At 39.5% G+C, this 576,716-nt stretch overlaps 2 protein-coding genes and 1 pseudogene across 2 annotated transcripts; 2 read left to right on the forward strand and 1 right to left on the reverse strand.

The window, feature by feature from the left end:
* Positions 1–198,031: 198,031 nt before the first annotated feature.
* ADAMTS19 (ADAM metallopeptidase with thrombospondin type 1 motif 19) lies at positions 198,032–480,036 on the forward strand. Its single transcript, XM_075543100.1, has 23 exons — positions 198,032–198,107; positions 198,757–199,385; positions 265,451–265,616; positions 275,099–275,268; positions 276,975–277,058; positions 277,941–278,098; positions 303,397–303,440; positions 331,527–331,632; positions 355,949–356,089; positions 358,020–358,170; positions 379,236–379,337; positions 385,124–385,254; positions 387,552–387,724; positions 391,567–391,694; positions 398,318–398,438; positions 405,456–405,536; positions 413,304–413,461; positions 417,239–417,392; positions 430,604–430,739; positions 444,716–444,920; positions 446,787–446,939; positions 472,322–472,499; positions 478,514–480,036. The coding sequence occupies exons 1-23, from the start codon at positions 198,041–198,043 to the stop codon at positions 478,663–478,665; spliced, it is 3,588 nt and encodes a 1,195-aa protein (XP_075399215.1). The 5' UTR covers positions 198,032–198,040; the 3' UTR covers positions 478,666–480,036.
* LOC142438809 (vacuolar protein-sorting-associated protein 36 pseudogene) lies at positions 299,316–300,402 on the reverse strand (annotated as a pseudogene).
* A 13,644-nt stretch (positions 480,037–493,680) lies between the features above and the next one.
* MINAR2 (membrane integral NOTCH2 associated receptor 2) lies at positions 493,681–516,242 on the forward strand. The gene is made up of 3 exons (XM_075543101.1): positions 493,681–493,830; positions 512,601–512,825; positions 516,063–516,242. The coding sequence occupies exons 1-3, from the start codon at positions 493,681–493,683 to the stop codon at positions 516,240–516,242; spliced, it is 555 nt and encodes a 184-aa protein (XP_075399216.1).
* The last annotated feature ends 60,474 nt before the right edge of the window (positions 516,243–576,716 follow it).

Raw genomic sequence — 576,716 nt, forward strand, 5'->3', positions numbered from 1 at the left:
TTCCAATACAAGCCTTTAAGACCCTCGGACACTATTCTAATTGATAACCATCCATTTTCTTCACCAAACTTTAGTGTAGCACCCTTATTGTGTAAGGCCAGTTGACCAGAGAAACAAATCCAGAGACACTCATATGTGTGTAAGAGAGAGCTTCATATCAAAGAGCAATTGTATATTGAGAAAATATCCTAGCTGAGTCCAGATCAAGTCCATAAGTCTGATATTAGCCCATATGTCCAATACTGGTCCATACTTTCTCTTCAGATTCACAAAGCACATGCAATGATGCTGAATGCAGGAAAATCACAGGCCTGTAGGTGGAAAGTCTTGTGGATCCAATGCCAGTTGAAGCACCTCAGCACTGGCTCCTCCAGCTTCTGAGTATGTCTCCCCAGCAAGAAGGTGAAGTAGAGAGAGAGTATGTCCCACATCCCAGGAAAGGGAGGACGTTCTCAGAATTCTCATGAAAAGCCAATGCCCACAAGGAGCCATCATCAGACTGCGACCTGATTGACAGGCTAGACTCAACCCTTTAATTCTTAATAACCTCAAGTTGACGTGAGATTATGTAAATACCACAGATTACCCTTGTCAACTTGACATTTTTACACAACTCTTTAGCCATACATAATTTTTAAACAAAACAGCATTAAAATCATATTTGTACTAACAGAATAAAACTAAAATGCATATAAATCAAAATGTGTCAGCCTCATTTAAACATAGTATTCTATGATTGAACAAAACAAAAATATTCTGTTAGTCTAGCTTGACTAGAGAAACAAATCCAGAGAGACACTCATATGTGTTTAAGAAAGAGGTATATAAAAGAACAATTGAATATTGAGAAAGCATCCCAGTCTACTGCAGATCAAGTCCATAAGTCCAATATTAGCCCATATGTCTGATACCAATCTATAAAGTCCTCTTCAGACTCACAAAACACATGCAATGATGCCGAGTACAGAAAGATCACAGACAAGTGGGCAGAAAGTCTTGTGGATCCAGGGGTGGTGTTAGCATCTCAGTGGTGGCAGGGGGTTCCATGTGGCTTCTCCAGCTCTGAGGCTCTGGCTGCCATCTGCCTGTCTCCATGTGTCTTGTCAGCTGCAATGTCTCCCGGGGAGTGAGCGTGTATCCTGCCTCCAGCAAGCTATTTATCTCCATAGTACCTCCAACTGAGGTCATCAAGCTATGACCTGATTGACAGGCCAAACTCCACCCCTCCACTCTTAATCCTCTCAAATTGACAACAGATTGTGTAATGACCACATATTCTATACTTAACAATTGCTTCATAATTCTATAATCCTATGAACATATTCCTCCACCTATGAAAGTTTATAAGCCAGCCACTTCAGGCCTTTATTCCCCCAATTTTTTGGTATCCAATTTCTATATTGTTGCCCACATACATCAGGCCAGTGCTCTGAGGAGACAAGCATCTTTTTTTGCTGTGAAGAATCTTCATTCCTGTTGGAACCTGGTTAGTCTTCATCCATAAGCAAAGTCAAATCAGGACAGGTCATCTGAGGCAGACTAGCAAAAGAAACTCCATTTTTGTCAGCTGCTAAGTAACTTGCCTGTTCCTCCCTCCCATCACAGAAAGTTGACTGCCCATTCTCCTTCCCTTCATGGGCAAGTCTCTGCTGGTGATTAATTTTAACATGCACTCCCATGTTCCCAGGTTCTGGACACTACAATTAGTTTAGATTATTCTTTGATATATCATTTGTTCTGATTCAACATTGTTCCCTTGGATGGGTTTAGTCTGGCCACTGACTCCCACGGATCTGGTTCAAAGGGGTGAGAGGAGAGAAGAGAATAGGTTGGCTGGTCTGAAGTTTAAAGAGTTGTGTGGAACCTGAGCATATAGCATGACCTAGCCCAAGGGAGCTAGGGTTGTTAAGACCTTGTGAAGGGGCTCATGGTCGAAAGGCAAGGTGGCCAACGGGAACCCTGGTGAGGCTAAGTGAAGGAAGTGGCCCACATTGAGTTGACCAGAACCTGACCAGAGGAAGATAAGATATTTGAGTCTGTGAATTGGTGCATGTTACTGCTGAATTTATGGATATATTGTGGATTCGAATAAATGATAGCCACTATAATGTCTTTATAACGTAGAAGACTCTTTATTTGGTTATAGCCAGACTGCTGGAATCTAAAAGCGATTCTTTGATTACAGTCCCGAGTCCACATCTCAGTCCATTGTTAAGGCTAAAAAACTCATTTATCACCTGTCCAGGTGTAAGCAAGCATGAACAGAAGCAGAAAGCAAATTACTGGATTAATTGTAACGTCAAGAAGAGTAAGCATGCGTTACAAGGCACATTTCTTATCATAAGAAAAACCTACACCAAAATTGATGGTAACATCCTGCTTGTCATAACAAAATGAACTACACTCTTCAGATTACAACAGGATTGGAGGAAGGCACTAGTGATACTTTCTGGTAAAATTAGGATGTATGGATTTGTTTAAGAGCTGTAAGATACCCCCCAAAAAGATGCATTAAAATTTTTAAAAAGAGAGAAAATATTGGTCCCTGCTGACTCAAAGATTGTTCCATACCTTTAGTTTTCTAATTTAGTTTTTAATGGTTGCTTTCTATATACTTATTCCATTTTTATTCAAAGGTGTATACAGTTTAGTCATACTCTCTATCGTCATTTATCCGAACACACAATGACAGTTTCAAACTTCTGTTCAGTCCTGCACCTGCTCAGATGACTTCTAAATATTAAAGTTTTACTGAAATATGGACAGTAACTGATTTGGGGCGGTGTTCCTGACACATGTGATTTTATAATAAATCCTCTATTCTTAGCTTATTCATCCATACCATATCTATGAATGGGAAACTCATCCAATGGGATGAATGTTGTGGCAGTAACATAATTTTGTGCCAACTTGAAGTTGTAAGGAGTCTAGCCTGTCAATCAGGTCACAGCCTGATGATGCCTCTTTGTGTGTGTGGTCTTCTAATGCAGATTCTAGGAACTTCCTCTCTCTCTGCCTTGGACTTCCTGTTGACAAGCCACGCACAGACTTGCAGAGGCCCATGAGGAGCCCCTCTCTCTGCTTCACCTGCCTGTTCTTGAGTCACGCTGAGAGGGGGGGAGCCAGGCTTGATGGCAGCCAGAGTCCTGGAAATTCATCCACCTCCACTGGATCTACAAGACTTTGCACCCATTGGCCTGTGATCTTCCTGTATGTGCTGCATGATTCTGAAGGATTGATGGGTAGTATTGAACTTATGGGTTAATATCAGACTTATGGACTTGATCTAGACTGGGCTGGGATGCTTTGTTCATATCCAATTACTCCCTGATATAAAGCTCTTTCTTACACATATGTGAGCATCCCTGTTTTTTTTTCTCCAGTCAACCCAGTCTAACACAAATATCTTTAAGAAAATATGGCTAGATATTAATTTCAGGACTGAGAATTTTAAATCTGAGAAAAGTTGATCTAAGAAAACTGTAAAATCCACATTCTCAATGTCGGTAAAGATAACTCCTTGTAGATCATTTAGTCGTATACTTGCCAAAATGCTGATTTAATCAGTATTTTCCAACTGTTTTTGAGAAAATAAGTCAGAGGTCAAAATGAGATAAGTGCATTAAAATAAGCTTATATAGTCAAAGAAAATATTGTCATGATAAACATATTATATCTTCACAATAAAGTTAAGCACCATGCAGAGAATGATCAAATCACTGTACATATAGCTTTTCATGTTAAAATTTATATTTATAATTCTATAATTTTAATAGTTAATAATAATTGATACATGTTTAGTTTAAATATAATATAGTTATTATAATATTAAGGTTACATAAATTATACAATCAATGCTATTATTAAAATCATTCTTTGGTTTACCAAAAGTCATGGCAGAGGTATTTCTTAACATGAAGGACACTTTATATGCTTCAGTTCATTTAAGGTTCCAAATCTCAGTAACAAATCTGTGAAAAGCCATAAAACTCCATAGTCTGCTGGAGCCAGAGCTGAAGTTTTATAATGATTCTTAATATATTTTTTCCCAAATCCTTAAACTTTTGTAACCATAGAAAATTTGGAGCAAATAAACATAAATTCGAATATTTTTAGTTCGTGCCATCCCTCCACTAGTGGAAATAGTTTAGTTCTACCACTAGTGAAAATATCATCTGAAGGTCATTTACTACCCAAACATCAGCAAGTTTCTCTACTTTATAATTGACAGGTGGTGTAGACATGTGCTAGTCCTATACTTTGTGGCAGAGGATCAGCTTGTCACAAAAACTGAGGATAGAAAGGAGAAGAAAAATTGTTTATATCAACACTATAAATCTTTCTCGGTGTGTTCACTATCGGATCCAAAATAAACACATCAGCTTTCATTCTTCATCTTTAGACTTCTCTGGCACAACCCTGATCGGGTTTTCTGTAACATCAGTTAAAGAGAGATTTAGTTGAGGAATGTGCTGTTCTAACAGAGTTAGTAGGATTAGTGAACGGAGTGAAACATATCCACACTGTATGCTTTCCATCTGTGGAAGGTCTGGGGCCAAGTGAGCGCAAGCTGCTTTAGCCACATGTGAGTGGGGAATTCCCTAAATCAGAGAGAGAATAGGATTCTGTTAGAATGTCGTTGTCATTTTGTTAAAAAAAAAAAAAAAAGATTTTAGTCACGTTAAAACCCTGCCAACTTTGTAAGAACATACTTCCTACTGCTGCTTTTGCAAGGCTGTCACCCATTTTGAGTTTGCGCTATGAGATGCATACAGATTAAAGATTTAGAACTGATATCTTTCTAAGAACATCTATACTTTTTAGGCCATGCACTAATCATCTTTATTGATAGTAATTCTTTTTCCTTGATATCTGGTCTGAGTGATATTATTATGATAACTATCTATTGGTGCCAATTTGCATGATAAAGCTTATTCCATAATTTTCCCTTTAAGCCTTTCTGTACCATTGCACGTTACTTATATCTTTTTATAGCACAACCCAACAACAATAAATTTTTTTCTTGATGTCTTGGTTTTTAGAACTCAAAAAATTGCACTGATAGACCACATCAGCTCCAGGTTTTTAGATATGGTTTTAGATATTTTCAGCTATTAAATTAAATTATGCTTATTTATTAATTTATCATCCTACTTTTTGATATGAGAAGAATTCAGTTCCATGAATTACAGGCTAAGATAAAAAGTGTAAGAAATATTTGAAAAAGAATTAGTTATTAAGGGACTTTTAAGGGAAGCTGAATATGGACCCATGGTGGCTAGTTGGTTGCACATTGAGCTGTCAATCAAAAGGTCAGTGGTTCAAACTCAGTCACTCTGCAGCCTTTAAGAATTTTAAAGGTTGCCCCAAAGGGGTAGTTCTTCTCTATCATATAGGGCCACTGTGAGTAAGAATTGATTAGATGGGAGGGGTTTTTTCTTTTATTATGGGAGGTTGTACAATATATACAGATTCTGGAAAGCTAGACTTCCGTTTTCCTGCCTGAGTCAGTAGAAGCAGGAAGACATGCTACGGATTCTGGATATTTTGGGCTTCTAGTTCTGGACCCTGCATTTGGCATGCTTTTGCTTGACCCTTGGATTTTTGGATTGAGTAGCATCCGCCACCATGTGAGATATTTCTTCAAATGCCATATATTTCTGTGAGATATTACACCAGATTGCAGAACCCAGGGTTGTGAGGAAGAAGGGCAGAAGGCGGCATGAAGCCAAGTAGTCTGTCCAGTTGTAGAACTGGACATTTGGGACATCTCCAATTTCCAGTTCCTTGGAACTAGTCAGGTATTAATTATTGTAAAAGAAATTATTGCCACACCCACTTTCCTACACCAGTGGCACAGCGGATATTCTTTTGGAAATTGAGGAGCAAAGATCATCCATCAGTAACTACTTCTTGCTGGAGAGGGAGGTAGAACTGACTAGGACACACCATTCCAGTCCTTCTTGGGGGCGGGATTGAGGGGCAAGCATCTGCATGGAATAGGGAGCATCCTGGTCTAGGGGGTTGAGAGGTAGGTTAGAGCATATTGGCCAATAATTTGTCATCGCACAACTGATAGCCTGGAAAACACAAAATGGAAAAGTATATTTTAAAAGCATGAGATATAGAAAGAAGGAGAATAAAAGAGGCCGAGGGGTCCAGAATGGTAATAACCAGGAGCCCCATAACCAGACACATATCCATGTGCAACTGTTGTCTGTAGTTATCTTGCTTGTCCCAGGAACTGGTGACTATGTTTTTAAACTTAGCCTGTTTGGTTTACCTAGAAATAGCATCCTTCCTTGAGCAAAGCACCATGTCTACCTTCTCCTGCGGTCAGCATGTCTACTCCACTCATTCTGGACAACCACTGCTGCACCCAATCAGTAAACTAGCAAAATTGATGGTGAGGTGGGCTCTTTTGGAAGAAAAAATTAACACTTTCTTGACTTACTTGGAATGATGAAATATTTCTCTTAAATTCATTTTCCCACTCAAATCGTTGGGGTATTAGTCCAAATAAAAGTGCCAAGCTGTGAAATTTTTTTTACAGAACTTAAACAAAATCTAGGGTCTTTAATTAGTGTTTTGTTAAAATTCTAATTTCTTACCCATTTTAACATGTCTAGAATTGGATTCCCATTGTGAAGAATAGGAATTTCAGTATACTTAACTGTGCTTATGGAGAACATATGCATAGACCAAGAGGCTGTCTCTTAAACAGAACAAGGGGTCATGATGTGATTTAAAATAAGGAACTGTGTGTATCAGGGTTATATCATTTCTGTACACTTATACACTGAGCAGATAACCCGAGAAGGTGGTTAGCATGAAGAGGAATGTGACATCACAATTGTATGAAAACTAACCACCTGTGACATGCAGATGACACACCTTGTTTTGCTAAATGTGAAAAGGCTTTGAAGCACTTACTAAAGAGCTTACTGAAGATAAAATATTACAGCATTCAGTATGGATTACAACCCGATGGAAAGAAAACTAAAATCCTCACAATCAGACCAATGAACAACATTAAGATAAATGAAATGATTGAAGTTGTCAGATATTTCATTTGACTGAGATTCACAATCAATACCCATCAAGGAATCAAATGTTGTATTGCAGAAACTATGCTCCAAAAGACCACTTTAAAATATTAAAGAACAAAGATGTAGTTTCAATTACTTAGGAATCCTGACTCAAGCCATAGTATTTTCAGATGTCTTGTATGTATATATTATAAGCAATATATACACATATATATATACAAGCAACTTTATAAAAATAAAATTAAAAACTCATTGGAATTGGCATATATATTAGACATATTTTATAAATATGTGCTCAAGTAAAAAGAAATAAATTCTGACATGAAGCTTGCAGATATATGTGCCAGGGAGATAGGAAAGAGAACTAATACAATGGTACACATGAAAAGCATTTTTTTGCATATAGAAAGACATAACCAAACCAGAAATAGCATTTACTCATCTCTGGTAGTCAGGGTAATGTCAAACATCTGGACAGCAGCTACCTGGCTGTATTCCAGGTGTAGTTTACCGGATGAAGGACACATAGCCAAGGTCTTACCAGGGCTAATACAAGCTCAGACCTTTCCTTTGCCACCAAGTAGCCATACAAACTGTTGAGGAGTCAAGAGTTGCAGTAGGAGGAACATTGCTAATTACCTCATGCGACTAGAAACCTAACCCTCTGGGTGGAGCCTCACTTTGCTTTATGTGCTGTTAAGTTTGAGCTTTTCCCTTTAACTAACTCGCAGGACCTACACGGCTCTGTGAATTCAGTTATTGATTTGTTATCCTATTGGACAAATAAGCCTAACATTGTAAAAAGACATAGCACCAAATAAGGAAGACCAGAAGAGAATCGATGCATTTGAAATATGTTGTTGGCAAAGAACATTGAAATTTACCTGGATTGGCCGAATATACAACAAGTCTGTCTTGAAAGAAATGCAGCCAAAGTGCTTCTTAGAATAAAGACGGCACGATGTTGTCGCATGCACTTTGGACATGTTATCAGGAGAGATAGTCCCCCGAGAGGAACTTCATTTGTGGTGAGAGGGGCAGCAAAGAAGCGAACCCCTCCAGATGAAAGGACCCACCGGCTGGAACAATGGGTTCCAACTTAGGAACAATTGTGAGCAAGGCTCAGGATGGGGCGCTGCTTCATTCTGTTGTGCGGACTGTCGCTATGGGTTGGGACCAACTTGATGAATCTTAACACAAACAGGGTCCTTATGAGTGAACAAACTTCACGATAAATGAAAACAGAATCATGATGTCAGGAGGCTTCCTAAAAGGGCATATCTGTTGGAAACTTATGGGGTGAAATGGTGGCGAAACTTACGGTGAGAAATTAGACTACTTTTGCAACGATCCTGCAGGAGGAGTACGAGCAGGACAGGTGTCGGAATAACTGAATGACAGTGACAGGTCGCCTTAATGGCAAATCAGTCGAGGAACACATGCTCAATGACTTTTAGTTGTTGGAGGGACATAGCCCCACCTCCATATTTCATTTTCAGTACCAGGGCTCTGATGACGCTAGTGTAAGAAAAACCATCGACGTGGAAAAGTTGGTGCTGGGCAGTCATTTCTAATATCGCACTATGGAACTAAAGAAAATTACTTCACACAAAAAGAAAATTACTTTATTTTCTTTCTATATATCTGAGAAAAATGAAACGTGTTTAAGTGTAAAAAATAATAATTTCAAATTAAAATTCTGGGTGTTAAGAAAGCAAGATATATTTAATTGGTAGGGATTTTTTATTTCTTGCTGGTGCAAAGACTAATTGATGATGGCATCATTTCATGAGGTATGGAAGGTCATGCACTTCTATAAATCAGTGAAATAAAGATAAATAATCCAATGAAAAGCAGGCCGAAAACAATACAAAAATCCACTCCCATCGAGTTGCTTCCAACTCATAGCGACTCTACAAGATAGAGTAGAACTGCTCCTTAGGATTTTTGAAATGGTTACAGGAACAGCTCAGATTTCTCCCCAGAGTGGCTAGCGGCTTTGAACCACAGACCAGGGGACCAGCGGCCCAACACTTAACATACAACACCATCAACTCTCTTTGATGAAAAATGTAAAAATTCTCATTAAAAATATACAGATGGTTCTTAAATATATAAATTGAGATGAATATTATTCAGATTTTTCAAAATAAAAATTAAAACACAAACCAAAGTTTATCTCACTTATCAGATTGACTAAATATCAAATATAACATGGGCGAGGCTATTAGTAACAGACATTCTTATGATGGTAGATTAAATTTTGAACCTTTAAAATTTGATAGTATCTATCAACATTAAGAACACATTTATTTTGATAAGTAATTTAATATCTATAAATTTACCCGGTAGATATATCATGCACATGTATAAATACATAATAATTATATAGTGTTAATTAATGGGTAGCTGAATCAACAGTGAAGTACGTAAGCAATGTAATATTATTTAGTCCCTTAAGAGTGAATCTGTCTTACTGGGGAGCACAAAGGGTTAAGTCCTTTACTACTCCCCAAAAGATTGGCATTTAGCACGCCCCCAGTGGTGCCTAGGAAGTCAGGCCTAATGATGTGTTTCTGAGAGGTCACAGCTTTATGAGCCCGCTGGAGAAGTTCTACACCTCACACATGTGCTAATGATGCGTTGGATTTAGCTTGAGAGCATGAACAACCACTAAGTGAGGTAAATGTTTATGGGCTAACATAAATATCGTCCAAATATATTTTGAGCAAAATGAGACCAGATTCAGAAATGTACCTAAGGGCCCCTGGTGATTTAGTGTAACATACAAGGTCAGTGGTTTAAACCCACCATTTGCTCTCAGCAGAAAGATGAAGATGTCTGCTCCTGTGAACATTTTATTTTCTTTTTTCATCATTTTACTGGGGGCTCATACAGCTATCACAATCCATCCAGCCATCCATTGTGTCAAGCACATTTGTACATTTGTTGCCATCATCATTTTCAAAATATTTTCTTTCTACTTGAGCCCTTAGCATTGGCTCTTCATTTTCCCTCCCTCCCTGCCTCCATCCCTCATGAAACCTTGATAGTTTATAATTTATATATTAGTATTATTTCTTCATGACTTACACTGACCGATGTCTCCCTTCATCCACTTTTCTGCTGTCCGTCCCACTGGGAGGGGATTATATGTAGATCACTGTGATCGGTTCCCCCTTTCTCCTCCCACCTTCCCCTTCCCCTCCTGGGATTGCTACTCTCATTATTAGTCTTAAAGGGTTTAACTGTCTGGAGTCCCTGTATTTCCAGCTCTTATCTGTACCCCTGTACATGCTCTGGTTTTGCTGGATTTGTAAGGTAGAATTTGGGTCATGATAGTGGGGGAGAGGAAGCATTAAAGAACTAGAGGAATTGTGTATGTTTCGTCGGTGCTATACTGCACCCTGATTGGCTCATCTCTTCCATGTAACCCCTCTGTAAGGTGATGTCCAATTGTCTGCAGATAGCTTTGGGTCTCCACTCCGCACCCGCCCTCTCATTCACATCAATATGATTTTTTGTTCTGGGTGTTTGATGCCTGATATCTGATCCCGTCGACACCTCATTATTGCACAGGCTGGTGTGCTTCTTCCATATAGCTTTTGTTGCTGCTCAGCTAGCTGGCCACTTATTTATCTTCAAGCCTTTAAGACTCAAGATGCTATGTCTTTTGATAGCTGGCCATCATTGGTTTCCTTCACCACATTTGCTTATGCACTCATTTATCTTCAGCAATCAGAATGCCAGGTTATTAGAACAAAGTATTTTTTCATTGAGGGAGTACTTGAGTAGAGACCCAATGCCTTTCTGCTACCTTAATACTTAACATATAAATATGTTTACATAGATCTATTTCCCTATCGTTAAATGTAAATATATTTACATGTGTACATGCCTGTATTTAGACATCTATAAATGCCTATTTGTCTCTTAGTTCTTTCCTCTATCTTTCCTTTTACTTTCCTCTTGTCCCACTATCATGTTCAGCCTTCATTTAAGTTTCAGTAATTCCTTTCAATTAAATTGCCCTAGATCAAGCCCTACCAGGCATCCTATGCCCTCCTTGCCATTGATTTTAGATTATTTGTTGTCCCCTTGTCCCTAGGTTTGTTAACACCCACTTCTTTTCCCCCGGCTCCCCCCTTACATGTCCCCCTGGAACCATTGGTCCAGTTGTTTTCTCCTCTGGATTGTTTATCCCTGTCTATCTTATCTAGATAGACATGCAGAGACATTAATAAGCATAAGACAAGACTGCAAAACCAAACAACAAAAGAAAACAAAACAACAACTAAAAGAAAACTCTATAAATAGCTCCAGGTCTGTTTGTTGACCTTTAGGAGTGTTTTCTGGTGGAGTTTGATGGGGTCCCAGGCCTCAGCCCCAAAGTCTATTTCTGGTATTTCCCGGGGACTTTATTGCTTTGCTCCCCTTGCTGCTCTGTTGTATGCCCTTAGCGTTTTACACCTGTGGGGTGGGATCAGATAGGACAGTATTCCTGTATGGTGCCTCCAGCATTGTCCCTTGTAGCGTGATGAGTCAGTGAGGGACATTGTGTCTCATGGTGGGGCTGGCCCTATGGTCCTCTCTGTGCATTGGCTGCTCTGAGCAGGAATATCATCCTCAGGACCAGGATTTGTTCCACTCTCTCTTCTTCCCTGTTCAATTGCTCCTGTGTGCTCTGATTAGATGTGCTCTACTCCCTGAGCTGTAGCTTCAGTATTGTCCTCGGAAGTGAATTCTTCTGGGGGACGGGGGTGGGGTGTCCACAAAGTTGGCATTGGGGCCGGCCCCTCACACCTCTCTATTCATTTCCTGCTTCATGCTGGTATTCATGTCTTGGCACACCAAGTTGATATCTCTCCCTCTCCTGTGGAGATATCAACAACATCCTCCTGTAACGATGTATGTCTCAGAAACCCAAGGGAACAGGTCTCCTCTCTCCTCTAGGGTCAATATGAGTCAGAATTCGCTCAATGACAGTGAACTTATATTTTTGTCTTTTGAATATATATAATATAATTGAATTTGTGGAGATAAATAAACAAAACCCAGGTTTATGTATATACAAGGAGCCCTGATGGGATGGTGGTTACACATTAGGTCAGCTATTTGAAATCACCAGCCAGACCATTGGAGAAAGACAGGGCTTTCTACTCCCATGCAGTTACAGGTTAGGAAACTCATAGGAGCAGTACAACCATGCCCTACAGGGTCTCTGTGAGTCAGCATCAACTCGATGGCAGTGAGATATGTGTTTGTATGTGTGTATGTATACAAAAACATACAGTTTTAGTGGTATCTGCCAGTAATAGTGTTATATTTTAGTTAAAGTAATAATTTGAAAAACACACAAACAAAAACCAAATGAAAAGGCATGGGATACTTCAACTTTTAAGTAACTAGCCTGAGGCTGCTTTTGATCTGTTTACACAGTTCGTGGCATCTACACGTTTTACCTGCCACAGAACTATTTGCCTTGAACCTGTTTAATCTGTGGACATCAAGGTGGATGTGCATCAAAGAAGAATCAGGCTTGTCCCACACCTGTCATGCGTGCCCTGTAATCCTTTTGTCTGGTTCTGCAAAAGTTGACTGTTTGCTCAATGCAACTACAGTACTATAAGTAGCAAGGGACCTCTCTGTTGAAAGATGCACTTCTTTACTTTGTATGGGTTGTTCTCTTTTATTTTTCTTTGGAAATATATTATGAGACTCAGCCCATTAAGATGGATGCTTCTTTTCTTTGGACTACCTGGATTCCAAAATATGTTGTTGTTGGAGATTATCAGGGGGTGGGAAGAGTGGGGGGGGGGGATATGGTCACTACGGCTGGAATGTGTCCTTTCTTTCTGGTAATTGTTTGGACATGTGGTATTATTCTTTCTCTCGCTTAAGTTCAATGATTTATGAGTAAACGATTTAATTTTTGGAGCACTTGACATTTTTGACCTCTCATCCATCAACCCTTTGTAATTAGTGTGCTTAGTAAATTGAAAGACTGCTTCATTCCTTTGCAGATATTTTCAATTTTACCTTGTCATGGGGAACACTGGTCTGAGCTTAGCCCCAAGAGTAGATCAAGAGGTCAGTAGGTGATTTCCAGAGACAGATGCACAAGGGACACAGCCAAGAAGGCCTGTGAAAAGCAATGTCTTCGTTTAACTGTGTTGCTAGCATCAAATTCTCAGGAAAGGACTTTCATCTCTCTTACACATTTCACTTTTGACATGATGGCATTTTTACCCCCAATCTTAGAATTATCTGCAATCTTAGAAGAAAATAAAATTCTGATTAAAAAACAAAGCAGATAAAAGCAGGTCTGCTATTATTAGGAATTAATGTAGGTGCCTTTGAAGGGCAGTAATACATGCCAATTCACTTTTATTTCAGCTATTAAGCTAAAAACGTTTTAGAAATTCCATTTAGTATGGAGGGAAATTGTGTTTTATGGCTCCAGAATAGATTATAGAACCTTGGCATTGGTAAAGTACTTAAACCTCATCAAATCTTGTGTTCTTCAAAGACTGAAATTGGTAAATGGATCAGATATTATCAGCACTAAGAATAATAATAAGCCTTGCTTATCCAGTATATAATTAACAAGACAAGGCCTGTCATGTCTACATTTGTTCTTTTATCTAAACTGAAGGGCTGATTAAACTGTGATTTGACATCTGGACACATATTTATTACTTTCCTTCATGATATAGCCAGGATTGTATCTTCAGCCATGAAACTTAGTGTAGAGAGAGGAAATCACATACTGTAAGGGTTGATTGTTCTGTTTAGATGCTGGCATGAAAGCAGCTGTCCGCCTATACTGTTGGGGCCAGCAGTCAGGCTCTGCGGTGGCTTAGAGTGAGATGGGCATGCTGGTGTCCAGTAGAGGTGCTGAATTAATCATCTTGTCCTGGTCTGAGGTTGAAAGAACAAAATTCAGAGCTTATTATGCCCAAGAGCATTCCAAATTAAGAAAATGGAACTGATACGAGACCATGAAGAAATGATGATTTTTTTCTTTTATTTAATCTGTGGCTGTCCCTCTTGTAGACAAATCAAGGCTTTAACATGTGTTCTTTTTGCCTCCTTCTGTACACTTTAATACTGATCTTTTATATTTGAATAGTTAAGATACAACACATTTCTCAGGGTTGATTCTTGGTAGACCCCTTGATGTTATTTTTAATTCCAATCCTACTCTTTAGCCAATCTTGCTCACAGATAAGGTCAATAAATGCATTGAACAATGTTGGATAGTTGGCCTTTGACTCTCTCCAGGACTTAAACGATTAAAATACCCAATAAAAGTAGCCTACTTTTAAATATTTGAAATATCATCTTGAAACAAAAGGAAGTGCTTAATCTATTTCTTAAAAAACTCTTTTGCTAGGCTTCTGACAAGTATCTCTTTTACTAAACAGATCAATAAAGACACATTTGAAATCCTCCAGGAAAATGGAGAACCTACTTTTATGTCCTCAGTATCTATCTATGTTATCCCTACCATGTGCCATACACTCCTCTGTATATTTGTGGATACAACAATAAATGAGATAAAGAGTGTGTAGTGTGCATTGAACTGACACACTCCAACAGTAAATTATAGTCATTCATGTGCTGAGGAATTAAGGTGATTTTTCTGGTTGCGGTTCTCCTGAGTTGAGGCTCTATGTATAAATTCTGAATAAGCACAATGAAATGTTCTGAAATTCCCACTCTGCTCAAGCATATCCATAGCTTTCTTATCATCCACACAGTCATATGCTTTGGCTGAGTAAAACAAATCAAAACAACAACAAAAAAACACACACAAGTAAACATCTTTCAGGTACTCTCTGCTTTGAGCCAATTTCATCTGATATCAGAAATGATATCCTTTGCCACATCCTCTACTGAATTTAGCCTAAGCCTCTGATAGCTCCCTGTCAATGTACTACTGCAACTTGTTGGATCATCTTCAACAAAAGTTTACTCATATGTATTATCAATACTAATGTTCTGTACTCGGGGCATTCTGTTGGATCACCTTTCTTTGGAATGGGCACAAATATTTACCAGTCAGTTGGCCAAGTAGCTGCCTTCTAAATTTCCTCCCATAAATAAGTAAGTGCTCCTCGTGCTTCAGCAGCTTGTTGAAACATTTCAAATGGTATTCCATCAATTCCTGGAGCCTCATTTTTGGTTAATGCTTCAAGTGTGGCTCAAATATTTTCCTTCAGTCCCTTCGGTTTCTGCTCAGATGCTCCCTCCTGAGGTTGGGGATTGGCGTCTAGTTCTGTCTGGTACGGTGACTGTGCATTAGCTCCATCTCCTCATGATGCTTCTGCATCATTCAATATTTCGTCCATACAAACTAGTAACTTTTTTACAGTAAATTAGCTTCTTCCTGAGCAAATGATAAGTTAATAATATAATTCACTGCATAATGTTATTATTAGGACTAAATGGTATTATAAAAAATATATAATACTAAGAATTTCTGGTGCATTTGTTTTCACTGTATGCTAGATTTTTTTACTATGATGTGCAAAAAGTATAGAGGATAAGAAGTGAAAAAGGTGTTATTCAAGACTCTAGAGATGATACAATATGACAGCGAGATGAAATGTGTTTATTGATCAGTATTTCGACATAAACAGGCTCATGAAGGCTGGTGAAACAGGAAAAAATTCAGTGGAAACCTGGAACTGGACCGCATCAGTACTCAGCATCATCAGGTTTTGACACAAAATATCAAAAAAAATCCAACAAAACATCAGAACCCGACACGATGCACATGATTTTTGTAAACAAAAGCAGTTCGTGTTTTAATACTTTGCAGCTGCCTTCCAAGTGTTTTGCTATCATTTTCTTAGTTTTTGTGGCTTTTTGTACTGTTTTTTAGATTAAAAAGATGCATCTTAAGAAAGAGGTTTATGAAAGATGCATCATAAGTATCTGGTTAATCATGTGTCGATTTTGTTGATGATAATTTAGTAAACTCTTTTAGAAAACTGCTAAGGAAATGCCAACAGCAGACCACATGAGACAGATTTTTTTTTTTTTTAAGAGAAAGCCAGCCAGGTCCTAGTGAAAAAAGGCAAAGAAGGGGAAAAAAATCTCCTGAAAAGCAGCTACCCCTTGATTTTTATGAAAGGACATTCCCCTTCCAAACAATGACTTTCTCTCCATCTCTCCTCTGCACAACCATGTCCACAGATCCAGATCCTCATCAATCTCAAGGCATGCGCCATACTGTAGATGTTAAAAACTTTTTTAATGTTGTGTTTCTTATTTAAATTATATTATCTCACGCTGAACTTATTTTCTTTGAAATTTCTGTGTAATGTTTTGTATAAAAAGGCAAGGTTAGGGTAAAAACGTGGTGGTCGAGAATGGATTAATTTTGATTTGGAACTCGACTGCATCACATCTTGACGCTCCTTCTAGAATGGGTTAGCGTCAAGGTCCGGGGTTCTACTGTGAAGAGCTTCTCAAGTCAGAAGAGGAAGTGACTAGTTTCACTTTGGAAAGTTCACAGCTGACCTTTATGAAGAAGTCAGTATTTGTCAGTCACTCAGAGTCCAGTGCTTGACAGATATTCACATATGAGATCTTCACAACCACCCTGTGATAGGTTAGTACTTTAACTTCCATTTCAGTAGAGAGTGAAATTGCAGTACAGAAAGATTAAGTAATGTGTCTATACCTAGGAAGGAGTTGCACCAAGTGTGAACTTCAGTCAAGCTCCAAAATCCACTTCTTAACTCCTGTTCTTTTCTGCTCTAAGACAGACATCGTTTTGGAGATACACTTTGAGACTGAAACTAACAACCAAGAAGACACACAAAGGTGGACCAGAAGACCAGTGGCACCAGAAGGAGTGCCAAGTACTGAAAAGGCACCGACAAAGGCACAAACCTCGGGGCATGTGGAACCAATAGAGATTGAGGCGTGGCACCATCAGGTAAGCATTGCACTGCTAGCTGCAATGTCAGTGATTCAAACCCACCGGCCTCTCTATGGAAGAAGCATGAGGCTACTAGCTCCCATCAAGACTGCAGCCCAGAAACCCCGGGGAGGTCTGCTGTGAGTTGGAATCAGCTCCACCGCAGTTGGGATGTTTTCAGACGACGACATTCTCTGCAGAGGACAGACTCACTGAGAAAGAGATCAGAAGCCCAGCAGCTGACAGATCTTTGGGAGAAATGTATTCCCGATGCATATGGAAAGTGTGCGTTTTTCTAGGTCAGATTTGGTTGAACTGTGTGTGTGAGTGTGTGTTTTCATGTGGTTTTCAAGGGTGGTTTTTTCATCCACAAACACTCCCATCATTTAATAAAAATAGATAATATTTGCCACACTTTGGAGGATATTTTCTTTGCGTTACCACTGGGGTTATTTTGTTCCTTCATTCAGCAGGTGGAGGCACGTAGGATAGGCTTTGTCAGTCTGTCCGGTTATCTTTGTTATTATCTTAGATATCCAAAGACTATATGAGGCATAACTGGTGATGATTGGTTCTCTCTCTCTCTCTCTCTCTCTCTCTCTCTCTCTCTCTCTCTCTCTCTCTCTCTCTCTCTCTCTCTCTCTCTCTCTCTCTCTCTCCTCTAGACCCCTCTCTCTCAAAGCCACACAGACTTGGATCTGTTTCCAGCTCCAGAATTCAGGATCTGAACACTATTAGAAGAGCAGTTTAGACTTCTGGGTCCATTGCAAAGCAGGGATCCTACCTCCTACCATTCTGAGATAACTGAGGATAACACGTGAGACACAAATACACAGAAGAACTAAACCAGGAGCTGTGAGTTAATCCTGACTTATGGCAACCCCGTGTGTCTTCCTGGAGAATTGTGCGATATAGGGTTTCCAGTGGTTGCGTGTTTGCAAGTTTGAGGCAGGCTTTTCTTCTGAACTAGATCTGGGCGATTTACAGCTCCAACCTGCCAGTTAGCAGAGCTTAGAACATCACCCTTTTGCATGACTAAAGAAGTGCAACCTACAAAAAGACTCCATTTCTCAGGATAACACTTTGTGTATGTGGTTTTAGTCAGTATTTTATTTTCAATATCATGGGCATTTATTTGTTCCTTCATAGATGGTTGTTTCTAGGGGAACCAGCAGATAAATATCCCGGACTAGCCTGGTTTTACATAGGAGAGCTAAGCTCACAAAATTTGCTAACATTGAAACATTCATCTTAGAAAACTTGAATCTGGAGATCAATTTCTCAAATGACCTGCTTTGGAATTGTATGCCTGGATATATGTGGCTTTCTCTTTGGCTGTGGCAGATGTATTGGTCTGGGTAGACTAGAGAAGCTAAATTTATAGACACTCATATGTGTATATGAAAGAGCTTTATATATTCAAGAGCAATTGAATATTTTTAACTGTTTTATTAGGGGCTCATACAACTCTTATCACAATCCATACACACATCGATTGTGTAAAGCACATTTGTACATTCATTGCCCTCATCATTCTCAAAACATTTACTCTCCAGCCAAACCCCTAGCATCAGGTCCTCATTTTTCCCCTCCCTCCACTGTTCCCCCTCCCTCATGAACCCTTGATAATTTATAAATTATTATTTTGTCATATCTTGCCCTGTCCGACGTCTCCCTTCATCCACTTTTCTGTTGTCCATCCCCCAGGGAGGAGGTTACATGTACATCCTTGTAATCGGTTCCCCCTTTCCAACCCACTCTCCCTCTATGCTCTCAGTATCACCACTCACACCCCTGGTCCTGAAGGGACCATCCGCCCTGAATTCCCTGTGTTTCCAGTTCCTATCTGTACCAGGGTACATTCTCTGGTCTAGCCGTATTTGCAAGGTAGAATTCGGATAGTGGGGAGTGGGGGGAGTGGGGAGGAGGCATTTAGGAACTAGAGGAAATTTGTATTTTTCATCTCTGCTACATTGCACCCTAACTGGCTCGTCTCCTCCCTGAGACCCCTCTGCAAAGAGATCTCCAGTGCCCTACAAATGGACTTTGGGTTTCCACTACGCACTCTCCCCTCCCTCCCACCCCCCTTCACTATGGTAAGATTTTTTGTTCTGGTGATGCCTGATACCTGATCCCTCGTGATTGCACAGGCTGGTGCAATCCATGTGGGCTTTGTTGCTTCTGAGCTAGATGGCTGCTTGTTTACCTTCAAGCCTTTAAGACCCCAGATGATATACCTTTTAATAGTCGGGCACCATCAGCTTTCTTCACCACATTTGCTTATGCACCCATTTGTCTTTAGTGATCGTATCATGGAGGTGAGCACGCAATGATATGATTTTTTTGCTCTTTGATGCCTGATAACTGATCCCTTCAGCACCTCATGATCACACAGGTTGGTGCATTTCTTCCATGTGGGCTTTGTTACTTCTGAGCTAGATGGCTACTTGCTTACCTTCAAGTTTTTAAGACCCCAGATGCTATATCTTTTGATAGCCAGGCACCATCAGCTTTCTTCACCACATTTGCTTATTCACCTGCTTTGTCTTCAGCGGTTGTGTCAGGAAGGTGAGTATCATAGAATGCCAATTTAATAGAAGAAAGTATTCTTGCATTGAGGGAGTGTTTTGGTTTTTTGTCTGTTGTTGTCATTTTGTTGTATATTGTTGTTTGGTTTTGCTCTGTCTTGTTTTTGTGCATGTTATTATCTCTGCAGGTCTGTTTAAATAAGATAGGCTGGATGAACAATCTGGAAGAGAAAACAATGGGACCAACAGTTCCGGGGGGGGGGGGCACATAGAGAGGGGAAGGTGGGGGGAAAGGCAGTGGTGTTAACAAACAAGGGAATAACAAGTGATCAAAATTGGTGGTGAGGTAGGTTTAGGAAGTCTGGTAGGGCATGATCAAGGGTAATGTAACAAAGAGGAATTGCTGAAACCCTAGTGGGGACAGAGCATTATAGTGGGACAGGGGGAAAGTTAAGGGAAATAGAGGAAAATGCTGGGAGGCAGAGGGCATTTATGGAGGTCTAGATAAAGACATGTACATATGCAAACATATTTATTCATAAGGATGGGGAAATAGATCTATGTGCATATATTTATAGGTTTAGTATTAAGGAGCAATTGATTATTGAGAAAACATCCCAACCCAATCCAGATCAAGACCATAAATCTGATATAAGTCCATACCAATGTAAAAAGTTCTTTTCAGACTCATGCAGCACGTCCAATGACACCAAAGGCAGGAAGATCAAAGGCCAGTGTGTGGGAAGTCTTGTGGAACCAGTGATGTTGTAAGTATCTTAGCACTGAGTCTCCAAGTGGCTCCTCCAGTTCAAGGCACTAGGTAGTTCCATGTGACTTATCAGCTGCAATGTCTCCCAGGGAGTCAGCATGTGTCCCACCTCCAACTAGCTATTTATCTGTTTAGTGCTTCTAAATGAGATCATCAAGCTGTGATCTGATTGACAGGTAAACACCAACCCTTCACTCTTAAATCTCTTAAATTGACAACAGATTATATAACTACCACAGCAGATGAGAGGTATATCATAGAACTCAACCAAGCAGAGCACTCAGTTGAAAGAGTTGTGTCCTCCTCACCCTGCACAAGCATTTTTGGGCCATTTTCTATTTTTTAGAAGAAAATGCAGGGTGCAGATTCTGTGTAGAATTTTGTTTGCTTTCTTCTGGTATTTTTTAGGAGTCCCTTTTTTCATATTTATGTTCTAAATTCATTCTGCTTTTCATCAGAATAATATTCTCCTAGAGTTATAGGTATTTTCAAGTTAATTTAATTGCTGTTGTAAAGCATGAAGGTAACAGGTTGTATAGTTCCTCATTCTGATATTTGGTTAAATCTTGCTTCATAAATGAGAACCCTTACATCTTAAAATAATCTTACTGAAGTTTCTCATAAATTGTTGTACAATCCTAACTATAAGCTCTGATCTAAGAAAAATTAGTTCTTATGATGTGGCCCTGCTCTATACTTGTCCTCATGAAAGGATCGCTGAAGATATGAGTGCTACAGCAAAGTGTTGTGAGGAAATTGGGTGTGCTTCACTATCAGAAAGCATCTGGGATCTTAAAGGCGTGTCTTAGAACAAGCAACCATTTAAGTGAGATGTCAGCTAAATCTACATGCAAGGAGTACACCAGCCCATGTGATCCAAAGATTGTAGAATGAAATGCAAAATCAGAGGACATAACTGTATTAAAGCTTAAAATATGAGCACCTGGTTTGTAGAAAGCAGTGGATGACAGTGAAATCCCAAAATTCATCCGTAGAATCCCATGGGGATTAAATCTTATTCTTTGACCAGGGATTGCGAACAGTCTTGTCATCAGAGTGCTTTGGAAAACAGATTGCTGCAGATATAGTTAGGTTAAAATTCAACATTTTACCTTTTGTTTTCCTTTCTGATTTAGTTATAGCTTGTTCTAGTTTTTATTGTTTTCTGCTTTCTTTTGGATTGAGTTTTTTGCGTGTATTTTATTTTGTTGTGTTTTTTGAAAATATGATTTTCGTTACATGGAATCCAGAATAGGTAAATCTACGGAGTTAGTAACTAGCTTAGAGCTCCTTAGAGTCATGACAGGGGAGATTGGGAGGAAATGGGGACCTAATAATGGATACAAAAATGAATAAAATGACCTAAAATTGATTGTGGTGGCTAGTGAACAAAAATACAGCGACGCTCATATATGTATAAGAACATTTTGCCAAGAAGTAATTTTATGGACCATAGGAAGATCAAATGATAAGGTTGTTAAATTGTAACCAAATTATGTCTGCAACAATCCACTTTCCAATGGATTCTGTGTGTGTGCACGGCTATTCACGTTCGTGTTCCATTGTCAGAGAGAGGGTCCACGGTCAGATTCACCAGAAGTGTGATCCATGTGTTTCTCCCTGACTTTCTTTAAAAACTAAAGCAGCTTTAAAAGGGGCCAAGAGAGAGCAAGGGATAAAATATTACATGTAGACCTGTGACTGCCATAATCAACTTTCCAATGCTTGCTGTCTAATATTTCTGCTGTCTTTCTTTTTTCCAGCAATTTTATTGGCACACAATTTGCATATCATGGAACTGAAGGGCCGATTGCTCAAGCACAACAAGGGGAGCTGTACAATCACCACATCCATCCGAGAGCATTCCCTCCCCCCCGGTGGAATCATCTCCCAAATGAGCTGTGCAGTCACGGTCAGCCCCAGTGTCCCTCTCCCACCTTCATAATTTACTCCTAAACTCCCCTTTCCCTCCATCTCTTCCAACCTCCACCCCTGCATTCCCTGCAACTCCTTGTGTCAATTATTATCATTGTACACCCACTCTGCCTGCGCTTCACAGCTGGGGAACCCCACAGAAAGCAAAGAAAGACAAATTGCACCGAGGTGGTAATGAAAAGCTCACATTAATATAAAGACAAAAATACAAATAATTCGTGAGGGGGCGTAGACAATCCCCCTGCCCCCCATCCCATCAAATCAACATTCAAGAAGCCAAGGAAGAAGTGTTTGTCATGGAATATCTAAAAGATATTCGCCCCAGAATAAATTCAGGGCACGTCTATGGGGAGGTCAACTGGCCAAGTACTGAGTTCTAGCCAGTGTAATCAAGCCTACAATGGTCTGTACCTGGGAGTAGGGCTGTTTGGGATTCTTGCCTTGGCTAGAGCAGATTGGTCAGGGACTGTGTCTGACGATATAGTTTGCAGATGGGTTTTGGGCTCCCACTGTCCTCCAAGGCCTTCTACAACTTGGGTGTGCATAATTTAGCTCTGATACTTTTCTCTTCCCCATAGTTGAATTCTGTAATTATTGTCTTTGGATCCCACCAGCTGGTATGCTTCTTCTCTGTGGACTTAGCTGATTCCTCACTTAGATGGCTGCTTGTTTGAACACAAGCCTTTAAGATCCTAGTTGCTAATTTGATTGATAACCCAGCACCATCTACTTTCTTCAACATACTTTGCGGTAGCACCCTTATCTTCAGTGATCATTTCATGAAGGTGAGTATCAAGCAGGGCCATGGTATAAGAACTAATTTTCTTAAGTTTCATCTAGGATTTAGTATCAGCCCAGAACTCCTTCCTGGATCTGTGCTTTTAAAAAAATGTTAATTAATTTGCTGTAGCTTGGGCTTAATACATATGTCATATCATTTCATAGTTCAGTCATATCAAACACAATTGTACCATTGCTTCCATAATCAGTCTCCAAACATATGTTTCCTTCCCGTGCTTCTTGATGTAATTTCCTTCTTATCTCCCCCACTCACCTATATATCGCCCCTCCCCTTGACCCCTTGTTATATTTTTCCTCTATAAATTCCATGGCCTGGATTTCATTTATTGAAAAAAAGAGAAACAAATAACACAGCTTCAAAAGGGTGCCCCACCCATGGTAGCGCACTTCTGTGATCCATTCTAATATACATAAGCATAAGCAAAAGATAGCAGAATGCCCTTCGCAGGGTTGCTGGAATAGTGCGTATCTCAGTATGGCATACAGGGTGCTGAGGTAGCACGAGCTTGTCCATCAACCGACAATACACCACTCCTGGAACTGGTGCCTTCTGTTTTGGGCTTAAGTCCACAGGTCACCCTCTGTTTGGGGCTTAAGTCCACAGGCCACCCTGTGTCTGAGAGTACAGTTCACCCAGTGCGATTCCCAGATGGGGGTCTCTGGATGCAGCTTCCGGAGCATGCCTTGCATCCCTAAGATGCAGGAGTCAGTGTCCCAGAGGTCACGGCACCAGGCCTGGGTTCCCAGGATCCCTCTAAATGCCCTAGGTCTACTCTGCCCACCCGCTGCATGCCACTAGAAACCCTCCTACCCACTATTCCCAAGAACATCCTCTGTCTCTCATTCCTTTCCCCTCAACAGACCTGCACTGATGTTCTCCCCAAACTTGACTGTTCCCTCTCCTCATTCCTGCATGGCCCCTCCCATCAGTAAGCCTCATCCCTCTGACAGGGCCACCTCCCTTTCCGGGGGCCTCACCTCCGTTCCACATGGCTACCACTCAGCAGAGGTTTTAGTGCGTTTCCCTTTTTTATTTTTGTTAGTTGTTTATTTGTTTTGTAATACCTTTCTGTATATGAGATCCAGGACAGCTAAGTGTACAGAGACAAGACGTGGATTGATGGTTCTCGGGGATGTGGCAGGGCAGGTTGGGGGGAAATGGAATGCTAGTAATGATGAGTACAAGAATGAAGAAAATGTTCTAAAACTGATTGTGATGATGATTACACAGCTCTTCTTGATGTGAGTGAACCATTGAATTGTATGATGTGTGAAGTATATGCCAATAAAATGGGAGGGTGGTATAATTTTATAACAAGAAGGCATCACAGCAGAGTCCAACTCAAGTGCCTGTGACGTGGAATCCTCTTCAGACCCACATTGCTGCAAGTTGAGGATGCAGGGGTGAAGCAGAAGCAGAGGGATCACAGGCTGGTGGGTGCGGAGTTATTTGGATCCAAAGTCGCTGAAAACATGGCAGGGCACCACTACCAACTCTCCAGATCCATGACCCACATGGGGCCACTCCTGTAATCAGACTCAGAATCCCAGCAACGAGCAAGGTGAAGGCCAAGAAGAGAGGAGAATAGTTCCCACTGCTACTCTTCTGAAAGGCATTACCCTCAAGGAGGCTACAACTGATTGACAGATAGGACTCCACCCCTACACTGTCACTCAAGTTCAAGTTGACATAAAAACCAAACTGCCAAGTTGACATTACATATTTCAATGTTGTTATTTTTTATAGAACTCCATATTTTTAAAGTAAAAGTTATGATTGGTTATTCTGTATAGCTTATATTCAATGAGATTTCAATGTTAGTAGTCACAATCAAGATGATTATATTTCCAATCATGAGACAAACAAACTTTACCTGTGCTTCCTAGAAATAAATTCTAATGAAAGATGATCTAGTTATAGTTAACAAAACTTACTGTGCTCTGAAAAATCCAAGACATTCTTGTGGCTTGCAATAAATGTAAATATAATCATCCAGTTTCTAGTGTTTACCATTTCCAGCTGGTTATAGTCCTTCTTAAGTTTGCTGCCTAGGTTTTTCTTTTTTTTTTCAACTCTAAAACATATCTTTGATATCTTCATTTGCACTCCCAACTTCTGATTCTTTCAAACTTTGGAGAAACCAATCCACAGACTAGAAACCAGCCTTTCCTATCCGTCTGATGTTGGGGTGAGATAAGGAACTCAACAGAAAATGCTGTGAGCGTGGGGCTGCGGCGTGCTCCAGGCTGCAGGAAGTAGACGGAGGAGGTCAAAGAGGCCAGCAGGCAAAGTGCTTTGCTTAGAAGTATGATTAGTAAGATGTAAGCAATGACAACCAGCTCTGTTAATGTAAACCATGAAACTTTGCTGTCACTAACATTTTTAAGTTTAACAAAAATAGTCAACCTAGAGGGGGCTGAAAAAACTGAAGTGGAGTCAGAATGGATAGACATTAATATACACTATATGATTAAGAACCTGAATTAACAATGGAAGATGAATATGCCGGCTCATGCCATGACAACTGTAAACGTTTTTCTTAAATAACAAGTAAATCAGAAGAGACAGCACCCACACCAGAAAAAGGTGTTTTTATGTAATTTATGAATGATACTTCAGAAGAAAATAAGGTTAAAACTGCTAAAAAGTTAACTTTGTTCAAACATTTTTACTCATGTTTTTTAGCTGTGGTGTTTCTTCCATGCACACCAACTGAGTTGAGCGAACAGCACAATACAGTCCACATAAAGCTTCTATATGTTTGTTACTTGTATTTACTCAGAATATTATTCTTTAATGATTTTTTTTCCTTTTAGGAAGAATTGTTGCTCACGTGTCTCCACTTCCTAAGATGAACAATGGCTCCAGTGTGGCCAGCACTTAGGAAATTACTAGTACCCAGGAGTTTCCACCTTAAAACTATGGCAATCCGGGGCTGCCCACTCTGAATGAATTCCTGGGATGGAGGCTTTCCAGTGCTAAAACCAGGAAGGTCCCATGCAAACTGGAGCCCGATGGTTGCCTTATCGTGTTCCCTACCTTTGGATTTGTGTTAGGCTAGGTTCTCTACAAAAAGAAAACCAATGACTCTTTTATGTGTATATAAAGAAAAAAATTAAATCCACAAAGTGGCTCACATGGTTGTAGAAGTGGGTAAGTCCAGTGTGATTCAAGTCTGTGGATTAGATGCAAAGCTGGGTTTTTTTTCATGATCATGCAGCTACCTGGACTGAAGGACCAGGAAGCACGGATACAGATTAGTAGGTCATCCAAGATTAGTAGGTCAGGCTTGCAGCAGCAGAGTTGAATGAATCCAAGCTTGGCAGGCAATATGGTGGGCTACTGGCTCAAGTCTAAAACCTGAAGGCCAATGGGACAGCAGCAGAACCCAGGCCAGAGAGAATGACCAAGTCTTCTCTCTCTCTCTCTCTCTCTCTCTCTCTCTGTCTCTCTCTCTCTCTCTCACACACACACACACACACACACACTCATTGTTAAAGTCATTGTCATGGAGTCGATGCCGGCTAATAGAATTTCCCCTGTGATTTTCTGACAGTATAACTCTTTACAGTAGTAGAAAGCCTCATCTTTCACCCACGAAGTTCAGCCTTCCCACAGAATTCTTAACGAGGAGTAGACCGCCACCAGGGAAACTTACTTTTAATGGCACTTTACCCGAATCCAAGGAGACCTGCTGGTGTAGGTGTAGCAGGTTCTGAGTTTGGCTTCTAATCACAAGGTCAGCAGTTCCAAACCAGTAGCCACTCTGTGGGAGAATAATGAGGCTTCCTATTACCATACACAGTTTCAATCTCTGATCCCCACGTGGGCAGTTCCACTCTGCCCTATAGAGTGGCTGTGAATTGAAATTGATTGCAGAACAGTGAGTGTGTAATATATGGAACATAACCACACTGATCTTCCCTAAATGGCTTGACTGCTAACAGCAAATATTCATCATGGAGTTGATTACATTTATGTTAGATCACATTATGTGGGATCAACTGCTAAACTACTAAGAATCCTGAAAAAAATCAAGTTGTCAGAACTATCTATTCTAATTATAACAGATGTATTACAGGATTTTTACTGAGACTTTTGGGAAAGACCTGTTCTCATCACCTGCATGGGGCCGGGTGGAGGGAGGGGCAAATTCCAAACATATCTCCTAGATTTTCAAGTTTTGTGAATATATATAATTATTTACACACATGCCATTTATGTACTGCATTCTCTTAATGTGAAATTATTTTTGCTGAGGCTGGTATCTATCAGTTAAATCTCCTTGAATAAGCCAATACCACGTTTTCCCCCATCACTTGTCTGTCAGTTTGTCATAGTGTGGTAGCTTGGGTGTTGCTGTGATTCTGGAAGCTATGTCATTGGCATTTCAAATGCCAGCAGGGGCACCCTAAGTCAATAGGTTTCAGTAGAATTTCCAGACTAAGACCAGACAATGAAGAAGGAATTGGCTACCCACTTCGGAGGAAGTAGTAATCCAAAACCTAATGTGCAGCTTCAAACATTGTCAGCTATAAAGTCCTACTAAATGGAAACAGAGCATTGTGGAGACAGTGTCACAGGCTGGGCCTCTCTGGGAATAAGGCACTCAGAATCTGACTGATAAGGAGTAGCTTTCACAAAGCAGAGTTAACCAGGGCGACATGAACGGAGTCAGTCCTGTGGGAGTAGACACTTCAGGGTCTTCATTTGTTGATAGGGCACAACTACAGGTACAAATAAATCACTGCAAAAATCTACTAATAATCTACTACTACTAATAATAATCTTAGAATGTGTGAAACAAGAATCTAGGAAAGCTGACAGTCATAAAGATTAAGTGGAACACATAAAGATCAAGACACTAGGTGTTAGTGAGCTGAAATGACTTGTCTTTGCAATTTTGAATCAGAAAATGATATGGCTTATTACTCCAGGAATTATACAATTGAGAGGAATACATTGCTTTCATTGTCATAAAGGGCATTTCAAGAGCTGTCTTGAAGCACAATGCTGTCTCTGACAGAATTATATCTATCCGCTTTCAAGGAAATCCAATCAATACAAGTATTATTCAAACTTATAAACCAACTAATGAAACTAGTGATGAAGAAATTTAAGAATTCAATCAACCTCTTCAGTTGGAAATTGACCAAATATACAATCAAGATGCATGATAATTATTGGTGATTAATGCAACAGCTGGAAACAAAGAGGAAAGAAGATCAGTTGGAAAATATGGAGTTGGTGATAGAAATGAAGCTGGAGATCACATGACTGAATTTTGCAAGACCAGTGACTTGTTCATAGCATACCTTTTCAACAACACAGAAGGTGACTGTCCACATGGACTTCTCTAGATGGAATACACAGACATCAAATTGAATGCATCTGTGGGAAGAGGTCATGGAGAAGCTCAATATAGATCGGCTAAAATTAATTCCAGAGGCTAACCATGGAACAGACCATCAGCTGGTCATGTGTAAGTTGAGGATGAAGCTGAAGAGAATTAAAATAAGTCCATAAGAGCGAGAATATAACTGTGATAGTTGGATGATAGCAGTGGAGTCAGACCTGCCAATCAAGCTATTGCACAAGTTGTGTCTCTGTCTCCCTGGGTTTGGGCTCTCTCTCTAGAAGGCTGGAGTTATCTATCTGGGAGCCAGGCAGATTCCTTGGAGCATAATCTCATCCTGTCCTGAGCCTGGGTCATGCTTTTATGTTCCCTGATTGGCCTGCTTTGGGTAGGTGGTGGGGAGCGTGCAGCAACAACAGAGGAGCTTTTGCTGGGATGTGGAGGGGGACACCTCAGCGTGGTTCTACTGCATTCCCCGTGGGTAAGAGGCTGAGTCTGGATCCTGCTTCTAAAGTCCCTGGGTTGGTCTATTTAGGTCGGGGGGCAGAACTCCCACCACAACCAAAGAGGGAATTTCTCTGGGGCAGGGTAGGGGAGCCCTCAGTGGGAATCTCTTTTGTTCTGTGTAGATGAGACTCTGGGTAGAAAATATAAATCAGTTCTAAATTCCCTGAGTTGGTCTACTTTGGTAGGGGATGGAGCTCTTGCCAGAGATGGAGAGGGAATTTCTATGGCACAGCGGGGAAGGGGACCTCAGTGCGGTCCCACTCCATGCCTCGTGGGCAAGAATGGGTAAGAAGTCTAAATTGATCCTACAGTGTCCTGAGTCTGAGCCCAGCTTCTAAATTCCCTGAGTTGGCCTGCTTTGTAGTAGGGAGTGGGGGGCTGTGGGGGTGGAGGGATGTGGATCTCTGCCCAAGCTGGAGAGGAAATTTCAATGGTGTTGGGGAAGGGAGACTTCAGCATGGATCCCATGGGTGAGAATCTGAGTGGGAAATATATATTTATTGCTCCTGTGGTGCGCTGCATTTCAGTCCCAATTCTAAATTCCCTGAGTTGGCCTGCTTTGGTAGGGAGCCAAAACTCTTGCAAGATCTGGAAAAGGAATTTCAATGGTGCGGGGAAAGAGACTCCAGGGCAGTTCCGCTGTGTTCTCCATGAGTGGGAGTTGAAATGGAGAATCTGAAACTAATGCCACAGGTGCTGAGAATCTAGGCCTTGTGTCTAGTTTCCCTACTTGGCCTCCTTAGCAGTTTTTCTATGAGACACATGAAGAGAGGTCTGAATAGGGTAGTCTACTTTTGTACCATCTTCCCAGAAGTCTCTGTGGCAGTTATATAATCTTGTGTCAACTTGCAAAGGGGTGGAGTCTAGCTTGTCAATCAGGTCGCAGCTTGATGACCTCATTTGGAGGAGCAGTGGAGATAAATAGCTCCCTGGAGGTCAGATACATATAGACTCTCTCTGCTTCTTCCTGCTGACAAGACATGTGGAACGACAATGATGAAGATGGCCCTGAAGATGGAAGAGTCATGTGGAGACCCCTGCTAGGGCTAAGATGCTCCACTGCCACTGGATCCACAAGACTTTTTACTCACTGGTCCATGATCTTCCTGCATTCGGCATCATTGTGTGTGTTGTATGAGTCTGAAAAAGATTTTATAGACTGGTATCAGACATATAGACTGATATTGGACTTACGGACTTGATCTGGACTGGAATGGGATGTTTTCTCAATATACAACTGCATTTTGATATAATGTTCTCTCTAACATACATATGAGTGTCACTTGATTTGTTTCTCTAGTCAACTCCAGGTAGAGTAATTTTTTAATGAATTGGAGAACAGGGTTAAGGAAGATGTGATTTTACTTGTGAAGTCAAAGGAAGTTTGTGTTGCTGACATCGAGGGAACAGGTCCCAGAGGTTGCCATGGTTGGGGTAAAAGAGGGTATAATGAATCCACCATACTCTCTTGTCGATCCTCCATATTATGCAGGGACGGTGTTTGGTGGTGTGATGTTTTACTGCCTTTTGATCTTGTAGGGTGTCAGAGAGGGGGTGAAATTCAGGCTAGGGGTATTATTTGGCATTTGGTATGGCTGCTAGAGCTGAATTCTTGTGATCTGAGTTAATTATTTTGAGAGAATATACCTCTGGTGAATCAGTTAGAGGGGATGAGGTTTGGTCTTTCAAGATGATGAAGGGGGCCCAGTGGGGATTGGAGAATGGGGTCTATTCTACTGCTTACCTAAGTAGCTTAGGGGGGACAGAGTATAGCAAGTCTTAGTCAGCAGGCTGTTGTCTTATGTGAAAGGCTTGTGTGCTATTTAAGCAGTCTCTCAAAGAATTCTGTAGAATTCTTTGTCAAGCCCAACCTGGTAATCTGTTTTTAGCCAAGGCTGCTGTCTTTAAAATCCTAGTGGTTTTTCCTGCTTTATTATGTTAAAACTTTGTTAATGAACTGGGTTCATTAATAATCCAAAGATAAGGGGAAAAAAACAGCCTCAGAATGACTGTGTTTTTTCAAGTGTTTCTTTATTAAAGGGGCTTCCAGGATGTCCTGGTATGGGGGCTGTGTCCACTGAAACCCAGGGAGGGGGCTTAGATTGGCCAAGAGGGTTAGGTGCTCACTGGACCTTCGTTCTCTACCTCGCCTGCTCTTGGCTGCCCTATGTACTCTGAAGGCTATGTTCCAGGGTTCTCTGGTCTGCTGCAGGTAAATAGTAGGAACTTTTAATAGGCAGATGCTGCTGCTCTCTCATTGTAGTAAGTTCAGTCTAATTACCTTTCATTACACCATCATGGCAGGCCAAATGCGGAGCTGGGGAAAAAGTGGTGGCCAATGCAGTCCCTCAGGTCCTGGCTGGGGAGGGCAAGGAGGTGCTAAGTTCATGAATGCATGAACAGAGAGGGGAGTGTTGGAGTGAGCTCTTTCCATCCCCCCCCCCCTTGGACATGTTTACTTTTGTTTAAATAATAACATATTAATCAAATTAATACATAAATATAATTTTTTGGCATTTTCTGGAGAATGTCTGATGTACTCTGGAAAACTGTGTATATTCACTGGAGTTTTCTGTATATGTCTAAGAGATCAAGGCCATTAATTATTTCATTTATTGATTTCTGTCTTACTTAGTTTCTTTCCAGCTGATCTTTCCTTCCTCAAGAGTGATGTATTAGAGACTCCAAGTATTATCTATTTTTCTTTTCAACTCTATAAGCTTTGATTGTTGTATTGTGAGGGTCTTTCACTGGATGCATAGATATTTATTATTTAGTGTATTCTTTAATAATCCCTTTAATCATTACATAATGCCCTTCTTTTGCTCTCATGAAGGATGTGTCTTGAAGTTTATTTTATCATAAATTAATATTGTAACACCTGCTTTTTCATTGCTATTAACATGATATATTTATTTCTGTCCTTTGTTGTTTCATCTATTTTTGTTTGTCCAAAGTGTATTTCTTTTAAGCAGCATATTGATAGAGTCTGTTTTCTTATCCATCCTGTTACTCTGTGTCTCTTGATTGGTTCATTTAATCCTATTAACATTCATTGTCATTATTGTTAGGTTTCAATTTATTGCTATCATTTTGCTTTATAGTTTGTGGGGTTATTGTGTTCTCTGTTCCTCATAATTTTTTATGCTAAGTTCACCTTTTGATTTTGGTTTTTATTTTCTTGCTGATTGCATTAGGCAGAAACAAATCCAGAGACACTCATATGTGTTTTAGAGAGAGCTTTATATCAAAGAATAATTATATATTGAGAAAACATCCCATCACAGACCAGATCAAGTCCATAAGTCTGATATTACCTCATATGTCATAAATTCTTCTTCAGACTCACACAGCACATGCAATGATAGGTCACAGGCTGGTGGAAGCACCTCAGTGCTAGTGCCTGCAGGTCTCAATGGGCCTCTTCCAGTTCTCTGAGTGGGTCTCCTCAACAGGAAGGTGAAGCAGAAAGAGAGTGTGGCCCGCCTCTCAGGAGAAAGAGAGCAAGTTCCCAGAATCTTCATGACAAGGGCACACCCACAAGGAAGCATCAACAGAATGTGACCTGGTCGACAGGTTAGACTCCACCCCTATACTTATTTATCAAGTTGACATGAAATCATGTAACTACCACACTGGTATTTTATCAACTGCTAGATCTTTGTTCTTATCCTTTTAAAATTATGATTCGTTTTTGCCATTTTCTTTGAACTTACTTTGTTGGTAATTTCTTCCCATGTGTAAGACACTTTCTCTTATCTCATAAACTACTTGACTTTCCTTCCATTAGTATGTTTAGTATCTACGTTCTTCCCAGAACCAACAGGTGCTTTCTCTTTTCCAGTTACCAGGGCATGTTAAATCAATGGCCTTTCCCAGATACCCACCATTTAACTTCAGCCTCAAGGGTCCAAGGTGAGAATTGGTGACCTCTCTGGTCAACAGGGTTGTAGGGAATTTCAGATGACAACATACCTGTTGTCCTGTATCTTTCTTCTTGTGGTTATGCAATCAACAAAGCAATAGAGGGAAGACAAATATAAAATACCAAACCAGAGTAGACCACTGCCTTTTCTCATGGCTCCCTTTCTCAAGCTGATTTCCATGGTGTTTCAGACTGGGTTGTCTAGAGAAACAAATCCAGAGATACTCGTCTATGTGTAAGACAGAGCTTTATATCAAGAAGTAATTATATATCAAGAAAACATCTCAACCCAGTCCAACTCAAATCCATAAATCTGGTACCAATCCATAAGTCCCTCTTGAGATTCACACAGCCACATGTAAGGATGCAGAATGCAGGCAGATCATAAGCCAGGGGGTGCAAAGTCATGTGGATCCAATGGTGGTGGAAGCATCATGGGGTTCTGGTAACAACCAGGGTCAGCAGCAGAAAGGTGAAGGCAGAGAGCAAGAAAGCGGTTCTCAGAGTCCTCATTATGAGAAGACCATGCACACAGGAGGCACCATCAGACTGTGACCTGATTAACTGGTGGGATACCACCCCTACACTTTTATATATCTTCAAGTTGACACAAAATTATGTAACTACAACACAGGGTCAGCAAGAATTGCCTTGCATCTGTAGAGATTCATAGCCCTAGGTTACTGCAACCCTTTGGAGTCTTTTTCAGAATTGTTTTGGAGCTGAAGCCAATAGGCAGATGGCAAGCTCTACCTCTACAGACCTTGAGGGCAGATATATGGGCTTATATCCCTTCCCAGGCCCATAAACTATATGACACCTGATATAATTTGCCCTCTCTTGTGTGTTTGCCTCTTGTGTTGTACAATGGACCTACCAGGTCTGCCCTTCTCTCAGAATGCACACACCAAGGGTGGTGGAGGGAGGAGTACAACTTTCCTTTTGGTTGACTAGCTTGAATGCCTGTCTGGGTGTGGGGGACAAGGTGTTGGTCCATCTCTCTCATGGATGGATGACCTAGGAACTTTTCTGTCCTGTGGGAGGGGCTGTCTGGCTTGATGTTGGCCCTCTAAGAGTTCATTGTTCCTCTTGATCTCTTCATGTGAGTTCTACCCTCAAATTTTCTCTATCAGTGTTCAGCTCATTGTTTATTTTTCAAAGACTTGAGTGTCTAGGTTTTTTTCTTCTTATCTGTTTTCTTTATGTCTTTATTGAAGAGAAGTTGTATAGCATGTGTGTTTTTCTTGCCATTTTTTAACAGACATATGCTATCTTTTTAAATTTTATTTTTGGTTTTACTTTTTAAATATCTTCTAATAATTCTTATTGTTGCTTAAATCTTGGTTCTTTCAAAAATGCTCTCCTTTTCCTATTCCTGTATAACTGTACGTACCTTCTGTAGGTATTCTGTGTTTTGTCTTGGCCTGGTGTTATGGGAGGGATCCCCAAATGTAGAACTCTGACATCTCTCTTGTAATTCTGATCCATATTTTAATTTCTTCTAAGAATTTTTCATGTTAATATACAGTACATTTCTCAAACACTACACACCCAGCACTAAATTCATTTTCATCTTTGCTTCAAAAAGCTCTACTTTTGTTTGCTTATCTTAGTAAATATTATCACTTTTCTGAAGAATGCTGTTTAATGGACTGGCAGTGATTTAAAAACATTCTTTTTCATTTCTTATCCACAAGTTGAAGGAAATTTTAGTCTTCTAGTGAAGAAGAGAGAGAAAGAAAGAAGAATGTAAAATTAAAGGCCCATTTATTGGGAAATTTTCAAATATAGCCATTTTAGAATTTTACTCCTAACTGGCAAGCACTAGCCCTCTAGTCTCCTTAAACCACATTAGTCTCCCACTTTCTGGTGCTAGCACGGCAGTAGGTTAAGCATTTAACTGCTAACTGGACAGTCAACAGTTCTAACCCACCAGTCAGTCTTTGGGATGAAGATGAGGCTATCTGCTCCTATGATGATGTATAGTCTCAAAAACCACGAGGAGCAGTCGTACAGGGTTATTATGAGTTGCCACTGATTTGATCGCAAGGAGTTAGTTTTGATCCCTGAGAAATAACCAAGAGGTGAAACTAACTTGTCTGTGATCAGAGCTAAGGCTTTAAAAACATCTCTCACCAGATTATAGTCATCAGACACATGGTCATTTCTCACTTCTCTCTTTCAAACAACTGCATCAGGCTTTGAAAGTGGGTCAGGTTTTATCTCTCATGAGTTCATTTTCTTGGAAGATCTAGTTAATGAAGTGAGGAGCTAGTTCGCATCTGCTGTATTTTATTCAGAAAGGTTTTTATTTTATTATTGTTGTTGGAACATACTCCTGTCTGGGTCATGCTGACCAGAAAATATTACTTTTGATTTATATACATTTTGTGATAGAACAGTTGTACTATCTACACTTAAAATATTATGACCTTGGCTTCCATTTTCAAAAAGAGAAAAATTAAAATTCCCTAATTCTCCCCTTTGTTTTGTCCTAATTCCAAGGAGACAAGTTTCATCAGGACCACATCTAATCCCCTTTGGCTACACAAAAGAGGAGACTCCAACACCACACATGCCAAAGCCAGATCTCACCAGGCAAAAGTTAGATAGACCTCCAGTCTGACTCCCTGCATTAGGCAAATCTATTGCACAAGATTTTACAGTATTGGAAATCAAGGATGTTACTTTGAGGACTGAGGTGTGCTTGACTCAGACCACGGTATTTTCAATTGCCTCATATGCACGTGAAAACTAACCACTTAATAAGGAAGACTGAAGAAGAATTGATGCATTTGAATTATGGAGAAGAATATTGAAAGTAATATGGACTACGAAAAGGACAAACTGTTCTGTCTTGGAGTAAGTATGGCCAGAGTGCTCCTTATAGCTGAGCATGACAAGACTTCATCTTACATACTTTGGACATATCAGGAGAGCCCAGTCCCTGGAGAAGGACATCCTGCTTGGTAAAGTGGATGGGGCAGTGATAAAGGTAGGTTTTAAAGGAGATTAAATTGACACAGTGGCTGAAGCTATGGGCGCAGACACAGGAACAATAGTGAGAATGGATTTGGACAGGGCAGGGTTTCATTCAATTATGCACAGGGTGGCTGTGGGTTGGAACCACCTCAATTGCACCTAGAGGAACAACAAGAACACTGACTCCAACCATCCCTCCCAAGGTATTCAACTTCTCTGCTGGGTGCAGCAATCCTCTCAGGGGGCCACACAGGTCACACAGACAACACTCATAATTTATAAGGGTTTGTTAGGGAAGCGAACAGATTACCACAGGCCAGAATCAGGGATTCTTCAGCAAGCAGTCCAGTCTCTCTCACTCACCCTCAGACTCTCAGTCACATAATCCATTGGTGTTTGCCTCTGTGTGCCAGGAAGGCTGCCTGGCACTTTGCTTTACTTGGGCTCAGTGGCACAGTTCCTCTGTTCAATGCTTCTGATTTCAGAGTGTCATGACCTCTTCTGCTCCCACCACGTCAGGCAGGCAGGATCCCAAATGTGATCCATTGGTAGCCCTTCTTGCTTTTTGTTGCTGGGAATTCTCAGAGTTTCTGCTTCTGAGGTGACTATTACTGTAGGGATGGCAAAACTGACCAATCCCTGAGTTGGGGTCGACCATATCTCATTTGCATGGTCCTACCTAATGACTGGGTGGAAGTTATGGATAAATGAGCCATAAATCATTAATTTCAATTCATTTTCTAAGCTTTAATACTTAACAACCAAATGATGAAAATTTTTTTTAACTATCATATAGATTAACCTTCATTCTTAAACTGGAATCTTTGTAGTCATTCTCAAATATTTGTTTTGCTTCCTTTCAATATGCAATTTTTAATAAAACCTTTTGATTCTACAATCAATGCCCTCTTGAATCAGCCTGGCAGAATAACACAAAAATGGCCTAGGGGCCATATCTGACCTCCTCTGGCTTCCCTATTACCACATAGAAATCAGACATGCCTTTACCCTCCATCTTTCTTTCTCTATCTGATTCCATTTGTTCCTCTTACGGCACTCTGCTTCTTTGCTGGACCTGATCATTCATTACCATGGCCACACAGAACTAACAGAAAAACTCCCCCCGGGAGAAGGTTAGCTGTCAATCATAGTGATTGGTTCCCCCTTTCTCCTCTCCCCCTTCCCTTACCCTCCCAGTATCACTACTCTCATTATTTGTCCTTAGGGGTTTATCTGTCCTGAATTCTGTGTTGCAACTCTTATCTGTACCAGTGTACATGTTCTGTTCTAGCCAGATTTATAAGGTAGAAACGGGGTTATTATAGTGGGGCGGGGGTGGAGGGAGGCATTAAAGAACTAGAGGAAAGTTGTGTGTGTTTCATCAGTGTTATACAGCACCCTGACTGGCTTGTCTCTTCCTTGTGAATCTTCTGTAAGGGGATGTTCAATTGACTACAGGTGGGCTTTGCATCTCCACTCTGCCCTCCTCATTCACATCAATATGATTATTTTGGTTTTGGGGGGGGTCTTTGATGTCTGATACATGATCCCATCAACACCTCATGATCATTCAAGCAGGTGTACTTCTTCCTTTTGGGATTTGTTGCCTCGTGGTTGATCGCTGCTTATTTATCTTTAAGACCACAGACACTATATCTTTTGATAGCCGACACCATCAGCTTTTTTCTCACCACATTTGGTATGCACCCATTTTGTCTTCAGCAATCTTGTCAAGGAAGATGAGTATCACAGTGTGCCGAGATCTATTTCCCAATCATTCTATATGAATATATTTACATATATACATGTCTGTATTTAGACCTTTGTCTCCCAATTCTTTCCTCTATTTCCTTTTACTTGCTCTTGTCCCATTATCATGCTTGGCCTTCATTTGGATTTTGGTAATTCCTCTCAGCTATATAGCCCTTGATCAAGCCCTCTCCCAGCCCACCCACCCCCAGCCCCCCAGGGCATCCTATGCCTTCCTTTACATTGATTTTTAGATCATTTGTTGTTCCCTTGTCCCTGTGTTTGTAAGCACCCCACTTCCTTTACCCCACCTCCCCCTCTCCCATGTCCCTCAGGAAACTTCGGTCCCATTGTTTTCTCCTCTGGACTGTTAATCTCACCTATCATATCTAGATAGACAAGCAGAGACAATAATAAGCACACAAACAAAGCAAAGTGAAACATAACAACAAAAGAAAGCAAAAAACCCAAAAATACAGCAACAGCAAAAGCAAAAAAAGAGAAAAGCCTATAAATAGTTCCAGGTCAGACTGTTGACCTTTATGAGTGTTTTCCCAGTTGAGTCCTCTAGGGTGCTATGCCCTGCCCCCAATGTCTATTTTTGGAATTCCTCGGGGACTTCATTGCTTTGTTCCCCTGCTGCTCTGCTGAACGCCCTTAGTGTTTCACCCCGGTGTGGTGGGGTCAGATCAGGCACTATTCCTGTACTGTGCCTCCAGTGTTATCCCTTGAAGCGCTATGGTTGTGAGGGAAGTCATGTCTTATGGGGAGGCTGGCCCTATGGACCTCTCTGTGCATTGGCTGCTCTGAGCCAAAATATTTTCCTTGGGGCTTGTTGGGCCAGGATGTGTTCCACTCTCTCTCCTTCCTTCTTCATTTGCTTCTGATCAGAAGTGTCCCTCTGCCTGAGCTGTAGCTTCAGCGCTGTCCTCTGACGTACATTCTTGGGGGAGTGGGGAGGGGGTTCACATAGTTGGGATTGGGGCTGGTCCCTCAGACCTCTCTGTTGGTTCCCTGCTTCATGTTGGTATGTTGCATTCACATCTTGGCTCACTGGTTTGAAGTCTGGTCCTTCTCTCCCTCTCCTGTGGAGATATCAACATATCCTCCCCTTGCGTGGGTTAGTGTCCTGCTGCCCCATTACCCATGTCTCCCTCGCTCTCTTTTTTTCCCTTCCTTTTCCCCCTCCTTTTTAGTTGGTTGCCCTATGTATCCCTGGATTTGGTCTGGCCCCTGACATAGTACCTGGTCCTCACCCCAGGAATGTTTGTATACAGTAGCTTGTCCCCTGTGTTCCTTTTGCATTTTTAAGCTTACCTCAGTGCACTCATACTGCATATGTTCGTTGGTGCTTGACTTATTTCAATTAAAAAGTTCCTCCAGTTCTTCCCATGCATCAATGTGCTTCATGCAATCATCACTGCTTTTAAGGGATGTGTAGTACTCCATTGTATGTACGTACCACAGTTTTTAAATCCATTCACCCGCTGATAGAAATTTGGGTTGTTTCCAACTCCTTGAGATTGTGAACTGCACTGCAATGAACACTGGAGCACAGATGTCTGGCCGTGGTTTCATCCTTGCCTCTTCTGGGTATATGCCCAAGAGGGGGATTGCTCTTTGCATGGTAGTTTGATTTCCATCTGTTTTAGATATTGCTAGATCAATTTCCATAATGTCAATACACACCTACAAGTCCACCAGCATTGGACTAGAGTTCCTACCCCATCACAGCCCCTCCAACACTTGTTACTTTCTGATGTTTTTTAATTGGGCTATCTTTGAAGGTGTTAGGTGGTATCTCATTGTTGTTTAAATTTGCATTTCTTTTATGGCTAATGATCAGTAGCATTTTCTCATAAGTTTATTGGCTATTTGGATTTTTGTCCTTATTAAACTGCGTTCAGGTCCTTTGCCCACCTCCTCAGTGGGCAATTTGTTTTTTTTCTTATTGTAAGTTATCAGAGTATTATAGATTTTTGTAATAAGACCTTTGTCTGATGTGTCATTGCCAAAGATGTTTTCCCAGTCTGCAGACTCTCTTATTACTCTGGTGGTGAAGTCTTTCGATGTACACAGATGTTTTATCTTCAGTATATCCCACTTGTAAATTTGTGCATCCTCTGTGTTCATGTCCTTTCCTATTTCTAATAGCTTATATATTCCCTATGCCAAAGTTCTTAGGTTTGTCCCAGTTCCCTCATTGATGACTGTAATTGTTTGGGGTTGTACCTCAAGGTCTGTAATCCACCTTGAGTTTCTTCTTATGCATGGAGTGAGATAAAGATCTTGCTTTATTTTTCTGCAAGTAGTGATCCATTATTGTCCCCAGCACTACTTGAGGAAGAGGGTGTCTGCTACCCTTTTGATATTTTGGGAGCCCTTATCAAAGATCAGTTGTCTGTATGCTTATGATTTTATTTCTGTGTTTTCAGTTCTTTTCCATTGTTCTAAGTATCTGTCATTAAACCAATACCACACTGTTTGACCACTGTGGCTGCCTAATAGGTCAGGTAAAGCAAACCATCTAACTTTGTTCTTCTTCTTGAGAAGTTCTCTGCTAATTCTGGGTTTCTTCCCTCTTCATATGAAGTTGGTAATCAGTTTTTCCTATTCTTTGAAGAAAGATGATGGTATTTGTATCGGTATAGCATTGAATTTATATGTTGCCTTAAGCAGAACTAAAATCTTTACTCTATTATCTTCTGATATATGAGCATGGGATATTTTTCCATTTGTTGATCTCACTCTTGGTTTCTTTTAATAGTGTTCTATAGTTTTCCTTGTCCAAAATTTTTTTAAGTCAGGTATATCCCCAGATATTTCTATTTGTGCATGGCTATTGTGAATGGTACTACCTTTTTGATTCCATCTTCTGTCGTCTTATATGATGTATATTGCCGTCCAATAGACTTCTGTCTATTGATCTTGTATCCTGCCATTCTGCATATTCCTCTATCATTTCCAGCACACCCCTTGTGGAGCTTTTGGGATTTTTCATATATTAAATCATATTATCTGCAAATTATGATAATTTCACCTCTTCCTTTCACAGATGAATACCTTTGATGTATTTTCTTTGCCTTCTGCCATTAGCTAGGACCTCCAGTATGATCTTAAACAGGAGTAAGGACAAGGGGCATCCTTGTTTGGTCCCCTTTTTCAGTTGGATTGTCTTTGTGTCTTTTCTCCATTGACTACTACTTTGGCTGTTGGTTTTGCATATATAGCTTGTATTATATTGAGGAATTTTCCTTCCACTCCTATCTTCCCAAGTGTCTTAAACAAGAATTAGTCTCGGATGTTGTTGCATGCTTTTTCCACATCTATCAATATTATCATGTGGTTCTTATATCTTTCCCTATCAATTTAGTGAATAGTACTAATGGTCTTTCAGATGTTAAACAATAGCTGCATCCCTGGTATGAATCCCACATTGTCATGATGAATTATTTGTTTTATATACTTTTGTATTCTATTTGCCAGTATTTTGTTAGGGATTTTTGCATTGATATTCATTAGGGATATTGGTCTATAGTTATCAGTTCCTGTGAGAGCTTAGCCCACTTTAGGTATCAGAGTTGTATTAGCTTCATAGAAGGAATTTTCGAGTTTGCCAACTTTTTCTATGTTCTGGAAGAGTTTGTGTAGGATTAGTGTCAGATCTTCCCTGAATGCTGGAATTCTCCTGTGAAGGGTAATCTTTTTTGATGGTAATCTCTTGATAACCTTTTGTATTTCTTCTATTGTTATGGATATGTTGAGATTCTCCTCGACATCCATCTGGGATAGTCTAAGCAGGGATTTTTTTCCCAAGTATTTGTTCATGTCTTCCAAGTTGTTGAATTCATTGGAGTACAGCCCTTCATAGTGCTGTGTAACTATCCTTTTTATTTTATTAGAGCCCATTGCAATGTCCTCTGTTTCATCCCTCATCCTTGCTATTGAATTTTGTTCCTTCCTTTCTTTAGTTCGGTTTGACAGTGGTGTATCAATTCTGTTCATCCTTTCAAAGAACCAACTTTTAGCAGCATTAATTTTTCCTAGTTTTCTTATTTTTTCTCTCATGAATCTCATTCCTGATTTTTATTATTTCTTTTCTTTTGCTATTAGAAGGATTTTCCTGTTGATTCTGCAATAATTGCTGTAAATTTCATGCCAGTGTATCAATAATAAATTTTTCTTCCTTTTTCATGTGTGCATGTATTGCTATCAGACTTACTCTGATAACTGTCTTTGCTGTGTCCAAAAGGTTTGGGTACATCATATTCTCATTCTTGTTGGTTTCTAGAAATTTCCTAATTTAATCTCTGATCTGGGACAGCACACATTTCTTTTGCAATAAAGATTCATCCTTCAATTGTTTGCCCTTGTTCACTTCATTGTACTTTTTTTGATTTCTAGTCTTATGACACAGTGATTGGAGAGAGAAGTCTGTATAATGTTAATGTGCTTAAATTTATACACATTCAACTTGTGTGCCAGCATGAGGTCTATCTTCGAGAATGGGCCATGTAGACTTGAACAGAATGTGATTTTATTTTGCATTTGGGTGCAGAGCTCTGTAAATATATATCAGGTCAAGCCTTTTGATTGTAATGTTTAGATCTGTAGCCTCTCTGTTGAGTTTCTTTCCCTGTGATGATTTTCTCAAAGAGTGTTATATTAAAGTCATCTAATATAATTAATCTGCTCTAATTGTTGAGCAGGTGATTTCTTTTCTCACTTGATTGATGGATTTTTCAGGTTTTTCGTTGTGTGTGTGTGTGTATTTATTATGCTCACTGGTTTTTGGTTGACTGTTACCTTGAGGAATATGTAGTGCTGTTCCTTATCTCTTGTTATGGCTTTCACATTGAGATAAATTTTATCTGAGATTAGGATTGAAACCCCTGATTTTTTGGAATTCCCATTTGCTTGGTATGTTTTTCTCAAGTCTTTGATTCTCAGCCTTTTTGTCTCTTATCTTGAGATTTGTCTCCGGTAGGCAACAGATCGAGGGATTTTGTTTTCTAAGCCAGTTTGTTAGCTTCTGCCTTTTATTGTTTGAGTTCAGTCCATTGATATTCAGGATTATTACATCCATCTGTGGACTCTGTGATGTCATCTTGTACCTTTTGTGTTGGTTGTTTTCTGACTACTTTTTCTTATCTGTGGATTGTGCGTGTATGTGTGGTTCATTCTTGCCTTCTTTCCACCATTAAGCCAATGCTGTCTTAGGGGCTATTTCTCTTTGTTAACCTCTGGGTGGAGTTGTTCTATGTTACAGTCTCTTATTTGTGCTCAGTGAGTGCTGTTCTTCTGTCCATACTGAGTTGGCAAGGATCTTTTGTAGACCTGTGTTTTTTTTTAACGTATTCTTTGAGTTTTCTTTTGTCTGGGAAGACTTAACTCTCCATCAATCTTGATAAATAATGTGGTTGGTTAGAGTATTTTGGGGTTTGCATTATTTTCCTTCAATTTACAGAATATGTTTCTCCACTTTCTTTTTTCCCTTATAGTGACTGTGGATAGGTCTAAGCATGTTCTTATATGATTCCCTTTTTAGGTCACTGTATTTTTTTCCCTAGCTGCTCTTATGGTTTCCTTCTTTTCCTCAAAGTTGGATAGTTTAACTCTTGTATGCTTTGGTGACTTCTTCTTGGGATTCTGTCTAGCTGTTGTTCTTTGGGCTTTCTGAATAGTTGCCTGGTTTTCATTCATTAAGCTGGGGAAGCTTTCCTCTAAGAATTTCCTTGCTATTTTTGCTGTTGCTTTCGTTATTGTATCTTGTTCTGGTAATCCATTTATTCAGATGTTGTTCCTCTTCATAGCATCACAGATAGATCTCAGGTTTTCTTCAGCTTCTCTGGTTATCTTATTTGACATTCTTTCACATTTGTTGAGGTCTGCCTGGTTTTCCTCTAGGTCACTGGTGATTCTCTCCCTCCTCCAGTCAGTTGGCGACATCTGTGAATTTGCTACTGTTTGGGTTATCTTGTCCCTTAGCTCTAGTATTTCCCTTTGGTGCATGGCCTTTATCTCCTCTATCACTTCATCCTTTTTTTTAATTGCTTCCCTCATATTCTGTATGGCTCTAAGCATCATTCTCAATATTTATTTCTTTTGTTTTTCTGAATATTTCTTTCTGTGGGAGGTCAGCTTCTGCCTCTTCAATGACTGCCATTAGGTCTAGGTCATTCTATGACGTTGGTTTTGTTTCTCTTGTTTGTTGTTGAAGCTGTTGAGGCACCTTGATGTTTCATTGTTGATTTATAGGAACTAGGTCCCATTTTCCCAGGAGTCAAAGAGCTCTGGGCCTTCTCCTTGGGAAGTTGGTATTGACACTTCTATAATTTGTCTATAGCCACCTACCTGAGGGGTTGGGCTTCACTTTTGTGTCACTAGGGTTTCCTCTCACCCTAGCCTATCAGGATCCTTTTTTTATGGAGGGCAGGTTGTGTGGTCCTCTCAGTAGCCAGGTTCTGTGGTCAGTCTGTGTCACCTTCCAGCAACCTTAAGACCTCCATAGGGACTGTTTTCAGTTGTGCACACCACAGTCTGAAGGAAAGTGCTGGCCCGGGTTTGGGAACATGCAGCTCAGGGAGTGGAGATGTGGCAAGGGTGGGGGTCTCTTGCTCCTGACTAGAAGCAGATAGCCTAGTCTGTTAGAAAGGTTGGAAAAGGAAGGAAAGAAAGTGCTGGTCTGGAGGAAGATTGTCATATCTTATTGCTGTGTAGAACAGCAAGTGAGTATGAATTGCCAAACTTCCAGTCAGCAGTTAAACTCTTAGCCACTCCACCACTATGGCAACTTTATTGATGGCAGAAGAAAAAATCCTAAAACAGGAAGCAGTTGATTACACTTTCATTTTCTCTTAGCCACTTTATTTTATATGCACCATTTCTTATACAGTGTGTTGGAGGGAGTGAACTTTATAACTTTCAGAATATTAATATGAAGATCCACTGAACCTATCTGAGTAGTACAAGAACATATATTTCAGTGATTCTGGAGTTGAATCTCGAATCAGTAAAATCATATCTTTATTAATGATTTTTAGATATGTGCTTGAGTGATTTGTGTATGTGCGTGTATGCATGTGTTGTGTGTGTGTAAGGCACACTTGAGTCAGGTAAGATAAGGTGTTTTTTATTCTTGCTTATTATTCTTGCAAATAAGTAGACATATTTATTTTGGACAAGGTACAGGGACTCTTGTGGACATTTAAAAAATTTCTGAAGTGGTAGTAATCATATAAAACTTCTATCTTATATTTTAGAAATTCCTCATCTCAAGTATTATTGTTGTGTTTAGGTGCTGTAAAATCCGTCTTCTCTCATAGCATCCCTATGTACATCAAAAGCAAATATTGCACATTCCTGAGACATCCTCACCATTGTTCACTTTGAGCCCATGGGGGCAGCCACTGTGACAATCTGTCTTGTCAAGGGTCTTCCTCTGTTCCTTAAAAAGCATAAATAACCTTTCCTAGGAACAATCTCCTTTGAAATAAGTGCCCAAAGTATTGTCACAACAGTGTATTGACAAAGAGCTGCCAGTTATTCAGGTGGGATTCAGAAGAGGATGTAGAACAAGGGCCAATAGTGCTGATGTCACCAAACAAGCTCTATCTGAATGAGATGTCAACTAAGTCCACGTGGAAGAAGGGTATAAATATCAGTGACCCAAGGATTGTAAATCATATATCAGAATCCGAAGGAGGGAATAGTATCAAAGCCTAAAATGTGATCTTCTGTTTTGCAGAAGATTATGGGTGACAGTGGAAGCCCAAGATATATTTTCCAGATCTATACAGGAAATAAGCCTCCAGTGATTTCCCTCTATCCATAATGGAGGGATGGAAAGAAACTGGTTACAAACAGGGTGCATGGAAGACCTGATTATAGGAGATCAAAATGATAAACCTGACTTGAATGTTTAAAACCTTGTCAGTTGATTTGTGCTCCAATGTGCTTGGGTCTGATCTAGTTTTCAACATTTTCTGTGTTTTGTTTATTTGGTTGTTTACATCTGGGGATTATCTCAGATGTATTTTGTCACTGGGGATGACCCTCTTGAATTTTGATTACATGTTTTTTGGTACATGAAATCAAGATTGATGAACTGATAGAGACAGCAAGTAGAATAAGGGGTTATTGGGGGTACAGTTGAGGAGGGGTTAAAAGAGAGTAGATCTCAAGGAGTTTAAGAAGGAAGAGAATGTATTGAAACAGTGTGGTAACAATTGTACAACACTGCTTGGTGTGATTAAAATATGGGATGATATGATATTTGTGCTAGTGCCCAATAAAATGGATTTGAAAAAAAAGTTGGAAAAAAATAATGCTGATGTCAGATGAATCTTGGCTTAAAGTAGAGAAATCAGAAAGATGTTTACTTGTGTGTTATTGACTAAGCAAAGGCATTTGTCTGTGGACCTTGAAACTATGGATACTATGGAAACTAGGGATAGCTTTGATAAATAGGGGAATTCCAGAAGATTTCATTGTATTCATGTGAAACCTGTATATGGATCAAAAAGCAACTGTGCAAACAGAAAAAGGGAATATTGCATGGGTTAAAATCAGGAAAGGTATATGTGAGGATTGAAACCTTTTACCATACTTATTCAATCTAATGCTGATCAGATCACCAAAAAAGCCACCTTCTATGAACAGGAACGCTATATCAGGATTGGAGGAAGCGTTACTGTGTTGTCTGGGTAGACTAGTGAAACAAATTCAGGGAGACTCATGCATATAAGGAAGAGCTTGACATACAAGAGCAAGAGAATATTGAGAAAACATCCCAGCCCAGTCCAGATCAAGTCCGTAAGTCTGATTTAGCCCATATGTCTGATACCAATCTATAAAGTCCTCTTATTCTCACGTGAAACACATGCAATGATGCTGAATGCAGGAAGATCACAGGCCAGTGGATGTAAAGTCTTGCAGTTCTAGTGGCAGTAGAGGCATCTCAGCATTGACTGGTGTTTCAACATGATTTCTTCAGCTTTCAGGACATGGGCTTTATCAGCGAAGCGCAAGTTGTCTTGTCTGTAAAGCGTCTCCAAGGAAGTGAGCAGAGAGAGTCTCTCCCACCTCCAAGGAGGAAATTCAGGAATTCCCAGAATTCTCAGGAGAAGGCCCTGCCCACACAAAGGTCACATTGTCTGTGGTCTGATTGACAGAATAGGCTCCACCCCATTCACTCTCAATCCTCTCAAGTACCAAATTGCCACCAGAATATCTAACTACCACAGTTACCAACAATGTGTGATATGCAGATGACACAACCTTGCTTGATGAAAATGAGAACTTGAAGATGAAGAGTAAGGATTGCAACTCAATGTAAAGAAAATCTAAATCCTCACCACTGGACTAATGGGTAACATCATAACAGAGATGAGTGAAATTGTTGATGATTTTATCTTGCTTGGAATCACAATCACTGCCCATTTAAGCAGCATTAAAGGAATTTACACTTTGCATTGGATAAATCGACTGCACAAGACCCCTTTGAAATGTTGAGAATCAAGGACACTAATTTGAGGAGTAAGGTGCACCTGACACTATGGTATTTTCAATCACTGTGTATGCATAAGAAAGTTATGCATTGAATAAGGAATATCAAAGAAGAATGAATCTCTTTGAATGGGCAATTGATGTATTTAAATTATGGGGCTGGTGAAGAAGATTGAAGGTATCATGGACTGCCAAAAACAAACAAATACACAAATCTGTCTTTGAACTTTAGCCAGAATGCTCTCTAGTAGCACTTTAAATATTAGAGGGTTAAATACTGGGCTTTGTACTCTCACAAGCAGTTAACATTCTTGGAAACCCACAGGAGGTTGCTATGAATCAGCAATGACTCAATGGCAGTGAGCTTGCTTTTTTGGTAAGTATTAGAACCTAATAAACTCTTTGGAATTTAAAATGCCAAATACTTACCTTGATATTTTCCTTTCCATTGATGTTGTATGACTAAGTTTCACCAATCACTAAAAATCAGAGCCTTTTGACCAATAGTTAATGAAGTGAAGAAGTAGACAGCCAGGTGATTTTAATTATGACCAACCTTGCTGTGTCGGATCAAGCCCTAAAGAGGGAGAAACTCCATATTTGCAGAGGCCAAGAGACCAAAAGTTTGACCTGCAGCCAATCTGAGAGACATTATTTTATTATATTCAGGGGCTTTCAAACCTGGGAAGAAAAGCTTTGCTTCTCCCAGGTAGACAGTGGACTATATAAGAAAGCTTCTGCTGAGATGGGTATTTCTGGGGCTCTTTGCAAAGTCCAGTGGGCCACTGACTCTGCTGAAGCCATCGACACCATGATGCTAACGTATAGAAACTCAGATCAGAGGGAGGGTCACAAGAAGCATCCACAGTGACTCTGGTTCTGCTGTGGCCATCTGCGAGGGAAGGGTGTAATTCAGGTGGGCCGAAGCACACACTGGGAATGCCTGCTTAGCTGCAGATGTCATTGTGTGTGTGAACTCGTGTCCCTATACTTGTGGTAGCTGTGGTAGCTGTATTCCTTTCCTAACAATAGCAGTGGAACATTGTTTCCTTTCCACTCAAGGCTTTTCATCTTCCCTGGAGACAGTTACCCCAAATCCTTTTAATGCATTAATTTTCTGCTTAATGTACCTGGAATGAATTACTATTGCTTTACAGTTAAGTATCTAGCTCTTCCCCCACAGCTTGTATTTCTTCCTTTCCTTTGTCCCACATAGGTAGTCAGTCAATCTTATTGCTTATATCACAGTAGAGAAATAATAGTTTTGTACATAGGGCTACTTTGACATAGAACCGACAACAATACTACCCACTGAGTCTTCTCCAGACATTTTATCAATCCCATTTCAGTGCTTAAGTTTTCAGAAAAATGGCTAGAAAAGAGGGGCCAACACATGGGTATCAAGTAACAGGTTTTATTGGGAAACACAGTCTGTCAGGGCTACTCCAAGGATGGGAAGAGTAGCCCCAAAACAAAGAGGGCATGGACAAATGTCCCTATCAGAGTGGAGGCTTGTGGCTGGGGCTGGGAGAGCAGAGTGCATCCTCATGATTGGCAAGCTTCAATGAAGGGGTGACATGGCCTTTGACACACACACAGGAGGCTTTTGGAGCATGGCAAGGTGTGGGTGTGGCGGAGGGTGGTGGAGAAAGTCTGTGAGCAAGAAGTATGGGAGGGAGACTTCTTTTGTGTCTGCGAATAGAGAGGGACATGAAATGACAGCAATTTGACGATGTAGAAGAGGTGAAGAAAACATCAATGCTGCCAGCCATCCAAACAGATGAGTTTGAAAAATGTTTCCAAGGATGGAATCGCAGATTTGATAAATATATTAAGTGTAATGGAAAATAATTTGAAGGTGATAAGGTTGTTTCATGAAAAATTTAAATATAAAACTTTGAAAAAAATAATTCCTTTTTTGGGGGGGTGGGATACTGCCTTATATATATGTAAATACTACAAGGAAATAGATTGGCTTTTGACCTCTACTTAAATTTTACCTCACTATAAGATTGGTTTATTCCAATAATGTGGCACTGTATGATATCCACCTTTCTGATTGGATCGCTGAAGACATGATGGTTACATAAGAAAATGTAGTGCAAAATATGGGTGGCACCTGACTATTAAAAGATATAGCAACTGGGATCTTAAATGCTTAAAATTAAACAAGCAGCTTTATAGCAGGGAAGCAACACAACCACATGGAAGAAGCACACTAGCCTGTGTGATCACATGCTGTTAATGAGAATAGGTATCAGAAATTCAAAAACAAGCAACAGAATTGATCTGAAAGAGCATGGACAAAATGGGGGATCCAAAACCCACCTGTAAGATAATTGGACAGTGCCTCGCAGGAGCGCCACATGGAAGGGATGATATATATAAGATGAGCTACAGCACTGAAAAATACATATTTCTCCTCTAGTTCTTTAATATTTCCTCCCTTAACAGATGGTCTTTGTTTTTATTTCATTAATCTTGTAGGTTCATTTGTATAATAAGATCATTTAGGATGAATGCCAAGATAGATTACCTTTCAGAAACAGTAACAGGAGTAATGATTCCATGAGGGTATGGGAAGAGGGGGAGCAATTGAAAGGAAAATAGAACTGATAGCAACAATGACTGCATAACCCCACATGAGAGGAACGAATAACAGAATTGTAGGTGAACGGATACATTGGATAACATAAGACATATATAAAGGGTTAGGGTGGGGGAGGGAGAGCATAAAGGGGAGCTGATATCAAAGAGCTCAAGAAGAAAGAAAATGTTTTGAAACCGATGGTGGCAGCAATTATACAATCATGCTTGATCTAATTGAATTATGGATTATTATAATATCTGTAAGAGCTCCCAATAAAATGATTAATGAAAAAATTAAATTAAAAAATACGTCAATATCTTTCTAGTATCTCCACTTTCAGCAAAGATCCATTTGACATCAGTTACCAATGATATCCCTGCTTCCAGGTCCTCCTTTGAATCCAGCTTGAACTTCTGGAAGCTCCCACTCAATGGTTTTTGAATTATCGTCAGCAAAAATGTACTTGCATGTGGTAGTAATAATATTGTTCAATAATTTTCACATTCTGTTGGGTCACCTTTCTTTGGAATTGGCATAAATATGGATATGTTTCAGTCGGATAGCCAAGTTAAACCAAGTTAGAAGCACTGGGAAAGGCCAGGAAATCTATTTCCATAACTTTAACATCCAAGAAAAACCTACAAAAGAGTTCTACCCTCTAAGCTTTGAGATGATCATGGATCTGAATGACTGGCAATGAGTTTAAGCCAGTCATCTTGTAAACACGAACGCTAAAGGATTGTCCTAATGAAGGGTAAACCTTGCATGAATAAGGGAATCAAAGACATGGGCTGTTTCCCCAAGCTTGGCACTTAGAACACTTGAGAAGCTCAAGGAGACAAACAGGAAATATAAAGAAAGACTGAGATTAGGTTTCCCATGAAACAAATGGGATCAGAATTCATACTGAGAGTTTAGTTGAGAAAAATTAAAATTTCAATACTTCTGAATTTGTGGATTGAAATTCATGCCAAATTTGATGTTCAAAAATAATTGAATTCAAAGTTATAGAGTTTTGAAAATAATGAGTTGGATTGAGGAAGCCATTTTAAACAAAAAGCAACAGCAAACTCCCAAATTCAGAAAAGACTAACTTTAAATTTCTTCAAAATAAATGACATGTGTCCTAGAAAGGATACCTTTAAAAAAGTGTATAGACTATTTTTATAAAGCATTAGAAAAAGACCACTTACGCAATATAAAAATGAGCTAAGACATAAAGCAGCAGTTTGCAATGAAAGAAATTCTTAATTTTTTGCATGTATGAGCATATATTCCATGGAGTGGAAATGAAAATACTGAAAGAACAGTTTTTCCTTATTTTAGATGTATAGATAATACTAGTAATGAAAATTATATAAAAATACCGATAATATAATAACAACAGCAAATGTGTACTGAGAATTCATGATATGTTAGACATGTTTCTAAGTGCTTTACACGAATCATTTATTTAATACCCTATCCCTTAGAATTTAACATCCATAGAAACAGGACTATTTTTCTGTTTTGTTTACTATTGGATCCTCAGTACTTAGAAGATTGCTTGGCTCATATTATTCACTCAATGCATATTTATTAAATGTGTTAATTTTTGTTTTACAAGTGAGGAAACTGAGTCAAGGAGGGTCGAAGCACCTTGTCCAAACACACATCGCTAATCTAAGTAGCTGAACTCATTTTTTACCCCAAGTGATCGGTAATCAAGGTTCAAATTCTAAGTCACTAAACCAAATGACTGCACAGCAAAACATGGTTTAGTAATACAGAACATTGGGAAAGAGATCAGTGGAAAGGCATTCTCATAAACGGCTACAACTCCTTTGCAGGGCAAATTGGCAGTAGATATCAACATGACAAATACATACTCTTTTACTCATGAATTCCACTTTTAGAAACTTCTCCTTCAGACATATTCACTCACATACAGGAAGATGCACTTGGATTTCTGCAGTTGATACAGTTCTGTGGTGGCCAAATGCTTGAAATAAATTAAGTTTTCACTTGGAATTTGGAGGGAGAGGTGGTTCAGTAAATTATGATACAACTTGGTAAGGCAGTAGTTACAAACAAAGTCATTCTATGTGTCTTGATTTGAAAAGATTATCATTAGGGAAAATTTTGAATTCAGAAAATAATTAATACAATCTTCCATTTGGCTAAAGCAACCCAGTATAACTATATTGGTCTCTCTTAGTATGTCTGTATGTCTATATCTGTGTCTACATTCCTATTTATAAACACATAACACATATACCTATATACAAGGGGACTTCAAGAAATTTGTGAAAAAAATTTTTAAAAAATGGAAAAGTTCTGCAAACTTTTTGAAGCCCCCACATAGTTTACATATGTTCTAAATACACATACACACGTGTGTGTGCATATGTATGTTTAATTTTTTTCTTGGAGAGAGAGTAAAAGTCTACTTTTGGGGGAACAAAGACTTACCTTTGCTTGTATATACTTAGTAATCATAGAATTTGTCCACACCAAGCATTCTTTTTGGTAAGCTTTTCTTTAAATTTTCTTTATTTTGCTGTTGTTGAGAATATACAGAGCAAAGCATACAGCAATGATTCCTTGTCTACATGCACAATTTAGTGACATTGATTATGTTCTTCAAGTGGTACTACCATTTTCTCCTTATTTTCCTGAGATGTACCTCCCTCTTTCACATAAACTCACAGCCCTCTCATGGCCCTATCTAATATTTCAAAGTGGTGTTGTCAATTTGATCCTGTGTAGATAGCTTTTAAAATTATAATTCCCAAGGAACAACACCATTTTGGCAGGGAGCAGTTAAGTTCAACTATAGTTTTAAGAAAACTTCAGGAAATACTTTTGGTTTAAATACTATTTCATAGTAGTGTTTTCATCTAGCCTCCACGACTCCAGAAAATCCTAGAGACCATCAGTGTTTGAAACACTGTTTTGCATTTCCTTCTATGGTGTCTATCAATTCTTCTATGGGATCTTTGATCAAAATGTTCAGTCATGACAGCTGGGCACCATCTATTTCTTCTGGTCTCATGGCAAAGGAGGCAGTTCCTAGCTAAGGCTTTTAAGTTTTTGAAAGAGCCACTATGCTGATAATTAAGCCTGCAATGTTGTATATATATTTTTAGTTACTATCTTCTTTTGGAAATACAGAAGCCTTGATGGTACAGGGGTTAAACTTTAGGCTGCCAACTGAGAGGTCAGAGGTTTGAGTTGGTCCCCAGGAAAAGGATGAGGCACTCTCCATCCATAAGCATTTTCAGCCCGATGCGGCGTTCTAACTCTCCCATAGCAATGCTGTGAGCCAGAACAGACTCGATAGCAGTGGGCTTGGTTTGGGACTTGAAACATTCTACAATATTCAACAATGGATCTTATATAGAATAAGGCACCAAGGTGTGTGTTGTATCATTGCCTAAGTGTATACATTCTACACAAACTTTAATCTAATTTTCTTATTGTTAAGTGCTTTTATATGGCCTTTTCTATCTCAAACTTTCCCATTAATTGTCAATAGAGACCTATTTTATAACACAGCCCTCTAATAAATTTTGCTCAGTGGAGGACAACCACTCCTGACTTCCCCAGAGCCTGTACCCTCCTAGGCAATACATTCTTTTCTTCTTTTTTAATTTTTGTACCGCTTATAAAATCTCTTTATTTAAAAAATCATTTTATTGGGGCTCATAAAACACTTATCACAATCCATCCATCCATCCATCGTGTCAAGCACATTTGCACATTTGTTCCCATCATGATTCTCAAAACATTTGCTTTCCACTTTAGCTCCTGACAGCAGGTCCTCATTTTCCCCCTCCTTCCCCCTTACCCCCTCCCTCATAAGCACATGATAATTTGCAAGTCATTATTATTTTGTCATATCTTACACTGGCCAACATCTCCCTTCACCCACTTTTCTGTTGGATGCTTAAATTAACCTCCTTCTGAGAGGAGGTTATATGTAGATCCTTGTCATTGGTTCCCCCTTTCTACCTCACATTTGCTCCACCCTCCAGGTATTACCACTCTCACCACAGGTCCTGAGGGGCTCATCTTTCCTGTATTCCCTATGTTTCCAGTTCCCATCTGTATCAGTGTAAATCCTCTTGTCCAGCTGGATTTTATATAAATTGACTTATTCTAGAATATGACAGTGATGAAACTTTCGGTTCCTTTACATGTGATGCCAAAGCAATGTACAAACCTTCAGCTCATTAGGAATCCCTCTGAGATTTGCTGCCAGTGCATGGTATCAACGTATCTCTCTCCCCTGGTGGTACTATAACAGAAATACCACAAAGAGGAGGCTTTAAAGAACAAGTATTTATTTTATTACAGTATAGGAGTTTAGAAGTACAAATTTTTGTCTTCGATCTAGGGGAAGGCGATTTCTCTGTAGACCTTGGGGGATGGTCTTTGTCTCAGTGTCTCCAACCTTGATGGTACTTGGTTCCTGCATACTCTTCACATGTGTTTCTCTCTTTACTAGTTTGTCCTCTCTGGTCCTTGTGTAGAATCTGCCCTTATTATTTCTCAAAAATAAAATGAGATTCGTGACACACTCTACATTGATATGATTTTGTAAACATAACTTTTACAATCCTTATTCTCAAGTACAATTGCATACACAGTATATCAAAATATACTGAAACAGACACAATTGATCCCATATCACCTTGTCATTGAAAATTATCCCCAATCAACAAGCTCTTCATCATCCAACCTTAAAATGTACCCCCTAGATTAGCACCCGCAAGTCCCATTCCCATTCTTTCAATTCCTGGTAGAACATATTTGCCTAGGTCTATGTCCTTCTGTGAATAATCTTTATCTCTTGGCCTACATGAGCAGTAATTTAACTTTTTGGTATATTATTTAGGAGGAGAGGTGGTGTGGATTTTGAAAAGGGTAAATAGTCTCTTGCAAGACATATACCCCAATTGAGGCTTCTACGTGGACTTATGGACTCCAGGTTGTATGTGTACATGGGTTTTTGTATGTGGATCTTCTTTCCTTTCCTATTTTTATAATGACCATTTGCTTTCTTCATGAAAAAAGACATGTTCTTGATGTCTCCCCACAGCTCATCATATTGACTTTTTGGGGTTTGTTTTAATTTTTTTCAACTTCAACCTGAACTTACATATGAGCAATTGATGGTTTGCCCCAAAGTCAGTCCCTAGCCTCATTTTAGCAGCTTATATTGAATTTCTCCATGATCTCTTCCTCAAAAGCAGTCAATTTGATTTCTATGTATTTCCTCTGGAGAAGTCCAAGTATATAGTAAGTAGCCTTTTGAGTTGTTGGGAAAAGGTATTTGCTATAAAGAAGTCTTTGGTCTTGAAAATACTGTCTTTTTATCTAGCTTAATTTCTATCATGAGACTATATAGTTCTAACTACTGTTCTTTCCATTATTTTAGAAAATTTTTCATTTTAATCATCAATAATTACCCATGCATCTTCATGGCATGTCTGATAAATTTCAGAACTGACGATGTTGGTAGAATTCTTCAATTTATCTCTAGCTTTTGTGGTTGGTGTATAAATTTGAACAACAGTTGTATTCAATGTATTTCTTTGAAGGTGGATAGATATAAAGTCCTTTCACAGACAACACTGTACTTTACACTGACCTTGAAATGTCCTTTTCTGAAGATGAATGCAACACCGTTCCTCTTAAATCTGTCATTTCTGGAAGAGCAAACCATATTATTTCCGACTCAAAACAGCCACTACCAATCTTTTAAAGGTGTGATGCATTCTATTTCATTTTTAATGACTTCTAAGTTCTCTCCTCATTTTACGGAGAAACATTTCCATTAGCAAATGAATGTCCTGAAAGCTTTACGCCACAGACTTTATCCATCAACTCCACTTTGTGAAGCAGTTCCTCCATCCTATATTTAATGCCTTTTGACCCGAGCGGCTCCTTATCTGGCACTATCTCTAACAATGTTCTGCTTCTGCTCAATGTTTCCAGGCTGCTCATAAGTTTTCAGTGGCTAACCCACAAGTGGGCAGCTGGTTCCTTCTTTGTAATCTGCTCTTAGCCTGGAGCCTGTTTACTGTGGGTGACCTTGCTGGTGTTTGAAATACCAGTGACATAGTTTTCAGTATTACAGCAACACGCAAATCACCACAGTACATTGAATGGAAAGACAATCGGCGAAGGTAAAGCATAAGGCATGAGCATCTATATTTGGTATTTGTGTTCTTTTCCAATATTTAGGCAATTGGAATGGGCAAATGCCTAGAATCAGAAAATGAAAAAGAAAGAACATGCTCCAGTGGAGAGGTCTGAGGGGCCGGCCCCAATCCCAACTACGTGAACACCTGCCCCTCCCCCCAGAAGAATTTATTTCAGAGGATAGCACTGAATCTGCAGCTCAGGGAGAGGGACATGTCTGATCAGAGCACACAGGAGCAAATGAAGGGGGGTGAAGAGAGAGTGGAGCACAACCTGGTCCACCAGGCCTTGAGGACGATGTTTCCGCTCAGAGCAGCCAATCCACAGAAAGGACCATATGGTCGGCCACACGATAAGACATGACATCCCTCACTGACCCATAGCCCAATAGGGGACAACACTGGAGACACAGGATGGGAATTGCACCCAGTCTGATCCTACCACACTGAGGCAAAACACTACGGGTGTGCAACAGAACAGCAAGGGGAACAGAACAACGAAATCTCCAAGGAAAACCAAAAATAAACTTTGGGGCCGGGGTTTGGCACCCCATCAGACTTGACTAGAAAACACTTAGAAAGGCCAACAAACAGGCTTTGAACTAACTACAGGATTTTCTTTGTTTGTTTTTTTTTTGTTGTTTTTTGTCATTGGCTTTCTGTTGGTGCTGTTGTGTTATTTTCTTTTGTTTTGCTCTTGTTTTATGCATGTTATTATCTCCATAGGTCTGTCTAAATGAGATAGACTGAATGAACAATCTGGAGGAGACAGCAGCGGGACAGATGGTTCCACAGGGACATGGGAGAGGGGGAGCTGGGAGGAAAGGAGGTGGTGCTGACAGAACTAGGGACAAGGGAACAACAAATGATCAAAAATCAGTGGTGATGAGGGTGTAGGAGGCCTGATAGGGCATGATCAAGGGTAATGTAACTGAGAGGAATTACTGGAATCCAAATGAAGGCTGAGCATGATAGTAGGACAAGAAGAAATTCAAAGGAAATAGAGGAAAGAGCTAGGAGGCAAAGGGAATTTATAGAGGTCTAAATAAAGGCATGGGCATATATAAGTATATTTTTATGTGAGCATGGGGAAATAGATCGATCTGCATATATTTATAAGTTCAGTATTAAGGTAGCAGATGAACATTGGGCCTCCACTCAAGTACTCCCTCAATGCAAGAATGCTTTATTCTATTAAACTGGCATTCTATGATGCTCACCTTCCCGACATAATCGCTGAAGACAAAGCGGGTGTATAAATAAATGTGGTGACTAAAGCTGATGGAGCCCAGCTATCAAAAGATGTAGTATCTGGAGTCTTAAAGACTTGCAGTTAAACAAGCGGTCATCTAGCTCAACAAAGCCCATATGGATGAAGCACACCACCCTGTGTGATCACAAGGTGCCGAAGGGATCAGGTATCAGGCATCAAAGAACTAAAAATCATATCATTGTGTGCTCACCTGCCTGATACGATTGCTGAAGACAAATGGGTGCATAAGCAAATGTGGTGAAGAAAGCTTATGGAAACAGGCTATCAAAAGATATATCATCTGGGGTCTTAAAGGCTTAAAGGTAAACAAACGGCCATCTAGCTCAAAAGCAGCAAAGCCCACATGGAAGAAGCAAACTAGCCTGTGTGATCACAAGGTGTTGAAGGGATCAATTATCAGGCATCAAAGACTACAAAATCATATCATTGTGAATGAGGGGGAGTGTGGAATGGGGCCCCAAAGCCCATCTGTAGGCAACTGGACACTCCCTTATGCAAGAGTCACAGGGAGGAGATGAGCCAGTCAGGGTGCAGTGTAGCAACGATGAAACATATAACTTTTCACTAGTTCCTAAATGCTTCCTCCTCCCCCACTGTCATGATCTCAATTCCATCTTGAAAATCTGGCTAGACCAGAGGATGTACACTGGTACAGATAGGAACTGGAAACACAGGGAATCCAGGATAGATGATTCCTTCAGGACCAGTGCTGAGAGTGGTGATACCAGAAGGGTGGAAGGAGGGTGGAGTGGCAAGGGGGAACCAATTACAAGGATTGACATATAACCTCCTTCCTGGGGTTGGACAACAGAAAAATGAGTGAAAGGAGATGTCGAGCAGTGTAAGATATGACAAAATAATAATCTATAAATTATCAAGGGCTCTTGAGGGAGGGGGCAGCGGGGTGAGGGGGGAGGGGGAAATGAGGAACTGATGCCAAGGGCTTAAGTGGAGAGCAAATGTTTTGAGAATGATGAGGGCAATGAAGGTACAAATTTACTTTACACAATTGATGTATATATGGATTGTGATAAGAGTTGTATGAACCCACAATAAAATGATAAAAGAGAAAGAACATATTCAGCATATCTTAAACTGAAAGAATTCAAGAAAAAAAAAAAAGAAGCCCTGAGTAGCAATATTGAAAGATCCTATGGACAAGATATTGAACAATGCAAGTGGAGTCCAAAAAAAGATAGAAAGAATATCCAATCACAGAACCAAGGAACTAGTAGACATTCAACCATTTTACCAGGCAGCAAGGAGCAAGAATTCATGGAAGGAGTCCAAGCTGCACTGAACGCATTAGCCAAAAGCCAGACTCCAGGAATTGAGGGAACGCCAGTTGCAATGTTTCAGTCAGCTGATGAAAAGAATCGGAAGCACTCCCTTGTCTATGCCAGAAAATTTACAGGACAGCTTTTTGGCCAACTGGTTGCAGGAGATCCATACTTGTACCCATTCCAAAGACAAATGACCCTACAGAACACACTTATTATAGAACAACATCATCAATATCACACCCATATAAAATTTTGCCGAAGATCATTGAACAATTTGCTGAAGATCATCCAGTAGTACATTGAGAGGGACCTTCCAGAGGTTCAGAATGGATTCAGAAGAGGACATATCATAAGGGATATAATTGTTGATGTAAGATGTTATGTAAACAAACAAACAAAAAAGAAATGCTATGATATCTGTTAGAACGCCCAATAAAATTATTAAAAATTTAAAAATGAATGAGTTAACTAAAAAGATAGTTGTAATTTAAAAATTTTCCACTCCTGTCTCTTCTTTCTTGATGACAGTAAGATATTTTCCTCTTGCCATCTTATACCTTTCAGTTGGCAAATCGACCAATCTCCGAGTCAGCGTTCCATATGCTTTATTCCAATTGCAATTAACCTTGATAGCAGTCACATACAGATGAACGTTATGATTTTATCATCCTTTTCTTAACCAGCATCAACAGGAAAAGAGAATATATATAATTTCCATGGGATCCCTGTCATTTGGTGAGGGTTATAGAGACTATGGCTAGAAGAGCCACATCAAGTCAACGGTTGCAAGTGAGGAACTAGCACTTCCAGAAAAGGGGGAGGGGATTACACTGGAAGATTAAACATGGGGCTCCCTCCGACAGCATGGTGAAAAGCCAGATAGGACAGCCAAAGGTAGAAGAAGAGAGTTTCCATGAAAAGTTGTTCTTCATAAAGATTAGTTTTTTTTATTTACTGGATTTCAAGAGTCATATTTAACACACAGTTTTCAGGCCTCCTCTTCTCAACACAGAAACCCCTCGTTACTATGCCTCCCTGATAGTTCCAGTCTTTTAGTGGAGTGACAGTCAGTGCGTGCAGAATGAAGCGAGTGAAATCTCACCCTCTTTCCCCTCTGATGAGGTCAGCCTAGCAATGACAGCTTTGCATGGAGGGCAGCCAGGTTGCAGGTCCATGTGAAAGACCAACCACAGAGCTAAGAGCAGTGGGGGGCCACAGGCTTGTCAAGAGGATCACTGAAGAGTGTGAGTGAGACAAGCCCTCTTTGCAAATATCCCAAAGGAGGATGGTCCTTGCCAACAATGAAGGGAAGTACAAAGCACTAAGCTGCCTTTGCTGTCATTTTCTTTAAAAAGTGACTTCCTTAGATCTAGCTGAAAAGTTACAAGTCACTGTCATCTTTTCGCTTCCATTTCCTCCAGGTCTATGATCCCCAAGTTTCAACCTAACAGTGTGAAAATGCACCATGCTGACTTTTGAAGGGATTTCTTTTACTTCTAATTTTAACTTGCCCTTTCATCTGATGAAATACTTAATTTTTCAAATTCAGATTTGTATATTAAATAACAAATGCAGTTGCTGTGATGATAAGAGATGTAGCAATATTACTGATCAAACTGGTCTATGAGTTCATCCCTCATTTGCAAGTTCTTTGCCTTTACTCTTTTGTGGGAACTGCTCTCCAGCTGTGATGAAAGTGATAGAAATCAAATGCTTAGGCTGACAAAGGATGCGCCTGTAGGTATTTGTGTGGACTCTGTTTAATCAAAAGAGAGCTCTGACCGGTGAGAAATAACATCTATCAAACGAGTGCAACCATGAAGGTGCTCATTCTCCCAAATTACAAATCCAGCTGGCGACTGGAGCAGGTACTCTGGCCACACCTGCCTGACACATTCGGCTCTATTATTCACCTGTAAGGCAGTTGTTTAAAACTAAACTATTCTCTAAGTATAACTAGAATATAAGTCATTTATTTTGATATTTCAAGAACCACACAAGTGAACACCTTTCCTTGATAGGGTCCCCATTTTAAAATTTAAAATATTGTTCCAGATTACCATTAAAACTCCTTTAAAATGTTTACTGTCTCATTATGTTGATGCCATCTTTTGCTTGTACTATGCTGTGGCATATGAATAAGGGGACATTTTGTTTCTCTTTTGTTAGGAGTTAATCGTGAATCAATGGATCTATAATACTACAAAAGTCTTTATTCAGTCAAAAACACTCAACTCTCCAAACCTTTTTGGATTGAAGGTTGTTATCAATAAAAAAATGCTTAAAGATACATAGGCAGTAGTACCTCAGAACATAATGAAACCACTATTATATGAGAGTATCACATTTATAACTCATTATTAAAATTCAGTGTTTAGTGATAATATTCAGTGCTTAGCCTATTCTTACCATACCATGTACAAAACTTTTGTTGGGAGATTTTAATTAAATGACCAAGAAGCCATGTTAATATCTGATACAATTTCTCACCAAAAGGGAAAATATCATTATTAATAAAGTGATAGGTATGCCAAAAGAAAAGAGAAAAATATGTTACTACTCATGGAATCCTGTGAAGCAGGTTAGATCATTTTTCCTCTTGTGAAGAGTATATGACCACAGTTTATTTAAAGTCCCTGGCCTGCTCTGGGAGAGAACAATGGAAAGAGGAAAGGCAAAGAGAACCGTAGTGGAGCAGCTGGGACCCCAGTGAGGGCTGCAGGTTGAGGAGCACTTGTGGCGCTGTGAGGTGAGCTGTTGACCCCGATCTTGGCAGGTGCAGCTCACCAGCTATTCCTCAGGACAGAGATGAGTCCATCTGCCCTTTGAAAGAGCTGCAGCCTCAGAAATCCTACATCAAGTCCCTCAGTGGCAGTGAATGCTTTATTTTAAAGATAATTGTAAAAATAGAGATATTTTAAAAATAATTAAAATTATTATTTTTTTTTTACTTTTTATTGTGAATTGGGTGAAGGTTTATAGAGCAGACAATCAGTTGTTCATTAAATAATTTATACATATTTTGCCCCTTCTCTTTCATTAACAATCCCCTTAATGAAGCATCACTAATTCCATTTTCTCCCAATCTGGGTGAATGTCCATACAACGTGGGACAAATCCTGGATTCATTTTACGTTGTTTAGATTCACAAAGAGATGGGATTCATCTATGAACGATGTTTTCCCTGTTCTTCTGCCCTATTACATTATGTGACGTGGGTAGTTAGTCTTCCTCCCTTTTCTCTTTCAACAGCAGTGTTTGCACATTTTCCAGGTGCTCAGTCTGCCTAAAGGAGCCCTGGTCGCAGAGCTGTGAAGTGCACAGCCACGAACCAACGGGCAGAGAAGGAAGTGACCATCGCCTTCTGGGAAGATCCGTAAACTTGGAACTCTATGGGGCAGTGTTATTAGGTCCTTCAGGGTCTCTATGAATCAGAATCAACTCGATGGTGTGTCAGATTTTCATGTAAGCACTCTGACAGGTCGGGGATAAAAAAGCCAATCAAGGACTCTAGCTCTCCTAACATGATGGCTCAACTGCATTAATGGTGCCAGTGTTTTACTTTCCCTGTGAAACTTCTAGTTCCTCGGGCCACTGGTGGGTAGGTGCTAGACAGAGTCAAACCTACCAGCCCCCAAATAGGGGGAAAATGAGGCGGTGGTTCCATAAAGATTTACAGCTCAGAAACCCTGTGAGAGGTCACTATGAGTGGGAATTGATTCAATGGCAGGGACTTGTTTCACTACATAAGAAGATGCTGTGGTGGCACAGTCAGTTAAGCATTGAACTCTTAACTGAAAGGTGCTTCAAATCGATCAGTGGTTCTGCAAGAGATAAAGAGGCAGCCTCCGCCGACAAAGGAACAGTGTAAAAATGTAGTGGATTTCGGGTTGGCCACCAGTTGAGGAGAAAAATGAGGCTTTCTACCCTGGTAAAAAAGAGGTGGAAATGACAACATACCTGTTCCAAATTTAGGATAAAAATGAAATTGTATGAGCTGAAGAATATATTGCCTCCTGAGAAACAGAGCCACAGATGTACATATGTGCTTGACACGATGGATGTATGTATGGATTGTGATAAGAATTATACGAGCCCCCAATAAAGTGATTTAAAACAAAACAAAAAAAAGTGAATTCCTACCACTTCAGACCTGTCCAGGAGTGGTAGAGAAGCCCTTAGGGGCGTCTATAGGTGTGTCCTTGATGAAGTTGGGGCTCCGATGTCTAATGGTGGGGAATCACACCCTGACTGCCCTGGTCTGAGGGTCTTTTTTAAAAAAACATTTATTAGGGGCTCATACAACTCTTATCACAATCCATACATACATCAATTGTGTAAAGCCTATCAGTACATTCATTGCCCTCATCATTTTCAAAGCATTGGCTCTCCACTTAAACCCTTGACATCAGGTCCTCTTTTTTCCCCCTCCCTCCCCACTCTCCCCTCCCTCATGAACCCTTGATAATTTATAGATTATTATTTTGTCATATCTTGCCCTGTCCGACGTCTCCCTGCACCCCCTTTTCTGTTGTCCATCCCCCAGGGAGGAGGTCACAGGTCTGAGGGTCTTGAAACCATCTCGTGAGCTCTGCTGTCTCATATAATGCACTTGTTCCAATCACTGACCCGAGTCCGACTTCTGTAGTCCCAGCTGCACCTGTAATGCACTGCTCTTGCACCAAGCCTGCGTTTGTGACAGTTTCCCTTGGAAGCGTGCCTGGTGTAAGCAACTGGTTCGTTGCAAAACCTTTGTGCCACTGTGGCCTCATGCCAATATTCTTCCTCCTCTGGATGGTTTTTCTTTGTCCTGTTAGGACTTAATGAGTGTGTATCTACACATTGTATTTGTGGCCCTTGGTAGTGCAGTGGTTATGCATTGTGCTGCTACCTTCAAGGTCAGAGTTGGAAACCACTAGATGCTGTGTAGGTGAAAGATGAGGCGTCGAATCCCATACAGAGTTGCAGTCTCCAAAACTCACAGGGACCGCTCTACCCTGTGCTCTAGGGTCGCAATGAGGTGGCAGTGAGTTTTCCTTTTTATTCATTATATTTGAATTTGGTATCTCTTTTTGTTTTCTCCCCCAAACCACAATCCCTGCCATCAAGTTGATTCCAACTCATAGCTACACATTAGGACAGAGTAAAATTGCCCCTGTGCGTTTCTGAGACTGTCAGTCTTTATGGGAGTAGAAAGTCTTACTTGGTTGGTTGTTTTGAACTGTTGACTTTGTAGTTAGCAGCCCAACATATAACCCAATACAACTTTGTAAAGGATCTACCCAAAATCAAACGTACTGCTCTAAGGTCTAGGCCAGCTCATAGGGACCATTGATGGCAGGGTAGACTTGCCTCTCAGAGTTTCTGAGACTGTTTCCCTGTGGAAGTAGAAAGCCTGTCTTTCTCCCATGGAGCAGCTGGTGATTTCCAACTAGTGACTTTGCAGTTAACAGCCCAACTCTTAGCCACCAGGTCTAGATAATAAATATTTTAGATTTTGTAGTTAATAAACTTTGCGTTCCATAGTTCAGACTCTGCTACAAAGCCAACTCTGATGTTATAGCATGAATGCAATGATAGGTAAAATCTAGAGCAGTGGGTCTCCACCTTTCTAATGCCATGCCCTTGAATACAGTTCCTCATGTTGTGGTGACCCCCGACCATAAAATTGTTTTTGTTGCTACTGTCATCACTGTCATTTTGCTACTGTTAGGAATCGGGCGACCCCTGTGAATGGGTCCTTCCATCCCCAAAGGGGGTTGCAACCCACTGGTTGAGAACCGCTGATCTAGTTAAACAGGTGTGACTGTGTTCCGACAAGACTTTCCTTACCAAAAAAAAAAAAAAAGGGAAACAAGAATCCGTGCATATTTCCCTGACATTTTTTCACTCTGAATGTATATGCCTTGTTTATTTACCTAAGGAATTCAATATATGGAGCAAAACCAGGTCAGCTCATTCGCCCCTAAAGCGGCCAACCTAGATCAGCATATATGTATATATGCTTATATATAAAACCCAAGCCCACTCCAATGGTTTCTAAGGCTGTAGGTACTTATGAGAGCAGACAGCTTCTACTCTTGCAACCACCGATCGGCGGCGAGCAGTCCAGTGCTTACCCGAAATGCCACCGTGGCTTCCAGAAAAGGTCTAGATCGCATATACTCAAGTGTCTTTCTGCCTTGCTTTCTGATGCTTCTTAATCACGCTACACAATGCTATCTCGCATAAACATTTTACCCTTTTATATTTTGTAGTTACCAAGGATTTCATTTTCCTTTAAGGATTCAACGAAGTATGGAAACAAAATGGAATTTGTGTTCAGCAAATTGAGGAACTCACAAGAAAATTCGGATTGACTTTTACAAAATCATGCTTTTACAAAATCATGACTTTTACAAAATCAGGCACAAGTCAATGGGAGGGCCCCATAAATATGATTTTTCTAAAGAGTGAGACATTCAGCAACTTATTCTATGGATCTTTCGAGGGCCAGCCTGAGCGGCGACTTCTACCTGGGAGCACTCTGTGAGAAGGAGGAGGAGGATTGCAGGCATCCACGGTGTGCTATGCAGCCTACTTTTAAAAGTCAGCTCAGAATAGCCCGTAAACAGAAAGAGCCTTCTGTTAAAAATGACCGGTATCTTTGACAAAAATCCCTCCTTATGCCAAGCACCTACTTCTCTTAAGCTTCCTTAAACCCAGTGCTAGATGAATTGACACCCAAAACTCAAAGACCAAAATGCCTGTGGAAGCGACGCAGCAAACCATGCCTTAAGGCCACCTAAATGGTGCGCAACTAACCTTCTCTTTCTCTTTTGGAGTGGCTGGTGAGTTTTAGCTGCTCCTAGCCTGGAGGTTGGTAGCCCAATGCCTAACACAAAGCACCTCCTTTGGTGCAGGACAGGGTAGTATTTTGTGCTGCTGAACTTTCCCTTCGTGTAGCATCACCTCACAGAGTTGCTATGAATTGGAGTTGTCAGGAAGATACCACACAAAAATAACAGCATGCAACTGGGTCAATTGTTATTAGCATCCAATACATACTTTCAATGGCACGCTCGTCTTTTAAGTGCATAACTATTTATTAAATCAATCTTATAAAGACCTTTATAATTTAGCCTTGCTAATTTTTGGCCTATTTGAATTGTAAATCTTTTAGATATTCACATAATAATTTTCTCAATATAATGATGCAACTGTTTACAGGTGTAGAAATTGAGAAAAAATACTCAATTTTTCCAAAAGTTCCATGAGTTTTATCTCTATATATTTCAATTCTATGATGTTCAGTGGATAAAGTTATACTGGTTATTAAGTTTCTTGATAGATTAAATAAGAAACTATACTTGATTGTCATTTTAGTGATAGTTCCTTCATAGTACGTTTTTTATTATTCTTTCCCCACATATCATACAATTTAATTATTTAATTATGTAATCACTTTAAAAAGAGGTGTGCGATCATCACCGCAATCAAATTCTGAGCACTTTCTTCTTGTGCTAATTGTTGTTAGCTCTCAGGTTCACCCAGACCTCCCTCCCTAGATCACTATTAACCCAGTTCCCTCCTCTATAGATTCACCAGCCTTGGTGGCATAGTGGTTACTTCTTGGGCTTCATGGTCGGCAGTTCGAAACCACGAGCAGCTCTGCAGTAGAAAAACTGGACTTTCCACTCCTATAAACAAATACAATCTAGGAATCCCACAGAGGGTCACCATGAGTCAGTGTTGACTTGATGTCAGTGAGTTTGGAGTTTGGTTTGGTTTGGACTTCATGTGCAGAAGCACACAGACAAAAAACAAGAAGCAAACAAATGAACAATAATGACTAGATGATATGGGAAAAGCTCAATAGTAAACAAAGCAGAAATTATTAAAACAAGAGACTTTAAAATGAGTCAAAAATATATTTTCACCTACATCTGCCATCACTGACTTTACAAGACTCTGTCTAATAGTAACGCTATTCACATCCCTGCACTACGGGGTTCACCTGGGACTTAATCCAAGTGGGGACCCTGCAAATGGATTTTGGGCTCTTTCAACGCCATCTGCAAAACTCTGCAGTTTGTTTGTAAAGATTTTGGGGGTCAAATAACCCTTTTACAGGGTCACCCGATTCATAACAATAGCAATATTACAGTTATGAAGTAACAAAGAAAATAATGTTATGGTTGGGGCATCACCACAACATGAGGAACTGTATGAAAGGGTTACAGCATTTGGAAGGTTGAGAACCACTGATTTGCCATAGTGGCTATACTTTACATTCTAACTGGCTTGACATATATTCCCCAACATCGTTATTTTTTTCCTGTTTTATCTTATCTTTAACAATAGCTGTCCTGGGTGGTGGTGGTGGGGCCTGGTGGTCCCATGATTTGAGTGCTCAGCTGCTGGCCCAAAGATCTGTGGTTTTTGCCCACCAGCCATTCCATAGGAGAATGAGGTGAAGATGCGGTAATCTGGCTCTAGTACTAATGCATGGCCATGGAAACCCTACTCTATAGAGTGGCTATACGTTCCAGTCAGCTGGAGGGTATTGGTTTGGTTTGGGCTGATTTTTCTAGTTTGGCAATAATATCTCATTGGGGCTTTGTTCTGCATTTCCCTAATGTTGTTGCCATTTCCACATCTTTATCTTCTTTAGGAAATTTTCCATTTTTTCTGTTTGATATTTACAAAGCCCTCATAATATATAAGCTTTGTAAATACTTTCTACTATCTTAGGGGGTTATTTTCACTATCTTGGTGCTATTTTGACATAACAAAATTTATAATTTTGATAAGGTCCAATTTATTTTTTCTGTTTTCTTGTTTCCTTGTGTTTTGGGCATCAAAAATAGGAAATCATTGCCAAATCCAGGTCAAAGGGATTTGTCTTCATATTTTCTTACAAGAACAATATGTTTTAAAATCATATTTAGAATTTTAATTTATTTTGAATTATTTTTCAGTACAAAGATAATTGAGGTCAGTGTCAATGGTGCAATGAATTACTTAATATGGCTCTTCCAGTCAGCATATTTGAAAATTCCACTAAACAACTGGGTGGGACCATGCTAATAGGGTATATGTAACTGTAATGACAGGATCTTTCTGTGTTCTCACCCCACTGAGTACACAATGAGAAGAAATTAGACTACCCCTACTCTCAAGAGAGATCAGCCAGAAACAGAGCATATCCTTTAGACCCCAAGACCCCTGAGAACTGAACCTCTTCTCTCAAGGAGAGGAAGTGGTGACACCAGAGGAGCAATGATTGTGGCAGCAGATCCAAGAACAAGAGCACAGTGAAGGGCTTTCTGGCCCATTGAGTGAGTAAAGGTGAGTGCCTCTGGGTAGGAGACACTGGCTGAGTGGGGTCCTTGCAAGCACTTATTGGGGAGTTAGGTTTGCTGACATATAGAGTTGGCGCTGAGAAGCCACAGAGGAGCGGAGTGACTTTTGGACATTTTTTGGCAGTGTTAACATTGATTTAGAATATTCCAATTGGGAGGTAGAGGCAAGGGGTGGAGGAACCAGAAAATAGTGTGTCTGTTGGCATAGCTGAGAAGAGACTGTCCTCGTTGAAGTATTTTATCCTGAGCATTTATGATCCTGAGTTGTAATCAATAGCTTCCCTTAATAAACCCCCAAATCGGGAGGATTGTCTTGGAGTTCTGTGTCCATGGCAATGTGTTATTAAGCTTATTAGGGAAATAAGGAGTGCCATGGGAAGAATGATTGGTGTCAGAATTTGTTAACAAAGGTTGGAGGGTACAGACATATCTGACCTCGGTCTCCTAAGAGTTGACTTTGGGCTGATGTTGCATTTGAATCTCCTTCACCCTTGTTAAGTCAGGGGAGGTCAGGCACCACTCCACACAATGGTGGGATTAAAACAATTTCATAACCAATTCGCTGCCTTTGTGACTATTTTAAGTATGAAAAGGATCCACCATAAGATAGCTTAGTATTTAATACAGTTCATACTTCGATGAGAACAATAAGAGAGGTACACAAAAATAGATGAAAAGAGTTCTAAAATATCAAGGAAAAATATTGAATGATAACTGACAAAAATAAAACTGCTTCTTGACTGGTGTCCTCACTTGCAATATCCTTTGATTTTAGGATCACCAGCTATGTGATTTGCTCTTAACCCTTTCATTGTAGAAGTAGGGTCCCATTCCTTTAGCGGTAGACCAATTACACATTAGCCATTGTGTTTGATATATTGGAAACAGTCAACTTCTCTTCTCTGAACATATTATGTTCATCTTGGGAAAATCTTCTTTCTGCTGAACTGAAAGACATTTTTGTGACAACACTTTTAGCTCTTTGAACACTTTCAGAAATTAGATAACTCACTCTTAATATCTCTCAACAATTTGGGATGTGACACAAGGCTGAACGAATGACAGTGTGTCACCCTCTGATCGCTTGGCTTTCTGTTTACGTTGTATATTTATTTACTGAAGTAGCAATGCAAGGGAATTAAAGTTCAGTGTTTCATCAAAAGTATCATGAAATAAATAAATAAATATCACAAACATCATTCCATCGAATTTCTTATACCTACGGATGGAATGAACATTACTATGGACACTTAGAATACCCTGTTGTTCTGATAAACATGAAAAAAGATGAAAGAATATAAATTTGTGATTTCTCCATTGGGCAGGTTGTCATTCACCCACCTTAGAGAGAACACTGATCTCAAGTGCCATTTTATCAGCCAGTTAGCTGAAGTCCACAAAAACTAGGTATTAGTTATGCCTAACTGGTATGAACCAGCTGAATCCCATCACTGACCCCACACCACCTTTAACCAAAATCTGAACTAAACAATCCCCTGCCATTAAATTGGCTCTGACTCATACCGAACCCAAATAGGGTTTCTGACACTTTAAATCCATACAAAAGCAGAAAACCTTATCTTTTCCCCTCAGAGAAGCCGATAGATTTGAACCACTGACTTTGAATTATCAGCACACCTAACCCACAACTCCACCAAAGCTTAATAGGGTTCACATTCATTTGAGTGTTTTTCAGATATAGATGTTCAATTGCCCAAAGGACTTTGTTGGAGACATTCTTCTTTTTATAAGAAAAGAATGGTTTCAAAGCCTTGTGAAAAATCAGTTGACTCCAAATATAGTATTAGAGTTCGTGACTTTTTCTTCCATCCCATTAGTCTATATACTTTCAAGAAAACTCATAGAGAGTTTTATCATGGATAATTTTCTTTCCAAGACACCCTCTTTGTTAACCTGCGTTCCCAGGGAAGCAAAAATGTGTATAGAAAGAATTTGCTACCATGACACATCTCACACCTTGGTAGAAGTTGGTAAGTCCTTTCTGGTTGAAGTCCTTAGGTCAGATGTAAGTTGAAGGCTTCTCCAGATCCATGTTGCTGTAGGGGCTGAGGAATGGGAAGAAGGGAGCTAACGTGAGAAGGCCACAGGGTGGTGGATGTCAAATTGAGCGAAAGTGACATGGCCTAATGGATCCAAATCAGCAGTCCCCTGATGGATCCTGGTGGCTTGGCAGACTAAGTAACAGAGATCAATGAACCAGATGCATTCCCAATCCAGCAACAGAAATCTGACAGTTTTTCACACAGTCAATTTGTGCTGAACAGGCCACTCCCTGCATAAAAACACCTTCAATCATATCAAGGATGTGACCAGCGGAAGATTTCTATTCTCCCCACAGCAGCTTGACTACTTCCCATCATGGAGTTGACCATACACACTATGTTAAATAATATTATGGGACAGTCCTGGCCCACCCAAGTTGACATGAAACCAAATTATCATATCACCTGACATGCATGATGTTATATTTCAGCTCCAGCAAGTATTAAATGTGTAGGCAACAGTTTTAAAAAGCATTTCTGGGTACAAAGATACCTAAATGCTTTTATGTTTGAAATCCCAGACCAATGGATTATAAGAATATAAAATCACCATCCATTTTATAATGATCATCATCTAGAAAATTCTACACAAATCAGTTATATTTTGAATAAATAATATACCATGATGAAATATGACTTATTCTAGCAATGTGATGATATTACTTGAGCTATTAAAGAAAATATACTTTGAGATCAGTGAAAACATTTTTAATGCAGAACATATTTAAAACTGTCCGATGCTTATCATCATGCGGTATCCTAGATGTCTTACTTCTCTGTTGCTTACTTTCTGTTCTCCACAGCGAGAATGCACGCCCTTTGAGGACAAAGACTGCTGTGACTGCAGGTCACTGATTTATTCTCAGGGCCCACAATGAGGGAAGCTCAAACAACAGGCTAGGCTGTTAACGGAGGTCCTCAGTGAATGCATATTTGTTGAACAAATGATTGAGCAAAACTGCCTCAGTTCTTGCTGCTGTGCCTGAAATCGTGTGCATCCATTTGAGGATGTTTATCTGAGGTACCCCAGTCTCTAGTTGTAGATAATTGCGTCTTGTGGTTTAAACTTTCTCTTACAGCTTAAAGGTTTTGGTTCGATAGCAGCACTTCTAAAGATGTTTGAGATGTTAAGTGCTCTCGGATAGATGTTTCTTCCAAGTTTATTATGGGCTGAGCTTGGTTTTATGATGTGGCTCTTCGGCTGAGGAAATTTGATCTAAGTTTTTCTTGTGTAACTTGCTGTAATGTCCCTTTCCCTCCAAGACCACCCAAGTCTTACTGTTGTATCTCTATGCTTTCATGTTATGGCCGCTACAAGCACTTTACGCGTTTACTGCGCGGGTATCTCAATAGACAAGTGGAGACTCTTTGAGAAGATGTGCTCCAAACACTGGGGCATTAACACTCTTGCCTTCCATTTATCTTCCTCTGCAGGACCCCCTGCTCTCCCTCGGTTTAATGTGGAAACAAAGGAGGAGGACAAAATAGAATGTATCATCAATCAGTATTTGAACAAGGCTGTTTTGGAATTGGGCATAGTTCTTCCACTAACGTTTAACTTTAAAGGTACAACTAGAATGATTAGAGAGAAAATTCATGTTACCTTCTTCCCCCTCCTCCCCCAAAAGGCCTGCTGTAGCTTAAGGTAATAACTTTGCCTCTTTGGAAATCTGAGGTTGTCTATAAATTGTCTTAAGACTACAGTGTATTAAGAATCTATTAAATTGTCCTGAAACCCATCCAGTGATCATTACATAATAGTGAAATCCTTTGTAGCTCTATATTACCAAATTCCTTACCTTATGTCCACTCAGGATAACACACCTATGTTGCTATATATTTACTTTCAAAATAGCCATCAAAAATGTAATGAAAATAGGAATATTGATACTTTTCCAAACTTAAGGTCTAGTATCAATGAAATTCATTTCCAATTGTTCAAATTCTAGGCTGTAGTGAAATAAACATTTTACTTTGGGGATATATATTTGGTGCAAGACTTAATTTAGAAAGGTAAATGAGGTTCTATATGTATAAAATCAGAAACTTTTGGCTTAAATTACTGGGACAACCTAACATGGAAGCTTTTATTTGGGAGTATGTGCATTTGAATTTTATGAAGTAATTTTACAGTTTTGATGCTTCAAGAAAATAAAGATGTTTCCTTAAATGACATGGCAAAAAGGATTCTGTGATCTGCTATTCATCAGTACAACACTGCGGGCTTCTTATTTGTTTTTAGCATTATAAAAAAGTATGCTACTCTTCTATTTAATGCAAAGATCCATTTGTTTTGAGTAAATTGGCTTTGGGGTGAAAATTTTAAAATATATGAGGCTTTAATGTATACAAAGTGAAAATCCATATTAAAAAGTAATTTTTCATAATTATAATAAATGTAGATCATGTTTGGTTGGTTTCTATAATTCTTATCTGTTTGATGAGCCGGGTTAATTAGGAACTGAAACCAAATACCAAATTCACTGCCATCAACTCTATTCGAGATCAAAGTGACCCTGTAAGCTAGGGTATAATGTTCACTGTGTATTTCCTCAGTAGTGGAACTACTTATGGTTGTAGAAAGCTTCATCCTTCTCAGAGCACCTAATGGTTTTGAACTGCTAGCCTTGTAGTTCGCAGCCTGATGCAAAGCCCAGTGTGCCAACTGGGCTCTTCTAATTAGGGATGGGGAAGATAAAGACCTAGTTTGACAAGGGGAATACATTAATCTTTCTTAGAGACATTAGATCATCTTTTTCCAAATGTGACCATACTCCAGAGAGTAATAAAAATATACTTGTTGAATGATAAACAAATAAATTATTTGAGGCTTTCACTTTTGAATTCCAAAATTTTTTTATCTTGTACTTTTTCTCCCCTACTAAATAGGCACGATTTGTTCTGCATTTTCTCAACAGCAAATGCTTCATTAATGATATGTCTCTCAATTTTGCAATACACTTTTCATCTTTCTGAATCACATCATCGAAAAAAGCAGTAATAGTCAATCTTATAGCGCGAATTTCTAAATTGTAGAAGAAAATGATGGCTGCTATTTTTTCTATAAAGATTTCTAGTAGGTTCTTTTGTTGGAGATTTTGTTGTAGAATAACAACCGTAGCTCATGTGCTAAAGTGCTCCATGACCCAAAGTGAGGCCTGTCGTTTCAGTTGTAACTTATGAGAGGAGCAAATACTCAGTTATTGCCAACTGGAGAAGGGAAGGTTGGAACACCATTTCCTCCTGAAGTGAGAAACATTTGAATTTCAGGTATTGCGCTAGAAGTGCTGTGACTCTTTGTGCCGTGTGCTGTTCTAGTCATAGGGATAACAGTTTTGCAATGCAATAATATGTTTTATTCTCTGCTGTTTCTTGAATGCAATATTTCTGTCACTCAGAGGTGTTCCTTGCTTTAAGGACATTTTTTCTTGTAGTCAAACAGAGGATTCATGTTCAAGTTTTTACTTCCTAAATGATCTTTGAATCATAACCAAAAAAAGATTCTAGAGAGCCAATCTCTGTTGAGGGCAGAAAACATGGGGGTATTCTAAACCTTAATATATACTACATTTATATATATATTTTTAAATAACCTTTGAGGAATATAAACATTAGGCTGAACAATGAATCACAGTGTAGCATCAATAGGGGGTATTTCATGAAAATTTCACCATATAGAGAAAAAAAGTGAAAGAAGGATGCTAGGAAAAATAAGTGGGAAAGGTCACTAATGTGAGAGTAATCCTAAAGAAAGTGATGAAAAATATCAAACGCCAATTGCATGTCCACAATGGTATAAGAGGAAGGCAGATGATAATGTCTAGATTTGGTTTAGAGCACAGAACTCCACAGCCCTCAATGGTGTCCTAGACCCAAGACTGTTTCTGTGGGGAGTCCTGAGCTCATTGTGGGTTACATATATTGGTCTACTAACTATAAGGTTAGCAGTTTGAAACCACCAGTCACTCTACAGGAGGAAGATGAAGCTTTCCACTCTTGTAAATAGTTAAAGTCCTGGAAACACAGAGGCAGTTCTACCCTGTCCTATAGGGTCACTCTGAGTCAGAACTGGCACTATGGCAGTACCTTTGGCTTGGATTTGAGGGTGGACATATGGCTATTGCTTTTGTTAGGTGCCATAGAGACAGTTCAACTCAGCACCGTGTATCCAATAGAATAAAACCTGCTCAGTACTATGCCGCTTCGCAATTTTTATATTTGAGCCCATTGCTGCAGCTGTGTTGATCCATTTCATGGATGGTTTCCCTATTTGTGTCAGTGTTTCGTACTTGAACCAAAAACCAATCTATTACCATCAAGTGAATGTTGATGCACAGTAGAAAGGGCAGTTTTTCCCCACAGAGCTGCTGGTAGCTTTGAACTGCTGACCATGAGGATTACAGCCCAACACATTACTACTACACCACCAGGTCCTTTATTTCATACTTACCTCTGACAGGCATGCCGCTTATTCCTCCCCTTCCAAACTAGGTTGATTCGCAGAATCTCTGGGATTGTGTGAATGAGAAGGACAAGCAATAGTCACAGCTGATTAATGCTTAGTAATGGGTGTGGTAGTTACATAATCTGGTGTCTACTTGAGACTATTAAGAGTGAAGTGGTGGAGTTTAGCCTGTCAATCTGATCACAGCTTGATGGCCTTATTTGGAGGTGCGATGGAGATAAATAGCTCACTGGAGTCCAGGCACAGTCACTCTCTGCTTTGTCTTCCTGCTGACAAAACACATGGAGTTACACTGATGGAGCTACAGCCCTGGAGCTGGAGGAGCCACCTGGAGACCCCTGTCAGCACTGAGATGCTTCTACTGCCAGTGCATCCACAAGACTGCGACCCACTGTGATCTCCCTGCATTTGGAGTCATTGCATGTGTTGCATGAGTCTGAAGAGGAATTTATAGACAGGTATTGGCCATATGGGCTAATATCGGACTATGGACTTGAACTGGACTGGGTGGGGATGTTTTCTTAATACACAATGACCCTTTATATAAAGCTCTTTCTTGTATGTATCTATGAGTGTCCTGGATTTGTTTCTCTAAGCAACCCAGACCAACACAATTGGAAAAGTTAACTGAGGAAGAAGAGTAGGGACTAATACCTAAGTTTATGAATCAATCTATTGTCACAAGTTTAGAATATGAAACACCTTGTCTGAGCAAGGAATTTAGACATACCGTAAATGGTGCTCTCCTATTAGAAACGGGCTTGTGTGTGCTGACCTTCTATAAGGTGGAGGGAAACCTTTGAGCTTCCAGGAAATGCATTGTTTCAAGTGTCTTGCCATTCAATCTGTCATTCTGTATTTTTGAGCCTTTGCTTCTTTGGTCAGTAAATGATGAGGACTTGCCCCACTTGCTTAAATATGTTAAAAGTACTTTGTGAAATTATAATATTTTATCAGTTTTTTTAAACAAATTATGCTACATAGAATTGTTCACTGGATAGTGCTGTTGTTGGGTGTCACTGAGTCCATTCTTGCTTCACGAGACAGAGTATCATTGTTCCATGGGGTTTCTCAGTTGCGCCATTTAAAGGAGCAGATGGGTACGTCATCCACTCTGGAGAAACTAAGTGGGTTCGGACCGTCAATGGTTTGGTCACTAAGCACTTAACAATTGTGTCACTAGAATCCACACATCAATAGCAAACCAAACACAATACCATGTAGTCGATTCAGATTCATAGCAAACCTAGAAGACAGGGTAGGCCCGCCTTTGTGAGTTCCTGAGACTGTAACTGTTCATGGGAGTAGAAAGCCTCATCTTTCTCCTGAGGAGCAGTTGGTGGTCTCAAACTGAGGAGCGTGCAGTTCGCAGCCCAGTGCATAAACCCCACACCACGAGGGCTCCTTGCACCAATGACAGGACAATGTATTTTGGTTTTTTTAAAGAGCCCTTGTGGCTCAGTGGTTTTGTTGTGAGGCTAACTGTAAGGTTGGTAAGTTCAAACTTGCCAGCCTCTCCATGAGAGAACTATGAGGCTGTCTGCTCCTGTGATGCTTTAGGGTTTGGGAAACCTTAAGCAGCAAGTCTACTGTGTATCCTAGGGTCAATATGAGACAAAATCGCTTGAAGGACATGAGGTTTGAATTTGTTTTTATGTTGCATTTTTATTCAGCACCCAACATAAAACTTGGCACCAAATTGGGTTTTAAACTATTTATTAAATGAGTGGAGATCCTGAAGAAAAAGGTAACAAATAAATTATTTTGTTTTTATAAAAATACCATGAACTCAAATCTGATCAATGCTAACTAAATGATTTTTGTTGTTGTTCTGTTTTTATTATAAGGCTCAAAGTTCATAATATAAAATTGAATGTTTATATAATGTATACATGGGTATGTGAACAGAGTGCAATAACTTCATGCAAAATATGATTGAAATGTAATAAATTTCTGGCAAGGAGAGCGTGGACTGCCTGGTGGGGTTGATCAAGTGCAATGCAGCTGAAAGGAATTACTGAGAACTGAATGCAGGCCAAACATGGTAGTGGGGCAGGAGGAAAGTAAAAGGAAACAGAGGAAAAAACTAGGAGGCAAAGGCCATTTACAGAGGTATAAATACAGGCACATACATTTGTAAATATAAGTATTTATATATAACAATAGGGATATGGGTGTATGTACATATATTTGTAGGTTAGTGTTAAGGTAGCAGATGGACAATGGGTCTCTACTGATGTCCTCCATTAATGCAAGAACATTTTGTTCTAATAACCAGGCATTCTGTGATGCTCACCTTCCTGACATGATCACCGAAGATAAAATGGGTGCATAAGATAATGTGGTGAAGAAAGCTGATGGTACCTGGCTATTAGGAGATGTAGTCTATAGGATCTTAAATGCTTAAAGTTAAACAAGTGGCCATCTAGCAGGGAAGCAACAAGGCCCACATGGAAGAAGCACACCATCCTGTGTGATCATGAGGTGTTGATGGGATCAGGTAACAGGCATCAGAAGACCCAAAACAAACAACTATATCCATGGGAATGAGGAGGGTCAGAGTTGAGACCCCAAACCCATGTGTAGACAATGGAACATCCCCTCACAGAAAGATCACAAGGCAGGGACGAGCCAGCCAGGATCAGTATAGCACCGACAAAGCAACCAACCTTCCTCTAGTTCCTTAATGCTTCCTCTGCCCCACTATCATGACCCCAATTCTACCTTACAAACCCAGCTAGACTCGAGCATGTACACGGGTACAGAAAAGCGCTCTCGACACACGGAATCCAGGACAAATGAAGCCCTCAGGAACAATAATAGGAGTAGTGATACCATGGGATTAGGGGGAAAGTGGAGGGAGAAAGGGGGAACCGATCACAATGATTGATATTACCACCACCCCACCCCACCCCCAGGGTGAGGAACAACAGAAACATGGGTGAAGGGAGACAGGGGATGATGCTTACATGAAATAATAATTTATAAAATATGAAAATAATAATTTATAATTTAGCAAGGGTTCATGAGGTGGGTGGGTGGAGGGGGGGGAAATGAAGAGCTGATATCAAGGACTCAAGTAGAAAGAAAATATTTTGCAAAGTATGATGGCAACATATGTACAAATGCACTCGACACACTCCATGTATGGCTTATTATAAGAGCTGTAAGAGCCCCCCAATAAAATTATTTATTAAATTTTTAAAAGAAAAAGAGGTCAAGGTGTTTACAAAAAATAAAAACAAAAATAATAAAATTCTTTTATAAACATTTTGAAGCCAACACTCAAACATATAAACACTAAAATCAAAACGTACATAAGATGAACACCTGGCAGAGATAGGAAATAATATTTCCTACTAAGATGAATGATGAAAAAAGACCACACATAAATGCATTAAACTTATAAGACCGGGAAAACAAGCCACTTAGTTCCAGCGCCCATGTAGTTCACTGTCGTACACATATGCACACACACCACACACATACATATTCACACATTCACTTCTTAGAGTACAGAAGTTCAGATAAGCAAACAGATAAGAAATAGAACCACAATTAATTGAACTAAGTTTTTATCAGCTTTATTTTCATTAAAACCTTTGAATCTGTCCCTCCGCGACCCTGGCCTTGTTTCCCTCGTTACCATTTTCTCTAAGGTGCCAGTCTAAGTTCTGGTCAAACACGGGGCATTTTTACCCCAGGTGCCTCTCTGTGATTGTAGGCGGCGAAGAAATGATGTTTGCTGTGTTATGTTTCTTTTTCTGCTGGCCTGATTGCACTGTATCCCCAGCGGTCTGTTTAACTTATAATTCAAACATCAGAGTTCACCGATGCTGTTCTCATGACCAGCGATGAAGCAGCACTCGGATACAACTGAAACCAGAGAACTTCAAAGCAGGCTGTATAAACAGGCTGCCGTCCAGTGCGTGTGTCAGAGACGGGAATGGACCCGCAGTCAAGCTGGAAGGTGGAAGGCGTCCCACAAATCACCATTCCTTATCGCTTCTCAAGAGTCTGTGGGTTTTGGCTCCTGTGTATCTGTTAAGTGGTAATTCTAATCTTTGGAAGTCTATTCTCTCCCTTCTCCAACCCACAGGGAAGTTTCTTGTGATCTGAAGCCAAGGAGGGATGGGAGGAATTCAGACCTGTTACCACATTTATCATATAGCCCAGAACGGCAGGGCAGACTATTGACTGCTGAACGACTTATGCTGACGGAAAGGCATTCTAAGGGGTGCGGTTGAAGGGGTATAGAGAAATGAAAGGGAGAGAGAGAATTCAATGAGGTAATTGTCTGCTTAGGACACACACAAAACTACACTAAACCATTTTCACCTCACATAAAGTAAGTATAAAATACCCATGCTCAAATAAATTAAGTAACACCCAGTCAATCATTTATTAATTATATCTCTATTATGCAGTTTAGCTATCCATTCCTAAAGGAATTCTAATCTAGGGCTTAGAAAATGGTTTCACTAAATTAGCCCGTGGGTAGATTTAAAGGAAGCATTCGAAGAGGAGCTAGCTGAGTAGAAGTGGAACAGAGGAACTGAACACTAAGCAGCACCCATTTAAATATATTAGATATATATTTAATCAGAACTTTGTAATGGCAAGTCTTTTATCTATTCTGAATCACCAACTAGATCATAAGATCAAGTAAAGTAGAGGTGAAACATTTGCTAAAATAAAATACTGATCCCCATAATTTTCATTAAAGTTCAAGTAACAACTCATTTATTGTGTTAATATTGGTTTTAAAAATGCAAAACCAAGACCGAAAAGGAAATGGGAACAAGCTGCAGTTCTGATGAGGGCATACCATAGGAAAATATTTATTTTCTGATCCTAAGTATTTACAAAGTTTTGCATTATAGATTAAAAAAAACTGGTTGCCTTACACGATTTGTTTAGTTGTGAATACTTGAATTTTGAAGAGTTTTCAAATGAAGGTCAGGTCAAAATTACTCCGAGTTCTAAAACAGCTTGGCTTTCCCACTAACAGTTGAACTCGGAGTGGCTTCTGCAAGCTCCCCTAGCAAAGAGGTTGTTTGAAGCCACACATTGTCAACAGTGTTTCGAGTTTCAAATAACAGAAGCAGTTTAGCATGCAGATACCAGGAAGAACTTTTTAAAAATTATCAGAGGAGGAAAAGTAATACTGAAGTGGACTTGGAGCCTTTAATAGCGTACAAGTTCATTTCAAATATGAAAAAGAATTGTCATCTTTCGTAAATAAAGTTTCCAGAGACAGAGCTGGTTTCTGATGAAGCCAATCATATGGCACCGTCCTGTCATCAAAGATCTGGTTTTCTTCTTTCTCTGCTCCAGCGTCTCCATGTAGCTTTGTTTTATAGCCAGCCAAGGAAAGGGGTTCAAGATAGCTTTCAGTAGTTCCCAGTACTATTTTATGCTATTTAGCAAAAAGAAAGTATATATTCATTAAAAGAGACGGAATGGTTTTCTTAGCACTCACAGGAAATTTCTTTCATTTGGTTTAAAACATAGGTTCAGCTGTAATCAAATCACTGGATTTTTTATTATTAGCTTAGATTAGGGTATGAGCTCCATGGCTGAGGCTGAGGCTGAGGTGGGGGTCAGCCTCTTCAGAATCATGTGCATTTCCAGAAAGAAACTGGGGGTTATTGAGAAGGAAGGAAAGGTGAAAGAGAAAAGAAATCCTAATAATGTAATTAAAAAGTACCTCCAAGAAGACTCTTCCTTCTGGCAATAAAATAGATACGGAGATATTTTATTTTAAACAATGTCTTGATTATAGTTTGAAGCAGGCATTAGCTTTTTCACTTAAGAAAGAGAAGTAAGTTGATAGGGTCTTCTGCAGGCTCTATAGCATTTTAATGAGAAATTAAACAAAATAGATATTAATCAATGTAGTGTTTTTTATCTTCAACATCTCAACAAGAAAAAGACAAATATTTAGCTATTTAGAAAGAGATGTATATCTACTCTGGGCCCAGGGCATCAGTTAGACTTGGAACTACTTATATAGGGTCTTTCTCTTTTGTGTGTATGTCAATCTGTATAAGAGAGAACAAGCAACCCCATGGAGACAGCGATGAGACTGATGATTTGGGGGTGGGGGGGCAGGCGCATAGCAGGGGAGGAGGTAGGGGGAACTGAATGGTGAGCCAATAATGAGAGGGACAGAGGAATAAAAAGGGTTATAAAATTTACAGTGAGGAGGGTGTAGTGTTCCTGGGCAGATTAGATCAATCGAAAGGTGTCTGAGAGGAATTACTGAGAAGTGAATGAGGGGTATGCATAATAGTGGGGCAGGAGGGAAAAAAAGAAAAAGAGGAAACAAGAGAGCAAAAAGTTATATGTGCAGGTATGAAGATATATAAATATGTAAATATATAACTATATAAATATAGGTGTATTTGTCTATAGGTGTATTTGTCTGTACATGTACATTCAACAAGGAAGCAGATGGACTTTGGGCTTCTACTAAAATCTCACCTAAGTGCAAGAACAGTTTGTTCTAATCAAGTGGCTTTGTCTGATGCTCACCTTCCCAACATGATTGCTGAAGACAAAATGAGTACATAAGCAAATGTGGTGAAGAAAGCTGATGATATCTGGCTATTAAAAAAATATAGTGTCTCAGGCCTTAAAGGCTTGTAGTCCAACAAGCGTCCATTGAGCAGGGAAGCACTGAAGTCCATATGGAAGAAGCACACCAGCCAGCGTAATCTTGACTGTCAATGAGGATAGGTATCAGAAGTTCAAAACCAAGCAATTGAGTGGATGTGAAGGAGCATGGACAAAGTGGAGCCCCCAAACCCACCTGAAAGACAATTGGACAGGCCCTCACAGAGGGGCCAAATTGAGTGGGGGATGAGGAATCCAGGCTATGGTATTACACTGATTAAACTGATAAGTATCTTCTAGTTCTTTAATATTTCCTCCCCTTACTATTAAGACTTATGTTTCACCCCATTAATACTGTTAGACATATATAGGTTTAGGCATATAAATTAAGATTGTTTGATGCAGGAATGCCAGGATGGATGACCCTACAGAAACATCAATGGGAGCAATGATTCCCTGAGGATTTGAGAAGACAGGGGAGGGGGAGGAGGAGCTGATTGTATAACACCACTAGAAGGGAGCAAATAACAGAATATTAAGTGAAAAAATAGAATATTAATAATAATATATGCCAATAAAAACAAGGGTTCCTGGGGGGAAAGCTGGAGGAGGTAGGGGAAAGGGGCGCCGACATCAAAGAGTTCAAGAAGAATGGTCAAACATGACAGTGGGACAAGAGGAAAGTAAAAGGAAATAGAGGAAAGAACTAGGAGGCAAAGAACATTTATAGAGGTCTAAATATGGCATGTACATATATAAATATATCTTTATATAACAATAGGGAAATAGATTTATGTATATAAATTTATATGTTAAGTATTAAGGTAACAGACAGAAGTTGGGCTTCTACTTAAGTACTCCCTCAACGTAAGAACACTTTGCTCTAATAACCTGGCATTCTGTGATGCTCACCTTCCTGACAGGATTGCTGAAGACAAAATAAGTGCATAAGTAAATGTGAAGAAAGTTGATGGTGCCCGGCTATCGAAAGATATAACATCTGGTCTCTTAAAGGCTTGAAGATAAATAACTGGCCATCTAACTGAGAAGCAACAAAGCATACACGGAAGAAGCATGCAGACCTGCGTGATCAGGAGGTGTCAATGGGATCAAGTATCAGGCATCAAAGACTCAGAACAAAAAATAATTTTGATGTGAATAAGGGGGGGAGGGGCAGAGTGGAAACCCAAAACCCATCTGTAGACAATTGGACATCCCCTTATAGAGGGGTCACAAGGAAGCGATGAGCCAGTCAGGGTACAGTATAGCACTGATGAAACATACAACTTCCCCCTAGTTCTTTAATGCTTCCACTCCCCACCCCCAACTATCATGGCCCCAATTCTACATTAAAAATCTGGCTAGACCATAATATGTACACTGGTCTAGATAAGAGCTTGTAACACAGGGAATCCAGGACAGACAAACCTCTTAGGACTAATAATGAGAGTAGCAAAACCAGTAGGGGAAGGGGAAGGTGGGGGGGGAAAGGGAGAACTGATCACAATGATTGACATATAACCCCTTTCTATGGGGATGGACAGCAGAAAGTAGATGAAGGGAGACAGTGGTCAGTGTAAGACATAAAAAGCTATAATAATTTATAAATTATCAAGGATTCATGGCGAAGGGAGAGTGGGGGAGGTGGGACATGAGCTGACAGCAAGAGCTCAAGTAGAAAGAAACTTATGGAAACATATGTACAAATGTGCTTGACAAGGTGGATGTATGGATTGTGATAAGAGCTGTAAGAATCCCAAATAAAATGATAAAAAAGATGTATGCACAACCATGTTGATCAAAACATTATTCATGATAGGAAAAAAGATTTAAAAATAAATGGTCATCTGTGGAAGAATGGATGAATAAACTTTTGTATATACACACTGGAATACAACACAGTGTCAAATAATAATTCTGTAAAATACCTCGTAACATAGAGGAACTTGAGGGAATTATGCTGAATGAAATGAATCAATCACAGAGGATCACTATTCTAAAAAGTAACAAGAAGGGTTTTTTATGTCAAAAGAAACCTCATTTGATGGCTACCAGGGAGGAAATGAGAGGGAACAAGTAGTCACATGCTATCAGGGAGACTGCTGTTACCTTGGGTGAAGGGTACGACAATATGCAACCAAGTGAAGGTTGGTAAAAAACTGTGGAGGCACAGCAATATATTGGGGGTTGGTAGGACTTAACAGTCACAGAGCCCAATACTTTTATATACATAATGCTACAGTGCTGTTTATCTATGAGTAGACACTTAGGCAGACTGATTGTGTATGGGGGGGCAGGAGAAGCATATCCATGGGGTGTGTGTATATATATGAGATAGAGGTTATGTGTGTGTGTGTATATATATGATAGAGGTTATGTGTATATGTGTATTTGCTTTGGCTGAAACTATACCTAATAATATGATGGAGCTTACAGGATGCCAGGCTATGAATACTTCTTGAACATAAGCAAACTCCTTAAAAGAATGTGTCTGTGGGCCCGAGAAACCAGGATCGTCGCCTAAGGGACACGAGTTCTATTCCCATAACAAACTCTGTTCTATATATTACTTTGGTGAGTAGCAGCAAGGGTCTGAAAAGCTCTTGAGCAGTCATCTAAGGTACAACCATTAGGCTTTCTGTCCAGAGGAAAGAAGAGTAATGAAAAAACAAACAAACAAAAGATATGGGATCAATTAATCCAATGGACTAAAAGACAATGTAAACATCAGTCTCCAGCACCCTGAGCCCAGAACAGGATGGCCCAGCCACCACCACCAACTGTTCTGAAAAGGATCACATTCCAAGGTCCTTGACAGAGTGGGAGAAAAATGTGGAACAAAGCTCAAAGCTTTCAGGGGCCTGGAAAATCATAGGCATCTAGACTCCATTACAACTTGTTTGAAAAATAGATATGAATTCAAAAACATTATTATGTTTCAGAGACACAGAATCTCAGTGTACAAAGAAGCAAGGTGGAACAGCAAAAGCAAGTGACAAGTAAACTCACAGCAACCCTATAGGACAGGGTTGAACTGTCCTCTGAGTTTCTGAGACCGAGATTCATTTTGGGAGGAGAAGACCCATCTTTCTCCTGAAGTAACTATGTTAGGCCAAGTTGACTAGAGAAACAAATCCAGTGAGAATCATCTGTATCAACAGGTAATTATATATCAATAGGTAATTATATATCAAGAAAGTATCCTAGCCCAATCCAACTTAAGTTCATAAGTTCAAATACTAGTCCATTAGTCCTTCTCCAGGCTCAGGCAGTCGCATGCAATAATGCAGAATGCAGGAAGATCACAAGCGAGTGTGTGCAAAATTGTGTGGATCCAAGATTGGTGGAAACATGACAAGGCTCCACCAACTATCAGAGTCAATACCAGAGAGAGGAGGAGGTTGCCAGCGCCTTCCTTATAGAAGGTCACACGCCCAAGGACATAGCATTAGCCTGTTACATGATTGGCAAGTTGGATTCCATGCATATCTTCTTACAGGTGTCATGTTGGCACAAAAATATCTAACTATCAGTTACTAATACAGAGCCAAATTTTTTTCCTGATGAATAAAAGTCACTGGAACTATCAGAAAAGGAATTCAAAAGAAATTTTCTCAGGTTCTTCAAAAAATGGAGAAAAAGATCAAGAGAGCTATGGAAAAGAGAAAAACATTAGAAGAACTCAGGACAACTCTATAGGGCAAATTGACTAAATAAACGAACAATTAGAAACCATAGAAAAACAACCAATAGAAATCCAGAAGACTAAAGCTAAGGTATTCGAAATAGGTAATAATTTGAAAGAAGATAGCAGTAGAATTGACTCAATGGAAGACCAAATGAGTGAGTCTGAAGACAAATCTATTGTTACCAGTCAATGAGAAGAAAAATTCATAAAAATAACCCCCCAAAGTGGCAGAAAGTCTCCCAGCTATGTGGAACACCACGGGCACGGCAATAGAGACAGTAAGCTTTCCAGACAGGAGACTGAAACTAAAACCCACAGAGAAAATGTTCAAGAGCGGCTGGAAGAAAATTCCATAACAGCTTGAAAGAGAAGAAAATAACCATTTAAGGTGAAAGAACTTCAAACATTACACACCCCTGAAGAAAATCAGCATAACCTATCATAATCAAACTTTCCAATATCAGGGACAAGGAAAGGATTCTGAGACAATCTCGGGGGAAAATAAGAAAAGCTACCTACAAAGGACAACTATTGAAAAGAAATTATTATTCTTCAGTAGAAACCAATAATAAAAACAAGACCCACCTTTCCAAAAATACAAAGGGGAGTTTCTTTGGCCAGAGAGTCAACAGCAGCAGACATCAAATTGAAATCAACATGATAGATACCACTCACACGTCACTGCTCTTGAATCAGTATAACAGCCTGTAAGGTCTGGAAGTAGGAAGCCAAAGACATCATTTTACAATGAAGACAATCACATGGTAAAGAGAGGGAATAGTAGACACAGAACATTCAAATAGAGCAGAAGTCAAGGAATTTTTAAGTGAGCACAGACTGCTGTAAACATGAGATGAAAAGAATAAGTAACAAGGTAATCTCAAAGAAAATTTAAAAAATCATAATTTGACCTCTCAGGAGAGATCAGTCTCTGGAAAGGGATGTATTTGGTCAAATAGAAGGCAATCCAAGAGAGGACGACTCTAAAAACAGTGGACACAACAAGGAACTCAAACAGAACAATAATTGTGAGACGGGTGCAAGGCCGGGCCGAGTTTTGTTCTGTTGTCCATAGGATTGCTTTGAGTGACAACAGGCTTGATGCCCACTAACAATAAGCTGACAGGGTCCTCTGTAAAGATGTGGCTTAGGGATTATATCAGCTAGATTTCCAAGTTTTCCAGATTCATTGCTTGGTAATTCTATTTTCCAGCAAACATTCTAGCATAATTTATACCAGCTGCCTGCCAGAATCATTCTTCTACTGTCTGCTCAGATGTTCAATATTGTAATGCCTCACTGGATCATACCTTATGTCTAAATGTCTAGCAAAAATCAGTTGACAGTGTCGCGTGTAATCTCCACGGTGATAGAAACTTTCTGTATAGGTCTTTTCAGTTTCTTATAAGTTCTCACCGGACCAGGATGCCATAACTGTACAAACAGGATCTTCAAGGTAATCGAGGACTTTCCTGTGACTGTTGTCAGGTGTCATGGAGTCAGGGCCAACTCAGAGCTAATTTGTGTAAAACAACATGAAACACTGCTCAATCTTGGACAGTTCTCAAAATTGTTTGGACCTATTGTTGCAGCCCACCTTAAAACTCTCAGAGCTTTCCAAACGTAGCCCGATTCTGAGACCACGCTCACGTGTTAGAGGTGTACCACTAGTAACGTGGTACCAATGATGTCTTAGTTACCTAGTGTGGCTAGAGCAGGAATAAGTAGTTGGCTTTAATGAGTAACATTTATTTGCTCTCATTTAAGACTACAGAAGTCCAAAACAAGGACATCACCCATAGAAGACTCTCTGTGGGGTCTGGGGAAAAGTCCCTGTTGAATTTTTATCCCTTGGCTCATTCATGATCATTACATGGCACGACATCAATCTTCCCCCATCTCTGCTTGCTCACCTGCGCCGAATCTGCTTTTTTTTTTTTAACCAAAGGGAGATTGGCTTAAAACACACCTGACACTAACTGCCTCATTAATATAGCAAAGAAAACTTATTTCGAAATTATAGCTCTGGTATAAACTCAAAAACAAAACGCACTGCCATTGAGCTAACTCCAACTCAAAATTGACCCCACAGAACAGGGCAGAAGTGCTCCTGGGGATTTCTGAGACGAACTCTAGGAGCAGATGGAGGTTACAAGCTGCTGACCTCAAGGTCAGCAACTCAATACTTACCCATTAGATCACCAGGGTTCCACCACAGATTTAGGAGCTGTCTAGTAGGAGGGCAAAATTCATCCCAAAATTCATAACAAAGACCTTTGCAGCTATAATTAATGTTTTCATATTGCCTAAAAAGATGCTTATCCCTTATAAATTGTGAGTCTGAAAAATAAACTGCATGAAGTTATAATTTATGAGAAGAAAATTCAAAACATAAACATATAACTTCTTTTCCTTTTGTTCAACAGTTTTATAGGTAAGTAATTTACATATCATACCATTCCATAGTCCAATCATTCCGTCAGATCAAGGAGAATTGAACAATCACCCCAGGTCAATTTTAGAGTATCTCCCATCCCCCCACCCCCCTCCCCTGCATTGGGTAACTCACCTTTAAGACCAGTTGTGCAATCGCAATCCATTCTTGTGCTTCTGCCCCCTCCCGTGTTCACTATTTACTGCCCAAATCCCTGTCCCTCCCTGTCATCCTCCCACACCCCTGAGTTCCCTACATCACCTTGTGTCAGTTATTCTCATTATGCTTCACAGCTGGGAGACCCAACAGAAAACAATAAAACACAAAATCAGATTAGGTGGTCAGATTAAAAACATAATAGTATACAGACAAAATTGCAACAATGTGTAACAAGGAAAAGATTCCCAACAGTACCCAAAAGACCTGGAAAGAAATTTCTGTCATGGAACCAGTTAGAGATACCTGCACTCAGAACAAATACAGGTTGTATCTATAGGCTCGTCAATTGGCCAAGTGTCAATTTCAATCCAGCATCATCAGGATTATAATGGGCTCTGCCTGATAGTGAGGCTGTTCAGACTCTTGCCTGGGGCTAGAGTGGATTTGCCAGTGGCTCCATTTGACCAGATTCTCTACAGATGGGTTTTGGGATCCCATCAAACATATTGGATGTTCATCATTTTTGCTCCGATGCGTTTCTCATCATATTTGAATTTTGTAATTGTTATCTTTGGATCACACGAGCTAGTATGCTTCTTCCATTCGGACTCAGTTGACTCCTCACTTAGATGGCTGCTTATTTAAATACAAACATTTAAAAGCCCAGACACTGTTCTGATTGATAGCCAGGTACAATCTGCTTTCTTCACCACACTTTGCTTTAGCACCCTACCTTCGGCGATCATTTCATGAATGTGAGTATTGAACAGGGTCATGATGTCAGAACTAACTGTGCTTAAGTTGGTGGTAGGATTCAGTGTGAGCTCCAAACCCAATCCTGGATCTAAGCTCTGAAAAAAAATTGCTGTAACTTGGGAGCCAATAAATATGTCATATCATTCCACAGTTAAATCATGTCAAACATGCTGTATAATTTCTTCCATAAGCATACATGTTTTCCAAAATATACTTCCTGGACTTCTTGACATCATCTCCTTCTTGTCTCCCCCCAATCTCTATTTTCCCCCTTCCCCAAAACCCTTGTTTTATTTTCTTTCCCTGTAGGCTCAATATCCCTGGGTTTCATGTATAAAAAATAATAAAACAAATAACACAGCTTCAAGAGGGTGAGTCCACATGGAGACACATCTCTGACATGCACTCTAATGTAAACGAGCATAAGCAGAACATAGCAGCGTAGCCATCACAGGGGTGCTGGGATAATACACGACTTAGTACAGCATACCAGGCATAGATGTATCAAGACATTGCTAACCAACCAACAGTACACACTGCTCTTGGTACAGCTGTCTTCTATCTCAGACACTGTGCTTTCTGGCTTAAGTCCTCAGGTTGCATATATGTCTGGGGTAGAGTGCAGTTCACTGAGTGGAGTTCCCATTGGGGGTCTCACTAAAAAATATAACTTTTGATAAATTAATAAATTAAGGTATCCCATTTATTCATGTACAATATTTGCAAATTTGCTTAATTTTTATTATTAAAAATTAAAATCATTTTATTGGGAGCTCTTACAGATATCATAACATTCCATAGTTTTATCACAGCAAGCAGTACTGTACAATTGCTACCACAATCAGTTTAAAACATTGTCTTTCTTCTTGAACTCCTCAATATCAGCTTCCCTTTATCCCCTAAGCAAATGTGGTCTATTAAAGGATGTAACATCAGGGGTCTTAAAGGCTTCTTGTTAAACAAGCAGCCATTGAGCAGGGAAGCAATAAAACCCACATGGAAGAAACACACCAGACTGTGTGATCATGAGGTGCTGACAGGAAGAGGTATCAGAAGTTCAAAAACAAGCAACCAAATCGATGTAAAGGGATGTGGATGTAGAGGAGAACCAAACTCCACCTGTAAGAAAATTGGACAGTCCCTCTTAGAAGGACCAAATGGAAGGGATTATAAATTCAGACAGGAGTATAGCACTGACGAACCACATAACTATCCTCTAGTTCTTTAATATTTCCTCCTCATACTATTATGGTTTTTATTTGTTTTGCCTCATTAATCATGTTAGATTTGTGTACATTCATTTGCATATTTAAGATGGTTCAATACATGAAAGTCAAGATAGAGAACCCTTCAGAAGCAGTAACAGGAGTAATGGTTCCTTGAGGGTTCTGAGACAGGGGGAGTATTAGGGAGTTGATAGTATTGATGACTGTGTAACTCCACTCAGTAGGATGGAACAAGAGAATTGTATGTGAATAGGTATATTGGATTGTGTGAGATATGGCAACAACACCAACAAAAACCCATTATAGGGGAAAAATAAATAAATAAGGTTTCAAAGGTATCATGTTTATACTGAAGCTTTGTACTAATGTTACCTCGTTGTAGATTAATGTTATTATTTTTCAAGGTAAAATAAATCCTTCTTTCAATGTAATGCCTTATAGCTATAAAGTATAATTACTTTTCTTTCAAAACACTTCTAGGTCTTAAATTTATTTCTCTTACACTTAATTCTTTCATATACATATTATTCATGGAATTAGTCATGGCTTTTCCCCCCAATATTAAAAAATATATACTAAGATTAATTTGAAAATTAATGAATTGAAGCACATTTGAAAATTTAAGCAAACTGCAGCATTAGAATGCAGTACTATTAATTTCCTAAACACATTATGGGTGACATATTTTTTATAATTTTTTTGTGAGACATCTTATTTACTAGTATAGGTAAAGCTAATAGTCTGAGTTAGCCTATGACTTTCCTAAAAGTGAATAAATGTTATGTGTTCTAAAATGAATGTTAAAATCTCTCTTCTATATCAAATCCTGCTTTATTCCATATTGGTTCTAATATTACTTGTATATCTTTTTTGGAAGATGTTAAATATAGCAAATATTATGTAACTACAGAAAGGTCAAATAAAATATACAGACCAAACTTGTCAGCTGTATTGACTAGAAATTACAATAACAAGAAGAATATGATACAGCAAATGAAATAATTCCAAGTATTCCATGTGATAAGAGAAAATAGTTTAGTAAGAAGAAATAAAAAAAGAAGAGGAAAAACAGGATAGGATGAAATTCAATGTAAAAAACTTCAGAAATTTAGAGAAAGAACCTCCCACAAGCCAGAGAAATAAATTTTTTTAAGGGGATTAAGACTAATGGCATATTTACAAAATAAAAAATAAAATCTTGATGATTTACATTCCTAGAATGACTTCATGTTAAACTTTTTAAAACATTGTATTACTTTTGTTCCTTGGTTCCTGCAGACCTATGTCAAAGTCACCATGACCTATGAAAGTCACATTGTTTTGAGTGTGTCTCAGATATATTTTGACAGTAATTATCTTTATATGTTAGTGCCTCTTCCTCCTCACCAGCTATGGCCATTTTTCTCCTTGTCATTTTGTTATTTAAATTCATGAGATGCATTAGTTTTCACTCAGCATTAAGTTTATTCAGGTCGCAGAAACAATACAGAAAAAGCAAAAATTATAGAGCAACAAGAGAGAAAGTTTCAAGAATGAGTTGTAGGCTCTTAGTGTGGTACATTATCCTCTGTCAGAGTCAGATTTATATTGGATTACATATGTTACATAAAATCTACCTTTACTTAATTTAAGATAAATTATATATATGATATACGAGGTGTGCATAGGCAGGATATGTTAATTCTGTGAGCTGGTGATATAAGAAGATTCATCCGAAGATGAAATATTCAGGATCATTGAAGCCCCAGGGAAGGCCACAGAATCACTTAGTAACCCTACATTCAGTTTTCTCCCAACCTTCGCCTGTATTTTTATATTATTTTTCTCTATATTTTCATATAATTTCTAATAAAGACATTTTTATAATATTTGAACACAAGAATCGACATTGTAAACATCAAGAACCACCAGGACATGTAACTTTCAATGAGCTATTGGAAAAATAGTTCACCTTAGCTGTGACTACAACTTCATAAATTTCTGCTATTTCCACATCAATTGGGTGATAGTTTTTCTTGATTTAACCACAATAATTGACAGGGTGCTTTTTTTTAACAGTTTGACTGAAGAATCCACCTGCATGTATAATTTTTATAAAGCAGGTTTCTGCTTTCCTTAAGTCAGTCCCCATGACTTAATATAGCCATACCCCACGCCTCAATTTAACTTAATCAATTTGTATCACTCTAATATTACCTCTGTGTACTTAAAGCATAGGTACAATAGGAATGTATCGCCTATACATCAAATTATTAAATGCTCTCAGGGGATTGTCATATTCAACTACCATTTGAAGGGCAGGTTGAAAATGGAATAAGCCTTTTCACAAGTTTTTGGACAATCACCATAGATATGCATTTCATGTTTATTTGCACCCAGTGAACTTAAAAAAATGTGTAGGGCAGGTAATAATAAAATGCACCAGTTAACCTCCTTAAGAGGCAATCATCCTTGTTTACAGAAAACCATGTATCAGATTTTAAGCACAATATATCCAACTCCTGAATATATATTTTTATATAGTAAAAATAGAAACAAATAGACAAAAATTAGCTTGATTCAAATGGATCAAGGTAGGTGATGGAAATAATGTAATTCTGATCATCTGAAGCTACTACACATGTGCATAGATTCTGAGGAATTGAATTAGTGAAGACTTTCTCTGTATTGCTATTGTTAGGTGCCATTGAGTGTGTTCACAGTGGGTACCTAATCCTATGTACAACAGAATGAAACGCTACACAGTCTGGTACCATCCTCATGACTGCTCCTATGCCTGATCCCACCCATGCAGCCACAGTGTCAATCCAGCTCACGGAGGACCTCCCCCCACCCCTTGGTTGCCCCTCCACTTTACCAAGCACAAGGTCCTTCTCCAGGGACTGGTCTCCCTGACAATATGTCTGAAGTTTGTAAGACAAAGTCTTGCCATCCTTGCCTCTAAGGGGCACTGACTGTACTTCTTCCCACACAGATCAGTTTGTTCTTTGAGCAGTCCATGGGACGGGATTTTCAATATTCCTCTCCAACACAATAATTCAAATGTATCGATTCTTCTTTTACTTTCTCTGTAGGGACATGAAGAAATATTCTCAGACATATTACAAATGCATCTAACAAGATAGAAAAAAAAAAAGAATTTGCAAGGTGTGAAAGGTTTTTTGACTGTACATCACCCATCATTCCTACCCCCTAGATGCCGTGGTGAAGGTCCTCCTCTCACTCTTACTCCTTCAGATGCAAAGTGCCGTTGCTGTTAGCTGTGGAAAGCCTGACCGAGGCTCCTGGGGCCCCTGCACAACTGAACATAAATCCGCAGAATCCTGCCTCATCATGAGTAATTGTAGGCTGCGTTCTGATGATCCACATGCAGCAAATTAATCCAGTGCTACAAACAGTTAAGCGCTCAGCTGATAACTGAAATATTGAAAGTTTGTTTGAGTCCACTTACAGGTACCTCAGAATAAAGGCTTGGCAGCCTACTTCCAAAATACCAGCCACTGAAAACTTTTTGGATGACCTGGATTTTGAGTTGAGTCAAGGGCAATGGGATCTTTTTTCCAGTTTTTTATTTTCTTTCTTTCTTTCTTTCTTTCTTTCTTTCTTTCTTTCTTTCTTTCTTTCTTTCTCCCTTCCTTTCTTTATTTCTTTCTCTTAAAAGGAGAGTTGTGATAGGTAGGTTTATTGTGCCAACCTGGCCAATTAACACATGTGGGATTTATAAGGTCACAGTTTAATTGAAGGGCAAAAACATAAATGGCACAGCGAGCCTTGCCTTTCTGTGTCTTGCTCTTTGATGATCAGACCAGTGTTCAGCTGCCTTGGCTACTTCTCTGCCTCAACTTGTGAGCTACACTACCTGTGGGATGCCCAACCCATGGACCATGGCACTATAGTTTGAAGTTCCTTCGAGAGCTGCTTTATCACATGGCTGGTTTATACATCACTTGAGATGGGGATTGTTGGACCCTTTCATCTGTCTGACTGTTGGTGACCCGCCCTGCTGTTTGCTGCCTGTGGCCCAACTGCTTGTATTGCTCTACAGAAGACTCAGCTGTCTGCTCCCTTGACTTGCACCCAGCAGCCCTCGTAAGTTGAAGGACTGCCAGTATATAAACTGTGTCATAGAAGTGAGTTGAACTGAGCCCTCTGTACTGCTCTGTGGACTAGTCTGCTATTTATTTCTTCATTTTGTATATAGCTATCCATATATATGTATATATGTGTGTATATGTATATATGTCTTGGTTTTGTTTCTCTAGAGAATCCTGTCTAACAGAGAAGTCAACACTTAACACATTTTTTTCTTTTAAGGATTATTTAAAGATTCTCTTTTAAAGATGACTACTATAATATGATGGTGTAATGGGCTAAGCATTGGGCTACTAAAGCCGAGCTCTGCAGTTTGAAACCACCAGCCACTCTGTGGGAGAAAGAGGAAACTCTGTATGCCTGTACAGTTTTACAGTCTCAGAAATCCACGAGGGCAGGGCTGTTATGAGTCGGAATCAACTCTATGGCAGTGAATATGTGTAGTTCTAGATTCAGCAATACAGACTGATGATGTTGTTGCTGATAGCTGCAGCAGGTTGGGAAAGAAACTATTTGGAAATGTTTGTGTTCTGACTATCAGTTTGGAAGAACAGCATACTTTCTTCTAAAAACTCTAAAATTGCCAAAATGGGAAGAAAAGAGAATATGTCATCTGGGAAAAATCAGAGTTGGCCTAACCCAGGAGAATGAGTAAGAACTTGACTAATAACCAGAGGGGCAACCTGCATTATTTCTCCTCTTTCAGAGAAAAAGGAATGGGAGATTACAATGTGGAAAAGTGCCTAATAAAAAAGCACTTAATAAAAGAAACTTGATAACTTAATAAAAGCTATCTGATCTTTAACATGTGGGAAAATACAAACACCCGCTAACACTGTTGCCATTCTTTCTCTAGTGTGACCTAAGTGCCTAGTGTCTTTTTGAAGGAGATGGAAACAATATACAGCTGGTTACCCAGTTGCAGTCCACAATCCCTAAAACATTGTATAGTTTAAGGATTTCCTTAAACGGAATATATTCTATCCTTAATGCAGTGAGACACTGATTTGAATGATCTTAAATTCCAGAATCTAATATGGGTTGCAGATTGGGTTGCTAAGCACAAAGTGAGCCTTTAAAATCTCCAGCCACTCTGTGGAAGAAAGCGAGGCTTCTTGTCGCTGTAGTGCGGCACTCTCAGAAACCCCCAGGGCGGTCCTGCTCCAGCCCAGAGGGCCGGCGTGAGTCAGAATGGCCTCCATGGCAGTGACTGAGTGAATGTGTGTGCACAATGATTTTAATAATTACTTCTTTCAAATCCTTTAGCACACTGTTTTTAAAAAGATATTTTAGCTTTAATTGTACTTCCCTTTTGGAAAGAGTATATAATCTATGCAAGAACAGTTGTATAAAAGAAAAAAAATATTTTTATGATAATAATAATCTTTCAACTCAAAGCGAACTTAGGGAAACAGTTTCACAACAAATCCTCCAAAGAGAGACCCCTTAATCCAAACTCACTGTCATCAAGTCAATTCCAGCTCACAAACAACTTATTGACAGTTTCCAGGATGGCAAATCTTCATGAGAGCAGACAGCCTCATCTTGCTCCTGAAGGTAATAAGTGGATTTGAACCAATAATCTTGTTGTTAGCAGCCCGATAACCTAATCCGTACAGTATTAAATCAGTACTAAGGTGATATCCAAAGTAATTTAGGTTAAAAATATTAACTTGCTCACCAGTTCTCCTCCGACAAGAAAGAAACATAGAACCAGATAGTTCCTAATTCTGAGAGAGCTATTCATAGTTAAGAAGAAAATAATTCCCTTAATCAGAGCGCAATTTACTGAAACAATATCAGTATCCCCCATTGTCTTCCCATTTTCCTTCTTTAATATTCAGGCTCAGTCACTGTCGACAGTTAAATTGGTCAATTTTCTTCAACATATTCACAGCTATTAGAGTTATAATTGAAGGCTCTGCTATATGTAACCTGGAAGGAGAATAAAAAGATTTAAATTTTATTTCACCAGCAATAATACATGCTTTATTGTATGATTCATATTCCCCTTAATTTAATAATCATACTTAGATAAATGTAATGATACACACAAAATTGAATGCTTAAATTGACTACTTCTACTATACTGCCCACAATAAATAAAATAATTATAAATCATTAATGTTTTTAAAGACCCCAGTGGTGTAGTGATTAAACTGCTATGTCTGTGGTCCATGAACGGGTCTAATTTCCACTCCTTCAACTGTTGCCTATCATGTCATGATAATTGACTTGGACCCTGGAGGTGGGTAGCCACATTGATGTCCAAACAAACCAAAGTTCTATTGACAAGAAAGAAGAGAAAATGCCCATTGACAATACAAAGTGTTCACCTATTAGCAAATGAAATTTAATTTCAGATCAACAAAATTATTTTAAAATCCCTGTGTTCCAGAGATTGGGGTATTCCAATGGGATGACACAGTTCCAGTTCTTGAGGAGCTCCGTGTTCTGTTGCATCTAAAAATTAAAGTTTACTGTGCTCACATCTATTAAGATGCAAGAAAGGGGTGAAACTTGAAAATGTGTAGAAGAGACCTCACACTCTTAAGGAGAAGAGAAACAGTTACTTGCTGAGATTCAGCTCTATCATTTCATAAATATACTGGATAGATTTATTAAATAAGAAAACAATTCTAACACAAAACTTGATCGGGCCGTCTGAAATAATGTATAGACATAGGATAAGAGCTCATGACTCTACATTCACTCCTAGTATATGTCTTGATTTAACAATTCACACATTTAAAATGTCTCACTAAAATTTTAATCCGTGCCTCTCTAAAACTTACAGACATTCTATTTTATATAGGACTCTTTAATTGAATCAATCTTCCGGCTTAGACCCATTTGCAAGTCATCTCTTTGGATTGGGTTTGCATCCTGTAAATCCACTCACAAGTGTCACCCAAAAGCTTTGAATTTCTGGGATAAGCGGGGGAGGCTGTGCTTTTTCAAAGATGGAGTTTCAATAGTGTTGTGGAGAAAAGAAACATTCTCCTAAAACCAAATAATTTTTCTGCATTTTATTTAGAAAACGTTATCATGCTGAAGACTTGTTTTAGAGAATAAAGGAAATGCTATGCTAATTGGAGGAGCTGTTTTCTCAGAACGATTACCTCAGTGCAGTGTATTTTCAGTCAGTAATAGTCACTAGACCTCTTAAAGCCCACAGAAAAATCCAAAGCAGGAGAAAAGGACCAATACTAATTAGAAGCGGTTGATCAGAGGAATTTATTTAGAAAGGATTAACTATATGTACAGAAACAAAGGGCCAAATTCTCATTTCTTATTCACTGAAAAGAAACCCCAAGAAAATAAGGCAACTGGACCCAGGAGCAGAGAAATGGACTGTGTTCCCTTCTTCATCTTCCTGCAGGCGCTGAAAGCACACCTGACCGCCTCAGCCAGGTTTTTAGAATGGCCAGGTGGTAAATTGAAGTGGTAACACTGGCTATTACACCTTCAGCTTACTGAAAAAATTTAAATCAAAACATTTCTTTTGAGAACAAGCTGCAAAATAGACAACATTTTCAATGTTTTTTTGGCCAAGTTATAGATGATATAAATGCTGTTTTGTACTGGAATCCACTGAATATGTTGGCTAATACTGTGTATCATTGTGTGTTAGCTTCTTTTAGTAGAATGTTTTAAGCTGAACGATAATGTTTACTAAGCAGAAATGATAATATAGTACTTATAAATTTCTATCTTTAAACTTAGATATTTTAAACTATTCAATAATGCACTGATTTTATGGGAAACGATTTTATTTTAAATATAGCTTTATTTGTAGAATTAAAATGATTTTATAAAAGGAAAACCATAACCGAACAAGAATGATAGTTTTTTGAGGGATTGACTTTGAGTGTAAGTGAAAATACAAATATATCGTTTTCTCAAACAAAACAACATCCATAGTTAAATTATAGATACCTGACAAGTTTATAAAACTTTTGTGATTGTCTTTCTATCGCAGAAGGAAAAATCTATGATTTTCTGAACAAATTGAAAATCAATTAAACTTAAGACCTAAGACAGATGATCTCTTGAGGTCTTGGCTATGTTTGTTTTTTTTCAAAGATCTCACATTCCCTTAAAGAGAAAATATAACACATAAACTTTAGACTTCTGGCAGCTTAATACAGGGATTACATATATGATGAAGATTTAAAAAGGCAGGGAAAAACTGGGATTGAAAGATAATGGAATTTTCCTATGAATTGTTTGAAGCCCTCTGGTATTTCAGATGTTGAGGATAAGTAAAAAAGTACTGCTAAAATCATAGAAGCCTTTCTTAAACAAAGTATCAAAATATGAAGTTATTGTTTCTTAACATCTTCTCTATCTAGTCCCAATATACTTCTGAAGGTGGTGCCTCCATTTCTTTAGTTATTTCCCAATATTTTTGCACTCTTATTTATATTACATATGAATAGGCAGCTTTTTAGCATCCTTAAGGAATTTAAATTGTGTTATTTTTCCGTATTCTTTGAGCTTAAGGGGTCAAAGAGAAATCCGAAGGGGCAAGACTAGGGACACAGGGTACGTAGGGTAAGGCTTATAAATGAAATTCTAATGGGATGAACCTTGTTGCCCTGGAACAATGAGCAGTTGCTCTGTGGGACAAAAAGAAATCTTTGACATATTTTTCCTGGCCTTTCTCTCACCAATAAAGTTTCCAATTTTTCTTAAAATATCTTCCTATTTAGCCTCTGTGATCATCTTGTGTCCTCTAGGAAAATCTGTCAAGATTGTCCCTCTGGAATTTCAAAATATGAAAGAAAAGAAGGGGACCTCAGATTCCACAACCTTCTGAGAGGAACTCTCCGCCTTGTATTGAACTGGCTCAACAGACCCCCGTGGAAGTCATGGTCTTGATGAGCTCTTTGGGGGGCATTTGTTTAAGACTAAGGCGACTTATTGCTGAGAGAAATTACCTGAAGCCACCCTCTGATTGCAGATATAGATATACAAGAATGGAAGATATTGGAAAATGACAGCAGCCCCATCCTCCTTAGAGGCAAGAATGGCTAGATCCCCATCTCACTCACTCTGTCAGGAAAGACCAATCCTGGGAAAGGCAGCATGCGTGGTAAAGTGGGGGGCGGGGCGGGGCAGAAAACAAGAGGGAAACCCTCAGGGAAATGGATTGATGCAGTGCTTTCACGACGGGGCTCAAACATAAGAACAATTTTGTCCATAGACCAGGATCGGGTGAAGCTTTGCTCTGTTGTACAAAGGGTTGCTATGAGTCAAAACCCACTGCAGGGCCCCTGACCAATAAATATCGATGTAGATACACATGGGTGATTTGCGATAGGTCATGCATATAGGAAATAGAGCTCTGGAAGCAAATACATTCTGACTTACCTTCATATTGTAGCTTTTTACTTGGGAATAATTGTTCCCCTGGAAGAAATTCTCATGTTTAATGTCAAATGTAAATGCTATTGTAGATTTCTGAACTATGTTCAGGCTACTTTGTAAATTCAGGGGAGCATAATTATTTTCAAAATAATATTGGCATGATATTAATTCCTGTTAAATCAATTTCCTTTTGAACAGAAAAGAAGAAACATCATTATATATATATATATATATATATGCCCTTCTCAAAAACTAGGATAATATTTTCCCATCTAATGTGACAGGTAATTTTCATTCTTTTAAAAAGAATACATGGAAGAAATAAATGCTTGTTTTGAAAAATATCCTAATAATACAGGTATTATGTAAGTTATAATAAATCAGCTAAACTTTTCTCAGATCATCCCATACTACCACTCCTCAGAGGCATGCTATTTTTTATATCCTTCCAGAACTGATCATGGAATTGTACATTACATTTAGGAACTTCCTATTGTGACTTAACATATGACATAAACTATATAAAATTTCCATAGATAAAGTATTGATTTAAATAGCTATATGATAATCATGAGGTGCAGATAATATAACTTATTCAGGTGAGTCTTATATTATCTTATTTAAAACATGAGGGCTCTATGAGTATGTGTTTGATACATTCTTAGGCAGGTGGGATTCAGCCAGTCCACACCAATTTGGCAGAAATGATACCTAATTTTTAAAATCGTTTTATTAGGGGCTCATACAACTCTTACCAGAATCCATACACACATCAATTCTGTAAAGCACATTGATACCTATTTTTTTATTATTTTTTTAAACGTTTTATTAGGGGCTCATACAACTCTTATCACAGTCCATTCATATACATACATCAATTGTATAAAGCACATCTGTACATTCTTTGCCCTAATCCTTTTCTTTCTTTTTTTTTCCTTTTCTTTTTTTACATTTTATTAGGGACTCATACAACTCTTATCACAAACCATACATATACATACATCAATTGTATAAAGCACATCCGTACATTCCCTGCCCCAATCATTCTCAAAGCACTTGCTCTCCACTTAAGAGGACCTGATACCTAATTTTTAATTGAGATTTTCCAACCGGTTATTGAAATGGCACTGGTTACCAGGATTTTCCCTAAGGTGGACTACTGGGAAGCCCCTCAATTTCTTACTCTTTTTTAATGTTCATCCACAGGGTACTCTAACACCCAGAGTAATGGTCATCTCATCTATGTAGTTGCTGTCAGGTGCTATTTAATCAGCTCCGACCACAGTGAGCTTGCGCACAACAGAACGAAACCGTGCCCAGCCCTGCACCATCCTCGCACTCACTGCTATGCCTGAGCTCACTGACGCGGCCACTGAGTCAATTCATCTCATCAACAGCCTACCCCTTTTCGCTGACCTTTCACTTTACGAAACACAGTGTCCTTCTCCAGAGACTGCTTTCTCCTGACCGCAGGTCCAAAGTATGTTAGATGAAGTCTTGCCATCTTTGCTTCTAAGGGACGCTCTGGCCTTACTTCTTCCAGAGGAGATCAGTTTATCTTTTTTACTTTCAATATTCTTCTCCAGCAAAACAAATCAAATGCTTCTATTTTTTCTATGATATTTCTTACTGTAAGTCAAACTTTCACATGCATACGATATAATGGAAAATACCATGGCTTGGGTCAGGCACACTTTGGTCCTCAAAGTTATCTCTTTGCTTTGAAATACTGTAAAGAGGTCTAGTACAACATATTTGCCTAATGCAATACATCTTTTGATCTCCTGAAAGCTGTTTCCATGAACATTGATTGTGGATCCAAGTAAGACAAAATCCTTGACAACTTTAACCTTTTCTCCAAATTGGAGTTATAATGCATAACATAAATAGAGAATACCCCAAAACACATGGACAACAGGGAACCCAATAGTTGACTGGGACCTTCTCTAGATTGGATACTTATGCGCATCACAGTATTTCACAAAAAGAGCTAAGAAAGAAACTACACTGAGCAAACATTTTTAGTATTTTTTGATTAATCTATAAAATGTATCGAAAACTCAAAATGCTCAATGATTAAAAAAACAAAATCCAATTAAGAAAATGGACAGGATCATAAACAAACACTTACCAAAGAAGAAATCCAGATGGTCAACAAACATATGAAGAAGCACTTATAAGCATTAGTCATTGAAAGTTAATGACTTTGTTCAGACCAAGGTCAGAAAGCGCAGATACTCACGAGGTGCAGAGAAACTAGAGACCTCATACACTGGTGGTGCGATTGGAAAATGGTTTGATCACCGAAGAAACGATCAGGGTGCTTTTTGAAACCACCTTGAAATAGAAATGTTTTACAATTCAGCAATATCACTACTAAGTAGATATACTAGAGAAATAAGTACTGCAACAGGTATTGATCTACCCACCTTTATGTTCATGACAGCACTATTCACCATAAAGAGAACAAATAATAGCAAGGAGATCAATACAATCTAAATGGCCATCAATGGATTAGTGGATAAACATGCGACACATAGACACAGTGGAATCCTATACAAGGTGAAAGAGCACTACATGTACAAACCACCTCAGAACACAGAGGACATCATGGATAGTGCAATCCACCAGTCACAAAAGGACAAAACTTGTATTAGATCACTATTATCAAAAGTCACCCAAAAGTCTTCACACAGAGAGGAAAGTGGTTACAGATGAGTACAGAGGACCAAGGGACAGATGAATACAGAGGACCAAGGGATAAACCTGACTCGAGCGGTTAAAACATCATCAATCAATCCCCCCTCTGATGCATGCTGGACCTGATCTGGTTTTCAATATTTTTTGCATTTTTTGTTTGTTCATATTAGGGTTTATCTCAGATGTGTTGTGTCATTGGAGGTTGCCCTGTTGGATTTGAATTACATGATTTGGGGTATACAAAACCCAGGATTGATGGACCTATAGAGACAGCAAGTAGAATACAGGTAACTTTGGCGAGGGGAGTTAAAGTGGTGGTAGGTGTGGGTAAAAGGCAAATGATGTCAAGCAAGGAGTCCAAGAAAGAAAAGAATGTTTGGAAATTGATTGTGTTAGCAATTTTACCATACTTCATGATGTGAATGAAATATGAAATGATTGATGTTAAACTCCCAACCTAAAAAGAATGGCAACGTTCTTTGATGGTAAACATGATTGAGAGGGCAAATGACGGCAAACAAAAAACTAGTGGGTACAAACATATCAACTTTGGTTAAAGGGGAGGGAACATACATTAAAGGGGATGTCAGTAAAAACTGATTGAGGAAAATAAAGACAAAGGCAGAAAGAAGTACAAGAGCTAAAGGCAATAGAAGAAAATAATGTCGTGGCCGCAACCTGAAGCAACAGTAAAAATAATCTATAAGTGGATACTTAAACAGGCACGCAAGATGAACAGGTGTGGGAAGGAGACTAGGAAGACACTCATAAATACATACAGGTTTGACTCAGGGCACGTCTACATACACATTTGCATATGAGGCAACTAGATCCCCACCACTTGTCTGTCAATTTACCACACTGTACTTGTTTGTATGTTGCTGTGATGCTGGAAGCGTTGTCACTGGTATTTTCAAATATTCTCAGGACCACCTTCAGTGAGCAGGTTTCCGCAGAGATTTCAGACTAAGAACTCACTTTGAAGAAGGATAGGGTGTCCACATCTGAGAAATTAGACAAACAAGGGGATGGGAGGAAAGCGGTCACTACACAGAGTGCTTGGGAGAAGTGTGTGTAGATCAAAGGCATCAATCTGACTTGAACAGTTAAAACCTTGTCAATAGGTGCCCTCCTCCAGCCCCCTTTGATGCAGGCTGGACCTGCATCAACAAATGATTTATGGTTTCCAAAATTTCCAGCATTTTTGGTTTATATTGCTTTGTCTGGTTTTTATTTGTTCATATTAGGGTGTATTTCAGAGGTGTAAAGTCATTGGAGGTCACCCTCTTGAAGTTGTGTTGTATGTTTTCCCATTAGGGGAGTATATGACACCCAGGATTGATAAACTTATGGGGACAGCAAGTAGAACAAGAGTTTCTCAAGGAGGGGAGACCAGCAGTGGTGGTGGGCTCAAAGGGAGACAATGGCAAGGAGTCCATGGACAAAAGGAATGTCCAGAAACTGATCATGTACAATTCTACTTGACATGATTGAACTATGGAATTATATGATATTTGTCTTAATTCCCAACTAAAAAAAAACAGAAACAAAATCCTCATGGACAGAGTAGAACCATTGTCAGATGCTGCCAACCTCATGAACAGCAGCAGAGTGTTGTCAGGGAGAGTGCCAGAAAGTGAGTCCCTCGGGTCGGAAAACTCTCACAGTACAGCGGAGGAAGCTCTGTCTTTGCAAAGCAGGATTGACGAGGATGAAGTCACGCCTGTGGGAGTCAGGCCTTGGGCACCTTTATTCGCTGCTGGGGCATAACTCAAAAGGCGAAGTAAAAAGTGACAGGCATCTGTGGATAATTGGAACTTGGAATGTATAAAATATGAATCTAGAAAAATAGAAGTCATAAATGACATGGCGTGCATAAAAATTGATATGCTAGACATTCACTCACTCACATAGAAATTGATATGCTAGACATTCACTCACTCAGGTAAAAATTGATATGCTAGGCATCCACTCACTCACATAAAAATTGATATGCTAGACATTCACTCACTCAGGTAAAAATTGATATGCTAGGCCATCCAGTCAATTCTGACGCACAGCAAGCCTGTAGGGCAGCGGCTCTCAACCTGTGGCTCGCAACCCCTTTGGGGGCCGATCGACCCTTTTACAAGGGTTACCTGATTCATAACAGTAGCAAAATGATGAACATAATGTTACAGTTGGGGGGTCACCACGAACTGTATGAAAGGGTTGAGGTATAAGGAAAGAGGAGAACCACTGCTATAGGGCAAGGTAGACCTGTTCCTGTGAGTTTCTGAGACTGACTTTTTTTGATTTTTTGTTTGTTGTTCATTTCCTTTTTCCCCCTAACATTTTTATTGGCACACAATTTACATATCATACAATTGAATATGTAAATCATTCAATCACATCAAGGGGAATTGTGCAATCACCACATCTATTTTAGAGTATTTCTCCCCCCCATTGGTTAAATCACCATATATATATATATATATATAGATATATACACACACATATATTGTGTATATATATAAAATTTGTATATATATACACACATTTTAATTAAGGAAACCGATTTTCCCAACAATTTTATTATCAAGTAATTTACATATCATATGATTCAATAGTTCTATAATTCAATCACATCATGGAGAATTGTAAAATCATTCCACATCAATTTTAGAGCATCCCCCCTCCCCCATGGTTAAATCCCTTTTATGGTGATTTATGCAATCACAGTCCATTCTAGTGCTCCCTGCCCCCTTTCATCTTCATTAGTTACTCCAGAAATCCCCTTTCCCTCCCTAACTCCCCCACCCCTAAACCCTGTATTCCCTATATCTCCTTGTATCCATTATTATTATTATTCATCCATTCCTGTGCTTCACAGCTGAGAGACCCAACAGAAAACTTCACAGGAGTAGGAAACCCTATCTTTCTCAACCAGAGAGCAGCTGGTGGTTTTGAACTGCTGTCCTTGAGGTTAGCAGTCCAATGTAAAACCATTACACCAATTGGGCTCTGAGGCATTAGTGAGCTGACATCGACTGCTATTGACCATTTTAAATCAAGCAGGTTTACTAGCCTAGAATGAGAGATTCAATAAGAATGACATTGCATTCATTTTCAAAAAGGACATTCCAAGATCTATCGAAGTGCAATGCTTTCTGTGATAGGATAATATCTATCTAAGTACAAGGAAATCCAATCAGTACAACTATTATTCAAATTTATACACCAGCCACTAACCCTGCAATGGCTGCAACAAATGGGATCGAACACAAGCACAGTTGTGAGGCTGGCACAGGACCTGGGGGGCGCCCATTCTCTGATACCCAGTGTTGCTGAGAGTCAGAACCGACTCAGAGGCACCTAACAATTCCAACAAAATTAGAGCATCCAGGGATCAAAATGACAAAATCCTCTTAGACATAATCTAACTCCTTCAGGAAACGTGTCTCTGGGTCTTCATCTGGAGGGTCTCAAGGTCAAGTGTCACAACGTTGTCCGCACAGGAAGTGTTTCACACTTTGCATTGTTGAAAAGCGACTAGGGTCTTAAAAGTTTGTGAGCAACCATCTAAGATGCAGCTCTTCATCTCTCCCTATCCAGAGCAGAGAAGAATTAAGAAAATAAAAGATGAAAGTAAGCAATCCATCTGAAGGAAAAATAGACCACTTGAAGCCCAGCCTTCATGACCCTGGAATCAGAAGAACTAGATGGTGTCCAGCAACCACTCTGGAAAAAGGCCACGAAAGGAGGTCGTGAGTAAGGTCAGAGAAAAATGTGGAACAAAACTCTAAATTATATTTTAAAAATCAGGCTTACTGATCTAACAAAGTGGTGGAGCTCCTTGTGACTGTGAGCCTTATTCACCCTTCAAGCCTGGAACTAATCTCAGCCCCTTGGCTCAACTTTCAGCCAAGAAATAGACACTTATGAAGGGAACAATAACACAAAAGAGATATGCACTGATTAGAATAATCAACCATGGAGATTAAAAGCATTTTCCCGAGGACAAAGTTCAGAAGATAGGAGGGGCAAGGAACGAAGGAGGGATGGGAACTGGAGACACAAAGACGTGGAGGAACGATGATCTATTGTGGGGCTTGCAATCAGTGACATGAGTCAAGATGTGTAGGAAAGGTGTAATAGCAAACCAGTTTTCTCTGCAAACCACCCAATTCATAGGAGATATCATTAACAAAAAAATCAACTTTCGCATACAATTTCTATTCTTAGAATTAGATTCTCAATTTTATTTTTGTTGTTTTAAAAGAATTTTGTATGAGACAAAACTTGCATAATAAATTGCATAATTAATGAGGATATTCATGTTTACAGTAAATATAGACAATCAATGTCCAGGTAAGCTATCATAAGTAAATACTACAGTCAAAAGAATTCTCCCTTACACTAAAATTAGGACCTTGATCTTTTAAGTCCCAGAATTTGCTGTTGTTGTCTTTTTAATGATTCAATTTTACTTTTAAAAATTCATTCTGGTAAGAATGAGAAGATTACATTCTTAATTCCTTAATTCACATTTTTTCTTTTTACTTTTGAGAGGAAATGTCTTGCAATCAAGATAAAGCTCAGCTCCTCTACATGCAATTATTTTTAGAAAGGGAATCTTATCCTGTATCCTCAAATGGGAGTTTTAGGCATAAGGAATTTAGTCTTTTCTCCAAAATGTGTTTGCTTCATTAAGTTTCGGAAGAAACTGCCCTAGTGAACTAAGAGGGGAAAAAAAGATTTGAAAACCTCTAGAATTCTTCAGAAAGGCTTCTCTTCCTAGCATCGTTCATCAATTTCAGCAGTAAGAGAAAGTAATGAATGCATGATTTGAACATCGAATAGTAGCTTAAGACTCTATTGAAATTCTTCATTAGGTATGGGATACAGCTTGCTCCTTGTATTATAAATATTTAAATAGTGTGGATATTTTTGCCAACACATAAGCTTTCCCCCCAGACCTCAGAGAGATAATGTGAGTAGGTGTGAAAATACTTAACCTTTGCTGGGCAGAAGATCTGTATTTATAATAGCTTTTAAGGAGACCTAGTGTTTTCAAAAGTATGCAAATTTTTTGCTCCGGAAGTTATTCAATTTCCATTTGAATGTTTCCGCCTATAAAAATGTAAGTTTGGGGCAGAATAAAGGCGGATTCTGGAGTTAGAATTCTGGCGCAGAGAGTAGATTCTTTCTTTAGGTACTCCCAATTATGTGCTTTCCACCGTCAGTGAGTACGTTTTAGTTTCTGATGTTTGTAATTTCGTACATATAGCACTAGTACTCGTTTACACATTGATATCTATAACTGTTTCCAATAACGGACACAGAAATCCTTTGACGAATTTGGATAAGAGAGAAAAGACATGGCTTAAAATTAAGTTTAGCAATCAAGTTCTTAAAAAGCAATATATAAGGAATCAATCCATGAATCTAAGAAAAAGAAGTTAGTAAATTCCTATAAAGTTCCTAAGGAATTTCCTCTATAAATATTTGCGAGTTATTTCATCTTTTAACTTTTTAAAAGTGATTGGTACATTGATGGTCAGAAACTATTGAATTAGCCCAAGAAATATTCTATGGGACTTTGCAAGATAAACATATGATTAATTGCTTTACCCTCACTTCAGCCTCTCCTGAGCTTTTTTTTTTCCAGAGCCCCAAAGTTGTTGCTCTTCTCTGTACCCCCACAAAGTCAGCGAGTTCCAGATGATACAGGCGTAATAAAGGAGAGGGTTAGTTTCACAAAGTTTATAGGGGCCTATTGTGCCCACCCACTCGGGCACTTGTCGGATGTTGCAGTCCGGACCTAGTGATTAGTACATTCAAGCAAGTGGTCATTATCTTTATGGTCAGGGATCATGTCAGTGCAATGTGAATATTCAGGTAGCCAAACCAGAATTAAGTTGGAATCCTGTGGGTTCCCATGGCCCAGATGACATTTGGAGAATGTACTAAGTAGGCTGACTCAGGCTTCCATTAAGATAGCAGAAGAAGGACCATGTCAGTAATGGTCAGGACAGAAGCCTGCCATTTGGAAGTAGATGCCTAGGACCTCTGTGTCCATTGCTCTGCTCATGACCCAGGAAGCAAGGAAGAGTCAGTGATCCCTTCCTGGGGACAACACATTAATGACCAAATTGTCTTACAGAGGTATGTGTTCCAGTAGGAAGTGAAGAAGGGTCATCAATCTTTTGAATTAACAACTGTAGAGGCAGCTCTCAGATGCTGTGGCTCTTAGGGAGATGGAAAACTCGTAGAAGGACTTCATTGTCAGTCTCCTGTTCAGTGGCTTTTGCAGTAAAACCTGCACCATTTTTTGAAATTATTATAAATCATTTTATTGGGGGCTCATACAACCCTTATCACAATCCATCCAGTGTGTCAAGCATATTTGTACATATGTTCCCATCATCATTTTAAAGCATTTTCCTTCTACTTGAGCCCTTGGTATCAACTCCTCAATTTCCCCCTCCCTCCCTGCCTTCCCTCCCTTATAAAACCTTGATAATTTATAGATTATTATTATTTTTTCCTATCTTTCACTGTCTGTTGTCTCCCTTTACCCCCTTGTCTGTTGTCCATCCCCCTGGGAGGGAATTATAGATAGATCATTGTGATTGGTTCCCCCTTTCTCCCTCCACCTTTCCTTTCCCCTCCTGGTATGGCTACTCTCAATATTGGTCCTGAGGAGTTCATCTGTCTTGTATTCCCTTTGTTTCTAGCTCTTCTCTGTACCCATGTACATGCTCTTGTCTAGCCAGATTTATGAGGTAGAATTAGGGTCATTATAGTGTGGGTGGGGGCGAGGAAATATTAAAGAAACCGAGGAAAGTTGTATGTTTAATCGGTGCTATACTGCACCCTGACTGGCCCGTCTTCTCCCCATGACCTTTCTGTAAGGGGATGTCCAATTGCCTACACATTGGCTTTGCGCTTCCACTCTGCACTTCCCCCATCATTCATGTTATGACTTTTTTGCTCTGGGTTTTTGATGCCTGATACCTGATCCTATCGACACCTCATGATCACACAGGCTGGTGTGCTTCTTCCATGTGGGATTTGTTGCTTCTCAGCTAAATGGTTACTTGTTTATCTTCAAGCCTTTAAAGCCCCAGACATTATATCTTTTGATAGCTGGGGACTATCAGCTTTCTTCACCACATTTGTTTGTGCACCCGCTTTGTCTTCAGCAATCCTATCTGGAAGGTGAGCATCTCAGAATGCCAGACTATTAAAACAAAGTGTTCTTGTGTTGAGGGAATATTTGAGTAGAGGTCCAATGTCCATCTGCTTCCTTAATACTAAGCCTATAGATATATGTACATAGATCTATTTACCCATCATCATATATAAATATATTTACATATGTATATGCCTGTATTTAGATCTCTAAGATGCCCTTTGCTTTCTAGTTCTTTCCTCTATTTCCTTTTACTTTCCTCTGGTCCCACTATCATGTTCAATCTTTGTTTGAGTTTCTGTAATTCCCCTCGGTTACATTGCCCTTGATCAAGCCCTACCAAACTTCCTACACCCTCCTTGCCATCAGTTTTTGGTCATTTGTTGTTCCCTTGTCCCTGAGTTTGTTAACACCCACTTCCTTTCCACCTACTACCCCCTCTCATCCCCAACCCTCCAAACTATTGTCCTGTTTTCTCCTCCAGCTTGTTTATCCCACCTGTCTTATCTAGATAGACATGCAGAGATAATAATATGCAAAACAAAGAAACAATAGAAAATAAAACAATAGCTACAACAACAGCAACAGAAACCCCAGGACAAAAATAGTCTATAAATAGTTCAAGGTCTATTTGTTGTCCTTTAGGAGTGTTTTCCAAATTGATCTCTTCCGCACCTGGTGCTGCTGTGATTCTCTAACTGTTGTCTGCTAATTCATATCTGCATCCCTCACTAAAGTAGACCATTTTACTTGTTGGTCTTTTATGCAAGATATAAGCCTTTTATGACATAACTTGAACTAAAAAATACTAATGATGAGATTATAAGTACATCAGATATCCAGATTTCTATACAACCCTATAAGACAGAGAGACTACACAGTTACCGTATCAAGAAATTGGATGGATATTCTGTAATTTCAGGAAGTAGCACATAACCAAGAACTGCTGGTACTGAGGAAAGAAGTCCGAGCTTTGCTGAAGGATTAGTGGGAAATAAGGCTCCAAGAATTAACAGAATGCTCATTGAGATTTTTCAACAAATGGATACAATACAAGTAGTGTTCACACTTCTAGGTCCTAAAATTTGGAAGAGAGCTACTTTTTCAATTTACAGGAAAAGATACATATTTTTCCCATTTCAAAGAAAGTTAATCCAATATCACATACAAGTAAAGTTTTTTCAGAAGAGAATTAAGCAATAGTTGTAGCAGGACAGGAACAGGAAAACACCAGAGGGCAAGCTGAGTTGGAAGGGGGTGGGAAATGAGGGAAATTGGTGCTCACGTCAACGGGATGTTTGCTGAGAGCAGAGACCATCAGAAAGATATTTTCCTGCATTTTATTGACTGTGCAAATGCATGCAACTATGTAGATCATAGAAGATTATGAATAACATTGCAGAGAATGGGAATTCCAGAACACTTAATTGTACATAGCCCCCAAACAATCATTCAATTAAAAAAGGAGATATGTGGTTGGGATCAGGAACTGTGAGCATCATGAGTATATCCTTTCACCATACTTATTAAATCTTTGTGCTGAATGCAGATTCTGATAAAACAGAATATATGAAAAAGGACATAGAATCAGAATTTGAGGAATATTCATTAATGAGCTCTGATATGCAGATGACACAACATTGGTTGCTGAAAGTGAAGAGATCTTGAAGGAATTAGTGATGAAGATCAAAGGCCATGTAACTTTCAGTATAGATTACATGGCAACATCTCCAAACTCACTGCCATTGAGTCAGTGCTGACTCATAGAGACCCCTTCTGGTTTTCAGAGACTGTAACTGTTTATGGGAGTAGAAAGTCCAGGCTTTCTCCCAAGGAGTTGTTGGGTTTCGAACTGTCAACCATGCGAATTGCAGTCCATTGATTAACCACTACACCAATAGACTTGTGTTACACGGTAACATAGAGAAAACAAAAATCATCAAAACTAGACCAATAAGCATCATCATGATTAACAGAGGAAAAATTGAATTTGTTGATGGCTTCATTTCACTTGGATCCATAATCAACACTCATGGACAGCAGTCAAGATTAAAAAATGTTTTCGTCTTTGTTGTTGTCATTAGGTGTCACCAAGTCAGGTCCAATCGATCGTGGCCCTATGCACAACAGAACGAAATACTGCTTGGCCAGGTCCTCGTCCATCCTCAAAATGTTTCTATGTTTGACTCCATTGTTACAGCCCATGTGTCAATCAGTCTCCTTGAGGAACTTCCTCCTGTTTTGCTACCCCTCTACTTTGCCCAGCACGATGTCCTTCTCATGGGACTGGTCTGTCCTTACAATATGTATAAAGTATGTCAAACAAAGGCTTGCCATCCTTCCCACTGAGGAGTATTCTGGCTTCACTTCTTCCAAGACAGATTTGTTTATCCTTTTAGCATATCATGGTGCTTGGAATATTCTTCTCCAGCACCACAGTTCAAATGCATTGATTCTTCTTATTCAAGGTCCAACATTCACAAGCATATGAGGCAACTGAAAATACCATGGCTCAAATCAGGCGCACCTCAGTACTTGAAGTAACATCCTTGTTTTTCCATACTTGAATAAGGTCTTGCACAGCATATCTATCCAATACAATATGTCTTTTGGTCTTTTGACTGCTGCTTCTATGAGGCTTGAATGTGGGGCTCAGCAAGACAAAATCCTTGACACATTTGGTCTTTTCTCCACTTATGCTGATATTAACCACTGGTCCAATTGTGAGGATTTCAGTCTTTACACTGAATTGTAATCCATACTGAAAGTTGAAATCATTGATTTTCATGTGTAAGTTCTTCAAGTCCAGCTCACTTTCAGCAAGCAAGGTTGTGTCATCTGCATCCACCGAGCAAATCTGCTGTCAAAGACCTCTCAAAAGTCTTAAACGGCAAAGATGTCACCTTCAAGACTAATGTACATTTGACCCATGTCATGCAATTTTCAATTGTTTCATATGCGTGTAAGAACTGGCCAACAAACAAAGAAGGCGAAAGAAGAAATGATGTCTCCGCATTATGGTGTTGGTAATCAATATTGAATACCATGGACAGACAATAGAGCAAGCACACTGGTCTTGGAGAAAGTCCAACTAGAATGCTCCTTAGAAGTGAGGATGGAGAGACTGTATTTATACTTGGACATATTATTAGGAGAAAACCATGCCTGGAGAAGGGTATCATGTTTGGTGAATTAGAGGGTCAGTGGAAAAGAGAAAAATCTTTAAAGAGACTAATTTAAACAGCAGCTCCAACATAGCAATGCTTGTGAGGGTGGCACAGGACCAAGCATAAGATTTTGATATGTTGTCAAAAGGTTTTGATATGTTGTCCATAAGATTTTTGGAGTAAACATCTACTTGATGGTAGTTAACAACAACAATAATCATAGGAACCCTGGCGATAGTGGTTTTGCATTGGGCTGCTAACCCCAAGGTCAGCAGATTGAAATCACCAGTCATTCTGCGGGAGAAATGCAAGGCTTTCTACTCCAGGAAAGAGTGCAGTCTTGGGAACCCACAGAGGAAGTTCTACTCTGGTCTATAAGGTTACTATGACTTGGAGTCAATTTGATGACAATGAGTTTTGTTTTGTTTGTTTGTTTTAAAAATCAAATCATAGTAAGTTTGCTATACTATTTCTATATGAGATCAATCGCGATGGAAAGTGCTCCTGTCTTTGAGGCTCTACTTGGAGCATGAAAGCGATCGTATCCATGTTGAATGTACTGTGAATTGTGATGCTGCTGCACATTTGACAAAACAAGGTGCACATTATGATCTTACCTGTCTTCTCAAAAGTCCCAACAGAGATAACACCCTTTTCAATAAATAAGACAAGGTGATTTATCCACGAGCATGCAGTCTTGAAGGAGCAAAACTAATAGTTTGGAATTAAAAAAACAAAACAAACTTTATTGGCATATTAGTCATTCACCATATATTTTACCCACTTAATCCGTGCAATTCAATGACTTTTAATATATTAGTAGAGTTGTGTAAATATAACCACATTCAATTTTAGCACATTTTCATGACCTACATTTTGGTGCCTCTCGATAAGATGGTGACTATCCAGAGTGACCATTAAAATCTTGCTCCCAGAAGGAAAATCTGATTAAGGCTTTTTGTTTTGTTTGTGTCGAACCTTGCTGTGTAACTTGTAAATGTTCACAACAAGCTTGGGAGTTTTTTGATACTTAGTTTCAAGATTGGGCCAAGTAATATAATGCCACCCAGTCTCAAATTCTCATTAGAAACTTTGGATAGTGGAGATTACCCTACGCACCACTAGATGCGGAAAGCTGATTGGGCCTAGCCTGTCATTTCCTCCCCAATTACCTGGATGATGTCTTGGTATAGTGGGTAATGCTTCTGAAGGGTTCTTTCATCTGAGAGTAAAGATGAAAACAAATCAGGAAATTCAGCTTGCATTGTTCACTCCGTCTTTGTTTCATCTTGCAAAGGTTTGATGTTTGATAATGAATAAATTAGGATACACTGTAAATGCACCCTCTGTTCCGACCCAGCAGGGAACCCTGGCTGTTGAGCCAGATTCCAATCAGCAAATGAAAGGGGTTCCTTTTGCCATCAAGACCAGCTTGTAAAGTCTGCTTATTCAGAAGAAAACTCAAGGTGAAAAAAGAAGTATGTGTGCATGATGTAGACGTGTGAAAAAATAAATAGGCTTTAAGAAAGTCTCAATTTTATGGAAACCACAAATTTTCCATAAAAATAATTTAAATATTTACCAAGTAGTTTATTATTTTTCTCCTCAATGATTAAATTGGCATGACTGCTGTATTACCCATGGGCTGTTTTCCCATCTGGGGACTGACCATCATTTGAAATTCATGCAGAAATCAAAAATAACTGTTTCCCTGGTGTAAGCTGTAGTTTACTCTCGTAGAGACTTTAGTTATTTAGAAAAATGAAAACTAAATAGAAACGGATTTTATACAGAATCACATGAACAGTGCTATGAAGTTTGTGTTAGCATTTCCTTTTTCTTATCTAATTTACATTAGGTTTGTTCTCTTTCGGTCTTCTACATTAGTTTTCTAATAAGTTGCTACATACTGTTATTCACAAAGCAGTACCTTCCCTATTAATTTAGTCAGAATCTGGGGCTAATCGCCTAGATCGAGTGTGTGATTTCATGTCATTGCCATTCTTCTCACCTCTGTTCTTTCCCAGAAGATCTGTCACACGATGTTAGTAATTTCCAACTCTACCCTGCCCTGCCATGCAGTGTGTACATGAATCAGCGGCTATGGGATCAATCCCAGCTCACAACGTCTGAATGTGTGTCAGAGCACCACTGCGTTCCATTTTCAAGGGCTGATATTTTAGAAGCATATCACACACCCTTTCTTCCAAGGTGCCTGGAGGTCGACTCGAACCTCCAAACTGTTGGTTAGCAACCACCATCACAGTTAACCTTTTTTACCACACAGTCTTCCTAAAGCGCGGGCTTTTACCTATCGGCCTCTTTTTAGGTAGGGCATGCCTAAAAGCAAACTGCTGCAGCCTTCAGGATCTCAGTGACACAAATAGGATACAGTCCACTCAAGGAAAAACTGTGGAATAGGTTCAATGCTGCGCAGCTTTCCCAGCTCCGCTGTGTAGTTAAAGCTGCAGGACTTGATAGCAAATGCGCCTCAGAAAAGGTTGTGATGGGGCACTCGTGTTACTTTCCTCCAGACCCCAAAGCAATCTCTTGGCCCATGAGCCCATGACCGCTCAGAGCGACACCAGAGGCAAGGTAGAATTGCCCCTGTGAGGCTCCAAGACTGTAACTCTTCATAGGAGTAGAAAGCTTGTGACAGGTAGCTAGATTAGGGGTAATGCTGCGCTCGTGGAAATCGGCAGGCAGGGCCACAATAAAGGGCTTGCAGGGAAGTCAGGCACCCATCAGTCACCTACGGGAAAACACCTAGGCACTAGCGATGTGACATCGCACTGGTGCACCTAGGTTGGCAAGTATCCTCAACCAGGCCCCCTTCAGTAATACAGGAAGGCGATTAAGAGGTGTGTGTCACTCTCTTTGCCTCTTGAGATTTCGGCTCTCGATTTCCCACGCCTGGTTACAGCATTTTTTCACGTGTAATTTTTGGCCATCTTCAGTCGCAAACTCTTGCACGGAACCCCGTGGGCAGCATGTTTTCAAAGATAAAGCGCACCTTAGAGACTGTACTACCTGATATTACCTTTTCCCGCAACGAAAGTTACTTGGATTGACGCAAGTGTTTCTGCCACATGGATGCTTTCAGTGATGAGAAGCAACAACCGAGATAAGCCACCCCAGCGACCCCACCCTTTGACTCTCTGTGGAGCAGCGGCTGGCTGATGGTTTCCAACTGTGAGCATTGCAGGGTAACTACTGTACCACCAGACCTTCTGCCACTTAACGAGGCTAATTTTGATGTTAAATTTAAATTTCACAGCCAAATACTTAATTTCTAAGTGAAACAACTTGGAAAATCGGACTGGCATGTCAAAGATGTATTTTGGGTGGCAAAATAGCCCCTCCAAGGTCAGATCTCATACTGTCTTTATGGTGACTTGCATTCCCGGAACTGCCAGCCCTGTACTTGCAGATGACAATTGCTTCCTAGGGATTTCAAGGCTGGGACCATGCAGGAACAAAGCACCAGGCCTTTCTCTGAAGACTCCCCTGCTGATAGAAATGTACTTATTTATTTTTAAGTTGAAATAATTCTCTTGGGGGCTCTTACAAATATCATAACAATCTATAAATCAATTACATCAAGACAACTGTACATATGCTGCCATCATTTTCAAAACATTATGTTTCTACTTGAGTCCTTATTATCAGCTCCTTGTCCCCCCTCCCTTCTCCCACCCTCATGAACCCTTGATAAATTATATATATATGTATATATATATATATATATAGAGAGAGAGAGAGAGAGTTTTTCCCCCCATATCTTACACCATCCACTATGTACCTCCACTCATGTTTCTGTTGTTCATCCCCCTGGGGTTGGGGGGTGGTCATACATCCATCATTGCTATCAGTATCCCCTTTGTCCTGGTTACCCCCACCCTGCCCCTCTCCTCATGGTGGGTCTTCTATGTGTCCTGAATTCCATGTGTCAAAAGCTCTTATCTGTACCAATGCACATACATGTCTAGAAAGATTTGTGAGGTAGAACTAGGGTCATGATAGTGAGCGGGGAGGAAGCATCAAAGATCCAGAGGAATGTTGTGTGTTTTGTTGGTGCTAAACTACATGCTGGCTGAATTGTCCCTTCCATGTGACCCTTCTGTGATAGGATGTCCAATTGTCTACAGACAGGCTTTGGGTTTTACTCCAACCCCTGTTCTAAGACATGATCCCGCTGATACCTTGTGATCATACAATACAGGCTGGTGTGTTTCTTTCTTCTGGACTTTGTTACTTCCCTGCTAGATGGCTACTTGTTTAACTTCGAGCCTTTAAAACCCCAGGTCCTATATATTTAATAGCCTCGCACCATCAGCTTTCTTCACCACATTTGCTTATGCACCCACTTTGTCTTCAGAGAGTGTGTCAGGAAGGTGGCTATCACACAGTGCCAGTTTATTAGAACAAATTGTCCTTGTGTTGAGGGAAGACTTAAGTAGAGGCCCAAAGTCCATGTGCTATTTTAATACTTTAACATACAAATATATGTACATAGATCAATAACCCATCCTATATTTATACAATTATGTATAGCTTTTGCCTCCTATTTCTTTCCTCTATTTCCTTTTATTTTCCTCCTGTCCCACTATCATTTTCACCTTCATTTGGCTCTCAATAATTCCTCTCGGTATCCTCCTTGTCATTGATTTCAGATCCCTTGCTGTTCCCTTGTCCCTGAGTTTGTTGACCTCTGTCTCCCTTTCTCCTGTCTCCTCCTCTTCTATGCACCCCTCTCACTCTGCTGCCCCATCCTGAACCGTTTGTCTCCTTGGGATTTTTTAATCCAGTCTATTTTATATAAACATATAAAAATAAATTAAAACATTGTTTAAAAGTGAAAATTAAAATAATAATAGTAATAAGGGATTTAAAAAACAAAAACAAACCTATAATAGTTCCAAGTCTGTCTGTTGACTTTTGTGAATATCTTTCAACCAGGTCTGATGAGATGCCAAGTACTGCCCCATGAGTCGCAAGTCTATTGTGGTGATTCCTCAGGGACTTCTTGACTTTGTTCCCCTTGCTGTTCTGTTGTGCTCTCTTCTTGGTTCACTCTACTGTGGGGGGGGTCAGGCCAGACACACTTCCCCATTGTTTCTCCACTGGCATTGTGGGCTGGCAAGGGGATGTTGTGTCTCCTGTTGAGGCGGGACTTATGGTCCTCTCTGTGCATTGACTTCTCTGAGCAAGGCTGTCGTCCTTGAGGCTAGGTGGACGAGGATGAGGTTCTCTCTCTCTCTCTCTCTCTCTCTCTCTCTCTCTCTCTCTCTCTCTCTCTCTCTCTCTCTCTCTTAATTTACTCCAGTGTGGTCAGGTCAGACCAACCACTCTCCCTAGCCTATATCTTCTATACTCTCCTCTGTAGTACATTCTTCTAGGGAGTGGGTCCACATCCCACAGTCCTCTCTGTTAGTTCACTGCTTCATGCCAGGATGTTGTCCTCAAGGCTTGGCACACCAGAATGAGGTCTGGTCTCTCTCTCCCTTTCCTGTGGAGACATAAAATACTCTCCTGTGGGTGCATTTGTTCCCCCAGGACTACTCTACTGTTGTCTTTTTTTCCTCCTTTTTAGTTGGATGCCATATGTATCCCTGGGTTGGGCCTGACCTTTGCCAGAGTGCCTGGACCTTAACCTGGAAATCATGCATTAAGTCACTTATCTTCCATGCCCATTGTGCTTTTTGAGCTTACCCCAGTAGACTCACATTCTACTTGTCCTTTTGTGCTTGGCTAACTTTGCTTAGCATAATTCCTCCAACTCTTCCCATGAGCCGATAAGCTACATGAGTTCATCACTGCTTTTTAGCATGTGTAGTACTCCATTGTGGCAAGGCACTTATTTTTGCCCCTCTGTGACTCCTTACACTAGTGTTTGATATACCACAAAGGAAAGCGCCTCAATGCCTTATATCCTATTTCTAAGGTAGTCTTGTTCCAGACATTTGAGCACTTGCTTTAATTTGAATCCATTATTTTTCAAGATAAGTGACTTAGCATAGTATCAACTTATTCTTAGGCAGAGTCAACATAGAATATATGAACAAAATACACATACAGCAGGTTCATTAACTTGTGTAGAGCTTTCAAATACACTTTTTTCTTTCAGTTTATATTCAGATAGTGTTCTTTTTATAGCAAAAATTTGGAAGATCTAGATAAGTCAACTAACTTCTGAAAGAGCAAGGTTGGCTGTTATTAAGGAATGAAATTGAAATTTCCTATTCTTATAGGAAATTTTATAGTTGAATATTTAAGAATAGTTAAGACATTTCTTAAAGGATTAGAAGAGTAAACATGAAATCCAGAACTGTGTCTTAGATATACTAAAAGGAATTTCCTTCTGCTTTCTATCTAACTGTAATTGACATTCAAAATTTGAACTTAAACTTTACTCTTGACCCTTTTTTTTGCTTCTTGCTTCCTTTTTCTTGTGCTGATGATCAAATCTGAGATTTGATTATCAGCTAATTAGTAGCACAGCTAATTAGTAGCACAGCTTCTGATGTTAAAGTTGCCCGAGGCGGGAATGTATAAATTGTTATATACTACATTCCTACCATAACAATTAACTGACTTCAAACATGTTTAACAACACCAACCAAAACAAGCAAAAGGGAAGAAAGGATGGACAAAAAGAGTAGAAAATTGTGAATGAAAACGGTCTATCCCAGAAAAGGTTTTGTATTCATTATATGATATTAAAACCAACCAACTGCACTGACATTGAGTTGATACCTACTCATAGTGACCCATCAAGGGTTGTGTTTAGAAGCCAAGCCCCCCATGGCTTAGTGGTTTAAGTGTTGGCCTACTAATTACAGGGTCAGCAATTCAAATCCACCAGTCACTCTGTGGGGGGAAATGGACTCCCGTAAAGGGTAACAGTCTCTGAATCGCATAGGAGCAGTTCCACTTTGTTCGATAGGGTCATGGTGAGTTGGAATGACATGCAACGGCAGTGAGTTTATCAGTGGTTTGAGGCTGAGGCTGCACAATATTTATAGGAGTGTCTCCTCCTTAAGGAGTGGCTGATGGAATGGAACCATGGTGAGCAGTTCAACACGTACCAGACATTGCCACCAGGGCTCCTTATTAAACTAATATAATTAATTTTATAATACTATAACTGATAAATTGCAGTTCTCCATGATATCACTAGGTGGCATGTGACTGAATTAAACCACAATAAAGGGAAGCCAGATAATATATAATGTTTAACAACTATGTCTTGGTGTTATCTATGTTTATTTTCTTAAATTTTGGAAGACCTCAGTCCTACTATCCCAGATTTGTTGCAAGAATCAATTTGCCCTCAAATTTGTGAGAATAAATAAAATATATATATTGCAAGTAGGGTTCTGGTTCATATATGTATGGTTTTACTCCAAACTGTATGTGATTAATCATGTATTTGTGTTCATCGGAAGGTTGCAGGCAAGTGGTCTCGGTAATATGCTTGTTTTAGTTTGATTAGGGAGCCTTCAAAAAAAGTTCAATCAAAACAGAGGCTTCTGGGGGGATTCACTAGGACAGTTTAATTCCAGGAAGCTAAGGGTCTTGGTGGCACAGTGGGTTATGCATTGGGCTGCTAACCAAAAGGCCAGCAGTTCGAAACCACCAGCTACTTTGGTGGAGAAAGATGAGTCTTTCCACTCCCATAGAGTCTTAGAAACTCATAGGGAAGTTCTAGCCTGTCCTCTTGGTTTGCTATGACTTGGAATTGACTCAATAGCTGTGAGTTTGTACTGTGTCAGCTCAGAAGGTTATGGTTTCTTTTGCGAGTGGGGATCCCAAAGAAATAATCAGTAGATTTTCTCAAAGGACAGAACAATCACGGGGTATTCTAATGAGGGAATTTTAAGGAAAATGAACACTGCATTGGCGAGCAAAAGGCCAGGAAAGTTGTCCCACATAACTTATTCCACCGCAACATAGCACCTACTCATTCTTTGAGAGCAGCAGGAACTGTCCCGCAAGTATTTCTGTGTGAACATCCTACCCCATCCATGGCATAGTGATTACACATTGGGCTGGTAACTGTGAAGTCAGCAGTTTGAAACCCGTAGCTGCTGAGAGAGAGAGAGAGAGAGGGAGAGAGAGAGAGAGAGAGAGAGACACCAGGCTTTCTACTCCCATAAAGTTAGTCTCAGAAACCCACCGGGTCAATTCTGTCCTGTTCTATAGGGTTGCTATGAGTCAGAATCAACTTGATAACAGTGCTTAAAAATCAATGTATGTGCATATCCTATGAGTGAGCGATTCCAGTGCTTTATCCGTTTGTGGAAACATCTCCATTAGAATTCCATCAGTTCCTAGAGCCTTGTTTGGGGCTGATGCCTTTGGTGCAGCTTGGACTTGGCCCCTCAGTATCACTGCTTTTTGATTACACGCGTGGTGGAATGTTGACTAGATCTTTTTGCTAGAGTGATTCTGTTTTCTTTCTGTCTTCTTTCTATGCTTTCTGTATTCACCAATATTTTGCCCATAGAATCTTTTAGTCTTGCAAGGCTAGGTTTGAATATTTATGTCTTTCAATTTAAGATATGCTGAGCATGTTCTTTTTCTTCTACCTCTGGGTCTTTTCACATTTCATTACAATAGTTTACTCTGTTTTCTTGAGCTGCTCTTTAAAACTTTCTGTTTGGCAATTTGACTTCATACATTCTTCCATTTGCCTTAACTACCCTATGATAAAGAACAAGTTTTAAAGTCTCTTCTGACATCCACTTCGATATTTTCTTTCTTTCCTTTCTTTTTAATGTCCTTTCGCATTCTTCATGCTGTTATCCCATAGCTCATCAGTCTTCTGTCATTATTGTTCAATGGGTCAGAACGCTTCTTTAATGTTCGAGCTGGTCTTTAACTCCCTTAAAAGACTTTTCCTGAATGGGTCTGGGAAAGAAAAAGGAGGGAAAAAATGAGGGTGTTTACCTATTATTGTGAATATGCCATCCTGCTATGTATAAAACGAGCCCTCTTCTCAGAGGACACAGGATTTCATTACTAGAAAGAGCCAGAAGTGGATCATGTCCTCTGGTCCCAACACTCCTGTGCAGTAAACCTCCTGGATATAGAAGACAGCAGATCAGGGGTGGGGTGGGGAGGTGGGTGGAGCAGAATCAAGAGCCAGAGCATGAAACAGAATGATGGAATTCTTAATCCATGAAGCTGGTAAAGCTCTGTGTTTTTGGTGCATGAAGCAGGTTTGTTGAACAGGATGCATGTGAGCATTAATTGGGGAAGTTGGACTTGCTGACCCATGAAAGTGGAGCTGAGTGTCTTTGGCTGAGGCTTATGGATGAGGTGCCTCTAGGCACTTAATTTAGGGATCTGGATTTGCTGATCCATGGACCGTGAGCTGAATGAATTCAGGTTGAGACTTCCAGTGGAGTTGGATGCCCCTTTCTGCATTTATTAATAGACCTGAAAGAACTTTGATATGTCTTCATAAGCAATTCAAACCTGAGTATTTCTCGCTCGCCATTACAATTTGTTAGCTTCATTAATAAACCTTTTAATCATGAATTCTGTCTGTGAGTTCTATGTACCCATTACAATGGGTATTGGAACCCAGAGCTCCAGAACAGAATATTAATTAAGATACACACAATGTTCTCAAAATTCTGGGAGGATCCATTCCAGGTTGTGTTTGGCTCTTGTGGACTTGTTTTAATTTTCTTGAGCTTCAACTTGAATTTATATATGAGAAATGGGCAATCTGTTCCATAGTCAGCCCTGACCAGGTGTTAGCTGCTGATATTGAGTTTTTCCATGGTCGCTTCTAACAGGTGTAATCAATTTGATTTCTGCGCATTCCATCTGGAGAAATTCACATGTGTGGTAATCATTCATGCTGTTGCAAAAAGCCTTTGTAGTGAATGAGTCTTGGTATTGCAGCAGTCTATGTGATCTCCAGGTGCATCTTGATCACAAAGGCACTATTTCTAACTACTGTTCCATCCCCCTTTCCCCAACTTTCAGATTCCAATCGCCAATAATTATCAATGCATCTTGAGTGTATGATTAATAAATTTCAGACTGAAGATATTGGCAGAATTCTTCAATGTCTGCATCACTAGACTTAGTGGTTATTGCACAGACTTGAATAATAGTTGTATTGACTGTATCTCCTTGAATAGGGATAGAGATTTTCCCATCAAAGACAAGATGGTGCTTCAAAATACATCTCAGACTGTTCTTTTGTCTGTTGAATGCCACAACATTTTAATAATGAATACCAGTTCATTTCAGCTCGCTAACAACTAGAATATCATTCTCTATGCATTCCATTTTATTTTTGACAACTTCCAAGTTTCCTAGATTCATACGTCATACATTGCATGTTACAACTACTAATTGATACTTGCAGCTGTTTCTTCTCATTTTGTCATGCCCCATTCACAAGTGAATGTCCCACAGGGTTTATTTACTTCACCCAAGTCATTCTGGTCCACTCTCCTTGGAGAAAGAAGCTCTTCCTCGCTCATCATCTGAGTGTCTTCCAACCTGAGCACCTCAACTTCTGGCACTTTCTGTGACAAAGTTTGACTTCTCTTCATGAGATTCTCTGTATCTGCCAGTGGTTTCGTGCTAGCCACAGGTCTTCAGTGGCTCATTCCTCAGTAGTCTGGGGACTTAGGCTTATTATTTCTTCACAGTCTGTTCCTCGTTTGGACACTCTGCTGCAATCTTTCACTTTAGATGACTATGCTGGTGTTCGAAACACCAGCGACATAGCTTCCAGTATCAAAGCAGCACACAGGCCCCACAGGGTGACAAACTGACAGATAAGTGGTGGCTATTTACCCATATAATTTATTAATATTGAAAATGAGGCTTAAATGCACACATAAATGTAGGAATATTATATTACTTTTAAAATGATATTTCTTTATAGTATTAAAATGTCTGAACACTTAGAATTTTCCCCCTAAGACTTTAATGTACTTGAAGCTAGAGTAGCTTTTGTAAGGAAAAGGCTTCGAATTTTATGATAAGCTAAGAGATTTTACTGCTTTAGAATGGAGGGAAGTAAATATAGAATAGATGATCTTTCCATTATATTTACCTAAAATTAAAAAGCATCAAATATCTTTTAAGCTCGCTATAAAATTATCTTCAATTCTGTCAAGAGATAAACATTCATGCTCATTTAGTTTTCTTATGTTGGGCTGCTGACCCCAAGATCAGCTGTTTGAAACCCCCAGGTGCTCCTCAGGAGAAAGATGAGGCTTTCTACCCCTGTACAGATTTACAGTCTCAGAAATCTACAGGGTTAATTCTACCCTTTTCCAAAGAGGCTCCATGGGTCAAAATTGAATTCATGAGAGTTAGTTCAGTTTGATTTTCTCTCTCCTTTTAAGCTTTAGAAATGTTCAAATTGCCGTTCACTATTACTATCAAAAATGACAAAGTCAATTTAGAACCCTTGTTATTCCTGTCTCTGTCGTAAATGGCTCACTGCTCACGCCCCGCCCCCCACTCCCCCAGCTGTCAGTCTCACCTATATTTCCTTGGAATTGCTTATCCTGCAATTATAAATCGAGTGATTTATAATGGGGTGGGGGATGTAAAGAACTAGACCCCCCATCCCTCACTGCAGGAAGAGCAGTGGGGACGTGGAGGCTGTGGGCCTTTGGGTCACGAATGCTGAGGACTAAAAGGGTGTAAGTGTTAGGTAAGCGGGACCGCAATATGGAACCCTGAAAGAGAAGGGGATTGGACTGAAGACTAAGAGCAGTACTGCTCACTATTGACAGAGAGATATTCATCTACTTTGGCTCAGGATATGGGTTAGACTGGGAGTATTTGTATGGTTGCTGAGGAGGGTATAGTGTTCCTGTTGTGTTTGATCAACTGAAATGTATCTGAGAGGTGAATGATGGGTAAACATGATAGTGGGGCAAGAGGAAAGAAAAAAGAGGAAAGAAGAAGAAAGTAAAAATTTTATATATAAAGATAGATAAGTATATATGTAAATATATAAAGATAGGTGTGTCTATGTATGCATATATGTAAACAAAATAAGGAAGCAGATGGATTTGGGGTCTCTAAGTCTTACCTCAGTACAGGAATGGTTAGTTCTAATAATGTGGCTTTGCATGATACTCACCTTCGGTATGACTGCTGAAGACAAAATGGGTGCATAAGTAAATGTGGTGAAGAAAGCTGATGGTGCCTGGCAATCAAAACATACAGTGTCTGGGATCTTAAAGGCTTGTAGTTAAACAAGTGGCCATCTAGCAGGGAAGCAACAAAGCCCACATGGAAGAAGCACACTAGCCTGTTTAATCATGAGATGTCGACAGGATTAGGTATCAGAAGTTCACCACAAGCAATCAAATTGATGTGAAGGGGCATAGGCAAAGTGGAGACCCCACACCCACCTGTAAGATAATTGGACAGTCCTTCACAGAAGGGCCACATGGAAGATATGATAGCCAGGATGCAGTTTAGTACTGACGAAAGACATAACTATCCTCTAGTCCTTTAATATTTCCTCCCCCTACTATTATGTGTTTGTTTTACATCAATAATCTTGTTAGAACTGTGTATGCTTATTTGTATAATTATATTGTTCTATGCAGATGCATGAAAGCCAAGCTAGATAACCCTTCAGGAACAGTAATGAGAGTAGTAATTCCCTTATTATATGGGCAGAGGGGGGGAAGATGGGGGAAGGGGAAGGTGATAGCAATGATGACTGTATAACCCCACTTGAAGGGACCTAACAACAGAATTGTTAGTGAACGGACATATTGGATGGCAGAAGATACAGCTATATATTGCCAAGGGGAGGGAGGGGAGCTGATATCAAAGAGTTCAAGAAGAAAGTAAATGTTTTGAAACTGATGGTGCTAGCAATTGTACATTACTGCTTGATCTAATTGAATTATGGATTGCTATAATATCTGTAAGAGCTTCACTAAAATTATTAGTAATAATAATAAAATAACCATGTCTGCAAACATTCTTTTCATATTGTCACATAAAAAGATCCTTCAGTCTTTTCATTTATAAGCTGGTACTTGTCCTTTCAATGCAGGCTTCCACGGAAGCATAGGACACACAGGACAGTTTCAGCCAAGCTGCACACTGATGAGGTGATAACGTCAAAGGCAATACCATCATTTCATCACAGCAGGTTGTCAGCTTCAGGACAAGGAACTCAAGTATGTCCTCAATGATTTATAGCCTCTGCGACCACAAAACGGACTTAGCCAGTGATTTATAAACTATGTCATCCGTCTTCTGGTACCATTACTAATGTGAGAGTTAATACGTGTTGCATAAGGAATGATGTCAGCTTATCAAAGTACACAATTTGTACTTATAACCCTGATAATCTTTTGTTAATTTTGGGATTTTAAAAGTTCCATCGTTGTCGTTTAAGCATCTGTTTATCAAGCTACTGGCAATGCAGTCTGAATGATGACTATATGACACCTATCTTTGACAATATTAATTTGATATTCTTTAGTGTGGGATACAGAAGGATTTCTCCCAAGCTGTCTCCCCCAAATATATGCCAGACAGCTGCTTGGGAATGACTATACTTGGAAGTCATCAGAAGTCAGTCAGGGGTTATCCCCCCTGAGAGCTATCAGCCATGGAGAGCAAGTAGTCATCACTGTTTATCCCACAACAAATAGGGCCCACTCCCTTCTGATAAGGATAGTAGTTGTCTGTTTCCTTGTCAGAGACCCCAGAGAGGTCAAACCTGCCCAAGGATGACTAAGGCTAGGCTGCCATCTTGAATCTAGGTTCCACCCATCTTGTCACATTTATACCCCCAATCCCTCTTCCTATTGCGTGTATTTCCTTAGACCACCCCTTCCCATTACTGCATTGCCTATAGTGCAGCCCCTTCCTGTGACGTATGTCCTCACCTGTAATTAGGGGGCTTGCATGTCCCCAGAGAAGATAAAAGCCTGGGCTAGCATTAAACTCTCTCTCTCTCCCTCCACGTGGACCATCAAGTGGGGCAGAGGTGAGCACGTTACCATGAAACGTGTCTGACTCCATTTATTTCAATACTTCACTTCTATCTCTCATGCTCTCTATAACTTTACTACGATCTCTACTTACTATCACTGTACAATTGTGCCTACCGGACCCATAATGATGTGTTAGGGGCTGGCTTCCCCTGACACTTTAGCTGGAGGAAATGAGAAGACTAGATTTTGCAAGACAATTCCCTCTCACCCTCCTTCAACCCCTGCACACTCTCTTGGTTAATGCCCAGAGTGTTACTGTCCATCCAAGCCACCAGGTAAGCCTGTGGCGCAAGTGATGCTACTCTGAAATACTTGTTGCAATTAGTCATAGGTATATTTCAGTGACTTATAATTAAAAGAACCCTCACTGGGGATACATGTAGATAAATTATTTCGTAGTGATGAAAGTGCATTATTTGGAACAAGATATTCTGGTACAAAGGCCATAATTGCCATCACTTCTTGTTAAAAGGTCAGGAGATAAGCCAAAAAACAGATATTTCATGTACATTCTAAAACTGTTTAGCATTTGTTTACAAAATGGAAATGCATACTTAATATAAGAAAATGTAGTAGAAAGATTGAGTATGTATTAAATTAAATTATAAATCTTTAGTGACTGCAAAAGATACTTTACAGTACATATTTTACAATGCTTTTAAGTTAACATGGGAGAAGGAAGAGGCGTTCTACTCCTGTAAAGGCTCCCAGTCTGAGTAACCTACTGGGGCGTTCTACTCTGTACTATTAGGTTGCAATGAATTGGCATTTATGCTATGGCAGTGAGGTTTTTTTTTGTTAGTTTGTTTTTGTTTTTTGGTACATTAGCATTAAGGCAATACTTTCATGTTCATTAAGACAAATTTAGTTAATAAATTGTTCAAAGTGATATTAATAGTTGGTAGAGATTAGTGATGCTTATTTCAATTGCATTCCTATAGGTCATCGTAGATAGGCTAAAGAGCTATAGACTCAAGTCTATAATTAGAAAAGTAGTATCTCATGCAAAATATAATACACTTCAAAATTGTATTCACATTGAAGCCTATAACAAACTTCATTTTGTTAATTCACTCTTTCTCCAAGTACAGAGTCCATGGTATATTTTCTTAATATTTGGTATCCTTCAGAATTAGATAAAAAATTTATAGAGGTATAGCTATAAGGATGTTATATGTAAATGTACTAATTTATAATGAAAAGGATAGAGACCAATGTACATATAATTAAATGTTAAATATGAAGATAGAAGATGGACTTAGGGCCTCTCTTTAAGGCCTCCGTTAACACAAGGTTGTTTGTTCTAATAACCTGGCACTCTTTGATACTCACCTTCCCGACACTATCACTGAAGACAAAATGGGTGCATAAGCAAATATGGTGAAGCGAGAGGATGGTACCTTGAAATTAAAATACATAGTGTCTGGGGTCTTAAAGGTTTGAAGTTAAACAAGCAGCCATCCAACAGGAAAGCAAATAAGCCTACATGGAAGAAGCACACCAGCCTGTGTGATCATGAGGTGTCCTGTCCATGGGATCAGGTATCACGTATCAAAAGATCCAAAGCAAACAACTATATTGATGTGAACAAGGGGGTTTGGAGTGGAGACCCAAAGCTCCTCTGTAGACAATTGAATATCCCCCCACAGAAGGGTTATAAGGAAGAGATGATTTAACCAAGCTGCAATATACCGCCAATGAAATACACCTCATTCTTTTAGTTTCTGAATGCCCCTCCCCCCCCGGCCCAAATTCCATGACTCAGTTCTACCTTGCAATCTGGCTAGACCAGAGAACACACATTGGCACAGATAAGAGCTCTCAACACATGGAATTCAGGACAGATAAACCCTCAGGAACAGGAGTGAGAGTAGTGATATCATGAGGGAAAGGGGATGATCTGGGAGGGGGGAAAAGAAGGAGAAAAGGGGACCCCATTACAAGGTTGGATATATAGCCCACCCTGAAGGCGATGCATAACAGAAATGTGGGTGAAGGAAGACAATGGACTGTGTAAGACATGAAATAATAATAACAATATATATATAACTGATCAAGGTTCACGTGGTGAAGGAGGGAGGGGGGAAAAGAAGAGCTTATACCAAGGACTCATGTAGAACATGTTTTGGGTGGCAACATAGGTACAAACATGCTTGATATAATTGATGTGTGAATGTTATAAGAGCTGTAAGAGCCCCAATAAAATGACTTTAAAAAAATAGAATCAGATAAACTAAAATCAAATAAAATATTTAACGGTGGCATTCATCTGTTAATTCTTCCCCAAATCAAGTGTCATGTTTCTTGATTTCCTTGGCTCCCTTTTTGGGTAAAAGGTTGGATCCCAGCACCAAATTATTGTCTACAATATCCAGAGCATTGGTTTACATATTTTCACACATGCAATTGCATTTAATTTTCAAATAGTAAAAACAAACACACCAAAAATATTTCCGGGGCAATAGTGAGGAGGAATTTGTTGGAATTTTTTTAAACCACTAAAGTCTTGTTTTGGGTTAAAGAAAACACGAGTAAATGCATTTTCATAGATGTGCGCTCAAAGATTTTCAGCCTGATTGTTGGACTAGGCCTAGTCGCCATGCTTCCTGAAACGAAGTGAATTTGTTTCACATCTGTTCTGTGTCCACAGTACCTGACATTATCTTGACATAGTGGACGTTTGTTTTTGCTTTCACTCAGCTTGTAGCCCCGAAGTCTGCTCAGTATGGCTTTTGGTTTATCCTAGATGCTCCCGAGACGGCTCCAGGACCAGTGAAAATGGTATGCACCTTGTTCACAGCACTACTTCTGCCCTGATCTTTATCGCCACTTTTCTGCTGAGCCTCAAACACTTTCTCACATTCTCGCCACTGAAATTTGTAGACACTGCTTCACCTGCGTTCATGACCTAACTCTCTCTCTTATATCAAAGATTTTAGGGAGATGTCAAGGAAGAACTAACACGTTTCTGCCGTGGCAAAACCGGCCATCGTCAAGGTCAAATAACACGGCTCAACCAGTGCTGTTTGATCTCTTGAACGCGAGTTTATCTGCAGCACCTCTGCTTAGCAACCAGGCATTTTTTCATTGTTTCCCACCTCTTGGGCCTGCCACATTACTCGCTCACGCTCTCTCTCTCTCTCTCTCTTTCTGAATCACTCACAGCTGTAGAAAATTTCACTCTGAAAATGCACATCTGAGGAGAAGAGAAAGCTCCTAGAGCCATCTTACAGTGCCCTTACGTTCCATTTTGCCCACCCTCATTTACACCTGAGCTTTATGGAAAATGTATTCATATATCTGCCTCCATGTACTCATTACCTATGCAAGCATAGAATCATTTCAATTTGGCATGTGCTTCCAGCATCCAAACACATCTGTTCTTGCCAGTGACCGACACATTTCTTAATCCCATTATTTTTTAACTCCTGTATTTCAGTCTCAGAAGCACTTGACATAACTCTATCTTTACACTATTATCTTTCTCAAAATACTCTTTTCCCTTAGTTTCCACGAGTCCTCTACCCTCTGTCTGTTTCTTCTGTGCTTCCTGGGTCTCTATGAGTTTGAATTAATTCCACAGCAGTGAGGACAACTTGCTAACAGCAAGTCAATGATTCTAACGCAATAGTTGCTCATACATAATTTAATCCATAACAGTATTTTTCAGAGGATTGCATTAGGTCTAGGATAGATGGGAGAAAATTCTAAGCAGACCAAAAGCTCACACAAGAGGAGACTAGGCTTACTGATGGCATGAAGACTGGGGAGCCCCAACACTGTGGTCCTTACTCTTCAGCTCCGGACCGGAACTCACTCCCACGTTAGAATAATGGACCACGTAAGATCCAAAGAACACCACTTACCCAACGACAAAGCTCACAGGGTTGCAAAAGGATGAATGGACAGAGGGACTAAAGAGAAGAAATGGGATAAGTAATGGTACATTGAAGGCATTGCCTTGGATAAGTGGAAACAAAATGTGGATGAATTTTTGAATGTAGAGGTGATGATCGCTCTGTTAACTTTCACCTAATTCACAATGAAAAGCGTTAAAAATAATTTTTTCCAAATATTATTCAGAGTAAAGCATAAGTATTTACCACTAGTAATCAAATATAATAATTTTGATACATTGCTATGATACACTTCAAAAATATTGAAATATAATAATGTCTTATGAACATAATTAAGCAAAATAACATTACCCATATTTGTAAAATTAAAGCTGGAAATTCAAGCTTTGAATAAGAAAATATTGATGTCAGTAATGTCTAGATAAGGAGTTCTCAGCTGCTAAGAAAATTGTTAGCAGATTGAGCCTACTTTGAGAAAAAACAAACAAAAAGTGACCTGATCCCATACATACTGCAGCCTAGAAAACTTTATGGGCAGACCAGTCCATTCACATGGTGTTTCTATGTATTAGAAGCGACACCAGTAACAAAAATCTCTTCTAGTGGATTTTTGGCAATATTTGATTATGTTCATTACATTATACCAAACATCTATAAGAACAAATGTTTTGACACTCCTCCCTAATATTAATAATAAAAACATTAAATACAGAAATAAAATGTTTTTCTAGTTTCAGTTTGACAAAAAAACCCCAAACCAAAAAACTTCTCCAAGAAGAATGTGCTAGTGGTAAATACTCTCATCTGGACACTGCGGTGAGTAGTCACTTCTTCAACACTAGCCCTTTTCCAGCATGCAAACTATGTTTTAAAATCTCTTAGTGTAACATGTGTCTCGAATATTTAGAATCATTGAACTTAAAAATTCCTAGAAAGTAGGAAGCATGATAGCTTTGCTTTATCTCATGCCGACAGGCACGAAGTGATCGGTAATGGTTTGTATTATAACGATAAGAGCACAAATGAAAGACTGCATTGTTACCACCTACGACGTCTCAGTTACACAAATATATACATTGCTAGCATTAACGAAATGTCAGTTTTATACGACTTCAAGAATGATGATGGGATGTATGAGCCCCTAATAAAATATTTTAAAAAAAGAATGATGATGGTGGCGATAGTAGTTAATAAATGTCCTGAACTCAATTCCAACTCAAAGCATCCTATGTTCAGCAGACGGAAACACTGCCTGGTCCTATGCCAACAACATAATTGTTGCCATGGTTGAGCCCATTGTCACAAGCACTGTGTCAGCCCACCTTACTGAAGAACTTTCTCTTTCTTGACCCTTATAACTGTGATGTCCAACGCCATAAACTGGACCCTACTGATGGCATGTGCAAGGGAGGCTCTACCTCTTTCAAGACAGGGTCATTTGTTCTTCTGGCAATCAATGGCATATTCGAGATTCTTGGCCAACATCAGCATCTAAAGATATCAATTCTTCTTCTTCATTGTTGTTAGGCATCTCTGACACAAAGTGTCAGCTCTGACACGAAGTGACCCTCTGCGTCAGGACAAACCGCTGCTTTGTACTGCAACCCTCTCAGCTGCTCCTGTGTTTGGGCTCTGGTCGCTGCCACGGTGTCTGTCCATCTCGTTGAGAGACTTTCTCGTGCTTGCTGGCCCTCTGTGTTACCAATCATGCTGCCTTTCTCCAGGGACTGGTCTCTCCATGTGCAAAGTCTGGAAGTCTCGCCATCCTTGCTTCTATGGGGCTCCCTGGCCACGCTTCTTCCAGAACAGATCTGTTTGTCACTTCAGCAAACCCTGGTGCTTCCGATGTGTTTTTGTCAGCACCACAATCAAACATATCAGCTCTTCTTCAGCCTTCCTTACTCAGTGTCCAACTTTCACATGGATATGTGGGAATTGAAAAGACGTGGCTTGGGTCAGACCCATCTTCGTCCTCAAAGTTCCTCCCTTGCTTTTAAATACACTACAGTAGTATGCTGCAGCATGTTTCCCTAATGCACTACTTCTGATCCGACTGCGGCTTCCCTGAGCACTGATTGTGGATCCAAGCATGACGAAATATTTGACAACTTCAATCTTATCCCCATTTATCCTTATGTTACCTATTGTTCTAGTTGTGAAGATTTTTGTCTTCTTTATGTTTAGTTGCAATCCATACAGAAGGCTACAATCCTTTATCTTCATTCATCAGCAAGTGCTTCAAGTCCTCTTTGCTTTTAGCAAGCGGTGCTGTGCCATCTGCATAATGCAGGTTGTTAATAATCCTAATGCCATGTTCTTCTTCATATGAACCAGCTCCTCTGATTATTTGCTCAGCATACAGCTTGAACAAGTATGAAGAACAAATAGAGCCCTGACTCACACTTTACCCGATTTTACAGTATGCAGTATGGTTCTGCTTCTTGATCCACGTGCAGGTGAAGCATGAACACAATGAAGTGTCCTGGAATTCCCATTCTCCTCACACCTGTTCATGGTGTGTAATGATCCACGCCCTTGAATGCCTTCGTATTCTCACTAAAGTACAGGTACACATCGTTCTGATGCCCTCTGATTTCAGCCAATAGCCATCTGAATCAGGAGTGCTAGCCCTGGCCCCACACCCTCTTCTAAATCATCTGAACTTCCGGCAGCTCTTTGCGAAAGAACTGCTGCAACTGTTGTTGCATGGTGTTCAGCAAGATTTTAGTTTCATGTGATCTTAGTGATATCATTCTAGAATTATATTCTGCTGAGCCGTCTTTGCATTGGGTACAGATATGCATCTCTTCCAGTCACTTGGCTAAGTAGCACTTTTCCAGATTTTCTGGAATCGATGAGGAAGGTCTTCCAGTGCTTCAGCAGATTGTTGAAACATTTCAATTGTGATTCCGCCAGTTCTTGTAGCTTTGTTTTTGGCTAATGCTTTGCGTGCAGCCGGAACTTCTTCCTTCAGTACAGTTGGTTCTTATTCACATGCTACCTCCCGAAATGGTGGAGTGCTAGGTAGTTCTTTTGGGTACAGTGACTCTGTATTTTTTTAATCTTATTTTGATGTTTCCTACATCACTCACATTTTGCCGATAAAATCTTTCAATATTACAACTCAAGGCTAAGATTTTTTTTCAAGAAATTTTTCAGTTAAGATATGCTGAACGTGTTCTTCCCTTTTGGTTTTCTAATTCTAAGCATTTTAAAACAATTTTAAGTTATAATTAACAATTTTAAATTTATAATTTTAATTTACAGATATTTATTTGAGGGGGGCTCCAAAAAGTTTGGGAGGAAAGTTCATTATCCATTTTTAATTCTATATTTCCTTGAAGGCTTTTAAGGTGCCTGATATTTATTGATTGATTTATTTAGGCCTCATATTTATTAAAATTGTCCATTCTGACTATGATAGAGAATTTTTACTTCCTCCATGAAAAATGACTTTACCACATCATCTGCTATTAAAGGGTTAGTGATTAGTCTTCCCTTTCAAAATGTGAGAAGATTCAGTGGAACATGGGAAAGACTTACTCGGTGATTCGATTCTAATCTTTTAATGCTGACATTTTAATCCTCAGAGACTCGTAAAGTAATTAAGCTGCATATATTGTGGAAAGTCTCAGTTTTTCTGAGGAGCTGCATTGTTTGGTTTTAGAAATTTCATTATCACAACCAAAGAAAGATAGAATATTAGAATTGATATGGGTTATTCCTTTGGTCTAATAATGGAACATTGTAAAAATAAGCTGCCAAGCAGTTAACTCACTCTAGATTTCCTACACAGAGGAATTAGCTCAGACCAGAACCAGTTTAATATTCTCACCAAAATTCAAGGTTAGGAATTTAAATAGTGTTTACTTCTTTAAATAATTTGTTAATTTTAGGACCAATTTTCAATCTCTCACAGCCAGCTAGACTGGATTAGGCCACTATCATTAGAATGTGCTATAATTACACTGCCACAATTGAGTCATTTCAATTATTTTTTATTATTTTTTGTCATTTCAGTTATGAATCAAGAATTTAAATATGAATCTTAATTTACTTGTATTCATACATTATGTAGAAATAAATTGTTAAAGGTTTGCTTGCTTTTCTTATTATTTAATTTAATTATTCCTAGGAAATACTTATAAAATCATCAATCTGACTTCAAAAGTATATTTCAAAGCAAAAGTAAATTGAAAAACAGTGCACTTAGTTATTAAACTGAAATCAGAGCTTATTTTATAAACACATAGCAAGTAATACCAAATACCAGACTATTGATGTGTACATGGTCAGCATGAAGTATCATCTTTTTTAATCGAGGCTCTGTTACCTGCCATAAAGATAAATAATAAAGCTAACATAGGGCTTGAAAAATTGTCTTTCAAAAAAGTGCCCTGTTTACAATATTTCTCTGCACAGTAAGGTATTTCTTGTGCCCATTCAAAGTAGACAAAGAACCTGTTGTTAACACAAAAGGGTTACCCCCTCCACACTTCATGTTATTTGATACCTCATGGCTACACATGATCTGGGTCCTGAAGCAAAAAAAAAAAAAAAATGCAAAGAGGATGTTAAGAATTTGGGCTTCAGACTCTTGGGTGGGAAAGTTACTAAGTTCTGCTTGCTTTTATTTTTGCAGTTTTATAGAGATAAAGGTCTGTGGTACACTCCTTGGTTTTCTCTCCCACCTCCAGATCTTGTTGTTAGGACATACGTAGGTATGCACTTGCCGGACTCCTGAGACATGCACTTGGGTGGCATCTCATTGATGGTTGGGATACTGCATCTTTGTTGTATAGAAATGGGAGTTGTGATCATATTGTTAATTTTGGAGTTACTTGAACTAAGGTAAGAAAAGGAGTAACCTAAAAGGTACAACACAAATGAAAAAACATGAGTAAATATTTACAGGTGACTGCAATATTGCTCATCCATGTGCACACGTATTGCTCCTTCAGTTGAGCAGTGAGGTACATTTACACATTTCTTGAGCCCAGACCTTAAGAAGACTTGTGGGTTTCCCTTTTGCTCACTGTCTTAGTTATATAATCTGGTGTCAATTTGGGATTTGAGAGGATTAAGAGTGAAGGGATGGAGTCTAGTCTGTCAATTGAATCATAGCCAACGAGGCCTCTGTGTGGGCGTGGCCTTCTTCTGGGAATTCTGGGAAATCCTGTGTTTCCTCCTTGCAGGCGGGAGACACTTCTCTCTCTCTGCTCATGCCCTGAGAGACAGTCCTACTGGCAAGACACATGGTGCTATGCCATGGGAGCTGAAGAAGCCACATGGACCTACCCTGATGCAACCAGACCTCTGGAGCCAGAGAAGCCATGTAGAGACCCCTGCCAGTGCTAAGATGCTTACAACACCATTGGATCCACAAGACTTCCAACCCACTGACCTGTGATCTTCCTGCATTCGGCATCATTACATGTATTTCATGAGTCTGAAGAAGACTTTATAGATTGGTATCAGACATGTGGGCTAATCTTGGACTTATGAACTTGATATGGACTGGGCTGGGATATTTTCTCAATATTCAATTGCTCTTGTATGCAAACCTCTTTATTATACTCATATGTGTGTTTGTAGATTATTTTTCTCTAGTCTACCGAGACTGACACACTCAGAAGTCAGTTGCCAATTTAATAAACCTTAATAGCCATGGAAATTATAGACTCAAAAGGAAGACAAAGAGGCCCAAGTGGTTCCCGGTCATTCCAATCACCTTAGTTGAAAAACACCTGCGAAAGAGGCCATTTTGGGTTTTTCAAGCCCCAACTGAGCTCTCAGCTGAAAGCAGCCATGTAAGGGACGTTAGTAACTTTTCCCCAGAACTGAAGAACTGCTTCATGGAAAGCTACCAATCCCTAGAACCGTGGCATTGTTGTTAAAGCTGCTCCATCTGGGGGTAGTTTGTTATGCAGCCATAAATAACAGACAGACAACAGTGCTATAGTTATCTCTGTGGACAGTTGAATGGCACGGTCTCTACTTCCCCGAGTCTGCTTTTGTATAAGCGACATTGGACATTACTTGGTATCTCTGATGATTGTCTCCATTTTTGCTTGCTGCAACACAATTCACTGCCGATTCTCTCCTGATCTTCATTCATTTTCAGCTGCATAATGGCGAGGCCATCCTCATTTCACCATTGAGCATGAATGGTGCCCAAAGTTGGCCCTTGTTGTTTTTCCTCATGCACTCTCCTTCAAACACATTCACTCATGCTTGTCTTCGAAATCATCTTCAAGGAGACTTCAAGAAGTTCACGAAAGAATGTAATGAAAAGATAAGGGAAATTCTCAAAGAGCTATTTGAAGCCTCCAAAGTTCCAACTCAAACAACAGTGTTACACTCAGCTCTCATCCTCCCTCTACTTCACGCTGCAAATCTTTCTTTAAATGTTTAAAATTCTAAACGTGGTTCTAAATTGAGAGGTTGATAAATAGATAGATGTACAATTAAAGGCCTGGATGTTCCTATAGTTAATTAGTCACTATATCCTTTCACCTCTCCCTGGAATATGTCTCTCAAATCCGTCCTTTCCTCTAGTTCCAAGTTAACTTAAGAATCCCAGTATTTGTTATCTTAACTGAATCTGTTATCCCCTAAGTTGTTTTGTTGTCTTTATTTGATGTACCTAGTGCCTTGCCTAAGAGTTTTTATTTTTCCCCCTTTATACTGCAAGTATAATCATATAACTTCCTGTTTTAAAATAGTAAAAGTTTCCCATTATTTATAGCAGGCCTCCAAGCTAGTTAGATGGACAAAGTACAGGTATGCACAGTGGTAAGTCTAAAAATATTTAGCAATCTCTTCTCTATGGAGAGAAAAGCCCATATATATATGTGTTGAAATAAAATTACTATATATTGTTAATAAAATTACTCACATCATATAGCTTATAAATACCAATATAAGATACAGTATACTTTCTTATCAATTCCATGTAACCTGTAGATTCTAATGGACTGATTTTGTTGATTATTGCTGGTCTATTGCATCTATAGTTGCGATATTCTTCTAATCGCTGGTTCTAACATGTATATTGAATAGATTTTTAGTTACTTTGAGTAAGATGAAGTTGAAACAGTGATTATATTTCAGAACTTGATTCATGAATCAATGATATAGGCAACAAGCACATCAATTTTCAATATCCAACCAATATTTCTTCACATTATCTTTTTATTCCCAATGAAATAGCTGTAGACACGACACATTTTAATATTTTAACCTGAATTATTTACACTTTTACATCAATTACTTAAGCCTAGATAATCAACAAACCATAAATGAAAGTCTTATTTGTAGTGTTTTTTCGCTTCCCTGGTATAAATACTCCCATCCTGTCCAACTTAAAGTTACTAACATAGATTCACTGAATAAGGAGTTTGGAGGAGATAGAGTAGCAGACCATTATGCAACATTTCCTTAATTTTAAACAATGGCTTTGAAAGCATAAGTAATGATAAAATTCAGTAGATAAATTAGGAAGTTATATTTTGAATATATGTCACCTTTATTTTTAATGTAATTGGTCAATGCATTTAATTTTTATTGTGATTAATAGATATATAACAAAACATTTGCCACTTTGACACCTTTATATGTACAATTCATTGACATTCATTATGTGACATAGCTGTCACATCTGTCCATTTCTGAATTTTTCCTTCAGTCTTATCAGAAAACTAGGGTTCCCCAAGCAAGTACTCCCCTCATTTCCTGTGTCCCACTACTTACAATCATTAGTCAACTGTGGGTTCCATACATTTGCACATTTTAGATATTTATCAGTTCGTTACTAGACAACATTTTAGACGCCCATAGCAAGGAAGAGCAAGGAATCCTAGTAACACAGTGGTTAACCCCTTGATTGCCAACCGAAGGACAGATGGTTCCAACTGTCAGTCCCTCCACGGAAGAAAGATGTAACCGTCTGCTGGTGCACAGATACAATCTTGGAAACCCTACCTATCAGTTTTACCTTCTCTTGTAAAGTCACTGTGAGTCAGAAACAACTCAACAGCAGCAGATCCTTTGTTTTGATCAAGAAACTGTAATCAATAATAGAGGTTCAGTTTGTTTGATAAGAACTCGTATATGAAAGGTGAGTGAAGAAGGTAACATTGAAAACCGCCAGCAGAGCCCCGTGTTTTCGGGTGGCACTGTGGGTAGGGGATGGGCTGCTAGCGACAAGGGCTGCAATCAGGACCCCCAGCCCCGCTGTGGGAGACAGATAAGGCTGTCTGCTCTTCTACAAAATGACTGTCTTGGAGACGCTGTGCAGGGTCATTAGGAGCTGGAGGGGACTCAGTGCCTGGGGGGGAGGGGGGGCGGGCAAACTGTTTTCACTGACAGACAGCAGGAAAAACCCAAGTGCCTCTCACTTTCATCAGTTAGTGAGATTAGCGCTGCGGAACAACAGAAAGAAGCCTGTCAGCACTCTGCTCAATAAAGGAGCCGCAAGCTCTTTAGAAGACGAAAAGTATTTCAAAGATTCTCCTTTAAAGTATCTGCCAAGATACCACATTGTAAACTTGGCTGAAAATTTTAAGGTAGCAAACACAGTCATAGATAATAAAAAATGTATAACTCCTTACCCTATCTCAGCACTTTAGGACTCCCAGGAAGCAAGAAGGGCTTAGATGCTTGGAATTAATACTAACCATAACATTTACCTACGGTAGGGATTAACTAGCAATATTATCACCACTTCCGAATAAGAAGGTAACATAGCTATGGAGAACCAACTGCCGAGCTTTTGGGATACCCCAAAGAAGACTCCTAATACTAAAAGCAAAAGTAGCAACCCCTGCCTCCTGTCTATGTTGTCCTCTTTCAAATGACTTTGCATCAGATGCTTGAACTGGATCTGTGCTGGGGAACTCACTACCTCCCTCATTTCTTTTTATTTCTTTCTTTTTGCATATGCATTTTAACAGTTTTATTAGCATTTCATCCACATGTTACACAATTCAGTAATTCAGTCGCATCAAGAAGAGCTGTACAATTGTCACCATATTCAATTCTAGAACATTTCATTCTTTCTTATAGTCATTGTTATCCATGTAATTTATTTTACCAGTCTATTATTTCTAATTGTGGCAAGAATATACTCAATAGAACACTCTCCAATTCCATAACTTCTATTTGTATAATTCAGTGTCATTTATTATACTCTTCATGTGGTACAACCATTATTAATATCCTCTTCCAAATTATTCTATCACCATTGACATAAGCTCAATGCTCCTACACAACAACTCTTTCCCCTTCACCTGTGATAATCACTGGTAAAATTGGGTTTCTTTTTTTTTCTCATGATTTTCTTCATGTAATATTCACATAGCATAAAATTCCATGGTTAAATTGCTTTTAAAATGGATTGTATATGCAAAATCACAATCAGTTCTAATGATTTCTACCCCATCCTGCATTTCACTGCTTGCTCCCCCAAGCCCCTCATCCACCCTATCCTCAAACCATTGAATCAGTTATTATCTCAATGCATCTACTCCTTCTGGGTTTTGTAAACTGAGAAACCTAACAGAAACAATGAAAAACAAAACCAAAATAAAGTGGTAAGGATGGAATAATAATATAAAGATACACATACAAATTGTCAGTAAGAAAGAAAAGGACACTATCAATATTTTAAAAGGAGGAAATTTTTGTCATGGAACAAGCAAGAAATACTTGAGCCTAAAACAAATTTAAGTTGGGTCAAGAGGAGGTCACTGACCAAGTATCAAGTTCATTCAAGTATAACCAGGTTTACAATGCTCTCTGTCTACAGTGAAGCTGTTCAAGTCCCTTGCCTGTGGCTAGAAGCTTAAACTGACCAGGTACAGATAGATTTTGGGTGCTCACTGTCTTTAGTCTTCTATAAATTGGATTCACAATTTAAGCTCTGATACTTTCACGTTCATCATATTTGCTTTTGTTTTTGTCATCTTTAGATCACAAAAACTGGTGTGCTTGTTTTGTGTGGACTTAGATGATACCTCATTTATATTGCTGCTTGTTTGAATACAAGCCTTTCAGATCCCAGGCACTATATCAATTGATAGCCGGGCACTATCTCCTTTCATCCCCACACTTGCTTTAGCACCCTTCTCTCCAGTGGTTATTTCCTGAAGGTGAGTATCTAGCATGGCCATGCTATCAGAAGTAACTATTCTTGGATTAGGGCTACAGTTAAGTGGGAACCCAGAATCTATCTCCTTGTCCATGGGTTACGTTGGTTTATTGAATTGTATGACATGTGTCTGGTGGTAGTGTTAGGACAAAACCAAACCCCATAATACCAACTACAACAGCCACAGACAAAAAGGTAGAAACAAACAAACAAACCTAAGACACATAAAGGAAAAACATTGTCAATCATCCCCTCGGGGTATAAGGTGATTACATTGATAACATCAACGATTTTTCCAATGACTCAGCACTTCAGACACTGTTGACACGAGGACTCTATGTGAGTACGGTTCCACCATGAGCTGCAACCAACGAGTTGTTGCTCTGTACTGTCCGATTCTCCCCATCAATTGAGCTCTGTTTACCCTAATCGTTGGAACTGGTGCCAGGGAAAACATCCTGGATCAATTCCTAAAATGCAGATACCTGCCCAACAGATCAAAGCCTGTCATATCAATGCAATGGGGGCATCGAGGAACTAAATGTATGGTGATTCTGGGTCCCTTTCCATTAGACATCCACATGCCAGGGGTTCTCCCCAAGGTCCAATGACCACCACTTGCACAGCCCAAGGATGACCACTCTCTTCTTTCTCCCCCATCCGAATACCTGTCTTCAAGGCAGGGCTCAGTTAATTCAGCCAGGCCTCTTGGTTGAGTCCTTCTGGTGTAGCCCCTATACCTCCCTCATTTCTCATGATGTATTTGGCAAAGCATGAAAACAAGTAAGAAGGATAAAAAGGAAGTCCTGAAACTAAGCCAGTCTCTTATCATCATGACTGCCCTGCTTTCAAACTCACAGCGCTAAGTTGGATAAGGGTTGGCAAAAGATGACAGCACCTCACCAAAGTCCACAGCGTGTTCTTGCCAGGAGAGCAACAGAATATCTGTAAAGACTAATTTTAAAACTAACATGCAGTCCACACTAAGGCCACATGAATCATAGGATGGTCAGTTTGGCATCATCAATTTTTGTTCACATGGTATGGATCTTTGCGGTTGACATGAATAACTCACTGCCATCCAGTTGACGCCGACTTACGGTGACCCAACAGGAAGGCATAGAACTTCCCTTGTGAGTGTCTGAGATTATAACTCGTTAAGGGAGTAGAAAGTCCCATCTTTCTTCTGCAGAGCATCGGTGATTTCAAACTGCTGACCTTGCAGATTGGAGCCCAACGGTACCCACGCCACCACCAGGGCTCCTTGCCATAGATTAGTCATAATGGAAATGAACATATTTATTGAACACCTACTACCTTCAATGTTGATTATCCTGAATTATAGACTAATATTAAAATGATTATGTATAGTAAATTAAATTTAACAAAGGCAGAACATTTCCCTATTGCAGTTATAATTGGAGAAAATAATCTTTTGAACTCATATCCTATATCATAGATGAACTCCAAAGACTCAATGAAGAGAATTTACTTGCTCAAGATTACATACCTAAGAAGCGACAGCAATGTGAATGCAGACCTTTCTATTTCTGAAATGTATATGCTTTATTCTAGATGTTTAAATAAAGGTACATTTTATGCACCAACCAAGAAAATGTTACTATTTCTTTCTTCTAATGTTAGGATAAATCAACAGTCATCATGTTTAATTCCATATAGTAGTAACAGAAACAAAACACCTCACTATGTGCTGAGATACTTGGATGTCAATATAAATGGCCACAAATACATGGGGATAGATGCGGCTGGAATGCACAAAGAGGAGAGGGTCCTGCCTTGTTACTCTGCAGACTCTCACTGGTTTAATGTGGGCCATTTCTCTCATGCAGCAAATTCTTATTGACTGAGAACCAGGAATGTGGCTAAGCACAGGTGGTGTGGAAGACATAAGACACACATGGGTTCTGTCACCCAAAGAACTGACAGAGAAGACAGGTGGTCAGCACATAAATGAAAAAAGCTAAGACATAAATAACAGATAATTACAGACTATGAAACTTACTATGAAGGAATACACCTAGTGATGTAGCAGGCAATAATTAGAAGGTGACTACTAAAAACCATATAATTCCTTATTTTCTACAGAAAGTAGATTAGTGGTTACATGAGGCTGCAGGGGTAGGGCTGACAGGGAGGGACTTTGGGGAGGGAGATTTATTTTTCTTTCTTACTCCTCAGGTTTCTTTTTGAAGTGAGAACAAAATGTTCTAAAATTAGATTGTGGTAGTGGCTATCACAATTCTGGGAATATACTGAAATCATCAAATTTTATATTTAAGTGGATGAACTGTATACTGTGAGAATGCTAAATCAATAAACTTGTCAATAGTGAAAACTTTCTCCCGGGTAGTCAGAAGCTGGGCTTACCTTTCCCATGCTCTGACTTAATTCTGAGAAAACATGGAAAGCTAACATGAGTGTCGAAGACGTGTGTCAGTCGGTATTTCATAGAGCTTGAAAGAAACTTGAGGCTCCTCATATGCTATCCAGGAGGCCATGTTATGAAGGAAAATGCTTAGGCTTTACTCCTGAGGTTGCTGTCTAAACATGGGAACTTGACAATTCATTTAGAGTCTCAAATCCAGAATTATAAGAGAGTACCTGGCTCGTGCTGCTGCTTTCAAATAGATTCTGTTTCACAGATACCCGATAGAGGGTTGCCAAAGCCATATATTTTTGTGGGAGCAGACAACCCCTCTCACTGCCGGATGGTTTTGAACCACAGACCTTGGGAGCAGCAACCCAAAGCTCACCTAGTTCATACTTGCATGAATTCCAATTTCATTAATGTTAACCATTCTCATGTGATGCCAATAGTTTAATACATGTTAGGTGATGTAATTGGAACCCCTTATTTTAAAAATATAAGACTTGGATTTTATCTTTCCCCTTACTCACTAAAACTTACTGCCATCGAGTCAGTATCAACTCATGGTAATCCTGTGGGACAGAGTAGGACTGCCCCTATTGGTTTCCCAGATTATAAATTTACGGGAGTAGAAAGTTTCATCTTTCTTCCACATGCCCCCCCCCTTTCCCCAAAGAACAACATAGTTTTATCTTGGGCTAAAACATGTCTGACTTTGAAGCCAATACACAGAGAGGACCGTGTGGCTGGCCCCATTATGAAAGAAGACATTCCTCACTGACCCATAGCCCTACAGGGTACAACACTGGAGACACAGTATGGGAATTGCACCTGATCTAACCCCACCACACCGAGGCAAAACACTAAGGGTGTGCAACAGAACAGCAAGGGGAGCAGAGCAAGGAAGTCAGGAGGAAATACCAAAATAGACTTTAGGGGCAGAGCTTCGCACCCCATTAGACTCTACCAGAAAACACTCCTAAATGTCAACAGACCTTGAACTATTTATAGGCTTTCCTTTTTTTGAATCACTGGCTTTTTGTTGTTGTTTTGTTTTCTTTTGTTGCTTCGTTTTGCTCTGTCTTGTTTTTGTGCATATTATTATCTCTGCAGGTTTATCTAGATAAGATAGGCTGGATAAACCATCTGGAGGAGAAAAGAATGGGACAGACAGTTCCTGGGGACATGAGAGGGGGAGGTGGGGGAAAGGAAGTAGTATTAACAAACCCAGGGACAAGGAAACAAAAAGTGATCCAAAATCAGTGGTGCGGAGGGTTTAAGAGGCCTGGTAGGGCTTGATCAAGGTCAATGTAACTGAGAAGAATTACTGAAATTAAAATGAAGGCCAAGCATGATAGTGTGCCAAGAGGAGAGTAAAAAGAAACAGAGGCAAGAACTAGGAGACAAAGGGCATTTATAGAGGTCTAAATACAGGCATGTGCATATGTAAATATATTTATATATGATGATGGGGCAATAGATCTATGTGCATATATTTCTAGGTTTAGTATTAAGGTAGCAGATGGACATTGGGCCTCCACTCAAATACTCCCTCAATGCAAGAACACTGAAGAACACTGTTTTTATTAAACTGGCATTCCATGATGCTCACCTTCCCGACATGATCGCTGAACACAAAGTGGGTGCATAAGCAAATGTGGTGAAGAAAGCTGATGGTGCTTGGCTATCAAAAGCTATAGCATCTGGCATCTTAAAGGCTTGAAGGTAAACAAGCAGCCATCTAGCTCAGAAACAACAAAATTCACATGGAAGAAGCACACCAGCCTGTGTGATCACGAGATATCAAAGGAATCAGTTATCAGGCATCAAAGAGCAAAATATCATATCATTGTGAATAAGGGGGAGTGCAAATTGGGGCCCCCAAGCCCATCTGTAGGTAACTGGACGTCCCCTTACAGAAGGGTCATGGAGAAGAAATGAGCCAATCAGGGTTCAGTGTAGCAACAGTGAAATATACAACTTTCCTCTAGTTCTTAAATACTGCTCCCTCCCCCCACTATCATGATCTCAATTCTACCACACAAATCCGGCTAGACCAGAGGATGTACCATGGTACAGATAGGAATTGGAAACACAGGGACTCTAATAAAGGGTAGGTGGAGGGGGGAGGGAGGGTGGGGTAGAAAGGGGGAACCAATTATGAGGATCTACATATAACCTCCTCCCTGGGGAATGAGCAATAGAAAAGTGGGTGAAGGGAGATGTTGAACAGTGTAAGATATGACAAAATAATAATAATTTATAAATTATCAAGGATTCATGAGGGAGGAGGGAGCAGGGAGGGAGGGGGAAAATGAGGAGCAGATACCAAGGGCTCAAATAGAAAGCAAATGCTTTGAGAATGATGAGGGCAACAAATGTACAAATGTGTTTCACACAGTGGATGTACATCTGGAATGTGATAAGAATTGTATGAGCCCTCAATAAATTGATTTTTTTAAAAGAAAACAAAAAAGTAATTTAAATAACTTGGTCCTTGTAGGTTTATTTGCTTCTTACAAAAAAGGTAAACCAGCTGCATGGAAGATAAGCATCCCTATTGTGTTTATATGAAGATTGTTTGAACTCATGGAAACAAAAAATAAAATTTGTATTTAATTCAGTTTATAGTTTAAAAGTTATGTTACAGAAATGTTCATGGACTTTGAAAGTGCATCTAGGCGACCCTATGTTTTCTGGAACTGTGTTAAAATAGCTAACCACTGCATGTAATTTTAGGCATATTTAAGACCGTACCTTACATCTAAATGCAAGATATCCCAACATGACTTAGAAATACAACACACTGATATAAAACTCTTTAGTAAAGTGAAATTCTTTCGGCTGGCTACTTTGGTATCTTGCGTTTGATTCCTCATTAAAGTTTAGATTGATTTAGGAAAGTAGTCAAATACTCGGCATGCTCAGATGGGTGATATGGTAAAAAAATGGAAAACAAGGAGGTGGAACAGAGCAATAAAATGACAAGAGATAGTAATGACTTTTGTATTAGCATTTTCTAAAAGGATACAAGTTATTTGATCTTAATATCAACGTCTCCTTCTATTATAAAGCAGATATACAATAGAGGCCCCTGTTCTGGAATGCAAGCTTTTATAGCTCTGAGGCAATTTATCTCACCAGTCTTTACAATACTAAAGCCATTTAGAAATGTAAACGGAGAAGCTTTTTAAACAGCATCATTCCGAGTGAGAATGAAAGGGAGGGAGCAAAACACAAACTTCGACCTGCGATTGCATTTATAATTCTGACACATTTCATAAACATTTTGATAATTTTGAGATCAAGCTTAAACAAATGGCAAAGATCTGTCCAAAACTTCATTTTCACAATTAGACTTTATCTCTTGGGCTGACACCTTACATCGCTAACTTTGACATCCTGCTCCAGAAAGAGAATGCTTGATCAACCCCAACATCAATCATCCCTCTGAGAAAGTGACATCATTTTCAGCTTAGCTATGTGGCAGCCAGAACAGTGAAGATTCCCCGGTATCACACCATTTAAGCTCTCCGTTGCTAGTTGCTAACAAAAGTGTTGGTGATTCAAATCTACCGGAGGTGTAAAAGAGAGGTCGGGCAATCAGTTTCTATAGAGACGCAGCCCAAGAAGACCCTGTCAGTAGTTCCACTCCATCACACTGGGAGCCTGGTGGCACTGTCATCTAAGCAGGAGACTGCCCCCAACAGCCCAGCTAGGATCGAACGAGTGCCAGGGAAGATTTATAGGGACACGAAAAATGTTACAACATGAAGTTCAACAACATAGGACATAGTGTGAGAATGAAAACTAAGTGGCACAAGGGTTCTTCATTCTTGCATTAGTCTGTGTTTCTCTCTTTTTGGATATCATAATTCAGCAAGCTGGGAAGAGGTCATGCAGCATTTTGCCACGCCATCCTTGGTATGTGGGATCCACCAGAAAGAGATTGCCCGGGTGTTGTGAGTCAGAAGTCATGGGTGGTTTGCCAGTGTGTCCGGCTAAACTGGCACCCTTACATTCTGTTGCTCTGTCCCTCCTTGACATTTTCAAAGATCTTCAAGTACTAAGGTTTGTCTCTGAAAAATAGCTTGAAGACACTGCTCTGCAGGGTGCAATATAGCAAATGTTCTCACCACCCATGTGGCCTTAATGAAACTGTTTGGCAAGCTTCCACAACTCCATTTTATAAATAAATGGATTTGAAATGCACAAATCATTTCTATAGTATTTATGTTTTCGTCTGCCAGCAATAAGGGAATCTTTCTCCGCTGTAGGGGAGAAACAGAGGAAAGAAGTGTTCACCACATAAACTGAATGAAGGAAAACTAGCAGGCTAGTTAATTTCTTTTCACTAAGCCATTTGGACTTTGCTGCCAGAATATTCTACTTGGAACCGGATTTACACAAACCACTGGACCAATGATTTGATTATAACAGAATCTTAACATAAGATACGTGTTTACTTTGTGAATGGTTGACTCAATATCGTTAGAGGATGGAGTAAACTTATAATTTATCACTTGTGCTGTCAAAATTATGTGAGGGTAAAGAATTTGCAGAGATACACATAGAATTTTTAAAGAACAAATTCCACCAATCTCCCGAACATATTTTCAAAGCATATTTTCAGTCAAATCCACCTACAAATTCTATCAATTTAAAATATTAAGCAGTATATGGATCATGTCAATTTTGAGACGAATACATGCATTTGTCTTAAGCCCCAGTACCACTAACTGGTAAGCATTGAACACCTAACTACATCCACAGAAAACCTACACAGAGTGTCACTGTGAGTCAGAATTGGTTCAAGAGCAGTGATTGCTCTCAGATCAATCAGTGCATACTCCTCGAAGTTCTATAGAGAAACATTTAGAATTGTTTGCTTTGTGGTGGTTTCTTATTTTTGCTGTGCCAGAGGTTCCACAGGCCATTTAGTACACAGGAAATACTGCTTTTTTCGGATTGTGGGGAAAACTGTAACTCAGGCTATTATAAAATAATGGGGAGAACTTCAAGAAGTTATTGCAAGCGCACTTCATGGTTTTACACACAAGCAGCAAGGCTGTGGAACAACCGTGATTGTCTTAGTTTAGATGAGACTCGGTTTCTTTCTGCTTTAATGAATATTCATATAAAAGCTTTCATGAAGCTTCCTATGGTTGACTAGCAAAATGTAGTCGATCATTCCCATCCAATAGAATACAGGTTTACATGATGTTTATTTTAAATCCTGGGCATGTTAAAGCACGCTTACGGAACACAGCATCAGCAGTTGTTCACCAAAGCCTATCCCATTCTCTCTCTCCACCAGGTTCATAAATCCCATTCCAGGAGTTGTGATGGAAATCCCACATGCCGGGGGCTTTCATGGTTTTTGTTCTCAAAGTTTTAAGTCTAGAAAAGAAATTGTTCTCCCTAGACCTTCTATCATTTTATTCCATAATATTTCAAACAATGTTTCCCTAGAAGAAAGAATCTTAAAAAAGGATTATCGTTATCATGCCAAAAAATTAATGATGACTTAATATTATTAAATATTCCATCACTGTGAATCCTATATCATAGTCACAATTTTTCAAACATTTTATTGTGAACTGGGCGAAGGCTTACAGAGCAAATCGGTTTTCCATTCAACAATTCATACCACTTTTTCCTTATCATTAGTTGTAATTTCCGCAATGAAACACCATTCTTCCGCTTTCTTCCTGTGCTTCTCATACCTAGTCCTCATTTCCTAATCCTTCTGAAATTTGTCCTTGGGTAAATACTACCCCTTTGACCGCAAATGGTTCATTATTCCAAGGAGAGCATATCTCCCTAGTATTATTGCTGCGCTTATAGACCTGTTTAATATTTGAGTGACAATTGAGCCTTTGAGCTCAGTTCAGTCCCACACCAAAAAGGCTACCCAAGGCCATAACCCTGGAGTTCCAAAAGTCTCAGTAGGACAAGTAAGCTTGTGTGTTTGATGATTTTGAGTTTCATTCTCCATTTTCCTCTGGCTCTACTCAAGACCTTCTCATACGGTCCCTTTCAGGGCAGTTGTTAGTGGTAGCAAGGCACCATCTTGCTTTTCTCATCTTTGGGTCCAGGCTCGTGTGGTCGATGAGTCCATTGGACTCATTTCTTCGATGCTTCTTCAAATTTCTTCATTCTTCTTCCTTAGAAGAGAGAGATCAATAGTTGCACCTTACATGACTGCTCATGAATCTTTAAGACTCCCCAGTGCTAGTCACCAAATTAGGATATAGAACTTTTTCTTTGTGAACTACATTATGCCACTTGACCTCGGTGTCCCTGGAGATCATAGTCCTGAGCCCCCACAGACAATGGCTCATTCCATCCACGTATTTCATTATGTCCAGGAAGTTTTCATAACTTTTCCTTTCATCTACTCCACTACATTCATGCATAATTGAAGGATTGGCAAATACACATATAGCAATATCCTCTTTCACACTTACATATAGTAGCAAGTATCCTCCCACTCTTCTTCCCAACCCCACACACCTTTATTTCTGATCATTCACAGATCACTATTTGTAATAGGTTTTTTTGTGTGTGTCAAATTGGGTCCTGTAGTAACATGTGGGTGGGGTTTAGCCTGTTGATCAGGTCACAGCTGGATTGGAGGGTGACTGAGATATATAAATGGCTTCCTGGAGGTGGGCCACTTTCGCTCTCTGTTTCCATATTCCTGCTGACAAGTCATGTGGAGGCACCCGGAGACCTGTCAGAGCCTGGAGAGGCTTCCACCACCACTGGATGCACAAGATTTTGGACCCACCAGCCTGTGATTTTTCTGCATTTTGCATCATTGTATGTGCTGCATGATTCTGAAGAAGGATTTATGGACTAGTATTGGACTTATGAACTATTTGACTTATGCACTTGAACTGGAGTTGGCTGGGGCATTTTCTTAATATACCATTACTCTTTGATATAAAGGTCTTCCTTATACATATATGTGGAGGTACCTAAAATAAACGGGATTCTTTTTTCAAAGCTATGTATTTAATTTTTTTCACAGAACAACCTTATCTCTTTCAAAGTACACTACACTACACTTAATACATTTGTCAAATCTGTGATTCCATTCTTGGAAACATTTTAAAAACTTCTGTTTGGTTGGCTAACAGCACCGTCTTCGTTTTTTTTTTTCTTCACCTTTTCTAACCCATCAAATCACTGTCCTTTCATATCTCTCTTCACTCAAGGAAACAAAAAGAAGTCACACAGTGAGGTTAGGTGTCTCAGGTGTGTGGGGCCAGAAAGGCATGTTGTTTTCTGCCCAAAACTGGCACACTGAGATGACTGTGTGAGCAGGTGCATTGTTGTGGTGGCAAAACCAGTGCCTCCCTCTCCCTCTTTCCCCCTCCCCCCATCTGCCACAACTGAGGTATTTTTGTTGCAAACTGTTATGCAATCTCTTTTCAGAACCTCCAACCAGAAAGCTTGATTAACAGTCTGACCTGGTGGAAGGAACTCAAATTGTACTATCTCCCTTACATTAAAAAAACAAAACAAAACAGCAAATGAACATTTTTCTTTGGGGCTGTGGGAACCCCTTGTATGCGTGTCTCTGGATTTGCTTTTCTAGTTCACTATTTAATTCAGGATTGTATGTGTAACAGTATTTATCTCTGGTGCTTTAAACTCTGAACTCCGCTGAGGGTCTCTCAATATTGTCACCATTTTTACCGACCTCACTCTTATTGAATATTGTATTCCCCTTCAGCCAAGTTCATATTTGTCTACTTTTTCTAGTTAGTACTTCATCCTCCCTTCCCACAGTGGGAGAAAGATGAGGCTTTCAACTTGCAGCAAATGTGACTTTCTCAGAACCCAAAGGGTCAGTCCTGCCCTGTCCTAGAAGGTAGCTTTGAGTTGGAACCAACTCAATGGCAGTCAGGTTGGTTTGGGGGTTTGGTCCCCTTTCACTATTGTTAGCCATTATATTTTTTTTCTGTGAAAATTATATCTTCATTTTTGTAATAGTTGTGTCATACAATATCTGTCCTTTTGTAATTGGATTATTTCACTCTATATAATGTCCTTCTGGTTCACCCATATTATGAAATGTTTCACAGATGCATTATTCTTGAATGTTACATGTGCACATACTATGTTTTGTTTGTTCATTCTTCCATTCATGGGCATTTAGGTTGTTTCCATTGCTTTAGTATTTTGGTAATCATGGTTGTACATACAGGGGGTTTGAAAATGTCCATGGAAAACTACATTAAATTTATTTTTTTTCAGAAACTTTTTAAAGCCCACCTAGCTTTATTTGTTTTGAGTCTCAAAAGCTTTACTTTTCTAGGACATATATGAAATAGTAGATTGCTTGATCATCCCATTCGGATACATCAAATGTGACTTACAATGACCGACTTGTAATGAACTGCCCTTGTGGGTTTCAGAGGCTATAATGGTTATGGAAAAAATAAACCTCATCTTTCTCCAGAGGTCTGGTGGATTTGAACTGCTGACCTTGCAGTTAGCAGCGCAACCTGTAACAAACTACATCATGAGAGCTTCTTGCTGTATCATAGGTATTTTTATTTTTAACTTAAAGGAAGCAATATAGCCATTTCCACACTTGTTGCATGGTTTATAGCCCCACTATCAGTGCTTGAGTCTTCTAGAGTCCCCCTACCCTCACCAGCATGTTTTGTTTTCTGTTTGGGGTTTTATAAAAATATTCCTATTAATGTTGGGGTAAGGTGATCTCTTATTGTTTTGATTTTCATCTCTCTAATGGCTAATGATCTCAAGCATTTCTTCATATGTTTATTCGCTACCTACTCATTTCTTAATTGGATTATTTTTCTTTTCCTTGTTGACATATTGAAATTTTCTGTAAATTTGATAAATTAGCCCCTTTTGGCAATATTTCATTGCCAACTATGTATTTGGTTTAATTAATTACACCCAATATGTAACCAGAGCTCCTTGCTGGATCATAGGTATTTTGATTTTCAGATTTCTAAGAATACAACATTCACACTTCCACAGTTGGATGATTTTATAGCCCCTTGGAGTATATGAGAGTTCCAATCTTTCTACATCCTCCCCATCATTTGTTGTTCTGATTTTAGTTTTTAAAAAAATCTTTCCTGGAGTATTTAAATATTCTTTGTAAGTACCTTAATTCAAATGCGTCTATTTTTCTGTCTTTCTTATTCAATGTCCAACTTTCACATGCTTATGATGCAGTTGACAATACCATGACGTGAGTCAGGTGAATTCTAATTCTTAAAGTGACAGACTTGTTTTTCAGTACTTCAAGGAGGTTTTGAGCAACAGATTTGTTAAGTGCAAGATGTTGTTTGAGCTCTTGACTGCTGTATCCATGAGCATTATTGTGGTGCAAGCAAGACAAAATTATTGACAACTTCCACCTATCTGTTTAACATGATATTAATGATTGGTACAAGGGTAAGGAATGTCTTACCTTGAGTTGTAATCCATACAGAAGGATGCAATTCTTGATCTCCATCAGCAAGTGCTTCAAGTCCACCTTACTTTCAACAGGCAAGATTGCATCATCTGCCTATAAAATATTTTAATAAGCCTTCTGCCAATCCTGAAGTTTCATTCTTCTATATATAACCTAGTTTTTTTAATTATCTGCTCAGCCTACAGATCAAAGAACTCTAGTAAGAGGATAGAACCGTGGCACACACCTTTCCACGTTTTAAACCATGGAGTATTCCCTTGTTCTGTTCCCACAATTGTATTTTGATTCATGTACAGATTCCACAGGAAAACATGACGTGTTCTGGAATTCCCATTCTTCTCCAGTCTACCCATAGTTATTAGGGTCTCTACAGTCTAGTGTCTCGGCATAGTCAATAAAACACAATTAAATATCTTTCTGGCATTCTCTACTTTCAGCTAAGATCTATCTGACATCTGTAATGACCCCTTCTTCCAAAGCCATCTTCTGAATCAGCCTGAATTTCTGGTTGCTCCCTGTCAACGCACTGCTACAACCTTTATTGGATAATCTTAAACAAAAATGTATTTGCATATTATAATATTCATATTGTTGTATAATTTGAGCATTCTCTTGGGTCACCTTTCTTTTGAATGGCCACAAATATACATCAATCTCTTCCATTTGGTTGGCAAGTAGTTCTCTTCCAAATTTCCTGGCATAGCCAGTAAGGGCTTCCAGTGCTTTACCAACTTATTGAAAAATTTCAGTTGATATTGCCTCAGTTCCTGAAGCCTTAGATCTGGCAAAACTTTCATTGCAGCTTGAATTTCTTCTTAAAGTACCATTGATTCTTGCTCATCTGCGACTTCTTGAAACGGTTGAATGTTGACTAGTTCTTTTTGGTACAGTGATGGTGTTTATTCTTTCCGCCTTCCTTTAATGCGTCCTACTATATTTACTTTTGTTACCCCATAGAATCTTTTGATTGAAACTGAAGGCTTGAATTAATTTTAGTCTTTTTTCTGTTTAAGATATGCTGAGTGTGCTTTTTCCTTTTTGGTTTCTAATTCTAGGTTTTTGCACATTTCCTGATAATATTTTACTTTCAATTCTCGAGCTTCCTTTTGCAATTTTCTATTCAGCTCTTTGACGTCATCACTTTTTGGCACGTGTCTTAGCTATTTTACAGTGAAGAGCCAGTTCTAGAGTCTTTTCTCATATTCACTTTGGTCTGTCCTGTGTCTTTCTAATGGTATTCTGCTGCTCTCATACATGAGGTTCTAGGTGTCCTCCAGCAGCTAGCAGCTTATCTAACAGCTTCCATCATTAGTGCTTATTGCATGCAATCTGTTCCTGGAAAGTCTCAAAATTCGAGTAGAATATACTCTAGTTCATATTTTGGTTCACATGGACTTGTTTCCATTCTCTTCAACTTCAACTTGAGATTACATATGAGCGATTTATTTTTTGTATTTTTTTTTACCAATGGCTTCAGCTGGAAATTGATCAAACATTCAATCAAAATGCATTGTTAATTATTGGCAATTGGATGAAAAAGTTGGAAAACATGACCTTCGTGATAGAAATGAAGCTGGAGGTCACATAGGGGAAGGTCTAGGGCTTCTTAAGCACATATACCGTTTTCAACAACATGAAGAGCAGTAGTAAACGTGGACTTATCCAGATGGGATAGACAAAAATAAAATTGATTACTTGTCCTAGCAGTGTAATGGTTATGCATTGGGCTGTGATCCCCATGGTCGGCATTTCAAAACCACCAACAGCTCCATGAGAGAAAGACTGGGTTCTCTTCTGTAAACAGTTACAGTCTCAGAAACCCACAGGAGGTCACTATGAGTCAGCATGAAGTCATGACTCAGTAAGAAAGTCTGTGGGAAGAGACAATGGAGAAGCTCAATACAACACCCCAAATGAAGCCAGGGGCTGACAATGGAACAAACCATGCATGGATTATATGGAAGATCAAATTTAATTTGAAGAAAACTCAAGATAGTCCATGAAAGCCAATATATGACCTTGAGTCTATCCCTCCTGAATTTCCACAGCATCTCAAGAACAGATTTGATGCTTTGAACATGAATGACAGAACACCGGGTGAACTTGGGCTGGCATCAATAACATCATACATGATGAAATCAAAAGGTCATTAAAAAGAAAGAATGAAAGAAAAGATCAAGGTCAAGAGACTCTTAGACTTTCTCTTGATTATGGAGCAGTAGTTAGAGCAAATGTAAGAAACAATGAAGTAAAAAAGCTGAACCAAAAATTTCAGCGAGCAGCTCAAGAAGACACAGTAAGGCATAGTAATGAAATGAGGAAAAGGGAGCATATTCTCAGTATATATTAAGGGAATGAGCTGAAGAAAAAAAAATCAAGTGCCAAGTTGTAGAATTAAAAGATTCTATCGGCAGCATATTCAATGCTACCGGAAGTATCAGAAGAAGGTGAAAGGACTACATGAAGTCATTGTACCAATAAGAACTAACATGATCAAGAATCAGTGTGATGAAGGAAGAAGTTCAACCTGACCGAAAGAATTAGTAAAAATCAAAGCTCTAGGAATTGACATAATACTAATGTTTCAATATGCTGATGAAACACTTGCTAGTTTATATCATGAAATTTGGAACACAGCGACCTGGGCAACTGACTGGCATAGATCTATGTGTGCCCATTCCAAAGAAAGGTGATCCCACAGAATGGGAAATAATTGAACAATATAATTAATATCACATGCAAATAAATTTTACTAAAGATCATTAAGAAATGGTGGTAACAGCACATTAGCAACAGGGAACTTCCAGAAATTCAAGCCAGATTAAGAAGAGGATGTGAAATGAAGGATGTCATCGCTGACCATCAGATGACGGATCTTTGGGCTGAAAGCAGCCAATATTCCAGATATGTATATATATATATATATATATATATATATATATATATATATATATATCTGTATATATATATATATATATATATATATATATATATATATATATATATAAATGAGAAGAACTGAAATTCCAGAAGATTTCATTCATGAGGAACTTGGGCCAATCACTCAAGTAGAACAAAGGAATTCTGCTTTGTTTTAAACTCAAGGAAGGTATTTATCTGCGTTGTATTCTCTCACCATATTTACTCAATTGATATGCTGAAAAATGATTCTAGAAACTAGACTATATGAGAAAGGCTTATTGACACTGTTTGATATGCAGATGATACAACCTTGCTTATTATAAGTAAGAAAAACTTGAAGTACTTGCTGATGAAGATCAAGCATTGCAGTCTTCAATATGGATTACAATTTCATGTAAGGAAAACTGAAATTCTCACAGATGACACCAATGGATAAAATCATGGTAAACGGAGAAAAGTTTGAAGTTGTCAAGGATTTTGTCTTGCTCACGGATGCAGCAATCAAGAAAGCAAGTGCTATTGCTTTTCATTGGGTAAATCAGATCCACAAGATTAAAATATTGATGTCCCTTGAGGACTAAGGCACACCTGATCTAAGCCATGATATTTTCAATAGCTTCATATGCATTTGAAAATCATAAATTGAGTAAGGAAGACTGAAGGCGAATCATTGCATTTGAACTATGGTGTTGGCAAGAAATATTGGAAGTGCCATGGACTGCCAAAGAACAAACAAATCTCTAATGGAAGTTCAGCCAGAATACACCTTAGAAGTGAGGATGGTAAGAGTGTGTCTAGCATATTGTGTGAGTCTGGGTAGACTAGAGAAACAAATTCATAGACACACATATATGTATAAGATAGAGCTTTATACAAAAGAACACCTGGAAATTGAGAAAACATGCCAGCCAGTCCAGATCAAGTCCATAAGTTCAATATTAGCTCATATGCCTGATACCATTCTATAAATCCCTCTTAGACGCACACAACATGCAATGACGCCGAATGCAGGAATACCACAGACCAGTGGGTGCAAAGTCTTGTGGATCCAGTGATGGTGGGTGCATTTCAATGGTGGCGTGGGTCTCGATGTGGCACCTCTAGCTCCAGGACTCTGGCTCCACCAGCAAAACTCCATGTGGCTTGTCAACAGGAATGTCTCAAAGGGAGAGTGTGTGTCCCACCTCCAGAGATGAAGATCGGAGTCCCTAGAATCCTCAGGAGAAGGCCATGTCCATACATAGTCATGATTGGCTATGACCTGGTCTATGATAGGCTAGACTCCACCCCTTCGCAAGTTGACAGGAGATTATGTAACTGCCACACATATTTTGGGCATGGTATCAGAAGAGACCTTTACCTGGAAACTGAATATCATGCTTGGTAAAGTAGAAGTGAAGCAATAAGAGGAAAACTCTCAAGGAGATGAATTGACCCAGTGACTATGACAATTGGCTCAAACATTAACGACAATTGTAAGGGTGGCACAGAGTAGGACAGTATTTTTATTTTCGGTTGTACACTGGATTGTTATGATTCAGAACTGACCTAATGGGATCTAACAACTGTCAGATTTGCTTGATAAACCAATTTATGTTCACAATTCTCAGATAATACAAAACCAATATGATTTCAATCCACCCTGTATTATTGAATTCCCACTAGAAATATTAGGAAGAACTATGTATCCTTGTTCTATCGATGGCTACACCCATTCCCTGCCATAGAGTCACTTCTGACTCATCATGATCCTCCAGGACATTGTGGAACTGTCTGAGTTCCTGAGATTGTAACTCTACAGGAGCAGAAAGCCCCATCTTTTTCCTGTGGAGCAACTGGTGGTATCAAACTGCCGACTTTAACAATTAGCAGCTCAACTCATAACCACTGCCCCACCAAAGTTCCCATCAATGGCAAGAGACTGTATCTTATAAAACATCTGCTGAATCTGAGAGAGATTTAATGACCGCCCAACCCAATATGTCTCTCAAACTGTTTTCCTGAAGGTCTCGTAGCTAGTTAAAAGGGGACCTTGATTCAGAAGGTATACTTTTACTCATGCTCTTCCTTTCCCTATGCTTCCCACAAGTTGTCCAAGGGGCTGGGGTTTATGTTTGCATGGCTACCTATGGCATCTGTATACGCTGTAAAAATTTTCTATAGCTACTATAACAAATTACCATCAATGTAGTGGCAAATAATAACATAGCTTTAAGAATTCTGTTTGGTTAGAAGTTCTTTAGGTTAGAAGTTCAATATGGGTTCACTGGGCCAAAATCAAGGTGTCAGCAAGGCTGCATTCCTTTCTGATGCTTGAAGGCAGAACCCATTTTCTTGCCTATGAGCTTCAAAGGGGCCACCTCCCTTTATCTTCAAAGCCAACTATGTTGCATCTCTTTGTGTCTTTTTCCAGCCTCCTGTCTTTGTCTGACCACCCACAGCCAGGAACTTTTCTCCACTTATCCGGGCTGACAGAGTAGACTGAGCCCAGGCAGTCAATGCAAGCTAATCCTCCGCTCCCTTAACCTTAAGCACATCTGCAAAGACTCTTTCACCACTAGGCTAACTTATTCAGGGATTTTAGTGAGGACATCGGTTTTGGAGGAGTGCCATTATTTCTATACTCAAACATTCTGACACTGTCTCCATGAAATTTTATATCTGTATTTCAGGCATTGTGTGTGTGTGTGTGTGTGTGTTCTTCTTGTTCTGAGAAGTTAACTTGATGGTACCTCAAAAGAGGTCAAGATATGTATATGTAATTGTATTGACATTTTGGACAGCAAAATTTCCACAAAACTTTTTGGTAAAAATATAATTAAATATTAATTCAAGTGTAGGAGACCTTATGTATGTGAAATAAAGGAAAATGTGAATATCTGAAATGATTTTTCTCCCCATTCATTAGGAACCCTGTCACCAGCAGGCATGATCATCAGTTAGGGTCAACTAGATACATCACTTGTCTTCCCATAAAGTGCCGGCAAGGGAAGCTGCCCGGGATGTAAGCAATTTAAGTGGTAGACTTCTAGTTCTCAATTCTGGGAAGTCATGTTAAAGTTTGTTAAATACATAATTACCTCGAGATAATAAATCTCCCTGACATAGCAAAAGTGAAACAATCAGTGGCAACTTTACTTTAGCTGTTCTTATATGGTATTAATTTGTGGAGCAATATATTTTTCACCATTTCTGGACACAATATTGTGAAAAAATCTGTTTTATGTTAAATTCAATAAGCATTTGCTGAGTTCATTCTTTCTTGATTTCCATATAAACCATTCCTAATATATATTAAGTCATTCCTGCTTAATTAAATATTTCTTTCAGGAATGAATTGGAAAAAAAATCTGCTACTGTAGCCAAGCTTTGCTCTATCAATAGTAATAAGAGGATACAATGGATATGGCATTGGAGAAGAAATGAGAACTAAGAAATTCCAATCCAAACATATATCTAGCTTTTTTATTTGTTAACTTGAGAAAACTTATTTGAATTAGGAAACATTACCATTGCATTTACAATAAAGTGATCAAATGATCTACCCTCTTCCTTTATAGTAGCTTTGTACTGATTGAGATTCTAATACTTTTTGATCCCTAGGAAAAATGTAAAATGTGTTGTATTCTCCTCACTTTGCAACTAAGTTTTCTCTTTTAAGGATTTTTTTTAGAGTTTTGTTATTTATCTTTACTGCTGATTTGAATTTTGTTAATGCAATATATTTTTACTCAAATGAAACATACCGCATACTATATTAATATGTTCTCTAAATTATTAAAGAGTAAAAATGGATAATCTTTTAGTCTTTTTTCTCAGTGCACTTCATTAGTTTTATTCAAGGTTTGCAACAATCTTATGAGGTAGTTAAAATTTTATGTCCAAAAACCATCTCAGGTTATATGTGAAGGTGTATGTGGCTTGACAAATTCCAGAATTTCAGAACTATAAAATTATAATTAATACAATATGTTGTTGTTATTAGGTGCCATGCAGTTGGTTCTGACCCATAGTGACCTGTGCACAAGACAGAACACTGCACCACCTGTGCCGTCCTCACCATTGCTCCGATCCTACGCCCCTGGAGGCGGCTTTTGTGTCGACCCATCTCATTGTGAGTCGGCCTTCCCTTTGCTGTTCCTCCCATTCACCAAGCATGATGTCCTTCTCTAGGGACTGATCTCTCCTGGCAATATGTCCAAACTATATAAAACGAAGTCTTGCCATCTTTGCCTCTAAGGAGCATTCTGGCCTTATTTCTTCCAACAGAGATCAGTTTCTCCTAGCAGTCCATGGTACTTTCAGTATCCTTTCCCAGACCTGCAATTCAAATTCTTCTTCGGTCTTCCTTATTCAATGTCCAACTTTCACGTGCACATGAACCAATGGAGAATTCCAGGGTTTGGTATTAATACATTACTATTTCTATTGCTACCCTTACCACCCTCTCCCAAACAGCTTCCTTTATAGTAGGCACATGTTAAGTTACTTGGAGATCCACGATAATGCCTATGTTTTTATTATCACCCCAAAACAAACAAACTCTCACTGTCATCAAGTCATTTCTGATATATAGTGACCCCCTGTGGGTTTCTGAGACTGTAACTGGTTTTGGGAGTAGAAAGCTGAGTCTTTCTTCTGTGGAGCTGCTGGTAGTTTCAAACTACTAATCCTGAGGATCACAGCCCAATGCATAATCACAATGCTATGAGGGCTCCTTATTATCACCAGTTACATATAAGTAAGCTTTTTAGAGTGATGAAAATTATATAAACATCCTATTTTTGCCCCTCCCCCACACTTCCTTCAATCTACTTCACATTATTCAATCGGAGACTGTTCTCTGAAACTATAAATCAGCATTTTTATGAATACAGATATCACATGACAACAATTTTTAAAAACGGAAGAAAAGGAAATTATATTTTGGTTTCACAATTAGAAATCTTTGGAAAGAAATGGCTGATTGAAACAGGTAAAAGAAAAAAAAGATGAAAGTTACTTAAGCATTGTAATTTTTCATGATTATGTGATTACCTCTGCTTTGAAGAAACACATGTAGGAAAGAAAATCGAAGCTGGAACTATTTAGAATATTCGACTTTAATTCCAAAGTGAAGTTTCATAATGAATATATTGGGCTGCTATAATTAAACTCAATAGTTTCCTGAAGGGCATGCCAAAATAGAGAACGGAGTCTGGAAGAATTCTTACAAAACACCTAATTGTTAAGGAGTCCAGCCACTAAGAGCTCAAGTATTTTAACCCTTTATTCTCACAACAACCGTATGCAATAGGTACTAACGACATCCTTATTTTAGACGGGAGACAACTGAGGCTGAGAGAAAGGTGAAATCAGTTGTCAGAGGACCCAACTGAAAACAAGCAGAACTGTGATATATCAACCTGTATTGTGTAGATCTCGTTTACACATGATTTACCCCTCTGCCCACATTCTGTCAGAGAATTGCCCATTTCAAATATGTTTTACTGTTAACTGTACTAGAAAAACTGCACAGAGTTGCAATGGAAATGCTTTTTTTTGTGAGTATAGAAGACATTAGAAATCAAATTTTAATGACTTATGATGTCAGAATCTTTTACATCAAATTATGTATTTTCTACAAATAAGAACAATAATTATCTTCATGTCACCTAATTTATTAAGAGCTTTTAAGAAAATTACTTCCATATATATTAACTCATGGCTAGCATATGACTCTAGTTATAGCCTTGAAAGCTAAATAAACACAGAGTTGTTAAGTAATATTAAAAACCAGGTAAATATTTAATTGTTTCAGGACATAGTTCTTTACCCATAATGCATTATTGTTAGGTAACTTCTTCTGGCCTTCATGTCTTTCTAGTTTCCAAAAGACAATACATTCATGAAATAGTCATATAAATTAAAAGGCACATATCCTCCAAAAATTGAGAACACAACAAATTAAAAATACCAAGTAAGTTTATTTACTTACAAATTTTTCAGAGCCTTTACTTGTGATTGTGAATTACAAATAACAAGAAACATAAAGGTGTTTTGAAAAGTTCTTAGTTGCGCCCATAACATATTTTGGCCTCGACAACCCTAGGGATGATTTCACTCGGTCTGATGGGGTCGCTATGAATATGAACTCACTAGTTGATACCAAGCCACATCCCCACTGTTGCATAGTAATGAAATCCACACTTGCTAGTTTATCCACAGAAAGTTTTACTCAAGGAAATTATACAGCCTATAGAATCTCTGGAGAAACAAAAGAACCAGCCTTAAAAAGGCAGCTCAGTCATGAATGATGACTAAACCCACTCTGTAGACTTCACTCTATTTCTGTCACATTTTGAGCTGGACATTAGAGCTTGCACCACTCAGAAAGCTTATTAAGGAGCAGTTAGAACCTCTGCCCGAAAAAGTCCAGTGCACTCCAAAACAGGAACTAACTAGCACCTGCTAGTGGTATCATGAATTTCAGTTGTCAGACACTGCCGATTGGTGAATTCCAGGTACAAAGAAGCCAGGCAAATGGCTTCTTCATTTCCGTCTTGGGACACATAGACTCAAATGGAAGGGTAATTATTAGACACAAGGAGTTCAACTCTGCTGGTAAACCCAAATCACGACACACGTCAACTATAAGGTAATCCACTAAAATAAAATTCCTGTTTCCTATATTAAATGAAAAGAGAGTGATTCGTTTAAGCATGAGTAATAAATGCATATTAAAATTTGAAAAAAGGCTTATAATGCGAGACTCCAAAGTCAATAAAGATAAAAATATGCAATTAAAATAAAACACTTAATTGGTACAATATAAGGGAGAAAAGAAGGGATGAAGAGAAGATTTAAAAATAGGTAAATTGACATGAGAGGGGAAAATAGGAAATATAAACTCAAATTATCATGAATCACTTTTAAAAGATACTCAACTTGGAAAAATGCTAATAATTATATAGGGTTTTAATTATCATAACCATATTCCTAAATCCTCACTTCAAAATATAAATTTAACAAAATCCGTAAATATGATGTGGCCCGCATGAATCTTGCTGTTGCGTCAGATGGCCCAAGTTTTCATTGAGTTTGACACCCCTGTTCTATAGGATTACCATGAGTAGACATCTACTGGATAGTAATGAGTTGTTTTGGGGGATTTTCTAAGTTGTGTCTGACCCAGGTTGTGATATTTTTAATTGCCTCACAAACATGTGAAAGTTGAACATTGAATAAAGAAGACCGAACAAATATACATTTAAATGATGAAAGGAATATTGAGAATTCCAAGGATTGCCAAAGGGTTAAACAGTGCTGTCTTGGAAGACGTACAACCAGAATGCTCTTAAAATATGAGGATGGCAAGACGTGGTCTCAAGTACATTTGGACATGTCTTCAGGAGACACCAGTCCTGGAAAAGGACATCATGCTTGGTAGAGAAGCACTGAGCAAAAGGAAGACCCCCCAACAAGATAAATTGACAGAGCCTGAAATAATAATTGTTCACATAAGAACAATTGTGAGGATGGTGCAGGGCCAGGCAATGCCATACTGTTGTACACAGGGTCACTATTAGTTGGAACCAATTTGAATGCCCCTAATAACAACATATTCTACTTGCAAAATATATTTCTAAAATGCAATAGAAAGTGAGGTTAACTATATTAATATCAGCAAAGTTAATAAGTTGTTCAAAAGTCTTAAAGGATAAAGAAAAGATGTGATTTTTTTGTTCTTTGATGCCTACCTCATCCCTTCGACACCTCGTGATCACACAGGCTGGTGTGCTTCTTCCATGTAGGCTTTATTGCTTCTGAGCTACATGGCCGCGTGTTTACCTTCAAGCCTTTAAGACCCAGACACTATATCTTTTGATAGTCGGCCACCATCAGCTTTCTTTGCCACATTTGCTTATGCACCCATTTGTCTTCAGTGATCATATCGGGGAGGCGAGAAAACAATATGATTTTTTTGTTCTTTGATGCCTTATAACTGTTCCTTTCAGCACCTCATAATCACACAGGTTATTGGGCTTCATCTATGTGGGCTTTATTTCTTCTGAGCTAGATGGCCACTGGTTTACCTTCAAGTTTTTAAGACCCTAGATGCTGTATCTTTTGATAGCTGGGCTCCATTAGCTTTCTTCACCACATTTGCTTATGCACCCGCTTTGTCTTCAGTGATTGTGTCAGGAAGGTGAGTATCATGGAATGGCAGTTTAATAGAAAAAGTATTCTTGCATTGAGGGAGTACTTGAGTGGAGGCCCAATGCCCATCTGCTACCTTAATACTAAACCTATAAATATATGCACATAGATCTAGTTCCCCATCCTCATATATAAATATAAATATATTAGACCTCTATAAATGCCCTTTGCCTCCTAGCTCTTTTCTCTATTTCTGTTGACTTTCCTCTGAATGAGGGGAAGTGCAGAGTGGTGACCCAAAGCTCATCTGTAGGCTTCTCCCCTTACGGAAGAGTGGCGGGGAGGAGACAAGCCAGTTAGGGTGCAGTGTAGCAACGATGAAACATACAACTTTCCTCTATCTCCTAAATGCTTTCTCCCCCCACCCCATCATGGTCCTAATTCTACCTCACAAATCTGGCTAGACCAGAGGATGTACACTGGTACAGATAGGAACCGGAAACACAGGGAATTCAGGATGTACGATCCTTTCAGGACCTGTGGTGAGAGCGGGGTGGGGAGGGAGGGTGGGGTGGAAAGGGGGAACCAAATACAAGGATCTACATATATCCTCCTCCCTGAGGGATGGACAACAGAAAAGTGGGTGAAGGGAAACATCAGACAGTGTAAGATATGACAAAATAATAACTTATAAATTATGAAGAGTTCATGAGGGAGGGGGAGAGAGGAGGAAGGGGAAAAATGAGGAGCTGATGCCAGGGACTTAAGTGGAGAGCAAATGTTTTGAGAACGATGAGGGCAACGAATGTATAAATGTGCTTTATACATTTGATGTATGTATGGATTGTGATAAGAGTTGTAGGAGCCTCCCAAAAATTATTAAAAAAGAATAAGGAAATGTGTTATTTATATAAAGTTTTGTACAAATATACCACTAAAAGCAGGTGTAATAACATTTTGATTAATATTTTGAAGTCAAAATCAATGAATCGAATTTAAAAGTAACCTAACTACATCTGGAATAATCCATTTTCCAATGCACTCTGTCTGATAGTAAGACTATTCACAACCCTGGTCTATGGTCAGAGATTTACCAGAGACTTAATCTGCACCCTGCAAATGGATCTTGGGCTCCCGAAAGGTCATCCAGAGACTTTTGCAAACTGGATATTCAGAATTTAAGATCTAATAAATCAACTCACTGCTTAGATATTTTTTCTGCCCTTAGATTTTATTGTTTAAAATTCTTGGATCAAATAGCCTGTGGATCTAGCCAGTGCCTCATGAATATGACTGCTTGTTTTGAGACAAGTCTTCACAACCCCAGACACTGTTCTTCCTGATAGCCAGGCATCATCTGGTTTCCTCACCACGCTTTATTATAGCACCCATCTCTTCCACGACCTCTCCACGAGGGCAAGCATGCAGTAGGGCCACATCATAAGAACTAGCTTTTCTTAGAGTAGGCTTACAATGCAATACAAGCTCAAAAATCCATTCATGTAACTATGATTATATGTGGTCTTGGTTCACTTTAGAGACATCAATACCCTTTTATTGGGGAAAATCATAAATTATCCCCACAAAGCATGTGGTAATCCTGTCCCTAGTACTATGAATTTATCTATTGGGATAGAATTAAAACACTGTGAGAAAAGGAAAGTATATATGTATAAGACAAGTTTTTTAAACCAAAATACATGGATTGTTGACTTGTGAATATTAAAAACAAGTGTTTGGACATTATTTACACAGACAGTGATCATTTGAGATAGGGTTAAATTTTCAATAACATTCGTTCATGAAGGTAGGCCTATGCTTGCTAAGCTGAGACATCATAAAAAAGCAAAGAGAGTCTGAATATAGCAAATGTATGATATTCTTGGGTTGCCACTTATTGTGCCCCTCAAAGTAAGAGATTTGAAACAAGGTCCAAAGAGTTCAAATCCATAGCGTTTCAGCTTCAGTTCTAAGGAGTATTTCAGTTCTTTAATCTGATACAGGCGTATAGATTGTAAAGTTCAGTTCATTGAGTGGGGTTTCCGGATCAGACCCTCTTGTGTGGCCTACGAAGGATGTTTTGCCTCTCAAAAGGACAGAGTCTAAAGTCTGAATTGTCTATAGCACATTGTCTTGGTCACCAAGGACTGGACCATGTGAAAAGTGTCCAATTAGGCAAACAATACTGGCAATATTCTCTCCTTGACGATCTATATAAGTAATGTTAAGCATTTTTTTCTGAATAATAGGTTTATCTACCAACATAAGTGAAATTCCCTTCTCTGAGACAAGTCTTGACTTGGATTTCCATTAAAGTTCAGTAAACACCCCTGCAAGAGTATTCATTTGTGGGTGTCACTGTAGAGCAATGTCACAGGACAGCAACTGATTGGTCTTCTCTTTCTCCTCCCAACATGAGAAGCTGAGCCCACCTGAAAAGAGACCTCCTTTGAAGTGATTTTTAAATGTACAAATAAAAGGGTGAGCAACGGTTCATGAGCACTAACCAGGCCCACTACCGCATGGCGTCGGAGAGCAGATTAGAAGATAAAGGACTGCAGAACAGAAGCCCGCCTTTGTTCTGGTGGTTATCGTTATAACAGTGGTCACACACAAGCTTTTTCCTTCTGTGATTGACCGAGTTAAACTCAGCATAATGGTTTCCAGGCTGGAAATGTTCTCTTGGGTGATGTGACATCATTGCTTCTCAGTCTGTAATTTCTGGCACAGTAAATCATCTGATTGTCTGACTCAAAACTATCCGTTCCCTTTAACTTAGTAGTGCCTACAATATCAATCTTTCTATATTCCATTTCAATTTGACCGCTTTCAATTTTCTTCCTCTCAAACTTTGTACATTCCACATTCTGGTTATTATGACTGTTCGCAGTGATTTCTTCTCATTCTGAGCCATGCCAGATCCACAGATAGAGGTTCTGAAAGCTTTACTCTGTCCATGTATTTAAGGTTAACTTTACTTTGAGTAGGTAACTCTCCCTCACGCATCTTTTGATTATCTTTTAACCTGAAAGATTCATCTTCCAGGACTATATCTAACAATGTTTGGCTTCTATTTTTACATTTTTCAGTGGAACCCAATCCACTGTGCACACAAGGTGAATTTAGACACCGAACTTCAACAAACATTACCTTAAAGTGGATCACAGACCTAAAAGTAAAATGCACAACTATACAACTTCTAGAAGATGATGTAGTGAGATATCTAGGCAGCCTGGAATCTGGGGTGGAACTTTCAGAGGCAGCACCAGAAAGAATTATGAAATATTATGAAAGAAAGAATCATAAGTTCTGTTCTGCAAGTGACCCTGTTAGCGAATGAAAGATAATTTGGGAGGAAAGATTTGTATAATATCTGTATTGATAAAATATTTTATAAATACTTGGACAATAAAAACAGTATGTAAGAATATTCGTAAAATAGATATCAGATAAATAACTTGTAACCAAAATACATAAAGTATTTGCAAAAATGAAACATTATAAGGCCAATAATACTACATAAATAAAAAATAAACAATCTGACTTCAAATCTGAACAAAAGAACTGACAGATAGATGCTTCCTGAAAGACGATATGCACATGTTAAGTCAAAATGTGAAAAGATGTTCAGGTCATCGTTCATCAAGGAAACACAAGCGGGTCCTGCAACAAACGTCTTGTTGTCCGGTGCCATCCGCTGTGTTCTCACTCATGTTGGTCACTGCAGCTCCAAACTCACCGTCATCCAGTCAATTCTGACACCCAGTGACTCCGCAGGACAGGGGGAGAACCGCCTCGGTGCCACTCCAAGACTGGAGAAAGCCCCAGTTTTCTCTTGCCGAGTGCCTAGTGGTTTCGAGCTGCTGCCTGTGATGAGTAGCCCAACTGGTCTCCACTGCTCCACCAGGGTCCTTAGAGTGATCCCATGCACGCCCACCCACTGCTTGGGCTACACCATCCTTGAAATCGTTTTTGTTTGAGCTCTTTATTGCAGCCAATCTGTCGGTCCACTTTATTGAGTGTCTGCCTCTTTTTGGTGACTCTAACAAGCGCAATGTCCCTCTGCAGGCCTTAGAACGCCTGATAACGTGTGGTCATTTATTCAACAAATGTGTATCCGGCCCAAAGTGTCGGCAATTCCAAAGGCCAGACAACAGCTGTAACTCACTGCCGCGGCATTTGCTGGTAGGCGTTGTCGAGGCATCAGTTGGGAGTCATACGCAGGACGGAGCATCAGCGGTTTGCACTGTCCTCAACACTGGTTCCCTGCTTGAACCCATCGGTGCGGCCTGTGCCGACCTGTCTTCCTCTCCCCCTACCTCTGTGGAAGATGATTTGGCATTTTTGTTACTGCAGTGAAGTGGTGTGTCTTTTCTTGCCAGAGTGTTTATAACCCCCACGAATCGGGGTAAACAAGGTTTAGAAGACCCCGGCTGAGCGATGGGTCCTTTTTGCTCTTCCGCTGTGCATAAAGTAAGCCATTTCAGACGCAGGAGTTGAGACGTCCACGACCACCACGAAAAAGAGCAAGGGGTGAAGTGTATTTGAGAACCCTGCAGAAAGACGTGCCAACGGAGCATTTCCAAGGCTGTGAGGCTGAGTGTCGGGCTTTCTGTCCTGCGATGGTTAAAGATTATGGCCACTAGATACTCCTGGGTAGGGTAGGGGTGGGGCACAGTCTATGCATTGGGTCACAGCCAGATGACACCTCTTTGGTGTCATAAGCCTTTCTGTGTAAGCCTGAGAGACAATGGGATCACTCTCTCTCTCTCTTTCTCTCCCACAGAGTTAGCCTTCTTCCTCGCTGGGACTTCACTGGGACTCTGTGTCTGCCTACCGTAGGGGGCCATGTAGGCCACCTGAACCTGACAGCTGGCAGTGCCCTGCCATGCTTCCACTGACTCTGGATTCCTGGGAGTCTGCAATCCCTGCTCTGTGATCTCCCTCCTTCTTGCTTTATTTCAGGGCATCATTGATCTGTAGCTTTGCGAGTCTGATGAGGACCCTGGCTAGCATTGGACCTATGGGATTGAGTTGGACTGAGCTGGGGGACCTTCCATATATAAAAATTCCTTCTTCATATAAAGTTCTTTCTTGCACATAAATAGGCTGGGTGACCAATCAGTGACACTGAACATAGGCCCATGCAGAGAGTTACGATGATTGTCCTTGGTTATGAGGCTGGCTTGCAGAATGTGATGCACTTTGAGTTATTTTTGGTAAGAAAGAAGCTTTGAAAAACTTTCTTAAGAGCACAGAGCAGACTGTAGGGTCAACAGCAGCTTAATACATAATGTCCCCTATTGGGAGCACACCGTGGCAGAGGACAATACTGGGGACACAAGGCGGGGAGTTAGTCTGGTCTGAGCACCCCACAGTGGGTTGAACCCAGAAGGGAACATAATAGATCAGCAACGGGAGCAAAGCCAAGCCACAAAACCCCTGAGGAGCCTCCAAAATAGACTTCAGACTAGGAGGGGCAGTTCCTGGAATTTCCCCAGAACCAGTGGGGAGATAGTCATAAAGATCAGCAGACAGACCTGTAATTATGCATGTTTCTATTTTGCTACTTATTATTATCTTTTACCCTTCTTTTTATTGAATCTTTTGTTTTCTTTTTGTTTGATCTCTATTACTGGTGGTTGCTAACTTATATAAGATAAGCATGGGAAGCAAGCTCAAGGAGAAAGCAACAGGATAGATGATTCCAGAAGGACTTGTGGGGAGGAGGGGTTGGGAGAAAGGAGTGGTGAACAAACAACACCATAGACAGGGGAACAACTAGGAAATTGAAATAAACAATGAGTAGGACCTAGAGATCCTTGGGGTGTTGGAGCAACAACAATCTAGCTGAGAGGAATCACTAAGAGGCGGAAGAAGGGTGAGTGTGATGGTGGGGCAGGAGGAAGGTAAAAGGAATCAGAGGAAAGCTCTAGGAAGCAAAGCTATGGATAGAGGCACACGCATAGGTGTATACATATGTAAATAAATTAATTCATAAAAATAGAGATATTGGTCTATGTACATATCTTTATATGTCAACACATTGAGGTAGTGGACAGATTTTGGGCCTCAGCTCAAGCCCTCCCTCAATGCAAGAACACTTTGTTCTAACAACCTAGAATTCTGTAATGCTCATTCTCTCAGCACAATCGCTGAAGACAAAATGGGTACATAAGCAAATATGGTGAAGAAAGCTGATGGTGCCCATCTACTTAAAGATATATCATCGGATGTCTTAAAGGCTTAAATTTAGACAAGTGGCCATCTAGCAGAGAAGTAACAAGCCTACATGGAAGAAGCAGAGGTTTCAACAGAATCGGGTATCAGGCATCAGAAGACCCAAAACAAACAAACAAACAAACAAACAAACAAACAAACAAACAAACAAAACACATTATTGAGAATGAGGAGTTTCAGAGCAGAGACACAAAACCCAACTGTAGACAACGGGGCATCTCTTCACAGAAGGTACACAAGAAAGACACGAGTCAACTAGGGTGCAGTATATCACCAATGAAACACACAATATCCCTCTGGTTCCTTGAGGCTTCCTCACCCTAGTCCTGCCTTTCCCTGCAGTGAGACGAGAGCATATGCACAGGTACAGATAAGAGACATGATCTCACAACACATGGAGTCCAGGAACAGGAATGTGAGTAGTGATACCAGGAAGTTAAGGGGGAGTAGGGGAGGATGGAGGAGCTGATGGAAATGATGGACACATAACCACAACCTCCCACCCATCTCTAGGAAGATGAATAGCAGAAATGATTGGGAACGGGAGACCACAGTTGGTGTAAGATATGAAACTAATAATAATTTATAATTTATCAAGAGGTCACAGGGCGAGGGAGGGGGAGGAAGGCAAAAAGAGCTGATATCAAGGGCTTAATAGAAAGTAAAATGTTTAGAACATAATGATGGCAAATTATGTAGAACTATGCTTGATACAATTGATGTATGGATTGTTATAACCCAATAAAATTATTTTTTAATATTTTTTTTAAAAAAAGGAATATCAGAGGCCAAGGTACCTAGTGGCCAAGAGTCCTGGGACATGCCTGCTAACATGGTTGAGAAAAAAAATCCTACAGACAGACTAATTATATCTTCAACATTTTGTAACCTGATACCTTCCCTAATAAGCCCAATAATTGCAGTATCAGTAATTCATATGTGTTCATTGGAATGGATTCTAGAACCCAGAAAGAGAGAAAAGTACTGAGGAAGGGATGGTTGATGTAGAATAAGGTAAAAGTAGTTGGAGGGTGGAGACTTGTCTGGTCTCTGCCTTGTGGGAATTGGCCTAGGGAAGAATTGGCCAGGCTTAGTTGTGGAGAAAATATTGACATCAAAATTTTGCCTTTCTTTTTCTTGATACCAAGGGCTAAAATAGAAAGAAATTATTTTGGAAATGTTGACGGCAACATCTGTCCGAGTGTGCTTAATACTATTGAATGATGGATTGTATTAAGATTTGTAGGTGTCCCCCAATAAAATGATTAATTAAAAAAATGTTGTCTTGCTTGATCCTACACGCAAGGCTCGTGGATGCAACAGTAAAGGGATGAAAAGACACACAGCATTGGGTAAGCCTGCAACACAAGACCTCATCAGAGTGTTGGAAAGCAAGAATGTTACTTTGAGGGCTAAGGTACCCCTGACTCAGCCATGGCATTCCAATCAGCTCAATGCATGTGAAAGCTGGGCATTGAATAAGGAAGATTGAAGGAGCCTGGAGACATTTGAATTATGTCTCTGGAGAAGAATCTTGAAAGCGCCGCGGGGTGTTAAAAGAACAAGTAAATGATTCTGTCAGGGAAGGTGTGGAGCCTGGAGCGTCCTTCAATGGTTGGACTTTGTCTCACACACTTTGGATGTGTCATCAGGAGGTTCCAGTTCCTGGAGGGTGATATCACGCTTGGTAATCAAAGCAGTGAAAACATGGAAGGTATTCTGCAGGAAGGATTGCAATCCTCACAATTGTTCTTATGTTTGAGCCCATTGTTATAGCCACTGTGTCAACCCATCATGTAGAGGGCCTTCCCCCTTTCTGATGCTATTTCACCTTACCAAGCAGTATGTCCTTCTCCATGCACCCTGCTCTTCTGATAGCACGTCCAAAGTACATGAGACAAAGCTTCAACATCTTTGCTTTACTTAGGACCTTTCTAGCTATACTTTGTCCAAGCGAGACCTGTTCATTCTGGCAGTCCCTGCTCCTTTCAGTATTCTGCACCATAGTCCAACTGCATCAAGTTTTTTCAAGTCTTTCTTATTCAATTACCAACTTTCATGTGCATATAAGATGATTGAAAATACCACAGCTTGTGTCAGGTGCAACTTAGTCTTCAACGTAACCTTGTTTTACAACATTCTATATGAGCCTTGTGTAGCTCATTTAACCAGGTTAATGAGTCTTAATCTCTTAAATTCTATTTCCATGGGTATTGATTGTGGATCTAAGCAGGATCAAATTCTTGACAACTTCAGTCTTTTATCTGTTTATCATGAGGTCGTCTATCGGTCCAGGTGTGAGGATTTCAATTTTCTTTGCATTGAGTTGTAATCCAGACTGAGGAGTGCAAGCTTTGATCTTCATCGGAAGGTACTTCAAGTTCTCCTTACTTTCAGCAAGCAATGTTGCATCATCCGCATATCGCACGTTGTTAACAGGGCTTCCTCCAAGCCTGATGCCACGTTCTTCTCCATATAATTCCATTTCTCTGTTTCTTTGCTCATCATAGAGATTGGATATGCATGATGAGAGGATACAACCTTGACTCACACCTTTCCCGATTTTAAACCAGGAAGTGCTTCTTGTTCTGTTCATATAACTGCCTCCGGATCCATGTATAAGCTTATGCACAATGAAATGTTCTGCACTTCTCAAAGCTATCTGTAGTTTGCTATAATCGACACAATCCAAAGTCTTTGCATCTTCAATGAAACAAAAGCAAACAGCTTTTTGGTATTCTGTTTTTTTCGCCATGATCCATCTGATGTTAACAATGATATCCATTGTTCCATGTCCTCTTTTGAATCTCTATTCTACATGTTTGTTAGCTTCCTGTCAATGTACTGCTACACACTGGAAGATCTACAGCATCCGCCCCCCCCCACACACACACACCAAAAACAAAGCCTATATTTTGGATGTTCTTTAGCAAAATTTTACTTGCATGTGATATTGTTTTATAATTTGAGCATTTTGTTAGGTCACCTTTCTTTGGAATTGGCATATATATGGATCATTTACAGTTGGTTGGCCAAATAGCCATCTTCCAAATTTCTTGGCATAAACTACTGATTGTCTCCAGTCCATCAACAGCTTGCTGAAACATTTCAATTGGTATTCCACCAAATTCTGGAACCTAGTTTTTAGCTAATGCCATTGGTGCAACTTTGACTCCCAACCTCAGTACTAATGGTTCTTGATTACATGCTATCTCTTGAATGGGTAGCATGTCAACTAATTCTTTTTGGTTCTGTGAATCTATGTATTTTTTCCATATTCTTTTGACGATCCCACATCATTCACTAATCGCTCATAGAATCTTTCAGTATTTCAACTCAAGGCTTGAATACTTTTTCAATCCTTTCAACTTGAGCTATGCTGAGGTGCTGTTCCTTTGGGTTTTCTCACTCTTTTTTGGCGCACACCTCATAGCAGGATTGTGCTTTGTCTTCTCTAGCGTCCCCTTTCGCCCTTTGACGTCATCATTTATCCAATTGCTCTAGTTAGTCAGATAACGAGCAAGTTTCAGAGTCTTTTCTTGCAGCCACTTTTATATTTCTTTCCTGCCTTTTCATGGTTTTTTGCTTTCTTCCTGTATGTTTTTGATGGCATCTCCCACCTCTTTAGATCTCTGTCACTAGTCTTGAATGCATCAAATCTGTTCTTGAGAAAGCTTAGAAATTCGGGTGGGATCTATACTCCAAGGCATATTTTAGCTCTGGGGGATTTGTCATTTTCTTCTTCAACCTGAATTTACATCTGAGCAACTGATAATCTGTTCCATAGCCAGACTCTGTCCTAGTTTGAGCTACAGATACTGAGCTTCTCTATCATCTCTCCCCACAAACGTGGTTCATCTGACCTCTGTGATTCCATCTAGAGGAGTCCATAGTCACATTTGGTGTTCTTGGAAAAAAGCATTTGAGAAGAACAGGTCATTGTTCTTGGAAAATTCCATCATGAGATCTCCAGCGTAATTTCTATCACCAAGACTATATTTTCCAATTACCTTCTTTCCTCTTTGTTTTCAACTTTTGAATCCCAATCACCTTTAATTATCAATGCCTCTTGATTGTATGTTTGAGCAATTTCCAGCCGAAGACATTGGCAAAGTTCTTTAATTACTAACGGTAGTGGTTGAGTGAGAGTTGCATTGGTTTGATTTCCTTATATGTGGCTAGAGAGCATCATGCTATTGCAGATAGTATTGTACTTCAAGATAGTTCTTGGAATGTTCCTTTCCACTAACAACACAACCCCATGCCTCTTGATTGTGTCATTCCAGGCATAGAAAACCACAGGGTTGTCTGATTCAAAATGGCCGACAGCAATCCAGTTCAGCTCACTAACACGTAGAATATTCATATTTATGCATTACTTTTTGAAGGACTTCCAATTTTCCTAGATACATACTTAGTATATTCCAAGTTCCATTTTATGTCTATAGGCTTTTTTTTTTTTAGTCATGCCCATCTTCAAATGAAGGCAGAAGTCTTCACTTGCACATGGTCTACTCCATCCATGTCATTGTGGTGGCTATGGGAACACTGGTCTATAACTTATCAAGGGTTTGTGGGGGCGGGCGGGTGGGGCAGGGAGGGTGAAGAAAGGGGGAGCTGATATCCGGGGCTGGAGTGGGAAGAGCTTTGGAAATGATGATGGTGGCATATGTGTAAATGTGCTTGACACATTGGAGGAATGTATGGATTGTGATAAGAGATGTAAGAGCACCCAATGAAAGTATCAAGCAGAAGAAAAGGCAAAGGCTGCTCTTCTTCACCATATGCTGAGTGCCTTCCAACCTGAGAAGGTCATCTTCTCCCATCATCTCTGACAATGCTCTGTTTTTATTCATAAGGTTTTCATAACTGACAATGTTTTGATCATATCCCTAGGATTTTCCGTGTTGAATTCTGAAGTGGACAGCTGATCCCTTCTTCATGGTCTGTTCTTAGTCTGGAACCTCGGCTGTCATCTATGCACTTAGGGGACCCGACTGGCATTTGAAGCACCTGTGACATAGCTTCTAGCATCACAGCAGCACACAAGTCACAGCATGACAAACTGATAGACAAGTGGTTGGGATTAGTTAAGTACTGTATATAGATTACTTTACAATCATGTGCTATATTTCAATTTAGCAACATAAAATAAAAAAATATGGGGTGGAAAAGTTAATATATTGTGAGGCTAATAAAAACATTTAAGCAACTATACTAGATTAAGCCTTCTGGTGCTGACCACACAAGATTAGGGGTGCTAGAGTTATCTACTACCATAAAAAATAATAAAATATACAAAATATTTGATGCCATAGTTTTATGGCATTTTGTAACAAGCACACCAGACTGTGACATTTGAGAAAATAAAAACACACGAGGTAAATGCTGCGTTTGTCTTGGCTTTCTACCCAGGAGCATTTTCTAGATCACAGCACAGGCAGAAGGCTCTACCAGTGAGTGTGATCGCACAAAGAACCCTGTGGATTCAGGGTTCAGTTCTCAGAACCCAGTGAGCACATACTATGGGAAGGCTTTTGTCATAAGATCCAGGCAACGTTGTGGGATTGGAGGTCTCCAGATGAGAAGTGATGTTATGCGGTGTGTGTGGCAAGCTCCAGTGTGAGAATCACAATGAAGACTGGTACGTTTCTGAAGCATGGCCATCCCAATTGCAATCAGACTTTTAGATCTTTTGCGAAATAGTTATTGTCATAATAGTAAGTGCTGGAAAAGATAAGTAAGTTTTCAGGAATACCTATCATGAATTAAATCCTCTAATATCAATTAATTCATTAGTGGGGCAGACCCACAAAATTTATCATAATATGAAAATGATATATCTGGAATCGAGAAGTACCACAGACTAAAGGAAATGTCACTGCTCCCTGGCTCCCTGCACCCTCCCACACACACTTCATGCCCCGCCGATCATGCCTAAGTTGTCTAAGTAATCTATATACCATAGAGATGAGTCAATTTAGCAGGCAGATGTAAAATGTATGCTAGCTGAATTACGGCCTAATTCAGCAGTAGCATAAGATAGTGGAGATACTACCAGTAAATTCTCCCTATCAGTAGAATTAAAATTTATGTATCTGCTCATCCAAATTGTATAAAAAGTAAAGAAATTAAAATATTTAAAGATTCATTGATGGTGACAAATGCTTTTATTATGAGAAGTGTTTGGAAAAAGAGCAATTTAAGAAGATATAAGATGCAGGTATACAGATGGACAGACGGGAGAGTACATAAAGTGTCAATATCATTCTATTACATATTAGCACGCACAAGAGTTTTTCCTTGTAGAAGATGTAAGAGCCCAAAATAACACAATCAGTTGGGGTCAGATAGTCTTTCTCATTGCCTCACACCACTTTTGCACAGTGTTAACATGTGGGGCATGATTGAAGTAGCCTTGACAGATAGCCGCTATTTACGTGCCTAAAAGATATATCTTTTATTATATAGCAATGGCACCTATAAAACTCACTGCTATTGAGTCAAGTATGATTCATAGCAACTTTATAGAACAAAGTAGAACTGGAAAATACCTGAATTGAAATGAATTGAAACAAAGGAAGGAAAAGTCTTAACTTTTTTTTTTTAAGAACAAGACATCCAATATTGTGGAAAATGCCAAGTTGTGTAACATACTTGCAACTGAAATCTTAGAAACAAAAGAAAGAAGGAGCATAAGAAATATTTGAATAATTAATGAATAAGTATTTTGCAAAATTAATTATGGACACCAAATAAACGGTACAGATGATCTGATGTTGTTCATCAACAGATACCATTTTCTATGCACACTATTTTTCAATACTTTGGAAATTCAATTTATTTGTTGTTTACCACCTTACCTTATGCTGCTGTCAAGCGCACTGAACTTCCCTTAGTTCATTTTAGAATTCTCGAGTGATGAACAAAATGAGCAAACCAGTACAAATTGTTGGGGGTTTTTTTTAGTCAAATGTGTGTGTATATAAAAAAGTAAAGGTATTTTTAACTGAGTTTTTCAAATTTCGTACTGGAATTGATTTGTGCTTATGGCCAATAATTTTCAGGGGATGAGATAGGGATAGGTAAAGATGACAGCAAGCCTCATATTTGAAATGAAGATGGCCGCTTCTAGAAATTTCTGCATGGTAGAGGACCATGCAGTCTTTCTTTCTGACGGTAACAACCTTCTATTTCAGTTTAGCTTCACTTCCCAGGAAATCCTGTTAAACTCAACTATTCTGTGAGACTCTAACACTCTGTGATATAAAACAGCCCAGCAATTCCTTAAATCACTTTTTCATGAAGCTGTACTTTAAAAAAGTATATAGGTTCAGTGTAAGCATTTCTCAGCAAAATATACACAAGATCAAGAAAAACTCCAAGTGACAATCACATGAGTGTTCTGTTCAATCGTGTCATTAAAAATAATAATCACACAGATTCTACTTGCAGATACTGCTGCTAATAATAGTATTTATTATTTGTTGAGTGCTGACAGTGAGCAGACACAGGCAGTCCCTGACCTGGGGGCTAACAATCTATCCTAGACAGCTAAGACATAAAATACACGAGCTAGTGTGAGCCTTTAAAATGTGTGAAATTTTATTCTCTCTAATCCCATTCTTATTTTTGTTAAAAGCTTTACACAAAACAAACACATTATTGTAATTTGAAAAAAGATATCCATGATTAATTTATATTAAGAAATTCACATTCTATTGTATCCTTTAATATAATTTAAGTTGTATCCTTTAATATAATTTAAGTAGGTATCATTGAAAGTCCATGACAGTTTTACAGACAGAAAAGTCCACTATACAGTCATAAATATTTATCACATAATCAGACTATTTTAATTACCGACATTATCAATTTCAGAAAGAGGTGGCTATTTAGTTGGATAACAAAGAAGCAGAAAGAAACAAGAAGGGACCTGTCAAGTACACAGCATTTATGCCCCGCCTGGAGCCTTTGATCTCACCCTCCCATCTTTGTTTTCCCTAACAGGTTCTTTGAGTTGTATTTGAGCTTTAAGAAATGGAATTAGTTCGGATGCCGATTTTCCATAAGGGAAAAATGATTTTTAAGTAATTTCAAATATGGACGTCTACTTTTTAAAGTAAATCTTTTATTTAAGCTTGTAAATATAGTGTAGAATTGCACTTTGGACCATTTGGAAATCATGAGTTTAATATGATATAAATTAACTGTTAACATCAACAGAAACGCATTGTTGCCTTTGGAGAACAGAGCAACACCATACTTCACGAAGCATTCAAAAACAAAAATCAAGAGCTTGCACATTATGTAAATTTCTGAGCAGGAAAAGCAGTTTATAATCTCTCTTGAATTTTCATAAGAGTTTATTTATCCTGAGATAACATTGGAAAGGTTTTTCAGAAACAGGAAAGCATACGTTCTGTTTCTAATTTAAATAGTCATATGATATGTGACCTAAATGTAGTAAGAGGTATTCCGGCCAGGATCTTTTCTTCTATGGATCAAGTGTATTTTATTAAATTGTAAAAATTTAAAACAAATGTCTCCCAAGCCAGGGGGAAAAAAATTGAAACCTCAAGGGCATCATCAGTCACAGGTTTAAAACACATGCCCAAATAATTAACAGCTAAATCATAGTAGAAGAAAAAAAGAAGAAATCTCCCCGAACAATTTGTGGTATTATTTAAAGTCTTCCTTTTGAAGGGGGTGTTCTAGAAGGACTGATTTCCTTTGGGCACTTTCACTCAAAATACTTTAATGAGTCAATTATGCAAAAGAAGCAAACCAAAAAAGAAGCAAACCAAAGACTCATTACACATTTTTAATTGTAATTGTTCCCTTGAGTTTTTTTCTAGTGTACTTTTGTAAAGCTACAGAGAATTGAATGACACAATAGATAATATGATTAGGGAAAAGTTTCTCATTTTTTCTATCCATCCCAATCATATAAAACACACATTCACAATATTTTGATGTAATTGATCAGTTTGGAGTATATTCTGCAATTCCTTTCCACATACCCATGTAAATATGTACACACATACAGTAGAAAAAAAATTTTTTAAGTTGTATATCGGGGTTGTATTCTTTCACCACATTTATTTCATCTGAGCTGTTAAATGAAAAGAAAGCAGCATCGGTTAGAGGCAGACTGGTGAGCAACCTGTGGCGATTCAGCTGCGTGCTCAAAACCAAGGGAACTTGAAGTACTTATTGACGAAAAACAGACTACAGCGCCTGTTGGATTATAGTATACCTCCACATAAAGAAAGCAAAAGTGCTGACAACCCAACCAAAAAGCCTCATCATAATGAACATAGAAATTATAAAAGTTATCAACAATCCACTTTTAATTGGATCCACAAGTCCAACATTAACCCATAGGAGTTAGTCTGGGTACTTTAGAGAAACAAATCCTCAGAAACTCAGGTATAAGAGAGAGTTTTATAAAAGGTTAAGCGCGCATCAAGAAAACATCTACTCTCTGTCTTATGATTCGGTTTGCATACTTTAGACATGCTGTCAGGAGTGAGTAGCCCCTGGAGAAGGACCTCATGCTTGGTAAAGTGACAGGCTGTGACGGAGAGGAAGGTCTCAGTGAGATGGATGGACACCGGGGCTGCAGCCATGGCCTTGGATATGGGAACAATTTTAAGGATGGCACAGGACCCGCCATGTTCTGTTCCGCTTTGCATAGGGTCACTATGGGCCATAGCCAACTCCATGGCACCTAACAACAAAGAACATTTTCCTCCCGACATGTTATTCTATATTTATCATACTGTAATGACATTTTTGCTGATGGAATATTAGATAATCAGTCTGAGTAGAATGCTCCTGTTGCAGGGTTAGTGTTTAGAAGTTACTGAGCGCATGCGTAATTTTCACACCTCTAGTCAATGCTCTTTGATCATCAGCCCATTAATCAAGACCAGCAGAAAGAAGTTGGTGAGCATCATCAGGGAGGCCTAGCCTACAAACCTCTTAAGTTGACTCCTCTTTCACAGCGGCAGGCTTTTGAGAACATTCTCCCGGGACATAGATATCGTTTACTCAGCATCCATCTCAAGAAGGTACTGCAAGTAATTTATAGAGGTTTCTTTCTCACCACTCCCTTTATGAATCTTTCTAATTTATTAAAAATATTAATTACAATTACTATTAATTTATGGAAAATCAGTAGCCACTGCTCACTAATCAAGATGCAAATTATGTGGGCCATCTCTCTTTCCAGCTGAGTAGACAAAAAAAAATCACTGTCAGTACATCAGCTCACTGTACTTCAGTCCCAACCCCACGGGGTAGGGACTAAAATGATACAGCGGCCCCCTTCTTTTGAGTGCACAATTTGCTTAGAGAAATTTATGAGTCAGGACAGAACTTTTTACTCTTAAATCAACTCGTCTTATAGAACTTCCTTTGAAAAAACAGATAGTATTTGAGGGAAGGGCTCCAGTCAGATATGAATGAGCCTGTTAGCATTTTAAGGAAATGACTTATGAAAAATTGCTCTTTCAGAACCTGCTGAGGTTTAGTTCGGGATATAAAAAAATAGACATTTTGTTTGAGAGAATGTTTCTTTCCATTTTCTAGACTCCTCTCTTTCCTTCTCCTTTCTTTTTTCTCCTCCTTCTGTCCTTTCCTGCGTCGGCACACATGTGTCTACCGAGCAACTGCTACGTAGCAGGCGCTGTTCTGGGCTCCACAGTAACGCACGAGACAGATGACTTCCTTTCTTCATGGAGTTTATGTTCTAGTGGAACAGAACGGCCCTAAATCATGATGGGTAGCTTATTTTGGTCCTCTGTGGTAACACAGCCAAGTATTCCACCGCTATAATGTCCAGTGGAAATCTTTTCCTTAAGAATAGAATTGAGTGTGTATGTGTGTGCACTTGCAGACAAAGATATATATTGTCAAGGTTCAGAAGTTTTAGGAGTTCAATCCTGACTTCTCAGATCATGCCTTTTCGCTGTTCCATATAGGACAGAAAGCTCACGGAAGCTGGCGCTTTCTTTGTGCTCTGAGTTTGTAGAGTAAGAGGCAGAGCTATATGCCTCCCAACAATATTAATGGGAGAAACTTTGCTTGCTTTAGTAGTATCTACTCAAAGTACGGTATCCCTGAATTCAATAATTTTTCAAGCTAACTAAAATGAGGGATACGTTTTATTCCCAAATCAAAAGATCCCAATAGGGGTGGGACACAGGGTACCACAAAATATTTCTTCACTTTGAAAGTGAGCTCCTACCCTCCTAAATCATTGGACTCCCCAAACCTTTACTGAGGTGGGGACACCCTTAATTTTCTTCTCTTTGGTGTGTGTGCATCACAGCAAGACTGGCTACATGCATCATGCTACATTATTATTGGCTAGTTTCACTATTAATCTAATGGATAAGCATTCTGTGTCTTGAGCTAATGAAAATTTTAATGTCCTTCTGTACTAAATTACGGAGAGTACTAGAGAGTCGACACAATCCAGGGGGGAGTTGGTACCTCTGACTCTTTCAAGTAAACTAAATTGCTTCCATTGATGAACATTTATAGACATAGGGGGGAATAATCAAATATGATATGGCTGCTTATTCATTTTCTAAGGCTGTATTTACTTGCCCTGGTTTAAACACACACACACACACACACACACACACACACACAATATCGCAGCTAAGATGGATTAAGTTTGCAACAATCCTTTATTATTCTCCAGGGCCCATCTGTCATCTGAACCGGTGAGCTAAATAGGAATGTGACCAGGAAAAGTCACCGCCCTGGAATCAGTCAAGTCTTAGTAGAGGCACGGATCCCCGTGGTTTCCCCAGGAAAGCGGAGTGCTTTGATTTATTATCCTGGTCTCGAGGGGGCGTTTCAGTGGTTTCCCCTTGGTGTCATAGCACAATACCTCTTATCCTTGTGTCATGAAACCCATATGGAGATTTGCCAATCTTGCATTTCTGTTCCTAGAACTCGCGCACCAAGGGGCATGGGGGGAAAGAACACAGATGAAGGCAGAGATTATTAGATTCTCACCAAATCCACCTGCTCCTTTCCCTTGATAACATGTTAGACTGTATTTTTTTTTCTTCCTTGTCTATACAAATGCTCTTGTAACCAGATTTTGAAAAGGGAATACGACCCAGATTTTGTAACCAGATGTAACCAGATTTTGAAAAGGGAATAATGTATAAATCATTTCTTTCTGGAAACAGGCCTGCCTCCCTCATGCTTTCTCCCATTCCATAGTCTTGATACCAACAACAATGTGACCAGAGGGCATAAAGGAACCTGACGTCAGAAGTTGTCTTGGCCCTACAATGTAAGGAACATCTAGACTGTTACATAAATATGAAATGAATTTCTCCTGAACTTGAGCCTTTCTATATTGTTATCATCATATATTTGCTATACACCAACCTCTCACCTATCAACATGGCTAGGTTACAAAAGAATAAATTTGCATGTGAAAATCAGCATGATATGAATATGGAGAAAGACTATGTCAGATCACAAAAATGGAGCATGACAACATCACTATATAACTTTCAAATGACATTATTATCTGACTTCCAAACCACTGAGAATCAGAGCCCAGCCTGGCTGACCCATAACTTTGTCTCAGACCTTGGACTTTATTAATTAACTCAATCATGAATGTGTAAAGTAGTAGTATAATAGTTTTTTTCACTACTGTCTTAATGTGAAATATCAGATAATGGGATAGTTGAAAAGTGAGGAGGATGTGTATTACTGTGTATAATAATCACAATAATATTATATATTGCTGTATAACATTAGGTATTATTACCAAGCTTAATGAACATGGGCATTATACTTGGATTGCATTTCATTAATTATGTATTGGTTGTATGCTTCTGACCATAATCCATAATTACAGCTCCGGGGAGGGCATTTCAACTGCATACTGCATCAGGGGCCACTATTTTAGAGACGATAATATTCCTCTCACGACTATATGTCTCCAACCTTGGGTGAAAAGAGTAGCTTCTAGGCCTTTGAGCCAGATAGTCACATGATCAATTCCAGTCAGCCTTTGAATTTTCCTGGCTTGTAGAGTTTCTCTTCAACAAAGCAACCAGGAACTGCCGGAATAAAGAAACATTAGAGACTGTTAGGTCCACTCTTAGGAGTCCCCTAGATTGCAGTCCGTGCCCTGAGGTAATCTAGGCCCCCATTCTGCCTGAGGGCCTTGTGCAGGAGCATTAAGGATCTCTTCGGGCACCTGTTGGACCACCGACCCAAAGCCCATCCATTTGAATCGTCCACCAGCCCTTCTTCAGGAGAAAGGTAAGGCAGTCTCCTTGGCAAAGACGGCAGGCATGGGCAGTTCATAGAGCAGCTCTCTCTGCCCTAGGGGCTCCCTAGCAGTTAGAATCCATTCATTGGCAATGGGCTGGAGTAGGAGAAGCAGGTACTCCACACATTTAAAAAATCTCAGACAGCGATTATTTGGTCACAAAAAGTTCTCTCTCGATGCGGACCTCGCTCTTGAAGAGCAGAGACAATGATTGGGAGAGACATTTGTCTGCATGGCCTGTGGAATAACATTCCCTCTACGGAATGCCAACAGAATGTTCATTCCTGCTCACCCCAACTATGGAAGCCTGCCTACATTTTTCTGGGGTACTGTTGAGTGAACTTCATTTCCTGCCGTGGTTTGTTAAAAAGACATGATTCTTGATTGTAGCAGCAGAACTCGATTCTGACTAGCTTTGGCAGCAGATAATTTAATGAAATTATGTCATTGTGTAGTTTAAAGAATTGCTGGAAAAACTAAGCTGTGAAAATTGGTAGAAGCCACAGGATGGAAGCCCAGCTGTCATCTGAGAAAGGTGCTGCCATTGGGGTGGCTGGTTTGCTTGCTGGCCTGGCTAACGATTAAGACACGAAACAAGCTACTAGCACAATGGCTACCACAGGTGCTCAGCACTGCTGTTGGAAAGAATTTCAAAATGCCTCATTTTCTTTGTGTTACTTGTTCAAGATCTGCAAGCTCCGAACATCCGATTTGCTAAGCTTAGCTCTTTACACCCTCCTGGGTAAGAAGCACGAGAAACTGAATGTTTGTGCTTCTTTAGTGGGAATCGATGTCATACATCCCAGCGTGCCCTTCAAGGGGGATTTTCATAATACCTGAAGGGAGGTCACGTGCTGGGCAGCCAACTCTTCAACAAAGTGAATGACCACAGCACCCCATTCACGGGAAGTTCTACTTTCATCTCAGGGAAGTGCTCATGTCTCTATTCTTCACCAACAAATGAAGGAAAGGAGTATTTTTCTAATGGGAAACCAAGGAAGCGTTTTTGTCAATGTAATCTTTTCTGTCTCAGAATATTTCTGAAGACCTCTTATGCCTGATATTGTATCTTTCACATCCATATTCTTACACTCACACCTACACATGCAAACATTTTGAACTGTGAATGCGTACACTGATCTTAGAACTGTAAATGGAGAATTCATGTATTTGTTCCATCAGAGCCATCATCGCACGTCGGCGGGATCATTTATGGACGAACTGTCTTTGATTTATTTTTCAATCATCATTTAATGAAATTGGAGACAGATCAGCCATATAATAGTAAACACTGGATTTGTACCGGCTCTGTGAAGGATCAGGTATCACGAAGACAGAGAATAGTGGCACTCTGAAGGTGTGGAAGTTACACACTGGGCTGCGATTGGTGTAGCCAGTGGTGCAAAAGCACCAGAAGCTCTGCTGGACACAGACTGGTCTTTCTACTCCTGCAAACAGTAATACCCTCGGAAACCCACGGGGAGTTTTGTTTATTTTGTGTGTTTTTTTTTAAGCTGGCATTCAGGATACTTGGAGGGAAGAAGTAGAGGTATGCGTGAAGAATACAGAAATTATCTAAGGATGTGTGTAGGTTGAGAGAATTGACGTATTTCAGGTAGAAGGAACAACATGTGGCAGAATGGCAGGAGAAACCATGATGCATCTCAAGAATGTAGAAATATTCAAAAAGAGAACATAGAAGGTGATGGGCCTGCAGGTTTAAGATCATTTAGAACCTTTAATTGCAAATTAAAGAGTATGAATTTTGTAAATATACACATACCTCCAGACCCACCACAACTGTGTTGATTTAAACTCATAGCAACTCATAGGACTGTATAGAACTGCTTTTTATGGCTTCTGAGATTAAGTTTTTACAGGAGCAGACAGCCTCAGGTTTCTCCTCCAGAACAACAGCTGGGTTTTCGGCACCAACCTTGTGGTTGGCAATGCAAAGCCTATGCCACAGGCCACGAGAGCTCCTTGCCCACAAAGCTGATGAGACATCAAATGGAGGCATTGACAGTGTGATATAGTTAGCAAAAACCAACATCAACAAAACATTGATAAAAATAAACAACTAGCAGAGGCAGGCAAACAATAGGAGAAAACCTACTTTGAGAAGGAGGATAGGACAATCAAAAGAGAGGAAGAGACTAAGAGAAGAATTACAAGAAGTAAAATTAGGATAAAAGAAAGGGAAAGAGCAAAGAAAAACAACTAAGAGAAATGGGGTAGGGGGAGAAAGAATAAAGAAATTGGGGGCGAAGAACAGAAAAATAAAACAAAAACCTAATACCAAGGGTGAAAAAGGATAAAACCCAAGAAAATGGAAAGAAAAGACAAGCAGGGGTCGGAGTAGGGAAGTGGAGGGGCGTGCGGGAAAGGAAAGGGGAAACTTGGGGCAGAGAGCTGATCCAGAGAGCAAGAAACACAGAGGGCTGGACACCCATGTTCAATTGACATGCATTGTGACCAAGTGGCTCACAGGGTGATGATGGTCGGGGAGAGTGAAACGGGCAGAGGCCCTGTGGTAGAGGTCCTGTCAGCCTAACTCTGCCTGCAGTCCAGGATCTGGTCACCAATTCATTCAAGCAGATTCAGGGAGTGGTTCTGGAAGGCATTCTTGCCCGCCCAATGTGGCTTGTGACCCTTAGCATATTGGGCAGTGTGCTTTCTGCTGCTCTATGAGCTGAAGTTCATGGAGATTGAGAAGGTGCGGGTGGTGCACCAGGAGGCTGCTCCAGAGGGTGCAACTCCATCATGAAACAGAGCAATGCCCACTCAAGCAGAGGGGAAGTATCACCAGCTACCTAGGTGTTTGATTGGAGGCTGGCCACACTACTGTTCCCTAAGACTGTGGGGAATAAATAAGTATCCCACCTGCCTTTGCACCAGCTACTGGTGTGTCTGGCTGCTCTCTCAATGGAGTACTGTCTGCAAAGTTCAAGATGTCCATGCTGCATCAGGCCAGCCAATGACTGTTTGTTTGCTCTCTTGTCACATTTGTTTAACTGCTTCTTCAAGTAGGTTTTCCGTTTCTTTCTCTGTCATTTCCTCTGAAGTTTAGGTTTCCAGAACGATGATCCTTATCCGTTTCACTTGCTCTCTAGGTCCATGGTAAAGGGTCCATGTCACATGTGTTGTCATGCTACCAGAAGTCCCCCTACTTTATTATTTTACTTTTCAATGGTGCCATTATTGGCTTTTGTACCAGGGTTATGCTTACTTCCTCCGATGAGCTCAGGAGTATTTCATCCTTTTGATAGGCTGGAATATGTGAAGTTATATTGGTGTCAACTCCTTGGAGGCATAGTGGGGTACACATTGGGTAGGAAACCACAAGGTCAATCAATGGAAGCCATTAGCCACTTCTTAGGATAAAGATGAATTGTCCATTCCCACAAAGAGGAACAGTCTCAGAAGTACACAGAGGCAGTTCCATCTTGTGTCCCTGGTGTCACTAGGAGTTGGAATCAACTTGATGGTCATGTTGGCAAGAGAAACAAATCCAGTGACACTCATAAATGTATAAGAACTTTATATCAAGAAGTAATTGCCTACCAAGAAAACATCTCAGCCCAGTCCAACACAAGTCCATAAATCTGATACTAGTCCATAAGTCCTTCTTCAGCCTCACACAGCCACATGCAATGATGCAGAATTCAGGAAGATCACAGGCTAGTGGGTGCAGAGTTGTGTGGAACCAATGCCAGTAGCTCTGTCAGCAATCAAGGTCAGCCAGTAGGAAGGTGAAGGCAGAGAGAGAATGGGAGGATCCCAGGAACCTCCATATGAGAAGGGACACCCACAAGGAGTCACCATATGTCTGTGACCGGATTGACAGGTTAAATTCCACTTCTACACTTTTATATATCTTCAAGTTGACATGAAATTATGTAACTACACAATGAATTGTTGATTTCTTATTTTTTGCATCTGTTCAAAATTTCTACCTCAGTCTGTATTAGCTTAGGCGGGTTGTAGATTTCTAGATATATGTTGATTTCTTCAAGGATTTATTGTGATGGTGCTTATTTTATTTCTTAATTGTGTTATTGAAATCCTCTCCATCTGAAGTGACTGCCATGGAAATGGACATATCTGACAGCCTCTGACTTCCTGATATCTATGGAGCAGGACAAGAGCTGCCTCCCCTCTCCATCCTTCTTTAGCTTGTTCTTACACCAACCTTTCCCCTCATGCGCCTCTGTTTCTATGCTGGGCTTGATAGTTTACTGTCATGCCCACATAGAACTCACAGACAAGACTCACAATTGGGGTTTATTAGGAGAGTTAAAAAGTTACCACAAGTCAGGATCATTAAACAGTAAGGATAATGTCATTGGTCCATAGCAATATTTCTTCTCAGCTAGAAGCCACGTCTCTTGCCAGTCCCCATTCTTTCAGACATGTGATATCTTGGTCTTTGTCCCCATAGCCAGGTAGCTAATCTGTCTCTCTACTTCACAGTCTCAGACCAGAAGAGTTAAAGGTAGTTTATGTCCCTGAGCTTCTCCCCTTGCTCCATTCCATCGCCTCCATGCTACCATCCCTGCTGCTCCTGGTCTCAGCCGCCGTCACTTCAGACAGAGATCTGAAGCATGCTCTTCCAAAGGTTCTGGGTTTCTCTCTCTTCTACTGCTTCAAAGATGACCCATCTTTACAAAAGGAGTGGGAGGGTTGTAACAAAAGTGACCAATAAGCTTTATTAGTCTCACATGTGCCTTATTTGCATAGCCCTACCCTGTCATTTGGTGGGAGTTACTAAAACGGGTAGAAGTACCATGTTAAAAAATTCCACTCCACCGTACCTTTTTATTATTTTATACAAATTTCCAGTGGCTTGTCAAATTTTTAAATCACTTCAAAGAACCAATGATCAATGTTGTTAATCAATTCTATTATTTTTTGTTTTCGTTTATTTCAGAATTTAGGTGGTCTTCTTTTCTATCATGTTTTCCCCCATCAGTTACTCATATGTAGATTTAGGATAAATGTGAGGGAAATTAAATAAAGTTTAAAGAACCCAAATATGATGTTGAGTCTGTCCCACCCAAATTTTAAGTACATCTCAAGTGCAGATTTGACGCGACAAACATAACGACAGGAGACCTGATGGGCGGTGGGAGGACACCAAGGTTATCATTTATTAAGAAAGGAAAGGGGTATCAAAAAGACAGGAAAGAAAGAAAAGCTCAGAGTGGATGTGGGAAGAGACGCTGCAACTGGCTCTTAATGGCAGAGTAGGTAAACCAAGTGGAAGGAAAGATGAAGTCAAAAGTCTTCACAGAACATTTCAAAGGGCAGCTCAAAGGCAAAGCCAAATATTATCATGAAATGTGCAAAGACCCGGGGTTGGGAAACCGAAAGGGAAAACATATTCAGCAGATCTTTTCGTCTTTTCTTTTGTAACTGGCGTTTTATTGACTGTTTTGAGATCGATACAGAGGCATTATGAAAAATTTGTACACAATTTTTAATGAGCATACCCAAATTGTAAAATGGCATGTAGATACAATGTGTTTCTAAAGCCAGTGGCTTTCCAGCTTTAAATTTAGAGTCAATGCTTAACATTATCTTCAAATGTTGATCAGCTGTTTCATCTTAAGTCCCACTAAGTCACAACTTAATGTCACACACTCTGCACATTCAAATGTTCAGCCCTTCACGGCACATAACAAAGTGATTGGGAAAACTGGACTCCCACGACCAAAGGTATTACAGAGTACACACCCTTCTGACATGAGAGCCGTGATGACAGAATGGTTGTCAGACACAATTCTATTAAACAGAAAGCAAACAAACATGGAAAACAAAAATTTTAAATATTCAAGTCATACAGATGCATGACAGTGACTCCAAGTTGCCATTAAATATGGTTATGTATTAGGAACAGACACCCCCCTCTCCCCCGCTATCCCATGGAATGGAATGTTGATACCCAAGACAGTCTTCCCACAATTCAACATCCCACATTTTCTGGTGTACCAAAAATAAACAACCGCCAAATGATTTCATGTCTTTTTTTAAAAACCATTTACACTTTAAAAAAATTGGGATGAAGTGGGAATTCCTCTTTCTTAAAAGTATTCCTAGAGCTACTAAAAAAACTTGCATTTACCAAATAGTTGATAAAAAACATTCCTCTGGATTGTACAAGAAGGGAGATAACAGGGCCCACTGATAAGACGTGGCAGAAAAGCAGTCATCAGACTTGGCTTCCTTTTCTCTCGCCTCATCAGAGGCTAGACTCTCCTTGTTTTTTGTTTCTCCATTTTCGGCACGTGCATCTTTAGCTTTCTGGTTAGCCCGTTCAGTCGGTTTTCCTTTTGCTCCCGTTAGCTTGCATTTCTTTGCCTGAAGATTTATCCTTTCCTGCTGGACATTCCTTTGTCTCCGGTTTTTCAGGTGCGGGCTTTGCTGTCAACCTTGCCCATCTCCTCTTGGGCTCCTCCTTCACTGCCTCCCCTGAGGAGCTTACCTTCCTTTGGGCATCTTGGTAACGGGGAGGGTACTTTGGGGATGCCTCTGGACTGCAAGTCACCAAGAGCTTTCTCAAAGTTGGTCTGCCTGGCTACTGCCTCTCTGCCCCACTCAGCATACCTTCAATTGAAAAACTCAAGAAAAAATGCAAGCCTTGAATTGCAATATTGAAAGATTATAGAGGCAAATTATCGAGTGATGCAGGAACCATCAAGAGAAGGTGGAAGGAATACACAGGGTCACTTTACCAAAAAGAACTAGTCAATATTTCAGAAGGGAGCATATGAGCAAGAACCAATGAAGGGGAAGGAAGAAATTCAAGGGGCACTAAAGGCCTTGTCCAAAGACAAGGCTCCAGGAATTGATGGAATATCAACTGATATGTTTCAGCAAGCTGATGAAGCACTGGAATCACTCACTAATCCATACTAGGAAATTTGAAACACAGTCACTTGGTCTACTGACTGAAAGAGATCCATATTTGTGCCTATTTCAAAGAGAGGTGAACCAACAGAACGTGCACACTACAGATTTATAGTGCACACAAATAAAATTTTGCAGAACATCATCCAACAAGGATTGCAGCAGTCCATTGACTGAGATCTGCCAGCAGTTCAGGCCAGATTCAGGAAAGGATGTGAAACAAGGGATGTTTTTTGAGGTTCCTCACCTATTTAATATTTTCTTTTCAAATTGATTTCATCTTCAGTTGTAAGTTCTGTCACTACACTATTAATTCCCTCATATTTCTTTGTAGGTTGTCTCACTTACTAATGGATATCTCTGGTTCCTGATTTTCAGGCTTCTGGGTTATTTTACTTTGCATATATATATGGTGGTTTCTGTGCAATATTGTGTCATTCTCAAGATGTTGTTTACTGTTGTTGATTTTCTGTCTGCAGAGCTTCTTTTAGCAAGGTTGGTCTGTTGTTGCTGTTTTTAAAAAAGAAATTCCCTTGATTTCTGTTTTTTGGGACCAGTCCCAAATTTGCTATCATATTTGAGGGACAATTTTGCTGAGTATATAATTATTGACACTTTCTGACGTTTGCTTTCTATATAACTCTGACTTCTTGCCCTCCTGGTTCCTACTGAGAAGCCAGAACTTCGTTTTATTGGTTTTCCTGTTTAGGTCACTTTTCAGTGTCCCCCAGCTGCTGCCAGACTTCTTTGTCTTTGATATCAGAGCATGTGATTAGTATGAGTCTTTGTGATTTTCCTTTTGGAGTCGATGTTTTTCATTATTCGTTTAGCTTCTTGAATGCACACCTTCTCTGTTTTCATGATATTAAGGAAGCTGACTTGCAATAAATCACTAGCAATTATCTCTGATTGTGTGTACACCTTCCCGTTCTAAAATTCTGATTACTTATGTTATTCCACTTTATAGTGCTCCATATAATTTGTTTTTTACCCCTGATTATTTGTCTAACAGATTATTGAGAGATAGCACCTCAGCTTTGTCAATTTTGTCTTTATTCATTTAATTCTATTTCTTTTGATGTGTTTCATAATTCTAAAATCTTAGTATTAATCTTCTGGTCTTTATTTGCTATTTTTGTGTGGCTCCTACTTTTTCATTTATTTTTGTCAATTTGGCAGTGTTTTCCTCAATTCTGCTATATTTGTGTGTGTGTTTCCCTCGATTTTGTTTGTAGTTTCCTTGATCTTTCTCTCAGTCCCTCCAGGGTATTCTGAACATCATTCTCTTGAATTTCTTATCTGGCACTTCCAATGTTATTTCTTCTTCAGGAATACTTTCTGGCTCTATATTTTGGTTTGAACCACTTAGAGCTTATTGTCTCTGAGACATTGGGGGTGTTTCATTGTATTTATATGGCGTGATTCTTTCAAACTTTTTCTTTAGTGTGTGTGTGTGTTTATTCTAGCAAGTGTGGCCGGTATGCTACTCTTTCCTAAGTTGGCAGGTTCATGGTGTTCACTACTGTCCTTCTGGTAGGTTTGATAGAAGATTGGAATCGTGCAAATTTCTCTTTTCCTGTTCATTTAAGGGTTGAGGGTGAGCATAACTGGCGTTAGCCATTGTCTTTGATCAGATAGTGCATGAGCACATGATCACTCTTGCCATGTGGGAGGGAATGGTCAGCTGATGCAGTTTCTGTGTTCTGCCAAATGTGACTAAGAAAAAAAAAATCTTTATACTCAAATCCTCACTGCCATCAAGTCACTGCTGACTCATAGGGACCCCCTGTGGGGGCAGGAAGCCCAATAGCTCTCCTGCAGAGCTGTTGGTGGTTTGAACAGGACCTTCTACACTACCAGGGCTCCCTTTTAGGAGCAGAAACTCTCATATTTCTCTCATGAAGTTGAGGGTGGATTTGAACTGCTGGCATTGTGGTTTGTAGCAGGCAACACAAAATAAGGGATTAAAAAAGAAAAGGGGAAGATGTGACACAGGGAAAAAAGAAATGAAAAAGTAGGCAAAAAGTAAGAAAAGTAACATAGAAGAGTATAAGTGAAGGAAACGGGAAACGAAGAAATGAAGGGGAAAAACAAAGAAGGAACCAAGAACATAATGAAGTAATGAAAAGAAAAGAAGGAGAAAATGGGAGAACCAGAGGTTGCCTTGGCAGGGAGTTCAGTGGTGCCAATTCATTGATAGATTTCCTGCCAGCCTAAAAGCTGGCTGTGGTTAGAGTGCCTGGTCCTAGAAGCAGCTCCTGCCTCTCCAGAAGGCTGCTGAGGGCAGTGCTGGTCCTGGAAGGAATTCTTATTGGTCTAAAAGTTGGCTGGAAGCAAGATACCTGGTTCTAGAAGGAGTTCCTGCCTGGCTAGATGGTGGATGGGACAGTGTGTCTGATTCGGCACTAGGCACTCTGCTTGTTCAAGAGGCATACAATGTGTGCTTCCATACACTTGATCCTTGAGCAGGCCCCTCCAGACTCAGTCAGGGTAGGGGCTGTACAATGACAGGGAGCTATCAATGGCTATGGAGTGAGTAGCGGTAGGTGCTGACCATGCTTCTGGTCAGTGGAGGGTGCGGGAAGCAATGGCATGATCACATACTCCCGGGAGGTAGCTATCGGTGTGGGTATTGATGTAGTTCTGTGCAAACGGAGATGACAGTCAGTTTGCTGCCATGATCACAATGCTGCTTCCAACAACTCAAAATGACTCTACTATGTTAGGCCAACTGATAATTCGCCTTTTTGTTAGGCTCTTCATTCAGTGTTTCATTTAATTTCTTCTTATTAATATTTGATTCACTTTCTTATCCCATTCCTTGAATACCAGATTCATGGAACATAATCTCTATCTGCTTCATCTAGGGATACAATGGGGAGAAGTGAAGACTCATTGGATGTATATAATGGACACAGTTAGTTGACTGACTCAACACGTCACAACACTTCTCCCTTCCAGGAATAGAAATGAAAAAGCCTAAAAATAGGCAGAAGCCAGGATATAAAAGGGATCAGTTCTGTGTCTTTACCAATTTGTAGGTAAAGAATACATACAGCTCTTATCTAGCCTAATTTTAGTGCAAGAAATGGCTAGAAGGTATTTCAATTATTTAAAACTCACGTGCAGCAAGTGAAGGTGATATGTTGTAAGGATTAGTTCTATCACTTCAAAATTAATACAACCTTACATAAAATTAAAAGGTGAGTAGGCGTTTTAAAGCAGCGACTTGCAGCCACTGTTGTAGCTGGTTGTAGGCATAAATCATGATTTTGAAAAGAAAGGAAAAGAAATATGAAGTGTGGATTTGCTTTAATGGTAGAAATTCCATGAAGTCTTAGAGAAGAAACAAAAAATTTTAAAAACAATTACATATTTGGAAACATTTCTGGCAGCAAGAATTAGATATTATATAAAAGATTTCAAGGTCTTTGCTGTTGTTGTTAGGTGATATCCAATTGGTTCTGACTCGTAGCGACTCATGTGCAGTCGAACAAAATGGTACCTGGTCCTGTGCCATTCATTCAATTGGGTTTTTGTTTTGTGTTTGAGCCCATGGTTGCAGTCTCTGTGTCAATCCACCTCCAAGAGGGTCTTCCTCTTTCAATCGTCCTCTGCTTTAATCAGGCATTATGTCCCTCACAGGAAACGGTCTCTTATGATACTGTGTCCAAAGCATGTGAGACACGGTCTGGTCATTTTCATGGCTAAGGAGCATCCTAACTGTGCTTCTTCAACACCAGTTGTATCCTTTCTCCTGGCAGTCCATGGACGTTTCAATGTTCTTTTCCAGCACCACGATGGCAAGGCATCAATTCTTCTTCAATCTTCTTTATTCATTGTCTGGAGACCCCCTACATTCTCCTGTCAGAAATTAAATTTGGAAAGCTATTCAGCTTCAAGCACATTATTGTCTTTCATAAATTTAGAAGGATTACTCAGTGTGAACCAGATTCCCAGAGAGCAGAGTCATGTAAGACATGTACAATTATTTTCAGAACTTGGGACATAATCAAAGAACTTAAAATATTTTCCCAGTTGGATTTCAGAATTGTTATGAGTCGAACCTTTGGGTAGCCCCCTTCTTTATGAGCAGATATATTTAGAGTGGTCACCCCATGATGGTCCTACCACACTCTGTTGGGTGTTTGGGAGGCAAATACATTTTTCCTTTACTTTCACAATTTTATATAGGGAGCAGTAGTGAACTCAAGGCATTCTATTTCTAAACCAGATTGAGGACATTCATTCACGCCGAGATGAAATTTGAATAGGAAGGTTTTGGACTTTGAGATGATGTTATAATAGGTTAAGTCTTTTGAGGCCCTTCAGAGAGAATAGGCATTTTTGAAGGGGGTTGGGGATGAGGTAGAAATATTTTATCCAGAGGGATGATAGTAATCATTAAATATATACGTCACAATTTTTAAAATAAGTTCTCCCTTTGAGTGTGGGCTGGATGACTGACTGACTGACTATAAATAATGGTGAGTCTGGGATTACTAATGAAAACCTGGCTGCCCTTGTAGCTGTGCTCACCCCGTCTTGATCTGGGCTCTCTCATGTATTGAGCAGCTCTGTGGAAAGGTCCCGGTCATTTCCTGCCAACGGCCAAGTTTTAATGTCTTTTAAGAAATCAAAACAAACTCATTGCCATCGAGTGCATCCCAACTAATAGAGGCCCTATAGGACAGAGTGGAACTATGCCTTTGGGTTTCAGGGCTGTACATTTTAACGTGAGCAGATGGGTTTATCTTCCTCCAATGGAGTGCCTGGTGGGTTTGAACTGCTGACCTTTCAGTTAGCAGTGCAACATAACCTACAACGTCACCAGAGCATCTCTGAATGTCTTTAGGGACTATATGGTCCTAACCAAGAGTTGTGACTAGAACCTCAAGGAAGATCGTGAGCTTCCCAGTTAGGTACTGCTAGATTCCTTACTGTCAGACACTGTCAGATCATAAATGTTGATTGCTTTAAGTTGCTAGATTGTTATGCAGAAATGCATTAACTGATGCATTTTTCTATACAGCCCTTTCCTCCCTGATTCTCTGCTTTGTAAATCCTAGCCACCTTACTCTTTCTCCTCTGCCTAGTCAATCGTATGGGCTTTGTTTAGCGTTCCTGTGCTTGTCTCAAGACTGCTGCTATAAAGTACCAAAAACTCGCTGCCAGAGAGTTGATTTCCACTGGTGATGCTATGCCACCGAATAGAACGGTCTCTCCGGGTTTCTGAGACTTACAACCTTTGCAGGAACAGGGCCTATCTTTCTCCTGCAGAGGGCCTGGTGGGTTTGAACCACTGACCTCTGGTTAGCAGTTCAATGACTTAGCGCGTCTTGGGAACAGGGCTGGAGAAATGGTAGGAATGACCTCATTTTCCTCCATTCTCTAGGCCACAGTTCCAGGCTGTCTGTTGTCAATGTAGGAAAATAATTGTGTTATCAGTTTGTTTGCTTTTCTAATTCTTAAAGTTAAAATTAAACCTGGTCCTTTTTCCCTGCTTCTCTAGGAGGACCAGAAATTAGTTTAAATTTCTATCTTGATTTGGATGTGTTCACGGGAGTTGATACTTTGTTGAGACAAAGATCCTCATGCGACTCTTGGAAGAGGTCTTTGTATTTTCTAGAGATTTTAAGGTTTGGGGAAAGAAAAAGATTTAAGAATAGTTTTAGAATATGACAGAATGTATGCCGGTGAATGAAGGATTGAAGGCATCAAAGACAATGTTTCGTATCGAGCAGCCTGGGCTATAAAACACAACATGTGAGAGCACCTGGTGCTTAGAAACAGTTGTTTCCACTTATTCTGATGCTTTGTCACTTACCTCCCCCACCTTCGCTGCTGTCCTTGCTCTGAGAACACGAAAGCTGGCCTTGGTTGATGCTTGCTGGCATATGGTGACATAAGTAGTGACCTGTCTAAACCAACATATTTCCCCCAGCTGCTGTCTCCGTTCGTCTCCTGCTAGTAATGCACACATATGCAGTACCCCTGCCTTTCCCTCTATTTCATCATATATGATTCACTCAATATCAGACCAGGCTAGTCTTTCTCTCATATATGAAGGGAGTTCAACACATTTGTGGAAAATATCTATTACTTTTCAATTCCATTTTTCCATGGACTTCAAAGAACCCACTCATCCATGCAAAGAGACTCTTTAACTGAAGTTCCTTTTTGTATATCGAAGGCTTTTCTAGTAAGGTTACAAGACTTCTTACCTACGTCATTTCACTTTTGTGCTTCATCTGTCTTTAAGTTAGACATATCTTTCTTATGGTGCCTGATATTCAATCTAGTGAGCACTATAATTCTGCATTTATGCTTGAAGCTGCCATAAAATGGCCAAAGAAATCAAGCTCCATCACTTTGAATGGCATTGTGGAGAATTGCTTGAGAATTTCCACATCTATTTATGCAATTTAATATGCACCCTTTCCTATAGTTTTTTTATTTTTCCTGTTATTAAGCATGTATGAGAAAGATGTTTAAATCATTGATGTTAAAAAAAAAGATATAGAGAGACCATTGTCACCTTTCTAAAACCATTGACAGTTTTGACGGAGAAATAAAAAAGTATCCACATCATAACTTAAATATTTTATAATAGTCTTTGAAAATAAATAAATTTAAAAACACACAAACAAAAACAGGATTTCAAGAATAATAGCGGTAGTTTGTGATTAGTCAAGAGGTTCTGTAATCAGTAATTTATCTTCACCACAGGGATTGGTAGAGATTAGAATAGTTATAGTATGAAAAAAATTAAAAAGCTGAGGTGGAAATTTACCTAGGCAATCTGAGCTTCTAAGTATTTTTAACTTAGTGATATATTACATCTACTTTTTGGGCAACACAAATGTATTCTAAGACATATTTTAACTTAATATATACCTATTCCTGTAGTTTTGCTATTTTTTCCTGTTATTAGACATGTATGAGATATATGTTAAGATTTATATTCTAGAGGAGATGTTCCATTGAGACTAGCCTTCAATATTAATCATTTGCATTAAAAAATAATAAATAAATAAAATAATAACTGCTTTAGTTGTTTTCATGTGTGCATGTGCCTGATTTTACTCGGAGACATTTGCGTTCTATGTAAAGAAGGGGATAGGTTCCTAAGTATTCCAGATAGTTCTTAAGCCTCTGCAAACCAAATCCCTACTTACCTTAGTTTTAGAGATTTCATGAGACAAAGTTAGGAGACAGAACACTCTTTACAAACACACCTAGTGTGTCTTTGTATTTCTTTTTAAATGCTGGACTACTCAAGAGAAGTAGTCTAGGACCTGGCTTAGTTAAACCATGGCTTTCCTTTGAAATAAGATCGCCTTCCTCCCTTAAAGGCATAGTGGTCACCTTTGACATGAGCTAAGGAAGGTAAAACAACAAAGGATGGGAGGAATCGACCTCAGAGCTGGAAAGTTTTTTATAAGCTGATTTCCATGAGCTCCCGCTTTTAGGTGTCTGGCCTAGTTCAGAGGAGGCGAATGGCAGGCATGAGTAATCAACCTTTTAGTTCTATAGCCAGGGTTTGATATGGAAGTTGAAGAGACTAGAAAGGGAATAGGTAATGTGAAGGGGGGCTGGCGTGGGGGGCGGGGCGGGGCGGGGCGGGAAGCAAGGAGAACATTTCAGGGTTAAATTACCTCATAAAGACAGAAATAGTAGGGAAAAAAGGGAAAGTAGAAAAATCCAAAAACAATCTCACCCGTTCTGAAATGTTTACAACGAAATATTTAATGTCCTCTTTCACCTCACACTAGGTGTGTGTGTGTGTGTGTGTGTGTGTGTGTGGAGAGAGAGAGAGAGAGAGAGAGAGAGAGAGAGAGAGAGAGAGCTAGTACAGATGAATGGGGAGCCAGAAAGATAAGGTGGGATAAGGGGCTCAGAAATGTCAGGGTGTCTACTGTCCTTTGAAGAGCAGTCCGTGACGAATCACATTATCTCCGGGTTAGAAACTACCAGGAGAGAAAGATGGGGAGGCAAATCAAAGACTCTGCACCCTGAAGCACAGCTTTGTGCTCCTGTCTGCCTTGGCTTTTGCCTCCATGGAGGGCAAAGCTGCACAAAAGCAGTAAGAAATCTGACTGAGGGTAGAGTGGGGAGGGGGAGGCACTTCTACCTGCACACACCTCCGCGGAGGGGTAGGGATGCAAATCAAGTCTCCCGGAGTGACCAATCAGGAGTCAGGTGAGGGAATTTGGGTCCCCACCTCCCCAACTCAGGGGGTGAGCACGTGTGCGGGTTCTGGGACCTTTGTCCCTCAAAGTCACGCCTGGCGGCCCCTGCTTAGTTCTTTTTTCTCCGATCGACCTGATCCCCCCCGCCCTCCTTCACACCCACCTCAAGTGTCGCTACTCCCTCTTCATCCCCAGCACACCCCCAATTCCCTCCCGCGTTGTTCCAGCTCAGAGCCGTCGGCACTGCAGGGAAACCGAGTGGGGCGCGCCGGGCACCCAGTTGCTGACACAGCAGCCCCAGCCTCGGCCGCCCCGCTCGGCTGGCTCGGCCCCCGCGCTGCTGCCCGCCGGACAGTCCTCCTCCGGCCGCGGGGCGACCTAGCCCGCCCTGCGCGCCCCGGCTCTCGGCCCACTGTAGGTCTCTACCTAGGGGCTAAGGCTTGCGCCCGCTCGGCTCCGAAATGCCCGCAACGTCCCGAACGCAGAAAAGAGATTGAGCACCTAATTCTCCAGGGGCCGGGGAGCACAGCGGGGCTCCGGCGCTGCCTCCTCCCGCTCCTTCCCCCGACACCCCCCCGCCCCCCACCCCGACCGGCCTCCGGTCGCCACCGCGCAGGAGTATCCCCCCGCCCCCCCCCGCCCCCCTGCTGCAGACAAAGGGCCCGGGCAAACTCGCCGCCCGGCCTCCCAGCGCTCCGGGAAGCGGCGGCGCCCACGGGCCAGCGCGCAGGGAGCGCGCGCGCGCGGGGCGAGGAGCCGCGGCCGCTGCTGCGCGGCCCCGGGCAGAGCGGCGAGATGCGCCTGACCCGCGCCTGCTGCCTCGTCTACCAGCTGGGCTTCCTGTGGAGTGGAGCCCTGTCAGGTAAGCGCTTGGAGCCTTGCGGGCGCGCTCCCCAACTTCTCCGGACGAGGGGGAGCACGCCGGGGCAGGCAGGGCTGGTGCAGCCGGTGCGCGGGGGAGCGGGGCTCGGTGGGTAGCAATAAAAGTGAGTTTGATGGTGTGATGGGGGCGGGGGGCACTCCAGAGGGAAGCGCACACCCCCGGCCTCATTTTAAGCGTCTGTGAAATGCTTGGAGCCCCTAATGCGGACAGGGGTTACGTTTGCAATGGTCGGTTTGCATCACCTGGAAGGATACTGGGTGGGGGGCACGGAGGGGGTCGGACACTAAGTGATAGGGAGTATTTGCTTTAACACATGTTTAAGAAAAACGCTCAATTGTGCTGGAGTCTTTGGACTGGTTTTCCTTTCAGTGAGTAAGTGCTGTCAGCAGACTGTACCCCCTCCCCCCAGACACACACACACACACACACACACACACACACACAATTGGACTTTTATTACGAATCTGATCGTAAGTCCTGGGCTTCCTGGAGTTTCCGGGGCTAGCCGGGTGGTCCCAGCGCAGCGTGGCGTTTGCTTCTCTTCGGTGGGAAAGGCAGCTTGGGGAAGCTCGTGCCGCCAGAACCGCACCATTTCCAACCCGCACTTTTCCGTCTGCCTCGCCCGCAGGGCTGCAGGTCGCCCCCGACGGCGCGGAGTGGGAAGTCGTGTTTCCTGCACTCTGGCGCCGGGAGCCGGCGGACACGGGCGGCGGCAGCGGGGGCAGCGCGGACTCAGGCTGGGCGCGAGGCGCTGGGGGCGGCGGCGGCCGGGGGCAGGCTGCCGGCAGCTCCCGGGAAGTGCGCTCAGTGGCCCCTGCGCAGCCAGAGGAGCCCGAGTCTCGGCCCCAGCCACTGCCCCCGCCAGAGGGTGGGGACGATGAGGAGCTCGAGTCTCAGGAGCTGCCGCGTGGATCCAGCGGGGCTGCAGCTCCGGCCCCGGGCCCGGCCCAGTGGCAGCAGCCGCCGCCGCCGTCCGCGTACCCGCCCTCCGCCCAGGATGCTGAGCTTGAGGGCGAAGAGGTCTTGCTGCGGATCCCGGCCTTCTCCCGGGATTTGTACCTGCTTCTCCGGAGAGATGGCCGCTTCTTGGCGCCGCGCTTTGCTGTCGAACAGTGGCCGAGTCCGGGTCCCGGGCCAACGGGGGCAGAGGCCGCCCCCCGCCCCCCGTCGCCGCTGGACTCCTCTTGCTTCTATACAGGAGCGGTGCTTCAGCACCCAGGCTCCCTGGCCTCTTTCAGCACCTGTGGAGGCGGCTTGGTAAGCATCTCCCTTCCCCAACTCTCAACCCTTCCTGCCACTCATATGCTTCCTGCTGGGTGACCTAGCTGATTCGCATGCACCTCCTCCTGTTTCCACGTGCTGTTGTGGGACTTTTTCTGACCCGCACCACCCAGAAGTCTAGAGCATTCGCCCAATGTAGAACAGGTTTGGGGGAAGCTAATAGTGTATATACACACCTTTCCTTCTACATGGTTATATGACTCTTTTGAATAATTAAAGACGTTGCCTCTGTCATTTCTTCTTACTGGTCCTACGTCTTTCAGTTCTACAGGGTTTTCAAAAATAAGCACACCACATGATGTCTTTTCCAAATTGGAAAATAAGACTGTCCTTCAATTGCAGAATCTCCTCCACATTTGCCTGTCACCTACAATTCCTATTCCAGTTGTCTCAGGTCTGACCTCAAAGTTGTCAGAGCAATTCTCCAGGGAAGTAGGTTCTGGCAGCCAGCTGGAATTTAAACACACCTACAATCTTCCTGGGCACCCTGTAGCCCGGAGGAAGTGAGAGACTAGAGTAACTGGAATTTGGAATTGCTAAGGATGGCGGTACAATCCAATCAGTATTTTAGGAGGTAGGATTTGAGGATTTGACATATCTTTTTTTCCCAGGTTTAAGTTTTATTTGGCTGTAGTTTCCTTTCCTTTCCTCCATGGGTGGGGAAATCAGCAAGGATGAGAGCCTTGCAAAGAAGCCCAATGGGACTGAAAAGGGAAAGCCAGTACCCTGTGTCTAAATCGTGGAGATTATCATTCAAATTTTCAGTTTCAGAGGTTGGAAGAATTGTTACCTCCCATTTGATGCCTTCTTCAGGCAGTTCCCAGGTTACCAGTGGTTTACAGACAAGAGGGCATTTTCCCTTTAATGTTCTGTGAAATTGTGGCCAACATACTCTCCGGTGTCATCAGTGGTTCAGGCCTCAGCAGTTGATCTGCAGGGGTGAGGAGGTGGAATATGACACTCTGCTTCCATGACTGTGCATTGCCTTAGAAACCCTATGGGGCAGTTCTACTTTGGCCTGTAGGATCAGTATGAGTCAGAATGGACTTGAGGACAGTGGTTTAAACGGCTTCATTTGATTCTGACTCATATTGACCCTAGGCGAAACAAGGCAAAACGGTGCACCGTCCTATGTCATTCTCACAATTGTTCCTGTGCCTGAGCCCCCTGATGAAGGTAGTGTGTAAATCCATCATGTGGAGTCTTCTCTTCCTATGCTGTCCCTCTGCTTTACCAAGCATGATGTCCTTCTCTCCTGACAACATGTCCAAAGTACATAAGACAAAGTGTTGCCAACCTTGCCTCTAAGAAGCACCCTGTCCTTACTTCTAAGACAAATCAGTTTGTCCTTGTAGCAGGTCCATGGTATTTACAGTATTCCACAGTCAAACACATAAATTCTTCTTTGGTTTTCCTTATTCAGTGTTCCAGAATCAGTTAAAAATGTCTATGAGGCCACTGAAAATGCCATGGCTTCAGTGGTGTACACCTAACTCCTAAAAGTAACAATCTTACTTTTCAATATTCTGAAAAAGTCTTGTGCACCAAATTTACTGTATAGACTCAAGTATAAGCTGAGGCACCTAATTTTACCACAAAAACTGCATAAAAAATGTGCTGAAAAACTCGGCTTATACATGAGTATATGTGGTACCTAAGGCAACTCCTCTTCTGATCTCTTCCCCACCCCCCCTTTATTGGAGGCTCTTACGTCTCTATCACAATCCATACATTCATCCAGTGTGTCAAGCACATTAGCACATATGCTGCCATCATCATTTTCAAAGCATTCTCTTCCCACTCGAGCCCCTGATATCAGCTCCCCCTTTCTTCCCCACTCCCTGATCTCCCTCTCTCATAAGCCCTTGATAAGTCATAGATTATTATTTTCATATCTTACATAGTCCTCCGTTGCTCCTCACCCACTTTTCTGTTATTCGTTCCCCTGGGAGGGGTTCTAATTTGATCCTTTTGTTCAATTCCCCCTTTCTCCTCTCACCCTCCCCTAATCCTCCTGGTATCTAGACTCTCATTGGTTTATCTATCCTGGATTCCCTGTGTTGCAGGCTCTTATCTCTAGTAGTGTGCATATTCTGGACTAATCTGATTTGTAAGGTAGAATTGAGCATTATAGTGGGGGGAAGGAAGCACTGAAGAATTAGATGAAAGTTGTGTGATTCATTGGTGCTATACTGCACCCTGACTGGCTCATCTCTTCCCTGTGACACCTCTGTAAAGGGGTGTCCAATTTTCTACAGATGGGCATTGGGCCTGCACCCCATGCCCCTCATCCCTCTATTCACATTGATATGATTTTATTCTGGGTCTTAGATACCTGATATCTGATCCAATCAACATTTCATGATCACACAGGCTCATATGCTTCTTCCATGTGGGCTTTGTTGCATCTCAGCTAGATGGCCGCTTGTTTAGATTCAAGCTTTTAAGACCCCAGATGCTAAATCTTTTGATAGCTGGGCACCATCAGCTTTCTTCACCACATTTACTTATGCACCCATTTTGTTTTCAGTGATTATGTTGGGAAGGTGAGCATCACAGAATGTTGGATTGTTAGAACAAAGTGTTCTTGTGTTGAGGGAATACTTGAGTCAAGGCCCAATGTCCATCTGCAACCTTAATTCTTAATATATAGATATGAGGACATAGTTCTATTCCCCTCTCATTATATATATATTTACATAGGCACATACCTTTATTTAGATCTCTATAAATGTCCTTTACCTCCTGGTTCTTTCCTCTATTTCCTTTTACTTCCTTCTTGTTCCATCATCACATTAGCCTTCATTCTAGCTGCTACATTGCCCTTGATTAAGCCCCACTAGGCACCCTATTCCCTTTTTTCCATTGATTTTAGTTCACTTTTTATTCCCTTGTCCCTGGGTTGGTTCCCCACCCCCCTTCGTTTCCCCCACCTCCCCTTCTCCCGTATCACCCCAGAACCATGGGTCCCATTTTTTATCTCTGAATTATGTATCCCACCTTTCTTATCTGTATAGACATGCAGATGCAGTAATAAGTGAAAAAACCTGGAAAAACCAAATAAAACAACAAAGGAAGTCAAACCAAAGAAACAATAACAACAACAAAAAACAAAATAACAATAAAAAAAAGAAAGCCACTGACAAAAATGGAAAAGCCTATAAATAGTTTAAGGTCTGTTTGTTGGCTTTTATGAGTGTTTTCTAGTTGAGTCTGATGGGATGCCACACTCTATGTCCAAAGTCTATTTTTGGTATTCCCTAGGGATTTCATCACTTTGCTTCCCTTGCTGCTCTGTTGCATGCCCTGAGTGTTTCGCTCCAGCATGGTGGGCTCCGACTGTGCCCTATTCCCACACTGTGATCTCTTGACTGATGCTTCCATGAGCATTGATTGTGGATCTAAGCAAGACCAAATCCTTGACAACTTCAGTATTCTCCCCATTTATCATGATGCTACCTATTGTTCCAGTTGTGAGGATTTTAATCTTCTCTACTTTGATATCAACCTTTAGGGGAGCTGAAAGTCTCATCTGTCTCTCACAGAGTTGCTGGTGGATTTAAACTGTTGACCTGGTGCTGGGTAGTTCACCTAGTAACTATTTATGGCACTATTGTGCTCCTTGTAGCACTGAAGTAAGGCTGAGTAAGGACTGGATGCCCCTGTTCTAATTTACCTGACAATCTTACAGATTTAAGGCCATATCTTTTAAAAAATCATTTTATTGGGGATGCTTACAACTCTTGTTACAATCCATACATCAATTGTATCTAACATATTCATACATATATTTCATTGTTATTTTCTAGATATTTACTTTCCAGTGAGCCCCTGGGATCAGCTCCTCTTTCCACCCCCCTCCTTCTCTACCCCCAATCCTCGAGGTCCCTTGATAGACTGTAGATTGTTAATTATTTTCAAATCTCACACTGACTGCTGTCTCCCTTCCCCTCTGGTTTCTCTTGTTCTTCCCCCTGGCTGGGGGTCTGTGTTTATGTGTCATTCATTGTGATCAGTGCCTCCCTCCCTCCCCACCTATCTCCCGCTTCCCCCTCCTCTTTTGGTATCTCTATTCTTATTCCTGTTTTGGGGTTTCATGTGTTCTGAGTTTTATCTATTGCCTATACCTATATATATGCTCCCATCTAGTCTAGATTGGGAAGTGGTACTGTGTCATGATCGCGGGGGGGCGGTGGGGGGTGAGGAGGCCTTAAGGGATCAGAGGTATATTGCGTGACTCATTAGTGCTCTACTGCACCCTGGTTGATTCACCCCCTCCCTGTGACTCCTCTGTGGGCTGATGTTCCATTGTCCATAGATAGGCTTTGGGGTCTCCTTTCCAACTTTCCTCCATTCTCACCAATGCAGTTTTGTTTGTTTGTTTACTGTTTGTTGTGAGTCTTCTGATGATGTTGCCTGACCTTGATGACACCTCATGATCGCACTGGCTGGTGTGCTTCCTCTATGTGGGCTTGTTGCTTCACTGTTGGATGGCCACTTGTTTAATTTCAAGCCTTTAAGACCCCAGACACTATATCTTTAATAGCTGGACACCATCCTGTCTTCACCACATCCACTTATGCACCCATTTTGTCATCAGTGATCGTGTGTGTGTGTGTGTGTGTAACATAATGACAATTTGTTAGAACAAAGTGTTCTTGTATTGAGGGGAGGTATGAGCTGAGGCTCAAGGCCCATCTTCAGCTTCAGTGTACTGCCTTATAAATATATGTACATAGGCCAATACCACTATTGTTATGGATTAGTGTATTTACATAAGTGAACGCCTCTGTTAATCTTCCCATCTATGCCTTTGCTTTCTAGAGCTTGCCTCTGTTTCCTTTTGCCTCCTGCCCTGCCGTCACTTTCCCCCTTCTTCTGCCTCTTAGTGTTTCCTCTCCATTAGCTTGGTGTTGCTCTAATACTCACAGGATTTCTACCCTCTCCTAGATGCTAGTTCCACTTCCCTAGTTGTTCCCCTGTCCATGACACCATCTGCTCACCACACCCTTCTCTCCACCTCCCTCTTCCCCCTCTACTTTCCAGGGTCATTGACCCATTGCCTTCTCCCCAGCGTTCCCTCCCATAGTACAACCCATATAATTAAGCAGATCATCCATGTCCTAGTCTGAACCATAAGAAAACATATGGCTGAATAAAGAAAAGGAAAGAGAAAAAGAAGAGTCAAATAAACAGCAACAACAACAACAACAAATCCTACGTAAGTTCAGGTCTGTTTGCTGGTCCCCGAGACCCTCCCCTCTGGTCCTGAGGGAGATCCAAGGGCTGCCCCTCCTCCACTAAAGTCCATTCTTGGGGCTCCTCAGGGGCTGTGTGGCTCAGCTTTACTCCAATTGCTGATCTGTTATGCTTAAGGACATATTCTTAAACACATACTTAGGAACAGATCTTGCTTGTAACCTGAGGGCTTCGTGTACTTTAGTTTAAGGCAAGACTCACGAATCTATATCTATCTATCTATCGATCTATCTATCTATCTATCTATCTATCTATCTATCTATCTATCTAGTGATTAGTGGCTTCATCTTACAGTTTATAGCAAGTCACTGTTGAAGTTCAACACACTTTGCTTTAAAACCCAATAGCAATACATTGAGGAAAACATCAGCACAATAAAACCATGCAAAGCTATGGAAAGGAAAAGGGTGGTTAAAAATTCCAATAAAGATGAAATTAGAAATATTTACCTATACTCTTCTTGTTACCATAATCAAATGGTGTAAATCGCTGACCAGGGATTTATTTTACCAGACACTATCAACATTGAATATTTAACTATGCATAAATTCAATCCTGAGTAAAAAATGGCATGGAATTACATGAACCACATTTGAAATTACTTTCTATATAACTGATGCTTGCATACCTCATGGGGGAGACATTCTGTGGGGATTTCATTGTCTGCTAGCTTTTGGCTGTGAATTAAATAATTGCATGTAGAATATTCCTGGTGTGGTAGAGCAATAAAGGATAAAGCATTTCACTGTGTTCAAATGTGGCTCTGGTCAGATTTTCCAAAATGAGCTATGCCCCTCTCCTTATTTAAAGCAGCAAGGGCAGGATTATGAGTAGGTTTTTCATAGTGTGAATAGGAGTTTGACACACCTCCCTGTTGATCATGTTGGACTTTTACTCACTTTTCCGATTAGCCACATATGTATATGTTCTAAACTGGGCAGTCTTTGTTATTGAGGCAAACTGACGTTGCCAGCAATACAGTGGAGCAGTCAGACTTGGAGTAAAAAGTTGGGCAGATAGCCAAGAAGCATGAGTAGTTACTTCACTCCCACCCATGCCAGTCCTTCCCTTCTCAGCTGGTGAATTAGGAAAGAGAGCACATAGTACGTTATCTGAGCTGTGGCCATGGCTCCATTCCTGGTGATGAACAAGTTCTCACCTTTCTGAGCTCTGGTTTTCATAAATCAAATGAGAGCACTCAAGTATTTCATGAAAAATGGATGCCATCATTAAGATTCTCCTGGACGCATTCAGAGCACCGGGTGTGCTAAGGAATGGGGATGAGTCCAGTGCTTCAGAGGGGCAAATATTAGGAGACAAACATTGTATACACGAGGAGATGACTGGGCGATATAAACTATCGGTGCTGTCCAATCACCTAAAAGTTGGTGGCTCGAACATATCCAGCAACATCATGGGAGAAAGGAGAGAATACCTGTTTCTGTAGAGATTGACAGCCAAGGGAACTTTACGGAGCAGGTTGACTCTGTAACAGATGGTGCCCCATTAGGTAGACACAACCTGACAGCAACAGGTGTGGTTTTGTTCTAGGATGACACATAGAGCCATAAAGCAATAGCATATCAGCGCAGTGAGTCAAATGTTAAGCAGGTGCTCTTGAGTCGATGCCAACTCACGGTGACTCCATGTGTCTCAGAATAGGACTGTGTTCACAGGGTTTTGGTGGCTGATTTGCGGGAGGTAGCTCAGGAAGCTGTTCTTCAGAGATACCTCTGGGAGGATCTAAACCTTCAACCTTTCAGTTAGCAGTTAAGCAAGTTAACCATAGGCGCTGCCCAGCCTTGACTAATCAAACTTTATGCCTGTCACAACATTCTTCTAGGGGAATTGGGCAAGGCTTCCCAAAGCAGTGGGATTACAATTGGCATTTGCAGGATAGGGAGAATTGATTTTCACCAGGCAGAAGACTGCAGAGAAAAGTTAAGTAGACGCACAAAGTACACAGACTGTGAAAGGAATATGATAATATTTGAAAATCTCAAAAAAACGTAGAACACCAAAAACTTGAAACAGAAACCATTCTTCTGTGGCCAGGGCAGAAAATGCCATGAGAGAAACGGAGCCTAAGAAGTCTGTTGAGTTCAGACCTTGAAAAGGCTCACCTGCTAGAGTAGACACTTTTTATGTCTGGCTGAAGATGCTGACTCTCCCATACTTCCAGAATTCTGCAACACTATGATTCTAATGCAGAGAATTATGATGTCTTTATTTGGCTGTTACTTCTTTACAAATACAACTGACGGAACTACTTTTAGTTTGTAATCTTTTTCTTCCTCTCTCTCTTTTTTTCTTCTCATCCCCATTCACAAGCAAGATGTTACTTTGAGGAAGAAAGTGCAGCTGACCCAAGCCATGGTATTTTCTGCTGACTCATTTGCATGTGAAAGTTGGATATTAAATAAGGGAGATCTTTGAGGAGTTGGCTTGTTAATTCATAGACAAATGCATAGACATTCTATATATAGTTCATTCTGTATATAGTTCATATTCTTTGGCTTTGTTTTGTACTGCCTGAACAACTCAAAACCACGTGAACTATTTGAAGGGAAGCCCTATGGGAGCTGTGGGGTGAGCTTCAGGCAGCGGCTCCACCAGTTATTCCTTGGGAGAGAGATGAGGCTCTCTGCTCTTGCAAAGATCGACAGAACCTTGGAAATCATGCAGAGAGTTGCTACGAGGTGTAATAAATGCCATGGCGGTGCATTACATAAACTCTTGATCAAGGCAGTAGATGATGGCTGTTGTTGGCCGATGGAAATCGACAAGATCAGCCAGTTGGCCAGTGTGTTCTCCAGAAATCAGTGTCAATTTTGTCGTGAAAGGAAAAGTGCTGGAATGGAAATCTTGGAGACAGGTTCAAGTACTGCCTCCTCAAAGTACTTCATCTTTCTGGATCTAAGTTTCCTGCTCTTTAAAATGTGCACACTGTATTTTCATCTCTAATTATCGTATTTATGGAGCATTCTTATTTCTTTTTCCTCCATGCTGTTGTTTATTTTGTTTTGGGTGCCAACCAGTTGGCTCCGACTCATTGTGAGCCAAGGTAGAACAGGATGAAACACTGCCTGGTCCTGCACCATCCTCACTTTGTTTTGTTTAAGCTCATTGATGAAGCCATCACGATTGTCCATCGTTTTGATGGTCTTCCTCTTTGTTTGCTGTCCCTTTACTATATCAAGCATGGCGTCCTTCTCCAAGGGCTGGTCTCTCCAACAATATGTATAAAGTCCTCCCTGTTAGTCTCTAAAATGAACCAATAAACTTACTTTAGCCATATAGTACATAGAGTAGGCCTCATTTGGCTCCTAATTGTTTTAATACTACAAAATTAAACATATACCGAGCAACTCCTGTGAGGGAGAGGCATTGGGCATTGACAGAGAATGGAATAAGACATGAAATAAGAATGAAATGTGGCTTGCTATGTGTCAAAGAACTCCCAGCCCAGTTCGCCATTCACACCAATGAGCAAAACCATGAAAACAACTCATTGCCATCAAGTCAATTCTAATTCTACGGGACAGAGGAGAATTGCTTTTTTGGATTCCGGAGACTGTCAGTCTTTACGGAAGCAGCCTCATCTTTCTCCCATTGAATGGCTGGTGTAATCGAACTGTGGTCCAACACATAACCCTGTATGCCACCAGGTTATAAGAAGGTAAACACAGTAAGTGCTATCATGGTATTGTCTTGTTCACCTCTCCCTTTCTAATACCATATACAACATCTAGTACGGTGCTCTAGGAGGATTTTCAATGGATGATTGTTTATGAAACAGATTACCAGATCTTTCTTCTTAGATGCCTCTCTATGGACTGGATTTCCAAACACTTGATCAGCAGCTGAACCTATTCACACCACGCAAGAACTCCAAGAGTTTAATACAGTGGTCACTTTGGTTAGCTTTTGATGTAGTATCTAGAGTCCTGTGTATTCCTTGGTTGCAATTTAGCCTCTTATTTGAATCAATTCCTTAATATTTTGTGCTTGAAGACCCAGGTTGGATTCTAGACCAGTGTACCTTGTATGAAGCCAACTCAAGTCTGTCAGTAAAGACTTGTTTGGAAAGCAAGATGTTACTTTGAGGAAGAAAGTGCAGCTGACATAAGCTAGGGTATTATCAGTCAACTCACATGCATGTGAATGCTGGATATTGAATAAGGGAGGTCTATGGAGAATTGATTCATTTGCATTGCGGTGCTGGCAAATATTGAAAGGACCCTTGAGTCCAAATGAACAAGCACATCTGACTTGGATGAAGTACAGCCAGGATGCTCCTTAGAAAGAATGCTGGCGAGGCTTTGTCTTACATATTATGAACATGCTAGCAGGAAAATTCAGTTCTTGGAAAAGGACATCATGATTGATAAAATGGAGGGACATTAGAAAAGAGGAAGGCCCTCCAGGAGCTGGATTTACACAGTGATTGCAACAATTTGCTTAAGACAATTATGAAGATGGCACAAGACCAGGCAATTTTATTCTGTTGTGCATGGGGTGCCAACAACATTTTAGCAACTTAATTGTCTCCAGTTTTTCCTTAGCTTTCAGAGAACCAGAAGTGTCTTTTGCACGCATAATTTACTACTGTTAGTAATTAGTGTTCATTTTAAATATGTAACTTAAACTATTGTACCTACATGTATTCTCGCAACTCTAACTGTGGTAAACCTGCAGGCCGAGTGGCATAAATAATTTCGTGCAACAAAGACTAGGGAGGATCTTATTAGCTGTGGTATTTGATGTTTTGCGGGCTTTAGTGATCATATTTTTCTGGTGGTGCGCAGCATGTTTTAAATTCAGTGTTTCAAGTTGAAATGGTCCATCTATCCAGCGCTGTGATAGCTGAGATGAAGAGTGTTCCTTTGTTCATGTTTTGGACCCGATTCTTCCCAGTTCATTCATGGCCAACAAAGCAAAACTGACGTGGATCTGGGTTTTTAATATGGGTAAACCAGAATGGAAACCAGATGGAAAAAAGTATGTGTTGACACCCTGTTAGAAACCTAATTTCCCTTTTAGAAATGAATGGTAGCATACCTGTTGCTAAGCAACGAGATATCTTGAACCATAGAGTCAGCAACAGCGGCTTCCAGCTCAAAGATGGCATCCATCAATGCCATTTTGAATGTGTCTTGGAAACAATACTCACTCACTTCTGTCTCCTGGAAGAGCTTCTATGCTTCTTCTTCTGAGTCTCCCAGTCCAGGGTTTCGTCCTATAATTGTTCCGTTTCTGACCATTGTTCTACTTTACCCAGACATTCAAATTCTAGTCCATTCTAATTTCACATCATTGGCCATGACAAAATTAGTTTGCAATGTTTTGAAGCCCTGTTTTTTGTTTGTTTTTGTTTTGTACGAGAGTAAAATTTATCTATAACCCACCCACTGTAAGTCAAGCCTGCCTTTACAGTGACCATCTAGGAAATAATAAATCTGCTGCGTAGGGTTTCTGAGAACATAAGCCTTCACAGGAACGAGCATCCTCATCTTTCTCCTGAGGAGCATCTGCGGAGTTTGAACTATTAACATTGTGATTAGCGGCCCGGCTTTTAACCCACCGTAACATCACAGCTTCTTATCATACATAGAAGAAGATACAAAGTTTTAGATTCAAAGAGGTTACCTCCCAAACTAAAAGGTCGATTTATTTCAATCCCATTGGAGTGTTTCTGTTAAGGTGAGACCTAATTTAGAGAAGTTTTGGCAGGATATTAGAAAATCAAGGATAAAGAGAAAACTCCAAAAAGTATAATGTGAAAGAGATGATTTATTGTGGAATGAGTTTCAGATTGACAGTAAAGATTGAAGCAGTAATACTGGAAGCCAGAGGCTCATGGGTTGAAAACTTCAGTTCTGGGGGAAAGGGATTTTGAATCCATAATTATATAATCAGCAATACTACTTATTATAGTTGAGGAAAAAATAAAATTAAGCATTTTCAAAATTAGAATATTCCATATTTCCTAACAGGACCTCTAAGAAGGATGCAGTACAATCTTGCTCTAGTCCCGATCCTTCAGTTAGTACTCAAGTCTCCTTCCTGAAAGAGCGCAGGGTTTCAATTACTATTGGATGGTCACATACTTGCTCAAAAATAAACACAATATTTACATGTAAATTTAAAGTTTTTTTAATAAAACTCATGCACAGATAGGAGTATGCATGCACATGAGTTTGTCACATACAAAGGAATAAAGTTATTCTCCTTTCTTTTTTTGGTGGCCCTACTGTATCTGAATGCAGGTATGTGTAATACATAGTTCATGGATGTTTGAGAACTCCAGTTCATATATAAAGAGCTGAAGAGTTAATTTCAATGTTTACACGATGAAGAAAGACATACACTCAATAAATATTGGTGTTTAGTTATGGAGGGTTGATACAACAGAAGCATTGTCAGTGGATGGCTTTAACACGGTTTATTTTCCTGCTGAGGAGGCTGGAAGGGGGAAGTAAGGCCTCCTCTCTCTCAGGTGGCTCACAGTTCAGGAAGAACGTAAAGACCTGATGATGGCTTGTGTGCGGCGGCTGTGTTTTACTGCGTGCACCAGTTGCTTTTGACCCACAGTCGCCCTATGGGCCAGGGTCACACTCCCTCACAGGATTTCCCAGGCTATCATCTTTTGGTAGCAGATTGTCACATTTTTCTCCTGGAGAGTGACGGGCAGGCTCAAATCTGGCTAGCAGCCCATGTTTTCATCAATGCACCACCAGGGCTCCTTAGTCGAGGTCACAGCCTAGGAAACCCTCGGGGACAGCTCTACCCATCAGTGGGTGGACTCGCTACATCTTTACTGTGCTAAATGCTGAAAGAAAGAAAAAAGATGAAGATAAGCATTTAGGAACTAGTGGAAAGCTGAATTCTTCATCGGTGCTACATCGCACTCTGGCTGACTCATCTCCTCCCCTAGACCCCTCTGCAAGGGGCTCTCCAGTGGCCGACAAATGGGCTTTGGGTCTCCACTCTGAACTTTTCCCCTCATGCACTATGGTAAGATTTTTTTTGTTCTGATGATGCCTTATACCTGATCCCTTCAACACCTCGTGATCACACAGACTAGTGTGCTTCTTCCATGTGGGCTTTGTTGCTTCTGAGCTAGATAGCCGCTTGTTTACCTTCAAGCTTTTAAGACCCCAGATGCTATATCTTTTGATAGCTGGACACCATAAGCTTTCTTCACCACATTTGCTTGTTTACCCACTTTGGCTTTAGCGGTTGTGTTGGGAAAGTGAGCATCATAGAATGCCAATTTAACAGAAGAAAGTATTCTTGCGTTGAGGGAGTACTTGAGTAGAGGCCCAATGTCCTTCCGCCACATTAATACTAAACCTATAAATATAGGCATATAGATCTATTTCCACACCCTCATATATATTTGCATATGTACATGTCTTTGTCTAGACCTCTATAAATGCCCTTTGCCACCCGGCTCCTTCCTCTATTTCCCTTGACTTTCCTCCTGTCCCACTATCATGCTCTCTCCCCACCTGGGTTTCAGCAATACCTCTTGTTTACATTACCCTTGATCATGCCCTACCAGACCTGCCATACCCACTCCACCACCAATTTGGATCACTTGTTGTTCCCTTGTCCCTGGGTTTGTTGTTGTGGGGTGGTGGTGGTGGTGGTAAGGAAGTGGTACTTACAGTCTTGAAGGGATTTCTTTGTCTCAATTTTTTGTCCACTCTCAATTCATTTTTTCTTTGTTTTAGTAACTACTGAATGTATCACTGGATAAATAACTGAATGTATCATTGGATAAATAACTGGTTCTCTAAGCACACCTTTTTTTTTAAGGCATCCTGTGGTTTTCCAGTTTAAAGTTTAGAACTGCATGGGCAACTATGGCGGTGGTGAGAATGACACATGGGATATGTTTATGAATTTAGAGTGTGGCAAGGAGCCTTGGTGAAAGAGCAGTTATGAGCTGGGCGGCTAGCTGCAAGGTCAGCAGTTCAAAACCACCAGCTCCTCTGTGTGAGGAAAATGAGGTTTACTACTCCCATAAAGATTTACCATCTCCAAAATCCACAGGGGGAAATTATACCATGTCCTCTAGGATTGATATGAGTTGGAATCAACTAAGTGGTCATCAGTTTTAGTTTTTGTGCATGTAGAGATAGGTCATTCTTTTTATTTTTGGAAGTTGTATTGGCACATAATACTTGCACTATACCATTCAATGGTTTAAATATATCAAAATAAAGTGGTGCAATCATACCTACAATCAAAGTTAGAACATATTCTCCATTCTTGTACTCATTGCTATCAGCTCTCTACTTTCCCCCAACCTCTTCTGCCAAACCCTAAGGAACTAGGTCTCTACAAACCCTGGATTTCATATAAGGAAAATCATAATTTCCCACCTAAACAACCAACCCAGCCCAACCCAACCCAACCCAGCCCAACCCAACCCAACATTGGTAACAAAATAAAACACACAGAAAAATCTTAATCCAAAAGAAATCAGAAGAAACAACCCAAACTCCCAATGATTGATGAATCCATAAATGAGTTCTGGTACATTCATGCTATTAAGTATTATGCATCAATAAAAAAAACTCTCTTAAATATCACAAGGCAGGCATAAAACTGGAGACCTTTATACTCAGTCATTCTTACAAAGATAATTATTAAATAACACCATTCTGAGAAGGAAGAACCAAGAAGAAGAAATGTGGGTTTTTTTTGTTTTTGTTTTTTTTCTTTCGAAGGGAGGGGTGGGAAGGGAGAGGGACAGGGAGAGAGACAGGGAGGGGGAGAGAGACAGGGAGGAGGAGGGAGAGGGGGAGGGAGAGGAAGAGGGGGAGGGAGAGAGGGGAGGAAGGGAGGGAGAGGGAGAGAGAGAGGGGGAGAGGGAGAGAGAGGGGGGGAGAGGGAGGGAAAGGGAGGGAGAGGGAGAGGAGGAGAGGGGGAGAGGGGGAGCAGAAATGTGGTTTATATGTGGTTTCTATGCCAATAGACAAGACTTTGATGACTGCGGAGGCAGAGGGTGGAGTGGGGACTGAGTGAGGGAGGGATGGGTTGTCGAGTAGAGAGCCCATGTCTGCAGGACAAAGATGTGTCACTGAAAGGAGGGAGGCATTGCTGGGAGGGGTTGAGGGTAGGGAGAAAAATAATCACATATATGGAGGGTTTAATAGTATACTGTTGATTTCATTTCTTGAGATGGACTGTGTAAATATATATACAGAATGTTTCTTTGAAAATGAAAACAAAATAAAACTCTCTAGATTCCTTATTCCTCCAACCTAAATAGTGTCTAAAAAAAAGAGGAAGAAAAGTAAAATGGACTTGGAGTCTTTAGTGACAAACAAGTTCATAACAAACAAATAAACAAACAAACAAATGAAAGCAGAAGATAAAGAGAAACTAGAGCAAGTTAAATATGAGTCAAAAGGAAAACAGATGATAGTAGTGTGTTAAATTTTAACCTAATTATAACTGTGCTAATTCACTTTTCAGGTAACTCCGAGGGCAAGATTATTTACAGTGATAGCCAGTGTTCAGAGGGAGATCAATTAATATTTAATCTGCAAATGGATTTTGGTATTTCACTGTTATTCACACCCTTATGCAAAATGAGTGTTAAAATTTAAGTGTTAATACAATTTCCTTGAATTTTATTATTTACAATCCTTTGATCAATGGGTTGGTGTGCTCCTTCCATGTGGTTTTAATTGACACTTTACTTAGATGACTATTTATTTTAAGAAAAGCCTTTAAGACCTTAGATGTTATTCTTTCTGATGGCCAGGTACCATCTGGTTTCTTTACCACACTTTGCTATAGCACCCATATTTTCAGTGATCACTTCTTTGAAGTAAGTATTAGGCAGGACCACATAATAAGAACTAATCAGTCTTATATTAGGGTTTACAATTAAGAGTGAGTTCAAAATCCATTTGTATATCTAAAATATCTATCTATCTATATATCCCTAGTATCTATGTATATATATATATATATATATATATATATATATTCTCTCTGGTAGACTTTAAAGGCATAATGAGCTTCTTGAGAAATAGTATAAGTAAACTCCATGCGATGTTTAGTAATTTTGATAAAAGTATCTTTAATCTAGCCGATGGTATAGATTTTAAAGTACTTTTGAGAAGAGTAGAATATATGTGAAAACTGGTTTGTTTCAGCCTTAAGTCCAGTGGAGTACTTTCATTTCTTTAACCTGTTTCAGATATGTTTAAGGTAAAATCTGGTTCCCTTAGTGAGGTTTCCAAAACACCTATTTCTGATTTGGTCTGTGAAGAATGTTGTACGCCTTGAAAAGACAAAATCTAACATGTAGGTAGTTTAAATAGGCAGCCAGGTTCACCAAGGGCTGAAAAGAAACTCAGTAAAAGTGCATGATTAACAGGGCAATATTGGGCAGATATATCCACTGGGATTCTATATGATAATATTAAGTGTTTTTCCCAATGGGACCCTCCTTGGTTTACCTACCAATAGAATAAAATAACTTTTCAGAGACAAGATATTATCCCTGTCCTTCTCTGGCTTATGAATTCCCATAGAAATCCATTTATTACCATTATAGGGGTACCTATTAATTGGGGGCAACCATGGGACATGCTATATAGTAGGAACTATTTGATCACTTTTTCTGTCTACCCTGAATAATAAACTAATTCCTGTTGAAGTAAGACCTACTTCTCTGCAATGTTTTTTAATGCATACAAGTAAGAGAGTGATAAGTGGCTTTTAAGCATTAGACAGATCCACCACCACAATGTTTTGGATAGGTCATTCTTATTTAAGGATATAATATAATGAATCCTAACAGAAGCATCATGCTTCTGGGATAAGTCATGCTGTACATTAAAATTTTAATTCACTTTTTAATTGCAGTTTATTGTCTGAGAGATTTGAGATGAACCATTTGGGGGAAGACTTTATTTAATGATAACCTATCTGTGGATTTAAAATTCATTAACTGAATCATGAATTTAGCAAACCTGTTCAAGCAGAAAAAAATCTTTTAACTTTTTAATGTGACTTTTAATGTGACTCTTTAGCAACATATTTGTGAAGGCTTGTGCAATTCAGTGTTTCCATTTAATTGTGTTTGCATTTGTACACCAGATATCAGTTTGTCTTTGTATTTTCAGGCCAGAGAAGTTCTTCTAGGTTTCTGGTACAGGATAATGCAAAAAAATTAAGGGAGTAATCTTGCCATGATTTGAAACAAGGGGAAAGGCCGTAGTTCCTCTTGGATTATGATTTGGGGGTTTCCTAAAAGGAAGCTTTAAGATTTCTCCAGCCAAGTGAGGACCATCATTTGAAGGCAGAGTGCATTTTGGGTGCAGCTTTAGCGATGACATCATCTTGTCTCCATCTCATGTTTATTCTAATGCCAAGCTTTAGACTGAGCAAAGTGAGAAAATGGGAGCGCAGCCACTTTATTGCTCCCCAGAGATTATTACAGAATTATTGCATAGTGGGGTTGAGAAGGACCATGGGGATTCGATAGCTTTAGTCTTTGCTGTTTCAAGCACGGCAAACTTGATTGCATATTATAATTAATATGCACACATTTGTAATAAGTTATAAAGTATTAAGGCCTTAACTCAGATGGCAGGGAATGGAGCTCCGGAGTCCATGCCACTTTTGACATTAGTAAATAGTTTTTATTTTCCTATTGCTTTCCATTTAAAATGAAATCTAATGCATTTTCCTCTTTATGCTGGCACAAGCATATTAAAAATAAACATAAATAGAATTTATTATATTATTTTTCTTCATTTCCCTTATTACTACCTAATTCCAAGTCAAATAAACATGACCAGTTACAACAGTGAACATATATCATCATTCTTCTGGAACCCTGCATCTTGGTACCCTGTTTCTTAATGTGGGAGGAGTAGCCATCGGTACCCAAATCAGGGTGTAGGGGAATGGGGGTGAATAAGTACTGCTCTCTTAAAAGTTATATTCCCACACTGAAGCTCAAACTTAATGAATCTAAGGTAGTTTATTGCATATTTTAAAAAAGAATCTAAGGGAATGGCTACATGAAATATGAGAGCAGTTATCGTAGTGGCTCAGAAGATGCCAGAGCTCAGGTTCCTTGATGACTGGATTCGCGTCCAACAGACTTCATGACCCAGCGCTCTTGCTTGCCTTTTAGGCCCCACGCCCTCATCTTCAGCGTCAGTCCCAGTAGACCTCACTACCTGCTGCTATTACCAACTATTACCAGATTATTAATTAAGAGGCTTCAAGTGCGAACAAATTGGGAGATCCTAGAATTCTAATATGGGGACTCAATGCCAGTATGACTGCTTTGTTTCCTTCTGGATATTCCCCATTCTGGAATTCTGAAGTAAATAAGGATAAATTATTTTAAAGCAGCATCAACAGTTTTATGGATAAAATAGCTGTTGACAATAGTTAAAATAAGATTAAATTTATCAAAAATTTTGGAAAAATTATATCTTTAGATTTACAGGAACTCGTCATACCTCCACTGTGTTAGACTGGGTAGACTAGAGAAACAAATCCAGAGAGACTCATATATGTATAAGGTAAAGCTTTATATTAAAGAGTAATTGTATATTATGAAAACGCCCCAGCCCAGGCCAGATCAAGTCCCTAAATCTGATATTAGCCTACAAGTCCAATACTAGTCCCCAAATCCTTCTTCAGACTCATGCAATCCCATGCAGTGATGTAAAATTCAGGAAGATCACAGGCCAGTGGGTGTAAAGTCTTGTGGAAGCATCTCAGTGCTGTCGCAGATCTCCACATGGCTCCTCCAGCTCCCTGAGTGTCTCAACAGCAGGAAGGCGAAGCAGAGAGAGGGACTTCTCACCGGTTTCAGCCAGTCTCTGCGTGGCTTGTCTACAAGAAGATGAAGGCAGACAGAGAGGAAGTTTCCAGAATCCTCATGAGAAGGCTATACACACAAGGTGACATCATCAGGCTGTAACCTGATTAAAGGCTATACCGCAACCCTACATTTATTTATTGTTTACACGAAATTATGTAACTACTATATACCGTGTTTAGATGTGGATAAGTGAAGACCCAGGTACATTGAAGAAGAATTTGAGAAATATAGCTACTATATAGATTTTTAAGATTTAAGTGGTAAACAAAAATATCGTAAATAAAATAACAAGTCATATACGGTACTCATTCTCATTCTGTTTAGATGGAAGGAGTCCTGTAAAGTTCAGTGGTGTTAACAGTCCAAAAACACTTCACATGCTAAGAGCAGCAGTCCCATAGTTGCATCAGATTCATACAGTTGGTCAGTATCTATGATCATTTGGATTTGAATGCATATAATATCAGCGAAAGTGCTATGGGTGCATTTCCATTATAAAGTCATGGTACTACTGACTAAGGATTGTACCAATTTTTAAGAATTATTAACATAATTAGGACAGGTAAGATTTTTGCTCCACCCTAATTGTGTTCTTGCCGACAAAGAATAGAAATTCTGAGCATATAAAAAAATAACGATGTAAATCTGAGGTGTTTAAAAATTTAGTTATTGAGTGTCTTAGCTATTAATTTGAAAGTTCTTCTATGTCTTTATAGATCTCTGATTAAGATGTTTTCAGCTCAAAATAAAATATTTGAATTGATAAATTAAGATGAAAGTTTTTACAGATATTTTTTCTACATAAAGGCTAGTTATATTTTTCATTTGTAAGCTGTATTATGAATATATCATGCTAATTTTTCTTATGTAAATCATTTGAAATGTTAAAAATTGAAAAAGGTCATGTCACACCATTTTCTATAATTCTAAACGGTGTTTTGTTGTGAATTGGACAAAGATTTACAAAGTAGATCTATTTTCCATTCAATGATTCATATACTCTTTGTTCTATCTCATTGGTTACAATCCCACAAAGAAACTTTCTTCCCTGTGACTCCCGTTTCCACTCTGAAATGTCCTGACTCTTCTGAACTTTGTCTGTGGGCAACTGCTTCCCTCTTGACCTTGACAAGCTGATCATTCTAAAGTGTGTATACTTCTAGAGGAGCAGTTCTCAAACTGTGGGTCTCAACCCCTTTGGGGGTCGAATGACCCTTTCACAGGGATCGCCAGTAGCAAAATTACAGTGAAGAAGTAGTAACTAAAATAATGTTCTGGTTGGGGGTCATCACAACATGAGGACCTGTGTGAAAGGCATGTCACGGCATGAGGAAGGGTGAGAACCACTGCCGAGTAGTAGTTGTTCCCTTTATGTCTTTTGTTTAGCTGAACCCTGAGCCATAAGGATGACAAAACGCATAATCTTAAGGGTTCAAGAGTGTCCATCTAACCAATAAACCCCATATTTTATTTGTAAGATTTTGCGTTTGATTGCACATTTTTCTCTCATTCTACTCAAGACTTTGTAATGTGACCCTTTTCAGAGCAATTGGAAGTGGTCGTCAGGTACCCTGCAGTTCTGGTTGTAGAGGTGTGGAGACTGATGCTCATATGGCCATTATTCCATTAGACTAATTGTTTCCAGGTGTTTTCTGATTTTCATCACACTGCTTTCCATCTCACAGGGAGAAAAAATAATTACACCGCAGATGGCTGCTCACAAGCTGTTTAGGCCCCAGTGATTACTCACTTAAGTGGAATGTATAGCATTATCTTTGTGGACTCTGGTGGACTCTTTTCGGTGTGGCATCCAATTGGTTACAACTGCTAGTGAGCTCAATGATGCCAGAACTAAACTTTGCCTGGTCCTTCACCAGCCTCACATGTGCTGTGTTTGAGTTCCTTGCTGCAGCCATTGTGTCAATCCATCTATTTGAGCATCATGTACTTTTTTTGCTGACCATCTATTTTACCAAGTATGATGTCTTTTTACTTTTCTAAAAATCATTATATTGAGACCTTATACAACTCTTATCACAATCCACCCATCCATCCATTATGTCAAGCATATTTGTACATTTGTTGCCATCATCATTTTCAAAACATTTTCTTTCTACTTGAGTCCTTGGTATCAGTTTCTCATTTTTCCCCCACCCTCTCTCACCCTCCCTCCCTCATGAACCCTTGATAATTTATAAATTATTATTATTTTTTATGTCATACACTGACCGATGTTTCCCTTCACCCAATTTTTTTGTTGTCCATTCCCCTGGGAGGGGGTTATATGTAGATCACTGTGATTGGTTCCTCCTTTCTACCCCACCTTCTGCTTACCCTCCTGGTCTGGATACTCTCAATATTTGTCCTGAGGGGTTTATCTGTCCTGGATTCCCTGTGTTTCCAGCTCTTATCTGTACCTATGTTCATGCTCTGGTCTAGCCAGATTTGTAAAGTAGAATTGGGGTCACTACAGTAGGGAGGAGGAAGCATTAAAGAACAAGAGGAAAGTTGTATGTTTCATCAGTGCTATACTGTCCCCTGACAGAGTTGTCTCTTCCTTGTGTCCCTTCTGTAAGGGGAAGTCTAGTTGCCTACAAATGGGCTTTGGGTCTCCACTCCTCACTCCCCCTCATTCACAAATGATAAGAGTTTTTGTTCTGGGTCTTTGATGCCTGATACCTGATCCTATCGACACTCCATGATCACACAGGTTGGTGTGCTTGTTCCATGTGGGTGCTCTGTTGCTTCTCAGCTAGATGGCCACTTGTTTATCTTCAAGCCTTTAAGACCCCTGATGCCATATCTTTTGATAGCCTGTCACCATTAGCTTTCTCCACCACATTTGCTATGTACCCAATTTGTCTTCAGCAATTGTGTCGTGAAGGTGACTATCATGGAATGCCAGGTTATTGCATCAAAGTGTTCTTGCATTAAGAGAGCATTTGAATAGAGGCCCAATGTCCACCTGCTATTTTAATAGTAAACCTATAAATATATGTACATGGATCTATTTCCCTACAGTCATATATAAATATATTTACATATTTACATGACGGTATTTAGACTTCTATAAATGCCCGTTTGCCTTCTAGTATTTTCCTCTATTTTCTTTTATTTTTCTCTTGTCCTACTATCATGATTAGCCCTCATTTGGGTTTCACTAATTCCTCTTGGTTACACTGCCCTTGATCAAGCCCTACCAGGCCTCTTACACCCTCCTTGCCATCGATTTTAGAGCACTGTTGTTCCCTTACCCCTGGGTTTGTTAACACCCACTTCCTTTCCCCCACCTCCCCTTCTTCTGTGACAGCCCCCCGCCCGCTCGCTGCCCCCAGAACTGTTGGTCCTGTTGTTTTCTCCTCCGGATTGTTTATTCGCTCCCCCCCCCCCTTGCCATGCAGAGACAATAATAAGCACACAAACAAGACAGAGCAAAACAGCAACAAAAGAAAACAAAACTGTGACAACAAACCATGACTAAAAAAAGGAAGAAATCATAAATAGTTCCAAGTCTGTTTGTTGACCTTTAGGAGTGCTTTCTGGTCAAGTCTGATGGGGTGCCACGCCCTGGCCCCACAGTCTATTTTTGGAATTCCTTGGGGACTTCACTGCTTGGTTCCCCTTGCTGTTCTGTTGCACGCCCTTAGTGTTTCACCCCTGTGTAGTGGGGTCAGATCGGGCACAATTCCCGAAGGAGGCCTCCAGTGTTGTCCCTTAGTGCATTGTGTCTCGTATGAGGCCGGCCTTATGGCCCTTTCTGTGGATCAACTGCTCTGAACAGGAATATCGTCCTCAAGGACTGGTGGGTCAGGATGTGCTTCACTCTCTCTCTCTCCCCCTTCATTTGCTCCTGTGTGCTCTAATCAGGTATGTCCATCTCCCTGAGCTGTAGCTTCAGTGCTGTCCTCTGAAATGAATTCTGACAGTGGGGTGAGGGTGGGGGGTGCTGTCCATGTAGTTGGGCTTGGGGCCAGCCCCTCAGATGAGGTCCTTTTTCAGGGATTGGTCTCTCTCAATTACATGTCCAAAACATTGGAGATAAAGTCTCAATATCTTTGTTTCCAAGAAGCATTCTCATTGTACTTCTTCCAAGACCGATTTGTTTGTTCTTCTGGCAGTCCATGGTACTTTTAATAATCCTTGGTCTTCCTCATCCATTGCCCAACTTTTACATGCAAATGAGGCAATTTAAAATGCCATGGATTGTGTACCGCATACTTTAATCCTCAAAGTGACATCCTCACTGTTCAACACTTTATCAAGATTTTGTTCAGTAGATATTCCCAGTGTAATATGTCGATTGATATTTTGTTTGCTGCTTCCATGATCATTGATTGTGACTGAAGCAAAATAAAACCCTTAGTAACTTCAATATTTTTTTCTGTTTATCATGTCTTTATGAACAGTGCTATGCCATTGACATTGATGACCCCGGCACTATGCTATTAAGCCAATAAGCCCACTGACTCATAAGTAATTTCTTATGCCTAAGAAGGCCAAAGGAGTACTTTTGTAGTTTTTTTCTGAAAGAAAAATTCCACAGGGCAATCATGGAAGTGCTTTATGAATAAGGTTTAAGAACATTGAAAATTGTATCGGTGAGCAAAAGGCAGCAGTAAGGAAAGTTTCCCATCATGACGATGCACCTGTTCCTTCTTAGAGGGTCACAAAGATTGTTCTGTGAGAATTTACATACAGCCTTGAGCTTGCTCCTTCAGACTTCTTTTTTTCCTTGCATTTGAAGCAACACGAGCAACATTTCAAAATGAGCATGATTTGAGCCCATGCAGGATGCCAAAGCTGCCCTTTTGACATAGTATAAATCAAAAGGCAAACAATTCTCCAAGGATGGGTTAGTGAGATGAAAACACTACTTTCATAAGTATGTAGACTGAGATGGAAAACTTTTGAGAAACAGTAATTTCACATTTAAGTATTTTGATTAATAAAAATTAATGTATATTGCTCTACACTATTTTGAATTTACAAAGCATAAGTCCTTAAAATTTTATTTTCTTTCTCAAAATTGTTGTCTGTTTTAGATCCTGTACATTCTCATATACATTTTAGACTAGATTCTTAAAATTATAAAAAGATGTTAAAATTTTTATGGGGATTGTGCTTAATCTATCATCATTTATTTGTAGAAGAGATTTTATCTTAATGCAAATATTTTTTTCACTCTCTGGTAATTATTATGAGTGTTTATTTGGGGGATATTTTATTAGAAATGAAATTGTTGGTGGAATATCATTAGCTACTGATAACTCATATTGTGTTTGAATCGATACTTTCCAATTATTCATCAGTTTCAAAATTTATGATGCACTTGTGAACAAAAAGTAGTCTCAACTATCCACTCAAAGGTTCTCAAAATAAAAGGTTTTGCCTGAAAAATAATATATAATTTATACAAGGAAAGTATTGTAGTTTATTTCAATTTACTTGATATAAATGTGCATGATTGTCTTCTGCTTAAGTAGACTATATGTCAGGATCCTAGTATATTTTCATGCCTGCATATTAATCTGTTATTCAGTCTGGCTTTTAAGGATTAAACTAGATTCAAGAATTATATTAGGAGAAATTTCAGTGGAGAGATCAGAGGCAAATGGACAATCATACCACGGTGACATAAATCTTAAGTGTAATTTTGATCTGATAAAATAATAAGTTCAAGAAGGATTGCTGATAATTAATTTAAATTAAGTCCCATGACTGTTTTGCATTTTTAGTTTCTATAGTTTCTTTCCTTGTCAAGTCTCATGGACATATAATTTGTGTGAAATCATACAACCTGCATATGAGGAGCAAGAATCATGAAAAGGTTCAATGGGTAGGAAGATGAAAGTGAATAAATAAATCCACAGATGCCCTTTTAGTGTGTGTTTTATGCTTAAGAATATGGAAAGCCCTTATTTCCATTTGATATGCTTTGGACCAACTTTCTAAAGGATCCTTAGGGACAGGCTAACACTGCACATTAATCTGGTTTAAAAGGTCTCTGAAGCATTTGCCTATAGTTAGCTCAGTTGTAGTATTTTAGTAAGTGTTCTAATAACTTGGCTGCTCTTGCCTCTGACCTTGGAGTCTCAACAAGTGCACAGTGTCCAAGTTTTGTGTCCTTGGTCACATGGTCTTACGTGCTCTTAACCTATTAATAACTCACCATAGACTTGTAAGTGAATGCATCAGACTCTGTACTGGAACTGCATAATCAACTGTCTACCTAATCCTCTCATTTCTTTCCATTACCGATTCCTGTGGAAGATATATATTCAATCCTGTGTTCAGCTTATTTCCTTGCCTATTATCATCATTCTGAAATTGATTTTAATAAATTAGTCTTGGAGAGTTTAAAAAACACGAAATAATGAAAGAGGAAACTGGAAGACCACCAAAATCAGTGAAATGGCTATTCCTATAATAACATAGGTGTCAAAGGTACCTCACAATGTTTAAATCACATTTCTAATAATTATATTTTTTTGGTTACAGAGAACCAGAAACGTTTGAGAAAGTAAGTGACCCATGCAACCAAATATTTAGCTGAATTATGTTTAACGTTTTCACATTTTAAAACTTATTTGACCCAAGAAATGGAATAAAATTTGACATGGAGTAGAGATATGAATCAAATCCCCATATCTTGGAGCCAATACTCTTAAAAAATATAAAATAGTTATACATTTCTGGTAGGTCAAATTGAGGCAAGAAAAAGATTTTCATCACACATATGTGGCTGTGTGTGTTTGCCCACACGCATATTTGCACATGGCTTTGAATTTCACTAGCAGGACTTACCAGTTGCTTGACTCAGGTGACCTTTCCATTTCCTTGAACTTTAGCATTCTTATAATAAAATGGAGCAGCATTAGGAGAGGTGTGTGTCAGGGTTGTATCCTTTTACCATACTTATTTCATCTGGTAAAAACTGATCTGAGAGACTGGACTAAATGAAGAAGAATGTGGCATCAGGATTAGAAAAAGTCTTACCAACAATTTAAGATTGGCAGATGAGACAACCTTGCTTGGTCAAAGCTGACAAGACTTGAAGCACTTACTAGTAAAGATCAAAGGCCACAACCTTCACTGTGAATTAGATCTTAAAATAAATAAAATTAAAATCCTCATGATGGAACCACTAAGCAGTTTTGAGATAAATAGAGAAAGATTGAAGTTGCCAAGGGCTTCATTTTACTTGGATCCACAATGAATTTCCATGAAGGAACAGTAAGAAAAATCAAAATACATATTGCATTAGATAACGCTGCTGCGGAAGATCTTTTTAAAAGTGTTAAAAAGCAAAGATGGTACTTTGCAGACTAAGCTGTGCCTGACCCAAGTCAAGGGATCATCACTTGCTTCAGATGCATGTTAGCACTAGACAATGACTATGGAAGACCAAACAAGGATGTCAAGATTGCAGCCCACAGAACTTTGCACCTAGTAGCAGGAAGGACCAGTCCCTGGAGAAGGACATCATGTTTAGTAAAGTAGAAAGTTAGTGAAAAAGAGGATGAGCTATAAGGAGATTGACACAGTGGCTGCAACAATGGGCTGAAACCTAATTATGGGGATGGCATAGGACTGGGCACCGTTTCCTTCCATTGCCCAGAGTTAGCGAGAGTTGGAATTGGCTCAATATTACTGATAAACAACAGGAGTAGACATAGAGAATTTGACAAAAGGGTAGAATTTACTGGTTTTAATGTAATTAACTGTCCTTTTAATTCCTGTCTTATATTGGTAGTCTTATGGATTCAAAGCAAAAATTTACAGAGTAAAAATCCATGACAGAATTTGATACAGCATTTTTTAGAAGCAATGGATTTGAGAAATGAATTTCCTAATCTGACCATCTGATTGTATTGTTGGAAAACTCTGTTATTGGTAACAGAGGAATGCCTTGGTTCTGGGTCTTTGAATACACAGAATTGTCTCTTTCTTATGAAAAGCAGTGAAAATAACATAGAAAAAGAACTTCAATTAAGATGATAATTTCTAAGTCAGTTTTAAAATACAGGCATTGTACCATATACTTTGAAATAGTTGTTATTCATTTTTATAGTCACCTTGTGAGGAAGGTGGTATTATGCTCAGTTTGTTGATGAGGTAGTTGTGTAATTTGCCTAACATTAACAAGGAATCAAGTTGGGATTCATGCCCACACGTGTTTGATTTTAAGCTATTACTTTTTATTCATGCATATTGCTCGTGAAGTGTAGAACTGTACAATTAAGGATATTGCCTCAAAAAATGGCCAGATTTTTAGTTTGGGGGGAAGATGAAGTGGAGGAGAGTGTCAGGTTGTGAAATGAACCTCCTACTTTTCATTCCAATGTTAGTTTGATCAGCTCCATCATTTTTCTCAATGAAAGAAGATCAGCATTCTCTCAATTGGACCAATAGGTAACACCATGATACATGGAGAAAAGATTTAAGCTGTCAGGATTTTGTATTGCTTGGATTGAGAGTCAATGCTCCTGGATGCAGCAGTCAAGAGATCAAAAGATGTGTTGCATTAGGAAGATCCACTGCACAAGACATCTAGAGTATTGAAAAGCAAGGATGCTACTTTCAGGACTAAGGTGTGACTGACTCAAGCCATGCATTTTCCCTTGGCTCATATGCACATACAAGTTAGAATTTTAATAAATAAGACTGAGAAAAAATTAATGCATTTGAATTGTAGTGCTGAAGAAGAGAATTGTAAGTACCAGGGACTGATAGAAGGATATGCTTATCTGTCTTGGAAGAAGTTTGGCCAAAGTGTACCATAGGGCTAGGTCGGCAAGACTGTGTCTGACATACTTGTTAGGAGAGACCAGTTTCTGGAGAGGAACCCCATGCTTGGTAAGCGGCAGGCAGTGACAAAAAGGATGGCCTTGAAGGATAGGGACTGGAAAACTGGTTGCCACAATGGGTGCCGACATATCAACCATCCTGAGGACGGTGCAGGACCGTGCAGTGTTTTGTTCTCTGTGCTTACGGTCGTCATGGGTCAGGAGCGGCTTGATGGCAACTAACAACAGCATAATGTTCTGCCGAATACAATTCAAACTAATATTTAGTTTTTAAATATTCCAAGCTTAAAAAATAAAAGTTTGAAAAACACAAGAGTTTGGACTATCAGCCATGATGAAATAAGAACTAGAAAATCAGACAAAGTATATGAATAAATGGTTTTAGTGGTTTGGGCAAAAGTATAGGACAATAGTCACTGAGGGGAGGGGAAACAAATGAGGAGATACCTGCATATGATCAGATCTCAGCACAAGAGTACACAGTCCAGGCTGGAGCATAGGGTGGGCATAAAAATAGACCAGTTGGGGAGCAATAAGTGATCCAAAACCAGTAGCAAGGAGGGTGTGAGTGGCCTCGTAGGGATTCAGCAAGGGCAAGGTAGCCTAGAGAAATTACTGAAACCCAAAGGAAGGCTGAGCATGACAGTGGGACAAGAGGAAAGTAAAAGGAAATAGAGGAAAGAACTTGGTGACAAAGGATATTTATAGAGGTCCAAAGACTGGAATGTACATATGTAAATATATTTATAGGAGTATAGGGAAACTGATCTATGTGCATATATTTATAGGGTTAGTACTAAGGCAACAGATGGACATTGGGCCTCTACTCAAGCACTTACTCAATGCAAGAACACTTTGTTCTATTAAATTGGCATTCCAGGATACACACCTTCCCGACATGATAGCTGAAGAAAAATGTGTGCATAAGCAAACGTGAAGAAAGCTGACAGTGCCTGGCTATCAAAAGATATAGCGCCTGGGGTCTTAAAGGCTTGAAGATAAACAAGCGGCCATCTAACTCAGAAGCAACAAAGCCCACATGGAAGAAGCAAACCAGCCTGTCTGACCACAAGGTGCAGAATGGACCAGTTATCAGACATCAAAGAACTAAAAATCATATCAATGGGTGCCCACCTCCCTGATACAATCAATGAAGACAAACGTGTGTATAAGCAAATGTGGTGAAGAAAGCTGATGGTGTCCAGCTATCAAAAGGTATAGCGTCTGGGTCCTAAAGGCTCAAAGATAAACAAGTGGCCATCTAGCTCAAAAGCAACAAAGCCCACATGGAAGAAACAAACCAGCATGAGTGACCAAGAGCTGTCGAAGGGATCAAGTATCAAACATCAATGGAAAAAATAATATCATTAAAAATGTGGGTGAGAGAAGAGTGAAGACTCAAAGCCCAATGGTAGACAACCGGATACCCCCTTACTGAAGGGTTGTGGGGAGGACATGAACCAGGCAGGGTTCAGGGTAGCAACGATGAAACATATAACTTTCCTCTAGTTCTTAAATACTTCCCCCCCCCCTACTATCATGACCCCAATTCTACCTTACAAATCTGGCTAGACCAGAGGATGTACATAGGTACAGATAGCAACTGGAAACACAGGGAATCCAGGACAGATGACTCCTCCATGACCAGTGGTGAGAGTGGCGATGCCTGGAGGGTGGAGGGAATGTGGCGTAGAAAGGGGGAACTGATTACAGGAATCTACGTATAGCCTCCTCTCTTGGGGAGGAACAGCAGAGAAGAAGGTGGGGAGATGTCAGACAGTGTAATATATGACAAAATAATAATAATTTATGAATGATGAAGGGTTAATGAGGTAAGGGGCATGGGGAGGGAGGGGGAAAATGAGCAGCAGATATTAAGAGCTCAAGCAAAAGGCAAATGTTTTGAGAACGATGATGGCAACAAATGTACATATGTTCTTGACACAATGGATGTACGTATGGATTGTGATAAGAACTGTATGAGCCCCCAATAAAATGATTTAAAAAAATAGACCAGTCGTCTTGACAAATTGAAGGGATGGAACTTGGATTTTAGAGAGATGAGAATCCCAAATTTGCAGACCAAAATACCCTGAGGAGGTTAGCTGGGCAAAGAGAAAACGTAGCAAAGCTGTTGAGGTTTTTATGAAGTATCGAGCTAAATATGGATCAAGTTGACCTTCCCAGAACACTCTATTGCTGCAGAACACATCCCCCCATTCTCAGGAGGCTTGCCACAGCAGTATTCTATTCGGTACCACCGGATTCATCTCAGTCGATCTTAGAAGATTGAAATGGAAAGTAAATTTCTCATGGCAATGAATTTAAATTATAAACCACTAGCAAGATGTTGGCTGGGAAATTATTAAATATTTGGAAATGAAGTGATATATATGTATATATGCATTTTAAATGTGAATGAGATTGGGTGGGGTTATGTTTTAGACCATCAACTCTGTATTCAACAAATCAAGTGAACCACTAAACCTGTCTTAGATTCTCTCCCACCCCACACTCTCTGGTTTATTTTCTCCCTACTATGGATCTCTATCTCTCCATTCACATAAGTCATCTCTTCTTAACTTTCTAGTCTGTGCCTTTTTCTTCCCACTCTTGCACTCCCTCCCTTGAGAATGTTCAAACTCTTTTCACCCTGGTATTCAAGTCTTTGTATTGACTTTTATCCTTATAGTAGTACTCGCATAGAATATTTGTCCTTCTGTGATTAACTTCACTCAGCTTCCAGGTCTATCCATGCCATCAAGTGTTACTGTGCTTTCTTCAGGGTTTTCAGCATATCATTGTGTGTATGTACCAAAATTTCCTCTCTGTTCTTCTGCTGGTGGTTATTTGGTCTGTTTCCAAATTCTTGCAATTGTGAACAGCGCTTGATGAACATGGTTGTGCATGGGTATGTTAGTGCTATGGTTCTTAATTCTCTAGGATGCATACTCCATGGGGCTTCCAGACTAAAAATAGACAATGAAGAAGGACTTTGTTCCCCACTTCAAAGGAAGGAGTGGCTGAAAATCTTGTGGATCATTTTGAAAAAGTGTCAGATACTGCAAGCCTAAAGAATGGAAGCAGAATGTTGTCAGAAATGGACCTGGAGGATGGTCCCCTCGGGTCCGAAGGCACTCAAACTGACTGAGGAGGAGATAACCATGGTGACCAGAGTCAGGCCAAGCCTACAGGAGGGGATCCTTCGGGATCTTTATTTGGTGATGGGGCATTACTCAAGTTAGGGAAAAATAGCTACAGAAATCTGCTAATGATTGGCACTTGGAATGTGCAGAAGTATGAATCTAGGAAAATTGGAAGTTGTCAAAATTAAAAGGAACTCACAAAGATTAATATCTTAGGCTTTAGTGAGTCTAGTGATGAAGATATTAAATAATTTCACCCACAAATCAGTTTGAAATTGATCAAATATGAAATTAAGAAGCAATGATACTTGTTGGTGATTGGAATACAAAAGTGAGACATAAAGAGGAAAGGACAGTAGTTGGAAAATATGGTCTTGATGAAAGAAATGAAGCTGGATATGCTGAAAGCATTTTGCAAAACAATGACTTGTTTAAGCAAATAGCTTTTTTCAACAACATAAAAGGCACTGATTCACATGGATTTCTCCAAATAGAATACACAAAAATCAGATTGACTACGTCTATGAGAAGACATGATGGAGTAGCTCAATATTAGTTGCTAAAATCGGGCCAAAGGGGCTGACTGTTGAATTGACATCAATTGCTCATAATGTAAGTTTAGGATAATGCTGAAGAAAAATAAAATAAATTCACATGAACCAAAATATATCCTTGAACGTATAACACCTGAATTTCAGGAACATGTCGGGAATAGATTTCATACATTGAATACTAATGATAGAAGACCTGATGAGCTGAAGGAGGACATCAAAACCATCATTCATTAAAAAGACAGGAAAGAAAGAAAAGATCAAAGTGGATGTCAGAAGAAACTCTGACACTGGCTCTTTATCGTTAGTAGTTAAAGCAAATGGAAGAAACAATGAAGTCAAGGAGTTGAATAGAAAAGTTCAGAGAGCAGCTTGAGAAGTCAAAGTCAAACATAATGAAATGTGCAAAGATCTAGAACTAGAAAATCAAAAGGGAAGAACACCCTCAGCAGATCTGCAACTGCAAGAACAGAAGAAACAGTTCAAGCCTTGAGTTGCAATCTTGAAAGTTTCTACAGGCAAAATATTGATGCAGGAAACCGCCCGAGAAAATGGAAAGAATACACAGACTTATTGCACCAAAAGAATTGGTTGACAGGCCACCTTTTCAGGAGGAAGCATGTGAGCAAGAACCAATGGTGCTGAAGGAAGACGTTCAAGCTGTAGTGAATGCATTACCCCAACCAGGGGTCCAGGTTTTGATGAAATACCAATTGAAATGTTTCAGCAATGTGATGAAGCACTGGAAGCATTCACCTGTCTATGCCAGGAAATTTGGAAGAAGGTAAGTGCTTCAGCAATGGCTGGAAGAGATCCATCTGTGTGCCTATCCCAAAGGGAGGTGACCCAACAGAATGCTCAATCTACAGAAAATATTATTGATATCACGCCCAAGTAAAACTTTGCTGAATTTTATGCAAGAATAGTAGCAATATGTTGACAGAGAACTGCCAGAAATTCGGTCTGGATTCAGAAGAGGATGTGAAACAAGGGATATTATTGCTGATGTTTTGGTTCAATGCAAAGAATACCAGAAAGATGTTTTCTTGTGTTTTATTGACTATTTCAAGACATTAGACTGTGTGGATAACCTTGAAAAGAATGGGAGTTCCAGAACACTTCAGGGTACTCATGAGAACTTGTACATGGATCAAGGGGCAGTTGTGCAAACACAACAAGGAAATACTGCATTGTTTAAAATCGAGAGAGGTGTGCTCAAGTTTGTATACTTGTTCACTCTGTATGCTGGATACTCGTCACCATACTTGTCCATTCTGTATGCTGGATAAATAATCAGAGAAGCTGGATTGCATGAAGAAGAATGTGGCATCCAGATTGGTTGAAGGCTTATTAACAGCATGTGGTGTACAAATGACACAACCTTGTTTGCTGACAGAGAGGAGAAATTGAAGTATGTGCTGTTGAAGATCAAGGATTGAAGCCTCCATAAGGGCTTATTACTCAATGTAAAGTGGACCAAAACCCTCCCAACTGGACAAGTAGGTAAGAGCACAATGAATGGAGAAATGGTTGAAGTTGTCAGGGATTTGACCCTCCTTGGATCCATGATTAATGCTCATGGAAGCAGCAGTCAGAAGGTCATGTGACACATTGCATTGAGCAGGTCTACTGCACAACACCTCTTTTGAATGTTGAAGAGTGAGGATGTTAATTTGCAAACGAAGGTGTGCTTGAACCAAGCCATAGTATTTTCTGCTGCCTTATGTGCATATAAAAGTTGGATACTGAAAAAGGAGTGAAGAAGAATTGATACCTTTAATTGTGGTGATAGAGAAGAATATTGGAAGTTCTGTAGCATACTAAGATGACAAACTGATCTATCGTGGAAACAGTATGACCAGAGTGCTCCTTAGAGGCGAGGATGGTAAGACTTGGTCTTAACGCACTTTGGAGATCTTGTCAGGAGGAACCAGTCTTTGACAAAGGACATCATTCTTGGTAAAGTAAAGGGGCATCAAGAAGGAGGAAGGCCCTGAAGTTGACTGGAGCAATGGGCACAGGTAGAAGAACAATTTTAAGGGTAGCAGGACCATGCAGTGTTTTGCTCCATTGTGCATATGGTAGCTATGGGTTGGCACCTAACAACAACAAAATCAAAAGATATTGCTGTATAGTATGAAATCTGTATTCCCAGTTATTTGATGTAGTGCCACATTGTCTTCCATAATTGTACATGAAACGATATATCTCTAAATAATGCTTAAGTCAAAATAAAGATGGGAAATTTGAAAATCCTGTAGACTGAATGAAATTAAATACTAGTCCTATAATACATGGCTGTGGTAGTTACCTAATTTGGTGTTAATTTGTGGAGGGGTGGAGTCTAGCTTGTCAATCAGGTTGCAGCTTGATGACCTCACTTGGAAGTGCCATGGAGATAAGTAGTTCACTGGAGGCTAGATACACACTCACTCCCCGGGAAACATTCTTGTTGCCAGACCACATGGAGCTATGCTGATGCAGCCAGAGCCTTGGAGCTGAAGAAGCCATGTGGAGACCCAAACCAGTGCTAAGATGCTTCTACCATCACTGGATCCACAACATTTTCCACCCATGGACCTGTGATCTTCCTGCATTCAGCATCATTGCATGTGTGTCATGAGTCTGAAGAGGAATTTACAGACTGGTACTGGAAATATGGGCTCATATCAGACTTATGGACTTGATCTGGACTGGGCTGGGATGTTTTCTTAATATTCAATTTATCTTATAGATGAAGCTCTTTCTTATACACATATGAGTCTCCCTGGATTTGTTTCTCGAGTCTACCCAGACCAACACAACATTCTACTTGGCTTTTTTAAACAAATGTAGTATTCTGGTAGATCTATGCCTCAACTTGTCAGTGGATATTATTGCAATTTTTCTTGACTGTTAACTATCATAGTTTGTGTAAATAGTGTCCAATCATGTAAGGTATTAATCTGTACAACTCAATAATTCATGAATTGTGACTTGTAGTTAATCTAGAATTGTTTAATCTCCCTTTCTCAATTTGTTTTAAATACATTATCATGGGCTAAATTACCATAGGCTAAATCAATGACAATATAAACAGAAGAAGCTTATGTTCTAGAGAGATTATCAAATTCTCTTTCATAAAGCAAAAAAGATTTTTCTCAGTTGAACCATATATATATATATATTCAGAATGGATTTTGGGCTCCCACTTAATCTTCTCCCCAATCTAAGAACAATTTGTTTTTATGTCATGACACTGCACTGTATACACACTCATGAAATAAACACGGCAGGTATGGGTGCTATAGCAAAGTGTAGTGAAGATATTAGATGGTACCCTGCTCTCAGAAAGAAAAGTATCTAGGATCTTAAAAGGCTTGTTTTCAAACAAGTAGCTGTCTAAGTGAGATGTGAAGTAAGCCCACTTGGAAGAAGCACACCAATATTTGTGATTCATGGATTGTAAATGATATAATCCACATCTGAAGAATGAAGAGTATTTTTTAAATTATCATTTTATTGAGGGCTCTTGGAACTCTGATAACAATCCATACATCAATTTTATCAACCCCATCTTTGCATATGTTGCCATCATCGTTTTCAAAGTATTTTCTTTCTACTTGAGCCCGTTGTATCAGCTCCTCTTTTTCCCCTCCCTCCACCATCCTCTCACCCTTGTGAACCCTTGCTAAATTACACATAATTGTTACTTTCATATCTTACACCATTCACTGTCTCCCTTCACTCACAATTTTGCTTTTTGTCCCCCAAGTGGGATGGGAGGACAGGGATATACATTTATCATTCCATCGGTTCCCTATTTCTCTTCCTTCTCCCCCCACTTTCCCCCTACCCTCGTGGTATCGCTACTTCCACCACTGCTCTGGAGGGGTTTATCTGTCTTGGATTCCATGTGTGGAGAGTGCTTATCTGTACCAATGTTCATGCTGTGGGTCTAGCCGGATTTGTAAGGTAGAACTGGGTCATGATATTGGGGTGGGGCATATTGAAGAATTAGAGGAATGTTTTGTGTTTCATTGGTTCTATACTGAACCTGGCTGTTATGCTCCTGCCTTGTGACCCTTCTGTGAGGGGACAATGTCCAGTTGTCTACAGATGGACTTTGGGTCTTCACTCCGACTCTCCTTGTTCACATCAATATGATTGTTCTGGATCTTCTGATGCCTGATACCTGATCCCGTTGACACCTTGTGATCACACAGGCTGGTGTGCTTCTTTCATGTGGGCTTTGTTGCTTTCCTGCTAGGAGTGAATAGTATTCTAACTTAAATTGTGACGTTCTGGTTTGTAGAAGGCCGTGGATCTAAGTGGAAGCCCAACATACATTTGCAGAATCCACGTATGGAATAAGCCTCTGGTGATCCCACTCTGACCACAGGGAGGGATAGGAATAATCTGATTATCAGACAGATAATAATGGAGAGACAATTCTAGTAGATTAAAATGATAATTCTTATTGGAATGATTAAAACTGTATCATTTGATCGCTCTTTTGATACACTTTTTGCTTGATCTGAATTTTAATGTTTTTGGGGTTCTTTTGTTTGTTTAATTTTGGCTCATCTGTATTGTGTATTGGTATTGTACCACTCTTGACTCTGTTATGTATCTTTCTATTTTCTTTTGTTTGCATATGCAACCAAGTTGGGTGAATCGACAGAGACAATAAGTAGAACAAGGGTTGCTTGAGGGTATGGCAGATGAGGAAGGGTAATCAGGAGCTGAAGTCAAGCTCTACAAGATGGAAGAAAATGTTTTGAAAATAAGTGTAGTAATGAATTTACAACACGGCTTGATATGACTGAGCCATTGAATGGTAAGTTGTCTGAATTATGTCCTAATAAAATGATTTGAAAGAAAATTTAGAAGATTTAGCTAAATTCCTCTTTTTGTTGTAGAACTTTTCTTGTGAATATTTAGTGTTGTAGGATTATGTTGTTTGTGAAAAGAAAGAATTTTACTTTTATTTTCCAATTTCAGTACATTTCATTTCTTCTTCTTTATTTTTTGCTCTGGTTAGCCCTTACAAAACCTGATAGAATGAGAGTGGTCAGAGGCATCCTTGTTTTTTTCCCGTCTTGAGGGGAACCCGCTTACATTTTCTCCAAGGAGTGTAATCTTGGCCGTTGGATTTTCATCACCGCCCTTGGTCACAATGAAGACCTTCTCTTCTATTCCTACTCTGTGTGCTTGCAACAAGAGAGGGTGTTGAGTTTTATAAGATCCTTTTATCTATTGTTGAGATTATCATATAATTTTTTCCTTTTGTTCTTTTGCTGTGTTGTATTACATTTATTGGTTGTCTAATGTTGAACCATCCTTGCATTTCTGGAATAAATCTGAGTTGGTCATATGTACAGTTCTTTTAATATGCTATTTTATTGTTTGCTAGTGTTTTGTTAAAATTTTGTGCATCAGTATTCATAAGAATATTTTTGTGTAGTTTTCTTTTTTGCTTTGCTTTTGCTTGTTTGTCTGGCTTTGGTGCAATGGTTTGCTGGTATGAGGAAGGGAACGATACTTCCTTTTGTATCCTTTGGGAGACTTTGAACAGGCTTATTTTCATTTTTATTTAAATACAATGCCATTTGGCTCAGGTTTTTTGTTGTTGGAAGGGTTTTGAGTACTGATTCAGCTTCTTTGCTTTTTGTAAGTCTTTTGAGGTTTTTGGTTCTCTTGAGTAGGTTGTGTGTGTCTAAAAGCACAAAAATTAAATTTGTTACAATGCTATTACAATGCATTTACACTGATCAAAATTAGAAAATTTGTAAATTTAATAATATATCAGAGCTATATAAGAATAATTTTAAATATTGCTGACAGAAATTTCAAAGTAATAAATGATGTCTTTCTAGCTCATCAATCAGAAAATTCCATTGTGTTGAGATGTCAATTATTTATAAATTAAATATATTTGTAAATCAGATGCAAATGAAATAAAAACACCCCATAAGCATCTTTTGGTGTGGAAATTATAAAAAGATGATTTTAATATTTATAGAATATTTATAGAAGTAAAAAGGACCTAGAAAAGTCAGGAAAATTTTGAAAAATATAACTGAAGGGATTAAACTGTCTGCTTTTAACTGATGTTACACAGCTTGAATATAATCAAGATCATGTGGTATTGGCACAATTAACTATATTGTTGTTGTTAAACACTGTCAAATTGGTGCCAAGTCAGAGAGACTCTATGCACGACAGAAGAAAATACTGCTCAGTCCTTCAGCATCCTCCTGATTGATCGAATGTTTGAGACCATTGTGCAGCAACTGTATCCATCCATCTCACTGAGAAGCTTTCTTTTTATCGAGCCCACTACTTTCCCAAGCATGCTGTCATTCTCCAGAGACCATTCGAAATACATGAGATAAAGTGTCCCCATCCTCACTTCTGAGGATCAATCTGGCTGAAGTCAAACATCATGCAGTTTTTCATTCAAGAAAACATAACCACCCTTGTTCCTTTCTCTTATGTTCACAGGATAAATACCACAAGTGTCTTTTAAGAATTTCCCTCCCATCCAATCTTGGTGGTTGAAATGAATGAAGTTTTAGTGAACTTTTACCTTTCATGACCAACCTGTTGCCACTGAGTTGCTTTGACTCAGGTGGTCATATGGGATTTAAAGTAGAACTGGGCTCTACAGGATTTTCAAGGGATGAGTTTTATAGAAATAGATTTGCAGACTTTTCTTTGGTTGCCTCTTGGCAGACTTGAACCTTTAACGTCTCACTTAGAAGTAAAACTATTCTTAACTACTTGTACCACTCAGTGACTGCTTTTCTTGACCTGGACAATGTCTTTTGGATGATGATATATCAATCTTAGTTTGTTTAACAGTCATTTGATATTGTCTTCTTTCATAGTTATTTAAAAATATGTAACTATTATTTGTTTAAAAATATTAAAGTGACCCCTAATTTAATTTGTAATTAGAGAAATGTTTCTTCATTCATCATTTTAATCCCCAAACCTTTCATAGAGTGTACTTTGGAGGAATTGGATGCCTTTATCAAGACATTTCCTAAGGACTTGTAGACATGATGTGTAAATGTGATGTTGCTGTCAGCGGAAGACCTTACCCGGGACATCTCCAACAAATTTCTTTAAGCATTACATTCTTTAGCACATGAGGTTCTGGGCCCTGGCTCAAGATTCCTGTCCAGACTTAGAGGAGGGAGGGAACCTGAAGGAATAGCCTTTTCGAGCTTCTTTTCTGGCTCCTGCATTTGAATGTTACTTGTATTTCCTCTACATCAGCCTGCATAGAACATCCAACTGCTTCACTGCTTCCCCAAGAAATATATTCACATCAATTATTTCAGGAGTCCTAGGGAATTTTGCTTACTACTTAGGGTGCTGTGGACTACTTTGGGGTGTATTAAAGAGTGCCAAATCATCTACCTCTTCATTATCTCAGAAGCTTTCTCTCCGTCCTATCTTTGCTCTCCCTCCTTCTTTTAGTATTGTTTCCAGATGGTCTGAATTCTTCAACCTATTGTAGGCAGAGCAGTTCAACTCTCTCTTTCCCCCATCAAGTTTACAATCTCCAATCAATCTAGATATATAGAAGGCAAAGGATATTCCAGTGGACAAGACTACCCCGCCCTTTCTTAAAAAGTATTTTGGACCTAATTTGTCCAAAGGGGAGTTCCAGAAAATATATTTAATTCACAAAGAACACAATAACCTAAAAAGATGGTCCTTAAAAGATTTACATACATATATACACATATGTGCATGTATGCATATATATGTATGTATTTGCCAACTTTTATCTAATTGCTTCCAAAGAATAATTATAGCAAACCTTGTAAGGAACAGAACTCTCATAATTCATATGCTATCCACTACATTTCATGACAGCACTGGACCTATTACCACCCTGAGGCTCCCTCCCAGTTATTACCACCTCAATTATTTTCATTTTATGTGATCATACAGTCACCGCACTTTTTCTTAAAAAAATGTTGACACTTTCTAAATAAATGTGAATAAATATTTTTAAGGGCAATTCTACTGCTAGGATGTTGTGTTATATAAGCACACTGGAAAATAACTTTATATGCATATGACATGTCTTTCATAACGTTTTTCAATTTCTTATTAATTTTTTGGACATCTTTCTAAATTCTTGGTCCCTTCAGCTCAAAAACTCTGACTGCTTCTGAGTAGCTTATGTGACTTCTCCTCAGAAATGTCTCCAAGGGAGTGAACAGAGAAAGAACGTGTCTCCTCCTCCAAGGAGGAAACACAGGAGTTCTGAGAATCCTACAGTGAAGGTCATGCCCACACAGAGGCCTCATTGGCTATGACCCGATTGACAGACTAGACTTCACCTCTTCACTCTTAATGCTCTCAAGTTCCAAATTGACACCAGATTACATAATTACCACAACTATATAAGTTAAAATATCTACTCTAAACGGTGTCCTGGACATCATTTCATGACCTTTGCATAATTCTCTGCTGTTAAATTGATTCAGACTCATAGCAACCCTATAAAACAGAAAAGAACTGCCTAGCAGCTGATCAGTTCAAACTGTCGACCTTTAGTTTAGTAACTGAACTCTTTAACCTCTTCAGTACTAAAGCTCCTTCCATTTCTATATATCTGCCTTTAAAAAACATAGCTATATCACATTCCATTCATATGGATTGCCATCATTTATACAGACTCTCTTAGTTAAGAGCAAGCCACTGTGCCACCTATTAGATTTATTATTTTGAAATCTTTCTATTTAAAAGTGTAAAGGAGGAAACCACTTACAAATGTCAACATTTTATCATTTATGAGCTATAGCACTATTTAAAAATTTGTGCATAGGTTTAAAGGCCTATTGGCGCTGAACTTTCAACTCATTTATTTTCTGAGTGTCCAGATGTAAACACTGTTCTCAAAATGATATATATGTACATTCCATTGCTATTTTAATAAGTTTATTATATGTATGTGATCATAACCAATATATAGTATTGTTTTGTATTTTTAAATCTTGTATAAATGGAAGTACACTGTGTTAATCCTTCTAGAATTTGCTATCCTAAATTCAAATTGTACTTTTGAAATTCATCAAAGTCGACACATGCAGTTCCTTAAGTTGCTATCTATTATTCCACTGTTTAAATTCTATCTGTTCATTATTATAATTATGGATACTACATATTTTTTCTTTTTCTTATTTTTTGACATTGCAAGTAATGCAATAACTATCCTTTTTGTAACCTCTTGTGCATGTGTACAAGAATTCCCTTTTGGAAAATACCTATCATTAAGATTTTGGTGTGCACCAATTTTTAGTTTTACTAAATACTAACCATTGATCTTCGTGGTAATATTAATCCCTTTGTGTATTTTTTCATGTCCAAATCAAAAAAGTAACTGGTATTGTTAGAGTCTATGCTCACACTTCACTTAACCACACAGCTGGGCTGCAAAGATCAGGTCATTACAAGAAATTTGGTGTTCTGGGAAACTTCAGCAACCAAATGCTCCACACGTGCTACAAGTCCTTTTGGAGGCAACTTCTAAGGCTGCTCTCTCCTCCATAGCTTGTTTGTCTTCCTACCATGATTTCTTTACTTCAGGCACTGGGCTTGACTTGTGCCATTCCCAAAGACTGACAAAGTACTGATTAGATTTGCTGCCAGAGAATACCCACCGTACCCCAACCTAGGCAGAGTTCTTGCTCTCCACAGAAAAGTTACCCACCTGGAACTACTGACCTCTGCCCCTAGTGCCTCTAAGTGTGCAAGCATTTGATCTAGGTCTGCAGTGATGGTATCACTGCATATCCTACCTATGAACCTCTGTCACCTTCTTGGCAGACTTGTGGCACAATGCCTCAGCTCTCCTAGTGGATAGCAGGGCAACCAGAAGCCTGTGCTACCTTCCTGCCTTAGATGAGGCTGTGCAGCAGGCATGTAGGTTAATGGCTACACATTTTTCTATTTTTCAATATCTTAATTTATTTTTTTGCCCCAAACCTGGGAAAGGTGTGGGATGTGAGAGATTAAGGACTTGGGACTCTGGAAGGAGGCATTTTAACATATAAGTCCTTATTTTGCTTTACACTGATTTAAATAGATTTTTATTATCATTATTTCAAATGTGAAATGTTGGAGAACAAGGATAGTTAATAAATATGGGGTAGATACATTCCTTCCCTTTAATATTTCTTCATCTCTCAGTAATTGCTAGAACAAATAGAAGAAAATAAATTATTTTTTTATTATTAAAAAAACAGTCCTATAAACACATGTGCCTGAATTTACACACCGAGAAATTACTGCATCATGGAACTCCATTAACTGCTTACACCCCACTCCCTTCTTTTCTTCCTGTCTTCCTCTTTCCTTTATCCTTTCTTTTATTTTCATAATTTACTAGCTAAGACATCCAGTGAAATGCTGAACATAAGTGATCAAGATAACATTCTTAACTGCTTGTCTACAGTCAGCAGTTTTTCCCTGTAGAATTTTCATAGATGCTCTTGAACAGGATGAGGAAGTTTGTGTTAGTCTGGGTAGACTAGAGAAACAAATCCACAGAAACTCATATGTATCTAGGAGACAGTTTTATATAAAGGGTAAGTGTACATTAAGAAAGCTTCCCAACCCAGCCCAGTGCAAGCCCATAAGTCATTATTGCATATGTCCAACACCGATCTACAAAGTCCTCCTCAAACACACAAAACACATGCAATGACGCCGACTGCAGGAGGAAAGCTGAGTCAGTGAATGTGTAAGCATCTCGGCGCTGGCAGGGGTCTCCACACTGCTGTTCCAGCACCCAGGGATGCATCCATGTAGGTCTATGTGACTTCTCCTTGGAGATGTCTTGCAGGAAGTGAGCCTTGCCATCCAAAGCAGGGGACTGCCTACGGCAGCTGCACCCTGGTCCAACCATCAGGGAACAAGCGACCCACAAACTAGAAAGGTGAAGCCATTTATCTCTCCACCCTTAAATTAATTCCACGTTTCTTTATTGGCCAGGTTGGCACAATAAACCTTAACTATCTCAAACTTATCATCTTAGTTTAAGAGTTTTTGTAATCATAAATGGACATAATTTTCTCCTTTTGAGTAACATAGTCATCTAGATTTCATCTTTCGTTTGGTGCATATGGTAAATAGAATTGATAGATTTTTCTTTTAATGTTCAGCCATCTTAAATTCCTGGCATGAGCTCTGTGTGGTCATGGTGTATGACCAGTTTTATCTATTGTTGGATTGGATTTGCTAAGAATTAAAGGCCTATATTTATGAGTGACATGGCTGTGGTTCCTCTTTTGGTGCTGCCTTCATCTGTTCTTCATACTGGGATAAAGTTGGCCACAGAAAACTTGGGGACGGTTACTTCCTCAAATGGTACCAATACAATTCATATTAGTTCTTTCAGAGATGTTTGAAAGATTTCACAAATGCGGCCATCTGTTCATGGAATTTTCTCTGTGAGAATGGTATTGTTAGTCATTCAATTTCAGTAGATATGGCCAAAGTGCTTAGCTATGAAACTGGTTAAGGGACAGTTTTACTCTTTCCTACAGAGGTACTATAAATGGGAGTTGACATAGTAGCATGAAGTTATGATGTTATATCGGTTTTATATGTTTTTAATACAATGTGTTCATGTATGTTATATCAAAGGAAGAAATGAGGAGAAACAGCTGCAAAAATGTAGTAATCAGAATTTTGTGTGTATGAAGTATGAATCCAGGAAAACTGGAAGTCATCAAAAATGAAATGGAATTCAGGAAGATGAATATCCTAGGTGCTAATGAGCTGAAACAGACTAGTGCTGGCCATTTTGAATCAGAAAATCATATGGTTTGCTATGCCAGGAATGACGTAATCAAGAGAAATGGTATTGACAAGAAGGACGTTTTAAGATCTATCGTGAAGTATTGTGCTGTCAGTGATAGGATTATCTTTCATCACCTTCAAGGAAATTCAATCAATACAACAACTACTTAAATTTATACATGGCCCACAAAAGAAATTGAAGAATTCTACCAATGACTTCAGTTGGAATTGGATCAAACATGCGTTCGTGATGCATTGCTAATCTTTGATAATTGGTGATTGAAATGCAAAATTAGGAAACAAATAGGAAAGAACAGTCGTTAGAAAATTAGGTGCTCATGATAGAAGTGAAACTGGAGAATCCATGATAAAATTTTTTTGACTAAATACTTCTTCATTGCAAATACTTGTTTTCCAAGAATACAACGGGCAACTCTAAAAGTGGGACTTTTCCATATGGAAAATAGAGAAACCACACTGACTACATCTGTGAGAAGAGACAGTGAAGAAGTTCAGTATTACCACTAAAAATAGACCGGGGTTGCCTGTGGAACAGACCCCCAATTGTCAGCGGTCATGAATCGGACAATAACCAAAAGTTCAGCAGTTTGAAAGACCCAGCTGCTTAGTGGGGGGAGATAAGACTTTCTACTGCCCAAAAGAGTTAAAGTGTCAGAAACCCACTTGAAATGTCTAACTTGCACTGTAGGGTCCCTATGAGCTGGCATTGACTCAATGGCAGGAGTTTGAACTTGAAGTTCAGGCGAAAGCTGGCAAAAATTAAAACAAGTCCACAAGAGCCAAAATAGAACCTTGAGGACATTCCATCTGAATTTTGAGATCAGTTAAAGAGCAAATGTCACCACTGAACACTCATGACAGTAGAGCTGATGAGCTGTGGGAGTGCATCAAGGACATCATGAAGATCAAAAGGTCATTAAAAAGACAAGGAAACAAGAAAAGATGAAAGTGGGTGTCAGAAGAGGCTCTGACACAGGCTCCTTGCCATAGAGTAGCTAAGGGAGATGGAAGAAAGGATCATTAAAAATTAATGAGCCAGTCAGGGTGCAGGGTAGCAACGATGAAACATTTGACTTTCCTCTAGTTCCTAAATGCATCCCCCCCCCTCCCACTATCATGATCCCAATGCTACCTTAGAAATCTGGCTAGACCAGAGGATGTACACTGGTACAGCTAGCAACTGGAAACACAGGGAATCCTGGACAGATGACTCCTTCAGGCCCAGTGGTGAGAGTGGCAATGGCTGGAGGGTGGAAGGAATGTGGGATAGAAAGAAGGAACTGATTACAAGAATCTATGTGTAGCCTCCTCCCTGGGGGATGGATAGCAGAGAAGAAGGCGGTGGGAGATGTCGGACAGTGTAACATATGACAAAATAATAATACTTTATGAATGATGAAGGGTTCATGAGGTAGGGGAGTGTGGGGAGGAAGGGGGAAAATGAGCAGCAGATATTAAGGTCTCATGTAGAAGGCGAATGTTTTGAAAATGATGATGGCAACAAATGTACATATGTTCTTGACAAAATGGATGGATGTATGGATTGTGATAAGAATTGTACGATCCCCCAATAAAGTTATTAAAAATAAATAAAATAAAACAAAATAACTCACTGTCTTTATAGTTTATGCCAACTCATAGCAACCCCATAGGACAGGGTAGAACAGCTGCACAGGGTAGGACAGCTGCACAGGGTAGAACAGCTGGACAGGGTAGGACCTCTGCACAGAAGTAGAAAGGCCCACCTTTCTCCCTAAGAGCATCTTCTCATTTCAACTGCTGATCATACTGTTAGTAGCCCAACATGTAACTCCTTTGTCACAAAGGCTCCTGTTATAAGAAATAAGTCACAGATATTTTGAAAGCCCAAACCATTGCTGTGCTGTGTGTTTGTGTTGTATGATTTTAGATAATTTGTTTGACTTACTTTCTAATCGAGGACAGGCTCTATTAATAACCAGCGGAAAGGAACCATAACAAGTTTTTTCATTCTGAATCAACGATTTAAATTATCTGAAATTTTGAAACATGACTTTGAAAGGTCGAGCCCCAGAATCACATGCTTTCTATAAAGATTTTGTCTGATAAGTACGTTCGCATTTATCATTCTACATGAGTAATAGGGACCTGTTATTTCTAAGGTGCAAAGGGGTTGCTTTACCTTCATTCTTAATGTCTTTTTCCTGACTAAGCTTTTCTCAGGGACTCACCAGCACAGCTCCTAAAACTGAAAGTAGAAGCAAATTTGTCTGGTGTCCTTTTAAACTAATGTGTGGGGTGAACAAATCCAGATAATATAATGTATTTCAAAATGTTACCAAGCCTCATCTGTGAAGATTATGCTGTGAATGTTATAATGAAGCCTATTTAGCTTTTTAAAAAATAGTCTTGATTTACTACCAAAGTCAGTAAATAACAATTCTGAGGTCATTACCCTTTAAGGCTCACATTTATTGACTCTTCATTATGAAAAGTGAGGAATGATTTATAATTTTAATTAAAACAATGTGTGACTCTTGTCATCTTAAAATTTACCCTGAAGGAAAAATATGATGGCAGAGTGAGAGAAAAGTGCCAATTGAAGAAAAGGTCTGTTTTTTACACTGGCCCTCCATTTAGCTCTCCCTGGAATTGGTCTTCAAGATCCTTTCTAGAACCAAGGTGATCTCATCTACGCAGCACGTAGTGGGATACTCAATGAAATCATTCTGAAGAAGCCCATGTTGGCCAAATTCTACTGGCCCAGGACAACTTCAAGAGACAAACAAAACTGCAGCCTCTTAACCTTCTCTTTCTCAGTCCAATGATCTCATATCTTCCATCTTATCTTTTATGAGAATCTGATGAGGACCACTGGCTCCTCATTTTCTGGATGGATGAACATTTCAGTTGTAATTCTCTGAGATTGTTTACTTTGTTGCTTTTCTAGGAATCATGGTTTGAGTTATGCAAATGATTTCCAAGTGTCCACCTTCTGTAATTGGTATTTAGACATTGTTTTCTAGGGGAGCAATTAGTGTATATTTTGCAAGTTCTAGTTAATGAGGGTTTTTTACATTGTAAATAATTTATTTTAGAGATGGCCATGATCAACAGAATTTAGTATTCCCACATTAAGGATAAGAAAAATAGGGACAAATGAGGTAAGGCTACTTTCTTAGGTCTCCGGTCTTGCAGGATGAAATGTTTGTTGAGTTTCATCTTGGTCTTTCATTACTATATTCTTTGCTTTTTCTCTCTTAAGGTTTCTTCCTCAGCAGATGGATTATAAGAAATTCTTACTATGTATTTGACCTACATCCTCCCAAGTGGTATGTGTATGCAATTAAGCTAAATTGTGAAAGCTCTACATAGGAACAGTGAACTTTATATGTTGCAAATACAGATGCAAAGAGATCCCTTCCCAATAAATATATGAATATTCTATCATGTGATTGGGAGTCATAAACAGATCAATTCTGCATATGCTCATTAATGTTTTTGATAAAATGGAAAGGTCGTACTTTCAGTGTTTACCAAGAATAAATTACCAGAACTACAATTAATGAAGCTAAAGGTTGTAGCGTGATTTTGCAAGGATTTTCCAGAGGATACTAGTTTATGAGGCCATCAGGGAAGTTTGAGGGTCCCAGCTTGACTCTCAGAAACTGTCTATTATACTATTTATTTGCTGATTTATTTTGTATGATGCTATTTGAAAAGGAGAATTGCTTAATTGTTGAGAGTTAAATTCTTTTAAGTACTAGTCAAGAATGTCCCCGACTCTGTTCTGATCTTTTTGTTTAGTTTCTCCCTTTGTAATCTGTAGGTATAATTTGCTCATTTGGCAGCTAGGAATTTTTAATGGTCTTTTTAAAATTGGAAGCATAATCATATTTATTCCAAGTGTTTTCTCCATCTGTTTTGCATTTTTAGTTAAACTTCAATTGCTAGTTTTTCTTTCAAAAATTTGAATATTTTTTTCTTTTAACTAATACTTTTTGAATGCAATGTCATAATTAGGTGGCACAGGAATACCTCGGTAGGCTTCTAACTCTGAATAAAGAAGGAATGATAATGTTAAACCCAAATACTTTTCTAGCCAGTGTCATGATTGGGCTGCCAAAGGACTAACAAATCTGTCTTGGACGCAGTATGGCCAGAGTGCTCTTAGATCACTTTGTCGTACATACTTGACATGCTGTCCAGAGAGAACAGTCCCTGGAGAAGGACATCATTCCGGGTGAAGTGTAGGGGCAGTGGAAAAGAGGAAGGCCCTCCAGGGGACGGACTGACACAGTGGCTGCAACAATGGGTTTAAACATAGGAATACTTGTGAGAACAGTGCAGGACTGAGCAGGGTTTTGTTCTATTGTGCGCAGAGTCACAATGGGTTAAAATGGAATTCACTTTATGGCACCTAGCAACAAGTACCATTAAGCAATCTCTTTTATAAGAACATTAATTAGGCTCTAATTCAATATGAAAATGCAAATAATCTGCAAGTAGTTGATAATTTTTTGAATGATGGAACCAGTGTCCAATAATATTTTGGGTATTCCTCCTGCATATATTAAGATCAAATTTACAAGAATAAAGGAGTCCTACAATTTCTTTACATGAAGATTTGGATAGCTTTTATTCTTTATTACAACCAAGTTAGAAGACATAAGTGACAATTTCCCATGTATTCTTTATTTCACAAGATTCACATACAGTTTTCTGATCATTTCCCCTCAAATATTTTATTTTCCTATCTTTTCATGTAATTTTTCATGTCATATTTCAACTCCTGATATTTCCAAATATGCTTGCATGACTTAAATTTTAGGTCAGCTATTTTTTCTATTTTACTTTGCATTTAGCATTATTGAAATAAAGGATTAAGTGCTAGTTGTAGTTAATTGTTGTATTTGATGGACAAACAATTAAGTTAGAATATTTTAGAAAAGCTAAAGGTTGGAGGAGAGAAGCTGGCAGAAACCCTCATGAGCGGTCAGGGTTCTCAGTCCTCTCCTTCCTTCTCAAGCAGTCTTGGGGATAGCTGCTCGCACACTCCTTTTGGATACAATGGTTTGCATACTTGCCTCCTGGACACCATATGCCTCTAACTACTTCCTTTCAATCTGCTCTATTCATTGATCCCCTTCCTAGGACACATTTCCCCTGGTCTCGCTTAGTGCCAGTCAGGGGTCTTCTTTTCCTCTCTACACCTACTTCCTGGGTGAGTTTATTTAGTCTAATGGCCTGTACGGTTGTTCTGAATCCAAGTCAACTTTATGGCAGTCGATTCTGTTTAAAATTTTTGTAATCTATCCTTGGACTTATAGGTTTTGCAAATGGTTACACACTGAGCTGCTAACTGGATGCTTGGGGGTGGGGGAGGTGAGTCCATTCAGAGACATTCTGAAGAAAGTCCTGACAATCTATTTATTCAATTAAAACCAGCCATTGTAAACCTCATGGAGCACAATTGCATTTGAACATGGCTCAAGACAATATTTCTTTAACAGTTTATCCTCAATACAGCCACCATAATGAACCAATTTTCAATAAACCCGAACATCCTAATTTCAACAATATTTGCAATAAAAATATGTAATGAAAGCACATCCATACATTCCCTGCCCCAATCATTCTCAAAGCATTTGCTCTCCACTTAAGCCCTTTGCATCAGGTCCTCTTTTTTCCCCCCTCCCTCCCTGCTCCCTCCTCCCTCATGTGCCCTTGGTAATTTACACATCGTTATTTTGTCATATCTTATTGAAGTATGTATACGTATGGATTGTGATAAGAGTTGTATGAGTTCCTAATAAAATGTAAAAAAAAAAGAGGAGAAAATAAAAGAAACTGATGAGGGCAAAGAATGTACAGATGTGCTTTATACAATTGATGTATGTATATGTATGGACTGTGATAAGAGTTGTATGAGCCCCTAATAAATTGTTTAAAAAAACAAAAAAACAAAAACAATATGTAATGAAAACATAAGAACAAGGGTGCAAAGGGCACATATTATGTACAGTGTAGTAGTTATCTCTGAGGAGCAGGAAATGGAGTGTATAGAGTCCAGTTAAAGCATACCAGTAATTTACGACACTCAAAATATATACTTAAACAGAGTAACAGTATTAACATTTGCTGAACATTCCGGTGGTGGATAGCTGTGTCCTGTGTACATTTTTGAAAGTTTGAAATATTTCTTAATAGAGAACAACAGTAGTAAAATAAAAAAAGATTTCCATCACGTTATCCTGTAGATTTGAAGAAGAGACTACACAAGGTGGAAAATCCTGGTGCAGGAATTCGGATGAGAAGGTCTCCCTGGCCGAGGTTAGGTTAGCTGTAGTATCGGTGCCATTGAGCAGATTCAGGATAAAGGGAGAGCCAATAGGACTTCCTGATGTTGTCATGTTCAGTTTGATAGGAAGAGAGAAACTCTGAAAAATCAAAGCATTTTTATCCAAAACAAATGGACTCATAGAATGGGCCACAATTAGATTGAGAAGAATGTGGAGCAATAGTATGGTTGGAAGATCCATTCAGTTTTGACCTGACAGATGTTGTATCTATAAAGTAAGCTGGTGTTACACATTGTTTTTATCTAATTCATATTATTAAGGACAATTTCTACTTTACATCTAATTCCAAGATTTCGAATCCAAGGAAATGAAGCCTAAGAGAGATAGTATGAAGCTAGAAACCATAGGAAATCAGCATCGAGAAGGATCAGGAGAAGGACACGGAGTCCATTCACATCAGAAGTGGCTGCAGTAGCTGAGAATGCGTGACGTGAAATAGAAAGATCACTAGAGTAGCCATCATGTACCTGAAGTGTGAAAAGGTATGTAGGATGCAGCAGTAGGACCTGAGGTGGCGAATATTGGTGAAGACGTATTCTATTGCACCTTTTGTGACCGTCTCCCTGAGAGTCCCAACTGTAGGGGCCGGGGTTGCCCCAGAGTGGTGATTACTCACCGGCTTGAAATGTATAAACAGATTTTTAAATATTTGTCGAGGAAATGGTGGAATTTGGAACTAACTGATTATGAATTTTCCATTTGAATGTGTTCTAGTTTATATATGTTTTCCTGAAGAACTGTGATCTTCCAGAAGTGCTGTGGTATATGCAGAGTGCATCGGCCATAGGTTTATTGCAGCTCAGTTAAGTTCATTAGGTGCATGGCTTCTGAACGTAACCTCTGATAACATTGCGTGAGCTTTTCTAGCCTCTGTACTCATGGATGGGATATGTTCGAATGAGAACAAGGAAAGGTTAGAAGGAAAAGAGGAGTTGTTTGAACCTGTGATGGATTGTCCTATAAATTTGATGTTGTATAATAAGCACAGAAAAAGAGAAACTTTAATCAAATCTTAGACAATTGTAAGGAAAAATTTTAAAATGTTAATAAGTAATTTAATGAGGATGAAGCAATTTCTTTTATCCTATCTGATGATTTAAAGACAAGCCATACACCAAGGGCTCGCCAGTACTTGTGTATAACTCAATTTCAGGCATCATTGCTGTACACCAGGCTCATAAGGGATTCAGAAGTAGTATATGTTCTAATTCTACCTTGTCGTGTATTTGTGTTATAGAATCTAGTGTCTCAGAACAGGTCATGCCAGCTATATCTCAGTGGCACAAAGTTTATTGAACCTTTATCGAGTCGATAGGTTTCTCTTGCATTAGAATGGATGTCATGGCAGTCATGGCAGTGACCTTGTATTCTTGCAACATGAAACGGGAAACCAGCAATATAATTCCTTGGATATTACATAATATCATTTAAAATGGAGATTGGGACAAAACTTGACCTATACAAACATCTTAGCCAATAAAAGGAGGAGGGAGAAAAAGGGGAATGGGGAGAGGGAGGAGGGCAAAACACAGAAACACATTTTACTGCTTAAAATCTATAGTAAATAAGCTAAGTATTGTAAAATATACTTCTGATTAATTTTATACACTTGTTTTTCACACTATTTGTTCGCTGCTTCTAGCACATTACATAGCACACTGTATGCACTCAGTATGCATTGTTAAATATAATTTTGTGTTTATTTGACCTTTAATTGAATCCTGGAAATAAGTTGCAAATTTTCCATGTCCCTACCACTTCTATGGTCCTTGAGTAGTTTGCTCCACTAGTCTTGTTTCCATGGTAAAATGAATTTGCATCCAGTCTCTAGGGGCATGTAGGAGGTTGGCAACCTCTCTGTCAATTGTGAGGTCACCAGTTAGATCTGGCAGGGATGAGTACTTCCCCAAATCACAGCTGTGCAGCTTTCTCAGCGGTCTCGTTCAGTTCTAGTGAAGGCACTTAAGTGGGCTGGAATTGCATGAGATAAGTGCTGTGAAAGCTCATCACCATGGTGAATGGCTCTAAAAATCGAGTGACTAACACTTTAACAACCAGGTGTACGACTGAACATGTACTCACTCATTAACCACTACGGTGGCTGGCAAGAATCAGAATCTGTCCTTTTGTTTTTAAAAGAAAGTAAGAAAGAAAGAAATAATATATTTCAAGGAAAATTTCTTAATAAATTTGAATTCTCATGACAATTACATGGAACATACAACATTTTCTCATTAGGAACAAAAGAAAGCCACACTACTTTGTCTCTAGAGAAATCTGATTGCTGTTCATATGAAAACATCCTCTCTGATTTTAGTCAACAGGGTTTCTGATTGCTATCATCATCAGCACCGAAACATGTGTTTGCTCATCTTAAGTCGGACTGAGCAGTAGAAGCGAGGCAAGGGAAATCACTTCCACAGAATGAATGAGACGGGAGCTCATTCTGGTCTCTTCTTCCATGATTATTGTTGCCATAAAGTTGGCAATAAAAATAAAACAGAGCAAAATGCTATCCAGTCTTGTGCTGTCTTCATGATGTTTTCGTCCACTGCTGTGGTTTTTGGTGAAAGTCCATCTCCTTGAGTGTTTCTCTTGTTTATTCCCTGAACCTCTACTTTACCACACATTACGCCTATTTCCAGGCTTGGATTTTTCCTGATGAGTTGTCTCAAGTAAACATAGTAAGTTTTGCTATCCTTTCTTTAAAAAATGTCTTTCACTTGTATTTCTTCTAAGACTGATTTGCTCATTCTTCTAGTAGTCCATGATATATTCAATATACTCTTCACCAACACCATTCAATTGTTCAGCTTTCAAGTAAATATGAGGTGAATGAAAATAACATGACATGGGCCAGACACATCTTAGTGATCAAAGGGACATCTTTCCTTTTTGAACACTTGAAAGGGGTCATTTGATTTCTTGACTTCTGCTTCCATGGGTATAAAAATGAAAGCCTTGATTTTTTTTTTTAAGCATACCTACTTTTCCTGTAATCCCACCGGCTACTATTTTTAAGTGTCCTTTGCTGGTTCCTTCTCTACTTCTCAATGTTAGGTTCTTCAGAGTTTCATCCTAGGCCCTCTTCTCAACAATTCTATTCATTTCCATAGAAGTACAAAAGATCTTTATACTCCTAAATACGTATCTGTTTCTCAAAACCTTCCTCTAACCTCCATTCTCTATTTACTTCAGTTCTTCGCTTGGGCATCTCACAGATATATCAAACCAAGTAGTTTCCATCAAAATTTTGGATTCTCTGCCCCTAGCATATGTGTTTAATTCTCATTACCTGGCTCCAGAATCTCAATTACAGCCACATCTCTCCCGATCCTGAGTGTTCAGAAAAACCTTTGGGGTGATCACAAATTCCTCTGTGTCTCTAATTATTCATGCTACCGCGCTGTGTTCTGCTATACACAGCACTCTTGATTTTACTTTGCCTCTGGGTTCTATAATTAATTGCAATGGCTACACAAAACCCACCGACAATATTCATGATTTTAAAGTTTATTAGGGAAGTTTATAGGTTACAATGCAGGTGACAAATGCTTGGGACACAGATACTTGGTCAGAACATGTTGCAAAGTTCTTTCAGGGATGCTAATAAATATCCATGTGTCAAAAACCAAAACTCAAACCAAAAAACTCCTCTGTAAGCTTCAACCCAAAGGAATTCAGTTCAACCCTTGTGAGTCAGCAAACCCAGCTCCCAAATCTAGTGCCCATTCAAGTAAGATTCTGATTGAGGGCACGTAGCTCCACATCAGTACGCCAGGAAGCAAAAAAAAAAAAAAAAAAAAAAAAACCCTCCCGACACAGCATAGAACTGCCCCTGTGAGTTTCTGACACTAACTTTTTATGGGAATAGAAATCCCTATTTTTCTTCAGCTGAGTGGCTGGTGATTTCGAAGATTATAACTCTTTATGGGAGTAGAACGCCCCGTCTTTCTCCCTCAGAGCAGTTTGGTGGTTTAGGCTGCTGACTTTGTGGTTAGCAGCCCACTAACCACTATGCAACCAGTTCCCCCAATTAAGTGCCCAGAAGCACCTCACCCTAAAAACTAGCCTTCTCCATCAGAGCACTCTGCTTTACTGGATCTGGGGGCTTCCCAGGCCACGAGCTATGGTACTGCTGCTGCTCAGATATCATAGCTGTCTTCCAGATCAAGAAAGTTCACTACACAGGGATCGCAGGGTCTAGAGGATGTGCTCAACTCCTGGAATTTGCTAGTAGTTGGAACCCCTCTCCTGTGTTTTAGAGGGCTCATTTTATACCCAGCACAATGGCATTCCAGTGAATCCCATTCACAGTTGCTCACAGGTGAATCCTATCAGTATCTTCTTCCCCACCTTCATTCCATACCCATGCAAGAAAAGATTGTTTGGTGGGAGTTACACTTTGGCTAGAAGAGCCACATTCAATAATTCACTGCCCTGCAAATATCTACATCATTAATATGGTTTGTGTTTGCTCTCTGGTTTTGGCGAGAGTCCACAATAAACCTCCATATCCATGTGTCCTCCATCATGCAGCCACCACCAGCTCTCTCTGGGACTGCGTTAAGCTGGTCTCCCATTTCACCTCTTTTATTCCTATGATGTTTTACATAAGTTGGAATGAATGTGTAGTCTCACAACTACAACAAGAACAACAGCAGTCTGTTTTACAAAAGAATATGATTCCCCCCACTATTTACATTTCCTAGGGGTTGCAAACTACAGTTCAAGAGCTATATGAGACTTTTTCAGTGTGTACATGTGGCAATGAAATAAAGGTTTTTTAAAAAGAAAGGATATTGCTGAGGTAGTGGTTATTTTATTTGTTTTAAAAAAATATATTTGTGGCTCAAATATTTTTAAATCATTGTGAGGGACATAATTGCCTCTTCCAAATCAAAAGTTTTTAGACCCCTATGTTATATCATCCATCTTTTGTTGTTCCCCCTTACAAATAAAATGTATTCTTAAAGTTTCATCATGATCCTCAACACATGACATTAAACGGGTCCTTCCATCATCTGGTTAAAAATCCAAAGGGCTAGAATCCTCTGGGTTCATTTCAAAATAGAAGTCAAAGACATGATTCTGCTACTAAATGTTCCTAGGCTTCCTGTAAGTCATTGCTCCCTATGTGCCCCTGCTCCAGCACATTGGCCTTGCTTGTTTTCAAACATGTCAACTTAGCTCCATCTCAGGGCCTTTGCTCTTCCCTCTGCCCAGAAGTACCCCCACCTCCCATCCTGCTGCTCCATGCCAGATTTTGGTCTGGCCCCCACTCTTTTTCCACGGTTAGATGGTACTTCAGCACAGGAGTAGGTTTGGGGACGATCATTTCCTGTTAACGATATTTTCCATATGCTCCACTATTGAGAAATTCTGGATTATAATCAGAAAACATGATAAGAAAGGAAATCGAGAACAGAAATAAGATAAAGGAACAAAGAAAGCAAAATAAAAACCCTGAAATTTCCCCCTGAGGCTCCAAGCATTGAAGACATGGCCTGGCATTACAAACTTTAGTGTGTTCAAAAATTGAGCGGGCCTTTGGCATCTGTGAAGTCTGATCATATGCGAACAGCCATCTCAAGATGAGGTTCAGGACCTTTGATATCATATTTTTGTTTTTTGCCTTATGATCCAGGGGTTGTGGCCTCGTTATTAATATTAAATTGTGGACATGTACTATCTGTGAAGTGTTTTGCTTGATACCAAATCCTTAGTGCAAACTTTTTCTAAGAGTCAAATGTCAAGCCTAATCTTTTTGGTCTCAAATGTAACATGTGCTTGAAGTCAGGCAGTCATTAGTTGGCGTCTTGACTTCACCGTCAACTTGATTTCTGCTCTGAGGATACAACACATTTTTATGAAACTCAAAATTTCCAACTGTAAACCTGATGAAATTAGCATATACCTCTCTTGCTTGCTGTGTAGATTAAGTGAATCAATGAATATAAAGTGTCAATCTATTTGCTCTCATATTTTAAACTATTTAAAATTAGGTTTAAATGAACTATCAGCCTTATATCTTAAAATAGATTTGAAATGGATAGAATACAGGAGTATGTCATTTTTGACATTCCCAAACTCCAAACTCACAGCCATTAAGTTGATTCTGGCTCATAATAATCCTACAGGACAGAATATAACTGTCCCTTTGGATTTTTTAGACATTTTAATCGTTAGGGGAACAGATAGCCTCATCTTTCTCCCATAGAGAAACTGGTGGGTTTGTACCATTGACCTTACAGTTAGCAGGTCAACGCGTAGCCCAGGATGCCACCAGGGCTTCTGCCTCTTAACTTATGTAACTAGAAAAAAACAAAGTAATAAAGAGACATACAAACTTGGATAGGAGTTAATAGTTAGAGGCAAAGGAAGATCCAACTTCTGTGAGATATAATGACACAAGATGTTTGATAAACATTGTTAGAAAGGACTTTGAAAACTGATGAAAGTGAAAGATTCAGGGACCGGTCACTGCCCCAAGATTTACCTTGGCATGAGGAACAGAACCTGGCAAGGGAAACAGTGGGTAGAGAAGAGACTAGATCAGTGAAGTATTCAAGGAGAAGAAAAGTCTTCATGGGATAATGCTATAGAGAAGGGATCAATGAAAGAGAAAAGGAAATGAGGGGCGACATCAGAACACTTTCTGAATTCAATCGGAGAGAAGCTAGAATGTACATAGGATTTATGAGTAACATATGTGCTGCTCAGCATATGTGTTCTTGCCATGTTCCCTGGCGTCCTGTCTATCTCACAGGGACTCTATAGAGTACTACTGCACCATATGCTGTACTAGCTATGAGAGCAGACCACCAGGCTTCAAAAAGAAATGCCAGCCTTTTGGTAACAGCAAAGCACTTAAACCATCACATCACCAAAGGACCTTAGAGTGCATGTAGTAAGCAAACGTGGAATGGTATGTTAAAAAATAATTTAAACTTTTTTGGGGAAATTGAGAGGCATAGATTCTAGTCTTGGCCGTTGGATCATTTTAGGCAAGTCACGTGACATTTTCAGTTTTGTTTTCTTAACTTGAAAATTCCTGTGATGGCCTGAAACTCTATCGGTTTCTCTCCACAATTGCAGTTTTAGGATTTGCTTTGAAGCCCTTGGGAAGCGAAAGAAAGTAAATAATGTTAGCAAAAGAGTCACACAAAGTCTTTTCCTAAAGATAAAACTTGGGCACACAAGAAAGTCACTTATTGGGGATGCTTGAGGGAGGAAGTAAAGTTCTAGCACCTCTTTCCCCCTTCCCCAAAGATGAAATTGCATCTTGTGAGAGTGTGGCTTTTGGACTAGGAAGTCTGGATACCCTTTCCTTTGATAGCTAGAGAAGAGTATATTGAGGAAATATGTGGACATATGCCTATAGCTCTATTTTTATGAATTCATATATTTGCATATGCACACACCTATGTTTATATCTGTATCCATAGCTTTGTTTCCTAGATCTTTCCTGTTCCCTTTCGCTTTCCTCCTGTGCCACTATTGTGCTAGCCCTTCTTCTGCCTCTTGGTAATTCCTCTCAGCTAGAATGCTGTTCCTCCAACTCTCCCAGGATCTCTATGTCCTCCTTGTTACTGATTTTAATTCCCTAGTTGTTCCCCTGCCCCTGGTGTTGTTTGCTCACCACTCCCTTCCCTTGCCTCCTCCTACCCTCAGGCCTCCAGAACTGTTGGTCTCATTGTGTTTGCCTCGAGCTTGCTTCCCATGCCTATCTTATATAGGTAGGCAAATCAACAATAATGGAGACCAAGCAAAAAGGAAACAAAAGGTTGAATAAAGGGGAAAAACATAAGGTATTGACGGAATCAGGTAACAGGCATCAGATGACTCAAAATTAACAAACACATACACATAGTGTTGAGAAGGTGGGCTAGAGCAGAGACCCCAAACCCATCTGTAGACAGTGGTACATCCCCTCACAGAAGGGTCACAAGGAAGGAATGAGTCAATCAGTGTGCATTTTAGCACTGATGAAACACACAACATTCCTCTGGTTCCTTGAGGCTTCCTCACCCCCCACTATCATGACCCCATGGCTAGACTGGAGCATGTACAGATAAGAGCTCATGACATACGGAATCCAGGTCAGATAAGCCCTTCAGGAACGGAAATGGGAGGAGTGATACTAGGAGTTTAGAGGGAACGTGGGGAGAGGGGGTGAGGAAGGGATAACTGATCACTATGATCGACTCATAACCAGAAAACAGAAACCATAGGAGAAGGAATACAGTGGTTGGTGTAAGATATGAAAATAACAATAATTTATAGTTTATCAAGGGGTCATGAGGGTGGGAGGTGGAGGGGGGCAAAAGAGGCTCTGATACCAAGGGCTCAAAAGAAAGTATAGGTTTAGAAAATAATGATGGGCACATGTGCAAACATGCTTGATACAATTGACATACGGATTGTTATAAGAACTGTAAAAGCTCCCAATAAAGTGATCTTAAAACAAAAGAGTATATTGAGTTAATAGCAATATCCCTTAAGCACTTAGCATGTACTACACTGTGTGCTTAATACTGAAGGCATTAATAATGAGCACCTGGTCGCCCAAGCCCCCCCTCAAGTAGCTCTTGGTCTAATCAGAAAGACATGAGAAGAACAACTACACAGACATATTGGTACAATTGTAGGAAATTCAGAGTACAGCAAAGACATGGAGGGCAGTAGCTACTTTCTGTGGAGGGAGAAGGGGTGCTGCTCAATTGGGGGAAATTGATGTCTTTTACACTGAGAGTGGCTTTCTCGAAAGAGATGACAGAAGGTGTCATGTGGCAAGATGTGATCATATGGCTAAAACTTATTCTGGTTAGATTAAATGATAAAGCTTGTTCACGCTATTAAAATGTGTATGTGTGATTATATATTGAGATTGAGTGATAAAAACAAAACTAGAAAGGTAGGCATGTTTTCATATAAAAAGCTTCAAATAGATCTTCATTAAGGATTTGAAGTTTATCCCATGCAGTTAAGGGAAAAAAACTTAAGGATTAAATGGGAAAGTGAGTTTTTGAATGCTGAAACGAAAGCACAGATATGACCTCAGAAGTGTGTTTACATCCATAAGAGTAGTAATAGATTGCATGAGAAATCACTTCCATTGATGATCATGACTTTTTATTTGAATAAAGCATAAAACATACAGACTAGGTTGTTCTTGGAGGAGTCCTGGTGGCGCAGCAGTTAAGCATTTGCCTGTGGATGGAAAGGTCAGTAGAGTGAACCTACCCCGCAGATCCACAGGAGAAAGGCCTGGTGCTCCGCTCCAGTAAAGATGATGACCTAGAAATTCCCTTGGGAAGTTCTGCTCTTTCTCCTGGAATTGCTTTGAGTTGCCACCGACTCGAGAGCACCCAACAATAACTTTATAATTGATGTCAGTTCTGTTTTATGCTTACATTTTAAATTCTATAATGCTTTATTTACTTAATGACATGTAAGTTGTAACACTACCATCCAAAAAATACGTTAAAATAATAAGGCCAAGCTTGAATAGAACTCAGATCACAAACAGCCTCAGACATGTGTCTAAAATATTTTTATAAGCATAAACCTATGCCAAATCTTTTCAGCAATTTCCATCACCACTGTTTAGAAGTAAAACACTGGTGCCTCTTCCAGTATTGAACTAATCCTTGAATCCATTTACATGTATGATGGCAAAATCATCCTTAGTTATCCACAGTATTTCTATTTCCTGGAAGAACTTCATCGTTGGATGTTCCCAGTCACAGTGGCTCATGTGTGTTCCAGTTCTCTGTTCCAGCCAGGCATCTCCTCCAGTGGTCCTCTACACTTTATGTCCTCTCTGTCCCTTTTCTTAATTCAAGTTTTCATAAAGAAAAGCTTTGTTTCAGTCTTATCCAAGCATTACTGCCTTTCAAAACCTTTCTCATATCTTGGACTTATAATGAGCTACACTGGTGGTTCAGTGGTAGAATTCTAGTTTTCCGTGCGTGAATTTGAAGATAAGCTCACTGCCATCTATTAGATTTGGACTATAGCAACCATGTAGGACAGAGTAGCATGAACCCTTTGGGTTGCGAAGACTGCATGGTAATAGAAAGCCTCATCATTCTCCCAGGGAACAGCTCTGACTTCAAGGTTGGATTTGCACTGCTAGCTTTGAGGTCAGCAGCCCAACATGTAACCCACTCTGCCACCAGGGCTCCCTCCAGGTGCAAGACATGCATGCAATGCTCAGTGATTGGACTACATGTGAAGCTACCACTCATCCATCTTTGGAAGCTTACAAGCTGTTCAAATGCTGGGGAGATTTTGGTGGGGCTTTCAGTCAAAGATGGTCTTGGAAGAACTGCCTGTTGGTCTACTTTTGAAGATCAGCCAGTGAAAACCCGGGGCCTCCGGACAAGCAGATACCCACCAATCATGAGGTAGTCCAGGACTGGGCGTATTATTCTGGTGTGAATGGGGTTGCCACAGCTGGATGGATGCTGACAACAATCGCCTTCCCAATGTATTTTAACAAATACAATATGAAGGGCTTTTTTGTATGTGTGTGATATGCTGCTTATTTTGGATAGTATATTATCATGGCCTCTCATAACAATATTCAGAACTGCATGAGCGGTCAATAAGTGTTGGTTCTAGAGAACCTCAGATATATACCTTTGCCATTTACTGCAGGTTCACCTGTGAAACCAAGATTCTAGGAACTTCTTTAAAAACTTGCAAGAAAGAACTAAGAGAAAATGTGAGACAACTGTAGCATTGAGTCACTTAGGGGAGTGAGCAGGAAGTAAAGTTTGAAATAAAATCGTTTTCCTGGTAGGAATGACCACAATAATGTAGAGTGTGTGCCTATTACTTAGAGTTTTAGAATATGTCCACGTGGTTGATAGATCAAAACAAATTTGGAACTTGAACAAATAAACCATTTATATTCAACAATGGAAGCAACACATAGGCAAACCTCCCTTCACATTCATCGAATCAGACTTGGCGCTTTGGTTGTACTTTAGCAGTAATGTCAGTCCACTTACGTGGAAACCTATGGTAGTCAATGTCTCAGAAGTCCAGAGGCATCTAAACAGAGATGAAATAAAATATAAGAACCAATAAGAAAATAAATGACTTGTAGTTTCTTTTCAAGAAGCGCTGGTGGTGCAGTTGATTAAGCATGAAGTTATTCCAGCCCACCAGCTGTTCCATAGGAGGACGCAGCAGTCTGCTTCAGTAAACATGGATAGTCTTGGAAGGCCAGGAGAAGTTCTACTGTGTCCTGTAGGGTCACTATGAGTTTGAATCAATTCTGTAGCAGTTGATTTGGTTTTTCATAGTTTTAGTTTGTTTAAGCATAAGCAATCTTGCCTTGAAAAACACTCAAAGTCTTGCAAATCTGTACTGTTATATAATCACTTAAAATGATAAAAGGACTGATGCCATCATATGAGAAAACATAGAAATGACAAAATGAAACAACTACTGCTTTAATTACATTTCTAGATATTGGAATGGAATGTTTCCAAGTAGTTAAAATAATTTTGATAAGTTAACGATCTGGGAGAAATATAATTATTTTCTCTTACTTTTAATGAAGTACGTGATTGTTATTGTTAGGCTCCTTTGCGCCTGTTCGGCCTCATCGAGACCCTATATAAAACAGAAGGTTATACTGCCCATTCCCTCAACATTGTCCCAATTGTCGCTTTGTTTGAGTGCATTGTGTAGGCACTTGGTCAGTCCTTCGCATTGACGGTCCTCCTCATTTTTCTTGGTCCCTACTGATTACATTTCAGAGGGGATGGACTCGGAGTCATATTTTGGCTCTCATGACTTGTTTTAGCTTTCTCAGCTTTATCCTGAACGCACATGTGAGTAATTGATGGTCGTCCCACAACCAGCTGCTGGCTCGGTTTTCCCTGCTTACATTGAACTTCTCCATTGTTTCTTCCCAAAGAAGTAGTCAATTTGATTTCTATATATTCCATCTGGAGAAGTGCTTGTAGTCTCCTTTTTTTTTGTTAGAGAAAAAAAGTACATTTGCTCTGAACAAGTCATTGGTCTTTCCAAACTCTGTCATTCAGTCTCATGATCTTCATGATCTATTCTTCCTGGATGTCAAGAACATTTCAAGTATAGATTTGATTCATTAGTGTTTACTAATGATACAAGAACAGATGGCCTTTGGAAGGATATCCAGACCATCAATCTTCTTAATTGTCGAGTAGTAAAGCAAATGGAAGAAAGGATGAATTCAAAGAATTCAATAGAAAATTTCAAATGGGAGCTCAAGAAGACAAAGCCAAATATTAAAATTAAATGTGGAATTACCTAGAATTAGCATACTGGAAGGGAAGAACACCTTTAGGATATCTTAAACTGAAAGAACCCAAGAAACATTTCAAACCTCCAGTTGCAGTATTAAAAGATTCTATGGGCAAAATATTGAAAGACAGGAAGCATCAAAGTAGATGGAGAGAATAGAGAGGCACTGTGCCCAAAAGAACTGGTCTATAACCCCCATTTCAGAAGGCCCCATATGAGCAAGAACCAGTGGTGCTCAAAGAAGAAGTTCAAGTTGCACTGAAATCATTAGCCAAGAATCAGGTTCCAGGAATTGATAGACTACCAATTGAAATGTTTCAGCGAGCTGATGAAGCATTGGAAGCACACATTCTTCTATGCCAGGAAATTTGGAAGACAACTGTTTGGCCAACTGACTGGAAGACATCCGTATTTGTTCCCATTTCAAAGAAATGTGACCCAACAAAATGCGCAAACTATAGAACAATATCATTGATGTAACAAGCAAGCACAATCAACAACAACTGCAGCAATGCATTGACGGGACTGCCAGGGGTTCCGGCCTGATTCAGAAGAGGACATGGAGCATGGGCTATTGTTGCTGACATCAGATGGATCTTGTCTGGACATAGAGAAGACCGGAAAGATTTTTACTTCGGTTTTATTGAATATGCCAAGGCATTTGACTGTGTCGACCACAGTAAATAATGGAAAACTCTGAGCAGAATGGGAATTCCAGAACACCTAATTGTATTCAATCAGAACTCATACATGGGTCAAGAGGCAGGTGTGTGAACAGAACAGGGGAATGCTTTGTTGTTTAAAATCAAGGAAAGTGTGTCCTCTCACCACACTTCTCAGTCTGCATGCTGAGCAAGTCTCCAGAGAAGCTGACTTATAGGAAGGAGATTGTGATATCAGGATTGGAGGAAGGCTTGTTAATAACCTGTCATGAGTAGGTAACTTGCTTACCAAAAGTGATTAAGATGACAGCCCTCAGTATGGATTGCAACTTAATGCAAAGAAGACCAAAATCTTCATAACTGTACCGATACTTTAACATCATGATAAATCTAGAAAAGTCTGACGCTTCCAAGGATTTTGTCATGCTAGTATCTACAGCCATTGCTCATGGAAGCAATAGTCAAGAGCTCAAAAGATGCGTTTCATTAAGTAAATCTGCTGCGTAAGGCCTATTTATAATATTGAAAAGCAAGGATATAACTTTGAAGACTAACATGCACCTGACCCAAGCCATGGTATCCTCCATTGCCTTTTATGCATGTGAAAGTTGGACGTTGAATAAGGAAGGATGAAGAAGAATCGATGCACTTAAATTGTGGTGCTGGAGAAGAATATTGTAAGTACCACGAACTGCTAAAAGGAGAAACAAATCTGCCTAGGAAGAATTAAGGCCAGCAGACTCCTTAAAGACAAGGATGGCAAGACTTCATCTTACATTGTTTGGACATGTTGTCAGGAGGGAGCAGTCCCTGGAGAAGGACACCATGCTTGCTACAGTGGAGGGTCAGGGGAAAAGAGGAAGGCCCTTACGGAGGTGGATTGACACAATGGGCTTGGGTGTGGAGACCATTGTGGGAATGGCTCAGGACCATGCGATGCTTCTTTCTGTTGTACACAGGGTTGTTGTGGGTCAGAGCCTACTCTAACAACCTAACAACAATAACTGATACCATGTCTGAAGTATGTGAGATGACCTTTCACCATGCTTGCATTCGAGAAGCCTTCTCATTGTACTTCTTCCAAGACATGCTTATATATTGTTTTGGCTGTCTGTGGTATATTCAGTATTCTTCATGAACACTGTAAATCAAAGGCATGAAGTCTGCTACTCTCTTCCGATGTTCACATCCACACAAGGCAGCTGACAATACTGCCTTGTCACTTACTGCCATACAGTCTTTCCAACTCATAACAACCCCAGCGCGCAGGGTACTACTGCCTCTGTGGATTTTCAAGGCTATGAATCTTTAAGGGGGTAGAAGGCCTCATCTGTTCACCCAGCCGAGTAGTTGGTGGTGCTGAACTTTTGATATTGTGGTTAGCAGTTCAGCTCATAACTCACTTGCCACCAAGGCTTCTGGTTGGTTGGGTTAGGTGCACTTAGTCTGGACGGGAGCGTGTACACAGGAATAGGCAAGAGATAAAATTCACAGCACATGGAACCCAGGAACAGGAATGGGAATAGAGACACCAAAAGGAATGGTACATAACCACACCCCCCCCACCCCGAGCCATGGGGAAGGGCAACAGAAACCAGAGGGGAAGGGAGACAGTGGTCCGTGTGCAATTTGAAAATAATTAATAATCTACAATCTATCAGGGGGCCATGAGGGTTAGGGGGAGGAGGGAGGGATAAAAAGGGGAGCTGATGGAAAGCAAATGTCTAGAAAAGAACAATGGAATATATGTACTAATATGTCGGGTATAATTGATGTATGGTTTGTAACGAGAGTTGTAAGAGCCTCCAATAAAATGATATAAATAAATAATCACTTTACTCTTTAATACTTTAAAGAGGTCATGTGCAGCAGATTTGCCCAAATTCACTGAAACTGCTGCCCTCCAGTCAATTTTGACTCCTAATGACCCTGCAAGACAGAGTAGAAGTCCCCGTGGGCATTTCCAGGAATGTAACCCTTTCCCGAGTGAAAGCCTCGTCTAGTGGTTTCCTGCCGCTGACCTTTCCATTAGCAGCTCAACTCATAAACTGATACGCAGTTTTAATTCTTGACTGCTATTTCCATGAGTGTTACGGATCCAAGTAAAATGAAATCTTTGACAACTTTACTATGTCCATTTAATTTGCGCAATCTTATCTTTCCTCGAAATTATCTTTTTATTTAATTGAGAGCACAATTTTTGCATTGTGAAGCAAAACGAAGCCACATACTGCAAAATGAAGCCACATACTGGATTGCTCAACTCAAGGACACTTAAACAGAGAGATCATTTGGGTTCCCATTCTCCCATGACTTGTCAAATAAAAGTGAATACAACGCAAATATGTTGCGAATGGAGATAGTGAGTGAGTGCCTTGTCGCGAAGCAGGAAGCTTTTCTGCAAGTCGACGTCAGCGAGTCAGTAGCTGGGGACATACGAACTCAAGCTGGAGCATGTTTTCTGTCCTGTAGGGAAGTCATCTGGTCAAGGTCCACAGTGTGACTCTTCGTTCAAAATATGCCCCATGTGAATAGAATCGGGCATAGAGTGGTCAAACAGTAAACAGTGTTTAATGAGTGAGGGATCATTTATGTTTATAATTATTTCACCAATTTTCTTTTTGAAAGTAGCCTTCCTGTTGTATAACACAGTAGCTGTATTATATAAGTGTTTCAAATCCTCCCCTCTCTCCAAAAGGATATAATTAGATTATTTAATATTCTGATACTTGCAACAAAGAGTAAGCGATTTTATTATTCGGAGTATATTCATTCTTAAGTTTATATTCAAATATTTATTCATTCCTGTTTCAGTGCTTACATTTAGTGTGATCAGTCTTATTATTAAAATGAAATTAATGACAAACTTTCATTGAGCACTTTATAAAGTCCTACCATCAGAGCATTGCCAAAAGTATAATTATCAAAACAACTCTATGAAGTTGTAGGGATAAATGCTCTGTGATTTTTTCATAGTTACATGGTGAGCAGTAACATATAAACCCAAATGGTCTAAGCCAAGGATCTGTCCATAGGTTCATGAGCATTTTCACATTGGTATGCAATTAAACTATATAAAGTTCCTTTGTATAAATCTATGTTTTAACCCAATTGAAAGACTGTATCAAATTGTTATATTCATGATTCACTTAGCCTGAACATATGCACCCAAGATTTTTCTCAAAAACTTCACAAACGTTATCTTAATCAGCTTATTAGAGTCCTTAGTGACTGAGTGAATCTCAGAATTACAATAATGCATAAGACCAGAATGAAATATTTCTGTGTTTTCACGATCTATTTTAGTGATATATAATGTGACACCTCCTATCCTTAGTTCACATGTAGCTGCACCAGTTTTATTGGCGAATATTTAAGGTTTTTATATGAGTATTTATGACTTTCTTTTTGCCCCTCATCCAATTATGCTTAAGGGAGAATTTTTTTGAATTCATGTAATTACTTTAGAATTAAACTTATTTTAGTTTTGATAGAAGCAAAGCATGTATGGAATAAAAAAATAAGTAATTGAAAGTTATATTAAAATTACAAAAATGTTTTACCTAGATATATTAAAGGGCTATCCATGCATTGTAAGTTTTTCATTTATTTTTATTGAGCATAACTATGCTTTATGAGTACAACTCTCTGTCCCCAATTGACTACTTTAAAAAATGACACTATAAAATAAAACTTTTTAAAAAGTTTTGAACATTTTAAAAAGTTACTGAAGCTCTTTTAAAAATTATATTTTATTTTCTGAGGACTTTTAAAAGAGGTTTAGAAGATTCAAGACTATATTATATATTAACTTAAATCTTAATCTTCTACAGTTGCCTAGATATTTTACACGAATTATTTTGTTAAATGATGACTGACTATGAAAAAGTTAGACTATGGGCTATATATAATTAAAACATGCTCTTTTTGTACACGCTGCATGTGTAAGTGACCCCATGGGTCTCCCAAAGTGAGCTGTTAACATTCCTGACTTTTTACAGTGCGCCTGTTGCTGGCATCTAGCCTCCCACCCACACAGGCTGACTAAATGAAGTTCATACTAATATAATGAAGCACATGAAGATGAAGTCATCACATGGCAGATAGTTACCTGAAAAATGGGTTTGCTAACCTAGTTTTACCTGAAAATGTTTACATTTGTTCATCAATCAAAAAGAAGTAGAGGAGGTGATTAGGGAAACCTAAAAGGAATTGGTTTCATGGTATTGCTTATGTGTCTTTTTATGTTGTGTATTACAGATGGGATTTATACAGATCAATGAGGACTTCATATTCGTTGAGCCGCTCAATAACACGATGGCCATAACAGGTCACCCTCACCGTGTATATAGGCAGAGACGGTCCATGGAAGAAAGAGCCACAGAGAAGCCCGCTCCTCACAGACATTACTGTGCTGTTGTTTCAGGTAATGCCTTCTCCTAAAGAACTTCACTGAGGACACAAAACGAGAGGAATAATTTAAACATGTCTCCCTCTCCTCACCCCTCTAAGAGCTGTCAGTCTTCTATCCGTCTTCTTTTTGCTGATGACTTTTTATGTGGACCCATTTTTGGTTAGTCACAAGTAAGTTTGTACATGATAAATTTTGCTGTGAGTTATCTATGATGCACTAGATTACAATTATAAATCATAGCTATTTAGAAGCACTTCAGAGAGAAAATAGAGCATATTTTGTCCCCTTCTTGGACTGAGAAGTACACCTCTTGGGATACTATTCCCTTCACTGGAATATAAATGGCATCGAGAGAATTCTAGATCTTCTGAAACTGAATACCGTGAGCTCATAGTCTTACTTTAGTCCACTGCTGTGAGAACATCATAGGTATCTTTTTACTTTGACTAGAAGTGTCCCTTTCTTCGCTTCCCCCTCCCATTGACCCATATTAATACACATCAGAGGTTCAAATTAGCAGAAGAATGGAAATAAGATGGGCTTTATGCCTTTGATTTTTTCCTCATTGTCACAGTCACTTTGGTCTGGAAATTTCTGAGACCCATAAACATTCCCCACCAGCAAACCCAATCTTCATCCCTAGTTGTCCACCAGATCTTCACGGGAATGTAAGAAGGGCGACCCTTTTGTGCACGTTCTCACTCACTTTAGGCAGAGATCTGCATTTCTTGATAAGAGACATAAAGATAATTGCTGATCTATATTGCGTTGTTTCCTAAAGAAACATTTTTACTGTCTGTTCAAGATGCGAGAGCCCTGGTGGCATAGTGCGTTCTGTGTGTGGCTGGCAACTGCAAAGGCAGTCATTGCAAACCACCAGACACTCCATGGGACAAAGATGGCAGCCGCAGAGGGCTAGTTCCACCCTGGCCAACGGAGTCCTGATAAGTCAGCCTCGAGTCAATGTCAGTGAGAATCCACGATATTAGTGTGAATATTTGCTGATTTAAGAGAGATAGCTAATTAGAATATTAGGAAATATGACCATACTGAAGGGTTCCTGGTATACTTAAATCTTTTAATGTTAGACTTGCAAATTTAAAATTAAGTGCTAATATGATATTTGAAGCGGATTCAGGTACCTGAATTGTAACAATAGATCACACTTGCCGAGTCTGTAGGATGTTCATATGGTCACTCCTAGAGTGTTTAGATTTTGGAAGAGTTATGTACCTGTTTAGAACATATTTATCTTAAATGCATCTGTGCTGTCAATCTTTTTTTGATTTGCCTGTACATAATCTTCAGAAATGGTTCAGTGAATCCATCTGATAGTTACATAATTTCATGTTGCCTTGATATCTAAAAGTACAGGAATAGCATCTCTTCTGTCAATCAGATCACAGCCTGATGGAACCTCCTTGTAGGAGTGGCCTTCTCATAAGGAGGGCTCTGGGAACCTCCTCCGTCCCCTTCCCTTCACCTTCCTGCTGGCAAGCTCTGCTAGCACCACCAACATTGGATTCACAAGACTCCACCCCCCGCCCTGTGATCTTCCTGCATTCTGTATCATTGCATGTACTGCATGAATCTGAAGAGGAACATAAGGACTAGTGTTGGACTTATGGACTTGAGTTGGACTGGGCTTAGCTGTTTCCTGGTATATATATAAAGTTTTTTATATAAAAGTCTTTCTTACACATATATGAATGTCACTGGATTTGTTTTTCTAGTCAATACAGCCTAACACAATATCTCTTCGTAACCTTATTCAGTGTATGCTGTCAAGTCTCCTCATTATTGTAAAGGTGGTCAACAACGGAGATCAAGACAGTTGAACAGGTCTTAGAATTGTGTACAAGTAAAAATAAAAGAGCCATAATATTGTGCACTGATTAAAAACAACATGGATGCAGACCTAGTTATGTTTGAGTTATCCTGAAAATCTGGGCTATTCCAGCTGGTGGAACTGCCGATGACATAAAACAGGCTCTGCATACCTTTATGCTTGGGGGAAGATTTCTAGAAAATTCATAATTTTAACAGGCTAATAAAGCATGAATATAGTGTTTGTGTTTTTTAAAATATTGTTCATAACATTTTTGGTGTGTGGTTTCTATTGGGCAGGATTAATTTATGTTAACTTAATAGGTTCCGTGCCTGATGTAAGCATGCAGGGAGTGCTGAATTAGCATCCACCCGTTTGATAGTTTTTCTGCACTCACCAACCTACAGATACTTTTTATTTGTGCAGAATTGTTTTAAATTTTTAAAAGGACAATCCTCTAAATAAAAATTAATTTCTCATAACTGTAGTTCCTCTTTCCTCAGGAAAATATATTGAAATATTAATAACGTGGTTCTCATCTGGATAGTGCTGCAGAATTTTCTTTGCAAAATGGAATCGTAATTTTGATTTTCCACTATTTAGCTTCATCGTTTTTATGCCTTATGTATACAGTATGTATTATGACAACATAGATTGGTTAAGTTATTACTTTTTACAAACAGGGGCCTATATAATTTAGGGTGAAAATGCCCTTGGGCAACTTACATCATCTCTCAAGGCCTTTGGGTACAATATACAAATTGGGGTCAATGACACACCTCAAAATTGTTGTCAGAACTGTATATCATTTTATGTGTGCAAATGAAAACTGCATAGGGAAATTTGAGTGCATGTTGCTAAGTGGGGAAGAACATTACATGAAAATGGAACGACTCTTTCAAAGGTACAGCGATATAAGACAGTGTCATTAAGAGGAACTGAAGGCAAATGTCTACTATCAACATGAGATACCACATGAGATGGAAAGGTGGTCACTGAGTAGACAGTGAAAGAACTTGTATTCTCGGCTAAGGATCTGATCATACAAATCAGGGATGGTCCTTGAATAAGTTAAGGAGACATGTGATATTATATATATGGATTCCTTAGCAGTTTAGTATAAATTTAAGATTACACATACCCTTAAGTATGTTTGAATGAGAAAGAGATTTATAGAATTGAGGGAAACTGTTCTATTAAAAGTCTGAGCAGGACATAGAGATAACCTCGATTCTTAAGAGTTAACGTAACCAGACAACTCCTGAAATAACTCCCATATGTCATCCATAACCGCTGTGATAATTGCCAGTTTCTGTGGAAGATATTGTGGAGAGCACGGAGTAAGCATTGGTGAATACACTTCTAAAAAGATCTTCTCTAATTGGAACGACAGTGTTTGTCTACTATATGATGTTATACACACATATGGGCACAAAATGAACTCTAGATCTCGGACATGAAAAACTAACTCAGGATAGTTGAAGTGGACGATGAATATTAAATGAAGCACATTAATAAAAATATTCATATAATATGATTTTCACCCACAAGGGCTAACTTCTATGATGGAGTCTACTATAAAAGGAAGAATGTTTAACATTCTGGAATCTTTCAAATGAAATACACAAATAAAGAAGGTGGATTATTGCGAATGCAGTTAAGTTTAAATTTAACACCGTATCCTTTGAAGGCCCTTATTGATCCATTTTAAATTTGTTCTAATTTGTAAAACATTCTGCTTTCTTTTCATTTGAGTATAATCTTTCTTTAACTTTGTTATTGTTTTTCATATTTTCCCCATGTTTTCTGTATAGGAAATCCACTTTGGAGACAGTAGAGAGACTAACTGGAATAATGGTTCCTTGGGGGTATAGCAGGGGCAGTTGGGGAGATGTGGGGAGCTAATAATGGCGAGTACAAGAACACAGAAAATGTCCTAAAATTGAGTGTGGTGATAACTGTACAGCTCTTCTTAAAATTATTGAATTGTATGATTTGTGAATTATATGTCAATCAAACTGTTAAAAACAAAGAAACAAAATAACTCACTGCCATCCAATGGATTCCAACCCATAGCAACCCTGTAGGACAGGGTAGAACTTCCCTGGTCAGTTTCCAAGACTGCCTTTATCCAAAGGAGCAGCTAACAGTTTCAAACCGCTGACCTTGTGGCTAGCAGCCCAACAAGTCACCGCTGTACCACCAGGACTCTGAGACAATAAAGAAAATATAATTTTCTCTTTCTTTCTTTCTTTCTTTCTTTCTTTCTTTCTTTCTTTCTTTCTTTCTTTCTTATGCAATCTACCCTCTTGTTATTCATAACAAGCTCTCTTCCTTTCCTATCTACACCCTTGATCTCCTTGGTTTCTATTTTATTTCTCCTTTTAGTTTTCTTATAGTTGTATTTCTATGCCTTACGTGACTTTGCTTGCTTCCACATGTGTTATTGTTAGTTGCCAGTGGATAGGCTCTGATGCGTGGTGACATTGAATATAACAGAATGGACTTAGCTTTGTTCTACTCCATCTTCATAATTGTTGGGCTATTTCAGTCCAGTAGTGAACCCACGGAGTTCATTTTCTTGCACCATATCAGAAAATACTCAGTACTGATTTATAGAATTGATAGGTTTATAGAATTGATAGACCGTTCTTCCTAGTCTGTCTGAGTCTGGACACTTCGCGGGGACATGGCAGCCAGGGGTGACCCAGCCGGCATTTGAGAAAACAGTAGCATCGCTTCCAGCACCAAACAATATGCACACCATCACAATATGAAAACTGGTAAAGGAGTGGAAGTTTTCTTTGTAGAAAGTATTTTTTTAAGGCTTCCTCTTCATTTTACTTCTCAGGCTAAATTCTTTTCTAAGGCACTAAAACCCAAATCTGTAGTTTTAATTCCTGCATAAATGTAGATTAATTCTAAACAATCTTCTGTTGATCATCTTTCCTGAGTTTCAGGTGCACTGTGTCTTCTGTTGGATGTTTATGGTTATTGGAGGCATCCTTCTAAATCTCATTTGCTTAGTAAAAGTAAACGCCAGTGATGGCTCTTGCTTATTGCACTTGATGAGTATTCATTGGATAGTATCAGAGTTTCTCACTTCTGGTCACAATTTCCCATAATGAACATTATGTAAGGAAAATCGAAAAAGTTAGTAGAAAAATGTTATGATCTTTGAATGCCCTTTTCCAGGCACTTTTTAAAGCTGCCCCGTGCATATACACACTTGAGAGACATCTGAGAGGTGTGGACCTTGCCAAGATGGAACTCCTCATGTACAAGTGTACCCTACTCAATATTTAGAGCACATTCTGATAAAAATGCATGAGTAGCAATCTTATTAAGATGTCGGTATTATCAAAAGTGACTGACACATTCAATACATTTCATATAAAAATTCCAAAAACCTTTTTAAAAATCATTTTTTGGGGGCTCATACAACTCTTATCACAATCCATACATCAATTGAGCAAAGCACACTTATCCATTCATTGCCCTCATCATTCTCAAAATACCCGCTTTCTGATTGGACTCCTGGAATCAGTTCCTCATTTTTATTTTGTTTTTTTTTTAAATGCAGAAACTGATGTAATATTATAATAGGTGCCAAAGAAATAAGATATTTTTGAGAAAGCAAAATAAAATAGGATAACATACTTTAAGCTTTCAAAATTTATTTTTAAAATAGAGTAGTAAAAGCCTTCTGAGTATAACATTAGGCTAGACATATAGACCAAATAAAATGGCCCCCAAACAAACCCATACATCAATGGTTACTTGATGTTTGCTGCGGATGCTGAACCCACTTATTGGGGAAGGGATAGCCTATCCTACAAATAATCCTGGGGCAAGTAGGTCTCCAAAGAGATAACCATGGAACCATACTTCATGCCATCTAAAAAGATTAGTTCAAATTGGACCAATGACTTAAATATAATAACCATTGTTGCTAGTTAGCATACAATTAACTGTGATACGGTGACTCCATGTTTGCACTGCTTTGTAGAGTTTTAAGGCTGTGACCTTCTGGAAGCAGCAGGTCAGGACCATCTTCTGAGGGAGTAAATCTTTGACTGATCATTGTTTAATCATTGGCACCATTCAAGCAAGTGTCAAACGCAAAACTATAAATATCTTAATAAGTAACATAGTACTTTGTTTTCACAAAGATTTTTCTGTATGATACCAAAGGTGTGAGCAATCAAAGATGAAAACCCCTTTTCTTGTTGTTAGGTGATTTAGAGTTGGTTTTAATTTACAGCGGCAATACGGCAGAACAAAACACTGCCCGGCCCTGTGTCATCCTCACAATTGTTGTTATGTCTGAGTCCATTGTTAGAGCTACTGTATCAATCCCTCTCTGGGAAGGTCTTTTTTTGCTTTTACCAAGCACGATGTTCTTCTCCAGAACGTGGTCTCTCCTGAGAACATGTCCAAAGTACAATCCATGGGGTTTTCAACATTCTTCTCCAGAAACTTCATTCAAATGCATTGATTCTTCTTTGGTATTCCTTATTCAATATCCAAATTTATATGCATATAAGTCAATTGACAATATTATAGCTTGGGTCAGGATCACCTCTTTCCTTAAAGCAACAACCTTGATTTTCAACACTGTGAAGCAGATTTATCAATTGCAATGCATTGGTTGATCTCTTGACTACTGCTTCCATGAGCATCGACGGTGGATCCACGCAAGACAAAATCCTTGACACGGTCAACCTGTTCTCCATTTATCATGATGTTACCTACTGGTCCATTTGTGAGGATTTTGCCCTTCTTTTACATTGTTTTAATTGATACTGATGTCTGTAATCCTAGATCTATATCAGTAAGTGCTTCAAGTTTTACACACTTTTAGCAAGCAAGGTTTTGTCACTTGGATGTAGCAGGTTGTTAATAAGTCTTCCTCCAATCTTTATGCCACATTCTTCATATAATTCAGCTTCTAGAATTATTAGTTCAGCATAGAGATTGAATCTGTATGGTGATAGGATGTAACCCTGATGCATGCCTTTCCTGATTTTACACACTGCGGCATTCTCTTGTTCTGTTCGCATAACGACCTCTTGATCAACACATAGGTTTGACATGAGCAGAATGTGGTGCTCTGGGTTCCCATTCTTCTCAAGGCTCTCCATAGATTGCTATGGTCCACAAAGTCTAATGTCCTTGCAGAGTCATTAAAGCACAAATAATATTTTTTACCAACACCATAATTCAAAGGCATCCGTGATTAAATATTAATAGTTAACAAAATGATGGAGGGAAGGGAGAATTAATGCTTAAAGGATAATGAGTTTATATTTGATGGGATAAAGAAATTCCAGAAATAGAGCACGATGATGGCTGTACAACATGTGGATAGGATTAATGTCACTGAGTTGTGCATTGAAAATGATTTAAAAATGATATCCTTGCTATATATATTTTGCCACAAGAATAAAAGCCTAGATATAAATCAATCCTGAAATAGTACAAATAAGATAAATGGCAGAGCAAGGTGAAGGATGTAGGTATTAAACTATAATGTAATTGAATTGAATTAACTAATAAAAGTCTAGGCACCTAAAACAAGATTAAGGAATAGATCTATCAGAATTCAACAAGATTGACTAAAATTATTTGAATACATATTCTCACATTCAAAGCAACGTAGAGATTTCTAGGAGCTCTAAATGAGTATCCCCACATTTTCAGAGACCACTGACATTATTGTGAAAAATTTAAATATGCAATACCACAAGTACAACTAACGGGAAGAGCTCATAGCTGCTAGGAGATATCAATTTTGATGGACGACATGGGGAAGGACACATAATAGCCACCTCACAGTGATTTGTGGTAGTGATTGGCACAACCACATACAGTTATTGAACTAATTGAATTGCATGCTTAAAATGGGTACATTTTTATGGTGTGCAGATATCTTAATATAGGTGTTGAAAATAATTCACTGCTGAAACACAAAATGCATATAAGAAAGTATACAAAAAATATACCCAACATTGTGAATTTTCCCAAAATGAGCACAGAAGAATATACTTATTATTCTGAATAATTAACACTGATTAGAAATTATTTTTCCATTTTATGTCATCCCATTTATAAATCATTTTCTTTATGGTTTCTGCTTTCATTTGACCATGTTTGAAAAGTTTTTATTGCCTTGAAGACCTAACTTCGTGAAGACCTATATTAATGGTAAAACCAACTCATAAGCATCCATTTCTCTTTCCTTAGGTATTCATTATTCTGATTTCTAGTGATGTGTGTTAGTCTCTGTTCTTGATTTATCTATGAATAGAATTATATACCATATACTGTCTTCTGATCTATTCTGTTTGTTAAATTTTATGATTTGAAAAAGGGGCCTTAAGTGGCACTGTGCATTAGGCTTTGTGATCAATCTTTGGTTTCAAACCCACCTATGCAGGAGACAGATGAGTCTCTCTATTCCTGTAACGATTTAGTCTCAGAAACCCTATATATGTGAATTGAAATTGATAAAATGTCAGTGAACATTTTTGTTGATTTGGGGATTTATCTAATATAGCGTACATTGTAGTAGGTGGCTCATTTGTACTGTTGTATAATATGCTATTGTAGGACTATCACTTCTTTATTCAATATACCATTGGTGGTCATTGTGCTATTAAGGATAATTTTACTATGAATAATTTTGTTGGTTATTTGGTACATGAATGTATGCATTTCTGATTGATACATTTTTTAAGAGCAAAGGTACAGGATATTGTAAAGGTATTTCAAAGTGTATTTATCCTCCTTTAAACTCCCAATGATAATTTTCACTTTCCTGAATATTAATAAATTTGATTCTTTTTAATGAGAAATTACTGTGAAAATCATCTGTCCCCCTTTTTACCTTATATACTGCTACTGATTGAAAGCAGTTCTTATTTGTTTAGCATATTGCAAGCATCTATTTCTAGTACAATTTTTAGTGGCACATTATGATAAACAGAACTGCCCAAGTTTTATGTCCTCACAATTAGAATTGTCCTAATGGTTTCTGTTTTTGTTTAGCCATGTTTGAGACATCTTTATTAGCATGTAGTCCTAACGCTGTCTGAACCTTAATATAATAGGGGGCAGAGCCAACTCTCCAGCAACCCTTTCATAATGGCTTTGTAGCTCAGGGGACCTGCCTGGAGTTGATCTGTAAGGTATTACTTCAAGTACTTTTTGCAAGTTGACCTTCATTTTGCTCCTGGTTTGAAAAGGAAATCATGGTGTCGTTTATTTATTGAATTATTTTGTTTATATGGAAGTCTGTGTTAGATATCTTATTGATGTGGTCTTATGATGATCCATTCTTGACTCTATAAAGGAGGTGTTATTATTATCTGTTTTATATATGAGGAAACTGAGGCTAAGTGGACTATGTCAGTTTCCCCAAAATGACACAAGAACAGTTACAGTCCTGGCAGAAGCCGTGGGTGTTCTGTTTCTCACTCCTACTACAAAGCCAAGGTCCTTTTAGCTTCTAATATCTTGTTTGCTTTCGAAACTCTTTGCTTGCTGTGGCATCATCAGCACATGTTACTATTCAGTACTTTTCTTGAATATTAAGAAAGAATGATTCATATTGTATCCTTTGTTAAGGGGGGGTGCATTAAAACATTTCCTTTCTTTGTTGCAGATAAAGGAAGACCCAGGTCTAGAAAAGCGGAAAGCGGAAGAGGGAAACGGCATTCCTACAAATTACCTCAAGAATACAACATAGAGACAGTGGTGGTGGCGGACCCCGCCGTGGTTTCCTATCATGGAGCCGACGCCGCCAGGAGGCTCATCCTGACCATCTTAAATATGGTAGGCAAACTGTAACGCACATTTGGATTTTTTTCTTTTGAGAAAACTCTGGTGCAGAAATGTGTGAGTATTTATGATGAATTATGATGAAGTTATTTAAAATGTATTTCATCACTGTACTTTTCCTTTTTATGATCTTGGATAACAATATTTTAGGTATTCTGAGTAGATCCAACTTTTAAATATCAAAATAAAGTTAGGTATTCTGAGTAGATCCAACTTTTAAATATCAAAATAAAGTTGTACTTCAAAAAATAATCATTCATCCTGATGTGCTAAAGTGCTTCTTCTACAGTCCTTTGTGTAGTTGTGCTCTCCTTGACATTTTTAAAAATTTACTTATTTAAAATAGAAGAAATGTAATGTACTTGTATATATATGGTCTCAACAGAAACATTGTAGATAAATTGTGAGGTGAAAAAGGGATGGAATTTGGCAGTTCATTACTCTCTTATACATGTCTTTATAATAGACTGGGTTTCAGATGATTCCAGTTGATGAGTAAGACCAGGTATCTAGTAGCTAAATGTTTAGCCAATTGAATCACAGGTATCTAGTTACAGGAGATAATGTATAAACTACAGAAAGCAAGTATGTTCTTTTTTTGGTCGTCATTTTATTGGGGGCTCATACAACTCTACTAGTATGCTCTTACAAATGCAACCAACAAACCAATGGTTTGTCTTCATTCACACTCTGCTGCAGACGCCTTTCCCAAGGCAGAATTAGAAGCTTGTAATCAATCGGACTTAATTAGAAGCTTGTAATGAATTGGCCTTTTAAAGAGAATAAATTGGAATAAAAATCAAAGCCAAACATACTTTTATATATGTTTAGTTCCCAAATGAAAGATAAGATGCGTTAAGTCAAGAGTAAGCATATTATGCTTTACAAAATTCTCATTTTACTAACCTTTTACTATCATTTAATATCATAACCATTGTTTCTCTGGTTAACTGGATTTCTCATACTTCAGTAATTTCTGTCCATATTCAGCTCTGTTCCATAACTTTCTTAATGACATAACAATTTTAGTCTCCTTATTGCATTAAATCCACAAGATTTTTGTGCCGCTGTAGTATCTTCCAATAAAAGTGACGGAAATACCATGCTTAAAAAATGTAAGGAACCACACAAAATTTTGATTGACTTTGATTTAAATTTTGCTACAACTCCCCATTTTGGGTAAGCCCATCATAACAATGATCTAAAACCTTTAAGCCACCTGTGAGCATGTATTGCATGCTCAGGTATCCCAGGGTAGCACAGAAGTGTAGAACTTTAAAAACCCTCTTCCCATCGGAAATCAAGCTTGAGAGAAAAAAGGACCACGAGAAAAGAAATGTGCGGTAGTATAAAGCAGGCTGCATTTGAAGAATTATTTCACAAAACAAAGGTGGACATAAGCATGTTTCAGCCTCATGAGGAAGTCTGGTTACTACAAATTCATATAGGCAATGTGTGGAAATTTCAGCCTCTCACTGAAGCCTATTGTAATGCCGAGGCTACCAAAGCTAAGTTAAGGATCTTTCAGAATGTTGGATTAATATCTAAAGTGCTATAATTAGTTATTAGGCAATTAAAATAATTAAGAACCAGTTTTACAAGTGTTCTCAACAAAATAAGACTTCTATATTTGGGATTTATTAAGAAAGATTAAATGTGTTTCACTTCATTTCAGAATGCTTATTTTTATTTGTTTTTAGGTATTTAACCTTTTCCAACATAAGAGTCTTGGCGTGCAAGTCAGTCTTCGTGTGATAAAGCTTATTCTGCTCCACGAAACTCCAGTAAGAAAGTCTTGAATTGTGTTTTTCAATTGAGTGGGTAAGAAGTGGGCTTCAGGATTTAAATAAAGAGAGTTTTCAGAATGTGTTTCTTAATGACACGAAAATAAGAAATACGTGGTGTTGCTTACACTATGCATAATCCTGGCTCTTAGTTTCGTTGATACCTCAATTTTATTGCAAAAAATGGAAAGAATTAGTTCTGAAGGATCCTAATAAAAAACCTTTGTTTTTTTGAACTGTAAGTTTAACAAGTCATCTTAATAGGAGTTTAATTTACTATATAAAATCTCCTTTAACATTTTTATTTTATTTGTGACTTATTTCCTGGAGAAAGTAGTGCGGCATCATCTTGGCATGCTGTTTACCTGGGAATTTTGGAAACTTTTTTTTCTTAAGTTGTAGAAACCATGATTTGCTCAAGTACCACAGTCCCACATTCTGATAACTCCATTGTATTTCTCTCCTTCATCGAAATAGCATTACACAGGTCTTGTAGTTATTGAACCTTCTCGATGTTTTGAGATTATTAGCTCCACACACATTGCCAATGGATCTACTCTGATCACCAGCCACCCTCTAAGACAGAGTGAAAGTGTCTTCCAGGGCTTCTGGCTGCACATCTCTATGCAAGCAGAAGGCGGCATCTTTTCCTGGGGGCAGCTTGTGGGTTTGAGCTGCCAAGCTTGGTTGTGCTGCTGAGTGCTGAAATACTGTGCCCCCCAGGCTGCGGTGCCAGTTCAGGCTAACTCCACTCTTCAGTCTGCCAGAGTCTCATTCGTGTCATGAGGAGTAGCCTGCTTTAGTCATTCAGGAAGTTCTCTTGGGTTTTAATTTTTGGTACATCTGAATGTAATTTTACTTGAAGTGTAATTTTTTTTCCAGTCAGATCTATATATTGGACACCATGGAGAGAAAATGCTAGAAAGCTTTTGTAAATGGCAACATGAAGAATTTGGTAAAAAGAATGATATACATGTAGAGATGTCAACAAGCTGGGGAGAAGACATGACTCCCGTGGATGCAGCTATACTGATAACGAGGTAAGTTGTTCAGAGGCAAATGAGTGACATTTCTAATCGGATGATAGTGCTGTACATTCCATTATTGCATGGATCTAATGTTTGTACTCTTGAACTTGTGTTTTCTTTTTGTTATAATGTTGCCATTTCCCTCAATTCTGAAGAGCTAATTTACCAATAACCAACCATTTGTTGGTATAGACTTGGTTAAAAAAAATTACACTCAATGACTTACATCATGCTGAATTCACCATTTTCAGCTTAACTGACTCACAGAATAAGAGTAAATAAAATGATTTTTTTATAAACCAATCATTCTTAAAGAATTCTTAAGGGTTCTTTTATAATTTGGTATTTTGAAATATTATTAATTTGGAATTAAGACATATATCATGTCATTCCATAGTTCAATCTCATCAAGCTGAATTACACATTTGCTACCGCAACCAGTTTTCAAACATTTTTTTCTTTCTGTGCTTCTTGACTTAATCTCCCTTTTACAACTTGCCCCTCCCCTCCCCCATCCACGACTGGACCCTCCCACCCCTGAGACCCTTGTCTACATTCTGTCCTAGGTTTCACATACCAAAACACAGAAAAAACGTATCACACAACTTCAAGAGAGTGACTTCCAATGACATAACAACTCTGAGATACACTCTAATATGAACAAACAAAACCAAAATAAAGATAATGTTGAAAACCAGATCAGGTCCAGCATGCATCAGAAGGGGAGAAACTTACAAAGTTTTAAGTGTTCAAGTCAGATGTATGCCTTTGATCTTCTGTACTCCTCTCTCCAGTGCACTCTGTTTAGTTACCACTTTCCTTCCACCCCTCCATTGTGGAGAGAGGTTAGCTCATGGAGACTTACTTCCTGTGTAGTTCACACAGACAAATCTGGAGCTGCCACTGTCACCCCTAGCCTTCTGCCAACTGGATTCTCACAATTTAGGCTCTGATACTAATCTCTCCTTCAACTTCAGATGATATGATTTGCAGTCCTTCCGTGACTGATGATGGTGTGTTTCTTCCATGTGGATTTAGTTGACATCTCACTTAGATGGCTGCTTAGATGATACTTTCTTAACATAAAACCAAGATTAGCTATAAAGAAGCTACATTTTATGTCATTCTTAATGGTGAAACGCGGACTGCTTTGTCTCTAACACTGTTAGCAAGATGATGCTCACTGTTATTCAGTATTGTACTATAGATCATAACTAATACGTAGAGCAGAAGACAGAGAGAAAAGTTATAAATATGTACAAGAAAGATGAAAAACTGCCCCTCCTCACTAATGAGACTACTCAGTATGTTTAAGATTCTAGGAAACCTAGCAAAACTATTTCTAGAGTATTTAATCGGGTTTTTAAGATCGCAGAATGTTAAGCCAGTTTATAAAAATCCTTCAGTAGAATGGTATACTATAGATGTTTTATAATCATAATTTAGTCAGCCAATGTTTTATTTATATAAAATGGCATTAAATCATTGTAAAATTGTAATAATTTCACAAAAATGAAATGTTTTAGGATAAATTTAAGCAAATATGTGTAATGATTGAAAAGTGTAAATAACAAAGCACTGCTGAGAGAAATCAAAGATGGCCTAAATAAACTGTTCACTTATTAAAATTTTGTTATTGAAATATTTATTCTTCTGTTGATTTATAAAGCCAATATAATTCCTAATAGAACCTTCATAATATTTTTACAGAAATTTTTTGCAACCATTTTTGTAAAATGCAGTTAATATTTGCTTTTTGTGGCTTAATTTAGATGAAAAAATTATCTGTAGAATTTTTAACATTGGTATTAACATTAATATTCTTATGAAACAATATTACTTGTTTTTTTTCTGTTAGCTCACTATAACCAGTGTACGTTATTTAATAATTCATGCTCTCCTTTCTGTAGAATTTTACTGATTTGTTTGCCCTATAAGTTCACTGAATAGCTAGATAGAACGCTAGTATTCCACTTATTTGAATGACTATGTCTACTTTGAAACAAAGTATTCTATTAATTTAAAAGAATGTCTTCTTTGTTCAGCAAAACAATTGGATTTTCCTAAATATTTCTTATTACACTAGCTTGCTTCAAAAACTATGTACCTTTGTTCCTTTTATATTCTCAGATAGCAAATACTTAAATTTTAAAATGGTTAAGTATACTAGTATTTACTAAGAAAATAGAAACAAGTGGATTATTCCTTTTCCTATTAGGCAGTTTATCTAATGTTTGGTTTTACTTTAAGTAGTAAGTATGGTTATAGGTAGAAAAGTGATGAGTAAATAAAGTAGGTGGCAAAAATTAATACCTTTAAAAAGTAACATCAACATAAAATGCAGAAAACCCAACGCAATGTTGAAGCATGAATGTAAGTTAGCAATGGATAAGGATCCAAGATGCCTGATGCAACGAGAAGAGCATTGAGACCGAGGATAGTCCATCACAGGGTCAATCTCAACTACTGGAGCTATGTTGACACTGTTTCCTAAACATTGCCCTGTTAATGCCAAATCCACCAGCCACTCCTTGGAAGAAAGATGAGGATTTCTGCTCCATTAATATGTACAGCCTCAGACACCCTATCCAGGGTTGGAATTAAACCAACAATATTGATTTGGTTTGCACAGTGTCTCTATACAAGATTTTTATGGTAGAAAAGGGGAGGCGGCATCAAAACCATTTTTGAATATTTTTGAAGATTAAGAGCTATTCTTTAAGACAAATAAAAAGTATCACTTGAAGTCTTCTTAAAACATCAAGTAATAATCTAGCTTCACCATCGAAGAATGTCTTCTTTGAACATTGTGCTCTCAAGAACTAGCTATGTGAGACCAGAATGACAATCACAACTCAAAAGAAGTGGCAGCATTACAGGGCAGTGAGCTTGTGCACACGGGAAAGGACAGTTCCGAAAAAGAGGGGGTGAATGGCTACAAAATTTGAAGACTGTATTGAGCATCATGAACAGTACAGGTGGAAACGACCGACTTGATATATGCTTTACTGTGTATGTGCTCAACAAAAACGAATGAACAGGATTTCCTCTTTGATAGGCGCTATGGTATTTTTGGTACTTCTGAGCAAAATTTTGGTTTTTTAATGTGCAGAGTTCTGAAGATTGTTCTCTTTTTAAGAGATATTTAATTTTATACTGAAAAAATTGACACTATCTTTCAAAATCTAATTATTTATTACATAGATTCTGACAAAATGTTTTAAAAGAGAAAAGGTAATTTTAATGTCAAAATGTTAATTTTTTTAAAAAAGATTACAAGCAAAATGAAATTCCCAAACCATTTTAAGTTCATTAAGAAATTAGTCTTGAATGTATTAATCTCATTTTCTTCTCAGATCATTGGTAGATTTTCACATTTAAAAAAATTTTCACATATTTTTCTGTAAAATTTTTGTTGTTAAATTCCTTGTATTCTGAGCGTATGCATCTCGTATCTATTTAAGGCACTGGTTTGAGTAGTAGATTGGTGCAGTATTGGGAAAGTGTTATACTCATATAGATCTACACCGTTTTGTGGAAGGAGAAGACATACGATTTTATTGCATATAAATGTCATCAATTATTTAACTTTTCTACTTAGGGAACTTGATTATAAAATTTTATGACCAGGCTTAAAAATGTCAACATGTGACTTTAAATATTTATTTTTATAATGGTTGTTGTTGCCATCGTTTGAATCTGAATCATCTATAAAACACTAAAATACACATCATTGTCTTAATTGTTGATAAGTTTAACTCCTTGTTGGGAATATTTCATCAATCCATCTCACTCATTTTCACTGACATATTCCAATAGACACACTGTCATTTCTAGGAATTGTTTTTTCCTGATGAATATTCAAATTACTTGAACAAAGGTCTCACTATCCTCCTATCTAAGGAACATTTCTTTAGAACATATTTTATTGTGTTTTAGATGAAAGTTCACATATAAAATAGTTTTCACAATCAAGAATCACAATCACCATTGTTCCATGACATTGATGGTGGTTGCAGTCTATGGAGTGTGATAGTATTCTTCCAGTTTCGCCTCTGGGTTCTCTGTCTCTATTCATTTTGCTTCCCTATGTCTCTTTGTCATCTCATCCTTGCTTTGGGGCAAATGTTGCCTTGCTCATCTCATATAGCTGATGGTTCTAGAAAGCACATTTGTCATGTTGCTTAGTGTACAATCCATTTATCATTTTGCTAGAAAGTGGCCTCAAGGGATGTATTGTTTCTTTTTTTTGAATCATTTTATTGGGGACTCATACAATTTTTATCACAATCCATACATCCATCCATTGTGTCAAGAACATATGTACATTTGTTGCCATCATCATTCTCAAAATATTTGCCTTCTACTTGAGCCCTTAATATCTGCTGCTCATTTTCCCCCTCCCTCCCCACTCCCCCTACCTCATGAACCCTTCATAATTCATAAATTATTATTATTTTGTCATATGTTACACTTACCCACCTTCTTCTCTGCTGTCCACCCCCCAGGGAGGATGCTATACATAGATTCTTGTAATCAGTTCCCCCTTTCTACTCCACATTCTCTCCACCCTCCAGGCATCGCCACTCTCACCACTGGTCCTGAAGGAGTCATCTGTCCTGGATTCCCTGTGTTTCCAGTTGCTATCTGTACCTATGTACATCCTCTCGTCTAGCCAGATTTGTAAGGTAGCATTGGGATCATAATAGTGGTGGTTGGGGGGTGGAAGCATTTAAGAACTAGAGGAAATTTATATGCTTCATCGTTGCTACCCTGCACCCTGACTGGCTCTTCTCCTCCCCACAACCCTTCAGCAAGAGGTGTCCTGTTGGCTACCAATGGGCTTTGGGTCTCCACTCTGCACTCACCCACATTTTCAATGATAGGATTTTTTTGTTCCTTGATGCTTGCTACCTGATCCCTTCAACAGCTTGTGGTCATACAGGCTGGTGTGTTTCTTCCATGTGGACTTTGTTGCTTCTGAACTAGATGGCCACTTGTTTATCTTTGAGCCTTTAAGACCCCAGATGATATATCTTTTGATAGCGGGGCACCATTAGCTTTCTTCACCACATTTGCTTATGCACCCGTTTGTCTTCATTGATTGTATCAGAGGGATGGGCACCCCTTGATATGATTTTTAGTTCTTTGATGTCTGATAACTGGTCCCTTCTGTACCTTGTGGTCAGACAGGCTGGTTTGCTTCTTCCATGTAGGCTTTGATGCTTCTCAGCTAGATGGCCGCTTGTTTATCTTCAAGTCATTAACACCCCAGATGCTAGGTCTTTTGATAGTATCGAAATGTTCTTCGGGTAATAGTGTCAAAGTTTCCACTAGTAGTGCTGCACAAGAACTCTTTAGAGTATTTGAAAGCAAGGCTGTAATTTTAAGGACTAGTGTGCACCTGACCCAACCCAGGGCATATTCAGTCACTTAGTATGCATGTGAAAGTCGTCTATTGAATGTGGAAGACAAGAATAATCAATGCATTTGAATTGTGGTGCTGGAGGAGAATATTCAAAGCACCATGGACTGCTAAAACGACAAGCTCCTCTGTCTTGGAAGAAGTATAGCCAGAGTGGTCCTTAGAGGCAAGGATGACCAGACCCAATCTCATCTAATTTGGACATGTTGCCAGGAGAAACCAGTCCCTGGAGAAAGACTTCATGCTTGCTAAAGTAGAGGCACAGTGGAAAAGAGGAGGATCCTCAAGGAGATGGATTGACACAGTGGCTGTAACAATGGGCTCAAACATAGGAACTTTTGTGAGGATGACCCAGGACCTGACACTGCTCTGTTCTGTTGTGCATGGGGGCCCTGTGGGCTGGAAATGCCTGGATGGCACCCAAAAACAACAGTGATTGTGGATGAACAAGTCTGGTCTTTCGTTTGTTTAATGGTCCTCTTTGGGTTTTTGTTTTACTTTTTTTTAAAAGCCCATTCTAAGTGGGGCTGTCTATAATGATCTTGGTCGGAGTGGTTGGTGGAAAGTCGCAGAGTACCATTTAATTCCTCTGTTCTCCTGTTAGAATTTATCCTTGAGGGCCATTGGTCATTTGGACTAATGGCTAATTTTATTTTTATTTTTAGAGGCACACAGTTGTCTTTTATGGCTACTTACAAGCATTAAAGACTTCAGAGGCTACTCAATATACTAGTATATAAAATATTATCTTTATGAACTGTGTTTTCCAATTAACCTAGATGTCTCTTGAAGCTATAGTTCTTGACCTTCATGACCTTTGATTCAGTTCCTACATCTAAGTCGTTTCTATAGATATCTCCCTAAGAAGAAACCTTTTGATTATATTTTCACTTTATCTGATTTTTAACATTAGCTCATGGTTATTTTGGATAGATTACAAGTAATCAAAGCATTAAAAGGGCATGCATACATAACAGTACATGCTTCCATGAGTAAATTCCAACTCTGTGGTCTTATATAGAGTTTCTAAGGCTGTAAATCTCTACAGGAGCAGTCTTATCTTTCTTCAATGGTTGAATACAGATAGATAATGACAATTAGTCTCCTTTTATTCTACTGTGACATTGAGTAAGGCTTTTCTTCTACATCTAGGACCTTAAACTTAGAGGATTTTTCTGCTCAAAAATTACTTGGTACTATTTAATCAAGCAATACTTTCTCTAATTAAAGAAAAATAACTGATTTTTAGTGTAAGTCTAAAGGTGATCACATTTTTGAATTTTCAAGGAAGTTTTAAATGAAAATATAATTATTTTACTCCATAAATTTCATATCCTTATCCATATTTGATGATTAAATTGGATCAGATCCAATTTTCAGTAATTGCTCACCTTAAAAAACTATTAAATGTTGCACACTATATAAACACATTGTTGAGGAGACACTTATGCTCATGAATTTAAGAACGTCACCAAAAATGAACAGTATTTATAAATCAGAACCACTCTATAGTAATAGATTTGTTAAATTTTTCTTTGTGATATAAAAGAAGCACATCGTTTAAAGCTGACTTTAGCTCTTAGGTTCATAGCAATAAACATGAAAAATATCATTTTCCATCTGCTAACACTATGATTTCTTAACATAATTTTCAAATTTCTCTTGGAAATCATGTCGAAGGCAAACCTCAGTGTTCCCTGAAAATAATCTTTAACTTAACATATAATTTTATTACAGAATTTTGTCTTTCATTATTATTGAAATTATTTCCATACATGAGTACACTTCTAAAAGTAATTTCAATTGATACCGTTGGCAAGTAAGACAGAACATTTAATAAAATATTGAAATGGCAGAAATTTCTTGATTTAATACAAATCACAGAATAATTTTTGAATGAATCATTTATAGGTATATCCTAGGGTACTATAAAACTCTTCAATGAGACTTTTACTCAGATGCATCTTCCTTCTTGGAAATTAAAAGCTACATTTTTTTTCTCAATATAAATCTAAACCTAAGTAGAATTTATTGGTCTTTCCAGTTGCCAAAGTCTAACGATATCATTTCCATAAATTTACACAATGAAACTATGATGCATGCTTCATGCATACTGAGCCAACATGAGTCAAAAATGAGGGAATTTAAATTCACTGGAGCACAGGTCTGGTTAGCAAACATATCTCCACCATCCCCCCAAAATCTTAGCTAATGTGATCTTAAAAATACATCCTTTTGGTCCTCTGAAAAGTTGAAAAGTAAAATTCTGGAGGTAGTTAATAAGAGTCTTATCTGAGGTTTTTAAATGCTGGTGACAATTTGTTCTTTAATATTAGATAGGGATATTTAGAATAAAAGAGCGTATGCTTTTTGAAATAAAGTTCATTATTAATTTGATTGCCAAGTGAACAGAAATTGGCTCTGGGAAGGACCCAAAGTGCCCTTGACAATAAGCAGTGCATTTGTCAGAGTTTTATCATGTTGTTTAGTTACAGATGAAGTCCCTTGTTTCGCATTATGTAAATCAAATAGTCATGTTGAAAACACATGCATTATAATATGTTGTAAGTTTAGAAAAAACACATAAATATCTTCCTCCTACATCTGAATACACTTTACACTTAGTGATTCTTGGCGCAAAGGTGAAGGTTTGATTTTATGTGGTTCTTTAACTTTCTGCACTGCCATAGTGAACGTCATCTGTTTTGGGTGTGTCTTTCTCCATTTGTTGCTGGCAAAAGAGAACTATTCATTATTTAATACAATTCCCCAGACTTCCTCCTCACTCCTCCTCGAGCCCTATCGCATCACTGAGGCGATTGTATGTCATTTATCTTTTTCTTTTTTGGCTTCAGTGTAAAATCCTATTGTAGTTTTCATATGTGTCATCTAATGGTGGCACATAAAAGGTACTTATAATCCACTCAATCCGCTGTAGCAAAGGAAATCATTTACACTGTTGTGCATCTAAATGTGCATCTAGAGTTGTGTGGTACATAACCTTTAAAACCAGGAATGGGGGCCTGTCACAATGTTTACTCCTACCATGAAAGGAAAATGAAAGGGAAATGTTAAATACATTCAGTCCCTGCCTTGTACCCAAAGGGACCCCTGGCACCACATTGGGTTATGTGTCCTGCCGCTGACTTCCAGGTGAGCAACATGAATCCACCAGCTGCTCTGCGGGAGAAAGATGTGGAAGTGAGAGTAGTCTCACTGACCTTGTTGCTATAAGTCAGAATTAATTCCTTTGCAATTAGTTGATTTTTTTAAAAGCTTGTATCGAAAGTTTCAGAAAACCTTCTCCATTGTTTAAGCAGTACTTATATCCAGATTTTGAATATGATAAAATACCAGACATATATATTTTTCTTTTTTTAATTAAAAGATTATTTTAATGGGGCTCTTAAAGCTCTTATAACAATCCATATATCAATTGTATCAAGCATATTTGTCCATATATTGCCATCATTCATTTCTAGACAGTTACTTTTTTTGAGCTCTTTGTATCAGCTCCTCATTTTTCACTTCCTACCCTCCAACCTTTGACCCCTGATAAATTATAAATTACTATTATTTCATATCTTACACCAACAGCTGTATCCCTTCCCCCATGGTTTCTGTTGTTCCTCCCCTAGGTGGGGGTGTGGTTATGTTTCGATTATTGTGATCAGTTCCCCCTTCTTCCCCTCCACTTCCTACCTCCCCCCTAGCTCTCTTGTATCTCTATTCCCATTCCTGTTCCTGGATCCTGCGTGTTGTGAGCTTTTATCTCTTACTGTACCTGTGCACATGCTCCGATCTAGTCCGAAGTGAGAGGGTTCACCGGGATCATGATAGTGGGGGGTGAGGAAGCCGCAATGAATCAGAGGGATATTATGTGTTTCATCGTTGCTTTACTGCACACTGATTGACTCATCCCTTCCTTGTGACCCCCTCTGTGGGGGGATGTTCCATTGTCTACTGATGGGATTTAGGTCTCTGCTCCAACCTACCTTGTTCTCAACGATATGTTTTTGTTTGTTTGTTCATTTGTTATGAGTCTTCTGAGGCCTATTACTCAGTCCCAATGACACCTCATGATTGCCCGGCTGGTGTGCTTCTTCCATATGGGTTTCTTGCTTCTCTACTAGATGGCCACTTGTTTAACTTCAGGCCTTTAAGACTCCAGACAATATATCTTTTAATAGCTGGTCACAATCCGCTTTCTTCACCACATTTGCTTATGCACCCATTTTGTCTTCGGTGATTATGCCAAATTTATATGACAAAGTATAGAATTAATGGTCAATTTTCAATGGAAGTCTGTTGAGGGAAAAAGTTATATTATTGATTATAATCAAAATACTCAGGTTAAAAAACATTGACAAGCTCGGCAATAAGTTTTGAGCATGGTCATATTTTTCCCAGACTTGGGATGTTCACATTTTGTAACTTACACGAGGGGCCCTAAGAAGTTCATGGAAAAATTCCATGAACTTTTAATCCATTTTAGCCATGAACTTTTTGAATTCCTCTTGCATATGAAGGGGATGCTAGCCAGCAGTTTGTCTTGAAGAAAATAGTAAATGGTTACTTTTTACGAGAACATTTTATTGTGTCTTCCCTCACATATTTACACTCAGCCACCTGGTTTGACGTGTATATTCAGAATGATAACTTTTTTAGCAACACAAGTTTTTAAAACTCTACAATGCTAATGTACTATCTGCTTATTTTATTCAATTTTTTTAACTTTGGTATTTGATTTTCAATAACTAACAAAAGAGAATCTGCTTTGCCACACATATTCTGTTGGTGTATTTGATTTTTAAGACAAATACAGCAATATTGATTGATAAAGTAATCACTAATTTGTAATAAAGCATTACAGTTTTTCAAATTAGCAAACACTACACCTTATATTGCTTCTGTTATGTTTGTAAAGAATTGGTGAAAAACATTTTCTCGTACTAAATTGTGTTTGTTTTTGGCGAACTGACTTGCCTTCAGGCATACCTTGTTTTAATTTGCTTCACTTTACCATGTTTCATAGGCATTGTGCTTTTAACAAATAGAGAATTTGAAGCAAACTTGCAGTTCCATTTATACAATGGCTTGTGCTCACTTCATGTCTTGGTGTCATATTTTGATAATTTTCACAGTCTTTCAAACGTATTCATAATACTATGGAACAGTTATAATATATTATAGTGTGAACATAAATTGCATATGCATCGGGAAACCAAATGATGACTCACGCTATTGCAATAGTTGCTTCCTGTGGTGGCATGGAACCACGCCTGCAGTACCCACAATGCATGCCTGTACTGCCAGTCAAAGAAGATGGCCTCTTCAGTGGGCAATAGGCCCTCTCTGGAGCAAAGCGATTGCTGGCATGCATTTTAAGTGCTGAAACAGGGGGCGGGGAAGAGGATATGTTCAAGGAAGGGACATCCACTTAAACACACCAAAACCTGGGATTGGAGAGTGGAAGTAGTTCTGTGGGAAAAAAATCATAGAAGCAGGGATAAGATCCTTTGATGTGGGAGTCCATGGCTCAAGTCCATGATTTAATTGAGTCCTCTGGAACTATCGTAGAAGATAGCATAAATTGTGGGAGTAATAACGATGAACAATTATTTACTCTAAATTCAAAGGGTAATAATGTAGATCAAGCTCACCCAATGGCCGATTGCTATGAGAAGGAGGTCAGACATACCTCTAGACACCATTTTGTCCCAAAGCACTCCCAACTTCTCATATACTTTCAATAATCGACTACAATGGCAACTTCAAACTCACAGACTCTACTTACAGTTAGGTGGTGTGCTAAAGAAGACGCATGGTTGTGATTGGCATCATCGTACAACTCAGGATCCGGCAGCATCTTATGTCTTCTCAGGGATGAAGTCAACATCTTTCCTTTCCTTCAAGGCAAGACAGCTCTAGGTCTCCTTAGCCAAGTAACCAAGCCAAGTTTTCTGTTTTGCCAGTCTCTTCTCAGCTCTCTTCAGGACAGTCTGCTAGTTCTGCTTCTTCTCTCTTCTTTCTGCTTTTCGGCTTCCTGTCTGGAACACCTAGTGCATTTGGTTGCATATACCTACAAACCACGGCCAGCCATGGCTCCCCCTGGGGGAACACACTGACCAGTACCCTCCTGGTAGGACACCATTTGCAGAGCAGGCTGTAGTAGCTTCATTTGCACAGTCTGTAGCCTCGTCATTGTTAATATATTGACCCATCCCCACAAAGTGCACCCCTAGTACAGAGCACACTGCTGTGTAGGGCCAGACAAAGAGAAGGAAGCCACCCATCATCCATAGCTTACCCAAGAAATGAATAACAACCGAACAAACGTAACAAAACCTCTGGGGTGAAAAATGAGAACCAAGTTAACTTCTCGGGGCTTAGAGGAGAAAACTCTCGGGCAATTTTTCCAGAGAAGTAAAGGCAAAAGGTTACACTAAGGAAGGTTTTGTACCACAGATGGGTCTAAGCTAAGAGACTTGTGTTGGGCATTGTCAATTCTAACTAATAGCAGCACGTGTGCAGAGTAGAATCCTGAAAACGCTTTAAGGCTGTCGCTTTTCCGCAGCTGCTTCCCAAGCCTGTGTCCCATGACACCTCTGGCTGCACATGTATAAACTGCCCGCTTTTAGGCTCTAAGTCAAGCTCTTAACCAGTGCACCACCCCGGCCCCTCTCCTGTGAGAAACTATCATACTAACATGATTTTTATAGCTGCACAATGGTAAATGTTTGCCTAGACATTGCGTATTACTTCACTATTTCAAGTTAAGGCTATATTGTGTTTTATACTAATTATCCATTACGGTATTTAAGGTTATGCTTGATCTTTTTATACCATGTTTACTCCTCTGTCCATTCTTTTTTTTAGCAAGAGTTGAGTTTTTATTTAATCCATGGATATTTTCTCTGTCTGGAATTTTCCATAATGGCAAACATGCTTAGTAGTTCACTATTGGTATTAAAAATCATCCTCCCCTAATTAATTCTTTTCTATGGTTACTCACAAATTATATACTTAATAATATCCAGCCTTCAGGGAGAAAATAACACATTTTTTAGGAGCAAAAACTGCTTAACTGAACTCACTCATTGAGTCTATTCAGATTCATAGTGAGCCTGTGTGACAGAGTGAGACTGCTCTTCTGAGTTCCTGAGACTGTAAATCTTTTTTTAAAAATTATTTTATTAGGGGATGATACAGCGCTTATCACAACCCGTACATACATCCATTGTGTAAAGCACATTTGTACATTCATTGCCCTCATCATTCTCAAAACGTTTGCTTTCCACCCAAGGCCCTGGCATCAAGTTCTCATTTTCCCCCTCCCTCCCCACTTCCCTATCCCTTATGAACCCTTGATAAATTATTATTTTGTCATATCTTGCCCTGTCCGACATCTCCCTTCAACCACTTTTCGGTTGTCTGTCCTCCAGGGTGGAGGTCCATGTAGATCCTTGAAATCAACCCTTGAAATCAACCCACCCTCCCTATTCCCTCCCAGTATCGCCACTCACGCCACTGGTCTTGAAGGGATCATCCACCCTGGATTCCCTGTATTTCCAGTTCCCATCTGTACCAGCGTACATCCTCTGGTCTAGCCAGACTTGGAAGGTACATTTGGATCATGAGAGTGGGGGGAGGGGGGAAGCATTTAGGAGCTAGAGGAAAGTTGTATTTTTCATCGTTGCTACATCGCACCCTTAGTGGCTCGTCTCCTCCACAAGGCCCTTCTGTAAGGGGATGTCCAGTGACCACTAATGGGCTTTGGGTCTCCACTCCGCACTTCCCCGCCCCATTCACTGTGGTAGGATTTTTTGTTATGATGCCTGATACCTGATTCCTTTGACACCTTGTGATCACACAGGCTGGTGTGCTTCTTCCATGTGGGCTTTGTTGGTTCTGAGCTAGATGGTCGCTTGTTTACCTTCCAGCCTTTAAGACTCCAGATGCTATGTATTTTGATAGCTGGGCACCATCAGCTTTCTTTGCCACATTTGTTTATGCACCCATTTGTCTTCAGCAGTCATATCAGGGAGGTGAGCACACAATTACATGATTTTTTGTTCTTTGATGCCTTCGGCATCTCATGGTAACACAGGCTGCTGTGCTTCTTCCATGTGGGCTTTATTGCTTCTGAGCCAGATGGCCGCTTGTTTACCTTCAAGCCTTTAAGACCCCAGATGCTATATCTTTTGGTAGCCAGGCACCATCAGCTTTCTTCACCACATTTGGTTGTTCATCCTCTTTATCTTCAGTGGTTGTGTTGGGAAGGTGAGCATCATAGAATGCCAATTGAATAGAAGAAAGTATTCTTGCATTGAGGGAGTGCTTGAGTGGAGGTCCAACTTCCATCTGCTACCTTAATACTAAACCTATAGCTATATGCACAGAGATCTGTTTCCCCATCTTCATGTATAAATATATTTCCATATGTACATATCTTTATCTAGACCTCTATAAATGCCCTTTGCCTCCCAGCTTTTTCCTCTATTTCCTTTGACTTCCCTCCTGTTCTACTATCATGCTCAGTTCCCACCAGGGTTTCAGCAATTCCTCTTAGTTACATTACCCTTGATCAGGCCCAACCAGACCTCCCACACCCTCATCACCACCTATTTGGATCACTTGTTGTTCCCTTGTCCCTGGGTTTATTAACACCACTACCCTTTCCCAACCTCCCCCTCTCCCATGTCCCTGCAGAACTTTCAGTCCCGCTGTTTTCTCTTCCAATTGTTCATCCAGCCTATCTTGTTTAGACAGACCTGTGGAGGTAATAACATGCACAAAAACAAGACAGAGCAAAACCAAGCAACAATATACAACAAAACAACTACAACAACAAACCAATGACAAAATAACAACCAAAAAACACAAGAAAGAAAAACTTGTAGTTAGTTCAAGGATCGTTTGTTGGCCTTTAGGAGTGTTTTCCAGTCCAGTCTGTTGGGACACCACACCCTGGCTCCAAAGTCCACCTTCAGCATTCCCTGGGCTCCTCGCTGCTCCATTCCCTTGCTGTTCTGTTGCACCCCTTAATGTTTTGCCTCGGTGTGGTGGGATCAGATTGGGTGCAATTCCCACACTGTGTCTCTGGTGTTGTTCCCTATAGGGCTATGGGTCAGTGAGGGGCGTCATGTCTCATAGTGGGGCCGGCCATGTGGTCCTCTCTGTCGACTGGCTGCTCTAATTGGGAACATCAACCTCCCCGTCTGGTGGGCCAGGATGTGCTCCACTTTCTCCTCCTCTCCCTTCATCTGCTCCCATAGTTCTGGTCAGATATGTCCCTCTTCTTGAGCTATAGATTCAGTGCCATCCTTTGAAATAAATTCTTCTGAGGGGAGGGGTAGGTGCCCACTTAGTAGTTGGGGTTGGGGCCAATCCCTCAGACCTTCCCACTGGTTCTCTACTCCACGCCTGCATATTGCATTCACATCTTGGAGCATCAGGTTGAAGTCTGGTCCCTCTTTCCCTGTGGAGACACAAACAATACCCTTCCCTTGGGTGGGTTAGTGCCCTATGCCCCCGCTACCCTTTTCTTTTTTATTATTTTTATTTTTTCCCTTTCCCCACACCTTTTTAGTTGTTTACCATGTATATCCCTGCATTTGGTCTGGTCTCTGACATTACCTGGCCCTCACCCCAGGAATGTTTGTGTACCGTAGCTTTTTCCCTATGTCCCTTTTGCCTTTTTTTTTTTAAGCTTACCTCAACAGCCTTTCAAGTCTTTCTATATTTAAGTCAATGTTATCTTGAGGTCTCTTTTCTCTTTTTTGCCCTCTGGGTGAGGTAGTTTTATGTGGTGGTCTCTTATTTATGCTTGGTGAGTGTTGTTCTTCTGTCCCTACTGGGTCAGCAAGGATCTTTTGTAGGGCGGAGTTTCTTCTAACATATTCTTTGAGTTTTTCCTTGTCTGGAAAGACTCTTACTTCTCCATTTATCTTGGTCAATAATTTGACTGGGTAGAGTATTCTTGGGTTTGCATGGTTTTCCTTCAATTTTTGGAATAGGTTACTCCACTCTCTCTTCTTCTTCATAGTTTCTACTGATAGGTCTGAGCATATTCTTATTTGGGAAACTGTATATGTGATTGCTTGTTTTCCCTAGCTGCTCTCATGATTTTCTCCCTTTCCTCAAAGTTGGATAATTTAACTATTATGTGCTTTGGTGACTTCTTCTTTGGATCTAGTCTAGTTGGTGTTCTTTCAGCCTCCTAAATGATTTTCATTCAATTAAGCTTTGGAAGTGTTTCTCTAAGAATTCTCTCACTATTGTTGCAGATGACTTCTTTGTTGTGTCTTCCTCCGGTAAGCCAATAATTCTAAAGTTGTTTCACTTCATAGTATCAGACATAGCTCTTATGTTTTCTTCATCTTCTCTGATGATCTTATTAGATTTTTGTTCTTGTTTGTTAAAGTCTGCTTGGCTGTCCTCCAAGTCACTAATGCGTTTCTCTGATTCTTCCAGTTGCTTCTCGAGGTCCGTGAATCTGCTTCTGGCTTTTGTTATCTCCTCCCCAAGGTCCTGTATTTCCCTTTGGTTTATGGCTTTTACCTCTTCTATCATTTCATCCTTTCTCTGTATTATTTCCCTCATATCCTGTATGACTCCAAGTAGCATTCTGAAGATTGCTTTCTGTGGAAGCTCAATGTCTGCTTCTTCTATGCATGTCATTATGTTCGGGACAAATTCTGCCATTGCCTTTTGTTTCTCCCATATTTATGTTGAGGACTTTGGGACTGATGACTGTTTGCATTCTGTTGTTTTAGAGGAGCCAGGTGACATTTTCCAGGGAGTCGAAGAGCATGGTGCAAGCATAAATGCCCTAGTCTAAGGGGAGTGGTCTCGAGGTTAGTGGTAGTGTGTGAGAGACCAAGAAAGAGACAAAGTAGAGTTAAAAAGGTTAAAAAGCAGGCCCCACTGAGCCTGTGAGGGGTGGGGAAGGGCAGATATAGTGAAGAGATGGAAACAGAGGCAACAATGCAGCTGAGTCCTGATCCCTGCCAGTAGAGCCTCAAGGGCTCAGTCCCTGCTCTGATGCAGCGGCAAGCTGTGGCTACGCCAAGAAAATGCCCCCATGCAGCCTGCCAAGACCGAGGGGGGAAGGACAGAGAGGAGATGGAAACAAGAGCAAGAATGCAGTTGAACCCCAATCCCTTCCTGTGGAGCCAAGGGTCCAGTCCCTGCATCAGGGTGGGTGGTTGCGTGAAGACCAAGCCACCCTACAGGCCCCAAACGGTCCTGGCTCTGGCAGAGACTGCGATGGGGCCAAGGTCAAGCCCCAGCTGGCCTCCACTGAGGTAAGCCAAAAGCCCCCAGCCCCTCAAAACCGCATAGGTCTTTGCCTACTTATCTTTATGATGATCCTCCTGCATTCAAGCAGTGTTGAATTTTCCTCTAAGCAACTCTCCTGGGCTGAATTCTGTGGAGTCCCTGTGGTATGTGTTACTCCATGGCCATCTTCCCTGAAGTCCCCGAGACTGTAAATCTTTAGGGAAGTAGAAAACCTCATCTTTCTCTCATGGAATAGCTAGTGGCTTTGAACTGCTGACCTTGTGGTTAGCTGGTCAACACATAATCTACGATGCCATCGGTGTTCCCATAAGCCACTAGGTTGAAAAATAATTTATAACTAAGAAATAGTAGCCCTGGTGGTGTTATCACGTAAGCATTGCACAGTTAACTGTAAGGTCTGAGGTTCAAAGTCAACAGCTGCCCTAAAGGAGAAAGATGGAGCTATCAGTTCACTGAAAAAATTTACAGCCTTGAAAACCTTATAGAGAATCACTATGAGTTTGAATCATCTCTATGGCAGTCAGTTTAGTGTTTGTTTACTTAAAATAGTAACAACAATAGTTGTAGACATTTCAAAAAAATATTTAATATCTGTTTTTTTATTGAGGCAATAATATAGTCTTTCTAAGGGATGGATAAAAGCAGCAGCTGCATAATAAGAAATATAGTAAAATAATGAACTGGTGTTATTCTTACTTTTTTATATATGTAAATCTTTTTATCCAGAGTTGTTACAGCTCTTATAACAATCTATACATAAACTGTGTCAAGTATATTTGTACATATGTTGCCAGCATCATTTTCAAAACATTTTCTTTCTACTGGACCACTTGATATCACCTCTTCCTTTTTCGCTTCCCCCACCCACTCATGAACCCCTGATAATTATAAATTATTATTTTTATATCTTACACTGTTCACTGTCTCCCTTTACCCACATTTCTGTTGTTCATGCCCCTGGTGGGGGACGGTGTGTTACACGACAATCCTTTTGGTCAGTTCCCTCTTTCTCCCCCTTCTTCGCCCATCTTCTCCCTATCCTCATGGTATCACTACCCCCATTATTGCTCCTGAGGGGTTTATCTGTTCTGAATTCTGTGCATCCAGAGCTCTTATCTGTACCAGTGTACATTCTCTGGTCTAGCCGTTTTTGTAAGGTGGAACTGGTGGGATGTCAGGGGGTGGATGGAGGGCATTCAAAACTAGAGGAATGTGGTGTGTTTTCTCGGTACTATATTGCACTCTGGCTGACTAGTTCCTTCTTTGTGATCCTTCTGTGAGGGATGTCCAATTGTCTACAGATGGGCTTTGTGTCTCCACTGTAACCCCACTCATTCCCATCGATATGGTTGTTTTTGGGTCTTCTGATGCCTAATACTTCTTCCTGTTGACACTTTGTGATCACTCAGTTTGGTGTATTTCTTCCATATGGGATTTCTTGCTTTCCTGCTAGATGACCACTTGTTTAACTTCAAGTTTTAAGACCCCACAGGCTATTTCTCCTAATAGCTAGCCACTCAGCAGCTTTCTTCACCATTTTAGCTTATGCACCCATTTTGTTTCAGCAATCATATGGGAGAGGTGAGCATCACAGAATGCAAGTTTATTAGGACAAGTTGTTCTTGCATTGAGGGAGGACTTGAATAGAGGTCCGATGTCCATCTGCTTCCTTGATACTTAACCTATAAATATATGTACATAGACCTATATTTTTATCATTATATATTAATATATTTACATATATACATGCTTATGTTTATACCTTTATAAATATCTTTTGTCTTCCAATTCTTTCCTCTATTTCTTTTTTCCTTCGTCCTGCCCCACTATCATATTCAACCATCATTCAGCTTTCAGTAATTCCTTTCGGCTACATTACCCTTGACCAAGCCCTACCAAGCCTCCTACACCCTCCTCGCCATCGATTTTAGATCTCTTGTTGTTCCTTTGTCCCTGAGTTTGTTAACACCCACTTCCTTTCCCTTGCTTCTCCCTCTCCTGTGTCCCCCAGGAACCTCTGAATTGTTTATCCTGTCTATCTTATCTAGATAGACATGCAGTGAAAATAATAAGCACAAAAACAAAACAGAGCAAAAGAAAACAAAACAACAAAATAATGACCAAAAAATATATAATAATGCCTATAAATACTTCCAGGTCTGTTTGTTGACCTTTAGGAGTGTTTTCTGGTTGAGTCGGATGGAGTGCCACCCCCTGGCCCCAAAGTATATTTGGTATTCTCCCAGGTATTCATTGCTTTGCTCCCCTTGCTGTGTGGTGGAGTCAGATCAAGCACTATTCCCACACTGTGCCTCCAGTCACCACAACTTTCTGACATGACCACTCTACCTTGAATTTAACTGGCCAAGCAGATGCCATTGGAAGCCATTGTTTGATTGGACCTTTCTTTTAAAGGCACCCCAACAAGACTAAGCTCACCATTGAGAAAACGTGTCTGCAGCAATGGAGTGATCAGAGAGATATACTTAAACACATTTCGTGTGGAATAAACCTATGCATGTATGAACTGTAACCCTAGTAGCAATAGTTTTTAACTTACCTCAGTTATAGATTTAACATGACATTTCTATATACATTCTTATATGTGCTTTAAACATATCCACAAACATAGCAGAATATACATAGGAAAAATTAATGAAAACTTCTGAGCCATAGCCAAATACCTTGATGGAATGAGTTGCTGGACCTAGAGGCTCAGAACCATTGTCCTGGGGGTCTCCCAGATGATTTAGCTTAACATTATGTGGACAACGTGTTACCACCTACTTTCTCTGAGAAGTGTCTGAGTTACCATCTAAACTTAAACTAGTAGTTTTTTCCCACATCGAGCAGAGTGAAGAAATCAAAGGAAAAAATTAGTTCAACTCATCCTTAGCCCACATGAGCCTCAGCATTAATGACTCAGAGACTGCAAGGACTAGACTGAGCCCTGCTACCCCCACACTGAAATGGATCATAAGAGGAATTCCAAGACAGGTGTTTTTATTTGCCATCTGTTTGGTTCCAACTCATAGTAACCCTATGTACAAGTGAATGAAGCATCCCCTTGTGCTGAGCCATGCTCACAATTGTTATTGGAGCCCATTGTTGCAACCACTATGTCATTTCATCTTGTGGAAGATCATCCTTCTTCCTTTTTTTGTTTTTGCTTCCCCTCTTCTTTACCAAGCATGACATCTTTTCCCAGGGATCTATCTTTCCTGATAACATGCCCAAAGTACATGAGATGAAGTTCTGCCTCCCTTACTTTGAAGGAGCATGTGGCTGTGCTTATTTGTTCTTTTGGCAGTCCCTAATAATTCCAATATTTTTTCACTAGCACCATAATTCAGAAGCATTGATTTTTCTTCTGTCTTCTTTATTCAATGTCCAACTTTTGCATGAAGAAGAGGCAATTTAAAATATCATGGCTTGAGGTAGGCATCCCTTAGTCCTCAAAGATAACAAATCAAAAGTACATGAGATGATGACTTGCCACCCTTAATTCTTTTTTGTTTAAATCATTTTATTGGGGCTCATACAAATCTTATCACAATCCATACATACATCAATTGTGTAAAGCACACTTATATATTCGTTGCCCTCATCATTCTCAAAATTCGCCTTCCGCTTGGGTTCCTAGAATCAGCTCCTCATTTTCCTGCCCCCCGCCCCTCCCCCTCTCTCATGAACCCTTAATAATTTATAAATTATTATTTTATCTTATCTTACACTGCCCAGGGTATCCCTTCACCCATTTTCCTGTTGCCCATCCCCCAGAGAGGAGGTTCCATGGAGATCCCTGAGATTGGTTCCCCCTTCCTACTCCCCCTTCCCTCCCAATATTGCCACTCTCACCTTTGGTCCTGAGGGGTTCGTCTGTCCTAGATTCCCTATGTTTCTAGATCCCATCTGTAGTGCTATGCATCTTCTAGTCTAACCAGGTTTCCAAGGTAGAAAATTGGGATCATGATAGTTGGTGGGAGGAAGCATTTAAGAACAAGAGGAAGGTTGTGAGTTTCATTATTGCTACACTGAACCCTGAGTGACTCATCTCCTCCCCACTACCCCTCTGCAAGGGATGTCCAGTTGTCTGCAGATGGGCATTGGGTCCCCATCATGCGCTCCCCTCATTCACGATGATATGATTTTTTTTTTTGGTCCAACCCCTGAATTCTAAGGAGCATCTGAATGTGTGGGTCCCTTCTTTGGGCAGCCATAGTAATGTCAATATTCTTTGTCAGCACGATAATTTAGATGCATTGGTACTTCTTTATTCACTGTACAAAATGGTATTCATTTTTCCTACATTATTCTTAGTAAGCTTCCTGGATCATAATATTTAGAAAGCTATTAAGAGAGTTTTATCTTACATGGGAAAAGCCCAGTGAGTTCTCAGTGTCTTGAGGTTTAGCTCTTTGCTGAAGGCCATACAACCTCTACATGCCATAATTCTATGGGTGAGAGTTATTCCAAATACAATCAACCCTTACCTGTGTATCATAAACAAATTGGAATAAAACCAAAAGCGTGGAGAGAGTTGTCTCTTTGAAAGCGGTCCATCTTCTCAGAAAGAAGCGATTTCTCTTTGGCAAGAAGGACCAGGTTCCCACAAGCTTGGCAGACTCTTACAATTTTAAGTAACACTTTTCTGAGTCTGTTGCCAAGGCTGAGGCCACCATTTCCTTTACCTTGTGTGACTGAACTCAGTCACCATGATGCTACCGTCAAAGCCCTTGCAGGGTAGTTTCAGTGCATCCAGCAGCTTACAGGTACTCACTAAATCTTCAGGTGAGAGCAACTCCATCGCTCGAGCATGGCTTACTAATCAGTGCACCTCTGTCGGTAGCATTATGCCCCACATTCCTCTAAAGGCACCTGCAGTTCCAGCCAGCTGTTTGGATAGCACATGTGGTACTGTGTGCCTGAGCTGTAGGTTTCTCTGGTAACTGGGCTAGTTAGTCCCACGCTCAGCAAGTAGGATTTAAACCCGATGGTTTCCTCTTCTGTAATGATCCCTTGTTTGTCTTTAATTTTATTAACAATTGATTTTGATAACTCCACCATTTCCGTAGCCTTCATCATGAGCTTGATGAGGTCTTCAAAGGCTTTGATGTGTTTTCTGTCCATTTATTTTATTTTTTTCCTTCCAATTTCCTTTCAATGCCTACAATTGCCCTTACTTTTCCTGGCTGAGATCTTTTATTTGCTTGCCATAACTGGGAAACCATCATATTCTCCCCTCTTCTGGGTCATTTCCTTTGATAAGCACTTATAAAACTCAATCTGTTTTGATTGGGTCATTTCCTTTGATATGCACCTGTAAAACTCAATCTGGCCATGTTCTTGCAAGGAGAGTTTGGTGAAGGAATTCTCGCTGCTCTGGAATGGGCAGGGTTCTCTGTTTGGCGAGCTGGTGGAGATAAACCACTATTTTGGCACTTTCTCCAATTCCAGCTGCCCGTTCTTCAAGGAACACAGTTCGAGAAAGAGGAATAGCCATGCAGCATTCGTAATTTTTCTGATATCTCCAAATCTATCAGTGTGTCCTAAGAAGGAGGGTCCCGGTGTCAAATTTTACCTTTTCTCTCCATCCTCGTTGTGCTCCTTGCACTGCTGGGTCAGCAGGGTCTCTTTGATCTCCAGATCCACGATCCACGAGAACTGGCCCATGGCCACGTGGCCAGCCTCTGCCACACTCTAGTGCAGGCACTCGTGGGCCATGAGCCCTGTGGCAGACCTAGTGTTCTTTGTGAATAAATGCATGGTTTAAAACGTTAAGGAAAAATGAAGTGGCAAATTGTTTTTCAGATATTCTCATTTAAAAATCACTTAAATTACTTAGGAAATACTTGAAAAAGTATAACTTTAGAGAATTAGAATATATAACCATGCAATTGATTAGCTAAACACATAAACAGATATAAATAAGTACGATGGTAAAAAACAAACAACCAAACAACTATGTAACTCAAATGTTTAAAAATCATTGTCCTAAAAAGAACCTTGAAAGAAACTATACTCTGAAACCACCTTTTAGCTAAATAACAGGTTATTTCTGAAGCTAAAAACAACTTTTCTTCGTTTAAAAAAGAGCCACATGAGACGCCGCAGCTTAAGATGTCTAGGAGCCAGTGAGATGAAATGAATGGCCCTGGAAATGCTAGAGTGGACAGAATGAGAATGATGGCATGCCCGAAGGAAGTAACCAGTGCCAATGAACATTGTGTGAGACATTGTTGAACGGGAAGCTGCGCATCCTTGAGTCCATGCAGCAAAGTACAATACAATGACAAAGAATTAAGACAGAATTACTACATCAGTCAAAGATATTTTTTAAAACGGTGGGAGGAGATTGCACAAACACATTTAATGTCTGTGTATTTTTCAGGAAGAGATTGAAGGTAATTTTTTAAATTTTTGCCTTTTTACATCATCTGGTAGACAGTACAATGCTCTCTTCCCAATGGTATAAATGTGTAAGTGCCTGTCTCCGTGAATATATTATCTTCCATTACAGAAGAAATTATGCAGATATGATTCAGTGGAAGATTTTGAGATAAAGACATAATTCTAAATTACTGGGCCCAGCTCAGTGTAACCACATGAGTCCATATAAGGGAAAGACAGAGCCAGAAGAGCCAGTGTTGGAGAGAGAACGGTGATTACAGAAGCCAAGTTCAGAACGTTGGGATTGCTGCCTCGGATGGTGGAAGGAGAGCCCAGGTGAGGCAATGAGGACAGCCATAGACGCTAGCAAACACAAGAGAACACACTGTACCTGCAGTCTCCAGAAAGAACATAATCCTGCTCACTTCTTGACGAAGCCCAGGGAGGCCCATTACAGATGATTAATTTCCAGACTGAAAGATAATAAATTTGAGTTGCTTTAGATACACAAATGTGTCACAGAAACAATAGAAAAATAATAGCCTGTGCTTCAGAATTTAAAAGTAACCAGAAATTATTGTGTTTGCTAGACCGTTCTTAACAAGTAACAGAAAATAAGGGAAGTGAATCAGAAAACTAAGAAAAACAAAGAAGATTCGGGATTTTTCAATCAAAAGTTCATATAGAATGATAGAAACATCTAAATGTACCTAGATTAAAATATAAAGAAACTCACTAAATAAATGGTTATTTATTGAAATAAAGATATTTTATAACAAAGCAGAGAATACCAGAAAGATATTGCCTGTGTTTTGTTGACTAAGCAAAAGCATTTGACTGTGAGGACCATAAAAAATGATGGATGACCTTGAAAAGAATGGGAATTCTAGAACGCTTTATATGCCCAAGAGGAACTTGTACATGGATCAAGAGGCAATTGTAGGAAAGAACAGGGAATATTGCATGGTGTAAAATCAAGCACAATGTATGTCAGGGTTGTATCCTTTTACCATACTTGTTCAATCTGCATGCTGAGCAAATCATCAGAGAAGCTGGCTTAGAAGAAGAAGAATGTGGCCTTGGGACTGGAGGAAGGCTTATTAGCAACCTGTGATATGCACTGGACACAATCCTGTTTGCTGGAAGAAAGGAGGACTTGAAGCCCGTTCAGATGAAGATGAAGGATTGCAGCCTTCATCGTGGACCGCAACACAGTGCACAGAAGACCACATTCATCACACTGGATAAATAATGACATAATGCTAAATGGAGGAAAGGTTGAAGTTGTCAAGGATTTTGTCTTACTTGGATCCACAATCAATGCTCATGGAAGCAGTAGTCAGGAAATAAAAAGACATGTTGCATTAGGTAAATCTGCATCTGCAGTACAAGATATTTTTAGAATATTAAAAAGCAGAATATTGCTTTGAGAACTAAAGTGCACCTGACCCAAGCCATGCTTTTTCCCTATTGCCTCATATGCACGTTGGACACTGAATGAGGAAGCCAGGGAAACAATGCTGCATTTGAATGGTGGTGCTGGGGAAGAATATTGCAAGGACCATGGACTGCGGAGGAGACAAACCGGTTTGCCGTGGAAGAAGGATAGCCAGGGTGCTCTTTGGCGCCAAGGATGGCAAGAGTTGGTCTTGCAGACTTGGGACCTCTTGCCAGGAGAGGCCAGTCCCTGGAAAAGGACATCATGCTTGGTAAAGTTGAGGTTCAGTGAAGGCCTGGATTGACACTGTGGCTGCAACAGTGGGCTCAGTCGTAGAACAATCACAAGGAGGATGGTGCAGGACCGTGCCGTGTTTTGTTCTGCGGTGCATAGGGTCGCTATGAGTCAGAGCCGACTGCGTGGTACCTAACAACAACAACAACAACAACATTTTGGAGTAACAAATAAAGCCTGTAAAATTAAAGGACATATGAAATTATATTTATGGAATATTTTTCCAAAAATAGAATAATTTTGTCCCATGATTATACCTAGTACAAATGTGTGACATAATTCTAAATAGCTCACATTTTCTTAACTGTCAAAACAACTTAATCTGAACTTCAGTTTTATTAAATTTTTGTATATAAATCATATCATGCCATTAGTCATGTAACTATTAACTGAGCCACATAATCTCTATTATTTGGGAAAGGACTTATCGTGACTTTGATGTTCTATGTTTCTTTCTAGGAAAGATTTCTGCGTGCACAAAGATGAACCCTGTGATACAGTTGGTAAGTGCATTAAAAAATCATCGCAGTTTGAGGGAGTTGTGGGAAATTTGGCAATACCTCACTTCAAATAAGATCATTTGAGATTGGTTGCTTTAATGTTATTTTTAGAATATTATATTATACCCATAAGATTAGATATTTACCACAGATTAGTGATCTACTTTTTTTAAAAGCTGCAACTGAAAATCCTGTGGAACTCATTTCTACTCCATTCCCCATGAGTTGGAATAGATTCTATGGAAATTGGGAAAACAGAAGATTGAGTAGGCTCTTATACCTGGAAAAATGCAAAAGTAATATTAAGAGTAAGAGAAAGAAAACATATTGATTACAAATGTAATGGTTTGAATAACCGTTTTCCATCCTGTGACATCATTGGTACTGGCCTTATCTCTAGTTCCCTTAGTTTGTTATTGTTGTTTGTAAAATTTTTTCTCATTCTGGACACCTTTTCTTCTACTAACCTTTATATCTTGCTATTCTTCACAATTCCATACTTATATCTTTTCTGTATGCTGCAAATATCATCCATCTATCATAGATTTAAATCTAGAATCCTTAGACCTTTTAGTATCCCAAAACTCCTTTGCCATTTTATCAAGCACATTCAATTATTTTTATCTATATGCCGCTCCACTTTGTTTCTTTTTATATATAATTTCAGATCCAAAATCTTTGAATTAATTATCTTTTACCCTTCCCTCCTATTTCATATGTTCAGTTCTAAATGGCTGCCCAAGTGTAGGAATGCAATGTGAACATATTCATGATTTATTCATTAGCTCTCTCAGAGAGAGAGACAGACAGACTGGGGTGTTGTTAGTGCATCAGCCTATGCTACCAAAAAGCGTGTTGAAAACATGATTAATTACATTTTAACTATTTCTAGCTATTAGTCCATAAATTAGTCTATATAGCCCCCTAACAATCAAGGTGTTAAAATCTTCTCTAAAAAATAACCAGACCTCACAATTTTATATATATAACTAAACCTGCAAAGTAAGATTTTTTAACATTATATAAACTATTTAAGAAAATAGAATAAGGGGGGATGTAGAATATATGTACATTTATTACCAAATCCTAAAGAAAATTATGTAAGAAGGAAAAATTATAATCACTTTCACTCAAAGAAAAACAACCCTGAACCAAATGTTAATAGATATTATCTTACAATGCATTTAAAACTAACGAGTGTTATTTCATTCCAGATGTTCCAGAAATGCAGTGACAGTTTAACTCTGCCAATCTTAAATGTAACCACATAATCCAGTTAGAGAGGAAAAGCCATGCAATCATCCCAGTAGATGAAGAAAAATCATTTCATGACATTCACACCCATTCAAAAGAACTCTCAGAAAAATAGAAAAAAAAACAAATAAAACACCAAGGACACTGATGAACCCCATACATAGTATTTCCAAATGTCCATAAGCTGTCGCTTTATGTAGTGAAGCTTTGAAAGCATCCCCTTTAAAATCACACACAACGATATGCCTGGAATCACTCTTTCCATTCAAGGATGTATCAGCAATTCTCGGCCTCCCAACAAAACGAATACTATGATGTTCTATGTGAAAAATGCCTTGCTGTTGCTCTCACGTGCTGTGGAGTTTCAACTCACGACACCCTCATGTGACAGTGAAGGCAGGCAACCTTTATGGAAGTGGATTGCTAGGTGTTTTCTCGTAAGTCATTGATGTTAGATGCCACTGAATCGGTCCCAACCCATAGCGACCTTGTGCACAGCAGAAGGAAACGGTGCCTGCTCCTGCACCTGCCTCGGGATTGTTGCTATGCTTGGGCCCAATGTTGAAGCCAGGGTATCAATCCATCGCCTAAAGGGCTTTTCTTTCATGGAACAATATTTACATTTTAGGACTTTAAAAAGAGATATCCCACAGCAGATTTACACAATGCAATACTTTGACTTACTGAGGGCTGCTTCAATGGATGTTGACTACGGATTCAAGCAAAATGAAATATTTGGCCATTTCCATATTTTCTTCTTTTATCATGATATTCCTGAGAATATTTATTTTCATCAGGTTGAGGTAGAACCCATACTGAAGCTTTAGTCTTTGACTTTCATCACCATGATGAATATGATAAAAATTAAATAATAAGCATCTATCATGGAGGAATCATCTTATTTTATGAATTCGAATAAGCTATCACTTATCACCAATTTTAAGATGTACAATTTTTACATAAATAACAGAAAGAAAAACAGTTTGATTAATTCTAGTTGCTGGACTTTTTTGACTATACAACACATCACAATGTGAAATGACTTGAATCTTGGACTTGGTGAGACATACAGTATTTGTAAAACCAATAGCCAATAAATGCTACATGGTGGCATAGTGGTTCTGTGTCGGGCTGCTAATCATAGGGTCAGCAATTCAGTTCCACCAGCTTCTCCACAAATCCTTCTACTCCCATAAAGACGGACAGATCTACAGGAACAGTTATCTTCAGTCCTGTAATTCACTGTAAGTTGAAATTAACTTGACAGCAGTGTGTATAACCAATAAGAAACCCTGGTAGTGTAGTGAGCTGATGCTTGGAACTACTAACCACAAGTTCAGCAGTTACCAGCTGTTACCAGCTGCTCAGTGGGAAGAAGTTTTCCATTTGTTTGCTGTACAGCCAATAAAGTAGAAGGATGCAAAATAAGGAGATAACTCATCCAAGTGAGCAATGAAGAAACAAACAAGTAGGAATACTAAAAAGAGCTAAAGGCACTAAGTTATTTTATTTTTAAATCATTTTATTGGGGGCTCGTACAATTCTTGTCACAATCCATACATCCACCCACTGTGTCAAGCACATATGTACATTTGTTGCCATCATCATTCTCAAAACATTTGCCTTCTACTTGTGCCCTTAATATCAGCTACTCATTTCTCCCTCCCTCCCCACTTCTTCCTACCTCATGAACCCTTCATAATTCATAAATTATTATTATTTTGTCATGCATTACTGTCCGATGTCTCCCCCTGCCCTCTTCTCCGATGTACATCCTCCAGGGAGGAAGCTATAAGTAGATTCTTGTAATCAGTCCCGCCCCCCCTCCATATTACCTCCACACCCCAGGCATCGCCACTCTCACCACTGGTCCTGAAGGAGTCTTCTGTCCTAGATTCCCTGTGTTTTCAGTTGCTATCTGTACCAATGTACATCCTCTGGTCTAGCCAGATTTATAAGGTAGAATTGAGATCGTGATAGTGGGGGGAAGAAGCATTTAAGAACTAGAGAAAAGTTATATGTTTCATCATTGCTATTCTGCACGCTGACTGAATCATCTCCCCACAACCCGTCAGTAAGGGGTGTCCGGTTGGCTACTGATGGATTTTGAGTCTCCACTTTGCACTCACCCACATTTACAATATGATATTTTGTTCCTTGATGCTTGCTACCTGATCCCTTCAACAGCTCGTGGTCACACAGGCTGGTGTGTTTCTTCCATGTGGGCTTTGTTGCTTCATATCAGGGAGGTGGGCACCCATTGATATGATTTTTAGTTCTTCGATGTCTGATAACTGGTCCATTCTGCACCTTGTGGTCAGACAGGCTGGTGTGCTTCTTCCATGTGGGCTTTGTTGCTTCTGAACTAGATGGCTGCTTGTTTATCTTCAAGCCTTTAAGACCCCCAGATGCTATATCTTTTATATAGCCAGACACCATTAGCTTTCTTCACCACATTTGCTTAAGCACACATTTATCTTCAGCAATCGTGTACAGAAGGTGTGCATCCTGGAATGCCAATTTAATAGAACAAAGTGTTCTTGCATTGAGTAAGTGCTTGAGTGGAGGCCAAATGTCCAGCTTCTGCCTTTATACTAAACCTATAAATACATGCACATAGATCTGTTTCCCCCCCACTCTTATATAAATAAATTTGCATATGTACATTCTAGTCTTTAGACCTCTATAAGTACCCCTTTTCACCTAGATCATTCTTCTATTTCCTTTTTAATTTCCTTTTGTCTCACTGTCATGCTCAACCTTCATTTGGGTTTCAGTGATTTCTCTTGGCTACCTTGCCCTTGCTGATTCCCTACCAGGCCTCTCATACCCTCCTTGACACTGATTTTGGATCACTTATTGATCCCCTGTCCCTGGGTTGTTCAGCACCACCTCCTTACCACGTCCTCCCTCTCTCCAATGTCCCCCCCGAAACCATTGGTTCCATGGGACTAAACCAAGGTGATTTTCAAAAGGAATTTTACTTGGTCTCATTAGTAATAAGGGAAATGAACATTCTATTCACAAAGAGATATATGTAGTGATACTGATAAAGCTGAGAAGTCAGGCATTACCAAGTGATGGGGATAATGTTAACAGTTAAACATTTGGGTTATAACATTGATTCAGCATCAATGGGAACAGGAATGCACAGGTATACACTTCACAAATAAGTTGATGTATTCACATTGGGAGATTATTGCCCATATATTCTAAAATTGAGTTTGTACATATCCTGTAACTATCATAACATTCTTAACTACATATGAAAAATTTCTAAGAGGTTTCTAGGTGAGCAGCAACAACAAAAGGGAATAAATGTTAATAGTCTTTATCAAGAATAAATTAATTAATACTTGAAAAATAAAGAAAGCACTGTATATACAAAGTTCTATCTTATTTTTGTGTTTGTATATGTTTGCTGGCATAATGGTTAAGCACTTGGTTGTCAACTAAAAGATGAAAAATTGAAGCACACCAGTTTCTCTCAGGAAGAAAGCCTGGCCATCCGTTCCAAGAAAGATTGCAATCTAGAAGGCCTTCATGGATAGTTTTATCCTGCCCTGTAGGATAGCTATGAGTAAGAATTGACTAGGTGGCAAGGGGTTTTAAATAGAATTTTATACATATTTCATCTTCATTTAGGTATACAACGAAATTTAGGCAATATTCCAATTGTGAGAATTGGTGTGATAGTTAATGGTTGCATAAAATCTCTTTGTTTTTCTATCTATTTTTAATTCTAGGGAGCATTGCGTAGCTTCACTATGCCTCTTTTCTATAGTGACCTATGTGTTGCTGTGATCCTGGAAGCAGTGCTCATGGTATTTCAAATCCTATCAGTGTCATCCATGGTGAACAGTTTCCCAGGAAGGTGGACCGAGCAATCTAAACCACTACTGACACCTGGTTGATCCCAATTCAGAGTAGCCCTATATATTGTTTCCAAGACTGTGAAGCTTTACCAGTGCAGATAACCTCATCTGTCCCGAACAGAGTGGCTGATGGTTGTGGACCACCAACGTTGTGGTTAGCAGTCCAACAGTTACCTGGTAGCACCACCAGATCTGGCAACCTACTTCTGAAACTGTTAGCCAATGAAAACTGAATGCAGAATAGTTGAACGTTATCCAACAGTGCCAAGAGACAAGCCCTGCAGGTGGGAAGACACTAACAATATTTACACAGTGGCTCAAATGTAGCAATCATTGTGAGGGCAGCACAGAGTGTTTTCTGTTCTACATGGGGTCACTGGTGAGTTAAAACTGACTTGACGGCATTAACATCAACAAAAACCTTTTGTTGATATTTTAAGAGCTAGTCATTTGGTCTCAGTACTTCTTTCCACTCTTGAGAACTATTGAAGACTTCCAACAGCTTTTCTTTGTAAGTAATTTTTATAATCTGTTACCATATTAGAAATGAGAAGGGGATATCCTGAAACCATTTTAAGTAATTTTAATTGACAATAATAAACACCACACTTCCTATAACATGCACAATCTTGGTGATCCTCCATAAAGTGAGTACTCTTAATCACCTTGCCTTCTATTGCTTCAATTTAGGAGCTTCGGCAATATTTACCAGTCTCTTTCTATCTCATCTCCCTCATTAGTTTAGAATGAATCACTTCATTCTTAAGTGTGCTTCTCAGTATTCTGATTTAAGCACTGGAATTTTTTTTTCAAATAGACCAAAGACCACCCTGGAAAAAACTACCATAAAAGAACCTATCCAAGAGAATGAAATATATTTAAACAGCACTTTTATGTTGACCCTGTATAAGTGAGAATCTCCAGACACTTCCTTTCCCAAACACTAGTCTGCTCTCCAATTTACATTTCAGCAGAAGTAATGATTTTTATTGGGTGGGAAGAAAAGGTCAACCCAATATTTTTAGTAGCTAAATGTTCATTCAATAGCACTTGTGATATTGTTTCTTGCATTGAACTATGGAGACTGAGAATAATTTAAGGAATTACTGGGATTTTCTCTTTTAAATATTTTATGTAAATATAGTCTCCACAGCAAAGAATATTCATTTAGTATTCAATATTTTGACTTCTGCAATCTTTTGAACTAAAATAAGAGTGACATTTATTATTTTCTACATGAATATCACCTTTTAAATCAATTAGTAGTGTTACTAAATTGTTTTTAAGTATCCTTGAGATAATTTAATCTCATCTGACCCTGTGTGACACAGCAGGAGTACCATGTAAGATATGTTTATGTTTTCTTTATGGGGGCAGATTTTCATTTTCAGGGGAATTTCTTGGTGGGTTAACATGGTAACCTTTTTATTAGTAACTGACTGCTTAACTGTCCTTCCCGATAAAAAAATGAACCCACTTTTATCAAGTCATAAAAAATTCTTGATGATGAAGGAAGCATCAAACGAAGATGGGAAATATACAGAGTCACTGTACTGAAAAACAATTGGGCAATCTTCATTCATTTTAAGAGGAAACATTAAGAACAAATGGTATTGGAGGGAAAAGTCCACGTTGCATGGAAGGCATAAGACAAAAACAAAGCTCCAGGAAGTGACAAAATACCAAATTATAAAGAATATCATACGTAATAAACTTTTGCTGAAGATTATTCAACAACAGCTGGAGCTCCCAGACATTCAAGTTGGACTCAGAAGCGTAATTGAGGGCAATCATTGCTTAGCTCAGATATCTTGGTTGAAAACAGAGAATACTAGAAAGTTGTTGAGTGGCATTTTTTTTTAATTTGTAAGGGCATTTGACCGTGTGGACCTTAACAAACTGAGAAAAATGGGAATTCCAGAACATTTCATTGTGTTCATGTGGAACTTGTACGTGCGTGAAGAGGCGGTTGTGTAAATAGAACACGGGCATAGTGCATGGTTTAAAATCAGGAAAGGTGTTCATCGGGGTTGTATCCTCTCAACATAATTATTTAATTTGTATGGTGAACAAATCATCAGAAAAACTGGATTATGTAAAGATATTGTAGGATCAAGATCAAAGGGAAGCTTTTTATCAGCCTTATTATGCAGATGACACACCTTTCTTGCTGAAAGTGTAAAGGACATCAAACACTTGCTGATGAAGATCCAGATGTGGATTGCCACTCATGCACAGCCCCAAATCTTCATAACAGACCAATCGGTAACATCATGATACATGTACTAAAGAAGGAAGTAGTCCGGGATTTTGTCTTGCTTGGATTCACGAGCAATGAGCATGGTAGTAGCATTCTGTAGACCACACAATTCATTGTATGGGCTAAATCTCCTGCACACTACCTCTTTGAAGAGTTGAAAAGCAAGAATGTTACTTTGAGGGATAAGGTGTGCCTGACACTAGCCATGGCATTTCCCATTGCCTCAAAGCCTCATAGGCATGTGGACGTTGGACACTGAAGAAGAAACAGAGAAGAAGACTGAAGGGACCATGAGCGGCCAAAAACCCAAACAAATCTGTTTTGAAAGAAGTACAACCAGAAGGAGCCTTAGAAACAAGCGTGGCAAAACTGCATGTCACGTACTTTAACAGGTTAGCAGGAGAGACTAATCCCTGAGGCGGACATTATGCTTATTAAAGTATAGGGCAGCGAACAAGAGGAAGATCCTAGAGAAAATGGGTGGACACCGTGGCTGCAATGATGGACATGAACGTAACAACAGCTGGGAGGAGGTGCAGACCGGGCAGTCTTTTCTTCTGTTGTACATAGTGTTGCTGTGGGTCGGAACCAACACAATGGTACCCAACAAGAATAATCCCTTCGATTCTGACTTAGAAAGCAAAGTTCTATAGATTTTCTTGGCTAGGATTCTTTATGGAAGCCGATTGCATTTTCTTCTCTAAAGGAGCAGTTGGTCAATTTTAACCTTCTACCCTTTTTGATAGTAACTCAATGCTTAACCATAAGGGCCCCTAATTTTAATGACTAAGTCAAACCAATCTCACTGCCGTTGAGGTGAGTCCAATTCATTACTCTCTATAGGACAAAGAAGAATTTCATCTTGAACTTCTGAGACTGCACATTTTTAGTATGTGAGCAGAGAGCTTCATCTTTTTCTTGATTATTGGCTCTGACTCATAGTGACCATATAGGACAAAGTAGCCTTACTACTGTGGGTTTCTGAAACCAGTTCTTTATGGGAGTGGAGAGCCTTCTCTTTCTCCTGTGGGGCAGCAGTAGTTTTGAAAAGCTGACTTTGTGGCTAAGCACACTAAGCCATCAGGGCTCCTTTGGATGATCGCTTCCAGAGCCCCTTCAATGTTCAACAGAGTTCAAATGGGAAGGCGACTTTCCCAAAGGCTCGTCACAAACAAGATGATATATTTAAGGATGACTGCTGAAATTCTTGCCCACTTAACATAAATAAAATATAAATTTTAGTATATCTTCAAACAAATGAGAAACATACATTAACCTTAAGGATATAAAATTTTATATGAAAAAATTATTATTTTGGAGGTGCCTAGAGATCATTATAATCGAGAGTAAGCTATATTATACAGTGCTTAATGTGAAAGTCCTTAGAAATAGAAATTGAAGATGCCATGATCTGAGACCAGAAGCCTGCCTTCCTCTTGATGTTTGTCCTTTTATAGTGGTGGAGTCATACAATTTTATGATTGATTAACTTCATTCACCATAATTATTTCCAAGACTATGCAGTGTTCTATGGTTTTATCACTGTTTTTCAGGGATGTATTCTGTTGTGAGTCTGTACCAGAGTTTTTTTTAACCATTCTTCTGCTGATAGGCATTTAGGCTGTTTCTAGCTTCTTGCTATTAACAAATATATGAAGCAGATGGCAGCTGTCCCAAGGATATGGAATTGGAGGTTGTTGGACATTGATTCAGATTTCTTGCTTATAAAATAAAAAAGGAAGAAGAGGTTCAGGATATATTAAACTGGAAGAACTCAAGAAAAAGTCAAGCCTGGAGTTGCAATATTGAAAGATTCTATGAGCAAAGTAGTGAATGATGCAGGAAGTATCTAAAGAAGATGGAAAGAATACAGAGAGTCACTGTACCAAAAAGAACTATGCAACATCATCCCATTTCAGGAAGCAGCAATTGAGCAAGAACCAATGGTTCTGAATGAAGCAGTTCATGCTAAACGCAAAGAATTAGCCAAAAACAAGCTCCAGGAATCGGTGGACATTAATTGGGATTTTTAGAAAACCAATTGAAGCACTGGAAGTAGTCCTTTGTCTGTGCCAGGTTATTTGGAAGACAAGCATTTGGCCAACTGGATTGAAGAGGTCCATATTTGTACCCATTTCAAAAAATGATTCGCCACATGCACAAATTTGAGAGCAATGTAATTAATGTTACATGCAAGTTAAATTTTGTTGAGTGCCCAACGATGGTTGCAGAAACACGTTGAGAAGGAGCTGCCAATGCTTAAGGCATGATCCAGGATTAGAACTAGGGATGTCAGATGCTGACGTCAGATGGACCTTGGCTGAAAGCAGGAAATACCAGAAAGATGTTTACTTGTGTGTTATTAACTACACAAAGACATTACAATGTGTGAACCATAATAAACTATGTATAACCTTGAGAAGGATGGGATTCCAGAATGCTTCATTTTGCTTAAGAGAACTTGTACTTGAATCAAGAGTCAGGTGTGGGAACAGCACAAATGAATACTGCATGGTATGAAATCAGGGCAGGTTTGCGTCAGAGTTGTAGCCTCTCACCATACTTGTTCAAACTGTATAGTGAGCAAATCATCAGATAAGCTGGACTATATGTAGAAGAATGTGGCATCAGAATTGGAGGATGGCTTATTAACCACCTGTGATATGTAGATGACACAAACTTGCTTGCTGAAAGTGAGGAGCTCTCTCTTATGAAGATCAAGGACTGCAGCCTTCAGTATAGATTAGGACTCAATGTACGGAAGACCCAAATCCTCACAACCTGACCAAGAGGTAACATTATGATGAAAGGAGAGAAGATTGAAGTTGTGAAGAATTTTGTCTTGGTTCAAACCTCAATCAATGCACATGGAAGCAGCAGTCAAGAGATCAAATGGTGTGTTACATTGGGTAAATTGGCTGAGCAAGATCTTTTTAGGATATTGAAAAGCAGGGATGTTACTTTGAGGACTAAGGTTTGCCTGACTCAAACCGTGGTATTTTCAATTGCCTCATATATATGTGAAATCTTGACATTAAATAAGGAAGAGCGTAGAAAAGCCACTGCAGTTAAATTTTCATAATGTCGAAGAATACGGAACTTACTATGGACAGCCAGAAGATAAGACAGTTCTATCTTGGAAGAAGTACGCCAGAGTGCTCGTTCTTGTCAGGGGTGGCAAGACTTCATCTAACCTACTTTGATGTGATATCAGGAGAGACAATTTTCTGGAGAAGGACATAAATGATTGGTACAATAAAGGGGCAGTAAAAAAGAATAAGACTCTCAAATAGATGGATGGACACATTGGCTGCAACAATGTGCTCAGGCATAGGATCGATTGTGAGGATGGTACCGGGCCGGGAAGTGTTTGCTTCTGTTGTGTTTAGGGCCACTGTGGATGGGAATCAACTCCATGCCATTTAACAACAACATGCACGTATGAATTTTGGCACTGGTAATGAATATCGAAAGCACCATGGACTATCAATAGAGCCAAACAAATCTTTCTTGGAAGAAGTACAGCCAGAATGCTTCTTAGAAGCAAGGATGGTGAGATTTTGTTACATAGCAATGGAAGACTGATGACTTCAGACAAAAGAATACATATTGTTTCATATTGACTGAACGTTTGCTGAAGGAAAATGAAGTTGCTTTGACAGAAAGTTTACCCATGACCCTCTGTGATTCAGGGTAAGAAGGAATAACTTCACGGAACAGAAAGGAAGGGGCTGAATAAACGGCATAGTATCAGCTTGAAATAGAGAGTAGATGCACTAAGTCACTGGTCCTGTAGCAAGGAAGATAGGGAAAAATCATGGGAATCAGATATCCTGGAGATTAGACATTTTCTAAAGTTTGCAATAAAAAGATCTATGAAGTTCACCATATCAGTAGGTTATAATTATATTAGCCTATACAACCTATATTAACCTCACAATAAATTAAATTATAAAATTTATTCATATCAAGGGTCTTTTAAAAAATAGTTTTCTGACCCGTAATTCATATATCATGCACCTCAATAGTTAGCACATATCAGCACATCAAGCGTCTTTAAAGGGATATGAATAATAATTACCCTGGACAAACTGGAGGTCCCAAGCAAACAGGCCTTCATGTCATCCCACTCTATTCTTAGGATGATGTGTTGACATACTGGTCAGAGCTTTAAGTTGTATACGTAAAAAGTACTTGTTTCAGAAATATTAAGCCATCACAATAACTTCTGTAATTTAGGTATACGTTCATTCTTCAATAATGCTAGTTAGATTTCTAGGGACTCAGACATGACTACTTGCTGCATCTATTGGAAGTTTGTGTCACACTGTTTCTCATCCTCCCTTTTTCTCAGTGCTGATGGCCACAGATTGGTGGCTCTAACTACCTAACCCTATAATGCTGGAACTTTTCATTTCAGGAAAAAATGTGGTTTTATGCTTTACTTTCATAGTTACCAATATATATTATAAACAGATATATGATAAATGTCACAAAAACATTGCACATGCCATTATAGGGCTAGCTAAGTTCCAGGCATCTGATATATAAAAAGGGAGGTGACAGCTAACAGGCACAAGAATCCCTATCTCAAAAGCCTGGCAACATGCTTGAGAGATAAGATGAGCAATGCCTATGTAATTTCCTTCTTCATTTTTTAAAAATTGGAATATTAAGAATGAAGAGGAAAAAGCAATAGAAATGGTAAATATTTTTATAAACCCAATAGCCTATTTTTCTATTCTTAGATGTTTACAATATATTTACTGGTCCTGTGGCATTCTCACAGTCTTTAATTTTGAGTCTACTTTTGCAGCCTCTGAGTCAACCCATCTCAGTGATGGTCTTCCTCTTCCTTTTATTAAACTTTACTTCACCGAGCTTGATTTCCTTCTGCAGGAACTGGTCTCTCATGATAACATATCCAGAACATAAGCAGTGATGTCTCACCGTGCGGCCTTCTAAAGAGCAGTCTGACTCAGACTTTACTTCTTCCCAGAGAGACTCCAAGTCCACATTAAAAAACCGGGAGAAAATATCTGTAGATCAAATACCTAGAAATAAGTTCTTATATTCGAGATACAAATATATACATGAAGAACTCTAAAATTTTAGCTTAGAGAAAACAAACAACTCAATCTTATAATGTACCAAAGGCTTGAAGAGCCACTCAGGTAAAAAGATAACAAGCTTGTTTGGAAACTGTCTATTACAGTAATTGTATAACATTGCTGGACGTGCTTGAACTGTGGAACGATATAATATACAAAATAACTCCCGATTTAAAGAAAATTAAAGATGACAAACATGAAAATATGTTCAGCTTCATTTGTCATTCCCAAAGCAAACAAACCCCTTTCCCTATAGAACAGGGTAGAACTGTTGCAGAGGATTTCCAAGCTTATCAATCTTTATGCGAACAAGCTACCTTATCTTTCACCCATCAAACTTTCGGTACTTTTAGCCCAGGACTAAATGCACCGTGGGACAAAAGCCTTTGTTATTAGAGGCATGCAAATTTAAAACCATAATTTATTATCATGAATAAAATGTAAAATGCTGACAATATTAAGCACTGAGGCGGATGGAGAGTTACCGCTGCTTTCATATGTTGTTGAGAATGCAGCATTTCAAAAGGCACTTGAGAAAACCATTTTGTAAAAGGGCAACTATGCAATTACCATATATCCCATCAATCTCATTTTAACATAACAATTTAAATCCCCCCCAAACCCACTCATGATTATTTCTAACAGCTCAATTCTTAATTGCCACAAAGTCGAGAGTCTAAATGCACTTCGTTAGAGGAATACAGTACATGAAGAATGCACAGTGCATTCACATAATGAGATATTAGCAAAGGTGGGAAGACTTCTAGTCCCCGGAGAAGGACATGGCCCTGGGGAAGCGGGTGACCAAGAATAAGGTCAGTGAGGTGGATTAACACAATGCCTGCAACAGCGGGTTCAACCATGCCAAGCACCGTGAGTGCAGCATGCGCAGACAGCTTTGCTGTTCATTCGCATCAGTCGGGGATGGACGACACCAAACAGAACAGCAGTCAGCACGGATCTGGCACGCGTGGAGTTGGTGCATATCAGTGAGGAGTTTCTCATAACTTTCACCCAATTCTCTTCAATTAGACTTCACTTTCTTTGTGGTCAGGGGTCTTGCTCAATGCATGCCTGTGTCCTCAGGACATAGCACAATGTCTTGATAACTCCAAGTGCTCAGCCGATATGCAAGGTGGCTTCAAAAATGTTATGGCAAATTATCACCTTTAAGTTCCATTTTTCATGAACTTTTTGAAGACCCCTCATGTTTCTGATAAGGAAATAACCTCTGATATAACTTACTGATAAGGAAATAACCTCTTTTCCATGGTTAATAATAAAAGCAAGGCTGAATTTATTATCTTATTTCCTGGCTGCTGCTCTTATTAGGCACTGAGCCGAACATAAGTCAGACACTTTATATTTCTCTTTTGGCAAGACATTTGCAGGGGTGTACTTGGCCGTATAATTCTTAAGGAACTAGCATCAGAAGTGGTTGGTAAGCTATTTCTCTTCGCAAGACTCTTTACCATTAAATCTCACTGCCATTGAGTCGATTCCAACCCACTGACTCTGAAGGACCGGTGGAACCTCCCTGTAGTTTTCTGAGCCTGTAACCCTTTACAGGAATGGAAAGTCTCATCTTTCTCCCACAGAGCGGCTGGTGATTTCAAACTGCTAACCTTGCAGTTAGCTGTCCAAATAGTACTTACCATTAAAGAATAATTTAATCAAAGCATTTTTTTTCTCTCAGAAAATAGTATAATCATGCTGGTCAACACAATATGGATGTGAAATTGTGGTCTAAACCAACTAAATTATTGAAAAATATACATGTTACAAGTAAAATTCCATGTTTATACTCATTCTTTATCATAATATGTTTTTCTTATTGCTAATTAGTTCCTTGAGAAACAAATCATCTCAATATTAAAACTCCTCAAAGTCTTATTTGTATTTCCAAGAATTTTGAGTATAAGAATCTGAAAGTATCAGATTTGTGTTCCTTACATGCTTAATGAATATTTTTTATAATATTTGTTAAGCGTTTCAAAAGTATCATAGATGTGTGGCTACATGACTTCATTGACATTGTTACATCACTTTACAAATAAAATGGTTAATGATTTAATGTTTAATGTTTTTCTGAGAGACTAGGATATGTTTAAATTATGTAATTCAAATTAATTAACATCCCCAACAAACCCAAAATCCCGCTGCCATAGTCTATCCTGACTCAGACCCTATACAGAGCTCCTGAGACTATATATCTTTCTGGGAGCAATCTCAGTCTTCTCCAGCAGAGTGGCTCTTAGGGTTGAACTATCAACCTCGTAGTTAGCAATCCCACAAGTAGCACCACCAGGGCTCCATGACAATTCCTAAAATAAGGTATTATTCCAATTTTAATGTACGGAAACTGAGGCTTAGAATAGAGCACTAACTTTCAGATGGTCACAAAGGTGAAATCTGAGACTAAAATGCAGATCCCAGAGTATTTAACACAAGACTATCCAGTCTTAAAACTAGATTTTGCTTTATGCCTTCTTTACATTTAATGGGGAAAATAGGTCACAAACTAGCCTTTGAACATTAATCCTAATTTCAGAAAGTATAAAATTGTTTTTGAGAATATTTTTAAAGCAGTCTATTTATTATATATCACTTCATTTTACAAATCTACACCGTCAAAATACTTTATAACTTAATATTTAGATTTGAGAACATTACATTAAATATTATTTGTATTGCTTCACTTAATAGAAGCTTCCTACTAAAATAAAAATAATTCACTGATATAAAGTAACAAATGTAACAAAAAGGAACAAAATAAAAAGACACTGATGAAATGTAAACATAATTTTAAAGTGTGATGGACAATGTGCCATTCTGTTTTAAAGTAGGATTTGGTCTATAGGTTTAAATGCATGCTATTAGTTGTTTTTGTTTTTTTTTTGCTATTAGTTGTTTTACTAGTATACTAAAAAAGCAATTTATATAGTTATTTTTAGTGACACGGTAATTTTAGTTTTAATAGTCCTTATTTAATGCCTTCAGACATGATTAGATTATAATGTTATAAAAATGTTAGCCTAAATTCTTGATTTATATGCAAGCAGAACACTTACTCATTTCCAACTCTCTCCTTAAACTTATTTCATAAAATTTTCTGTGATTATCTTACCTATTTTCTAAAGTCATAATAGTTTAATTTCTAAGGCAGATGAAATCAGTAAACTTAATTCTGGATGCACAAGTTCAAGAGAAAAAGAGAAGGAGGGAGGGAGACACAGAATTTTAAAAAGCCTAGAAATTAGTATTTTTATTTTAAATTAACATAATAAAGAAAACATCAACTTTCAGCTTAGTGGTAGACTATGCAGCACAATTTTTATTTCTGATTTATAGGACTGAGATCTGTGAGACATCCACCACATATGACTCGCCAAGTGTGCCACAAGCACTCTATCTTCATAGTTCCTCTGAAATCTAAATTAGGCATTTCAGATGGTATTATTATTCAGAGCCATCAGAATACACACTAGAGAAGGATTGGAGTCTGGTTTAACTTCTTAAATCCTTTCATAAGGGATTGCCATTCCATTTGCTTAATGGAGATGAAACATGAGTGGAGTCTAGATGAAATGTAGATAGCAAAAGCTAAAGAACAACTAATGGACACCCATTTTTAAAACCAGTACCCCTATGATACAAACGTGAATTTGGATTCACAATGATCCCACAGGATAGAGCAGAATTGATCCTTGGCATTTCTAAGATTGTAAGTCTTGTCAGGAGCCTACACCCCATTAGTCTTTAACAGAACAAGAGGACTTTTGGGTTTGCAACCCAAAATGTAACCCACTGCACAATAAAGAATCCTACAAAACAAAGCAAACACCAACAATGAAGTCTATTTTTGAATCCTTCACCAGGGCATCCTCCCTGTCACTCACAGTAATCTCCCTCAGCCTACCCTACGTACTAGCCTCTCATGGCTCCCCCTTCTTCCACTGTTTCTCCACCCAATTTACCTGCAACATCATTCACATTCTTCTGACATCATATAAAAATTTCATAAAAATTTATAAAGTATTTTAAAAGGTCTCTATCTGTTAGGTAGTTCAGAGTTCATTAAACTCACATCAGTTCTTAATAAAAAAATTAAATGAGTGGCCCAATGTTTTATTTTGCTTTAGGGGGAAATATATAAGAATAGTGTGAATTGAGAAGCAGCACTGGGGTTATGATCGTAGGGGGTGAGGAAGCCTCAGGAACCAAAGAATGATTGTGTGTTTCATCCATGCTTTACTGCACTCTTGTTGACTCATTCACTCCCTGTGGCCCCTCTGTGGGGGGATTGCCTCATTGTCTACAGATGGGCTTTGGATCTCTGCTCCAACCCCCTCATTTTCAAGGGGTGTTTTTGTTTGTTTGTTATGTGTCTTCTGATGCCTAGACTAGGGCACATACATAGGTAAGAGATTGGGCTCACGACACACGGAATCCAGGCACAGGAGTGGGGCTAGTGATACCAGAAGGGTAGGGAGCAGGAGGGGAGCAGAAGGGTGAAACAGGAACTGACGGCAGTGGTAGACACTTAACCATACACCCCACTACAGGGGGAAAACAACAGAAAATGTGGGGAAGGGAGACAGATGGTGGTCAGTGTGAGATATGAAAATAATAATTTATAATCCATCAAGAGGTTATGGGCGGGGAGAGGGTGAAAAAGAGAGCTGATACCAAGGGCTTAATAAAGTGTCTAGAAGAGAATGAAGGCAACATGTACAAACACTCCTGATGCAATTATATGGAGTATATGGATTGTAACAAGAATTGTAATAGTCCCCAATAAAACGATCCTTTAATTACACACACACACACACACACACACACACACACACACACACACACACAGAGTAAGTGTAAGACCAGGGGGTAAAAAAGTGAAAAATAAGACCAATGAATTATCTGATAGTCTCTTTTCTTCCCAGCTTCTTGTTGAGCTTACCATCGATTGTGTGGGTATGCATGCGTTTGTGCATGTGTTTGTAAGATAAACATTGAAGACTATATTTCCCGAGGTACCCTTTTAGTTTTAGCCACACATCCTCAACATGCTCTGCTTTCTGAATTTTCATGATGATTTATTCTTTGACCTATAGACTATTTGGAAGTGCAATTATCCCCTTTCTAGACAATTTTCTTATTGTTTTTTGTTATCTTTCCATTTTTTAATTGTGAACTTATTTCTGTTGTGAACAGTGAACATTCTTGGCATGGTTTCCTTTGTCTGAAGTTTGTGAAGACTATCTTCAACACACAACATATGTTCGATGCTTATAAATGTACTATGTGCACTGGAAACGAATGGAAATGTGTCCTTGGGCACAGTGTTTTGTCAATTAAAGCAGACACACTAATTTTGTTTTCACATTTTTAAATGTCTTTTGTGAACTGTTTCTTTTTTTATCGACTACCAAAAGAGTCATATTAACGTAGCTCACTATGATAGAAGATTTGCCTCTTTTTTCCTTCTTATTATGTCCAGTCTTATTTTTGAGTATATGTATTTAGGCTTTGTTTTTCTCCCCTAAATACAGTGATATCTTTTTGTTAGAAAGACACTGTGACTATGGAAAAGGTCATTCTTAATAGCATTATGCTTTGGCATTAAATTCCATTCATTGAATTATTTAATTTTGTAATATTGTATAATCACCTTTGTTCTCTTTAGTCAATGATAGCCTGCTATGTATTTCCTATTCTTTTACTTTGGGGCAATCTATGTTCTTTCAGTTAAAATATATTACTTGAAAGCCAGAGCCCTGATGTGTTATACTTTGTGTTGCCAACTACAAGAGCAACAATTCAAACGTATTAGCTGCCCTGGGGAGAATAATGAGGCGTGCTGCTCTTGGGAAGAGGTACAACCTTGGCAACTTAAAGGGGTGGCTCTAAGTTCTAATTTATACCTTCCCTGTGAGTCAAAATCGACTTGATGGCAGTGATTTGGTTTGATTTTTACTTGAACCAGGAACAGCTTATTTAAAAAAAAAAAGTTAGTCTCTCATTTAGAATCATTGTATATTTTATTTAATCAGGTGATTGAGATGAAATACTATTGTTTGACTTTACATTATGCTCCCCCCCCTTGGCCTTTGTTTTTAAATGAGGAATCTAATGTTTTTTTTATGCCATGTTCCCTCTAGAACTATTAGTTCTATATTTTTGGGATTACCTGGGATTTTATAATACTCATCACTGTGACACGCTCCTTGATGCTGCAACAAGTCCATCACTTTAGTATCCTCCTGCTATTGCTACCATTTTTGAAGAATTGTATTTAATGAAGTTCCCCACACATAACTGAATCCGCATGTCTTAGTTATGTAGTGCTGCTGTAACACATATGCCACATGTAGGTGATTTTAAAGAATAGGCACTTGTTTACAGTTCTGAAGGCTACTGTCCATTGCCATGGTCTCTTCTTCCCTGCTGACTCCGTCCTTGAGTAAGGTTCTGCTCTAGGCATTCTTTGGGTCCTTGGCTTGTAAAGGATCCGCAGGTGGGCTCCTTTTCACCCAGGTGTGAGCGAATGTTGTGCTTAGTCTGGTCTTTTTGAATTCAAAAGTGGTTAGATTAGGAACTCCCTCTACTTTGATACGATCTAATTGACATACCCACAACACTGTGCTTCTGAGCTGGAGTAAGTCTAGGGATTAGGAGTCCAACATTTATTTGGGAGGGACACACTAATCCATAGCCACCTACATATTCTACAGCATGTATTTTCATTCTCTAAATTTTAAACTTTGAAAGATATGATCATGACTGTTTTGTGTATTTCATATTTGTTTATAGTTACCCGTATACTGACTCTTGTGGATGTTCTTCCTTCTATCCAGTATTTTCGCCTGAGATGGTTTTTCCTTCAATCTAAAGAAGAGAGATATTTAAAATACTATTTGTAGCTTAGGCCTTCAATCCTAGTTTGTATATAACTTTCTTTATTGTATATATATATATATATACATATTTACATATACATTAAAGTTTTACTTTATGATAATGAGTAGTTGGAAACATTTTTCCCCATCAAACTTAAAAAAAATGTCACTCTGTTATCGCCCAGCTTCTTTTATTTTGTTGTGAAGTTGTCACTAGTGGCTCCATCAATAATTACTTAACGCTCTTTGACAGTTTTGAATGTTTGGTTTATTCACTTCAAACACACATCAAACAAGTCATTAGCTCTAGGGATAATCCAAGATTAATTCAGCATCTTCTCAGTTACTGACCCTAAGTCCCGTTAGGCGTGGCCTTCACCTGTGTCCTCACCCGGGTAGAGTAGGAGAGAGCAGGAGCTGATGGCTCCTCCTGGGTTCCTAGCTCTCAGGTCAGTCTCTTATAGGTGGTCTTGCTGGCTCTTTGACATCATTTGGCATTCGGCCAAGGTCTTACCAGGGATCCACAGAGGTGTCTGGGGAGCGTATGGGTGCCATCCTGGTAGGTGGTTTACTTCTTTTCAGCGAGTCTGCAGTGATTCGGCATTTCTTCCTGGGCTGTTAGTCTCTCTCACAATGAGTCACTTATGCTCATAGGCATGGCATGTCATTCAGGATCTTGCAGTGAAGTTCTGTGTCTTGTTTTCAGGTAGTTCTACTTCTTGCAAGGCAGTTCCACGTCTTGTAAAGTAGTTTTAACAGGCTTTCATCAGAAGTTTAGTGTCAGTTTTTCTGGTATTACTTTGAAGTAGTGTTTCTCCTTTTTCTACGTACTTCTCAGATTACAATATTTTGGTTTCAGCAGCTGGAGATATGACTTTGTGTTTTTATTTTATTTCTGGTTTATCCTGCTTGGGGTTTGAAAGGCTTTTTAGAATCTGTATATTGAAGCTTTTAATCCATAACCAAATTCCAATCTATTTATTTTAAGAAACCAATTGACCAATAGGTCTCAAATAATTTTGACATAATGTTAGTCTCCTGTTCTTCTAGAATTCGAGTTATAACTAAGTAAAACATGTGACTGTCCCATATAAATATTATGCTCCTTCCTTTTATTTTAAATCATTTTCATGGGAACTCATACAGTTCTTATCACAATCCATACATACATCCATTGTGTCAAGAACATATGTACATTTGTTGCCATCATCATTCTCAAAACATTTACCTTCTACTTGAGCCCTTAATATCTGCTGCTCATTTTCCCCCTCCCTCCCTACTCCCCCTACCTCATGAACCCTTCGTCATTCATAAATTATTATTTTGTCATATATTACACTGTCCGGCGTCTCCCCTCACCTTCTTCTCTGCTGTCCCTCCACTAAGGAGTAGGTTATACGTAGATTCTTGTAATCAGTTCCCCCTTTCTACCCCACATTCTCTCCACCCTCCAGGCATCGCCACTCTTACCACTGGTCCCGGAGGAGTCATCTGTCCTGGATTCCCTGTGTTTCCAGTTGCTATCTGTGCCTATGTACATCCTCTGGTCTTTTTTCTCCCTTTCATATTTCTGTTTGTATTTGCATATTTTAAGTTAATATATCTACCCATTGATCTATTCTCTTTATTCCAATGTCTCAGTCTGCTGCTGTTGTTCATTATCTTCTTAATTTCAAATATTATGTTTTTCAGAATAAGAATGTCTGCTTGATTCTTTTTGTATTTTTCAAATATATGACAGTTCTCTATTTTCAGCAAATTTCCCACCTTTAACTCTATTTTTTGTAATATATCAATTCCCATTATGCTAAAATAATTGTTTACTTACTGGAAAATGGTCACTTCTGACTGAGAGTTTCCATTGTATTTAGATCATATATATCTGCACTTATCATTCCAAGTATTTTTGGTTTTTTCAGCATTGTGTATGAAAAACAGTAGAGGTATTGGATAGTATTATCATAAAACCAAAAAATTTATTCTTCCCTTTTCTGGATAGTATTGAGGGCTGGTGATTTTAATCTAATTAGAGACTGTGCTTTGTCTAAGCTAGTTTATATTTTGAGTAAAAACTATATAAGATTTCCTACTCTTTTCTAAAGATGGAATTCCATTATTTTAAATTATGAGTCTGTCAAGTCCATTTGGCAATTTAGGCTAAGCTCTTTAAAATATATTTAACCCTAAATATTTTGAGATTATGACAATTGTGAGGGGCACTCCTTATACTCTCAATTTTCTGGAATTGCCACTTATTTTATTGCTCATCAAAATGTATATATATATATATATATATATATATATATATATATATATATATATATATATATATATATCCTTTTACTTCTGCATCTGTTAACTTCCTGTGCCAAGCCTAGCTTCTGAATAGCTTCAGTTTATACCAACAGGATAAAATGGCTAAAGATCTTCACGTAATTTTTGACCGTACTTCCTAATTTTAGAATTATAAACTTCTGAATACTTTTGTTTCTACAGTTCTCTGATCCTTTAAAATCATTTTTTTTCTAATTTGATCATCTTTCCTTTCTGTTCTTTGGAACAGAAATATTGGATTGTTATGTAATACTCTACTTTGCATCTCTCTGCTTTGTTATGTAATGAGTGGGTTAAGTTATTTCTCAATTCCTGGAATTTCCATTTTGATTTCTCCTCTTGGATCCATGAGTTGTGTAGAATTTTGTTTTGAAATACCAACTTATGAGGAAGGAGAAAAGAGTGATTAGAAAAGTGATTATCTTTTTGTTCTGTTTAATTTGATAAAATCAGATTAGGGAATAGTTTATATATGTGGTAATTATTGTTTGATTGAATTTGCAATTTTTAAAAATGTTTGGTCATGTTTGAAAATGATGCATACCTTCTCCTTGTAATTATGTGAGTATGAATTATACTAAATGTTAGTAAAATGTTTAGAAATTTGTATCTTTATATTCTTACTTATTTTTATCTTTTAAAAATCTCAGTTCACTTATTAAGAGGTTTGATAATGTCTCTATGTGATTTTAGCATAAAAATCTGATTTTATAAACACTTTAAGACTTAATGATGAGAAACATATACACAGTATCCTGAATATTTCTGACAATGAGTATTAATGATTCTCTTTTTTTAATTGATTCTCTTAATAGTGGTTTTTAATAATTATGTAACATCATTTGTTTTGGGGGAATTATTTTTATTTGGTGATTCTTTTTTATCACATTTATTTTTATTACTGTGTTTATGTGCATTCTTTTTTTCCAATGAGATAAATTATTTAATATCTAATCCAAGAACACTTTCCACAAGCAAATTTAATCCTTTGACTATTACATAAGACTCTGAATGGAGTTGAATTTTAATTAGTCTATTTTTTGAGGATTTTCATCTATGTCACTAACACACTCCTGATTGAGGCTATGCTACATGCAATGTTGATGGAAGAGAACACTGTATGGCTTGTCCATTTAAATAATTTAGAGAACCATTTCTATCAGAAACATTGGCTCCATCTTTTGTGCAAGGATTTTTCCTCCAACTCTTCCACTGCCTGTCCCTGCATCACCTCTCTCTCTCTCTCTCTCTCTCTCTCTCTCTCTCTCTCTCTCTCTCTCTCTCTCTCTCTCTCTCTCTCTCTCTCTCTCTCCAAGCTTTGAAACACTCCTTTCTGACATTTTATTTCTATGCCCCTGTAATATTACATGCCTATGCTTTTCTCTGGTGATCACATTTTAACTCTCTGTGCCTTCACACTCATAAAGGCATTGTCAGCACCTAGTCGTGTTTGTACTTGCGATGCTTCTCAGCATATTCAATTATTTGTCACATCAGTCCTCGAGTGATAACTGGCATTATTTCTTAATTCAACTTATTAAAATAAGAGTGTATAAGAGCAAAGTGTAGCCTCCTCACACACTGTTTATCAATAGATGAAATAGCATTGTTCTCTGCTGAGAATCACCCACTCTATAGAATGTATATAAATTGCTATAGGTGCCGTTGAGTTGGGCCTGACCCGTAGCGACAGGGCAACAGAAGGGACCTATGGGCAACAGAAGGGACCACTGCCCGCCCCGTTGTTCCTGTACGTGAGCCCATTGTTGCAGCCTCTGGGCAAACCTTCCTGTGGGCCTTGCTCTTTCCCTCTGCTGCCCTTCTACTTTCACAAGCATAATGTGCTCCCCAGGGACTCGTGTCGCGCCCCCTACCATGTCCAGCGTATAGAAGACAAAGTCTTGCCATTCTGGCCTCTAAGGAACTCTGACTATACTTCTTCCGAGACAGATTTTTCTCTTTTGGTCCTTCTGGCAGTCCAGGGTTCTTTCCATATTCTTCACCAGCACGGTTCAAACGCATCGATTCTACTTCTTTCTACCATTCCCTAATTCAGCAAAGCAATAGCCTGGAGCCAGTTGTCTTACTTTCGTTAGAACATATTCGTCTGATTTCACAAGCACTTCTGACTTCCTTGTCTAATGCTTTATGGTAAATTGCATGCTGTAGGGCCTGGTGGGGCTGGGAGGTCGCCATTATTAACTTTGTGGCCCATCGTAGTCGGTTGTAGGATAGTGTGTGCTGTATTCGGATGAGCGATTCTCTTTCCTCCAGCTCTATACGTTGATTCAATTTTAGGTGAAAAGTAAAAGAATTTTTTGGGCCTTGCAATTATAGAGTTCTTTCTATTACAGAGTGCTTTTAAAAGGATCTGCATTAAGTCTATTTTTAAATAGAAGCTGTGTTAAATCCTTTCCTCTTCTAACCCCTATTCCCTGTTATAATAGGAAACAGTTGAGTTCTAGAAATGACCTGAAAAGCGTGGGCTTTTAAGCAGAATAATGCACGTCATATAAATTAGTCATGGTCACTCTTCCTCTCCATAGCTTTCAATTCAAAGAAAAACTCTGTAGTATGCCAAAAGTAGAAGAAACACACTTCGAATTTATCAGATTTAGTTGAAGGTTCTGACTTTATATTTAAACAAAAGAGACTAGGAGTAGAGAGTCATCTTTTATTTTTAAGCCATTCTACAATCTAAGACAATTGGCACAAATTACCATACTCATTTAGTCTTTTTTCTCCATCGATATATGGTAGTATGAAAAAATTAAAATACATACTTTTAATAATTTTAAACAAAAACACAAAACAAAAATAATTCACAGCCACTGAGTTGATTCTAACTTAAATTGACCAAATTATATTTTACATTAATTAAAATGAATCCTTATGATTTTTAATTATGAGATATATTTCCATGATTTCCATAAGGTGGTAACAAACCAAGAGCCCGCCCTGGGGAGATTACTGTTGATTCTTTCTTTTCTCCTGTATCACAAGGCTGGAGTACAGAAAGATAAAAACAATTGCTAATTTGTTACAATCCTCTGGCTCCCCACTGTTGTGTACAAAAACAAAACGATCCTGGCCACACAGGAAAAACTTCTTTTGCGTCTCAAGCTCTTAGACTTCACCATCTTATCCCTCAATAGCACCATAATGGATTGATTTCCTGGATTCTTTGCTCCATCTCTTATGGAAGTTGATCTCTTTCCTCACTTGCCTGAATTCAGTATGAGTGGATAAAGTTTAGTTTCCACACTGTAATCAACCTGTCCAGTACTTTGACCTCACAGTGTTTATGACGTCGACACCTTACTCTGTGCCTTTGACAATACCTACGCTTGTTACGGACTATAACCTCTGAAATCTTCAATTCCTAAATCCTACTCTGATCACAATCGTCAGTACTTCTTTGCCATATACTAATGTAGTATCTGCTCTTTTTAATTCATTGATGACTCCATTTTCCTGAACATCGTGTGCTATTCTCTAAATTCTCCTTCTCCTTTCAGCCTCATATCCGCTTAAAGCATAGTATGCAGTATGATATTGTTAGCTTTTCACTCTGCTGCCATCTCTCCCATCCCTTGGTCCCTCCTGTACATCTCATCTTTGGAATTACAACCAAAATGATATCCGAATAGAGTGAGTCTCAGCAGTCACTACTGGGCTGGTTATCAATTAGTTGGGCTCGTGCTCCACCAGATGCACGCTCCTGATGCTCTCTGGAATGACATCTTTCTCCATTCATTAATGCATATACCTCCAGTAATTAGTTGGCTCTCGTTACTCACAGTTCATATTGGAAACCCTTATTTCTTTTGCAAAACCTACAATTCAACACCCATGAACCTTTGGCCCCTAGATGGGGTGACATGGATTGCCTTTTCCCTGGATTGCCTTTTCCCTGGATCCACAAGGAATTAAGGACCTGTCATCAGTGCCCTTGGACTGTCAGCAAATTACATGGAACAAGGGCTATATCCCTTTGCTCACTTCAAATGGATTATGAGTAAAAAGAGAGAATACCAGAAAGATGTTTACTTCTATTTTATAGACTATGCCAAGGCATTTAACTGTCAATCAATAGTAATAAACTCTGGATAGACACGAGAATGAGGATTCCATTCTTCATTGTGCTTCTGTGGAACTTGTAAATGGATCAAGAGGCATTTGTACAAATAGAACAAGGCAATTTAAAATCAAGAAAGATGTGAGTCAGTATTGTATTCTCTCACCATACTTTTTCAATCTATATTCTGAGCAAAACATCAGAGAAGATAGAACATATGCAGAAGAGCAGGGCATCAGTATTGGAGGAAGGTTTATTAACAACCTGTGATATGCAGGTGACACAATCTTGCTTGCTGAAAATGAGGAGGACTGGTTGAGGAAGTTCAATGAATAATTACTATTATCTTAATGTTCATACATTAATATCTAGCTGTAGATGGAAAATGTTATAAAATATTTTAATGTGTATTGAAGGATTGATTATATATACACTTCAACTTCTGAATGTTCTTTGTATAGTAATACTTCTAAAGCAACATGTTTTATCACATTTTCCTTAAGAAATGTATCTCTGTTTTCTATCAATTTCTTAGTATTCCGCATGAAAATGTCTTGGTTTCCTAGAGCTAGTGTAACAAAGGAGTGACTTGAAAAAACAGAAATTGTATGTCTCACAGTTCTGGGAGGTAGAAGTACAAATGAGGGCATCAGTGCTATGGCTGTCCTAGAAGGCTCTGAGAGAGGGGCTCGTCTGTGGCTTTTTTCTAGCCTCTGATTCCTCCCAGCATCATTAGTGTTCCTGGTCTTGTAGAAACCGCTTCACGAATCATCTCCCCCATCTTTGATTGTGTCTGTCTTGCGCTCTCTCCTCTGGGATTAATACCTTCTCGATTTTAGTATGATCTCAAGTTAACTTTAGAAAATTCTGTACTTCAGTACATAGTTAAATTTGTAGGTACAAGGTTTAGTACTTCAGCGTGTCTTTTTGGGAACCACTATTATGTATTTTTTCAACTAATCTCCCAGAGTCAAGTACGTGAGAAATGCCCTGCCCCCATCAGTTCAACTTTCCCTATCTGTTACCTAGAGTGTGACTTCCTCCAACTGAGTTCATATTACTCATTTATATTCTATATCTTCAAAACACAGGTGAGGAAATGTATGTTCCTTTTTAAACTTTTTAAACTTTATTGTCCCTGGCCATTACTTAAGTTCCTAGAGAGAGGAAATCCTCACTGTCATTGAGTTGTTGTCAACTCATAACGAAGGACCTCTGTGAGTTTCCCAGACTGTAACTCTCCAAGGGAGTAGAAAGCCTTGCTGTCTCCTGCAGACCCAGCTGGTGACTTTGAACTGCTGACCTAGCAGATCGCAGCCCAACATGTAGACAGTATGCCACTGGGGTCCTCAGAGAGGAAAAAAACTCAGAGATATTTCATCAGGTAACTTTGAATTAAGAGGTTTACAAAAGCAAAATAAATGTCAGATGCAAGGAAAATCTAGATGGAAACCTGTATTTATTAGGTCTTTTGGGTTATTGCTTTATTCGTAAATTTATGTAAAACATGTATATTACAAGAATATGAAAATTCAAGGACATACCGTGAGTTCAATAAATACTCAATACTATCATAACAACTTTTATTATTAGAAAATGACATTAGAATTGAATATGTTCTAATTATTAAAATAGTACATAAAACTTCAAATGAAAATAGAAACGGCCCAGATATGAACACCTTGACTTATATTTAAACTAAAATAATCAATTATCATTCTGGTGTTAATTTTTAAAATTTATTATCATGCTCTGCAAGACAGATTAAATAAAATAACAATAAAATTTCAAAGTAAATATTTTAATATATAAAAACAATCACAAATAACTTTTATGGCATAATGGTTTTCATTAAAATAAAGTTTCAAAATTTTATAAACTTTAGCATACATTTCAAGTTTGAAAATGTCCTATTATATGTAATGTATTTCTTTGAAGCCAAGTGATTCATGAAAACTGGAAAATATTTAACATACGATATTTTGGTTTATATTTTCTTTTACAATTCACTGATCTTAAATTATACTAAGATGTGGTACTTAATATATATTCCTACTGTGTATTTGCTTGAAAATTGGATCACTAGAATAATGATTTCTATGATATGAAATGGAATACAGTATTAAAGGTTGATTTACATAAAGTATGGTCTAGGTAACATTTAATTGTGCCACATTTGAGTGAAAGAAACTATCATTTTTATTCCTTCTAGCAATTCCTGTTACACACATGAGCATTTTGAATTGCAACATATGGGGTAATTGATGTTTGTGTCTTCTAGGTATTGCTTACTTGAGTGGAATGTGTAGTGAAAATAGAAAATGCATCATTGCTGAAGACAATGGCCTGAATCTTGCATTCACAATTGCTCATGAAATGGGTCACAAGTAAGTAAACCGTGTCTGCCCTGATGTGTCAACACACAACTTTGTACGTGAGTTACTGTCCTCGTTGCCTCTCGTTTCTATCTTGTCGGGGAGATCAGAGTGTTTAACAACTGAGGAAACAAGAAGAGGTAGAGAAAGCCTGATTGCCAACATGCAAAGAAGGTTTTCTGAATATGGCAACTATTTTTGATACTCCGATAAAAATCTAAATGACTATCAAAATTCTCATAAGAACAGTCATTACAGGCCCAGTGTTTTATTTTACTAGGTACTCCAGAGAGATATAAACATCTCAGTAATCATGAGGTTATAAAGCTTTTATATATCTATATATATTTCAAGTTATTAGTACCTATGTTGGTTGTCTCCAGGCGCAGAGTGAAGACATTAACTTGCACCGTTATGAGCAATGCACTTGAAAGAGAACTAAATCGGTTATGTAATTGCATGCAGTCCGCTATCAAGTACAACATTGTTAGCACTCTACATGTATGCTTGTTGTGACACTCACAAAAATATGGAGATATAATTGCTATAGTTTCATTTTAAAGACGCTATTACCAGGAGTCCTAATCACTAAATGTGCAAGCATTTCCTGTGTGCCGGGCTCAGAATTACCTGCGTTGTAAGTTTGCACAACAATCTTGAACAGTTGTGTTCACTGTGTGCATCCAAGTTGATTCTGACTCAGAAACCCTGCCCGACTCAGGGTTTGTACCATCTGGGGCAGATTGCCAGGCATTTTCTCCTACAGACTAGCTGCTGGGTGCAAACGACTGACATTTTGGTTTTCAGAGGAACACTTCATCCCTGTACCACCCAGCTTAGTGCATTTTCCAAGGGAGGAAACTGAAGCATAGAAAAGTTAAGTTTCCCTGCAAAGGTATGAACACAGCAAGCGGTGGAGCAAGGATTTGCACTCTAACCTTTCAGCTCAGCACATTCTGTTGTGAATGTCTACAGTAATTTCTTTGATAACCTCAAGCCTTCGTTTCCTCATCTGTGAAATGAGCATAGCTTTATCGCAATGAAGTCTATCTAGGACTCTGGTTACATATAGGCCATAACCAGTTGCTACATGTATTCCTGGCTCTGGCAATCCATGTGTTGCAAAGTGGACTGTGCCTTCTAGAGTTTTCAAAGCCTATGGGCTTTCAGAGTGTTGCCATCACGCCTGTTTCCTTAGGTTCCTCTTAGTGCATTTGACCTGGGGAGCTGATGGTGGTTGTGAATTGCATTTAATAGCACCAGGATTACTTAATATAAATTCTACTTTCCAGTTAGAGTTATCAGTCACAGATATAGAAGATAGTGTTTCTTTGATCCTGGATAGTGAGAGTAAAACAATCACTGAGAATAATGGCATCTGTATAAAAGCAAACAGGAGTAATTTTATTTACATAAACCATATTTTTTTACATTCATAAATATTTTTTCAATTCCTTGGAGATAAAAACAATTACCCAAGTAATATTTCATTTTTCTAAGACAATGTTTTATCTTTTATCCTACACTTGTCTCACATCACGAGTACACATTTGACTCTTTTATTTGGCACATTAAAAAAAAATGTTTCCAATGAACTGATCCCAACTCATGGAGAGTACAAGTGGTTAGCATAATCATCGAATTGCTAACAGCAAGGTTGGGCGTTTGAGTGCATCCTTACAAGAAAGGCTGGGCAGTTTACTTCTGACAAATCAGCGGTGGAGATCATTTCTTCTCTGTTAGACATGGGAGCACCAGGAGTCAGTGCCAACTCCATGGCTACAGGTTTTAACATGCCAGGGCACTGTGAGAGGTTAACATACTCAACAGATAACATAGAGATTGAAGGTCCAACCAGTTGCTCTTCAGAAGATAGAGCTACGCACCCACTTCTGAAAATTCATCCACTGAACACTTTGGATCATCGTTCTGCTTTGACACACCAGGGGTTGCTTATAGCACAAGATGGAAAGGAGACATTAAAAAAAGTTCCTATATTCAGAGACTCTCAAACAGAGAATTTTCATAGAGATCAGATAATTGCATCTATAGATCTCATCTACACAAAAATTCAATAATTTTACTTAGAGATATGATTAAATGTCAGCTACTTAAGGAAGTCTCAAATTTTTGTGTGTTTTTTTCCTTTGGGGGACATTTCTTTTAATTTTTAAAAATTAAATTATGGGGTAAAAGTCATCTTCTAGAATCTAATAACAAATTATAGCATCTTCCAATATATTTCCTAATGCAAGAAGAAAAAGAATCATACAGTTTTTCAGCCCACAACTTTAGAATCACAGAATGATTTCATTTATACTTGTCAATGTAATAAATTCAGAAACACATATGAAATGTTCCTAAGCTGATGTGAGATGAGTGTGGTGCTTATGATTATTAACTTGAATTTGATTTCTAGCAATTGTCAAAATAACTTCCCATGTAGCTGAAAAATCAAAAGTTTACCATCAAGAAATTTAGAAAATATATTGGTGTTGACATTATGAGTAATTGAAAACAAAAGAAAATTCATCTTTGCTTGCTACAAAAGAATCTTAAATACGTGGAACTTCTCCATTGGGGAATTACCAATGGGGAAAACAAACAATAGGGGGCTTCAAAATTTCACAGAAAATTGAATTATCTTTTAATAACATTTCCATAACTTTGTTACCCTGTCTTGGGTGATTATATATTGTTGATGTTCGTTACCATGTGTCATCTCCAGCTCATGGGGCCATGTGTGCAGGGTCAAGCCACAGGATTTTCAAGGCTCTGATCCTTTGAAAGCAGGTCTCCAGGCGTGGCTTCTGAGCTTTCTTTTGGAGGGTTTGGATCATGAGTAATCTGGTGCAAACTATTTTCATCCCTGAAGAATGCATATACAATTATTAGTTAAAAAACATAAACTGCAATATACAGCAAGAATAAGGAAATAAATTTATACTAACTGTTTAGCTCTTTGTCTTAAAATATCTCTTTCTAAATTATAATATGAGGGTCTGATTATTTTTCTTGTAGTCAAATATATTGGGAGGGGCATTTTTTGTGGGGACTAGTGCTGAAATAATACAAATGAGATCTTCATTAGCTTAATATAAGAAGGATGAGTTTAGTTTATGAATTAAAATACTTTAGACAATCATTCACAATTTTGATAATTATTTGCAAAATATGTATGCTTATATGCATGCAGTCACTATAAAGTACATATTTTAAGTGATCTTTATGGAAAATAAATTACTAAAGTAAAAGATTTTACTTTGTTTTCAGGTCATAATTTGCCACTAACATATTAATTGTTATTAGAAAGTCGTGTCCAAGGGACACAAGCACAGGTTTTCAATGTAATGGAATAGGCAGCATTTAATAAGCAAAGATATGTATTGTACTCAGTGTGTGAAGCAAGTACATGTGAACCTTGGTGTCTGGAGCTTTACTTGCAGACTAATTACATAGACATGATTAATCACCTGTGTGATTTTTTGGTCATCAACTCCTGAAGAGGTCAATGATTCCATGCAGCTCAGTATCTTCACCCTAAAATATGGAAATATGCCGTGTGTAAAGACAACATCTGCAGTTACTGCTAGGAAATGACTTATTCAATAATTATAATAAAATATGCTTTTTCTACCGTAAACATCAAAGTACACACTACTAATTCTCTGCTTAGAAGTGCTTATGTTTTGTTAGATGTGCTTTTCATTTTGTAATCTTTTAATAAGAACTGTCTATGATTCTAGATGTAAAATCTAGAAGAATTTAAGGAGAGGTCAGAATAATTTAACCACTGAAACTTAAATATTATTAGCTGTGTTAGACTTGGTAGATTAGAGAAATAAATTCACAGATGCTCATATGTATACAAGAAAGAGGTTTATATACAAGAGCAATTGAATATTGAGAAAGCATCCCAGCTCAGTCCAGATCAAGTCCATAACTCCATATTAGCCCATATGTCTAATACCAATCTATAAAGTCCTCTTCTGACTTATGAAATACATGCAATGGTGCCAAGTTCAGGAGGTTCACAAGCCAGTGAGTTGGAATTCTTGTGGAGCCAGTGGTGTTGTAAGCATCTCAGCACTGGCAGGCGTCTCTACATAGCTTCTCCAGTTCCCAGGGTGTAGCACCATGTGTCTTGTCAGTAGAGTGTCTCTCATGGAGTGAGCAGAAAGAGTGTGTCTTCTGCCTCCAAAGAGGAAAATACAGGAGTTCCCAGAATCCTCAGGGGAAGGCCATGCCCACGCAGAGTCCTCATTGGCTATGACCTGGTTGATGGACTAGACTCCACCCCTTCACTCTTAATCCTCTCCAGTCCCAAATTGACACCAGATTACGTAACTACGACATTAGCAGATAAAGCTATAATGTACTCACAAGGTAGATCATAATCAATCAAATGTATTTGTAACATGTTTAACAAAGTCATATTTCCTTAAGATTGAAAGAGGTCTTTTTTATTTTTATTTTATTTTTATTTTTTTTCTTCACTTCTATCTCTCATGCTCTCTATAACTTTACTATGATCTTTACTTATTTTATTTATTTGTTTATTTTTTTAAAAAATCTTTTTATTGGGGCTCATAAGGGTCTTATCACAATCTGTACATACATCAATTGAGCAAAGCACCCTTATACATTCGTTGCACTCATCATTCTCATAATTCACCTTCCACTTGGGTTCCTGGAATCAGCTCGGTTTCCCTTTTTCCCCCCATCCCCCTCCCTCCCCTATCCCACCCCTGGTCCCTTGATAGTTCATAAATAATTATTATATCTTATCTTACACTCCCAGGCGTCTCCCCTCACCCGCCTCCCCATTGCCCATCTCCCAGAGAGGAGGTTACACATAGATCTCCGAGATCGGTTCTCCCTTTCTACACGCCCTTCCCTCCTGGTGTCGCCACTCCCACAGCTGGTGTTGAGGGGTTCATCTGTCCTAGATTCCCTGTGCCTCCAGATCCCCACTGCACCGCTGTACATCCTCTGGTATAACCAGGTCCGCAAGGCAAGGTAGAATTGGGGTCATGATGATTGGGAGAGGAGGAAGCGTTCAGGAACTAGAGGAAGGTTTTGAGTTTCATTGTTGCTACACTGAACCCTGAATGGCCCATCTCCTCCTCACTACCCCTCTGGAAGGGGTGTCTAGCTGTCTACAGGTCTTATAGGTCACTATTTAAAATGAACTGAGCTTTGGTACAAAAATGTAAGGTGATATGAAAAAGATATGGCTTATATGAAAAAAAATCATCCGAGAGTTTAACATCATTTAAGAAGAAATGTCAATTTAGACTACAATGCAATTCTGCTTTAATTCAGCAGAGCAAATGAATCTCTACGGCCACTTCACAATCCTTCCTGTGCTGGTCCTACTTGTAGCATCATCTCATTATCTCATTGATGAACTTCCTCATTGTTACTGATCCTCGACTTCAGTGGCTCCCTGGGGTTGGGAGGGTGGACTCACTGGAACTTTCCAGGAGGGTTGTAAAACAATGTCTGACTTGGTCCTGGGTCGTTGCTTTAACGCAAAAGTTCTTCGTTGCAGGGGGTGCTGAGTGTCCTTTTGCTTTTTATGAAAAGGGGAAGGCGGGTCAAATAAATGTAAGAATCTACTATTTAATTTATCAAGTATGATGTCATTCTCTAGGCACAGGTTCATCCCGATAACATATCCAAAATATGCGATATGAAGTCTCACCATTATCTTTTTAATAAGCATTCTGGCTGTACTTTTTTAAAGAGAGGTGTCTTTTTCTTTTGGCAGTCCCTGGCATATTAAAAATTCTTCACCAACTCTATAATCCAAATACACACATTCTTCTCCAAGCTTTCTTATTTTTTATGCAGTTTTCTCATGCATGGGAGGCAGTTGAAATTACCACGATGTGGATCAGACACACCTTTGTCCTTAAAGTGATACAACTCCTCTTTGACACATTAAAGCGGGTTTGTGTTTGTGTGTGTGTGTGTGGCAGATTTTCCCAACACATTGTATCTTCTGCTTCTAATTAGCATGTACCTCCAGTTCTCTTGACTTGCAGCAAGCAAGGTTGTGTCTTCTGCATGGTGCAAGGGTTTTAATAAGGCTTTCTCCAATCCTGATGCCAGGCATCATTGAATGTCTTGGAATTCCCATTCTTCTCACTATCATCCATAGTTTGTTGTGATATGCCCATCTGAAAACCTAGTTAACAAAGCAGAAGCACACTTCTTTCTGAGGTAAATATGCAACCAGTCACAAAGACCTAGCTATTGCTCACATCTTGCATTTAAAAAGGAATGAACACCACTATTTTTGACCCCTTAATATCTAATGGCTTCACTTTTGTTTTTCTCAGTCTGAGACAGGCAATTATATGTTATATCAGATTATTGGGATATTGCTATCTACACACACCTGTGGATCACAATTGCTGCCTTTAAATTGTGGTGTGCTATGTAGTTCAATAATTTGCCTTTAGAGCACTTATAAATTTATGGTTATAACTCAGAAGATGATGAACATTTTCTAGCCATGAAAGGAAACTGCATTAAAGAAATAGAGTTGCTCACTCATTAATAACCTAATATAGGAATACATTGACTACTTCATAGAGACTTGAGAGCATAAAATTGGGTACTGAGAGAAAATGTAAATTACTTCTAAATCATATCATAAAGCATGAAACATTTTCTAATTTTCTCAGACATGCATGTTATTCTTGTTTTTCCTAATTTTTTTCTGTTCTGTTTTGAACCATAAGAAAGGGTTAATGCACATTGCCCAGCTTTGTACAAAGACAGGATTATTCCATTGAGTTAGTAGCTCAAGAATGTCATCAGATCTGAGAGTTTACAAAGGCAACAAACATGCGAAATTAATTTCTTAAAGGGAATACATATTTGGGGCACTGATATAACTATTTCTTAGTACCAAGAATACAAATGTCTGTGATTAATAAGCATGTGAAATCAATCACATCTACATATCTACCCCCACTGAAAATTGTGCCTGGTAGAATTGAGGGCAGGGCCACGTTATAAACCTGCTTCTTCAGACATCTGTCTTTCTGTTATTGGTGTCACTGTTGGGACCAGGCCTTCAGCTGAGGCAACTGAAACATCTATAATTATTTTGTCCTTTGGTTCCTCCCATAATCGGTTTCCAAATTCTATTCATTCTTTATCTGAAATAGCTATTCCATCTGTTCATTTTTTTCTGATGTTAGTCCCACAGGCTTAGAATGTTGCAATGCGTGTCTCAGGAGTTTCACAGTCTCTAGCACCCTATCCTTCTACTTGATCCCACATGTTAGGCAGATTCAATGTATTTAACCTTGGTCATGATCTCCAGTTCAGAAATCTGTATTTTACCACCTAAAAATGAACTCCAGGCTCCTTCACACTAGTGATAACTCCTACAAGGTTGTCCCAATATGCCTTGGAAATTCATCTCCCATGTAGTGCCTGGTGGTTTCAAACTGTGGAGGTTCACAGCCCAATGCACAGCCACTACATCACATTACTCATGCCTATGTTTTATTCTCACAACTCAAAGTTGAACACATTTTTCATAGGCGTTTAAATACATGTATCATAAATGAATAAAATTTCTTGTACAGATTTTTATTCCATGGGTAGCCACGTTTATATAGAGTAGAATCAAATGAGTCTCAGTAGAGGATCCAAACTAGTCTGGGTGTGGAATGTAACAACTTGACTGATCAAGATAGTTTTATGAATCCACAAATATAAAACACAATAAAATATTTTCCTGCTTAGTACATTATAATATGTGGAATAAAAAACTGACATATAAGGCTAAGCCAAGGAGTATTGATACAAAATTATAGAAGTCTTTATTAAACAAAAATTTCAAAATTAGAAAATACTAATTATTTTTGACATATCCTCCACCTACGTTTATGCACTTCCATGTTTCCATCTCTACAAGTTCCCCGAACATTTCACTGTTTTCATTGGACCTTTTTTTTTGAAGGCACCATCAGATGACTAAAGTTGAAAGAACTTGTCCACGCCCCCTTTTTAATTCAATTATGTATTTAAGCATAATTTGTTTGGAATAAACCTTTGCATGTATGACCTTGAATATTGACAGCAATGCCTTTTGACTTTCCCTCATACATTTACTTTTATATTTGGCTTCTTCAGTTCAATATGTTTTTTAGAGTAATCGTGTTGTGATTTTTACCAGTAGTTAATTCATTTTTGATGCTGAGGAGTACTGCGTTACAAATTACGTCACGGTATGCCTTTTGACTTTCTTGCTGCTGATGGATATTTGGGTGGCTGTTAATACTGTGTTATTGGTAAAGCAAGGTGAAACAAATGAACACATAATCCACAGGTAAATACTCACTGCCACCATGCTGATGTGAATTCATAGTGACCCTGTAGATTTGAGAAGAGCTGCCCTTGGGGGTTCCCAGAGTGTAGCTCTTTTAGTACTAAAAGCCTCGTCTTTCTCCTGCACGGTGGCTGTTGGTTTCAAACTGTTGACCTGAGAAAAGCAGCCCAAGGTGCAACCATTACACCAACCACTGCGACAATGCCAAAGTGTCTCTGACACAACAGAACCCTTCAAATTCAACAACGAAACAGGATACGGCCTCCTAACAATTGATCTAACAAAATAAAGAACCAGGAAAGCTCCCGAGGAAGAAAAAAATAATAGAATTAACTGATAATGATTTCAAAACATACACGTGTATATGTATGTATGTGTGTGCATATAATATAAATGCGCGTGAGCGTGTGTGACCGAAACTCTGTCATTGGGTTGATTCCAATTTCTAGCAACCCTATGAGACAGAGTGGAACTGACCTGGTGGGTTTCTGAGAATGTAAATTTTGACAGGAGTAGAAAGTTTTGACAGGAGTAGAAAGTCTTTTCTCCTGCAGAGGGACTGATTTCCAACTGCTGACCTTGTGGTTAGCAATCCAACCCTTATCCCATTATGTCACCAGGGAAACACATAGAAATATATATATATATATAAATCATGATCGGCCATGACTTATTCAGAACATTCAATATGTAGATGGCACAACCTTGCTTGCTCGAAGTGATGAGGACTTGAAGCTCTTGGTGTTAGGAGCCATTGAGTCCATTCGGACTCATAGTGCTCATATGTACAAAAGAATGAAACATTCTTCAATCCCATGCCATCCTTGCCAAGATGGAAGGCCCTCCGTAAGAGAGCTTGGCACAGTGGCTGCAACAATGGGTTCCAACATAAGTACAATCATGAGAGTGTCAGAGTGAGTAGTGCTCCTTTCTGTTGGCTGTAGGACCGTCTCAAAGACACCCCACAACAGCGCACTCTTAGTTTCTGTCGCGTTGCTAAGACACCATTGTAGCCGTTGTGTCAATCCTTCTCGTTGACCCTCTTCCCCCTTCCCAATGACCTTTTGCTTTAGGAAGCAGGGTGATTACTACGAGAGACTGGTTGCAGCTGACAGTACGTCTAAGTACACGGCGTGACCCTTTTTTCTAAGGGTCATCCTGACTGCGCTTCTTCTGAGAGCTTTCTTTGTTCTCGAAGCCCATAGCACTGTCAATATTCTGTGCCAACATCTTTCATTCAAATGTGTCCTTTTTTCTGCAGTCTCCCTTATTCATTTCAAAGCTTTCGCATGCATATGAGGAAATAGAAAATATTATGGCTTGGGTCACAAGCAACTTGAGCCTGTTTTAAAGAGGTCTGGTGCAGCAGATTTGCCCAATGCAATATGGTGAGATTTTTTGACCGCTGATCCCGTGCGCATTGAGTGTGGATGCAAGCAACCTCCGTCTTTTCTGTTTATCCTGATGCTGTCTCCTGGTACAAGTGTGAAGATTTTGGCTTTCTTTACATTAAATTTCAATCCATGCTGACTAGTACACCATGATAAACAGTGAAAAGATTCAAATTGTCAAGGATTTCATCATGTGTGTCTGCAACCAGTGCTTATGGAAGTAGCAGTCAATATATTAAGTGACACATTTAATTAGGTAAATGTGTTCCACAAGACTTATACAAAGTAGTGAAAAGTAAGGAGGCTACTTTGAGGATTAAAGTTGATTGGCTCAAGGTATGGTGTTTTCAGGCACCTCATATTCATGTGAAAGTTGAACACTGAATAAAGAAGACTGGAGAATAATCAGTGCTTTTGAATTATGGTACTGGTGAAGAATATTGAAAGTGCTATAGATTGCCAAAAGAAAAAATAAATCTGTCTTGGAGTAAGTACAGCCAGAATGTTCCTAAGAAGCAAATCTGGAGAGACCTTGTCTCATATGCTATCAGGAGAGACCAGTTCCCGGCAAAGGACATCATGCAAGATGATTGACACGGGGGCTGCAAGTTTGAGCTCAAACATAACATCCGTGAGGAGGGCAGTGTTTCGCCCATTCTGGTAGGTGTAGGGTTATAATGAGTTGGAACCTAACTGATGGCACCTAACAGCAAGAGCAACAGTCAATAAAACGCAAGTAAACGTCTTTCTGGCATTCTTTGCTTTTCACCAAGATTCATTTCTGGCAGCCCCTGTCCAGATCCTGTCGCAACCATTTTTGGATTATCTTCAGGAATATTTTGCTTGCATGCAATATTAATAATAGTGTTCAATAATTTCCACACTCTCCTGGGTCACTGATCCCTTCCTGTTGTTTAGCCAGATAGCTCTCTTCCAAATTTTTTGGCATAGAAAATGAGTGCTTCCAGTGTTGCGTGAACTTGAATCATTTCCCTTGCTCGTCCATCCAATTCCTGTTGCCTTGTTTCCTCCTGCAGTTGTGCAGCTCCCATCAGCACCATCAGCTCTGGACCCTATGCCGCCGCTGGGCATGTTGCGTGTTGACCAGTTCTTTGTTTCACAGGGACTGTACTTTCTTTCCCTATTCTTTGGCTTCTTCCAGCCTTGTGCAGTGTTTGCCCATCGAATCCTTCAAATAAGGCCATCCGAGGCTTGGATTCTCCCTTCAGTTTTGTACGTTTGTGATGTGTTGGATGCATTTTTACTTTGTGGCATTCTTATGCCATGTTTTTGAATATTTTATTACAATATTTCTTTTTTTTCATTAGTTGCCCTTTGAAATTTTCTGTGCAGGCAATGTATTTCATCATTTCTTCTTTTTTCCTTTAGCTTCTCTATGTTGGCTGTCAAGTTTCATAGTACCTTCTGATGTTCATTTTCACTTCTCCTTCGTTGTTGTCTTTTAATGACCTTTTACTTTTAATGATCCCATACCTTCCTTCCTTCCAACTCCTGTCAGAAGATTCAACATCTCCTGTCAAAGGGGAGACCAGTTCCTGTAGAAGGGTATTGTGCTTGGTAAAGTGAAGGGGCAGAGAAAAAGACAGTTGGGTTGACAAAGTGACTGTGTGCACGGGCTCAGGTATGGGAAGGGTATGAGGGTGGCAAGGAGAATGCCACCTGTTGTGCTGAAGGTCAGTCAGTATGGTTGGAACAGACGCGATGCCACCTCATAACAGACCCTTCCAGGAGCTCAGGGAAATGCAAGCGAAATCAGTGAAATCAAAAGAATGTGCAAAACGATTCAAGAAAATAATACAAGAAAAAATTACTGAGCTTGTAGAGAATTGAAAAAGTGTTATTAGAAATCTGAACAATTAACACTAAAATTTTGGAAATAACACATCAGGAGTACAAAAACACCTAGAATCAAAACAATTAAAGATGAATCGACGAATAAGAAGAAAATTTCTTCTACAGCAATTTATTTATGTGAAGGAAAATCAGAAAATATACTGGGGGGAGAAAACAAAGAAAGCCTAATTTTGTATAACAGTATTAAGGGGAGATTTTTGTGTGTAATCAGAATGCCAGAAGGAGGGAGGTAAATAAAACCATTGAGAAAATTGTTGAAGATTTGCTAACAAGAAACAAAGATTTCTTAATATCATGGGAGATGGATAGATATTCATCCCACAATTAAGAAACGATCTATAATGTTCTCTAACTTAAAATTACAAAGAATTCTGTAAAGTGAACCAGAGGTTTATGTAAAACATAGATACAGGAATGTATTTGGGGATCACATGTAATCTTTGCTCCTTGGTGCTTAGACCTGGCCCTGCTCAAAAGATATACACCCTCATGAAGGAAACATGGAAGATACACGTGCTATCGCAATGTGTGCCGAAGAAACTAACCGGTGCCCAGCTGTCAGAAAGAATACCATCTGGGGGTCTCTAAGGCTTCTTTTCAAACAAGCAACCACCTAAGTGAGATGTCAATTATGCGACATGGAAGAAGCACACCAGCCTGCAGGAGGCAAAGATTGTCAATCATATAATCAAAATCTAAAGGAGTGTATGGTGTTGGAACTTACATTGCAAAATTCTAATGTGCAGAAGTCCATGGATAGCAGTGGAAACCCAAGATACATTTGCAGCTTCTACTCAAGAATAGGTGTCAGGTGATTCCCCTCCCACTTCGTTTGAGCAATGGGAATAGCTTGGTTATCAGACAGAGAACATTATAGAGACAATAGTAATAGATTAAACTGAACAATCTCTCTTGAATGGTTAAAATCTTATCATTTTGTCTCCTTTGAAATACATTTTTCTATTTTCTTTCAAACTAGGGTTTATCTATTTTGTATTGTGTAATTGTTGGTAGCTTAGTTGACTTTGTTATGCGTTTTTATGATTTTTCACTACAGAGAACCCAGGATGGATGAATCTAAATCTAGATGAATGGTTTCTGGGTGGGTACAGCAGGAGAGGTGAGGAAGGAAGGGGGAGCTGGTAACAGGAGAATAAGAAAGAAGGAAATGTTTGAAATGGAGTGTAGTAGAGATTGTACAACACTTCTTGAAAAGACTGAACAATTCCATTTATGATGTCTGCATGATGTCCTCATAAAATGGTTTAAAAAATAAGGAAGGAGACAACAATGACTTTGTAATAAGCACAACATCAGCAGTGAGAAAATGGGGAGATAATCTAAAAATAAAGTTAATTTGGCATAAGAATTTGTAGAATAAGAAAGCATTGATATAATAATAAAATCACTAAAGGATCCATCAATATGCAAATACTCTCTAGACATAAAGTAAAACTAATAGAAAATTGAAGAATGAAAAAACTATATGTGCTACTGGCAACAAAACAAGAAATGTCTATAAAGGCACGCTAACTTTTGTCTTCTATATTTATGAACCACAGTGGATTGGCTATGAGAAAGAACAGGGATATTTTAAAGAGAGAGCAGACAAATAGAAGTAAATAGGGACCAGTGAAAAAGAATCTTCCCCCACATAGGTCTTTTAGATGGGCAAAACTTGAAATAATCGTGAAATGCTATAAATAAAAACTAAATATGTTCCTACTTATCCTTAGACATTTGTTACTCCTTAAAAGCTTCAAAGCTATTTTGTAATTAATACTCTTTGTGATACCAAAATTGGTGAGCACACATAAATTTACTATCTCCAAATTGTACTCTGAACTTCTCTGTAACAAAATCCTCAGGTATCTCCTTCCAGTACGCATATCTTTGGTGATGGTAGAAATAACCCAAGTGGGTAGATCACCGGCAGAATGAATTAGCTGGATTTGATTCCTGTCTGCCAGTTGAATGAGCAGTGAGCATGTCACTTAATTTGCCAATCCTCATTATGGTCATCTCTAAAATGCAAATAACTTTGTGTTACAAGGTTTATTTTTTATTATCAGTGGTCCTGTAATTGCCTGGCACAATGTTGGGATGTAATACAGTAGGGATGAGTGATAATGACAGGTAGTATGGTTATGGTACTTGTTACAAATACTCTTATGTAAAAGCAGAAAGTGCCCAGTGGATGTTGTTAGCTTTGTTAGTTTGTTTGGTATTTGATCCTCTATTTAGGCAAAAGCACTAGCTAAAGGAATTTCTCCAAGCCAGTGATCAAAAGGGAACTTCTGCCAGTGCATCTGTGGTAGCACCCCCACCCGAGACTCCAAATGTAGTTGTCACCGTGAGTAGGTGGTCGAAAGAAAACCCAGCCCACAAATGGCCTTAGAAGGACTGGCTTTCATTTGCATTTCTTTTATGTACACTGGCACCTAAGTCCGTTAAGGTAAGACAAATAGACGACCTTGAGAAGATTATTGTTTGGGTTTGTTTAAGCCAGCTCATGACTTAAGTCAATGAGAGGCTGTTCCGTTTACTGACCGAGTCGTTGGAGCTCCGGTGGGGCTGGGGTCTCGGTGTTGGGCTGCTGCCCATGAGGTCAGTCGTGCTAAGCTACCAGCCAGGCTGGGGAGAAAGATGAAACTGCTTCTGTAAATCCCTGCCTTCATGGAAACCCTCTAGAGCAGCGGCTCTCAACCTGTGAGTCACGGCCCCTTTGGGGGTCAAATGACCCTTTCACAGGGGTCATCTGATTCATAATAGCAAAATGGCAGTTATAAAGTAGCAATGAAAATAATGTTATGGTTCGGAGTCACCACAACACGAGGAACTGTGTTAAAGGGTCGCTGCATTAGGAAGGTTGCAAACACTGCTCTACAGGATCTTTGGGAGTCAGGATCTAATGATGGCAGTGGATTAGTGGCCTCTAATTCTCTGTAAGGATCCCTGGTGCTGTAGTGGGCTACGTGTTGGTTGCTAACTAACAGGTCAGCAGTTAGAAACTACCAGCCGGTCTGTATGAGACAGATGATACAGGCCAGTTCTAATCCTAACTATAGAGTGTCTAGGAGTCGGAATTCACTTGATGGAGGGGAGTTATTTATGATTCTATGCAACCAATGAATCAATTAATTTAAGATAAATTATGACACTTATTGTACTCTGAACATTTCCATTCTTAGTGGAAATGTTTTATATAGTTAATTAAAATCCATCAAAAACACAAGTATTTCTTTTCCGTCTTCCATAACATGAGTGAAGTTCACCAATGTTAAGGGCTCCTTGAAAATAGAAGCTTGAATTATTGATGTGTCCTTTATAGAAAAACACACTGCCATGAAGTTGGATCTGATTCACAGTGAACCTAGAGAGGGTTGACTAGGCTGCAAAATTTCCAAGAGAGCCCAAAGCTTCATCTTTCTCTCACTGAGTAACTGGTCAGTTCAAATGGTTCACTGTGCGTTCAGCAGGACAAACATAGCCCGCTACACCATCAGAGGATCCTGTCCTTTATCAAAAAGGGTCATAAAATTGGGGTTGTATTTGCAACTGCAAGTAAGCAGGTGGACACATTACGACAGAGAGGAATTATGTAATAGGGGTGGCCTGGAATTAATTCTTCAAATGAAAATTGGGTTAAAGCCAGTTTACAGATGGTTTCAATAACAGGATAAGAGTTTAGATTTCATCTCATAGATTGGTGCTTCTCAATATTTTGAGTGACTAAGAATCATCTGGAAAAGTGTGAAGATGCAGTCACTCAGGCCTTATCTCCACACTTTGATTTCTCTCTGTGGGGAGATCCAGAAATCCGTAAAATTGAAACATCTTGAACAGACAGCTAGCATTATCATATGCATGCATTTTCATCAAAACTACTGTGACATTTTCTTTCTGCTTGAGTCCTTGGTATCAACTCCTCATTTGTTTTAAAAATGATGATGGCAACAAATGTTCAAATGTGCTGGACACAATGGCTGTTTGCATGGATTGTGATAAGAGCTGTATGACCCCCCAATGAAATGATTTAAAAAAAAATCAGACCCCACTTGAGACCCACCCAATTGGAATCTGAGTTCTTTTAAAAGATTCCAGATTTTTTCTAAGCAAGTAAAAATGGGAAGCACCAATTTTTACCCATCAGCTACCTGGACTGTAAAATGACCAGGGTCACACCTGGCTGAGCTTGCTCCCAGGTTTGAAGAAAGAGCTCCAGGAAAAAAAGTATTACACAACTATTAAAGATTAAATTTGTGGTTTTTTTTAAAAGAAACTAATGTAACTGAAATATCGCCTAATGAGGGGAGATTGCAGGGGTATGAGGTCGATCAGGCCTTTGTTGCATTACTGAAAAGTCAGGGTTCTTGTTTTGGTGAAAGCAGTAGAGATGAAAGGGAAGGAATGGACAACAGATATTTCGGGAATTTAGAAGAAAGATGATAATAAATGGAGCAAAGATAGAAGTTGACAAGGATTTCATTTGAATTCACAACTAACGTCCATGGAAACAGTGGTCAAGAAATCAAGTGAGGTATTGCATGGGGCAAATCGGCTGAATAAGAACGCACTGCAGTGCTAAATAAGAAAGATGTCACTGTGAGGACTAAGGTGCACCTGAGTCAAGCATTGGGATTTTCAGTTGCTTCACATGACTGCACAATTAGACAACGAATATGGAAGACTGAGGAAGAGCTGGTGTGTTTGTACTATCGTGTTTGTAAAGGATATTGACTAGATTATGAAATGCCATGAGAACAAACAAATGTGTCCTGGAAGAAATACAGCCGAATGCTCTTTATATGCCATGACAACAAGACTTCATCTCGCGTGCCTTAGAAACTAAGGGGAACCAGTCCCTGCAGAAAGGCACCATGCTTGCGGCAGCAGAGGGACTATGGAAGAGGAAGATGCGGCGGCTGTGACAGTGTGCTCATTGGAACAGTGGGAGGCTGCCACAGACTGGGTAATGGTTTGTTTCCTTGTCCATATGATCACTGTGAGTGGAACCTACTCGATGGTACCTGACAACAACATTACATATAGAAAAGTCATCATTTATTATTTTTTTCATAGGTCCTCTAGTGTTTAAGGTCTTCTAATTTTACATTTTTCCCAAATTGTTTTTTTATTGCTGAGGAAATGGCTGGGTGGCCACATCTGACTTCCTGTAATTAAACAAAAGAGAAAGAAAGTTCAATTCACACTAGCCAATGGCAGTTGCCTTGGGCAGAGGTCAGACCAAGTCTCCATCCTCCATCCTTTACCCCAGTGGTTCTCAACCTGTGGGTCGCGGCCCCTTTGGGGGGGTCAACACGACCCTTTCACAGGGGTCACCTAAGACCATTGGAATGCCATCTGATGGTCTTAGCAACCAAGAGACTCTCCAGGCAGGTCTGCCCACTTGCAGATACCCCCACATGAGTACCCAGCATGAATACTGTTGCCCATGTGTGATAGTTTATTGTGCCAGCCTGGCCAATAAACACAAATGGGATTAATTGAAGGGTGGAAAGATAAATGACTCGGTGACCTTTGCCTTTCTTGTCTCTCGCTCTTTAATCATCAGACCAGTGTGTGGCTGCCTTGCTTGTTCTGTGCCTCAATTTACAGGCTACACTACCTGTGGGACGCCTAGCCAGTGGACTGTGTCGCTGTAAGTTGAGGTCTCTTTAAGACCACACGATTGGAATGTACATCTCTGGAGCTGGGGACTGACAGTTGGTGACCTGCCTTGCTGTTTGCTGCCTTTGCTTATATAGCCTAGCTCTCTCTACAGAGGACGAATTGGCGGCCCTCAAAACTTAAAGGACTGTCAGTGTCTCATAACTCTCTCAGACGGAGTGAGCTGCACTGAGCCATTTGTACTGCTTTATAATTTAACTGTTCATTTCTTGTATCATATATCTATCTATCTGTATATAATTTAACAGTTCGTTTCTTGTGTTATATATCTACCTATCTTTAGAAATATATATATAATTACTAGCAATCTGGTTTTGTCTCTCTAGAGAACCCGAACACACCACGCTACACCATGCTTCAAGACAAAATTTCATCTATTTGTAATTAGAAATAAATATTTCATAATATAAAATTACATGTTGTTTCTGTGATTAATCACTATGTTTTGATTATGTTCCATTGGTAACAATGAAAATATATCCTGCATATCAGATATTTACCTTGAAATTCATACCAGTAGCAAAATTACAGTTATGAACTAGCAACAAAAATAATGTTATGGTTGGGGGTCCCCCAACATGCAGACCTGTATTAAATGGTCGTGCTATTAGGAAGATTGAGAACCACTGCTTTGCCCTATTTGGACACCGACCATCCCTCCCACCACATTCTCCTTCCCTATTGGGTTCACAAATTTGTCATGATAACCATAGAAAAGTCAGAGCCAATACTCATGAGTATAGGGTTTATGAGGGAAACTAACATGTTATGAAGTGCCAGGGGTACGGTTCTTCTGTCACCTGATCTATGCTGTCAGGTACCTCTCCTGTCCTTGGCCTCTCAGCCTCATGAGCTCTTAGAATTGGGAAGGCCACTGTCTGCCTCAGAGGCTTGGTGCTGCTCCTCTGGTCCCTCTGCTACTTCCTGCATCTGTTTGAGGGTGGCTCTTCTTTCTTGATCTTCCTGGGACTCTTTTTTTTTTATTTTAAGGCCATTTTATTGGGGGCTCTTACAGATCTTATAACAATCCAAATATCAATTGTATCAAATATATTTGTAACCATGTTGCTATCATTATTTTCTAAACACTTTCTGTTTGAGCCCGTGGTGTCAGCTCGCTCCTCTTTTTTCCCTCCTTCCCTCATCCCACCCTCGTGACCCCTGATAAATTATTTTTACTTTCGTATCTTACACTGACCATACAGTTTCCTCCCCCTGGAGGGGTGTGGTTATGTGTAGATCATTGTGATCAGTTCCCCCTTCCTGTCCTCCTCTCCCCAGACCTTCTGGAGCCTGTTTCTTACACTCATTGAAATTGTAAAATCGGCCAATCCCTGAGGTAGGGTTGCTACAGTACACCACAAAAAATGAAAGAGGAAGATCCCCAGTGAGATGGATTGACACAGTGGCTGCAGCAATGGGCACAAACAACAATTGAGAGAGTGGCACAGAACTGGGTAAGGTTCTCTTCTGTGGCACGTGTGGTCGCTGGGGTCAGAAGTGACTCCATGACACTTAATAACACCATCTTCATGCGTACTGTCACCCATTCACTAGCGATGTACCCAAAACTGTCGATGGAAGAGCTACATTAAGCAGCATAACTTTACAACAAATGCTCACAGTACTCTATGTATGTTTTGGGAAGGTTGAAATGATTTAAAATATAAAAAAGGAACAAAAAATCTCTTGAAGTTCATAATGTCTAATTTTTTCTGCATGGGCACAGCAATGAAATTACATTAAATCAGGTATACTCATTGGATTATATGAAACGGTGTCACTTTGTGCCATTCAATAACAAATTGTGATAGTTTTTTATATGAACTTTTCCATTTAATATGACTTTGAGTAGGGACATATTAGATCATGAAAAAAAGAAAAGAAAAAGGAAACCTAGTGTTTTCAGTACAAAAATGTCTACTGGTTTAAAAAGGATTACTGTTTACAAACCAAATATTTTCCAACCCCCCCCACAAAAATGTGAATGAATTCATAAATGTCCTCTTCTCTAACTCTTTGGACATCAAAAGGGACCATCTTCAAAATCCAAATGCTTTTCCAGTTTTCCCCAGGATATCACAAAACTTCCTGGCAGGAACTTTTAAACAAGTTGCGAAGTTTTATAAGATAAAAATATTTTTTCAGTTGACTTGACAACCATGTACAATGTTAGTGGAGAGTTTATTTGCCCAAGGCTTTTTGTCAAAATGAATTTAAACTGAAATTATTAAGATGTAGTTCAGTTGCACAGTCTGAGGAGAGGTGTTGCTAATATATTCCTTATAAACTCTTTTCCATACAATGCATGAGCGTTGGTTACAAGAACTGTACTCTATGTAAACATCTATTCTAAGAGAGGAGGTATTTGAAATTCCTTAGAAAACAGTAAATCATTTCTATAAGTGAAAAGATTTGATCCAGAAAGGGAAGAATTCGAGTATGGTAGTGTACAGATCTGGCTGCCTGAGCATCCGTCAGCCTGGCTCTACTGTTAACCTTAGTCCTGCCCTCACATGCGAAGTATAAAGGGAGATAATGGAAACATTATGCGGATATGGTGAGGATTAAGTGATATCATCATTATAAATGATTAATATCGTGTTTGGCACCGATCAAGGATAACAATTATTTGCTTTTATAGAAAATCTGGGATAAGTCAAGCCTTCTGTCAGACAGTTCCAGATGTCTGGTTAAAAATCATTGTTCTACTTTAATGATAATCTTTTCTGTTACAAGTCAAATAGCTTCAGGAAAGATTAACTAATGGTAAACAATTCTTAAATCATCAGAACACTCCACGGCCGCAGCTAATTTTCACATGAGAATCAGGATCCCAGAAGGAAAACGATCATCTGGATGAGAAGTTTTAATCTCCCCAATTTGGAAAATCTTATTACACTAACTTTGGGGAAAGTTCCAAATTACTAAGCCCTGGAAACGGTTTCTTTGATTCTTTCACATGGACACATTATTCAAGATGCTTCATTATTTCTGAAATAGACCAGCTGCCTTTCAAAAGAAATATCATTTGCACAAGGTTTGAAAGGCTTGCAGCGCCACGGATATAGCAGGCAACATGTTCCACAGAGGAATGAGCCATCGATGGAAAACAAGGTCACCGAGCGATATGTGCTGCAGTCAGACTCCATGGTTGAGATGGGACACTGAGGTTGGCGGGGGACTACTTCAGACCTGTCACATTAGAAAACCTTTCAGGCATCTTTGCCAATCTGTGGGATTATGTACAGCATCTTTCGTTTATCTAGCATCTAAATAATGTCAGTTCGCACTGTCAACATTTATTTATTTATGTTTGGAGTTTGCGTTTGCACCGAAGCAAATAAAGAGGGTAATCTTTTATTTTAATAGTTAATGCTGACAATTCTCACAGATTATAGAAAATTCAATAGAACGTATCTGACTTAGGAAGTGATGGGTTCGCCATTTTAACACGGGTCATAAAGTATGAGACGTGGGGAGAAAGACAAGGCTTTCCACTCCTGTAAAGAATTATAGTCTCTGGGACCCACATGGACCATTCTCCCCTGCCCTATAGGGTTGTGATATGTCAGAATTGACTTGATGGCAAAGAGTTTGGTTTAGTGTGTGTTGTTGTTGCTGTTTTTGTATAAAGTGTGATTCCTCTACTCTAGGTCAGGCTCTTAGAGGAATATATTCCTGCCCTCAAGAACTTGGAGTGTTAACCCGAAATGCAGACATGTAATGCAATGTGGGGAAAGCTATGACAATAATGTGCACAGAATTCGATGGTGGGAAAAAATAAAGAACATGTAAGACCAGGTGGAGTGCAATTAAAAAAAAACACTTCCATGAGATAACATGTGCTTATTGTAAAGTTCGAATTTATCCACCAAAAAAAATGTTGAAAGAAAGGAATTGTGGCTGGAGGCAGGAAGGCGCCCTAGTGGAAATGCACTGATGTAAATTGTGCTATGGTTAAACACATGGATTTTAGCGCTGGCTGCTTCAGTTCAAATGTCACTACTTGATCATGGGGTAACCTCATTGTGTTAGTCCAGGTACACTAGAGAAACAAATCCAGAGACACTTTTACGTGTATAAGAAAGAGCTTTAGATGTAAAGAGCAATTATATATTGAGAAAACATCCCAGCCCAGTCCAGATCAAGTCCATGAGTCCTATCTGAGCTCATATGTCTGATGCCAGTCTGTCAGCCCCTCCTCAGACTCACGCAGCACACACGATGATGCTGAGTGCAGGAAGATCGCACGCTGGTGGATGGAAAGTTAATGTGGATCCAGTGGCGGCAGAAGCACCTCAGCGCTAGCATGGGTCTCTACGTGGCTCGTACAGCTCCAGGCTCTGGCGACATCAGTGTAGCTCCATACGTTTTGTAGACAGGAATCTCTTGCAGGGAAATAAAGCAGAGAGAGTGTACCAGCATAGGAGTTCCCAGAATCCTCAGGAGAAGGCCATGCCCACACAGAGGCCTCAATGTCGATTAACAGGCTAGACTCTGCCCCTCAGCAATTTGACAGTCACTTCTCATCAGCGAAATGGGTATTACAATAGTTCCTGCTTCGTAGGATTGCTCAACTCAAGTTTATAAAGCAATTTGCATAATCCATGACACATAAAATGCTTTAAAATCTATTAGTCACATGACAGTTGACAAACAACTTGACACTTGGGACACCACATGACATTTGCTGTAGATGAAGGCCCAGTGCAATAAATACCATGGGAAAAGGTGAAGGGGCCCTGTGCAAAGAGCTAAGAATTGTTAGATGGTACTTACCTTGTGTTACTTACCTTGTGTTTGACCTGCATGTTCACTGAGAGTATTTTCTCTGGCAAGGAAGGTGAGAAAGCTAAAGGGATGGGGTGGGCAGTGCTGGAGAAAAACAGAGGTACATAACCCAGGGAGAACCCTGTAATGATTCTCAGCACGACATATCATGGCCAGTCATTTAATGGTAGAAATATTGAACAGGCTCAGTTCTTAACTGAACATTTATATATTTGATTCTACCCAGGGATGCTGTAGAAGAACAGACTGGCAATCAACTTCCACAAAAAAAAAAAGAATAAATCAGTAATTGAATACTTTATGGAGTACAATTCTCCTTGAGCACACATGGGATCATCATGAGTTATAGTCACCTCAGTATCAATTGGCTAAAATATCATATGAGAGACTTAAACCTCCTTAATAGCAACAGTTGAAACATAAAGAACCCGAGTGGAGAGGAATAATTGAGGGTATTATTGGCAGGGATAGGTCCTCCGTGACATGAATTGACAAGGTGGCTGTATCTTTGTGCTCACGCAGAGGAACAATTGTGAGGATGGTGGGAGACCAGGCAGTGTTTCGTTCTGTTGTGCACAGTGGCTCGATGGGTCAGAACAGATTTGATGGCACCTAATGACAGCAAGAACATTTTCAGGAATTACCCCTAAGCAAAATGAATAACACAGAATTAATTTCTGTCCAATCATTTCTGACAGATGGCCTGTGAGTTGCAGAGTAAAACTATGCTCCATAGTGTTCCTGGGCTCTAATATTTTCGGTGTAAACCGACTAGTCTTTCATCTGCGAATCCACTGGGAAGGTTTGAACAACCAACTTTTGGGTTTGTAGTCAAAAGATTAACCATTCGTGCCATGTGCTCTAAACTCACTGCCATTGAATCAGTGCGGACTCACAGAAACCCTGACTCGGGGAAGTGCGCCTGTGGGTGTCCCAGGCTGTGAAGTTCTAAGAGCTGGAAGCCTTGGAGTTCTTCAGCAGAGCAGCTGGTGGTTTGAACTGCTGACCTTGTAGTTAGCAGCCCAACATGTAACCCACTAACTACACCACAACCCTCACACCACTTAGTAAATAAGGAGAGCCTATGTGCTAACTTGGGAGATACCAAAACCAAACTCATGCTATGGAGTCCATGCTGACTCATAGCGACCCCCTGTGGGTTTCAGAGACTGCAACTGTTTACTGGAGTAGAAAGCCGAGGCTCCACTTCCAACCCCGCCTTTGGTGGAACTGCCTGTGGATTTGAACTGCTGGACTTTCAGATAGCAACCCTACACATAAACCATTACATCTCCAGGGCTCGCGTAATTGGACATTGCTTGATTTGGGCAGATTGACTAGATAGTGAAGGCATGAAATAGCAGGAGGCCCATGAATAGACAGAGGTTTGTAAGAAAATTATGTGTGCAAAGTTTAGACATGCTGGATTCAAGAACGGGCTTCTAAAATATTGAACTAGAGATGTGAGGTTCTTCGAAAAAAGCCCTAAAGAAACATTTGGGATTCATGGGAAATAGATGATGGTCAAGAATGTGGAGGGACTCACAAGAAACAGATGTGTTCTTTGAGCCAGGTTACGATGGTGTAATGAAATACAGCTAACAATAGTACAAGATTATGATTTCACATGATTTCTGAGTTGAGCAAGAATTGAATGCCTTCTTTCTGCATTTCTTCGGGAATCCCTGGCAGCTTAGAGGTTACGAGTTGAGTTGTTAATCCCAAGGTCAGCGGCTCTAAAGGACCAACCAAACTCCTCTGTAGGAAAATAAGGCTTTCTCCTTCCCTAAAGAGCTACAATAATTAAACAAAAAAAAGTTACAATCTAAGAAACTTAGCAAGAGTAGTTTTTTCCCTTTTTCATAGGGTTGCTATGAGTCAGAATTGACTCGGTGGCCATAAATTTGGTTTCGATTTAATGTTTTATACGTACTGTAATGTAAAAAAGGTATCATTAAATCATTTTGATATAGGTGACCTAAAATGCTATTTTGCAGGTAGGTGGTAAAAATGTTTTCAACTAAATAAAAATATCTACCACTTAGTGGGATAGCAAATTAAAAAAATAAATTACCATAATCTGAAATTGAGTTTTATGTTGATTTTTAAAAATAATCTTTCTCCACTCTTTTAGGTGTTATTTAATTGAAGTTATGAAATGGTTTAAAAGTATACTACTTAATGCAAATCTCTTTTTCATTTTAATTGTATGCTGGATCAGCATGGGCATTAACCATGACAATGACCACCCATCCTGTGCTGATGGTCTTCATATCATGTCTGGTGAATGGATTAAAGGACAAAATCTTGGTGATGTGTCATGGTCACGGTGTAGCAAGGAAGATTTGGAAAGATTTCTCAGGTACTTGGGGTCACTTATCATTGTTGTGCGGTGAATGCTTTTGGTGTGCCTGCTTCCTCTACAGCACAAGAAAGGCAGGGTGGCAGGTCAGAAAGGGAATGGGGGGGTGGGGAAAGGAGTCCAGCCATTTGGCTTCCCAGAGGAGCCCTTCTATTGTATCATGGTGGGGATTAGCACGTATGTTTTAAATTCATCGGCCTTTGGTTGCTACACTTTCCAAACGAAAATATGGACAACATGATTTGTGAGATTGAAATACTAATATATCATTTTAAAAAGGTATTTGGTTGCCACCTTAATGTCTCTCAGGAGAAGTGCCCTCATCATTCATCATGTAACACATCTGTTATCACGGGAAGTTCTTTAGCAGAATTCCCATATTTCCCATTTATACTTTTAAGTTCTTAACCTTTTCTCAGTACTCAATGGTTACTATGATTATAATAGACCTCTATTCTCTTCTTTACCATTTTCAAAGATTGTAACACCGAGCTTCTGTCTAGTAGAAGAAAAAAGTAAAAAATACTAGTCTTAATTTTCATTTTGAAGTATTCTGTAGTATTCTCTTTTTAGTTAGCAATGAGTTGGAGAGAGAACTAGATGCTTAAAGTATCAGAAAATATAATTAAATAAGAATATATGAACACCTACCTAGATAAATTCACTGTACCGAAAGTTTTTGCTAATTCTTTCATATCATTTAATTTGGCAGCAATATTTCCTGTAAGATGTATCCTAAAACCTATAAAATATCATGTTTATTATAGTAGCATGATTCCATTCTGAAATGTGTCCAATGTATTTGTGGCATGTTTTTGTCCTGATACTCTAGAGAGCAGTTCTCAACCTGTGGGTCATGACCCCTTTGGGGGGGGGGTCAAACAACCCTTTCACAGGAATCGCCTAAGACCATCAGAAAACACATGTTTCCGATGGTCTTAGAAACTGAGACGCTGCTCCTCTATCCCTCTCCAAGCGGGTCCACCGAAATGCAGATACGCCCACATATGAGTACCTGGCGTGAAGACTGTTACACATGCTACACCATGCTTCAAGACAAAATTTCATTTATTTGTACTTAGAAATAAATATTTCACAATAAATATTTACATATTATTTTTGAATAATCACTATTATTTAATTATGTTCAATTTGTAACAATGAAAATATGCCCTGCATATCAGATATTTACATTATGATTCATAACAGTAGCAAAATGACAGTTATGAAGTAGCAAGGAGAATAACTTTATGGTTGGGGGGTCACCACCACATGAGGAGCTGTGTTAGAGGGTCGCGGCACCAGGAAGGTTGAGAACCGCTGCTCTGGAGGTTCTGTTGGGCATATTTGGAACATGACTTTGTCAGTAGCCCTTCGGCGAGTCTCGGTGATTTTTTAAGTAACACGAATAACATTGTACGGCTGTCTTCATGGGAATCAGAACTTTGTTTAAATTAGATGCCACTTCACAAGTAGTAGTTGTGTTACAAATCAATGTGAAGTTTAAAAATATCCTTACCATTAACACTCAAGAATGTTTTCATTACACTCTTTAAAATCATTTTGTAGATATATTCTTACCTTTACTCAATATTTTTGGGCAAATTACTCTCTTTTGAGTTTCTTCATTTAACAAATTCATAATATAACCCCAACTTCACAGAGATATGCAAACTTTATCAAAGTTCTTTACAGGATAAATGTTATTAAGTTGAATATTATTGTTATTTATGATTAATCTTAAGAATGATACATAAATGAGTCTCATCTATGGGATAATTTCTACACACATTTAATAAAACAGTCAACAAATGAGCATAAGAGGCAATGTGTATTTAATATTATAAAATGTTCCCTATTAATATACCAAATGATAAAAATAATCGATCATACTCAACTCACAATTCTGTACCTTTCTGCATGTTTCCAGGTCAAAGGCCAGCAGCTGCTTGTTACAGACCAATCCCCAGAGTGTGAATTCTGTACTGGTTCCCTCCAAGCTACCGGTGATGACCTACACGGTGGACGAGCAGTGTCAGATTCTCTTTGGACCACTGGCCTCCTTTTGTCAAGAAATGCGGGTAAAGTGCATGTCCAGAGGGGTGTTTTAAGGATGCATTAACATTCACTCTTTAGAAGGACTCATTGAAAGAGTATTGCTTGAGGTTATTGACTGACGACTACTTCACTTTAGAGTTTGGGGATCAAAAGTACCGCAATCCCAGAAAGAAAGTTTTTGATTTTTTTGTATGCCAAGTTTTCTGCCTATTTCCCCTTATGTACTAGAAGTGATAGAAAAAAGAAATGAGCCAGTAATTTCTATTTGGAAAATGGCATTGATGTCAGTAAAGTATTTGAATTATGCTGGTTCTTACTTTCTTATAAGATAGCTGTGAAAAAAATGTAATGCATATATTGTATGAAAATGAGCATGAGATTTAGAAAAGATGTTTTACATAAGAAAAAATAGAGATTTCATTTTCTCAATAGTTGTCCTAGATGAAAAAAGGTAAACCTATAATGATAAACTAAGCAGAATTTATAAGACAGCACTTTGGTTGCTACTGTTCAGTGCTTTGGAGTTAGTTCTAAGCCATGACAACATTATACACAAAAGAACGAACACTGCCAGGTGGTGAGCTATCCTCGCAAATATTGCTATGTTTTCGCCCATTGTTGCAGCCACTATTGGTCCGTATCCCTCAGGATCTTCCTGTCTTTTCCCAACTCTCTCTTATACCAAGCTCTTCTCTAGGGATTGGTTCCACCTGACAATATACCCAAAATACATGATACAAAGTCTCACCATTCTTATTTTCAAAAATCAGTCTGGATATACTTCTTTCAACACAGATTCATTTGTTCTCCTAGCGTTCCCGGGTATATTTAATATTCTTCCCCGAGACCATAATTCAGATATATCAATTCTTCTGTGTTCTTCCTTAGACGGCATTGAACTTTGGCATGCATGTGAGGTGATTGAAATATCATGGTTTGGGTCAAGTGTGCCTGAGTCTTGGAAATGATGTCTGCTTTTTGCACTTTTAAGCAATATCTTGCATTGGACAAAGCGTTTGTATCAGATATGCCCAATGAAATATGTTGTTTTCTTTCCCGTCTGTTGTATCCATAGATGTTGATTGTAGACCCAGCAAAATTAAATCTTGGACCACTTCACTCGTTTACCGTTTTCTTGGATGTTACTGATAGGTCCACTTGATAGGGGTTTTGTTTTCCTTATGTCGTGATACAATCCACAGTGAAGGCTGTAGCCGAGTAAGCGATTTAAGTTCTCTTTGTTCCCGGGAAGCAAAAGTCTGTCATCTGCATATGATAGATTGTTAATGAGTCTTCCTCCAATTTTCATGTCAGGGTCTTCTTCATATACGCCAGCTTCTTGTATTACTTGCTCAGCATAAAGCTTAGATGCATATGGTGAAAGGATACAATTTTGATACACTCCTTTATTCATTTGAAAAACACAAGTATTTCTTTTTTCTGTTTAAATGACTCCGTTTTGGTATGCCTCCAGGTTCGTCATGAGCGAAATTAAATGTTCCAGATTTCCCATTCCTCTCAACGTTATTTATAATTTGTTATGCTCCACCAGTGAATATCTTCATGTACTCATTGAAACACAAGTAGACATCTACCTACTTTCAACAAAGACCCATCTAACATCATTGATAATATGTATTCTCTTGTTCCATGTCCTCTTCTGAATCTGACTTAATCTGCATTGAACTTCTGGCAGTTCCCCGTCATTGTACTGCTGAAACTATTGTCAAGTTATCACCAGCACTAGTAGTCACCGAGTTGACAGTTACTTGGCGAAACCAACTGATCTCAACCTAGACAATTTTAATAATCACAATAGAATGCTCTAGTGATTAGAACACATCTAATCTGTTTGCCTTTGTCATTTTCTTGAACTTTTTCCAACTTGAACTGTCTATAGCTTTCCAAGTCATGCACATATACAACATATGAGGTGGGAACCCACCCACCCCAAAATCAATCAATTTGTTAAAGCAAGCTGACATTTTGTGATGCTGTACACAGATACAGATAAGAGATAAGAGCTCATAACACATGGAATCCAGGAATAGGAATGGGAGTAGGGATACCAGAGGGGAAGAGGGAAGGTAGGAAGAAGAGTAGAGGAAGGGGGAACCAATGGCAATGATGGACACATAACCAAATCCCCTGCCCCCAACGGGACAAACAACAGAAACCGAGGGGGAAGGGAGACAGCGGTTGATGTAAAATATGAAATAATAATCATTTATAATTTATCAAGGGGTCACAGGATGGGATGGGAGAGTGAAAGAAAAAAGAGGAGCTGATACCAAGGGCTCAAATAGAAAGTAAATGTTTAGAAACTAATGATGGCAACATATGTACAAATATGCTTGATGCCATTGATGTACGGATTGTTATAAGAGCTGTAAGAGCCCTACTAAAATGATCTTTCAATTTAATGAAAATGTTTGATATGTTTGAATGCATTGTTGAATGCCACTGGGTCAGGCCATCTTGTCAATAGCATCCCTAAAGTACTTGACTTTAGGGGCCCTGGGGGTACAGTGGTTACGTGTTGAGCTGCGTGGTCAGTAGTCTGAGACCTGCAGTTCTTCTGTCCACAGAAGAAAGATTGGTCTTTCCAGTCCCATTGTCTCAGAAACCCACAGGGGTGGCTTTTGGAACCCACAGGAGATTGCTGAGTCAGCATTGACTCAAGGGCGATGTGTTTGTGTTTGGTTTGTCTGTTTTCCCCTATTGTAGTGAGCATGATGTTCTTCTCCAAAGATCGGTATCTCCAGACATGTCCACAGTACCATAGGACGTGTCTCTAAGAAGCACCCATCCTTGTCTCTAAGAAGCCCGCTGGCTGCACTTCCCCCGAGACAGATTTGTAGGTTCTTTTGGCAGTCAATGGTATTTTCAACATTCTTTGGCAACACAATAATTCAAGTGCATAGATTCTCCTTCAGTGCCATTTCACAAGCATATGAGGGGATTGAAAAAGCCAAGGCTGTGCTCCCATCTTACTCCTCAGAACACCCTCCTTGCTTTCAACACTTTAAAGAGATCTTGTGCCGCAAATTTACCCTGTACAATGTGCTTTCTGATCTCTTGCCTGTTGCTTCCATGAACATTGGTTGTGGAGCCAAACAAACCAAACTCCTTGGTAGCTTCAATCTTTTCTCTACGTATCGCGATGTGACAATTGTTGTCAGTTGCTATATGGCATTACAATTGGTCTAATTGGTGAGGATTTTTGTTTTCTGTTCATTGAGTCGCAGTTACTACCAAAAGCTGCAATCCTTGATCTTCATCAGCAAGTGCTTCAAGCCTTCCTCACCTTCCTCAAGCTACATTATGGCATCGCTTATGGATGGTAGTTGATACGCCTTTCTCCAATCCTGATGACACATCCCTCCACAGCGAAAGTCAGCTTCTCTGGTTATTTGCTCAGCATAGCAATTGAATAAGTGTGGTAAGGGGACACAACCAGACGAGCACCTTTCTTCATTGCAAACCGTGCAGCATTTCCTTGTCCCGATGGCACAGCTGACTCGATGTATGCACAAGTTCCACATGAGCACAATGAAGCACTCTGGGATTCCCTTTCCTCTTACTGCTATCAACGGTTTGTTATGATCCGCACAGTCAAATGCCTTTGCATAGACAATGAAACTAAACATTTTTGTTTCAAAACTCCTGAATCTGGCCTGAATCAATGGCAGTTCCCTATCAATGAACAACTGCAACCATTGTTGAATGATCTGCAAAACTGTAATTGCATGCTACATAAATCTTTTTGTTTTATGATTTGGGCATTCTTTTAGGTTACCTTTCTTTAAATTAAGGATAAATATGGACTTCTTCCAGCCAGTTAACCAAGATATATAAACCCTGTAGAAGCAGTAATGGGAGTAATGATTCCAAATTTCCTGCCATAGATGAGAGCTTCCAGTGTTTCGCCAGCTTATTGAAACATTTCCCTTGGTGTGTTGCCAATTCTCAGAGGCTTGTTTCTGACTTATGTTTCCAAGACAACTTCCTTTGGTGCCACTGGTTTTTGCTCACATGCTACCTATTTAAATGGTGGGTTGTAATCTAATTTATTGTTACAGTGACCCTGTATTATTTCCATCTTAGTTTATGTTTCCTGTATCTTTCATATTTTGCCCATAGTCTTTCAAATTTGCAATTTGAAGCTTGAATTTTTTCTTTAGTTATTCCAGTTTAAGATATACTGAACACGTTCCATTTTTCAAATCTTTTTACTGGGAGCTCTTACAGACATTATAGTAATCCATGATTTAATTAGGTCGAGCATCGTTGTACACTTGCTTCTGCCATCGTATTCCAAACATATTCTTTCATCTTAAACTCTTTGATAACAGCTCCCCTTTATTCCATCCTTTCCTCACGCTACTTCCCTGAAACCCTTGTTAACACTTATTTGTTTGTTTGTTTATTTTCCAAATCTTATGCCATCCAATATATCCATTCACCTACAATTGTGTTATTCGTTCCCCTCATGTGGGGTTATACAGTCATCTTTGCTATCCGACCCCCTTTCCCCCATCTCCCACCCCTTTCTCTTACCCTCAAGGAATCATTACTCCCATTACTGCTTCTGCAGGGTTTATCTATCTTGGATTTAACGCACCAAACGATATTAATTATACAGATGAACATAGGCAGGCCTAACAAGATTGAGGAGGTAGAACTACTCAGGCCATAATAGTAAGGGGAGGAAATATTAACATACTAGAGGATAGTTATGTGTTGCATCAGTACTATACTGCATCCTGGACATGTCATCCTTCCATGTGGCCCTACTGTACGGAACTGTACAATTATCGTACAGGTGAGTTTGGGGTCTCCACTTTGCCCATGCTCCTCCACTTCAGTGTGATTGTTTGTTTTTGAACCTCTGATACCTATTCCCATCGACACTTCATGATCACACAGGCTGATGTGTTTCTTCCATGTGGGCTTTGTTGCTTCTCTGCTATATGACCACTTGTTTAACTTGAAGCCTTTAAGACCCCAGATACTATATCATTTAATAGCTGGTCACCATCTGCTTGCTTCACCACATTTGCTCATGCCCCTGCTTTGAAAAAGGTTTAAGTGGTGTTAGATAAGTGGGTCCTGGAATATGGATCCCTGAAAGAAAAGGGGGTTGAACCAATGGATAATATCAGGCCCTGCTGGCTTTTCAACAGAGGGATACTCATCTACTCTGGGTCAGTACAACAGTTAGACTTGGTCTAACAAGTATGGTCTCTCTTTCTCTCTCTCTCTTTTTTTTCTTTTGGTGTCCATCTATGCAAGATAGGCAGAGTGAGCAATGGGACGTGATGGTCCTGTGGGGGTGTGGAAGAGGAGGAGGTGGAGGGAGGGGAGCGTTGAGCCAATAATGACAGAGACAGGAGTATAGTAGGGATCTAAAACTGATGGTGAGAGTGTGTAACATTCCTGATCATGCTTGATCAATTGAAAAGGATCTGAGAGGAATGACTGAGAGGTGAATGATGGGTAAACACGATAGTGGGGCAGGATGAAAGAAAAATAGGAAAGAACAAGAAAATATAAGTTATGTAGAGTGGTATAATATAGATATGTAAGTATATACACATATAAAATAGGAATATTTGTATATTTATGTATATCTATATAAAATAAGGAAGCAGATGGACTGTGGGCCTCTACTTAAATATACCTCAGTATATGAATGTTCTTTCTTTGCATTTATCATTCTCTCAATGTTTGAGCACAGTACTTCAAGACAGATCTTTTTTATGATGAATGCAGTACTCTCTTCCTCACAATATTATTTTCTCATTCAGAATGTCCAATAGTGGTTTGTTTCAGCTCTGGAATGCCTAGACTATCTCTCATTGTGCATTCCATGTAATTTTTGACAATTTCTAATTTTCCTAGTTTCATACGTGTACATTCCGATTATTAATTGATGTTTCCTGTATTTCTTTTCATGATGAATTTTGCCTCATTAGGAAGTGAAGGGCCTGGGGTCTTCACTCCCAAAGCCTACTCCAACCACCTCATTGTGGCCCACTGTTCTTTGAGAAGGCAGCTCTTCCTCAGTCGTATTTTGTGTGTTTTCCAGCCTGAGCATCTCATATTCTGGCCCTTTCTATCAGTGTTCTGCTCTGTTCGTGCGGTCTTCAGGATATGGCAGTGTTTCAGTACTAGCCACAAAGCTTTCAGTGAATGATTCCTCAAAAGTGGAGGAGTCTCTGTAGTCTGTTCTTAGCCTGGAAGTGCTGCTGAAACTTGTTCACTTTGGGTAACCCTGCTGGTATTTAAAATTACCCATTTAATAGCTTGCAGCTAATAAAAATATACACTCCACCATAGTACAACAAGATGACAAATAACTGGTGGTCTGGGCTTTTAGACAATCCAGTATTTGGTTACAATCTTCTTTACTGGGTCACATAAAACAAATGTTTTAGAGTATATATATTTCGATTTGTGGGTGAATATTTTACATGCTAAAATAAAACTGTGTATAACATAATGAAAGGCTGTGTAGTTTACTACTATTCTATAATTTTGTATTCTGAATATATGTTAAATTATTTGTTTATAATCTAACTTAATTCTTATTATAATGTTTATCAAAGTTGTTGTCTTTGATTAAGTTTTCTATAGGAGCAAAGCCAGTCTGTCAAAGCAAAGCCACTGACACTTATATATATACATCGAGAGAGGAAATGTAACTCGCGAAAAAGCTCAAATAATTGTAAAAGCATGTGAGCCCACATTCAGGCAGATTCCAAATCTGAGGGTCAGATGGTAGCTGGGACTGTCTCCTGACTCATGTAGCTTTGAGGACAGATGAACTCAAATGAGCAGGAAGACTATAGACTGGTAGGTGCAAAGGTGAATGAATCCAACTTTGCAGGTTAGATGGCAGGCTGTAATCACTCCCAGCATACACAGGCAACATGGCAGTTCTTTTGCTACAATCCAAAGAAACAGAGGTCTATGAATCAGATGCAGGTTCCAGACCCAGCAAAAACAGAAAACTTTTCCACAGTGTCAACTTAAATAGGAAATAAACCACACCTTTAAGGAAATGTAATTGCATCAGACGTCTGACTTGAATAAGGGCTTTGCATTTCACCTTAATTTTATTTTATTATGGAGCCTTACAATAGATGGGGTGTGACTACATTGTGTCGTCAGGTCATGAAATATTACTATGTGTAAATTGCCAAAGCCGTAAGAATCCTCGCTTAGGAAAGTTAACCAAAACTTAACTATCTCATAAATAATTCATTACAGATTACAAAATTGAGGTTTGGAGAAGTTAAATAGCACATTCAAGTTTATATACATATTAAGAGGCAGAGTTAAACACCAATATTCAAAAACAAACCAAACTTACTCCCATTGAGCCAATTCTGAGTCATAATGAACCATCAAGGAAAGAGATTCACTACCCCTTTGGATTTCGGGGGCTAAAACCCTCTATAAGAGCAGAAAGCCATATCTGTTTCCCAGTAAGTGGCAAGTGGGTTTGAACCACTGACCTTGTGGTTAGGGGCACAGCAAACAAATCACTACTGTGCCAGAGTACTTTAAACACCAACATTAAACTATAAAATCATGAAAGAGTACATTGTAGCTATTATGTTTTTTCCCCAGTCTATTATCTTCTCTTTGGGAAAAATCTTAGCTCGGACACTGAATTTAAACTGAATTAATTGTACCCTCTATAGTACCTACAACATAAGAATTAAAATATTTTAATTGATTTATTTTACTGTTTACAGTTATTTGCTCTATTTATATGATTATTTCTCCCTAACACACCTGTACTGATTTTTTTCTGTTTGTAAACATATAATTTATTGTTGTTGTTGTTGTTGTTGTAATTCTTAGTTGCTATAGAGTTTCTTCTGACTTATCGAGACCCCCATAAACATAATGGAACACCACTGTGCTTCCACAATCCCCACAACTGGTTTTTCCTTTTGTTTTTTGCTTATAACTGTTCTTATGTTTGAATACATTGTGCAGACCCCGTGTCAATCAATCACATCAAGGGTCTTCCTCTCTTTCAGTGTCCTTCTACTTTACCAAGCATGATGACCTTTTCCTAGTTTCTCTAGGTAACATGTCTGAAGTACTTGAGACTAACTCTACATATCCTCACTTCTAAAGATCATTCTGGACATAATTCTTTCAAGAGAGTCTTATTTTTTGTTTTGTTTGTTCATACTATCGATATTCTTCACCAGCAACATAGTTCAAATACATCAATCCTTCTACAGTCTTCCCTATTTCTGGTCTAGCTTTTACATGCATGTGAGGAAATTGACAATATGGCTTGGGTCAAGCATACCTAAGTACTCACCTTAGTCTTTTCTCTTAACAGTTTAAAGAGGTCTTGGGAAACATATTTTCCCACTGAAACACATGATTTGATTTCTTGACTATTGATTGAGCAGTGATCATGCTCACACTCTTTTCCATGTATCATAATGCTGTCTATAATCCAGTTGTAAGACTTTCGTGTTGTGCCCTTTCACATGCAATCTATGCTGGAGACTGGAGTCTGATCTTCAACAACAAAGCCCTTACGACCCTCTTGCTTTCAGGTCATTAATTAGACTTCCTCCAACCCTGACACTGCATTGTCTTCATATGTTACAGTGTATCCGGATTATTTGCTGAATAAGCATATCAAATAAGTGTACAGCTCTTATGCATACTTTCTGTCATTTTAAACCAAGCAGTACTCTCTTTTTCTATTTGAATACTACCTCTTGGTCTATGCTCACATTCTGCATGATTATAACAAAGTCAGAGTACAGCTTGATAAGAGTGGAAAACATCAAAGAAAACTGAAAAGGCACACATATGGAAGGTGGAGGGCAATTTAGAGTGTCAAAAATGTAAGATCACATAGCAATTTTCATAAATACTTTGAAGACCTAAATGTGTTTAAATTTTGCAGTAAACAACACAGAACACATTTTAATATATAGATATAAATGGATAGTGTATGTTAAATGACCAATGTCAGTTCCGTTTAGCTCACGAATGCCAAAGATATCAATGTCTATTTGTCTCATTTCATGTGACAATTTACACTTTTCCTAGATTTATACTTGATATACTTCACATCCTGATCATTGTTGGAGAGTCATATGCCAGCAACCAATGAAGGCTTACTCTGTCAGTAGGTTGATTCTATATTGAGAAGGCAGCACTTCTCCAGTCATGTCTTCAGCAGCTTCCAACCTGAGGTTCTCCTCCTCTAGCACTCTATCAGACAATATTCTTCTAGAAATCACCAGGTTTCCAGCTGCTTAATTTTTAGATGTCCCTCTTCCTTCTTCCTACCCAGGATTACTGTTGAAGCATCAAAGAAACTTGTCCACCATCGGTTACCCTGCTGGTGTCTTAGCTACCAGCATCTAAGCAACATTCAAGTCTTCACAGTAAGACAAACTAACAGATGAGTCATTGGGATTGTTATTAAATAAATAGAGAGATCAATAGATAAAAATCCTGGTGTAGAATATAAAGATATGGAAGGATATTTTTCTGAAAACTATAGATACCCCTAAGTCTGACTTCTTATATGAGGGAAGGAAATGTGATTAAAAATTGAAGAACTGCAGTAAATATAAACTTCTGCCTATCATTTTGTGCTTACCTCCCTGATACGACCACTGAAGACTAACGGGTGCATAAGCAAATGTGGTGAAGAAAGCTGATGGTGCCCGGCTATCAAAAGACATAATGTCTGGGGTCTTAAAGGCTTGAAGGTAAACAAACAGCCATCTAGCTCAAGCAAAAAAAGCCCACATGGAAGAAGCACACCAGCCAGTGCGATCACAAGGCATCAAGGGATCAGGTATCAGGCATCATCAGAACAAAAAAATCTTACCCTAGTGAATGAGCAGGGGAGTGCGGAGTGGAGACCCAAAGCCCATTTTTAGGCCACTGGACATCCCCTTACAGAAGGGTCTTGGGGAGGAGACAAGACAGTCGGTGCGATGTAGCAACGATGACGAATACAACTTTCCTCTATTTCCTAAATGCTTCCCCACCCCCTCCCACTGTCATGATCCGAATCCTACCTTACAAGTCTGACTAGACCAGAGGATGTACACCAGTACAGCTGGGAATTGGAAACACAGGGAATCCAGGGCAGATGATCCCCTCAGGACCAGTGGAGTGAGTGGTGATACTGAGAGGGCCTAGGGAGGGTAGGTTGGAAAGGGGAAACCTATTTCAAGGATCTACATGTGACCTCCTTCCTGGGGGACATACAACAGAAAAGTGGGGAAAGGGAGACGTGGGACAGAATAAGCTATGACAAAATAATAATTTATAAATTATCAAGGGTTCATGAGGGAGGGGGGGAGGGGAAAATGAGGAGCTGATGCCAGGGGCTTGGGTGGAGAGCAAAAGTTTTGAGAATGATGAGGGCAATGAATATACAAATGTGCTTTACACAACTGATATATGTATGGATTGTGATAGGAGTTGTATGAGCCCCTAATAGAATGATTTAATAAAAAAAGAACATCATGAATTGTCTGTGTATCATGTAACAATATTTTCTAGCATAATTTCACTGGGGATGATTTTAAAGAAACGTGGAAAAGTCCACTGTACTTTCTCTTAGATCTACCTATCTAAGTATGAGTGGTGATTTTTGTTTGCAGGACTTTCAAAACCACTAATGTTCTCACTAAACTGATGGACATGGGCATGGTTTTGTGATTGTTAGTTGCCACCGAGTCAGTTCTAACTCATAGTGACCCCGAATAAGGAGACACTAAATGGTCCTGCAACATTCTCTCAGTTATTCTTATGTTCCAGCCCTTCGTTGCCGCCACTGTGCCCATCCATCATGCCTGAGCCTTCCTCTTCTTCGCTGGCCCCGTGTTTTATCAAACGTAATGTTCTTCAGGGACTGGCCTCCCCTGACAGCTTGTCCAAAGTATGTGAGACAGTCTCTGCTTCCGTCCCTCGAAGAAGCACTCTGGCGGTACTTCCTCAGAGACAGATTTGTTTGTTCTTTTGGTCATCTATTTTATTTTCAATATCCTTGGCACACACCATAATACAGATGCATTGATGACACTTACAGAGATTGATGTACCTTAAGAGAAATTTCAGAAGATGGTATCTGGGCACTATGAAATCCCATAGGTAATAGATAGTTGATGGTAGTAGTTGTGGCCTCTAAGACAGCCTCATTGATAAATCGTGTCAATATTGGATAAGGTGCTTGCTAATTTCAAAGATCTCTTCATCCTGTGAAGGCAGTTCACTGAAGGCATTAATGAATATCAAGGCTTCCGTTGTTCAATGTTATCTAATCAGAGCCCACTCAGTCAACCTAGGGTTAAATCAGAACATTAACAGGGAGCTGCTGGAAATCTTTGCATGATTAAGAAAAGGAGTTCAGATAGATCTTGGCTGAAAGCAGAAAATAAAGATATTACTTGTGCCTTCTTGACTATATATTTGGCTCTGCGGATCACAACAAGCAGCGAATCACATTGAGAAGAATGGGAATTCCAAAACTATTCATCATGCTGTTGGAACCTATATATGGACCAAGAGGTGGTTGCGCAAACAGAACAAGGATATAAAGTGCTGTGTATTTTAAAATCAGGGCAGCTGTGCGTCAAGGTTGTATTCTTTCCTCACACTCGATCACTGTGCTGAACAAAGGATCTGAGAAGATGGCTACATGAAGAACACAGGATCAGGATTGGAAGAAGGTGAATGGACAATGCATGGTGGTCAGGTGACACAACCTTACTTTCTGAAAACTAAGATGACTGAAAATTGCTGATGAAGATCAGTTTGCAGCCTTCAGTATGAATTACAATTCAACGTAAAGAAAAACCATATCCTCACAACTGAACCAATAGGTGGCATCATGATAAATGGAGAAAAGAATTGAATTTGCTCTTACAAGACAAAAATTTTAGTTACACCATAATAGAAGTACATGAATTCTTTTTCAGTCTTCCTTAATCGGTGTTCAGTTTTCACATACATCTGAGACAGTTGAGAATATTGGGGATGATCAGGCTCATCTTAGTCCTCAAAGTGACCTCCTTGTTCTTCAACACGTTGGAGAGCTTTGGCAGCAGACCTATCTAATGCAATGCTTAATTTGATTTCTTCACAATCCTTGACAAGCTCTCTCTATTCTCCTTTTATCATATTATCTATTGATCCAGTTATAAGGATTTGGGCTTTCTTTACATTGAGTTGTAATCCATACTGAAGGCTGCAATCCTCGATCCTCATCAGCAAGTGTTTCAAGTCCTCCTTACTTTCATATTTTTATGACTGAATAATATTTAATTGGGTTATACCACATTTTGTTACCCAGTTGTCTTTTTCTAGACATTGGAGCAGGGTCGACCATGTGGCCACTGTGAATCGTGCTGAAATTGGTACTGGTACACAGGGTCCGTCTGTGTCCCAGCCTGTACATCTTTGGGCATTTACATAATGTTTGCTAGTAGTATTGCTAGTCATGTGGTAATTCTATGTTCAGCTTTTGGAGAAATTGTCAAAATTCTTTTTCACAAAGGCTTTACCATTTTACAATTCCATCAGAAATCAATGAGAATTCTGATTTCTCCACATCCTCGCCAACAATATTTTCTTTTTAAAAAAATTTTAAGATCATAACCGTTGTAGTGACTCTGAGTGCAATCCCACTGGGCTTAAATGTGCCTTTCCCAAGTGAGTAATACAAAGGGAATCAAAAAGGAGGAAGGCCTTCAGCCAGATGGATGGACCCAGTGGCTGCATGGATGGGCTGGAACCTAAGAACGGTTGTGAGATGGTACACGACTGGTGGTGTTTCCTCCTGTTGTACATTTGGGTCATTAAGAGCCAGGGCGTACTCAACACTACCTAACAAAACTATTTGGGTGTCACATGCCTTTAAACTTTCCTTCCTGGTGTGTTCTGTTGTAGATGACTTTTCATTTCACTGCTTCTTGCTTTCTGTATTCATTGGCTGCATTTTCCTTCCAATGCCTCAGCTTCCACCACTAGCAATGTTAAAGAGTATGAAGAGGGAAGATTGAGCAAAGACACAATCAAATAGTCACAGTCAAATAGTCTCTGATAAGGGTTAAAGGTTCTGAAGTGTAACTGAGCAACAATTCTAGGATTTTTTGACTAAAAATGTTTATGATTAAATGCTAAATTTCAATTATTTTTGTTTGTGTAATCCAGTTATATTTAGTCTTACCCTTATCTTTATCATTCTCTTTTTCTTTAGATCTTTCTTCTGGGTTCATACTCCTTGATGTATTGAATTTTGAAGTTCCTTTTGGGTGAATCTGTGGGTGGCAATACTCAGGCTTTGTTTCCTTGAAAGAGCCTTTATAACTTTCGGTGTTGAATAAATATTCAGCCAAGTTCAGGAGTCCAGATTGACAGTTATTTTCTTCTCCTGTCACATTGAATACACCAAGTATCGAATTCTTTATGATAGTGCCAAACAACCTTCTGTGCTACATTCCTTGTCTTAAAAGAAAGTTTTCAGCATTTCAATGTTTCTTAGTATGTTTGCTGGAAGATTTCCATAGATGTATTTGAAATGTAAAGCAATTTCTGCGCACATCTAGTTTACTAAGACTATTTTTTAATGAATCAGTGTTAAATAACTTTGTATCCATAGATATAAAAACTGTTAAAATTTAAAGCTATTGAAGTGGTTGATGATATAACTGAAGTTCGTCATATCAAACAACTTTTATTCCTCGGATAAATCCTATTTGGTCCTAGGTGTTACCTTTATTTTATACTTTGTTAGATTCAACAACTTTGTGTGTTTTTAGGATATTACATTTAAGCTAATACATAAGAGGAACCACTAAATCTCCCTTTTAAAAAGTTCATGTAAGGTTCGTGTGTCATAAAGTGAACTTTGAAGGGTTTCCTCTATTCCTGTTCTTTAGAGAGTTTATGTAAGTTTAGAAAAAAATTTTTAAATAGTTAAAAATGGTTTTCTTTGGAGAAAATGTTTAAGAACATTAAATACCCTATTGCTATAGAACTGTTCAGCTTGTTCAATTGACTCTTGATTGATTTTAGAAAGTTTTAATTTTCTAATATTTTTCTTCTTAAATTGTCAAGCTTAATAGGATAAAGTTATTCATAATACCCATGTGTTTTCTTCTTAAACTCAGCAATATGTATTGTTAAACCTTTATTTTATATTCCTAACACTTTGTTTTCTGACTTCTAGGTTATTTACAAGTATTTTATCATTTTATTAGTGTTTCCAGTGAACTAGATTTCAACTGTTTGTTCTTTTAGTTTCTCTTTTTTCCATGATTCCTCTTCCATTCTCTGTCATTAATTATATTACAAAGCACTATGATCCCAAAATAATGTTTCTGAAAACTGACTCCACAGTTGATGTACACTTACAAGTAAATGTTAAAACTATTAAAATTTTTATTTTGGGAAATATATATATATATGATGGAAAAAATCAATGATCACTTCTATCTAAGAAATTATTATCATTTCTATCTATATACACTTCATATTTTAAAATTTTGTTATTGAGTTCCATTTAATGGAGTTATTTGTTACTAATAAAGGTATGGCAAACAGGTTCTTTGAAGATAAATTTCAGGATAATTATTTCTTCAGTTTAAAAATATAGTATTTTCGTGTAACTGCTTTTTCAACCTACTAGAGATAAACATTTCTATTAAATTATTTTAATAACTATTATTTATTATAGGGAAATAAAAATGAAAATTGAATTATTTTTATTGATTTGCTAGAAAATGCAGAGTTGTGTGTTGCCCTTTTTGAGTCTTTTGCAGAACATTTTAAGTTATACATTTTTTCTAAACGTGCACAAAAAAATACTTTCAGCATGAAGTTAAAAACAACAACAACAATAGCACTCTATTCTATTAAGCATATGCAGAGTGTTTTGTTCCAAGGACCAGAATGGCTGAAATCTCATGACCTGAAGACAGGGCTTGCTAACATATTGCTCTAACGTCGCATCTCGGAGACATTCCACTGCCAAAGGTGAAAACATTCCATCCTATTTCATCAACGTTTTCTTGCCTTATTTTTGACAGTTTGGATTGCACTCTTGAATTAGTGAGTACTTTGAAAGAATGAGGCTGTCATTTATTGCCAGGAGGTAGCCATGCAGAACCTAAAAAGACATCTCTTGTGTGGGAGATTTGTTCTACGTGTTTATGCTTATCTTGAAAAGCTGCCAACTTTGCTTTTATGTTCTCACTGGGAATCAATTAGTGTACCTGCTGTTTTGAATAGCAGATAATCATGACAGGTCCAAATGTAGACCACCAACAGTGTTCACACACCACACACTACCAGCAAGGCAGTTACAAGTTATCGTGGCCGTATACAGACTTTCAAAGGCTGCCAAGCTCTGTGGAGCAGGATGATGCCTCCAGGAACAATGCTCAGGAAGCACGTGTTATTCTAAGACTACATTGGTCTTAGACTGTTCAGCATACATTGAATAAACATTAATTAACTAGTGAATGTAACTAAAATGGTTCCTATTACACTACAACTCCGCTTTACTCAATGTTCTCCAAGAAAATGTCTTCCTTGATGATAAATTCCCATCTTGACCAATTGTGATAAAATATACTCGACAGAATGACAGAGAATCAAACGAGCAAACAAATCAGCCAAGAAAACATTGAGAAGAGACCCCGACATTGCCTGCTTCTGGGTGACCCTCGCAATTGTTCTTGTGCTTGAGCCCTTGGAGTCAGCCACTGTGTCAGTCCATCTGGAGGAAACTCTTCCTCACTTCTCTGTGTCAGTCCCGGCAGGATGTCCTTCTTCAGGCACTGGTCTCTCCTGACGACATGTCCAAAGTCCTTGAGGTGTAGTCTCACAGTCCTGGCCTCTCAGGAGTATTATGGCTGTACTTCTTCCAAGAAAGAGGTGTTTTTTTTTCTTCCAGACTATGATACTTTCAGGATTTTTTCAAAAGCATTCTAATTCAAATGCACGAATTCTTTTTGTATTCCTTATTAGTTAAATGTCCAACATTTGCATCCATATGAGGTGATGGAAACTCCCATGGCTTTGATCAGGCACACATTAGTCTTCAAAGTAATGTCCTTGCTTTTCAACACAAAAATTAGTACTCATAGATAGGCAGCTATGTGAATTATACATGAATGTTTTAATATTGTCATTTCTACATTGTCATCTCGATAATTTTATATTAAAAACTTTTATATCTAAAGAAATAATATACAAATAAATAGAAAACATCAGACCTATAGTTGCACATTCGATTATCATTCGACAAATCTCTATATGTACTCCTTAGCATACCCCTATTCTTCTTCCCATGCCACTTTACCTTGTGCATCTAACCAAGTATCTACTTGTGGATCACTATTATCGCCGGATAATATTTATTACAGTATTTGCCTCTGTGTCCTTTAGCTAAACAAGATCCTTTTCTTTAGCATGCTTGAAGCAGAAAAATGCTAATGATACCAAATAAAATGAACTCAATTAAAGTTATTACATTCTTCATTGACAAGTAAATTTGAATAACTTATAAACAGTTTAGAATGATAATGTGAAATAAAGAAAAAATAGCATAAAATACTTTCAGAATTGAGATTAAAATCCATTTTAGAGTTAAAACAGACTGGTTTGAAGTATTAACCTGAATGTGTCCGTTTTGAGGTATTTATTAGATTTGGATATTATTTTAACTTCTCTGTTTTGGTCATTTATAATCTGTTTTGAACAACACCACATGAGTAAGGCTTCTAACATAATATTTTAGGCTTAATATTCCTCTATTGAAACTGCTTACTCTTCTCTACAAACCGAAGTTGCTATATTACATTTAAGATCTGGTTCCTCTATTATTTCAGTCTTAATACTCAATATTCACTCTCATCCTGTGACTCATTCCCAACATTTCTCTGCTCCTCTTTCATAGCTACATTTCTCCTATTGCCACTTTTCCCTCTTCAATTACCTAATATTTTATCTCATACAAATATCTTCCAGCCTTCTCTTTTAACATCTGAGAAAATGGTGTTTGTTGTTGGGCACCGTGCAGCCCACTCTGACTCAGAGTAACCGTGTCCCGCACCATCCTCACGACCGTTCACCTGCTGGCACCGTTGTGGGAGCCCCTGAGTCGGTATCACTCAGTGAGGGCCTTCCTCTTACTCCTGCCTGGCTGCTTTACCGAGCAGGATGTCCTTTTCCACGATCGGGTCTCTCTCGACAACATGTCGACGTAGCTAAGGCAGTGATTCTCAGCCTTCCTGATGCCGCAGCCCTCAGATTGTGGTGACCATAAAATTATTTTCGTTGCTACTTCATAACTGTAATTTGCTACTGTAATGAATCGTCCTGTAAACGTCTGATATTCAGGATGTATTTGCATTGTTACACATTGAACATAATTAAAGCATAGTGATTCATCACAAAAACAATATGCAATTATGTATAGTGAAATATTTATTTCTAATGACAAATAAATGAAATGTTGTCTTAAAGCATGGTGTAGCATGGGTAACAGTCTTAATATAACAACAGTAAACTATGTTGAGCCAGTATGTGTAAAAAGCCAATGTCAGTGGGATGGTTAAGATAAGCTTCTTTCTCACCAGATCAGCGTATCTGCATGTGGGCAGACCAGCCTGGAGACGGATAGAGGAGCAGTGTCTCGGTTCCTAAGACCATCGGAAATATGTGCTTTCCGATGGTCTTAGGCGACCCCTGTGAAAGGGTCATTCGACCCCCGAAGGGGTCAGACCCACAGGTTAAGAACCACGGACATTGTAACATGAAGTCTTACCATCTTTACTTCTAAGGAGGAATTTGGCAGTCATTCGTCCACGGCATATTTCTTTGTCCTTTCAGCAGTCCTTCATACCTACAATATTCTTTTTCTGCACCACGATTCTAATGTATCTGTTCTTCTACGTCTTCCTATTCAATGTCTACATTTCCCACCCACATGGTGTGATTGGAAACACCATGACTTGGGCCAGCTGAGCCTTAGTCCTCAAAGTAACATCACTGCTGTTCAGCTCTCCAGTCTGAAGAGATCTTGTGCAGCCGGCTTTCCCAGTGCAGTGTATTCCTTTAGCCTCGACTGCTGCTTCCATGAGCTCTGGTGGTGGAGCCTGGAAAGAGGAGATCCTTGACAATTTCAATCCTTTCTTCATTTGTCACAATGTTACCTGTTGGTCCATTTGTGAGAATTTTGGTCTTCTTTACATTGAGTTGTAGTCCATACTGAGGGCTATAATCCTTGATCTTCATCAGCATTTGGGTTATGTGCTTATCACAGGTTGTTCATAAACATGAATTCGATTCTGATGGTGCATTCTCTTTCAGAGAATGCAGCTTCTTTGATTATTTTCTCAGTATACAGGCTGAATAAGTGTGGTTAGATGATACAACCCTGCCGCACACCTTCCTGATATTAAACGATGCTGCATTTCCTTTGTCTACTCACAGATTACCTCTTGATCCACGTATACGTTCCACGTGAGCACGGGGGCGTGTTCTGGCCTTTCCAGGCTTCTCAAAGCTTTCCATAGTTTGCTATGATGCACATAGTGGATTGCCTGTACATAATCAATAAGACAGAAGTAAACATCTTTCTGCTATTCTTTGCTTTCATTCACGATCCATCTGACATGCGCAATGATATCCCTACAACTTCTGAGTCAGGCCTGAACCTCTGGCCAATGAACTGCTACAGACATTGTTGGATAATCTTCAGCAATATGTAATCTTTAGTTGTATATGATATTAATGATATTGTTCTGTAATTTCAGCATTCTGTTGGGCCGCTTTTCTTTGAAATTGGTACAAATATGGATATCTTCCTGTCAGTTGACCAAGTGGCTGTCTTCCAAATATCCTGGTATCGATGTGTATGTGGTTCTAGTGCTTCATCGGCTTGTTGAAACTTTTCAGTTGCTATTCCATCAATGCCGGGAGTCTTGTTTTTGGCTAATGCTTCAGGTGCAGCCTGATCTTCTCCCTTCGGTATCACTGGCTCCTGCTCAGACGCTGTTTCCTGAAATGGTGGTATGTCAACTAGGGCTTCTTCGGTACAATGACTCTGTAGTCTTTCTATCTCCTTTTGATTCTTCTGCATCATTCAATAGTTTACTCATAGATTCTTTCAGTTTTACAAGAAGTGGATTTAATTTTTCTTCAGTTTAAGATATAGAGTATGTTCTTCCTTTTTGGTTTTCTAACTCTAGTAGTCTTTGCATATTTCATTATAATATTTGACTTTCTCTTCTGCCCTTTGAAGTTTTATTTTATTCTTTGACATCATCATTTGTTTCTTTTGCATTAGATGAAGAGGAATGTTCAGAGTCTCTTGACATCCACTTTGATCTTTCTTTCTCTCTGTCTTTTTAATGACCTTTTGCTTGCTTCATGATCAATGTTCTTAATGTCCTCCCACGGCTCATCAGGTCTTTTCTCAGTACTGTTCAATGCAGCAAATCTCTTCTTGTGATGGTCTCAACAGTCGGGTGGGATAGACTCTACTCATATTTTGGTTCCTGTGGTCTGTTTTAATTTTCTTCAGCTTCCACCTGAACTTATATATGAGCAATTGATGGTCTGTCTGTTCCACAGTGTCCTGTCCTACTTGTACCTGTTTTACTGTTTCTCCATAGTATGCTCCCACAGTTGTAGCCCATTTGGTTTCTGTTGATTCTATTTATTTGGAGAAGTCCATATGTATAGTCACCTTTTGGGTTGTTTAAAAAAGGTTTTTTCAATGAAGTTGTTGGTTTTCCCAATTCTATCATGTGATCTCTAGCATTGTTTTCTTGGTGATCACACAATTCATTTTAACAGCGATTTGATCATTTAAACATGGGTGGTGGGGGGTGTTCTAAAATTGATTGTAACAATGATTGTACAACTCTTCTTGATATGATTGGACTATTGAATTGTGTGATATGTGGATTAAGTCCCAAGAAAGCCTTTTTTTTTTTTTGAGAGTTTACAGTCTGAAACCTACATGGCATTTCTCCCCTGTCCTGTAAGGTCACTATGAGTTAGAATGGACATGAGTTTCACTTGGTTGTAATCTCCTTTGTTGCCTACATGGATTTTAGATTCCCTGTGTCTATAAAAGTTCAACCATTCTTAAGAAATAGAAAGCCAGTAAGATTGTTGGACTGTGGACCTGTGTGTATGAGAGTATATAATATACACACACAATTCACACATATTCCAGGGGGCTTCAAAATCTATGGAAATGTTCCATTATCTCTTAATTCCATCTTTTCCATGACGTTTTTGGGACTCTCTGGTTCTGGTTCTACAAATGTAGCTGTGACTTAGATTGGGATAATATTTCTTCTTGAGTTTCCTCAAAGTTCTCTTATTTATTGTCTGCTTTATCCCAGTATTTTTTCCCTTTAACTTATACCTGTATATAATTTATAGTATCCGAAAATCTAAAGCTCATTTACACTGAAGTAAAAGTGACTGATCATGAATTGCATAAATATACGCACTAAGAACTGCTATCTTGTATCACGGCCCAAAGTGATGTGATACAATAGTAAAATATTATCCATGGAATTTATGAATAAAGTAGACTTTTAATGAGGAAATATTTCAGGGCATGAGGTATAAATTTATCTGATAAAATCACCTGTTCTTATTCAGCTTCTCTTATGTTCATGTAGCTTACTAACCATTTAGAGCTATATAAGTCTTATTGAAATAAATTATAGAAAAACTTTTATTAAACAGATTTTTTGTTTTCTTTATAGGAATCTCTCCATTATATGCTATATGATATATAGTCTCTTAATTATAAGGTACATGTTATATATTGTCTTATTTACATGTTATATATTATACAGTCTCTTAATTATAAGGCTTATGTTATATAGTGTCTTAATTATGAGTTTATTGTTTGAAGTACCTAAAACATATTTTTCAAATAATTTCCATTGTTCATTCCAAACAGCTTTGTCTGAAATTATTGACTTAATCTAAAAAATGTAGTATCTTCTCTTATTAATTCTTGTGCTGTTTTTTTCAGCACGTTATCTGCACTGGGTTGTGGTGTAAGGTAGAAGGTGAGAAAGAATGCAGAACCAAACTAGATCCACCTATGGATGGAACTGACTGTGAACCTGGTAAGGTAAGTCCATTGGTTTTTCCTAAAGTGAATATGAAATTAAATAAGAAACATATTGACTTTGGGAATTTTCTTCTGTTAGTTACACAAACCTTTTCTTACTCAAATGTATTGTCATCGACTCATTTTTTACTCATAATGATCCTACAGGACAGAGTAGAACTTTTTCTAAGAGCTTCCAACACTAAAAATCTTACTGGTATAAAAATGCTGATTTTTCTCCCCCTGATTTTGAACTGCTAACCTTGCAGTTAGTACACAAACTTGTAATACATAGCACCATGAAATATTCTGAACAAATTTTTAAAATCTCGGCATTTCACCCATTTTTAATTTGAAATTTTCATATTTTTCTTTTCAAATTCATGGCTGATTTCTTAATAGTGATGGAGTGGCTTCCATTGTTGGTTATTAACATTTTAATATTCAACTATATGTATGGCTTTGACATGAAATGTATATAATGTGAACTATTTAAATTGAGCATAAAAGAAATAAGCACAAATAATAGGTGACATATATTTTCTCAGGACATGCACTGTGTATCAAAATATTTCCTGGTCAATTTAAGCATCAATAAATCATTCCAACTGCCAAATTTGAGGTTACTAAATGTGTATTTTCTAAGTTATGTGATGTTTCTTTTAAAGCCACAGGAATTTATTAGTATACATTTTCAGATAAACATAATTCTTTTGGATAAGTAAATTAATTGCCCCAAATCTTAAAGTCAGGTAGATCTCAGACATACTTATAATTAGGGCTAATTTAAACAAAGACAACAGTCTGTTAGTTTATAAGTTTATATAATTTTCCAGTTTTTATTCTGTGAAATGAAATTAGAAAGATCACATTTCATCATATCTAAGAATATAAAACAACACACAAAATCTTCAGATTACTTTGTGTGAATTATTTAGAAAACAAAATATTTAAATTATTAATTATTGATATTAATATAAAGTTAATAGTAAACAAAATATTTGTAAAATACAAAACAACAAGAGACATTCATTGAAAAAATAGACTAAAATGTAGCAATTCAAGTTCTGGAAATTTGCATAAATATACCTGCACACACACTGATATCTTCAGGACCAGGGGTGTGAGTGGTGATACTGGGAGGGTAGAGGGAGAGTGGGTTGGAAAGAGGGAACCGATGATAAGGATCTACATGTGACCTCTACCCTGGGGGACAGACAACAGAAAAGGGGGTGAAGGAAGACGTCGGACAGGGAACGATATGACAAAATATTAATTTATAAATTATCAAGGACTCATGAGGGAGGGGGGGACAGGGAGGGAGGGGGAAAAGATGCAAAGGGCTTAAGTGGAGAGCAAATGATTTGAAAATGATGAGGGCAATGAATGTACAGATGTGCTTTACACAATTGACGTATGTATGGATTGTGATAAGAGTTGTATGAGCCCCTAGTAAAATGTTTTAAAAAAACATACACACAAAATTTGTTAGTAGAGGACAGGTCACAATGTAGATACATATAGATAGTACCATGGCAAGAACTGTGCATACATAGGCATGTAAGGCTTTTGCCTTTACAATGCTTTTTGTTATTTTTAAAAAATAATAAAGCATTTGTGTCCAAATGTGAATACTCACAAACACACACACAATATATTTGTAAAATCCTTATAAGGAATTTGATGTATTAACCCCAAACTATCATGCATCGTGACATCATGAAGGAGAAGTGGAGCTGACAGATGAAGATGAGACTTGGGTGGCACAGTAAATTGGACGTTTCTGTATTTTTTCATTTAAGAAGTTCAAATCCTCCACCAAATGTTTTAGACTAGTTAAGTTTTACCACTAGAGGTTATCAACCAGTGATTTTTCTATGAGCATAAAAAGGGGTCTTTATTTGAGCCTCTTTCTTATTTTTTTCATTATAAAGAAAATTAATACAAAATGTGTATATAGGGTAAGCATTATGAACTACACTGATTATTTTCTCGAGTCATAAAATTCTGTATGAGCAGTAATGTTTATCATCCTTCAGAAATGAAAACCAGAATCAACAATTATAACTGATATTCAGGCATAATTTCTCCAAAAACACATGATCCATCTATCTTTTCCAAATCTTCCATAGCAAAATAAAATATCCTCCTTTGATAATATGGCCTATTAAATATTTTCTATTATGTATGTCTTTTCATATTTATAAAATGATTATCCAACTTAAGGTATCCAAAATAAATTCACTCTTTCAGTAATCAAAAGTGCAATTACTCATCACATGCACCATGTTGTATTTCCTTGCAATCGTATTAATGACATTCTTTTAGTTGTGCTTTGTATATTGAGATAACTAATGAATTTCTCAGTTCCTCAGGCACTTAGTCTTCTTCAAACATCTATCCAGATGCTGTCGAGTCATCACACAGCCTTCCAACCCTCTGCTGTTGACTAGAGCGGTGCGAAAATATCTGAATATTTGCAACCTCTCCTAAACACCGCTCGCTCAGTAAATTGAAAACCAGGAAGCAAAGTGAAGTTTTTAGTTTCTAGCACTCTGTGGATGTCCATCTAGCTACTCAATTCTAGTTCATCTAGCAATATGCAATGCGCTCTGAGAAGGTGGCTACCAAGTTGCATGCTTCAAAATTATTATTTTTTTATTCAAAATTATTTTGAAGGTAGTGATTTATATGCTATTTATGAACATCATTTACCAAATTAAAGACAATCTATTTCTCTCTTCCTGTTTCTCTTCATAATACCATCATACATTTATATTTCCATCTAAGAGAGATTGAGAAGTTGATAAACAGTAGTAAAAACTGACAAATGTATGTTCTTTACTTATGATTTTTGCCAGGATTGGGGATGGGAGGGCACTTAGATACCAATTTACTAGATATTTAGATTTCTTCATCAGAGTTCACAAAATATATTTTTGTTAAATTTTTTCCTAATTTGAAAGTGTGACTATAATTTATTCTTATAAAAATATTTGATTAGCAAATTGTTGGGTTCATTTTCATGAGCCTCCTTTGATCATATTTCCATGAACTTCCTAGGTAGATCTATCCATTGAGAATGTGGAAGAAGCGACATATAATCCATGTGTCAGTGCCATGGATGGTCCCAGAAGTAAGATGTATTATGTATTAGCACTTTCATAAGTCAGGCTATGCACCATATCATTTCTTAGACTTAGAACAAAAAAGAACAAGAGATGTTTCCAGAAGTGTAGAAAAGGCATCCTTAGAATCATTTCCCATCCAAATCCACACCACTGGTGGTCTGTTACAGCGCGTCGTGTCTCTAGAGGATAGAGTAGAACCACCACATAGCGTGGCCAAGTCTTCCCATCCTGATAGGAGGAGACAGTCTCGTGTTTCTCCTGTGGGTTTAAGCTGCTGACCTCGCCCAGCACACTTGTGCAACCCACCGAACATGTTCCTACATGTGAAAGCACAGTATCATCTAGAATCAACAAAAACACCCCTCCCACAATATTGTCACTAAACCTTAGCTATTATCCCATAGTTTGCTCGGCTTATAGAATTTACTAGGACTGGGATGGGAAGACTTAACTTCCACTGGACGTGTGTACGCAGAGTGGCTTGCACATCGATCTCCATTTCTTATCATCTCCCAGATGTGATCTAGTTTTGACACCAGTCAGGCCCAGACCTCTCTCCTTTCCAGAATATTTCAGCTTGCTGCTAAACGGGAAAAGCATTCTAATGTACACTTTCAAAGAGAAAATACTCTTCAACTAGCAGTAAGGAAGCCAAACAATTTGATCGATTGATGGTTGATAACCTTCATATTAGATTGTTTAAAAAAATGAATGGCAAGAAACTAATTTTAAAAGTTTTTGACTTGGTGTGTTTTTCTTTGCTTTTCCAACTGTCAAATTGCATCTTCAGACAAAGTTTCGATCTCTTTAATGATTAAAATTGTCATACTGATATGCAAAGAATTGTTCAAGTTTTTTCCCCTCAAGAGTAGGTTTAAAACCTTTTTAAACTAACAGAAAACAAATTTAAATTTGGGTAGTATTATAGAAAATCTGCAGGCACTTACTGCTTCATTGCATAGCAAAGCATTAACTGGATGCAAACAAAACTGTAGCATGATATTCTAAATTTTCTCTTCTAAGGATATTTAAAACACATGAGGGAGCTTCAAAATATTTGAGGAAAATTTTCATAATCATTTGTATCCATGTTTCCATGAATTTTTATAGCCCCCTCTTGCTCTTACAATAAATTCTGAAGAAATATCTATAAATTTCAAACATTCACTAACTTAAACCTTATTAATAACTTTGAAATAATGATCCATGCAGTAATTTTGTATAATTATTATTAAAAGAAATATTAATAATTATTATTAAAAAGACGATGGAATTGACCCAGTCTCAGAGGCGATAGAACAAAAAGTGAGTACCCCATGGGGTTTTGAAGGCTTGGTCCCCTTCTTCTTGTGACCACCAAGCGGTCAGTTGGCAGGCCATGTTTCTAACCACTGCGTTCCAAAGGCTTCCCTGTATAGCAATTACTAAATCGTTTCTAACCACTGCGTTCCAAAGGCTTCCCTGTATAGCAATTACTAAATCCTTCGTAGGCGCTGTGCACTGTACTTCATGTAACTCTTGTATAAATACTATTAGGTAAATATGTTATCTTCCACATTATAGAAATAGAAAAGCTGAGAACTCAGAGTATTGCAGTTTCCCCCAAGTCCATGATAAACCATTGTCATAAATTACAGAAAATCATAGAGAGCAAAACAGTCTGTTCACTGAACCCCATTATTATGGAACCACTCATCTTAATGTTTTTAATCTTTACTAATTCTTTTCAATATGTTTTTTTAAGTTAAATTTTACCTTTGAGCTGTTTCCTGTGGCTGTCATATATCTTATTTTCTAGGGACTGAGGGGGAGAACTTACAATAATCTGTTCACTAACTTTGGTAACCCATTCTCAGTAACTGCAGAAGTAATCTCTTTCACTGCCTTTACTTAAATTCAATGGAAAAAGAAAAAAGAAAATGATTATGCTTCAAGTTCTTCTTTCCTGGTTTTCTTGCCAAGTTAGTAAGTTACCAAATAAACTATAAAATTGGTATGAAATAACAGAATTTGAAAACTTTCTAATTCTTTCCAACAAACCTGATTTTTAAAGAAAATTCAGTATAATGGTAATGCTTAATGAGAACTCTCAGGAGGCAAAATATATAAAGAAAAGGTCTAAAATTCAATGAAAAGTGAACATTTTTACCTTCAAGGAGGATAGATCTCTTGAAATTGTGGCATTTCAAATCAAAATTTCTCAATTGGCTAAAATGCCTTTCTAAATCTAGTAATAGAAGGACATTTATTACTTATTTTCCATTCTTACATGTGAGTGTTCTTGGTGTTCTAGTCTCTGTGTTTCTTCCTTTCACGTTGCTATCTATTTTTTGGAATGTGTTGTCTCTTTTCCCCGGCTTGTACAACCCCAAATTCACTGCCTCTCAGCTGTGCAGTATCTCAGTGGAAAGTGCTGAATTCTCAGCTTTGTAGAAACAAATATCAATGATGTGCTTTCATGACAAGATTGCATGATCTGACATGAAAATGGTGAGAACTGGGCCGTTATACGGCATGATGACAAGCAAGTGAAAGGTTGGCTCTGACAATTTTCAGTTCCCCGTGCGCCCACTCCATGAGACCTGACCGTATTGCATTTCCAGTGACTGTATAGGCCAGTTTATGGTGATCACTTGTGCCCTGATTTGTTCACCTAAGACATAACTTTTGGAATAGTGGTGTAAGGCGGGAGAATGTACCAGCAGGACCTCAGCACCTGGACGTCTGGCCGGCGAGTGGAGCATGTGGAGCCCCTGCAGCCGCACCTGCAGTTCTGGGATCAGCAGTCGAGAGCGCAAATGGCCTGGGTAAAAGCCAAGCTCCTGGGTCGGGGGAGGGCACGTTGTCTTCAATTCCGACACGCAAAGGTGTTGCTGAAAAACTAACAATCCATAAAATTATTTTATGTTGTGCTCATAAAGAAAACTGCCTCAAAAATGAATGAAAAGGAAAACCTGATTTTCAAAAAATGAGGATTTGAACAGTGTTTCCCTGAGCAAATCAAGTGAGGTGCTGCAATTACATAAGCCAGGAGACATAGTGGGAAAACGAGGCTGACGTTTAGAGAAGCTGAGAGATGAGCGAGAAGATAACAGACCTTCAGGAAGGGGAGACTAAGAACAGGACTGAGAGAGCAAACAAGCCAAGAATGACGAGCAATAGAAGCATGATGAGAACCTGCAGTCAGGACAGTCTTATAAGACCAGCCCGATCATTCCTAGGCGATCCTAGGTAAGTCAGGGGACGCCTTTTCAAATGTGCGCTTTAACTCTGCGTGGAGAAAGGTGGTCAAGGTGCTTCATCAGCAACTGCAGTGCCTAGAACTGATGCGGCCACATCGCGGCATTGCCTCAGCAGTGCTGAGCACCAAACTCGGGGAATTGCAGACTTCCCAGTGGAGCCCAGCCTCTGACGTCCTTCATTTTTTGGTAGGACATTCAGGGCGACTAAGTTGCCTTTCAGTGCTCGGGTTTTTCAGATGGTAGATTGATTTTAAAAATTGAAAGGGCAAATTATTGGAAAGTTTAATAACTTGTTTAAATTGTTGAATGCAAAAATGATCTGAATCGAAACACTGAATTCACAATAAAAAAGTTAAATAAAAGCCGAAAAAAATGAAAGGGAAAAAGAAAAAATATATACACTAACATGTATATCTATGTGCACACATACATTCTTACATGAGGGGATTCAAAAAGGTCATGGAAAATGGATTTAAAGATAAAAATAAAAAATCAGATTTATTTTTCAATGTAAATTTCATCAAGTTCCAATCACGTTGGCGAGCGATGATACCAGCCACTGAGCCAATCACTGGGAAACAGAATGTCCTGGGAGTTGAGCCGGGCCAGTGCAGGCTTTTTTGCATTATTACCCGAAGGTAAAAAATGGTGAGCTTTAAAGATTTCTTAAGATAAAAAATTTTTTTTTAAGTCAGAAGGAGTCATATAGGGATTATCAGGTGGATAATAGGGATTATCAAGTGGCTTCTCCGTGGAAACTCCAGCACAATTGCCCTTGGAGGATTTTGGCGAGGGGAGGGCGCGGCAGCTGTCGGGTGGGGAAGGTCTCTGCGGACGCTGCCCTGTGCATCGTTCTGTACAGCAGCTGCTAGCCCCATCACAACGCCCTCAGAATCAGCAGGTGCGGCCAGGCTTCGGCTCTCGGGAAACTCAACGAGGAAACTGCCTGGAGCACCCCTGCCCCCCACCTCACACACAAAATAAATAAATGCTGCGAGGACTTTGGCTTTTCCCAGATCCACTTTTGCAGTGCCTGGACCACTCCACGGCAGCCATTGTCTCTTTGCATTTTGTTTTCAGGATCAGACTAGTAGACCAAGTTTTATCTCCTATTCCAGCTCTTCAAAGAAATGTTTCAGGCCCTGGTGGCACGTGCTTAAAAATCTCCATCGAAAGCGCGGCTGGTGTCTGCAGGTGATCTGGGAGAAGCAGTTCTGATCCCCGCTGAGAGAACACTTGCTCGGCTTTAGTTTTCCAGTCAGATGGTGTGAGCTGAACGACTGAGGCCGTCTGTAATACTGGCTATGCTTCCGGAGTTACTCATTGGTTCTCTAACCTTACAGCGCGGACGAGATTGTTCAAACCTCGATGGTCTGCTGCTGCCAGCTTCATCTGAAACATCTTCTCATCCCATCTTAGCCTGAATTGTCCATTTGTAAACTGCTATTGTCTTTGGAACACCGTCCCAATAATTTTTAAATACAAAATCAGTGATTTCAGCATTCATCAGCATATGTGTCACCATGACGTGGATGTTTATTTTTGCTCTCAATTTTAGCAGAACTCCTGTCGCTCTGATAGAGGCTTCTTTCAAACCCCTTCCGTGTTCTTATTAGTGTTTCAAACTAGGTCTTGCAAGGAAAAAAATTGAGGCCCATCCATAATTTTCCATAATACTGATTTTCCATGAACTTTTTTGAAACTCCTTTGTACATTAAACATGCATCGTTAATTATTTCATATGTTCACATTTACAAAACTAGATTTCATGTAAATATTATAGATCATTAATATACATGTTGCAATGGATAGTTAACATTTTAAAAAGAGATAAAATTGATTATTTGTCCTGTCTTTTCTAGGCTAAGTACTGAAGCAAGGGATTGTAATGGTCCCCGAAAACAATACAGAGTATGTGAGAATCCACCTTGTCCTGCAGGTTTGCCTGGATTCAGAGACTGGCAATGCCAGGCCTTTAGTGTTAGAACTTCGTACCCAAAGCCTGTACGTCAATGGCAAGCTGTCATGGATGAAGGTATGGCCGATCAGATAACCACCATCTTAATCAAGTAGGCTTATAGCTTGCCCGGTATGTTCTAATAACAGTACATGCTGTTTTACTGACTGTCTTCTCTTATTTCAAGACTCTCTTTTCCTCCTTTTACTGAAATAACGCCCACAGAGACTGACTAAAAGCATGTTTTACCGACTATGATTAGATATTGACACACATCCATCAGAGCAGCTAAAATTTAAAAGGAGATGGTACCAAATCATGGGAAGTCTGAGAGAGAAAAAAACTGGCTCTCTGAGACATGCCTGGTGTAAATGTAAAATTATAGAGCCACTGAGAAAAACAGTCTGGAATTTCTTAGTCAACTATAGACATACTTATCACAAACTGATGACATTGCCCTCCTGCCTACGTACCCTACATAGTGAAATTCTATAGCCCCATAAATACAAGCACATAAATGTTTGTAGTACTTTAATTAGCACACACACTGAAAACAACCAAAATGTGTCTCAGAATGAGTCAACACACCTAAAGTACTAACTGCGAATGCAGGCAGCGAGTTCATGAATCTTCAGTAGCCCCTAACGTGGACATCGTTTCCCTTTTCTTTCTCTTCTCCTCTGCCCTCCGCTTCTGTTGTTATGCTCTTTCACCACCTTGGGGTCATGACGAACCTGATCGATCAGCCAAACCAGATATCTTCTTCCTCAATCTCTATTCAGACCAACTCAGGAAGCTAGTCTTATTTGCCCAAACTTTCCTTCCCCTGTTGCCGGCATAGTTGCTCATGATTTTTCATCTCTAAACTACAGTCCTCAACCAACTTTCCTTATAGTCCCTCCCAACAAGGTCTCACCCTCCTCACATCCCTCGCCGCACTTCTGTTGGCCTGGCCCTTTAAAGGCTGGATCCGCCAGCCACGGCCCCTGTAGTGCCCCTCTGTGAGCCCCACTGCTCTTGTGATCAGTCTCAGGCATCATTATCGGCTTCACAGTTCAATTTGAGGACTAACCTCTAACTGCTTGTTCTCCATACTTCATGGTCTCTTTCCTCTAAAGAGATACAGGTTGGTTTCTTGGCATAATAGAATTTTCTTTACTGTCTTTGATCTCTCTCCCTTTTATTTACCTTCAATGTTTCTACTCACTGTTTGGGTCCGTTTATCTCAAGTTCTTCAGGGGAAAAAAAAGAATCCCTCTAATTCTTCAAACGGGTTACACGTCCCTTCCAACTACCTCCAGATCGTCCTGCTAGAGACTATTTTAACTGCCTGCATCCCCACCATTGCCATGAATAGAATACTGCCTGGTGTGTATTGTTTCTATGAATATATTTGCATACATTTAAAAACATATCCGTTATCTTTTGATGCTAACCCTATAATTAATATGATTAGTCATATCATGAAGGCATTTTCTGGTCATTGATGAGCTGATCCTCTCTCTCCTACGAGATCGTGCCAGGGCTAACCTCATTGGAAGCCCGAAAAAGAGACGGAATACAGCTGACCCTGGTTTCCTATAAGTGAGAAAAGAAGAAAAATTAAGGGGTTGAACAAGGTCAATTTAAAAGGTTTAAGCTGTTGGCAATCACAATACATTCTTAACTTTTACAAAGTGATATTTCTCATCAAAGCGATCCATGTGATCTGTTTTGTAGTTAGCAGTCTGTCGTTTTAAAAATAATTTTATAACACACATAAATCAAAGGCACCCCTTTGTATGATAAGAAACACAATAATAGCCATTGTGCCATGGAAATAATTCTAAGGCACAATCCTTAAAGTAAACAAAAGTCTTTTTATCTTTATGACACTGTGACTCCAAAGCCAGGATAATTTAATTCAGATACTAATGCAGTAGGGGGTACTTATTTTTAGAGAAAAGAATTGCAGGGCCTTAGCATCCAGGTATTTTACATACTCTGTGGTAAACTTTGGCTTCAATTCAAGTCTGATGCATATCTTGGAAGGGCTGGGCTCTTAGGTCAAGGCAGAGCCTGCCTGCCAAGTGCTGGCTTGTTACATGCATCAGCAGTGTCAAGGCTTGAGGGCATTCTCTAGAAAGGAAGTTTGGTATCAAAGATTTATGTAATCTGTAGAGAGAGCTCAAGTAAGCATGGTGAATTGACAATATGATGAAAAAGACAAAACTGTTACCTGAAATCTTGCTTGGAATGTGAATGGGTTTTCTAGGAGATGAACTCCGTTTAACATTCTTCATACATCTGGCTTGTTCTCATCAATGAAAATCCCAGAAAGAAAATCACATAGACCACTTTTGAATTGTTGCAGTATTACCAGCTGTTTTTTAAGCCCAAAGAAATGTATGACATAGAAAGTAGTCATTGAATAAACATAACCTACTTTGAGGTGGGAGAGCACTCTGAAAGGCTTTCCTGCAGCTTATAATGGCATCTTAAAGGGAAATTTCAAAACCATCCACATGAAAGGCCATGTTCCAACTCCTTAGAATTGTTCAGAACAGTATTCAGATGCCACATGTGAAAACGGTTTGAAATGTTCAACTCTGATGGCTCATTTAACTATCTGTCTTCTCTTTGCATGCCCTGTTGCATGCCTCTGGCTGTTACTCGGTATTTATAGAATCCCTTTGGCATATGTGGAGCATTACTGAAGACAGAGGAAGATCCGTGCTAGACTGCAAACTATTTTCCAGTCTATTATACAAGCTTAATAAACAGTAAAGGACCTGACTGGTGTCAAGCCAATGAATTAGTAATGTAGCATGGAAATGGCTCTGAAATTTCAGATTTGGATATTCCTACTACTGGTGTTACCAAACACTACAGCTGCTCAGTAGGAGGTTTAAAAATAGAAGCAACCCTTTAAAAATATGTTGCTACTCTATGATTGAGCCTGATAGATGAGTGTTTTAACCTCACCACCTTACGGGATTATTCACTTATCGCTGCACTGAAGAAGACTTCCAGCCATTCAAGAAGTCTTTGCACAGCACAGTGATTCTCAAACTAGTTACCATACATACTAAAATACTTCCTGAGGCAACGACAAAGGTAATTTGAATCCCAATTAATCCATTAAAAATTGTGTATTGGGTGAATGCTGTCAGTGGGACTTTATTGTACTTCCGAGCATCTTAATAATGGAAACACTTCTTATTATGCCTATTTCATAAATGTGTACCCTTTAGTAATTCTTCAATTAGAGAATATCAAATGATAAGATAAATAAAAAGATGGATTGGAATTGCTAAGCTGAGCATCAAGAAAAGCGTCAGCCATATAATAAGTCTTTAGCCAGACTGAAGGACATGTCGAGGCTGATGTGTACAGACGAGAAGAGAGGGTATTATTGCGGAAGAAACGAATAGAAAGCGGTGGCATGTACATATTTTAGGGTGAATGATTGTTTTCAGTGTGATGTAGGATATGTAATTTAGAAAATAAATGATGCATTTAAAAGGTAATTTGATTTGAAGTCAGATTTCCAAAAATGGAAGGAAATTAACATGTACTTTTAACTAATAGTTTTCAGGCATTATTTTGCTCAATAAGTATAGTGACCTACTGTTATTGAGTTGATTCTGGCTCATAGAGACCCTGTAGGAGAAAGTCAAGCTGCCTTTTTATGTTACGAGCCTTTCCATCTTTACTGGAGCATACAGCCTCACCTTTCTTCATTGGAGCAGCTGGTGGATTTGAGCCACTGACTTAACACACAAGACACTGATGTAGCATGACCTACTTTAACATTCTATTACTCTCTAAATGCTCATATCAGATTTTTACCCGAAAGTGGCTATTCAAAACTAAAGTTCAAGGTTAAAACACTAGTTAAGTAACAATTACTCATTTATTCTTATTCCCTCTTTATGTAGAAAAGCCATGTGCCCTATTCTGCTCCCCTGTTGGAAAAGAACAGCCTATTCTTCTAGCAGAAAAAGTGATGGACGGGACTTCTTGTGGATATCAGGGAGCAGACATCTGTGCAAATGGCAGGTGCCAGGTAAGAGAATCAGAAGGGAGGATGAAGACGTTGTGTTAAGACTATGGGACCCTGTGGATCTTTACTGTGTGATAAAACAATTGTGCAAAATTAAAAGATATGAGGAAGATTGAAATGTTTTAAAGAAAACTGAGGTAAATACTATTATAGACACTTCTCCAATAGTGTTGACCTACGAATATATGCTTGGAAAACATGCAAAATAAACAGGGATGGGAGGGACAGTAAGCATATTATACTTGTGACTATGTATAGATTTGACAGGAGATATTCATGTATGTGTATTAACTCTGCAACAAATATATTCATGAATGTGGTAGAGCATAGTAGGGGCAAGGCTATGGAAATTTCTTAGAAGTAACCAAACCCCTTGAGGGAATGAGTTGCTGGTTCCGGGCAATCAAACCACGGTTTTAGGGACACCAATATCAATTTTCAAAACGTAGTCTTCTGCAGGCTACCACCGGGATCTTAAAAGCTTGTGAGTGATCATCTCGGTGATCTCTTCCCATATGGAAGTCAAGTGGAGAGATGATAATCCAAGGACACATGGAAATGATCCAATGTACTAATGGACCATGGACACATCACTCTCAACGTTCCCGAAATCAGAACAAGATGGTACCTGTCTGCCACTACTAACTTCTCTGAAAGGATCACATCAGCAGGTCCTGGATAGAATGGGAGAAAACTGTGGGCAGATCTCCAATTCATAAGCGAGACCAGGCTTGCTGTCTGATCCAGACTGCTAGAGCCCAAAGCCGATAGCTTCTCTCCACCCTTCAGTCCAGCGACTGAACTCATCCGCATGTTATGATACTCAACCATTTACCCAGACAATGTTCAGAGAGTTAGCAAAGCAGGAGGAATGGTGACAGGAAACACAGGGAGGAAGTGAAGTGACCCTGAGGTGATGGCGTGGATGAATTGAAACAAAATGTTTCTGAGCTATTAAATCCAAAATCGATGTCTATGCTGCAAGTTTTCACTAAACTCGCAATAGATATAAAAGCAAAAATCAGAATGAAACCCTGACTCCACGGTGACCTCGAGCAAGTCTGATCTGCTTGGAAACGTCATGTCTTCATCTGCATGGTGAAATGGTTGTAATTGTAAGTCATGAAAGTCATTACTGACAGAATGAAGTTTCGATTTTTTATTAATTCCGTAATGATCTTATTGATCTAAAAAGTGAACACTACCATGAATTTTAGGTGGTCAAAGCATTCCAGATGAAAAATTAAAGTTCTTTGTCCAAGACAGAGCCAGGAGGCAAAAACCTATTAACAACAGCCCGATTTTTCACTCAACATTAAAACAGTCTCAACACATGTGACTCAAATGCTTTTGAATTTTATCTTCAATGTTCTTTAGTGTCAAACATTTCATCTGTACATTGCTTTGTTTTGAAAATAATCTGTGTTTATAGTGCACATTAATGTGCTGTCCATTATTCTTTAGGTAAACAGAAATTCTCGTAGATCATGAACCCCCACCCCCCCACCCCCCCACTGAAAGCCCACTGCTGGCGAACTGATTCTGACTTACCGTGACTCTGTTGGGTTGCTGACTCTGTAAATGATTGGAGCAGGCTAGCCCCCATCTTTCTCCTGCAGAGCATTGACGCTTACCATACAGCTAGCGTCACAGTGAGATCAAGATGGAAAGCAAGTTGATTTTCCCTGGCAGATTAACAGAATCTCTGGCTGATGTAGAGGGGTAACTTGTTCAGCTTCTAACCACATGTTTAGAAGTTTGAATCCACTCAGTGATGTCTCAAAAAAAAAAAAGGCCTGGGGTGAACTCCCGACAATGAGGTCATGGACACCCTGTGGAGCTCAGCCCAGCTCTGCTCTGTCACAAGTCAGAGTCAGCTGGCCTTTGCCCAGAAGCGAAGCAGATGTTTACGCCTGGGTTATTTAATGACCAGCGTCAGTGGGGTGAGAGGAAGGAGGCAAGACTGGGCAGAGGGAGCACTTGGCCTGTGTTTGGGCACAGGCTGCCGTGATGGCTTGTGACTGTATGAAGTCATACAGTCCTCGGACTGACCGTTTTTGCAGTAGGTCATCACCTTGTTGCTTTCCTAGGAACCAGGGAACGAAATCATTTTCATAATCAAAGGTATAGATGGGAAGAATTCATAGCAACCACAAATTAACTGCTTGAATATGATGATTATCATTAAATTGTACAAAATGACTGTTGACTTCTGGTGACTTTGGAATACTTCAGGCTACTAGCTTTTTTGACTAGAATGTTTCATTCCAGCTTTCAATAAGATTAAAAACATGCACTATAATTTCATGAAAAGCTTCTGCCTAACAGGTTTGCCAAGAAAGTTTTGTTTTATCACAAAATACATAGCACTAAAACTGAAAGCAGAATTTTAAACCTGGTGAATGGACTAAAGGAAGCAATTGAAAATAGATCAATTTCTTTTAAAAAATCATTTTATTAGGGGCTCATACAACTCTTATCACAATCCATACATACATCAAATGTGTAAAGCACATTTGTACATTCATTGCCCTCATCATTCTCAAAACATTTGCTCTCTACTTAAACCCCTGGCATCAGGTCCTCATTTTTTCTGTCCCCTCCCCACTCCCCACTCCTTGATAAATTATAAATTATTATTTTGTCATATCTTGCCCTGTCCCACATCTCCCTTCACCCACGTTTCTGGTGTCCATTCCCCAGGGAGGAGGTCACATATAGCTCCTTGTAATTGGTTCCCACTTTCCAACCCACCCTCACTCTTCCCTCCCATTACCACCACTCACACCACTGGTCCTGGATTCCCTGTGTTCCAGTTCCTATCTGCACCAGTGTACATCCTCTGGTCTAGCCAGACTTGCAAGGTAGAATTGGGATCATGATTGGGGGCTGGGGTGGGAGGAAGCATTTTGGAACTAGAGGAAAGTTGTATTTTACATCGTTGCCACATCGCACCCTGACTGGATCATCTCTTCCCTGAGACCCTTCTGTAAGGGGGTGTCCAGTGGCCTACAAATGGGCTTTGGGTCTCCACTCTGCATTCCCCCCCATTCACTATTGTAAGATTTTTTTGTTCTGATGATGCCTGATACCTGATCCCTTTGACACCTCATGATTGCAGAGGCTGGTGTGCTTCTTCCATCTGGGCTTTGTTGCTTCTGAGCTAGATGGCTGCTTGTTTACCTTCCAGCCTTTAAGACCCCAGACACTATCTCTTTTGATAGCCGGGCACTATCAGCTTTCTACACATTTGCTCTACAGGGGGCAACACCAGAGACACAGTGTTGGAATTGTATCCGATCTGATCCCGTCACATGGAGGCAAAACACTAAGGGGGTGCAACAGAACAGCAAGGGAATGGAGCCGTGAGGTCCCCAGTGAATGCTGAAGGTGGACTTTGAGGCCAGGGTGTGATGCCCCAACAGACTGGACTGGAAAACAATCCTTGAACTAACTACAAGCTTTTCTTTCTTGTTTTGTTTGTTGTTGTTGTTTGTCATTGGTAGTTGTTGTTTTGCTATATATTGTTGCTTGGTTTTGCTCTGTCTTGTTTTTGTGCATGTATATCTCCACAGGTCTGTCTAAATAAGATAGGCTGGATTAACAAATCTGGAGGAGAAAACAATGGGACTGACAGTAGGGGGCGGTGGGAAGAAAGTAGTGGTGTTAACAAACCCAGGTACAAGGGAAAAACAAGTGACCCAAATCGGTGGTAAGGAGAGTGTGGGAGGCCTGGTAGGTCATGATCAAGAGTAATGTAACCATGAGGAATTGCTGGAACCCAGGTGGGGACTGAGCATGATAGCGGGACAGGAGGAAAGTCAAAGGAAATAGAGGAAAGAGCTGGGAGGCAAAGGGCATTTAGAGAGGTCTAGATAAAGACATTTACCTATGTAAATATATTTATATATGAGGATGGGGAAATAGATCTATGCATATATTTATAGGTTTAGTATTTAATGTAGCAGAAGGACATTGGGCCTCCACTCAAGTACTACCTCAATGCAAGAATACTTTCTTCTATTAAATTGGTATTCTGTGATGCTCACCTTCCCCCACACAACCGCTGAAGACAAAGCGGGTGAAAATGGATCAATTTCTACATGAGACCAATTTAGCTTCAAGCAGTTTCCATCACTGGAAAGGATAAGAGCCTGTATGTTGCCTGCCCATATCCAGCACACCAATGACACTTTAGATACTAGTCACTAGATGCACTGGGTGGCCTTTTGAAAGTTGTTCATTAACTTTTGGATTTATCTGAGTATATTTTGATAAGTGGGGATTCTTACAACAACTTACCATAAATGTAAGAATCTCTAATATTTACTCTTATATGGTTATTTATATGAAAATATATTTAACATCATTATCCACTATGGGGCCACCAATGAAAACAAAACAAAAACCACATTAGATCATATGATGGTACTATGAAGATTATAATTTTAAGAATTCATAAATGTTTTTGCCACTGTCAGGAAATGTCTCTCATACTTTTTTGAGGGGAATGGATAATGGCAAAGATGCTTTGTAAATGAGCTTGGCAATCTCTCAGAAAATGAAACAGAACTCTAATATGACCCAGAAATTCTACTTCCAGATATATATAGCCAAAAGAGTTGGAAACACTTATTGGAAAAAAATTCATGAATATTCATAGCAACACCACTCAAAAGAACCCTAAAATGGAAATAACTAAAGGAGCCATCAGCAGATGAATGATGACCAAATGTGGTACAGAGAATATTACCCAACAATAACAAGGAATGAAGCACTGTTATATGATATGGTGTGCATAGAACTTGAAGTCATGATGCTAACTGAAAGAAGCCAAACACAGAAGGTCACATGGGATCCAAATCTATCGAAATATGCAGAAGAGATAAATCTGTAATGATGGAAAAGGAAGGATTTGATGGGTCCAGGAACCATATAGGAAATTGATGGTTCCACAGAGACAGGGTTTATTTTGAATGATGATGACGATGATGCGGAAGTATAAATTAGTACAAATGTATTGATCTGTTTTAATCATACTCTTTGCTAAGGAACCTTGGTGGCACAGTGGGTTAAGGTATTGGGCGGTTAGCCACAAGGTCAGTGGATCAAACTCCAGGTGTATTGTGGGAGTAAAATGAGGCTGTGTACTCTACTAAAGATTTATGGACCGGTTCTACTCTGTCCTATAGAGTCACTAGGAGTCAGAAGCCATTCCTCAAGGCAGTGGGTATTTGCAAAGAAACAAAGTGGGTACTGTTGATTTCAAACTGAGGATTTTGAAACCTCTCTAAACTCTCTTTCTCCCCCTCTTTATTTGTAAGTGAAGAGTAATTATGCTTTGTTGAGAGAGACGGAGACAGAGATAGAGAGGGAGGTGCACCACACTTGTGTGGGTGTGGGTGTGGATGTGTGGTGTCACTTCAAGACTCCCAGTCTCTCCATGATTCCTGCTAAGTGTCCGCTTCACACATCTTTATTGTATTTTGAGCATTTCCTGTAGTAGCTACTTTTTTCATCCAATCTCTTTATTTCTCCCTGAAAGAATTTTTGACTTGCTGATAGGCGTTCTCCAGTACTGTACTTGCTTTGTCAACTTCTTGACACTGATAAGTCTTCCAGGACAAAGGAAGGGAGGCTATATTATACATTTTTATGTGCATGTTGTTGTTGTTGTTGTTTTACCTCTCAGGATATTGTTCCTACATCTATCTGCATTTTATAAGTTACTAGCGTCCCCCACCCCAGTAACACCAACAGTAACCACAAAAATATAAACTATAGTTTTAACTTTGTTTTTTTTAAAAATATTTTTAAAGTTCCTCTCAAATAATTGAAACTTGTTATAGTGGATGTATCATCAATCTCTCTTCCTAAAGGTTCTTCTTTAAAGGTAAATGTGTGATCCCTGTACTTCTGATTGTGTTATTATATAAAATAGATAAATCCAGCCATTTGTTTGTGCATACCATTGCAAAATGTTGTGTTTTCAAAGTCTATCCAAGACCAAAAAGAAAAAGTATTCAGTAGAAATTAGCCAATTACATCACTATCAGAAGATTCATACTAATGAAAATATTCTGGAGAGTTATGCATTGTATCATCGCCTGTTCATAGTCTGTTAGAGCAGGCACAGGCTTGGGCAGTTCTTATCACACTCTTTCTCTCTTCACTTCACTTGCTGAGGACCGGTATTGGAGATGCAGTCCGATTATTGAACAGCAATGAAAATGAGTGGCTGGCTGTTCGATGTATCAGATGGTTGATTAATTATTCAGTAGTTTATGTTGGAGTCATGCATATAGTGAAAGACATATTCTATATTGAGTAGAACAAACTTAATGAATCATATTATATGTAATACAAACGTGATTTCCTGTTTCAGTTATATAAATTTCATTTTTGTCACTAATGTTACATTTCTTAGCTTATTTTGGATATAGTTCTTAACATAAGAAACATCACTATCCTACTGTTTGGTCATTTTACAGAATATATTACTGGACATGAACTTGCATATATTAATTTACATCACAGAATATGACAGTTTACTAGATTATCAAATGATATGTCTTTTTTGTAGTGATTACTATGCTTTGTGATGTCTGTTCTTTGTTTGGTTACAGAAAGTTGGCTGTGATGGTTTATTGGGGTCACTTGCAAGGGAAGATCATTGTGGTGTGTGCAATGGAAATGGGAGGTCATGCAAAGTCATTAAGGGAGATTTCAATCATACCAGAGGAGCAGGTAATTTTTAAATAATTTTTATCCTCAAAATCTTGGGAGACAGAAATACACTGGGCTTGATTTAGAAATCACTGTTCTTCCTTCACTGTAGGCTTTCACAATGGGTATTGAATGATATTTTTGTGATGACATGCAATACATATGCTATGAGCCAGAAAGTCTAACAAGCTGATTTCCCAATAATGAAAATATGAAGTCATCTGTTGTGCATTTAATAGTTAGAGCAGCAAGGGAATAATCTAATTTGCATTTTCTAATGTTACCAGGTTTCTGCAGAACCTCTTCTCCAATGCAAAGCACACTGTTTCTCATAAACTAATGATTGGCAGCAGCCTGAAGCAACTCTTGAGAATAGTATTCTTCAGGTTTTCAGTTTTCCAATTTCTTCATTTTCTTGTTGTTTGAAGTATACATTTTCAAACGATGAGATGTTGGAAGTACCGAGCCTATGGCAAAGTTGCTTAGTGGAAAAGGTCTATGAAGGAGCATCAAAGTGGCAGAATGAGGCTCTGTGCTAGTCGAGAATGTTAGCTTCGCTTACTTTCTCTCTTCCCTTCAGTTGATGCAATCATAACCCGAGATGCAAGAATCAAATGTTGTCTACATTGTAATTGTTGCATTGTCATGTGTTACGCATGTGTATTAGATCAACGTGAACACAGAAAGTGTTGCTGACTTGCAGTAAGCCTGAGGACCTGCGCATCAAGGAATTTCTGTCACGAGAACTTCTGGGTCATTGTATGTCATTGGTGGTAGTGTGTTTTCCTTGTGGATCATTTTAAGCATAACACTCACCCCCCCCCCCACGTCCGCGCAGCCAATGACCCAGAAATACTCACAGTCATCTCTTAACAGGATATATTTGTTGAACCATTTTTGTATCTTTTACTCAATGTTATCATTAATATACATTATAATGCACATTTCTATCTTAAATTCCTCTCTTGTTCAAAATGTATATCATAAAACATGAGACCAAAATAGAGATTTGATTTAATAAAAGAAACAAACTCTTTATGTTTGAATAACCGAAAAACTGAGTTCATTTTAGATAAAAAGAGTTCTTCAGCAAAGTAAATTAGATGCAGCCTTCTACAGTTTAAATGTAACATTTCGGCTAGCCCCAGCAAACAAGAGATAAGTAAGCCCAAAGTTGTTAAAGGCTAAAAATAGCGAAGGCCAAGGGTAACTTGCAGATCAAAATCTGAACCTCCTAAGCTGTGAAAACGGAGAAAAAGGTCCCACCAGTCAAAATCTGCCAGCATTCATTTAGAAAAGACATCCTTGTTCTTAGGTTCCCACAGTAAGAAATGTAATGATAATAAGCTTTTCAGTCTTATTGCTTTGGGAGATGTTTTTATTCTTTAAAAGTTCAAATGAAATCTGAAAGACAGCAGGAACATAAAGAGATACGATTTCTGTAGAATACTCTTGCGTAATTTTTAATATGCAAGGAAACATTTTGCTGAAGGATGCAGATACACAAATAGCACAATTTTCCTTAAATTATAATGACACATTATTTTACCACTGATCATAAAAAGTATGAATACTGTTAAATCAGTACTGTATTCCATTCAGAATGTAGTTGTTATATATAGGTATCCTTTGGTTTCTCCCTTAAGCCCGCTGTATTCTTATTGCACCTAAAATCTACTTTGTTCTTTTGCTTGCTTTAGGTAAGTTATATTTTCATGGCATTTGCTACTTAGAAATGGTTTGAGGTGTCTGCAATATTAGGACTCCTTCTGCGTCTCACATCTCACACCGGTCTCTTCCTGCTCAAAACCACGAACGTTGGGTTTCTCGTTACTGTTGTTAAGCACTGTCACATCAATTCCCATGCCACGTATAGTGACCACGCGCACACCAGAACAAAACATTGCCTGGTCAGGAAAGAGCAGCCCCTGGAGAAGGGCGTGGTGCTTGGTAAAGTGGAGCTGGGTTGACACCGTGCCTGCAGTGAGGAGCTTGGGCACAGGAACAAGTGTGAGGAGCCAGCAGCGTCGTGTTCTTGTAGGCAGAAGGTTGCTATGGGTCAGAACTAGCTCAGTGGCACTTAAGAGCAGCCACAACTTAGAATTGAGCTTACATATGACTTTTAAAATGCATTGCATACGTCATATGCAGCCTCTCTCTCCATCACCATGATCAGTTGGTAATGTTTACTCATGGCCTTCCTGATAGACTTGTAATTCAGGCAGAAAAATATCAGGACAGTTCTCTAAGGCAAGCACGGGCCAGAAGACTAGAAAGTCAAAACAGTGTTAAGCCATTTAGTACAAGGTGAAACTTGCAGGGGACGCATGCCACAAGCAACCATGCCTCCATAGCAGCCTCCTAGGGAGACCTGTCATAGACAGAAGGCTTTGTGCTTACAAGTACACAGCTTTTGTGTGGCTGTCATCTTTTTCAGTGTTTGGTATGTGTCTCGTGGGGAAGGTTTGTGGTTTGGATGCTTTGTGCAGCCTTGTAGTTTTATGAGCTCTTTCCTGGGCCCCCTTTTCAGTGAGAGCATGCTCAGCAGTGGGTCAAGTTGGAGTCTGGAGATTAAAAATGGAATCTTTAGCAAGGGTGTCCTTTATTCTTAGCTTAAATTTCAAGTTAGTGCTGGCACCGCCATTTTAGGTCACTTGGTGATTGTGAGTGTTGTTGCTGTGAGTGTTTCTTAAACTAGTTCAGTCCGGTCTCTTCAGAGGGAAAGTGTGTGATCAGAAAGCCCACTGCGGTATAGACTGTCTAGGAGCCGTGAGTTATTTTACAATGTCAGTTGTCTACCCTTTGCTTATTAGTGTCTGTGATGCTCACCTCTAGGCATTGTTTTGCAACCTGTGGTTTCTTCCTATATTGCCTGCTTCCTTAATTAACTTAATTTTATAGCCATTATTTCCTCTGTATACTACCTCCAACAATGACTTTCATTCACATACAATATTGGATCTGTAAATGTTAGTTAATTAATAATACTACATCACATGCTTCTAGACTTTCATATAAAAAAGTCCTTTAGGGTCCATAATTCTATCATGGCTTTAGGAATGTTGTGTTCATTACTCTGGAGACAACTTCATTCCCACGGTTTATGAGCTTTCTAGTATTTCTTGAGAAAGTTGCAGACTATTTGATCTAATTAGCTGTATCCACTGCATATCTTCTTGAACAACACCCATGTTGACACATGTGGGTGTTTTCTGCCCTTTTGCTTAATTTAGAAATTGCTAAATCATTTTTGTTGGCACTAGAAAATAAGCTTAAAAGATTGTGTGCATCACTTCTTTTTCTTGACCCATTTGTCACATATTTTCAATATAACCTACCTAGGCAAGGCATTTCTCTCTCAAAAGAAATGAAAAGTATATCATACACCTCAGCATTTGTGGAGCGTTGTAATTGTTTATCAATATACAATAAGAAAAAATGAGCATGTGCTACAATGGGTTCTCTAAAAAAAACAGTGGGGTTTGTATAGAGACATTTATAGCATGAAAATACCTCACTAAGCTGTAGACGTGGGAAAGTCTAGTTAGTCTCCAGGAGGATTCCATGTACATAGGTGGGTCAGATGTTAAGCTTGAGGCTTCTTCTGGCTTGAGTAGCTTCAGGGACTGATGAACCCAAGATTGGAAGAAAAATCACAGAATTCTACAGAAAGACTAGAGACAGATGAATCCTAGGTCAGCAGGTCAGGCTTGTATCTAGAGAAGAAAGTGAATTCAAAGTCAGTAGGTCAGATGGCTCCCAGAATGAGCAGGTAATATGGTAGGCCCCTTGGCTCAAGCTTAATGGTCTAGGAGCTACATGCAAGCTCCAACCCTGAAAACAAGCATTTCCCCAAAGCTCAGGTGTATAGAAAGTAGGCCACACCCTTCAGGAAACTGCTTTTCATTTGCATCAGGGCTATGACTTGAGCAAAGGAATTGCATTCCACCTTCTTCTTCTTACAATTGATTGGCAACTCCCAGCAGATCCGGGTATGAATTTGATTCGACGGCCTTATGTCATATCACAGGGATTACTAAGCCTTAACTGTCAAACCACCGAGAATTCTGGACCTGTCAATTGGACACAAAACCTAACCACCACTGGGCCTAAAGTATATTATTCTTAGCATAAGATGAAGATGATGTTCATAACAATAACAGTGAGTAATCACAAGAAGCGATCAAGACCTGATAGATCAAAGTTCAAAGCTTGGATCTCTCTTGAAAAAGTTTATCTCTCTCTCTCTCTCTTTTCATATTCTTATCTACTAAGTTAGAAATGTATTATCTACCTTATCTTTTGTCATATGATTTAAAGTAATAGGTTATCTAGAATGTCTATAATAGTCATTAGCATATAGCAATTTTCAACATCTGGCAGTCATCATTATTCCTATCCTGAAGATGATGGTAATGTTCAGCATTCTTAGAGAGTTATCTAAAACTGAAACCTCTAGTTAGAGGATAGGATTTTCTTCTGTGCAAAACAAAATGCTCAAAATTAGGATCAGATTTATTGAGATTCACATCCCTGGCATCATGTTTCAATTTATAAGTTAGACAGTGGTCACTTATCCACAGCTTTAAAAAAGTCTGCACCCTCAATTTTGTCAAAAGGTTAGTTTACTACAAACAGATCTAAGGCCCCAGCTGTTGGCTTTCTCTTCTCAAATTATTTTTGCATAATTGTTTCTTGACGCCTTTTTTGTTTAAACTCGTCGATAATACCTGCCCTCAAAGCCATCCCAGTAGAACAAATATTCAAGAATTGCTCTGGAGATCCACTGCCATTGAGCCATTTCCAACTCAGAGACCCACGGGTAGTTTCCCAGGCTGCAAATGGCTATGAAAGCAGATAGCTTCCCCTTTCTTCCAGGGATCAGCCGGCGGTTTGGAATTGTCAACCTGGAGGTTAGCAGCCCAATATTTGCTCACCAGAGACTTCAGAATCCCTACCTATGAACGGAGATGTAACTAGTGCACTAATCCAGAAAATACTTCAGAATTTATGAGTTCAAACTCATTCAGGACCTTGTACACATTCCTTCCACTCGTTTCTATCTGAAATGGAACATCTTCTCTAAACACGTTGCCAAATTCATTTGCAGAGAGATAACCAGTAACCTGCTGTGAAATTCACTAGCATCTTTTTAATCCCTGCCCTTTGCTCCCTCAACAGCGCTTCATGGCTGACCATTTTTCCTTCTGAAATAGTCTCATCCATTGTCTCCTGGGTGGTGATTATCCCCACTTTCATTTTTCTCCTGGTGTGTTTTCAGCCGCTCTGCCATTACTGTCTTTAAGGAGCTCCGGGGACACTGTGACGTGTGCATTGGGCTGCAGACGGAAAGGTCAATGATTCCGACTCATCAGCTCTCTGTGAGGGAAAAACAGGCTTGTCCGTAAAGACTTGCCATCTTGGGAAGCCTATCGAGGGCCTGTCACTGTGGGAAGGAATCCACCTGATGGTAGTGGTTCGCGTTGGGCTTGGGTATCATTGACTATGGCCATCTTCCAGTGCCAAACCCATGACGTCTCGTCTTCGCCTTCTTTTCTATGTAGTCCTGTGGATTAAACTACGACCTCTGCAAGAAGGTGTCCCCGAAGTACGTTGGTAGACTCTCTCAGGAGTTGTAGGCGTTCCCTTAAATACAGATGGCAAGGCTGCACTTCCGCCAGAGTGATTGGAGCTGGTGCTGGTGTTTGTCGTTGTGACTAATGCACACATCTAAGTGTTTGTGACAAAAATAGCAGTGAACCTTATGGGAACGGGGAGGGAGGAAGAGAGCAGGAAAGAAGGATTGCTGAAATATTCTGATTTATACCGATATTATTTCATATGTAATTAGCCATATTATTTGCATATTACCCCCTTAAGCACAATTTTGGCAGTTTTGCTTAACTCACCTATGTATGAGCTATTTATATTTTGTATATCCAAATAGAATATATGCTTATTGAGAACAGAGATCACCTTACCTTACCTATTTGCATAAATGGGCACTAAATTTTTGTTTTCGTTGCTGTGTATATTGTTCATGTCTCAGAAAGATAGTCTTTTGTGCTTGATGTATTCGGGATGGTTAAATTGAATAAGCACGGGTACAACTGATTCCAGATCCAGTCACTGCCACCAGGGGGAGCGTGTGCTACCTTTTGGTGTAGACCAAATAAGTGTGAAAATTTTGAGAAATTTTTAAAAATTAAGAAAAATAGAGGCAACCCTAGAAGCAAATTTTTAAACAGAAATAAGACTTTTATTAGACATATAGATCCAGACAGAAGTGCTCAGAATCATATTAAACATATCTTGCTATGACTTTTGAACTGAAACCACTGAACCAAAGGTAGCCTTTCAAGCGCTCTGTCCCTACTCTGCTAGTCGCCCACGGGCTTCGCGCTTGCTTCCGTATCACTGCATCTTAGCGTAGCCTTTCCCTTCAAGTGCTGCGTTTTCCACTTTGTTGAGACCCCGAACCTGGGAAACAGCTTTTTGTGTCCTTCTGCTAGCTGGCACTCCGAGGTGACACCTGATTGCTTTGTGAGGTCTGGCATTTACCTGTCTCCAGCTCCCATTTCAAACCCTTGGTTAATCTCTCCTGGGGACTGCTTTGTCCTTCCTGTCGGACATAGAACTCCTCCAGGGACGTGGTCCGGCCAGCTGGGTCCTCTCTGTTTCCACACTGTAAAGGAGGTCCCACAGCAGAGTCTTCGCTTATTTGTTTTAGAGGAGATTTTGTTCACTGTTTTGAGCTGCCTGTCCCATTATACTGCCTTCTCTGTTCTTCATGGACCAGTGAATTACTTAACATGGAAAATAGAATTGCCTGTTTGTCCTTGATTGGACTCTGGACTCTGGATCTTTCCAAGAAGCCGCTCCGTTTGGAGGCATGGCAGCTTTACGCATGCTTTCTTCCCTTAGGTAGTGACATAGGGCAAAAAGCAAAACTAAACAAGGAAACAAACTAAAGGAAGAGGCGAGTCCATCTTCCTGAGAACTCAAGATGTTTACGCATTTCTTCTATTGTTCCTCCAGGCTATGTAGAGGTGCTAGTGATACCTGCTGGAGCCAGACGAATCAAAGTTGTGGAAGAAAAGCCGGCGCACAGCTATCTAGGTAACCTCGCTTCCAGACCCGGATCCTCCGACTCCCTGCCCAGAGAGTCCTGGGCAGAAGAGGAAGTCGATCTGTTTCTCGTTACGTGTTTGAATTTCCCAGGAAGTGCCTCCTGTCATATCAAGTCGGAATTTATTTCCTTCTCTCCCAGGGACTGCCCAGGAACAAAAGCAATCTGGTCGTCGGTGGAGTTTTTAAGGGTCACAAATTGCTTCCACATGCTAATCTACATTAAAAAAGGATTTGGATAGATTGTGTTTCATATACATTCACATACATTTGCACACATATATTAATTTTGTGGGTAAAAATAAGACATTCACCAAAATAGAAAATGATTATATTAGAAGTAGGACATTCTGAGGAACTGTTTTTGTCCCTTTCCCACATACTACGATGACTGGATTTTTTTTAATGCGAAAGGATTTTGCTGTGGATTGTAACATGTGTTGTAAATCTTAACCTCTCTGCCTTGGGTTTAGGGAGATTTGGGGGTGCTGTTGCATAAGTGTTGGACCGTAGCCACGTGGTCTGTGGTACATATGAGCCAGCTGCTCCTTGAGATAAAGATCATGGTCTGTGCTCAAGCAAAGGTCTACACTGTACATGTTATGACCTCGTAACCCCTACAAAGAGCTGCTACAAGTCTGAATTGCCTTAATAGCTTTAGATTGGGCTTGAAGTCTGAGATCCCTTGGTCAGTTAGTCATCCTCCATTTGAAAGTGATTTGTCTTTGCTATGTTAATGAAGCAGTGACAGAAGAGTGTGTCCTCAGTCCGTCTCTTAGGAGGTAGAATAGGGACAAAGCACAAGCTGAGCTGGAGGAAGACTATGACCATGACCAGCACCTGAAGATCAGCCTGAGACAGATGCTCAAGAAGGAGGACCTTCCTCCAGGGCAGACAGAGCGGACACAGCTTCCTTAGATCAAGCACCCTGGGTCACTCTACTTGCGTTGTAAATTGTCTGAGGAACCGCTGCTTCGTTAATGTCATCACATGTACTATTTATTCTGTGATGGCAGCACCAGGTAACTAAGGCTGACCTACTCTCTTGTCTCCCTTTAGGTGAACTCACCTGACAAGAGAGGATTTTTAAATATTTTTATACTGTGCCTAAAGTATCCTATTTTAGCATTTTAATTACCATAGGTCAATTTATGATTACTAAATGTATAAAAGAAAATATAGACTTGTCCAAAGACACATTCATTATTCATTGAAATTATAGTGTAGGCTATGTGAAATGACACATTATGAGTATAGTATTTTAAAGGAAAGCCATTTCTCTTTTTTCTTTTTTAGAGAACTAATGTTCTCATTCTTTCTTCAATAAACAAAGTGTCTAAATAGAGAAATTTCTACATTCTACATTCCCAAATAACCCGAATTCCCATGATTGTTTCTACTCTACAACATAAAGAAATTGCTACAGTAGGACTGTATTATTTTTTCATCAGGATGTGCCTTTACACAGTAAGAAGGCAGAGGGAGAAATTCATAGCTGTATCACACACTCATTAGTTTGTCATTTTACACACACACAGATATCTTTATGACCTACTATAGTGTCTAAATCCATGTATGCACAAGTAGATCCACACAGATTTCTAAATTCAGATTGATGCTATTACATCCAGTTTTGGGGAAAAGTAGATAAAATGTTGAGATTTCAGTAATCTATTCAGTAATAGACAATTGGCTATTTTATCTATGAATACATTATTTTTACCCCAAACTAAAAGGGGATATGGATGTTTCAAATGGAATTTTCATGAATTCTACAAAATAAACTGTACGTCTTTAAACTGCCTCACTTCCTTACTTCTCAGTGCCCTCAACCAATCCACCTATGCTTTCTGTCTCTTCTCCCTCGAGGATAGCAAATGTGCTCTGAGGTGACACCTCCAATGGTCATATGTTGCTTGGCTTGTAAACAGCATTCACAACTAATGACCTCTCCTGAGATCAATGCACGCTTTCTTCATTTGTATCCAAGGACTCCCACTTCATTGGATACCCCTTGCTGGTCTCTTTTGCTGGATCCTCAACTTCTATATCATCTTCAAATGTTCCTATATTGTAGTACTCAGTTCTAGACACTACCCTCGTCTCTGCTAGGCCATATCGTCTAAGGACTTACCTGAAGCGGGCTGTGATTCCCACAGGCTAGAGGGTTTATACGGTGCAGATCTTTTAGGGAGGAGGCCATTGTGCAGTCACTAACATCTACCCAGTAGTCGCCATCTCAGTGGCTTCCAGGGGACGTCTAAGAAGTTGAACTGAGGTAACTAGTTTAGAAATGGCTCTGGGGGTTGGCAGAAGATGAAGATTCAAGGATTACTTCTCAGTTTCTGACTTAAACAAATGAACAAGTATCTTTCCATTTACTGATGTGAGGCACATGGAGGGTTTGGGGATGGCATGTGTGGGGGGAAATGAAATGACACAGTACTAATGTCTACATTTCATGTCTAAAAACTTGGCTGAAGATGCATATCATAAATCACATTTACTAAAGGCTCTCAGGCATAGGAAGGAAGTCACTGGAAACCTTCATCTGAAAATGTCTTTAGCAAAGAGAAAGGAAAACAGAATCTTGGCAAACTCATCATGCTTTAACAAATTAACTTGTCTACTTCGAACCATATATTATCTCTCAGGAGACATCTAATCTCCTCTCAATATAATTATCTTTTTCATTACTTTCTCTTTGAACTTCATTCCCATGTGCTGTTATTATGTTTTTCTGAACATCGTGGCTCTACTAGTAATTTATTAAAAGTTATAAAGTGGAGAGAACTTCAGGTAGAATCCTTAAAATATCATTATAGCTTACATTTTTAAAAATAATCAAAAAAGGTCATATAGGTCAACCAACCTTGCTGGTCAGGTTGCATGTGAACTACAGCAGACAAATATGTAATAAAACAAGAACAAGTAGTATTTATGAACAAAAATGCAATGAAAAAAGAAAATTTTAAAACAATTATTTCAGCTGTTAACATTTATCATTAAACTGAAAAGAAAATTCCCACTACCATTGAGTCGATCCCAGCTCCTAGTAGCCCTACAGGGTAGTGTAGAAACACTCCCGAGGGAGCAGTGAAAAAATGGAATGCAAAATGTGTACACAAAGACAAAGTCTCTTCATTTTCAGAAATATATATAAATAGTATGGCTCATATTTCTAAATATAAAATAGAAGGATTTAAAAATAGGATAATAAGACTAGATCATTGAAAATCATCAAAAATTAAATGGAATGCATACTGATCAATATATGATGCATACACAAGCTGAAATTAACTAATAAGTATCAGTTTGCAACCAGCAATCATATGGCTTCCTAGGCTGAGAATGACAAATGGAAGACAGAAAGGCATGCATGTAGGCAAGCTGACAGGGTGTGGGCGAGAGATTGGAAGCACACCCAAGAAAATATATAGGTTTAACAGAAGATTTTGTACATAGGTATTTCCCTTTACTAATAAATATAGCCACGAAGAGGGCAGAGAGGATAAAGTTATGAAAGCGTCTGAGATGTAACCAAATGCTTGGAGAGAATGACTTGCGTAGCCTTCAGGACCATCGTCTTGGGAGACACGACGGTTAACTGACACAGCACAATCCACAAAGGCAAAGACCTGTGTACCACTGTGGTAGCTAGCTACGAGGACCTTTGTGAGCTGCCATCTAAGGTGTAACTACTGCCGTTGCTCGGTCAAAAGGAATGAAGAGTGATAAAGCTTGAAGACGGAGGAAATACTGAGTCTGATATACCATGCAAACATCAGTCTCCAGTGTGCTGGGACTAGAAAACCTAATACCCAACATCATTTCTGTGTAGCTCCCTCTTGTCCAATTTTCTGTAATACAGATTCCAATACTCTAAAATTTTGGATTCTGATCTCTGTGTACTAATCTCATGAAGAAAGAGTGCACTGTGGATTCACCTTCTGATTTTATTTTATATTTTAGTTTAAAAATCATTTTATTGGGGGCTCATACAACTCCTGTCACAATCCACACATACATCCATTGTGTCAAACACATTTATCCATTAGTTGCCCTCATCATTCTCAAAACATTTGCTTTCTACTTGAGCTCTTGGTATCAGTTCCTCATTTTTCCCCTCCCTCTCCGCTTCTCTCTCTCACAAACCCCTCATAATTTATAAATTATTATTTTGTCATGTCTTACACTGTCTGGTATGTCCTTTTACCCACTTTTCTGTTGTCCATGCCCCAGGGAGGGGGTTATATGTAGATCCTTGTGATCGGTTCCCCATTTCTACCCCTTCCCCTCCAGGTATTGCTACTCTCATTATTGGTCCTGAGGGGTTCATCTTTCCTGGATTTCCTGTTTATAGTTCGTATCTGTACCAGTGTACTTCTTCTGGTCTAGCCAGATTTGTAAGGTAGAATTGGGATCACGATTTTAAACTCTGTAATAATCCCTTGTGGTATTTGAAAGATTGCTTCTTCTTCTATGAAAAGGTCCACGGTGAGCAAAGTAAAGTGCACTGAAATTCCCAATTTTCTCAATACTATCCAGTTTGTTATGAACCACAGATTCGAATGCCTTTACATAGTCAATAAAAAACAAGAGCCATCTAACATCAGCAAGGATCTCTCTTGCTCACATCCTCGTATGGGTTCTCCTTCCATCCTGGTGGCTCCCTGTTAGCAACAGGATAACCGCTGCCGCGATTGTTGAATGACCTGCAACACATTTTTATATGCATGTAATAGTAATGATATTTTTTGATCATTTCTACATTCTGTGGGGTCACCTTCCTTTGAAATGAGCACAATTAATGGATGTCTTCTAGTCACTCGGCAGGTTGCACGTCTTCCCTTTCTTGGCTTAGGGGAGTGAGTGCTTCCCAGCAATGGAAACCTTTCCATTGGTATTCCATCACTTCCTAGAGACTTGCATTTGCCTTCAGTACAGATTGGACTGCTTCCTTCAGTACTATGAGTCCTTGATGGTAGGTTACCTTTGAAATAGTTGGATATTAACTTGTTCTTTTGGATACAGTTGTTGCGTGTATTCCTTCCATCTTCTTTTCATGCTTCCTGCACCATTCAGTATTTTGCCACAGAATCTTTCAATATTACAACTTGAGACTCGAATATTTTTCAGTTTGTCATACTGTGGTAGTCAAGTGTTACTGTGGTGCTGTAAACTATCATACAGGTATTTCAAATACCTGCAAGTTTACCCAAGGTGAATAGGTTTCAGGATAGCTTCATCACTCAATACAGACTATAAAAAAGCAAAAGGTTATCAATATCTAAGGAGTTAGCCACTGAAAACTTGGCAAATAGCAGCAGAATATTGCCTGATGTACTCCTGCAAAGTGAGCAGCTCCTTTGGGAAGGCACTCATAATAACACTGGGGAAGAGCTGCCTCCTCCAAGTGGACTTGGCCATAGTGGATGCAGTCAACCCTGCCAAACCTTTATTTGCTGATGGGGCATGATTCAAAATGAGAAGAAATATCTGTAAATATCGATTAATAATCAGAATTTGGAATGTGTGAAATTTGAAATTTGGAAAATTGGCAGTCATCAAAAATGATATGGCACACATAAAGATCAATGCCCTAGGCTAGGCAGGAGTAAACTGGAGTGGATTGGTATTGGCCATTTTTAATCAGACAATCATATGGTTTATTATTCAAGGAATAAAAATTCAGGCTAATGGTATCACATTCATCAGCAAAACCAACATTGCAAGATATGTGTTTTGAAAAGATAATACTTATCTGTCTGAAAGGAAATGCAGTCAATGCAACTTCTCTAATTTATGTACCAACCATTAAAGCTGTTGATAAAGAAATGGAAAAAATACACCAATGAATTCAGTTGAAAATTAATCAAATATGCGATCAAGATGCAGGGATAATTATTGGCAATTGGAATACAAAATTTGAAGACAAAGGAGAAGGAACTGAACTCGGGAAATATGGCCGGGGGAACAGAAACAAGTTGGAGATAACAGGATAGAATCTTGCAAACCTACCTTCTTCATCACAGACACCTTTGAGAGAAACAGATATGAGGACTATGCATATGGACTTCTCCACATGGGACACCCAGGAGTCAAATGTACTACAACTGTGGGAAGAGACAAGGGAGAAGATACATATCACTATCCAAACCAGGCCAGGGGAGACTGTGGAACAGTTCCATCATTTGATCAAATGTACATTCGATTTAAAGTTGAAAATTAAGACAAGTCAATGAGAGTCGAAATCTGACCTTGAATATATCTCACCTAACTTTGAGAACATCTCAAGAACAGATTTGAGTCATTGGACACTGACAGATATGACAAGCTATGAGATAACAACAAGAACACCATATATGAAGAAAGTATAAGGCCATTAAAAAGACCTGAAGGAAAGATAAATGTGAACATCCAAAGACATTCCGGAATGAGCCAAAACAAAAGGAATAAATGATGAAATAAACAGACTGGAACAGACATTTTCAAAGGACGCCGCAAGAAAACAAAGTGTTATTATATAACATGAAAAAACTTGGAGTTAGAAAGATGAAATGACAGCAACATTCTAAATAGTATGGTAATTAGTATTCATGAACTATCCCAATAGTTTTCCTTTTCCTTTTTTTTAAAGATTGAATTAAAATTTAGAGGGAAAGGAGGAGAAAAATGTATAAATTTCTATTCAGTTATTAATAATGTCATAACCAATCATGTTGTAATTCAATGCAGACATATTGTACCAAAGAATTTTATTAATGGTATTCATGTCAGCCAGTAAGTGTTACATTTAAGTAATTTATAGCTGTAATTAAAACTTATTATTCTATGTACAATACAGAGAATAATCAGTAATAAAGACTCTGTATGGTCTGGTACAGGAGGAGGTCCAGGGGGATGAGTGGGAGGGGGATACCATGAGTTATGGTACTGAGTGACACAACCTTGCTTATGTCCGTGCCCCACTTTATAGTTGTTTATGGTCATAAAATGTGCACAATTTCATGTCATAAGCAGAACCAAGAGTTCTACTAACAAAGTATGAGAGCTAAAGATACATAACAAATATCACATACCCATAATACTGATTTTTCATATGTGGTAGTTATTGAGCTAATAAAATGTGTGAGTTTAATTAGTATATGTGTGTATCATTTTCTGGGCAATACTGATTACCAAGAATACCAAATCAATTTGAAATACTATACTCTGGTCACCTTCATTTGTACATTTTTGTTAGATAGTTTCAGAGGATGTCCCTTTATTATTATTCCCTGAGATGTGGTCAGATTTAGGATAGCAAAATAAAACAGTTAGCTGACATGTTATATAATCCCCCTTCTTTAATCGAACACTGTTTGAATGGCATAGGAAATGTAGAGTATGTGTGAGATGTACTATTACCCCATAGAACTTCTCATGGTCATAGAACAGTTGGGTAAAGAGAACAAACAATTAAGTGCCCAAAAGGAGGTTACAGGGCAAAATAAATGATGCGACATGAAATGTTCAGGAAGGGTGGCCCAGGTGAAGGTAACAGTGGCTGGGCACTTGTGGTGAAAGGAGTGGGGAGGTGGTGGGATCTGCCACAGTCGAGGAGCAGGAATTGCTCTCCATGACCTCAAAAGGTGTGTGTTGTGTTAGAGTGTAGACACATCCATTTATCAATGAATTCTTTTAACAAAAACGTATCAACCAGATATTGATCAACGATGCTGACTTATTTGTACTCACTTTTGGACTTCCTCCTAGCTCTCCGAGATGCTAGCAAACAGTCTATTAACAGTGACTGGAAGATTGAACACTCTGGAGCATTCAATCTAGCGGGAACGACGGTGCATTACCTACGACGAGGCCTCTGGGAAAAGATCTCTGCCAAAGGCCCGACCACTGCACCTTTGCACGTCCTGGTATGTGATAGCTTCATGTCATCAGCTTCAAGTTGCAGATGACGGTCCCAGCCTGCCTTCTCAAGCCTTGTTCTAATTAGAATGGTCTAAAATGCCTCCAAAAGATGGGCTTTTTTATGTGTTTTACATCTTGAAATCTATAAACTATAATAATGACAAGGGCAAAAAGGTCTTTTAGGAAATATAGTAGAGACTGGAAATATAGGTTAAGTAGAAGGAAAAAAGGACCTCCTGTTTTCCTACAGAGTTCTCGGGTTTGCTCAAATATTTTCACTTCACTTGCCTAAGCTTATCTAAGCAGTAGGGTTGGGGGGTTGAATCTACTACATGGTCTCACCAAAGACAGCCTGGTAATTTGTGTCCATAAAGATTCTAGCCAAGGAACCCTGTGGCACTCACTTCTACCCCGGAGCACGTAGAGTTGCTATGAGTTGGAACTGACTAAGACAAAGGCCTGCTTTTTGTATTCCCCCCTAAGACATACATCTATTAACAATCTGTGAATGTGTATAAGAAAGTCCTATAATATGACTAATCATAACATTTAATTCACATTCATTATAGATTTAATCCTCATAACAATCCCATGAATTTGTGTTTTAACCTGCAACAACAACAACAACAAGGAAGTATTAGAAAGGCTAATTAATGGGCACCATGTCATCCAGCCAGTGATTTCTCAAACTTATAATGATCGAATCAATTCCAACTCACAGCACCCCTAGAGGGTAGAACTGCCTCTGTGGGGTCCCAAGGGTATCACGCTCTATGGGAGTAGAAAGTCTCAGCTCTCTGCCTTGGAGTGGCTGAGGGTTTCACACTGCTGACCTTGCCATTCACAGCCCAACAAGTAACCACCCACACCACAGTTGTTAACGCTCTTCTCGGCTCTTTTCTGATACGAAGTGTAAATCTAAATTCTTTCCAGCCTTGGGACAGAGGTATAGGAGTAGAAAATAGAATTTTAAAATAATAAAATGTGCACTTTTAATCATTATTTTGTGCATCTCCCCACAATTTGTTTGGACCTTATTCTTTTATTTGGAGGAAAAATGCCACCATTCTGACATTACAGCATGTGGAGAAAAAAATAATAAGTAAAACAACTTTGTATGATCAATACCTGGTTGCTTCCATAATTGAGTCACTTAAAATAACAGCAGTATCAAGAGCAAACATATTTTTAAAAACATTTTATTAGGGGCTCATACAATTCTTATCACAATCCATAAATACATCAATTGTGTAAAGCACATCTGAACCTTCTTTGCCCTAATCATTTTCACAGCATTTGCTCTCTACTTAAGCCCTTTGCATCGGGTCCTTTTTTTCCCCCTCCTTCCCTGCTCCCCCCTCCCTCATGAACCCTTGATAATTCATAAATTATTATTTTGACATTACTTGCCCTGTCCAACATCTCCCTTCACCCCCCACCCTCTGTTGTCAGTCCCCCAGGGAGGAGGTAACACGCAGATCCCTGCAATTGGTTAAATGACATTGGGTTTCTTGCCTTATTAAATGCAAACTACCTTTTCAAAAGAATGACATTGAGCTTCTAACTCAAAATCTTATGTCAGACCTCCGTGTTGGGTGGAGGCATTTCCTTGCGACAGAGTCTCTAATCTAACTGGTAATTATCATGGTTTTCCCTGGAAGCACAAATCATATGTAAAGTCAGTGAACTGTGTTTAAAAGGAGGCATAGATGTGACCTGGGTTTATTCAGTAATCCAAGGGAAACTACCCTTCTAAAATTTTTTCTTTAAGGACGATTGCAGACCAAAATCTGGTACTAAATTTTGAAAGGCAATGCGAAGTGCCCCCACGCTTCAATTTGTGCCTCTCGACTTTAACATTCTCACACTTTCCTTCTTGCGAAGAAGGCTGCCAATTTCAAATGGCTTCAAAAAGAGATTATGGTTTTGTAGCCAACTTCTTTATTTTGAATGGCATTAGAGAGTCCATGACGATATAAAGTTCTATGACAAGGTAAATCATTAGGAAACATATTTTCAATTAAGAGGTAAGTTGATAAACAGCTGGTTTTATTTACCAATGTGATAACTTTGAAAGTGATTTAATCGTCTGGTTATAGACAAAATAAGGGAAGCCAATTTTCTTTAATTAGCTAAAATTAATTTAGCTAAAAGTTCCTTATATTAGTAAATTCAGATATTTAATGCCAAAATTACAATGCGACGATCTCAAAACTAATGCCCAGCACATCAAGTGTGAGTCTAAAGGTGTTATTTTTATTCTTGACATATTTTATTTGTAAAGTTATCACACTACTTTTTAAATATAATAAAAAAGATATCTTAATCATTCTAGGGAACTCCAGTGGCATAGTAGGTTACATGTTTGGCTGCTGGCCACAAGTTCAGCACTTTGAAACTACCAGTTGCTCTGTGGGGAAAGATAAGACATTATATTCTAGAAAAACCTTAGTCTCAGAAACCCACAGGGCAGTCTACTCTGTCTCATAGGGTCTCTATGAGTCACAGCTGACGCTGTGGCAATGAGTTAATCATTATATTTGATATATTGAATATAACTTTGAGAAAAGGAAATAAATAAGATATAATAGAAATGCTCAAACTCTTAAAGTTGACCCTTTTTTTTTTTTCGTTTTCCCCACCAAACCAAAAAAAACTAAATCCGTTGCCATCAAGCCAATTCCAGTTCATAGCCCCATTCCCCACACTACCCCTGCCTCACTCAGACATGGTATGAGGCAATTCTGAATCACCTGTGCCTACATCTGTCATGTTACTGGTTAAATAATGAATGAAGTTCTATAATAATTCAGTGTAGTTTTAAATTTTAGATATAGATAAACTTTATATATCACACTGTAGTCTATATATTGATCTCAATCTCACAGTCATAGAAATGACATACTTCACAAATTTTGTTCAAATATATTTATAAATAAACACATTTTTATTCAGGTTTTTCTTTTATTTAAACATGTTTGTGATTGCCACTGTGAGCCAGGCTCTGATACTGGCTTGGCCCTGGGGCCAGTGGAAAACAAACAGACATGTTATTTCACTACGGGCTAGTCCACGATGGCCCAAAGTTTAGCTAGTCCCATACACCTTCCTGGTTTATTAAAGTATTCACATATCTGTACATACATGTAGATTTTCAGTGAACACTTATTGAATACTTCATGGGGAACTTTGTATATTGCAAATGAAAACTAATTTTTCCAAAATTAAGTTAACTTTGAGCATATACGAAATTAAATTCTTCTTCTCTAATTTTCTTAATGTTCCCAGATGTTTGGGAATTCCCAAGACTGTTCCTCATCCTCTACTGCCTCAGGGGCTTCCCATTCATGTTTTCTGTTTATATAAAGGCTACGTTTCATATTAGTTTGTGAGTCGTATATTGACGTTATGTAGAACACATTCTTGCATCTTCCCACTTGTGTAAAACCCAAAGTCCCCTCACACATGCACCCTGCTGTGGGAAATCACCTTTTCCACTGACTTGACAAAAAAAAAAAAATCTGGTATCTCTGACATTCAGATGGGGTTTTCTTTGTGATTTCTTTAGCTTAGAGGTAAGTACAGATCTCTCTTTTTATTTTTAAAAATGTTTGATATTTCAACTTTTAAACAATAATGTCACGTCCATACTAAATATTAAGGGATCATGAACAAACACCATGTAATATAAATTTTAAGGCATCGTTAACTTGAGTTTTAACATTTAGATGGAATATGCTCTAATTTCACCCATCTGTCTTGGATCGTCTTATATATTGTAGGTGCTGCTGTTTCAAGACCAGAATTATGGTCTTCACTACGAATACACTATTCCATCAGACCCTCTTCCAGAGAACCAGAGCTCTAAAGAGCCCGAGCCTTTATTCATGTGGACACACACAGGTTGGGAGGATTGTGATACCACATGTGGAGGAGGTGAGCAATTTTTAATTATGTTTTCAAAACATCAGTGATTTTCACCAAGGGTAATTACGGCAGACCCCCTCTCTTCTATTCTAGAACCCATGAGCATTGCAATTTTAAAAGGTGTGTGTGTGTATGTGTGTGCATGTGTGTGTGTGTGTGTCTGTTGTTCATGTGTGACACAAGTGATGCCTAAACTTAACGTGCCCTGTACTATTTGGTGGAAATATCTAACATGAAGTGAAGAACTATTATTTAGTATGGTTACATGTCTTACTTAATATGATCATTGCTTTTCAGAAATATTAATGCATTTTATTATAAAATTGACCTTCACACCAGTCTAGGTCTATGTGGACTTCAGTGCATTCATAGAATCTCAGTTGTTTTGACTTTCACATTATCCCTGTTCACAAGAATTGTAGTTCGGCATTAAGTATAAGGGGGCCTTGAAAGAGCAACACTGGTTTTGCTTATGTGTTATTTGAACATTTGAAAAAAATATTTAGTTTCCAAAACCAATTTAGTTTACTATTTTTAACCAACTTGACACTGTTTTGAATAGATAGGCATCCTAAAATGATCCATTTTCAGTTTTGTTTTTGTATTAGAGGTTGAAGAGTTAAAAGAATGGCTTCAAAATAAGTTGTACCCAGAGGTAAACATTTAATTCTTTATTGCACAGATGTGACAAATGATTGCTTCCCGCTGGTTAGATGGCTTGTCATTGCTCACAACCAAGTGTTTAACCGTAATGCTAAGGCAAGGTTCAAGAGAATGCCATCCCTATCTTCCATCAATAATCATTTGTATCAGTAGCCTAGTACTTGACTGTCCATATCAATCTAATAATAAACTTTCAATAGCTCCATTGTATCAAGTTCCTTTTAAGACAAAATAAACATTATATTTAATTTTACAAATAATATACTCTATAATATTATAATGTAATGTGGTTTTGGCAAATAAGTGAAATATATTTTTGGAGGTGGGGGACAAAGAAACTAATAATAGGGGTAGCATAAATGTTGCTGCAGTATGTATGAGCAAGGATGAACCAAGACTGGGACACATGAGATGTCAGTGTCTGGGAAAATTCCAGACAGAAAATAAGCACAGAAGTTAATTACATGTTATCATATCAAATTGTAATAAAAATTCTGGCCAAAAATAAAGCAAGAAAAGAAAATAGATGGGTATTGTGAAATTAGGAGAGATTTTAAATATGGTGGTCAGAAAAGGCTTCATTGAAAAGGTCACGCTGACTTAAAATATCTTGAAATACTTGACTTAAAATATCTATGAGACTACCTGGGAATGGAGAGTGACAAGCAAAGGTCCTGAGGCAGGGAAACTAGTAGGTCGGAATAATAGCAAGCATGCTAGCATGAACTTGCTTTGTTCTGAGTCATGGAAAATCACTGGGTGTTTGAAGGCAGAGTTTGTAAAAGTGAATTCTGTTTCTGAGTTGCAAAGAGATTCGATAGAGGGAAATGGTTAAGGCAGATAAAGATCTGTCAGAAGACTACTGCAATAACCCACAAGAGAGAAACGTGGTTCAATCTCAGTCATAGCAATGTAAATGGGAGTGGAAGAGTGCTCAGCTTCTGTATCTATTCTGAAAGTAGAACTAACAGCCTGTGTTGCTAGATTGGATGTGGAATATGAGAGAAATCAAGTTTTCAAGGACGATGTGATTTTTTTGGACCAATACATTTCTCAAAGGAAGCGTCCGTGCATTTACATAGGAAAGTTGGTAGAACAGAGTTAAGAGGTTCTTTGATTCTCAACATAAGTTTGAGGTGGCTTCTGTACAGCTAGGAACGACAGCAAACAAACAGGAACATAAATCGGCATTCAGGATGAGAGTCTAAGCTAGATATACTAAATATATGGATGTTAACTTAAAACTTAGACATCAGGGCGGGAAAAAAATCACCAAAGGAGTAAAAAAAAGAGGTGGGGCGGGGGGGGGGGAGGGGGGAGAGAGGGAGCGGGCAAGGGAGGCAGGGAGAGAGAAACTCTTGGAATATTGTATGTCTACCCTTTAGGGTTTGAAGACAAGGGAAAGGCAACAAATACAATCAAAAGGAGTAATTGACCGCATGAGAGAAGCCAAGAGAATGTTCTTGTGTAAAACAATTAAAGAAAGAATTACCAGAAATGGAGAACAGTCCATTGTGCCTAGTGCCACCAATTAGTCAGAAACAAAGTGTCCTGAAAATTGACTATCATATTGAACTATATTTATATTCTCTATGTGATGCTTAGACCATGGAAGTCAGTGGTGATCTCATCAGAAGTAATTTTAATGGTGTGTGTTTGGCTGTAAACAGCAAGTGAGATGAATTAGCAAAAAATTTACTTTAAATAACTCTATCAAAACACATGATACTAAAATAAAAAACAGAGATAGTTCCTGGAGAGAATATGAATCCAAGGAGACTTGTTGTCTTAATGTATGAGAAATTATATTTTCTTCCTTGCTGATGTGAATTTTCTAGAATAGATCAAATATGTAGTGATTAAATGAATGCTGGACTGATATTTTGAATTGACAAGATGTTATGGGATGCAGTATTGGCTTTAGGTAGGCATAATCCATCGCTTATAATAGTAATAAAAGCAATTCTTTGTAAACCAGTGCATATTCTAGGAGTTTTAGTTGCATATGTTTTCTCGATAAAGGCTATCATCCTGAGAGTGAGATTGGAAAAGGATTAAGGTTTCAAATTAAAAGATGTTGAAAAGACATTGACAAAATGAAAGGAATGGGTAAATGTGTTTTGATGGTACAGTAGGACAAATTGCCACTGAAAGCTGTTGCTCCTGGGTCTTATCCAGTCTGTTCTGAATCCCTGTGTATACCAGGACACAAACGTTGTCTAATCCTGCACCATCTTCAAAATCACAGCCATATTTGTGTTCGGGGTTACAGTCATTGTGGTGATACATCTCATTGAGGGTCTTTCTCAATTTTTTTGACCCTCTTCCAGGTTCTGCTCCCTGGAGGGTCTCTTCCAGGGATTGGTGCCTCAGGATAACCTACCAGAAGTATGTGAGATGAAGTGTCAACATTATTGCTTCTACTTTTAAAAATATATATATGTTCATTCTTCTGGAAATCTCTAACATATCCAATAGTTTTTGATGATGCCATAATTCAAACACATCAATTCTTCCTTATTCATTATCCAACTTTCCCATGTATTTAAAGTGGTTGAAAATATGTTGCCTTGAGGGCTCAAACAAAACCTTGAAACAAAATCTATAGCCATTGATGTGATTCTTACTCATGGTGACTCCATATATGACTTCTGAAGATGCTAACTCTTCAAAAGAACCAACTTCTTGTCTTGAATTTTACACTTTTTTTTTCCTGTTACGCAATTCATTTATTTTTGCTCTAATCGCTCTGACTTCTCTTGTACCAGTGTTTGAGACGTTGTTGTTGCTCTTGTTCTAGTTATTGAAAATGCTGGGTTACATCGTAGGCTTCGGATTTCTGTTTTCTTGTGTATGTTGAATGCTATAAATTGTTCTCTGGTAATTTTTTGTTGTTGCTGTGTACCAAAGGATTTGGTATGTTGTATGTTCATTCTCACTTGTTTCAAGGAACTTTTAAATCTTGTCTCTTACTTCATCCATTTTAGTCATTTTTAAGTAGTGTGTTATTCTATTTCCATGAATTTGATTTTTGTTCATGTTATATTGTTGATTTCTAGTTTTATAGCCATGTTTTATAGCTCATACATCAGTTTGTTGGTTGTAGTGGCTTATGGGTTGCTGTGAGTCTGTAAGCTAAGTTGCTAGTAATTCAAATGCCAGTAGATTTGAACAGATATCAATGGAGCTTCCAGACTATGAAGAAGGAAATTAGCTGCCTGGAGAAGAATGGGAATTCCAGAAAGCTCGTCATGCTCATGCAGAACTTGTACGTATATCAAGAGGCAGTTGTATCAGCAGACAAGGGAATACCATATGGTTTAAAATCAGGAAAGGTGTTCATTAAGGTTGTAACCTTTCACCAACTTATTCAATCTTTATGCTGAGCAAACCATCAGAGAAGCTGGTGTATATGAAGAAGAATGTGGCAAAAATATTCTAGACATGTGTTCAGGAAAGATCAGTCCCTGGAGATGAGCATCATGCTTGGTAAAGTAGAGAGGCAGGATAAAAGAGGTAGGCCCTCAAGAAGATGAATTAACACAGTGACTGCCAACAATGGGCTTAAGCACAGGAACAATTATGAGAATAGTGCAGGACCAAGTAGTGTTTCATGCTGTTGAGCACAGGATCATTACGGGTAAGGACTGACTCAGTGGCACCTAACAACAACAGTTTTATAGCATTATGATCACAGAAAATGCAGTATAGAATCTCAACATTTAAATTTTTATAAAGATTTGCTTTGTGACCTATCATGGTTTATTCTAGAGAATGTTCCGTATACACTGGAAAAGAAAGTATATAGTATTGTTATTGGGTGGAGTGCTCTGTGTATGTCTAGGAATTTGAATTGGATTATTGTGTTGTTTATTTCTTTCTTTATTGAATTGTTATCCTGATGATCTGTCATTCCTTAGTGAGGCTGAATTGAAGTCACCTCCTTATACTGCTTTGTTGTCCATTCCTCTCCTCAACTCTATAAGGATGTATATATGTTTATTCTAAGTATGTTTTCTTGTTCTATTGTTTTCTCCAGACTTTATTTTTTAGTGTATTTTTTCTCTGTATTTAAGATGTGTTTCTTGTAAGCAGCATATTGATGTGTCCTGCTTTCCTATCCAATCGGCTATTCTTAGTCTCAACGTGCATTTAATCCATTGCCATCCATCATCATTATTGATATTTACACGTTTTTTGCTATCATGTTGCTGTCTGGTTTTGTTGGTGTGTGTGGTTTTATTATTTTCATTGTGTTCCTCTATTTCCATGCTGTTTTAAATATTGTTTACAGTGGACTGATTGCTGGGTGACTATTGTTAACGTCAGTCTTGTTTCTACAAATTCCTTTAGTTTCTCCTTGTCTTATTTATCTCATTTATCTCATGTTTGACAAATGGTTTGACTTGAAATAAGTTTCTTAGTTAGCAGACACCCCGCCCCTTTTTGTGGGTGTTCTATCTGTCACTCCATTGTTTTCTTGCCTGAATGGCTTCTGCTGAGAAATCAAAGTATTTTCTTAATGATTGAACTTTGTAGGTGACTGTTATTTTTCTCTCTGTGTTCACAATTATCTCCTATTCCTTGATATTAGGGAGTTAACTATGATATGTCACAGTGTTGTTCTTTTTAGGCTTGGGGGGTTCTCTTGGCTTCTTGAAGGTTATCGTCTCCTCTTTCATGGTGTTAAGAATGTTTTCTACTATGATTTCTGCTACATTTTTATTTGTTTCTGTTCTGGAATTCCTATGAGGCATAGGTTGTTCTTTTTGATAGTGTACCACACGAGTCTTGGGCTTCCTGAGATTCCTTTGCTCTTTTTATTGATTATTTCTCTTGTTAGTTGTCTTCAAGTTCACAAATTCAGCTTTATATCTTTTCAATTCTATTTCTTTACTTGTTTACCTAGATTTTTTCCATATTATTGATCTTCTGGAATTCTATTTAGTGTAGGGTTTCTAGTTTTTCTATTTGGAGAGATGTATCTCTTTCTCTCTCTCTCTCTCTCTCTCTCTCTCTCTCTCTCTCTCTCTCTCTCTCTCTCAATCATTTCATTGGGGCTCATACAGCTCTTACCACAATCCATACATACATCCATTGTGTCAAGCACATTTGTACATATTTCGCCATCATCATTTTCAAAATATTTTCTTTCTACTGAAGCCCTTGGTATCAGCTGATTTCCCCCTCCAGCACCTTCTCTCCCTCATGAACCCTTGATAATATATAATTTTTTTCATATCTTACATCAACTACTGTGTCTATATGACACCCATTTTTCTTTTATTTGTCTCCCTGAGAGGGGGTTATATGTAGTAGATCACTGTGATCTGTTCCTCCTTTCTGCCCCGACCTTCCCCTTCCCCTCCTGGTATTGCTATTCTCATTATTGGTCCTGAGTGGCTTATCTGTCCTTGATTTCCTGTGGTGTGTGCTCTTATCTGTACCAGTGTACCTGCTTTGCTCTAGCTGGATTTATAAGGCACACTTGGTCATGATAGTGGGGGGAGAAGCATTAAAGAACTAGAGGAAAGTTGTATGTTTCATCGCACTCTAACTGGATCATCTCTTCCTTGTGACCTCTCTATAAGAGGATGTCCAATTGTCAACAGATGGACTTTGGGTCTCCACCCCACACTCCCTCTCATTCACATTGATATGATATTTTGTTCTGGGTCTTTGATGACTGATACCTGATACCGTCAATACCTCATGATCACACAGGCTGTTTTTCTTCTTATATGCGGGCTTTGTTGCTTCTCAGCTAGATATCCACTTGTTTATCCTCAAGCCTTTACGACGCCAGATGCTATATCCTCTGATAGCCAGGCATCATCAGCTTTCTTCACCACATTTGCTTATGCATTCATTTTGTCATCAGCTATCATGTCAGGAAGGTGAGCCTCACAGAATTCGGTGTATTTAGAACACTTGCATTGAGGGAGCACTTGAGTAGAGGCCCGATGTCCATCTGCTACCTTAATACTTAGCATATAAATACGTGTACATAGATCTACTTCTCTATCGTTATATATAAAAAGATTTACATATGTACATACCTGTATTTGGACCTCTGTAAATGTCCTTTACCTTCTAGTTCTTTCCTCTATTTCTGTATTACTTTCCTCTTGTCCCACTATCACATTCAGCCTCCATTCAGATTTAAGTAAATCCTCTCGGCTACATTGCCCTTGATCAAGTCCCACCAGGCATTCTATGCCCTCCTCGCCATCAACTTTAGATCACTGGTTTTTTTTGTGGTCCCTGTGTTTCTTGACACACCTTTCATTTCCCACGTCTCCTAATCTCTCATGTCTTAGCCCTGGAACCATAGTCCAGGGTTTTCTCCTTTGGATTGTTTATCCGGCCTATCTTATCTACATAGACATGCAGAGACAATAATGAGCAGAAAAAACAAGATAGAACAAAACAACAATAACAAAAAAGGAAAAGCCTATAGTGTGTTTGTTGACTTATAGGAGTATTTCCCAGTTGAATCTGATGAGGTGCCACACCCTGATCCTAAAGGCTATTTTTGGTATTTCCCAGGAACTTCATTCCTTTGCTCCCCTTGCTGCTCTTTTGCATGCCCTATTGTTTCAACCCAGTGTGGTGGGGTCAGATCGGACACAATTCCCAGCACTGTGTTTCCAGTGTTTCTCTTCGTAGTGCTGTTGGTCAGTGAGGAACCTCGTGTCTTGTGGTGGGGCCCGCCCTATGGTTCTCTCTGTGCATTGGCTGCTCTGAGCAGGAATATTGTCCCTGGGGCTTGATGTGGCGAGATCTCTTACCTCCATCCATTGAAAGTACTTGAACATCATTTTTCTGAATTCTCTCTCTCTCAATCTCTCTCTCTCTCTCTCTGGTAGTTGCAGGGCCTTTTCTTCAGAATATTTCTTTGTATCTCGGTGTTTTTGTATTATTTAAACCCATTTTTCTTTGTGCGTGTATGAGGACTGCTGTTTCCACAGAAGCATGGTATAACTATTAATGTTGGAAGGACTGCTGGGTCATGTGAGAACAGTTGGTTTTAACTTCCCAGGGTATGGGACAGCCATTGGCTTCCTTTTGGGGGCAAGAGGATGACTGGAGACTCCATTGATGGCCCATGGAACACCTCAGTACTTCCTTGCCAGACCACGAGAGCACCCAGGGCTTCATTGCTGGGAGCTGAGAACCCCTATATGTTTATTTCCTGATGATCTAAGAGGGATTCACTCAAAGTGTAATAATTCAGCTCTCTTAACCCACATTATCTTTAAAATCAGGTGAAGCAAACCCACTGCCATCACATCAGTTCTCTCTCTGAATATTTAAGTAGAATAGGAAAGTATAGAATTACTACTAACAGTTTCCAAGACTGAAATTCTTTGTGGAAGCAGACGGATTCATCTTCTACCCATAGTGCAACTGGGGATTTTTAACTGCTGATCTTGCAATTATCAGGATAAATACTCAGCTCACTGTTTCACTAGGGCTCCTGAGCAGGTGTACAAGACTTGATTTTCACTCCTTTCCATAAAATAGAGCATTTATTTTAAAAATTATTAAAGTTTTCCATTAATTCAAAGAGATGTTTTGTGTTCTGTTAAATAAGAATTTAGATACGTCCTTATTTTTATTTCAAATAGCCTATTTTGTAAAATAATTCTATTTTTAAGCCAAACTCCTATATGATTTGCTCGTGAACAGATCTCTCCTGTACCATTGTGTTTATTCAAAAGTTTTCAATTATCACCAACTATGTTAATATGGTACATATTATTTCAATGCCAAACTATTTCTGGGCTTTTCGACAATATGTTTCTTTGCAGTTCATAAATAGAGTGGATGGACAGGATTTCAAGAATCGCATCATTTGTGAATTTGTAATCTTTCAGCACACCCATGAACTAAGTAAGAGTAAATTCAAAGCACAGAACATTGGAAACATTCATGCAAAATATATCTCAAGAGCAAAGTGTAATAATAATATCACCATTACACTTTTCAGGAGTATAATAATAGGACCAAATAAAGCTTTTTAAAGTAGTATTAAATTTCAATGTTTGATAGGTTTTCATCCTTCAAATTTTGTGGTATGATGTTGTGAACAATAGCTAATATTCTAACTTTTAGTTCTATGATTTTAAGTCAGTATTTCAAACCATATTGTTTTAATTAATATATGATTCACATAGTATAAAATGAACATTGGGAAATATACAAATTCAGTATTACTTAGTATTAAAATTAAAGTTGGAAAGTGGTAATCCAAGTTAAAATCAATTTATGATTCATTTTCTAATGAATTAGTAATAATAGCTATTAGCAAATACCCAAAACCTAAGAATATCCTTTAAGAGGAATATTAGTTCTAAATACTCAATAATAATTCTGTTCTCTGGTGAATTTTTCCAGTTTAAAATTGAATGGATATATCCCTTTGGATTTTAGCATTGTCTGTGAAATATTTTCTATATTGAAACCGCTTGAATTTTATTTTGAAAATAAATGTTCACTTTGTATGGAGTTCTGAAACTTTTTAGGAATATTAGGTTTGTTTGTTTGTTTTTAAGTTGTCTTTGATCTCAGCAGTGTGGATCTATTTGCTGTAAAATCCTTTACATAGTAGATCTGTGTTGTGCTCTCCTAGTTTTCAGAGACATGGGTGGTATGCCATTGTATATAATATGTGGAATCAATATTAACTGGACTATTCTGGAAGTTGTTTGGTTCTAGTGGGTGAATGAAGACACTGCTGGCACAAATAGTTGAGCTTTTTGCTATTAATCAAAAGATTGGTGGTTCAAGTTCATTCCGAAATTCCTGGCTATCTACTTCCAAATATCAGTTGCTGAAAACCTTATTTGCAAGCCTGAATCAACCTAATGGCAATGGGCTTGGGTTAGTTATTTGGCAGGTTAATTAGTGAAATTAAACAGAGACAGAGAATGCCAACATTAAATAACTTTTTTAAAACACAAGAGAGTTTAGCATGCTTTTTGAGAATCCTAAATAGATACATGGGAGGAAAAGAGAAAAAAAGAAGCAACATTTTTGGTTTATCAAATTAGTCCAAGTGCTGTAAATATTTAATTTTATATCGGGTAGACATGACTTTCCAAAGTACAGATAATAAAGATGCATCCATGCCTTTGGATCCAAGTTAAAGGTGACATCTCTGAATACAGATTACCATAGCTCATTAAACCTCCTTTAAGTTGTTTGGAAAGAGAGAACATGTTTAAGGGTTCTCTTTTTTCTGTCATTTAGGTGTATTGTGTATGTATCAAAAAATTGTGGGCATGAAACTAAATGTCATTAATGAGAAAAATGCAACAAAATTCATATTTTCCCAATTTTTCACTCCATTGTCTTATGTGTATCTTAATAATATAAAATATTTCAAAAAAACCATAAACTCTCTATAAACTGAATTTGTAATACCTAAATTTTAATCCATTAATTGTCTTGTTCTTAGACAGCATTTTCCTATGATTGACCATTACATGAAGGTCCATGAGTATTATGTTATCACTCAAGTTCAATTTAATATTTTAGTTACATCATCCCATTACATTATTTATATTCAAGGAAATAGCAAATTCAGATTGGATTTTATATGAGGTCTGTGATAAATGCAAAAAAACTTTCATTCATAAAATGAAATAGTCATTTTAATACTGAGGGAAAACCTTGAGGGGAAACGATTTTACAGCAATGTAAAAAGAATGGCTAATAAGTTAATGATAAAATGGGATTTTGGAAGTTGTTCACTTTTTTAAAAAGTCTACTTAAAATAGTCAGCATTTTACACAGTTCTAAGAAGGGCTCAGAGAAAAGTCTCTATCCTTATAAAGCCATATTTACTTTTGGTTAAGATACTTATTAGTCATTGCATTTCAATTAAAAAATGAATAAACATTTGAAATAAAATAATACATTTAAACTTTATGTGTATTTATATACAAAGTCTTACAGAACTTCACAAGTTTCTTAAAAAGTTTTGAATGTCCAGGAATACAGAGAGAATTTAAGTAGTGCATGTTGAAACACTGAGTCCATCTCCAAGAATGTGGATGAACGTTTACAATGCAAGTTTTAGAAATGTGATCCACCAAGTAAGATAGAGTTATGTATGTTGAAAATAGTCGTTTTATGAGCATAGAAAAACAAATAGCTCTTTAAGGAAACATCAGAAGACACATTAAATATAGTGTCTCTAATTCATAAATTCACTGCTATTGAGTGGAATCCTACTCTCAATGACCTTGTAGTACAGAGTAGAAGCTGCCCCTGCACATTCCCGAGGCTGTCACTCTCTATAGGAGTAGAAAGCCCCATCTCCTCTCCCTCATAACCACCATAATGCTCAGCCTTTACTTACTGTCCTCAGTGAACAAAGAGTTTAATAAAAACAAAACCCGAATCCACTGTTGGGATTCCAACCTCAAATGACCTTCCATTGGGTTTCAGAGTTGTAGCTCCTTGTGGGAACAGAGCCGACCTTCTCCTACAACGCAGCTGAAAGGTTGGGACCATCAGCCTTGAGATTAGCAGTCCAGTGCTTATTTGGCAGCATCGTCAGAAAAAGGAGTAAATAAAAATCACCCTGATTTTTAGATTTTTTTCCCAATTTGGGTAAAGAAATGCATTCGTAATGGTTATTGTGTATTTATAATTGTAGTCAAAACCTCCAAATAGATTTTCCCATGTCTGATTTAATGGAAATGCCCCGAAGGTGAAGCTAATTGCTATGGAGGAAGCAATTCTCTGTCAACGACTCTCAGCTACTCATGGTTCAGGCAGGGGGCCAGTTTCTTCAGCTCGCTTTTCATCGTAGGCTCCACAGTGCTGGATATATCGTAAATGCTGCCATTAGATGCTAAAATAGAAATTTCCTGTGTTGGCTGGGACATTAAACTATATAAAAAAATAAGCAATAACATTTCCATGTGCATTTATGATCTTCGTTATGTTTTCATTGGCATAATGCATGTATGCATGTTGTTGAGCTGTTCTTCTCTCTCATTCTATTGGTTTTTGTTCAATGAAACTGAAAGAAAGAAAGAAACAAACCATGGACAAGCTTCCACTGTCTGCCAAGGAAACATGAGGAGAGGCTCCTTGCCACAATGTAGACAGAATTCTTCCTATGTCTACTCTCGTTCCTTCTGCCCACAGCACCACGAAACTGCTGGCGCTGCTAACGATCCCCTTCGATAGGTCCACACTTATCCTTTCAGATAATTGTTCTGTCACTCCATGTTCTAGGCTAAGGACAGATACTTTCTGAAGAAATAAAAACACGTCAGCATAATTAATGTGAAGAGATTTGTTTTTTTTGATGACATAATGTTTAGCAAATTATTTCTGTTTAATGTCTATTTGGTGATTTTTGTGTGTTGTAGTTGGCAAAGAGCCATATTTAAATCAGTTTAGACAGCTACATCTATTCTATAAAATAGTTCCATGACTATGAAGGCTCTTAATTAGATCTTAAAATTAACATTTATATTACATAAAATAAATATTTATTTTAATCCTTTTAGCTATATATTAGCATTACTTAGAAATTATACTAGCATTACTTGTAATTTGTACAATATCTGTTTACTATTTGGATTAGAACATAAAGGATTACCTAAAGCTTAATAAATCAGGAGTTTGACCAAAATATGTTCCAAATATTCCGGCATTTGAGTAACTTATGAGGTCAGTTTTCTCTGTGTGATAGCAGCACAAGCATACTAAGTGATTTCTGATTATTTATTGAAAACAGTTTGAAGTTGCTGTGTATTAAGCACTCGTATGATTAAGTCTGATACCACACCTCACTTTCTTATACAGAATCCCACCAAAGGACTTCCTGGCAGCCCTGGGGAATACAAAGCTGCCTTTCTTGTACAATTGTGCACTAGGTTGCATCATTACACAAACCGAACAGGTCAGGTTATAGAGCTTTACAGGGTGTGCTTTACACTCAGTTAGATAGTGCACTGAGGGAACAACTACAATCGAATCCAGACTCCATTTGCCAACTCATGTGTCCTAGAAAGAATCACTGGTTTGAATGAACTGTCTAGGGACATGATGGTTTGCTAGTCCATCCACAGTGAACAGCACCTGTTACTAATCCCAGTGATTCCTAATTTGGGGGTTTTCTCCATTGATGTCCCAAAAGGAGCCTTGCGGTCCCAGCGGTTAAGTGCACAGCTGCTAACACCAGGCTCGTCATCTAGAAGGCCCCACCGTATCCATTCATTTTTGTAAACCCAAGATGCATTTTGTCACATCAAATTATAAATATCTTCCTGATTAAGTTTACTTGCATTAGTTTTAAATACCTGTGCAGATTTTAACAAAACTTACGTAGCCTAATAAATCCATTACATTAAAGACATCTGATAGCAGTTCGTTATCTATTTATTGGCTCTGTTCAGAAGAGAGACGGCAATATGCATTACATGAAGACATAGGATACCATTACCTAAAGGTATATCTATTACATGGACATAAATCCATTAGATGAAGACATAAGATAGCATCTCATTAACTGTATTGGCTCTTTTCAGGAGAAAGAAAGACAACAGTATCATGCACAAAAATTATGAACAAAAACAACAGCATTGTGGACAACAAGAAATGCAAACACTTAACCAAACCGGAACCACAGATTCGAAGATGTAATGAGCAACCATGTCAGACAAGGTAAGTCCATTTAATTAAATTGTTAGAACACTGTTTGAAAGCAGGGACCCAGTTGTTAAAGCACATCCAAATTATTAATGAAATTGTACTTTCTTAAAACAATGGAAAGAGATATACGTGTATATCTAAGAAGTCAAAGTAATAGGCTTAATGGATAGAATATTGGAGCAAGATTAGCTATGTTTCCCACAGTTTCAATCACTTAACTAGAAAAAGAGCAGGAAAAGGAACTTAAATTATTTCATAAACTGTGGTTCACCTCTCCAAAACTCAGACTATTTAATTAAATTTACCTGTTTTCCTTCTGAAATTTCTAAAGAAATTAGATCTTGCCACAAATGACATAAATCAAAACAGGACTGGCCAGGGCCAAGGAACCAAGTAGAACATGGAATCAGTGTGGTCCTTCTGGTTCCTGAGGCTGATAGTTCATACCCTCTTCAGAGTTTCCAATGGGAACTCCACAATTCCTTTCTGATCACCTGATTCCTTTCTTGTCTTATTTACTGAATGGATACTTCGGTACTTTCTTTCTTCCCACCAAGTGCTCTAAGCAGACATGAGCTAATGAGTCTTGGATACAACAGAAATGCTGAGAAGAAAGCCTAAACAATTTCCTAATATTTATATGGTATAGTGTCTCACAATGAAATGTGTTAGACACGGTAATATAAGTGGGGCCCCAGGCACGGACAGGTGAAGCAGAGACAAATGAAGAGAAGCGGGCATTCCTTCAGAATGGACAGCAGCAGGACTTCCACCACATGGTTCTCGAAATTCTGCCTCCTTGAATTCAAGGATTGATGTAAGGCAGAGGAAAGATGGAGAGCACATGGCAAGAGTCTTGAAACACATTGCGGAACAAGATGACAAGTACGTGGGGAGAATGAATTGATGCTAGAATAAGGAGAAAATACTGTCTTGAAAGTCAGGAATTTATTAAGGTTCAATGAGTTCCAATAGAGTTGAGAACTCTCAACTTAATCTTCCCATCACCATAGCCTTTGCAGTGGAGCCACAGATGTACACAGCCTAAGTCTTGGCTTCTCGGGAGAGACGCTCCCTGTATTTAGTAAGCAGATGGTCAGTGCAAAGGACAAAGCCCCTCACAACATGAATGGACACAGTAGCTGCAACAGTGAACTCAGACATAACAGCAATGGTTGAGATCGCACAGGTCCTGGCAATGTGTTTGTTGTTGTTGTTGTTGTTGTTGTTGTGTTGTACATAGGACAGTGAGCAGTTGGAACCAATAGTTGGCACATATCAACAACAGAAACCAACCTGGGGGTGCTCTGAGGGTGTTGGGTAAGCTCTGGATTTCCAACTGCAAGATCAGTCAGTGTTGCAAACCCACCAACCATTCCCAGGAGGAAGATGCAGGGGACTATCTCCTCTCTCAAATATCTAGAAGTTTAGAAGCTCTGACAAGTCAGAAATGCCATGACAGCAGTGGAATTGGTTTTTGATTTTGGAAGCCTGGTGTGGCTACCATCTGTAGCTGTGTAGTGAAGCAGTTCTCAACCTGTGGGTCATGATCCCTTTCGGAGGTCCAACAACCCTTTCACAGGGATCATCTGATTCATAAGAGTAGCAAAATGACAGATATGAAATAGCAGCAAAAATAATTTTATGGTGTGTGGGGGGGGGGGGGTCACCACAACATGAGGAACTGTGTTCAAGGGTCGCGGCGTTAGGAAGGTTGAGAACCGCTGGTGCCGTGGGTGTAACTCCTCTATCAGTTTGTCCGACTGTTGCTGCTTATATGCCGCTGTGAGGCTGGAAGCTATGGCACTGATCTTTTAAGTACTCGAAGTATCACCCATGGAAAACAGGTTTCAAAAGAACTTTTAGACCAAGAACAGATTGCTAACAGGGATTAGGCTATCCATTTCTAAGAGATTAGCCACTGACATGCAAATGTATTGTGGTGCTGACAAAGAATATTGAAAGTACCATTGTGGTAGTCACCTAATCTGGTGTCAATTTAAGGATTAAGAGTGTAGGGGTGAAGCCTAGGCTGTCAATCTGGAGATAGCCAATGAGACTTCTGTGTGGACATGACCTTCTCCTGAGAATTCTGGGAAATCCGGTAGTTCCTCCTTGGAGGCAGGAGTCACTATCTCTCTCGGTTCACTCCCTTGGAGACTCTCTACTGACAAGGCTGACCTCCTGTGAGGCATCCCTGAGGAGCTGCCACATGGACCTACCCTGATGGAGCCCTGGAACCTGGAATGGCCATGTGGAGACCCCTGCCAGCACTGAGATGGTTCTACCACCACTGACTTTGCAGTCACTGGCCTGTGATCATTCTGCATTTGGCATCATTGCATGTGTTTCGTGAGTCTGCAGAGGACTTTATGGATTGGTGTCGGACAAATGGACTAATATTGAACTTATGACCTTGGACTGGACTGGGTTGGAGTGTTTTCTCAATGTTCAGTTGCTCTTGTATATAAATCTCTTTCTTATATGCATATGTATGCCCATGGATTTGTTTCTCTAGTCTACCCAGGCTAGCACAACCATGGACTGCTAAAGGACAAACTGATCTGTCTTGGAGGAAGCCTGGCAAGAGTGCTCCTTAGAGAGAAGGATAGTGAGAGTTCATCTTTCATGTTTTGGACATGCTGTCAGGAGAGATCAGTCCCTGGAGCAGGGCATCTTGTTTGGTACAGTAGAAGGGCGGTAAAAGAAGGGAAGATTCTAAAGGAGATGGATTGTCACCTGTTTGCAACAATGGACTCAAGAATAGGGACAATTGTGTGGATGGTGCAGGACCAGAAAATGTTTATTCTGTTGGGCATAGGGTTGCTATGGGCTGCAACCAACTTAGGGCATCTAGTAACGACAGCTGCCACTGGAAATATTGTCAAATATAGTGCTGGAAGGTGAGTCCCTAAGGTTGGAAAGCATGCAAAATACAGCTGTGGAAGAGCTGCCGCCTCAAAGCAGAGTGACCTTAATGTTGAGTAAAGTGTCAGGACACAACGCAAAATGAGAAGGAATGTCTGCTAACACCCTTTACTAATTAGAATGTAGCTGCACACACTGTGTGGCTACGAGAACAGGGCATCATCACTAATGAAACGGAAAGCGTAAAGATCAAGGTCCTAGGCATCAGTGAGCTGAAATGGAGTAATGTTGGTCTTTTGAATGAGGTAAGCGTAGAGGTTGATATGCCTAATTGACAAATTCAAAAGAAAGGGCATTGCATTCATTTTTCAAAAGAAGAAGTCAAGATAAGCCTGGGAATACCATGCTGTTTGTCATAAGATAGCATATATGCCTATAAAGGAAAACAGTTAATAAACTATTATTCCAATTGAATCAGCAGCCTACCAAGCTAGTGAAGAAGAAATTGACTGTTTCTAAAAATTCTTCAAATTGATCAAAATGTAGTCAAGATGCACTGATAGTTGTTGGTGATTGGAATCCAAAAGTTGGAAAAAAAGATTAAGGAACAATGGTTGGAACATGTGGCCTTGGGGAAAGAAAGTATGCTAGAGACCTCGTGATGGAATTTTGCAAGACCAACTACTTCTTCACTTCCAATATCCTTTGGTCTACAACATAAATGACGACAATGCATATGGATTTCACCAGACAGAATGTGCAGAAATCAAACTGAACATATTTATGGAAGAGACAACGGAGAAACTCAGTATCTGAAACAATGTCAGGGTCTGCCTATGGCCTAGCACATCAACTACTAAGATTAAAGTTCAGGTTGAAGCAGAAGAAAATGCAAACAAGTTCCTGAAAATGAAAACACAATCTTGCATACATCCCAACTAAATTTTGAGGATGCACTGAACACTACTGACAGACCTGAGGAGCTGTGGGATTTTAAAAACATTATACATGAAAAAAGCAAAAGATTAAAAAGAACAGGAAAGAAAGAGAAAAATCAATGTCCAATATCAGAAAAGACTCTGAAACATGCATTTGAACAAATGGAAGAAATGATTAAGTAAAAACATCTGAGCAGAAAATTTCAAAGGGCAGCCTGAGAAGTCAAATTCTTATAATGAAATGTGAAAAAGATGTGGGGTCAGAAAGAAGAATAGTTTTAGCATATCTGAAGCTTACAGAGCTAAGGAATTTAAGCCTTGAGTTAAAGGATTCTATGGGCAAAATATTGGGCAATTCCGGAAGCAACTAAATAATAAAAGGAATATGCAGAATCATCGTCCCAAGAACTGATGACATTCAAATCCTTGAAGAGACCATGTATGATCAAGAGTGGACAGTATTGAAGAAGCCCACGCTGTACTGAAGGCATTAGTCAAAGCAGAGCTTCAAATATTGACAGAACACCCATTGAAATGTTCAAACAAGCTGGCGAAGCACTGGGGTTACTCTCATACCTACACCAGTAAATTTGGAAGAGAACTCCCTGGCCAAATGACTGACAGAGGTCTCTAATTGGGCCCATTCCAGAGAATGATGACCCAAACGAATTCGGAAATTATTGAACAACATCCATTATTATCACGTGCAAGTAAAATTTTCCAGAAGATAATTCAACAACAGTTATAACAGTGTTTTGAGAGAGAGCTGCGAGAAATTTAAGCTGGATTCAGAAGAGGATGTGGCACGAGGGATTTCATTGCTGACCCAGATGTCTTCTTAAAGTGATTAATTCCTCTTGATGATGTGCCCATGCAAAAAATACAAAACAAAACAACATAAAATTGTCATTGGCTAATTTTTGGAGTATATTTCCAAGCCTTTCATTCTAATCGTTCTCAGTAAGGATGTTCCACTAACCTTGCCCAACGTTGGTGACCCGGCTGGTACTTAACGTGTTGCTGTCATATCTTTCAACTTTGTAGCAGCACACAAGCCACCACAATGCGACAGACTGATGGGTGGAAGGGAGATCGTGTGTCAATGAAGTGCAAGAAAGAAAAGTGTGTTAATGTAGTTTCGATAATTACATGGACATAACACCTACCGAGCTATATGCTTTTCAGTCTAGCTCATAAGTAAAGGATAAAAATAAAAAACTAGCAAAATCCTCAAAGCTGGACGAATGGACGTATTGATAAATAGAGACAAGTATGAAGTTGTCAAGGATTTCATTTTGCTTGGATACACAATCAATGCTCATGGAAACAACAGGCAAGAAATTAATCAACATACTACAACTGTGGTAGTTACATTATCTGGTGCCAGTTTTGGACCTGAAAGAATTAACAGAGAAGGGTTGGGGTCTATCTAGTCTGTTAATCAGATCATAGCCAATGAAGCCTCTGTGTGGAAATGGCCTTCTCCTGAGAATTCCGGGAAATTTGGTTTTTCCTCCTTGGGAGTGGGAGAGACTCTGCTCATTCCCTTGGAGATGCTCTACTGACAAGACACATGGCAAACCGAATTCTCTCAGCTCATTTTCCTGCGAGACTTCGCTAAAGAGAAGCCACATGGACCTACCTTGATGCAGCCCTGGGAACTGGAGGAGACCCATTGAGAGCCCTGCCAGCACTGAAATGCTTCTACCACCACTGACTTTGCATCCACTGGCCTGCAATCTTCTTGCACTCAGCATCATTACATGTATTTCATCAGTCTAAAGAGGACTTTATAGATTTGTATTAGACATATGGGTTAATATTAGACTTATGGATTTGATCTGGGCTGGGATGCTTTCTTAATGTACAATTACCTTTTATATAAAACGCCCTCTTACACACATATGAGTTTTAATGGAATTGTTTCTCTAGTCTACTCGGATTCACACAGCAACAGATTAACAACCTGAGGATGACAGATGAAGATACAGATGCAGATGACACAAGCTTGCTTGCAAATAGTGTGGAGGACTTGAAACACTTTCTGGTCAAAATCAAGAACCACAGCATTGAATATGGGTTGCAATTGAATGTAAAGAAAACAAAAATCATCACAATTGGACCACTAGATAGCATCATGCTAACCAGAGAAGATATTGAAGCTGTCAAGGATTTCATCTTGATTGGATCATTAGTCAGTGCTCACAGAAGCAGCAGTCAAGAAACCAAAGGATGCATTATTGCATTGGGAAAACATGCTGCCCAAGAACGCTCTAGAGTGTTGAAGAGCAAGAATATCATTCTGCATTCTAAGGTGCACCTGACACAGACATGGTATTTTTAATTGCATGTGAAAGTTGAAAATTGAATAAGGAAGTTAGAAGAAGACTGGAAGGCTTTGAAATATGGTTCTGGTGAAGATTATTGAAAGTAACATGTACAGCAGCCAGAAGAACAAACAATCTTTCATAGAGGAAGTGCACCCAGAAACTTCCTTCGATGGGAGGTTGGCAAGATGTCAGCTCACTTTCTTTGAACCAGTCCCTGTAAAGGGACACCATGCGTGTTCAAGTAGTGTCAGCCCCAAACGGAAAAGATTCTCAATTAGGAGGGTTGACACAGTAATTGGAACAGTAGCTCCAACACAGCAACACTGTGAGCATGGGCCCAGATTGGGAATGCTGTACAGAGCAACTCAATGAGTCAGACCCACCTCAAAGGCACCTACAGGAGCAAAAATAAGCACCAGAACAGGTTGTTCTGGTGTTCGTGTAACATGATTGTTACACGAGCAATCAGCAGGGAAGTCCAACTGTTATTGTGAGGTGCCATATGATAGGTTCCTACTCATAGCTACCTACTCACGAACAAGAAAACAGCCCCACCAGGGCCTGGAAACCGTTAGTTCAGCCATTGTGTTAATCCATCTCATCAAGGGTCTTCCTCATTTTAAAAATATCATTTTATTGGGGGCTCTTACAGCTCTTATTACAATCCATTGTGTAAGCACTTTTGTGCATTTGTTGCCATCGTTAATTTCAAAATATTTTCTGTCTACTTGAGCCCTTGGTCTCAGTTCCTTATTCTTTTCCCTCCCTCTGTCATGAACCCTTGATAAATTATAAATTATTATTATTATTATTTTCATGCCCTATATCATCTGTTATCTCCCTTCACTCACTTTTATGTTGTTCATCCTGGGGGGAGAGTTATATGTCGATCATTGTGATTGGTTCCCCCATTCTCCCCCTGCTTTCCCCTTAACTTTTGGTATCATTATCCTCATTATTGAACCCGAGGCTTTCTCTGTCCTGGGTTCCCTGTGTTGTGAGCTCCTATGTGTACCCGTGTACATGCTCTGGTCTTACAGGATTTATAAGGTAGAACTGGGATCATGATGGTGGGGGAGCAGGAAACATTAAAGAACTAGAGGAAAGTTGTATATTTTCATTGGTGCTACACTGTACCCTGACGGGCTCATCTCCTCAATAAGGGGATGTCCAATTGTCTACAGATGCGCTTTAATTCTCCCCTCCACCCTCCCTCTCATTCACATAGATATGATTTTTTTTTGTTCTGGGTCTTTGATGCCTGATACCTGATTGCATCGTCACTGCATGATCTCACAGGCTGGCATGCTTCTTCAAGCCTGTAGGGTCTTCCTCATTTTCACTACCACTCAACTTTAGCAAAGGTGATGTTTTTTCCCAGGAACTGGTCTCTGCAAAGTATGTGGACTGGTCCGAAATATGTGAGACCAACATAGACTAGCCGCTAAGCCCCTAAATAGCATCTGACTGTACTTTTTCCAAGACAAATTTATTTGTTGCAGGGGCAGACCTTGATACTGTCAGTGTTTTCACCAGCACTGTGTTAGGCTGGGCTGACTTGAGAAGCAAATCCAGAGACACCTATATATGTGTAAGAAAGAGCTTTATGTCAAGGGATAAGTGTACATTAAGAAAACACCCCAGCTCAGTCCAGATCCAGTCAGATATTAGTTCAAAAGTCCAATACCAGTGCATAAATCCTTTGTCGGACTCATGCAACACATGCCTTGATGCAAAATGCAGGAAGATCAAAGGCCAGCGGGTGCAAAGTCGAGTGCAAAGTCACCAGGTCTCTCAATGGCAGGAAGGCGAAGCAGAAAGATAGAGGCTTTCACAGTGCTCAGCAAGGCTCTGTGTGCTTGTCAACAGGGAGACCAAGGCAGAGAGAGAGGAGTACCAAGAATCCTCATAGAAGGCCATTCCCCCAGGAAGCATTATCAGGCTGTGACCTGATTGACCGGCTAGACTCCACCCCTGCACTTATTTACAAGTTGACATGACATTATGTAACTACCACAAGCACCATAATTTAAATGTGATTCCCTCGTCTTTATATATTACCCAACTTGCACATGCACGTGAGGTGCTTGACAGTCCCCAGGTGTGATTGGAAATTGTTCTTTGCAGGAATGTGCTGCCTTTCCTCTTGAACTTGTCATTTTGATCTAACCAAACCATCTGCTCATGACAATAGGAAGGACCAGCACCATCCCACTTCAGCTCAGTGATGCTAGGACGTCAATCCTTAAGGGGCTTGCTTCTTTTTATTTTCACTTCTAAATTCTCTGGCTTCACACCTCATGCACGCCAAGTTCCAATTATGAATGGACATTTGCAGCTGTTTCTTCTCATTTCAACTCGTGACCCATGAGCAAATGAAAGCCCCCAAACACTTACTCCATCAGCCTCCTTATGGTCAACTCGACTTTGAAATTCTACTGCTTGCCATATTTTGAGTGTCTTCCAATCTGAGGGATTATCTTCTAGAACTGTCCCTGACAGTATTCTGCTACTACTCATATTGTTTTTCTGTGGTATATATTACAAAATGTTAATTTCCTTTGAATAGTATAATTTATTGAAATATTTCAAACAAGCATTGCCACTGCCACCACACACACACACCTAGATACTATCAAATACCCAGAGAACCTATAGTTAATTTAAGTACTGTCTCAGATTGGAGAGAGAGAAATGTATAACAGTAAAATGACTCGCATGATTATAGATAAAGCAGGCAAGTTCAAGTCCAGGCAGGTTCCAAGTGTGAGTTAGATGTTAGGGTTGAGGCTTCTCCTAACCCACCTAGCTGTGGAAGCTAATGGTCACCAGGAAGGCAGTAGGCTAGTGGCTGAAGAAGTGAATGAATCCAAGGTCAACAGGGCAGGCAATGAGTCTAAGGTCTGCAGGTCAAATGAAAGTGTGTTGATGACTTCCAGAATGGACAGGCAGTATGGCAGGCCATTGGCTCTCATCCAAAGAACTGGAGGCCAGTGAGCCTGTTGTGGGTTAATTTAATTTGCATTTTTTAATCTATTGAAATATTGGAAACAGATCACATGGCTCAGACTGTTAATTGCATCATGGCTATAACCAGAGTAAGAATGTTTCATTTTACCCTAATCTTATTCCCTTAGGGAGGCTTACAACTAATTGGTTGTGGTTACAGTGTGTGAGGCCAGGTCATGGGCAATGGCTGAGTGGACAAAAAATCTACTTATCATCTGTACCAGATATTGCTTTCTATTTCCAGAATATCAATAGTTTCTTCTGATGCTTTAGGAAACTTGCATGTGCTAGATTTGAGAACTGGGGCATCTTTGCGCCCTTTGAGTTTGTGGATAGCCAGAAGGTTTGATAGACACCGTGTAGTGTTCATTCACTGATCTCAGTTAACTCTCTTGGGGGAAAATATTTTAATCATGACCTGGTAAAATGAACAATTTAAAAAAATCAGTACATTTCTGAGTGAGAAATTTTTGCAAAGTAAGATTTGAAATCTTTGTCTTAGAGTTTACTATCTCTGTTCTCTAGAAAGGGAATCAATATATTTTAAATCATTAAGAGATTATCTCAGTGAAGTTAAACAAAATATTGGAAAGTAAGAAATGGACATGCCCAGATATAAATAGTAATCACTTGAATTGTTTCTTACTGCACACTGACATGACAATGTCTCTATCTACCCAGTCTTTCCTTTTAACCTGTGAATATAAAAATTGTAATTTCCATGAACATTTTCAAAAAGATAATCAAATGTATTGATTTACTAGTAAATACTTTTCTAAAAAGAATCTTACCAAAAATTGGACAATTCAAACTACATAAATTGTAGAATATACAATATTTCTCTTATTACACTATACTGTTGATTTTAGTTCTTCTTTTCGGGGTTTTCAGAGTAGAAAGGGAATGTTTTAATCATTACACTAATACTTCTCGCCATAATTCTCTTATTACACTGTACTGTACATTTTAGTTCTTCTTTTCTGAGCTTTCACAAACAGAATGGGAGCGTTTTAATCATTATACTAAGACTTCTTACCATAGAGTCTGCTCAGACGCATAGAGACCCTGTAGGACGTGGTAGAATTGCTCCATTTGGAGTCCCGAGACTTTAACTCTTCTCAGGACCAGAAGGCCTCATCTTTCTCCTGAGGAGCAGCTATTGATTTCAAACAGCGAACCTTGCGGTGAGCAGCCCAACAAGTGTCCCACGATGCCACTATGGCACCTCTAACATACTTTTGTGTTAGTCTGGGTACTTTACAGAAACAAATTCACAGAAACGCATGTATAAGAGAGAGTTTTATATAAAGGTTAAGTGCACATCAAGATCACATCCCAACCCAGTGCTGTCCAAGCCCACAAGTCCAACATCAATCCTATGTTCGACACCAGTCCACAAAGTCCTCCTCCATCTCACAAAACACATGCAATGATGCCGACTGCAGGAGGAAAGCCGAATCAGTGAATCTGTAAGCATCTCAGTGCTGACAGGGGTCTCCACACGGCTGCTCCAGCACCCAGGGCTTCATCAGGGTAGGTCCATGAGGCTTCTCCTCAGGGATGTATTGCAGGAAGTGAACCTTGCCAGCTTAAGCAGGGAACTGGTTAAGGCAGCTACACCCTGGTCTGACCATCACAAAGCAAGAGACCTGAGAACTAGAAAGGTGAGGCTCACTGAGCCGTTTATCTCCCCACTCTTCAATTAAACCCACATGTGTTTATCAGCCAGGTTGGCAAAATAAACTAACTACCTCAGCTTTTGATTTTCATATTAATTTGATTCGATGTGTCCCGTTCAGATACTTGAGGATCCTGAACTTGGCAGGGTATGGCCTGCAGTTCATCCTCACTAGGTGGGAAGTGGGTCACTTTCGTATAAGGATGACCTAGTCTATAGTTCGTATCCTGTCATCTCCACAAGGAAACCACAGAAAACGTTGACTTGCTTCATGAAAAAAGAGTGAGTATAGATCCTGCAGACTTGCCAGTAAGTCTGAAAATTATTTCCATTGCTTCTTTATGCGCCTGAGCATGAGTTCCTTGGAAATTGCTTTCAAATACAGTTTATATCTGCTCTTCACATCCATGTCTACTTTACACTCAATGCAGTCCCATTATTGTAGGAAATCCCAGATTTTCTGGTTGTCGCAAGGTTCAAGTAACTGGTCTGATGAGCACTTCCCTTGTTCCCAAGTTCTTTTGTTCTTCTTTACTCCCTGAGAGTTCTACTAATGTCATTAATTGGTGCCTTGCCCACGTCTTTAGCATGTACTTGGGGTAGATGCATAATTGTCCATATATTAGGTAACTGGATCAGTTACAAGTTGCCCACAACTGATGGAATATGGGACCTCAGAACAAACATAGAACCCAGGATATGTAAGATGTGTTTTATTTGTGAAGTATGAGATTCTATAACATTATAAATACTTCTCTTTGGGGTGGTGTCCTCTGAGATCCATGAGGAAACTCGATTATGGGGGTTATGTGACTCCATAGTATTTGAACCATTGTTCAGAGCACTTGTGCTCAAAGGAATTTGAAATAATTGAGGCCATTTCTGTAAAGCAAAAACAGAAACAGAAGTTCTTTTAAAAGAAACAAGTATTGAAGCACTATTATGTGCAATGTGCAAAGCAGTGCAGAGAAGATTAAGACACCGATTTCTGCATTTGAGGAATTTATGCCTTAAGAATAAAATCTTCAAATATCTTAGGTATTCTTTGACCCCTTTCACTTCCCTAGGATACAGCTATCTAACAAAATGCTCGTGGAAAGCTATAAGTTAAGCGATAAACGGCAGAGGAATGAATGCTCTCTGCTGGTTGCATTTGGAAGCCATTTCCAGAGGAAGGGGCTTGGAGGTTTGTGTTCAGGTTCATGGCAAGAAATTCTAGGTAGACAATTCTAGAAAGTGAAAAGAAAGTCGTTTGCGGACCTTGATGAGCATATGGTTTATGCAATAAGGAAGTCAGAGAGATGAGCCTGGAGGAATGTATATGTAAATTTAAAGCATTTACAAGTTACTGCACAGTATAGATTGCCTATTGTGTAGTGATTGCCTATGATACGCGAGTCAATATAATAATAAACACTTTTACAAGCGAGAAAATGGAAACTTGCATCTGTTAAGTCTTGTAAGAATGTGTGTAGCTAGGAAGGAATTCAGAAACAGGCACCGGTCTTCTCGTCGTCCTAAGACAGCGCTGACATCGGATTGAGCAGAGTTGGTGGGGTCAGGGGGAGGGGTGGAGAACGTTTGCAATCCCTCTGTAAGGCTGTCCAAATCATGGGAAATCTAGAGTGAATTTTTATTGGCAAAAGCCACAGAAATAAATTTCTTGAATCGCTTTTCTGGAAGAGGTCTTGGCTCCTTCCTGAAATAGATTTTAGGGGGGTGTTTAAATTAGTGACCCTTAGGGTAGATCTCGCTCCCAGGTGGTGGGAAAAGTGTTACACTTGGCTTGTAACCCAAAGTATGGCTGATCAGCTCTAGCCAGTGGCATCGCTGAAGGAAAGGGCTGCCCCCGTAAAGATCACTGTTGCTAGTTGCCACCTGGTTCATTCCAGTGTGTGGCAAGCCATGCATTACAAAGTGGAAGAGGGTTTGCTGGCCGGGCTGAGCGCTTGATTGCTAACTGAAAGGGCATTGGTTCAAACCCCCAGTCTCTTTGCCTGTGAAAAGCCCTGCTGGTCAGTTCCTATACAGCAGCAACAGGCCAGGCAACCCCGTGGAGCAGCTCTACTCTGTCCTTTAGGTTTGTTGTGAGCTGGAAGAGACTGGATAGTAGAAAGCAACAAGTACAACACACCTTTATGGAAACAGATCGCCAGGACTTCTCTGTGGCGGTCCCGCCTGGTAGGCTTGAACCACTCAGCAGTGGAGTGGAGCTCAAACCAGAACAACCCTAGGGCGCAATCCAACTCTGCAATACGGGGGCGCAGCCAGGAGCTGGAATCAACTTGACCTGGACCTCACAGGACAGTGGGGCAGATCTCAATTCATTAGACATGGAAATTACCTAAAGCTGTATCTCTGCCCTGTTGATTGGAGAAGAAAATATATTTGTCTAAGTATCAAAATACCTATATCTTAATCGTGAAATCTTAATATAATATTGGACCCCTGAGAACCTTTAACAGAAGGTGACTTCACATTTAACTTTCTAAATGTGTCACCCTAAAGAGTGTGACCTCAGCTAGTGAGTGGACAACCCAAAGATGCAACTTGGAGCTCTATCTGGGAAGACATGTCCTTGTCCAAATATTTAGCTGCCGTTATAGCCAAAATGGCAATCCAAGTTAGGGCGTGTGCTCCATCACATGTACTTTGCTTGGTACCCACACACCTCTCATTGTGAAGTGCTCCAAGACTTGGTTCAATTTCTGGGTAAAGGTAATTCTGGCAAGTTATGAAAACTCTTAGTACCTCAGTTTCCTCCTCTGTAACGTGGCCATGATAGCTGTAGTACCTACCACATGGGTTGCTGTGAATATTTAAAACACCAAAAATAGGAAGGGCTCATATCTGCTAGTCATTTTATCTTTTAAGCTCTCTCTCCATAGCAAGATGATAAGCAATAAAAGATAAACCTCACAGTAATATTAGAAACTTAATCTGATATTTTCTTTGTGAATCTAATAAAGGCAAGGTCCTTACATAAGAAATATAGATAATTCCAAGCAACAGAAATCACAAGCATCCTGAAAAAAAACCCACTATAATGTTAATAAAAAAGGAATAAAGTTACTGTGTGACATTCTTCTAAGTCTAGATATGCCAAGACATCTAATAGGTAATATTTCTAAGCCTTGTTCCCCATGATTCTTGCTTTACTTTTAGATGGATGATGACAGAGTGGACATCATGTTCACGAACTTGTGGAAAAGGGATGCAGAGCAGACAAGTGGCCTGTACCCAGCAACTGAGCAATGGGACTCTGATCAGAGCACGGGAAAGGGACTGCACTGGGCCGAAGCCCGCCTCTGCCCAGCGCTGCGAGGGCCAGGACTGCATGACGGTGTGGGAAGCAGGAGTGTGGTCTGAGGTGCAGTATACGCTCCATCGCTTTTCATTTGCCCTCCGTGTTCGTCTGGGTAGAATAGAGAAACAAATTCATAAACAGGATATGTGTATAAGAGAGAGTTTTATTTAAAGGGTAATTGTACATGAAGAAACCATCCCAGCCCAGTTCAGTCGAAGTCCATAAGTCCGATATTAGCCCGTATGTCTGATACCAGTCACAAAGTGACTGGTCCTCTTCAGACTCACAAAACACATGCAATGACACTGAATGCAGGATGATCACAGGCCAGTGGGTGGAAAGTCTTTGGATCCAGTGACATTGTAAGCATCTCAGGGCTGGCAGGGGTCTCCCTGTGGATTCTATAGCTCGGGCCACTAGTGTGTAGGTCCATGTGTCTTGTCAGCTGCAATGTCTTCCAGCAAGTGAGCTGAGAGAGAGTCTGTCTCCCACCTCCAAGCAGGAAATACCAGAGTTCCCAGAATTCTCAGGAGAAGGCCATGTCCACACAGAGGCCTCATTGACTATGACCCAGTTGATAGGCTAGACTCCACCCCTTCACTCTTAATCTTCTCAAATACCAAACTGACACTAGATTATGCAATTATCCCACACTCTGATGATTGTAGTAATTATATTTATATACTGTATGTGTGTATGTGTACATACATTTATATAAAACATTGGCCATTTAAACTTTTTAATTCTACAATTCGTTAAAATTCATTATATTCACTATAAGCACTATTTATTTCCAAATGTTTCCCATCACCCTAAACACAAATGTAGTATCCTTTAAGCAATAAAGCCACACTTTGCCTCCTCCAGGACCCTGGTAACCCCAGAGAAATTTTTGTCTTTATACTTTTGCCTCTCCATTTTTACTCTGAAGAATGTTTCTGAGGGTCGTTCATATTGTAGCATGTACCAAAGAGTTGACATATTTGTTGCTAAATGAGATCCCATTGTATGGACACATCACACATTTTTTAATTTATTTTCTTCTTAGAGGATATGTGGGTTCCCTCCAAGTTTTAGCTAAGGACATTGTAAGCATTCATATACAAGTTTTTGTATGAACATAAATTTTTAACTCATTTAGATAAATACCAGGAGGAGCCTTGGTCGCAGAGTGGTTACATGTTGAGCTCTAAATCTCAAAGGTGAATACCAGAAAGAGTGACTACTCTATTTTATGGTAAAACTATGTTTAGTTTTGTGAGGAATTGGCAAACTGTCCTTCAAACTGTACTTACACTTTTGCAATAAAGAAGAATTTCCTGATTTTCCCACATACTAGCCAGTAACTGGGCTTGGAAGCATCTTGGGATTTAGCCACGCTTATAGAAGTATGGACTCCCAGCGTGATGCAAATGGCTAGCCCACTTGAAGAACGATCAAAATGGGAAAGATATGTGAGGTAACGTACTTTCGAAAAATTAGCCACGAAAACCAGAGTTCAACTCTCTCTGACTCACATAGAGTGTTATGGGTCAGAATTGACTCAAAGGCAACTGAATTTTTAATGTAATTATATAAAGATATTGTTCAAGTTTTTTGCCTAGATTCATTGTTTCAACTTTGAAGAAATGTCCTTCTGAACATTTTATGTTTAATTATGGTATATTACTTGACTTTCTCAGTAATCACTGTACCCTGTTGCTGTCAGTAACCATGGTCCAGTGTTGCTGAGGCCCATTGAACTCCAGGTCTGGATCTAAGTTTCATGTGGCTTCAACTACTGGTGCTTACTCTGGCGTTCCTCTTACAGATCTCTCTTCTACCCGCCCTGGGAGAGATGATTAGGAGGCAGCATCTAATATAATTTCATCTCTAGCTCATATGTCCTAAGGAAAGCCTTTATGCACCCTCTCTCATGCTGTCTTCCAGTGCTCAGTCAAATGTGGCAAAGGGGTGCGCCATCGGACTGTGAGGTGTACCAACCCTAGAAAGAAGTGTGTCCTCTCCACCAGACCCAGGGAGACCGAAGACTGCGAAGATTACTCGAAGTGCTATGTCTGGAGAATGGGCGACTGGTCCAAGGTAGGAATCATCCTCAGGAGCAGGTTTCAGTGTCAGCATTGCTCTGGGTGCAATAGCACACGGGATAAGATTTAGGGGGATGACAAAGGGGATGAGAAGAGATGGTGAAGTGTGGAGTAATACGTATGGTGGGTTCAAATCCCAACTTAATGTGCCTCATCATGAGCTCTAGAAAGCAGTATTAAAGATGAAGTGAAAACACAACTTAACTCTGACTCACATGTTCATTTATATAAAGCACCGGCCACTTGAACTATTGGTAACTATGCCATTCATTAACAATCATTGGGCTTGTAAGTATTTTGGAATTTAGCCATTCTAATAGATGTATGGGTTCCTTGGGTGAGGCAAAGGGTTAGCACACTTGAATGGTGACCAAAATGTTGAACTGTAAGCTCTTACATTGCCACATATGGAATTATTCCTGTTGGTGTAATTAAATGTCATTGAGTCAGTTCTGCCTGATCGAGAGGCCCTGTACACAACTAATAAATACTATTTACCTGTAAAACACCTAACATCATTTTGTGATTTTCAGCAAAGAGAATTTGTACATGCTTCGCTAGATATAATCCAATGATTCCATTTTCCAAGAAGCCCTGGTGGTGCATGTGGTGTTCGGGGCTCTCCTCTCCCATAGAGAGTTACAGTCTCATAAGCCATGCACTGTCCTATGGAGCCGCTATGGGTTGGCAGGGAGTTCTTTTAGTTTGGGGGGATGTAGTTTGTTGTGCAAAGAGCTGCTAACCACAAGCTGAACCCTACGAACTTTCCAGCTGCTCCACAGAGGAAAGTGAGGCTTACCTCTCCTTCGAGATATAAAGCCTTGGGAACCCAAAGGGGCAGTTCCACTTTGTCCTACAGAACAACTGTTAGTCAGGAATCATATGACTGTGGTCACAGCCTCGATGCATTTGAAAGGAAGTTTCCTTGGGGTATGGCCTACTTTCTATCTAAGTGGGCTTTGTAAATGGTATTAGATATATATAAAATTTTTCATTGTTCATTGATTATTTAGAGATATGATCGATTTCTTTGGGTTGGCTTTCTTCTCTTGAGATTTTTCTGAACTCACTTCTTAGATCTAGCAGCTTTTTGGTGGGCCTATTGGAATTTTCTACATAGAAAATTGTATAATTCTCAAAAAAATAGTTTCCCTTCTTCCTTTCTGATTGTATTCCTTTTATTTCACTGTCTTCCATTGCCCTGGCTATACCTCTACTACTGTGGTGAATAGCACTGAAGAGAACAGAGAGTGTGTCTTATTTCTGATCTTAGAGGGAAAGCATTCAGACTTTTGCCATTAAGTATGAGGTTAATTTTTATGTGGCCTACAGTTAAATCTTAAACAGATTCCAAAATAGGTGGAATGATCAGAGAGGATTAATATGGACTTTTATAATAAACCTGAAAAAGGTTTTGAAGTCCTCACAATTATTATGAACAATTTTTAAATAGACTTTGATTGGATTTCTGTACCGTTGTCTTTTCGTGTTATTATTTTGCTACTGTGATAGCGAGTTTGATTTCTCAGTATGTTGGCAGTTAAGGCCTAGTAGTCACTCTTGTGTGACATAATGCAATGTCATCAACTCCATAATGGAGCCATTCGTTGTAAGATTATTAGGGTGGAATGAAACCCTTTTACTCAAGTCACAACCTTGATGCATTTGAAAGGAAGCTTCCCTCGGGCTGTGGTCTACTTCCTATATCAGTTATGGTACAGCTTGCTTGGTCTGTATCGGGATCCTGCATCTGACTCAGTGACCTTCAGTTCTTTGGACTTGAGCCAATGGCCTGTCATATTGCTTGCTGATCCTGGGAGTCATCAATGACCTTGGATTCATCCCCCTCTGCAGCCATTAGTCTGCGGTCTCCCTGCTGACCTTGGGCTCATTAATGCATGGTATAAAATGGCAATGGCAATACATAAAATATTACCACTAATACACAAAGTATATGTGAGAAGTGCAGCTCTGGGTGAATGCGTGGTAGGATTCTCCTGAAGTTGTGCCAGAATGAAAAGTCGATGAAAGCTGATTAGTTGGTACCACTTACAATAGAAAAAAGGGGTAAAGCAAGAGATAAGCTGAGGGCTTCAGAGTGGCAGCTCAAGGACCACATAAAAGACCTCAAAGTTTCCACTTGTTTGAAACTCAACTGACTGCCATTGAGTCAATTCCAACTCAAAGCAACCTTATAAAACCAACCCAAACTCAATTTCTAACTTGAATGCTCTCTGATGTTACAGTGATAACATTGATTGGGAATTAATGGAACACTGAAACTTGAGGAGGGGTGTAAGGGCAGAAAGTCTGGAAGATGGGACCAGCAGCACCTACATTCCACTGAATCCCTTCAGCCAACAGCACTATCCGTGTATCTGAAGAGATTACTCTACCTTTTCCTGATAATCTATTACCAGTAAAACTGTTTTCCCCTTGCCTTAGGTTGGATTGACTAGAGAAACAAATCCAGTGACCCTCATCTATGTAAGAAAGAACTTTATACCAAGAAGTAATTATGTATAACAAGTAGACATCCCAGTTCATTCCAACTCAAGTCCATAGGCCTGATACTAGTCCATCAGTCCCTCGTCAGACTCACGCAGCCCCATGCAATGTTGCAGAATGCAGGGAGATCACAGGCTGGTGAGTGCAGAGTTATGTGGATCCAATGACGATGACTCTGGTAGCCACCAGGGTCAGCCAGCAGGAAGGTAAAGACCAAGAGAGAAGGGGAGGTTCCCAGGACCCTCCTGTGCGAAGGTCACACTCACAAGGAGTCACCATCAGGTTGTGACCTGATTGACAGGCTAAACTCCACCCTGACACTTTTATATATCTTCAAGTTGACATGAAATTATGTAACTCCCACACCCTTCCCCCCACATTTAAAATTAGTCAACTGTGCAAGTCATATGACATGTGGGTCAGATGCCTTACAAGACATTGCGGAGTGTTTCCAGGAAACACCCTCACCACTAATCGTCGCTTCTAGACTTAAGTGTGTTAGACATAAGTTCCAATGAGTCCCAGAAAGTGAAGTATAAATGATGACCCAGGAAGAGGTGCACCACATCTAAAAAGCTGCTGGAGTTTTCTAATATTCACAAACAAATTATTGGAGAGTATATGTGGGAATGATTATTAAAGTTGTGTGATTTGGGTACAGGGAACATAAGGTTGAATCATTCTGATTTTGTTGATGGGGGTCCACTATGAACACATTCTTCACTCCGTGTTTCAGCTAAAGAGATTAGGAGAGGATCTATTTTGTTGTTGTTGCTGTTGTTGGTTTTTGGAAGCATGGACTACTCAATGGCCTACAATAAATCCAGTGGAATGACCAACCCTACCTTGCTATTCTATAGAAGAAAGTATACAAAGGCTTAACAAAATTGGCATGTCAGAGGTGATTTATGAATATAGACCCACACATAAAGTTCCCAGAATACACATCTTTTACCATAACAGAGGGGGGGGGGATTGTGAAGGGCACGCCGGTATCTCTGAAGATTGCTGTGATTGATACTTTATGTATCAATTTTGAGAGTGGGTGCTTCCCTAATTGAATGAAGCCCTACAATGGGGCTATGTTGTGCTGTTTTCCACTCTGGCACCTTTCTTCATATGAATAGCAATGTGCTCATTCCTCCAGGTCATCTGTTGTTTCTTGAATCTCTCAACATCGTAGCTTCAGACAGCAGGAGATAGAAATTTAAGCCAGTGGCATCACGTGATTTGATTGATTTCACCTCTCCTTTTACACAAGAAGTATCACTTTCCTATTAAAATGAAGAGCATCCCAAATCAATTACAGAGGGGAAGAATAATGCTGGAGTAATTAAGTTTACATGATTGAAGTATTCCTAGACAGAAGAACACACATAGATCTCTAATTCTCATCCGCTGTGTCCTTGGAACCAAAGTAGCAATAAGATGTATGTGATTCTAGGAGGATTCCTTGCTTCTCTGAGGTCAATGAATCTGCCAGTTTCACTCAAATTACTAATATTTCTGAGCTACTCATAAATCTCTCTGGATATAAAATTGACTTTTATTAGAAATATATGGCAGTCTAGCTTTGAATCATTGCCTCCTTTGTCATAATATGCACTGTTCAAAAAAAGAGGCTGTTAAAATATATATGAGGGAAGTTGAAAAAAAAAGTACTGCTTCTAGGATTCTAGTTCATACATGCATGGCTATGTTCTTAACAATACATTTTCAACATGTTCCAACAGTTGGTTGCAGAAAAATTCTCTCAGTATACATTTGCCTTAATCTCATTCAGGTACCTTCATAAAATGAAAAAAAAAAAGATACTTTTTGTGTCATTAAAAAAATATTTTGAGGTCAAATCTAATATAGAATTAAAAAAAATTCAAGTGGACCTCTTGCCAAATTATTGAAATGTTACATCAGGTTTACAGGAGTGTTGCCTTGTATTGAGAGCTGACTCTAGGAGATCAAAATGATAAACCTGACTTGATGGTTAAAACGTTGCCAGTTGATCCCGCCTTATGATCCACCCCCCTTGGGCCTGATATGATTTTCAACATTTTATCATTTCCATTCCCCCCCCCAACATTTTCTCTCTGTGTGTGTGTGCATGTGAATTTTCATGTTGGACTTTATCTCTGATGTATTTTTCATTGTGGGTAGCCCTCTGGAATTTTTGTGATCTGTTTTTCTGTTTTCTGGTTTATGAAACAGTATTGATAAAACTATCGAGACAGCAAGTAGAATAAGGGCTTCTGGGAGTACAGCAAAGCTGATATCAAGGAGTTCAAGAAGGAAGGGAATGTTCTGAAAGGTTGGCAGCAGTTGTGCAATACTGCTTGATGTCATTGAACTATGCAATGACATGACATCTGTTTTAGCTCCCAATAAAATGATTTTGAAAAAAAATATTCATGGAAATATAGAATTAAAACAATGATTTTTTTCAGGTGTAAAAACGTTTTTATGTACATCAAGCATTTCTAAAAGGTTAAGAAGACCTCAAAGCTTAATTCATATCAGAGAGGTTAAGTCGGAAGATTGTAGTGACTGTTGTGGGTGAAACTTCCAAGGGGTAATCCAGAAAGGCCACATTCATTTGTTAGGAAGCATTTTCACAAAAATTGAAAACTACGTTAGTAAGAAAAAGGCTAGGAAAGTGGCCCTACGGAATACTTTTGTCCATTATGACAACGAACCTGCTCATTCTTCAAGGGTAGCCAAGGACTGTCCTATGAGTCCGGTTGCTGGGAATCTTAGCCCATCCATCTTACATCCCTGACCTTGCCTCTTTGGATACTTCTTATTCCCCAAATTCAAAGATCATTGAAACAGAACATGATCTAAGTCTCTAGAGCACACCAAACTGCCACATTTGAAGAAGCCAGATGTTACAGGGAAGGATTGGGAATGGAAACATCACGCTCAGAAGTGTATAGACCTAAATGAAAGATAGGTGAAGAAACAGGTGCAATAGTTTATTGTGCCAGCCTGGCTGATAAACACAAGTAGGATTAATTGAAGGGCGGAGAGATAATAGGTGTTTCACATTTTGCTAATTTATTGAATAAAGGTTTCTGTGACCTATAGCAATGCCTTTTGATTCACCTTCACATAACTTCTGGCTTTCCCACAAATAAGGGGCAATTTCCCATGAATAAGGGAAAATTTCCCACATCGATTAAAGATAATATTGGCTAAATTGAGGCTTACTAAAATTATGACTTGTGCCCCAAACTGTATTCATTGCATTTGTGTCAGCCTATGTGCTCTCTAGCCTGTATGTGAGGGAGGGTTTGTGTCAACAGTAGAAAACCACTTTCAAGGAGAAAGACAAAAAATGATCCTCAGAAAGAGGATAAAATTGTTTAACTCTGATTTCTAAGCTGAATGCTCCTGGTTTATTTCACTGAGATAAGAAAGCTGGCAAAAACGCAGGTAAGGAAAGAGAACAAGCTCCCTCATCCAAAAGAGGCTAATGAAACTTGCAAAACTGGGTTCTTAGTCACCCTTTGTAGTAGGCTGGGTTTTCTAAAGAAGCAAAACTAGGACACTTACGTATGTCTATAAAGAGGAGAGTTTACATAAGGAAACTTGTGCATATCAAGATTGCGGCTCCCAGAGCTACAGGGAGGCTCCCCAGCCAGGCACACGTCCGGGGTCAGATACTGGGCGGAAGGCCCTTCCTGAAACATGCATTTGTCTGGCTGAGGAGTCAAGGAGCAGGAAAGAGTTGACTAAGGCCAGATGACTGTGGAAGCTGTGGCGGCAGCTCTGGTAGGAACTGCAGTGGAGTCTCGGGAACCAGCTGCAGTAGAGGCAGCAACTGAAGGCTGCAGCTGGCTAAGAGAAGCAGCCAGCAACTGAGGCAAGTTCCTCACCAGCAAAGAGGGAAGTGATAGAGAGCCCCTCGAGTAGTCAGTCGAACACAGCTAGATGCAGTATGCTACACCCCAGGCTGTAACCTGCTGGAGAGGCTGCAGTCCAGCCACGTGTTCTCGGGAGTGCATCGAATCGACAGGACAGCCTCACCATTGTGCTTTTCACGTCTGCTACTGAATTTTCCTCCTTGGCTCAGTTTTCAGGCAAGCAATAGACAAATCAACAAGGTGAATAATAACACTCATGAAGTATGCACACCTTAGAAGAATCAACCATTGGAGATCAAAAGGACAGCACTGAGTCAAGGTCAACGTTCCAAAGGATTAGGAAAGGAGAGAGCTGGAAAGGGCACGGCACACAAGGTGGAAGGGGATCCGTGATGATGGCACATTGAGAGTCCTGCAGTGGATACGATGTGACAAAATGTATAGGGAGTATTGAACCACTGGTGATCTGCTCTACACAGTTTCACCCAATTCACAAGAAAAGGGTCTTTTTTAAAGTGTTGGAGAGCAAAAACATAATTTTAAGAAAAGCCAAAATACTCCTTGGAAGCAAGAATAATGAGATGATATCTTACGCACTTTGGACATATTATCAGGATGGACTCGTCTCTGAAAATGGACATGATGCTTGGTAAAGTAGAGGGTTTGTTAAAAAGAAGAATTATACTCAACAACTGGAATTACCTAGTGTCTGAAACAATAGGCTCAAGCATATCAATTGTGAAGCCGGTGCTGGAACGGGCTGTTGTCTAGAGGGGTGCAAAGAGACAGAACTGACAGTGGAAGCGAACATCAACGAATCGAGACGTGGATAGCTCAGCTCCAGTTCACGGAGTACGATCTGAATCAAAAGTGGAAGAAAAAGATGTACCGTATATACTCGTGTATAAGCCGAGTTTTCAGCACAAAAAATGTGCTGAAAAACTGGGGTTCGGCTTATACACGGGTCAGTGGTACCACAGTGAGGTGTAACATCTTGCTGCCCGCCCCCCTCCCCCCAGGTAACGGGAGGAGTGCCCGTTATCTCGCAGGTGATTGCTGTTTCTCTGCTGTTCATTCAAAGCCCTGCTGACACTGCAGGGCTTTGAATGTTTGTTTACTCACTTCTAACCAATCAGAGCCGTCCTATGACGTGTGTCTTTGACTAAGCCTGTTAAAGACCCTGAGCAAAGGATGTGGCATGAATGCATGTCATCGGGTCAAGCCAGACTAACAAAAGGAGGAAATCTCATGAAGCCTGACATAGAGTTAAGAGCAAAGTGGGTTCAAGATGCATGGGAAGACATTCCAGAAGACATGGTGTGACGTGCCCTCCAGAAATGTAGTATCAGTAATGCTATGGATGGCAGTGAAGACTGCACTTTGTATGAAAATGACAGCAGTGATGGTGACCTCAGTGAGGACAGCATCTATGATGACCTCACACCAGCTGAAGTTCTGCATCGGGATACGGATGATGAGGAGGAATCCAGTTTTGAAGGATTTTAACTCTTTACATTTTAGCTTGGTTGCTGATTTAGCTCAGGGAATAGTACTCTTAAGGTATCATTGTTGATACCTTATTGTTTTTGTTGAACCTATTTTCCACTTACTGTGCTGGTTTACTAATGTTAAATGACTTGTCTTTTTATTTATTTTTTAATTTAAAATAAATATTTAAATACATTACCCCACTGATGTCTCAATTTTTTGTAATTTTATTTTCATTTGTTTTGATTATTGAAACTCACCAATAGCTTCTGCATTTTCCACCCTAAGCTTATACTCGAGTCAGTCAGTTTTTCTGGTTTCCCAGGTAATAATTAGGTGCCTCGGCTTATACTCGGGTAGGCTTATATTTGAGTATATACGGTAGTTTCTGTTCTGCCGATCTTCCTTTCCCTCTGTCCCTCCGTTGCAAGAGCCTGGCTTTGTAATGTCCATTGGACTGTTACGTCATCACTGTTTCTAAGGTCCAGATAGAGAGAGGCCCCTCCCATAGATCCCCTACATAGCATTGCCATATCTCCACTTTCATTTCTAGATTTGTGAAATTGTCTCATCTTGTTCTGAAAGCTCAATGTCATATGGGACTAATTGTGCACTAGTGCTTAAAGTCCATTTGGACCGCTTCTTCCCAGTGGCTGGCAAAGGCGAACAAAGGTAATGTTCATTCATGTGATGCTAAAACATATATAGTATTGGACACGCGTTGCTGCTTTGCTCTGGTGTGAGTTAGCCATTTACATAATTATAGATCATTTTTTGGATCTATCTTTGATATGGATATGACCTTAGGGCCTCCCAGGGGAGGAGAACATGACCCATCTGTTTTCTGGGCTTGTATACCTGCATTCTCATTTTAAACTGCCCTAGGTATGAAACACCGATTTGAAAAATAACAAAGTAGTGCCCTATGTTTAGTGAAAGATTGACATATATTCTGCTGTGTTTTAACTTGTTGCCTTTGTTTGAACTTACACTATTTCTGGTTTTCACTATTGGAGGCTAAAAGGAGATAAAACGGCGTTAGGTTGTTGTTCTTGTTATACTTTTTAAAACCAACCTGTTATATAAAATTTGGTCCTTTATAAAACTTATAGAGTATCCATTCTTCTGTGCAGCTTGAACAATAGTATATGTTGACTCAATCAAAGTTAAATGAGAAATAAGATACATTGGAATTGCACATGTCGTAACTTAGTCTTAGCTTCAATTTATTTGCTATTATTCAAATTGTATTATCTTTTGATATCTTTGGAAGTGAATAGTTTGGGTTACATAACAAATTATAACATTTAAAATATTTTTTTGGACCAGTGATTATGAAGGGTTTTTTATGTTGAGATGATATAGTTTAAAATAATGCTGACCTCACAGTACATTATTATAGAGAGTGCAAATGTGGGGTGAGCATTGTAGTGCTAGCTGGAGGGTCAGTGGCTCAAAACCACCAGCTACTCCGAAAGAGGAAGATGACGGTATCAGTCCCATAAAGACTTATAATCTCATAACCACTATGCAGGGAATATATGAGTCTCAATCAGCTTGATGATAGTGTGTTAATTTTTTAGATCATAAGGTACATGCTTGTTTAAAAGTGATGAACATAAAATTTTCTATATAATTAGAATCATTTTTAATTTGTTCTGTAAAGACAACTGTAATGATAGCCTGTTCAATTACTTATTACAGTATTTTGATAGATAGGTGATATGAAAATCAACATAAATCCTCAAGGAAACATATTACCATAAATGTGCTTTCTAAATATGAAAGTTGTATTAAAGTGGAGAGAACTTCTTTATATTTTATAGTGAAAATTTGCTAGCTTCATGTAGTTAAAAATATCAAAATGACCTTTTATGTATTGTGCCTTCTTTCTGGCCCTCAACAGCATGACTGTGAAAGAACTGTACCCCGGATTCTATAGCTCCAAGAGAAGCAATTTTCAGGTTGCACACATTCTGATGTTACTGAAATCCAGTGGATACGGTGTATTGTGTGCTAGTTCTCGGCAGTCACTGTGGAAGCATGTGTTCCCAGTCCCGAGTAATCAGCACTCTGTATTTAAAAAATAAACAAAAAACAGACTATACAAATAAATCAAGTAAGTTGTACAAGCTCTCTCCTTAAATGTGCCTTGCATAATCAAACGTCATAACTGTAAAGTACTCTCCTGGTGCATAATCATTAGGCTGAGACCGCTCACAAAAGACAAGGGCAAGATCAAAGAAACAATAATTTTACAAAGCATTCCTCACTGCCATCGTTAAAGTAAGTGTTGCAAGACACACAGAAGATTTATTACCCTGTTATTTTAGGCTTTACCTTGATCCAGGCCAGCCAACAATCAATATAAATGACTTTATTTGCCCCACTGGGACAGTGGACAGAGGTGGAGGGAAGTGTTTATCTTTCTCTTGTGTTGTAGTGAATTTAAAGAGATAGACCACATGAGTGTGGAGCTCTCGCTAAATTAACCCTGCAACAGGCTGCTCCCAAATCTTATGGCATCTCTGGGTTCACCTTTCCGTCCTAACCTGCCATCTCCTTTCGATGCAGGAACTGGTTGCTCCTCACAATTGACATTGGCAGTGATGCTCTCTTGGTAGGGATTGCTGAATAATCACTCAGAACATTTCTTCCCACTATAGGATCTATCTTCAGGAAATTTAAAGAAGCAATTTAAAGGACATTTAAAGAAGCAATCTGTTCTAATACTCATAGAATCAATAATTGCATGAACTATGTGAATATGGAAGAGAGTATTCCTATCATCATTTGCCATCTCAACTTCATTCTTATTTCATTACCAAAAGAGACCAGCAGAACATAGCCAAATCCAACCACCACAAAAGGAGCAAGTTCTTGCTACCCACTGGAGATGCTGATTCTGAAATTTAAGGACTACGAATTCCCATGTCTTAACTAAAATCCAATGCCGATCTATACCCTCTTCTCCTCCACATACAATCAACTTGCCCTCTATCTACATCAGCGTTTATTGCAGCACTATTCACAACTGTCAAAAAATGGAATAATCCAAATTCTTAGCAGATGAGTGGATAAATGCAATGTGGTATATATGTCCAGAAATAGGCTAAAATATGGCTGTATCCTCAAAACATTATGCTGCAGGAAATAAGCCATTTAAAAAGGGACACATATTGTTATGATCCACTGACAGGTAAACAAATTTGTCTTCAAAGAAATACAAACAGAATGGTACTGCCAAGTGAAGAAGGGGAAACTTTGTCTAATGACCTTTGGAATCAGTTGCTGGAGGGCAGCATGCTTCCTAAAGAGGCAGTGAAAAAGGGAGGACCCCTAATGTGGTGACACAATGGCTGCAACAGTGAGCTCAGACATGGTGATGGCCGTGAAGGTTGCGCTGGTCCCTGGAGTCTTCATTCTCTCACACCTGGGGTATCGGCTAGTTAGAAGCCTCTCCGTGATACTTCACAAGAGCAATGGCAGGATTCTTTAAAAATAACAGGATGCAACACTGTGCACCTATAAGTATTGTAGCTAGGTAGGTAGGTAGGTAGTCATGTATAGGTATACACATATTTATAAAACTATATTTATAAATGGAGATGCTTTTAATACCTTTGGCTTCCAACAAGACATTCTATCTGGCAAGCAAATGTATTTGATGTAAATTATGTGAGATTAGTGCTTTTAAAGAAGGAAAATCCACTGGGAACAACAATACTGCCTTCTTAATACAGCCTGGAAAAATCACTAGATTCTTAACTCAAAATTTTATATGATAGTTAATTGGCAGTGCACCAGGAATCGATAATTTCATCTGCTAAATTGATTCTGAAATTAATTCAGTAAATAAATATGAATGAGTTTATAATTACTTTTTAAAGTTCCTTACGGGGGAATGGAATGCACCGAATCCCATGTGTGTAGCAGTGAACCTCACTTGGTGAGGAATGGTGGCGTTTCCTATGAAAAACCTAAAATAAGAAGAATGTCATAAATTTGAACTCAGTAGTCTTAGACTGAAAACAGTTTGCAATATATATATATATATATATATATATATATATATATATATATATATATATATATATATATATATATATATATATCAAGAGTCTATCTAAAGAGAAAGGTATGAAAATAAAATGTACAAGTGAACTGCCAGTTTAAAAAGTCATCAGGTGAGATCTTTTGATGCAAAATGAAACTAAAGGGAAAATTGTTTTAACAAACAAATCCCTGGGTCTTAACACTGAACTTCTACTTCAGGATGACCGATTGCAACTCCAGCACCTGTGTATCCAGGGTGCAGAAGTAGGTGTCTGTGGCGACTCATTCCCATAGGGCACCTGGCTTCCATGTGACATCCATGGAATGTACCAAAGCAATTATAGTTTTCTCTGAATTTCACAATGTTTAGAACTCTGTAGCAGAAATATGAAGACAGCCTCAATGAAGTGCACAGGCTAAGGAAAAGTGTTTTAAACTACTTCAAATGAAGAGTTTATCTCAGCAAACACAATACAAATAGGATGAATTAGAAAAGTATAAATCAAACTCATATACTGTAGTACTAAATATGAATCCATATATATAGCAAAACTAGTAGATATGTTTAGAAGTAAATTTGCACCGAAATCATTTCAGGGGTCAAGGAGACAACATGAGAGAAATAGATTGAGAGATGGCTGAAAATTCCCAGGTAGTGGGAACAGACTCTGCCCAATTGCTTCCAGGCATCTCTTTCACCAAACTACTTCTCAGATTGATATATTTGCAAATATATATTTGCCCATTCGATAGGTGAAATGATGAGATAGATTGCATTTTAAAATGTACAACTTTATTAATGTAGAAACCCCTTTGTTAAGAAATTTCCTCAAGAACTAGGAGAAAGGGGGCATTTTTAGAGGTCTAACTACAGGCATGTACATATGTAAATATATTTATATATGACAATGTGGAAATGGATGTATGTACATATATTTATAGGTTGAGAATTAAGGTAGCAGATGGACATTGGGCCTCTGCTCAAGTACTACCTCAATGCAAGAACACTTTGTTCTATTAACCTGGCATTCCATGATGCTCACCTTCCTTACACGATCGCTGAAGACAAAGCAGGTGCATAAGCAAAAGTGGTGAAGAAAGCTGATGGTTCCCGGCTACCAAAGATATAACATCTGGGGTCTTAAAGGCTTGAAAATAAATAAGCGGCCATCTAGCTGAGAAGCAACAAAGCCAACATGGAAGAAGCACACCAGTCTGTGTGATCAAGAGGTGTCAAGATTAGAGTTCAGGCATGAAAGACCCAGAACAAAAAAAATCATATCATTGTGAATAAGGGGGAGTGTGGAGTGGAGACCCAAAGCCTGTTTGTATGCAACTGGACAACCCCTTATAGAAAAGTCACAAGGAAGAGACGAGCCATTCAGGGTGCAGTATAGCACCGATGAAACATACAAATTTCCTCCAGTTCTTTAATACTCCCCCCTCCACTATTATGACCCCAATTCTGCCTTACAAATCTGGCTAGACCAGAGCATGTACATGGGTCCAGATAAGAGCTGGAAACACAGGGAACCCAGGACAGATAAACTCCTCAGGACCAATAATGAGAGTAGCCATACCAGGAGGGGAAAGGGAAGGTTGGGGGAAGGAGGGGGAACCAATCTCAATTATCTACCTATAAGCCCCTCCCAGAGGGATGGACAATAGAAAAGTTGGTGAGAGAGACATTGGTCCGTGTAAGACATGACAAAATAATACTAATTTATAAATTATCAAGGGTTCATGAGAGAGGGAGTGTAGAGGAGGGGGAAAATAAGAAGCTGATACCAAGGGCTCAAGTAGAAAGAAAATGCTTTGAAAATGATATTGGCAACAGATGTACAAATGTGTTTGACACAATGGATGGATGTATGGATTGTGATAAAAGTTGTAGGAGCTCCCCTCCCCCCCCAAAAAGATCAACAGAGAAAAGATTTTAAAAAAGAAATTGCCTCATGAACATTCTCACATAATTTACTAATCATATATATGAACCCTTCTGTACCCAAACAAAAATTTAAACCAATCCACATGTCATTAACTGCACATGTATTATTTATATGTATAAATAATAAAACTACATTTAACGTTTGGATATTATAGAATTTTATAAAAATTGGCACATGTTAATAAAACTGATAGATTTTTGCTGATTAGAATATTTTTCTAAGACCAATAAGTTAGGTAAATAAAATAAGCATCAGGCAAAGGAGTTATGTTGTATAAATAAAATAAACATATGTGTTCTTTTTATATTTATTAAAATGTTTAAAGAGATTTTATATGGATTACATTAGCAAAATGACTATAATCGTGTAAATGATCGTTATATGTTACTTTTTGATTCGTAAAACTGTCAACAGTTGATGTACTCGATTCAAACTCATAACTTGAATCATGAAAATTTTAGGTTGCTTAACTGATAGTAAATTGGTGTTGTGCATGAATAGAGAAGTGATTTTATTAAGGAATCCTGGAAGAAGTAAGGACCTGCATTTTGGGAGGTAAGATAGCTCAATGTGTAGAAACAGGCGACCTTAGGTTTGAATCCTGGGTTTGTTGATTAAATGAGGACTTAATGAAATAATGTATGGAGAGTTCTTAATATAGTATATAATGTTTCGTGCCTTCCAGCCAACTCTGAATTGTCATGATAGAGCAGAGTTGTCCCATCAGGTTTCCAAGGATTCAGTCTTTAAAGCATATCCTCCTCTCACAGAGTAGTAGCTCATGGGATTAACCTTGGACTTTTCTGTCAGCAGCCAAGGTCTCACCAGTGTGCCATGAGAGATGCTGCTGTCAGATACTGGTGAGCTTTAAATAACTGCAGACAGTCGTACTGCAGCGTCAGTGGAGATGGGGGGAAGTGGATTTGGGAACTGCTCGAGAGGTTAGAATGGTCAGAACTGGGATGGATTGTCTGTAGGACGGGGAGAGCATCAAGCACTCCCAGTTTAACTTTGTAGCTTGAAGAAATTATATGGCTGGTCATATGAAACATGAAAGCCTGGGAAAAGGTTACATTTGGGAAATGGGACCATGAATTCTGTTTTAGACTGTGGTTTCCTACGACCATAAAATGGTTAAATAAAATTGTCTAGTAGACTGAACAAAGAAGAACAGGGGGCTGGAAATATAAACTTTGGAGTCTCAAAAAGAGCAAACTCACTGCCTTCATGTCAATCCTGACTCATTGGGACTCTACAGGTCAGGGTCAAACCGCTCCTTTGAGTTTCCAAGAGGAAACACTCTCACTGTTCTCCCTTGGGTCGCTGGTGTGTTTGAACTGCTGACCCGGGGGGTTAGCAGCCCAAGAGGAACCAAGACACCACCAGGGCTCCTCAGCATCATTTAATCAGTGGTTCTCAAGCTGTGGGTCGCGACCACTTTGGGGGCTGAATGACCATTTCACAGGGTTCGCCCGATGCATAACAGCAGCAAAATGACAGTGATGGAGTAGCAACCAAAAGAATGTTCTGGTTGGGGGCTCCCCACCACATGAGGAACTGTCTGAAAGGGCCAGGGCATGAGGAAGGTGGAGAACCACTGCTGTAGATGGTGGGTTTTTCACGAGCGTGAAGGAGCATGCAAAGGGAGTGTAGCCTTACAGGAGGAGATACCGCCCTGCGCCACCCGAGCTTCCAAAGGCACAGGAGAGACGCAACAGCTGCTGGCAAAAGGAACTGCGTCAGGAGGACAGAGAGGAACAAGTAGAAAACTGAGAGACGAGAGAAAGTTGAAAGATAAGGAATAGGTAATGAACATGAACTGGCTTCTCAACTCAAACCGACGCTACCTTGGGAGGGTGACATTGACATCCAGTAACTCCTCAGATTTCACCTGTTTAAAACAGAACTTAACATTTTATTTCCCCAGACTACACCTCTCTCTCCTTTCCCTTTCCTCAAAAAAAAAAAAAAAATGTCAACTGAAACTATTGCCCTGAAGTGATTTTTAAACCTTAAACCAAAGCTACCCCTTGGTCTTATTTAAACCGAAAAGTCACTGCCTAACTGCCATCAGTTGATGATGACTCACAGAGACCCTGTTGGACCCGGTAGTACTGCCCCTGAAAATATATACTGGAGTAGAAAGCCCTGTCTTTCTCCTGCGGAGAGGCTGGTGTTTCCAAATGGCCCACCTTGCAGATCATCGCAGTCCAATGGCTAACCATTAAGCCAACAGGCCCCTCGAAAACCAAACAGTAGATTGCTACAATTAGTCAAGGATGCTTACGTTGAAAAGCATGGTTTTTAAAAGAATTATTTGCAGGTGATCAAATCAACAGCATCAACTTGAAAAATGAGATGGGAAGCATAGGATGGATTGTGAATTTATGTTAATAGGGGTGGAATAATTTGAACGATAACCGGAATGTTGGCACAAATTGAATGTACTGAACATCACTGATTATGCCGATAGAAATAGTTGAATTGATGTGTATTTTGCTGTGTATAATTTCACATACCCAGCTAAAATTGTAGGCTAGAGTTGGCTGGCAAAAAGGTAATCTTTATTTTTTATGCCCCATAAATAAGACAAGTACAAAAAGCTTATTTTTCAACTAACATAAAGGCAATGTTATTTCTTAAGCTACCCATGCCAGAAGCTATCTTTTACACTTCTTATTCTTCTACGGAAATACAATGTTTGCCCCAGTTGCTCACTCCTCCCAATAGACTACTGCAGTCCCTTATTTTTCCATCAGAATTCGAGTAATGATTTTGAAATGGCTTTCTTACCCTCATGCTCCTCCTGTCCCAGATGCAGCCACCCGGGGATGACTTCATCACTCTCCTGTAGCATAATTGTTTCCAGAGAACCACCATTGGCTGGAAAGTCAGCCACCAGATACGTTGGCATTGGAAGCACTCTACATCCTGGCCATGCTCCGCCTATTCGGAGCTGCCTCAGCCCGTTCATTAACTCAGCATCGCTACTAAGAGCAGGTCTCGGCAGTCGTGCTTGTGAAGTCGCTGGATCTTTGTGACTACAGTTCTCTTTTCTGAGAAGGTGTTTCCTTCAACTCTCTAAGTCCTTCAAGAAACAACGCCAGGGCGAGTTTTCCCAGTAAATGACAGCCTCAGAACTCCTTCCACTTTTACTAAGTCACTTTCACTCCATGGCCTTACAAAGATGCTAAAAGGTGCTCCAGTAGGCCGTAACTAAAAGATCATTAATTCCGACCAACCGTGGGGCTCTGTGGGAGGGGACCCTGCAGGCTGCTCTCATAAAGATTACAATCTATCCTCGATATGATTGAATGATTCGACTACTGGATTGTGTGATATGAAAGCTGTCAATAAAATTGTTGGGGGGAAAAAAGAATACTCAGAAAAAAAGAAAAAAGATTACAATCTAGATAATGCTGTGGGGCCTTTCGACTTTGCCACGTGAGATCATCATCAGTGGAAAACCAACTTACAGGCACAGAACAAGAACAGCAACCCGCTGTTACTGATTCATTAAACATAAAGACTCAAGTCACTGAAACAGTCTTACAAACTCTCAGAATATTGCCTTACTGATAGTAAATACTTATTGAATAAATGTCTGCTGAGTCTTGACAGAATCCACACATGATCTGTAGGAAGCAGCGCCAGCCTTGTTCTTTGCTCTTTTTCTTCTTATGTAGTAGGATCCATCTGATTTCTCTGGCTTGAATGAGTCAAAATTGACTTACCGGCAGTGAGTTTACTTCTATAAAACTAAGATGTTTCAATAACGTGGAATTAATAATGCCTAGCTTGTTGTTGTTTTTTTTTTCAGGAAAATTAAGCTAAACACTACACTCACTGTTCTGTAAGAATCCTTTCACCATGCCCTATATAATTTACTCAAACTACCTGAAAATATGATTTTTAAATAAATAAAATTCACCTTCGCTTGAATGTCTTGATACATGGGCCAAAAGAAGTTCTTCAGGTTGAGCTTCATGGAAACTGACAAGATTTTTCTTTTTTGCATTCCCTTGCATCCATTTAGCTGAAATACTTGCCAACAAGTCAGATAGCAATAATCCAACCTACAAGAGAAGCAATGGAGGGAAGCAAAGCATACTTCAAAATTATCTCTGGGAAGTGGAAAATAGTATATTGGAATATGTAATGGGTCGCTGTGTAATGCTCTAGTTAAAAACAAACAAACAAAGAAACAAAACAAACAAACAAACAAACAACCTGCCATGGAGTTGATTCCGAATCATAGGAACCCCGGGGAGCAGGGTAGAAGTAGCCTGTGTGTTTACAGGGCCGTGAACCGCCACAGGAACGGGAATAAGAAGCCTTTTCTTTCTCGCATGCAGCGGTGGGTCCTCTCAAACTGTACACCTTGTGGTTCGCAGTCACGCCTGTATCCACTATGCCACCAAGCCGCTAAGTTCCACAGAAATCAAAGACTTGATTAGGGAGGGGGGGGGGCGGGGGAGGCCTTCTCAAAAATGGGCATATTTTTTCTTTTACATGGAATTATTTGATAAGGTGTAGAAATTATTTTATTCGAAAAGGGAAATTGGATCACTGTCATTCCAAACATGTTCTTCTTTCCAGTGGGAAGATGCTTTACTGGAATCACGGTGATATAATTGAAATATCTTCGTAGCCTTTTTCCCCCATTGCAACACGGCTCTACGGGCCGAGAGCTGGCAGCATTGCAAGAATGCTCAAGATTTTGTGTCTAAAGGCAGAGCATCGTTCGTTTCCTTCCATTTTAAAATAGATCATTGCACACTTTGATTTTTGTTCTTAAAGAAATCTTGCTGGTTTATTTTGGCTTTCCTTTCATAACATTTACTCAGTTGTCTACAAATCAGTTATAAGCAGTTTGCCACGCACTTTTCTTTCATTTGTTAGAACCATATGCAAATATGTTCCTTAAAGACACAAAACGGTTTTGAACTGCAAAAATAAAAAAGAGATTGATTAAATGCAAAACAAAAGAAATAAATGTTTGACCTCTAGTCAGGGATTCAAACCAGTTCAATCCAGTTGGATCTTCTACGGAGAATTACATTTCCACTGCAGATATACAGCACGATACCAGAAATCTGCATTTTCACAAGCTTCCCGGGTGATACTTATATTCACCTTGGGGATCTTATGTATACCCGGGGATCTTGGGAACTATTCTTTCTCATTCAGTATATCTGCGAGATGGAAATGCAAACTCTCAGCAGAGTGCTGAACCAGAATGAACGAGTTCAAAGCCTTGCTTCTGGAAAGGTGTTTAATTCCAAGCAGCCGTGCATTAAGAAGGTAGAGGAACCATTTTAAGAAGACGCTGAAATCCTGACCAAAACAAATAACTTCTTAAGAAAACAAACCTAACATAGGTTCCCTCTATGCTTGTTTCACACTCACTTTATTAAAAAGTTGAAAGGCGGACCCGCCAAACATAGACATAAATGAACAGGAATGCTTTGCTAATAATTTCCAGCAGAAGTCATTCTTTATTTCCTTATGAGGTCCGCTGTGCCCGCTGAAGACTGCCGCACTCTGCGTAAGCCACGCTTCAGTAATCCGTTTAGTCCTGAAGACAAATTGCCCAAGTTAACATTGTTACAGATTGGCACTTGTCATGATAGGAGATATCAGGTTCTATAAGATTGTGATACTGGCTGAACAAAAAGAAGGAAAAAAGGAGAGAGAGAGAGAGAGAGCGCTTTGTTTGCCAGTGACAATTTTCTCTTAATTTAGGAATTCCTATTTCTTACAGAGGCCAGCTGGAAGTGAGTAAAGTATTACAGAACCTTCTTAGCTGTTGGCCTGGAGAATACACATTCTCTCCAAAATCTCTCTCTCTCTGGCACGCTCCAGAAGGAAGGAATCTCGGGTAATCTCTCTGTTGGCCAAGTGTGAGAATTGGTATTTTTAACCCTTCAACACACTGGATTTTTAAAAACAAGTTTAAATGTAGGCCACTGTTAATTTAGTTTACTTTGCTATGATAATTGAGTTTATATTGCTTATCCAAAAACTCTTTAAATAAATATTTTTATAGTGGTTCTTTTAATCTTGGGGTTTTCTGACTCTGGTAAACTGTTTGAGAAAACAATTTATAGAATTCAGAGCTGAAAAGGTTTTGCATTTCCACTAAGATAATATTTAATGTGCACAGATTAATAGTTCCGTGGCTGGTTGTTTAACCCCAGACTACAAGCCTCAGACTTGTACTACAATCTTTCATTTGATCCCCTGATCTAGATTATCTAAATATCGAGTGACAAATAACTAGGTGTCACAAAAATAGTGCCTTGAGTGACTATTCTGCTGTCCTGAAATGTAAAGTAAAATGAGTATTTAACCAATCATTTTAAGTGTTGGCACTTTTCCATGGAATTTTAATACCTAAGATTGTGAATGGAAGTTTTTGTCAGTGCTCAAAATCATATATCACTTTAAATTATAGCTTACTGGGAAAATACAGCACATTTTCTGTGACAATAATTGTTAGTGAGATAGGTAGATTTAGTCATTGTTTCAATGCATAGTTCCAAAATTATATGGTTAAAGTAAACTCTTAAATTGCCAGCTCATTCTAACAATAAAAGGTATCTTTCTTTTTCTTTTGAGCATTTTATGGTAAATCAGCAAGAGTTCCATTTTAATTGTAAGAAATATTTTTATATGTTATATTCCATGTTTGTTTTTATATTCACTTTGAACAAACATTAAGAATGTTTCATTTTCTCAAAGGAAGAATCACAAGCCTCGATGTCACATTTCAAGCATCATTGTGGACTGTTTGCTCCACAGAAATTGGGTACAATATCAAAGCTGGTACAAAAAATAGAGCTAGTGGTTCTCAGACTTCATGGGGTATGAAATCATGGCATCAAGTAAAGAAGGAGAGTGGTCAAGGCATCTGCACGGTGTTTACATGAAAATAAATTGCCCAGAGTGTGTAGACTACTTTTGGGCAAAGACGGCAAGTGTGTCCTTCGGCGAATGGGATGAATACAGATTACTGGGCAGGTTATATCATGAGTCATTATGGTCATTCCTACTGGATTCATGCGTTTTCAATGTCAAGGAGATAGTTTTATATTTATAACAACCAGCTACGTGAAATTCTTCTCCACTCCCCACCTCCTATATTTCCCCACCACCTATACTTTCTCAGCTAGTTCCGTATTGGTTTATTTCGACCAATTTTTCTTATGTAAAATAAGGTCAGCTGATTCTTATTGTCCCACATAATGGTAAAAGGAAATAGAGTTTTAGGTATTGAAAGAGTTTTAACATTCAATAATATTACATTATATTTTACTATTAAAAATAATCACTTATTATATATTGATTTCATGAAGATTGCTCATATGTATTTCGTTGTCCAAAGCATTTTTTTCCTAATCATTTGGATAGTCTGAATCACGTAAATTATTGGGAGAGTTTCTGTATCATGTCTGTGTCTGGCATGCACTCTGCAGTGTAAGAATTATTTGGTACAATATGAAGAACTGTCACAAATGTCACAGGATGGAGTATGAATTTTTCTATCACAAGAGAAACCTATGTTGATTTTAAAGGGGTCCTGGTAGTAAATTACTCAGACAGACACAAGTGTAGCAAAGATCATATTTCTCTCACTAAATCAGTATAACAAATATTTTGGAGTTTAATGCAAATGGGGGTGGCGGGGACTACATTGTTTTCCTTGTTGTTTGTGCCAAAAGAACGGCTTTAGCTCTGAAATCATGGTGTACAATTCTCAATGATGTTTGTCCTAAAGCACACTGCTTCTTGTTGACACTGGCAAACCTGGGACACCAAAAGTGTGTTTCTTGTTCAGCACTAAAGATTTGTCTATCATGGAACGGTTTCACGAGGCCCTTTCCTTCAAACATCCTTTTGGATGCTATTAAGCTGTGTGGGGAACAGAATTTATATCAGACAATGTAAGTCTCTCTAATTAAAATACTGAAGTCACAAACCTTTCCTTGTAAAAGAAACATCAATGGCATGTAAATGGTACACGCTGTCTTCTTCACCAGTTGCCGGCGAAGAGAGATTTCTGACACTTTAGTGTATAAGACTTTAGAGGAAGTGCAGCGCACTGCATTGTTTCAAAAGTGTTTTAAATGTGTGGCTATTTGGTACATGTATGAAAAGCCAAGATTAAATTTCATGGAAAGAAAGTCTGAAAGAAAGGAGGAAGGAAAGAAGGAAGGAAGAAAATTCACTGCCATTGAGTCAATTCTGACCCACAGTTTACCCTACAGGCTGGGGTAGGACTCCTGTGTAAGCTCCGAAGACCGCACGTGCACCTCGATTAGAGCAGACACCCCGTCTTTCACAGAGCAGCTGCTGGATGGGAAGCCCTGACCTCGCCCAGTGCAGCTAACCTCCCTGTGTCACCAGGGCTCCTTGAGTGAGGAAAAGAAGAAAAAAAGGGCCAGAAGCAAAGCTGAAGAAACATTAGATTCATATTTCACTCCATTCATTTGTCCTGCTTATTCAAAACCGCTTGTATGACCCTCATCCTTATTAAGAAATTTGGAATATCATAGAATATCATAGTCCATACCAGTATGAGTAAAGGAGCTATGCACCATATACAATGGGAGAAAACATCATATTTGGAATGAAAGGCTTGTTCATGATGTCCATCTCTCCTTCTGATGAGGCAGGACTTCATCACTGGATGAGTGGCTTCCTATTTGAACTGCAGTGCCCTACGCTCCAGACCGTCCCCATTCTCGCGCCAAGAGGAGCACTTATTAACATGCAATAATATTATATTTATTCATTTTGCTTCTTTTCTTGTACCCTCATTAAAATGTAAGATCTTTGAGGAGATAGGCTGTGTTGCTGTTGTTGTCCATTATGACATTCCAGTGTTCAGAAATGAGAACTTTCATAAATATTTTGGAATGAATGAGCAAACAAGTGAAATAAACTGTGAGCCTCACTTTTTCAGGTTTTAAGGTTATTAGGCTTGTCCAGGGAAATATGAACTAAGACAGTCTAAGTAACCAGCACATGAGTTAACTCCTGGAAGAGAATTAGCTTTTAATGAGCACATTCACTTTTTTTTTCATTGTCCAGAGCTCTATCGGTAGTACTACGATTAGGGAGACCATATTGCTCAGCTCCTACATGGACTATCCCTGGGTCTGATTGTTCTTGTTTGGTTAGGTCAGATGCAGCTCATTGTGACCTGTGTGCAACAGAACCAGACACTAGCCAGTCCTGCGAGTCCTCATCGCCGTGACAGTCCCTCTGGTCTAGGGATTTTCTCTACCCTGACCTGCTACTTGACCACGCAGGATTCCCTTGTCCCGTCACGGGCCTCTCATAGCACGTCGAACGTACTCAGCATCTCAGCGTCACAGAGCATTTCAGCTCTACCTCCTTCGGAGAGTTCTGTTTGTACTTCTGGTAGTTCGCCGTACTTTTGATATTCTGCACCAACGCCCTAACTAAAATTCATAAATTCTTATCAGGTTTTTCTTATTGATTGTCCGTCTTTTGCTTGCAAATGCCACGGCGTGGGTTCAGGGCACGTTAGTCCTCAAGTGGCATCAGTGCTTTTTAGGAGGGTTTGTGCGGCACGTTTATTTCTTGATGGCTCCTACCTTGAGTGTTGATTGTAGCCCAAGTAAGATGAAACCCTTGAGAACCTCCTGTGGTTCTCCATTTAGCTTGATGCTATTTATTGGTCCAGTTATAAACTGGATGGCAGAGGGTTTGAATTCCTGGTATATCTTGAATGCAGCTCCCTCAGGAAACTCCCAGTCAACTGATTGGCTGCAGATAGCAGATCTCTTCATGGAAGTGACGACCTTAGACCTGATCTCGTTATGGGGATGACGACATCCTCCCAACTGCCAACTGCGGCATAACTGCCAAACCTCTGAGATCCTTGCCCCTGGCAAGCTGGCATGCAAATGTACACATCCCAGCTGATTGCTGGACTTATTAACTACAATAGATAACTTTATCAAAGCAAAATGAATCCATCTACTACAAAGTTTTAAATATTCTTTTGGTATCTCGAGCAATTTGCTGGCATCAAAGATATGCAGAATTGTTGTAGTAGGTAATAAAATCGTAGTATCTTCACTCCTTAAAAGTTTTTAATTTAATTATTTTGAATTTTCATTAGAGAATTTTTGTAAGAAACATGATGGCTTTGCATAATCATGTCCATTCTACAGGGTTCTATCAAAAGGAAGGCTCTCTAAGGATTGATTATGTCAAATAGTTAACCTTCTCATCACAGTTTTAAATTATAAGAAAATTTAAAGTATTATCTAATACACATTATGTGAAAATATTTACAACATAAAATGGAAAAGCTTAGGTTTTTGTAAAGTAGGTGCATAGTAATGATATACACATACATAATAATTTCATTATTTTATCAGCAAGCTATTTTCCAATCCGAAATGGGTTTTCTTTAACTGAATCTATCAATCAACCGAAATTTAAGATACTTATCATCAAGCAAAAAAGACAAACCAGATTCATTTAAATATTTTATCCAAATATAAGATATAAGTTACCAATGTTAAATGTAGAATTCTTATTGTGGACCATAGGTTCCAACTCGGCTGAACAGAATTGTCACCTATTTTTTAAAGCAAATTCTACATGCTAGTTTATGGATCTAGAAATTCTTAGCTTGGAGATCTGTGATTTAAAGGAAAAAATCAAGTATTTCCTGGTATTGCCTCATATCTGTGAATATATTACTTTAAATAACAAATGTTATATAAACATGCACAAGTAATTGAGAAAATTGTGGAAGATTTCATGGAGCAGATGGATTTGAATTTGTGCTTTGAAAAGAAACAAGGTATTTTGGACAGGAATAACGCACCCAGAGGCTCCTTAGAAGAAATATCTCATTATCTACATTTAACAAACTCCATTTAGCTGAAATTCAGGGGATCAATTAAAATGGCATTCTACTCGTACTAAATATATTCTCAATTATTTTAATTAGGACAATGTGGGGCAGATGTAATTCAATCTATCAAGATATTTAAGTTATTTTTCAATAGCACCTTAGAGTGACAAACCATCTTGATATTGGCTGAGAAACATTGTAACATGGTCAAAGGAAATGAAGTGGTGGAGGAGGTAGATTTTACCAAGGATCTAGCTCCATCTTTAGGGATATGCAGACTCTTGAGAATCAATAGTAAACTGAACAATAATGAATTAATCATGTGTTGCTATTTGAAAACTATGTCGATCCGTGTATAGTGCTAGAGGCATTTATCACTTTCCATACCTTTTCTTCAAGCCACACGCTCCAAATTGTGTTGTCTTTCGTTCACGAAAGCTTGGCTTTAAGTCCGCAGAGGTTTCAATCAGCACTGTGTCCAAGGTCTGAGCATCCATCTGTCCGCCCTGTGTTTTACATCAGCTCGGAAGCTATGACACATGTTCACTTTTGAAACTCTCAGGGAAAAGAAAAGCGTAAGAAGGAATTATAACTAAACTTTTCTCTCTCCTAGTGCTCCATTACCTGCGGAAAAGGGATGCAATCCCGTGTGGTTCAGTGCATGCATAAGATCACAGGACGACACGGAAATGAATGCTTTTCTTCAGAAAAACCTGCCGCGTACAGACCATGCCACCTGCAGCCCTGCAATGAGAAGATTAATGTTAATACAATTACATCACCCAGGCTGGGTAAGCAGACCAACCCCCCCCCCAAAACTTTAGTTTCTCCTATTTTGCATAACACTTTAATACTTGAAAGCTCATGAACCAAACTCACTGGCATAGAGTCGATTCTGATTTTTAGTGACCCTGACGGGCAGGGGAGAACTGTCCCTGTGGGTTTTCCACACTGCAGCCCTTTGCAGGAAGACAATGCCTAGTCTTTCCCTGCTGAGTTAATACTTGAGGGACAGCAGCTCTCACTAAGTTCAATTTATTTGTTTAATATACAGCAAACCAAATATGCTGAAGTCCAGTTGATTCCAATTGACATCGACCCATAAATCATTACGGAAGCAGACAGCCTTGCCTTTCTACTGCAGGACGTCTGTGTGGGCTCAAACAATGGGCCTTTTGATTGGCAGCCAGGTGTTTAACCACCCTGCCCCCAGGGCTTCTTATAAACTAAGAACCACACCAAACCAATATCAGTAAGTGGAATCCAACCCATATCAACCTTGTCTAGCTGGGGTTCTGAGGCTGTGCATGTTTATTGGACCAGACAGCCATCATTCTTCCATCAGTGGTCCTCAGCCTTCCTAATGCCAAGACCCTTTCATACAGTTCCTCATGTCATGGTGACCCCCCCCAACCATAAAATTATTTTCGTTGCTACTTCATAACTGCAATTTTGCTACTGTTATGAATCATCAGGTAAATATCAGATCTGCAGGATGTATTTTCACTGTTACAAATTGAACATCATTAAAGCATAGTGATTCTTCACAAAAATAATATGTAACTATATGTTGTGAAATATTTATTTCTAGTGACAAATGAATGAAATTTCATCTTGAAGCAGGGTGTAATGCTGGTAACAGACTTGACTCCCGGTACTCGGGCACTCGTCTGGGGGCATATTTGCATGTGGGTGCACCCTCCAGGAGAGGGAAAGAGGAGCAGTGTCTCGGTTCTTAAGACCATCAGAAATATGTGTTCCCATCTTCTTTCAGGCGACCCTTGTGAAAGGGTCATTCGACCCCCAAAGGGGTCATGACCCCAGGTTGCTAACCGCTGATCTAAATGGTCAGCTTAGGGGAAAAAATGGAAGTCCTACTAAACTGATCTAATTCCTCAAGGCTCTGTAACCTTGCCAAACCCCCACCCACAATGTCTTCTAAGGGTTGGAGGATGCAACCAAATGTGGGCCTTTGACTAGTCTATGGCAGTTATCTATGAAGTGAATATCTGGGGCTGGCGGGTGGGGGGTGGGTAAGGTTAGGGTGTGAAATTTCAATTAAATCCACCGCTTTCTCTGCTTTCTTTGTGATCTTAGATACCAATTACTTTCGGAGAAACCTAGAACAATCGCAAAGATAATTAACTGGGTCACATATTTACTCTCTTGAGGTGCCTTTAAAATAAAAATCTAAAGGACATCATTGTCAATAAAAATACTACTGGTATTAACATTTAAATTCACGTTTGTTACGTGCAGCTGTTTCATGTTATTAATTACCATTAGAATTCATCATCAAAAATTAGATTTACATTTTAAGTAGATGAACCTGTTCTTGCATAACAAATACTAACAAATGGAGGAGCTCTTATTTCTGTGGCGATGAGGGCTTTTAAAAGAAATGCTATCTGGGTATCAGGGAGTTGAGTTTTGCTTGACATCTGCAGTCTGGAGGGCGTCCGTGGGTCATATAAACGGTCAGCTACTGGAATACCAATGAAATCCACCTAGAGGGTCCTTGGAAGAGAGGCCTGGTGACCGCCTTCCAGAAGTCACAGCCTTGAAAACCTGAGGCAGCAGTTCTTCTCTGCACACACGGCATCCCCAGAAGTGGGGACATCTTCAGTTTTAACCTGAATAACCATCCGCAGAGGAAGAATTTGACTTATGCAGTGCTACATTGCCAAAATGCAATGAGTTAAACTGTCATAAGTACTTTTCCAGGCATCATAGTCAATCAAATGGAAATGTTTGGTTCCTTTTGGAAATACAAAAATGCTTTTTCCGAGCCAAATAATTAACATTTCTACAAAATAATCAGTTCAAATAGAAAAGGCAAATTAAGACCGTTAAGCAATCCTCAAACAAATGCCCCAGATCCATGTCTTCCAGAATGGCAGAGTCACCCCGTATCCCGGCGTGGATTTGAAGTCCTTGATGTATCGTGTGACGGAAAATTGTGGATTAAAAGAAGCATTTCTTTAAACTGCATTGTCTCTTTTTATGATTCCTTGAAGGTGTATACAGAAACACAGAAGCATAATGGGTGGAAAACGCAAAGTTCTTAATTACAATCCCGTAATGTATCAAATTGGATTACTGGCAGAAAGAAATGATTATGTCACTCAAGTGACTTTCATTATCCATGTCGAACACACTCTCTCTTAAATGCTTGCTTGTCAGGCAGTCAATTCTGACACTCAGGGACCCTGAATAGTGTCTCCCAGCGTGGGACTATCTCCGGGGACAGACACCCTCAGCTTCTCTACCACAGAGTGACTAGGGAGTTGGAAACCACCAGTCAACTATGACCCAACAGGGTCCCCAGGGCCCTTTATTTCTTTTACAGCTAGACCTATATGAACAAATCTGCTATGTCATAAATAATTTCCAATACTTCATTGCTAGAAATTCAGTCATTACAATAATCAACTTTGATTTTCCAAGTCTCTAAATTCATGACCCCAGCCACCATACCCACATCTGCTGCTACCTGGGAAATCAGGACTGTAAAATATAGTATGAGCTTGTGCTAGTTTTATTGCTGCTTTGAAATTTTGTCCATAATCATATTTATTACTTTGTATTTCCCTTAAGATGAGACAATTATTTTTTTCATTTCATTCTTCTCTATCAGAATGCAAAAGAAGCTTGGTCAAAAGCCTCACAAAACCCTAGCAGTATCACTGACTGAGAATGTGAATTCTGTCTTTAATAATGAGTAAGCCTCTCGTGTTGCAAAACATGAACATGCTCACCTGCTAACTAGAAGTTTGGATAGTCTTTTCACCCCAGAGTTGCCACGAAAGAAAGGCTTATAAATTTAATTAAAGCACAAACAAAAACAGGCACTGAAAATCCTACGGGGCACAGTGCTAACTTTGAAGCACATGGAGTTGCCTTGAATAAAACTCAGTTTGATGGCAGCAGGTGGTGATTGTCCTTATAGGACTGCCATGGACCCAAATCACCTGGATGGCAGTGAGTTTGCTTTAGGGGTTTTTTGTGTGTAGCGTGGGGGTGTGGGGGAAGGCCTGGATGGTGGTCATAGTGCTGGTGCTTGTGGATCTTTTACAGGCCTAAAAAATCTAATAATAAATTAGAATATTATTTATTAAATGTACTCCTTTATTATAGGATGTATGTGTATGTGTTGCATGTGTTTCTGTATCTCTCTACTGAATCATAATGACTGAGTTTATGTTAACTTCCAGTGAGGTGAATGAGTCAAAGCAAATATCTGACCCCATTTCTACTCCCGAGGTCCATGTAAACATTGCAATATGCCCCCCACCCCCGTTGCTGTCCTTCGATGCCATCAAGTCAGGTCTGACTCACAGTGACCCTATGCACAACTGAACGTCTCCTGTCCTAGACCAGCCTAACAACGGCTCTTCTGTTTGAGCCCATGGTTGCAGCTAAGGTATCCACTCATCTAACCGAGCGTCTTCCTCATTTTCACTGCCCTCCACTTGACCAAACACGTGCCCTTCTCCAGGGCTAGTCGCTCCCCATAACAGAGCAATAAACTCTAGCCATTCTTGCCTCTAAGAAGCATTCTTCCAAGAGAGATTTGCTTATTCTTTTGGCAATGCGTGGGACTTTTAGTTTTCTTTGCCAACCTCATAGTTCAAATGCATCAAGTTTTCATAGTTCTTTCTTATTCAGTGTCCAACGTTCACAGGCATATGAGGTGATTTTAAATACTATGGTCAAGCATACCTTAGTCTACAAAGTAACCTCCTTACTTTTCAACACTTTAAAGGGGTTTTATGCAGCAAATTTACCTAATGTAATGTGTCATTTGATTTATTGAGTCTTCTATCAGCATTAATTGTAGGTCACAGCAAGATTACATCTTTGACAACTTCAATCTTTTCTCCATTTATCAGCTTGTTGAACATTTCGATTGGAATTCCTTCAATCCCTGGAGCCTTGCTTTTGTTGAATTCTGCTCAGAATTCTTGGGTCAGTACCACTGGTTCTTGCTGTTTCTTCCAAGGGTGGAATGCTGACTAGTTCTTTGGATATAATGACCCTGTATATTCTTTCCATCTTTTTTGCCAATATTTTGACCATAGAGTCTTTCAATATTGGAACTCGGGACTTGGATTATTTCTTTCAGTTTGTGTTTCCTTCTTTGGTTTTCTAACTTCAAGCCGTTGCAAACTTCATTACATTTGACTTTGTCTTCTCAAACTTCCATTTGCAATTTTCTATTCAGCTCTTTGATTTCATAATTTCTTCCATCTGCCTTAGCTACTCTGCAATTAAGAACAAGTTTCAGAATCTCTTCTGACTTCTATTTGGATAGATTCCTTCTTTCCTATCCTTTTAACGACCTTCTAATGACCTTAATGATGCTCTTGATATCCACCCTTAGCATATCGGGCCTTTTGCCATTACTGCTCAGTGCAGCAAATCTGTTTTTGAGATGTTCTCAAAATTCACGTAGGGTGTACTCAGGGTTGTGTTTTGCCTCTCACGGATTTGTTTCGTTGTCTGTAACTTCAGCGGTGTATATGAGCAATTGCTGATCGGTTCAAACCCATTGCTGGCCTGGTTGTAGTGGCTCCTCCACTATCTCTTTCCACAGATTAGTCGATTTGTTTTCTGTGTACTACATCTGGAGACGTCTAGATGCTTTTTGTGCTGAAATAAGGTGTTTTGGATGAAAAAAAAATGGGTCTAACAAAATTCTATGATGCCATTTCCAGCTCTGTTTCTATTCCCAAAACCATATTTTCCAACTACTGTTCCTTTCTCTGCAGAATAAAGACAGTGCTTTCTCCTCCCCTAAAGTTACATTCTGAAACTCACAGCAGCAATTCTACCCTGTCCTGTAGGTTAGCTTTGCACTAGAGTCAACTTGATGGCAGTGAATTTGGTTTTTTGTTTGGCTCTTTCTCTTTGTTTTCAACTTTTGCATAATTATCAATGCATCCTGATTTCACACATGATCAGTTTCAGACTGAAGATGTTGGTGAAATTCTTCAGGTTTTGCATCACTAGCTTTAGTGGTTGGTGCATCTTTCAATAGCAGTTGTACTGACTGGATTTTCTTGTATGTAGGTAGACATCATCTTATCACAGAAAGCATTGTACTTCAAGATAGATCTTAAAATGTCCTTCTTGATAATGAACACAATGCCATACTTCTTGATTGTGAAATTCTCAGAATAGTAAAGCATATGATTTTCTGATTCAAAGTAGACAATTCAAAATATTCCATTTCAGTTCACTAATACTTAGCATATCTATTTTTTGCATTTCATTTCACTTTTGATTAATTCCAATTTTCCTAGATTCATATTTCATACATTCCAAGTTTCAGTGATTAATTGATGGTTGCAACTGTTTCTTCTCATTTTGAGTCATACCCCATCATCAGATGAAGGTCCAGGAGGCTCTACTCCATCTGAGTCATTGTGGTCGAGTGTATTTTAATAAGGCAACTCTTCTTTAGTCATATTTTGATTGCTTTCTGACTTGATGAACCCATCTTCTGGCAATCTTCTGCTCTATACGTTGTTTTCAGCAACTGACAATATTTCAGTGTTGTCTATAGGATTTTCAGTGGCTCATGACTCTCAAGTGGATGGCCTATTCCTTTCCTAGTCTGGAAGCTCTGCGGAAGTTTGTTCACTTTCCGTGACCCCGCGGGTATTTGAAATACCAGTGACACAGCTACCAGCATTGTAGCAATGCACAAGCCACCATAGCACAGCAAAACGACAGTCGAGGGATGCCTAGGTTGTCTACCTATATTACATTCACTGTATTTGTCTGACTTTGTTCTTAACAGCTGCTCTGACATTCAAGTGTCTGGGAGACCAGTGGCCTGTGTACTGCCGGGTGATACGTGAGAAGAACCTATGTCAAGACATGCGGTGGTATCAGCGCTGCTGTGAGACCTGCAGGGACTTCTATGCCCAAAAGCTGCAGCAGAGGAGTTGACCTTTAGCAGGACAGCTGGATCACAGCTCTTTGCAGTTACATTATTTATAAGGTCACACACTAGCATGTTTTCAGACCAAATATAATCATATTACATTATAATTTTATAAAATTAATTTATTGTTTTCCTGCTAAACATCGATGTGGTGCTTCTTTTGGTCACACAAACATCTATATGGATTCATAAATAATTCTATATTAATAAATTGGATCCACTTACTGGGATAAAATGAAGAAAGAAAACCAAATCATGATCATTATAATTTTTAAATTACATTCTTTAAGTTAGGGCCATCTCTAAAGGTGCTGTTCTCTCCCCACAAATACTATTGAGTTAACCAGAATGTACACTACCTTAGCTTAATAGTTTAGGGATACATGGAGAGAAATATTGTGTGTGTGTCCTGATGTGGACTTAGCTCATTTTCTGTAATCTGTGGAGTATCACTAACCTCATACTGTCGAACAGGTCTTCAGAGAATGTATTATGAATTTGGCTCATATAAGGAGACATCCAAAGGAAAACCTCTACTGTATAACCTTATTTTAATAATGGAAAAGAAAAGTTAAAATAGAGACTTTGATCATGTTCATGAACATGTACTTGAACACAAGTATTGTAACAATGAAACACTGTAAAGATTTACACTGAATCACCATTGCACTGTTGATATAGTGTAGAGAAACCATTATAGAAATGGTGACATCTTACAAAAATATGTATTATTTTAACATGTTGTCATTAGATTTTAGTTTTAAAAAATATGTTTAACAAAAAACATTGATCCACCCATTTCCTTTTATCTTTTCACCGGGTTATTGAAAGAGTGTAGAATTCAGCTTCACAAATCACTATGAGAACATTTGCCTAATTCTTTTCCGCCTTTTCCCTTGGAACAAGGAAAGACAAAAAATGTATAAAACTGTTGTAGTTTCATTGTTTTTATTCCTTTTGAAAATGAAAAAGTTTTGCAGTTCTGTGAAACGTTAAAAAGCCAGCTTGAAATTTTTCTTGTGAAAAAAAATTATTGTACATGATTCGCATGATTTCTTAGATTTTTCAGTAAAATATGTGAAACTTCCTGTTGGGAGACAATCGTTCATAGTTCTCTGACATTTCTACATGTCTTATGTGCATAGACACTGCCTGATTTTGTTCCAGATGATCTTTGGAAGGATGTTCCTATAGCACAAACTATGTAAGATGGGAACATTATCTGTTTCTGGAGCAAAGGGCACGCTTACTGCTCATTATAACAGCTGATTCCTTAAAATTGGAATTCGTTCTCTGTGACACTGTCCATGGCGTGTGCAGCTCTCATCTGGCCCATTTCCTATTGCCCTGTGAAAATCAAGGTTAAGAAAACTGGTACAAGCAAATATTGAATCTTTGGCTATTGGCATTGTGAGTAATAAAGTCCTTTGTCTCTAAACCAGGAGTCTTGTGTCTTCTCCTCTGGAACTTTGGAAGGATAAATCCATAGCTTGAAAATAGGGCAAAGCCCCAACACTTCAGTACATAACACTCCCCACATTCATATTCTCCGTTTCATTTTGATAGGCTATTTTAATATAGGAAACATTTTGTTTCTAAACCAGTTCTTACTGTGTAGACCTTTTCATATAAGTACTAGGATATCGAGTCAGTCTATGCCAACACAGGTGTTGTGCTAGATAGTAGAGAAATGTGAGACAATTGGGGGCGGGGGAAGGATAAGAAACATCAAAACAAAGAAGAAATTTTCACAGTCCCAAGAGTCTTTGTCTCTGCAGCAGGTGACATGATTCAGTCAGATTTTTATAACCTGATTTTATAACTGTCCATCCAATTTTTTCTTGGATTTTATTAAGCAGTTCATTTGATAATTGATCTTCTCTAGGTGGGTAATTCAAATCTTCATTCTTGAAGGATCTTCAACATGGACTATGCTGCCTATATTGGGTTGTAGTTTTCCAGTAAAACTGTTATCTCATGATACTGGAGAATGAGGGGGCTCCTCAGAAGATATCCAGCATTCTAGTTATGTCAGTGTCGCCATTGTATAGCGACAGTCCAATTTCTGCTTGAGAATTAAGATAAAAATTGCTCAGTCCGGCACAGGATTATACACTTCCTAAATTTTTATATACTTTATTCTATATGCTCCAAGGAGCCTTGGTAGTATAGTGATTATGCTTTGGACTGTGATCTGAAAGTTACCAGTTCAAAACTACTAGCTGTTTCTCAGGAGAAAGATGGGGCTTTCCACTCCTGTAAAGAGTCACAGTCTCAGAAGCTCGCAAGGGCAGTTCTACCCTGTCCTATAGAGTCACCAGGAGCCAGGATCAACTCTATGACAGTGAGTTTACTTTTTGATCTGTATACGATCACAAAGTCAGCAATCTCTGACATCTTAACTCTGTTTCATGCGAGTTACCTTTTGATCTGGTTTTCAGTTAAATTGTTTGAGCAACTCCTAGCCACATGGACTTCCACATTGGATCCAGAATCTGTTTGGTGCAGATATAAGTTATGTTGCTTCTCCTTAATCGAAGGCTTTCAAAAAGCCTATCTTTTTTTTTTCTCTCGCGTGTGTGGTGGTGTTGTTTGTTGTTAAGTGCTGTTGAGTTCATTTTTACTCATAGCAACCTTATTAAAGTAAACAATGAAGGACTATATCTAATCTCCTCTGAGTTTCCTGTTTCCATGGGGCAGAGGTCAAACATGCCTCCATTCTCCATCCTCCTTTACCCTATTTTGACAGGATATATTTCTCTCACAGCACTCTCCTTCAATGCTGGGTTCAATAATGCATTGCCCTAGCCACAAAGAACTCCCAGGCAATGTTTACAATTAAAGGTGTTTATTGGGGAAGTTAATAGATTACCACAAGCCAGAATCAGAATACAATAAGAATACAGCCATTGGTTCACAGCAACACCTCTCCTCAGCCAACAGGTACATCTCTCTCCAGTCCTCTGCCTTCCAACCACATGGCAAAGGCCTCTGCCTCTGGCAGTCAGGAAGCCAGCCCACTGCTCTGCCTGAGAGTCCCATAATCTCAGTCCTGCCATTCTGCTCTGTCTCTTGACTTCCATGCCTCCACCTCTAGTTTATCTGGACTAGACCTCTGCTACTTCAGACATAGATCTTCAACATGCACTTCTTCCAGTTGTCCTGGCTCTCTCTCTTCGCCTGCTTCAAAAGTGGCTCATAATTGCAGCTACTGTGGTGGTAACTGAAATTGACCAATCCCCTCCAGTGATGTTGTCCATGCCCTATATGCATACTCTCATTGGATCCTTTGGTTGGAATTACACAGATATGGATTGCCGTTAGGTGCCATTCGGTCAGCTATGACCATAGCAACACTATGCACAACAGAATGAAGCACTTCATGCCCCTGCACCATCCTTAAAATTCTTCCTATGCCTGAGACCATGGTTGCATCCCATGGTGCCAATCCATCTCATTGATGGTCTTCCTCTCCTGAAGTATGAAGTCCAAGCTGTACTGAAGGTATTAGTCAAAAACAAGGGTCAAGGAATTGATGGAATACCAACGGAGACAAAAAAACATGAAGAACTGGATGTATTCACTGGTCTATGCTAAGAAATTTGGAAAACAGCAACTACCTGGAAGAGAGCCAGATGTGTGCCTTTTCCACAGGAAGATGACCCAACAGAGTGCTCAAACTATAGAACAGTATTAGTGATATCACATACAAGCATCATTTTGCTAAAGATCATCCAACATTTGTAGCAGTACATTGACAGAGAGCTGCCAGATTCTGAAGAGGACCTAGAACAAGGCATATCATTGTTGACGTCAGATGGATCTTGGCTGAAAGCACAAAAGACCAGAAGAATGTTTACTTGCATTTTGTTGAGCATGTAAATGCATTCAACTGTATGGATATAATAAATGATGGATAACTGGAGACATATGGGAATATGAGAACTCCATTGCACTTACATGGTACATGGATCAAAAGGCAGTTGTGTGAGGAGAACAAGGGAATACAACCTGTTTTAAAATCAGGACAGATGTGCATCAGGGTTGTATCCTGTCACTGTCCTCATTCCATCTGTATGCAGGACAAAGCCCAGAGAGGTTGTACTATCTGAAGAAGAATCTGACACGACTACTGGAGGATGGCTAAGTAACAATTTGTGATGTGCAGACGACTTGCTTGATGGGGTGAGGAGGACTTAAAGTACTTTCTGAGGAAGATCAAGGGTTACACCTTTTTAAAATGGATTAAAACTCAATTTAAAGAAAACCAAGACCTCACAATAATTATTATCAGCCAAGGATTTAATTTTGCATGGATCTCCAAACAATGGATTCAGCTGTCATGCATTTTGTCAATCTGTGGCACAAGGTCTCTTAAAAGTGTTGAAAGGCAAGGATGTTACTTTGAGGACTAAGGTGAGCCTGACCCAAACCATGGTGTTTTCATGCCTCTCATATGCATGAGAAAGTGGGACTTTGAATAAGGAAGGTTGAAGAAGAATTAATTCATTTTAATCATGGTGCTTGCAAAGAATATTTAAGTACCATGAGGGGAAAATAAATTAAAAATAAAGTACAAGGGGATACCTAAAGGACGAAAAAACCTGACTGGAAGTACAGCTGAAAGGCTCGTTGGAAGAAAAGACGGTGAGACTTCCTCTCTCTGCTTTGGACTTGCTGCCAGAAGAGAGCACTCTTTAGAAAAGGTTGTCATGCTTGGTAATGGCACCCTGTAGCTTAGAGTAGAGCTACCCCTGTGAGTTTCCGAGACTGGAACTATTAACAGAAGGAGAAAGTCCTGTCCTTTTTCCCATTGAGCAACCGGTTTCTTCGAACTGCTGACCTCTGAGATGGATCCCAGTTCAATGAGTAACCAGTACCAGTCAGGGCTTGCTAGAGGGGCAGCTCAAAAGAGGAAGACGCGTGACAGGATAGATAGATGCAGTGGCCGCAATGGTAGACTAAACGTAAAAATATTGGATGGCAAAGCGCAAACAGTTATACAAAGAACCAACTCAAGGCATCTAACAACAATCCAAACTGAGGGGAGTTAGTTTTGATCTGCTTCAGTAACTCGCTCAAGTCTTCTTCACTTTCAGCAAGACGTTGGGGGCATTGCATATTGTGAATCTTCTTCTTTCAATTCTGTTGCTGTGTTCTTCTTCACTAACCCACCTCAAATGATTCACCTTTGCCCAGCAAACAGATGGAACGAGTATGGTGACATGATACTATCCTGATGCACAATTGTCATGATTTTACGGCATTCAGTATTCCCATGTTCTATTCTTCCAACTGCTTCTCTGTTCAGGTTCCTCCTGTGCACAATCAAGTGGTTTGGAATCCCTATTCTTTACAGTGTTATAAACAATTTGCTAGTGTCTTCATAGTTAAATTCCTTTGCATAGCCAATAAAACATAGGTATTCTCTGATTTCAGCAACGAAAGTCTTTGAACCATGTCTTCTTTTGAATTAAACTTAAATTCATGGCTATTCCCTGCCAATGTACAGCTGAAACAATTTTTTTAAATTTATATTTAGCAAAAATTTACTTGAATATTATATAAATGATATTGCTTAATAATTCCCACATTTTGTTGAATCATATTGTGTTAGTCTGGGTTGACCAGAAAAATAAATTCAGACACGCAAATGTGTATAAAGAGAGAACTTTATATCAAAGAGCAATTGTACATTAAGAAAACATCCCAGCCCAGTCCAGGTTAAGTCCGTAAATCTGATATTAGCCCATATGTCTGTCACCAGTCTATGAATTCTTGTTCAGTCTCAGTCAGCACATGCAATGATGCTGAATGCAGGATGAAAGATCACAGGCCAGTAGGTGGGAAGTCTTGTGGATCTAGTGGCAGTGGAATCATTTCTGCACTGCCATGGGTCTCCACAAGGCTCTTCCAACTCCAGAGCTCTAATGTAGCTCCATGTGCCTTGTCAGCAGGAAGACAAGCAGAGAGTGTCTCCCGCCTCCAGGGAGGAATGTGAAAATTCCCAAAATCCTCAGGTGAAGGTCTGGCCCACACAGAAGCCTCCTTGGCGATAGCCTGATTGACAGGCTAGACTCTACCCCTTTGCAAGTTGACAGGAAATTATGTAACTGCCACACAAATTTCTTCAGAATAGCTATAAATATATGGATCTCTTTGTGTATAGTAGTGGTTTTCCAGATAACTTGGCTTAGGTTAGTGAGCACATTCAGCATTGCGTCCATTTGTTGAAATCTCTCAGTTGGAGTTCTATCTGTTAATGGGGACTATTTTTCACCAACGCCTTCAGTGCCACCTAGCCTTTTCGCTTAAATATCATCCATTCTGTATCATATACAACCTCTTGAAATGGCTGGAGAGTAAATATTTTTTTAATACAGGGACTGTGTGTATTCCTTCCATCTTCTTTTGATACGTCCTGTGTTGTTCAATTTTCCCCATAGGATTCTTCAATATTGGAACTTGAGGCTTACATGTTTTCTTTCGTTCTTTCAGCTTAAGAAAAACCAAACATGTCCTTGCCTTTTGTGTTTCTAACTTAGTCTTTGTACATTTTATTGCAATACTTTATATTCTCCAGCTGCCCAGTAGGACATTTTTGTTCAACTTTCTTTTTTCTTTACTGTCTTTCTACTACTTTTAGCTACTCCATGTTAAAGAGCAAGTTAAAGTTCAGAATCTTTCCTGCCATCCATTTTGATATTTATTATTATTATTTCTTTTCTTTCTGATGATCTGTTGCTTTCTTAATGTATGATGTCCCTGATGTCTATCCACAACTTGTCTAATACTCAGTCACTAGTGCTCAGTGTGCCTTATCTGTGGGCTCATCCTTCAAGTCACCCATTTTACCTGACCCCCTTAGATCTTAAAGAGCTTCAATCTGAGTATAAACTTACAGGACATGGTATGCATTGGGAGTAGGGCTTGAGGACTGTCAAATGGTTTTATTTCTGCTGAATCATGGTGCTTTCTGGTTCAATGTAAACTTTGATTTGTGAATTTAATTTATCATTCTTATATTTGTCTTTCCTACTCATTTAGAAGCAGTTAATCAACACTTACCATTACCATTCAGTTGATTTCCATCAAAAGATTCTTGTGAAATTACTATGTGGTAACACAGATCCTTACAGTCTACTGGGATTTGACTACGGGTGACTAGAGGTGAGGATTTATATACATGTCATGAATTATTTGGACAGCAGAGTCATTAAAATAATTTCAGGTTCCATTTTTAAAGTTCTGCTTCCTAGAAACGCTCTGGTACCAATTGTCCACGTTCAATCAGCAGAAAGGTATCACTCTGAGTGTGGTGGGATAAGAAAGTAGAACCCCAGAATGTCTGGAGTTTCTGGGGAAGTGACGATGGATAAAAGAGAGTTAAAGGATCAAAGGCGTCTCCAACCAATCAATTCAAGCAGCCACAGATCGCCAGTCAAGTGTGCAGATGCAGGTGGGTGGGGTCGGGGATGGAGGAGTGTTTGAAATTATTTCTTTGGGATGCTGCTGCATCTGTGTGTGTACTCCCTTTGTGAGGTCACAGCAAGCTTCTTGTGCTGGTTCTGAGGGGCCTATTGGTCAGCCAAATCGGTAGTTATAAAGAAGACCGGGACAGGGAGCTCAGGAAAGTAAGGCCCTGCCAGCACTTGCAAGATACCGATGCCTCTGCTTGATACTGCACCTGACAGGAAATAGACCTCCAGATTCATAGATGTTGCTTCCATTTTGATTTCCAAATCTCAGGCAAATTCCTCCATTGGCCAAGTCGAATAATCACACAGGGAAGGGTATCCAGAATATGATAGTTTCTGTGTTAAATGTGTCAACCCACACGCCATGGCTGCAACAGTGGACTCAGACATAGAAACAATTGTGAGGATGGCGCAGTACCAGGCAGTGTTTCACTCTTTTGTGCATGGGGTATCTATGGGTCATAACCAACTCAATGGCACCTAATAAATACAACAACATGTTCATTGTAATTGGTTAATAAGGACTTGAATTTTTACTTTGTAGCAGAGACAAATGAAATAAAAATCCAAGTTTTCTTGCATTTTAAAAATAACAGCAAATTTGTCAACACTAGAAGCCTAACAGTTAAACAGCTACTGCCCTATAGGCTTGTGGTTTGAGCCCACCGTGTGGTTCCCTGGGAGAAAGGTCAGAAGAGTCGCTGCATTAAAGATGGTGTCCTGTAAAAACCGAAATCAACATGCCTGGCAGTCCTGCTCTCTCACCCGGGTTAACTATGAGCTAAAGTCAATAGCATCAAGTAACAGCATTCTCTTAACAGTTGTCTCCTTTAAACCTCATAGCAATTTTAGTCAGGTGCTATTAGTATGCTCATCTTATCGTTGAGGAAACGGATGCTCAAGGAGATTCAGTTACTTTCTTAAGAACACAAGTCAGGGGTGCATAACAAATGTGGTGAAGAAAGCTGATGGTGCTGGGGTCTTAAGAGATATAAAATCTGGGGTCTTAAAGGCTTGAAGGTAAACAAGTGGCCATCTAGCTGAGAAGCAACAAAGCCCACAGGGAGGAAGCACACCAGCCTGTGTGGTCACGAGGTGTTGAAGGGTACCAGGCATTAAAGAACAAAAAAATCATATCATTGTGAATGAGGGGTAGTGTGGAGTAGGGGACCCAAAGCTCATCTGTAGGCAACTGGACATCCCCTTACAGAAGGGTTGCAGGGAGGAGACGAATCAGTCAGGGTGCAGTATAGCAACAATGAACCATACAACTTTCCTCTAGTTACTAAATGCTTTCTCCCTGCCGCCCGCCAACCCCTCCCCCCTATCATGACCCTAATTCTACCTTGCAAATCTGGCTAGACCAGAGGATGTACACTGGTACAGATGGGAACTGAAAACACAGGGAATCCAGGATGGATGATCCCTTCGGGACCAGTGGAGGGTGGAGTGAGGGTGGGTTGGAAAGGAGGAACCAATTACAAGGATCTACATATAACCTCCTCCCTGGGGGACAGATAACAGAAAAGTGGATGAATGGAGATGTGGGACAGTGTAAGATATGACAAAATAATAATATATAAATTATCAAGGGTTCATGAGGGAAAGGGAGCGGGGAGGGAGGGGAAAATGAGGAGCTGATGCCAGGGGCTTAAGTGGAGAGCAAATGTTTTGAAAATGATGAGAGCAATGAATGCACAAATGTGATTTATACAATTGATGTATGTATGGATTGTGATAAGAGTTGTATGAGTCCCCAATAAAATGATTAAATAAAAGAACACAAGTTAGTTGTAAGTAATAGATTCCTCCAACACAAAGTCCCGTGTGCCCAATTACCCAAACAGTCAGCCTCATTCTTCAATTTGAAAATGTTTTCTAAAGGATGTGCAATAATTTGTAACCTAATTTCAGGCATGTTTGTAATCAAAACTGTCCAACTAATATTCAAATTAGTTTAGATATTCTGATGAACCCCAACTGCTTGTTGGGACATTATATGGTTTTGGATTAGTTATTGGTACAATGTTAAGAGATGGAGAAGGGGAAAGGAAGGGAGCAATGTAAGAGGAGTAAAAGGAAGTGCCCCCACAGAACTGGAATGTGCATACAGACCCATCATGATGCGCCCAACAAGGAGAGCAACATAACACGCAGAGGAATCCATAAAAAAACTGGATTATATGCCTGGCCCCAACCGGAACCAGCCTGACTCCCACCATGGCAGGGTGTGCCACAGAGAATGACAACAGACCCTCTGGTGGGGAAAGGAACCTACCTACCATACCCAGATGGAAGCGGAAGCAAATGAAGGGGGAGGAAGTAAGCAGAGCACACCCTGGCCCACCAAGACCTGAGGACAATAGCCCGTTCAGAGCAGCCCATGCACACTACCAGACAGGACATCCCACACTGACCCATAACCCTACATGGGACAATACTGGAGACCCAGTGTGGGATTTGTGCCCAAGCTGACCCCACCACTCCAAGGCAAAACACTAAGGGTGTGCAATAGAACAGCAAGGGGAACAGAGCAAGGAAACCCAAAGAAAATTCCAAAAATAGACTTTGGGGCCAGGGCATGGCACCCCATCAGACTCAGGAAAACACTCCTAAAGGTGAACTATTTACAGGTTCTTCTTTCTTTTTCTCTTTTTTCTTCTTTTAGATTTTGTATGCCAGTGGCTTTTGTTGTTGCTGCTGTCATCTCTTTGTTTTTCTGTACCACTTTGTTTGGCACTGTCGAGTTTTTATGTGGATATTGTTATCTCTGCAAGTCTATCTAGATAAGAAAGGCTAGATAAACAATGTGGAGAAAAAAACAATGGGGCCAATTGTTCCAGGGGGACATGGGAGATGGGGAAGGTGGGGGAAGGGAAGTGGTTTTAATAAATTCAGGGAAAAGGGAACAAGTGATTCATAACCAGTGGCAAGGAGGGGGTTGGAGGCCTGGTAGGGAGTGATCAAGGGCAATGTAACTGAGATGAATTACTGAAACCCAAATGAAGACTGAGCATGATAGTGGGACAAGAAGAAAGTAAAAGGAAAGAAGAGGCAAAGGGCATATATAGAGGCCTAAATACAGGCATGTACATATATAACTATATTTATAGATGACGATGGGGAAATAGATCTGTGTGCATATATTTATAGGTTTAGGAGTAAGGTAGCAGATGGACATTGGGCCTCCATTCAAGTGCTCCCTCAGTACAAGAACACTTTGTTTGACTAAACAGACATTCCATGATACCCACCTTCCTGACATGATTGCTGAAGCCAAATGTGTGCATACGCAAATGTGGTGAAGAAAGCTGATAGTGCCTGGCTATCAAAAGATATAGTGCCTGCAATCTTAAAGGCTTGAAGGTGAACAAGCAGCCATCTAGCTCAAAGTTCATCAAAGCAACATAGCCATCAAAATCCACAAAGCAACAAAGTCCACATGGAAGAAGCATACCAGCCTGTGTGATAACGAGGCATTGAAGGGATCAGGTAGCAGACACCAAATAACAAAAATCATCATTGTGTGCTCACCTTCCCTATACAACCGCTGAAGACAAATGTGTGCATAAACAAGTGTGGTAAAGAAAGTCGATGGTGCCTGGCTATTGAGAGATATAGCATCTAGGGTCTTAAAGGCTTGAAGATAAACAAGCAGCCATCTAGCCTAGAAGCAACAAAGCCCACATGGAAGAAGCACACCAGCCTGTGTGATCAAGAGGGGTGGAAGGGACCAGGTATCAAGCACCAAAGAACAAAAAATCATATCATCGTGAATGAGGGGGAGTGTGGAGTGGGGACCCAAGGCCCATCTGTAGGCAACTGTAGACATCCCTTTGCAGAGGGGTATTGGGGAGGAGACAAGTCACCCAGGGTACAGTGTAACATCGATGAAACATACAACTTTCCTCTAGTTTTTAAATGCTTCCTCTCCCTCCCCACTATCATGAGCCCAATTCTACCTTACAAACATGGTTAGACCAGAGGATGTACAGTAGTACAGATAGGAACTGGAAACACAGGGAATCCAGGACAGATGAGCCCCTCAGGACCAGTGGTAAGAGTGGTGATACAGGGAGGGTGGAGGGAAGTAGTGGAAGAAAGGGGGAACCGATTACAAGTATCTATAGGTAACCTCCTCCCTGGGGGATAGCCAACAGTAAAGTGGGTGAAGGGAGACATCAGGCAGTGTAAGATATGATAAGATAATAATGATTTATAAATTATCAAGGGTTCATGAGGGAGGAGGGAACAGGGAGGGAGGGGGGAATGAGGAGCTGGTTCTAAGAGGCCAAGTGGAAAGCAAATGTTCTGAGAATGATGAGGGCAACAAATGTAGAAATTTGCTTGACTCAATGAATGTATATATAGATTGCAATGAGTTAAATGAGCCTCCAAGGAAATGATTTAAAAATTATAAAATAAAGTGAATTAATATCTAGAAAGTTTTGCCTAGTGAACCTGTATTTAATTCTATTTTTCCAATTCTCCTGGTGCAGAAAAACAATAGTTCTGGGAGCCAATCCATGGGAAAATGATAGTTTTAAATTTTACTTTCAAGAAAGATGAAGCAAAACATTACTAGTGTGATAAGATTTGATAGTTCTCAAATATCCATAACTCCTTTCTCATAAGATCACCTCCTCAACAGAGCTATTTATATTTATTTATAGACTTCTGTTTCAATTTAGGAGGTCTGGTGGTGTAGTTGTGATGTGTTGGACTATGATCCACATGATTGACAGTTTGAAACCAGCAGTACAGCCCCAAGGGAAAAAGATGGAGCTTTCTATTTATATAAACAATTACAGTCTCAGAAACTCACCGGGGGCAGCTCTACCCTGTCCTATAGGGTCGCTATGAGTCAGTATTGACTTGAGGGCAGTGAGTTTTTTGTTTTGTTAATTAGATAATTTGATTACATTTTAATGGAGGTTCTAATGACAGGAAATTAATAAATACCCAAAGCCAATATTTTTATAACTGTTTTCAAGCAACTGAGTTTTGAAGAGTTGATTATCAAACAATAGATCTGCAAAAAGGTAGGGTTAACAAAGCAGAACCTCTCCATCTTCAATATGATGGCATATGACCAGAGGCAAATATGCAGTGTGTCATAAACATTTTTAACCAAAAAGGACCTTTATTCCATTGAGTCTTGTTGGAACACAGGTTGGAAGACGGAACAGTAAACCATTTTCCAATTTTATTAAATTATCATTTTTGTGCCAGAGTCGTGTTTTAAAAGAGTGGAGTGCCCAGCTGCACCCATTCTTTCCTCTCTTAGCAGGGCTTCGCGGATGGCTGTGGACAAGGCTCACGAGCGAAAAGCCCCATCAAGCAGGGCTTCTCCTTTGTCATGTATCATCTAGTGTGTAGGGAAAATAAGTAAGCAATACATGATCAAACAAACAACTGTACAGCAGTGGAATAAACATAATACTCTAAGACTTTTCAGAAGTGAAAAAAAAGTACCTAATAGAGAAAACATGGAAAGTTTTGTGAAAAGCTAGGTGTCAGCGATAGCTCCTAGAGGAAGATTACGAGGAGGCTCACAGCCGAAGATAAAGAATGAATGCTTCCAGACAAAAGGCTGTCATGAGCAGAGAAACACATCTGGCGGGGTGGGTCGGGAGAATAATAAAGGTGGGACATTGGCTAGTCTTGATTCCCTGTCAATCATGAAGTTTGCCTACCGGGGGTTTGGTAAGAGATAAGTGCTAATGTTTGGGGTTGGATGGTTTTAGGATTCAAATTACAGAGTTTCAGACTTATAAGGAGAAAGAGGCAGTAGACACTCTGGGCACTGGAGGCCTGATATGAGAATTGAAGGGAAGACTGCCTAAGGAAAACTGAAGACTCATTTCACCTACCTCATATTTTGGCAAAAAGAAAAAAGAAAAGAAAGACCTAATCAACAATTTTTGGACCTCGGTTCTGTGTCTCACTTGCCAAAATAAAGAGCCAAAGACCAGTAAGGCTCTTCTTGAAGATATGTGTTATTCCCCACAGACTCTTTTAGGAAAAGCAAATAGCCTGCGAAATATGTGCTCATTAGATATATCCTGGCAGCAGCCAGAGAAATCCAGAATGTACCAAGCAACACCCATATTTTACACCTGACTTTTGAAACATTTTTGGTTTAATGGTTTGCTATTAACTGTCATTAAATATTTCTTACTTTCCCCAGCGAAAGTATTGAAAAATAATCCACATAGATTTCAAACATTTTAACACAGTGACAAATTCTGGGTTCAGAAATCTGTATTGAAAAATTTAACTGCTTGATTCAGATTTATAGCTTTAAGTGGAGCAAATAAAAACCAGACAGAAAACACGCACACTCACACTTCATGCTGTGAAGAAGGTAAGTAAGGTAAGTATTCTCTGGTGTCATACTTGATTCAGGAATATCTTAGCTGCTGATGCTTATACGCTCTGAGGCATTCTTCCCAAATCTGGTGCTGATGCAGTCCACATGTAACCCGTGGCCCTTGGAAGAGAACCAAATTTCCCTGCTGCATCAGAAGCTTTATAGAGATGCAAAGGTGATGGACGATCCAGGACTTTGAGGAAGTACCGGTGCACCTCTCACCAGCGGACAGTTTCCCTCGTTCAGACAGACCCACACTTTCGCAATGAGAAGCAGGGGTCTGTGAGGCAGAGCGGCCTGGAATGAGAGAATGTAGCCCCCATTAAAAACATGAGCACTCGCTGGCTTGCTGCGCTGTCCATGGCCTCTCTCCCACCCTAACTCTTTCAACAGCAGGTGGGTTCACATAGCACAGGATGTCATCCCAACCCAGCAGCCATGCTTCCCTTTGGGTCCAGACTCACCGCGTCAACAGCAAAGCACACCATGGGGCTTTCCCCGGCGAGGAACAGAGTCAAAGGGGCTGACATACTGAAGCGATCCAGGCACTAAGGAGCTGATGGGGGCACCAAATAACGATCTCAAACGGAAAACCAAATTCTTCCCATTCCTCCACTTGGGACAAAGCCGATACCTAAGCATCGCTCATTCACACGCTGGGAGTCAGAACAGGAGGGGAAACACAAACCTGCCTATCACATGTGCGCCTGTTTTAGCAGGGCCAGGTCAGCTTTGCTGGCTCCGTGCTACAGAGAGAGGAAAATGAAGTAATGCGCCTGCCCGCAGGTGACTCAATTTGGGGCACTCACTTGGGAACAGTCACGGCAGCTTCTGGCAGCTTTCCCCAAAGAATAAAGTCCCCCAAATGGTAGATGCCGGCTCTGTATGAAGAGATACGAAGTACAGCAGAAATTTGCTTTTCGGATTCTATACATTGTAATTGGAGCGCCGTCTTACTAGCGCCCCATCAATGTGTGGGTGGTAAAGGGAGGAAAGTGGGGCAGGGTGCCGCTTTGTCCTCGCGTGTTGACGTGTCATTCCGAAAGTGGCTTCTGCTGCAGCGGGGTGTCAGGTGTCCGGCAGAGCCTCCCTGGGGCTCATTAATGATGGACGAGTTCAGCTGGAGCAGCTTCGCAGGTCTCTGTTTTCCGCTGTAGGCGAGCAGAGGCATGGATCTCTCCGTTTTGCCAAACAACAACCACCCTGACAAATTCCTGCAGCTGGAGGTCGAGTCCTTAACGAGGAGCTCCGGGCTCGCGAGGCTTCCAGGCAGGAGTCCCCCTGACGCCCAGCAGTGGCAAAATCTAGTCTACTCACAGGTAAGATCTGGGCCCCAGAGCAATGGGGGCGAGTCTTTTTCTTCCTCTTTATCTGCCTTTCTATTATCTAGGGGAGAAAGAAGGCTTCAGGGCCAGCGCCCAGGCTGCATGTGACGTTCCTCCAACATAGAGAAGACCTTTCTTTCTTTCAAGCAGGAGCCTCTCTCTATTCTGTCTGTAAAAGGGAGGAATTCGCCCCTCTGCTCATTCCGTCCTTTTCTCCTGCTCCCATCCTTGGGGCCTTGCTCTTCATTTCACTTCCTCCCTTCAGAACAGTTCAAAATCAGTTGTTTCGTTTGCAAATTAAACTTTATGGAAACAAGCAAGCACACCGCCTGCCTCTGTCTTTGGGGCAGTTTAGGCATTGGGAGCTCATTCCTTGTCTTCTGTAGCAGCGAGCAGGCTCCCCTGAACTCAGTACGCACCCTCTCCTCTCATAGGCGTTCACTGTCATCCAGCCCATCGCGCTCCATCGCGGCCCTCTAGGACGCAGACCTGCCCCTGTGGGTCTCTGACACAGCGACTCTTTAAGATTAGAACGCCCCATCAGTCTCCCTCGTTTCATACAGGGAAGAGAAGGTTTGGGTGCGAAAGCAATGGAAACTTAATGATTTCATCTTTAAGAAAAGAAAATACAGGCGACTCAACTCTGGAAGGACGCCCGGTGGCACAGCGCATTAAACATCGGGCTGCCAATCCCAGGTGACCAGTGTGAGGCCACCTGCCACTCTTCCTGAGACCATGGTAGAGTCTGCTCTCATAAAGATTTGCCTTCCTGGAAACCCTGTGAAACAGTTCTACTGTGATAGAGTCACAATGAGTCAGAATCCTCTTGATAACAGTGGGTTTGGTTTGGGGGCTCCACTATTGAAAAGTGGCCCCCGATTAATGTGTTCGTATTTTCCACAGGGCGTCCAGGTGGACAAGACATATCAATCCGACCCTTAACCCACGGCAGGCTTTACATCTTGTCTTCTTGGGGCTTGTTCTTGCTGAGCAGAGGAGCAGCATAAAACCGTGATGAGCCCCATGTGCTGGAATAAACATAAAAGCCCTGACTATTCACAGATAATGAGATGGGAATTATCTTTGTTTTAAGACTAGCAGACTAATGGGGTTAAGGGTGAGTCAATTCCGAAACAGGAAGAGGCATTTCATTTCAGAACAGATGTGATTGACCTACAAACCCCTGCAAGTCGTTAAATCCTTTGGAGCGGTTCATATTCCCTGGACAGAAATTTGTTTTCTTTTAAGAAACAGTTGCTACTCATGAATCTTGGTGTAAAGTGAATGTTTTGTGGTGTATTTGTGGGCTCCCCAGGGACCTTAATCATGAGGTCATTCAAAATCAAGTGCATTCAATGCTTATGTAAGTGTCTCCTCCATCTATGAGGATTTTAATTCGTTTCCATGGTAAAGCAGCCTATTAAGACAAGTGGCTCTTTGTGAATTTTACACCCTTCCCTTATGTAATCCTCAAAACTCTTCTACGTTTCCTTATTCCCTGGTTTGCTGTTGGTGGGGTGTTGTTTTTTGTTTTTTTTTTTTCATTTTAAGTGGAACGACATTTCTCCTTTTTCTTATTGTTTATATCATGGATAAAAGGATTCAAAAATCAACTCAGAAAACCTTGGCTCTCCTATGTTATGAAGTTTAGTCTAAGAAAGCATATCCAATACATTCTTTTGAGGCTGGAACACGTCCCCCTATCATCCTTGGTTTGGTACTGGAATTGACCTATTTCCTTCATGTGGAACTTCACTTTATAACTTTCTTGACTTATGCTCTGAAATCTGAAATAAAGGCAAAACAATTTAAAGTCCTCTTTCCCTAACTGCCCTAGTTTGTTGAAATGGTCTTTCAAGAAAAAAATAAGAAGGTAAAAATCTGCTCGTGTATCTTGGAATGAAACTATTAGTGATAGACATTTTCAAATAAACTTGTTGACAAAAAGAAATGTGAAATGAGTGAAGAATAGTAAATTGCCAATTTAGTATCCAAATTGTGTGTGGGAGTAGTATGTCAATAAATAATTATCTATCCTTGGGTGAATCTTAAGATCTAGAGTGATATATTCATTGGATAAAAAGAGAGTCCTGAAATATGTGAACATCTGAACGTTTTAAGTAGTTGCAACCATACCTGGGAGAACACACGAAAGGCACCATATGTTAAGTGTTAGGGGTGCATAGGATGGCAGCAGTTAACTGGCTGTTACTTTAATGCTTGACTTTGTAGGGGAGACTTTAAGCCGATAGGAAATGTTTGGAACAAAGAGATAAGAAACTTGATGCCTAGTCTCAAATCCCCAGTAAGTCCATTTAAGTCACGTACCGTGATCCTTAATCTGTCCATACCACCGTATTTCTACTTGCAAACGGAGTCGAATACTCATTCTACATACTACTTAGGCGTGAGCAAGAACACAAAAAATATGAGGGAAAAGCAACTGAGCGTCAAGGGTTTCCTGCAAGAGGGCAAGAAATGTGTACTGTGTAAATATCCTTATGTACCAGTGTTCCAAAGTTGATGATGTGTTTCTCACAGTATAATTTGGAAAATAGTAGATTCTATCACTTTCACTTTCTGAATTCGGTTGTGAATGGAGATGGGCGGTGGGGCATTAGGAGAAGAGCCACAGGCACAATACATCTGTCAAGTTGTGTGGCTCCACCAGGGATTAGCTGTGACTCACTCCAACTCACAGCCATTGAGTCCGTGCTGACATTTCAAATCACAGGAAATCCACACACACTTCAGAATTCTGTCAACTGACCCACCACTGATAGGTTTCCTTACCACCATGACCTCCAATTCAGTGGTAGAACAGAGACTGTAGAACACCAAATATAAGATTTTTTGAATATATGTATCATAATTACATAAGTAATTTTTTTCATTTATTTTTTAACCTTCAGAGGTAATTATCTAAATTATTCTTTAGGACATAAGCAATGATGTTCTCAGGGATGCCAGAGGACTCAAAAATAGTTTCAGGGTGATGGCACCGTTTCTTTTGTTCTTCGGTGCTATTGAGTTGGCTCCCACTCAAAATAAACCTTTGGGGAACAGAATGACCCACCACCCAGTCCTGCACAGTCTTCACAAGTGTTATCTTTGAGCTGATTTTTGTTGTCTGTCCATCTGGTCAAGGGTCTTTCCTCTTATGACATGAGTCATGACATTCTTCTCCAGGGTCTGGTCTCCCCGGATAACGTGTCCAAAGGAAATGATCTGAAGTCTCACCACCCTCACTTCTAAGGAGTGTTCTGGGTGTACTTCCTTTCGAGACAGATTTACCTCTTCTCCTGACAGCCCATAGCACTTGCAATTCTCTTCGCCAATGCTGTAATTCAATTGCTTGATTTTTTTCCTTCAGTCTTCCTTATTCATTGCCCAATTCTCACATGATTAAGAATTAAAATTGTGATGACTTGAATCCAGTGTATTTTAGTCTTCAAAGTGATATATTCCCTCTTTAACCTTTTAAACCGCTCTTGATCAAGAGATTTGCCTAGTACAATGCTTCCTTTGACTCCTTGCTGCTGTTTCCATGAGTGTTGATTGTGGATCCAAGCAAAATTAAATCCTTGCCAACTTCACATTTTCTCTGTTTGCCATAATGTTGCTCATTGGTTCAGTTGTAAGGATTCTAGTTTTCTTTCCATTGAGTTGTAATCCATACTGAAGGTTGCGTAGTCTCTGATCTTCATTAATAAATGTTTCAAAATTGCTTGGCTTCTAGCAAGCAAACTTGTATTATCTACATATCACAGATTGTTAATGAGCCTTCCTCCAATCTTGATACTTCATTCTGCTTCCTATAGTCCACCTTCCCCAAGTATTTGCTCTACCCACCGCATCCTCGTGTTCTGTTTGAATGATGGCCTCTTGATTTATATAGAGGTTCTGCAAGAGCACAATTAAGTGTTCTGGACTTTTCCATATTATTTTCCCTCTCTTTTCCATATTATTCATCATTTATTTTGATCCATGCAGTCGAATGTCTTTGCACTGTCAACAAAGCACAAATTAACATCTTTCTGCTATGCTCTGTTTTCACTCGGGATGTTTTTGATGTAAGAAATGATGTCCTTCATTCCAAATCCTCTTTGGAATCAGGCCTGAATCTAGTATCTTCTCGTCCATGTAGTGTTGCAATCTTTAAAAACAAATTAACTTCAGCAAAACTTTACTTGCATATGATAGTAATGATATTGTTTAAGTGTTCTGCATTGTGTTTTATCATATTTCATCAGAATGGGCACAAATATTGATCTCTTCCAATCACTTAACTATGTGGATATCTTCCAAATATCTTGGCATAGAAAAGTGCTTTCAATGCTGGATTACTCTGTTGACATAATCCTGTTGATATTTCATTAAATCCCAAAGCCTTGTTTTTTACTAATGCCTTCGTTGCAGCTTGGATTTCTCTCTTCCATGCCTTCATCTCTCTCTCTATTTTTTAATTACAGGATGATTTTATTGGGGGCTCTTATAGCTCTTATAACAATCCAGACATCAATTGTATCAAGCATATATGTACATATGCTGCCATTATTATTTTCTAGACATTTACTTTCTATTTGAGCCCTTGGTATCAGCTCTTCTTTTTCCCACCCCTCCCCCTCCCACCCTTGTGACTCCTTGATGAATTATATATTATTATTGTTTTCATATTCTTACACTGACCACTGTCTGTCTCCCTTCTCCCACAGTTTCTGTTGTTCATCCCTCCAGGTGGGGAGGGGGTGTAGTTTTGTGTCCATCAATAGGATCATTTCCCCCTTCCTCCCTACTCTCCCCAACTTTCCCCTACCCTCTGGTATCACCACTCCCATTCCTGTTCCTGGCTTACATGTGCTACGAGCTCTTATCTGTACGTGTGTAATTGCTCCCATCGAGCCCACAGTGAAAGGCAGGATTTGGGTCAGGACCTGTCTTCTTCCATCTTCTTTTTTTTTTAAACCAAGCAACAATATGCAACAAAACAACAGCAACAACAGACCACTGACAAAGAACAAAACAAAACACAACAATAAAGAAAAGCTTGTAGTTAGTTCAAGGAGTGTGTTGGCCTTTAGGAATGTTTTCCAGTCCAGTCTATTGGGGCACCAAGACCTGGCCCCAAAGTCCAGCTTCATCATTCCCTGGGGACCTTGCCGCTCCATTCCCTTGCTGTTCCGCTGCACTCCCCCAGTGCTTTGCTCGGTGTGGTAGGATCAGGTCAGGTGCAATTCCCACACTGTTTCTCCGGTGCTGTCCCTCGCAGGGCCATGGGTCAGTGAGGGGTGTCATGTCTCAAAGTGGGGCCGGCCATGTGGTCCTCTCTGTGGACTGGCTGCTCTAATTCGGTCACCGTCCTCAAGGCCTGGTGGGCCAGGAAGTGCTCTACTCTCTCTTCCTCCCCCTTCATCTCCCATGTGCTCCCATCAGATATGACCCTCTCCTGGAGCTGCAGATTAAATGCCGCCCTTTGAAATAAATTCTTCTTGGGGGGGAGGGACTGCCCCTCCCCCATCTTCTTTTTATGCTGCCTACATTTTCATATTTTGTCCATAGAATCTTCTATAATGCAACTCCAGGCTTGACTTTTTTTCTCCCAGTTCCTTTAGCCCCAGAAATACTGAACATATTTTTCCACTTTGCTTTTCTAACTCCATGTCTTTGCACGTTTCAGTAAAATGCATTTTTTGTCTTCTTGAGTTGCCTTTTGAAATTTTCTGTTCAGTTTTTACTGCATTATTTCTTTCATTGCTAAAGCTAATCTATATTCAAGAGCAAATTTCCGAGTCACTTCTGTCTCGACTTTGGTCTTTTGTCCCCTTTCCTGTCTTCTTAATGTCCTTTTCATTTCTTTTTGTGGGATGTTCTTGATGTCACCCCACAGCTTTGCAGTTATCAGTCTTTAATGCTTCAAAGTTGTTCTTGAGATGGTTCCCGTGAGCGATTGATGGTCTGTTCGGTGGTAACCCCTGGCCTTGTTCTAGGGGATAACACTGGGAGTAGCCAATTTGATGACGATGTATTCTATCTAGTGAGGTCCGTGTGCATAGTTGCTGTTTATGTTCCTGAGAAAAGGCATTTGCGGCAAAGAACTCCTTGGTCTTGCAAAACTATCACACAATCTCCAGCTCATTTGTTGCTTATTTTTAAAAATAATTTTATTGGTACATCATACATTCAGTAGTTTAATCTCCATCTTCATTTCTGTCACCACGCCCATATTTTCCAGCTCCGGTCCTTTTGCTAAAGAGTCCTGATGGACTTTCATCCAGAAAGATCAGCACTGTGAACCATCAACTGCTCCCTGAGAGAAAGAGGAGGATTTCTGTTTCCATAAACATGTCCCGCCCGGAAAATCCACAGGCACAGTTCTACTCTGTCCTACAGAGTAGCTATGAGGCAGTATCTACTCAAAGGGTTGATTTTGACTCAATGAATTTGATTTCGATTTGGTTCCTCCCTTTGTTTCCAACTTTTCCATTCCAATCACAAGTAATTATTAATGCATTCTGATTGCATGTTTGATCAATTTCAAACTGATGTATTTAAGAGAATTCTTCATCATTGGCTTTCATGGTTGGTGTATAAATTTGAATAATAGTTGATTAACTGTCTTCTTATAGATGTATAACTATTATTCATTGAACAGAACATTTCAAATCTTGAAATTTAAGGCTTCCTATCCCAGGCAGCATTCTAATAATTCAAGATTTGGAATGTTCTTCTGTTGAGTGAAGAATATGAAGTAATTTCTCTTGAATTTGTCATTTCTGGAGTAGTAAACCATAGGGCTGTCTGCTTAGATGTGATCAATACCATTCCACTCCAGCTTATGATACCCTTGAATATTGTGGTAACTGGACATTCCTGGCTTGTGATGGAGTCAAACTTGTCAATCAAGTGCTAGCTTGATGATACCTCCTTGGGGGTGTGGCCTTTTATATGAGAGTGAGGGATTCTGGGAACTACCTCACTGCCACTTTGCCTTCTCCCTCACTGGGCCTTCATGGGGACTCTGTGTCTGGCTCCAGGGATGACCAAACCTGACCCTGACGGCTGTTAGTGCCCTGCCGTCAGGTGATGCTTCACTCACCAGCCTGTGACCTCCCTTCCTGGTTCCTGCTTCACCTTTTGGTGTGAGCTAAGTGAATCTAAAGAGGGCTTGCATTGGACCCTGGCTGGCATTGGACCCAGAGACTTGAGTTGAATTGGGCAGTGACACCATCTTGATGTACAATTGCTTCTTGATATAAAAATCGTTCTTGTACGGAGATCCGTGTCACTGGATTTGTTTCCCTACACAGCCTGGCCTAACACAAATACTGATCTTTACGCATTCTATTTTATTTTTTATGACTTACAAATTTCCTGTTCCGTATTTGTACTCCCCATTCCAATTATTAATGGATATTTTCAGATGTTTCTTCTCATTCCTCTGTTTCTACTCATTTTGTTCATGTCTCATTAGCAAGTAAGGGTCCCCAAAGCTTTGCTCTATCCATTAAGTCTAAGTAGACAGCTCAGCCCTTCCCCAGTGGCACTTTCAGTGTCTTCCAAACCTCAGGGGCTGGCCGTCCAGCACTCTATGAAACACCACTCTGCTGCTGGTCATAATGTCTCCATGATGAGTTCCTCAGAAATGTGTTGCCTATTCCTTCTTTCCAGTCTGGTCTCCTCTGGATGATCAGAGCAGTATATTTTCTGATTCTTCTATACTTGTCTACCTTCTTCTTACATTTTTCACTAGAGAAATAAGGAGATTTCAAAATAAATTTCATCTCAGTTCAATGAATAAACTTTAACCCAAATCTAATGCTTTTGGTTATTAAAAGTATTTGTTCATGAATCTGATGCAGGTATTTAGAATTGTATTCTAAATAGATCGGCTACCTTATTTGTGCAAAGGGCTGTTGAAAGGGAAAAGCTGGCTTTTTAAAGTTTAAATGAAAAAATATGTTTTAGCAAATATTGTGGTAGACCCTTTCCTTTTTTCCAGATTAGCAGTTAGATTTCAGATTCTTTTCAGACCAACCTCTTTGTGAAAGCTTTATGTGACTTCCGTTACATCTGTTTCAGGACCCGGGAGATTCTAAACTAATTATCAAATGGAACAAAACACCAAGAGACTAACAACCAAACTCCAAACTCATTACCATCCAGTCAATGCTCGCATAGCGAGCCCTGTGGGTTTCAGAGTCTGTTTATGGGAGTAGAAAGCCCTATCTTTCTCTCAAGAAGCTGGTGGTGGTTTCCAACTATCAAACAAGCCGATCAAAGCCCAACGCATAACCACTACACCACCAAGACTAAAAACTGTTGGGTTTTTTTTTCTTCCATTTACTTCAAAACAAGGCCATTTATTATTTTATTTTACTTCCTGTTTTTATTTATTATTCAAATTTCCTTTCTCACCAAGTCTATAAACTTTTTTCCTCTCAATTTTTCATATCTTTTCTCCCTTAATGGTGGTGGTGTTTGCTTGTTTGTGGATAATTGTATTCCTCAATTATCTCTCTGAATAGCCACAGTGACTCTGTGGTTAGTGCTTCACCTCTAAGTGAACGTTCACAGTTTGACCTCAGCAGCTGCTCGGTGGGTAAAGATAGTGCCCTGGGGGCAGCTCTACTTGTTCCTGTAGGGTTGCCACAAGGTGGAACCAACTCAATAGCAAGGGAGATTATATTTCTGAACATATAGGTCATAACTTCTCCAAGAATAGCTCTCTTCCCAAAATTCCATTATTTTGAAAGGAGTTAATCCTGCAAATAGAGTATTCCCTTATTTTTAAGCTTACCCTTGGATAGATGTTATAGGACTTAGTAGATGCTTAAATCATTATTTAGGTAAGAAATTGAGGAATGTTACCTAGTTGCTTCGGGTTTAAATTAAAAATGTCAGAATATGATATACTAAGTTATGCTAAATGTATGTCTCCCTGCCACCAAGTCGGCTCCTACTCATAACAACCCTATAGAACAGGGTAGCACTTCTGAGTTTCTGAGACTGTAACTCTTTGTGAGAGTAGAAAGTCCTGTCACGAAATTCCCAACAGGGCCAGAGACCTGAACTTGGATGATATACTGACAGAAGCAACACCAAAATTGTTCATGATTAACACGCTCAGACTAACTTCAAATGTCTCTGGCACAAAGCCCATGTCCAGAGGTCACATGTGTTACATAGCCTTGTGTGAGGTGCTAAGGCCTTGATTACTGGCTGGGCAAGGCCAGTGAGAACAGTAAAGAATGGACCACGCCAGACCATGGAGGCCCATGGACTTTATTTAAATTTTATATTTTATCTTGAACATCTTGATGAGTCAGGGAAGAATTTTAAGCAAGACCATAAAATATCTGTATTTTGTGACAATCACCATGTTGGTAATTTTGAAAGTAGAATGATGGTGTTCAATGGGGAGCTGATTTTCAGGAAGTTTGCCTGATAACATATAAGCACTCAAAATATAAACAAAAGATGTCATTTGCATTATGATCATGGTGGGGATTACACTGTTTGTATAGATAACATGGGGAACCATGGAGATCTCAAAGACCTAGTTTTTATCAGTCCATGAATATGATATATCATTCCATTTACATAATTGCTCACAGGGCCTTCAGTTATGTCTTGTAATTTTCACATGAGTTTTTCATATAATCTATTAGGTTTATATATAAACACTTCTGGAAATATTGCTCCCACTGATAGAATCTTTCAAATTATGTTTGTAAATATTATTGCTTATGTATTGTATTATCACATGTTGATTTCAATCTAGGAAAGGAGGTTGAAATTTCTTATTTTTACTATGAATTTCTTATATTCTCTGTCTAGATAATATTTGTATTTGTCTCATTATTTATAATTTATTTACCTTGTCTTATTATTACATTACTTAGTGTTTCCATTGTAGTATTAAATACACATAATGAGTGATAATATATCTTTCTCTTAATTCTGCACCTAAAATAAATGGTTCCAAAATTTTGAGTCCTGAACGTTTTTGGCAGGTCCATATAATTAATTGAATGAAATCTCATACTATTTTTCATTTGCTAAGTGAATTTACCATGAACATGTGTGAGTCTGTTAATCTGCGTAGACTAGAGAAACAAATTCATAAACACTCGTCTGTATATAAGAAAGAGGTTTATATGCAAGAACAATTGAATATTGAGAAAATGTCCCAGCCCAGTCCAGATCCAGTTCTTAAGTCAAATAGTAGCCCATATGTCCGATACCAATCTATAAAGTCCTCTTCAGATTCACAAAATATATGTAATGATGCCAAATTCAGGAGGATCACAGGCCAGTGGGTGGAAAGTCTCATGGCACCAATGGCATTGTAAGCATCTCAGTGCTCGCAGGGGTCTCTACGTGGCTTCACCGTCTCCAGAGGTCTGGTTGCATCAGGGTAGGTCCATGTGGCTTCTCCAGCTCCAAGGGCATAGCACCATGTGTCTTGTCAGTGCAGTGTCTCTTGGGAAGTGATCAGAGAAAGAGAAGTGTCTCCTGCTTCCAAGAAGGAAATACAGGAGTTCCCAGAATTCTCAGAAGAAAGCCACATCCACACAGGCCTCAATGGTTATATCTTGATTGACAAGCCAGACTCCACCCCTTCACTCATAATCCTCTCAAATTACACCAGATTATGTAACTACCACAATGAGCATGATAAAAAATATATTTATGAATTTATTGTAGAAAAACCCTTATTGATTATGTTAATATGGTGAGTTATATGAATAGGTCTTCGAGAAAATAGTATGGATGTCATATCTGACCTCCTTTTGGTATACAAGAGAAGAGGAGAATCTATCTCCACACAAGCCCAAGGCCGATTATCGCAGGAACAGGGCAGACATGCCTCCATGGCAAATTATCATGGTTATGGGAATTATTAGGGAATTTAACAAGTTAACACAAATCAGAATCATAAAATATTGAGGATAAAGTCTTTGGTCCACTGCTTGCCTGTTCTTAACCAGAAGTTAAGTTTCTCTCTCTCTCTCTCTCTCTGGCCTTCAGCTCTGGGTCATAAGCTCTTATGGCTTCTGCTTCAGTGGGCCAAAAAGTCCATCCCCTGCTGTGTTTTACAGTCTCAAAGTCTTGGCACTGCTTCTCTGCTTTGTCTCACAGTCTCCTTGCCTCAGCCTCTGATCTCAGTGTAACATACCCTCCACTGTCTGCCAATCCAAGGAGGTGTTGTAAACATGCTCTGCTAGTGGTTCTTCTCCTTTGATGGTCCCACATATTCTCTCTTTCTACTTCAACATGCCTCATTATTATAACCAAGAAATGGCAAAATTGACTATCCTCCACAGTCCTCCACACCTTGTTTGCATGATCTTATCCACACACTGTGTAGGAATTAGAGGAATCTATAGAAGATGCATATTAGGAAATTTAATTCCACCACAATCTTCTCATATGCAAATTCAAGTTGGCACTGAAAAAAATTTAAAACTAGTCCACTAGAGCCAAAATGCAACCCTGAGTCTATCCCATCTGAATTTGGAGAACATCTCAAGAACATATTTGATGCATTGAACACTAATGAAAGCAGGCCTGATGAGTTTGGGGATGACATCAAGAACACCATACATGAAGAAAGCAGGTCATTAAAAAGACAGGAAACAATGAAAATATCAAAGTGCATGTCAGAAGAGACCCTGAAACGTGCTTTTAATCATAGAGTAACCAAAGCAAAGGGAAGAACGGGTGAAGTCAAAGAGCTGCCCAGATTTCACAGGGAAGCTCAAGAAGACAAAGTAAACTATTATAATGGAATGTTCAGACTTAGAAAATCAAAATGGAAAAACCTGCTCCGCATATCTTAAACCAGTGGTTCTCAAACTGTGGGTCGTAGAATGACCCTTTCACAGGGATCACCTGATTCATAACAGTAGCAAAATGACAGTTATGAAGTAGCAACAAAAATAATTTTATGGTTGGGGGGTCACCACAACATAAGGAACTGTATTAAAGGGCCACGGCATTAGGAAGGTTGAGAACACTGTAATTGAAAGAAATCAAGAAAAAGTTCATGCTTCAAGTTGCAATATTGAGAGATTCCATGGGAGAAATATTGATCGATGCAGGAAGCATCAAAATGAGATGGAAAGAAAACACAGAGTCGCTGTACCAAAAAGAACGAGTCAACATTCCACCATTTCAGGATGTAGCATATGATTAAGAACCAGTGATGTTAAAGGAAGAAGTTTGAGCTGTTTTGAAGGAAGGCATCAACCAAAAGCAAGGCTCCAGGAATTGATGGAGGATCAACTGAAGTGTTTCAACCAGCTAATGAAGCACTGGAAGCACTCACTCATCTATGCCAGAAAATTTGGAAGACAGCTAATTTATTAGGAACGGGAGAAAATAAGTCAAAGATTTTTGATAGGGGTTTTGGGGATTAAACCTGAGTTTCATCAGGCATTTATCTCAATCTATGTGCTAAATACTCATGAAAAATAAATGGATTTGCTGAGCATTGATAGTCAAGAGTCAGCCAGGCAGTCTCGGCTAGTCTACCATTCTACATGTTAGCTTCCCCTATCGAGAACAAGCACACCCTCTGCCCAGAAGAAACAACCCAAGGTTAACCTAGCTGCGTTTCTCAATTTTCCTCCTTCCCTGGATTGTCCTATAGGCTCCTTAGAATGGAAATAGAAACACTACAAGAAAGTTTTCCTTTGTGTCTGAGAAACATAAGAGGTACGGTAGTCATGAATCTAAAGCAAAGCAAAGACCCCACTGGTAATACAGTCTGTGTCCTTTCTTTAAAGTCGCGAAGGCTGATCAAGACTCTGACTCTGCTTTTCCGGAGCACTCCATGACGCCTTGTTTGCCAGGCCCCTCCCAGGAGACACTGCTTTTGCGTCCTTCCACAGGGGGCGCTATCTGCAGTGGACCCTCCTTCAAGGCTGTGCAGCCCTCAAAGTGGGCTTCGGGCTAGTTGAAGGCCGAGGAGTTGAGCTTTATTTTGTTTTCCTTCCTTCTTTCTTTCTTTCTTTCTTTCTTTCTTTCTTTCTTTCTTTCTTTCTTTCTTTCTTTCTTTCTTTCTATCAAGCTTTTGAGGTCTAAGCTCATGGTTTCTTTGGTAGTCTATCTTCCCACAAAACATTACTGACTGTTTGTGAATGTGATATAATCTATTTAATTTTAGTCAATTCCATACATCAGTAAAGATCTTCCATGTTCTTTGGGAAGTAAAGGTCTCTAATCTGATCTGGTGCTTTGTTTTTCTACCCTCAATTCCATCTCTTTTGGTCAGTGTTGACAAACTGGAGACTACTTGCAATAATAGTTATGAAACCATACCCTTAAGAAGATCTTTGTTTTGAGAGATTTTATTCACTTCAGAATTTTCTTGGACATTTTTGCTTAACACAGTTTTGTTTTGTTTTGTACGTTTACATCACAGTCGGAGGGGGTCTAGAAACAGATTTTGATGCTACTAGTCCCCAATTTTCTAGACTTTCATTTCAGCTGGCTAGTTGTCCATTCCTTTTGCTGTCCTCTTTCTTATCATACACCGAGCCTGGAAATATCATTGTAAGATCTGAGCATGTTCAAGCAGCGCTCTTAGAGCTACATGTGATATACATTGCAAATGCCCACGGTGAGTTTTACCACATGTGCTTTTGACAAGGAACCTGGGTGGGGCAGGGGGTTAGGCACCGCACAAGCTGCTAACTGCGCAAGGTTGGTGATTCAAACCCACCAAATGGTCTGTGGGAAAAGATGAGGCTGTTTACACACATAAAGCTGTTCAGCGTGAAGCCTTATATTGGGTCCCTGTGAGTCAGAATGGACTTAGTGGCAGTGGGCTTGCTTAAGATAAATGACCTTTGTTTTATCTTTGGACATTATAGTTATCACAATGCACTTCCTGGCTGATCAATTGGTGCCGCACCTCAGGGAAACTTCAAGATACCACTTTGTGAAGTTGGTGTTAACACAAGAGATCAACCAAAACAAATAAAAGCAAAAATTTTGCTCTGGAAAAGTCTGCGGAAGGACAAATATCATTAGGGGCAGCTGCTTTCCAACCTGTAACTCAGCTGACGTCTCCTTCCTGTGACATCTCTCTGACTGAAGAACTCTTGCTTGCGGGAGGAGAAATTCGAACAGAGTCTGTGGAAGAGTTTACAAGCCAACCTCGGGCGTGATCTCTATTACTTTTGTCCACACCTCATTGGCTAGAAAACATCAGGTTCCAATCTAGGAAATTCAGCAATTCTGTGTTCAGGAAGGGGAACCAAATACGGTGAACATTTACCTGTGTGCCGCGGTATCTAGTTCTCATGTTTTCAGTATTTACCTGGCATACTTTTTGAATCTTTGCACTCTCATTTCTGAACCTAAGTATTATAATTTAGGAAAATCTCTTATCTCTTATAATATAAACGGATTTCATTTTAAAATTGTGACCAAACAATCCCAGGCATTTAACTGGAGGGCTTAGTCCACTTCTGCTTAATGTGATTATTTCTAATGTTTTTCTTGCCACTTTTAGAGCTGCCCTGATGTTTCAACTTTGACTTATTTTCCAGTTGTCAGAAATATTTACATATTGTCCTTAGTTTTTTTTACTACAGTTTACAAGTTATTCATTCAGTTTCTAAGAAACCGGAACAAACAGTTCTAAGCTCTTGGCTGCTAACTAAAAGGTTGACATTTGAAAATGAAACAAAAAACTCTCTAGACCAGTGGTTCTCAATCTTCCTAATGCCGCTTTGGCCCTTTCATACACCTCAGGTGGTGCTGCTCCAGTCTGTGGGCGTGTCTGCATGGGGGCGGACCCACCTGGAGACTAGAGAAGAGCGGCCATAAGAAATAGGGTTTTAGGCAACCCCTGTGAAAGGGTCCTTCCACTCCCCAAGAGGGTTGCGACCCCCAGGTTGAGAACCCCTGCTCTAGGACAGTTCTGCTTTATTACATGGAGTAGATATGTCATTGATACCACTCACAACTATAGCATTTTATTTTTAAAAATATTTCTACTCTTTATTGGGAATTATTAGTTAAAATACTCTGAGAATATCTGTGTGAAATTTATTACTGAGCAGTCTTTTATTTCCCTCTTACTTTAAAACTTACAAATTGAGTGTTATTTTTATTTTACCATAAGATCAACACTTGCTTTATTTAACATTGATATATATCTGTTCTTTTTTGCTGAGTATTCCTTTTGGATCTTCATCTGTACTTGAATTTTCTTATTCTTTAAGAACTTAATAAAAAATTTCTCTCATTAATGGTCTATTCATTATATACTCTTTCATTTTTTGTTTTATAAAAAATCATTTTATTTCACTTTATTCAATTATAATTTACATATACATAAAATTTATCAATAAGGGTAAATTAACCAAATAATAATTAAGACAGAAAAGTCTAGGTAAGATTTGCAGTGTTACTTTCTTTAAACAAGAGTTTGAACACCTACATTAGTTTTGAGTACTAGATAATGAACATGATGACAGTGTTTTCTATAATTGCATTGAATTTTGCTCTGGTCTTAGAGTGGCAGTGAAGGAGAGGAAGACTCTCCCAGAGATGGATTGACACTGTGACGGCAACAGTGGGCTGAAGCACAGGAACAATTGGGAGGAAGGCACAAAAGGGGGCAGGACTTCATTTTGTTGTGTTTAAGGTCACCAGGGGAAAGAAGCAATTTGATGGCAACTAACACCAACAATAAGAATGTTCTATGTATAAGGTGGAATAGAGAGGGTGAATGAAATGTGCTTTTATATTCTTCCCTTTTTTCCTTAAAGCTATTTGAACATATTTATTAAAAGACAAATGAACCTTATTATGAAGTAATTTTGATCCTTCCATCAAATTCTTAATAAAATTATTCGATTAATTTTTCCCTTTAAATCTCTTTAAGACATAAAATTGACATGTACAGCTAAAACAAATGGAGTAATGTTCTAGGCTGAACCTCAAAACCTTAAGCATCTAGATATTAGGGCGCAAATGATATTTTAGAATATAAACAAACAAAAAGGAACACCACCATCGAGTAAATTCCAATTCACAGTGACCCTGTAGAACAGAGCAGAAATGCACCCTTGGGTTTTACACGCTGTAAATCTTGACAGGAGCCTGTAGCCCCATCTTTCTCTTCTGGAGCAGTGAGTGGACTCTCAAAGTTACCTAACCTTGTGGTTGCCAAGCCAACTCGCAGCCCTTTAGGACAGAGCCCTGATTATTTTTCTTTCTCTTATGTTTGGTTTTAGAGGGTGTGTTTTTCTTTTCACTCTCAAACTGTATTTGACTCATTTGTAGAGCTTTCTTAAGGAGACTACCATCAAAGGAGCCTGACAAGCCCAATTTATCAATGTCAAAAGAATTATCCCTCCAAAGATGATCAAACAAATCTAGCTTTCAAAAAGAAAATCAGAATTATGTGAAGCGCAGATGATCTAAATTTCATGACAAATTATTTTTTGCTCAATTCATAAACATTAATGAGGCTTTCCATCGTCATACAAATGGTAAGTCAAAATGATTTAATGTTTTACCAAGAACTTTAGTGCGATAGAGTATACATTGATATTAAGCCAATCTACAACCTATTGAAATCCAATAGATGCTCCATGATTTTCTCTAAGTATGTGAAAAATGAATACATTTCAAAAAATAGTGAAACTCACGTCCTGAACAGAAATCAAATTGCTTTATCTAGCTTTTGTTTTGCCTACCAGCTCTTTGAGATGGCAATTATATATAACATGAGTTTACCATGATAATTTTAACTCTGAATTGACTTGATGGCAGAGAGTTTAATTTTCTTTTGCTTTCTGGAGTTTTAGTTAGCTTACATAAACATATATTTAATATGGCTATGAACATCAATGTATTGATGCTCAAAGGATGACTCACAAAATAACTTTAAATTTCATTGAATGTTCTTTTTTAGAAAGGTTGAAACAAGCGTGACATATTTATGGAAAAATTACTGTACACCAATGGAATGTATCACCATTTTAAATTAATTATAAATTAATAAAATTTAATTATAAATAAACTATGAGAATAAATAACTGCAAACCTCTATTAACAATCAGAATGTGGACTGTATGAAGTATGAATCTGAGAAAATTGGAAGTCATCACAAATAAAATTGAATGCATAAGATTGATATCCTAGGTATTATGATCTCAAACGGCCATTTTGAACTGAGAAAATATGGTTCAGTATGCTGAAAATGTCTCATTCAGAGGCAATGGCTTCACATTCATCAGTAAAGAGAACACTTCAAGGTTCATATTGAAGTATTAGGAGGTTGAGTGTGTCATAATACCCCTGAGCCCACAAGTAAGATCAATGAATACTATTATTAAATATATGCAGCAGCCAATAAAACCAGGGGTGAAGAAGTTGAAGACGCCTACAAACCTCTTCAGATTGAAATCAATTAAACATGTGGTCTAAATGCATGGATAATTACTGGCACTTGGAGGGTGTCTTTCAGCAAGGAAGATTTTGTCACCTGTAAATCAAGGGTGGTTAACAAGTCTTCTATTTCTGAGGTGGCATTCATCTGCGTCTAGTCCAGATTCTCAGATTATTTGGTCAGTATCGATGTTGAACAAGGGTGGTCAAAAAATACAACCCGTGTCCACGCCTTCCCGGGTTTTAAACAATGCAGGATCCCGTTGTTCTGTTTGAACGACAGCCTGTTGGTGTGCGCACATTCTCCGTATGTGCACACTTCACGTCCTGGAATTCTAGCCTCCTCGGTGCTATCTATAGTGTGCTATGATCCACATCATCAGAATTGTACTTCATGATGTATCTTGAAATTTTCTCTTTTTATTATTGGTTGGGGTTTAATACATATATCACGTCATTTCACATTTTCTTTGTGATGATGAACGTCACGTGATCTCTCTTGAATCTGTCATTCCCAGCATGGTAAAAGATGTAATTGCCTGCTTCCAAAAGGTGTCTACCAGTGAATTTCAGCTTGCTGATGCCTAGGCTACAAATCTTTATGCATTCCACTTAGTTTTTGAGAATTCCAAACTTGCGCTTCATTCTAACTATGAATGGCTGCAGCAATAGGTTCAGATAGAGGAGGAACTGTGAGGACGGTGCGGGGCTGGCAGGGTTTCCTTCTGATGGGCGTAAGGTAACGAAGGGCCGAAGAGACTTGATGGCCCCAACAATAACAGCCGCAATGGTTGATGGATGTTCTGGGCTATTTCTTGTCTTTTGGAGCCTGCCCCACCAGCACATGAAGGTCCTGAAATGGTTTCACCACCTTGCTCCCTAAGGTGGGCTCTGAGGGAGAAGCATGTCCCAGGCATATTCTGAGCGCCTTCGAACCCAGGGAGCGCCTTTTCTGGCCTGGTGCTGACAAGATCCGGTTGCTGTTCACAGGCTTTCAGTGGGCAAGCTCCCAGAGGTGGACCGCCCCTCTCCCTAGCTTGTTCTTAGTCTGGAGCTCTACTGCACTCTGTCCTCTAGGGGCTGCTGGTATTCGAAATACTGGTGGCATCACTTCTAGCAGCACAGGGATCCCCAAGTCCCCTCAGCATGACACACACTGACAGACGAGGGCATTTTCATGCATGATCCCTTAATCGGAGTAGGACACACAAAGGCGTGATTCAATTCACCGGAGAACTAATCGTCAAATTAGATCCTAGACGCCTTTCTTCATTCCTGTTGTAATCTGTTGGAGTTCTGGGAAAGTCTCTTAGTTAAAACAAAACAACTTTTTATACGCCTCTTCACAGAAAGAGAAGAAGAAAACCGCCGTGCAACGAGTTAGAGGCTCCACTGTGGAGGTCCCTGTTGCGGATATCCCTCCGCCATCCCTGTCGTCAGCTTTGAAGAATAACCCACTGTATGGTGATGTGAGTTTGGAGGAGGCGATGGAGGAGAGAAAAAATAGTCCTTCGTGGACCATTGAGGACTATGACAGGCGCTCTCTGCATACCAATCTCTCAGGCCACCTGAAGGTACTAAGACAAAAACATCCCTTCCTTGACTTGAAGGTATAGATCACTTGACCGTGAAAGAAAACAAACAATGCCACCATTAGGATGGTGGCCGCCTGCATAAATCAGATTCTCCGGTCACAGAATCCGCAGACTTCATGGCACTTTGACCATTGACTTCCCTGCCTAACTCATTGTCAAAGTATTTTTATTTAATTGTTTGAGTTATATAATTTCAACATCTACAGGCATCTGATATGGTAGAGAGGGGAAGAAATGATGTGGCATGGAAGGAAGGTTTTTAAGTTTCATGAAAGTTAATTTGCAAGATTGGTTGTATTTTCCCTAGTTTTATGCGCATTAATAATTAAAAGATAATTGTTTATTGCATGATTATTAAAACTATTCATTGACTGCTGTCTTAGGTACTGTCCTCATATGAGGCAGCTCTCATTAAATATTTTATTTCCAAGCACAATCAGTGATTTAAGATCGTGCATTTGCATTTTGGGCATTTTCCTGTGTCTCAGTAACAAAACAAAACAAAACAAAAACATTTCAACATAAGAAAAGTATGCAATGAGCTCATTCACCCAGCTTCAACCCAGCTTCACTTATTCCTCTCCCCTCCTCCTTCATCCCCCCAGTGTTTCTTCATCACATAGGAAAACCGGAAATACCTGAAGAGCAGAGAGTCTCTCAGCTTTCTGACTGGTCTGTTCCCACCCAGCTTTGACTTGCCTCTGCTTGCACCAGGTCCAGGAAAGCCTGCGTGACCAGGGTGCTCCTCATTTACAAATGCATGCATATTCCAACCCGCATGTTTAAGCACTTAAATTTTAGTTTTTGTTTTGTGGAAGGGACAAACAGTATGCCCCCTTAAAATCCTACACACATTTCCTAGATCTCAAATTTACACTCTCTGAAAGAGTGTAATGCTCTCATAGATTTATTGCATGCCTCTCCCCTATATAAAAGATAATTCTGTGATTTTTTAGCAGGTTTCTTAATATCCAGACCACGAATAAGTCACTTTCTACTATTACCCCCAAAATGCATCAATTAATTATGCTGACATTTCTTGGCCATATCTTGGCTCCCCTTTTTTCCCCTTTGCTAATGACGTGCATGAAAGGGGGGCTATTGAGATAAATATTACTGTCCTCACCCTCAAAAAGTTCTTTCAACTGAGCAAGTCCCTTAACCATGTGCCAGAGAGAACCAGATGACCCTAACTGTGTATTGTGCTAAGAAGACTCAGAAGGGGTCACCAATCACATCGGCTTAGGAAAAGTAACTTGTTGGTAGGTGAGAGAGGTGGTTTGTGGGAGCGGGGAGGAGCACGATCAACGGCACTGGTACAGGAAAGTCAAAGCAACAGGCAGGTCCTGTTTTGCTTAAACAGGGATAATGGGAAATTAAGGCTAGAAATAAAAAGAGAGCAGCTGAAAGAATTAATTTTACCCCACCAATTGTCCGGCATTGACAATAAGAAGTTTTACTATGTTGAACAAGAATGGGAGTTTTGCTTAGAAAGTTACACTTACCCATGAACAAGTACCGATGTGTTAGACACGTAGTTTTGCTACATGCCCTCTGCTCAGACCCACCCACTCATCTGAAAGCAGGGGGTCCTCAAGTGTGACCCCAGGTCATAAAAACCAGCCACAGCCCTGGTTTGCTTGAGGGTAGCATGAGAAGCCATGACGTTTATTTTCACCAGAATTTCTTCATCTGTATTGCATATTCAACTTCTTTCATCGACAGCTTTATCTGCCCAGCATATATACTTGGACTCTAATTTATGTTCTGAATCCTTGATGGGTTAGTGGCTATGCGTTGGACTGCAATCCTCATGGCCGGCAGTTCAAAACCACCACCACCATCAGTTCTGCAAGACACAGACTGGGCTTTCTGCGGTAAACAGTGATAGTCTTAGAAAGCCCGAGGTCACTATGAGTTAGAATTAACTTGGTGGCAGTGAATTGGAGTGCTGTCACTTATGGGCTGTTAAAATTCCTGGGGTCTCTGGTCGCTCCCATCGTTCAAATGCTTATATGGACATTAAGGCTCACCTAACAAAGACCATTGTCCTTTCCCATCAATCCACTACCTGGTTTCCAGGAGCCCTGGTGGTGTCATAGGTAGGCATTCAGCTGCAAACCACATGGTCAACAGATAGAAAACACCAGCTGCTTCCCCAGAGAAAGAAGAGGCTTTCTATTCCCACAAAAAGTTATTGGGGCGGGGAATGTATGGTTGTGCTTTATACAATTGATGTATGTATATGTATGGATTGTGGTAAGAGTTGTATGAGTCCCTAATAAAATGTAAAAAAAGAAAAGGAAAAAAAAAAAGTTAGAGCCTTGGAAAGCCAGAGGGGAAGATCTACCCTGCCCTCCCAGGCTGCTCTGATTCAGAATCGACCCAATAGCAGTGAGAGCATAACCAGACTGACATGCATGGTTTATGAGGCAAAGATCCCTAATGACAACTTGGCGAGCTGCAAGGTAGATGGTTCCAATCTACCAACCACTCCATGAGGGGGGAAAAAGTATCTGCCCTAGTAAAGATTCACAGCCTCAGAAACTGCATGTGGGCTCTCTGAGTCAGCATTGACCAGAAGGCAGTTGGGTTAGGGTATTAGAAAGTAGAGTTGGGCTATTTATAAGATGGAAGAGACGATAACCAGAGTTCAATATTATGGAAACACTGCTTCGGTTTCTGACTCTCTAAAGTGAACAATTTAACAACTCAATTTAACTCTAATGAATTGTCTGAAAAACTTCCACATTGAAGCTATAGAGGTTCGTAGACAAGGTGAGACATTTGTTGCCTGTTTATGCTAATCAAGGACAGTGAGATTCATTGATTTGAGCTGCTGCCCTTAAATGGCATGTTAGTTTAAAAGCAAAACAGCAGCAGCGCATGCAGGAACACAAAATCCAGTTGCTACGGAGTCAAATTTGACTGAAGTGACCTTCTGGGTGTCAGAGCATGACTGTGCTTTATCAGGTTTTCAAAAACTGATGCGTCAGAAGCAGGTCACCAGGCCTTTGTTCCAACATGCCCCTGACTTGCCTAGATGCTGTCCTACCTTTCTGTTAGCAACCAAGTGTGTCAACCATTTACATTACACGGAGACTCCAAACCTTACCATGAAACGGTATACAGATGAGCTTCATTATTGCTGATGCTGTATTGTTCCACAATCTTAATTGATATGATTGATTAACTGATTGTCTTCTGCGTCTTTAGGAAAATCCCAACGACCTACGGTTTTGGTTGGGAGACATGTACACACCAGGGTTTGACGCCTTGTTGAAAAAAGAAGAGAAACAAGAGAAGCATTTGAGATACTTGCGTATAGGTCTGTTCTTGCTCCTTGCTGCCTGCATCTTGGTTTCCATAGTGACGATTAGTACTTTTTTCACCTAAGGAAATGACCACAGCCACATTACGTTTCTTAAAATCTTTCTAAATAAACATTTGCAGAAAAACCTGTCCATGCAGTGTACATTGCCTTGTTGGTGGTGCAAATCACTGTAACTGTAACTGTAGCACATATGAAGTGGAAGTTGCCTGCGAGAGGGGATGTTCTCTACTTTGCTCTAGGAAACCCTTCTGAGAATTCTAGAGGAAATCTCGTCCTTCAGAAAGGAGGAACTCTGGGGAATGCCACCACACAAAAGTCAATATAGACAAGCAAAGAGAAATATTTGGATAAGCACAGCACAGCATCAACAACTGTCAGTAGCTAGCAAACTAAATCCATCTTGTTTTTCAAACACAGTGATCTCCCCTGTAGCCATGAGGAAAGTAGCAGATCACTCTCTGGCAACTGCCAGATGCACAGGATAGCAGCTTCTGGTCACGCTGCAATTGGCTTCCATTCACTCCCTGGTCGACCTTCTTGTAGCTCCATGAAACCAGAAGGAAGAAAGAAAGAGAGAGAGAGAGAGAGAGAGAGAGAGAGAGAGAGAGAGAGAGAGAGAGAGAGAGAGAGAGAGAGAGAGAGAGAAAGGAAAAAAAAAGGGGGGGTGCTGAAGGAGGCTTTATTTAAATCTATTATTTTCTCAGTAATCCTTTACAATGCTTCAATGTCATGTTGCACTTTCAATGGAACTAAACTTGGACAGGGTATAGTTCTACAATTAATTATGTTCAGACCCAATTTTTCTTACTAATCCATCCATTTGGTTAGTGTTCCCCTCCAGTTGCACGCAGTAACCACACGCTAGCAGACATGTCCTTGGGGAAAACGCAGAGCAAGCACACTGCCATGGAGCTGATCTCCACTAGAAAGGAAGGACTACTGCACAGAGGGCAAAGCTTGAATCCCCCTTATGCCATTTGTTATCTGTTGGGCCCTGGAAAAGTTCATTCTAAGAGGAGTGCTTCCACCTCCCTAGTGTTACTGTTATTAAGTAACTTCCAGTTGGGCTCTGACTCACTCAACGTCCCCGCACACCTTCCGTATTCATATCAATGAGGCAACTGAAAACACCATTGCTTAGGTCAGGTCTGGCTTTGACCTCCTGGTGCCATCTTTGCTCTTTAATGCTGTACGAGGTCTTGTGCAGCAGTTTCAGCTAATGCAATATGACATTTGCCATCTAGACTGCTGCTTCCCTCGGTGTTGATTGTAAATCCAAGTAAAACAGACCCTTGACAAGGTCAACAATGTGTCCATTTATCACAATACTGCTCTTTGGTCCAGTTGCATTTTCTTCACATTGATGTGGGACTGGCCTGGATGGCACAGTGGCTAAGCTCTCGGCTTCTAACCAAAAGGTTGGCAGTTTAAACCTACTGGTGGCTTGTTATGTGTGATTCCATCGATGCAGCTACTGTGTCAATCCACCTGGTCAAGGTCTTCCTCATTCTTGCTGCCCCTAAACTTTACCAAGCATGATCTCCCTCTCCAGAGACTGGTCTCTCCTCACAATACGTCCAAAGTACGTGGAACAAAGACTAGCCATCCTTGCTTCGAAGGAGAACTCTGGCTCTACTTCTTCTTCTTTGTGTTTAATTATTTCAGTGGTTTTTTTATTAGTTTGGATTTAATACATTTAACATATCACTCCTAGTAGAATTTCACAATTTTACAACTGCTTCCACAATCGGTTTCAAGTCATTCATTTTCTACCTGGACTCTCTGACATGGTCTCCCTTTACCCACCCCACCCCCACCACGCACCACTCCCCCCAAACCTCTTATGCTACTCACTGCCCCTATAGGTTTATCAAACCTGAGGTTCATACATTGAAAAACGAAAAGAAAAAAAAAACATATAACATGGCTTCAAGAGGGTGACCATGATTGATGTAGCACGTCTGAGATACACTCTACTATGAATGAAGAACAACCAAGCAAAACAATACAAAACTAAAATACAGATAATTTTAGAAACCAGATCAGGTTCAGGTTCAGCTTGCATTGTAGAGGGGATCTACTGACACCATTTTAACTGTTCAAGTCAGATTTATGTCTTTGGTCTTCGATACTCCTCTCTCCCACGCACTCTTTTTAGTGACAGCTTTCCTAGATAGGAGGGATGCCCAGGAGACGTATTTCCTACGCAGTTCCACAAATATATCTTGGACTCCTGCTGTCATCCCTCACCTTCTGCACATCAGATTCTCACAATTAAGGCTTTGATATGATCCTTCCTTCGACTTCATATTATATGGATTCCAATCCTTCAGTGACTGATGATAGTGTGCCTCTTCCATGTGGACTTAATTGACATCGCTCTTAGCTAGCTTCTTGTTTGGAGACAAGCCTTTGAGACCCCAGATGCTATTTTATCTGATAGCCGGGCATCATCTAAATTCTCCTCCACATTTTGCCATAGCACCTGTATCTTCTGGGTTCCCTCCCTGGGGGTAAGTACTGAGTAGGACCATGATGTAAGAACGAGTTGCTGTTATATTGGAGCTAGGATTTAGTGAAAGCCCGAAACCTGTGCCTGGGTTTATGCTTTTTCTTTTTCCCTCTTTTTCCCTTTTAATTTTCTGTAACTTGGAAGTTCATGCCTATGTCATACCTGCTTACCTAAAGTCCTTGCTTGTTCCTCTCTCTTCGTCTCAGTTAAGTGTCCAGTATGCTTCTGTTGCTGCCAACTTTCAGCTCCGCTCACTGACACTTTAGTAATCACTTGTACTTCAACATGAACGAATGAGTTGACTGCTTGCTCCTGCTCCCAAACCAGTCATCATTCATAAACGTCCATGGAACAGTAGAATCAAAGCATATCATTGCTTTTCAGTGAATCTACCCCATAGATATGTGTGTGAGGAGAACTTGTAAGCAGGGAGATTATTCCTGCTTGCTCTTAAACTTTGAGGCTTAAAATCATATACTGAAGGTAGTTTCGATTTCTCCTTCAGTAGGTGTTTCTGGGAGAATGATTGAAGCAGGAAACACACAATGCCGTGGGAAGTTGTGGCTCTAAATAGGCTTGAGTTCAAAGTTGAGCTCTTCAAAAGGCTCTTGTGTAGATTCAATGAAGTGATGTTTTAGAAGCATTTGTAAACAATTGTCACCACTTACTAGGTGGCCAGTAAATATGATTATTATGTGTCTTGGAATGAAGTACAGCCAGAATGTTCCTTAGAGGTGAGAATGGGGAAACTTTATCTCATGTACTTTGAGTGTGCTATCAATCACTGGAAAAGGACAGCATGCTTTGTTAAGCAGAGAAAGAGGAAGGCCCTTGATGTGATGGACTGATATACAGGCTGCAACAATGGGCTCAAACGTAACCATAACTGTGAGGCAGCACAAGGCAGTGTTTCTTTCTGTTGTACATCGGTTACTCTGAGTCACAACTGGCTTTACGGCACCTACCAACAGCATTATTGTATTCAACATGGTTCATTTGAGTTACTTTATACAATAAATATGATGGTAAGAAAGTCTGAGAGTTATAAATTTTTATGGACAATTAATAATTTGTTTTAAAAAATATTTCACCGCTTACTTGGAAAATTAGCCTCAATCAGTATTTTTCAAATCCTTTATTTAGTCATTTTTCTAAATTCACTTACTATGTGGGAAAATACTCACTAAAATAGCGGTCCTCAACCTTCCCAATGCCCCGACCCTTTCATACAATTCTTCATATCGTGGTGAACACCCAACCACAAAATTATTTTTGTCACCACTTCATAACTATCACGTTGCTACTGCTAGGAATCGGATGACCCTGTGAAAGGGTCGTTCAGTCCCCAGAGGGGTCTCGACCCACAGGTTGAGAACCGCTGCACTCAAATGACACACTGGTTTTGCAAAGAAAAAAAAAGAAGAGTTCAAGTGCACATAATTTTCAAAGTACTGCTATCAGATTTAACAGATGGACTAAAACAAGCTTTTACACAGCTCATTAATTGCTATTCCAACGCTACTGTCACCTGGTGGAGAACAGAGTGGTGGAAAACAAAGCAGGGATCCTGGGTGGATGTATTTATCCAAAGGGCACGTCTGCCATCTGCTGGTTCGACAGCCCCTAGAAATCTGTCTCAAAGAATTGGCACTGTGTCCTCCGACTCCTCGCAGCTTGTGGGTGTCAGAGTAGAACTGCAACCGCCAAGGGCCTTCTGGAGCTGATTTCTCCGAACTACATCAACTGCATCGTCAAGACTTCATCAAAGGTCCTCTGGACAGACTTGAATTTCTAAACTTTCAGGTAGCAGCCAAGTGCATTAACCATTTGTATCGCTCAGGGTTTCCTGTTAGCCGTTCCTTCAACAAGGAACTTCCTGCCACAGTTGATTCTGAGTGAGCCTCTGGGCCAGAACCGAACTGCCTGTGCAGGTTGTCCAGACCCAACTCTTCACAGGAGCAGAAAGCCTCCTCTTTCTCCCATGAAAGGCCATTTCACTAGAAACATTTCACATGATGGGGAAGACTAGAGCCAATGTGATGGGGTGGTCCACACCTCCTGCCGCTTCTTATCCAGCCACTGGTTTTGATAGCTCTTCATCTTGAAAAACAAGAAGGAAGGAGTGACGTGACTGCTGAGAGTCATACTGGTCCCCGAAAGCAGAGCTGAAATCCTCAACAGAACTGTTGGTTGTTGTTAACTGCTGTGAAGTGTTTTGACAAACTTCTGCAATTTGGTCGGGGTTTTGTATGTAGCAGAGCAGCTCCCTCGCTGCGATCTATTGAAAGTCAGCCCTCGACACAAGGGTTTGTAAAAAAAAAAAACTTCTGCAATTTAACTCTGGATTAGAGATTAAATGTTAAGCATTTAACATTTGTTTATTGGTTTAAAGAAAAATGTGGTTTTAATTGAGAGTTTTGAATCCATTTTGAATCTTGATATAAATTCAAGTCCATTAGAGGTTTTTTTGTTGTTGATTTAGAATTAAACAGCATTATAAAAAATTTTTGGCTGGTTTTTAGAGTTGGAAATTCATATTATTTACTATGCCCAAAATAACACAAAAAGGAGGAATGACGTGGCATTCGCTGTCAATAAATATCTCACTAAGTTGGTCTCGTGAAATACAATCCTGTCTGTGATCACATTATAACTATTTGCCTTCAAGGAAATCCAATTATTACAACTAGTATTCACACTTATATATCACCCACAAAAAGTTAGTGACGAAGATATAGAACAAGTCTACCAACAAACGACTTCCATCACATATTGATCAGACATGTAATCAAGATGCATTACTAATTATTGACTTGGTGTCAGCAATGAAGCTGGATATCGCATGATAGAATTTTGCAAAACCAAATACCGTTTTTTTAACCACACAAAAGGCGACTACAACAGAAATCAAATTGACTACATCTGTGGGAAGACATGCTAGAGAAGCTCAATATAAACAGCTGAAAGCGGACCAGGGGCCGACTGTGAAACAGACCATCAATTACTCAAATGCAAATTCAGGATAAAGCTGAAGAAAATGAAAACAAGTCCACAGAAGCCCTTAAGTCCACTCTCCCGGCTGAACTGTGAGAACATCTCAGTAATAGATCTGATACATTGAACATTAATTACAGAAGACCTGATGAGCTGTGGGAGGACGTCAACACCGTCATTCACGAAGAAAGCAAAAGGCCATTAAAAATACAGAAAAGGAAGAAAATAGCAAAGTGCATGTCAGAAGAGACGGAAATTTACTCTTAATCATAGAGTAGCTAAAGCAAATGGAAGAAAGGGCAAAGTCGAGGAACTGAATTGAAAAATTCAAAGGGCAGCCCAAGAAAACAGAGCCAAATATTATAACAAAATATCCACGTACCTGTAATTAGAAAACCAAAAATGGAGAAACATACTCTACATATCTGAAACTGAAAGAACTCACTGAAAAAAAAGTCAAACCTCAAATTGCAATTTTGAAAGAGTCTCTAGGCAAAACATTGAATGATGCTGGAAGCTGCAAGAGGAGATGGTAAGAATACACAGTCATTATAGCAAAAAGGAGCAGCTGATAGTCAACCATTTCAGGAGGTAGCTTATAAGCAAAAACCAATGGGCTGCAGGAAGAAGTTGAAACTGCACTGAATGCATTAGGCAAGCACAAGGCTCCAGGATTTGACTGACTAGCCATTGAAATGTTTCAGCAAGCTGAAAAAGTACTGGAAGCACTCACTCAGCTATTCCAGGAAATGTGGGCGCCGGCTACTTGTCCAAGTGACTGGAAGAAACCGCCACTCCAAAGAAGGGTGCTCTTTGGGTGCCCAGACAGTAGAGCAATATCACTGATAGCACACACAACCAAAATGCAGCTTCCGTTCTTCCAATGGCAGGTGGAGCTGCTCACAGTTTAGTTTGCGCATCGACTAGAGAAGACCATAGAGAATCGATGTGTTTGAATGGTGGTGCTGGAGAAGGATGTTGAAAGTAGCGGGGACTGCTAGAAGGACAAACCGATCTGTGTTGGAAAAAGTACGACTAGAGTACTCCTAGCGGCAAGGATGGCCAGACTTTGTCTTACGTACTTTGGACATATTGTCAGCAGAGACTAGTCCCTAGAGAGAATCATGTTCGGTAAAGGGGACAGGGGGCGGGGTGAAGAAAAAGAGGAAGGCCCTCCATGAGACTGACTGATCCAGTGGCTGCCTACGTGGCATCGAGCAATTGTCAAGATGGCGCAAAGATGGGCAGTATTTTGTTCTATTGGACACAGGTTTGCTATGGGTGAGCTTTGCCCTCAGGTAGAGTGTTTGAAATTAAATTGCAAACTCCCATAGCTAACCCAGAAAAAGATTATAGAAATCATCATACAACCAGTATAAAACCACAGTAATACTCTCGGTTACGTGTTGCACTGCTAACCACAAAGTCTTCAGTTCAAACCAATCAGCTGCCCCATGGGAGGGAGATGAGGCTGTCTGCTCCTGTAAATATGTCCAGTTTCAAAGACACTAGGAACGCTTCTATTCTGTCCTGTAAGGTCACGGAGAGGCTGAATTGACTGGGTGGTAATGAGTTTCGCTTTGGGTTTTAGCTGGTCTCTGGGCAGTCTTTCCCTCAGGGTACCTGGGCGTGCATGTAATGAAAGTTGAGATGCCCGGACCGCACAATCATCAGTTGTATCCCCAATGACCAAGTAGTCAGGTGGTCCCATGACCCCAGAATCAATCCCATTTCTTTTCTAATCTGCTATTGTGTACGTATCCCAATCAGAGTCCTTCCCACCCTTCCTTCCATAGTCTCACCCATGACAGTGATGAATCTTTCTGCTAACAATCACGAGCTTATGACATTTTCCTTTGCTTTGTGTAATTATCTAGTTGTCATGAGTCCTTAAGATACCATTGTGGCCTGGAGCGGATGAGCTCCCTCATCCAATGGGTTTTCTTCATCTTCTCTTGGTCCCCTTTTAGATTGACTATCATATAGATGTACTTTGGAGTCTTCTTTCCCCTAGAAAAACGGTTTGGTCTACCCAAGGGCTCCTCTTTTATTCTGTTCCTACTGTTTATTTCAGTTTCCAATTCTCTTCTCATACAACTGAGCATGCAAATGGCTTTTAGAGATGCCATTAAAGGGCCTACCTTTGCTGTCGCTCTAAAGCTCACATTTCAACCCCTCTGGACTCCTGCTTGTAGACACACAGAACACACCAGACTGTGCTTTATAGAGGAGAGGAGAGCTCGTTCTGTTTGTTCCCTTCCAAGAAATCACTTAGTCCAGGCTCTTGCCCAACATGAGGCAAAAATATTCAACTGAAGCGAACAACTTCAAAACTGACCACATCCTTCTGCCAAAGCGGTCATTCTGCTTTCACTTTTATGGGCTCGGTGACTCATGTCCTTAATCACATTTCCCTCTTTGCATTCACTACTGGAAAAATGTACGGTAAAATTATGTCCCTCTCCTCTTTAGCAACTTTTAGGCTTCTCCCTGAGTAGGATATGCCCCACCCTCATCCGTGGCTCCATTTCATGATCTGTCCTTTGCTTCATCTTTCCCTTTTCCTCAAATATAGACTACATCATGCTACCCTGTTTTTTCTCAGTGTTTTAAAACTATTGGAATGGGTAAGATGCAGTGTCTGTAGACATATAATTGTATGTCTGTTGCCAATATATACAGATATAAGCACCAAATGCAAGTGACTCTGTTGGAGTGAAAATTTTAAATAAAAGTATTTTTAATAAAATAAGGGAAAAAACATTTTTTAGCATAAAATGTTCTGTGACTAGATTTCTTTGGCCAGAAAATGGGAAATCAAAGCTAGCACATTTTTACTTACATGAGGGTAAGTCAGAAAGTATTACTACAGGCTCATAGAAGCCTTGATTAAATAAAAATATCAAAATGTAACACTATGGTTTCTTGGCATAGCCTTAATTTTAGGTCTATACATTTCTGAAGATGATGTTTCCACCTCTGTAACCATTCCTTGAAGAATTCTATGCTGTTTGATTTACGTCACATAAAAAATGGTAGTTATGACATCCGTTTGTCAATATTCTTTGAGTTTCAGGAACAAGAACAAAATGTCTGCAGGGTAAAAATCAAGGACATTGTAATTGTATTTGGTTGGGTAAGGTTCCTCAGTAACATTCTCCTAAGAATTTACAATAACAATAGAAGTATAAGTAGGTGCATTACATTGATGGGGGTGGGGTGGGAGGATTCCCAGTGCAACTTTCCTGATCTAATTTCTTACCAGTGCAGCTTCTAATTTACTTAAAATATCTTTATAATAATCCCCTATGAATTTCCTATACTGTTTGAGAAAATCTATCAAGGTAATCTTTTCAGAATCTGTGATGCGATGGGGCAGTATGGTTCTTCTCTCCATCGTCTTTGTACCTACCTCCACCTGACTGGGTAGGCCAACAGAGAAGGGGTGTGTTTCCTTCTTTCCTGATGAGTATGCATAAGAGAAGATGGGGGGAAGAAGCCGGTAGGAATATATGATTCAGTTGTGAGTGATGGTTGACAGGGTTCTAACCAGAGGATTAGTCCATTTTGCCATCCAGTGAGTATAAAGTGAACCATCTCAGAAGCAGAAATGGAGGATTTTACAACCACCAAGAAAGAGGAACCAGGAATGGATGACACTCTTTAAACCCCAAGATCAGAGTCCTCTGTGCTGAAACTTGTTGATCCCTGAGACAGCTGAGGCACAAGAGAAGCAGCAGAAGAGCAGAGATGGAGCAATGGGCTGCCCGGTCCATGGAGTAGGTCAAGCAGAGAGCCTTGGGCATGAGGCTTTCTTACCGAGGAGGAGGAGGGTACCTCCAGGCTTTTACTAGTTGAAGCTAGCTTTGTTAACTCCTGAAAGTAGAGCTAAGTGCCTCCAGCTGGGATTACTTAGAGTAGGGAGGCGGGGGGGGGGGGGGGGGAAGAGTTTTATCCCATTAACCAAGAAAGACATAGGGCAAGAACCAGGGAGAGACCACTCAAAATCCACATTAATAACAAACAGAACATTTTCACAGCCCCTATCTTCCTCCTCTACCCTTCATTTATATGAAACCTGCAAGAAGTTTGTGGGAAAGCTTCATTATCCATTCATCCAATTGTTTCCACTGATACTTTAAAGCTGTGTGCGCCAGGTCTTGCTGAGTAGGTATGACTCAGGGTGGTTTTCTGTATCACATGATGAAACATCGCCCGGCCCTTCCCCATCCTCACAGCGACTGCGTGTTTGAGCCGATGGTGTCAGGCACTGCGTCGATCCCTGAAGCTCTGGTCTCCAAGCGTACATGTAGAAGTATCATTCTTGAAAAGAAGTGCAGACACAGGTATGCCCAGAATGCAAGCAAACCTGAAAGCCATCCAAAGCGGATGGTTTTGCCAATTTATGTTCAGTGACTTCTTTTTGAAAAGAAAAAAAAAAAGAAAGAAAGAAAGTTAGGCTACATAGTTAAGAATAAGCATGGTTTAATTATTCTTTGTTGGTATATGATGTTGATGGAGTTTCTCCACCCCCTTCAACACACACACACACACACACACACACACTCAGAAGAGCACAAGTGTGTGACTGGAACACAGCTCACTGCTTCAGCCTTGCTTGCATCATCCCTAATCAGCCCGGAAACCCCAGCTCCCAAGAATCTGGCCATAAACTTGAACCCAGAGGTGGTGCTCTCAGACCACTCCACGGGAACATCATTGGAAAACTACTGGACGGCCTCCTCAGACACGCACTCTCCTGTGCCACTAGTCACCCCACTGAAGCATTATCGAGCAAGGACTCGTCTTCGTAGGCTATGGTTTATCAAACACACTTTTAAAACTTTATGCTGAACAATCGCTCACATTCGGTTTGCTCACCTTGGAGAAAATGGACAAGAAGGAATGGGTCATCTTTATGTTCTCCAGACTGTGAACCTGGCTGGGTTCAGCTACTAACTGAATGACATTTCAAAGCCATCAGCCAGCCTTCAAGTGGAAGTAATAAAAGTTGGCGTTTATAAAGATTACACTCTTGGAAACCTTACTGCAAACCTTACTGAGGAAACCTGTAAGTCCCCTTCTCAAAAAATCAAGGGTCTGCTATCCAGTTGACTTCGTGGAAGGCGTTTGGTGTGGTTCTGGAAGCCCCAGTTCTTACCTCTCGCCACCAGATGGCAGGTGTGCATCAAAATCCCAAACTACTACCTAACGCATAGAGCAGAGGACTTTCATTGTGCAGTCTGGGACATCCTGATACTTTCGTGGAGCTTCCGGACCGACGGGAGTGATTCACTGCACGGATTAAGCCCTGCAGTGAGCAGGTAGGCCTGCCAGGACGGCTGAGTGCTCATCCGCTTAGAAAGAGACAGTAATTGGGGTCCCTTACCGAGCAGACTTCCCACTGAGAACGTTCAGACTGTGCACACAGCACTCATTAAGCACATCTTCTCCAAGGTTCTTACTCAAGGTGTGGCTTGGATGATTGAAAATTCAGAAACCTAAGGGAGTCACTGGCTGAAGGGCCAAGGATCCTCGTGGCTAATGAGCTCCTACTGTGATTCGTTCCCTCTTTACTTTTCAGAAGAATGTCAGCAACTTAGCAAACCCTTTCAAAGCAAAGGCAGGGCCAGGCGAGGCCACACTGTGAATTTTAAAATACTCACTTGAGACTCCTGTAAATTGAACACTCCCTTCTACAACAAAAAAAGATGTACAGATACAATCTATTCTCTGCTTTTGCCATTCTCCTCAGGAAGACAAAGTTCACGTTTAAAAATGGATTTCTAGTCAATACACAATTTTTGGTAAGCTTGGGCAGAAAGGTATACCACATTTAAAATGGAAACTTAGAAATACGGTGAGTGATAGAAGTCTGGAGAACGTTCTTGTGGGAGTCAGGGGTTAGGACTCCACCGACCGCCTGCCTCTGATGATAGTTTCTGGGACACAAAGTCAACCCCGTGTCCTCAAGTGTGTGTAACCAGTTAAAATCTGCAGTCACCAACTTGCAGGAAAACAAAGACCATGCTTGATCTGTTCTCAGAGAATAACAATATTGGGGATAAATTCAATTCAATCAGCCACTTATCAGTTTCAAGTTCAAAAGTTAACCTCGAATTTCCCACTCCACGTCTGCGGAATGTGCAGTCTGAGAAAGGAAAGCCCACTCCTGATGGTGGCCGTGTATCCGCGGCAGGGAGAGTGGCATTTCCTGTCTTTGCGTGTCTTGTGCCTTTACGATACGGTATTGGATCTAGCAGGTGACACGTATTTTATCCATTCCTGCCATTAGTCCCCTTTGGAATGCTCGTACACAGTTAGAAAATATGCGTGTATCTCCTCAATCTATGACTTGGTTTTGGCCAGGTGCTAGAATGCTGCTTCAGCTTACTCTCCACGCTAATTTCCACAGGTCGCCCGGGCGCCATGGGAATGTGGATACCACAATACTGCTCTTCAGTCACAGGGAATTTCATCAGTGCTGGCCTTTCCTTGGGTCTACATGTAACATTTTAGTTGTGATTCTTTTATGTGTCGAACTAATTGAATTGCATGTATTTCTGATGTGTTTTCTCTCCAAGTCCACTTCAAATGGAAAAAGTTCCTCTACATCTTTCAGATACACCACAGGGGTCTATGTATACTCCCTTCTCCAGGGAGTGCTGGTTGCGGAATGGGTTTTGAGTTTGGCTGCGAAGTTCAAGGTCTGCAGTTGGCGTCAACCAGGCACTGTACAGGAGAAGGATAGAGATTCTTTCAGAAACACCAGAAGGGTCTATATATACTCCCTTATCCAGGGAGTGCTGGTGGTGGAATGGGTTATGAGTTTGGCTGTGAAGTTCCAGGTCTGTCTGCAGTTGGCGCCCACCAGGCACTGCACAGGAGAATGATGGAACTTCTGCTCCCTTCATGGTTCCCAGCCTCAGACACCTACGGGGGAAGTTTCACTCTGCCCTATAGGGCAGGGATGAGTTGAAATCCAACTAAGACAATATTCTGTGCTCAAATGTTCTCCATAGGTTGTGTGTGTGTGTGTGTGCGTGTGTATGTGCGTGCCCATGCATGCGCACACGTGCTAAGATAATTTCAAGGTGGAGAGAAAACAATTTGGCCTCTTTCACCTCGCTTTGAGTTGGTCCCCTTGTATGAAAAGAGCAATACCTTTGAATTTTACACGTTGGTTCCTTGCTCTCCCTGCAGGATTGTCCCTATCAGTCAAAGCTGCTTCAGTGTCGAAGTCAGTGGGGGAGATGACAATGAATATCATAGGCAAAGAGTGATTAGTATTCATAGCAGGGTACTCTATCAGTTACTCGATCATTTCGCCTGGTCATTAAGACCACAGAAGGTGACTCAAGACACCATTGTAAGTCTGTGATCGATATCAAGACTCTTTTTTTTTTTTTTAACAATTTATTGGGGCTCATACAATTCTTTTCACAGTTCATACATATACATACATCAATTGTATAAAGCACATCTGTACAGTCTTTGCCCTAATCATTTTTTTCTCTTTTCTTCTTTTACATTTTATTAGGGACTCCAACAACTATTACCACAATCCATACATATACATACATCAATTGTATAAAGCACATCCATACATTCCCTGCCCCAATCATTCTCAAGGCATTTGCTCTCCACTTAAGCCCCTTGCATCAGGTCCTCTTTCCCCCCCTCCCTCCCTCCCCTTTCCCCCCTCCCTCATATGCCCTTGGTAATTTATACCTCGTTATTTTGTCATATCTTGCCCTATTCGGGGTCTCCCTTCCCCCCTTCTCTGCTGTCCCTCTCCCAGGGAAGAGGTCACATGTGGCTCCTTGTAATCAGTTCCCCCTTTCCAACCCACTCACCCTCCACTCTCCCAGCATCGTCCCTCACACCCTTGGTCCTGAAGGTATCATCCACCCTGGATTCCCTGTACCTCCAACCCTCATATGTACCAGTGTACAGCCTCTGTCCTATCCAGCCCTGCAAGGTAGAATTCGGATCATGGTAGTTGGGGGGAGGAAGCATCCAGGATCTGGGGGAAAGCTGTGTTCTTCATCGATACTACCTCACACCCTAATTAACCCATCTCCTCTCCTAAGCCCCTCTATGAGGGGATCTCCATTGGCCGACACTTGGGCCTTGGGTCTCCACTCTGCACTTCCCCCTTCATTTAATATAATATATATATACACATACATATATACATATACACATATATACACATACATACACACACTTATATCTTTTTTTTTTTTTTGCATGATGCCTTATATCTGGTCCCTTGGGCACCTCGTGATCGCACTGGCCGGTGTGCTTCTTCCATGTGGGCTTATTTGTTTCTGAGCGAGATGGCCGCTTGTTCACCTTCAAGCCTTTAAGACCCCAGACACTATCTCTTTTGATAGCCGGGCACCATCAGCTTTCTTCACCACATTTGCTTGTGCACCCATTTGTCTTCAGCGATCCTATCATGGAGGTGTGCAGTCAATGATATGATTTTTTTGTTCTTTGATGCCTGGTAACTGATCCCTTTGGGACCACTCGATCACACAGGCTGGTGTGTTCTTCCATGTGGACTTTGTTGCTTCTGAGCTAGATGGCCGCTTGTTTATCTTCAAGCCTTTAAGACCCCAGTCACTATCTCTTTTGATAGCCGGGCACCATCAGCTTTCTTCACCACATTTACTTGTTTACACACTTTGGCTCCAGCCGTTGTGTCGGGAGAGTGAGCATCATAGAGTTCCAATTTAATAAAAGAAGGTATTCATGCATAGAGGGAGTGTTTGAGTAGAGGCCCAAGGTCCTTCCGCCACCTTAATACTTGACCTATAAATATCGACACAAAGATCTATTTCCCCAACCTCCTATATATATTTGCATGTACATGTCTTTGTCTAGACCTCCATGAATGCCCTTTGACTCCTAGCTCTTTCCTCAATCTCCCTTGACCTTCCTCCTGCCCTACTACCATGCTTCATCGCCACCTGGGCTAGAGTATACCTCTTCTCTAAGCAACCTTACCCTTGATCATTTCCCATCAGGCCTGCCGCTCCCCCTTCTCTACCCTTTGGGGTCCCATGTTTTTCCCTTGTCCCTGGGTTTGTTAACACCACTTCCTTACCCCCCCTACCCCCCACCCCAAGTCCCCCCAGAACTGTCAGTCCCGTTGTTTTTCATCCAGATAGTTCATCCAGCCTGTCCTATTCAGACAGACCTGTGGAGTCACTAACATGCACGAAAACTAGACAGAGGAACACAAAGCAACAGTATACAACCAGACAACAAAACAACCAAAACAAACCACTGAAAAAGAACAGAACAAAACAGTTCACAAGAGAAAAGCTTGTAGTTAGTTCAGGGATCTTTGCTGGCCCTTAGGAGCGTTTTCCAGTCCAGTCTGTTGGGGCACCACGCCCTGGCCCCAAAGTCCACTTTCAGCATTCCCTGGGGACCTTGCCACTCCATTCCCTTGCTGTTCCGCTGCACTCCCCCAGTGATTTGCCTCGGTGTGGTGGGATCAGGTCAGGTGCAATTCTCACACTGTGTCTCCGGTGCTGTCCCCTGTATCGCCCTTAGTCACTGAGGGGCATCATGTCTCATAGTAGGGCCAGCCATGTTGTTCTCTCTGTGGACTGGCTGCTCTACTCAGGAACATCATCATCACGGCCTGGTGGGCCAGGCTGTGCTCCACTCTCTCCTCCTGCCCCTTCATCTGCTCCCGTGTGCTCTGATCAAATATGTCCATCTCCCATAGCTGCAGGGTCAATGTCGTCCTTTGGAACATGTTCTTTTCGGGGGAGGGGCAGGAATCCACTTAATTTATGGTGCTGGGGCCAGCCTCCCAGACCTCTCCACCGGTTCCGTCCTCCACGCCGGGATATTGCATTCACACCTTGCGACACTGGGTTGAAGTCTGGTCCCACTTTCCCTGTGGAGATATAAACCATACCCTCCCCTTGGGTGGATTAATGCCCCATTTCTGTCATGCTGATTGTACTTACCTCAGGGGACTCATGTTGTACCTGTCCCTTTGGGTCTGGCTTACCTCGCTTAACATAATTCCTTCCAGCTCTTCCCATGAAATAACGTGTTTCATGTGCTCATCGGTGCTTTTTAGTGCTGCATAATACTCCATTGTGTGTATGTGCCAAAGTTTGCTAATCCACTCGTCTATCGATGGAAACTTAGGCTGTTTCCAAGTCTTTGCTATTGTGAATTGTGCCGCAATAAACATTGGAGCGTATATGACTGGTCGTGTTTTATTTGCTGCTTCAACCGGGTATATGCCCAGTAGAGGGATGGCTGGGTCGTAAGGTAGATCAATTTCCATTTTCTTTACGTATCGCCAGATTGCTTTCCACAGTGTCTGTACAAATATGCACGACCACCAGCAGTGGAGGAGGGTTCCTATTTCACCACAGCCCCTCCAACACTTGTTGCTCTCTGATTTACTGATCTGAGCTAGCCTGAGGGGTGTTAGGTGGTATCTCATGGTTGTTTTGATTTGCATTTCTCTTATGGCAAGGGACTTCGAGCACTTTCTCATATATTTATTGGCCATATTGATCTCCTCTCTAGTGAAAGTTCTTCTCATTTCTTTTGCCCACTTCCTTAGGGGGTTAACTGTTTTCCTCTTTTTGCAGGTCATGATGGTGTTGTAGATTTTAGTAATGAGCCCTTTGTCTGACGTGTCATTACTAAAAATCTTCTCCCAGTCTGTGGGTTGCCTTGTCACCCTCTTGGCAAAGTCTTTCGAGGTGCACAGGTGTTTTATTCTTATTAGATCCCATTTGTCGATTTCCAGATCACCTGTGTGTGTCCCCTTCCCTGTTGCAGTGAGCCTATGTGCTCCCTGGGCCAGTGCTCTGAGATTAGTCCCGATTCCCTCCTTAATGGTCCTGATGGTTTGGGGTTTGACTTCTAGATCTGTGATCCACCTTGAGTGTATTCTTGTGCATGGGGTGAGGTAGACGTCTTGTTTCAACTTTCTACATGTGGATATCCATTGTTTCCAGCACCACTTATTAAAGAGGGCATCTGCTTCCCACTTGACATTTTTGGGACCCTTGTCGAAGATCAGTTGTCTATATGCTGATGATTTTACTCCTGGGCTTTCTATTCTTTTCCACTGGTCTGAGTGTCTATCATTGTGCCAGTACCATGCTGTTTTGACCACTGTAGCTGTGTAGTAGGCATTAAAATCAGGTAGGGCGAGTCCTCCAATTGTGTCCTTCTTCTTGAGGAGTTCTCTGCTAATTCTGGGTTTCTTCCCTCTCCATATGAAGTTGGTGGTCAGTTTTTCCAATTCTTTGAAGAAGGTTGATGGTAATTGGATTGGTATAGCATTGAACTTGTAGAGTGCTTTAGGAAGAACTGTCATCTTTACTATGTTCAGCCTACCTAACCATGAGCAGGGGAGCTTCATCCATTTGTGAAGGTCACTTTTGCTTTCCTGTAATAGGGTTTTATAATTATGCTTATATAGGTCTTTGGTATTTTTTGTTAAGTATATTCCTAGGTATTTCAGTTTGTTCTTGGCTACTGTGAAGGGTACTTCCCTCTTAATCGCCTCTTCCATGGCCCTGTCCGATGTGTATAGAAACCCTACCGACTTCTGTTTATTGATCTTGTATCCTGCTACTCTTCCGTATTCCTCTATTGCTGTAAGTATTCCAACTGTGGAGTTTTGGGGGTCTTCAATGTATAGGATCATGTCATCTGCAAATAACGATAGTTTCACCTCCTCCTCTCCCAACTGGATCCCATTGACGTCCTTCCGCTGTCTTATGTTGTTAGCCAGGACCTCCAAAACGATATTGAATAGAAGAGGGGACAGGGGGCATCCTTGTCTTGTACCCTTTTTCAGTGGTATTGTTCTTGTCTTTTCTCCATTGACTATGATGTTGGCTGTTGGTCTTTCATAGATAGCTTGTATGAGCTTGAGGAACTTACCTTCCAATCCTATCTTCATGAGTGTTTTGATTAGGAATGGATGCTGGATGTTGTCAAATGCTTTTTCTGCATCTATGGATATTATCATATGGTTTTTATCCTTTTTCTTCTCGATGTGGTGTATGATATTGATGGATTTTCGGATGTTAAACCATCCCTGCATCGCTGGGATGAATCCTACTTGGTCGTGGTGAATGATATGTTTGATGTTCCTTTGTATTCTATTGGCCAATATTTTGTTAAGGATTTTTGCATCTATGTTCATTAGAGATATTGGTCTATAATTTTCTACACTTGTGGGGTCTTTTCCCTGTTTGGGTATCAAAGTAATGCTGGCTTCGTAAAATGAGTTTGGGAGCTTGCCGTTCTTTTCTATGTTATGGAATACTTTGTGGAGGATCGGTGTCAGCTCTTCCCTGAATGTTTGGTAAAATTCTGCTGTGTAGCCATCTGGCCCTGGGGCCTTTTTCCTTGGTAGGTTTTTGATGACACTCTCTATTTCTTCCTTCGCTATGGGTTTGTTGAGGTTCTTGATCTCTGTCTCAGATAATCTAGGGATAGATTGTTTTTCTAAATATTTATCCATGTCTTCCAGGTTTCTGAATTCATTAGAATACAAACCTTCATAGTACTTTGTGATTATCCTTTTTATCTCATTGGGGTCTGTTGTTATTGCCCCCGATTCATCCCTCATCCTGGCTATTGATGATTGTTCCTTTCTATCTTTGGTAAGCTTTGCCAGGGGAGTGTCAATTTTATTAATTCGTTCATAAAACCAGCTTCTAGTTGCGTTAATCCTTTGCATTGTTCTTTTGTCTTCCCACTGGTTTAACTCCGCCCTGATTTTTATTATTTCTTTTCTCTTGCTATTGGAGGGGTAGTTCTGTTGACTCTGTTCTAGTTGTTGGAGGTTTTGTGTTAACATATCTGTCATACGCCTTTCTTCTTTTTTCATGTATGCATTCAGTGATATCAAGCTACCTCTGATAACTGCCTTTGCAGTGTCCCATAAGTTTTGATATGTTGTATGCTCGTTCTCATTAGTTTCTAGAAATTTCCTGATATCCTCTCTGATCTGGACCTTAACCCATTCATGTCGCAGGAGATCGTTGTTTATTCTCCAATTGGTGGCCCTTGCTTTTCTGGGTGCCCTTCTATTAATCTCCAGCTTTATGGCATGGTGGTCTGAGAAAGACGTCTGGATAATATCTATGTGTTTGAATTTACTCAGGCTGGCCTTGTGCCCCAGCATGTGATCTATTCTTGAGAAAGATCCGTGTGGATTGGAGAAGAATGTGAAACCTTTTGCTTTTGGATGAAAGGCTCTATAGATGTCTATCAGGCCCTGTTGCCTAATTACATTGTTTAGCTCTCTGGCCTCTTTGCTGAGCTTCTTTCCGTGACCTGTCTTTCTCTGATAGTGGAGTGTTGAAGTCCCCCACTATTATTGTTGTTTCCGTGATTTCTTCTGTCATTTTTTTAATAGTTTGTTTGACGAAATTTGCCGCACCATTATTAGGTGCGTAAATATTCAGTATGCTTATTGCTTCCTGGTTTACTGAGCCTTTGAGCATTATGTAATGTCCCTCTTTGTCTCTTTTTATGTTTTGGATCTTGAGATCCATTTTGTCGGAGATTAAGATAGCCACTCCTGCCTTCTTGGAGTTACCATTTGCTTGGTAAACTTTCTGCCAGCCCTTTATTCTCAGCATATGCTTGTCTGCTTGCTTAAGGTGTGTCTCTTGCAGGCAGCAGATTGATGGGTTATGTTTTCTAATCCAATCCTCCAGCCTCTTTCTTTTAACATATGAATTGAGCCCATTTGTATTCAAAGTGATTATTACAATCTCTGGTTTCATGGTTGCCATATTCTGTTTTGTGTTTTGGGTCTTTGCCTATCTTCCTTCATATCAGTGTACTGCGTTTGAGTGGAGGGTTTCTATCCTGTCCTCTTTTCCATCTGAGACCGTGTTGTCCTGGTACGTGTTGCTGGCATGTTGGCTTCTAGATGGAGATGGGCTATATGGTGGTCTCCTGGTGGTTCTAGTTGGAGCTTGATCTTCTGGCCATAGTGAGTCAGCCAGTATGTTCTGCAGGGTCGGGTGACTTGCAGTATATTTTTTGAGTTCTTCCTTGTCCTGGAAGACCCTTATCTTACCCTCTATCTTAATGGATAACTTGGCAGGGTATAGGATTCTGGGGGAGGCATTTTCATCTTTCAGTTTTTGGAAGATGTTGCTCCATTCTCTCCTCCTCTTCATGGTTTCTGCTGATAAGTCTGAGCATAACCTTACCTGCGCTCCTTTGTATGTGACTGTCTTCCTTTCTCTTGATGCTCGTAGAATTTTCTCTTTTTCCTCTAAGTTGGATAATTTTACAATTATATGCCTTGGCGTGTTCTTCTTGGTGTTTAGCTTAGCCGGCGTCCTCTCTGCTTCCTGTATGAGAGTCGGATTCTCCTTTGTTAGGTTGGGGAAATTTTCTTCCAGGAATTCCTTTGCTATCTTGGCGGTCGATTTGTGTGTTATGTTGTGTTCCGGTAGACCGATTATTCGAATATTATTCCTCTTCATAGCATCTGTCATTGATCTCAGGCTGTCTTCTGTTTCTTTAATTTTCCTATCTGATTGTTTTTCTCGCTTGCTTCGTTTGGTTTGAGCGTCCTCGAGTTCACTGATACGGTTCTCAGCCTCCTCAAGTCTAGATATAGCTTCTGTGACCTTTTGTGTGGCCTCTGCTACCTCCTCTGTTAGTTTCTGCAGTTCCTTTTGGTGGATAGTATTCATCCCCTCTATTGTGGACTTCATCCCCTCTATTGTGCATTTCATCCCTTCTATCGTTGCATCCTTATTTTGGTTTGCTTCTCTTAGCTTCTGTATTACTGCAAGCAGAGTTCTGAAGATTTCCTTTTGTGGCTGATCTATATCTGTTTCTTCTATGAGTGACGTTAGGTCTGTTAAAGTGCCTCGTTTTTCTGATTTTTTTGTTGGGAGTGATGTGGTCTGTTGATTTTTCCTTGATCCTTTAATAGGCCCCATGCCCAAGTGTCGACCAATGGAGATCCCCTCATAGAGGGGTTTAGGAGAGGAGATGGGTTAATTAGGGTGTGAGGTAGTATCGATGAAGAACACAGCTTTCCCCCGGATCCTGGATGCTTCCTCCCCCCAACTACCATGATCCGAATTCTACCTTGCAGGGCTGGATAGGACAGAGGCTGTACACTGGTGCATATGAGGGTTGGAGGTACAGGGAATCCAGGGTGGATGATACCTTCAGGACCAAGGGTGTGAGGGACGATGCTGGGAGAGTGGAGGGTGAGTGGGTTGGAAAGGGGGAACTGATTACAAGGATCCACATGTGACCTCTTCCCTGGGAGAGGGACAGCAGAGAAGGGGGGAAGGGAGACTCCGGATAGGGCAAGATATGACAAAACAACGATGTATAAATTACCAAGGGCATATGAGGGAGGGGGGAAGGGGGAGGGAGGAGGGGAAAAAAAAGAGGACCTGATGCAAGGGGCTTAAGTGGAGAGCAAATGCCTTGAGAATGATTGGGGCAGGGAATGTATGGATGTGCTTTATACAATTGATGTATGTATATGTATGGATTGTGGTAAGAGTTGTATGAGTCCCTAATAAAATGTAAAAGAAGAAAAGAGAAAAAAATGATTAGGGCAAAGACTGTACAGATGTGCTTTATACAATTGATGTATGTATATATATGAACTGTGAAAAGAATTGTATGAGCCCCAATAAATTGTTAAAATTAAAAAAAAAAAATAGGCCCCATGCTTCTGGGAGACAGGAGTAACCTTATTGTGTGGAGGCTCAGGCCACTATGCCGTCTCCTGGGGTGGCTGGGGCGGGCTGCGGCAGGCTTAGGGCTGGCACTGAGGACCCAACAGGGCCCCAGGTGGTGAGAGCTGGCTGGAGCTCACTAACGGCTCCTCAGGGACTGCAAAGCCGAGACCCAGGCTCCACTGCAGGTGGAGTGTTTGATCTGCCCGGGCTGTGAGCGGGCGCGGGGAGGCCCCTTGGATAGCTGCGCAGGCATCTGCGGGACACTGCAGGGAACAATGGTGTTCGCTCTCCGCCCTTTTGGCGCAAAACCGCAGGGGGTAATGGCGCCGGCAAAGGAGGCTTGGTGCGAAACCGCAGGGGGCAATGGCGCCCTTCCTCTGCTCAGGCTCAGAGTCGCGGCCGCCGGGGTCCCCGCAGCACCCTGGGGAGGGCACCTACTCTTGTGCCTTGCGCAGGGGGGGGGGCCTTGGTGGGCAGACTCAGCAGCGCGGGGCGCGGCGCTCCGCGGAAGCTCAGGGTCCGGGACAGGCGCGGGTTGAGCTATGGCTCCTGTTGGCGGGAAGTGCTCAGTGCAGGGTCCCCGCCAGGAGTGGAGCTGGCGCTAGGCTGCCAGGGGCTGGCGGGGGCGGGCGGGGGTGGGAGGCCAGCGCACGGAGGGCAGGTGGAGAGGTCCGCGGCAGCGGTGCGGGTGGATGGTCCCCCGTGGGGGTCGCCAGACAACCCGCGGGTCCGCTCCCCTGAGCTTGGATGAATGGAGGGAGGGACGTGGGCCCGAGGGCAGATCGCTGCCCTGTGGGGAGAGGGGAACTGCGGGAGAGGAAAGCTTCTCTCCCAGTGGGGATCCGCGATAGGGAGTGGGGAGTGGGCCGCTGGAGTAGGCAGGGCAGGCAAGCGGCTCTGGGCTGGCGTCGGGTTTGGGGATGGAGCCTAAGCCGGTCGCCAGTGAGCTCACGGCAGCTTAGTAGCCAGAGATGTTCCACTAGTCCGGTCCTCTTTCACCTAGACCCCTGCTCCGGACAAATACGTGGGGTAGGACTGGGGTGCTGTCCCAGGGGGATATTTCACTCACCAGACTCTTACTATTCAGCTACCTGGTCGCCAATCCCGCTTTGTTTGGAGGAGCTCTCAGAGTATGCGGGTGTCCCTGTCGGCCATCTTCTCCCTCCTCCAAGACTCTTTTTCTAAGTCCACTCATAAGAAAAGGATTAATGTTACCCCCTTCAAAGAGAGGGTAACGTATTTCTGGAATGATTCTGGATGAGAACTCTGTGGTAAACACTGAGTCAAATATATTTGATCAACCGTAAAGTGGTAGCCATGGAGGTGGAGGGGTGTTACAGCCTGGAGTCGGGGTGTTGAGAGAATGTGGTGACCAAGCAGCAGCAGGAGGATGTGTTTTAGAATAATGAAATTGTTGTCCTGATTGTGGGACTAAATACATAGAGCTACATGTATGGCACTGAGAATTGGTGATGGAATGGTTCTGCGTTGTGCTGCTCAGAATTATTAGAAGTCAGTCATTAGAAGCCGCCAGCGACTCAGAGGGAGGAAGATAAAATTTTTCTCTCGTAAGAGTTATAGTCTGGGAATCTCATGAGGATGCTTCCACCCTGTCTTTTAGGATTGCTGTAAGTCAGAATCAACTTATTGGCGGTGATATTTTTGGTTTATAGGACTATGTACCAACAGCCAGTTGCATTGTATGTTATTCATCTATTTTATCTATTCCTCTGATTTCAAAGAATAGCAAATTAAAATATACTCTCAGAGAGTACTGTATCAAATAGATTCGACAGGTCATCTTAGGTGAACTGATTTTTTAAAAGGTAGATGAAAGCTGAAATGATGTTAGCATTCTATTATTGCATTTATTTCCTGAAATAACCTGATTCTACACCATCTACCAATGACACTGTAAACAAATTTTCTGTATAATTTACCAGATTCTGAAAAGCATTCATTAAAATTTTATTTCACAATGCCTAATAAACCATTATTCTTTTCAATGTTGTACATGTGTAATATCTCTCAATTTTAGTGATTATTCTAAAATTGTTAATTTTGTATTCACCGTCTCATGTAAGTTCTCTAGAAGTCATCCTCTGTCGTTATTACATGTGTTTGCAGACTCCTGCAAGCTTACTCAGGCATACCTTTTAAAGGAAATTCTTGTCTTTATATCTTCTAATTCACAAAATTGAAATTATTATGAAAGATTTAAAGAAGTGAAATGCCAACCTTAGCAAATGTTGCCTCTGACTTGAACGGTCAGCTTTCATATGAGGGTGGGAAAGAAAACAAATGGAGAGAATGGTTCCTCTAATTACAAAGCATGAAAATAAAGAACAAAGTTTCTTTTAATCATGGAAAAACTCCACAGCAAAATTGAGCGTGGCAAGTTTATGGCGCAAAAGTGTAGCCAGTAATTATACGTAAACATTTTTTAATTAAACAGACGTAAAAAGGAAAACAAAAGTCAGCATACAAATATTCAGATAACCTCATCTTTACCTCATTTCTCCAAAATAAATAAATACATAAAACTAACATTACCAATACTTCCAAAAGTTAGCTATTAGAGAAAGGGAGGAAAAATTGCTTTCACGCCAGAGTACTTACAGAACAATCCAAATGGCCAAACAAACCTGTAGCTCCCACAGCAGGTTGGAGGTGAGAAGAGCTTTTCATGATTGAGACATCAGGAAACTTGCAGGGTGAATATGTTTTAAGCTGGGCTTGAAGATCATTAGGGATGTCATCCAAACAACAAGGTGGGATGAGTTCTCTGCAGGGAAAATGATACTAGCATGATTCCATGTTTAGGAAATACCAAGCCAGAAGGATAGTACTCTGTGTGTTAGTCTAGGTGGACTAGAAAAACAAATCCAGAGACAGTCGTGTGTGTAAGACAGAACTTTTATCAAAGAGCAATTGTACATTAAGAAAACATCCCAGTCCAGTGCAGATCAAGTCCATAAGTCCGATATTACCCCATATGTCGATACTAGTCCATAAATTCCTCTTTGGACTCATGCTGCCATGCAATGACACTGAACATGGGAAGATCACAGGCCAGTAGGTGGAAAGTCTTGTGATTCCAATGGCAATGGAAGCATCTCAGCACTGGCATGGGTCTCACATGGCTCCTCCTTCTCCAGGGCTCTAGCGGCATCAGTGTAGCTTCATGTAGCTTGTCAACAGGAATGTCTTGCAGGGAGAGACTGTGTATCTAGCCTCCAGTGAGCTATTTATCTCAGTCTCGCCTCCAAATGAGGTCCTCAAGCTGCAACCTGATTGACAGGCTAGACTCCACCCCTTCCTCAAGTTAACAGACTATGTAACTGCTATGCTCTGTTTGTCCTTTCACAGAGAAAATAAAAGCAAACAGAAATAGCCCCACTTGTTTTCACTACAAAGTTGATGTCCATTGTCATCCATATCTTTTGTTCCTCCCTTGGAGATTGGTGTGACTTCTCTACTTCAACCTAAAATTAATTATTCTATCTTTCCACTGAATTGCATATGACTCTAACAAAAGGCTTTCTCTCTGCACTGAACTCTCTCTTTTTTATTGGCATGTTTCTATCCATATAAACTGGAAAAGTCTTTCAATTATTTGAATGGTTTTGATTCCTTCTCATACAACACACTTTGTACCCAGCCTCTCGGGGCAGGGATGGGGAACATCCGCCCAAGGCCTGAAAAGCCATCCATTCCAGCTAACATCCCATCCCTCACCAAAGAGAGGTTCCAGTCATTACACTCATAAAAAAGAAAAACAAAAGACATCTCCCTACCGTGAAGACAATTCGGACTCTCTTGAACAGGGCAGAACTGCCCTTGTGAGCTTCCAGTACACTCTCTGTAAAGGAGGGGAAATCCCTGTTTTCTCCTGAGGAGTGCTTAGTGGTTTCAAACTACTGACCCGGTGTTTGGCAGCCATTGCATAACTACTGCGCCTCTAGGGTCACTATCAATCAAACCAGGGGGGCATTAATTAAATAGCTGACCAAATACAGCAGGTCAATTTTTAAGTTGATAATTTTGTATGGTCTTGGCAGAATAAAGTTTCTCCACCCTTCTCCTACGGCTCCTAGAATTCAGAGTTAGGGTAACTATAAGTCAGATCATCTTAATGTCAGTGGTGCTTTGTTGTGTTGTTTTGATATGTCTAGAGTTGTAAGGGTCCCTGGAGAGTACAAAAGGTTAATTAATTCGTATATTAATCAGAAAGTACCTCAGAAAAAGGCTGGAAGTCTATAGAGAACAATTCTACTCTCAAACACTGGGTTGCAGGAGTCAAAATTGACTCAATGACAGCTAGTTTGTCCTACTGGATCATTCCTCTCAACATCTAAACACATAAACCTATCTCTCGTCTTACAAAACCAACCAATAACAGCAACAACAACACTTCCCTTGTTCACCTATTTGCCTCCAGTTATTGACTAATTGTGGGACAAGAAAACTTAAATCAACCCTTTAATTTCTGCTTCCTAAAAATAGCTTGAGAAATTTAGAAGTTTTTTGTTTATCTGAGTGGTCCTGATGGTGTCCTAAACACGAGTTTAGGGGTGTGGACCCATGAGCTGTTCCATGGGGAAAAGAGAGGGCAGTCTGCTCCCAGAAACATCACCGCTTTGGACAACAGGGGTGAAGAAATCTGATGGTGCCCAGCTGTCATAAAGACCAGTGTCTGGGGTTTTAAAAGATTGTCTTAAAACAAACAGCCTTCTACGTGAGAAATGAACCACATGCTCACTGTAGAAGCACACCAGCCAGTGTGATCCAAGGATTGTAAATAATAAGATCCAAATCCAAAGGAGGGAATGCTATCAGAGCTTAAATTGTGAACATCTGGTTTGTAGAAGACTATGGATGACGTGAAAGCCCTAATCCATTTCCAAAGTCTCCACATGGAGTAAGCCTCTGTTTAATCCCCTCTGAAGGCTGTTGAGGAATGTGAATAGCTTTGGTATCAGACAGAGGCCAATGTAAATTAGACTGTGTCAAACACAACTCACTCTCAGGGGGTCCCTCACCAGATATAGTTAGGTTAAAATATAATACCTTACCATTTGATCGCCCTTTTGACCCATCTTAAAGTTGTTTAGCTTTTTAATATTTTTATATTCAATGGAAGGTTTTTTCATTTTGTCTAGTCCTTGTTGGTTTTAGTTGCTCATTTCCTACTTGTCTTTTCTATGATATTCTGCTTATGAAATCCAGAGTGGTAGATTGATGGAAAAGTAGCTGGATTAATAATTATCTAGGGACACCCAGGGCCGGTTGGGGAAAATTGGGATCTAACAACAATGAACATGAGAAGCAAACGTTCCGAAATTTGTTGTCGTGATGATGGCACAACTCTTCGCAATGTGGCTGAACGGTTAAAGTGTGTGATGTGTGAATGGTATGCTAATCAGAGGTTTTTGCGTTTTTAAATAAAGCTTTGGAAACTCTATGGGGGCAGTTGTACTTTGTCCTAAAGGGTCATTAAAAGTTGGAATGGGCTCTATGGCAGAGGGCAGTCAAGTTTTCTTTCTAAAAAGGACAGGTAAATAGGAGGTACACACACTCTATACCTATGGCGCAAGCTTCAGGAAGGGGTGGGGGGGATAGTGCTGCCATACCTACTCATTGATTGCATCACAACAACTATGCACTAAGGCCCACGTGACAGATCTTCACGGATGGTCAAATGATCGGGCAATGGGGAATTTGGAGTAATCTCTTTGCGATCTCATGGGTTGGTGAGAATATCGATGCATCACAGATGATGTGGCAAATCCCTGGGGGGCAACGGCAGCTTTATGGTGGGGACCTCTCCCAGTCCTTGTCTAATGCATTTTTATGCTTGTATCTTTTCTGCTAATAAGCAAAGGAGGGCTGTGAGTATAAGTATTTCTTCCACGAGTGCTGTAATTCCAGGGCATTGGTGCAATAAGCACCAATAAAGAAACCCGTGTTTGCCGAAATGGCAAAGGGCTGCAAAGGCAGAATCTTAACTCTTGAAGATCCAACTCTGAACGGTTAAAGTTGGGAGGAAAAATTGGCACATGGAAGGATGGCGTCAGGATAATGAGTTGGGAAAATGGAGATATGAGTTTGCATCACATATTGGGAATTAGTCCTGTCTTAACCATTATCCCAACCCCTACCATCAAACCTCCATATAGCCCTTCTCTTCAAATAAACAAAAAAAACAAACTGTCATTGAGTAGATTCTGAATCATAGCAACCTTCTATAAGGCAGAGAGCTGCTTTTTACAATTTTTGAGATGATAAATCTTTTTTGGTGAAGAAAGCCTCATCTCTGTCTGATGAAGAACCTGGTAGGTTTGAACCTGTAACCATGCGGTTAACAGCCCACCAGCACCACCACGACTCCTTTTATGTCTTTTCACAACAAACTTGAAAGAACCATCAAATCACTAACCTAACCTTCTTCTTCTCCTTCTCTAAAAAAGAAAATAAAAGTCTCAAAATCCACTGGGATCGTGTTAATTCTGACTGTTAGCAACTGTACGGAGGGGTTCTGAGATGGTATATCTTTATGAAAACAGACGGCTTCCTCTTTTTCCCATAGCCTTGTGGTTAACAAGTCAAGGCCTAGCCCATAGCACAGTTCCCTTCCTGCTGTGTCCACATTAATCACTGGAAGGTCAGGTTGAAACACATTCTTTACTTTCCCTCGTAGTTCTCATCGTGGACACTCATTTGTGGTGGTTGTGCTGACATGCAATTTCTGGAGAGGACTCTTTTCTTTTCATAGTGTTTGTAGCAGATTTTGTTTGAGAATTCTGAGTTAGAGAATTCTCACTCAAGCACTGGTCGTTTTGTTCACTCCGCTAGGGTAAAAAAAAAAAAAAAAAGACCCATCTCAGAAACAGGAACAGAGGAGTCCCAAGACCATTAAGAAAAAAGGACTGCAGGGTCCTCATGTGGCTTCACCCTCAGGCTGGAGAATCCCATCTAGTCGCTGACTGGGGATGTTAACAGCCATGCTGTCTGACAGTGCACTGGAAAGTGTATCAAGGCTGAGGCAGTCAGATTAAATTTTAACACCTTATCATTTGTTCTCCCCTTTGACCCAGTTTTAATCTGTTCCATCTTTTATTACTTTCTACTTTCTTTTGAATTGGGATCTAGTTAGACTCACCTGCCCAGAGTTCTGCTACTAGACCAGAAAATTGGGAGGTTAGGTAAAGGAGACTGGGAGGTGGAGTCCTATAATTAGATTTACAGATCTACCTGCTCGATCTTACCTGTCAGATGTCACACAGGTATTTCAAATTCACCACAGACTTTCCTGGATTATTAGAATAGCGTCTCAACTAGTTTCCCTCCTGCCTCAGTTACCCACTTGTAGTTTAATCTCAACACAACAGCTAAAGAAACCATTTAGAAACCTAGCTCAAAGCCTGTCGCTCTTCTGATCTAAGCCCTTCAGGCTCCTTGTCTCCTTCAGAAAATAAGTGAATGCCCTTCTCCTAGCCTGAAGATTGCTCATGCTCTACCATCAGCCTCCTGCCAGCCTCTCTGGCCTCACTTTCCTTTTCTTCATTATATTCAAGTAAATTCCTAATATTCTTTGAAAATCCCAATGATGGCCCAACCCTAGGCCTTTGCATGCACTCTTCCTTCTACCAGAAAAGATCCCTCCTGGATGATCTTATGGCTGGCCCACCCATTTACTTCCCTTCCCCGTCATAGCTTCTTTCATTCATGGGGACCTCCCCACCACACTCAATATTTAAAATAATAAACTACCTACGTTTCTCACGCTTATCATACCACTCGCCTGTAACCCCAAGTCATTTTTGTCCATTACACTGATTACTCTTACATGCGTGATTTATGTTTATTGTTTTTCATCTTACTCTCTTTCCCTCATTACATACCACCACTGCTAGAATGAATGAACCATGCAGAGTTCTTCAATTTTATTCACTCTAGTAGCTACTGTATTCAATAACTGACCAACTGATTAATGACATAATATAGGCACTGAACTAGAAGATGTGTTTTAATGTCTATAAATATGCAGCTCTACTTAAAGTTTTGACAAAGTTATCAACACGTGCATGTTTGCTTTTCACATAAATATTTGCACACATGAGTTCTATTGAAAAATTAGAAGTTGCTCTACTGTGCATTTTTTGTAATTGCTCTACAAATATTACAGAGAATTATCTTTTAAATCATAAAATTGTTGCTAAGGTGAAATTTATAATTGAAGAACAGAAAGACTAAGAATTTTCCCAAGGTTCTTTGCCTAAACTTTAAACCTGGATTCAAACTCTGATAGTCATGTCATTTCAAAGCTCATACTTCTCTCCTCTCTGACTCTGGCTAGCATTCCAGAAAGGCAGCATAACACCTGCCTGGCTGATGTTCTCATTAGTTGAAGCAATCACTCTGTATTTGCCATATCCCATTTTATTCCTCATTATATCACCTGCGTTAGTGTAGGAGCTACTTATCAGTAATCTTGTCACTTTGAACTAATCAAAGACTTGTATTCACAATCATTTAAATGCCCATATGTACAGGCACTGAATCAGTAACTAAATGTTATGAAAACCAAATCAAATCCACTGTCTTGGAGTTGAGTGCTTCGCATAGCTGCCCTACATAGAGTTTCTGAGATTATAGATCTTTACAGAAGCAAGCAGCCTTATCTTTAATCCTTGAAGCGGATGAGTCTGAATCACTGAATTTGCAGTAGGCAGACCAAGACTGAATTCAAACTCTACCAAACCAAAATATAAATGCTCTGCCGAAGAGTTGACTCTAACTCATAAAACCCTGTAAAAATTAGGATAGACATGTCCCTGTCTATTTACAAGGTTATAAATCTTAATAGGGACAGAAAGCCTCATCTTTTTTCCTATGAAGCAGCTCGTGGACTTGAACTGCTGATCTTATGGTTAACAGTTGAACATATAACCCACTATGCTACCTGGGTTCCTTAAATGTGATAAAAGATGAGGAAAATACAGTATTTTTTAAAGCACTTGTGATTTGGGGTGGGTGGGAAGCACACCTAGACAAAATACAGCTTATGTGGAGTAGAAACCATTAATCAAAATAGCAATAGAAACTAAATATATATCATCAGGATTACCAGTTCAATATAATATAAAATTGCATTAACCCCTATGTTAGATTGAACTCTCTTAAAGAAGTAAAATCAGTGATGCTTGTGCCTATACAAAGAAAGAAATTTATATAAGGAAAGTGACTAACACAGCTGGGGAAGTGGGCAAATCCAGTCTAGCTCAAGTCCAGGGGTCAGAGGTTAAGCTGGAAGTTTTTCCTGACTTGAGTAGGACATCCCTGTCTGGGATGACATACCAGGAAGCAGGATGACTAACAGGAAGACCAGGGCAGGTGGATGAAAAGTTGGATGGGCCTAGGTTCAGTGGTCGAGATGGCAGGCTCTGATGGCTGTACAGGCAGGCTGCTGGCTCAAGTCCAAAGAATCAGAGGTCTATGAGCCAGAGGGAGGATCCAGACCAGCAAGAAGCAAAGAAGTTCTTCAGTATATATGCCATAATTTCACTCTAATCTTCTTACAACTGTTTGGCTTCTCATAAAAGATCCCATCATGGAGTTGATTACATTGTGTTAATTACATCATGGGGGATTACCAGGCTGTACCTGCCAAGTCCTGTGAAAATCCTAGTTGAGCCAAGTTGACACAGAACCTAATTATTATACCCCCAGCTCTGTGTCTGTTCTGTTCACTGCTGTATCCCATATGTCTGTGCATTGCCTGTACATCATTGGAGTTCAACACCTGTCAGGGGAAGCCAGTCTCTAACACATCATTACGGGTCCGGTGGGCACAATTGTACAGTGATAAGTAAAGATCATAGTAAAATCATATACAGCATGAGCAATAGAAGAGAAGTATTGAAATAAATGGAGTCAGACAAAATTCATAGTAGCAGGCTCACCTCAGCCCCGCTAGATGGTCCACATGGAGGGAGAGAACAATATTTAATGCTAGCCCAAGCTTTTTATATTCTCTGGGGACATGCAAGCCCCCTAATTACAGGTGGGGACATACATCACAGAAAGGGGTTGTGCTATAGGTAATACAGTAATGAGAGGGGGTGGTCTAGGGACATACATGACATAGGGAGAGGAGGGATTGGGGGTATACATGTAAGGAGATGGGCGGATAACTTAACTTTGGATGTCACAGAGCCAGTTTAGCCTGTTCCCTGACTCAACTGATAGAGATCATTATTGGTAGGGTATGAATGCTTGGTCACAGGCCTCAGGGAGAAATAGTTTCTTGTCACCAGCAGCTGGGAGCAAGGTCTACCCTGTAGTCTGGTGACTAACTGCCCTCAGGGAGGATGTCTGTAGCATCTGACCTCCCCCCACAAGTCTCCCTTTTGTTTTATATATAAAATTCAAAAGCCACATGGGCAACACAGTTATTTTCTATACATTAAAAGCTGTCAAGGCAAAACTTCCTGATCCAATTAATATAGCCAAAAATTCAGGCTTAAGAGAAACATTTTGAATCCAGGCATGGAGAATAAATCCCCCTATGTCCATCTGCTATTGGAGGAAGGTATGAGAGGGGCTGGATGCCGCGGTAGGAAGAAAATAGAGCCAAATAGGAATGTCTGCTTCCATAGGGAGAATGAATCAACCATGTGCTCACTTTGCAGCACAGCTTTAAGGAGAAACTGTGGAAAACTTAGACAACTGCAGGAACTATATCCCCAGCTACCAGAGTGGCGGTCTTCCAGCCGTGGAATTCTAGTCTTCCAGATTCCCTCCGTTCAAGTCAGGGAATAAGTCCCAGTTTTATTTCCCTACAGTGCTAGTATCCCACATTTCCCCTCTCAGCATTACATTTAAGATTTGATAGGGTTACGGAGGCAACATGGTCTCTCTTCATATCTCTCAGCTTCCTATAGAAGCGACAGGAGACTGCGAGCATCACAATTACAATGATAAACAACAGTCAGACTGGAACTTAAGCTATGTGAGACATTTTGAGCCCAAGCTCGCGGGTCCAACCCTTCCATGCCACACACCAACTGCTTAATCACATCAGAGCCAGGAGATGCCTCAAGCTTGTCTTTGAATGTATAGAAAATATCCTTTTTAAACTGATCAACAACTAATGAAATGTCTCCCTTAAACACTTGCAAATGTTTCCTAATCAAATCCCAATCATGCAATGTTACATCATATAGGTAAGGTGTTACAGAAATCAGTTACATTCCAATCACATAGCATTGTCAAGTCCAAAATCTTGATCTTTCAGCAAAACAGTCTGCAGTAATAGTCCAGTCATTATTGTATAAAATGTTCAGTTATCATAGAGTCCCAGAGTTTCTCTTAGACAGCATCAGCAATGGAAGAAATATCTCAGCAGTCAGCAATCACCATTCTCAGGAATCTGTGAGGTCTTCTTGACGTTTTGGATAACTTCAGTAACAGGACAGAATCTGGTCACACATCAGCTTCCCTCCTTCTTCTGGGCCTTACTGGCTGAAGAGAAATTAACTTGTCTCCTTTGCCTGTGGAAAATATAAACAAATAGCCCCTCTCTTTGGAGTGTCATTAACCTGAAAAAGGATTTATGATTAATATTGGGTGGCTTCTCCATCTCTTCCTTGTCCATCTTTCTCCAAATGTGGTTGCGTCCTTCTAAGGGGAGTCCATCAGTTTTATTCTGTAAAAACATAACTGCATAGCCCTTTCTCCAGGTGAGTGGACCTGGATCCCAAACGTGGTTTCCATCATCTTCGGATTTCTTAGGATCAATTTTCTCTGTAGAACTGAAAACGTGTTTATCTGCCCTAATTTTGTTACACACTTTTAGTAAGAAGAAAAATTTTTTTGGTTAAAATCACTAAATGAAATTTGTCACACATAAGATTCCTCTTCTAGCCCTTCTGTTTTAACAATTCAGATTTCAAAGCACTGCCTGCACTTTCAGTTACCTTGCTAGGCTTTGACTCAGTATAAGGGCTAGTTAGATAGCCTTCATTGTTATGTAAATTTTTGCTCTCAGCTCTCAGAGAATTAAGAGAGCTGACTAGTTGGGAGAACTTATCATACTTTGCAAGACTGAAAAAATTCTTAATAAATTTGTTCAGCTGTTCTTGAAGTAACTTACCAAACAGACATTTTTTTCTCCAAGTTTGCCAATAAGGTTATAGGCTCAATTAAGCCATTTTGCCTTTCAGGCTTCTCACACTGTATGATTTTACAATCTTGCCATTATCTCTCTTGGTTAACTTCACTCATTCCTACCAACCTGGATTTAGGGGAAGTTCATGGGAGGGTCTTAGGCCCCCCTGAATGCTCTAAGGAAATGTTTCCACATCCAAAGTTTAAAAACCTTTTTCTTTCAATTTCTAATTCCATGTGGGGGTGCTGTTTTTCCCCTACAACAGCATTCCAAAAGACCCCTTGATTTAAAGGGTGGTCAGATTTCTCAAGTACTCTTTCCTGATAGACATACATTTTTACTCTAGGAATGCAAGGAAGCAAAATTTGCCTTAAGCTATCTTCCTTCTTTATAAACCATGATATATCAGAATTCATCACTGCCTTAACTTTTTCATAATCCAGACCAATAACTCTAGCAACACCTTGAGAATTTAGGTATGACTTTCCTAATAAACATTCTATAGTTCTTTTAGGTAGCGGACCGCAATTACTGCTCTTAATACGTTCTGATTCTATCACAATTTATGCCTTTCCTCACAACTCTTATCAACTCCAGTATCAATTTTAATTCCCTGAGTACTTAGGTTAAATCTTCCTGATAGAAACTGTATTATTCTTTCAATAAGAGGTTCCTGCTTTTTAGAATCAAGAGGCTGCTGCAAGGGCTTCTGAGCCATTTCTTGGTTACTCAAATCAACTTCAGTGAGAACAGAGGTTGGGTTTCTGCCTGTTTGGCTAGGCCTGGTCTCCTGCTGTGAGGCTTGGAGATACCTGCGATGTCTGCCATTCAAAGATTCTCTTGCTGGGTTAGGCAGAGGCCTTGCCTTCTGAGCTCTGTTAGGCAGGACTTGGATCAAGTTCCTTCCTCTATTTTCCCACTGGGGAGCCTTTTCTAATGGCAACCCTTCACTGTGAATTTTGAATGACATTGGCTCACCAAAAAGTCCCCTTCCTACAGCGGGGGCAGAGTTCAGGTTCTTTTAAACCTGATCTCAATGGTCCTGGCCCATGCTCTGACATAGGCCGCAGCCTGCTCTGCCTACACTCTCTTTGAAGATGACCTGTCTTCCCGCAGCTAGAACACTTTCTTCTAGGTTTAATATAATTTGCCAATGCAGCTGCCATGAGGTTGGCTTTGTATTCCTCTGCCTCTACATTCCTGCATATCCTGAGATAATCTAGCAGTGTGCCCTTTTCCCTGTAGGGGTGTAAGGGATTTTTACAGTGTTTATTGGAGAAGCCATAAGATAGCTTATGCACTAGGTCTCTTACTGCCTGGACATTCTTTACACACTTGGAAATAGCATCTTCCAGTCGGGACACAAAGTCAGCATAAGATTCATCATTTCATTGTCTTATAACTCGGCTTTCTCTCTTCCGATGGAATTATCTTTTCCCAGGCCCTTAAGCAAACTTCACGAATCTGTCCGATTATCTGTTCAGTAAACTATAGTTGAGACTCAACTGTGATATAATTCTCATCTCCTAGCAATTGATGAATCCCTATACCTATCCCATCCTCAGCATTCTTCTGAGCTTGTGCAAGGGCTGCTTCCTTCCACAGCATTTGATATTGCAAGGATTCTGAAGAGTAAAGGCAAGTTTTCGCCATAACTCTCTAGTCTGTAGGCGTACAGCTCTCAGACTCTGCTAAGGCCCTTACCATGGTGATTACAAAATGTGAGTCTGGGCCATAATAATTGACTGCTTGAGATCTTTTAGCAACTTGAAGGGAAAGGCACTGTGAATTCCTTGTGGGTATTTCCCTCAAGGCTGTCTGCTAACAACTCTAACAGGATAAGACATTTTAAATTCTAACTCTCCTTCTGCAATCCCTCTTTCTACTCTTGAAAGTAAAGATGCTTTCCTATACTTCTCTTTGCTTCTATTCTCTGATCTGGTCTTCTCAACCTGCTTATCCTGAAGTTGCTCTTCCCTAACTACCTCTTCTGTGTCACTTCTCCTTGTTTGCATCTCTTTGGAGCTAATCTCTCTACCTCCAGCACTGGCTTGCTTGCTTGTTTTACAATCTCTGGCATCTTAGACTTTCCTTACTACTGTGCTGGTCTAGTTTCTTTGCTTTCCAAAGTAAGGGGGTCTCCTTGGATTGTTTAATAGCCTCACTTTGGGTCTTGCAATCCACTGCCTCTAGTACTTTATCACCTTTAAACCTTTAGAGGCTGCAGTCCCCCTACAGCATAGAGGCTGTGGCCATGAGGTTCCATTTAGAATTGGAGGCCTTAGATAACAAATCAATCCCTGCCTTTTCAGTTTCTCTGAAAGTTTCATCACCTAAATCATGCTTATTCACAGACGCTTTAGCTTGCTCTTCTAGATTTGATAGACACAAGACTTCTCACTAGACTGGTCATCCTCATTCTCTTCCTCCTACAAAAGTACTAAGACCATCTTAACTTGAACCCACAGAGACCACATCTCCATAGGGATACTCTCCCCATCACTGTGTGCTTCCTTTAAGTTTACAATGACCTCCTCCCAGGTCTTTAGTTCATAAAGTCCTTCCCCTGGGAACCATGGATTATACCTTTTTGCTACTTTTAGAAAGCATTGCATCTTTTTCTTTGTTACTTTTACACCCTGTCTTTTCAGTAAGTGGATGAGCGTAGTACCATAAGTTTCAGGTTTACTTTTACTTTGTCCCATTGTCTTCTTTAAAATACTCATTCACTATTTCCACTGCTTATCTGCCAATCCCCACACCGGATCCTCACTTCACACAATTTTCCATTCACTCTACATTCCAGCGGGGCCGTACAATTGTTACATGGGATATAACTCATATTGCCACATGATGGGTGCCATTTGTCAGGGGAAGCCAGCCCCTAACACATCATTATGGGTCTGGTGGGCACAATTGTACAGTGATAATAAATAAAGATCATAGTAAAATCATAGAGAGCATGAGCGCTAGAAGAGAAGTATTGAAATGAATGGAGTCAGACACAATTCATGGTAGCATGCTCACCTCAGCTCCACTTGGTGGTCCACATGGAGGGCTTTTTATATTCTCTGGGGACATGCAAGCCCCCTAATTACAGGTGAGGACATACATCACAGGAAGGGGTTGCGCTATAGGCAATACAGTAATGAGGGGGGGGGTAGTCTAGGGACATACATGCACTAGTGAGAGGAGGGATTGGGGGTATACATGTGAGGAGATGGGCGGATAACTTAACTTTGGATGTCACAGAGCCAGTTTAGCCTGTTCCCTGACTCAACTGATAGAGATCATTATTGGTAGGGTATGAATGCTTGGTCGCAGGCCTCAGGGAGAAATAGTTTATTGTCCCCAGCAGCAGGGAGCAAGGCTTACCCAGTAGTCTGGTGACTAACTGTCCTCACGGAGGATGTCTGTAAGTGTCTGATCTCCCCCACAAACACCTATGTACGAATTAAGTAATCAATTTAGCGCCTTCTGATAACATGGGAAGATCATGAGGGAACAGTTCCTGAAGAAAGATACCATGTTTGATTAAGTAAAGGGTTAGCAAAATAGAGGAAGATTCTCAAGGAGATGGATTGACATAGTGGCCTGTAACAATGGACTCAGGTAGAGCAATGTTTGTGAGAATGGCACAAGGCCAGGCCTTGCTTCATTCTGCCGTACGTGGGAATGATCTGGGTTGGAACTGACTGAATGTCACCTGAAAGCAACAGCATCATCTTTCTGATTCAATTCAATTACTATTTTTTCAAATCATTTTATTAGGGGCTCATACAACTCTTATCACAATCCATACCTACATCAATTATGTAAAGTACATTTGTACAGTCATTGCCCTCATCATTGTCAAAACATTTGCTCTCCACTTAAGCATTTAGCAGCATCTTCTCATTTCCCCCCCTCTCCTCGCTCCTCATTCTCTCATGAACCCTTGATAATTTAAAAATTATTATTTTGTCATATCTTACACTGTCTGATGTCTCCCTTCACCCACTTTCAATTGTCCATCCCTGAGGGAGGAGGTTATATGTAGATCCCTGTAATCGGTTCCCCCTTTCCACCCTGCCCTCCCTTCACCCTCCTGGTATGGCAAATCTCACCACTGGTCCTGAAGGGATCATCTTAATTCCCTGTGTTTCCAGTTCCTATCTGTACCAGTGTACATCCTCTGGTCTAGCCAGACTTGTAAGGTAGAATTGGGATCATGATAGTGGGGGAAGGGAGGAAGCAGTTAGGAACTAGAGGAAAGTTGTATGTTTCATCGTTGCTACACTGTACCCTGACTGGCTCGTCGCCTCCCCATGACTATTCTGTAAGGGGATGTCCAGTTGTGCACAGATGGGTTTGGGGTCCCAACTCCACCCTCTCCCTCATTCACAATGAAATGATTTTTTTGTTCTTTGATGCCTGATACCTGATCCGTGTCTGTTTACAATTATTAAGCAACAAGCAAATACAAGAAAACTACAGTGGTTGTTTCAAGTAAAAAAGGAAGAAGAGGATCATATCTTGTCAAGAAAAATCAGAATATTTATGGAAGAAATAGTTGTGAACATACTAAAGAAGTTTTAGGAGGCAGAGATAAATGGAAGGTGTTTCCAGGACCGTTCGAGTGAGTCAGAATGAACTATTGGTACTGTCTGACACAGAGCTTGGCAGCTAATGAGAGTTTTGGGAGGTGGATGTTGATTTTCTCCTGACATTTACTTGGCTTAAGAATACAACTGAAATGGAGCTATGCTATAAAAAATTAATGACTAAAATAAAAGTGAGATGCTGGTTTGATTTTTTTACAGGATGATTTTCAGCAGTTTCTGAGGCTATCAACTGCCTCTAGCCAGAATTTTGTCAAATTCATATTTTCCCCACTAACTCAATCCTAAAGGATACTGGGTTCAGAGCCAGGAACTTAAACTTCAGCCTTACCAATGGTGTGTCCTTGGATAAGTCCCCTCTTCAGTTTGAACTCCCTCATCCATGAAAAGAAAACTAATAACTTCACCCCTTCTTCTTTTCCTTGGAATGATCAAATAAGTGCAAATAATGCAGACATTCTTAGTAAACAGCAAAGTGCTCTGACAAGTTCAGACAGCTTTATTTCCCCGCTTTTTCTTCCCCAAGTCTGTGCTGCCGCAACAGCATTATGATGACATGTGTGAGCACATGCAAAGATGTAGTGTCAGGAATTAGCATTTCATTTTCCACCATTTTCTGTTGCTAACCTGGGAGAACTGTTAAGAGGATTGTTGTTTGAAACCTATATGGAACCCAAAGTGACAGTGTGCCCGTGTTCCTCTTTTGTGATAAAGCGTGCTGCCTTTTATATGCTGGTATTCAAGATTTTAAAAACTCAAAAGTGAATAAGATATTGACATTTATGGAATCTGTGCACAATGTATAGTGTAAGATAGACAGGGCTTTGGATACTTAACTAATAATCATGAAGTATAGGCAGTATATAATGGTTACACAATAAATGTGAAATCAAAAATTGAAGAGATTTCACAGAATAACAGAATTCAGATACACTTGCTTCTAATTGGTCTAAGCAGTGAGGTGTCACTCACAATCTGAAAAATTCTAGAAATTTAACTGCTCAAGTTACAAAAGGCCTCTAGTGAAGAACTGACTAGCTGACAGCAATCTAACTCTCCATTCTCCTATGTCTGCTGGCCCCTTTGAGCATCCCCCTTCGACCAGCTGAAACCAGATTTTCTGATGGTGGCACCCGACCTAAGAAAAGCCTGTAAGTAAAAATAGTAAAAGTTGTTGCTGCTGTTTGCAATCCTATCAAAATTATTTTCTTGGACTTGCTACCTTTAAACCTCTATTTCCATTCTTCCCCCCAAGCAACCCCTTGAAGAAATACTCATTGTTGCTGTTGCTGATGTTCTGTTAGTTGTATTTGAGCCAGTGCTGCCTCAGAGGGACACCATGAACAGCAGAATAAAAGCTCTGCCCAGTCCTGCCCACCCTTCAAATTGTCCTGTGTCTGAGCCCAGTGCTGCAAACACTGTGCCAATCCAGCTTGTCAAAGGCCTACCCTTTAGCAATGCCCTTCTCCTTTAAAGAGTAAGGTTGATGTACTTTCCCAGAGACCCGTCCCTCCTGATACCATGTCCGAAGTAAGAACGACAAAGTCTTGCCATCCTTGCCTCTGAGGAGCATTGTGGTTGTACTTATTCCGGGTACATTCGTTCATTCTCTTGGAAGTCCGTGGTACTTACAATATTCTTCACCAATGCCATCATTCAAATGTAATGATTCTTCATTGGCCATTATAAGTTTTATATTTTCTATCTTATTTTTGATGCTTCCCTCGTCGTTCAATATTTTACCTATTAGAATCTTTTAATATTGCAATTTGAAGATTGGATTTTTTTCTTTAGTTCTTTCAGTTTAAGATATGCTGAGCATTTATTTCCTTTTTGATTTTCTAACTCTGTCTTAACACATTTCACTACAATAATTCATTTTGTATTTTCAAACTGTCTTTTGATTTTTTTTCCATTCAGCTCTTTGACTTCATCATTTCTCCAAATTACCTTACCTACTCAATGGTTAAGGGCAAATTTCAGAATCTCTTCCGACATTCAATTTCATCTTCTTTTGCTCTCTTGTCTTTTTACTGGTCTTTTCCCTTCTTGTTGTATGATATACTTGATGTCCCACAGCTGTTCAGGTGTTCTGTTATTAGGTTCAATGTGGCAAATGTGTTCTTGCGATCTCAAAATTTAGGTGGGATATACTCAGTCAGGGTCATAACTGGGTTCTCCTGGATATATATTAATTTATTCAATTTCAACCTGAACCTACATAAGATCAGTGAATGGTCTTTTTTTTTTTTTTTTTTTTTTTTTAAATTTTAACAATTTATTGGGGCTCATACAATTCTTTTCACAGTTCATACATATATATACATCAATTGTATAAAGCACATCTGTACAGTCTTTGCCCTAATCATTTTTTTCTCTTTTCTTCTTTTATATTTTATTAGGGACTCATACAACTCTTACCACAATCCACACATATACATACATCAACTGTATAAAGCACATCCATACATTCCCTGCCCCAATCATTCTCAAGGCATTTGCTCTCCACTTAAGCCCCTTGCATCAGGTCCTCTTTTTTTTCCCCTCCTCCCTCCCCCTTCCCCCCTCCCTCATATGCCCTTGGTAATTTATACATCGTTGTTTTGTCATATCTTGCCCCAGTGAATGGTCTTTTATACAGTCTTTTCCTGCCCTCATTTCAGCTACTAATATGGAGATTCTACATCATCTCTTTGCATAGATGTAGTCAATTTGATTTCTGTGTATTACATCTAGACAAACCCATGTGATTTCATTTATTACTTCATATAAGACCAGTTTTTAATACAGAGAGACAATTTGTTTAAACTCTCAAAATGAAATATTTTACAGTAAAAAGTGTTTATCTTCTATAGAAGGCAATAGAGACTTGCATATCACAAACTGTAATAAGGTAATATTTGTCTTTTCTATTATTTCAATTCAAAATAAATCATATTTTACATTTGAGGACAAGAAAAACAATAATGCATTCCCTCCAATTATCTAAAGTATAAAAACTAATTAATTTACTGGATATAGGTTTTTCCCCATGTTTCAATAGATCATAGGGATATTTTAACATCTTGTGAAAGGTAGGTTTATTGTACCAATCTGGCCAATAGGAACATGTGGGATTAATTAGGTCGCAGTTTGATTGGAGGGCAAAAAGATAAATGACTCAGCAAGGCCCACTCCTCTCTCTTGCTCTCTGGTAATTGAACCAGCCTACGGCTGCTTTAGCTAGTTCTCTACCTCAACTTGTGAGCTACATTACCTGTGGGACAGTCAACCCATGGATCGTGTTGCTAGAGCTTGAGGTTCCTCAGAGACCTGCTTTGCCATGCTGATGGGGTACAACACTTGTGCTTGAGGCTGGTGGATCCTGTCTTCTTGCCTTGCTTAAGTTCAACATCCCATTCTGCTTTGTTAAGCTTATTAGCTGCTGACTGCTGGTGACCCACTCTGCTTTTTGCTGCCTGTTGCTGGACTGCCTGCATTGTTCTACAGAAGACTCATCTGTTTGCTTCCTTGACCTTGGACCTAGCAGCCCTCGAGAGCTGAAGGACTTCCAGTATATTAACTATTCCACAGATGTGAGTAGAAATGAACCCTCTGTAATGTTGTGTGGACTAGTTAGCTCTCATTTTCCTTAATGCTGTATATATCTATACACATATGTATGTATATACATGTATGTATATGTGTATATATGTGTGTGAATATATATATATATATATATATATATATATATAATTGTCCTGGTTTTGTTTCTCTAAAGAACCCTAACATCCATCTCTTATGGACAATCACCCTGATAACTGCTAGCATGACCTATCAAACATTCTAAAAACATGATAACAGAAAATGCTTACTTTTTTGGTATATCAATGGATTTTTATGGTCTTTTAAAAATTATTTGGATATGAACAATGTTTACTCTCCATACACACTGTAGACAGAAACCTTATTTTTACACAAATTACAAAATATTTTGGATGGTTGGACATTGGTCTGTGGTCAAGTTTAGAAATTTCATCGCCTCAGGCCAAATAATACAGGACAAGAATATATATCCTTAATACTATACTATTTATCATTACTTCTGTTTCAGTTCTACACAGCTAATATAACACATTAAAATAAATATTTAGTCATCTTTAAGTCATCAACAGCACATGAACAGTGACCTGCTAGAAATCCAAGCCACATTCCAAAGATGATTTGAAATGAGGACTAACATTGCTGGTGTCAGATGGACCTTGGCTGAATGCCGAGAATAGCACAGGGAAAACGATCTGTGCTTTAGAACTGTGCAAAGGTGTTCAACCATGTGGATCATAAAAACTATGGATAACATTAGAAAGAATGACAATTCCAGAACACTTAACTGTGCTTCCACTGAACCAGTACATAGACCAAGAGACAGTCATTTGAACAGAACAGTGGGATAATGAATTGTTTAAAACCAACAAAGATGTATGTCAACTTGTATCCTCTCACCATAATATAAAATCTCTATACTCCTATAAACAAGACTATATAAAAAGGAAAATTAAAGATGTTATTTTGAAGACTAAGGTACACCTGACTCAAGCCATCTTATTTTCAATTTCCTCATATGCATGTGAAACTTGGACATTGAATATGGAAGACTGAAGAAGAATTAATATATGGTCCTGAACAAGAATATTGAAAACACCACGGATGACCAAAAGAATAAATAAATCTGTATTGTAAGAAGAACTGCTTATTAGAGGCAAGGAAGATGAGACTTAGTTTCACATACTTTAGACCTGTTGTCAGGAGATACTACTGGCAAAGGACATCATGCTTGGTAAAGTGACAGGCCAGCAAAAAAGAGGAAGACTCTCAACAAGATGGATTGACATAGTGGCTGCAACAATGGGCTCTAACATGAGAACAGTTGTGAGGATGGTGTAGCATTGGGCAATGTTTCATTGGGTTACACATAGCGCCACTGTAAGTCAACACCTAGAACAATTAGAAAAAAACTTGGCATCAGGCTTAGAAGAAAACTCTTTTTTTTTAAACGTTTTATTAGGGACTCATACAACTCTTATCACAGTCCATACATATACATACATCAGTTGTATAAAGCACATCCATACATTCCCTGCCCTAATCATTCTCAAAGCATTTGCTCTCCACTTAAGCCCTTTGCATCAGATCCTCTTTTTTTCCCCTCCCTCCCCGCTCCCCCCTCCCTCATGTGCCCTTTGTAATTTATACATTGTTATTTTGTCATATCTTGCTCTATCCGGAGTCTCCCTTCCCCCCCTTCTCTGCCGTCCCTCTCCCAGGGGGGAGGTCACATGTGGATCCCTGTAATCAGTTCCCCCTTTCCAACCCACTCTCCCTACACTCTCCCAGCATCGCCCCTCACACCCTTGGTCCTGAAGGTATCATCCACCCTGGATTCCCTGTGCCTCCAGCCCTCATATGTACCAGTGTACAACCTCTGCCCTATCCAGCCCTGCACGGTAGAATTTGGATCATGGTAGTTGGGGGGAGGAAGCATCCAGGATCTGGGGGAAAGCTGTGCTCTTCATCGGTACTACCTTGCACCCTGATTGACCCATCTCCTCTCCTAAACCCCTCTATGAGGGGATCTCCATTGGCCGACACTTGGGCCTTGGGTCTCCACTCTGCACTTCCCCCTTCATTCAATGTGGTATATATATATATATATATATATATATATATATATATATATATATATATATATATATATATACATATTCTTTTTTTTTTTTTTGCATGATGCCTTATACCTGGTCCCTTTGGCACCTCATGATCGCACTGGCTGGTGTGCTTCTTCCATGTGGCCTTTTTTGCTTCTGAGCTAGATGGCAGCTTGTTTATCTTCAAGCCTTTAAGACTCCAGACACTATCTCTTTTGATAGCCGGCACCATCCGCTTTCTTCACCACATTTGCTTATGCACCCATTTGTCTTCAGCCATCCTATCATGGAGGTGTGCAGTCAATGATATGATTTTTTGTTTTTGATGCCTGATAACTGATCCCTTGGGATCACTCGCTCACTCAGGCTGGTGTGTTCTTCCATGTGGGCTTTGTTGCTTCTGAGCTAGATGGCCGCTTGTTTATCTTCAAGCCTTTAAGACCCCATAGAAGAAAACTCTTTAATGTGCTATAAGCATATTACAAAACTTTGCCAGACTTGAAATACCTACTGATAAAAATAAAAGAATATACACATTAAGGTTAAAAAAAAAAGACAAAAATTTTCCGAACTAGACAAATAAATGACATAATGATAAATGAGAAAAAAATTGAAGTTGTCAAGGATTTAATTTGACTTGTATGCACAATCAATAGCCATTGAAGCCATAGTTTAGAAATCAAATGTCATATTGCACTACAAAAGTATTCTGCAAGGTATTTCTCTACAGGATTGAAGGACAAAAATGTCATGTCTGACCAAAGCCATGGAGCCTCACATACATGTGGAAAATGGACAATGAATAAGACAAGAGAAAAACCGATACCTTTCAATTATAATATTGGCAACGATTCCCAAACAAATCTATGTCGGAAGAAGTATAGTCAGAATGCTCCTTAGGGCATGAATTCATGTCACATACTTTGAACTTGTCATGAAGGGGGAGCTGTCCCTAGAAAAGACATCAGACTTGGTCAAGTAGAGGGTAAATGGGGGAAAAGGAGCTGCAATGAGATGGAATGACACAGTGGTAGTAAAAAAGACTCAAACATAACAGTGTTGAGGATCATGTAGGACCTGTTAGTGTCAACCAACTATAAGTAAGAGCCAACTCAAGGCACCTAAAAATTTCAAAAACTTTCTCAATTCCTATGATTTACCTAAGAACATATCCATTTGCTTCAGTCTATTAAATTTATTTTCTTAAAAATGCACAAGAAACTTTTAATTTTGTCTTTTTATTGGAAGCTCTTACAAATGTTATAAGAATCCTTTATTCAATTAGTTCAAGCATAGTTGCACAATTGTGGCCACCAACATTTTGAAAACATTCTCTCTTTTCCTGAACTCTTTGAGATCAGCTCTCTTTTATCCCCTTCGCCATACTCTACCATCCCATGTATCCTTAATATATTATATATTGTTTATTATCATTATTATTATTGGCATCTCGGACATTACACAACATATCCATTCACCTACCATTCTGTTATTCATTGCCCTCAAGTGGGGTGATATGGTCATCATTGCTATCAGTTCCTCCTTCCCCCATCCCACCCCTCTTCGTGTACTCTCAGGGAATCATCACCCCTGTTATTGTTTCTGAGGGTTTTATCTATCTTGTAATTCATGCATGGAATGATATTAATTATACAAATGGTCATATGCAGGTCTAACAAGATTAGTGAGGTAAAACTAAGGCCATAATAGTGAGGACAGGAAGTATTAAAGAACTATGGGATAGCTATGTGTTTCATCGGTTCTATACTGCACCCTGAACATATCATCCCTTCCATGTCGTCCTTCTGTGAGGGACTGTCCAATTATCTTGCAGGTAGGTTTTGGGTCTCCACTTTACCTGTGCTCCTTCACTTCAATTTGGTTGCTTGTTTTTGAACTTCTGATACTTATTCCCGTCAATACCTCATAATCACACAGGCTGATGTGTTTCTTCCATGTGGGCTTGGTTGCATCCCTACTAGATGATAAGTTGTTTAATTTCAAGCCGTTAAGACCCAAGACGCTATATCTCCTAATAGCTGAGCACCATCAGCTTTCTTCACCACATTTGCTTATGCACCCATTTTATGTTCAGCAATCATTCCAGGAAGGAGAGTGTCATACATTGCCATATTATTAGAAGAAACCATTCCTCTACGGAGGTAAGATTTAAGTAGAGGTTCAAAGTCCATCTGCTTCTGTACTGTGTGCATGTATATATGTGCAATACATCTATACTTATATATTTACACATATGCCTATCTATAGTTGTACCTATATATATAATTTTTACTTCTGTATCCTTTCCTCTATTTCTGTTTTCTTTCCTCTTGCCCCATTATCATGTTTACATATCATTTACCTCTCAGTGATTCCTCTCAGATATATTTCAATTCATCAAACATAACCAGAAACGTTACACCCTCCTCACGGTCAATTTTAGATCCTTTGCTATTCCCCCGTTCCTGTTGTTATTGGTTCACTGCCCCCATCCCCCTGCCTCCCCGCCGCCTCCTCGTCCATGCTTGGACCCCCAAACCATGGGTCCCATTGTTGTGTCCTTGGCGTTGCTTATCCTGCCTATCTTATATAGATAGACATAAAAAAAAATTTAAGTAAAAAAAGAAAAGGGAGAGAGAGAGAGAGACCATAAAAATAGTTCTAAATCTAACTACTGACCAGACGCAGAGTGGATGAGTATCTCTCTGTTAAGTAGCAAGCCCACCCTGTTATCCATTGGTCCAATCCCCTTTTCTTTCAGGGATCCATATCCCAGGTTCCACTTCCCTAACACCACACATACCCTTTTAGTCCTCACCATTAGTGACCAAGGGGCACACCTTCTACAAGACCCCATTGCTCTTTTACAGTGAAGGATAGAGTAGTCTAGTGCCCCACCCATACCCTGCTATACCTTTATACTTCCAGCATGGCCCCCTTGTGAATATCACCAAACCAGTTCAGATGAGGTGCCAAGCGCTGCCCCTTGAGTCAGAAGTCTACTTTCAGGATTCCTCAGGGACTATTGCTGATCTGTTTTACTACCCTCTTGGTTTGTGTGTGGGCAGACCGGCCACTCTCCCTGGACACTATCTTCAGTGCTGTCCTTTGTAGCTGGGTCATATGAGAAGGTGATAGCCTATCTTCAGCTGGGGCCAGCCCTGCAGTCCTCTCTATTAATGAGCTGCTTTGTGCAGGAACTTCACCCTCAAGGACTGGAGCACTAGAATGTGGTCTTCTCTCTTTCGCTCTTTCCTGTGGAGACATAAATACTACCCTCCCCATGAGTGGATTAGTGCCCTGAGCCCCAATTACCATCTTTTTTCTTCCCTCCTCCATCTGTGGGCCTTAAAAGAATGATAGAGGAGGAAAAGATGTCTTTCAGCACCAGTGCTATCTGCATCTTTTAAATTTATTCTTTTTATTATTTTAATGCCATATGCATCCTTGGGTTTGGTACATGGTCCTTAGCCTGGGAACTATGTGCTATGTGCATTTTGTTCTATGACCATTCAGTTGTTTCAACTTACCTCAGTAGGCTTATGTTGTGGTTTGTCTTTTGTGCTTGGCTAACTTCACTCAGCATAATATCCTTCAACTCTTTCCATGACATGATATGTTTTATGTTTTCACCATTACTTTTTATGTACTCCATTATGTGTACTTATCAGAGTTTTTTAATCCATCTGTCTGCTGATGGAAATTTATGCTGTATCCACTTCTTTGCGACTGTGAACTGTGCCGCCATGAACATTGGAGTGCAGATGTCTGCTCATAGTCTGTTCCTTACTTCTGGGTATATGCCCAATAGAGGGATTAACTGGGTCGTACAGTGACTCAATTTCCTTCTGTTTTAGGTATTCCAAATCTCTTTCCACAGTGCTGTACATGTCTGCAAGACCACCAGCAGTAGATAAGAGTTCCTATATCACCACACTCCGTCAACATTTGTTGCTTTCTGATTTTTTTTAATTGGGCTATTTTTAAGGGTGCTAGGTGGTTTCTCATAATTGTTTTAATTTGCATTTACCAATTGCTAATGATCTGAAACTTTTTCTCATATGTTTATTGTCCATTTGGAATTCTTACATTGTAAATCTTGTGTTCAGGTCTTTTGTCCACCTCCTCAGTGGGCAACTTTTTTTTCCTTATTGTAGACTTGCAGAGTTTTGTAGATTTTAGTAATAAGCCCTTTGTCTGATATGTCATTGCTTAATATCTTTTCCCAGTCTGTGGGCTCTCTTTTTACTCTCTTGATGAAGACAGGTGTTTTGTCTCTAGTATGTCTCACTTGTCTGTTTTAGCTTCCTCTGTGTGAATATCCTTCCATATTTCTGGTAGTCTATGTATTCCCTGTGGCAAGGTTGTTTGTACTAATTCTCTCATTAATGATACTAATAGCTTGGGGTTTTACCTCGAGGTCTGTGATCCACCTTGAATTTGTTCTTGTGTGTGGAGTGAGGTAAGGGTCCTGCTTTATTTTTCTGCAGCTAGATATCCAGATTTTCCAGCACCATTTGTTAAAGAGGGTATCCCCTTCCCATTTGATGCTTTTGGGGCCCTTATCGAAGATCATTTGTCTGTATGCTGCTGATTTTATTTCTGGAATTTCTGTTCCTTTCCATTGGTTCGTGTATCTGTCATTCTATCAGCACCACACTGTTTTGACTACTGTGGCTGTATAAAAGGTTTTAAAGACATGTAATGCAAGCCGTCCAGCTTTTTCCTTCTTCTTAAATTCTTTGCTGCTTCTGGGCTTTTTCCCTTTCCATTTGAAGTTGGTGGTCAGTTTTTCATTTGTTTGAAAAAAGATGCTGATTTTATATCAAGATTGTATTGAACTTATGTATTGCCTTGGGCAGGATTGACATCTTTACAATATTGAGTCTTCCAGTACACGAGCATGGGATAGTCTTCCATTTGTGAAGGTCACTTTTGGTTTTTTGTGATAATGTTCTGTAGTTTTTTGTCATACAGATCTCATTATTTATTTATTTTGGTTAGGTATATTCTTAGATATCTCATGTTATGCTTGGCTATTGTGAAGGATACTAGCTTCTTGATCTTCTTTTGTGTGATCTTATTTGATGTATATAGCAATCCAATTGACTTCTGGTTTTTTATTTTGTATCCTGCCACTCCACCACATTCATCTATCGTTTGCAGCACTACTATTGTAGAACTTTTGGGGTTTTCAATATAGAGAACCATATCATCAGCAAATAATGATAGTTTCACTTCTTCTTTCTCCAGATGAATATGTTTTATCTCCTTCCATTGCATTATGTTATCAACTAGGACCTACAAAATGATGTTGAATAAAAGTGGGGACAAGAGGTATTCTTGTTTGGTCCCCTTTGTCAGTGGGATTGTTTCACTCTTTTCTCCATTGATTATAGCACTGGCTGTTGGTGTTTCAAAGATAGCCTGAATTAGCTTGAGGTAATTTCCTTCCAATCCTATCTTCCTGAGTGTTTTAATTAGGAATGGGTGTTAAGTACTGTCAAATGCTTTTTCTGTGTCTACTGATATTATCATGTCATTCTTGTTCTTTTTCATTTGAATATGATGTATAATGTCAGTGGTCTTTCAGATGCTGATCCATCCCTGCATCCCTGGTATGAATACCACTTGGTCATGATGTAGTATCCATTTTATGTATTCTATTGGCCACAAAATTTTAAGGATTTTTGCACCAAGGTTCATTAGAGATATTAGTCTGTAGTTCTCTATTCTTGTAGAATCTTTGCTCTATTTTGGTGTCAGTGTTATACTAGCTTCATAGAATGAGTTTGGGAGTTTGCTGTCCAATTCTATGTTCTGGAAGAGCTTGTATAGAATTGGTGTCAACTCTTCCCTGAATGCTTAGTAGAATTCTCCTCTGAAGCTATGAGAGCCAGGAATTTTTTTAGTTGGTAGTTCCTTGATAAACTTTATCTATTTCTCCTTTTGCTATGGGTCTGCTCAGGTTCTTGACATCTACATGGAATAATCTGGGGAGAGATTGTTTTTCCAAGCATTTTTCCATGTCTTCCAAGTTGTTGTATTCATTGGAGTACAGACCTTTGCAGTACTATGTAATTGATCTTTTAATTTCCTTAGAGTTTGCTGTCATTTCGCCTGTTTAAACCCCCTTTCTGGATATTGATGTCTCCTCCTCCCCATCCTTGTCAAGAGTTTGTTGATCCTGTTAATCCTTTAGAAGAACCAGCTTTTTCCTGTGTTGATTTTTTTTAAATGTCTTTTGGTTTTCCCACTCGTTTATCTCCACCCTAATTTTTTTTTTATTTCTTTCCTTTTGCTCTTAGAATTAGAGGAATTATTCTGTTAACCCTGTTCTAATTGCTGGAGGTTTTGTGATAGAGTATTGACCATAAGTCTATCTTCTTTCTTCATATGTGCATTTATTGCTATTAAACATCCTCTAATAACTGCTTTTGCTATATCCCATAGGTTTTGGTCTTTGGGTTCTCATTCTCATTAGTTTCTAAAAACTTCCTAATGTCTTCTCTAATTGGGCAGCTCATTTTGAAGTAGAAAGTTGTTCATTCTCCAAGTGTTTGCCCTTGTTGGTGTTTTTAGCTTCCTTTTATTGAGCCCCAGCTTTATTGCATAGTGGTGAAGAAGGAAGTCTGAGTGCATCAATAAGTTTGAATTTACGGGCTTGACTTGTGTCCCAGCATGTGGTCTATTTTTGAATATGTGCCATGTGTACTTGAAAAGAATGTGATTTTTTTCCTTAATTCTAGAGTTTAGTTCTGTATCCTCCTTGTTAAGCTTCTTTCCCATTGATATATCTTTCTTAGAGAGGGCTATATTTGAATCACTTACTATGATTGTTGAACCTGTCATTTCAGGTTTTCAAAAGAATATAATTGACAAGTTTTTCTGGTCTTTCTTTGAATAAATATATTATGTTACTGGCTCTTGATCTACTGATCCCTTAAGCATTATATATTGCCCATCTTTATCTCTTGTTATTAATTTCACTTTGAGATCAATTTTGTCAGAGATTACAACTGCAACTCCTGCTTTTAAAAAATTGCTTTTTGCTTGGTTTACTTTTGGCCATCCTTCAATTCTCAACTTATTTTTGTCTGCAAGCTTCAGATGTGTCTTTTGCAAACAACAGTCTGCTAGCCTTTGTCTTTTAATGAGTGAATTCAAACCATTGATGTTCAGAGTTACCACATCCATCTGTGTATTCTTTGTTGTCATCTTGTATCTTCTGTGTATTTTACTTCCTCCCTCCTTATCAGTGTTGTGTGTGTGTGTGTATGTGTGTGTGCATGTGCTGGAGTGGGGATGGTGATATATTTTTGTCTTCTTTTCACCATTGAGTCAATGTTAGACCAGGGGTTGTTATCAGTGTGTTGACTTCTGGGTGGTGTTGCACTATGTGGTGGTCTCATATTTGTGTTTTGTGTATGCTGGTCTTCTGTACAAAGTGAGTTGGAAGTAATATTTTGTAGTTCTGGGTTTCTTTTAACTTATTCTCTGATTTTTTTCTTATCGAAAAACTCTTACCTCTATGTCTATTTTATTGGATAGTTTGTAAGGACAGAGCATTCATGGGTTGCTATAGCTCTCTTTCAACTTTCAGAAGATGATACTCCACTCTCATCTTCTTCCCGGTATCTGATGATAAGTCTGAGCATATTCTTGTCTGAGTCTTCCTTAGGTGGCTGCCTTTTTTTCTCTAGCTTCTCTGATGATTTTCTCCTTTTCCTCAAAGTTGAATAATTTGACAACTGTGTGCCCTGGTGAATTCTGATTAATGTTCAGTCAAATTGGTGTTCTCTCTGCTTCCTGAATGGTTGCCTGATTCTCATTCATTACATTGAGGAAGTTTTCTTCCAGAAATTCTTTTGCTATTTTTGCTATTGATTCCTTTGTTGTGTCTTGTTCTGGTAACCCAAATATATGAATGTTGTTTCTTTTCACAGCATCACTCATTGTTCTCAATTTTCTTCAGCTTCTTTGATGATTTTGTTCTATTGCCTTTCTCGTTTGTTGATTTCCGCTTGACTATCTTTGAGATCGCTGATATAGTTCTCCGCTTCTTCTAGTCTGTTGGTGAGGTGTCTTACCTTATTCTTTGATTTTGTTACCTCATCCTTTAACTCTTGTATTTCAATTTGGACTGTGGACTCTGTCTTCTCTATTGTTTCATCCTTTTTATGTGTTGACTTTCTCATATCCTGTATGACTCTAATCAGAATTCAGATTTCTTTCTGTAGTAGATAATTTGCTTCTTCTATGAATGTTGTTAGTTTCAGATCACCCTCCAACATTGCTTTTTGGTTTTCTAGCTTTCTAGAGGTTACTGATATGGATTATTGTCTGCATGCCATTTTGGTGGAGATTCGTGACATTTTCCCAGGCATCAAGGAGACCCGAGTTTTCTCTCTGGGAGGCTGTTTGGAGGGCTGATTGGGTAGCCCTCTTAGTCGTAGGGGGTGTGGCCCGGGTGGTTGTGGGCAGTGAGGGTGATGCTGAGCAGGACTATCACTAGGAAGCCACAAGTCTGGGGATGGGCAATAGCTGGAAGCTGTGAAAAGTGGGGTGGAGCCAGCAGCAGTATGCAAGTGGTGGAGTGATCATGGGCTCAGGCTGGACCAGCAGGGGTGCTGTGGGATTAGGGCTGGTTAGTATGGGATCCACAGGTATGGGCTGATTTTACAGGAGCACCAAGTGTCTGGGGCTAGTTGTGGGGGTTACGGGCCCTGGCCAGCTCAGCAGGTGGTCTGCAGGTCTGGGGTTGGCCAACTGGAGCATCAGGCATGGCCAACAGGAGTGTAGCTGGGCCAGGGCTGGCTGGTTGGAAGGGACAGAGGGCGCAAGGCTGGTACAAACTGGCAGGAGAGTCACTTAGCAAGTGTATGCTGGTGGGATAGGGAGGAGGGCAGGCAGGCAGCATGTGAGGTTCAGCCACAATGGCAAGTGGCACAGGTTTATAGCAAATGGGTTCCAGCTGATGATATGAGTTCTGGGAAGACGATGGAGGGTGGGGGGGATGGCACAGATCTGGCTGTGGCTGAGAGAGTTGCAGAAAGTCATTAGGCTAGCTCTGGTCAAGGTGTCAATAGCTGCTGATGTACAGTGGGTGAACTCCAACTGAAGCAATTGGATCCTCAGATGGACAACAGATGAAATCCAGCATGAAAGCTATGAGTCATGGGTGGACTTCATGCAGGATCCAAACGCAGCAGCAAAAGTCCCCATTGAATGGTGGGGTGGGGGTGGGGGGTAGGGGTCTCGCTGTAGTAGGAAGATTGGAAGCAGGCAGTGGGCTGGCTCCCACCATGCCTGTAAGAGCAGTGGGCAGGTTTCCAGTTCCTTTGACCGAGTCCACAAACTGCACAAGACCAGTTTGCTGGTGCTCTGTGGTGGGTATGGGGTAGGGGTATGGGGGTGAAGGTAGAAGGGCCACCGGGTCAGAGAAGAGTTCTGAGGTGCTATGAGTCTTAATTATATGCTCCAGCTCCACCAGTCAACCTTCTAGTCCCCAATCTAAATGATCCCCTCCAGAGGTCCCAGCACAACCCTCTTACCTGGTCACCATCATGCCAGAATTCACCAAGTTGTAGTCTTTTCAACTGCCTCATATGCATGAGAAAGTTGGCACTGAACAAGGAAGAATTGAAGCACTTGAATTACGATGCTGGCAAAGGATACTGAAAGTGCCATTGACTGCCAAAAGAACAAACAGATCTGTCTTGGTTGAAGTACAGCCAAAATGTTCCTTTGAAGTAGCAATGACAAGACTCAAGCAATTTCAGGTACTTTAGACATGTTTTCAGGAGAGACCAGTCCCTGGAAAAGAACATCTAGTTTACTTGGTGAAGGAAAGGGACTGTGAAAAAGAAATTCTTTCACAGAATGGATTAACAAAGTTGCTGCAACGATGGGCCCAAACGTACCAATTGTGAGGATAGCACAGGTTCGGGCAGTGTTTTAGTCCATTGTGCGGGACAGAGACGCCTGGAAACAGAACCAACTCAGAGGGGCATGAGAACAGCCACAAAATTGATGAAGCTGCAACCAGGGAGAAACGCCTACTGCTAAAAACTACTCCTCCATCGTGTTTTAGTTTCCAGAGGTTGCTGTAAGAACAAATCATATCAGAAGTGGATTTAAAGAACAGATTTTCATTTCCTCACATTTATGGAGGCTAGAAGTCAGGATTAAGGACCCTGGAAGAGCTGTGCTTTTTCTGTTAGGTCTAAAAAAAAGAGCCTTCCTTATCTCGTTTAATTTCTGGCAAACCTGGGTCTTTCTTGGCTATCCTTGGCTCATAAATAGGTGCTTGCATACTGCCTTTGTTTCTGTGTGACTCTGTGTCGGTTTTGCCTTTTTTTAATAAAATATCAGATTAGATTGTGATTAGGCTCTACTCAGCCCCAGTGTGACCTCAGTTAATTCACTGACATTAAAAGAAAATTTCTATTTCCAAACAGGAATTCAAACTCAAGTATAGGGGATAGAACTTTAATATATATATTAAACTCGTATTATAGAATATATATGTTCTTCCTTTTGGCAGTACTGAAGTTTCTCTGATCTCTTCCTCATTGTTTAATCTCATTTACGCTCAAAAGAATTTTAGCTCAATATATGACACAGTTCAATCCACAAAACACAGTAACATGGACATGAACAGAAACTGGAAGATGGCACCTGCTCAAGCAGAGAGTTATAAGGGTGGTGTCACCAAGGCAGCACAAAAGACTAAGATAAAATATCTCCCCTCTACCCCCCCCCCATTCCCCCGACATGGAATCTATTACTGTCAGCATTGTGTTGAAGGTAGAAATTTAAAGCTAGAAAAGCTGATATATTAATTCTATTCTGAGCTTATATGAAGCATATACAGTAATTCAAAATAGATAGATACCACATTTTGTGTTTAGTCGATTTTTCACCTGCCTTAGTTATCTATTGCTCCTTCAATAGAAAAACCGCAAGTAGATGGCTTCAGGAAGCATAAATTTAGTCCCTCACAGTTTACAAGGTTATATAATGAAATCCTGGGCATCAGCTCCAGGGGTAGGCTTTCTGTCTTTGATGACTCTGGAGAAAGTCTTTGTCACCACTCTCCCCTGGCCTTTAGAGGTTCAGAACTCAAATACCCTGGGTTAAGAGGATGAGCTTCATTCCTAGCTCTTCTTTCTTGGTAGTATGGAGTTTCCCTGATCTCTGCTTGATTGTTTAATCTCATTTATGTTCAAAATAACTTTATCTCAATATATGAAAAAAACTTGCTACAAAATAAGAGACTGTTATTAAATAAAATTATCAAAATGTGCAACTAATATTTCTCAATGTATCCTCCATTTAGATATATATATTTATGAAGTTAGTATATCCATCTCTCTAACCCTTCCCTGGAGAATTCTGAGTGCTTCAACTTGCACCATGTGAAAACAACAATTTTGCATCCTCAAGGGATTTAAATCATGTTCATTTTCAGTGTTCTTTGAATTTTGAGAACAAGAAGAAATCTGAAGGGCATTTCCAGGATAGCAGGTTGGGGGAGTTAAGGTTTTCCAAGAAAATTCTCATAGAATAACCCTTTCTACACTCAAAGAATGGATAGAACGAATGGTGATGGGGGCAGGGAGGAACCCCCGATGAGGCTTTCCTTGCCTTTTTCTTACCAATACTGTTTTCCATTTTCTTAAACCTTCATAATGAGTTCCTGTGTCCTTCTGGAAATACTACTGTTAGTGCTATTGTGTCATCAATTCAGTTCTGACTCATAGCCACCTACGTACACCAGAACAAAGCACTGCTTGGCCCTTCACCACTCTCAAAAGTGCTATGTCTAAGCCCTTGTTGCAGTAATTGTGTCAATCGTCTCATTAAGGGTTATACTCTTTTTTTTTTTTGCTTACATAATATGTTTCATTTTTTTTATTTTAAACATTTTATTTTATTAGGGGCTCATACAACTCTTATCACAATCCATACATCAATTGTATAAAGCACATATGTACATTATTTGCCCTAATCATTTTCAAAGCATTTGCTCTCCACTTAAGCCCTTTGCATCAGGTCCTCTTTCCCCCCCCTCCCTCATGAGCCCTTGATAATTTATAAATTATCATTTTGTCATATCTTGCCCTATCCGGCGTCTCCCTTCACCCCCTTTTCTGTTGTCCATCCCCCAGGGAGGAGGTCACATGTGGATCCTTTTAATCAGTTCCCCCTTTCCAAACCACTCACCCTCTACTCTCCCAGTATTGCCCCTCACACCCCTGGTCCTGAAGGTATCATCCACCCTGGATTCCCTGTGCCTCCAGCTCCTATATGCACCATTGTACAACCTCTGCTCTATCCAGACTTGCAAGGTAGAATTCGGATCATGGTAGTTGGGGGGGGGGGCGGGAGGAAGCATTTAGGATCTGGGGGAAAGCTGTATTCTTCATCAGTGCTACGTCGTACCCTGACTGACTCATCTCCTCCCCTAGATCCCTCTGTGAGGGGATCTCCAGTGGCCGACAAATGGGCTTTGGGTCTCCACTCTGCACTTCCCCCTTCATTCACTATGGCAAGATTTTTTTTTTTTATGATGATGCCTTATACCTGATCCCTTTGGTAGCTCGTGTTCGCACAGTCTGGTGTTTTTCTTCCATGTGGGCTTTGTTGCTTCTGAGCTAGATGGCCGGTTGTGGGTCATCCTCCTTTATGCCGCCCTTCCCCATTCCTGAGCATGCTGTTCTTCTCTAGGTCCTGGACCCTCCTGAGAACCTGTCCAGCATACATGAACCAAAGCTGCATGCACTGTATTTTTAAGGAGAACACTAGCTTTTCTTGCTCTTCTGGAATTTTATTGTATATTCATTAGTCTTCACCAGCACCATAATTGAAATGCACCAATTCTTCTTTTTGCTTTCTCTTTCATTTTCAGACTTTATGAGTGAGTCAATTGGAAATATTATGACTTAGGTCAGGTGAGCCTTATTCGTGAAAGTGGCATCTTTACTCTTTAACCGTGTTTAACAATTTTATTGGCACTTCATGCACAAATCATACAATTCAATTATTCAATCATATCAAGAAGGGTTGTACAATCAATTTTAAAATATTTTATTCTTTCTTTTACTCATTGTTATTTGTATGATTATTTTTCCAATTGTGGCAAAAATATCCACAGCAAACCATTCTCCAATTGAACCACCAACATCTACATGTACAATTCAGTGCCAGAGTAGTATTTTTCAGCACATTAGCCCAATGTAATATATCCTTTCATTTCCTTACTGCTGTCTCCAGGGATGTCCATTGGGGATTCAAGTAAAATTAAATTAGTGACCACTTCATTTCTCTGTTAATCATATTTATTGGTCCAATGTTAGGGATTTTGTTTCTTTACATTGAGGTGAGAACTTCAAGTCCTCTTCACAAGGAAGAATGTTTTGTCGTTAATGAACCTTACTACAATCCTGATGCTGCTTTCTTCTTCACATAGTCCAACTTCTCTGATGAGTTGAGTCTAACTCAATATCTACAGATTGAGTAAATTACATGAAAATATGCAACTCTGGCACACAACTTTCCTTATTTTAAATCATGCACTATCTCCTTGATTGTTTGAACAACTGCCTCTTGGGCCACATTCATACAATTCAGTGTTATGGAGTTCACATTCTTCTCTTTGATATGTAGAGTTTAGTATTGTGACATTTGGTTCCTGGCTGTCGTCCATGTTGGAACTAGCAAGCTCCAACACCATGTGTTTTGTTAGTGTCAGAGATAAGCTGAGCTCACACACATGCATACAGCAGAAAATAGTTAAGCCACAGTTTTATGAAAACATAGTCACTTCAAAAGAAATGAAGTGGGTCCCCCTTGAGAGATGAGAGGGAACCCCCATAAGCATAGATAAGATATACTTGGCTATGGAGGTGAACCAGGTCCCCTCTAGAGCTAAGAAGGGATGTTGTCTAGGGGAAAACTACTAGTTATTTTATGGCACTTGCAAATGGGAAGAGGTTGCCAGTCAACAGATGGTCAAGCAACTTTCTAATTATTTACTGTGGTAGTTACATAATCTGTTGTCAATTTGAGACTTAAAGTGAAGGGGTGGAGGTTAGCCTGTCAATCAGGTAACAGCGTGATGACCTCATTTGGAGGTGCTAAGGAGTTAAATAGCTCACTGGAGGAGGGATGCATGCTCACTCCATTTGAGACATTCCTATTGACAAGCCATACAGAACTATGCTGATGGCAGCCAGAGCCTTGGAGCTGGAGGAGCCACATGGAGATCCATGCTGGCGCTAAGATGTTTCCACTGCCACTGGTTCCACAAGACTTTCTGTGATCTTCTTGCACTCAGCATCATTGCATGTGTTGCATGAATATGAAGAGGAATTACAGCTGAACATATGGGCTAATATTGGACTTATGGGCTTGATCTGGACCGAGCTGGGATGGTTTCTTAATGTACAATTACTCTTTATATAAAGCTCTTTCCTATATACATATGAGTGTCTATGGATTTGTTTCTCTAGTCTACCCGGAGTAACACAGTCCATGCATGGGTCTCATGAATCATTCATTTTTATTTGGGGTGCTGCTCTGCATCAGCAGGTCTCAGAATGTCCCAGGATTGTCTCCAAATCCAGTTCTGCTTCAGGATTTCTCAAAATGTTTCAAGATCATCTCTGAAGAGAGCCCCAGAAAGGATTTTCACTAGGGCCTGGCTTCAAAGTTAAGGTATTTTCCAAGCCAATTCTCTCTCTCTCTCTCTCTCTCTCTCTCTCTCTCTCTCTCTCTCTCTCTCTCTCTTTTGGCTATTTCTTTCACCTTAAACAAATCATTTTATTAGGGGCACATGCAACTCTTATCACAATCCATCTATACATCAATTGTGTAAAGCACATTTGTACATGCATTGCCCTCATCATTCACAAAACATTTGCACTCCACTTAAGCCCTTGGCATGAGCTCCTCATTTTTCCCCTCCCTCCCCATTTCCCCCTCCCTCATGAACCCTTGATAATTTATAAATTATTATTTTGTCACATCTTGCCCTGTCTGGTGTCTCCCTTCACCCACTTTTCTGTTGTCTGTCCCCCAGGGAGGAGGTCACATGTAGATCCTTATAATTGGTTCCCCCTTTCCAACCCACCCTTCCTCTACCCTCCCAGTATCGCCACTCGCACCACTAGTCCTGAAGGGATCATCTGCCCCGGATTCCCTGTGTTTCCAGTTCCTTTCTGTACCAGTGTACATCCTCTGGTCTAGCCAGACTTGCAAGGTAGAATTCGGATCATGATGGGGGTGGGGGGAGGGAGGAAGCATTTAGGAACTAGAGGAACGTTGTATTTTTCATTGTTGCCACATCACACCCTGACTGACACGTCTCCTCCTCTAGACCCTTCTATAAGGGGATGTCCAGTGGCTGACAAATGGAATTTGGGTCTCCACTTTGCACTCCCCTCCTCATTCACTATGGTAAGATTTTTTTGTTCTGATAATGCCTGGTACATGATCCCTTCAACACCTCGTGCTCTCACAGGCTGGTGTGCTTCTTCCAAGTGGGCTTTGTTGCTTCTGAGCTAGATGGCCGCTTGTTTACCTTCAAGCCTGTAAGACCCCAGACACTATAATTTTTGATAGCCGGGCACCATCAGCTTTCTTCACCACATTTGCTTATTCACCCACTTTGTCTTCAGTGGTTGTGTCGGGAAGGTGAGCTTCATATAATGCCAATTTAATAGAAGAAATATTCTTGCATTGAGGCAGTACTTGCGTGGAGACACAATGTCCTTCTGCTACCTTAATACTAAACCTATAAATATATGCACATAGTTCTCTTTCCCCTTCCTCTTATAAATATATTTTCATATTCATACGTACATGTCTTTTTCTAAACCTCTATAAATGCCCTTTGTCTCCCAGCTCTTTCCTCAATTTCCCTTGACTTTACTCCTGTCAAGCTCAGTCTCCACCAGGGTTTCAGCAAATTCCTCTTGGTTACATTACCCTTGATCTTGCCCTGTCAAGCCTCCCACACCCTCCTCACCACTGATTTGGATCATTTATTGTTCCCTTGTCCCTGGGTTTGTTAACACCACTACCTTTCTCCCTACCCCCGCCCTCCCATGTCCCCCCCGGAACTGTCAGTCCCATTGTTTTCTCCTCCAGATTATTCATCCAGCCTATCTTATTTAGATATACCTGTGGGGATAACATGCACAAAAACCAGATTACAGAGCAAAACCTAGCAACAACATACAACAAAACAACAAACCAATGACAAAAACAAAACACAACAAGAAAGAAAAGCTTGTAGTTAGTTCAAGGATTATTTGTTGGCCTTTAGGAGTGTTTTCCAGTCCAGTCTGTTGGGGCACCACACCCTGGCCCCAAAGTCCACTTTCAGCATTCCCTGGGGTCCTCGCCGCTCCATTCCCTTGCTGTTCTGTTGCACCCCCTTAGTGTTTTTCCTCGGTGTAGTGGGATCAGATGGTGTAGCAATTCCTACACTGTGTCTCTGGTGTTGTCCCCTGTAGGGCTATGGGTCAGTGAGGGGCATCATGTCTCCTAGTGGGGCCGGACATGTGGTTCTCTCTGTGGACTGGCTGCTCTAATTAGGAACATCATCTTCATGGCCTGGTGGGCCAGGATGTGTTCCAGTCTCTCCTCCTCCCCCTTCATCTGCTTCCATGTGTTCTGACCAGATATGTTCCTCTCCTGGAGATGCAGATTCAATGCCATCCTTTGACGTAAATTCTTCTGGGGGGAGGGGCAGGTGTCCACTTAGTAATTGGGTTTGGGCAGGCCCCCCAGACCTCTTCACTGGTTCCCTACTCTATG

The sequence above is a fragment of the Tenrec ecaudatus genome, chromosome 2 (assembly GCF_050624435.1).
Source record: "Tenrec ecaudatus isolate mTenEca1 chromosome 2, mTenEca1.hap1, whole genome shotgun sequence".
NCBI lineage: Eukaryota > Metazoa > Chordata > Mammalia > Afrosoricida > Tenrecidae > Tenrec > Tenrec ecaudatus.

Coding starts and splice junctions, on each gene's coding strand:
- ADAMTS19 (XM_075543100.1), top strand. CDS start 198,041: ATGCGCCTGACCCGCGCCTGCTGCCTCGTCTACCAGCTGGGCTTCCTG. Junction 387,725..391,566: donor GCAAGCTGTCATGGATGAAG/GTATGGCCGATC, acceptor CTCTTTATGTAG/AAAAGCCATGTGCCCTATTC. Junction 413,462..417,238: donor CTGCACCTTTGCACGTCCTG/GTATGTGATAGC, acceptor TATATATTGTAG/GTGCTGCTGTTTCAAGACCA.
- MINAR2 (XM_075543101.1), top strand. CDS start 493,681: ATGGATCTCTCCGTTTTGCCAAACAACAACCACCCTGACAAATTCCTG. Junction 493,831..512,600: donor AAAATCTAGTCTACTCACAG/GTAAGATCTGGG, acceptor GCCTCTTCACAG/AAAGAGAAGAAGAAAACCGC. Junction 512,826..516,062: donor ATCTCTCAGGCCACCTGAAG/GTACTAAGACAA, acceptor CTGCGTCTTTAG/GAAAATCCCAACGACCTACG.